Genomic DNA, 487587 nt, shown 5'->3' with positions numbered 1-487587 from the left:
AGCAATACAACCAGCAGGTGTGACCTTACTGTAATTTTTTCATATCAATGGTAAAGTTCCAAGATGAAAACTACCGCAGAGTAAAAATAACTTTAAGTCTTGTCTCAGTTTTTCCAGAACTCACCTTGATGATCCTCAAGACTTTTAGGAAAAACATTCTGTGGACTGACGAGACAAAAGCTGAACTCGTTTGGAAAGTGTGTGTGCTGCTGGATCTGGCATAAAACTAACACCACGCTTCAGAAAAACATCACGTCATCAGCAAAACGTGGTGGTAGTGTGATGGTCTGGGCTGCTCTGCTGACTCAGGGCCTGGAAGATTTGCTATGATAGTAGAACCGTGAATTCTGCTGTCGACCAAAACATCCTGAAGAAGAACATCTGTTCACCTTAGGCTGAAGACAACTCTACTCCTGTAGAAGCCTCAAGTTACAATTTTAGGGAAAGACAGTTTAGGTAAAACTGACTCTTATTTTAATATTCTGAACTAAGCTCTACGGACTGTCACTCAGGGACAGGTAAACCCTCTTGCAGACAGAGTGTGGAAAAACCTTTGTTTTCATCACATAGTAAAAAAAAAAAAAAAAAGAACATAGGAACTTTTAGTTAATCAGATTTGTTTGATTATTTTATACTGGTTTATAATTAAGGTGCATCTTTTAGTTCAGCTAAAATCATGATATAAACTTTTACAGTTTGTAAAACAAAACCTGAAACACACACAGGACATGAATACTTTTAGGCCAATTGCTTTACGGTTCGACTCATTAGATGCAACATGCAGACTTTTGAAAGCCTCAAAGGTTTTGGATGAAAACGTTTGTCAAAAAACTTCACATTCAAAAACAAGACACCGAAATGAATAATAGCAATTAGTTTAATATAAACAAAAAGAATGAGTATACAGCAGGAACTGTAATGATTTATTCATTTAAGGCTAAAGCCAGTTCTGACAACCGAAGCGCTTCAAAAACATTTTGCGTTGGCCCACAACGTACTTGGCTTCATATGTTGAATCCACATCAACACTTCATCAACCCTAACTAACATTTAGTTCTTCACATCACATGTTTTGAAAACAAATGACATTTAAGTACGTCGGCGTGGGTCGAACAGCACCGTCGTGGTAGCGACAATCAGCGGACTCGCCTGAATGAAGGAATGAATGTGGTTTTAAGGCTACAGGTAAACTGCAACGCTAACAAAACATTCAGAGTACTCCATGGAGATGATGAGCCTCGATATTAAACACTAACTGTACCATAAGTGGTGTAAGACGGGGCCAGGTCGTCTTGGGAGGGAGATGAGGTTTAAGTACCGAAGCGCCCCTAGTCGCACCTTCAACTCTGAAACTCGTCAACTGACTGAATTAAAGTGCGAAATCTTCAGGGCTGCAGTCCAATGTTCAGACTCCATCAGTGGTTTTCATCCAGACTGGCTCACATGAGGATGAACACAAGTAGTCACATAATACAGAGCATTCGTGCTGTATGCTGTGCCGTTACCACACGGTAGATGGACGAGTGAGAACGCAAATGTTTAAAACAACAAAGTCGTGTGATACAAACTTGGATCAGGAAAACAAACAAACAAAAAAAACCAAAAGCGTAAATACAAGTTAGAAAAACCTTTCAGGAGTACATTGCAAATGTTCAAAACAAAGGCATCATCATGGATGTTCAGCTGCCCTGACTGTGTTCAGTAGCAGGTTAAGACTAAACGTTCTTCAGTGCCAACAGGCATGAAAAATAAACAAACACTAATTCTGCTTTCCGACTGTAGAAACGATTCTTACTGGAGTGGAGAAAAGTTAATCGTGCCAGAACCAAATGAGGAATCACTGGCCTGGGAGAATGCGCCGTTATTTTACTACATAACAAATATAAAGCAAAACACAGATGACTAAATAATTTTAACAGCTGAACATTATGGCTTTTAAAAAATATACCTTGAAGCCATTAAATGACTTTGCCATCAACAGCATATATTTTAAAAATCCAACAGAAGAAACAATTCTGGATTCTGAGTGACTAACATTTCTAAAACAAATACACACACAGGTCTCTATTAAAAATAATTTGAAGACCTTAACGACACATTGCATCGTTAAGACGGTGAAATCAATGTGTAGTTTGGCCAAACGTTGGTTAGCTGGGTCTAAAATTTGGACCAAGTCCACAAAAATAGGAAGGCTACTAAAGGAAAGTATTCAGAAACTAGACATTACTTGAAGCAATGTGCCTGGAAAACAGAAAATGAGCGAGAAAAGAAATTAGGGATGCACCAATTGCAGTTTTCTGGCCGATCATCAATATTTAAAAAGCCTGACCTTCCGATTCAGATTTTTATTTCACACTGATGGTGAAGCAGAGATGATGCAGGACAGTACGACAGGGAAGACAGAAGAGCAGAGAGCAGGGATCAACTCCTCAGGAAATGTATCGCTGGGTACATTTCTTGTAAAATCAATACATCATAGATTTAGCAATGACAAAGTCATTTTATCAGGATGACGATGATAACGCGTCTTGTTGCAGAGTAAAAATGCCTTCTCTAAAAAAAAAAAAAAGCTAAATTAACACGCTGGATCTCAAGCCAAAAGAAAACTTTGGGTAAAATAAAAAACGTTGTGCACAACAGGCCTTTCTCCTGTAACTTTGATCTGCCAGCTGCTCTTTGATGACCTTGAAACAAGACGGGAATCCCGTTTTCATACTAGTAAGGTTCAGAGGAGGTTCAAGGACTCCCCATGTTTTTGATTCGGGATTCCATGAGTTCCCTCTACTAGAACTGAAAAGACGATGTGCCGATAATTACAACAATTTCACTCAGACGTGTTTTCCAAAGCAAAAAAAAATGTTCAGCTTTTCTGTCATATGTGAATACATTTTCTGGCTACAGATTAAAACTGAATGATCCACCATGCAACAAAAGGGATTCCATATTGGCCTGCAGGAGTTTTAACTCAGTGGCATTAAGAAGGGTCGACATATTTAGTTTTTTTTAAACTAAAATTGTGTAAAACATCACACGTTATGCTTAATTCACAACCACTAAGTCGGGGTCATTTAACTAAAGGTTGCACTTTTAGTTAAGGTATTTTAAATACCATATACATAAGGTATTACTTAAGGTAATTATACCTTAAATATCATTTTATACACAGAAAAAGGGAAGCTGAACCCTCTAGAAGTTGATCAAAGTGATTCACAGCCAGGAATAGAGTTGGGTTTTCAGCTTTTACCTAAAAAGACTAAAACATGAAAAGAAACTCCGACAGTTCTTCTACAATGTAAAAACAGGAAGCTAATTCAGTCCAAACCCAGGATTTGAAAGGCTGATTGTTCCCAGCAGATTTGGTCGTCCTAAACGAATCAGAGGGGAGACGGGGCCTTCGTTGTGCTTCCTATTTAGAACAGCTCAGCAGTGTCTGACTTAATAAGCTTAAAATGACGAAAGTAAAACAGTAGTTGCTTGGTTCTTACAGTGTTTCTTTTGTTTTAGAAAAACAAATACAAAATAGAATCTGCAGATGTCACTAAAAGGAGGATTTCACAAACATTCACCATCCTTTAAAATGCCAGCAGGTTTTTCCAAGAGGAAGAAAAACTAAATACATGTGGTTGATATACTGTAACAGTCCGCTGATGCAGTGCAGTACGTCGTCTACTGCATGTAGTCCAGGAAATTCACCGGAGCTTTGTGACTCTGCTCGGAAATCCAAAAATCATGGCGAGACTCTGCAAACCTCTTCTTCACAGCATAAAGTTCAGTTTATCCCACTGCCGGTCTGGTCAGGGCTGCACCAAAATACTGCTCAGGCGCTCGCAGTCACAGGCGCGCTTGAATCGTTGCCTATCTCTTGTAATGGTTGGGGGCGTCTGCAAACATGTACTTGAGTCTGTAGGCTTCGGCCAGGAGGAGACCCACTTCCTCGTTTCCCCAGTGGATGGTTGGGAGGTTCTGCAGAAGCATCAGGAGGCTCTGAAGGAAAGACAAATGATGTGTTTACATCGACATCACTCTGGTCAAAAGACGCAGAGAGGAGGTAAACTAGGTCTGCCGGGTTAAGCTGAGGCGTAGCTGGAAAACGTATCGCACTCTCTTATCAACAGTTTGTGTGTTTTGGTCTTCGAAGAAGATTTTGACACAACAGTTGGCACGCTGGGTTCTAAATTAACAATATCACTAAAAACTCCAAAAATATGACGCTGATGCGGGGAATAGTTGAACAAGGTCACCAATGGAGGGAAATGCAGCGTGGAGAAGACGCCCCGTCGACCCAAGATGCGTCTTTGTGATAAAGATGGCAAGAAGCAGATTTATAAATCTTTAATTGGGCAAATTAAAGATTTATATGCAGACAGACGGGAAATAAAAAAACCCGTAATCTTCTTGTCAGGAAATATGAGGATGTGCAGCCGTACGTGGATGAGCCTCAACAACAAAATATTAAGTCGAATAAATGAAGTCATTGTAAACAATTTACTGGCGCTTAGAGCAGAGATGCAAACGTCTGTGCAGCATGAATTTGTGACGGGTCTTTGCCTTTCCATTACAAATGTGCGCAAAACTTTGATATGCCGCTAATGTTGGAAAAAAAGCAAAACAAACAAACAAAAAAGAGATGGGACTGACACTTGGACCTTGGTGGGGGATAAAATTATTTTTTTAACGCATTGAGATGGATGTTGGTTTCTTTTTTTAAAAATAGATGACCAAATATCAATACATAATTATTAAAATTAGAACCAAATTTTGAGGAATGTAATAGGCTAATAACTTCTAATAACTTAGAAGTGATTATGTGAGCTTATAGTGAACATCAGAGGGGGACTGCCACAGTCTAATAAAGCTTAAACATGTTTTTTAATGGACAAAAAAAGAAAGATTTATATTATAATTAATATGTGTATTTATTAACTAGATTATGAAGAAATGAACCTCTGTAAATGTTAGTGCTTCCAGTATTCCTTCAAAATAGCAACCTATCAGAATTCAGCTCTGTTGCTAGGTAAATAAAACACTGGTTATTGATATGTCTCCTGGAATTTTATAGCAGATCTTTGAGTAATCACTCTATGCTAGCAAGCTATTACCTAACTAGCATGTTCAGAGACGTTAGAGTAACGGGATGTTTTGCCATTCCTCGTTTTTTCAGAAATAAATATGAGGAAGGTTTCTTTAAATATTTTTTTTTAAATCTTTTTTTTTGCATCATCGTTGAATAAAATCAAAAACTCCTATCAATACCTGGAAGTCAGCCATGCAGAGGATTTCTTTGCGCCACTCGATGAGAAAGGCAGCACACACATACAGGTGGAAGTGGGAGAAACCTTCAGCTTCAGCCTGTGGAAAGTACAAACACAGCGGATTGTTACAACACACCTTTACCCAGAAGTCTTTGCTGCAACACTTAGAGATAAATCAGGAGGAATTACAGTCTTAAGGTTCTTTGGTGAACAAAGGACCTAAAAACCTTGTCTTTGAATAATCACTTTATGCAATGAGTGATTCCCATAGAATCTCTCCCATGGAAAAGTCAGTGAGCAGTACTGTATACTGAGTTCTGTCATACCATATCAAATATTAGCTTAGGAAAAAATTAACCCCATCTCTGAAATGCAGTGTTTGAGTTCACTCTCTCATTGGCTTTGGTTTAAACCAGGACAAAGTGAGCTGCAGGATGGACTGATATTCAACATCAGCATGGGTCACATAGTGGAGTAAAATGTCTACTAGGATACACATGATTTAAAACAACAAAGATCCAATTGATTTTATTCCTTACAGCTTATCAGCTGTAGTTCTAGAGCAAGGTTTTGTGAATTAGGCTAATAAGAGGAGCTCCTTTAGTTTCCCCACCGTGACTGTTAGTGTTTTTGCAACAGAAAACATTTGTAGACAGATCAATTGGTCTTTCCTGTGTAGAGATACACAGGATCTCTACAGTAGTGATACTGTTAGTATCACTTCTGATACTGACAAAATACCGACCGGATACAGAAACACAATGCTGAATGAACTTGAAACATTTCCTTTTTTTAAAAAAAACAACAAAAAAAAAGACACAGACGTAAATGTAGTGAATTACAAATGTATTTGATGACTCTGCCCCAGTACAGAACATTTAAATACACCAATAGCTTCACAAGCTTGGTTAAACTTGTAAAAACATCTTAACTTGAATTTGTTTTGTTCTTTGGTTTGAACAAATTAAAGTTGCACACTTGGGAGTATAACAGCCAATGTAAAATCAATAATCTGACAAGAACAATAGGTCGACGTCTTTGGTCAAACATGTAAAAGACAAAACAAAACAAAACAATCCTTCTTTCAAATAATTCAGAAAGTGAAAATAGGAATTCTAAAAATAATGTCAAATAAAGCATGATGACGCTCAGAGCACGAAGCATGGAGTTAGACTGAATAGTTCTGCCGTTATGGATTGGGCGCATTGTCACCGATACCTGATCTAGAAGGCTCATCTGATGCAGATCCCAGACGTCAGTGTGTCTACAAAGATAGCAACACTTCAATTCAAAGGCTGGTGCCAAACACACAGCAGCTACAGAGGACGAAAAACTTGATCATGAGTAGAAACAGAAGAACATTTACCTCTTAGGAACCATAACCACAAAAATTTATTTGGTATTTGGGTGAGAAATAATAGTATTTTTTTCGATATAGTTCTTTTCTTCTTTTTCCCTCTAAGCAGATCGTGTGTAAACCAGCGAATCATCACCCTCTTAAAGGCTGGAGTGAAAACTAGATCTCTGAACGGAAAGCTGAGGTTCAGCTCAGCTAAAAATAAAACTTAGGTGTGTTTGCTTATCTGTAAGCTCCAAGAAGTTCCATTCCCTGGGGCAGCGCTATGCCAAGGCTTTTAATTGGTTGTCCCAACACTTTATCAAGAAAAAAGAAAAAAATTAATATGACATCAAGAGCAAGAAGCTGATAGGAGTTGAGAAATGTACCAGATCATTTTCATCTGGATTTCATAATTTCCCCCCCAGTTTATTAATTTTCTACCAACACCAGATCAGTGACTATCCATGTGCATGTCTAAGGCTGGGGCACACATTTCATGTCTTAAGACAATTAGTGTGAAATCCTCAGTTGGTTAGAGCAGAGGAGGCAGTTCTACCACTTATTGGATCTCTGTATTATTCTAGGTCAGCCTTTTCCTGTCCTGCCTGTTACTGATGTGACCATGATCTAATCTAAAAATGTTCCTCATCATGTTAACAGGTTCTGTGATTGTTCCATAAATGAACTGCCCTGAAGCAGGAAGACGAGTAAAGCCCAAAGGACGGGGAGTATACGCCTCCATCACCACTAGAGATGCATCCGTCCGATATTAATATCTGCATCAGTCCTGATATTAAAAATAATTCCAGACAGGGTATCGCTGACGATGTGCCTGATCAATAAGGGCGAATCTATTCAGTTTAATTCTATACTTTGCGCTTTGAGTGACATCATGCTTTATTTATTTTACATCATATTCAGTAATGTAAACAATTGTACTTTCTGAACCATTTGAAAAAAGGTTTGTTGCAGTTTATTTTTTTACATGTTTGAACAAGGTAGTCAACCTGTTGTTTTTATCAGTTTCAGTTTCTTTATTATTTGTTTTACATCAGCTGTTATGTTATTAAATTAAAGTTGTGATGTTTCTACATCAAGCTTGTGAAGCTGTTGGTGTATGTAAGTGTGCTGCACTGGTACAGTTATCAAATACATCTGTAATTCAGTACATTTATGTCTGTGTTTTAAAAAAAAAAGGAAAAAAAAGAGAAAAGTTTTAAGTATATTCAGCTGTTTTCCAGCATTGGAATCGGCCAACACTAAAGCACAGGTATCGGTATCGGTAGTGAAAATGGTGGATCGCTGCTTCCCTAATCACTACTAGCACTGATTTCGTTTGGTGAAGAATACTGTGAGGAAGACCTGAACATCTAAATATCTGAAGGAGAGAACTCCACCTGGTAGGTGTCCCACAGACGAATGGTACAACGAAGTGGCAGCTCCCTCATCAGCAGGTTGTTCATCCATCGAAACGCAAACTGCAGGTACTCCACCTCGTATTTCTTGAAATGATTGTGAATATCCACTGAAGACAGACAAAAAAACCCCCAACAATTTTTAAAAACGATTTCTCATGATTTCTGTTGGCCTGAACAATTCGTTCATCTCCTCACCGTCTATCCGGCTGACCAGCTCCTCCAGCGCCTTCACCTTGTTCTGGATTCCAGGCTGGGCGAAGGTGTAGTTGTCCTGGAAGGCGGGCCATGTTATTTGTCAGGAACACAGACAGATGACCTGCAGCCTGAGAGCCAAGCGTACGTCCTCACCTGTATGCCATCCAGCAGCTTGCTCATGCACCAGAAACTGTCAGCCTCGATGTTTCTTTGGGTCTCCAGAGGCAGAGCCGCCACGTCAAAGTTCTCCACATCCTCCGCTAGGATGAGAACAGAAAAAAATTAAAGGTTCCTTGTATAGTCGCCATATTGTAAAGGAGCCAGCTAATTTTCAGCTTGACAATTTAACAGTGCTTATTTGGTCTCTCCAAAACCTGATGAAACGCCGGAAAATTCTACGTCATGCTGCTAGCACTTAGCGACAACTCGTAGGCGGAAGTGACCGCGCTGCCCACCGCAAACAACGACCCGGCCGGAACACGGCGAGCTTAATAATAGAACGTAATTAAGCGAAGCTTCGAGGCAGATCAATTTTCCTCGAGGAATTTTAATAATCGAGGTACTCGAATAATTTGAGGAATCGTTACAGCCCTAGTAGTTTATTTAAACTGGATCCTATGAAATCTATTTTATTCTTTTCAAAATTCCATTTCATGTTTTCATATTCCAATTTGATTTCAATTTTTTTTTGTTTTTCATTTTAACCGCATTTAAATCAACACAATTATTGTGTGAATAAAAACAATCCACAGTTTCACAAATATAACAGGCTGCTGTGGTCAACAGAACTTTTCTTTTACAAGGTGTTAAATAATTGTTTCCCCTCATTTCTTTGAAGAACTCAAACATTGAATGTTGTTTTTAGCATAAAAGAAAAATCTCCCTTTTCAAAATGCTTTGGAGTTGAACTGAATACCAAAAATACTTATCACATAAAAAAAAAAAACAACAACCTTGTGCTCACTTCCATAATGATCAGGGTGTTTGTTCATTTTTATTTTCTCCAACAACAGTGAAGTAATGACCGTCAGTGTTTTTGGCGTTCAGCATTCGTGTTCCTGTGACTGCATGGGTGCAGGTCATCCAGGCACAACACTTTTAGCTGATAACGTGAAGAGTCAGGAAAGTGCGCTTTCATCAGTTTGAGCTTTGGAAACGTTTAAGCATTTTGGATATCTCCGGGTTAAATCTCTCGAGAGCCAAAATGCAATTTGCCTTGAAAAAGAGATACATTTTATATAATCATGTACTACATGAAACATAATTTCAAAAGTACCGTAAGTAAGACACACATTAACTACAGAGAAGGCAGGAGACTGAAGGGGATTTTTATTTATATAAACGTACTAAATTAGACAGATTTTTGGAAAACTAAGTAAATAAACTCAAATCTATTTCTGTTTTCAGATTTCAGATCAATGTGGATTAAACTTTTACAAAAGAAAAAAAAAAGGCTTTTGCAGAATGAGGCCAGCAATGCACAAGGACAAACTTCAACATCCTAAATACAAGAGAAACTAGATTCACCTAAAGTCCACACAAGCAAATCAAAGTTTTGCACAGACAGAAAATCGGACATCAGGAATGAAATTCATCACTCAGATCAGTGCATCTCTGTACTGAAAAAAAAACGTATACTCAAGAGCATAAATGAACTTACTGACGAACTCGGACAAGAAGACGACAAAAAAAGGCGTGACGAGGTCGTTGATCCCTTGGACGTAACCGCTGGCTGGATGACGGATGGCCCAGATAAACAGAATCCGCTCAAACACCTGAAGACAAAATGGCAAAACTTTGTTTTAAAGGAACATCATGTTGTGCGGAACAGAACGCTCCGTTCTGTTTTCCCTTTGTTGCAATTTTGTAGCCGTTTCTCAGGGCCGAGTTTGTTGCTCCGTCCCAAACGTTCAACCTGTGTCCACCTGTTAGAACAGTCAAATTTAGACTCATTATCTACAAATTGTTTTTTACAAATCTTTAAAATTTTCAATTGTAGCATCATAAAATGAGATTTGAGGAACTCTGTCAAGCTTTGTCTCAAAGTGTACTTCCTCTTTTCGTCCTCAGTGACTCAGCAACACAATATTTCACCAACTTCCCCAAGTTGTAAATTTTTAAGTAGTATTAGGTCTAGTCATCCGGTAATTTGAAGTGTTGTTGATTTTTGATGTGTGAAGCTGATACTTCCAATCTGATGAGTGCAATTCTGAAATTGCTCTTTGCTTCAAACTGTTACAATTCCTAATGCTTTATTGATACGTTTTTTCCCCCACAAACCAATGAAGAAGAAAAATTGAGAAAATTAAGCTTTATGTGTGATCTAATTATTAATCTATAAACTCAAAATCTGAATTATAAACCAGCCACCTGCAGCAGAACAAAGAATTATCAGGAGAGCAGACTAAGAGGAGTTTTGAAAACAGCAGAATTCATTTTTATATTTACAATCAAGAAAACAAGATGACATCAAACAACACAAAAAGGACCAATGTTAAGTCTTTATCAAACATGTATTATGTGTTACACTCCTAAAAGAAGCAGAGGATTAGTTGCATCCTCAGTTTACACAGAAAGCTTTCAAGGCTCTAAAGTTATCCAGACTCTAATTTCATGAACATTTACTGTAAATCTGCAGTATAGATTCGATTGTTATTAAAGTTGGACCGAGTTTGAAATGAGTTAGAGTTTAAAATGTTCTACAATACAAAATAAAGGTATTTTGATTTTTATATACAGTATCTATAGATGTAAAAGCTGAATATATTCAGAATTTACATGCATTACATTTAAATTTTGTGCTTTAATTTTTTTTGGACAAAATGTCAAACACAACGTAGAATAAATAATGAAATCACCAACTTTTTATAGAACATCTAAGTCAATTGTGCAGATGTAATTTTGTGAAAGTGAAATTAAACTATTTTTAAGCCTTTATCTTTTTGAGGTAGCCGAGCCAGGAGAGTTTTCCTCCTCCAGAAAGGCCTGTAGTACCACTGATCTAGAGCTGGCCCTTAAACTCTCTGGCTGCTGGATTTCTACTGGACCTCACCTCTTGGACTGCAGGCTGCTGGAACAAAGGGATGAGCGGGTTGGTTCTTGGAATGTCAATGTGGATCTGCCAGGAACAAATAATGAAACTTAGGCGACGGTAGATAAGCGCAGCGTGTCTAATTCATTTAAAGTGATAACATAATGCTTCCACTCTATACAGATGGGATCTTTACCTGTCTGTATGTGTCTTTATAGTGCTCATCTGTTCTGGAGTGATAGTATTGCTCTATGAACCCAAAATACTCTTCTCTCTTTCTCTTCAGGACCAGCTCTCTGCGCTCCTTGTTGGCCGGCAGGTAACCCTGAGAGGAGCAAGAACAGAAAATAAACTTTTCTTTCTGGGGAACAGAACAAGCTGGCCGAGGGAGATAAGAGCAGAGGGGAGATAAGGCTGCCGCTGAAACGCACAACTGCTGACACCAAATAAACAGTACTGGATAAACAAACGAAAAAACAAATTAAGCTTTTAGTATTGAGTTGTGAGTTATGCGATGTTGCAAAACTGAAGGTTGCAAGCCTTACAGAGAGAAGCCTCCACGTGATTGGTCGGACTTCTCTTGGTATTCCCGACCAGCTGTGTTTCCGCAGTTCTTCTGTGATGGCAGAAAGCAAAACAGGCCAATCAGATCAACGGTCGGTTTCACATTAAGTCCAGAGAGCGGCTATCAGAGGAAGCTATACTCAATTCCTTTTCTTGAACAAGTTTCATTAAGGACTTATTAAAATTTTCCTCACAGACGCTGGATGACATGTGGAACTTTTATCTTCCCCTTTGACTCAACTTTAGGGTCTATCTGGAGGAGAGATTACAAAGTTTTGCAATAATTGTCAGAGATCAAGCTGTATTTTGTGCAAAGCTCCTGACCTGCAGTCACTAAAGGTTCCACTCAGACTGGGAACAGCAGGATTCTTGGAGCTTCTTAGAGGCCATTTAACAACAACAAACAAATAAATCCAATGACTGATCCACTGGATGGACGATATATTACAGAGTGCAAAGTTGTGGTAAACATAATTATATTTTAATTGAGTGTTTCCCTGTTTTAAAAAAGCTAAAACAATTTATAAACCACATTAAAAACAGTAGGAGTGCTGCACTGATTGCAGTTTTCCAGCCGATTGCCAATTACAGATCAAAAACACCATGTGTAATTTCTGGACAGGATTTACAGGACAGATGGGAGCATCGCTGAGCAAGTGGAGCTGAGTAAGGCAGCATGCAAATACCTTTCCCTCTTCAACAGTACCTAGGTCGGTGTTGGGACTGGCCAGCAGCTGCTTGAATTTATCCAGCCGGCTTTTCTCCCGCACCGTCATGGGTGGAGCCCCTGACGCATTCTGATCCGAGATACGAGCCACCAGAGGGATGATGGGACGCACTGGGAGAGACTGCTGCTTCTGCAGCAAGGAGCGGACTGAGGAAAAAACAACAAACAAACAAAAAAAGAAAATTGGTCAAATTCTCTTCAGATAAAAGAACACAGTAACTGAACAACCACTGAGTTTTGGTTTTGTGACTTAAATAAGATCAAAGGATTAATTCGCAACAGCCTGAATATTCTGCATCCAGGTGACGTCTGAGCAGAGGTCCAGGTGCTTGGTGAACAGCACATAACTATTCATGTGGCAGATGCTTCTCAATATGAAGCTGTATGCAGCCTGTGCATCATTCAAAATATTCACCCAGCAACCCACAATGTGCCTGCAGGTCACAACACTAATACAAAAAGTGCAAAAAGTTTCAATCCACATGTTCTATAGATGTAGATTCGAAAGCAGAGGGAATTGTTTTTTTTACATACCTTCAAAAAAACATTTACACAGTACGACTCTCTCACCTTTGCATTCGTACTCAAGAAAAACATAAACTTTACTTTATTTTAATGCAACGTCTGTGTTAAGATGTGCTCAGGATCAAATTTTGAAATGGCTCCATTGAGTTTGGTGACATTGTCATCTGTCATGTGTTAGAGTGGTTTCCTATCTACAATCACCAAACACTCAAGTACTGCAGTCGAAGCAGGTACTGTGTTTGTGGGAGATCCGTCAGTAATTCAGAGACTAAGATCAATTCTAAAACATCACAAATAATGTGATTACAGCGCTCTACAAGGTCATATGCAGCCATGTCTATCAGCAGGGGTTGGCACTACTACTTAAATTTGTTTTGCTAACATTAAGCGGCACACCAACATGCTATTTAGCAGAAGCAAATGCTAAATAATTAACGTTTGACATTATTTTGACATGACTTTATTTTATATTTATTTCTTGTTTGAAAAAAGTTATTAGCAGAGAAGAAGAGAGAGAACAAGAGGAAAGGAAACTGAACTGCTGCACCCACTTGAAAATAAGAGCATGAGTGTAAATGTCTAAGTCCTTGAAGAATTAACAGTCGACAGACAAAGCTTCAACAAAGATGTCGAACTTTATTCAACTGAAAGTTTATTTATTGGAATTAACTGATTGATTCCTTCGTGCTCTTTGAAAGACGCTTTAATAGATAGCTTTGTTATTTATTGTGATCCGTGTATCCATATTTGTCTTGGGTAAGCTTTTATATTTAGACTCCAAGTCACTAAAAATCAGATTTGCAACCCGGTTTTGTAAATCAATTTGGACTTTCTTTTTTTTTGTCAGAGAACATTTCCAATGATTAACAGAATACAAGCAGTAAAACAAAACTCCTCAAACGCCTCCAGTATTTAGTGGTTGTGTCTGCGGACTGGGACGTGTCCAGTCAGGCATATATTTAAATCCCGATAATCTCTACAGACCTACCTGCAGTGTTAAGTCCCTTCTAACAAAGTCCATAATTAGCTTCAGCGTGAATCACAAGAGGGGCATCTCAGAAACTCTTTAAGCAGAATGAATTGCTGCATGATATTTACAACACACCTGAGGTCGTGTTGAGATCTGCGTCACTGCTAGACTTCACAAATTTGCCGTTGACACGCTCGCACTCTGAGCCGTCATCCCTTAGGGAGTTGTGACCCTCGTCCCTGGGTGGAGTCAGTATGTGAGGCAACACATGCTCGGTTTCACCCGTCTGATGCCGGAGTTGCTAAGTGGACGCAGAAATAAGCAGAACACACCTGGATGAGAATCTGTCACTGTTCCAGACCAGCCTGTGGTTTTTCAGTGAGAAACAGGAGGTCTTGTGGATACCTGGTTGTGCACAGACGTGAAGTCCTGGCCTGAAGGCGTAAAGGAAGCCGAGAAGGGTGTCCCGCAGAAGTTTTCATCCTCCTCATCGTCAATGTCCCAAGCATCATTTGTGCTGCAAGCAAACTCGTGGAAGCTGCAAGCTTTTTTAGACTTAACGTTGTTGAATTTGGGCTTTGTGTCTTTTGGGTACCTGCAGGTTGGAATAAAGAACAAACAGGAAATTTAAAAAAAGATGCAAGACCTGGTAGATCCCATTGATGGATGAATTTTATCCATCCATCCATGTAATCAGCTGGTGAGGGGGAAATCAGACCATCTTTTCGGCTTACCAACCCTATTTAGTTATCAACTGACTGGAATCTAAACAATAAAAAAAAAACCAAACTCTCTGGGCAAAGACACAAATACAAATAGGGCCAGACTAAAAGATAACTTTTTTCTAAATTATGAAATTAAAGTGATCATATTTATGACACAAAAGTCCTATTATTAGAAGAAATAAAGGCACAACATTACCAGACGAAAGTCGTAAAAGTACAAGAAAAACTGTTTTAACAAGAGCAAAGCTTTTATAGTTTACAAGCTGTAATGTGACCAGATCGTCAAGTCTGTGGTTCATTCAGAATAGACTCAGTCATTGCTCAATCGTTTCAAACACCTGCTGATAATAATTTGATGCTGACGCGTTAAAAGATTAAGTATGTCCTATTTGTAAAACCGATACCAAAGTACTACTTCATAAGATGCTCTTCATTTTAGTCTTTTATCTTTCATAAAATTACTACTTCATTCTTCATTCATAATGACTTTCTGACCATATCAGAAAGTAATTATGACTTTCTGATAACATGAATTTATTCTCATTAATTCGACTTTATTGTTGTATGACTTCTCGTATTATTGTGACCTTATTCTGGTAATGTTATGACTTTATTCTCCTACTTTACGACTTTTTCATTTACTATTACGACCTATTCTCGTAAAATTATGACTTCATTCTGGTAATTCAGTCATTTTTTTTCTAGCCTGGCCATAACACTCCATTGTAGGGAAACACAATTGTTGCCAGGCCATATTCCCAATGCTCTTCTGTGGTAAGGTTGCTACTGAGGAAATCAAGACTGAAAGTTAGCTACTTTCAGCACAAGACAGGTGTTTAAAAATAAATTCATTGATTATTAAGAGTATAAATACACCTTCCTTATCACTTTACAAGAACACATAAGTAAAACTAATTACTGTCAAAGTTTACAATCCATTGAAACTCCCGTCACGTTATTGTTTTAAAGACGTCCGTCTCATATACCATCAGAAACAACTTTATGGTTGAATGAAAGTCATTTTTGATTCAAAATCCGGCCGGGGTATGAATAGTCCTGAGCTAAACTCTACAAAGTTGAACATTGGACACTTCAAATTTGAATAATTAGTTCAAATTTGCCATAACACTTCATGGCAGAAAGCCTAAAAAGAAATATTCTGCACCCAGCTTAATCATTGTCATTAAAGAGAAGTTGGAATTGGCTGTAGTCTTTATTTTTCTGTAGGAGTTTTAAAAAAACCCAACACAGATCTGAATTAAGAAAAAAAAAAAATCTAATTGTTGCATGTCAAAATAATGCAATAAAGTAAAAGAAACATAAAATACTGGATCCAAAAGCAGAACAAAAGCAAAATGCATGCAGTACACAAATGTACTGAAAACATGAACGACTGCAAAGACCGGTAAAAAGGACAAATTAAATGCGTCCACGTGGCATGCAGCAGCCCAGGCGTACACTGAGCACTTACGTGCGTCGCAAACGGGGATCGAGAGGTGGATGCTGTGCTCCATAAACTGGCTGCACGCTGTGGATGATAATGTAAAAATGCAGTCACCTCGACGTGGAAAAACACTTGTAGCTAACCTGAGGGTAAATGTTCACATCCATCGTTTAATGATTGCTGGCGATGGTACAAACTGTCCGTCGTGGTTTTTCTTCCCCCCAAAAGCTCATTTATTATCTCAATTGTTCCAAATATGACCGAGTACAGACGCAACATTACAGCATTAAATTTGCTTTTCCCACTCATATGTGAGAACTAAATCAGGAAGCGAACAAAGTTAGGAAGAAGAGGTTTCCACAGTTGGGTTTGGTGTAATATCTAAGTCGGGGGTCTTCTTCAGAAACCTTCTTCAATGACAAAAATGACAATTTGTTTTCTATAAATGTTGAAGAAGATAATATAGCACAACATAAATAAGGAATATTTTTTTCCTTCAGAGGGATATTCCTCTGAAGGTATTTTTTTATTTTGAGTGACAGGTTCAAAGTCAGAAAGTGTTTGTTTAGTTTCAGTATTTTGTTGACCACTCTTTCCTTTTAGTCAGACTGTAGTTCTGCAGTAAACAGAAGTAGCCAACAGCTTGCAGGGCGGCCATGTTGTTCCCCTCCCTGTGGTGGGCAGTATGTTCAGCAGACAGCACAAACTTAAAGCTCAGCTTTCTATTTCCCTTCCAACTCTCTGGCAACCGGGAGCAAACAAGGAAAAGTCACAATTCCCACTTCTTTCTTTGTTTCTTCAAAGAAATCCAAAGAAATGTCGCCCCCCTCGACAACCCCGTAGTGCCTTGTAAAATTCTCCACAACTCTTAAACCAAGGGTGTCCAAAGTCTGGCATGGGGGCTATTTGCCGCCTAGTGATTCTGGGCGACCCCCGATTGCAACACAAAACTGGCCCAAACTTGGTTTCCCAGCTCAAAGTTGGAAGTTTAAAAAAAAAAAAAAGAATTTTAATCAAGTTGCAAAAAAAAGATGCACACGTAGGAAAGTCTTCTAAAAAGGAAATGTACAATACAAAGTACTCATCCTTCAACAACCATGTTTTTTCACTTTTATGTCAAATTAATATGAAAATGGGTCTGATTCTGGATTAAATTTGACCAAATAAAATTATTAAATGAAAATCACAGGAAGTCTTGTTGCAGTTTGCCACAAGCCCTGTAGAGGAGATAGCAGGAGATGTAAAAACACAATTATCCCTTTTCTTGTAGAAAACAAGTCACACTATGACCATGAAAGACTGATATGACTGGCGGCGTTTTATTGGAATAGCTTACAGTAAGCCTTGTGGCTGGGAACTGGAGCTGCTGGTTATCTGGCAGTGCCAGAGTCTGTTGTTTACAATCGTCACGCTGGCTTTATCAGCAGCAGCAGCAAGGACAGGGAGCGAGCGCAAACCTCCAGTCTTCCTGTTCAAACATCTGTTGGTGTCCAACCTCCGCGGTTAGATCCGTCTGTGGGACAGAGAGAGAGAGAGAGACACGCCCTCTCCTTGGGAATCCTCTCCTCTCGGGTTTCCCAAACCGACTCGGCTCCTGTTTTCTTCCTACCCCGCCCTCTGACAGTTGAAACCAACACATCAGCCTGTCAGTCATTAAAAACATACAGCTCAACGTAGGTGAAACACACAGCTCAGCTCTTTTTTAACAAGGTCCAATAAGTTCTGATTGCTGCGTGTGCCAGACAAAAAAAAAGAATTGGTTTCAGCCAAAATTTGTAATTGGGAAGTCAGGCTTTCCAAAGATTGGTAATCGGCCAGAAAACTGCAATTGGTACACCCCTGGTTAAGATAGAAATGTATTCTATTCGTTTATACCGTCTTCTCCTTTTGTCACATAATTTAAGCACAATCTCCCTAGAGAATAGAAAAATTGGTTTTCAAATTAAAAATTGCTTCTGAGTTGAATCGCTAGACTGTGAAAGATTCGCATGTCGAATATTTGCTCAAATATCTATAACAGAAATCACACAATTATCTTTACTATTGTAAAATGCGGTCCCTCCAGTTGTTCTTGAGTTCTGCAATAGTGGAAATTCACGCAAAATCAGCAAATCCCCGCATATTTTCATGCCACTGCATCATTGTGAGTATTTGTGAGAATTCATTAGCAAAAATGGTCAAACCTGGAATTTAAGTGACCCTAACTCCCACCTGCAGGTGACAATATGTCTTACTTCTTACCACACTTCTGCCTCAACCTTACTTGTTAAGCCATAGTCTGTTATCTAACAAAAAAATCCCATTTACCATCATATGCAAGAGTGGGGAAAAATTATTTTGCATAACTCACGATAATATACTTTTGGAATAAGTGTATTGAGGAAAAACCTATGCAGAAATATTTCTTTTTGCCATATAGCTGGGGTCAAACTGGCTGGATTTAAATTCATTTTAATTTTTTTACTAACATGTTTCTTCTCACCAATAATGAACAGATTTTAGAGTCTGGCAAACAGTTTGTGGTGGGTGACAGCAGACCGTGTGGGAGCCTTCTTTCAGCTAGCTGACAAGCAGTGCATAGCAACATTTATGGAGGAACACAAAATCACAACAGCATAAACGAAATTTGTTGTAATTTCCAAACTGTGTCTTTTTAAAACTTGGTATTGATGGTGGCAACCAGCCTGTGACTAAATGTTTTAAACGTCCATCCAGCTGCTGTGTTTGTTTCTACAGTAGGTTGGGTGGAAAAGAAATCACTTATACACAAAGCTATAACTCATAATGATAATTGGGGTGAGGGGGGGAGAGCTTAAAGTGTTATTTCACTACATGACCCTAAATGGAGGCTCGCTGAACTCCAGTTTAAAGCGGTGTTAATAAATGAGGGTGAATGGAGTCCATTGTGTTGCAGCAGCTGTCAGCACAGACCCAGGAAGCATACGGCGGGCGGATGGTGACAGATGACACCCCCACTTTAACACAAACCGCAGAGAATAAAGTGATGGAGCTCAGTCATCTTTTAGCTGACAACACAATCAAATGAAACCTCTCTGGCGTGCTTCAGCAGATTGACTCAAAACGACAGTAATTTGCGCATTTTAACTATAATTACTTCAGGCAGTTACGTCAACCGTTTAATGTCAACCAAAGACTCTGTTTCTCTCATTGTGCGCCAAACAGGATTTCCTGGAGATTTTCCCTGACTACAATAGTCCGGCCGAAAAGTTAGCACTGGGAGGCAGCGATGTGTTTTGATAAGAATGAGATAACCAACCTTCCGGGAACCTTAGTGTTTCTCCTCCAGAAATTGATCCTGTTGTCGGTGGCCATACTCGGATAGCACAACCCCCTTCAGCCCAACGCCGAGCCCGGCTCCGCGTACCATGAAAGCGCAATAGGGTGAAGAGGAAGGGACGGCTTCCGTGTTTCGCAGCGCGGCCCCGCTCAGCTCTCTGCGGTCAGCCTCGGGGAGAGTTCAAACGATCCTGAGATAAGGCGATATCTGTCGTTCTGCTGCGAGGATGAGCAAAGCGGCTCAATGGAAGCCGCCATCTTGGGGAGCAACGGTCGAAGCGCGTGATTGGCTCGCGGGTCGAACAGGTGCGGTGAAGGTGGCCAATAGCGGCAGATGTTGTGCAGGGAAAAGGGGGAAAAAGATAGTTAAATGAATAAAAATGACCAACAGACAGAGCTGGGTAGAGTAGCAGTACTTCATCATATTTTTACTCAAGTAAAGGTAAAAAGTAGTCCCGTAATTACTCGAGTAAGAGTAAAAAAGTATCCGATTTAATATTTTTGAAATATAATGCAGACAGACAAATATATAAAGTTGTGATTATTCTGGTATTTTAAAACCAAAATTATGCCCCGACTTTACATAATGTAAAATGCAAATAAGTTTGTCAAGTTTTATGGACATTAATTTATTCAAGAGGGCCTCGCACCTGCAGAGAAGAATGTTGGTATCCTGAGTGGCAGGTGAGATCATGGATCATAGTGCACTAATTCCTGATGGCCTAACCTGGCTTTGTTGACATGGAATGTCTCACCTCTGTGGAATGCTGCTGGTTTCAAAGCCACCTCCTGGTTTCTGCCATCCAGTGCACTGTGCATACTTTGGAAAGTAAACATACAATGTGTCTATAGTTTCTTAATGTTTTAAATACCAAAACTCAGCTGATTTGATATTAGAGAACAGTTTCCATAAATTTCAAATATAGTGAATCTCCTAATATTTTGCCTAAGCATCCGATCCTACTATCATTTCAGGGACAAAATGTAAAATAGGAAAACAGAAAAGCAAATAATTGTTGGTCATCAAGACAGCTCAACTCCTCTAGACTCCCTGATTAGGCGGGTCTGGCACATATAGGGTGAATGTCCCCCCCCTGCCCATATCCCAGCCACCTGACTGTTTTTGGCTGTATTGCCCTTAGAAACATTAATGTCTTAATGAAGCAGCCAAACAAAGGATCAACAGTCATTTTTGATTGTTATTATTATTACAAGAGCCTTGTAATAGCAAAGTAGGTGCTTCACTGTAGAGATGTTTTTTGGCTTAACACCTACCTGATGAACTACCTATAGCAGTCTGTAGTGTGTTATGATAAAACATCTGACTGTTCATGTGGCTTTCAGCTGTGTTGATGCCTGTATGTTCATAGATTTGTTGAGATGAATAAGTATGTGACCCAGATCCACCCCTTTATTTATTATTTAACCAGCACCATCTGGCTGGTTTATTGAAGCCTATTTTACAGCACAGTCTTGAGGAATCCCTCTTTTCTTTGCATTTTGCTTCAAAGAAACCAGAGTTCAGTTTTTTAAACTGAAGAGTAGTTCTTGGTTTTCCAAAGATTGCTATAAGTTTGTTACAAAGGTATCAATACTATGTGGGACCTATCTACCAGGCATGGTCAAAATCATAAAAACATCTTCAAATGAATATGTATATATACGTATATATGGCCAATCACTTGAATGATGCAGAAGGTTGTGGCCCTGTACACATCTGATTCAACCTTAGAAACAATTTCCAGATGTTTGATCTGGAAATTGTGCTGCTTTCATCTGTCCAAACAATTATACGCAAGTATAGAAATGATGGGAATGTCCAACCATCATACCGGTCAGTAAGGAAATTGGTTCTGTGACTAAGAGATAAATATGTTTTGGTATGAAATGTGCAGATTGACCCCAGAAGAAAAGCCAAAGACCTCATGAATACACTGGCTGAAGCTGGTAAGACAGAGTCATTATCCACAGTGAAACATGTTCTGTACCAACATCGAACTTGACTCTGTTCCACAGTTCTGTCAGGAGGAATGGGCCAGAATTTTAGCAAAACTCTGAGAGAAGCTCATGGAAGGATGTCCATCATGCTTCACCCTGGCCCTACTGTTAAAAAGTAACGCTACCAAACACTGAGAAAAAGTAGGGAATCTTTTTGCTTCATTGTGACATTTAGCAAATAAAAATAATTTTAGTAATTCTAACTGACCTAAAACAAGAGAAGCTTGGTCAAACTTAACTTCAGACAGTGAGAAAAAAACATATGGATGTACAGTACAGACCAAAAGTTTGGACACACAGTTGTGTCCAAACTTTTGGTCTGTACTGTATGTTTTTATTCGGTGTGTGTAAACCTCGGGTTTTAACTGAGAATGAGTTTCCACAGACAATCAGCTGTACTTGAGTACCACATCACCAAGACAATGCAAAGAGTTAAGTCCAGTGCAGTAAAGCACCATTCTACCGGACGAGACGTGTTCTCTGGACTGATGAGCCATGCCTCTCTGTCTGCCAACCCAGTGGATGAGTCTGGATTTGGCTGTTGCCATTAGAACAGCACACACTGGAAACATTTTGTAAAGTTTCCCCCTCAGTACCAAAGAAAGAAACTTTTAATGCCTCAACATAATGCTCAAGTGTTCCTGTTCCTGCATCATAAGTGTTTCCTCACTTCCCACTAACTAGTAGCACACCTACACCTAAACTAAGGAGTACACCAATAAATTGGCCCCGATTTTCTTAATTTTGAGTGATCAAAATCAATACTTACAGGTTGAGCCTATTTATCTCCGCAAAGGTCTAAAAGTAAGCCACTGTCCCCTTTTGCCCACCAGGTCAGGTGTGAATGCGTGCAGTTAACAGTAGTCACCCTCTTGCCAACTTAGAAACTTTGACTTTTCAGACAAAAGTCTGAATTTTTGCTTTGTCCAAAATCAAAATTAGCAGGTCAGGCAAACCAGAAACCTGTAAATGGTGCAGCCTAATTTTTATTCAATAAAAAGGTGAACTTGTAGGCTTTAGAGCTTGAAAGAATTCTTGCACAGTAAGATTTTGTCTCTGATAAAATAAAACTAAGGTAAACAAACAAGCTGAGATTGTAGTCATAGATGTATGGTCAACACTGTATGATGCTGTATCAAGACATATGTCCCTAACCCGTCATCTGATTCTTCTCAACTCAAAACTCATCATCAAAGAACATACTGCTAGATAATCCTTCCACAGACTGAAAAAAGTGGGAATTTTCCATTTTAGGGCATTCAGTGAGAAGGAAAAAAAAAGATTGATAAGAATTGAACTTGCCTGTGATAATTCAGAGCTGATGCACCGTAAACGAGAACCTTTTCACACCACTATGAGTTTGCAAATCAAAATACTTCCCCTGCTTGGTGACCATTATGTCTTATCTGGCGCTGATACTTCTTTTTTCTAAGGTGCTGCATTCACAACTTGATGCCACAAGGGGGCACGGTTTCTCCGCTCTAAGAAAAAAAAACACAATTTCGCTCAGAATGAAACCAGTCCAGCTGCCTCCCTATTTACAGGAAATGCTTAACTTTTCGATTAACCACGGCCCGTGTCAGCATAGTAAGACACATATTTCTGCTATGAGTGTGTTGAACTGCTACACACTCATAGCAGTTCAACTCAAACTGCATTGAGTTGAACTGCTATGAGTGTGTAGTTCAGAGGAGCTCAGTGAATCCCAGTGTCCTCGAGTTACGTTGGTGTATTCAAACGTAGGCAAATGGAGGGCTTTGTAGACATGCTTTGGTTTAGTTGTGTATTTGAATGGCAGGTGCTGTTTCTCTGTCTGTTTAGGGAAATAACAGCAGGCTCCTCCCACGTGCCCTCACCTCCAACCTCCAACGGACATCAACTGACAAAAATCCAGGTGAGGTGCCTCCCCTGTCGCCCTGCTGTTTATAGGTTCTGAGCTTTAAACTTCAAAAGAAGTGACACTGTAATCCGATTATTAGCAGAAAAAAACACCCGGCCTCATACACACATTTTTTTTTTCTTTTTTGGCTGGACTAAAAAAAAAATTGACTTGAGCTGAATTTTTTCAGAAGTTTGCCTCTGTTGTGTTTGGAGTGGGAAGCCATGGGATAAAACGTGAAAGGGACGAGCTAAAGAGAAGATCCGCTCAGTCACAAGGCAGAACTATGAAGAACTGTGTGGGATGCCTGGAGTTGCCTGGGGGAACAACAGCTTGCTGAATGACTCTGCTTTCATGTTGTACTTTTACCCTCATACTTTAATTTAAGATTATCTGTCCTTACTTTAAATTGCTCTCTAAGTACACTGATGTTTAACTGTGAACTTTCCAAAGCATCCCTACAATCCTACCTTTGCTTCTGATGAGCACGCTACAGGCTGTATGCAATCAGAGTGAATGTAAATGTGCTTTTCCATGGAACATCCTCTGTGAGATTTTTGCCCCTCAGCCTCATTTTTGTGGATGTGACCTCCAGTGTTTTCGCGCTCCTTCTCCACAACCCATGCAAGGACAGCATCGTGACTCTCCTCCTCAGTACCACCAAAACCAATCAGTCTGCGTTCTTTAAGAAAAGAGGATCTTTTCTTTTGGTCTGTCTTATCCTGTAATTTTGGCGCAGAGTTTGTAGAGTTGCTTGAGAAGAAATTAGAAGGTTTTCAACGTTGAAGTCGGAGCATATTCTGAGTTTGTGTAAGCTGAGGTAAGCTAATGTTTTACTTTTTTTAAATCTTTATTTTCATGGCTCAGGATTTTTAAACTTTCTACATAAACAATATTTGTTCCTGAACTACCAACACAAGAGTCCTATCTGTATTATCTGATTATAGCAAATCCAATTCGGTCAGAATGAAACCAGGTTTCATTGGACTACTTTCAGTCCAGTGACTGATTTCCCACAACTTCTCCAAGTTGTGGAAAAGCACAACTTTTCCAACTTGTGCTTCCTCAACTTCAACCTTTTAGAACTTTGGATTTGGTGGCTTTCCTCCTGTAGGCACACGGTGATGTCCAGCCAAGTTATTCTGCAGGGTGACAGGTCATCACTTTCACTGCCCACTCACTCTGACTGGGGTCAGGCCATGAAGGATTGTGGATGCTCAGAGAAAGGTCAGTCCGACGCCTCAGAAAGAGGAAGTCTGTTTGTGTGTGTCTGTCGGACATCTCAGATTTGCATGTTACAAGTCTCTACTTCATCCAGCTGTTAATTTTCGGGCCTGTAAGTATAATGAACTGAGTAAATTATTCCTTCTTGCGTCATTAGAGGCTTATCCTGAAGGGAGCGATGAAATGTGTTTGGCCTTTTAGTGGCAAGAAGCCGGATGAAACAAAGGGGAGTATTCTGCTGCTTTCTGTGATTGAATAGAATAGAATAGAATAATTTATTGTCATTGCACTGTCACAAGTACAAGCAACGAGATGTAGTTTGCATCTATCCAGAAGTGCTCTACGAGATATAAATATTTATTGAAGAGATAATATTGCGAAGGACAGCTTTGCCTTGTGGGATACCACAGAGTTCAGTTCTTGTTCCCATTCTCCTTGTCCTTCCAGATTATTAGTTGGTATAAGCTCTATGCTGATGACACCAGCTGTACTGAGTTCTAAGACTGATCATATTCCATGATAACACGATTCCTGTAAATGCTGACATAATTTCTTCTTCAAGCCCCTCTGCTTTAGTGAGTCTCAGAAATGTGTTCATGAGCGTCATTTCAAATAGGTGGCTTCAGATTACTTTTATATTTAAAATAATATTTGGAAGCTCACATCAAACACAAAACTGGAGATGATAAGTCTCGCATGTGTTTGCTTTTGCTTGTCTCCAATGTTACCCATGCTGGATCAGCATCGGATTCTGCAGAACTCGGCTACGAGAATATTTGCTGCTACAAACAGAATAGCTTTTCTCACTCCAGTTTGGGCTTCTCTGTATTGATTCCTGTTCATGATGTTTATAACTTCTTTGTGATGTTTTCCTGCTTTTAGCACTCACTAGTCCACTCAATGTAGAGTGTCAGGGTTCAGGACTTTGGTTGAAACCCTCTGGGCATCGTGAAGAGATTCCTTGTCTTCATATCTGAGGTTTCTATCTCATTCTTCTGCCATGTTGCTGTTCCTGCAGTGTATTTGACAACTGCCAAGGCTTAGCCATTGATTGTTTGGATTTTTTTTTCTTTTACTGTGCGACTTGCTTCTCCAAACCTTCTACTTTGCATTCGTTTGGGGCTGGTTTCCTTTTGGTCTCACCAAGGTACCGATTGCCTGTGGAATCAAAAGGCATTCATAGCTATCTTTAAAGTCTGTAATGTTGCTTTCTGGTAGTGATCACCTTGCCCCTCTTGCGCACAGTTTGGTTACCCTTATCTAGTCTGAATGATACCCCAATGTCCTTGCTGCATATCCTGGTTTGGTGGATGCCTGTCTCTTTCTTAATATACAGCTTGATTTCATCCAGGTTGTGGAGGTGACTGATTGTGACTCCGTTTTAAAACTCATATCCATATCCACTTGTTCTTTGATGATCAGACGGAGGCAGTTCAGACTAGAGATGCATCGATCCGTTATTAATATCTGTATGGGTCCTGATATTGAAAACAATTCTAGTTTGGGTATCAGTAACAATGTGCCAGATCCATAAGGGCAGATCTATTCAGTCTAATTCTATGTTTTGTGCTCTGAGCGACGTCGTGCTTTATTATTTATTTTTATTGTACACGTTTGACCAAAATAGTCAACCTATGGCTTTTGTTAGTTCCAGTTTCTTTATTATTTATTTTACATTGGCTGTACTCCTAATTGCACTGACTGACCAAATTAAAGTTGTGCTGTTTTTAGATGTTTTACCGAGCTTGTGAAGCGATTGGTGTATTTACATGTACTGTACCTATGCAGAATCATCAAATCAATTTTAATTCAGTACTTTAATGTCTGTGTTTTGGTTTTTTTTGTTGTTTAAAAAACACTTTAAGTCAATTCAGCGCTCATTTTCTGTATCAACCGATAATAAACCTCCGACAGCCGTATTGGTCTTGGATGTGAAAAAAGTGGATCGGTGCATCCCTACTGCAGACCTTCAGACCCACTGAGCTTTCTCTATGACAGATCTCAAGCATTCATCTGCCCTGTCAACTAGTAGCTGTCAGCCAGAAGCTGATGTTGTATTTATATTCCTTTGGTAATCTCAAAGCACTTTGATATGATTCTTTTTTTTTAATCTGTGAAAACATCTGTATATATAACCTTTACTTTGCGGTGAAGCACGCATTTCGCAGTTCTCTCCAAACTGATCTGATTTAATGTGTCGGCTGAGGTATTGCTGTGACCTTCTGGGTGTCTAGCAGCTGACCCCGGATCAGATTGAGGTTGGTGACATTTTACACCTCAGTGCCTTTGTATGGCACATTAACCCTTGGATGGGACTTCATAATAGGGTGTATAAATCTGTGGAGTTGAAAGCAGCAGGTAGAAGTCAGCATCAGCAATGAAAAACAGTTCTTGATGCCCCGGTTTGCTCAGTTAGTCTTAAAGATTAATTAGACTGTGGAGCACTGCGGAAAGAGAGGACTTTACTGCCTATTTGCATAATGTTCATATAGTTTGTGCAATTTTGCTAAATCGAGAGAGGGAGAGGAGCGGAAAGGGAGGTTTGCACTTATCGTAAAACAAAGTGTGACACCGTTAACTGCTGCACTGCTTTTAGTAAAGATCCGTCTCTGTTTCAGGAGTCGTTATCACCCTCCTTATTATAGATTCAAAAACAACACACGCGCACAAAACGCCCCCCCAAACGCTCGCTTTGGTTGACACACTCAGTTTCGTCTTGTGGGATTGTGTGTTTGCATTTGCATGTGCGAGTGTGTGTGCAGCAGGCTGAGTTATGAGCGTGAATGGAGTGCACGGTGTTTGACCATGTGCATTGTGTTTTATGAGATGAGCAAGCTTTAATGACTCTGTCACCAGTAAATGGGTGCTGATTTGTGGCACAGCTGTCGCTCCACACTCTCCCATCACACATTTAGACACACAACCAATCTGCATCTGAACTGAGGCCACACCTAAATGTCCACATTTACCGTACATATATGGAAAATGTTATACTGAGATGTGACGGCTCACGCAGATTTTTGGCACAAGCTGTCTCATAAATGCATTTTGTGGCAACATAAAGTAATTGAAGTGTACAGTCTAATCAGGAAAACATTACATGTTCTCAGATCCAGGCAGCAGTTCTACATAAAATCTGATATTTAAAGGTATACAATATCAAATTTCATTTTTTGAGTTGTTATAATGTTATTCCCTCATCAAAAACGTACCAGCAGTGTTGCCTTGATTCTTTCATGCATGTTTGAGAAATCCTTTTCTCTCCACGGCAGCCATTCAGCTGTGCAAAGCAGCTGGGTGGTCTTAGCTCCACCTCCTCCTCAGAGTTTCCACCTCACGGAGCATCCCTCCCCTCGACTCCTCCAGTCAACTCCTCCAGACTAGCCGGCAGCAATTAGCAAACACCTGGTGGAACTGCCCATCTGCTGAGCTCTTCATAGGAGCTACTTCTCAGTGCAACACTGGCAAAAACATTGTTATAAGGTTGATACAGGAGCAATGGTGTGTTGACTTTCCGAAGACAGAGTTTCAGGAAGAAAACAAGAGTTTTTAAAGAGACAGAGGCCCAATTTCAAGGTGTTAAATTAGGAAGTAATTTTATTTATTTTAAGACATGTTTGATATAAGTAGCATTTTATTAACAACCTAAGTTAACATAGTTACTTGATTATGTTATAAATTGGCACAATGTGCTCGAAAAACACATAATACTGCCCCTTTAAGTAACTCATCTCTTCTACTGAGGAATTTATTGATCCATAAAACCAGCTGATGCACTTCCTATGGCATGTTTTGCGGCTCCATATAGCATATTCTTTATTTTATCCAGTAAAAAGCTGCATTTTCAACTGCTCGCTCCACATATAGATGTTTTCCAACTTGCTGTTTGCATTGAGGTAAAGTGTGGATATTCATTTATAATATGACTTGGGTAGATTAGCAATTTTGGAAGACTGATGCAATCTGGTTTCTTGGATACAAACATTTTAAGCTACTTTGAATAATAAGATGACCATACTGTTTGATAAATAGGATTTGTTGGAATGTAAGTGTGATTGAATTGAAATTATTTTTCGTCAAGCGGCTTGAGACAACATTTGTTGTGAACTGGAGCTGTAGAAATGGATTGTTTTGATGCGTTGTAGGTGCTTTTTAATGTGTGAAGTAATCTCAGAGGCAATGAACCAGTCCAAATAAAAATTACCCATTTCAATTTAAATAGAATAAAATTCAAATAAATTGTGTTTCTGTTTTATTCAGACTGTAGAACTTTCTTTAAACATATTTAATTGGTTTATTTGTGCTCTATGAGACATGCTTAGTGGCCGGCCTTAAAAAGCTGATTGGGCAGTTGCATTTGCTGTCTTAAAAATCCAAAAATTGCATTTATGTGAAATCAAATGTATTAGTGACAATATTCTCCATAACACATCTTTATTTCATCTTGTTTCACAGAGTTAAAGATGGTTTCCTTAGGTGGTTCTAACCAATATTGGTACAATTCAAAAAATTATGAAACAAAACTCATCAAGGAGTTTTTCTTTTTTTTTTTTTTTTTTTGCTTTAGAGTTTCACTCTTTGTGACTTTGGTGAACAATTGTGAACTGCAAAAGATTCAGAGCAGGGCTCAGTGTTGTTGAGAAAAAATAATTCTGTGTTTTCCTTCTATCTCTTTTAGCTAGTTGTAAAGCTAAAGAAAATTACATGTTTGGAAATGCAAATGAGCGTTAGGGTTAAAGAATATTACACACTAGGGAACGTCCTCTTTAGGGCGTAGCTTAGATAGAGGCTAACAAAAGGAATGGAAAACTTTTGTTAGACGCCATTTCGTCCTGCTAACTCCTACAGCTAGCAAGAGAAATGGACCGGCTGTATTTTTTAAATTAATAAATAGAATTCATGAATTCAACTCACTGACTCGTCTTCAACCTCATACATCAAGACCGCAGGATGGAGAACGGAGAACTTCTCCACAGTGTGAACAACTACCTGATACAACCAGTTGATAGAACAGGACAGACAGATATATGACATCCGACGAACACAAAGAGTTAGGGTCTCCAAAGCCTAAGCTGCAAGCTGCCGGAGGTCAGACCAACTTGTCCCAGAAAGTTCCTCTGAACCAGTTCTGGCTCCTTCCTGCCAGTGAGGTGTCCACTACATAAAATTATACTTCTGGGAAAGAGAGCCAAAAACTGGGTGGCAAGCAAAGACCTTTTGTAATTCCTCAAGTCATTGTAGTTTAATATTACAAATTGCTTAAGGACATTAAACGTTTAAAAATGAGGGGTGAAAAAACAGCAACAAAAAAAACAAAAAACAGAAGGCAAATACTTTTTCACATGACAATACATTATTTTATCTGAAAGTCATGTAGTGATTAAAAGGACTTCCAAAGTCAAGAGGTTAACCAAAGTTGTGTCAACACATAAGTTAACAAAACACCAGTTTTTAACTGGATATTCTTGTTGTCACTAGAAAGGTTTGGAGCAATTCTCTAATTGAATTTATAAGCTACCAAAAGAAACACAAGTTGACCAGACTGAGACACCAATGTTCTCATGGGGAATTGAGAACATTCTGAAACATTTCCTGTTGATCTCATCATGGAGGTTGTTTCTGGTGCAGCGGAGGCGACCGTATGCCGGTTTGATAAGTCTTCCTCAGTATTTTATTGCTTCAGTTATGTAGAGCTTCTTTTTTGTACTAAGATAAGTTTGGGATAGTCTGCTGTAATCCCAGCTCACCGCCAGCAGATGTCACTGTTGTAGAGTGTTTCAGGAGTTTTAAACTCCAGCGGTAGTTTTATTTTTAGTTTCGTCTGCCAGCACTTGCTCCTCTTCTTCATCGCTTTATTGCATCAACTTGCAGCTGTTCAGACAGTTGTGTTGATCTGTCCATCTGTCTTGTTTACAGACTCTGAGCTCGCTGACAGTGTAGCAGGTGTGCCCTTTTGATTTCACCGAAATGTCAGATGACGGCGTGTGTGAGGAGTGTTTGTCTTATCAAGTTTGGAATGATTTCCCATGTTCTGCTCGCCCTCTCTCCTACCGCCTGCTCCTCTGTGCCCCCTCCCCCCCCCCTCGCACCTCCTCCACCCCCTTCATTAAGCGGTGGGGCTGCAGCGGCGATTCCACTCATGTGTGCTGCACCTTGTTGACTTTAGGCTCATTAGGAGGCCAAATGAATATGACGAGTTTTGACATTAGGCTACAGCTGGAACAAATGTGCCAGCCGCTCGCTTTGCGGCCCAGCCAATTCCTGCCCCTCCAACCCCCGCACTCTCTCTCCAATTTCTTACCAAGCATATGCAAACATGCGCCTGCTTGTTTTCGGAGAATAGCTTGATGGGTTTTTCTGCAATATTGGGAGATGTAGATGCGAGGCCTGTGTTGTTGAATTGAATTGCACGCTTTGATGCAGAGACAGATTGTAAAACTGTGCTTTTATTAAATCCTTCATTAGGATTCATCAGTGAGATTGGATCAGAAAAAGGTCACCGTGCAGATGCAACCCCCCCTCTACTTCTTTCCCCTTTGTTACACCCCACCCACTCCTTTATATATGTACATCCACCCTCCTCCACCTTGTTTACCCCCATCTTCGCCTTTTTGACTCCACTCAGCAAAAGGCAGCACCTCATGCCTGCTTTCCTCCCTCGCTAGCTTTTACCCAAAACAAATTTGCAATGAAAATGGGTAAAAATGATCATCATGGGCCTGCTAGGGAAACACAAGGTGAAAGTGACATTATCCCGCCCCACCACCCTCACTCCTTCACCCCCCTCCAACCCAGTCGTCCTCGCAGCCTGGCGCCAGTGGGACGGCTGTGCCACAAATCATTTGTATACTCTCATTTCTGCAAGCGGCCCGTGATGTTGCTTACTGCTTAGCGAGCAGATGACTTTTAGAAAGAAGAGTGAATTTAGAGGAAGGGGATGACGAGATGGGGAGATGAGGAAAAAGGAGTAGCAGGAGGGAGGCGTGGGGGGTAATTTGCGGCGCGCGAGGAACGTCTGTGGGAGTTGAAATTGAGAGGGAAATTGTGTGCGCCATATGTCAAGTTCTGCAAAGGAGGTTTTCATGGCACACCTTGTGTGTGTGTGTGTGTGTGTTTTCTGTTGCAAAATGAACCATCTGGATTGTTTATTGAATCACCTTCACCATTGTCTGTGTTCCCTGCTATTATCAGTGAAAGAGCTACAGGAAATGTGCTGCACAGATTGTCTATAGCTTAGTGTTTGGTCATCTTTGTCTGTCTCACATGTTAGCTCTCTCACACACACACACGCACACACACACACCCTTCCCCCATCCAACGGCCGGTGCAAGACATGATTCTTCTGCTCTGATGAATATGTTCTCCACGCAAGTCTGAGCACTGAGGTTCCTAGGAGGCAAATGCGTGATGTTACCGGGGATTATTTCACCTGCAACACAAGCACAGATTTATTTATCTTCCGGCTTCATCAAGCAGCTATATTACATCTGAAAGTGCAAAAAATGTGTCGGCTATCATCGCTCCTTTTCTCACCCCCCACCCACACATCCTCCCACGTTCACACGCTTGCTCACACATCCCCTCGGTGTGGAGTAAATATAGAGCAGAGACAGTGTGGCACAGTGACCTGCAGAGGAACTCGTACACTTCGCCTGCTACTTCCACTGGGGCCTGTGCTTTCAGGAAAGCCATGAAGTATTCATGGCTTAGTCACGGGATCTGTGAGGCAGGGATGGTGGAAACGGCAGAGTCTCTGGAAGTGCACTGCGGGCGGCTCAGCAGAGCTCAGATGATGTTACACAATATGCAGGGTACGGGGAACCGCTGTCAGCTTCTGTTCAGGAGAGCTGCATCTCCTTGAAACATTTTCACCTTACAGGACTTAAGTTTCATTTGATCTTGTACGCGTCTGGTTTACATTCGTCTGATTGTGTTTCCGTGTCTCTTGTGTTTGCATGTTGTCTTTCCGCCCTACTACCCGCTTTGAGAGACCGTCCCGTTCTTCCTTTTCACCCCAAAGGCAGTCTGGGAGGTGGGCGTCCCGAGCGCGAGCGCATTGAGAAGGAGCTGTTTGTGACCCATATTCATATGATCCAACCCTGTGGGGCCTCAAGAGAGCTTCAGGGCGGCCGTGCCCTCTGTGTGGGGCGCTATGGTGAGGCAGAGACTCTGAATTTTGCAGCTCATGAACGTCGGACCTTCCTTTATGTCCAAAGAGACTACAGTTAGTGAAGACTGGTGTCTGCTTGCTGTTATCCGTCCGTCCGTCTATACCCACTTACCCTTGTGGGGTCATTATTCAGCAATATGGTGAATCTTTTGAACGCTCTAGCAGTGATTGTTTTGCAGGACTGTCCTGTATTTCACTCCATCCTTCATCTTTGAGCCACTTCTCTGTCCCTGAGATATCTTTTATTTGTTAATTGGCAATTCAATGAACTGAATTGAATGAAACTATTTGTTTAGTTGCGATAGAAAGTCAGATGTTTTTCACCGTGTTTTTAATAACTGACAAGCTTAAAGGGATCCACGTCTCGTTGGACATGTTGAGATGAATATCTTGTAATTTTCCTTTTAACGTAAAAGCTGTGGTTTGTGATGCTTAAAAACCCCACATAATTACTTCAAAATTGTTTATATATTTATTACATTTCTTTGCGATATTTTAACCTGCGGAATGCATACCGGACCGATGAAGCAAGTAGGTTATAGTAGATTTGAGCCTATAAACAAAACAGCCCACAAAACATCTGGATTGGGGCAAACTACCTCATAAACTTCCATCCATCCATCCATCCATTTTCTGTGCACCCTTGTCCCTAATGGGGTCGGGAGGGTTGCTGGTGCCTATCTCCAGCTACGTTCCAGGCGGGAGGCGGGGTACACCCTGGACAGGTCGCCAGTCTGTCGCAGGGCAACACAAAGACATACAGGACAAACAACCATTCACACACAAACACACACCTAGGGAGAATTTAGATAGACCAATTAACCTAACAGTCATGTTTTTGGACTGTGGGAGGAAGCCGGAGTACCCGGAGAGAACCCACGCATGCACAGGGAGAACATGCAAACTCCATGCAGAAAGACCCCGGCCGGGAATCGAACCCAGGACCTTCTTGCTGCAAGGCAACAGTGCTACCAACTGCGCCACTGTGCAGCCCAACCTCATAAACTTGTCATGTGGATTATACATAAGATATACGTTGAAACAAACAGAAAAAAAATTGGTTTTGATCCACTGTTTACTGTATTAGCTAGATCTAACACCATTAGAAAGAGCTAACGAAACATCAAGACAAGATTGTGAATGGATTTGTTAGTGAAGCATCTTTAAGTCTTTGTAACAAACCATTCTAGTATATATTCTAATATATTTGAGAAAATATTTTGATCCCGATGCTGACCGTACCCAGTCGAATCTCCCCTGTTCATCCACACGGTTCTTCTCATTTTAATTTCCGTTTCTCATTTCTGCACTCAATTCAGTTTCAACGCCCTCCGCTTCAAACTGACAGTTACTTATTGCGCAAAAATTACTGTTCTGCCTGGACAGAGCTATCAACGTAGAACCTAGCATACCTTATTTCCACAGGATGCAATTCAGCTTAACATAAAATGGCGACGTCTGTGTGACGATGTATTATTTCAATTTATAAAAACTAAACGGCCTACATGTTTTTACTTTATTGTTTTTAGAACTGAAATAAATGTTTCCCATATAAAGTATATTGTTGCCACTAATGGTGGATTTCTTTAAAATTGAACATGATTGGAGACAAATTTAAATTAATTTAGCTTGGTATTAATTTGACTCTTTACTATAATCGCTAGTATCCTTTTTATAAATTTTTTGCTGCACCAAAGGTAATGTTATGACTATCAGATGGGTTAGATCAGATATTTTTTATGTCATTGAAATTAAAATTGGGCTGCACAGTGAAGCTGCTGGTAGGACTGCTGCATGGTAGAAAGAGGTTCCTGGGTTCCAGTCCAAGCTTTGGGTCCGTATGCATTTGGTGTGCATGGTCTTCCTGTCAGAGCCCAAGGCTTCTGTTTGAAAGTCCGACCCAAGTCACACTTAAGAGGCAAAAATAAAAGACTTCAGGCTAGACTTCAGTCCTAAAGACTTGGAACTTGACTCCTGGTCTGAGACTTGAGTTTTGGTGCTAGTTTTTATCTTGTGTAATGTAGAGTGAAAAGTATGTGGCTCATGGGATGTTAATGGCTCATAGCAGTCTGTTCATTCTAGCTGTAGCTGCATAACAATGACCACATGAATGTCTCTCCAAATAAATGCTGTATTAAATGACGTTGGATCATTTAAGAAGCAAACTAACCTATCGCGGACATTTTCTTCCTGCTAAGCTAGCGGTAACTCTGCAAGGACACGGAGATGTTGCAACTCATCAATCATCATTTTCTCCTCCTAACTTGTCTCTGTCATGACACAGCAATGTTACATTTTGGTGTAACAAAACACCAACATGTTTACTGCAGCGGGAGAGGCTTCGCTGGAGCTCGACTTTAAGGTGTCTTGTAGACCTTGAAGGGTCTATGCGAAAACCAAGATCCTGAAAGGTCACTGTGCGTTGACAGTTCAACCTCTGTCTGACCATGCTGGCCCTTTTAGAGATGCAAAAGGTGAGAATAAAGGGATCTGATTTTGGGTGGAAGAATTCAGACTTGGCTTGCACTTTTCCCTCAAAGAGCCTGAGATTTGACTTGTTTCTGGAAAAATGACTTGTGAACATTTCTGCTCCCTGTGTATGTGTGGGTTCACTCCAGGTACTCTGGGCTTCCTCTCACAAGCTGCTTTTCCATAACAACAACTTTGTTGGTATTCTGTTAAGCACAAAAAATTCCCAATTTCGATGTTTCAATTAAATAAGAAGCACAATCAAAATCAAACGTCTAAAGGTTTGTTCACACGACAATTCATTAAAAGACATCATCCTCCTACCACTTCCTGTTGTCTCCTTTGTCTTTACCGCCATTAGTGACACCCGGCTGTTGATCACGTGACTCACGTGATGCGAAAAAACAGTTTCCGTTGCAGTTTTGCGGCTGAAAATCCACCGGATCCTAACAAAAAAAAAAAAAAAACCAAAAAACTACTTATTGACTAACATAAGTTGTTGTTTTTTAAATCGGCATGTTTCCATCAAGCAAATTTATTTTTGTAATTCCAATTTGTGCAATTATATGTCCAAAAACACAACTGTTGGGTTAATTGGTCTCTCTCTCAATTACCCTCAGTTGTGAAAGTGCATGTACATAATTGTTTGCCCTGTGTGTGTGTTTGTGTTGCCCTGGTGACCTGTTCCAGGGTAGCCTCTGCCTATTGCCCAATAACCACTGAAAACACACCACCCCCACTGCCACTCTGCAAGGATAATAGATAATGAATGGATGGAGATTAACATTAGAGACCTTTAAGTTTACATTTTCAGAACATTATTGGGCTGAAATAAAGAGAACTGAAACAATTTCCAACATTAGAGTTTGTCTCATTGACACCACAGATAGAGGTGTCCTTGTAAAGCCCAGCGAAACACATAATCGTTTCTTGCATAAAATAAACATTAAGCAGCAATAACAAGTCATTAAAATGTGGGATTCATAGCTCCTTTTAAAGATGAGAGACGATCGCTACTTTTTCTAGTAGAAACAGAGGTCTCCTTCTGTGGAAAAGTATTGATTTTGTGCTTCTCAAAGTCTCCCCAAGTCAAAAGTGCTTCCAGACAAAGTTTGTTTACGCCCTCATTACGGATGAGGAGCGTATCCTCCAGCAGCTTGGTGCCGTAACCGGTGCTTTGTACCATTTCAGGTGGCACACAAAGTTATCTTGTTCGGCAACAGAGCGCCGCTTGTGACAAACTGCAAACTTTTCAAACAAGTTGGAGAATAGGCTCTTTGATTCCCAAATCCTCAGCGTGGAAGCGCTCCTTCCTCAGACCAGGTGGGCGCCATTGAGAGGGAAATGTCTTCTCGCAGGGTGAAAGTTTCGGGCTGTAACTCATGAACGGGACGGCTTTGAAAGCGCTCAGCCGGCTGCTGAGTGAGTGAGTTTTTTTGGAGACACTGAGCTCCTTTGGTGTTGCTTTTGGGGCTCATGAATAATTCGCCTGTGCGGCTCGTCACTGTCCTTGTTGTTGTTGTTGTCGCTGCAGTGTCACTCCTGTCTGAGGGAGAGAGACGGAGGAGACAGAGGATTCTTTACACTTCAGTCTCCTCCGTACTTCCTCTTTCATTTACACAGAGAGGAAGTGTCGGGGTTGTGTATTGCGCGTTTGAGTCTGCAAGCGAGAGACGGAGGCAGATAGAGAGGAATCCGTGCCTGCCTGTCGAGCGTAATGGTCTGTTTGTGCTGCTGTAAGGGTTTGACGGAAGGACAGGAAAATGACGAGAAAAGAGCGACACAGTGAGGAAGACTCTGTTGCTTCATGGGCTCATTTTTTCTCTCTCTCTCTCTCTTTGAAAGAAAAATGTCACATATTGACTAAATGTATGTTGTGTATTTCTCAAAAGAAGTTTAAATGTAAAAAAAAAAAAAAAAGATGACTCTTCAAATGTCTCTAAAAAAGTTATGAAGCTCGGCAGACTTGCAAACAGAAAAATAACCAGCTTTTAGCAGACCAACTCCACTAAGGATAAAAATATGACACAGACTAAAGCAAAGTTCATGTTCTTGACATCTACTTAGCCAGCCTGTAAACCATTTTATGGATTTCTCATGTATAGATGGCAAGTAAAACGTTATTTTTAAAACACCTTTCAAGATAAAAATCACAAAGTGCTTCGACAAACAAAATAACAAATGCACAAAAGAAATTTAAGCAAAAGCAGATTTCAAAAGATACGTTTTGAACTGGCCTTTAAAGGAAGCTGCTTAGTCTGCTGATCTGAGAGTCAGAGAACGGGAGATCCAGGATCTTGGAGGAGGTTCATTTCCTTTACTGTTCAGGACAATCAGCAGGTGCAGGGATGTAAAAGTTCTGAGATGTAGGTTGGTGTCTGTCCATGCAGAGCTCACCAAGTCAAAACCAATATCTTCAAATCCACTCGATATTGAACCGGGTGGATTTACATTAGAAGTGGAGCTGCATGAGACAACTCTGAAGATCCAGTCAGGAGTCAAGCGGCAGCATTCTGCACAGACTGCAACTGCTCTATAGAGGTTTTGTTTAAACATATGTACAATCTTGTACAACATGAATTACAATTTCCTTTTCTGAACAAGAGACAACAGGGCTAGGTTTGGCTGTATTTCACTGATGGTAGGATCCGGAGCGAACCAGAGACTTGACTCGAGAGTCAGACATGAATCGGACGTCGTCCCAAGGTTTCTTACCGAGGATGAGATGAGCTGCAGCTCCAATAAACTGCACCATAGATGACAGCCACAGAGTAAGAAAAGGTCTTGTACCATGTTTGTCAAAAACCAAACACAGTATACAGTAAATGGCCAATGTCCTGTACTTTATCAACCCCACACACTACATTCAGTCATTCACACACTAGTGGGCAAGCTACTTGATTGTAGCCACGTCTGCCCTGGGGCAGACTGTCAGAAGTGAGGGTGCTATCATCGCTGCCTCCGGGAGCTCTGATCACTACCAGCAGGAAAGGAGTCTTGCCCAAGGACTCAGTGACAGATGGCAGGGATTGAACTGGCAAACCATTGATTGAATTACATACGCAACCATCTCCTCACAAACACCTGAGACCAGCTATCAGCAGCGTGGTGGCAGGGCTGTGTTTCCATTAACTCTAAACTTATGCAATATGACATTTTGAAAATAAATGTATTTAGTGGAAACATGCCAATTTTGAAAAAAGAAAAAAAACAAATGTTTTTGGATGTAAAATTTTGATGCTAGGACAAGAACAAGGTGCTTTTTATGTTGTTGTTCTTTGGTCATATCAGAATGAGTGTATTTTGAAAAAACTGCAGTGGAAACACTTCTTTAGCATCACACAAGTCACATGACCAACAACCGGATGTTAGTAATAACAGAAACAACAAAGAAGAAGACGACAGGAAGTGGTAGGAGGATGATGGCACTCCATGTTTGTTAATGATTTCTTTTTTAATAGAAAAACCACGATTGTGAAATTGTGTTTTTTTTTGTTTGTTTTCTTGACTAACGGCATACCATCTAAGCTTTTCGCACATTTGTAACGGAAACGCAGCTAGGCTCTGTGCATTCACTGAGTCCATCATTAAGTCCTCTTTATGCCAGTGCATTCTTCAGCTAAATGTGCGGTTATCCAAACTGAAACTTGACCTAAATCAAGTCATCAAAAGAATAACAACCCCAAACACAGAAACAAATATACAGCTGAATATCTGAAAAGGAAAGGAGTCAAGGTGGTCCAAGGTGCGGTGGTCTGCTCTACTGTCAGCCCACTTGACATCAGAACCCAAGCGATGTAAATTTCATCATTTGTATTTTAAAATGGCTTGTTTGTAAGAAGCACAGGTAGGGGACGTCGGCTCATTTCCCAGTGTGGACACTTTATCTCTTAGAGACATCAAAGATGCAAAAACAGGATTGATATTCTGGTTAGAAATCACTGTTTTTCCTTATCAGTTCTCGTCTTCTCCTCCTTTGAGTGGGACGTGTATAAACTGGTACATTATCACCCCCATATGCAGGTTAACACAAAGTCAACAATGCAGCGACATTGTTTGGATTAGAAGAACCGTTGGACCCTTTTCTACTAGAACCTAGTCAGGCATCGACTCTGCTCTACTTGACTTGAGCATTTTGGGTGGTTTTCCATTGGAATTGAGTAACGGCTCTAGTGGGTGGTTGAGTCTGGAAAATTAACATGGTGTGATCTGCATGTGACAAAAACACAACAATAGAAAACATGGAAGCAACGTTGAGTCTTCAGACTGTTATACCAGACGATTAACTGTGTTTTATAGAAATAACATTAGTCGGACAGTCTATTAAAGTCATATTTGCCAACAACTTCACATTGTCACTGCTGAAGGTGGTTGTACGAGCTGCTAAATCATAAGATTGGCTTAATTTTTTAAGCACATGGCTTTTGAAGTTTGGCTTAGTTGATGAATAAATGTTCTCTGTTTCATTTTTTTTGTCAGTCTGATGTTGAAGCATTTGTGTTTATCTAAAAAGTGAATTTCTGTCCCAACACTCCCTGAAGACACCTATATAATGAAGTAAAACAGTCCTGGACAGAATGAATGAGAGCTTAGATGGGACTGATGGAAGGTGGGGGTGGGGGGTAGTCGGGTGGATGGGGACCCCCATTTGCATGTAAATAGCCAAACGCAGCAGTTCTCTGCTACGCGGATGACAAAAAGCATTCTGGGATTGCCAGTCTGCTTGCCATCCATCACCAGAGAGAGCCGACGCAACATGAGAGAAGGGAAGACGAAAGACAGAAGGTGCAACACAGATCAAGGACGCAGGATAAACACCGTCACTTCATGGCGCCATCTTTCCTTCAAACTCCTAATTCAGAGTTTCCTTCTTTCCCTGATCTTTTGCTTTTCTTTACTCACTTCATCCACTTACACATGCCACTTCCCCTGCCAGCCTCTTCCCAACATCCCCATCACTATCTTCCCCATCTAAAGATGCACTTTCGCCCTGCGCTGTTTCCCATAACTCTGTTTTCCACCCCGCCCCCTCCCGCCCCACTTTCTCTATCTGTCTCTTCTTCGATTTCCCCGGTGGACTCTTACAGTAAGCTGCCAACGTAATTCAAATGCAGTGCTTTCCCTTTTTAAATGGATGGTGTGTAGGACATGGGGGAGGAAGAGGAGAATGAAGAGAACAGGGGAGAGGGGGGAAATGAATTTCATTATCACACATATCGAAAAAGGCTTATGACTCCGGCTCTGTCTGCAGAGGCCTCGACAAACAAAATAAGCTGACATGCATCATCTTGTTCGACCCTCTGATGCGTTTTCATTTTCATATTTGGTTGAAAAAAGCAAACTTTGTTTCCATTTCATTAAAGTGGGCATTTGTTTAAAAATTGGAGCCTGTGGAATGCTTGCAGGTTTTTGTGTTAAAATGGTAATGTGATGGTAATGCCTTACCTTGACCTTCTCTTATAACTGACCCCTCGTTCTTACTCACCTGCTTATAATAGAGGGGTCGTCGCAGATGACTGGATGAATATATCAGAAGCTTATTTGATGCTGAACAAAAGACACAAAAGCCAGAGAAAAAGTCACGACATTGTGATTTATGTTCCAAAATATTTGGCTTCAGAGCTTTAAACCTTTTTCAGCGTGGAATCCGTTCAGGAACGCGGACTCGTTTGTAATGAAGATTGTTGCAAAGGCCTTAATTAATTAGCAAAAAATTCTTTGAATGTTTTTGAAGGAAATTACTGGAGTTTTGAGAAGACGAAAATACTTCAAATTTGACTTTTCTTTGTATATGCAAAGCCCGCATTGTGTCTTCATGTGTTGAATGTCTTTCTATTAAGATTCATCGCTGTCTGGCAGCGCCTCTTTCACTGCACACATTCAGATTCTCAAAAGACAAATTGCGTTAAAGTTTTATCTTACCTATTAACAAATATTTTAGTAGACCAATAATACTGCGATGTTGCTATGCAGCCAGCAACAATTCCAACCACTGTGTCAGGTTTTAGCTTTTGTAAACGGCAACATTTAGTTTATTGTTGTCCTAGTAAATCACAATTTTTATCATAATCCTTTTTAACATAATACTATGATAGTGGATCCTTAAATGAGATTAAAAAACAGTACTTTTTTTTACTAAAACAGGAAATTAAGACAAGTCTCATATTTTAACATGTTCACATTTGTGTGACGTTGACCGATACCGACTCACCAATGGGGCTCAGATGGTTTCATATGACAGCGACTGTTATCGGCATATGGGAAGCAGACTGACAAAATAATATTTATGATCATCGTGTTTTGACAATTGCATTGTGTTGGTGATGTCTTCTAGCTCTTGTAGATCAGTATCAGACAAAGATAATCTCTAAGTACAAAATACAATTTTCAGTTCTGCCACAGCAGAGAATTTTTGAGCATGAAACACTGAATCTCAATCAGGTCTGAGGTAAAATTGTACCAAATGTTTATTTATTTATTTATTTTAACAATGTTAGTTCCCCATTTAACAAGAGAGGGATTATGTATTCATATAGACAGGTTGACTTGTGTGCCTTTATACTGTAAATGAAATCATTATTTGAAAACCTTTTGTTTTGACTCGTTATTTTTTTATTGGCTGTTAAAGTTTGTTTGATGCTCAGAAGCACCTTATTCATTGTTAAAATAATAATTTAAAAAGAAGCCAAAACAGAAGAAATTTGCAGGGAGCTAATTCTTTTCATGGCCTGTACTTTCCTCTGAGTGCTCCGAGGGTTACATCTTGTAACCTCCACACACTTCACAGGAGAGCGGCCTGTAAGTTGTGAAACATAAAGATGGCAGCAGACAACTTCCCTTCTACCGTTAAATTCCAACAGTTAAACTTCACAAAACATGCAAGTTCTGTGAATCACTTTTATCTTCCTAAGAGCATTTCCAGTCACCAATGTTGCTGTTATGGCTAGAGGTGCACCGATTTATCGGCCTACCCAATCATCAGTGCCAATTTTCTTAACTTTGGGAGATCGGTAATTGGTTGATTTTATCCCCCAACCTTATATACCTCTGCAAAGATCTAAAAATCAGCCAAAGTCCTCTATTGCTTTCCCATGAGAGAGGTTTGGCTGATATACAGGCCCACCAGGTCATGTCTGCCCATTTGCAGTTAACAATAGTCTCCCCACTGTTTCCAATTCAGCGACATTCTTGCCATATTTAGCCACATTTCCGATAAAAAAGATGGCATCAGCCAAAGTCGAAATTGGCAGGTCAGGCTTTTTAAGGATTGGTAATCGGGGATTGGCCTAAAAACTGCAATCGGCGCGGCCCTCATTTTGGCATCAGAGGAACATCAAAGAACAAAGAAGAAGCAAAATGAAGAGATAAGCCAAACTGTGTTCAGTTGAGAGCAAAAAAAATGAGCACATCTCATCTTCAAGCAAAAGTCTCTCATATTTGGGCTGGTGAAATGTTGAATTACAGCACAGTTAAATGTTTTTACCTTCCTGGTCTTAAAGTCCTTATCTATGCTTGTGTTTATGTGTGTAAATCAATCACTGCTCTCTCAGTATTGATCAGGATTCTGTTTCTAGCCTTCCTGCATCTGTTTCTCTCTGTGCCTGTTTCCTCTTTGACATAAATGCTGCCAATCAATAACACACCGATAGCAAATAAGGTTAAGTTTGTAGTTTTTTTTTTAAACCAGGCTTCTGCTTTCTTTTGTTTTCACTCTCTGTAGTGCATTAGAGACCTCCACAGTCATTTTCTCTTGTTTTGATTATTTTCCGCTACCTTCTTGTTATCACTGCATTGTATTAGTTCCGAATCATTCATTTTCTTCTCAAAATGTGTTTTTTCTCCCTTAAGGACTAATTAGCCTTGTTGCAACTGCAGGGCCAAACAGGCGCAGTTTTCGTTCGCTCATTATTTATGCCACTAACCTTTGCTGTGAAGCATTTTTTTTCTGCCTCGCTATATCTTTTCGCCAAAAGAGATGATTAACTCTTTGGAGTCTAGCTACATACACCTCAGTTCTAAAAGAAACGGATGTAAATTACATCAAAACGAGTTAAACCTGCAAGGAGAATAAGATCTACATCTCCTGAGTCACTTTCATTCTGGTCAAGATACGTATAGATCCATGCATTTATCTCATGTTGTACCGTTTAGAAAAGCCAGCTTTTGTTTTTCATACATTTATTCACTCGGGGGAGAAATCCCACATTGAGAAACATTAAGAACTATTATCTAATTTCAGTTGTCCAAAAACTGATTTCTTTAAAGGGGCAGTATTATGCGTTTTCCAGGCATATAGTGCTATTTTATAGTACCAAAAAAGTAACTGTGTTACCTTTGGATATTATGAAATGCTATTTATGTCAAATATGACCTAAAGGAAATTTGACTTTGTAATTTAACACTTTGAAATTGGGCTTCTGTCTCTTTAAAAACTTGTGCTCTTTTTGAATCTCCGCCTTCAGGAAGTCATCACAATATAGCTCCTCTGTTAACCCTTTAACAACGTTTTTACCAGCTTTGCACTGAGAAGTTGCTTGTATAATGAACTCAGCAGATGGACAGTTAAACCAGGTTTTTGCTAATTGCTGCTGACTAGTCTGAAGGAGCTGAGTGGGGGAGTCAGAGGGGAGGACTGCTCTTTGAGGCGAAAGCTTGGAAAATGCAGCTCGGAGGAGCTTCGTCCTCGAAGGTGGGGCTAGGTCCACCCTTGGAGATTAAAGGGTTTCCATGGAGATTAAAGGGTTTCTTAAACCTGCATGAAAGAATCAAAACAACACTCCAGGTATGTCTTTGATGAGAGAATAACATAATACTATCTAAATCTCAAAAAGTATATTTTACTTTATATTGCCCCTTTAAAAACATTTTTATAATTAAGCTTCGCTCTTTATAAACTTGGTAATCGATGACTTTTGGTTTACCTGACAGTATAAATATGACCCAGTTCTCTTATTGGAGCCAACAAATGGTTTGTTGGAACTTCCACAGTGGGTCTTATTAACTCTGGATAAACCCAAATACAGTGGACTGGTATTCATGGTGGTTAGAGACCACAGCCACCCGTGATTAGCTAAAATCCACAAATACTTGAAACCCGCTGTAAAAAAGCTTATAACTGCTAATTTTAATAGTTCAAACAAGAAATATAGCATAATACTCATTAATACACAGAATGGAAAACATTTGGCACTACTGCAAAGCTAACATCTCTGACTTTCCTTGTTAATGCTCTTAGGGGTACCACCAAAAAGTGCCCAGTAAAATGAGTGGTGCTCTTGGATTGACTGCTTTGCAATCACCGGTCAATTTCCAAAAATTTCCTTTGGATATTCAAAGGAATGTTTTGTGGCTTTAAATTGTTTTTTGTCTGTAAACTGAGGGCAAAAATGGCTCTTTACTTTGTTAAGGTTGAAGAGTCCTGCTCTGGATGTTGTCACCATGCCAACCAGCTGTTTGGGAGTCAAGCCCAGAAAAGCCCCCTATTGTCCTACCATCACAAATGTAGATATGTACTGTTTCCTGAACGATTCTGGGAAGTTTGTACTTTGGTCAGATGAGACAAAAAATTTGGGTTTTCAGCAACAAATCCTCCTGGTGGGTTTAGTTCAAAACAGAAGATTAATATCTGGAAGAAAAACACCTAATGTTTAATGCTAAATATGGAAGACGGTCTCTGATGCTGTGGAACCGTTTCTCTTCAAAAGGCCCTGGCAACCTCGTCAGAGTAAAAGGTAACACTTTGAAATATCTGGATAGTTTTAGTACAAATCCAAAAAAGATTGATTGTCATTGGGTCTCTCAGAAGTATATTGATTTATTGCCAAAGCATCACAGAAGTGGTTGATCAAACACAAAATCAAACGCCTTGGTTCTTATATATAAACTCTGTTGAAAACCGTTGGAGTAAGTTGGCAAGTGGAAAGTTTCAGGTTGTGGGCTTTTGATAATCTTGTATCACGTAGAATGTTTAAAGAGTCTTCTCTTCGTAGACTCCAACCTTGTGAAAATGTTACAGCAGACTAAATGCTGTCCTTTTTGACAAAATAGGGCTGTTCAAAGCATTGATCCCAGAGGGGCCACTACTGATTTAGATAAAACAATTATTTCATAACATTCAACTTTTGTACCCTCTGAATAAATTTACTGAAATTAAAAGGCTGTATTATTCAAAAAAATGTTCTGTATGAATTTTTACTTTTGCATTAAAAGCTTTTTTTTTTTTTTTTTTACATATTTTCCGTGGGGGGCTCAGCAAATGTTTTCATGTCTGTAAATCAATAATAAGAGGTAGATTCTCTGTCTTCTAATGAAGGCAAAATGCAACATTTGAGTCTTGAGAAGTTAATATACTGTTAATAATCAGGCTGTTCAGTGCGGCTCTGTTGATTCGTGGCATCTTAGCGACTTCATGGAAAAAGACATTTGCCACCTGGTGTGAAGAAAAGTATTGATGTGAATGAAAACGAATGTTTTCCCTCCTTTCAATGGACTGGCAGTGGTGGTTTTCAAATCTGATTTTGTGGCTGAAGCGTTAATTAATGACCTTCGTGAGCACAAGTAAATCTTGGCCTTGTCTTCAAAGTTAATCCACTTGTACACTTTCTCATTCATTTCATCATTTAGCAGAGTGAAAGCCCAGGATAACAAGATGTTAAAAGGTCTTCCTGGGAGTTGTTGCATGTGCGCCTCATTTGACAGCGTCCAAGGACACATTTCCAGTTTCCCTGCAGACTCTAAATGTCTAAATGCTGGACTGGTGACCAGATCACACCTAACACCTGGTAATCAACAAAGATATGCATCCTGAGGGTTTAAGAGACATATGACTTCATTCCATTTATCTGGGAATTTTTCTTGTGTTCTCAATTGAAGGTGCATTTCAATCAAAAAGTAGCTAGACAGCTTGGCTAAGAACAGAGGGCACTGCTTGTTTAGAGCCTTCTGGTGGTAAAGTATGACAATGAGGTCGGAACCCTTGATGTGTTTTGTGACCCCCTCAAACTACGTCAGCTCTTATCAGAAAGTTTAAAAAGCCCTAAAATGCGGAAGTAGACGTGGACTGTAGGTAGATCGCCCTGGATTTTATCAAAACCTTGCTTCTGCAACCATCTTCTGATGTCTAAGTTTATTTCTCATTTTGTACTATTCATTTCTTTATCTTTGTATATTATGTATTTACACATAACCTGCAAATTAACTAGAGTCGAGCAAATCTCAATCTCGTTAATCTGTTGATGACAATGACAAATAAATCTTATCTTATCTTATCTTAAAATGCAAAACATGAACATACTGTATGTGCAATAAATAAAACCAACTCTGTGAGGCTTATTAATGTGGGTTTGCAGAAATTCACCAGGAACGATCCCACATCAAGGCTATGATTCCTGGTGAGGTCTCCAGCAGGTAATCTGAGTCTAAAGTGTGGGCTGTAGCTTTAAACAATACTGGAAAAAGCCAGTGTACAATTTACATGTTTCAGATTCTATACAAATTTACTCAATTTCAGAAAATCCAATGGTTCTTCATACCTTAATGCAGTGTTTCTCAGTTCCGGTCCTCACGCCCACCTGCCCTGCATGTTTTAGGTGTTTCCCTTCTGCCACACACCTAGATTGAATATTTTGGTGATTAACAGGCTTCTGCAGCACGTGATGGTCATGCAATCATTTGAATCAGCTGCTCTAGAGTAGAGGCACATCTAACACATGCAGAGCAGGGGGGGGGCGGCGGCTGAGCACTGGATTTGAGAAGCACTGCCTTAATGGGACATATTTGGCCTTTTAAGAGGAGCACTCTGAGTAATAGCTAATATATTCATATTGTAATGCTGTGATCTTGAATGTGCTAGCAAACCACCCAGAAGGTTGCAGAGAAAATTTACTTGGATAGCTGACGCTTGTTTGCTCAGGAGATAATCATAAAATTACAAAATTTGCCATGTCATTCCAGGGCAAGTGAGGATTTTTATGGTGAACAACTGGCTAAAAAAGCCAGACAGGAGGATACAACTTAAATGACAAAGTTAGAAGAAGCATTAATCAGTCCATCCATTGGTTATGAAACAATGCACCTTTGACAACAAGAAAAATCCATCAAGACTGATTCTTGTCCTGACTGTCTTATGAATCTGCTTCTGTAGGTAGAAGTTTGTATGAAATCCAGCTTAAATGTCTCTTTTGTCAAATCATCAGAACAAGTCATCTCTGACCTCCTCATGTGAACATAAACTCAAATTTAAAAGTACGTTAGTTTAAAATGACTCCTGATGGTGAAGACATATTGGACTGACAGCATGGCTTAACTCACTTCTCCTTATGTGGTATGAGTAAGCCAAACTTCCTGTTCGTATATATGCATGTGTGTGCGTGTGTGTGTGTGCGCTTAACTTCACCCCACAGCCACAGTCGTCCCAACAAGCCATATGGTCGCATCCTAATCTGAGCCTTTTCCTGCTGACAGCACTGAGATTGACTTCTGTAATTAGATCTGATAATCTTCTCCTGGTTGCACTGAGAGAAAACAAACTGAGACGAAACTAAATTCAGGCTCAGGAGCATTTTTGAATCACCGATGGGGAAAAATAAAGACACATTTGAAATAAAGCAATTTTTTTTTTGTTATCAGGCCAGAGAAGTTCTTTGTTTCAGCATCATCTTTTAAGGCTTCACTCAAAAGAGAATATTGATGGATGAGGCTCTTTGTGGAGGCCTGAGAGCGCTCACTCTGATTTAATATTCTAATGCCTGACTGCTCTGAAGCCGTAAACCTTTCCTCTCACGTGCCATGACCGTGGTGTGATCTCTGTTTGCCCTCTGGCCATTTCTTCATTGTATCTCCACTTGGATTGTTCCTTGGTGGTTGCCGCCTCTGCAGTGGTTACAGGATTTTAGCTTGACTCTTGATGCCTCCTACGTCTAATCTGGTTTTCTTTCCCTCGTTCTATACTTCCTGATGTCTTAATCTGACCTGAATTCAGCCTTTTTGGTTAATCTTTTACCATGGTCTTGATTTTCTGATTAACAATCCAGCTTTTTTCCTTTATGTAACAGAATAAAACGTTATAGGAAATGTCCTCCTTTGGGACATTTCCTGACTGACGTCGTGCAGCAGCGGGCTACGAGAACGGAAGTGCTACTCAATGCTATGTAAGACAAAAGGAAACTGTATAAAAAGAGCTGAAACTTTAGGAATGGAATGACGAAGCATTCTAGTTTAAAATCTCTGGCACACCTTGAAGCATTTTGGTATTCAACCTTTATTGGACAACAAAATGGATTTGGACTGAGGAAATTAATGGTTTAAGACTCAATCTTTTAAATAAGAGACTCCTTGCTTATTAATTTGGAATATTGCATTACCTTTGCAAAACAGTGCTTATAAAAACTGAAGATGCTAGTTATATGCATATCGGTTGATGCTAAATCAAAATATTGTCATGCAGCTCAAAAATCAAACTGTTAATCACCGATTATTAAGGTCAGGGTCGGCAGCGGTCGGAATATCTTTGGTCCATCTGTAACTGGTGGGTTGCTGGTTCGAATCCCCATCCTCTGTGTCTCAGTCACTTTGCCGTTGTGTCCATAACTCACCTTGCCTGTTGGTGGCGCCGATTGAATGGCAGCTTCACTTCTATCCGTGTTCTGTCAGCTGTGGCTACAATGTAGCTTAAAGTATGTCACATTTGTGTTCACATGGTCTCCTGATTAAAGGATTCCTCAAACATGCATGAAAGGATCGAGGCAACACTCCAGGTGTGTGTTTGATGAGGATGTAACATGATGTAAAGATCAAAAAAGTCAATTTTGCATAATACCGACCCTTTAACTAACCATAATAGTAGCAAAGCATTCCCATGAATAAGATACGTTATGAGTATTAAATTGAAAATGAGTGCCAAAAGTACACAGAATCAGAAAAAACAAAACAAAACAAAACTTTAGACGTCTTAGAGAAAGTCCAAGGAATCAATGATCAAAAGTAGTTTACAAAACAAAAAATATCCGGCAGGATTTTCTGCACTGAGCCGTCCTTCCTGGATCCCCGTCCCATCCCCCTCTTCTCTCCTTCATTTCCTCCAGAAGGCGAGTGCCTCTCTAATTACTCTATTCTTGTAAAATCTTCACCCACAGCTTCTGTGAGGGAGGTCTGTTGTCCCTGGATGGAGTGGCTTCAGGGGCCTCTGTGTGTCCCCCGCCAAAGATTGATCAGATAGTCCCCCTCCCACACACATACACACACCGCTTGGCAGAGGATGTGTATTCAGGGCAGGTGTGCAAGGAAAAGAGGAAATGGAGGGGTGAATGGCTTTAGAAATGAGAGGAGAAAGGTGGTGGGGTAAAAGCAGAGCTTATCTCCCTCGCCGGCCTCCTTCTCTTTGCCCCTCGGGGGCGGATAAGGCCGCTGATTGTGATGTTCGATCCGTGTGTGAGTTCAGGGCCATGATATGTTGCCGTTCGTGTCAAAAGTCACTTCATTCCAGGAGGGCTTCCCCCCAGCCGTCCCCAGTGTCCTTCTAGGAGTTTTTTTTTTTTTTTTCCATGTGCGGTGATGCATGTGTATTTTCATTGTCGGGAGCTAGGTCTTTGCTTCTGTTCTGTGTTTGAGAGATAACAATTCATGAGCGATATAAACCCATAGCAAACACAATCCCAAACAACAAGCCGCCACAAAAGTGAGAAAAGAGAAACTTTCCTCCTCAGATTTCAGAGTCGGCTCTAGCAGGAGCCGGCCCTCGGAGGTCTGTGGGCTCTGGTGCTCCTCTTTATTGTGTTTTCGTGCTGTCTGAGCGTCCCTCTGCCAATCTCTGGGGTTTTGCCCAGAAAGACATCTCTGATTCACTAATACAATCAGCGGAACCACAGCTGCACCACCATGTTGGCTAATTACATCATGGAGTCAGTGATAAAGTCTGGAGTGGGCTGCTGCATCTTTCTGGGAAGACGGGGCTTTTTTTGTGGCCTTTTAGTTCCCCCCTTCTCCCCCCGTTAAAGTTTAGCGGAAAAGTCATTAATGAATTTCCAGTCAACAAAAGCCTGAATCAGCCTTGTAGAGAAGAGGGCCTGTTGTATGCAGATGTGAAAAAAAACTATATTAAAACGAATATGATCAATCCAAGTCGGTTTCTGTACAAAGATTAAATACATCAAATTCATATATTACATGCTGCAGCCTATAATCCTTTTAGTTTAAATTGGAGCTCTTGGAAGTAGAAGTGAAGCGTAAGTTATTTCTGAGAATAACCAGAAATTCATCTTTAATTTACCTGAAACGACTTTTCAGGTAAATTAGCTTAGCATAAAATAATGTCAGAGTCATACATTTTCGGTTAGCGCTACAAGTATTTTAAATTTGAAACGAGATTATCCTCTGATGAAAAAGCAGTGAAGTAGCCCCTTAGCTTAGCGCAGGAAACGTATAACATCCGCGTTGTCACTTTGGATATTCTTACAGTTTTCCAAACTGTTCACATTTGGTCTCACCTTGGCGAAGTTTCTTTTTTTCTACCGAGTATCTTAAATGAGGCACATGTAAGATTTGCAGTTTTTGGATTTAAGACCTTATCACAGCATATGTAACCGTTTGTTTGTTGTCAGGCAGCCCAACAAGCTCAATGGGAAATCCCAAAGCAGCTTTGTTTGTGGCTAATGGCTAGCTAGTCATTTGCTGTACTCTAACTTGGTTATTATCTATACAATTTCTGTCATTCAGTCACGATTTATTTCCCACTCAACGTCTGTACAGATAAATGACTGACCAACCTATTAAGAAGTCTTCAGTATTCACACCAGGGTAACTTTACATACGTGTGTATGCATGTTAGTTCACCGTAAGAACACGCTACAGTAACGCATCTTAGCTGCTTTTGCAGTCAGGAAGGATGAAAGGATTTCTTTTTTCAAGGGTGAACTGGAAATGAAAAAGTCAGTGCTGTGCTGCTTGCTAATACACTCATAAATGTTAATATAATCTCTGTTAACATATTTCACTGTACTGACTTTAACTCTGGTTTCAATTATTCATTCAAAGCAACACAATCATCTTGTCTCCAGAAATCTTTTCAAGCACTTTTGAAAAAGGTAAGCAACTTTTTTTTTTTTAAACAATGAAGCCTTTGCCCTGTACTTCATAAATATTGTAGTTGCACTTTCTAGTCACAGTTGTTATCATCCTTAGCATACATGTTTTGTATGCTTTCTTTCTGTAATATTCCTCTGTAAAACACTGTGAAGCATTACTGTTGAAAAGGTCCTAGAAAAAAAAAAGAACTAAACGAATAAGCCCCATGATACTTGATTCAAATTCTGGATCTTTATTGTAAAAGATGGCTGGAATCGATTTTGACAAACATTCATTCTATTTTCTTTTGCACGTTTTTCTTCTTTTACAAAGCGCCAGTTTTTATTTTCTTACCAACCAGATTATTCATTTTCTTTAACTATATCCAACCAGACATTCAGTCACTGCTTCCAAAATGTAAAACATGCTACAGTGCATGAAACACTACCCATATAATAATAATAATAAAAACCTCTCTCTGGCCCTAAATGTCCCTACTAGTTACTTTTGTTGAAGGTGATATCTGACACTGGCTGGTGTGATTTTTTTATATATATATTTTAAGAGCAGCTGGAGCCGAACATGAAGGATCAAATCAGCAGATGTATTGATTTGGTCAGTGGAGACAGAGATCTGCTTTCTCTCTAATCATTGAGAAACGAGAAGCTCTTTGGGCTGCGGCGTTCGTGCCGGTGAAAAAGGGGCAATCGAACGGGGCCTCGGCCTCATCTGAAATTCATCTTTAATCTTTATGAATTATGAATCGAATTCTGTGGTTGAAAAAGAAACTGCATTTACATAACCCCCCCCATGACCGGCGCTTCATGTTTTATCTGTGCTCTGGTTCTGCACTACTCTCCTTGTGCTCGACGAACCAGTGCAAAGTGTTGCCACCTGAGGTCCGCGTCGGCGCACGTCTTTGTGCGCAAGAAGAATAAACGTAGAACTACGGGATGATATGTGCGTTTAGAGATGCTGTGTGTGAGAGCATGTGTGATTTCCATTAGAATTGCTCATCCCTGTTGAATCATGCAAGTCAGCAGGAGGAAGTGAAGCCTTCTCCCTCTGGGCAGTATTATGGCAGCATGAGTAAAGGTATTTTCAGACACAAAAAGCAATGCTTTAAATTTCAAATGGGATTTTGGAGGAAGGTTGAAAAGAAGAGGCGAATCTGTGAAGGGATTCACGCCACTTTTTACCCCTCCTCGTCCTCCTCTTCTTCTTCATCCATTTTTTTTCTTTCTCTCTCTCTCTCTCTCTCTCTTGTCAACCTTTTCAAAAAGCATCTATATTCTCACACCAGGCTGTAGGGGCATCTTGTCATGTTGCTATGCTACCTGAATGTCAAGCAGAATGTCAGAGTGATGGCAGAGTGCGAATATACAAAAACAAAATGGAGTTTCCTCCTATTGGAAAGCAAGAAAAGGGGAACACACACGGGGAAATAAACGGCATGAAAGTGTTTTCACAATCAAATCAATGTAATTCGAGTGTATTCTCAGAAAAAGTCTTTAGCACACCCCAACGGAATATCTTTGATAAATATTTCTATTGACGTCACATCGAGCAGAAGCTTGGATTCCTCCACTTCGCATTCATTCTCCAGATACGCTACCTCTAACTGGCTTCGACTTCTGATATAATCATATAGATATGCGAACTAAATAAAAACATCTAGTCAAATGCAGGCTCTAAATTATTTAAGTCCAACCTTAAACACACAGAAACACACAACGGATTTTACCTTTGTCATTATTAATTAAACAGAGACGAAGCCCAAATGGAAAACTGAAAAAAATAAATAAAAATAAAAAATTCAGTTCCTTCCATGATCTGACAGTTCAGGTATCTAAACTGTTAGCAGTCGGTTGCTGCATGACTTCATCAGCCTTTGAGAACATCATTGAAGCTTGTATTTGCAAAGCTCACCCAAAGGCCCACCACAACCTTTACTTCAGAAGGAGATCTGGACTTTGACTGGGCCACTGCAGCTCCTCGATTCTTTTGCTGCAGCCATTCTGTTGAAGATTTGCTGCTGCCTTTAGAATCACAGGTCTTTCAATGGATAACATTGAGCCCCGTTGTAGCTGCTGTTCACACATTTGACTCTGGATTTTATTGGATGAATGAATGAGATCGGACAAAAATATTCAAAAATTAGATCCCCTCCCCCTACACACACACACACACACACACACACACCCCTTAATTACTGCAAAAATATTCTGCTGTGAAGTTGGTCATTTTATCTGTGCTCCGCAATAAAATTAGCTAAACATCCAGTATGTTAATAAATCAAACAATGTGGATGTATTTTTGTTCAAAAGCGAGCTTTAAATCATCACAGATCTTTTAAAAGACTGGGTTTTACCTAACATTTTACATTTGAAGCAGATTTAAACTTGTTAGAGAAAATTTAGCAGTAACATTTTTTTAAAAGATTTGAGATTTAGGGACAATGCACATTAATTAACATTTCTGTAAATGTACCAGAAGCTCAACTTATCCTGCTAAACACAAAGGCTATAGAAAACAAGGTTAAAATGACTTAACTTCACAAATTTTATCAACAAGTACAAAAAATACAGTCAGTGCAAACAATAAATGCAAACCAAGGAAACTACAAAACAGTTATAAAAAAAATATAAGAAGTAATTAAGACAAAAATAAAGTGTCCATCACCATTTTAAAATGTCTTTGTGGAGCGCGCAAAATCACTTTGAGGCCCGCAAACGGCCTTTGGGTCGCTCATTGATTTAAAGGTAAGAAAAGTTAGCTTATCACGTCGACATTTTCATAAAGATGGCTGATAGCGTCTTGGATTAAATGTTCCACCCTTTGTCCTACAAACCTGAGAGAGCTGAATTGGATCATCCTGATGTGCTACTCTGCAGGGGTGTGACAAAGTCCCCACGGTAAAGAGCACAAAACTGCAAAATGGATTGATGGCACCATTTTTCACACCACTTCTTCCTGGAGTTACATAAGCTCGCAGAGCGCTCCTCAGCGTGATCGGCTCCGGCAGCTGCGTTAAATTGGACAGAAAGAGGAATGGATTGAAAACTGATTCGGTCGTGTCTGGAACGTCTTCCTCTCATCCCAGACTAATTATCAACTCCTTTCTCACTTCATGGACAAAATTAGAAATTTGTTTTTCGATCTTGTCTCAGCCGTCGCAGGTTTCTTTTTTTGTTTTGTTTTGTTTCTAAGGGATTGGCATGCATTTCTCTGTAGCATCAAGGATCTCAATCTCATTTTCTGCTCTGAATTACTATCTAATGAATATAAGGTTTTGGATTTGGAGACAGGCAGACTAGCTAATGGGTTTGTTAGTTTGTCGAGTAGCATGCCACACTCATTATTGCTTTCAGTGCTGTGATTAACTTGATTTGCAGGGCGAATCCATCCGAGGGAAGATGATGCGCTCACGTATATAAATGCACGCATGTCTGTAATGCAATTATCTGATTTAATAAGTTATTAATACAGTTTGTGGCTCAGTTGGAAATAGAAAAGTGGACGGCTGAAAACACTAAGGCGGCTGATGATCATGTTGTGATTGATTTAATTTTATTTGGTTGGGGAACATGATGTTACAACAAAGGCTAACAAGATAGGAAAGTCACTCAGGGGTATCACTGATGGGGGAAAAAGGGCCATGAGATTGCCTCACTTCTATACAGTTTCTCATGATTTGTTTAAAGATTATCTTTACAGAATCTCTTTTGCCAGACTAATAAAAGAAGGGAGGAATCATCAGGGAGAAAAGATTTCAGTTTCACATGGTGTTATTGTAGCCCAGATAGTGATATTTTCCAAGGAAACTTTTCTTTAAGTCTTAATAGAGAGAATGTGTCATAACAGAAGCTCTTGAGAACTCAATGAAACACGCAGCTTTACAACTGAAACCTGATGTTTCCACTAAATTAAAAGACACAGACACGTTTTTTTCCCCCTCTGAAGTTAAATCAGTCCAAACTTTTCTTGTTTTTGTTTGTGTAGTAATTACCAAAATGATTTCTATTTGCTAAATGACAGAAAACTAAGTTAGAGTTTTGTTAACATACTGTACATGTGGTCAGAGTCAGGATAACTGTTTTTTAAGCCGTATGATTCGGGTCAAACCTTCTGGGTTTGATAGGTTAACTGACACTTGGATGTATTTTAAAGCCACACCTGGAACTCTCTGCTTTCTGATTTAGCAAGATGGGAAAGTCAAAAGAAATCCGCCAAGATATCAGGAAGAGAATTGTGCAGCTGCACCAGTCGGATTCATCTTTGAGAGCAATTTAATTTGCTGCGTTCATGTGTTCAAACAATTTCATCCAAGTATGGACATGACGGGAATGTCCAACCATCACATCGCTCAGGAAGGAGACGGGCTCTGGCAGAGATGAACAGGTTCAGGTCCAAAACATGCAGATTGACCCCAGAGGATGCTGGTGGAGTTGGTGAGACAGAGTCATCATCCACAACGAAATGTCCTGGGCTGAAAGGTCACTCTGTGAGGAAGAAGCCTTTACTTTAACAGAAACATAAAAAGCCAGACTGCAGTTTGCAAATCCACACAGGGACAAAGATCTTCATTTTTGGAGACATGTCCAGTGGTCTGATGGAAGTAAAATGGAACATATTGGACTTACTGACCATTGTTACATTTGGAGGAAAAAGGATAAAGAACATTACGTGGGAAAATATTGAAGCAACAACAGCTAAAGACCTCAGCCAGGAAGTAAAAGCAGATTGGTCTTCCAGATGGACAGAAACCCTCTGCACACAGCCAAAGTGGTTTTAAAGCGGCTTGAGGACAACAGAGTCAATGTTTTGTTGTGGCCATCACAAAGTCTTGATCTCAGTGCGATAGAGAAGAGGGAGCCTACAAACTGGACTCAGTTCCAGTAGCTATGTCAGGAGGAATGGCAAAGCTAGAATTCTAGCAAACTATTGTGAGAAGCTTCTGGAAGGAAACCCAAAAGATGAGACCAAGGTCATATGGTTCAAATGGAATGCTACAAAATACTGTTTACATACATTCACAGTATGTAAACATATAAATTAGAGGAAAATTACTAAATAATCTCTAAAAGATCTTCTTACCAAGTTTTGTGGCATCGAGCAAATGGAAATAATTTTGGTAGCTCTGACTGAGCTAAGACAAAGTTTGGTCTGATTTAACTTCAGACAGTAAGAAAAAAATGAGTATGTGACTATCTAGTTTCAACCGCATGTGTAAAGTCAGACACTCCAGTTCAGGAAAATGTGACCAAGGCAAAGGAAGAAGGCACAGAGAGGATAGATACAACTCTCAATAACAATCACAAGCACTGGCAGCCTCGGCGTGTCAGTCTTCTGCCGCGATGAAACCAGGATGTGAGGTTTAACTCGTTTGCTTTTTATCTTTTGATAAATGTCTGAGGGAGGTCCCTGAGCGTCATCCTAATGGTGTCACCGTGGTGATTATCAAGCGTTCAGGCTTCCTCGTCAAGCTCGAGGCTGTCACTAGAAATGTCAGATGCATCCCGAGTTACAAGTCATTCAGAGAGTTAACTGCAAAGAGGACAGCTGCGGAGAGCTGTGTTTAAGGTTAGCCATCTGGACGCAGAACGGGATGCTCGAGCATCAAGGGATAGCAGGATGAGAACAACCTGCAATCGCGACCAGAGGAGATCAGCCGACGTCATTGACAGACCTCAGTCAGATCTTAACCTCAGAACACGCTGTGAGTCTGAAAAGTCTGTTAGGAACTTCAGATCTGTCAAAAATTAGATCAAGATGTAAACTTTTTCTATATTTAATGTAATGTATGCTCTGCAAAACTCAAGCGAAAAACAATGAATTAGATTATCTTATAAGTGCAAAAGCTGCAAGCAATAGGTTGCCAAAATGTGTAACCTTAACCTTTAACCTCTACATCTGTCTGGATTCCTTCACATCCACTTCCCAGTCCGCTGTTCATCTTCCACTCCTCTTACTGTACCCTCTGCTACTTACTGTACCCTCCGTCCATCTCAACACCATGGAGAGGAGAGTTTTCAGTCGCCTTTGGATTTCTCTGTCTTGGGTATTCATTGACACTCTCCCCATTTCAAACCCTTCTGTTTAACATATACTGTATGTAAACACTGATAACTATATATATCAGCTCCCGGAGTTGGTGGTGAAACTTGCCAAACTCAGAATGCCTCTGAACTATCCGATGAACTCAGACGCCGGCGCAGAGGAGCCTGATGACAAGGTTCTCTTGCTCTCAGGAAATAAAACCAAGCCACTCTCTCAATATTTCATCTGCCATTGTGCAAAGAGACCGGCTCCTAAATGCCAAGGCTGCTCCTTGTCTTCTTACTAGATACATTAAATTGTCCACTATCCTAGAGTAATGCTAGGCTAAAGATAAAATCTAGATGCTAACTGTGACATCATTGCATTTTTTTTGTCCATTCCTATATGGATATTTTACTTAGGTGTTTTTCCTCTTTTACTTACGGTAGTTTACTAGTTTCATTACTCTTTCATTTTTTGCTTAATAGGTGAGAGTTACTGGCTTAGTGAGTCCATTGATACCAGAACCTTGCACAACTGCAACCACTTTTTTATCTGTACATCTCTATATACTTATATATATACATATACATTCTCAGTTGTAAAACTTTTTACGCTATATGTCTAGTTATTGTACATCTATTTATTAATTGTTTAGGATAATTTTAGTTAGACTGTGTCTTTTATTGTTACTCAATGTTAGTAACGCCCTGTCTTGTATCACTGTGGGATAGTGAGAAACGTCATTTCGATTCCCTTGTATGTCTGGACATGTAAGAGGAATTGACAATAAAGCTGATTGATTGATTGATTGATTGAAGTGTTTTAACTGGAAGGTTGAATTCTTCTTTTTTGTTAAAATCTTATACGTGGCAGAGATGTTGTTTCTTCATGTGTAGAAGAGCCGTGCTGTTTGAAAACGCCTGTGCTGGACTCGTTCCTTCATCTCTTATTTAATGCCTAACACAGCTATTTATGAGCAGTGACTGAGACTAAACTGTTTGGCTATTATTTTATTATTTTAATGATACTGCCAACTTGGCTCCCCGAATTGGCAATTTTGATCTACATGACAAGTTGTGTTGCAAGTTGTCCTCTGCAGTTATTCATAGCCAAAACAAACCTGTGGTTTCACAGCATTTACAAGACCTGGACATGTAGAGAGATAAAGCAGCACCACCTCCTGACGGCCCTTCGTTTCAGCCCCTACGGCCTTAACACCTGCCTCCCAGGAAGTACACAAAGGTCACCTGAAGGGCATCGTGTGGATATTTTAGCGCCCACACAGTTTCTTCCCCACAATTCACTGTCCATGAATTTGCTTGTGATTCAGAGAAACGTACTGGGACACAGGGGGAAACGCACAAACGCGCCCTAAAAATGTACGTTTAATGAGCAAAGTCTGGAGCCTCTCTTCTCACTTGTCACCTCTCATTAGACAGTCGCATGGCGACTGACCTTGGTCGTCTTTCCTCGGGCCACTCTGCTGAGTTGTGTGTGTATGTGCGCGCGTTAATTCGGGGGAAGGGGCTGCCTCACCCTAATGATGCGGCTGTGAAATCGGGCCTGAGCCCAGCGCCATCTCTCATTACGCCCCTCCAAATTCATTTGCTACGTCGGCTTGGCCTGCTCATGCATGCACAGCACGCCACTTTACCCATGCGGCTTTGCTTGTACCTGCTGTTTGTCTACATGTAGTTCAGAAGTCAAAACATGAGCACAGGCAGGCACTGGTTTCCATAAAGGAGAATATTTCTGAAGGAGAAGGAAGGTTACTGTCTTTAATTGTTTATTAAATGTTTTTTTTTTAATTATCTTTAGAATTTACAAGTATGTTTTAAAAAAATCCAATTTGTCTCTTTGACCTGTTTTTTGTGTTCCTTGATCTTCACAATATCTTCTACCAAACTTCTGAGGCTTGTACAGAAAACCAAATATTATATTACAATTGCACACTACTTTATTAGATAAAATCAGACCAAAGTATATAGAAGTTTCTGGTTGTAATATGGCAAAATGTGAGACAGTTCAAGGTGCATGAATACTTTTGCAATGCACTGCAAAAGTGTTCAAACCTCACACTTTACAAGCGGGCTGTGTCAAAAGTAAACAACGCATTTGTAAAACTTTGCACTTTGGCACAAAACAGTTTGTTTTCACTATATTCTCAGGAGTTATTTTTGTGTTGCTTTGCAAAGTAAGTGCACAAGGTTCCTAAAATATGAACAGATTCAAACATATACATTCTCTTGCCCTCAGTCATTGGTGCCACTTTCATAATTGCTAAGTTTTGATTAGAATAGTTGTGTGGCATCATTAGCAGTAAGAAAGATGCTAGGATGGAGAAACATTTCCTACAACCTCTAAAATCAGTGATACCAGTCACTCTAAGGATTTACGTGAGACACATTTATCAAATCAAACCTGTTTAATTTCTTTTCAATTCACAATCATGTGCTACTCTGTGACAAAAAGTCAAAATCAAAAATAGAAGTTTATGGGTGTAACTCGGGAGGCACCGATCCACTTTTTTCACTTCCAATACCAATACCGATATCTGAGGTCTGGCCTCGACCGATTCCGCTCCAATACAGGAAAACAGTGATGAATGGAACCCGCTTCCTCTCTTAAACACAGACATAAGTGTACTTAATTACAAATTTATTTGATAACGGCACCAGTACAGCACACTTAAATACACCAATAGCTTTAGAAACTTGGTCAAATGTGTGAAAACAACACAACTTTAATTTGTTCAGTCAGCGCAATTAGGAGTAGAACATCTAATGAAAAATAAATAATAAAGAAACTGAAACTGACAAAAACCATAGGTTGACTACCTTGGTCAAACATGTAAAAATAAACTGCAAGTAATTCTAAATATAATGTAAAATAAGTGATAAAGAATGATGTTGCTCAGAGCACAAAATGTAGAATTAGACTTAATGGATTTGCCCTTATGGATTGGGCACCTGCTCACTGATATCTGATCTGGAATTTATTTCAGTATTGTGACCAATACAGACATTAATAACAGATCAGTGCAGCTCTAGTTGCAACATGTCAAAGGTATAAAAGTTCAAGTCTCACAACATTGTAGTTTTGTAGGAATGTCACAATGACACATAACTACTCTACTCCACTAAAAACAACTGGCCACTCCACCGCTGCGGATAAGTTGATGTATAATTCATGTAGCGACTGTTCTGCATATTAATGTTTTGTACAAGACGTCGAGCTAATACATCTTCACACAGCAGAGCTGTGAGCAAACCTGTACTGTGATCTCAACAGAGCCGCTGTCAGCCAACGTCAGCTGACCTCTGCCGTGATTGGATCGCGCCCAACCGGCTCCGCCAGTAGACGGCAAAGGTGTAAACACTGTACGGGTTGGGGTGGGGGGTTGTGTCCATGCCTAAATGGGGGATGGGGTTGACTGGCATCCACATAAAGTATCTCCTCCTCTGACCTTGAGAGGCGAAGTGCTCCACCCTCCAGGACGAGCAGAAAGACGCCGCCCTGCCCTTTTAAAAGCAGCCACTAAGAATCCTGCTGTAGTTTCCTCTGTGTCAACAATCAGACTTCCTCTTTACAATAAACCCTGAAGAGTCCGACATGTGTAGCAGGATACAGAGCGCGCTAAGCAAATGTCAAAGGTTTTCCTTCCTCTGCGTGTTATTTGATCTGGTGCATGCGTGTGTGTGTGTTTTTTCCATCGCAACAAACAGATGGTATCATAATGACATCACTGCACTCTAGGGTTATGTTCTCTGAAACTCAGTGGTGGTGGGAGGGTGGGGGGGGAAGAAATGAGGAGTGTTTCATCTAAAAAGAGCAGCAAAAATGAACCATTTAACTGGAGTTTGCCCCGCTAAACAACGCCTACTTCCCCGCTCCTCTTGTCTGTTACAAATGTCAGCGCTGCCAGTTAACTGGACTTGAAATGATGTGCTTCGTCTTTCTCAGCCTCTTCTCTGCCATGTTCTCCTTCATTTGTTCAGGTTGCCCCGAGCACCTGAGTTTCTTTCTCTCTTTTTTTATGAGCATCTCTTCTTCCCTTCTTCTGTTTCCTTTTCTTTTCTTTTTTTTTATCTTCCCCCTCTGTTCCCAACCTCTCTCATCTCAACCAAGCAGGGAGAAACCTGTCACCACGCAGCATTAGTATGCTCTTTTCATATCCGTGCCTCTTTTTCTCCCTTTTCTCTCTCTCTCTCTCTCTCTCTCCTTCCCTCTCCTCTTCCCGCTTGTTCCGTGCAAACATAAAAATAGTTTATGCCTCTGACAAGAAAATGCCTCTAATCCCGAGGTTTGTTGGAGAGCAAACAGACGCAATTGGCCACTTATTATTCTGTGTAGAATTTTCTATGTGGGGTGTTTGTGGTATCTATGGCAACAAAGTAGGGTGCAGATCCCCCCCCACCCCACCCCTGAAGCCCCTCACTCTCCCTCCCGTGTCACCGAGCAGAATTGGAGAAGAGGGGATGAAAAGAGGCGATAAAATAACACACTTACTGAAACACATGGGGCAAGCTATAACCTGTTAGTTCAGTAACTGTGTGTGTTTCAGCATGTGGGTGCGTGCGTGTGTGTGTGTGTGTGTGTGTGTCACTCTTTGTCAAGTGTATAATAGTATCTGCACGCCTGCATATAGCCGTTGGCTTTCACACAATCAGATTTCTTTGATTGAATCCTCGTGCGTAATATAAGAGGAGATTGTGAGAGCTGGATCTATTACTGAAAAAGAAAGACACAGGTGTTCGCTTTTTGTCTTAATGCATGCGTCTTCACCTGCCGGTTCAGGTGCAGTGGGGCCCACATGGAGAAAACGTTTGTAATTATAAGCCTTCCACATGTGAGCCGTCGCCTCTCCGGGATGTGCAGACCTTCGCACTCCATCTAACGGCGTGGAAATCAATGAAAGCCAGTCAGAGAGGTGTGAAGATTGAGCTGCGGTCAAAATACTTTGCATGCCGACTACTGATGGGAATTCCTGCACTTTGCCAGGATCCACGTCGTTTGCCTCAACTCGAAATAAAGAAGGAGGAAGAAAAAACTTTGTAGCTACTGTTGTTTAAAAGATCGGTGAACTTTGTAAGGTGGGTTCTGTTGAAAGTTTCTCAGGAGTTAGTATCTTATAAGTCTGCTTAATTACTGAGTATAAGTCCAGATTAGTTGGTCTTGGAGGATGACTTTGTAGGCTGAAATGGGCCTAGACCAAAGTGGACTGCTACCTTCTTAAAGGAAATCTCAAAAATCTTAGAAAACCTTATCCAAATACTTTTATCGACCTCTAAACCATTATCACATGTGCATTTGGTGGGTATTTACACAAAAGAAGGTGGTCATTCATACAAGGATTGTAGCTAGAAGGCCACTAATGATCTTTAATTCTGAGTTTGGTTCATTCAAAATGTTTCTGGTCACAATACATGCCTGATGAGCGGATGTGTGAAACAATGTGAAAAATAAAAGCTCACTATTTCACACTGAATTAACGTATCAATCACTTCATCGGAACCTAATTTAGGATGTTTTCAGACCTGATAGTCCAGTAGGCTCGGTTGGATTGGGGATCGAGATTGCAACATTTGTTACATTTTCAGCTAATGAAGTTCGCTTTCACGTTACACCAGTGGTGCTCAAAGTGGGTCCTTGAGGGCCGGCATCCTGCATGTTTTAGTTCTCCCCCTGGTGGTAGTAACAACCTTTTCGGCACGTCAGTGTTCTTCTAATGAGCCGTCATTTGACGCAGATGTGTTAAACCAGGGAGAGAACTGAAACATGCAGGATGCCGGCCCTCGAGGACCAACGTTGGGTACCACTGCTTTACACTGAGTAAAACCGGCCAAACCCATTGAAAAACTTGTTCCCTGCCTCGCCTGTGGTGGCGCTGCACCAAGAAACACAGAAGGAAATAAAAGAAAAACCTCTGAAGAAGACACCGAGCACAACTTCCTTCTTCACGACATGTAAACAAAATGGAGTACTGTCAGATTTAAGTGATTGTAGGGTTTCTCCTGCTAGTGTTGGACTCACCCGTTGGTTTTGGTTTTATTTACCCAGAATGCCCTGCGGTATATAGTCCACTTTCTTCTTTTGGACCGGTCTCTTGTCCACTTGGTTCACGTATGCATTTGCACCTTAATTCACTTCCGCTATACCGAAAATGTGGGATTGGAGATGGACTAGTGATCACTTTTTGGGCCCTCAGCAGAGTTTGATTCCATTCACACCTCCCCAAATGAACCAGAGTTTCAAGACAACCTAACTGGAGTTCCACTGAATCGGACTTAACAAGACTGCTGCGAATGCAGACTTTTTCATCCAGAAACCAGAACAGAGGGTTTCTGGTTTCTGGTTTTTTGCGTACACTGTGCAGAGTGTACAAAAGTCATTAATATACTAAAATAGGATTCTCTGAATGGTTTTATACTTAACAAATGACACCATTTCCCTTTATTTTAGTCAGTTGCACTGAGATCCGTCATATATTTGGTCTCAGCTCCAGTATTCCACATTAAGATCATCAGAACTCCACGTTCTACCTTTCTTGGGTAAATAATCATTTACATTTCAATAGATAACGGCCCACTGTAAATGACAGATTAAAATGTGCGGAAAGCCTTCAGGTACTGTTATGCGATGATATCAAACATACAAAGTTCAGACACATATGTTTTAGACATATAAAAAATTGGATTCTACTCCCATCATTCACAGAAACGAGCCAGCGTTACAAAGGCCAAACACAAAAGCAAGCGGTAGGAATAACAGTTGTGTTGTCTGAGAAGGAATATTTTTGGGGATTTTATCTATTTGACTTTGCGAAGACACTTTTTCTTTCTGTTTCACAATTTGTTCTTATCGCATTTGCTTTCGGCCGTCTTCACCGAGCATCAAAACAAAATGCAGATTCAAACACATTATGTCAATTTCTTACACACTTACTCTTTTAGGAAACTTCAGTTTGTAATTTTTTTCTTTTTAATAATCTGGATCTAATTCTAAATTGAAATACATTTTATTCTTTCTCATTGTCTATTCTCGTTTCAGATGCGTTCGGACACATAATTTCCAAACAATTACACAAATGCCAGTATGTTTACTGCCTGCTGCTTTCAGTTGAATCCATCTTTTCAGCACGTGCTTGATCAATACGTTGACGGCTGTTGAACCCCTATGGAACTCAGAGGTGAAAGGTCAGAGAGGTCATAGGGCATTGAGTGCTGAGAGTCAGCATATTGTCCTGCTGATTACCTTTTATTAAAGCCGCCACACATCCATAAAGCTGGATGTGTGGATGTGATGCCGAACCAACGTTTAGCTTAAAATGAGAGGGACAGTAATCATTTTCAGGACAACAGAAGATCAACAGTATCTGAATGTCATACTTATAAGAAACACAATAAAAACCTCTAACAAATAGCTGACCAGGTTTTCATTAGAGCTCCTGATGGATCATGTTTATGTTCCTTAAATTTTATTTAGTATCAGTCAAAGTATCTTTCACTATAACTGCTATTCCACATAGTGGGCAGTTTGCAGTGCCATATTCTAGCATATGCTAACTATTCACTAGATTACAAAGCTGCTTTTCTTTTCTTCTTCTTTTTTTTGCAAAATGAAGCAAATGGTCGATAGCGGCTCCCTCTTTGTTAAAATCGTTTTGCAACTGATTAAGTGAAAGTCTAGACTTTGATTGGGTTGAGTATGTTTTGATCTAAACCTGTGGTGTCCAACCTTTTTGCCACAGGGTCTGCACAAATTCAGCTTTTAATAATAATAAAAAAATAAAATAAAATAACTTCTTTGTGTTTTCTTTCTTCTCATCTCAACAGTAACTAAATGTAATTTTTTTTGTGTGTGGATTATTAATGCCTGGTTTGATTTTGACTCCTTTCGGATCTGAAGGAGGGATTTGACCGAGAATAGAGCCTTCGGATGTGATGTGCGGCATCAGAACAAATCAAAAGGCGATGTTGTCTCAGAGTTCCCAGCTGTAGCTCTCATCCAGTAACTAAACAGCACATTCTTTTTTCTCCTCATCATCTCTGTGTTGTAATTTTAGATTAATAGAACCATAGGTCCTGCACAGAGAAAAAGCTAAAGAACCCCAGATCTTTCACGAATGTAATCTGTGATTAGTCTGAGGCCGGGGACTGGAACCTGACTCCTTGGTGGCTTTAGAAGAGATGCAGCTGATGATTTTTTATTTGGGATCTTATTATAGCAGATTTTCTGCTGTATTTTGTGAATGATTTAAACACACTGATGAGCACCTATTTTAGGACAAAAGTGGGGAAACATTTTTATTCATGCAAATGATTTGAATCAAAATTCTTTCCACATGCAGATCTGCAGGCTACAATTGACTGTTTAAATGAAATCATTTAAATCCAGAGCTTCCTCTGTATATTCCAAAATGCCACTTTGGAATAACAAAGTTCAAGCCAATTTAGTAACTTCTCCAAATTGTTTGATCTACAACACATCATTTAATTTGCTGGCCAAATCACAAGTTGATGAAAAAGATATGACTTTGAGTTGGTGAAACTTGGTTTGTAAACCGCAGTAGAGAGTCAGGGAACTTGCATAACTAACCTTGGACTTGACGTGAGACTTGGTTAGAAAAACTTGAGACTTACTTGTAAAGTCTCCAGCAAAAAAAAAAAAAAAAGACTGTTTTACATCTTAATATTCATATTCCAGTTCCCTGTTTCAGGATCACTCCAGGCATCCACTTTGGACTTCTTGGATTATTTTCCATCTGCCCTAACAATCCTTACTTCCCACAGACTGACACACTGTGGGGTCAAAGCATGAGACAAACTCCAGGAAATGCATACTCTCATGTTCTCACTAACACATCCTTCATCGGTTCCTCCGCACTTTCAGTGCAGCACAGAAAGATGTGTTCCAATTACAGCGAGAGAACTCAAAGGAAACGATGCAAATGCAATCCGACCCACCTCCAAACATGGCATCTGCAGGCACCACACCTGTAATTTCACCCCAGTTTAAACCACCCACTGATTAAAGCAATGAAGTATCCCACTACACAGGAGAGGAATCAATAAATGAAATAGACTCCACTTTAAGCTTTCTTTGTGACTGGCACCACAACCAGCTGCCCATGCTAATGGGCCCGGACATGTGATGTCTTGGGGACAAAGAGGCTTTAAAGGGGACTAAAATGTGTACTGCTGTGGCACATTATCTCCTCAGTCCAGTTCGAGTCCAACAGTACACGACACGAACAGGGAGGATTTTTTTTTTCTGAAGCTCTTTCTTGGTTCGTACCGTATTTCATTCAGAACCGTGCCTGCTATCAGGCTCCCAGTGGGGTGCTGCCAGCTCTCAACCAAGACTACCGCTTCTGTTGATGTGGCCATTACTTTTATTTGTTTTTCCTGGTTTTTACTGTTCTGTTATTCTTCGCACCACAATTCAGTGGTAAAGAGACTCTTTCCTGAAATCGGTTGCCAGCCAGCTGAGCGACTTTATGCCCTACTTATTCAGAGACGTAACTGATCATATTTTAGCCTTTTCTTTAATGCCCCAAACCTCAATACAAGCCAAAGTCCTGAATTGAGGGTTACCAGGTTGGGCTGATATTTTAACGTCACGTAGAGTTGGGTAGGAATACACTAATCCCTTTGACGAAGGGAATCCTAAAAACATTGCTTTACATACAGTCATTGAAATCTGCTACAAATTTGATGTCCGCCATGTAAAAACAAGGTAAGAATTGTTGTCCTTAGTTTAAGGCTTGCTGCTGTCACTCTTAGCTCTGAATGAGACCCATACATTTCCTCTAGGTATCGATGAAACAGTGATTCTGGGTCAAAAAGTGGTCCAGAATGACACATTTTAAGGTGCAATAAGCTTGTTTCTTTCTGAACCCAAACCAGGATGAAAATGATCATAATTTTCCAACAAATTGTATTGAATTTAGCATTATGTAAGCCCATTTGCTGAATGTTGTGCTGCTTCATCTTGAATCTAATCTCGCAATCTTCACCTGGTTTGTCCTGTGTTGTAATTTTCTGTTTTGTGGTTTCTTCACAACTCAGAAAATTAGAAATCAGAGAAGCATGATTCATTACTCCAGACAACACGCTTCCATCGCTCTCGAGTCGAGTGGTGGCATATTTGTTGTTTTGCACCTCACTACCTGGCGCTTTGTGTTGGACTTGATGTTTCAGGGCTTGGGTGTAACTGCATGGCTATTGAAACCCACTCTTTGAAGCTGTCCTCACACAGTAACATGGAGTCTAAGATTTTCATGGCCTTCCACAACATTTGCTGCGTTTCCATTGAGAGTATAAATGTGCAATTTGACATTTTGAGAATAAATTCGCTTCATGGAAACATTGCAATTTCAAAAAAATCTATCATTTTGTGATAAAATGTTTTTGCGCCAGGATGAGGTGGTTTTTATTTGTGACTGTAACAAAATTGGTTTATCTCATAAAACTGAGATGCACATGCTTATTTTGCATCATACGAGTCACACGATCAACAACCGGACGTTACCACTGGTACAAACAAGGCAGAAGACAATAGGGAATAGTTGGAGGATGATGCCACAGCATGTTTTTAATGACATACCACACGAACAAACCTATTCACGAGTGATTTGATTCTTATTAAATGGAAACACGACAACTGCAAGATTGTGTTTATTCAACTGGAATATTGCTATTTGTAATGGAAACACAACTATATGTAGAGCCCTGGAAATATGTTAAGAACGTGATAATGTTAAATAAATTGGTATAATTATCTTATTGGGCAAGCATTCATTTGATTTAGTATTTAGTTAGAACAATTCATTTGGTCTATGGCTAAATATGTGCTCAAACTACTTTATTTTGTTTTACTTCATAGATTTCTGTCATGATAATACACCTTTAAGAAGGACACAATGCATGATGGGAGTAAAAAGTTCATGACCTGTGTATGCTCGAACCGTGGATTTTGTTTAATGAAGTTGCACAAAAGCGAAGACCTTTGAGTTTTTTAGTTCTTTTTAAGGGTGCAACATATAGATGAGTTGCTGATAATCCCAATCACTTTCACTTTGTAATGATATTGGTAAAAGCTGATTGTGGAATATTTGGTAGCAAGAAAACTCCAGGACCGGACTAACAGCACAGGTGGCATCCAATCTTGGCACCACATTGGAATTCCCTGAGAATGACCCATCTTACCACAAATATGGCCATGGGAGTAATTGCAGCACTTTTGGGAATATGGTGGGTCTGGGAATATACTGTGGACGCAGTCCTGAACCGCATATAGGCGGGGGCTGATTGTTGATTGAATATTCTCAGGTTAGATTCACCTAAACATGGCTTTTTCTGTTGAACGTGACTCTAAATTATTTGTGGGAGTTTTTCCCGTAGAGCACATGTGAAATATTTGAAAGAAAATGCAGCTTTTGAACCTGAAAGACGTTGGTGCGATGCTGTTCAACACACTATTCACTGGCATTTGCAAAGCAGCCAATCCAGAAGCGCCGTTCAGTTTTCTTTGGTGCTGATTGGCTGATTGGATTCCCCTTGCCAAGAGCGGAAAGAAGGAAGAATGTCGATGCTTTCCTAACTTATTACATTCTCTGTTAATTTATGGATTTTAGCTGTAAAAGGATTTCTAAAATGCTAAAAAGGAATCTTCGCCGTAATAACATTGAATGTGCAATTGTTATTTTTGAATTTGTGGAAATGTTCATATTTGTGTGATGGCATGACAGTGCTTGTGAAAAACCAATCTGTCAACAATCAAATCTGTTGAGTTTCTTTACAATCAAGCTTTAAAAAGTCTGAATAAAACAGGTTGAGGGCCGTCACTGATTGGTGAACATCTTTGATTTTTTTTTTTTGTTCTTAAAGTTTGCCTTTAAATGTTTAAAGGATCTTATTTGATTCCGGTAGGAGGGAGACCGCTGTTGCTTTCTGTGGTAATGTTCAGGCATTCATTTTGTAAACTTTTTTTTTTTTTTTTGCTCAGTCAGCTTGGTGCTTTATTCACCTCTGGAGCGCACGACCTGCTCATGTGAAATCTGTTGCACATTTCCGTCTTTCAAAGAAATGTGTGGAGACCAGGTTGCTTAAGCAACGAATGCACATTTTGTTTGTTGTTTTCATATGATGTCCTTGAGCCAGTTGTGGCATCTGGTGAAAGTAATTGCTTTTTCTTCCATTACTAAACAGTTTAATAAATCATAATAGTAAATTTGACCCAATGCTTTGTCACTGTGATGCAACATTGCTAACAACCGAGCCTCCATGCAGCTCTTATTTATTTCTGATTGCTAATTTTTCCTGTTCATTTGGCATTTCAGCTCCCACAGTGGGCTCTCAGGTCCAACCACTTCGCCAGTAGCAGTGAGCATTTATCGCATCGTTTATCATTTATTGTGATTTACCATTTATTGTCATGATAAATCCCAAATAATGACGTTTAAAACCTCCAAAAACAATCTGTGATGTGGTTATTGTTAGTTTTACTATTTTCCCTAGAGTCCTTTCAATAAAAGTTAAATAAATGTGAAAATATCTGTGCAGCTTAGTGATAAACATCACACTTCTTTATGTGAATGGTGTCCTAAAGACGCATGTTATAAATGGGATTCTGAATAAGGAAAACATTTTTCTGCTTGTCATGCTACTTCTGTTGTCTCACCTCGCCATTCAGACCCTGAATCCCGCCTGATCTCACCGCCCTCTCTGATCTCCTGGAACATTTGTTACTCGTTGCGTCTGTGCCACCCCCCCCCCCCTTGGCAGCAGACTGCTTGTGTTTGTGCCACAGTCGTAGCGGGGGTGGCATGTCGTATCACGGCGCCACATTCTGCCGCCACAAACTGTACATCTGCTGTTGATCTCAGCTCCACTAAGAAACAGCAAGTCAGGACTGAATGAAGTGAATCGCTACAATCAGTACTCCTGAGAGTGGCACGTGTAAATACTTTGTACACACACTTTCTCCAGCCAATACTTTGAAGGAATAGCTGACATCATCTGTAGGTGTTTAAACTTTTTTTTTAAAGTTTCATTTGTGCTTCTGGTTTGTGATCATTTCTTTGTTATTCACCTCGATCTTCTATTGCAGTTTATATTCTCTTCATTAGTTATTTGTATTTGTTTAGATTAGTGTTTCTTTCTGTTTACTGTTTGACAGTTTTTTAAAAAAATGTTTTCCCCTGAGAGCTCCAGTATGCAACTTTAATAAAAAAATAAATAAATGTTTTTACACCTTTATTTAAACTGTGGAGCGAGAAAAATTAACAAAGTCCAAACCTTGTTAAAGAGAAAGAACAAAACACAGCTTTATTTCACATCTGCACAGATGGAGAACTCAGAAGAGATCTAACTAGACAAAGGAATCACCTCTCTACATATACTGTATACTGTCCTTCTCACATCTGCACAAAACTGTTACTGTTTTGTGATAGTATGAGACAGATGATATGTGATGAAATGAAGCTCCTCCCAGTGGTATTATTGCCGTCTAAAGAAATGCGCCGCTCCCGGTGAGAAACAACCAATCAGAGCCAGTGGAAGCGTCTTATAGCGCTGTCGATCATGCTTGTGTTCCAAGTGCTCAATGGCGTAGAAAGAACTTATCATCCTTTAAAAAACCCCATTAGTAGCCAATTAGCCAGATCATTGATGGCAGGTTATGTTGTGGTAAACCAGCAGTAGTGTAGCCGAGAGCAACTGGGAGAGTGCGAGCAGCGCATTCACACGAATGATTGACAGTGCTAAGACCCTCCTCCATGGTCTTATTGGTTGCTTTTCTGTAGATGGCAATAGGAGCAGAGGAAGAAAGCAGAGGAGCTAATTTTTTTCACAGATTATCATTACATACTCATACTGTATGTAATGGGTAAAAAATATATATACACATACATGTACTTTTCAATAAAAGTCACATACTGCAGTTACATGCTTACCTTTCACCTTTCCTCTAGTCAGCATCCTGATCCCCTTCCCAGCTGCATCTACTCACCAGTGATTAGCTCTTCTGGTTCTCATGTCGTTCTCCACTATAAAGCTTCCTTTCTGCATTGTTTTCCACTGGTTCCCCCATCTGTATCCCCGTTTCTCTGGCTGTTCCCTGATTCATCTCTTTGCCAGATGTACGTTATTTTTTATTTATTTATTTTTTTGTTTTTTCATTAAAGACTTTGCTTTCTGTTACTCTCTACATTTGGCTCCTCACCTTAAACCGAACATGACGACAGATGTGACAGAAACAAATCACAGAAGTTATTGCTTTCCACATTCTCAACTAATTGTAGATTAATTTTGATGGTTGTTTATCTTAGCGGAGAACATTAGCCTATTAAACGTTTTTTTTTCTGCAGCTCAGCACAGAAGAAAGCTTTCCTACTACGATCCTATGTTACGTCTCAGAGCGCGACTGACAAGGAAGAATGCACTTTTGTTGTCTTTCATCCTGTCAGTCACTTTGCTTACTTCTTTATTCTGTTCTGAATTCACAATAATGAAGTATAAAAGGCTGGCTGCCCTACATGCAAACTACTGAAGATTTTTTTTTTCTTTTAGAGTAACAACTAAACAAAACAGGGGAGGCTGTGAAAGGACGTCCATCAGCCTGCAGCAAGCAGGTTACAGTCTGGAGTTTCTTTGTTTCTTTGCTGCCTTTTTTCTCAGAAAGTATATATAAAAGGAGAATTTTTGTAAAGGTAAAACTCATGGAAACCATCCCATAACTTCTCTAGTCCAACTTGTCAGGCTTTATTTTGTGCCCACTTACAACAAATAAATATAAAAACTACAAAATGCAGTATCGTGACATAATATAGCACAAAATGGAATGCTTTCTAGGTATATATACTGTTTAGCTTCTCGCAACAGTAGTCAGATTCCAGTCGTCTCATCAACAGTGAAACAGATTCCATATTTCCAGGACGATTCATATTTCTGCTTTCCGAAATACTGATTCTGAATTTGACCGATAGCAAACTACAGAAGCATATTATTTTTTGAGTTCAAAGTTTCGTGCAATTTAATAAGCGTTTCTCAAAATGAAATTATGTACAAGACATTCGTAAAGTGAAGCGCTCAGAGTTGCTGCCAAAAACTAAATCTGGATGATCATCATTTTCAGTCCATCACCTTTATAAATGAAAACATAGCTCTTTCATCTTCATAAACACTTGTCAAAGCCTGTAAAGTAGTCTTCACTTTACTGTAGCAGTTAAAAAAATATTCCGATCCCACACCTTTAGTTTCATGAACCACAGATTTGATCACTGCTGCTATGTTTTGCCCCTTTTTACTATATTAACACAAAATAAAGGTTTGACTCTCATTCCTGACAGCCTGACTTTTTTTTTTTTTACATTTTCACATCAAACTAAGTTTTATATAAGACAAATATAATCTGAGCAATAATAAATACAACTTTCCTGACCTGTAAAAAATAAAACGTTTTGCTCCCCTCATCACTCACCCCACTTTGTTAAATTATGAATTAACTGTGATGAACCTTATTTTCAAACGACATTAAAGAACCTCGTCCGACAGCATAAAGTTCGCCAAAACATCTCATTAAACACATCATGCCCAGATTTAAATATTTAGATCGGATGAGAAAAGTCATTGAGGTTATTTAGTATAGAAATGGTTATTTGTAGCATATTTCAACAACAAGGCAGTTCATAGTGCTTTACGTCACAAAAAAAATATAAAAAACAAAACCTTCATACAGTCACCAATTGTGAAACGAGTAAACATATTTTGTCGAGTCCCATCGTCAAAATCATCAGGGGGCGTGCTGTGGTGGCGCAGGGGGTTAGCACGCCCCACGTTTGGAGGCCTTAGTCCTCGACGTGGACGTCGCGGGTTCGACTCCCGGTCCCGGCGACCTTTGCCGCATGTCTTCCCCCTCTCCTCACCCTCCTTCCTGCCTGCCTACTGTCGAAAAAATACGAGCCACTAGCGCCGCAAAAACTCTTCGGAGAAAAAAATAAATAAAAAAATCATCAGTACGAATCAAACATATTGGTCAATGTTCCAGTGATTATGTGTCAAAAGCAACTCTAAGCAAGTGAGGTTTTAGCCTTGATCAAAAGGAACTCAGTGTTTCTGAGGCTCTGGGACTCCAGTGAACCAGAAGACCAGCCAGTATCCACAAACTGAAACTGGAACAGTTGTGAACCGTCCCAGGAGTGGTCCGCCTTCCACAATTACTGCAAGACAGTTTCAACAACTCAGTGCAGGAGGTCACAAAGCGGCCAGGACAACATCAAGCCACTGCAGGCTTCACTTACCTCAGTTAAGTTCAGCATGATTCCACAATAAAAGACTGGGACAAAAATACATTTATCGGAGAGTTCCAAGACAGACTTTAAAATACTCTTGTTAGTTTATAAATCACTGAATGTCTTAGCACCACAATACATTAAAGTTCTGCTGTTGTTGTACCAACCTTCCAGATCACTCAGGTCTTCTGGTTCTGGTTCTGGTTCTGCTATGTATCCCTAGAACCAGAACCAAACGAGAAGCAGCTTTCAACTACTATTACTCCACAAATCTTCCAGAAAACTGCAAAACTGCTGAAACACTGAATGCCTATAAATCTAGACTAAAGCCCCGCCTGTTTAGAGTTGCGTTTGAAGCATAATCGATTAAGACTTCTATTGCTGATTCTATGTTCATCAATCAATCAATCAAATTTTATTTGTATAGCACATTTCAGCAGCAAAACATTTCAAAGTGCTTTACATCATATCAAACACAGAAACACAAAGCAACATAGAATCAATAATCAAAACACGACATTAAGTCAAGTTCCATCAATAAATTTGTAATTGATTACATTTCAATGTACATCAATGTACATTTCTATGTTGCATGACTTTGTGTTTTTACTATTTAAAGCAATTTGAAATGTGCTACACAAATAAAGTTTGATTTGAGTTTTGATTTGACCAGAACTTTTGCTGACCAAAAAAGGCCAAAAAATATATATATCTTGACCAACACCTTTGGGAAAACACACCACACAGAGGTGTGCTGTCTCATTACATCTGGTGTAAAATTGACTGTTAAAAAACAAAACAAAAAACAAACTTCAAAACTGACAGTCAAACACTAGTGAGAGTGTGGTAGCCTGAGGGCTGCCTTGTTGCTTTGGGACCTGGGCTGCTTGCCATAACTGATGGAACCATGGATTCTGCTCTCTAGCACAAAGTCCTGAAGGATAGTGTCCAAGTGGCCTATCCAAAGTTCTGATTTAAATCCAATTAAGTTGTTGTGACATGACCTTAAGTCGTTTGTACTGGCAAACCCCACAAATATGGCTAAATTAAAAACAATTCTGCACAGAAGAGTGGGTGAAATGCCTCTACAGCTACATTAAAGACTCCTGCTTGTTATTGCAAACACTTACTGTCAGGTGTTGCCAGCAAACGTGGCATAACTAGTAGGTTTAGTCACATTTTCACATAAGGACTACTTAGACAAGTTAGACTGGATCGGGTTTTTTGGGGGTTTTTTTGTCATGAGATTAAAAAGGCAAAACTGAAGAAACGTGAATCCATGGATACCTGAGAGTTTTCTGAGGGAATAAACACAAGTTGTTCTCTGGGAATATTTTAAAAACTGCTAAGGCCAACCGTTTTCACTAGTTATCAAACCGTTTCGGAGCTCTGTTAGATACAAGAAGGCAACAGAAATGATTGTTGATTCACGTTTAGGTATTTTTATGATAGTCAATATGTTTCAAGCTATGACAACAAGGATGCCATCTGCCAAAAAGAACTTAAATAGAACTGGACTGGAAATATTATTTCACTTGTGGTGCTGTTATCGTTCTTTTCGTCTCGTGCGTGGTTGAATAAATATTGGCTCACATCAAATATTTGCTGTTTACATGTTTGCTCCGGTGATTTAGAAGGCAGATCAGCTTTCTGTGCTCTTAGTTTTCAATTATCTAGCTGTCGCACGTTTCCCTCAAATCTCTCAATTTGTGCATGTGAGCGCTGCACATACATGTGTGAATGATTTAACAGGTGTCTGTGGTTCATTATGGTTATTTTGTTGCTTTTGAAGGGGGCTTACGTTTGCTTAGGTACACGTTGAAGCCTTTTGCGTACATATGTTTATGTTTGAATCTGCATTATGGAAGAGACATCTGTCTTTTTGTGTCTGTGAAAACATGAGTTCACTACATTTCTTATTTAATTTTTCATGTATATTTTTAACAGCAGTTGTGACATTCAGACTAGATGCACTGTGATAGATAAGCAAAACTTTAAATGCCTTTCAAAAGCATTCCTGGCATTTTAACTTTTTCGCATTTTATGACACTAAAGCCGCAGTATGTAACTTTTATACAAAAATATACTTTTTATCTATTTGTTGAAACTGTCACTATGTCATGGTGGTATGGTATGAAACAGATAATGTGTGGAAAAAAAATCGAGCTCCTCTGCCTTCTCCCAGTGCTAACTAGAATCAACCAATCAGAACCAGAAGACGAGTCTTAGCGCTGTCAATCAGCTTCTGTGTGATGCTGCTCTTCCCCCATCCCATGCCACATTTGCTTTCTGCTAAGCTGCAGCTACTTCCTGACAGCACAGCTTGTAGTGGATGCTAGGCCGAGTTAGCATGGCCACAAATGACAGTGGACAAACAGTTTTCCTGTAGCTGTTTCTCTGCCATTGACATGTTTAGCAGTGAGTTGATTGACAGCGCTAAGATCCTCCTCCAGGCTCTGATTGGTTGTTTTTGGTCGGGAGCTGTGCATTTCTTCAGACAGCAATAGAATCTCAGGAAGGAGGTGGAGGAGACTGATCTTTTCACAAATTATGTGTCTCATAACAAACTGTCAAAACAAGGTGACAGCTTTAACAAAAATGTTGAAAATATATATTTATTTTTTATGGAAGTTACATTCTGCAGCTTAAAGCCCACATGTCTTTTTTATGATGGACCAACAGAAGGAACAGCACATTTATCAAGTGAAAGGAGAATAATACATGGTTTTCAAAATGTTTCACCATTAAAATTCAGTCAGCATTTGTAAGCTCTTTTAGTAAGACGCCCCTAAATAAAGTCCAGTTCTACTAACTCTTTACAAAAGTCAACTAATTGGTGAATAGAGTCTACTTGTGCATATAAAGGAAGCTGTTCTTTGAAGAGAGACCATCAGTGCACAAACAGTATGAATACCACGGATATCTGCAGACTGGTCAGAGGGAAAGTTGTGAAGTTTTAAAAAGGCTCATGCAGGGGTCCACAACTGATGAAGGAGATCCTGCTGTTAGCTCAACCAGAGGTGCATCAGTTCGGGTTTGACCCCTGACCAGGTTCACAAAATGACAAAGAATTGAGTTGTCTTTAGCCCAGGAGTTTTACAGTGTCCCCTATTTTTTCCAGAGCCTGGAGTTTGATGTGTATGTTTTGGTATTTTTTTCCAGACATATGCAAAACTCATTTGTGGTTTTGTGTGTTATTCTAGTATGTTATCTGTCCCACTTGATGATTTTCAAGGAGGTTGCAGTGCTGCTGGCTGTTTCCCTGTCAGTCCCTCCATTCCCAGCTACAACCTCTATTAACACGTCCATTAATACCACTGCACAGATGGAAGTCATCATCTCGCACCCCCCAAGTCGTGTTCAGATTCCAATGATAATTCCTTATTCTACTCCCATGTCTCTTCCCAATAGAAGAATGGTAATAAACAATATGTTTTATTGATAGCAATGCTTTCTTGCTGCTGCTGTTGCTTTCTTTCAAGTATAATGCCTTTTTTTCCCCACACACCCAAATTCTAAGTGTAAATGTGATTATACACAAACAAAAAAAAAACAAAAACAACAACCCATCATGGCACTCTCAACAAAAGGAAATCAGTTTGGCTCTGGAATGAGAAAACAACTTGATTTGTGTTTCATTTGCATGCAGACATTTCTTCCTCTGAAACTTCCTACTTGACAGAAAGGAGAGAAGCTGCATTGAATGCCGAGTACTTCTGCGTGTTCACATTAGCAGGCAACATATAGCCGGATACAGTACAGGCACGCACGGTGATACGTGCCGACGGTGTTACCTCCTCCGCTTGTCGTTCACAAACACCGACGTTAACGTTCGTCTTCACACATGCCTCCCCTCTCAGATAATCACTTGAATTCACAAACATTCGCGAACTCACCCATAAACAGATGCAAATTCCCCGCAAAGCCTCAACAATATCACAAGCCATTCAGAGATGAGAGGAAAGCATTTTTCTTTAAATACATGAAGTGCATGTATTTAAATCCGCCATTGTTGCTGTGGTTAGATTACAAGATGTTCAAACACACTAAACACACACACACATTGTGTGATGATTTGTATCCTCCTCTCTGATGCTTATGAATAATGCAATAATCTCAGGGGAACTTTTTGCTTCACATAAATAAGAATTTAGATAGAAAATTGCATTATTAATATGTGGCTTCTGCCTGGCATGTTCTGTAAAGCATTCATACAGTGGTGTTTGTTTGGAGGAAAGAAGACCTTCAGGGCTCATAAGTTACATTCAGTGCTGGCTGACTGTCTTATGTTGGCTGGTGTGCTGGCAGACAGCAGTGGGCTCACTTGCACTAAAGAGCTAATAGCAGAGTTAGTTTTTCATTTAATGCGTTAACCCTGTTGGTAACTTTGAAAATGTTAGGCTCATATAGCTGCCCCTAAATTAATTGTTCACGATATATTCAAAACTGCTAACTTACTTGACTGTTTGTTAGATTTCAGTTGAATAAAGTTCAAGTTTTGATTACTGACTTAAGAATTCTTCTAGTAGCTACTTAGACATTTATATTCATGCTCTTATTTTGAAGGAGGTAACAACTCGATGTAGCAGTTCCTTGTCCTCTTCTGGCGTTTTTGTTCCTTTTGTTCTGCCAGCAACTTAATTTCAAACAAGAAACATACAGGAACAAAATAAAACACGGGGAGTAGCAAGAACGACGCAACCATAGATACAATACCATAGGGCAGTACACAGCAAGGGTATCAATGTGGTAGAATTTAGAGCTTTAGCATTAGCTTCTGCTAAATACTCTAACATACATGGTGTAGCACATTAGAAGAGCTAATGTTCATGATTAGTGCTTTAGGGATAGAGCAGCTAATTATTTAGTTAGCAGTGCCCACCATTGCTGGCAGATGTAAAATGGCATAATGTGTCACTGATGATAATTTATAAAATTCATTATGTTTTTCTAAGGTGAAAGGTGCAAAATATTCAGTCTGTTTTCCCATCAGGACCGAGTGAGTAACTTTTGCTGTGATGTCACAGTTTCATTCAAGTCAATCCAGATTGTCTTGTGTACAGTCTACGAGTGCCCGCAAGTTGTCAAATAATTACTTGCTGTAAAAAAAAAATCACACAATAGGTCGGCACTTTCTGCCGTTCGAGCCACTCAAGCATTCAGCATGATGAGGGTGGTGGATTAAAAATGAAAGCAGTAGCAGCCTGACTATATCCTGCTATAAAATGTATGTTTTTGGAATCTGTCACTGTAACTGTAAATTGCTTGTTGCCCAGAAATAGATTATGTTTTATTTTACTTTCTTTTCTCCTTTTAACATACGAGATGTGAAAATTGTATCTCCTGTGTTTTTACCTGACGAATTAACTTCCTCAAGATCTTTCCTGCCATCCTACGCTCAGCAACAGTGCTGTTCTAAAGCAGGAACATTTGTCTAAGAAATAGCAATTCACATAATGGAGACCAAAAATATTATTGCAAATATTTGCCCTCACACTCCTCTTGGTGCTTTTGTGTACAACTGAAAAGAAGTGAAGTTACTTTCCACTTAAGCACTTTGATTCTCTTTGTCATTGCAAAAAAAGGACTGTGACGTTCTGCTTTATGTACGATAAAGCATGCTGTGAGCTAAGCGTGAAGACAAAACAAGCTGCTTCATATTGGTGGGGATTTTTAGGAGAAATAATAAGTCACTTGACTGGATATCTTGTAATGCTCGTGTGCAAGAAAACATTACAGCTGATTCTTTGACAGGCACCAGACTTGTAGGATGTTTCTTTGGAGAAAGTGGAAGCTGCTCTTTGTTGAGAACTGTATTTTCTGTTCTATTGAAGCACAGCCTTTACGCCAGTTTGTGTTTGCAATAATAACAGATTAAAACTGATTAATTTCACTGTTTTACGAAAACCCCCCGAAAAAAATGGCCTTTTAAAATTTGAATGCAAATTCTAAACTGAGATTTAATAGTAAAAAGGAAGGAAATAAATGAACAACAACAACAAAAAAAAAAAACTCAGCGTAGGTGTAAGTGAAGTTTTATGTTTTACTCGTCGGCGTTCATTGAGATGAGGCCATTTTTTTCAGTTCGTAGGAAAATGTCTGCTGAATGTGACACAGCTGTTGACGAATAAAAAAGGAGGAAAACATGGGGGATGATTTTTCTTCTCTCCCTTTTTTAAAAAATCATAGAATAAGTTTGACATGTCGAGAAAAAAGTCCAAATTTTGTTTCATGACAGCCAAAATACCGTAAGTATTATTATGTTAAAGGAAGATGTGGAATGCTAAAATTGCCCTGATGTCTTTTTCTCTAAAATTCTAAATAAATCTAAAGTATTACTCTTTTTTGCTCATTACACAAGACATGTTAATCATAGGTCTTTGCGACAGTGTTGGGTTGGTTCAGTGGTGACGCTATGATATCGACATAACTTTATTCTTGTGATTTGAACTATTTTTCATCTTTTCGACTTTAAACTTACCATGGGTATCCAACGTTACTTTAATAGTGGCTTTAATGGATTTAAATCAGAAGAACGATCCCAAACACCTGACGTTACAGGCTGCTTGTGGCGCAAGCTGGAGCCCCTTTTAGAAAACATTCTTAAAGCTGCAGTATGTCACTTTTACAACAATGTGGTTTTCCTATATTTGATAAAACTGTCATCATGTTGTGTCAGCATAATGTTGCTATTATCTGCTATTATCTAACACTATAGAGCTGCAAAAATGCACCATTTCAGAAACAACCAATCAGAGCCAGGAGTGGCCTCATGTATGCGCTGCTAATTGTGGTAATGGAGGAGAAACAACTGTCCATCCGCTGTCATCGGTAGCCATGCCAACTATAGCCTTAGCATTCATGACAGGCTTAGCTGATGAAGAGAAGCTGTAGCGTAGCAGAGAATAAGGGGTAGGCTGTGAGCGGTGTGTACACACTGGTGATTGACAGCACAAAGCCCCACCTCCATGCTGTACTTTTTTCAACAAGACACCATAACTAGTACTCTTCAGAGGCCTTAAGAATGTTCATTTAAAATTTTACTATAAAATATTGGTAGGATGGGATTTTCACTGACTGGAAACAAAGTTTGCCGTATCCTAAAGCAAACAAAACATAAAATCACTTCTTACTGTCCAAAAGCAGTTTTTAACCTATTTCTAAAGACTTCGGACAGGTTTAGTCTGCTGACTTCACGAAGCCAGAGGACTGAGCGGTTAGTCCAGAAATGTCCCTCCAGTGGTTTTCCACATCCATTCATAACTAAGCACAATGCTTAGAACTGTGGACCTCTGTGTGACATTTTGAGTAGGTTTCTGTCAGGTTTGAATTTATTCAGCATCTCAGCTGGAGGTAAATCTGTAAACGCAGAAAAATCCTAAAGTGTATTTCTCTGCTTCCCTTTAATATGGAAATTTACCCCACAAACCGTCATTCTTCTGCCCATTTGGAGTCGCCTACTGTGAGACCAAAAATATTATTACATATCGGTCTGAAATGTTTGTAGCAGGCCTATATTCTAACCACTCCTTGCCAAGGACGGCTATCTTTGGCTTTGTGAATGCTTTGGCAGTCAAAGAAGTATCCTCTTTGGTCCTAAAGACCGCTTTAAAACCATAAATACCTGAAGAAGTCAATCTGAGGGAGACCCGACTGCTACTGGATTCGCTCTGTTTGTTTTTAACAACTTGAAAAGACGTTGTTGCCATTACATAATTACCAGTCACATCAGCACATCCAGATAATTGATAGCTGGAGAAGCAATCAATAGGTCTGCAGCTGCTTCTTTGTACTTTGCATTAACTCACTCAACTCCACTCCTGCCACGGAGGAGGCATGCGTGGGTCCTCCTGCTGTGTGATGGCTGCAGGGAGTTAATAATCTCTGAGACCCATCCCCACATACAAACAGCTGGGAGCAGCAAACACAACTTCAGTGGACAGGTTTGATGCTTCAGAAGAAGTCTGGATAAGAATCGGGGGTAGGAGCGGATGACTTCCTCAGAGATGGGAATCTGACTGATGGCGTGCCGCGCGTGGATAAGCTAGTAGACCGTCTGGCTGAGGAGAGAATGTGCCATGTATGCAGTAGAAACCAGGAGCTTACACACGTACAGCAAATAAACAGACACATTCATCTCTCTGTCTTGCTGTCTGAAGTTAAAGCAGACTTATTTTAGGTCGGTTAGAATTACCAAAATTATTTCTATTGGCTGAATGCCAAAAAACTTAATGAGAACACAGTCGGGTTTGCAGCCCGCCTCCCCGAATCTTTTCATATCTTATTCATATTTTTTATAATTCCAATTTGTGCAATTTTATGGTTATGGTAAACGCAGGTAGTGACAGGGGTCCACTTTGCTGACCTAATTTTCCACTACAAATCCTCAAACAAACTAAGTGAGCAACACATGAAGAAAAGTCCTTTTTTTAAAAAAATGTTGATCTTCTTAATATACAGCCATTTGTACGGCCTTGGCTGTTGGGGTGCTGGTGGAGGGGGGTCACTGTAAAGAACATGTTGGGGAAAAGAGACTATCTCCATTTATATGTTTCACATGAGCGCTGCTGCCTCACCTTCATGACTAACAGTTCCAATCAGCCGTAAAACTTTATCACCTTGCTATGTGTTAAAACTCACCTACAGTGAGATAAATGAAACCCTCTACAGAGACACGCATGAAGCATTAAACGATGACGGAGGGAAGAGGGGGAGAAGATCTCACTGATGTTTTCTTTTTTGCTTCTCTTTGCCATTTTTTATTTTTTCTTTTCTTACAGAGCGTACTCTGATTTTGAATGCGGATCAATAAAACCAGCGACTGGGCAAACGTCTGAGATGCAGGACAGTGTTTACAAAAAAGTGAAGCTTTATTAGTGATTTACATAAAAACTGTTTCGAAGAAAACAAAAGTCTGGTGACAAACACTGTGAATTAAATTAAATACATTTTCTCAAGTATAAAATATCAAACTGTGGTTTTGACCAGTGTTTTTGATCAGCTGTTAATTTTATATTGTGCTGTACCTTAGAAACCTGTCTGCTTAAAAAAAAATAATAATAAAAAAAACAACCTCTTGGCCTGAAATGTTGTGTTGGCTGAATGTACTGCTGAGCGTTCACTAAACGCAGCGAATGATTTAAAAAAGCCTAATCAGCAAATGAGGAGGCTTCCAAGTATTCGTTTATTAAAAGTTCCGTCTCTCCAGAGGTCCTTCGCTTTTTCAGTTCAGGAAAACCGCGGTGATGGAAATTCTGCATTGTAAATGAAAAAGAAGACTGGTTTTTTTAATCTGCAGTGTCTTTCTGTGGCATTTTTTTTAATACATTAGATTTTACTGGCAGTGGAATATTGCTTTGAGGACCAGTAACTGATAAAGTCTGATATGAATAATACAGACCAGTAACTCTGCTAGGATTTCACCATTACATTACAAGGCTGCAATGCAAATTCAATGCAATGCAAACCCAACTGAGCCTTCAATGGAAATTAGTTCTTCTCTCCCCATTTAAGACAATTGACATCCCTGCACACCCCACACATCCTGGACACAAACTGTTTAAACTGTTCGGTTTCTTTCCCTGGACCGTCTTCTTGATATACACAGTCTGAGTACTCTGCTGACCATCTCATTTCACATCAGTCAATCAGTTAGCAGGGGTATTTTTTTTTAATAAAAATATATATTTTTGTAATTTTAATATAAAACAGGCAGGCAGCAACAAAGAACAACCTAACAATGAAAACATTTACAGAAAAAAGGACACAAAATAAGGAAAGGAAATATTGTTCACAGTAGGGAACCTTGTTGATCGATGTTACAGTGGACCGCATATTTTTCCAAATTTGTGTTGAGAGCTAAGCTTATTCAATCAAGTCGGCAGGGGTATTTTCTTACTGAGGTGATCAGTTTATGTCTTTAGCTTCCAGCCTCTTAATTTTGCCTCCTTTGCTGGGTCATAAACTACTTGCTCACACTCTGTGACTTCATTAAATTTTTAGAGACTTGACAATCCAGGGCTTCTGGACCCACAAATGGCCGGTGTTAATAATGGCATCTGCTAAAGCTAATTTAGACCATTTGTGTTGATGCCACTTTGGGACAAACAAGCCACTTTAACATCACATATGTTGGGTTTCATTGGCTCATCTAGATCACCTTCACCTTACGCTGGTGGTGCTACACTAAACCAGTTTTCCGTTCCTGTAAAGTGTTTGGCTAGCTGTCCACAGATTCACCTGGTTACTGGACCAAATTATTCACACGAAAATTGACTTATTCAGGATTTTTTTCATAGATCACATCTAAAATAATTATATATATAGATATAGTGTGTGTGTGTGTGTGTGTGTGTCATTCTGCATATCTGCAGATCTGCTCAGTGTGTTTAGAGTGGGGGGTTGTGCACTCACTGTCAGTGGTGTCACATATTGAGGAACACAAAGGCCTCGGCAGGTGCTCCCTCCCTGGCTTTGTCTCTATTTAATTGTTCAACTCTTAAAGAAAACTCCCTGTATGTCAGCACTGGGGGAAAGCAAAGACAGGACACACACGAACACACAGACGAGCCCGTCCGTGCACACTGGCAACAACTGAGCAAAGATCCGCACGTCAGCGATGGCACGGTGTGAAGCGGCAGGTGTTCCATGGTTAGGAAAACAGGAAGCCAACTTTTCTTCTTCTCTTGTTTTCCTTTCCTCACTGGTGAAAGGTGGAGCCACTCAGCTCAGGGGTGTAGCCTTTATATTCTTTGATAGATCATCAAAAAAAAATCACACATAGACAGCTAAAGCCACGAAGCCATTTCCTGATTATATGTTGCAGACTTAAAAAATAAGGTCTTGGTGACATGCTGATGGTAAAAAGGTCAAAGATCAAATATGAAAATGGATCCCAGTTGCATGTAGACTCTACACTGCCTCATCCCCTTAGCCAAGGAGGAATTTACAGCCTGAGTGAGTGTCTGATGTTTTCTTAACTGGATAAGTAATTCAAATCAGAACCTTTCCAATTGTGAGGCGCTGAACTAAAAATGAGTGGAGTGCAAAGTCTAAAGAAAATCGTTGAAGGACCTTTTGAAAGTTTTGAGAACCACGAAAGTGATGATGATCACTGCTGCAAGGAACATAAAAAAGAAAGAGAGGGTGTTCACAAAAATTACAATATAATCGTGATGTCGGTTTATGCAGCTTTTGCTCCTTTTAACATCTAAAGTTCTTGTTCCCAAACCAGAAAACCTGACGGTAGCGAATTAGCGCGTGGAGCGGAATGAGATTCATGGCATTAGTGTCTTGTCAATAAGAGCCAAAACAGCCAAGATCAATACTTTGTCAATATTTGTTTTTCCCGTTCTGCATTAGTGTGTGTGTGTGTGTGTGTGTGTGTGGGTGTGTGTGTGTGTGTGTGTGGTGTTTGTGTGTGAAGAGAGGGCTGCGTGCCAGCTGTGCAATCTGTTCAGTAATCTCAGGTCTGGTCTGTGCACACACTGCACAATCTGCTCTGGTAAAACTGGTCTTTACACACACCCACACACGCACACACCCACACACACACACACACACACACACACCCACACACACACACACACACACACAGACTCCAGCTCCTGTCAGATGAGCCCATATGAAGACCAGCTATTGACTCCATTTCTTATTCAACCACTTTTAATCTTAAGTTTTCATGCAAATTTAACTTCACAGAGAGCAGACTCCCATTGGTGAATGTCAATTTAATGTTTTTTCTTTGGTTTGGTTTTGAGCATAAATGGCAGATAAACACACTCGCCTTTAGATTTACATTTTAAAGAGGCTGAACTGAACTGATGTTAATTCTTCAGACTCGTTCGTCGTGAGAATCCCTCAAAAATATTGAAATCACAAGTTTCGGCACACTGCTGCTTACTCGGTCTCCTCTGATTTACAATAACCCTTATCAGCCCAATTCCCTTCTCTCTTCCCTTTGCCCATTTTAACACACCGCCCTGTTTGTTGTTTAAATGGAAGGGAGAGAAAATTGGCCACTTTTGCTGCTCAGAAACTCCCGCAGCTGTCGGTAATCGCTGCGTGTGTCTGTTGGTGTGTGTGTGTGTGCCCGCGCCGGGGTAATGTGCAGTTACTGCGGTGGCGAAGGGGGTGTGTGGGGCTGGGGGTGGGGGGGGGGTGGAGAGAGGGGTCACGGCGTGCGGCGGAGAAAGCACTATTAGGAGAAAATGATAGGCCTGTCCCTGAAACTCCATTACACACCAAACACTTAAAAGACCGGCCCAGCTTCATTACAGGGCAGCATGAATCATGCAGCACTCACACAAGCAACTGGCCTCCCTCTCCTTCCCCATTCCCCCAATCTCTCCCCCAGCACAGCCTTCTGTTTAAACTGGAGGGCGGCCAGAAACGAGGGATGGAGAGGAAGCGAGCGTGGTGAAGAGGAGCATGCTGAGGGCCAAGCCGTGTTTGCCTCAGGTCTGACAAACAGGAAGAAAGAGAAGAGAAGAGGATGGCAGAGAGTGAGATCAGGAAGAAGGAGGAATATAAGGCTTGGAGGAGAGAAAGGTGAATATAGGGGATATTAGACAAAAGGAGGGACATATAGGCAAGAAAAGAAAGAAAGAGAAGGAGTTTAGAGTGGAGGGGTGTTGAACTGTTTATCATCTCTCTTAAAAAGTTGTTTCCAAGGATCCAGACTGCTGCATTTTTCGGTGGTCCTGATTAATATTTCTTTTCCATCAGACTTTGGCTGGTTTTTCAGCCAGTCTCAAGCCAGGCATCGTGTGCTTTCTGTTTGTCAAGTCGCTGATGTCTGATTTACGGACCCTTCAGAAAGGCTAGACTCAGTGGCTGGACCAGTGTCACGTCGACCCGGTCTGTCACAAACACACAATTTGTTCCCGTTTCTCTAGTTAACATTTTCAAACCTGACAGAGAGAAAGCAGGGTTTCATCAGGAAGACATGACCCAGGACCAGATACAGCACATCGTCTTCCTGCTGACAGAATCACTTTTTAAGTGATTGGATGCTCCACACACTTTCTCAGCGTTTTTTTACTAGTAAAAAAAACAACATAGTCCTACCAAGTTACTGGGGTTGACTAATTAAAATCCATGTCAGCAAGACCTGTGCAGGTGTTTGGGTGAATTCACATCGGCTCTGTTTGGTCCAAACTCTAGTTTGTTTGTAGGTCACCTGGAATGGACTGGGCCAGATGTTTCCTCACCATCTGATCGGTTTGGAGAACTTTTGGATGGCAGAGTAACCGAATATTACCGAGCTCGAAAGGTGCTCCAACAAAGCATTAGTACACTTATGCAACCAGGTTATTGAACCTTTTTTCCTACTGACTCAGTCGTTTGTGTTTCGGTTGAGTTGTACGGAATAAACGCCATACTAAAAGTGGGGAAAGTCCTAAAACCTCATTCTGTTCTTCTCTTCTCGTTTTAGCATGGCTGTGTGAACTTTTGAACATGAACGTATTTTTTCTCTCCTAAAAAAACAAACTCTGTTTTGCATGTTTGTAAAGGGTGTAAAACAACCCGGAGTCCTGACTGTATCAGAACTTTTTACAGAGACGCTTAGAACAAGTAGTTTGATGCCATCTGATTACTGCAGTGTTATGAAGTGTGACTCCTATTTTTGTCTGACTTTGTAACAAATTCACGTGGTGTCAGGGTATTTTTCTCCCTAAACACTGCTGTTTAGGGAGAAAATGAAAAGTTGGAGCAGCATCAGGTGAGCAGGCAGTAACACCGTCAATCAGCCTCTTATTAAATGAGACACTTTGGGTTTTTCTGTCTCTTCAGGACGTTTTTCAGCTTCATCAGGGTAAATGGATGATCTGCCCCAGGTGGTGCCTCCCAGCGCCCTTCGTCTCCGTCTCCATCAGTCTGGGCGACCGTGCACAATCACATAACGACAGCCTGTTAGCGTTTATATATGTTGGTAATGAGTGTGTGTGAGTGTGAATTCTTCACATGTCTCTGAGTGCACAGGCGCAGCGAGCAAGTGTTCTGTGTGGGGGCGTGTGTGTGGGTGTGTGTGTCGCAGCACGCTGCCAGAGGGCCGGGGCAGGAAGCCAGACCACGAACCCAGCATGACACCACATCCCGATCTGTGTTGTGACTACCTCAATTACCCATCAGCCTGACGGAGAGGCAGGATGTGTGTGAATGTAGATGGAGTCAAAACGTTCCTTATCTCTGCTGCTGGCCTGCGTTTCCCCAGATCTGGGATACTAGTTTTTATTTGGAGTTTCGCAAATGTTTGTGTGTTCACTCCCGACACATTTGGTCTGCTTCAAACGGACCGGTTCGGTTTCCCCCGTTGGGCCATCCCTTTTTGTGCAGGTGTGAAAACACTCAAGTGAATCCTGGTGTGGACCAAACAACCGGATCCAGACCCGCTTTCCGAGACGGTGTCTGCCCACTTCCGAGCAAAATCCGGTATGGTTTGCTTCTGGTGGCGTAAATACAGATCTCAATCTGAACCAACTTCAGGAAATGTACGTCTGATTGGACTTCATGAGCCACCATTGCTGGCCGTTGTTGCATACATGAGCCGTTCAGTGTTGCTAACACTGTATGTGTTGAAATTGTACCTAATGCACCGTTTTCTGCTTAGCCGTTTTGCCTCCACCGTGTTGTGGGTAGAGGCAGCAGAGCGAGGTTATCCAAAAGGAACAAAATGACAAAAATTGAAATGGAGAAGACATTTTTGTTATCTGAAATAAATATAAACACTAACTGGAACTACATGATGTGTTTGTAAAACTAACTAAACCATACTGAAATTATAGATATAATATCTTCCTTCCTGCCTTTCATATTTCCCTCTGTCCTCCTCTGCTTTCTTTTGTTCTGTCTAGGGATGTCCAAGCCCAATTCAGTTCTCACGCTTTTCACCGCAAATCAGAGTCGAGCTCTAATTACTCAACTAAGCATTTTCTCATCAAATCCGCATCATTTAGGTCAAACTCATTTTCATTTTGGGCCACTCCAAGATCACAACTATCCTCAAAGGACCGGTTGTGACAGAATGTTTTGACAAATCTTCCCATCAGCAAACTTTTTGTTTCTGCATTCGATGAGTACTTATTAAAATCAAATAATATTGCACCTCTTTGATGTCATTTGGCAGTATACAGAAAAAAAACCTGTTTTGATTTAATTGATAAAATATCTAAACATTGTATGTCTTTCCCTAGGGCCAGGAAGGCCACATAGAAACCTATAGAGGGTCAGATTTGGGTCACCTCTAACTAAACCTGTACGGTCGTAGTTTTGGAATCCAAACCTGTCCTGTTTGTCACGAAGCCCAAATTATTACAAGAACATTTAATAATTATCTTTCAGTCTTTGACTATTTCTCAGGAGTTACTTTTTAATCTTTTAATGTTTAGTTTACCATTCAAAAATCTTCTTGACCTTCTAAGATGCAGTGTTGTAATATTTCATCTAATATTAACACCTTGGATGGAGTAACTTCTCTTTTCTATTCTATTCTATTCTATTCTATTATTACATCTCAATTTCAAACAAAAAATGTTGACTTTTCTTCTGGTCTTTTCAGCCACACAGTTTTTTTTTTTTTGCTTTTCTGTGTCCTTCTTTCTTCCCTTTCTTCCTCTAGTTTGGATTTTTTTTCTTTCCTTTTAAAGTTATTCCTTCCCTTCTTTGTGGCCTTCCTTCCTTTCTCCCTTCCTCATGTTCTTCCATTCCAATATTATGTTTTCTTTTCTTTCTTTTTATTTTGATCCCTGTCCTTCAGTTTCCCCCTCTTTTTTTCCCAGGGTCCGTATTCTACCCGCTGTAAATCTGTATTGTGTGTTATGTTATGTTATGTTATGTTATGTTATGTTATGTTATGTTAATCTATGTTATGTATTGATCACACAGGTTAGTTTGGATATGTTTTCCCTTATGAAATGAAATCTTATGAAAACTGCTTATTGAAGTTATCTTTGACTAATGTGAGAGCTTGTTAGATGATCTGAAACATTTAAATGCGACAAAAAAAAGCAAACTGTAGTAAAGGCTATAAAATGACTTGTTTATACCACAGTCAAGAAAATGCATACAAATCTGGAAAATAACAACAAAAAAAGTAGCAAAAATGGAAATCCTCTTGGTGAGAACTGATAAAACGTTAATAATAATTTCAATTTTAAATTTCTATAAGCGCATTGTTGCTATAAAGTGCTGCCAAGCTATTCAAGGAGTCATCCAAATGAAAGTAAAGCAGACACCCACGGTTTGTATATTCAAAACAGTTTCTATGCATATGTCACACAGGGTCATAATGCACATTGTTTGAGCTAATACAGTTTTCTTTCTTAATCAAACAGTAAAACAAACCGATTAACTGAAAAATAAGGAAAACATAAAGAGAAGGTAAGTTTAATTAGCAGCTATACAACACCTTCCCCACACACTCCTTTCAAAGATTGCCTGCTCAGAGTGGGAAAAAAATACTAAAGATATGAAAAACAGTTTTCCTGTTCAACAAGTCATACAATTCTCATTTTAAAGATTTACTCTAAAGTCATTTTCACTTAGTTACCTCTGGTTGTTCTTTCCCCCATTGTTCAGCAGCTAATATTCAATCAAATATTAATAAATCAAACACTGCAAATTGTTGATGGAGTCTTTAAATCCTGTCAGTCATGTTCTTTACTCTCACCCTGGCAGGAAATTACTCCTGTAAGGAAGAGTTCAGTTAATCTCCTGGTCAGGAGGGGGAATTTATTTGTGACAAAGTGATTAAAGTAATCTCTGATCTGGGTCAACACAATCCCTTTATATTTAAAGGTTTGATTTTTTTAATTTTTATTTTTTGCCATATTATAGGAAAGCAGTAACATGACAGTTATTTACACATCACTCTGCCAACCACCTACCTCTGTTGCTCTGCCTGTCTTTGCTGTCACTGGGACGGAGTCAGGGCTGGATTACCAGGAAGACACAGAGTCCTGAGTTCAAACTAACACTCTATATACTTATTTTGGCGCCTTTGCTTTATTATTTTTTGGGGGTTTGTTTTGGGCCAGAACTAAATCTCTTATATAAATATATTATATTGCCTATATATAGTGTCAAAGTTCTGACCTTTAGGTGTTTTTGTAGTTTTTTCCTTTTTCATTATTTTGTCAACAGAATTAAGAAAACGTTTATAGGTGTCTACAAGAAAATACGTTAATAACATATTTGCATGATAAACAGGAACAATAGAGAAACAAAACAAATGTGTCTGTATTGTTTTCTGAATAATCAAAGTGCAAAGAATAATTATTTGAAAGCAAATGAAAACAAAATCTTTTTTTACAGTAGAGTTGAGAAACTACAGTACAAAAATAAAATAAAATTTCAAGAGGCAACCTGACACTAAAGTATCGATAGAAAATGTATCGGTATCGATCTGATACTGATACCGACTTGGTGTCAATATTATTGATATTTAGGATCAATCCCACCTCTAATGTAGAAGCATAAGAAGCTAAGCTGCAGCAGTTGTGTTGGGCTTGAAGCTTGTGACAGTTATATTCATTTCCATGTACGAAATTGAGAAATGTTAGAAAAAAACAAAGAGTGAGCTCACGTGTTGACACAATGTTCCCCCAAGATGGAGGCAGTGATAGCATAGAGCTACCACTAGCAGTGAGAATGAGAATGTCAGGAGAATGTTTTATAAGAGGAACAGGTCAGATACCTAAATTAATTTATCCTACCCAGAGACTCAAAACTACATTTCTGACAGAGTCCATGTTGACACAACTTCTGCTCCAGTTCTGACCAGCATTCTCTCTCTGTTCCAGATCTTTTATATCTGGAACAGATATAAAGGTCACTGTAGATTAATAAGTTCATTGACAGTGAGTTTTCTCACACCATCACATTATCTGGCCTTAAACAGTTACATCAAACCAATACTGTTCATACAATGGTTTGAATTTAAGCTAAACGTACACCTGCATATTCATTTTGTTCAGACGCTATGAAAACACGTTGCTGCTGCAGCTAATTATTTTTGGGTAAACATTCAGGAAGAGCCGTTATTAAAGTTTACTGATCCATGTTGCTCATGATCAACACTCTTCAATGGTCTGACTGCTCACTGCCCTATTAATGAAAGTAGCAGCCATGGCAGGAGCTGGGTTGTGTCCTCTTTTTTTTTAGCTTTAGTTTATTTTTCAATTCAATTCAAAAATACTCTTCTGATCCCATCTGTCAAGTAAACAGTCTCTTCTCCATCTGCAGTAGCAAGCGGTGTGCTACTGCTGGGAGTTACCATATGTATTCATACTCCATTTCCGAGAGGTTTTTCCGAAATGTTTATGTCTACAAAAAATATATACATTATCTTCTTTGAAGCCCAGTAAAAAGGCGACGTGGCATTTAGCTATGGTTCACGATTTGAGCTTCAAGTTACAACGCAATGAGAACAGAAGCCTGATATCCTACTTAAGTTGAGTTCAAATTAAGATCACAAGGATTTTTTTTCTCTCTGAATACTTGTTCTGTTTGGCTTTATTACTGTGTGCAGAGTAAACAGAAGAAGCTTAACGTCTAAGAAACTGTGTTAATATGGGATTTACTTTGTTTTGTTTTATGAACCACAGAGGATCACCACAAGACACTCACTACATGCCTTTTTTTCCCTTCTTTTCCACAAATAGTTTTCTGATAAATCATTATGCCTTCTAAAACAACACACACGCACACACACATATCATTAAGCTGATTTCCCTCTATAATCTGTTTCTTTATGTTTTCAGAAGCTATGGAGGTAGAAGCTCAATTTTCTACCTTTTCAGCTATGGAGGCGACATGGAAACTATTTTCCAGTTGCATGCCTGACTTCAGGTCTGTGTGTTTAAGGTGTCAGCGGGTCAAGAAACGTATCCTGTTGGAAGTGGAAGTGTCTGTAACATGCACTGCTTAAACAAACATCACCAAAATCAATAGAATAATTGGATTAAGACAGAGGAGCCTGATGAGGAAGCTGTTCTCCAAGAAAGCTCGGAGAACAGCTTTCTCCAAGCAGTCGGGGCTGTTGTACTAATGAGCCTTAGTGGTAACCGTGGAGTGGTGAAAGACTGAAAGTTGTATCAAAAGAAGTTTCATCCCCAATTAGGATGGATGGAATTTGTCCATCCATCCTATCGCTGTTTGGGCAGGTTTCCACCAGTTGGGGGTGCTTTTGAGTACAACAATTTTAGGCTGATTGTTGAAATTCAGACTACTTTCCACAACATGATAATCAGCCATGTTTAATTCCTGCGATAGCCTGGTAGAAACCTGCTCCTCGTTCTCAGCTTTGCTTCGTAGAGAGTGTCTCGACCCTCGGCTATTAAGAAATGTTTGCTTACTGGAGGCGTGGGCTCTGTTGAAGTTTTAAATGATTGGATCTGATTTTTGTCCAATTTGCTAACATTTGGCCATTGTGCAATGTGCCAGATCGATGAAGCTTACCAGATATTGTGTGCGATGTACACAATGGGGAGCGGGGCCATGACATCTTTGCCAAAAAATAAGATGCACGCAATGTTTGCCACCTGCTCTCTGTCCCACGTTTAGCACACCTGGATCCACTTTACTAACACCCCACAGCATTACCTTACACTGCCAGTCCCAGCTTTTCAGTCATTTTGCTTGTTCTTCTTCAGATCTAGAGGACATTTTTAACCTGTCATTGATCTTTGAAGCTCCAACTGCACTGTCTGGTTCCCTGACAAATTATTAGTGTTTAACTTTATTTCCCCACCACCTTGTGTCCTGGGTGTGTGGGGGGCGGTGCAGGCGTGTGCACACGCAAACCCATGCGTGTGTGTGTATTGAAAATAACCAGACATTAGATTTTGCGCCAAACATACAATTATTTTAGAAAGCTTCTAAATGAATTGAGTCTTTGGCGCTGCCTTTGTCTGTCCATAAATGAAATGTAGAAAAGAGCTTTTGGATTAAGGCAATGCGAGTAGTAAGAATGCTTTCAAAACTAATTTCATGAGCAGCTTTTATTTGTCACTTTACACAAAGCGCAGTAAACAGGAAAGCACTAATCAAATTCATTTGATGTGACCACCAATCAGACAACAGACTTGCTATTCCAATAGAGATTTTTTTTTAAAGGTAAAGTTGTTCAGAAATGTTTGCATTGGTTTGAATGTAGATACTTTAGTATCATCAAACATTTTTTAAGAAAAAAATTTTTATGAAATAGGATGGATTATTATGCTTCCCATCTTGACTAAATGGTTTTCTTTCTTGTTGATCCACATTGGACTGTGACTTATTTTGTTCAGATCAAAGTCTTCAAGAATATTCAATATGGAGAATATACTGGCAAAGAGCAGCTTTACACTTTACACACAGAAATAAAGCGGCGGGATATAAAGTGGTAGGAAGCGTGTTAGCTGTAGAGTTAGAAGAGAACAAACACCAGAGGAAATACATCTCCTCTTCCTGTTTGCATTACAGCCACCATTAGCAACGCAATGCTGAGACAGTGAAGTATTACCACCTTACAGGTTTTTTCTGTTTTTCCTTTTTTTTGACATGCTTAATGCTGACATCTGACAAAGATAACTTGAGTAAATTCAAAACACATTTTTCTAATAATAATAATTTCATATATTAAAGGAAAAAGGCTCAAAAGCTATCCAAATCATTACGAGCCTATGTGAACATGTGTATCCACAACTTATTAAATCTTAACTTTGATCAGCCATGTTTTTGGTTCACTTTCACTATCAAAACCTGATCACAGCCTGGGATGTTGAATCAGAAATGCAGTTAATAGGATTTAGTTTCTGAATTGCTCAAACAGCACAGGTTTTAGTGTGGCCTAGTCAAATTCTGGACACCAATTGAATTGAGGTGCTGTGGCTTCAATTGTTTTTTCATCCAATGAAGGATGTCTTTGTTTGAAAACTACATTTTGTATTTGCCCAGCTTAGTGTAGGCAAAAGCAGAAGGAAATGCTTTTCACAGCACAGCAGCTTCAGCAGGAAGTTAGAGAAGCATTTTAAAACTCTCCTGTGTCATTATTTTAAAGTAGTGTTTTTGCACACTAATTTTAAGAGTATTTCAACTAAAAAGGCAGTCCAGAGAGAGCAGGTCACCCGAAAGTCCCAGAGACAACCCAAGCATGCACCAGGAGGACATGCAAACTCCCAGCAGAAAGACCTCAGACCGGAATTTGAACCCAGAGCTTTTCTGTACCTTTTGTTGCATTCATAAAACATAGTAATCAGTGATGTTATGTCATCATAACAAAAGTTTCTTCACAATTGACTGAAATACTACAAAGGACGCTGAGATGCTAAGAAAAGGATGAAGTGGTAACAGTCTGTAAGAGTTTGTCGTAGAGTCTGCGCGCCCACAGCCCTCCTTGGAAACATCCTACGCACCTCCAGGGAAGTGGATCTAATGAGGATGTTTGCTAAGTTTCTTACAGAGACTAGAGTTTGAAGATTGTCTTAGTTTGGGCTGAGATGAAAGGAATTTGCTGAACATGGATCACAGATATGTCTCTAGGCCACAGCAGACACGGGGCCCTAGACGCCTTTAGAGTCCTGCAACTTTTAGATGCATCCCGTCACCAAAAACACCTGAATCAAATTAATGGCCTCTGCAGAGCTGGATGACTGCAGGCGAGAGAATTCAGTAATTTCATTCAGGTGTGCTGGATCAGGGATGCAGGCAAACGCTGCAGGATGGCATCTTCATAGGTCCCAGGCAAGGACACTCTTTTTTTTTGTCTGGACACTCTTGTAAAAGAGATGTTTGATCTCAATAAGTTTTATCCTGGTTGAATAAAGGTTGACTGGATGAAAGAGGACAGGACTTGGGACCACCTGTTCTGAGTTGCCCCAGCCTTTCACAAGGCAGCCACTGAAAGCAGACACATCCTGATGGTTCTATTATCGGTCCTGAGGTGAAATAATGATGGGGTACTTCATCCTGTAGTTCACACTAAGCACTTTGAATTGCCTTGTTGCTGAAAATGTACTATATAAATAAAATTACCTTATCTTATCTTATCTTATCTTACCTTTTGGGAGCAGCAATTAGAGCTCATGCCACAACATGTTAAAATGCTAGAGTATTTGTAGTCCTATAATCAAATTGGTCTCCTAAAGCTTCATCCAGTTGCTTTTAGATTGTGACTTGATCTGGTGAAGTAAACATAAACCACTGTAGTAAGTCCTGGGTGTGAAGGTTGGTGTTTTAATCTTGATGATTTTTTTTGTTTGAGACTCTTTTGAAGAAGGAGAGGAAAAAAGTAACTGAGTTGCCCTGATCGATTGATATACAGTCGCCTTTTACAGACTATTCATCACACTGGTTACCAACACTTAGTTACACACGTAGCAAATTATCCCTCCAACATTTTTCAGTTGTGCGTTTTGTGAGCTTTTTTGTTGTTGTTAAAAAGAAAACTGCAACAGACAAGGTCAGAATGCATTGTACCAGCCCACATATAAACATGTTGGGCTAGTCAAACCTGGACTGAATTATTCTGCACTGATCACTGATTCTTGAAAATATAATCTGTGATTAGCAAACCCTTCTTCTGTCCACCGAGACACAAAATCCAGATCCTTAGCTTTGAGAAATGTATACTTAGTGAAAAGTGTCGTGTATTGTGGGCATTTTTCTTGTTCACAATATATGCAAACAAAAACTGGAATGTATTTAATAGTCCTTCAACCCAGTGAAGCACCTAGAGACACTATAATTATCGAACAATGTAATGACGATATGCCTTCGCACTGAGGGGAAGAACTGAGCACATTGACTGAGGCAGAATAACAAGGTCATTGACCTTTTTATGTTAACATGGAAATATCTCAGAAGATTAAAGGTTTTGTTAATTGATCGGGCTGAAAAAAGAAAAAAAAAATGTCTGTATGTGATTCTGCTGGACTATCAACCAACATGGCAACAATCTCTGAAACCGGAGGAGGAATGAATGATTGAGGACGCCGTACTGTTGACATGCTTGCTCCTTCATAGGCCAGCCCTCTCCAGTCCCTCCTTCACTATCACAACATCACTCACCGCCGGCCCACGTCGAGCCCCCATCGCCGTCCACATAATGGCATTTGCATACAGATGTCTCACTTGTGCCGATAATGCATGCGGCTTACATGAGTGTGCGGGCGACAGCTTGTTTCGGTTGTGAATGTAATCAGCTGACATCTGAGGACAGGTTGGAGCTTGAAGTGAAAGTAGCATGTGCAAAAAAAAAAAAAAGGTCCTCATTACAGTCATTATCACCGTCATTATCAGAAATAAGACAACTTCACTGGCTGAATAAAGACAACACACACACACACACACACACACACACTGACATGCATATTTAGAGGGAGCGCTCTGAAGTGAGAGGCTGCAGGGGACGATCAAGATGGAGGAGGGCGGGGGGGGGAAGCATCTTTTGGTTCGCTTTAACAACTGTGCCTGGCAGACTGGAGTAAAAAGGGGATTGAGTTGAACTCAGGGAGCAGTTCCAAATCTTTTTGCCCTGCCCCCACGCTCCTTTCGTTCCCCTCGTCTCCGTGCATCTTCTCTTGCCTTATGAAACAAGCCACCTACACTTTAGGACATCTGCTAAGCTGATTTTCTGGAGCTTAGCAGCACCACAGTGGTATCAAAGAGATTAGGTGAAACAACACCCAACTCTGGCTTTGTGTGCTGGGTTTCAATAACGCAGCGTTGTGCGACCGTGCACGCATGTGTTTATGCATTCGCCCCCAGTGTGTGATTCTTCTTCTTCTTCTTCTCCGTGAGTGTGCGTGTGTGTGTGTATGTTATGCTCGGGGTTACAGTGCCATAAGTCACAGAGCTGGTGTAATACAGTCAGATCTGGAGTGTGAGCGCTTCCCTGCATACGAGGATTCTGAAAAGCGGAACCGAGAGAGAGAGAGAGCTGCTTGAGAGGATCTCTGAAAGTCTTTGTTTTTGCGCCAAGCCCATTATCACTGGAGCAAAAATCATTTCCACAAAATAAACTCTTGTTTGGCACTGCTGGAAATCCACTAAATGTTTCTTCTTTTTTCTTTTTTTTTTCCATTTCTTGCTTTGTGAGGATCTGCGATCATATATTTGCAACTTTTAAAAAAAAAACGTCTCATGCGCTAATTTGTTTTTACGCTGCCATATATTTGGTTATGAAAGGATGCTTTATGAAGCAAAACAAACTATATCTTACTGCATTATGCATGCATGATGGCTAACGCTTAGTAACTATCCACATACGTAATTAAGTAGTGAAATGTAATAATGTCATTTATCCCTCTGGGTTTAGGGTTTGAGTAATTGCTGCAGAGTCAGCCTACTGTGCATTTGATATTTGTGTGTGTGTGTGTGTGGGTGTGTGTGTGCGTGGGTGTGTGTGTGTGTGAGAGAGAGAGAGAGAGAGAGAGAGAACCGTGTTTACTTGCTCGCTTGTGTGCAAGATCAAGAGAGGGAGTTCTCATTTAGCTTTTTTTTTCTCTCCCTTCTCCAGCTTTCACTTTTTTGTGCGCACTAACTGGAGAAAAAAAGTGCAAAGAGAAGAGAAGAGGGAGAGAAAGAGGGAGAGGTGGGGTGATGGGGAGAAGAAGAAAAGAGAGCAAGCCAGAGAGCGTCGGGTGCTGTGTCAGTCTGATATTTTCTGCGGTGACAGCTGGGCCCAGAAGCTCAGACCCTTTTCTTCTGGCGCACAAAGCCCATTAAGTATGCCACTCGCTCAATGGCCCCCGCAGCCTCCAAATTGCTCCAAGCTCCTCCCTAAAGTGTGGCGGCCTTTGTCATTGTAATCAGGCCTTGTTTGTGAAGGGCTGCCTGTATTTACCGCTGCTCGGGGTGTATATTTGCCCGGCCTGCTGCTGTGGCGGAGAGGGTGAAGAGCTAAAAGATGGAGGCTGCTAAGAAAGGGGGTTAGGAGTGAGGCGGGGTTATTGGGTAAAAGGGGGGATGGAGCCCTGACAGGGGAGTGGAAGTGAGGGGTGGCCTTGAAGAATCTGAGTCAGTGACTTTGCAGGATGACACGGGGTCAGGCAGGGGACCTCTACAGGGAGGGGGGTAACTGCTGGGATGTTAGTCTGGACAAGATTGGAGGTTTGAGGGGGGCTGGGGTTTTTTATTTACATCCCCCTAGAAGCTGTCTCATGGCTGCAGGCTTTTCAGCTCTCATGAGAATCCCCACATTACGGTAAAAAAGGACAGAAAAAAAGCTCCAGAGTTGGTGTGGATCAGGGGAAGTGACAGGTCGAGTGACGGGGCAGAGGAACCAGGCCATGAGATGCCTTTTGGCAGGGATGACCTCGTTCCCCGCCTCAGCCCCTCCTCTGCACGGGAGAGGAGTGGGGGTGGGGGAAGGGGGCAAATAGGAGAGGGGCGTTTGGGTGAGTAGGGGGGAGGAGTCTCCAGAGGTGACAATCATCCAAACTGGCACCCAGACCAAACTTTCTCTGTCTTCTGGCCTTTTGCTTTCACTTTGACTCCTTTGATTGTAAAGAAAAACATCTGCAAATCCTGCAAAGAAGACAAATGGGATCCAGAAGTAAGTAAAGAGCCAGGGGAACATGGGTCAACTCCTGAAGGGGCTGACCTATGGAATTTTTAACAAGAGAACAATAAAATGAGCACAGATCTAAAATGAAAGCAGTGTTGACAAATTCAATGTTTCCAGATTACATTTTTTTAAAAATAATAATTTATGATGGACTGCACAGTTGATCAGCTGGTAGCATTGTTGCCTTGCAGCAAAAGGGTCCTGGGTTCAAATCCCAGCCCAGGCTCTCCATGGAGTTTGCATGTTCTCCCTGTGCATGGTGGGTTCTCTCTGGGTACTCCGGCTTCCTCCCACAGTCCAAAAACATGGCTGTCTGGTTGACTGGTCTCTCTAAATTCTCCTTGTCCCATTTGTCTCTTTGTTGCCCTGTGATGGACTGGCAACTTGCCCAGGGTGACCCCGTCTCTCATCGCCGTTGACCGCTGGAACCATCACTCACTGTATGATGATGGATGGACGGACATTTTTTCGATGTGGACAACACTTTTATAAATTGCTGGTGACATCATGGGGTGGACCATATGCCTTTTGCTTTTTATTTAGGCTGAAATATTGACTGAAAAATTGATGTGTTGCTGAGTTATGTGGAAACAAAGAGTTTTTCAAAAGACGCCATGCACATAGACATGATTCGTCCAAAAGAGACACAAGGATGTCCAACATTCTAATCAAGCGAATGAGTTGAACAAAAGTTGAGAAAATGAACTATGTCCCATCTTTGTGCACCGGTCTGGTAGTCAGATAGACTCGGGTTGATTGGGGATCAAGATTGTAACATTTTCAGCTGCTGCAGTTCTCTTTCTTTCACACTTGCACTGTATCAAACGAACCAAAACCTTTGAGCAACCGGTTCCCTCCTGGTCTGTGGGAACGCTAGACCAAGAACCACTGAAAGAAACAACAACATGAAAACCTCTGAAGAAGAAACTGAGCACAACTTCCTTCTTCACAAAATGTAAACGAAAATAGAGTGATGTCAGATTTGAGCAAATGTAGAATTCCGCTTTCGTCTTTGACCAAAAAAAAAAAAACAGGAGCCACTTCTCCAGCTGGCTCTAGACTGACACGTTTGTTTTGCAACTGTGTCACCCGAGAAACTAAGGATCCTGTTTTCATCCATCGAAGCGAAAATCAGATTATCCACTGCTGGTCAATTCAGTATGTCCAGCAAAACATTGCTTTCTGTGCCATGGAAACGCGGAGACAAGCACGACAACTCACACACACCTGGACATTTCTGTCACAGCTTTTGTGTTCACTTGTCTTGTGGTTTTGAAAAGTTTTTTGCTTCTGCGTCAGAGAAGTGATCTACAGCTGGAAGCAGAGGAGAGGGGCTGTCGTTGGAGAGGGTGTGGGGGGTCAGACATGGGTCAAAGCCAAGGGAGCAGACAGGACTGTCACTCCGGCAACAAACCGGGCGCGGACAGGGCCTGCTGATGGTTCCGTCACATCACACACATTCTGCTCATACCAGAGGATGGCACTTCCTGTTTGCATAGGGTCATGATGTCACTGATTGCATCACTAGGTGTAAAGAATTAAGGGTTTTCTTTTGTTTTATTGTACTATTGATCTCTTTAAAGAAACCTTTTCAGCTGTATTTTCCAAACCATCCAGTTGTGAAAATGAGTTTGTAAATTAGATTAATAAAATTAGGGGCTGCACAGTTAGCTCTGTTGTTGATACTAAAGCTCTGATATCTGTATCAATATTGGAATTGAAAAAAGTGGATCGGTGCATTCCTAGTTCCTGGTAGAAAACCCTTAGAACCTAATAGAGCCGCGCTGAGTCGGCAGTAGCAGAAAAAGGCAATTGTATGAACAGTCCCTGGAAACCTGTGCATCATTAAAACATTTTTTTGTTGTGTTTTGTTTTTTTTACAATAAAAGAAATGGAAAACTTTATTTAAAATGGGTTCTATGCAATTAGGTCTGTGTAAACCTGCAAAGACTTAATGCCTTTTTTGTACAGGCCGAATAAGTCGTATTTTAGCATTAAGTTGCTTCTTGAACACACATTTGAAATGCATTTCCTCTGAAAATGGTCAGGTAAACGGCGGTGAGCAGCCAATCACGCATTTGTTTTAACGTCGGCCTGGAGGGAAAGCGCGAAGAAACGAGGACTGGATCCAGAATTGTCGTGCGGTACTGTACATCGGACAGAAGTTTAAAGTGCTTTTCCACAAATCCCGTCTGTGTGTCGGCTCGTGGATGATGCACTTATCCGTGTCTAATGGGAGTTGACAGATATGGGTATGATCACGCCGCCATGGATGTTAGAGAGAAAGAGCGAGCGAGGTCGGGGGTGTGAAAGTGGACGAGATGGAGAGGGAGGGAGCGCGGAACAATAAAGTCGTCGCATTGTGATCCTGATTGTTATCATCAGGCCGGGAGCAGGACCCTGCTGCCAAACGTCGGCACGCGAATAAAGCCGCTGGCTTCCTGTCTGCGGCCCAAAGAAAAGCAGCTGACGGCGGAAGAGACGCGAGAAGCTTTATTCTCTTTGTCACTTCAAGCAGAAATAAAGCTCCAGATGTCGGATAACGACTCATACAGGAGGGAACCTTTGAATAAACATAACGAAGTTGAAGACTGATAATGTCACGTGGGACATGTTACCAACAAGGTCCCGCTTCCCTTTTTCCTGGCGTGTTTGAACCGGGTTTGTCCTCACTGTCTGCCGGACAGCTGGAGGCTCAGCTCAGCTGCTTGCTGCGCAGGAAAAAAAAGTTCCAGTGGGGGGAGAGAAGACAGAAAAAGAGGAGAATCTGTTTGTGCATTAATTTCTGTTCATTTGCCTCCAGTTCTTCTATATGTGTGTGTGCTCCTCAGCAGTGACACCTTCTTTATCCACAAACTCAGAAAGTGACTTTAATCAGCTGTGAATTCATTCCAGATTTGTGTCCCTCTGTCACTCTTTTCTTTGTACTGAGCTGAAGACGGGGAGTGGGCGTGTGTAAACCTGCCAGACCAAAATAACAGCATGTCAGTTAGATGGACCCATAATTAGGGAATTAGTTTTTGTATGTTTATATATATAAGTAAAGATCCACTAATGCAGCTGTATTTGTTACTGATTATGAGATTTAATGAGACTCTGATGTCTAAGTTCTTTCTGGGTACTCCTGCTTCCTCCCACAGCCTGAAAACATGGCTTCCCGCAGCCCTGTGACTGACAGGAAGATGTCTCTTATATGTTAAACACCGACAGTGCAGCCACTGAAACTGAGCTGCCTAAAGATATGCCTGCTTATTTATCACTGATGTATTTAAAATGTCTCCTTTTTATTTCATCATGTGACAACACCTAAAGTCACAATTTCTTTGCTTAATTAATTTTGAATCGTAACTTTTGGTATTTCTTTTTCTCTGTCGGCATTGTTATGCCCCATCACCAGTTGAATTTTTTTCCCTGGTAGTTCAGAAAACAGTAATGCAGCAACGACACAAGCACTTTGACTCTGACCGATCAGCATGACCCACCATTTCTCCGTTGGTTCTATTTTTGTAAGGTGCTCTGAACTCACCTTTTTGAATCAAATGTGTTATTATTACATATTAAGATGATTTATTATTCATTTATTATTTACGTGTATTTTAAACAACACACAATTATTCAGTTTGAGTAGAAACTTATTGGACTTCCTATGTAGTTTATTAACTTTATGTATCATATAATAGCATAAAGAAGACAGAAAGTTTAGGGTTTTTTAAAAAAAATTCTGGGTGTTTTATACTTTATAGCAAGTCATAATAATGGGGGGGGGGGAAACTTTCATTTTTAGAAAGTGATATTGGTTCCTTTCTTTTGTTCATATTTTGAAGCCGTCAGACAGACTACAGTCAGATGAGTTGTTCCCAAATCAAAACTGATTGTCTCAATGTGAGCCTGAAGGACTATTTGGGTTTTAGCAGAGTCTGTTGAGCGGTGAGAGTTCAGGCTTAAGTCCTGGGTTAAAGACGCCGTCCTTCATTAACATGACCATATGCTGTTTTCTCACCCCTGATGTGCCACACTGAGGCGCTTTGTTCAGGCCTCTTGGAGTCCACCGACTGAAGGCTTGTTGTTCCGTGAGTCTGAGGACGGCAGCGGCGGCGGTGGTCAGAGCCAAAATCTAATCTCGTTCTGTCTGTAAGTTTGCAGGTTTTTTTAAAAGTTGGCCAACCACAGACAGGGCGGGGGCGGACTCAGGGAGATGATGTGGTGTGGTGCTGAAACTGAGACGCTTTCTCAGGTTGGAACTTCTCTTCTCTGAAAGCGACTTTACTTTGTCACTGGTACAACCTGGCTGTAAGAGAAAAATAATTTGAAAGGTTTATTTATTTGCCAAAGTAATTTCACCCTCAGGGGTGAGGAGATACGCTCTGAGGTTCCCAGACGCTCCCAGCTTTGGGAAAATGGCAGCGAAAGAGCAAAGCTCATTCCAGGCCTTTGCAGAGGTTGTCTGTGATATTTAGGTCAGAGTTCTGCAAGCAGAAGGTCAGAACCTTTTATTTTCTTCTTCCTCGTGAACTTAACTCAACCTTTGTGACATCTGACCTTGTCCACCTGCAGACGCGTCTTCGTACGCTCGTCTGCTGCTTCGTAGGAAACATCTTCCTTATACCTCATAAAGCTTTGAAGAGATCAAGCTTCATTGAAGCTCATTCTGAATCTTTTAAACCGTGCTGCTTTCACTTTTTATACACAAAACCAATTGTTACTTAAAATGAAATGAATACAGCTGGCGTTTAGTAATATTTATATAGTAATATTTATGTATGTAAAACGTGTGTCAGTGAACACAAGTTTGGCGTAGTTTAAACTCTTCAAATATCGTAAGAATTCTTCTACTTTAAAAATTTCAGTCAACAACGAGATCTTTGGCTTTTTACTGACAGAAGGTTTGTAGAACGTTACGCACCGGGAAGTTTTGTTTTCTTAAAACACAGCAGAGAAGAAGGACAATGCAAAGACTTAATCCAAATGTACATTATATCAAGAAAATAATCTTAACAGCATAAACGGAAAAAGACTTTTGCATTTGACGTGGCCTTGTTTGGGTTTTATCTTCCTTCCTTCAGCTTTATGAAACAATCTGTCACGATAACGAGGATCTGACGACTTTAAGTTAGAAGAGCATAATATCTGGAAGGTTTTACACCATGCAGAGTCCCTCAGCAGTTTTTTTTTTTAAATCTGCTTATTTATTTTAGCTTTTTATGAATCTTGTATTTTTGTTGTTGTTTTTTCTTTTGTAATAGACTCAAGTCTTACCAATAAATCATTTATGATCATCAAAGGGCCGCAAAGTTTTGAGTCAGCTTGTATCAAAGATTCTGTTTTCGACAGGATCTTTAGGCTCCTGCCACTAAGACACATTTTGTTCCCGTTTCTTAAGTTGATTCTAAAAACCTTCCAGCCACATGTTGGAAAGAAGGAAAATGGGGATTTCAGGTAGAGATGGAGAGAGGTCGCTTTTAGCAGAGAGTCTGTCATGCCAACTTAAAAGATCAGACGAATCTCTGGCTGCTTGTGAGTCCAATATAAAGAAACAGATGGTTTCAAAAGTTTCGCGCGGCACTGGGTTGGAAAACACGAGTTTAGACTTTGAACTGATTTCACCTGAAGGGCGGCTGGTTTCTGTTGAGCTTTTGGGTTATTCTTTTTGAAGCGCAACATATTCAAAGGTGAATAGAAATCAGGTTAGTTTTGTTGTGTGAAACATCTACAGAGTAACTCACATTTTAGCTCCTTAAAAAGATCCTTCAGCTGGTAGTAGCTGAGCTGCTTGGTGACACAAAGCCAACCAGAACAAACAGCTACAAAGCAATAATTTCTCAGATAACACGAAACGGAGAGTGTGTTGTAGCTGCTTTAACCCCCTTTATGCCATCTTGGAAAAATGAGTATTGTGGGAGGGGGAGATATGAGGGGGATAATGGGAGCTAGCAATGGGAGAGCTCATTATCTGGCAGACCATCTGCTGTGGGGAGGGAGGACGTGTCTGTCCGTCCCAGACTCAGACACCGTCAATAGGCCTCCACTAGCGGGGGAAAACCTTCCTGGAAGTCGCCCTTTGTGTTCCCACAGCGACCTGCACACGTCCACCAGTGCTCCCAGTAAAAAAAAAAAACTCCACGCGCCATCAGGTGCATGTGTTCTAATGTTCAGGAAGTGTTCTTGGAGTTTGTTTGGTTGTTTTGGTCCAATCAGGTGTGGAGGATAAGGTGGTCAGACAGAGTTTTCAGGCTGCGGCTCGGACCGGGAGAAGTTCGGGTCGCAGCAGATGCTCTTTGTTGGAGAGCTCACCGTTATTGTTGTTGAAAGCTGACACTGGGAGCTCTGGATTGGCTCCAGCTCCTCTTCCAATTGGCTGTTTCCCTCAGCGTCAATCAGGCGCGTAGCCCCGCCCCCCGTGGACCGGCTGAACTTCGGGTTTTTTGTGGGGGGATGGGAGTGACGGGGGGTTTGGGGGGGTTCGGTAAAGTTCTTCAAACTTTGTCGCTCAGAAGTTAAACTTGCCTGCGGGACTCTGTGCGGTGGCTGCGGGACAGAAGAGACTCAGAGGAGGAGGAGGAAGAAGAAGAAGAGCGCAAACATGAAGCTGTGCCGCTCTTTTCTGGGTTCGTAACTCTTTTTTTTTTTTTTTCTGTCTCGTATTTCTGCGCAACGTTGTTTTTTTTTTTGTTTTTTTTTAAAGAGATGAATTTTGTGCTCCGGCATCTCGAGGGCGCCTAAAAAGAGCGAGTTTCTCTCCTTCGTCATCTTAGTACGTTTGACTTCAGTTCGTGATGAAAAGAAAAGAAAACTCCGCACAAGCATAGATTTTGTAAATGTATTTATATATAAATAAATAAATATTTATATTTATTTGCATGTCCGAATGGAATAAAATGACACGTTCCTGCGGGGATTAAACGAAGCGTACATCCGTCTAATCACTGTAAAACTTCTCTACATCCAGACCAAGAAACTTCAAGTTTGTGCTATTAAACCAAAGCTGAAAGTTTGAGTCGCTTTGTGAGGAGAAGCTAAAAAGAAAGAAAAAAGCAGTCCAGACAAAGGACAGTCGGTCCCCTTGGGGACCGTGTGGCCCTGGTACCGCAGGGACAATGCCAGGCTGCGGGCTTATTAAAAAACTTTTTTTGTTGTTGTTGTGTTAGTCTGTCGGCTTGTTCCATCTGTCGAGGGACTACAGGGGCCTCCCCCGGTCCCAGCCTCAGCGCCCAGTCAGCTGTAATATTTATACTGGCTGCTCAGCGCCGCACAATATATCCATAAGAGCTGCGAGGCCGCGGCGCCATCTGCATCCAGACATACTTGTGAACAACAAGAGGAAAAGTTTTCCCAGCTGATGGCGCGGCTGCTGCCTGATCCCCGCACAGAAAGCCGCCTTTAATTATTCAAGTTGGCCTCTGATTCCCTCCCGCTCGTCCTGGGAATACTCAGGTTGTTCTTGTGCTTCTCTGACCTCCATGGACAAGAGTTTCAGCTTGATAGGATGCAGTTTTAATGGGATTTATTTATTTTATTCTGGAAGAACAAGTGGAAAAAGTTTGTCAAAAGCAGATTGTTAAACAAATCAGTTTAAACTACGAACGGTCCATTTCATAAGTTCAGTTCCGGCTCCATAGCTCTTAATGGGTCTAATCTAGTCTTTATTTATAGTTGATTTAATAAGTATGTGAAATGAAGATGATTTCTCTGTTTTATTGTTTTTGGTACAAAATCAACATTGATTTTCATTGTCAAGTTATCGTATGAACTTGACATACTAGGAATTTAAGTTTTTAGCTTCACCAGAGGACAGCTGGAAACATCATTTGAAGACATCACATAACAATAAATAAGAACAAGCAGGAATTACAAAAAAGTTTTTCATAATGCATGAAAGAAAGCACAATAAAAGTATTATTAAAAGCCCATAAACCTTATACCATATATAATTGTAAAAACACAAACTCACAGTTAACAGCTACCTCGTTGCCTGATGGACGAAGTAGTTTGTGTGCAGAGAAATTGTTGAACATTTATCTAAAGCTGTTTTGATCATTAAAGTTCATTTCTATTATTTACTCTAGAGGGTCATAGCAAAACTAATCAACTACAAATAAAACACTTCATATGAGTTTTTGTTAGTTTTGCTTGTAACAAATCCTGCGTGGTGACAGAAGAACTTTCAAATTTTCATCCACTACAAAAGGAGAAAGCATAATTGCCACAAACGTTTTTGTACTTTAGTTGATAATGAACAAATAATTCCTCTAATTTAAAGTTCCTCGTCTTTTCACAGATGCTTTCAGGCTGATCAGAGGTAGGAAGTAGATCCGGGCGGTGAATTGAAGGCGAACTGAAATGACGTTCAGACTCTGGGTTCCCTCCTGGCTTTTTTTTTTTTTTTTTTTTGGAGAGGAAGCCATTAAACTTGAGTTTCCTCAGATCAGGTTGGAGGCTCTTTGTTTCTTCAACAATGACTTCCAGGAGTGACAGAGCGGCGCGGCGGAGCTCTCCGGGGTTCTGAGAGCAGAGCTCACCTCGGCCTGCCGGCGCTGTCCGCAGTGCTGAAGCCTCCCGACGCTGCAGCGGCTGCAGCAGCAGTTGGAGCTCATTTGTGGCCTATCTGTAGAAACTAACCTGCCTGGGATCAAACTTCCTGCTTCCTTTCCTCCCTCCACAGCCTCCCCTTTGTTTATTTGATTGTCGATGCTGTTGTTGCTGCAGTTGTGAATCCTTTCCTCCCTCTCTCTGCAGCCACAGTCTGAAATCATACTGATGGCGGCGTGCACGGCCCGGTGATTGATTTCAGCTCCAATGCATAACAATGGGATTGCACAAAAAGAGCCTGCTGCAAAGAGATAAGAATTTAATAGAATTTCAGAAAGCTGAAGGTTGGGCTTTTTGAATATTCCCTGCGTGCGTGGCGTGGAGACAGCAGATAAAGGATGGCATTTGTGGTGACTATTCTCAAATGGCTTGTAATGAATGGTTGTCATTTCCACTAATGGTCTCAAAAACCGCGGTGTGAGCAACATTTCGGGGCCGGGTCCAAGTTGCACCGTCAAGATTCGCTGTTTGTTGTTTACGAAAACGATCAAACAAAAAAATAAAAATCAGTTTCTCACTCTGATCGCTCTTTTAGCTGCTTTTCTACTCTGGTAATTCCACATTGATATGCTCTGCTTCCACGGCGCATAAATAATTTCCAGCAGAGTTCCTTTCAGAAGCGTTAAACCTTTCCATTCAGAGCAGTTATCAGATGCCGTCATATACAAACTATCAACACAACTACTATATTAATTTTTGAACCAAGTGGGTGGGGGAGGGGGGAGGAGTCATCTCTGAATGAATTACTGGGAAGGGCCACCGCAAAGAATGGGTAGGGGGAGAAAATGTTGGGTTCAAAAACATTGACTCAGAGCCGGTCCAAGAATGTTTGAGGCCCAAATCAGAATGGGCTCATCAGCCACCACAATGGCTTCTTTTTGCCCATGATAAATACAGAAAATTGCAGTTGGGATAATGTATTAGATATGGATTTCTGTTACCTTCGCTTTAAAACCATGAAAGTACTTTTGAAGTCTGCATAGAACTTGTCAACCTGTCAGGTTATTTGGTGAGCCCAAGCAGCTGCAAGGTTTGCACATACCTAAGGTTATAGGTATACATACCTATAAACTATACATACCTATAAACTATACATACCTATAAACTATTCATACCTATAAACTATACATACCTATAACCTTAGGTATATATACCTAAAATAAGGAGCGTTATTCATTCCTCAAATAACGCTCAGACGTTATTTGAGGAATGAATGTCTGAGCTCATGCTGGTGTGAACTGTGTTGACTCGAGTCTGACACGTTAAGCAGCGTCTGCGCTACAAACATACACTTAGGAAAGTATTTAACTTTATTACATCTCCAAAGATATTCTTCGTCATATTTCATCATAATATCACCAATGTAGCTACATTTCTAACGCTCAAGTCAAATATAGTCACAAGCTGCAGCTTCTACAGCAGTCAGTGTAGAAGCTGTCAGTAAAAAAAGAAAAATAGATATGCCACTTTATTATTTAAAATGTGTGTAACTTTTTAGTTCTGCTGTAGGTCTCAATGCCAAACTGATTCTTATGTTAGATCTCTGTTCGGCATAAAGGACAAAACAGATGTGAAAATATTTTTCTCAAAATAAAACTAAACAAGTTGAGAAATAGTTTTAGTTTTATTAGTTTCTTTAAGTGTTTTTTTTTTTTTTTTTGGTTTTCAAACTCACCTTATTGCTACTAATTTCTGATTTAAAACAAAGAGTTAAACATGTACAAGTTATTACAATGAATTAAATTCTCTTTTTTTTCTCTCAGCGTATCTTTTTACATGAAAAGAAAAGATATAGACAGATAGATAAAACAATAAGCGTTTTAATCCGAGCCTCACTTTAAAAAAAAAAAAAAAAATGTATAAGAATAATAATTTTTTTTTTCATTTAAATAACTTCCTCATCTATTAGCGACGCTGCAAAATTGGTTTATGGCTCAGTCTGGCCCTCCGTTTGTGGAACTTGAAATGTGTAAAATCTGAGCTCAGCGTGGTGTGAACTGTGTGATGGCAGGAAGCTGTTTGAAATGGTTGGAAGCAGGTGGGGGTGGGGGTGGGCTTCATATCTGGGAAATGATGTGGGGTGGAAATCTGGTTTGAAGTCAGAGAGGGAGAGAGAGAAAGTCTAAAAAGGGAGGAGAGGGAAAAGAGAGGGGGGGGGGGGAGTGTGTAGTAAAAGGGGAGGGGGTCCTAAGCCCTGCCCATGTGATGCTGGAGGTTTTACTACAGTTCCGTGATGTCATGGCAAAGGGCGGAGGGAGGAGTTGGAGTGGGGTGGGGTGGGGGGGTTCGGAGGGGCGGAGAGGGGCCGGGATGGAGGGAGGGAGGTGGGGGGTGGTACAATGGCTCATGAGGGAAAGGTAAGTCAATATTACGTTTTTTTCTCCCCTTCCTCCTCGCTGACAAAGGCAAATGAAGCCATGTTTTTGCTTACAAACATCTTAACGCGTGGATGCGGAGCCATGCGCCGATGCGCTGCGTAAGGAGAGGCCGCCGCGACCTTCCTCCCGCTCCCCCCCCTCTCATTCCTCGCATCTTTGGAAACGGGATAGCTGCTGTCTACAAATCTTTACTTGGGATATCTTTTAAAGCGAACAAATTGAGCAGCGGCGGAACTCTCAGAGCGCAGCGAGGACCTTAAACCAACACATCTAATTGGATGCAGGTAACTAGAAATAAGCGCGTGTGTGTGTGTGTGTGTGTTTGATGATCAGATGTGAGCGGGCTCTTTTTGCATAACTTTCATGTTTGTCCGCATCATTGTTTGGGGACGTGGATTTTTCTCCCGATTGATGTTGGATTCTGTTTGATTTATTTTTACATTTCTGGTGCAGAATTAAAACTTACAGCAAAACAAAGTTAATGTTTTCTTTTTTTCATTATTATTTTTTTTTGTGTGTGTGTGTGTGTGTTGGGCTCCGTCTTGTCGGGAATAGATTGAAGCTTTTAATGTTTAATAGTCAGAGGAAGCATGGCGCTGCTTCTCCAGATGCTCGGTGACGCTGCGTGTTTATTGCTCACAGTTTATCAGCTGAAACGTCCTCTGTGTGTAATAAAGAAATAATAATTAAAAAAAAAAAAAAAAACGCACCACATTTTTGTTCCAACTTATCGGACCGGGTCGCAGCTGAAGTGCGCCCCGTCCTCTAGTTTCACCTTCCGGATCTCCGGGAATAGATCTCCCCCCTTAATGTCTCCACCGACCGACTGACCTCCCCGCTGTTAGCCGTACGTCCGATTATAGGCGATGTTAGGATGCTGAGCGTAAAGATGCAGATAGATGGACGGATGGAAGGATGGATGGATGAATGGACGGAGGAAGAGAGGGAGGGGTTGGCCATTTGATCTTCTGCAGCGGAAAAAAACCCACAGAGAAGGTCCCTTCAAATGTCAGCCGCCTTTCATAGTTCGCAGATTCAAAGAGAAAAGGGGGGAAAAAAGTCCTCAGAAATAAGCGCAGCCTCATTTCAGCGCTTTTCCCGAAGCGATTCAGCGGCTCTGTGCAGATTGGGATCTTTTATTTTTAATTCCTATCTCCTCCTCCTCTTCCTCCTCCCCCTCCCCCTCCCACCTTCTTGCTTTGCTTACATGACCGCTTAATGTGCTCCGTGTGCGCCTCGTGGTTTGTCAGAGCACCTGCGTCCTAAGATGGAGGAAGGAGATGAAGGATGAGGATGCGCGGAGCGTCATGTCAGCGTGCTCTGTAACTTTGCCGTCCATCCATCCCAGCAGGAAAGAAAACAAAAAAAACAAAAACAAAAAAAAGAAAAACTTCAGCTGAGTGTTTTAGAGCACCAGGTAAATAAACAGAACCAGGTGTTTGCTATTTCTGAGGCTTTTGCTGTAATGTTTTTGTTGTTTCCGGTGAAATTTTAGGCCGATTTTCCCCTTTAACCAGTTTCTAAATGTTGTAATTCTACAAGAAATGTGTCGAGTTAGCACCTTAATTTAACTTTTTCTGTAATTCCACCCAGATAGAAAAATATATATATATATATATTTTAAAAAAATATTTTAATTGGGCAGAGTAGGTGAAAACAAAAAAAAAAGTTGTGGTTGGCCTAAAACACTTAAATACATAACTAAAAAGTTACTTATCTAAATTAAATAGGAACAAAATATTAAGACCATCTTCACCTGGCTTGTTTTCCCAAACTGAATAGAAAGAAACAATAATTTAAAAAAAAGGTCAGAGCAGGAGAGAATAGCCTGCACTTGCAACACTTTATCAAGTCTGAGGACTCCAAAGTGCCTCACACAACAATCAGACATTCATCTCTGTACACACACTGATGCTGTTAAGCTACGTTGCAGCCATTCAATCAGTGCCACTGGGCTCAATAACCACTAGCAGCAGGCAATGCGGGTGTAGTGCTAATCGCTAACATTTATAACAATTATCAGCTAAGTTTTTTCAAGTTTTAAAGAAGCATTTTCATAAATAGAAGTTGTACAGTACTGTGTGCAAAACAAGACACAAACTGTCCAATGTGCAAAAGCTGTTTGTAGCTGCAACTGCATTCTTTGTATGCAGCAGCCATATTGGCTAACCTAGCACTACTCAGCAACCTTCGACTTTCAAAAGGACATGTCTTGTCATGTCAGGACTTCCCTGTCAGGTTTTGACTGAACTTATTTCATTTAGTGTCTTAAACTTAAAGTTCTTAAAGCTGATTTTTTTTTCATCGATTGTCATTTTTAAAAAAAAAAAATAGAAGACGACAGAACGAGTTTTGAATCTTAGTGGGACTGTATCCTGGTAAAATAAAGATTTTAAAAAAGTCTAAAGAGAAGACACTGAAGCTAATCTTGCTGGCACGCTTGATTTTAGTGGCAGCACTTAAAAGCCATTTTTGTATTGTTTTTTTTTTTTTGCTGCCTCTTGACCAGAACTCCCTTGAAAGATAAGTTTTTAATCTTAATGAGATTTTATCCTGTTAAAATAACGGGTAAAAAAAGTCACGAGAAGTCACCCGAAGCTGATCGTGCTAGCATGCTTGACTTTAGCGTTAGCGCTCGGAAGCCATTTAAAGCTGTTTCAAACTCAAAAAAATGGCTCCAAGAGAGAATCTGTTTCACCTACAAATCTCATGGTGTTTGTTAACTTTGCATAATTTGCATATTAATTCATCTTATATAAACATATTAACCTGTTGTTATCTGTCGGACAACAAACGAGAATCATGACTGACTGAATCAACATCCTCCATGAAATTCTTTTAAAAATGTTTATGTAGAATTTTTTACTTTAAGACAGTTTTTTAAAGTTTTTTTTTAACAGACGAATTAATTTAGTGGTATCTGTCTGTATTTAATTCCTCGCAAAATTCCTTTTTATAGTGTAGCCTAGTTTGGGGAGGGGGATTACAGAATTAGGTTATCGGTGCCTTATGCTGCCAGAGGTGGCTGTAACAGTGAAGTATAGACTAGATGTTTCTCCTTTGCGTCCCTTTTTGTGTTTTGTTTTATTTTCCTGTGATAAGGGGAGACTTCTCGTATTTGTGAGGGCCTAAAAAGAATGCGGCAGTGAGGATAGCAGGTGCCGGAGGAGGGAGGGCCGTAAACACGGTGGAAGAGCAGCGGGGGGCCAAACTGCACCCTCCTCTTCCCGGAGCCTGTATCAAGAATCTAAGCAACACGGGCAGAGGTCAGGGTCGCCCCGCGCGTACGCTCTCAATGGAGAGAGGAGGCATCCGCAGTCTAAAGAACGGGAAGAATGAATTTCATGCCTCAGCTCTGAAAGAGGAATTGATTTAAATAAAAGAATGCTAATTAAAAAAGAAGTCCTACTAAATAGGCAGGACTAGTAAGGCAAGATCCATTTGAGACTTAAAGAAATGTTTGATGCATGAGTCGTGCTGCTCGTTCTTACAGTTTGTGTTCTGGTGACACATTTGATACCGAGGTCACGACAGCCCCGAAGGGGTTTCCTCTAAATCCGCCCCCAGGCCCCTCCATCGCCTCCCTCCAATCATCCTATAATTGAAAAAATCGGACATCTGCTGCTCTTTGTTTTAACTCACCTCCTGATGATGGTGTTTGAACTCCTTGACTCTGCATCATAAAGTCATTCCTGACCTCTTTCTCGGCGTTTCTTTCATGCTTTTTGACGAAGACAAAGCCCACCTTTGGCCCGTCCGTCTCTGCTGCGGGGATCGCTGTAATCACACAAAGTTGTCTGTAAATCCTGCTGAACAGGAGCAGGCCTGTATATCTGGGCCTGCGGTATTACTGTCACTGATTGAACACCCTGCTGTTTAATCTAACTCTGGATTTAGGCCTCTTTGCTCCATTGTCCCAGCAGAGTAAGCCCCATTCCTGTAATAGCATTACTTGATCCTAAAGTTTACGGGGGCGGGGGGGGTTTCTTTCGTTTGGATCGACAGTAAAGCCGAAGCATTTGTTTCACACATTTTGTCTTTTTATAAAATGGGATTTGATTTTAAAAACTCCCTCATTTTGTATTCGTCTCCCAATCGTTCCCACCTCCCGATCCGGGCCTCCCCCAGCGAACAGCTAATTGTCTCGCGCTCCTCCAATTTTCACCATAAAATAATGAGCTTTGCACGTTTTTAGGTGGGGATGAGCAGCGTGTGATCCAACAGGAAGCAGGAGCTCTGATTAGTCTCCCTGTCAGCACAGAGGCGGGATAAAACCAGAGATAAAAAAACAGAGGAGGGGTCACTTTGATCACTTTTCATCACCCTTTTCCTGTGATTTTAAGCGTTCTGAAATGTCCACATGCGTTTGCAACCTGAGAAGCGGTCACAGCCGGAGGCTACTTGTCCTGAAAAATCCTCTTTCACCTTCCCGGCATCCCAGCTGAACGTGGAGCGGCCGGATGGATGCTCCCCTTCCCTCTGTAATAAAGCGGTTTGTGTGTCTGCGGAGACACGGATAGCTGAGATAGAGATGCAGACCAACAGTACTGCTGCTGTAATCACTTTTTTTTTTTCTGCTGGCAGATGAAAGTTGATAAACAAGCGTTTTCTGAAGAGTGCTGAGGTGAGGCAGGGAGGAGAGAGCCCACAGAATCCCATCAGCCCACTTTTATCTTGCAGTTTAGGTTCAGCCACAGGACATTTGGGGAGGTGGGGGTGGGGGGGGTGGGGATAATGGAGACAGAGGACAGAGGGGGACAGGTTTGCGTCTACCCACTCATAACGCCAGAGTGCCTCAGAAAGCAACATCATGGCATTTAAAGTTGGAATCTGGAGGAATTTCTGTCAGAATAATTCACAAGGAGCTGCTTTAATGCTGCAATATGTAGCTTTTATAAACCACGTGATGCTTACAATTTTGTTGAAACTGTCAACAAAACAGTTATGTGAAAAAATTTCCCTGTGAAAAAATTAAGTTTCTCTGCCTTCTCCCAATGCTAACTGAAAACAACCAATCAGAGCCCGGAGGTGGATCTTAGTGCTGTCAATCATCCTGTGTGGCGCTGCTCCCTTGCTCTCCGCTATGCTGCAGCTAGCATAGCCTGCCAGGCTATGTCAGGCTAGTTAGCATGGCCAATGATGAAGGCAGATAAACGGTTTTCCTGTAACGGTAAGTTGTTTTTGCGCCATTAGCACGTTGAGCAGGGAGCATATGGGGTTGATTGACAGCGCTAGGCCCCTCCTTCTGGCTCTGATTGGTTGTTTTTGTTCAGGAGTGGTGCATTTCTTCAGAAGGCAACAGGAACTCAGGGAAGAGGTGGAGGCGATCGATCTTTTCCAAGACTGTCCATCTCATAGCAAACTGTCACAACATGGTGACACTTTTAACAAATATGGAAAAAATATATATATATTCTTTTACACACATTACATACGGCAGCTTTGATGAACTTCTGAGACAGAGTGACCCAGACTTTGCTCTGTTTGGGTTTCTGTTTGCTCAGAGTTGAATGTAAACTCAAGGACACTCCCTGTTTCACAACAGCCCCCACCTGCCTCCAGAGGGTGAAGCTAAAGGGTGGAGATGTATCCGAAAACGAGTCGGATTTCACAGCACCAGCTGGGCCTGAAAACGGCAATGACACACACACACACACACACACACACACACACGCCCGCGCACAGAGAGAGTGTGTGTGTTTGAGGTGTCGTAAAGCTGCATTAGTTGAAAAGTTCAGCCTTGGGCATTCGTAGTGTAATGCACTGCACTTTGGTTGAACTTAAAGCTGCAGCTCGGCTGTTAGATTCGTCACCTCCAGTCCGCCGTGTCTTTAGAACCAGAGAGTCTGCTTCTCCTGGGACGGCATCACAAAGATTGGATCCAATGCTTTTACCTTGATGGAGGAAAAAGAAACAAAACAACAACAGGGAGGCGGGGGGTGAGAGGGTGAAAGAAAAAGGTTTGATTTATATGTGATTTGCTCCCCCTCTTCTCACCCTCTCTCTAATCATACACGGGCCTCGGAAAGCTGGATCAAAATGTGCAGGTTTGATTGATTCTAATAGCGAAGTGACAGGGATCCCAGCTGTGGCTCTTAGGGGCGGCTTTGTGCTTCCTCCTCTTCCACTTAATAAAACCCCCTCCACTTTACTCTCCCTTCACCCAAACCCCATCCACTGGTACTGATGCTGATGATTTTACATATTTTTTCCCCTCTCTCTCACCCTCACCCCCCTGTATTCCCCTCCCTCCTCTCACTTTGTCCTGCCCCCTCCTTCGTTTCTCTCCTTCAGAAAATGAGTTTCGGGGTGAGCTGGTGAACCAGCGGTGGACTCGAGGCGAGAGGAATAGCAGCCGCTGTCAGGCCTCCCAGAGACTGCAGAGCCGTCGACCAATCATGGTGAGTGACACCCTCCCTACCCCTCCCCCGCCCTCCCCCTCCACCTTATTCTCCCCACTCACCACACCCATCAACGCCCTCTTTTCCAGAGCTGATTCTGCTTCCTGGGCATTTCCCTGATCCCTAACTCAGCGGGGAAAGTTGGCTCGGATGGAGGAAGGAGGGGTCGTGTGTGTTTGTGGGTGTTGTTATTTTGCAGTGTGGGGGTTGGGTTAGGATGTGGGGGTGGAGGGGTACATGAATCAAGCAGCACATCAAATCTCTGCTGGGCTCCCGGCCCCGCCCATCCCTCGCCTCGGCCTCGGCTCCGGCTCGGTTTAGTTAAGCTCAGCACAGCTCAGCTTTTTCCTGCTGCTGAGTTCACTTTACAGGACTCACAATAAGAAGAAGAAAAAAAAATCTCAAAAGGATGTCCTTGAGCGGCTCATACTTTTTATATTTTTATTTATTTATTTTTTTTAAGCAATGATATTCAGCGTTATCAGCAGAGCGGAGAAACGTCTGACCCCCGCTACCACCATTTCAAGGATTCTCTAAACACCTGATCCCTGTTTTTTTTTTTTTTTTTTTTTTTTTTTTCCAGAGCCGAGCAACTGAGAGGGGGCATCCAACAAAGAGATGGAGGGATTGAAGTGGGGGTGGAGGCGGGGATTGGAAGCAGGAGGAGTGGGGGTGTTGTTTTCCCCTGGGCTCTGTAAAAGTAGTTCTGCTTCCCCCTGATGGCTCGGGTTCATCTGAAGAGATGACTTTTATTGATTGGGTTTGATTTCTGCCACAACCGAGGAGTGAGAGGTGCTGCTTTTAAACGCCTCATCAGGGGTCACACATAAAAAATTAGCCCAGGAGTCAGAATGTGCAGGGGCTAACATTGGATTAGCTGGCCATTGTCTCAAAGTGTTTTTTTTTTTTTTGTTTACTTCTACTTCTAACATGAGCAGCATTTATGTATAAATACTACTTTGACTCCTATTAAAATGGTTAATCTCGTTAATTGCAGGTCTGCAATGAATTAATCGCAGTTAATTGAAAACTATATCTTGACAAAATAAGCAGCAGTTGCAATTAAAAAACTCATTTTGCTGCTAAATTATTGCATAAATAGACATATGAGCTTAACAGCAAAGATATTTATAGTTTTCAATCTCCTATTTAGGTTCCTCAACCATCAGATTGGTCCTAAATGTTCCTCTACCAATTCAGCTTTCCAGTGTTTCAAGAAGCCCTGATCATTCATGGAACTTCTTTAGGACTGTGGACGCTGACATTAGCGTCGGCGATGTCTGTGTTGTTGCACTATGCCTAGGCTTGAATAGCTTCCCTAATAGGCTAACTCATTTTAGCACAACTTGAACATAACTACAGTCTTTCCAAGCGTCCCATCAGGTCCGTTTTTGAAGCAGAAATTAACCCCCAGTGGGCAGAGAGAAGCGGCTCTGTCACTGTTGTCGCTTTTGCGTCAGATTTACTGGCCTACCAGCAACGTAAGAAGACAAAGGTTCTATAACTTTTGTATGTAAAACAAGAAAAAAAACAACTTTTTTTTCTCCAAAGGGTTTTTGCAGCTTGTATTTTTTGCGACGGTAGGCAGACAGGAAAGAGGGCGAGGAGAGGGGGGAAGACATGCAGCAAAGGTCGCCGGGACCAGGACTCGAACCCACGACATCCTCATCGAGGACTAAGGGCGCCAAACGTGGGGCGTGCTAACCCCCTGTGCCACCACAGCATGCCCCAAGAAAAAATTTTGATTAATTGTGCTAAAAACTTTTAACATGTTAAAATCTACATATTTAATTAATCAAATTTAACCCGTTAAAATCCGGACCCTAATAAATAAATCAAATGTTAACCTTAAGGAAGCAGAAATAGACATTTGTAATATTTCTTACAGGGAAATGTAGAAAATCACAAAATTACCTATGTAATTTTTTTTCTACCTTTGGTGAAGTACTTTATAACGTCGCTGTTGTGCAGTATTGAATTGTCCAGTCCAGGTTTAAGCAGTGAAACTGTTTCCATTTTTTAACTAAAGATGATCAAATGCAGTCCCGTTTGGCTCCCATGCGAAAAATAATTGCCCTCTAAACCTAATAGCTGGTTGTGTCACCCTTGAGCCATTGACTGTGTTCATGATAACTTTAATTTAGCCTCACCTAAATTACTATTTTTGTTTTTTGGGGAAAGGGATAATTTACTTGGCTGCTTTGTAAACTTTCAACTGAATGAAGTTCAACATCTGAGCTGACATTTTGGTTATCGACTACTACGAATTTTTCACGTAGTTAGATGTTGACATTCATGTTCTTATTTTGAAGTTTGAAGACTGTTTACGCAGCAGTTCCGTTTCCTCTCCTGACATTTATTTCAGACAAGAAACATGCAAGACCATAGAGAACAAAATATAAACAATACAATATCCAAGAGCATTACTTAACATGTAAATTGTAATGTAAAAATGAAATTGGTGCTTGTCTACACTCTTTCAAGTGTAGATATAATATTAATTGATGTTAGAGCTTCAGCAATAGCCTCCGCTAAATAGCATGATAGCCTTAGCTTACATGTGTATATACATAGTTTGAAGTTACTCAGAAATTTTATTCAGGAACAATGATACTTTGTGATGACATTAGTACGTTAAAGTAAAGAGTATGGTGTAGTAAAAATCCTCCACATTCTTGCAAAGTTAGTTAGGTAAATTTGACTAGTTCCTACCACTTCTGCATGTCTATCGTTGAATGACTTAAAACGAGCCAAACTTAAAATCCATTCGGATACCGTGGCATGACCTTCAGTGGGAAGCTCATCCTTGAAGACCATCCAGTGTGGCTGAATAAAAAGAGGAGGGCAGAATTCCCCCACAGTGATGTAATAGACTAACTGGCAGTTAGGAAATGCGTTAAAGCAGTAGATAAAACAAAAATCTCGCTATTAGCGCATTATCGGATTAGTAAAAGTGTGCCCACCACTGAATGTGGGAAGTGTAAATATTGAACGTCAGGGGGAAACCTCCAGCTAATAGTTCACCGTTTACTCTGCTGCTCTAATTAGCTAAAGTACTCCAGTTGGTTTCTTTTCCTGAACTGACTCTTGACTTTGCATCAGATCTGGTTTTAGCTCATAGAAAAATGTATGTTTTTAATCCTGAAGGAGACACGGTTAATAATCAATAAAGAACCTCCTCACCGCTGGGCCTTCCACCTCCTCTTATTGTTTCCCTTTACGACAACAGCATGAGCTGACCCCGGATCAGAGCGGGAAGAGGCTTAACTCTGAGCCCTGAGTCACATCAGGATGACTCAGCCTGTAAATGGCAAACCTCTGACAGCAGACACACATATGACCCACTGTGTGGTCACACTTGCTCCGTTCTTTTTCACATACAAGTTGGGTAACATGACATCTGCCCCCACCCCTCTCACACCCCTCCCCTCCTCCGCCCTATCTGCTCTGCCTCATGTGAACTGTCAGGTGAAAGTGCAGAGAGGTTCGCCGACATGGAGGCTCTGAAGCTCTGCTCTAATTGGCAGCTGCTGTCCGCAGGTCAGCCTCCTCTGCTTTCTCTCTCCACCTTAACCTGCCTCCTTCCCCTCATCAGTTGTTGTAAACCCAAAAATGGATAAAAGAGTCATTTACGTGCACCAGGGGATGGAGGGTGACCTTCTCTGTGAAGACGTTGCCCCCCCAGCCAGACATTTACATGGAGCTGTCAGAATCGGGAGCAGAGCTGAGGCCCTCCTGCTCCGGCCGCTGCACACAAAGAAGGACGTAATTGATAATGTACAACACAGCCTGAAGGGACGAGCGGCGTCTTCTTCCTCCTCCTCCTATTTCTTTTTCTTCTCAACCCCCTCACCCACCTCCCCTGGCAGCTGCTCTGCACATTTCACACTCGTTAAAGCACATGACATGCACAGACCTACAGCAGGTTCTGCACACAAACTCCTTTTTCTCCCGGTTTCCGTACTGACCGCGCCGTCTGTGCTCCCATATGCATTCATTGTCGGTGTGCTCTAATTAAACGACTGTAAAGGACAAGTTGTGAACACTCGGAGGCCTTTGAAAGAGATCCTGGTGAATGCCTACCTGTCTGCATTGGGATTTATTTGCTGTGAATTTGTGTTCATGCTAATCTAATGAGCTGGAACTGAGGGGGGGAAAAAAAGGGACAGGAAAGAGAAGAGAACTCTGATATGCTTACCTATTTGAATGTACGTAACTATGGTAACACAAACATGAAAGCAACAGGAGGCCTTTTCACTCCAGGTTTTGATTCACCCGGTGACTCTCGATGTAAGGAGGACGCAAAGGAAGGGAAAAAGAAGCACAACAGTGCAATATGTTTTATTATGTAGCTGGAATTTCTATCTATCATAAACATCCTCCTCTATGTTAGCCTGTGGTTACATTCAGCCAGTTAAAATGGTTCTGCAGCATATTTTGCCTTGTTTAACCTGTTAGACTTTATTTTTATGCCTTGCGGTGATGTATGCTGTGAACTGCCACTAAATAAATCAACTGAATCGAACCGAACGGCATCCTCCCTACTGGTTACGAAGTTTTCATATTCATCACAGAGGGTTTTTTAAATAGATGAAACGGCCAATTGTTATAACCAAAAAGCCTTTTTCTTGGTCATCTTCAAGCTTTTTAGAATGTATTTGTCCGTTTTAGGTTTTTGAGGTGGTAATGGCTAATGTACCTGGATAAACACATTTTCAATGTATTAGTACTGAAGATTTTAAAATTCAGGGGATGTTTATAAACGTCACCGAAATAGAAATTAGTGGATTCAGATGTTTCTTTAAGTACAGTGATTTAGGAAGATGCAGAGAGACCATTCAAAATATGTTTTTATAGCCCACTTGATAGGAACTGTACATTAGTTGGAAAAACAGCATCGTGTGTGTTTGAGACACATCAGTGTTATTTTAAAACATAAAAAAATGATTTTGTAGTTTTAGATTTAGCTTTTTTTTTACACCAGCAAGTAGCATAAGAAGCTCTGACTCTTGCCCTTAATCATTTACCACCATTTCTAGATCCTGTGTGTTCCTTGGCAGATCGAGGCCGAAAGGATACTCAGTTCAGCCGAACTGTTACCTGCAGAGGTCACACTACTAGCTATTTGAAGGTCGTCTGAACATGCAGCAAATTTACCCTTTAAATAACATCTTACACGTTTTTTATTCTTTTCTGATTTCATTTGTATGCACTTTGCTGAAATTAGACCGCTTTGAGTCTTCTACGCTCAGTAACAGCATCTGCTCTGAAGAGTGTTATTGTTGCCTGGTAGAGCTGAGGCATGATCCATTCACCAGTCAGAGAAAGCTCAAGGTTTTGAGTTTCAAACTGGCTGGTCACTGGTTAGAACTGACCAAGCTGTGAACTGGCCCTGGCTGGCTGAAGAGTGTTTATTGTCATTTTATCTATACATTGGTTATTCTTCTAGTAGTCTGCCAAAACTAAAATATGTCTTAGACTAAAATGTCAGCTCAAATATTTTTTCTTGCTTTACTTAAAAAAAAAACCCCAAAAACTAAATGGCAAGGTGACAATAGAATTCTCCACCATCCATATTGGAGCGATATCACTGTGTTCCCATTTTAACACTGAAAAACAGTATGGATAAACAATTTTAAGGAATTGTAGTGAACAACAACAACAACGCATTTCTCTACATTTCACACATTCAAACTCTGCAAAAACAGACACTGTGCACCGTCAGACGCTTCAAATGACATACAGACAGAAATCGGGACGATTTACCACAATTATCACTACTTTTTGGTGGCCATGTTGGTTAGGTTTAGTGTGGACCCCCAGCTTTCACATTATGAACTTGAATTAGCTTAGAGAGTTCATTTTAATCAATGTAGTTCAGTTCAGTTTATTTATATGGCAGCAATTCACAACACAACACGAAAAAAGTAGTCAGTTCAATCCAAGCCCAAAGAAAGATTCCAACTCAAGTATACATTCTGAATCGGGCCTGTTTATCACACAAGTTCACTTTGTTATTAAGTCTGCAGCAAAGTAGAAATAATGCAGCATGAAATTCAAGCTGCTGCCAAAAAAATCTCTGTTTACCTTTTCTAGTCTTTCCACAAATTTTCTGTCATACTGAGGCTTAATGACGTACGTAGGTTTGGTGGTGTGAAGTTGGGTCATTGTCTGTTTGGAAGACAATCCGTCCCCAAACCCTATCGTCCTCCGCTGTACCTTGAAATGCAATAGTTACACGTTTATTTTCACCTGAAGCCATTTTGTGAGATCATAATGGAGTCCTGTCAATTAGATTTTTGAAAATGATCTTAAATTTGGTCGCAGTGGCTGGCACACTTCCACTAATCCGCTAATGCTGTAGAAGAGGGGCTCATTTTTTATTTAGTGCTTTTTGCTAACTTTTAATCACTTTTTGCTAAGGGCAATTAGCTTCCCCAAATTAATTTCTATAGAAATTAAAGCACAAATTCACTTGGCTGTTTTGTAAACCTTCAGTTGAATAAACATTGCAATCTGTGCTAAAGTTTTGCTTATCGCCTGTTAAGAACTTTTCAGGTAATTAGTAGTTTACTTTGTTGCTCATATTTCAAAGCAGGTGAAGATTGTTGTGTTTTTCCTCCTCACGTTCTCTTTTAAAAAAAATAATCTTTATTGATCAATTGTTTACCTTATTCAAAGAAATGAGTAGGCTAAACAAAACTTACATGAAATACAAAAATGCAACACTTTGATGTTAATTAAACAAATACCTGCTAAACAGTTGAATTTAGCGCTTTTAGCATGAATTTAGCATGTTAGCTTTAATTTAAGCTAAGTACAGTGTTGGAATTGCGCTTTGGCTTTAGCTTTAGTGGAAGTAATGTTTACGGTTATTGCTTTAAGGTTAACGCTGGCGACTTTTCAGTTGGGCATGGTCACCACATCCTGTGGCAGACAGCTGCTCTTCATATGTAAAAAATATCTATGACTGTCAAAAATCTGTTAAAAACAGATGTAATTTTGTATGAGGAAAAAAATAATAATAATCCATTGTTATCCCTTTAAAGTTGGCAATCTTTCCACATTTAGACACTAAAGTGAATTCTGGGCTGAACGCAAGGACAAATATGACAAGCTCACAAATAACTATGATACACTTGTCTTCCCTCTCAGAAGGACTCAAGCGCTCAGTAGTGGCTGGACAGAAAGCAACGTAGCTTGATGGAAAACGTTGAGGCCTGAGAGGAGCGGGCTGAGGCGGGGAACAGGAAGGAGGGGCTTGGGGGCTGCACCTGTACCTTCAGCCAACTGCTAATGAATGTACCCTCGATGGGAGTCAGGGGCGAAGAAAAGCCTTTAACAAGAACAACAGCTTGTTTCATCCTCCTCGCATCCTTCGTCCACTCCTTCTTTTCATAAGTAGTCTATTAGCAGGAAAGGGGTTCTGCCAAATAGGGTGAAGACGAGAAAAAAAAACGACTCAGAGAAACCAAGACCCTATGTTTGAATCCCACTGTGACTGTGCCAACTTGACTAAAGAGGAGCTACAAAGCAGTTAAGTGGATGGGCAAGCCGGCATGTCTGTAGGGGGGATGAAAGGCTTGAAGACGGGTAGCGTGCAGAAGGAAGTGCGGGACAGAAAGAAGGGAGAGCAGAAATATATATATATATATATATATATATATATATATATATATATATATACAAAAACAGAGTCCAGTAATCAAAGCTAATGGCTCCATTGTGTCTGGAGAGCATCTGATAGCTTTATAGAGGAAACCTAAGCGTGGAGAGGTAGCAATGAGGAGGTGTGGTCCATAGTCGGCGTGTGCACGCGTGCGGCGTGTGTAAGTGTAGGGGTGTGTGCACGAGGGTTAACACCTGCTCCTTTGTGGCTTTAAAAGCCAAGGCACAAACACACACAGACACACACATCTCCTCTTCTTAAAAGGGTTATTACAGCGGCCCGTGTGTTTTCGCTTTATTATTATATTCAGCGTAGTTATGATTGTCGGCCCCCCTGCTTACAGGGGCCACGGCCCCCTGCGCCGGCGCCGCCTGTTGCCTCCGCGCAGACCACAATCATGAGTAGCACTCAGAAGCAGGAAATTACAGGGGGAGCGACGGGGGGTGGGTGGGTGCTCCTAGTTTGTTTTCCATGTAACCCTCATTTGTGATGAAGCGAACATGATGTTAGCATGTTTTAAGTGTGTTTTTGTTTTGAGGTTTTTTTTTTTCCATGGCGATGCAGCGGTGTGTGTGAACACAAGTGTCTAGATGCGACGGCCTCTTTTGCGTCAGCGCCACACTTCATCTGTGTTTGAACGGGAACATTTTGAACGGATCTTTTTATAGCAGCTGTTTTGAAGCACACAAAGACAATGAACTCTGGAGGCTTTTTTCGACAACTAACCACTGACTGTCTGTTTCTCTCTCTTTTTTCTGTTTCCTCCCGTTTCTTTCCTTGTGTGCTTTTCTCTTTCCACCCCTTCTTGCCTCTTCCTTTCATCCCAGATGAGTGTGGAGGGTGACGACAAGCGAACTCGCACTCGGTCAAAGGGAATCAGAGGTGAGCGTCGGGAGCGTCTCTCCACCTTGTCAAGCTTTTTTGCAGCTGTTAAATACACATTCAGTCACCCTGATTCACATCTTAACATCCTCCGCTCATCTACTGCAGCTGACTGATTACTTGGTTTTGTTTGCGTGCATTGCATATGTTCCATGTAGAAGAGTTTGTGCAAAATTTAGCTTAGGGAGTAACTATTTCTGCCCATGCGTATTTCTAGATTATTCTGACATGTTTGATGGATCATAATCCAGATGTTTGACATTCTGCTGCTGTCGAAGATTAGTTATTGTTTCTACTTGTCCAGTACGGAATCACTGGATAACTAATGAACAAGACAACATATTGGTATTTCCAGACTTCCACTGTCTAACTGTTCATTCCAGTCGACCAAGTTGAGTCTGGAAGAGTCTGGAATTTGAAGCAACATTTGTAGAAACCCGATTTCTTTCATTTCCCCCAATTTTTTACATCACTTTGTGTAGCACTAGCTAAACTTGGGCTCAAGCTGCAGTATCAAGCGTATGTAAGTATGTATACTACAACAGATGACCACAGTCATAACATGTTTTTGCTAACTAATGTTTTATATGAACTAATATAAAACAATATTGATGTGAAGGTGATATAATCCAAGTTTTTTTTGTTAGCCATCTCTGTCGCCTGATGCGTGTAAAGATTTTCTAAAAGAGTTGAGGCCTTGTATTTTGGATCTAAATCCTTTTTTACAAAAAAGACAATGCAAAACGTTAATGTGGGAAAACATCTGCCACAGAAACAGGAAGCTGTCTTCAAATCAGTTCAGCTGTGACTCTGACGTTTAGAAGGAATCCTGTGCACGTTTTCATGTTTTCCTAGGAATTTTCACAAGAGATTGGTAATTTATGTATGGTGTATCCTTGAATGAGTGTCTAATACGCACATATTTATAAAACTTTTGTGCATAACTGTGTGCGCTCGTGCGTGTGTGTTTGATGTTTTGAAGAGAGACAGCAGAGCGGCAGTTCACGTAGCATTCAGAGTGCAAGAAGGCGTCCAGTCATTCCAACCACATGATGAAAGACCGAGAAACTGAAATGTTACACACACACACACACGCACACACACACACACACACACACACACACACACACACACACACACACACACACATGCCCGCACTCACACAGACAAAAATAAGAAGCTTGTGTGTGTTAGTGTTTATTTTCTTTGCTTTTGGAGTAGCCAGCTACCCAGGCTGTTTCTGACATGTGATTAATGCATGTGATATCAGAGCCCAAACTGAATTCTCCAGGAAGCTATTGTTTTCTTATTTTGCTCCAAATGAAAATAGGATATTTCTCCCAACTCGTTCTATCGCTCAACTCGCCCAATCGATGCCCCACGGCCGGCCCGGAGCAGGGTGCTGCGCGCCAGCACAGCTTGATTTATGTTTTCGAGCCAATTACTATAAGTTGCCCCTGAAAGAAGTCCTGTTTTCTACTGATGAAGGCACTTTTTTTTTTTTTTTTTGCTTTTTAATTTCATTTTCTCAATTATGATAACTAAAGTGTAACAATTAATCTTGTTTTCTTGCTGAAGTCTGCACATAACCCGCCTCCTTTCTGAGCAGCAGTGGGCTGATTTAGGCTTTCCGCTCGTGTGTGTGCGTGGGCGTGTGTGTGTGTGTTTCCACCTGCCAGATTTTACACTGCATTGTTTGTTTCGTGCTCGATCTTGCACGTGTGCTGATGTGTGTATGTTTAGATATAAATATATATGTATGCGTGTAAGTAAACTCGGAAGGTGTGGTTTTCCCCCCCATCTGATCACACATTCAGCAGCGTGTAAGCCTCTGTGAGAAAATCCTCATGGGGTTCGTATGCATTTGTGATTTATTGATCTGGGTTTCTTTTAGCAGCGCTGCGTTCTGAGCAGTCATTCACCTTTGTTCTCCCCCTTCTCCTTTCTTTTTTTTTCTTCTTTCAGTTCCCATTGAGCTCGTAGGACAAGAGCTGAGGTAAGGAAACACCTTCATCTTTGTACAGAATCCTTTCATGAAGTTCTTTTATGTGCGCCGCCGTGCAGCAGCCCCCCTCAGCACTCGTACACCAGCAGTGCTCCTTCAGACATTGCTGTACAGTATTAGTTTTTATTCGTTATTATCAGCCCTTTTCAGCTCATGGTCAGTGCCTCCAACATGCTGCTATTGATTCCTGGCAGCTTTTTGCTGTTTCCTGCTACGAGCGCGTACAGTAGATGCGATGAAAGAGCCGTGTGATCTCTTTTGCTTTCCGATGGAAGCGTGAGCCGGGAGGACGGCGAGGCCTGATTATGTAGTTTCGTCGGTCGGCCTCAGCCTTCCTGTAGTTTCCCACACAGCCGACATCTTTGGGGACCAGGAAGCCGCTTCTCCTCCGCTTCGTCCTGCAGATTAATGGTCTGCGGGCCACATCCGGTCCGTTTGACGGCCTCATCCAGCCTGTGGAAAAATTGGAAATCAAACTCGAATGAAATCAAACTGTGCATGAATCTGAATATGTTGCTTTTATTTTGGAGGGGAAAAAAACAGCTTTCATTTTCCCATGTGGGATTCCTCTTCAAGTCCTCCACCAGTGAGCCGCCCGCTACCCAGTCCCTCCGGGAAGTTGCGATGTTGCAACTATTAATGCAAATACAGTCATCATTCGCAAATTTGGCACGTGTTTTTGATTTTCAACAGTCACAGCAAAATTTCACCTTTTCTGCATTTCATTCTTTTCTCACCAATCACTGCAACTCGGCTGAATTTTAACCAACTCCTTTTGTCCCTTCATAATTTAACTTACTGTTTCACAATGTCTCTTGAAAGCTGAGCTTATGAGATGACAGCATGAAAGCTAAAGAATAACATTTCCTGTTTTTTCACATTTCTTTTTTTTCCAAAAACCTTTTTGAGACGTTCTGTAGAATTTGCTTCTACTTTGTAATCAGTTCATGTTAACTTGAATGACCAATGTGGAATTCCTCTTTTGCACTTTGACATGATTTGATTTATATTGAGGATATTTCAAGAAGGTGCATGAAAATGTCACTTTCACTCCAAATCTTGAAATCATGCCTTTTTGGGACAAGTTATGTGCAGCACTTCCAAATATTTTTTTTGAAGTTCGTGTTATGGCATATATAAACTTTTTTAAAAAATGTGCAACTTTTGAAAAGGGTTGCTGCAAAACTAGTAATTTTAGGCCGCAACAATCCCATACAAAACATAGCAACATCCGGGAGGGACTGACTGAGGTAAGCAGGTTCTGTATTAACGGAGAAACTCCAATTCAATTATCGAGCCAAACATACAGTGGAATATGAAATCTTACTAATTTTTTTTTTTTACATTTATTTTTGGAAAGGTCATTTATAGGCATTTAAAACTAGCAATCTCTGTACCCCATTTCAGAACACAAAGCATTTGTAATTTCCCTTTTTTTTCATTCATTGGTTTAAAGTCCGTTTTGTCGTTACTGCGGTAGAAGATATTTGTTTTATTGGCTGCATGAGCACATTTCTGTGTGTGGGATGAAAAAGAATCAAGTTTAGGATGTTTTTTTAAGTACTGCTCACCAAAACAATACGAAAACTCATCAAGCGCAAAAACATCCAATTTGCGTAAATGGGATGAGGGGAACAAAAAGTCTTTGATTTTTTCATCCATCCATCCATCCATGTTCTGTTCACCCTTGTCCCTAATGGGGTCGGGAGGGTTGCTGGTGCCCATCTCCAGCTACGTTCCGGGCGAGAGGCGGGGTACACCCTGGACAGGTCGCCAGTCTGTCGCAGCTGATTTTTTTTTTTTTTTTTTTCAGAGAAAAAAAATAATTGAAAAATTGCTATCCATAATATTATTGTAATATGGTAAGGTGTCCACATAGAGCTAAAATTGAAGTTCAGGATTTTGTTACAAATGCAAAGTCTCAGCTGTTTCCAATTTCTAAGGTTTCTACATGAAGAAAAACTACATTTTTGCAGTTTATTATAAAACTGGGAAAGTTTTGATTGCCAGTGGTTTTTGCTCTCAACAACAGTCCTGGTTTGTCATGAGGCCCTTTGGGGAAAAATTATTTTCCCCCCCTGTTCTAAATGATTCTCCTCATCCCCGCCTTCATTTTGTCATACTTCACCTCGGAGCATCGATCTGCACTCAGCGCTTTGAAATAGAAAAAAGCTTCCCTTTTTTTAGGGATTAAGAGACGGGGAGAGAAAAAAGACAACAGTAGGGAAGGCCAGCGAGTGTCTCATTTAAAATGCTAATGCGGCAATTTTTAATAAGTAAAATTAATAATAGGGATAATTGGAGTAATAAAGGGCAATTGCTGGGGGAAGTTAATGAGAATTAAAATGAGCCATCCTGAGGGGTCATGGCAACCTGAATCAAAAAGCAGAGAGAAAAGAAGGGAGTGAGCACCGAAGATGATGGTAATGATGATGATGATGATGATGATGATGATGATGACTGGTGAAGAGAGGCGAACAGGGGAAATTACAGCAGGTCTCGGCTGATCTTTATCACTCGTAGTAACAGGATATAGGCCAGGGTTGATGTACGACACATAATATTCTGCTTCCCCCGGCTGGATGCCACCTGCATTCATGCATCATGTGTGTCGGCTGGACGGGCCGGGCTGCACATCTTCCTTTGTACATGTGCATTTGTGTGACACGTTTGCATCTCTTTGCTTTGTTTTCTTTATCTTAATTTTCTTTTTACTGCCTGTGTTTATCACTGCTGCTGCTGCTGCTGCTGCTGCTGCTACTGCACAAGGACTAAAATGCTCTTGTGTCTTAAACATATCTCTAACCTCCATCCATCCCATCCAGCTGCCCCACCCCCGGATGCAATGGCTCCGGCCATATCAGTGGGAGATACTCACGACACAGAAGGTAGGGCAGATTAAACCCACCCTCTGTCTGTCCCCCCTCCTCTGTCTGCCATCCTCCACCTGCTGTTTGCTTTTAGAGACAATCAGAGGAAACAGGTTTCTGGACAGATTTAACATACAAAAAGCACTTCCACAAATGTGAATTTGAACCCGGAAAGATTCAGGGATTCGACTTAGATTAGATATTGTAGCAACAGGGTTCAGTATGATAATAAAAAGAATTTTGTTAAAGTTTGGAAACTGCAGGAATTAAAAAAAAACAACCAAAACGTTCACTCGAGAAGTCATTTTCAAACCATCTAATCATCCACATCTAGCTGTAAAGCGAATCGTGTTGAGGAAGCCTGGCAGTCAACCTTTTTGCTAAGGCTACATTCAGACGAGACCAACAGGCTAAAAATTTTGATTCTTTTTTCTGTTTTAAATAAGGGCTGCAGCCTGGTGAAAACCAGTCCTGTGGTCTGGACCCTCAGCTGTTGCCCGTGACGTCTGTCATTACCAGTTTGACGCTAAGAAGCTTACCGGAAATTAAACATTCGTCCTCCACTGCGAGGCAGCTGCTAATGCTAATTCATTATTTGGAAGCGCAGCCAACAAGGACTGAATGCCTGTGCTCACTTCTTCCACTGCTAAAACTACAGACAGACAGCAATACTAAAACAGCGTGGAAAACCAATGTCATTGTTCACAATGTCTCCTGTTCATTAATTTGCCCGTTTCAAATTTTACCAGAGAAATCCACTTCAATGGGAGAAATCCCAGACAGAACACTGAAGGGAGATGATAAGTGAGCAGGAAGGCTGTCGCCAGGAATATTGTTAATCCAGATGTTTGTTGATGACCTGTGTTTAGGGGAAGCTATGACTTCAGTGCTTCCATCGCAAATTTCAAGGTTAAAAACTAACAACATCGCTGCCACTCCTAAAAGCAAACACATTTAAACTGGATTAATTTGTCAAAAACTGGCCATGAAAGCAGAAAATTAAAAATAAATGAAAAACAAGGAATGACTCACTTTCTGCTGATAATATAACACAGTAAAAGATTGCATGTTAGAATTAAAAGGTTTGATTTCATACAAGAAATTGAAATCGTCATCATGATTTATTTCCAAGACCAATATCATATTTCATATTTTAGGGGCCACAGATGCTGTGTCAAAGGGATTCCATTCTTTCCGAAAACCCCAAATCTAAGAAACTAGTCTTATTAGACTCTTTGATATTTTGGGTGGCTCTTTCTAAACTTAACTGTGAAAGCGAGGCATCAGCTTTTAATTCGACTGTCAGGCTTCTACCACCCCCTTCAACATCTCAATGTCCTGATTCTTTCTTTTCCTTCGGCTTTGAAACTATGTGTTGCCTTGGGAATTCATTATTAATTAATTAATCAATTTTTACTGTAGAAATACAATATTATTAACTTCATAAATAAAAAAAAATATGAATTATACAGCAGGCAGTCAAGAGCAGACCGAACACTGAGTTGCTGCTCACAGCCAAGAAACACTTGAGTCCCAACGTGGATTACAGATGAAAAACGAATGATCCATAACATTTTAATTAAACCTGATGGGCAGCTGGTGGGCTGTGCACTCAGGTCCCGCGTTTAGATGAACACACACACACACACACACACACACACACACACACACACACAACGTGTCAGTGAAAAGCTGGGACTCTTGCAGTTTGATCTGATGCGACAAACTTGACAATACAGTGATCACAGCAAGACTAGTAAATGCCAACATCAGGCAAAGAAGTAACTGACCTATGAATCTCTACATGTCAACATCATTCGGACACAAGATGGCCTCTTTCAATTAAATAAATACTAACAGCCTTACTGAAACCTTTTGGCTTCATCACGTCAAAATATCCAAACACGTTGGTGTTCCACGCTACGCCAAACATTTGGATATGTTCGGATTGTTTGTAGGCAGTACAAGAACTTTAAGATAAAACAACCTCCTTAGATTTTGATATTTGTACTGAAATTTCTCTGAAATTTTCTCTTGTCATATGAGCAAGCTAAGGCTAAGTTAAATATAGTGTAAGAACAATAATTAAATGAATGTAATGATCACAAATCAGTAGATTTCTCTCAAGTTCTTTGGCAGAACAATTTTTTATTTGTATTAAAGTAGAGGGAGCCCTCCATGTACTCCACTCTTCTTAGATTTTTATTTGTAACTACAACCATGTATCATTCTCCTCCTGCTCCACATGTAGGCACCACGTCATGGTGGTCTTTCACACGGAATCCCATTAAAGGATGCAGGTTTTTTTGGTAATATAATGATGTATTTCTAAAAATTCAACAAGTATAAATACATTTTTAAGGCCTTTATAAAAAATAATCGTTCACTTTAGAGACAATAAGCTTCAGATTTCAACTGATGAGACATTTGGCTGTAGTTTAATTGTGCTTGGGTAAAACTTGACAAACTAAAATGGAGGCAACATGGTGTCTGTTTTAAAAGAATCCAAAATGAAGCACTTATGGTTTAATACAACTCTGATTACTTGGATATGTAGAGTTGCATTTCCAGCTTTAATGCTGCAATATGAAAGTATTGTAAGGAATATGCTTTTTACATATTTGCTGAAACTGTCACCATGTCAGGACAGTATGCTATGAGACAGATAATCTGTGAAGAAAATTGATCTCCTCCATCTTCTCCTTGAGCTATTGCTGTAGAGAGCTAGAGCAATTGATCGTTTTGGTCTGGATGTACCGCTCCAGACCAAAAACAACCAATCAGAGCCAGGGGGAGGGTTTTAGTGCTGTCGGTAAACCTTGTATAGTTGCTGCTAAATGTGCTAATGCCAGAGAAACAACTTATCTTTACAGGGAAACTGTTTATCTGCTATCATCTGTGGTCATGCTATCTAGCCTGAGCATTCACAACAGGCTATGCTAGCTGCAACGCAAGGAGAGGGCTAGGGAGGGGAAGTGAGCAGCACCATACGGACGGTAATTGACAGCACTAAGACCCACCTACTGTTGTAGGTTGTTTCTAGTTAGCACTGGGAACACTGGGAGGAGCAGAGGAGCTCAAGGTTTTCACAGATTATCTGTCTCATAAATTGTCATGACATGGTGACAGTTTCAACAAATATGCAAAAAAATAAAATTATATAAATGACACACTGCAGCGTTAATATGAAAGCGTCACTTAAGATTAGAGGAATCTGAACTACATCATGAATAACAGCCAATCAAAAGATGCCATTTGCAGCTGTTTTCCTGCTCTGACTCTTGAAGCCAACAGCAGCTAGATGTGATTTTGTCCGGCTCCTTCGCTTCAGCCTCATTTCTCCTCCTTCCACTCCACACATGTGCTGTCGCCCACAGAGACCCTGTGATGCCTAAAGGGGGTGGGAGGGTGGAGGTTCACCGGATTGTGACTCCTCTTTATTGAAGGGAAGATATTAGCTATCTGTTTACATGTGTATTCGTTCAGCAGGCAATTTCAGATGCACTTTGTTTATAGATCGTCCCTCGGCAACTTCCAGGTGCGAATAAGAGGGAGTTTATTGGATTTCACCCTCTGCTGCCTCGCCCGCCAGCCCGCCTCTCCATACAAGTTGTTCATTAAACGTTCCACTCAATTGGCTGAGATTGGTTTTGATGTCTAGGGGAGCGAGCGGGGCGCCACCCGCAGGCCACATGTCATACTGCAAGATCAGCTCCATGCTTCTTCATCTCTAAACTTTTTCCTTTGTTTTTTCTTTTCTTCTGCTCCCTGATACTGCATGAGCTTTCACAAAGGTCAAAGGTGAACTTGATTCTGGTCCTAAAACGGTTCCCGATTGTGTCTCCTCCCCAAACAAGCCTTCTGGCTTGCCCCATCGCCAGGAAGCGCCGTCTGGAGGAAGCTGAGCAGGAGCAGGAACAGGAAGCGGAGAAGCCCGCCTCCAAGAGGAAGTCCCACCCCCTGAAGCTCGCCTTGGATGAGGGCTTCAGCGCCGAGAGCGACGGCAGCAGCGAGGCAGAGGAGGAAGCTGAGAAGGATGGAGGGAAGGTGGAAAAGGCGGTCACCGGGTCAGGAGAGGAGGAAGAGAAGGATGGAGGTGCGGAGGAAGAAGAGATAGAGGCTGAGCCCCTGGAGAAGGATGCTGATGGACTGATGAAGGGGAAGGAGGAAGAGGAAGAGGAGAAGGAGACGCAGCAGCAGGAGGAGAAAACATCAGCAGATGATGAAGGTAAGGCTTAAGAACCTGAAGGTTTTTCATCTTTTTTAATTTTAACTTTAGACAAAACTTCTGACTTCGTAAGTTTCCTCCATCAGCTTCCTCTCCTTAAATAATTAAGACATTATTCAGCCATTTTTGCTTTGAAACAGCATTTTCCACACAGACAGCATGGAGCTTGTGAATGAAGCATCCCGTAACCTCGCAGTAGTTTATGAGGAGGAGTTGGTTTCTCACACAGAGCTTAAGCTGAGGAATTTTTGGAAAGCAACAACCTGTGCAAAATTTTTCCATTTTACGAGGTTGCTATAACAATCCGGGTAAGCCATCAGGCTGTTTTCTATGGGTTTATATTTCACTTTGTTGACAATTTAAAAGAAGAAAACATTCCTATGGACGTTAAAGCTAAATATCATTCTTAGTTTAATACCGTTCAAACATTTACTCCTAATGATAATTACTTAAAAGAATTTATGGAAAAATAGAAAATATGAGCTATATTTATTACTTAACATAATTCCTCTGTCTCACATGGGAGAAATTTGTCTTAGACGAGGAGACAAGGCAACAAAGATAAACAATACTTCAAAGTCAATAACAATAAATGCATAAAACTTGCACAAATGAATAACAACAGGGTAATATTTACTAGTTGACACCCATCCATCCATTTTCTAACACCCTTGTCTCTAGTGGGGTCAGGAGGGGTGCTGGTGCCTCTCTCCAGCGAACGTTTCGGGCGAGAGGAGGGGTCAAACTGGACAGGTCGCCAGTCTGTCGCAGGGAAACACAGACACAGACAGGACAAACAACCATGCACACACACACTCACCTGACAGTCATGTTTTTGGATTGTGGGAGGAAGCCGGAGAACCCGGAGAGAACCCACGCATGAACAGAGAGAACATGCAAACGCCATGCAGAAAGACCCCGATCCGGGAATCAAACCCAGGACCTTCTTGCTGCAAGGCAACAGTGCTAAAAGATAACACAGTTTGGCAGAAAAAGTGTTCTGAAAATAAAACACTTGAATGCCTACTTATACTTCTAATGGAGTAAACGTCACATTCAATCAATTTTCATGCCCTTGACAGATTACAGAAATGCAGAGTTAGAGGTGATGTAGATTTTGTAGATTTGATTAAAAAATGTTTGTTTGCTTTTTTTTCCGAAACTTGACTCTGACTTTGTGGCTGATTAATGGTGCACCCAAAATTGCACTGTTCAAATGAGACCGAATTAAGTATTTTGACCCACATGCAAAATGCTATTCATGGTTGAAAAGTAGCACTTGCACATCATCCTAAAAACACCATGAAGCATGGTGGTGACGGCATTATTCTCCTGAAATGCCTTTGTTTGAGAGGATAAGTGAAGCTGAACTGAGTAGATGAGAAAATGGCTTAGGATAAGTGCAGGGCAAAATGTGAAAATATTCAAGGGTGTGAATACTTTTGCAGGAGACTGTAGGTCGATGCTTGGTGACTCAACAATCTGAACAGAAAAATATGTGAAAAAGAAACCAAGATCCCCATAAAAGCCCGCAGAAATCCCACCGTGTTGATCATTAAAACCACTTTAAAAAGTTAGTAAAAAGTTCAGAATGTTTTAAGCAACTATATGAAACTATGCAGGGTGAGTTAGTGCTGTGCTTCTTCATCTTCAAGAGAGTGAGGACACAAAGTAAAGACGAAATGTGCTGCAATACCTCTTGATTAGAACTGGATCAATTCTCCTTCTCTATCTACAAGCTGCAGATTTGTCGCAGCGGGTCGTTTTCACTGCACTGTCGCTTCGCAGGCAGCGAGGTGATGCAAGCGATGACAGAGATGTTGCTGACAAAAAGCTTGAGCTCACTGCATGACTCAGACTGCTGGAACCTCTTCTTCTCTGCCTTCCACAGAGCAAGAGTGTGTGATTGTGGAGCCGGAGCACCGAGGCACGTCGCCCGACGCCGAGGTGCGCCAGCCTCCCTCCCAGAGCCCCGAAGAGGTGGCCGACTCCCTGCTCCACCTGGGCCGGGTCTCCAACGGCCACGCTGTTGGCGTGGTTGTGCAGCAGATTGAAGATGTCAGAGCGGCAGCTGAACAGGGTGAAGAAGCAAAGCATCAGCAGGAGGGGGCACAAAGATCTCCGGAGGAGTCATCTGTTCTGCAGAATGAGGCGAGGAAGGTGGAGGAAGAACAAGGGGAGCGTGTTAACATGAGCAACCATGTGAGCCGTGGCAAACAGATCAAAGGCGAAAAGGAGGAGGAGATGGTGGTGTCGGTGCAGCAGACGCAGGAGACCCCGACAGACGATGAGGAGGATGACGAGAAAGATGAAGAGGAGCAAAGGAGGCCTTTCCTCTCCATATCTGATGTGCCAACCGCCGTCCGAACTATCACCAGCACAGCAGCAGCTCAGGGAACTCACATCAAGACAGAAAACCACATCGTTCAGGAGGACTACAGCAGCGACAGGTACGACTCGCTTCAAAACTTCAAAAGCAGCCCTCCTTTAAGCTTCAGCTCCCACAGGGCCAGCCCGCTCGACGACTACTACTCCATCCCAAGATTGGAGAACTACAAACTCCACAAGGCCTCTTCCTCGGCCTCCCCGGATGTCATCGAAGTGCGATCCGATAAGTCGGAGGACAAAGACTTTGATGACCTCGACGGAGACGATGAGCGAGATGATGAAGACAGCCTGTCTCAGCGTTCCACGGTGACCGATGAGTCGGAGATGTTCGACATGACCAGAGGGAACCTGGGTCTCCTGGAGCAGGCCATCGCTCTCAAGGCCGAGCAGGTGAAGCCCGCCGGGCCTAGGGAGCTGCTCCGAGCTCCAGACCTCCACCACCAGAGATACTTCACCATTGAGGACAGACCCAAGCACCTAGACATCATCCGGAAGACCTACTTCAGCAAAGGTTAGAAAGTCTCTAAAATATTTTACCTGCACAACAGAAATGTAGTTTTACCATGTTTTCCTTAGACATGTAGATAATCAGGATTCCAGTCAACTAGTGATGTATTGATATCAAACTCTCTGACAGCTCGGCTCTTGTGTCGCCTTTAGGAGAGTCATTGTTCTCATCTGAACATTGATAGAATTTTATTGAATATACAATCACACACCTTCATATGGACTGCACATGTCAGCGTTTGGGCCTCATTGAGGTGAGAGGTGAGAATTGGACTCCTCCAGGATTGTCCTTTGCCACTGATTCTGTTCATAACTTTTAGAGACAGAATTTCTAGGCCCAGCCACAGTGTTGAGGGGATAAAATTTGGAGTCCTCAGGATCACACCTGCTGCTGAGTGGCTGAGGAGAAGTGGCCGGAATGGCATTTACCATCTCCAAATTCAAGACTGCAATCTTGAACCAGACAAAGAGTAGAGCTTCTCTGGGTGGGGAAGAGGTCCTGCCCCAAGTGGAGGAGTTCCAGTATCTCAGGGTCTTGTTCAAAAATGAGAAAAAAAATTGCAAACAATAGGCAGATTGGTGCAGCATCTGCTATGACGGGAGCACTGCAGCAGTTTGCTGTGGTGAAGAGACAGCTCAGTTGGCTGATCTATGTTCCTTACCTTCATCTATGGTCACAAACTCTGGGTAGTGACCAAAAGACCACAAAGCAACTAAAAGTTCTTACTCCGTAAGGCGTCTGGGATATTTGTCGGAGATAGGGTGAGAAGCTTGTTCATCTGGGAGGGACTCAGAGTAGAGCCACTGCTTCTCCACAGCGAGAGGAGCCAGTTCAAATGGCTCCTCAACTCCTAATATTTTAGGATTCCCCCAGAGGAAGTGGCCCAAGTGAGTAAGAGGGAAGTCTGAGTCTTAGATTGCTGATCTGGTGACGCCCGATTAAAGCGGAAGATAGTCATATATACTATTCACATTGTAATATTTATGGCGAAAGCAAACAGTTGCATGAGAGTACGAGAAAACTCTGAAGTAAATCAGCGCGAATGTTCATGTCCAAACCCTAACCATGGAAGCAGTGCGTCCAGATAAACAGTTGTACCAAATAAACAGCGGAGAGTCACAGAGCTCTGTGCGGGTCCTCCCGTCTTCATTGTAACGTGGATGAAGAGGCTCCAGCTGAGCAGACGGCACCGAAGTGTGGAGAGGAAGTGCTCGAAGAAAGGCCGAGGAGACAGCATGTCAAGAGAGGAGAAGGAGGAGTGTGGGTTGCTCCGCTGCTAGCGTGCGTGGAGTGTTTGTTTACGTGTGCTTGGGCCTCGTATTTCACTGCTGGCACGCTGCCCACTTGTCATGCTCACGGTGAAGCAGCAGTGTGATTACATGCCTGGTAGTGCTGCCCTCTCCTTGGCCCCAGCTCCCTCCTGTGGTGGCGTTCATGTTCTCCTCGTCGCTAATTAGGAGATGCATGTCTCGTTAACATTCAATTTGAAGGCCAACAGAGCGTCGCACCGTCCTCTTGCTCCACTTTCCTCTCCAGTGGCACAGATATTTCCTGGCCTATCTCCAAAATCATTTGGGAGGACCACGCTTAGTTTTTATTGATTTTACTTAAGTATTTGTTAATTAAACAAACAATAGAAAACATGAAACAAGAAGTCAAACAGCCACAATTTCAATCAGACCATTACTGCTTTTTTTTGACCTGATTCTGACATAAATAAACATGTAAATAATAATGTAAAATTAATTGGCTACCTTTCAAAAAATACCACTTGAATACATTTTAAAATCTTTAAAAAAATATATTTGTGAAACACACAGTATTTCATAATACTTTAAAAGAAAAGGAAAAAGGGGAAACAGTTAAAGACAAATAAGATTCAAGTAAAAATATACATAAAACTAATTGTAATAATGCTTTAAAATAAAAATAAAAAATAGAACAAAACAATAAAAGTCCAATTTAGAACAGAAAAATAGTTAAGACTAGTGGAACTCGATTAAAATGCTTAATCGATTTAACTGCAAGGACTCTATTAATGAATCACAATTAATTTCAGTTTAATCAAAAACCATGTATCGACAAGATAAGCAACATTTTCAACTCAAAATCCCCTTTTTGCTGCTAAATTGTTCAATAAATAGACAGGTGAGGGACCTAATTCTTAGCTTAATTCAATCTAGTTCTTACTTTTGGGGCAAAGAAGAATGATGTATGTTTATTACGTATCAAACTCTCACTTAGTGATTGTAATTTAGATCTCATTCCTTCATTTTCATTTCCCATGTAAAGAAATGAAAAATTGGAAAAACATGAGCAAAATTGGTAAGTCGTTAAAAAAGAGAGAAAGCACAAACCAATCTTCATGTCTTTGAATTATTCATTTTGGACCTCTTTTTGTATTGAATATCATAGCTACAATGTCATGTACATCTTCCAAAAGCCCTTTTTTCAACTGAACGCTAAAATGAAGACATATTCACATATTTGTAAAAGATTTTAGGGAAAAAAGTTCAATGCAGGTTAATACGTTTGATCAAACCATGCAACAAGATAACACAGCAACGTCTGCAAAAACAGAAAAAGTTTAGCATGGATTATAATATTACTCCAAACTGTCTCACACACAACTGCTGATGCAAGAAGGACTTGTATGTAACTCAGTATCTAAGCTGACACACACAACTGGTCGTAGCTTTAAACACAAGTAGCTCAATGTGTAACTTCTGTGTAATGAACTCACTGAGATGAAATACTGGCTTCCTAAACCAAAGCTAGCACGTTCAGCCCCTCATCCTGTCAATATTTAATTACATGTGCCAGTTTCCGCATTTACCTTTCAAATGAACTTACCCCAATATTAACCTAGATACATGTGAACATTTTGTAAATGTAATTTTAACCAAATCATGCTCAGTGGGAAGTAGATGGTTGAAAAGCTAAATGGCATGGCATTTTAACTCTCCTGTTATGTTAGTTTTGGAGGTACAGCAAAAATGTTCGTGGGTCAATTTGACCCAGGGAACGTTTAATCATGCAGTAGTGTCAGAAATCAAAATATTCCTCCAATACATTTTTGTGTCTGATTATGAACTCCAATATTAGCCATTTCAATCAATATTTGTGCAATTATGTTTTATCATTTCTCAGAAATGAAGGATCAATGACGAATTTAAATTTTTTATGTCCACTGAAAAAAAACTAGACACAAAAGAACAATAATTTCCTTGAAACTGATCTTTGGTAAAAAAAAAAAAAATTATATTACACTTTCTTTTCTTTCAATGGGTGAGCTTTATAATTGAACTTGAGACACACATACTGTTCAGGGTCAAATTGACCCGCTGATTAAATCAAGATAAATGAGTCATGCAGAGAATATTTATGTTTTCCTCCACTTCTGCTGAGTGTCACTCAGAGTGGGTGGAGTTTGTCTACGGACACAGAACAGATTCTGTCAAAAGTTGTATGAACACCTGCTTTCTCGCAGTTTCCTACTGAAGTAAAGACAGTAGTGAGAAAGTGGGCTTGTGTATGTCGGGGTGTGCATGTATGTGTGTGTGGGGGGTGTTTGTGTGTGGGGGGTGAAATATGGTTCATAGCGGCAAGGAAACATATAGAATTGGACATTTTTTTACCTTTTTTTGCACTTTAACCTGACTGCTGGGTCAAATTGACCCGAACAGTATCTATGTAAAAAGTAGATGCAGGGGAGGTTGCAAATGTGTAAAATGAATACATTTTCAATTTATATGTAGAGTGCACCTATTAAGACAAATAGAAAAAGTTTCATGCAAAAAAATACTTCCAAGTATTTTTTTTTTAATTTTTAAACTTTAAAACAGGTCAATTTAACCTGCAACATAACAGGAGGGTTAAGTTTGTGGAGAGTAGATGTGACATTGATTTACAATAGGGCCAAAATGGATGTACCAGTGAAAACCTGAGTGGGATTTCAACTGGAAAGATGTTTATCTCTGTGGCCGTTTTTACAGGCTTATATTTAGGAAAGTCAAGGTTTTTGAAGGTACATTGGAACATTTTAAACTTAGTTAAACCTGCAGTATGTAACTTTCACAAAGAAATGTTTTTTACATATGTGTTAAAAATGTGACCAAGTTGTGACAGTTTGATATTAGACAGGTAATCTGTGGAAATATTGATCTCCTCCATCTACTCCCTGAGCTGCTATTGCTGTCAACCAATCAGAGCCGGGAGGAGGATTTTAGCGCCGTCATTTGTTCCTGTTCATACACTGCTACAAGTGCTAATGGCAGAGAAATAACTTACCATTCCAGGAAAACTGTTTTTCTTCCGTCATCAGTGGCCATGCTAACTAACCTTAGCACTCATGGCAGACTTTGCTGTGTGGTGAACGAGCTGCAGCGTAGCATAGACTGTACATGACGTTGATTGACAGCACTAATGCCCTCCTCCTGGCTCTGATTGGTTGCTTCTGATGGAGCAATGTCTTTGTTCAGACGACAGCAGGACTATCGGAAGAAGGGAGAGGAGCTCGGGTTTTCTTCACTAATTATTTATCTCATATTTTCACGATATTGTTTTAACAAATATTTAAATGATTTGTTTATATTTGTAAAAGTTACGTCCTGTGACTTTAAGAAAAACTTAAGTTTGAATGAATTTCGGTTCCAGCCACCTACTACCATTTGGATAATCTGAAAATACAGTATATATATATATATATATATATATATATATAACTTACAAATAATAAAAATACAAACAATACAAATAATAATTTTTAATGACTGTAGTTTACTAATGAAAAACATCATCATGAAAACCAGATTTGCTAGATATTCCAATTATCGCTTAATGTATTTCAGCATGTAAAAATGGTTTAATGTAAAGTCAAGACATTTTTTTTTCCAATTGTTATTGTTCCCATAAATTTGTTTCATAGCTTTTACAGATTTTATGCAATCTTATTAGAAATATTGGAAAGTTTGATAGAACTTCTGTACACCTAAAGAACACAAGTTCTTAAATAAGTCCTTACCTTTAAAATGTTTACAAATTCCTTTTTTTATAATTTCAGACACCAAACATAACTTAATATGCATTAATACACATAGTGGAAACCATCTTGGCGCTAACATAGAAGCTAACATCTACAGTCTTCCTTAAATCTGGACTAGGGGTGCAGCTAATAAGTGCCAAAGAAAATGAATGGCTCTACTGGATTGGCTGCTTCGCAAATGCCAGCTAATAGTATGTCAAGTAGCATCTGGAAGTGGGAATGTACGGGAGTCCTCTGCACCTCACTGCCTGCGACATGACACCATTTAAAGAAAAAGAAAGTAAAAGCCAACCATGGTTTTTATGCATCATGCCGGACAGGATGGTTCCACAAAGTGAAGCTAGAATTTTTGCATCCTACACCAGAACCAGATTTGAAGTGAAAGCACACCTCTTTAATTATGGATAGTTTATGAAGGATGCCTTGTTTTACCAAACAAGACTTCTGAAAATGTCACATCCTTATAGCAAGAGGGCATCTTTCAGAATGAGTCTTCAATAATCTATGCAGAATTGCATTCAGGTTAATCCAGAAAACACCTTGTGCGTTTACGCAGATGCTTAAGACGTGAAGGGATACAGATGGTGTTGCTTTGGTGCAGTTGTCTGAAATATGTCTAGATTTCACGCTCAGCCAAGCAGACGGTCTGATGGCATTAACCACTCGGTCCTGTCCTCCTTTCTCATCCCACTCTCCCACCTCATTCTTGCCCTTCTCATTTCTCTTTCTTTCTGTCTGTCTGTTTCCAGAGAGGCCGGAGAAGAGAGAGAACAAGTGTCCCACGCCGGGGTGTGACGGGACGGGCCATGTGACCGGCCTCTACCCCCACCACCGCAGCCTGTCAGGCTGTCCGCACAAGGACAGGATCCCCCCAGAGAGTGAGTTTGGGTTGGTCTTCTCTCTGAATACAAACACATTTCTGAGGAGAGGAAATTTCACAATGGCAGAATCATTATGGCAGCTTTTCTTGTGGTTCCAAAAGATTGTCTGGCTGCTACATTTTTTGATTTTGATTTCACTGTTTTATTATTATTATTATTATTTCTAGTTCACACTTGCAGCATTAGAAGTTCTTGGATAGTGTAAAATAGCAGATCTGTGGAAAGAACCAATCTGGTTTGAAAGACCTGTCTGATGATAGTTTGAGGGCATAAAGTTGTTTAGATTGTGTGGTGTTTTTTTTTCTGAATCTGTGATTCTTCTGCTCAGTTCTGGCCATGCATGAAAATGTGCTGAAGTGTCCGACTCCTGGCTGCACCGGTCAGGGCCACGTAAACAGCAACCGCAACACACACCGCAGGTATCCCGTCTGAGCCGTTGCTAATCTGTGTCGTTTATGAGCGTTTCTGCTGGACGGGCTCTTGCACAGCATACGCATTTCCCTTTGAGGATTTGCAAGCGCATGCATGCAGGACAGCAAATGTGTCAGCCCGCATCAGTGTGATGTCGATGTGCGTTGTCAGCGGCTCGGCGTTGTTTTTAAAATTCATCGGCTTTTCTGCTCCTCCGTCCTCCCAGCCTCTCCGGATGCCCGATCGCTGCTGCGGAGAAGCTTTCCAAGACCCACGATAAGCAACACCTCGCTCAGCCGGGCAGCGAGCTGCTCAAAGGAAGCCCCAACGACAGGGTGCTGAGGTGGGTGTAGACTGTAAGGTCCAAACTGACCGGTTAAGCATCGACAGTGCAATTTATGGATCTTGAAATATTCAATTTCTATTGGAAAAAGTGAGCTGTACCTTCCCGTACCAAGTATTCATACTGAAATGCAATGGTACAAATATCAGTCGTGTAATCACATGGAGAATGAAGGTGATCTTCTTTTACACAATAAGAGTGAGCACATTATGAGGGTTCAGTCATTTTACTTCACATCAGTTTTACATAACTATTTATATTTGCAATAAGATACAGCCAAATCAAAACAATTAAAACAAACACTACTTTTTTTTCTTCTTTTTTTTTTTACGTTTCATGCTATTTTGTAACACGATGCACCTCGATTTTGATATTCAAATATTTCTCCAGCAGATGGCTACAGACCTTTGCATCATCTCTCCATTTGGAGGGGTTGTTTTCTTTTGGCTGCCTGTGTTTTTGTCTGGGCTATTTTCTGCATTAATAATGGAAAAGTAACCTACATTTTGTCTTTTCCTTTCTCTTGTACTAAATACATACCAAACCACGAACCCAAAACTGAGCTACTTACTAAACTGTGATCTAGGTGTCTTGTTAAACTCCTATTAAAATGCAACCCCTCTTTTTTTTATTGCTTTATCAGTTTGCCACCCTGTATTCCTATTCCAATCAGATTTAGTTTCATATGAACAGATGCATTAACAGGTGTAGATTAAGTGCAAATCTATTTAAGTGAATTTTACTTGATGATGTTTCATCAAAAGACTGATACCCTTTAGGAAAGTGTTTTTGCATTTTTTTTTTTTAACGAGGCTATTGAGTCACGCTTGATTCTTTCACAGCTTCATAAAACATCAATGTCTTAAATTCAATTCATTTAAAAAATACTTAATTTACCCAAAAGCAAAATGTTATCTTTGTAACTCATATCATCTTAAAAGAGTCACTGTGGACGGTGATGCAGTGGGCAGGAAGGATCTCCAGTAGCAGTCAGTGTTGCAACAACTCTGAAGAGGCCTCTGACTGAAGACTGTTTCTGTAATGACATGCTAACAGCTAGCTTTTCAAGAGGCAGAGATAATATTCCACACAGTGACATGTCCTGTGTGACTCAGTCAGTCGCTGGCAAGCACCGCTAATCCATATCGTTTGCTTTTGCAGCTCCTCTTCAAATTTCTCTCCGGCTCTTTGGTTAGAAAGCCGTTACAGTATGCTATGTAACAAGGATATACATTTAAAGTTTTTTTTACATTTCCTTTGGCAAGTAGCTGTCAGTCTGAAGAGCTAACGGCAGACCGGTTGTGGCTTCTCTCATGAGTCGCTGCTCCTCTGACGACCTTAGTTACGACATGCAGAGATGACCTGTGTGTGAACTAATCTCTTCTCTCACTTTAAGATCTCTATATCTTCAGTCATCTCTCCAAGCCAGCTAGGCACCACGTTCACAGCAGAAAGAATGCTAATTAAAACCAACCAGACACCGGCATTATGCTAAGTCCATGCTCTCCCACATTGGTATTTTAATTAATAATGCAGCTGATATGCTAATTATGAAAGTTATAGGGGCATTGCAGGAGGATGGGAAAAGAATAATTGCTTTCCTAGAGGAAAACCTCACTAGATGGACAAAGCGTTGGATTAAAACATAATAAGGCTCCCTTTGTTTTCCTTCTGCAGATTGTTATGGAAATGAGCCCGCTTGTCTGTTTTGTGTACGCTGGATTCCTGGTGTAGTCCTCATTCTAATGACATTCATGTTGATTTGTTACAAAGACAAAAGGAAATCCTCTGTGATCGCTGGTAGAAAGTTTTTTTTCCCCCCTGTTATGAGGGTCCTCCTTCACACTGCAGGCCAGGTCATGGAGCTTATTAACAAGCATATGGTTGGAGACCAAAGATTGGGAATTCTGTGGCCATATCGCAGTTGCAGAGCAAAATAACAAGAGGAGAAGAAAAGAGGAGCGCTCTCTTTTTTTGTCTTTCTTTTTTTCCTTTCTCCCTCACTCCCTGGTCTATCAATGGATTTACGCCAACAGGTTTGACAAAAGCCCAGGCTCTCCAGGAAAACGAGAGGGCTTAAGGCTCATAAATTCCATGCTGTACAACATGCAAATGTGCCCTCTGCTGATAAGAGAGCTTTTAATCCTGCTGCACTCCTGCTAAGTACACCAGTGCTCCTATCTTTGCTCGTTCTGTTTCATTCTACTTTCATTCACCCATTCTTGTTTTCTTTTATACAATCACTTTGTTTTTCTGTCTCCTTTTCTCATCAATTCTGTTTTTTTTATTTTTTATGTTTTTTGTCTTCATTCCGGTGTAAATCATGTTTAATCTGTCTCTCTGATGTCCTGCTCCTTCCTCCCCTTCCCTCTGCAGGCCCATGTGCTTTGTGAAGCAGCTGGAGGTGCCCCAGTATGGCAACTACAGGCCCAACATGGCTCCCTCAACGCCGCGTGCCAACCTGGCGAAGGAGCTGGAGAAGTACTCCAAGGTCTCCTTCGATTATGCAAGCTTCGATGCCCAAGTGTTCGGAAAGCGCACGCTCGCTCCAAAGATGACCACCAGCGAAACTTCACCCAAAGCCTTCAAAAGTAAGACTGGATTCTTTTCTCGGGTTTGGATTCCTGCCTGAGGGGTTGCTTCAGTCTCCAACGGTCGTCTGGCACGAGCTATAAACTATAAAAGCTATAGCAGTTAATGATCATGGTCTGAAATTATTCTTAGAATCAATTATTTCACACAAATCCTTACACTGTTTTGTTTTTTTTGAAGCTTTATTCAGTCCCTCCAGGATGTTGCAGTGTTTTGGGGGGGATTATCGTGGCCTAAAATGGAAAGAAGAAAGAAAGAAAAAAGAAAGAAAAGGCAAATGCTATCATTAGTGTCACACATGATTTAATGTTAAAAGAGTTGTTGTGAAACAGGAAGCTAAACTAGAAGGGAGCTCAGAGGATTGGTCAGAATTCAGCTGAGTTGCAGTGATTGGTCAGGAAAGAAGTAAAAGCAGAGATAGGTGATTGGTCAGATTTGTGGAGAGGTTGCGATGACTGATGAGCTAAATGTGCAAATGATGAGTGAATTTGCATTATAGTTGTGATTGCAACATCACAACTTCCTGGAGGAAGTTACTGTTATTGTTATAACAGTAGACTTTGGAAAAGTTTATGAAACTATTTTATATGGAGGAATTTTTCTGCCATATTCCAAGACCACACATTTTCAGTCTGAAAGCAGGATTTCATGTCTTTTATTCTCAAAACTTTTAATTATTTTGCTTACATTTCCATTTGGAAAGCAGTACTTCATGTTTTTCTTCTCAAAACTTGTAATGCTTGTACGCAAAACCTCTCCTCGCACTGGGACTCTCTGCTCGCTTGTGAAACATGGTGCTGCCTTTTGACACCGTCGCCTGGCAACCTCTCGGCCAATAAAATGAGTACAATCATTACAAGTTTTGAGAAGATATGAAATCCTGCTTTCAAAATAAAAATGTAAGCAAAAGTTTTTAAGAACAAAAGACATGAAACAAAAATGTGTGCTCTTGGATTATGGCAGAAAAATTCCTCCATAATTGTCTTGTTCTGAAACTGTCCTCATGAGTAAAATGTCCACCACGGGATTTGTTTGGGATTCAGAATTTTCCTCTTGGTAAACATTCCCGTCTCTTCTCCTGCAGCCAAGCCCTCGTTCCCCAAGTCGTCCTCTCCCACCCTGAGCCTCCACGCTTACGGGAAGAGCGCCACCCTCCCCTACGACTACTCCCACGACGCCGAAGCTGCCCACATGGCCGCCACCGCCATCCTCAACCTGTCCACTCGCTGCTGGGAGAAACCCGAGAACCTCAGCATCAAACCGCAAACCAAGGTACGCTCTCTGCAACAATCCCAGATCCCTGTCACATTCATCATCTTGGAGAGTCATTAAGCAAAGCAGAAAATGAAAATGATAAAGTGATGAGTGATAAACATGTGCCCTCATCGGCACTCTAAGCTTATTTAAACATTTCAAGTGCTGTCCTGGTCCTCTTTCTAGTGCATTTGCAGAAGGATCATTAGCTGACTGCAGTTCAGATAAAACATTTCAGGCCACAGCTGGTGAGATTGGAAGGGATAACAGTGGGTGTGCCCTTCCCTCTCCATCATACGTTTTCTTTCCCCATCATCTCCACATGAATATATCATCAGGAGGCATTGGCTTACAGCAACAGGACGGTGTTGAGATTCAGTTGCATCACCTCTCTTATCCTCTTTCATCGTTTCATCCCTCCATCCCACACACTATTCATGTTGTTATTGAATTTGGCTGACTGCCAGTTCCCTGGATTACTTTTCCACCAGGTAGCCTTTTTTCATTATCTGCTGGACGGATCTCCCACTCTGCTTCTCCACCCCCGTCACTCTTTCTTTAATTTTCTCTTAGCATCCTTTTTTTTTTTGGTACTCCGCTTTATCTCCATCACTTTTCTCCCAAACCAAGGTGTACGTTTTTCTATGTGTGCCTGTGCGTCTTTATATATATTTTTTCTGTTACTCTTTTCCCTCTCTTTGCAACAGGAAACATTATTGTTACAATATCGCTTTCTCCCATATTGTGATTTTGGATGGCCTTTCTGTTTCGCTGAGGAGAGAAAGTGACTGCTTCATCATTTTTGTGGTTTCTTAGCGTGGTTTCAGGGTGATAAAAAAGAAAATCTGCGTTTCTGGCAGCAAAGCAAACCAAGGTGTTATTCAGTAAGGCTGTTTTCCAAGAGCAGGCTTGGCAAATCAGCTGGGAACTGATCTGAAATCAGAGTTGGAGTCAGTTGAAATCCAATACTAAAGCACCGGAACACTGTGCTCATCAACCCGGGACGTCTCTGGGAACTGCTCCAGCTAGCTTCCTTCCTCTCACAAGGCTTTGATATTTTTAGATTTTGACCAGGCTATATGAGCAGCATTTTACATGAAAACACAACCCGGTTCACCCCTGTGCTTCTGTTCACCTGCCAGCGCTAAAATGAAGTGTGGAGTTTTCAAGCACTATGTCAGCGCTCCTGGCACCGGAATACCTCGGATAGCCGAGTTGGCATTCTTAAGCTGTGGAATCGATACGACAAAGTGCATAACACTGCTTTAGGACTAAATAAGTGCTTCTTTAGTAGCAGGTTGGAAGACAACATTTAGAGAAGATGTACAGACACAAAAGCTAAGACTGATGAATATATCATTTTACTAACCATTTTTTATTTTATTTATTTAGCTGTATTTTAAAATGGTTAGCTGACACTAGTAGCATGTTTAGCTAATACGTCCCAAAAGGATAGGAAGAGGATTACGGCCACAAAAGCAAAAATTTGGATAAACTACTCATTAAGACTTCAAAAAACCACTTTTAGCCTGCGCTGGGGGCCAGCAGAAGCTCTGTTGGTGTAAATAAGTCCAACAAGTTTGTCTTTTGGCATATGGTGTTTAGCTATCCCAGCCAAAGTGTATCCTTATTTTAGGGTTGTATGGTGATGAGTTTACAAATGTGATGCTGAGGTTGTAAGATATCATGCTAAGATGTTTATTTTATGGAAAACTTCATATTGTCAACACTTGTGATATGTACCGCTGATGTATGGCTGTATAATTGCTCTGTAAAAATAATAAAAGTATAAGTTCTAAAAATAAAAAAGCAAACATTTAAGTATATATTTTTATTATTATTATTTTTCTCTGAATTGTGAAATTTAAAGTCAGAATTTTAATTTGTTTTCTCAGAATTCCAAGAAAAAAAGTTTGAATTCTGAGAAGTCGGAATTCTTTTTTTTTGAATGGCCCTAATGCTCCTCCGTACAAAAGGATTTCTTTTAGCTAGGCCATGTAAAATGTCTAAATAAGGCCTTTTGCTGAACAATGTAACTAATTTATGGATTTAAACAACCATAATACAACAATACATAAGCAATGTACAGTATTTGCTTGTGTATTCATAAGCAAATACCACCTCTGAGGCAACAGGAAATGTTTTTAGTTAGCTTCAGCTAATTAGCCACAGTGTTGAGTTAAGCTAAATATCACGCTGCTGATTATGCGTCCTAACATGCAGAGTTTTTTATTGTTTGTATTAATTAAATTATTCTGTAAAGCAATACTGAAGCAGTTTTTTATTACTATTCTTCAAATGTTTTTGAGCTAAAGACAGAGGACTCAAACAAAGACATTATTTGTCCTAAACAGCTAGTTAGTCGGGTGTTTAGCCTGATAAAAATACTTAAAAATACATCTTTTTCAGTAACCTGAGATGTGTAGAGCAACATTTTTTATACTTGAATAAACATAAAAGTCATTTTTAAGGTGGGTTATATTGAGATATTATATATAATATCAATCACACAATCATAGACCACAGATATTGTGAAGCATGCCTGGCATTACTGATTATCTGCTGATTCTTCCTAAAGAACTATAATGAACAACTTAAATATAGAATATTTTTTCATACTCTCTGGATAAATTTAAAATGGAACCATCTTAGCTGTGAAATGACTACAGTAACAGAGCTCAATGCTGCACAGATGTCTCCCTGCATCACTGAAAATCTACAAATGTAGTGAAATCCTCCAGGCTGTTGAACAGAAACGTGTGTAGATGAAGACCAGCTACAAGAGCTACAGCATGTTTCATCTAATATTTTATGACAGAGATAATAGCTGAATGACTTTTAAATTTTCCTTTTTACACACATAAAAATTTAGAAGTGCACCTCTACATCATAAAATATTTCTTTCTTTTTCACTGTTTTGATTGGAAAAAGCTCTGATTTTCAATTATGGGTTAGACATTTAAATCACTCATTAATGTGCCATGACTTAGGCTGTCTCTTTCTAGAATATTTTACTATGACAGGTCCATGCGATCTGGTCACCTGCCAGTTTTTGCTTGGCTTTCTAATAATAACCGGTAAATATCGCCCTACAGCACATAAGTAAAAAAAAAGAAAAAAGAAAGTCTGACTGTTTTGTATTTGGTTTGACTCGTTTGTTCATTCAGCTGTGCTTCTCTGCTTCCCACTCAGGAAATGGACATTGAGGTGGATGAGAACGGCACGTTGGACCTGAGCATGAAGAAGCCTATAAAACGGGAGGGCAGCGTGTCCGGCACCAGCCCCGGGGTCCGCTCCCCGGATCCGTCTTCGTCCTCCTCCTCTTCGTTCCATCACAGCGGAAACAGTGGAATGACGTCCCCGAACCTTCATACGTACAAGCAGGAAGACTGGGAGGGACCTCTGGATTTCACCAAACCCAATCGCCAGAGGGAGGAGGAAACAGACGAGGTCAGTCCAATTAAACGGCCGCTTTCAATTACACTGCGTTTCCTGCTGCATTAGTCACAGAGGAGCTATTGCGGCATAAACAACAATAGACGAAACAGAGCCTCAAGCCTTTGGAATGAAAACTTCTTGTTTACATCACTTTCTTTGTCTAATCGCCTTTTCTTATTTCCTGTCCCGGTTCTCCTCTTTCTATTATTCATTTATTTCAGTGAAATGCAAGAGTTACCACGAGGTTAAAACATTTCACTGCATAGCAGAGGTGGTGTGTCAGGTGCATTGCACCATCCAGGATTTGGCATATGCTAATTTTCACCGCTTTGAACTTTTTCAAAAGAAATATAAAGGGCCTTGGATGTTAATTTTTTATGAGGACACTTTGCATTTGGAAAATTGAGTCTACAAAAGAATAAAAGGGGGTCGTGTGTGTTTGGAGTTTTGCAAAGTTTCTCTTTTTCGTGTTTTCTTTTTTTTTGCTTGTTTACAGCCAAGCGAAGTGATTCATGGAGACAATCATCAGAGATTGAGTTAATATATCGTATCTGTTCCTGGTATGTCTTTTTTTAGATGGAACACACAGGTCAGTCGTACGTCTCATCTGACCCAGAGGACTGTGACATGATGCAGGACTGTGTGGAGGACAGGAAGTACCCTGGAGAGGTCACGACCCCCAGCTTCAAAGTCAAGTTTCAGCCCAAGGACAGCAAGAAAGAGCTGCTCTCGTGAGTAACCGTTACACTAACAGTTCGACAGGCTCGTTATTTTTATGACATCCTAACACTCCAAAGAGTGGTTCAACTCAAGCTCAGAGCTTTTGTGTTTGAGGAAACTTTCATTTTGAGTATGATTTGAGCATCTGTGCACTCAATTAAAATTCGCTTTCGGTGGCTTCATGCTGTTTCAACTTATAACATCTGCGCTTATGAAACTTTTTCCTTTAACATCACTTACGCAATTTAATCCCCAAAACTTCTACTCTACGTTTCTGAGTAGAAATAGTTGAAAATGAAGCCGCGCTCTCACAAAATTAGAGGCTCACGAGAAATAGGATAACAGCAAAAATGTATTATCTCTCAATCCATAATCGCATACATACATTTAGAACCTTCGAGCTCAGATCGATTGGCACTAAATTGCCACGACTGATTCACAGCTGCTGCCAGTAATAAGCACAAACCACTTTTATGGATGCAGAGGATCTCCTCTATCAAAGCAGACACCTCTGCTAAGTGCCGTACGGCAGTAGAATCATGCCAAACAAACACCTTCACTGTTTATTTCAGGAAGCCGTTAAGTTTTTTTCTCCCTGTTGAAAAGAGTCAGAAACTTTGTTTTACAAATAAGGAATAAAACTGAAATTGTAATAAGATGTCTAACCTGATAAGCAGCATGTGCCTTTCATTGGCCGCTCTAGAGGGAAAGGAGCTCAGCTTGCTAGCAAGTCTGACTAAAGCATTAGCACCGAGGCTATGCTAGTTATGACGACTCAAAGCAACAGCTGACAGAAACAAAATCCTCTATTAAAATATAAAGACAATTTTCACGAGTCGATAGAAATGCACATTATGTTTCAAACTAATATACATGATTACTGTTTTTATTATTTTAATCAGAGATGCACCAATTGAAGTTTTCTGGCAGATCAACGATCTTTAAAAAGCCTGATGTGTTGATTTTGATTTTGGCCGATTTTTTTGGTCTGAAAAGCAGAGCAACAAGGTTGGCAACAGCAGTGGGCCGACTTAGCTGTCGCTCAGTCCTCTCTCATGGCAGAGCAAACGGGGACAGTGGCTGATTTTCATAAGTTTGTGGATGTAGATCAGAGAGGCGGATAGGATTGGTGGGTCAGATCGATTTCGCATGGAATTATCAGCCGATTGCCAAGGAAATCGGGGCTGATTTATCGGCCGGCTAATGTATCGGTGCTCCACTAATTTTAATAGATAGTTTCACACAAACCACCACACACATTTATTTTTTCCTTTTTTTGTGCTAGATCCAATAATAGAAGTCATTTATCTACCTTATTTTGGTTATTACTTGATAAAAACTGTGAGTTTTACATGCATTAAGGGCAGCTTCTTCGTCTCCATCAGGAATCTGTGCTTTCTTCTTCTTCTTTCTTCTTGTGCTCGTCTGTTTTAACTCTTGGCCTCTGCCTCCCTTTTCTCCTCCTTGCACCTCTGTTCTTCTCTCTGTAGGTGCCCCACACCCGGCTGCGATGGCAGCGGCCACATCACAGGGAACTACGCATCCCACCGCAGGTACGTTCAGTCTGAAGCCCGTTAGCCCAACGTGTGCGGCTCCTGCTCTGTCAGCGCTAATGTGACACGTTTAGCTCTGCTGAGACTCTGAGTCCAACAAAAGACCAAAACAAACATTTGATCTGATCTGACCTGCTAGAGTGAGCCCTAAAGCAAAGACTGTCAATGACTTTAATACTTATCAGTGATTTACTTCTCTCTGTCTGCCCTCTTACTCCTAAATGACCTTGGTAAGCCTTTGCCTTCTGGATTTCCCTTCACTCACGTCTTTCTCCCCTCTTGCTTTCCTCGTCCTCTCCTTCACTCTTTCTCCTCTCTTCTCTCAGTCTGTCTGGGTGTCCTCTCGCTGATAAGAGCCTTCGGTCCCTCATGGCGGCCCACACTCCTGAACTCAAGTATGTCTGCTCTTCACCTTCGTTTTTCACTGTCGTTTCGGCGCACTGCTACTGACACCGTCCAGCGCTGCACTCTGCTGACGTTAGCTCAGCTGCTGTCTCTGCTGCTGCGTCTGTCATTTTGTTTCTTTCTGCAGATTGGTCTCTGCTCGCTTTAACATCACTCAGCTCATACGAACGAGTACAAAAAAAAAGTAGCGCTAAAAATGCCTTAATTAATTTTTTTAAAATTATTTAATTAATTCAATTTTTTATCTTTATTGAGCAAAGATGCACAAAACAAACAGGTTTTGCATTGAAGAACAACAGATATGATACAATGTGTAGAGAATCAGTTGTGAGACAATTGAAGGTTAAATTTAAGCAAGATGAAGAAAGACATATTTTAGGGATAGGAAATACAATAACACAATTCTTCCAAGATAAATAAATGTAGCAAGAAAAAAGAAAAACACAAACAAAAACACTAAATAATTGATTAAATAAAACATTAGTCAGAGGTTTTGGGAAAATATTTTATGTATTTAGAAAGAAACATGTTGCTTTTTTATCAAAATGAGGGATTCACACAGAAATTCCGACAGAAAATTAGTCATATTTGGTATCGAGTAGGGTTGTTTTGATAAATTGGCCCAGATTTTCTTAATTTTGGCAGATCAGTGAAGGGCTGACACTTACATATGAAGCAGATCTTATCCACCGACCCTATCTACCTTGGCAGGTCTAAAAGGTCTAAAAATCAACCACTCCGCTCTGCTGTGAGAGAGGTTTACTGCTGGCCCCGCCCACCGGGTCCTGTCTGCATGTTTGCAATTAACAGTATTCACCCCAGTGTGGCAAACTCGGTGACTTTCTTGCTATATTTAGAAACATTTCAGACAAAAAAAAAAATCAGCATTGGGCAAATACTGAATATCGATAATTGGCAATCAGCCAGAAAACTGCAATCGGTGCAGCACTAGTACAGAGTTTGCAGACGTTTTCTTTATACTGCATAATTACCATTGTCAGAGTTATTGTAATAGCAGATAATATCCTTGAGTCTCAATGAACGTGCAGTTTCAGTCGCAGTGGAGAAAGGGAAATTCAAGGTCACTCCAACACTTTGGGATATGTGATATGAGTAAAACACAAATGTTTTCACACTCTTTCACAGTTTCACATTATGACACCAACTTCAATGTGCTTTGTTGGGATTGTTATTTTACTGCATAATGGTGATGTTAAAATAACACCTTCCTCTCAGACAAACATAGTGATGGGAGTATTATGCTGTGGGGAGGCTTTTGCTTTGTCTACTATACTGGAGGATCTTCAAGATGAAAGTTGCTTGGATATTATTTTATCAACTAAATCAAATCAATTTGTATGTACATCAATGTGGAAAGCACTTCAGAGTGATTTAATTGAGAAGTGCTAATTGAATGCAGATATATTTAATTATTAATATTTTTTAACAGTTTGCTAACAGGTACTTTTATCATTACGTTCTGCCACCACCGGCCCTTTGAGGTCATTCACCATCTTGATATGGCCCGAGATGAACATGAGTTTACCCCATTTTAAGATGAAGCACTTTCGTGTGTTCTAACAGCCTAGTCAAAGTCTGCAACAAAACCCAATTGAGAATTGGTAGCAAGACTTGTTACTGCTTTGCTATCCACAAAGGCTTTCCATTCGATCTGACTGAATTTGAGTTATCTTCCAAAGAAAAGTGGAGAAAAAAATGTGAGTCTCTAGATGAGCCAATGTGGTAGAGACACAACCCAAAAGGTGGTTCTAGCCTTTTTCTCAACATATGGATTTTTTTACTTCCACTTCATGTTCGTCTATCACAAGATCTCAATAAATGACTTCAAAATTAGTGACTGCGAAGTGATAAAAATCCGAAACACGTTTGCAGGGTGCAGTAACGAGCCATCTTGTCTCGCTGTCTCGGCTGGGTTCTGTCACCTTTAGGGAAGGTTTGGCGTTCCTTTCTAAACGCTAAATATGAAACTCTTCCCGTCCCCAGATGCCCCACACCAGGATGCGACGGTTCGGGTCACATCACAGGAAACTACGCCTCTCACCGAAGGTAACCAACACACCGAGCAAAGAGCTCCTGCAACAAAACACACAACCAGTCAGTCAGTCAGTCAGTCAGTCAGAGAGGCCTAGTTACAGCTCATGGTAGAGTTAGACAGGAACCACATCCACATTTCCTCACCTTTCAGGCGTTTTTGATTTCTTTTTCGGTTGGTTGGACCTCTATTTTTTTTTTTTTTACAGAATATCCTTCCTTCTCATGTTCTGTCCCTTTATGCAACAGTCACCTTACCGTAACGTTTTCAACCCTCTGTTATCAACTCCATACTTTCTGTTTTCAGTCTCTCTGGGTGCCCGCGTGCCAAGAAAAGTGGAATTAAAACTCCTACCAAGGACAACCAGGAGGACTCGGAGCTTTTAAAGTTCGTACCGCTCAGAAAGCCATAACGTCTGCTTTTAGCATGACTGACGGTAAAGAGTAAAATGCAATAAAGGACAGAGAGACAGAGAAGCACAGAGAGGACAGTCACTGTGAGTCTTATGTGGAGGTGCTGACCTTGGCCTTTAGTTGAACCAAACAGTAATCGCCTTCACTGCTGAAGCACTCCAGCTGCAAACACTGACTCTTAGAGTGATGTAGAGCACAGTGCATGGAGGATACATGTTGCATTTCCACATAAAACATTAAACCTGATAACATGTACTAGTAATAATACTACAGCAAGAATACATTAAAAAAAATTACCTAAAAAATTGAAAGTGCATATCTGTTAAATAATCCCCAAAAATAACTTTTGTAGAGTATTTTTGAGTACTAATCTCCTAAACACTTCTTCTTCTTCTTCTCTCTCTCTGTCTCTCTCTGTCCGACGTCTTTCCGTCCCTCCCAGCAGATGCCCCGTGCCGGGCTGCGACAGCCTGGGCCACATCAGCGGCAAGTACGCCACGCACCGCAGCGCCTACGGCTGCCCGCTGGCCGCCCGCAGGCAGAAGGAGGGCCTGCTGAACGGGATGCCCTTCAACTGGAAGGCTTTCAAGACAGAGGGTCCCACCTGCCCCACCCCCGGCTGTGACGGCTCCGGACACGCCAACGGCAGCTTCCTCACACATCGCAGGTGAGGTGCACACAGACGAGCCGAGCTGTTTCATGGTACGACTTGAGCTTAGCTTTGTTTCTCTAGCTGGACTCTCTTAAAGGGGCAGTGTTGTGTAATATCAACTTTTTTTGAGCTTTACTTATAATCAAAAACATATTTGGAGTGTTGCTTTGATTCTTTCATGCATGCTTAAGAAATTTGTTAATCTCTATGGCAACCATTCAGCTGTGGGAAACGCCTGGGTGGACGTAGCACCGCCTTCGAGGCGCAGCTCCTCCTCGGCAAGCTTCTGCCTCACAGAGCAGCCCTCCTCCGTGACTCCCCCACTCAGCTCCTTCAGACTAGCCAGCAGCAATTAGCAAAGACCTGGTGAAACTGCTAATCTGCTGAGCTCCACTTCTCAGTGCAACGCTGGTAAAAACGTTGTTAAAGAGTTAATAGAGGAGCCATGTTGTGATGACTTCATGTAGGTGGAGTTTCAGAAAGAGCAGGAGTTTTTAAAGAGACAGAGACCCAATTTCCAGATGTTAAATTACAAAGTCAAATTTCTTTTAAGTCATATTTGATATGTATATAACACTTCTTTAACAGCTGAAATTAACATAGTTACTTGATTGTGCTATAAAATTGCACTATGTGCCTGGAAAATACATATTACTGCCCTTTTAAGCTGAAAAGGTAAAAAACCCAATTTGGATCATATTGCTAAAACATTTCTGGATCCAGTAGGGGTTGTTCCATGCCTGGGTTGATTTAACACAACAGGAATTGACTCACTGCACTGGGTTGGTCTTTAACACCAAAAGATTTCTAAAGTGACTAATATCTAATATATTAAAGCAATCAAGAAGTGGGTTGGAAAAAAAACAACCTGTATTATTAAACAAAGAATGTTAGGGTTAAAATAATAGATTTTTACATTTAGCATACCTTTAGTTTTGGTTCAAATTGTTTAATTGGTTAAATTAATAGAACAAAGCCTAAAATCTTCATATTAGCAAAAATACTGTTTTGAAAAAGAAGTGAACAAAATTCATACTGAATACAATTTGAAATTCAGTTCAAATTGTTTTATTTCCATAGTGTCAATTCACAGCAAATGTAACCTAAAAATTTATTTTCAATTCACTCATATATAAATTCCAACTGATCATAGTTATCAAACGTCAAGTTCAGTTTATTTTTCAAGTGAGTTTTAAAACGGTTTCAATCCAGCAGGCTGCATCTTTACAGCAATCCTTGATACCGAGCATGAGCGTGGCAACAGTGGAGAGGAAAACCTCCCTTTAACAGGAAGAAACCTCCAGCAGAACGTGGCTCAGTTCAACCAGCCATCTGCCACGACCCAACTGGAGGTTTGAAAAGACCGAGAGGACAGATACACACAAAGAAACAGAAGAACTGATGTAGTACTATTTTTTGATGTTCATGAAAGTAAAAAGTTAATGACAGAAGAGGGAGAACGATTAGTTCCTGGTCGACGTTCTCCTTCAGGAAGGAATCGCAGCCAAACGGAGTCCCAGACCAGGTGTAGCTTCCATGGAGGAAAAAAAATACCTGAAAGAAAACATAAAATTAACAGTTGAAATAACAGTAAATAATGCAAAGTGGAGACGAGTAGAAGAAGAAAGTGAGAAAAAGTGGTCAGTTGTCCTCCAGTAGCCCAAGCCTACATCAGCATAACTCTAGAGCTATCTCAGGATAACCTACGCAAGTCTAACTATAAGCTTTATGAAAAAGGAAAGTTTTAAGCCAAGTATAGAAAGTAGACAGGTGTCTTTATTACTTGATAGGTCAGCTAACGACCCTGTCTGTCTCTCTCCAGCCTCTCAGGATGTCCTAGAGCCTTGTACGCCAAGAAGAAGGCCAAGTTCCCCTCCGAGGAATATATGAGCACCAAGTTCAGAGCCACTGATGGTATGATGTTTGGACTTAACACCCTAATGCCTTTATGTTACAAAGGAGGGGTTACTGAGAAAACCACAGAACAAAACATTATATGTCAGTGGTCCCCAACCTTTTTATTACTGCGGACCGGTCAAGACTTGGCAATTTTGCTGCGGCCCAGAGGAGGAACCATCAGATAATGCTTCTGCATGTTGGTGTACCCGCTAAAGCCTTTTTTTGTTTGTTTGTTTGTTGTTTTTTGCCCCAATTTTCCCTTTATGACAATCATCCTACAACGTCCTGCAGGGTGCGGTCTGTTACTTGGTGGTGTGTTGAATATGCCCGATCTGAAATCAGGCATATTCAACATTGTCTTGGCCCGATTATCGCAGCCTGTGGGATTTTCCCTGACTGGGAGCGAGAGCGCAGCCTGTTGAATGTGACAGGTAGCCAATCAGAAAGCTCGGTGACGTAAGAACGGAGAGCAATCCCAAACAGTTGACATGGCATCTGAGAATCCGGTGGACATTGGAAGTCATATGTGGAAATGTTTATTACTATATGTAATTGGTCCACAATCCTTAAATCGTGCCGTGTGAACCAGACCTAAAACTCACAAACTCATCTCATCTCGTCTCCACCACTGCCCTAACGCTCTCTGACTCTGGTTGCTATGGTAACATTTACATATCCCTTCAAAATAAGATACAGATGTGCCACAAAAACGAACATTTTACTTTTGTGAAAATTTTAACTCATGATAACGACTAATGGGAGCCCTGAGCTTGTTTCTCTGCAACAAGACGGTTCCACCTGGGATTGATGAGAGACAATGACACCCGGAGTGTTGCTTATGCACAGGGAGTGAATCAGTTTGAAGCTTCATTGGCTCATTAACAATCGGGTCACCACATCATGCAGAGCTTGAAATGTGGGAATCACCTGACGGGATAAATCCATTCTCCTGTCTCTTCTCTGGACATTTTCCCCTTCACAAAGAAACTTTCCAAAGAATCTGATTTGTTTCTTACTCATTTTACTGCTTGTGGGCTCAATGTTGGGGCGCAAGACGTAACCGAGAGAATCCGGTTAAAGGATTTTCAAAATAAAAGATCATCCAGAGTCAAATAATACATAAAACGGAAATATTTAATTACTTCTTCCACGGCCCAGCACCAAATTGTCCATGGACCGGCGGTTGGGGACCACTGTTATATGGTGTACAATATCTACGTTTGTAGTTGAGTGAATTGATGGGAGAAGGCTACTCATATCCAGGTTTTCCTCTTTCACTGACATGTTTGCACTTCTGTTTTAGTTCTGGACAACGATGAGGAGATCAAGCAGCTCAACAGAGAGATAAACGACCTCAACGAGTCCAACAATGAAATGGAGGCCGACATGGTCAACCTGCAAACTCAGGTGGGTGTCACTGTACTGCAGGTGGGTTCTGCATATATAATGCATAACATCATTTGTAGGTAATCTTATATGCATGTTGAAATAGACCCATCAGTATATTTAAATTTAAAGAAAAGCAGCAAATATGAGCATTGAAACTCAAGGCACAGTAACAAGAGAATTCAAAATTGTTTCTGATTAAAAGCTATTATTTATTTCAGAGTAACTTTGGGTTAACAAAAACAATCAGACACTGCAACAACACAAAATATTACCAAGTATTTTTGGCTGAGTTTCTCATGCAAATATCTTAGTGCACTTGAAATAAGAAAACTAACTTACAAGTAAAATTTCTGCAAGATATAGGAACTTGTTTTAAGTCAACAATTCCTAAAAAGTGTATTTTATAAATGACTTGTTCCGTTGGTAGATTATTTCACTCATAACCAAACATTTTTGCGCCATGTTATAAATGAAATAATCTGCCAATAGAAGGTTAATATTAAGGAATTATTGACTCTAAACAAGCTCCTATATCTTGCTTAAAAGTTACATGTAAGTTACTTTTGTCTTGTTTCAAGTGTACTAAGATATTTGCAGTAGAAAATAGGCTAAAAAATACTTGGAGGAATTTGTGTTTTTGCAGTGTACATGTGCGTTCAAATATGGAACAATACTGTACATTATTCAGTTGTGGAGAAAGTACTCAAACAATGTACTTTAGTAAAAGTACAAATAAACAGACAAAAATGTACTGTAGTAAAAGGAAAAGTACCACTTTAACATTTTTACTTAAGTAACAGTAAGAAAGTACTGGCTTTTAAAAATACTAAAAGTATTAAAAGTAAAAGTACTTAGGTGTACTTGGGATGTATTACCTAATGGCTAATACAATATAATTAAGTGTACCTCTCATTTTTCATTTTAATACATCAGTAATGTGCCATTTTAATGAGCAATGCTGCAGATAAAGCGTGTTTTTATTGTGTTCACTCTCTGTTACACAGTTCAGATTTAGATTTGTGATTCTATGCATCATAATTTCAGGGATGACCTGCAGGGTTAAAGGTCGTTAGGAAAAATGAGAGGAATCTCATGAAAAATATGCTTAATACCTGCCTAAGCTGTTTTCAAAATCTGACAACCGAGCCTCATCGGAACCCATATTCTAATTTATTGGATATGACTGTAAATGTTAAGATGAGTGGGAGATTATTTACATGGCGCTAACATTAATTCAGTAACCAGAATGTGGAGCAGTTTAGCGTTACCTGGGACATTCGTGGCAGGAGACAATGATGTTTACAAACGCAAGAGAGGTGACAGTATTACTTGGATTGTTACTTTGGATGCTTGAACCATTTTTCCACTTGTTCTCACAAGTGGAGAATATATATCAATATATGTTTGAATGCTGATTTTGTGCTGCTTAGAGGTATTAGTGTTAATGTACCCAGTGTACTGAAGTCACTTATTTCATAATGGGTAGTTAGATTTTTTTTTGTGTGTGTGACATATTTGTTTTTCATGGCTCACTTTATCTTTTAAGACAATAATTACCAAAAAAATATAACTGATGATAGCTCAAATTTAAAGTAGTTGTCATCCATCTCTAATGTTCAGCACAAAAGTAGAAGTGTGTGTAACAGCCTCACCGTCCAACACATCCACAACTGACAACCGGAGTCTGTCCTTTCAAATTCCTTAAGTTTACAGACATTCACATTGTTTTGTGTTGCCACAATGAGCCAAACGCTGCAGATTTGTCAGGCCACGTTTTACCTTGATGCTGACATCCATTCCAGCTGATCCAGACAAAAACAAAACTCACAGAATCCAACCACTCACCCCTGGCACAATAAAACATGTCCTGAGTTACCCTCTTTACCGGCAAAAATACCCCAACATGCAGCCACATCACCGTTTGACCTTTGACCTGAGTAACAAACAATCATAGGCAGTTCTCTGTTAGACATTATCATGGCTAAACTGTATATGAGTGGCATTTTTGGTGGAGTTATTTGCTACAAAGGTTTTAAAGAGTGTAATGATGATGCTTAAGAGAAGTGCTGTGAATGAAGTGAAGAAGAACAAAACTTGTATTCATTCACATAGCTCAGTGTCAGTGCATAGACATAAATGATTTTAACCCAGCCACGTCTTATTCTTGATGTCATTGGCAAGTTATTAACAATACATCATGGCATTTAGAACCACGGTCCAAAAAATCTGAAAAAAAGAAAAGCTCCTCACCCATACTGCATTAGAATTGACTCAATTAGGCCAGAGTTGTGACAGCACATCTTTTTTGTTAGTTAGCTAACTAGCAAGAATGCTAACTATTTAACCCCTTTTAAAAAAAGGGATTAAATAATCCCTTTATTTAAATAAATAGGTATTCATTTTACATTAGCTGGCAGAAGATATAAAATATATCAAGGTGTTTGAATTTTTTTAGACATTCACATAATAACTGCAGTCTGGTGCGGTTTGAATGCATATGTGGAGGCCAAGTAGACCAGAGACCATTCCAAAAGCAGGTAGCAGCCTATAGAACAGGGCATTCGGGGTAAATACAACCAAACCAAACATGCAAGCAGTTCTAGGGGCAGAAAAGTCTCTTAGTCGTACACCAATGGAAAAAGAAAAATCCTACAACCGTTAAAATCTCATGCCTCTCCATTGTTTCATTAAGAAGGAAGTTGTGCTTATGTCTCCTTCTGAGGTTTTTGTCTTATTTCTTTTAGTGGTTCTTGGTGCAGGAGAGGGAGGGAGTACAGGTTTTTCAAAGGGTTTGGTTTGACATAGAGCTGTGTGAAAGTGAACCACAGCAGCTGAAAATGGAAATGTAATTTTGGTCTCCAATCAAACAGAGTCTACCAGACTGTCAGGTGTGAAAACTCCCTCAGTTTACAAATCAAGTATTTACGTGTGCACAAATATATACAACAATTTTCTCTCCATATATTTACGCTTGCCGCGGCCCAGGCTGGATCTGAACTGTGTGGACATTACTCCGGTGTGAACAGTCTCCGATAAAAACAACTTTCTTAAGTGAAAGGTTTTGTCATTTGAAAATGTCACTTTGTGTTGCAGATCTCTTCCATGGAAAAAAACCTAAAGAGCATTGAGCACGAGAACAAGATGATCGAAGAGCAGAACGAGGCCCTCTTCATGGAGCTGTCCGGTCTGAGCCGGGCCCTCATCCGCAGCCTGGCTAACATCCGCCTGCCGCACATGGTGAGGCTTCTCACGTCACAGGCTGTGTTTCCATTACAGATGTGCACAAATCTTTGTCTAGATTTTGCTAATGCCGAAGAAACACAACTTTTCAATTGCTGTGTTTACCATTAAGTAAGAAATTATATCAAAATCACAAGTAAATAAGCTTGTTCATGGATAAGTCATTAAAAATCATGAGTGTGAGCAGTTATATGAACAGCTGATAGATGATGGCCCCCATCGTCTATCAGCCGTCACCGTCTGATAGACAGTCTGCGTCTTATTCAGGCATTGGAACAAAAAGCCCCGCCTACTTGAAAATGCATGCGGCATTTTGGGGAAATCATAGTTGCCGATTATACAGAAGAGCTATGGATTCAGCGCGTTGGAATGACACACAACTTTTTATGAACTCTGTGATGCCACTAGAAATCTGGTGGAGCCAGCTGCACATGGTCTGAAAAAAACAAAAGTAAACCATCGCCCTCCTACTACTTCCTGTTGTCGTCTTCGGCGTTTTCACCAGTAGTAACATCCGGCTAGTGAACACATGACTCATGTGGTGTGAAAAAAAGTGTTTCCATTGCACACTATCGAAATATGCCTATTTTGATATGACTGAAAAACCACTTTATTGTAACTCAAAAACCTTTTATCGAAAAATATGAGGGTTTTCTTCAAAATTGGCTTGTTTCCATTAAGCTGAATTCTTTTCGTATTTTAAATTTGTGCAATTTTACGGTGAGTAGAAATGCACATACCGTTCCACTTATCTCACTTGCTGTTTATCTCACTTATCACAATCTATCTTGCATGGCAGCAGGAGCCAATCACCGAGCAGAACTTTGACAACTACATCAGCACCCTGACCGACATGTACACCAACAAGGAGTGCTTCCAGAGCCCGGAAAACAAGGCCTTACTGGAGAGTATCAACAAGGCTGTGAAGGGCATCAAAGTGTGAGGCTCGACGCGCGGCACAGGAGGGAGTCTGAAACGGCTGCTGAAGCTGGAGAGCTGGACGCAGCGGGGATGGGAGGGAGTTGAAGAGATGCTGAAATGCTCGACGATATATTTAAATATGATTCAAAAGCAAAAAGGGAATTCAGGTTACTTAAATAAATGGCAAATTTTCAAATAAAATCAACCCAGGGAGCACCTCTGTTGAAGAAAAAGCGACCAAAATCCACATCATGCTGCTTCTGAGATTCAGAGGAGGAAACCTTCAAGTCAGAGTGTTTGGAAAAGCAGGAATAATGTTTGTAGGAACTAGATCCGAGGGGCTTCGACGTGCCGTATGTTTACCTGCTGAGTCTGCTTCCAACGGGGCCGGAACGCCGGAACGAGGAGGCGGGATCTGCTTCTGGACGACGGGACTTTCGCCGCTGTCCTGTAGCATTGGCTGGGAGGAGAGGAAGGGGGGGGGGCGCTCACCAGCTGTGTGATCCACAACCACTCACGCCTACACGTGCACATACACACACTTCTCACACACATCCCAGCGAAATGAGAGACATGCTCACCTGAATGTGTGTGTCTGCAGCGGTGAGGCAGATCTCAGAGCAGCCTGGATACTCAGCAGACCAAACCCCCTCTGTTTTTTTTCTGGAATGATGATAGGAGTAGTGTGCACACATCTCAGCTTCGGTTAGTCATATCAATAGTATTTATCAACATAGGAATTGCACTTCATTTCAATGAATAGTTTTGTGGTACGATAATTATTGTTATATATGAATTATTTAAACTTGTGAACTTTTAAATTGTAACTTATTGCCCTTTATGTTATTGAGGTTTATTTATTTAAAGCAATCTATTTATTAATAACTTTGTTTTGTAAAACAAACCAACAAAAAAAAAAATGCAACTTTACTGATAACCGATCTGCAGATGTCTTAAGAATCTATAACGACAGACGAGGTGTATTTTTTATTTATTTATTTAATTTTTTTACTTTTTACGTGCAGATGTTTTATAAGGAATCAAAATTCTTTTGATAATTTTACAAGAAAATGATCTTTTTGGGTTTGTTTTTTTGTTTTTTTCTTTTCTTGTTTTCCTCCGTTTTGTTTGTGCTTTTTTTCTGTTGCTGCTACAAAACCCCCCACGGGCGAGAGGGAAAAAAGAAAACGCAAAATGATGTATTTATTATTTATTTAATGAGAAAGAAGTCGACTGATGTGTATTTATTTTGTTCCTTATTTATGTGCGTGTTGTGACGGTTGAGTCTGAGTAGTTAAGAAAAAAAAAAAAGATTTAAAAAAAAAATAATCCACTGCTAATACTTAAATAAAGAAACGACATCAATACCAGTACTGTTTGATTGCTTAGGCGTGTACTTAGACAAACCAGCAGCTGATTGTAAACCCAACAGAATCACTCACTTCTCTGTTACTGTCACATTTCTGTGTTTTAATTTGCTTTCTGTCAGGTGAAGAAAAGACAAAAAAAGCTTAAAAAGAAAAAAAAAAGTATTTTTTGTACCTCTCCCAAGCTCTTTGTAGCGGCCAGCACTGGCTCACCCAGAACCTCTACGATGCGCCGAGGCTGCTTGGCAAATTATTCTCTGATCGTCCGTAAAACTGTTCCACACAGAGCGCTTTTCCGGGCCGTGTTTCAGCCTGGATGCATGATGATTCCTAAAATACACTGCGACATATCCAAACCCTTGAGGATACGATAAGGTCCTTTCTATCTTTGACTAACTTCAAAACATACACACCCTTGTAGCCTTACTCTAGATTTTAATTTTTTTTTTCTCGATGCACAAAGTGCCACTGATTAAAAAGAAAAGAAAAAGAGCAAAAAAAAAAAGAAAAAGGAGAGCTTACTTTTTTCCTGATTCTCTGCATCTCTGCAATGTAAGAATGTCTGGTTGCCCGGGACGACCACGGCATCGAGAGAGAACGCGGATTGTTTCAAAATGCCTTTATTTCTCTGCCAAGATGGCCATAAGTACACTATATATACATTCTGTACAAATAGATTTTAAAGATGCTATATATATGAATATAAACATACATATATTTTTCCAGTGTAATTGTTGACTTCTTCTTCTTCTTCTCTTGTATTATCAGAAGCTGTTCAGGCGAGACGTTAAGGGTGCGTCATGGTGAGGAGGCGGTTGCTCCTTCTTTAATATCACTTAGACCTGCTCAACTGTGGCTTTAAACATTCAGTCAAGCTGAAGTCGTTGATGGTAGTGGAACAGTACTTTTGGATCCCGTCAGTTTCCTTCCCCCCCGTCTCGGTTTTTTTTTCTTCTTCTTCTTCTTCTTCTTTTCGTCCACCTGTCTTGTCTTTGGCCCGAAGGTGTGCTAAACATCAGCTGCATGTTTACGGCTGAACCGGAATCCTAAGTGTCAGTGTGAGTTCATGTATAGTGGAAAAAAAAAAAAAAAAAGACGATGCCTCTGAATAATGTTCTGCACATTGTGTTCAGCGACGTTGTGCAGTTTCTGAATATTCTTCTTCTTTGTGTGTTGTTCATGGTAAAGGCCTGCTCGCTCCGAGCTCTTTCGTGTTCAGACAAACCAGTAGGAGACGTTAGTGTGACCTGCCTTTGGGGTGAAACTATTCCCATGTGTAGCTCTGATGTCCAAGGCATGTTGTAAATGTGCTCTTAGCCAGCGTAGAATGTGCACTTTCTGAGTAACTCGTCGAAGATGCCAGCAGTTGAAGTCGGACAGATCTGAGATCAGGAAATTTCCTGTGTTTTCTCTGAAGAGTTTCATGAAATTATTATTATTACTTTTTATGTTCTGGAGGCCTTTATTTAACAGCGGTCAGACAGGAAAAGCGCGTTGTGAGAGAAGACATGCGGCAACAGGCCGAGACTCGAATCTGTAACGGCCGCGAGAGCTAAAGGTCTCCGTAAATGGGTCGCGCGCTCTACCCCCTGAGTTTCATGAAATTAAAGGATTTTCTTTTTTTCAAATTCTGGGAAACCAAAAAGAGAGAGTGACGGGAAAGGAGATGCTTGGTTCTCAGGTGACCAGGGGCAGAGCGGAGCATAGCCACAGGTCGAGCAGTCAGCTGAGGCCAGAGGCGATAGCAGCGGCTGGATCAAGGCCTCGTGTGAAATGAGACGAGCGCGTGGGAGTGGAAAATTGATTTGCCGGGCTGCACAGCCTCCCCTTTTGTTGTCGGAGGAGGCGTTTGTTGCATAAATATGTGGACGTCACTCAAGAGAATGTTAAAGCTTTTCCTGACTTTTTAGCCCTCCTCCCAACCCCCGCTCCCACCCCCCACCCGGTCGCTCCAGCCCCTCTTTACCCTCTCCCGGGTCTTCTTTGCGTCTTTCCTCAAGAAAGATTGCTTGGATGCATTTGGTTAACAAAGTAGTGTATTTTTTCCTCTTGAAATGCACAAGAATTCTACCCCGAGAGTGTTAAGACTGTGAATATTCTCCTAACCTATTTGATATGGCATGACCCCTTTTAAACTGCTTGATGAAATTGTCTACTGAGATATGTAAATGAAGAACACTGAGGCCATGAAAGCAGAGCGTTTTAAGAAGAAAATTTTTTTTTAAAAAGTCAGCTAAGAAAGCGAACTCAGCCCACGGTCGGTCCTGCACCCACGCACTGTATGTTTTCCTATTTACATAGAAGTACCGAGTGATGGAGTCAGTTTTATTGTTCTGATCGGAAAAAGAGCATTTAACAAGACGGGGCTCCGTTTTTTTTCCCCCACTTTTCCCCCTCTCTCAATTTTATTTGATGTGACGACACTTTTCAGGGAATTCAGTCAACACCAAAATCCAAATGTGAGTGTGAAGGGGAGATATATATAAGGAGAGACAGAGAGAGAGAGAAAAACTGAGTGGCACTTTTTCATCAGGCTGTCCAAAATATAACAAAACCAAAAGAAACCCCCATTTTTTCCCACCTCCCCAGCCGTAGTTCTCAGATATGTGTGGTCTTATCATGTGTGCCTTTCTCCCTCCACTCATGTCAACATATGGTATGTTTACACCCATTCAATTACTGCTGAAAATCCTCGGTCCTGATCCAGATGTCTGACTTTCAGGGGGAAACGGGTGGGGGTGGGTTAACGGTTTTACTCTGTGGAATAAAGCGTGTCGTCTTCTGTCCGCTGCAGACAGAGAGCACTCTGAGTAACAGGGGGAAACTCAAAGCTTTTGTCTCTCTGAAGAAACTGTGATCTCATTCTGTCGATTCAGGTACCACAAACTGCACGGACAGTTTCTGTGAAGGGATCTGAAGCTCGGCAGTCATCTCTAGATAATGCATCAGAGTGCAGGGCATTATTTTGACATAAGTGGAAAGAGTTTCTGTACATATTTGTATCCAGACAAAAAAAAAACAGTGTTATTTGTTGTTGTATCGAAGTTGAAAATGGTTTCGAAACTAATAACGATTCTAAAAATAAAGAATAGTCTGTGACAAAACAAAAAACAAACAACAAAAACTCCACAGCCAAGGGTTGTCCTGCTAGCACATTTTTACAGAGATGAGCTATTTTTACTGGTGATTTTCTAGACACTGACGTTGAAATCCTTTAAAAAAAAAAAAAAAAAAAATAGTATAAAACTTCCAGAAGTACAAGCACTTCCATTACTATAGAATGTGTGATCATTTTAGTTACTTTTGTAGATGTGGCTGTTCCTTTGCGACTGCACCGTTTTGTAAAGTGGGACAGGCCTTGGCTGTGTGTTCTTAGGGATTCATGCTTTTGTTTAACCTTTTTTTGGGGGTGGTGGGGTGGGAGGGTTATAACACTGTAGATTGGCCAAGTTTGTGGATGTGTGTTTGTGTACTTGTTAACATGTTCCCTGTTTCTGTGTCAGTGTTATAAAGCAGAGAATTGACGTCAGTTATTGTGAGGGTATGAACCATTTTAAATGTTCTCTATAAAAAAAACAACAACAAAAAAACAAATAAAGACTCATAGAACAGAGCATTTGTGTTTCCGACTGATTCATATATCTATGTATAAATGTATAGACTCTTCTGTACACACAAACGACCTTGAAGGACATTACAGTTTCAATACGAAGGATTTCATACGATGTTGACCTGCTGTTAAGCTGGTAAAGACACAGAGTGTGACAAAATCAAAATACTTCTGAACTGACAACATAATGCTTCAATAATGATCTAATTGGGAAAGGAACAGGTCATGTCATCATATGAACTAACTAGTCATTGTGATTTTGTTGACTGATCATTGTACTGTATAAAGCAGGTTCTTACTGTGAAATCTTTGCCTTTTCCCTGCTAAACTGAGCCTTTGAGTGAGCATTTATGACCAGTCCTCAATGCCTGAGTAAAACTGGCAACAGAGAAGAATCGGCTGTTTAGCACAAAGTTCAAGAAAACTTCAACTCTTTTGAACTAGACAGTGTTGAGCCTCCAGCCAGGAAGGAACTACAAGGCGCAAGGAGGCTGGTATGAGAACTATTAATCCCATAATGCATTGTGATAACCTCCTTTCAGTTTTAGCAGGAAATGGCAGAGTTTCGCTCTGGGAAATTGTGACATTATATTAAGAAAGAGGAGCCACTAATGGAAGTCAGTCTAATCTGCAGTTACTGACCCATGGGAGAGGATGTCTTCCTGAATCAGAAAGACCATCTCCCCTAAGGTGGACTGGTACTTTTACTACAGGTCCTGGACCTGAAATATATATGATATTGTTTGCATATCCAGTATTTCTATTCCTAAATCTATTGCTGTAGAAATAAGTCCTGACCCTGGCTTATTCATAAGTCTGCTGAAGGAATCTTGGAATTATAGATTTTCTGAAACGAGATAACTCCTATCGCCGCACCGCTGCTTGCTGCCATTGATCTGAGGAAAAAGAGCCTCAATCCCAATATTTGAAACATAATTTTGCATGGCTAGATGCTGGATTTTGTACACCTGTACCCGTATGGCTCAATCCCAAACCTATAGATGTCCTGTTTGCAACAAACCATTTGGTGGGGGAGACTTGTACCTGTATGAGTGTACCTCCCTCTTACCCCTTGACCACTGGAGATAGACACCGGCACCCCTGGTGACCCTACTAGGGAAAAGCATGTAAAATGATGGACGGATGGATTGATTGATTGATTCAAGGGAGACAGCAAACATGTGGAAGAAGTTGCTCTGGTCAGATGAGACCAAAATCAAACTTCTTGGAGTTCATGCAAAACTGTGATGTAAAACTATGTCTGCACATCACCCTGACCATCACTCAGTGGAAACATTTTCTTTAGAGCAGATATGGAAGTTGGTCAGATTGGTCTGGACATGGATGGAGCCCCTTGACTGTTTTTCTGTGGGCCCTTGACGTTCCAATGACTTTTTCCTAAAAGCAGGCGTTGGCGCATTTAAAAGATAAATGTCACTCCACAAACCTTTGGTCCTTATGATGTTCATCAGTTCTATTGTGCACATTCATTTCTTATTGAGAACAGGAAACATTTTTTACAACAAATTTTTAAAACAAACACCAGTACCCATCATATGCACTGCACATTATGCTGAGTAACATTAGTCTCTATTTAATAGTTTGTCATAAACTAATTTAACAGGTTCTTAACTAAACCCACCCTTCAGCTGTAAGAGTAGTGAACCTTCAGTTTACAGCTGAGGGGCCGGATTGGTTAAGAATTTGTTAAATTAGTTTATGACAAATTATAAAATGGAGACTAACTAACGTCATTTCACGTATTGACTAATGTTGCTCAGCATAATGTGCAGCCCATGGAATGGGTTCTGATGCTTGGTTTCAAAATTTGTAGGGAAAAAAAATGTTTGACAAACCTTAATTTACCCAACACAATATATGCCTGACTGTTTAAAAAATATAAACGTGGTAGTTTTGCCTCTATACTGATTCAAGACATACAATGACTTTCACAAATTGTTCGCTGACATCTGGTGGACGATTTGTGAATTTACATGCATTTGCCAAACACGGTTTTTTTCTATGTCTTTTAGCTCCTTTTGTTAAGAGAGTTTAAAACAATATCAAACCTTTAGTTGTGTGAGTTTCTGCACATCTGTAATTCAACACAAACACTGAACAGGAGGATATCATAAAATGCAGCACACTTTAATATCACTGAAAATAGATTTGCATATTAGGAAGGTTAGTTAAGCTATGAGGCATTTCATTTATTTATATTCAAGGCAAGATTATTTGCACAGCATATTTCAGCACCAAGGCAATTCAAAGTGATGTACATGATGCGATCATGACACAATAAATAAGCGAAACATCTCAAAACATGTTTGAGGCTGAAACTAAAAAGTTCTAATACATGTATCTTTCACTTTGCTTTATACGCGTGGCACCCATATTGTATTTTTTGCTAAAAGGCTTCCAGAAGAAAAAACAACAACAAAGAGCCTCACAAAGAGAAAACCATAGTCACAGTAAATCATGGTGGTGGCAGCATCATGCTGTGGGGTTACTTTTCTTCAGATGAACAATGTTCTCAATGTTTTTCAGTGAGAAACATCCAGGTATGCTGGATGTTCTTTGTTATATCTCATCAATATTTGTACAGAACAAACATGACAAGTCAAGATGAAATACGAGAACATTTTGCAGCAACTGGGAAGTATGTGGATAAAATGTTAACTACAAAGTACAAATAACTTATGCCTATCGTCCTGAATGAGTTTTTTAACCACGGTTAACTTCTTGTTTGAATGTTGATGCTTTTATTTAGAAGGGATAGCTTCCCGTTTAACTGTGAGTGTAAATGCTTAACGGCAATCAGAAATCATAGAGATTGATAGACACAAAAGGTATGTTTATGGTGTAAATAAATACTTATTTTATATATTGTGTGATTTAAACTGCGCATTTGTTTAATTATATATGCCCAAACTAAAATTAATTTGGGTTGTAAACGTCATTTTAGAGTTAAAATTCAGCAGTAAAGCGTCATCCTACAGGGGCCTGGGCGTGTCCTATTAGTCGTTTGTCTAATCCACTCAACACACGCAACAGTCTATTAAAGAGCTTTTTGTCAAACTTCAGAAACAGTCAAACAGCAACAATGCCTACATGGATCATTCTAAAGTTGATAATGGTATATTCTACCTTCATAGTGATAAAATAATTATAGTACTTGACTGAATAACAGTATTTGACTGCATTGAAATACCACAAAATTAATCATTTAATGCCAATGATTAAACGCCAATGATAAAAAAAAATGTATATATATATATATATATATATATATATATATATATATATATATATATATATATATACACATATATATATATATTAAATATATAATATTATATATAGCTAATGCAAAACACTAACATAAATATATTTCTTTATCTGAAAAATGAGAAGCTGAAGCCGTTCATGGGGAAAACGGGCCTTTCCCGACCTGATCTGAACCATTACATCTCCGCTTTGTGAAACTAGGCCATCTTTTTTACGTGCTCGGTGTGTGTGACGTCATCACGTCAGATGGCCGAATGTTTACATCCAGCAGTGGTGCGTTGACTGGATCCCCCACCACCACCGCCGTCAACAACAAGGAGAAGAACGGGCCGACGAGAAGGTAGGCAGCTGAGACAGAGAGCGTTTCCCCAGCCGGTACCCCGCTAACTGGGCCCGAACCGCGGCTGCTGGGAGCTCTTCTCCCCCGCTGCGGCCAGCTATGGTCCGCGCGTCGTCTCGGTGTTTTCCTCCTTTTCTCTGGAGGACATAATGCAGCTACATGAAGGTGTTACTGGCTGTTTTACTGGCTGTTGGGGTGACAATAACGCGAAAGCACTCTCTGGTACTGGTGTGGTGGTGTTTAAACCGGATGGTTAAGGGTGGCGCTAATGGCCGAAGCGCCAGCAGCAGCTTTGGTGAATTAAAACCTGCGGCGCCCCGTCACAGAAACTCTCCAGAAAAGAAAACAACAAAAACCCACATCTACAGAAGCGCCAGGGCATAACCGAGCTCTGATGATTGGCATTCATATAAAGGGTGCACTAAAACAACAAGCAATGATTTAGAGCGCCATCCTCTGGTCATTTTCCACTGGATCCACCTCCGTTTGATGGGGGATCCCTTGTTTGTTTCTCAGCATCCCTTTCAAGTCGACTCATCAAAGACCAGCAGCAGCAGCAACATGGAGCTAAGCAGCTGCTTCGTTCGTTTCCAGCCTCCTGATGGGGCCCTTCGTTTGGTCTGGACTGATCTGATCTCTGGAGCCCAGCCAGCCTCATGGTGGCGGTGCTGACCTGGTCAATCATTACTGTTCATGTGTCATCAAGTTAGACAGGAATACACCAATGTTAGATAAGGAATGTTTATTTCTTTATTCTTACCAAGAAATTGAATTTACTTGATTTTAGAATCATTTTACTGCTTGAAACCCAGAAGCACCTCTTTAACACATGGATCAGTTCGACAGCAGGCCTACCAGATAAACCACAGGACCCCCATGGCATACTGTGCATGAGTTGCTAGTCCTTGCAGCACAGACATAACACAACAACAACAAGTAGGAGTGCACCGATTGCAGTTTCCTGGCCGGTCATTCATCTTTAAAAAGCCAAACCTGCTGATTCCAACTTTGGCTGATGCTGATTTATTTATTTTTTTTGTCTGAAAACGGCACTAAATATTAAGACAAAGTTGGTAAGTTGGCAACAGTGGAGGATTGTTGTTAGCTGCACACATTCAGACATGACATGGTGGGCAGGTCTGTCCATCAGTTCTCTGTCACGGCAGAGCAAAAGGGGACAGAGTCTGATTTTAAGACCGTTGCAGTGGTAGATAAGATAGGTTACTAAAGTAAGTATCGACCAATCAATTTATTGGTGCAACCCCACTAATAACAACCGTGCACACACGCTTGGAGTAAGCAGCAAAGAAATGTGCAGCTGTGCAGCCGATGAACACACACACACACATTACTTCAAAGTAACATGAAACAGATGGAAGATTAAATTTGTCAATGTGGAATTACAAAACTGTCAAAGTGAGATTTAAATACCCAAATGAAAAAAAATGCAGGATTTCTGTTCTTTTTGCCTGTTTTAAATTGTCTCGTTGTGTTCTGCTTGACTAATTTTCACCTTATTTGTGGTGTTTTTCATGGGGACACAGATCTTCACAGCACAGTGTTATTGGCTCACTGCCTCTCCATGTATCCCCTGGTTTTTCTCCCCCTGGTGAAGCGCCGAAGAGACAAAACAGACAGTTTATTGTGTGGGTGGCAGAACTCAATAAAAATGCAGTATGAAGGCCATTGAAGTTTTCGCCCAGTCCCGTTCTCATGAACTCAACATTGTGTCTCGTCTGGTCTTGTGAATTTTAGTGCTGCACTCCGACCCCAATTCAGACAGAGAGAGGTTGCATTGAGTCTGGCCTGGGAACACCTTAAAACAACTGAACAAAACACAAAGCAAGAACTGAAACAATAGATTAGGACCATATATGACCTGAGAGAAACTCTGTCTCTGTCTGCTGTCTCAAAGCAAGTTCCAGCAGTCAGTGGTACCAGAATCCTCTTTTTTTTTGTTTTTCATTAAAGGCTATTCGTCTTGGAGAAACCCAGAGCTTGCTGAAGTCCCGTCGGGTTTGTTGTGGTGCTTGTCCTCCAGTCAGGATGGGAGGAGCTGTTAGTGCCGGCGAGGACAACGACGACCTGATCGACAACCTGAAGGAGGCTTACTACATCCGCACGGACCTGGTGGAGCGAGCTTTCAGAGCCATCGACCGGGCCGACTACTACTTGGATGAATACCGGGACAACGCCTACAAGGTGAGGAGCGACTCTGCAACCAGCCAGCGCCGCTCCGGAGAAATCCCCCTTCCTCAGCGTAGCTTTCTGTTCTGGACAGGACCTTGCCTGGCGCCATGGGAACATCCATCTGTCTGCGCCGTGCATCTACTCCGAGGTGATGGAGGCTTTGGAGCTGCATCCCGGCCTCTCCTTCCTCAACCTGGGCAGCGGGACCGGCTACCTCAGCACCATGGTCGGGCTCATTCTGGGTAGGCCAGTACAGATCCAAGTCCTGACTGCTTCTCACAGACGTCTTCAAACAACTCAGATCGTGCTGTTTGCTTTTCAGGACCGTTCGGGGTGAATCATGGAATAGAGCTGCATGCAGATGTGATCGAGTACGCCTACCAGAAGCTGGACTCCTTCATCAAAACCAGTGATAGTTTCGACAAGTAGGTCCAGGCGGATCTGTGACATTTACTTCTTTTTTAGTTAGAGTCAAATAAAAGAAAATAAAGATGCTTTATATAATTTTTTTTTGATATGTAACATGGAGGAATTTTGCCTCAGTAATCTTTATGTAAGCTCTCTTCCTAAAGCATTTCCTCTCAGTGAGGTTGAGGTCTGAGTCTTGATCAGGTCGTTGCAGCATTTTGATTCTTGCCCTTTCTCCGGTGTCTAGTTGTAGATGTGCTTGTTCCCTTGATTATCTGTTTTTTCGTTATTTTTTGGGGGGGGGGGGGTTCTACCAGAAATGAATGTACTTCTGCTTCTTTTTGTTCATTTTTTTTCTCAGGTTTGAGTTCTGTGAGCCGTCCTTTGTGGTGGGTAACTGCCTGGAGATCCCCCCCGAGAGCCGCCACTATGACAGGGTCTACTGTGGCGCCGGGGTGCAGAAGGAACACGAGGAGTACATGAAGAACCTGCTGAAGGTGGGGGGCATCCTGGTGATGCCTCTGGAGGAGAAGGTCAGCCCTCAGCATCATCGTCTCCATGACACTTTCTGTTTCTGTCGTCTTCTATGTTTTTTTTTTTTTTTTTATTATCTAGCAAGTTAAAGTTGCACCTTTTTTTTAAACTTGTGACTAGTGACTAACGTGTGACTTGGGGAGTCACATTTTAATTCTTAATCTGTAACATTACAACTCAAAATCATAAAATATTCTCATTTTGTCAATTTGCTGCCACTAATCTCAGTGTTTTTCATTAGGAGTTTGTGTAATAAACCAACATGCGGCATCACCGGTGAAGCGGAAAGTAAAAAGATTAATATTTTTCCTACTTTTTTTTAAACAAATAACCCAGTAAGTGAGGCACGCGTTGGTGCCACGTTGGTGTCCACCTGTTTGTAATTAAGTTATAACTCCAGCTGTTCTGCTTCTGGTCTCAGAGATTTTCATGTCAGAGAACATTAGAGTACTAGCAGCATTACACTGGAAGTCTTCCAGTCTTCCAAAAAAGCCTACAAGAACGTTTTGAAGAAGTTTTCCAGTTTATTTGGGGGGTTTTTTCAGAGAAGTTTAAAATAGGCTTAGGTTGTAACGCAACATCCCAGTGTTTGTTATTATTCCATAATTAAAACTGTTCATTCTTGTATTTCTCCCAAAAGAACAAAGACAAAATCTCCACAGCTTTAGTCAGGTACTGATGTTTAACAACGGAGTTTTGTCTTTTTAAGTCTTACCGGTAGATTTTAGGGATGTGCTGAGTTGTAACACGAAAACTTGAAAATGGCAAGTCCAAAACTATTGGCCCTTCTGACATTTAGTGGTGAGTAGTGAGGCCTGTCTGTCTTTCAGCTGACAGCGTCCGTCTGTAGTTCTCTTGAGGTAAACGAATCTAGGTTGCTTGGTATTTGAGCGTAGACACTGACCTTACGGGGCCCGCCACAGATTCTCAATGTGATTGAGATCTGGGCTCCTTGAGGACTCTGGGACCTGGATTTTTGTGTCCAATCAGGTCTTTTTACGTTGTTTTAAAGACCTGGGGGTGATTTAAAGCAAGACTTGTTGCGGATTTCTTTAGGTTATCATTCCAAATTCATTCTGCTCCTTGTTTCATGATCCCATGATTCCCAGTGCCTGAAGCAGCTGAATGGCCCCACATGACGTTCCCACCACCACGTTTAACAGTCCAAACTGTTTTGAAGGTCTCTCCCTTTCTTCTCCTCACCTAGCAACGTCTGATCAGACCAAAGATCAGACTTCCAAACCATCACCTTGTTCCAGATGTTTATGGACAAACTTTAGTCAGGTGTTTGTTGACCAGCAGATTCAGTTTTTTCTTGAAGTTGTCCATGATGAAGAGTTTTCGCAGTTGTCTTCCTCGGCACGCCAACTCCTCTGGAGGCCAGCTGAGCAACAATCACCTTGTTGACGTCTCTGATCATTTTCCTCTCCGAACGTTTTGAAATCTTGTGTTTGATTAGTTTGCTTCTTACCAAAAAGTGTCAGAGTAGTCCAACTGTCCAAGTGCCAGTTGCTCCGCTAACCAGAGTTCCTTATGTTAGGCTCAGTGCTGATTTATTACTCAGGATTGCTTTTACAACCTACGCTGTCATGAGGTCACCGGCGTCCTCATGGAACCCATTGGCTTACATTTTTCACATCTATAAAATCTACTGATCAAACTTTGCAGCGATTTTTGTCTTTGCTCTTGTGACAATAATACAAGTATGAATTGTTTTTATTCATATCCGTGGAAATATGAAGAGTTCTGTGTGATTTCGTCGGTCGGGCTAAAACTGCTGACCTTAACTGCAAGCATGAAGGCGAACATAAATCTGATGACGAAGAAAAGAGGACGAATGACTTCACTCTGTTGCATTTCTGCAGCTGACCAAGATCATCCGCACCGGACCGAGCAGCTGGGAGACGAAGAAAATCATCTCTGTGTCTTTTGCTCCCCTGGTTCTGCCTAAACACAGCCCCAAGAGCAAACCCAAGACGGCACCTTTGCGTAAGTCTCACTTCAGGTTTGCAGAGATTGTACTGCTGTTTGTTAACGTTCCCAGAATAATAACGCACACTAAGACGACGCAGCATCTCAGACTCATTAAATCCTCACACATTAAACTGGGAATCATTTTAGCCGCTAAAGGCTAAAAGTCAGCCTGGAGTACCTCCCACAGTGCATGCCTATCCATCGCATCGTTTCAAATGCAATAGGCACGGAGATGGAAAAGGAAGGGAGGAAGGGAAAGGAGATGAGAGTAGAGGAGAGAAAGGACGACAAGACCCTAGAAGTCTGCTTCTATACCTGCAGAAAGAGAGAAAAGGAAAAGAGGGACGGCCATTGATGCTTCGATCTTTAGAACCAGCAGAAAAAGAGTTCTGGACAGAACTTTTTACAGTTTATTGACTTGTCCACCGCTGTCTTTTTGTTTCCTAACCTTTCAGCCAAGTACGAGGTGCGGACGTTACAGGAACTGGCCCGCATCTGCATCCGCCACACCCTGCGGGTGACCACAGACAGAGGGGACGGTCAGGCGCGGGGCCGGGGCTCCTCCTTCAGCGTGGGCCGGGGCCTGGCGGCGGCCGGCCTCCACAAGTACGGCCCGCGCTTTAAGCGCCGCCGCGTCCACCGGCGCCACTGCAACACCCTCATGCTCGCCACCCGCCAGGTGGTGGCCGGTGGTGGGATGGCCCCCGCCTCCCTGGACAGCAACAACAACCAAGAGGGGCGAGTGGAGGACGAGGAGGCGGTCGTAGAGCGGCAGGCCAGGCGGCCGGCGAGGGGCAGCAGGAGAGCGGGTAGGGGGAGGCTGGTGGAGGAGGAGGAGACGGTGGAGGAGGAGGAGGAGGAGGCGGCAGAACGGGACGAAGAGGAGGAGGAGGAAGAGGAGGAGAAGGAAACGGGCGAACTGCTGCGACCCCAGCCGGCCGTCAACGTCCTGAGAGAGAGGATCCTGGGGCTGCCGCTGCCCGAGCCGCTCAAAATGTACCTGCTGTACTACCGGGAGAAATGAGCCGCAGCCGGCGCCGCTCCGCTCCGAACCGCAGCCTGGAGCTTCTCCAGCAGGCGCCCAGGCCTCCGTTCCAACCTAACAACCCCCTAACAAGACCGGCCGACGTCCGGCATCCTCTCCATCATCATCCTCGTTTCTCTCCGTTCTGTTCCCTGAGACTGGGAAGATTCCCCGTTTCCGTTTCCCGTGCGGCAGGACAGCGCCGCGAGCTTCAAGCGGACTCCCGCCGATGAAAGCAGTTTACAGATGAGCTCCCAGCAGTTTATTAACCAAGCAGAAGACTTTTCGGGGAGCAGGGACCAAAACAGTTCACCTTCGACCGGGAACAGAGCGGCCTTACGCTGCAGAGGAGAGGAGGCTCATGGTGAGGCGCCGCGTTTTGCTGACTGGGTCCACAAGTGTGAGAAGAAGAAGCAGAGCTGGTGTCAACATCCCTCCAGGTGCGGCTGGTGATGGCGGGTGGGGCTGTGTCCACTGATGCGTCTCAGTGTATTAGAAAACTCAGCCGGGACGATGGATCCAGTTTATTTCAACCCGGCAGATTTCCCGTAGAGTCAGCAGGGAATAATGTCAATGTTTTTCACAGTGAATATATTTTTAACAGTGTGAAATTTACAACCCAGGGAGCCCACATGCCCTCCCGCCAAAAGAAATAATTTACTCAACAAACAAACAAAAGCTTTGAGTTATAAAGTGGAATGAATTATTAGGCAAATATTCAGTCAAAAGTCTAAATGTTCTGCAGCGGACTGTAAGTGAGCTTCTGTCTGCTTTTTCTTCACCAGTGGAGTCTTGTGCAGTGAGTGTGTATGTATTTGCTGTTTTGTTTTTTCTTTATTTTTTTTTAATGGTTCAACATTTATTCTCTGCCATTTCACTTTTATTACACATATCTCAATTTGTGCTGATTACTGAACACGTGGGCACCGACATCTACGAGAAATGAATGTCAGTGGGGCCCATTAGAAATATATCTTCTGAGAAAAACATGAAACGTTGACATCTTTGGTTTCTCCCCGTCTGTCACGGAGATTCTCGGGATGAGCCCGGTTGAAATAAAACCCCAAAATGCCCTTTAAATTTTCTGCTTTCCGAGACCAACTGTTTGTTAGGATTTCCAAACCTTTCGTGGAGAGACGTAGACTTGATAGAAGCTTGAATTTTCCTCTTTTTTTTTTTTTTTTTCTATGCACATGTTTTATTCTTTGGGTCCAATCTGGAGCCAGAATCCTTACATTTGTATTCAAAGAGTAGTCGCAAGTCCGTCTGGATCCCTTTGAACTCTCTTAACCAAAATAGAAGGACCATAAAAATGCATACTAATATTCCTTTTTACATGAATGAACCAGCATGATAAAAAAAAACACAACACAAATAATCTTCAACATGCAAGTTTTCTCCCATTGTGTACTCATCATTTTTTACGCAATAAATAGATTTTTTCTTCTTCTTTGTTTTACAAGACTTGCAGTGGTGTGGATATTTTTAAAAGTGTCTTGTGTTGTTAATCCTACAAAGATACTTCAATAAAGTATCTCCTGTCACCTATTTGGACTCTAGATTCTAGTCTTATAGGCCATTACTCCTTTAGCCCCTTTTGTTTGTGTTTTTGTTGCTTTTTCCTCCGGTCCCTAACCTCTGCCCTGTGCCAAACGGACGCTGCACAGGCACATCTCCAGAAAAAACAGCAAACAAGGAACAAGTCGATCAGAACGAAGATGAAAATGGCAAAAAAGCCAAATTAAGAACTGCTCAGCAGCTCCGATTTTCTTCTGGTTTGTGAAAATGAAACTGTGACGTAAGCAGAAAATTGACTGTGTTTAATATAACAAAACTTTCAGTAAATAGGTAAATTATAGTTGCGATAATAAAAATCAGTTTGGATTTTAGACAACCCCCTCCGAAATGATTCCATCCTCTCTCCAGATTACTTCTCAACTTGCTGGATCTACCGTCGAGTACTGTATGTAGCTCATTTGTTTGTCATGCACTTTGGCTTTTGTACATTTGTGCTCCTCTGCTGAATGTATATGAATATTATGTTCCACTTTAAAAAAAGAAAATCAGATCAGAGTGACTTTAATTTGGAACTGTTGGTAATAAAGTGGATTCTAAAGATGTAATAACTTCTTATTTCAATGAATTAAATGTTATTAGACTGATGAACAGATTTTAAAGGGTTAAAAAAGGATATATATATATATATATATATATATATATATAATGTAAAGACTAAGGCTTTCTGGCATTATGTATAATCTTAACTAGAACCTCAAACTAATTTTTTTTGCAGGTAAATTGTGTAAATATGTTCTTTAGGGTTCTTTCTTTATGTCAAATGTGCAAATTGTGACAATTTAATGTAAATTTGTTTAATTCTGCAAAATCTTGCATAAAACTGTCTCAGTGCTGCCCTCCTTGGGTTGAACGGTGCTACTGCAGTCACCTAGCCTGGTAAAAACCAGTCCCTTGTTTTACACTTTGCTTCAACAAGAGGGTCTCTGGACCCTTGACTGCTGAGAAGTGATTGTTTCCCGGAGGCGTGGAAATGTCATCCAATCGCTAACGTGAACAGCCATCCTCCAGGTTACAGCAGAGTGATTGGTGCTTTCACACGTCATCTCCAATAACACAAAAATAGTTGCAAGACTTGTCGCTGGTTAATTTTTTTTTTTTGGAGAGAAAAAAGTTTCTAGGAGGGTCTGAAACGTCCCTTACAGCAAAAAGCCATTAAGTTTCTACGTGCGCGGAAAGCACGTGGCGCACGTAGCCACGCCCATCAGACTCTAGGCACCGCCTACTTCAGTGGAGTTTTTCACTAACTATTTGGGGGCGGGGTTATGCTTTCGCAAGGGGGTTTAGTTACACTTTAAGTGCAACATTATTCACTATGCTGTTCAGTGTTTACTACCTTTAAAACACATTTTCCTGATAATCTAGCGATCCTTAAGCTTATCAAAAACTTCTTAACATTCTGAACACCATTCTGTGAACCAGTCGACATTTCAAACAGCATCTGACAGCTTTTACAAGTAAAGTAGTGACTACTTATAGAAAGTAGGGGTGTGCCAATAAATGGGTTGGACAATAAATCTGCACGGATTTCTTTAATTTTGGGACCTTTGTCCGATACTCACAGATCCATTCAATAAATTACAATATTATTAAGAATGTCATTTACATTAGAAACTTTATCACTAAGTGGTAATTCTTTGAAAAACTTGAGTCAAGTTACAGTATGGCTTTCAGCATTTAATTTCCCTTTAGGATCAATAAAGTATTTTTGACTTTGAACACATTTTATAGGTTAAATACACACAGATAAATGTTTGAAAGCCTTTATTTCGGTTAATTAGGATTTTCCACTTACAGCTAATGAGAACGCACTTCAAATTAGATTCAGACCAACAAAAAAAAAAAAAAAAAAAAATGAAAAGCAGAAATGTGGGCCTAATGAAAAGTATGTTTAATACCCGCTGAAAGGTTATTTTCAAAAGTTACTGGACAAACGAGACTCATCAGAACATGCGCTCTAAATTCTTACGACTGTACATGAGAACCAATCTTATCCACTGATATTATCAATCCCCACAAATGTCTTAAATCAGTCACTGTCCCCTTTTGCTCTGCCATGAGGGAGGGCTGACAGACACACCCACACACCAGGTGAATAAATAAATAAATAAAGACCAATATTGGTCAAAATTTGAATTGGCAGGTCAGGCTTGTTAAAGATAGATGATTAGCCAGAATTGTTGCATCACTAACAGAAAAAGAGCAAAGTAGCATCTTCCTAGACAATACTTCTGTTGAAGAAGGACATAACAGGATGTTTTTCCACTAAATTTTCTTTAATAATGTAAAGATACTGAACAAGAAAAAAAAATACATTTGGCTTGAAAATAATAACAGCACATAAAAGTTGGTCACACACGTGTAAAGTTTCTGATCCAGTGCTGCGGCTTGTTCAGTTAAACAAATAACTGAACAATAAATAAAGACAACAACACTGGGCTTGCCAGGTTCCTGCGATTGATAAATAATAGCAAAGCCAAATGTGTTACTCAAGCATGCTAAGATCATGCAACACGTCTACGGAGCTGCAATGTTAGTTACATCGATCGGTTCCGATCCGAACAGGATATGCATTTGGTAAATCGACTCAACAGCTGTAAGCAGTAAATACTCGGCTGTGACATGAATCCAGCATTTTTCTGCACTTACACACTTTAATCTCAACCGTGTGGGAAAACGCTCCGATCAAGCACACACACACATACACACACACACACACACAAAAAGCCACGGTGAATAGAAAATACACATACTGCATGTAAGACGCTAAAAATAAATCTTTTAACCTTAAATTACAGAGCTCAAAAAAATAAAAGTATTTCACAGGGGAAAAAAAGCATATAAAAATTAAATCTACATCTGCATATAAAAAAAAGGAAAGATTTCAATAAGTTATAAGTACTTTTTCTTTTAATATGGTAACCTATATTTCTTTTCTCCTTTACATGTTCAAAAGTGACTAAAGAGATTGCCTAGCAACAAGTCTATAATGTTAAATATCTAAATGAATAGCAGGGATGGGTCAAACAGCAAGAAAGGTTCCAGCTACTGGGAGAAACCATCAGGAGGAAAACATCTATGTGAGGGGATGCAGTTTGCAAGTTGACCCAGGCTGGTTTAAATGTCACAGTGGGTTGGAGACCCCTCCACAGTAGCAGCAAGTAAACAGCGCACGCATCACAGTAACAAAGTAGCATAGAGGCAGAAAGATCGAGCATCCTGCAAGTTCAAGTGTTTCGACCGATTTTTGTGGCGTCTACATTAAGTCCAGCTGTGGTGGCAGGGGGAGTGAAGTTGCTGGGATCTCATTCAAGACAGATAGACCAGGTATAAAGAACTCACGGGGGGAATACATGGTCATGGAAAGGTTAAAGTTCACCCCCTTTCAAGCTGTTTATATACATGGAAGCTCTGAAAATGTGAACCTGTCTCTGTTAGATGAGAGGGGGTGAGAGTTGTAACAATCATCAAACATGGCAGGGGAGACTGATAAGAACACCATGAACTCCTCATTACACCAACCCCGACTCAAACAGGACAATGACCCCCAAAAACTACAGCAATAATGAAAAAAATAATAATAATTTTGCATTAGTTCAGACACAAACCCTTAGTTTACTTTGTTCCTTTCACTTCATACATGCCAGTCTACCTAGCAGTTAAACAAATAACTGAACAGGGTTGTAGCTATGGGGTTACAGGATTGTAGCTATGGGGGACAGGGTTGTAGCTATGGGGGACAGGGTTGTAGCTATGGGGTTACAGGATTGTAGCTAGGGATTACAGTGTCATGACCAGAGGTTACAGGGTTGTGACCAGGGGTTACAGGGTTGTAGCTAGGGTTACAGGGTTGTGACCAGGGGTTACAGGGTTGTAGCTAGAGGTTACAGGGTTGTGACCAGGGGTTACAGGGTTGTAGCTAGGATTACAGGGTTGTGACCAGGGGTTACAGGGTTGTAGCTAGGGATTACAGTGTCGTGACCAGAGGTTACAGGGTTGTAGCTAGGGGTTACAGGGTTGTAGCTATGGGGGTTACAGGGTTGTTGCTATGGGTTACAGGGTTGTAGCTATGGGTTACAGAGTTGTGACTAGCAACCAAAGTGGATCAGGAGAACACTTTTAGTGTGAAAGGCGTAAATAATGAGTGCAGATCCTGCAACAAAAGGGGTTCATGAGCATCACAGTCCAGACCTTAATGTGATTTACCTGAAGGTATAATCTTGAAAGACCTATTGGTCTATTTACTTCATTTTAAGAGCTTTTTGGAACTAATTTCCTAATCATGTTCTGTAACACGAGAACTTTCCATTTGAAAAAGGGTGAACTTTTATTAACCATGACCGTGTTGCTCTTCGTCTACCAAGCAACCCAAAGAAAAGGCTGGATTCTAAACACCTCCATCCAAACAGTGCATGATGTAGTAAATGAATGAATAAATGAAGGAGTCGACATGCCTGCAGGATTTAAATGAGGACGTTGAGGATTGCAGGTTTAAGGCACCTTGGAACCCTGATGTGTTTTTAGTGGTGGGTTACCCACCCGCTGGGATGCTTCTATCCTTTCCTGCCTCCTTCTGCCAGGCCCCAGGAAGAAAAACATTTATTGATTACAGCAACGGTCGTGTCTTCTACTCTCTGACCGTCAGATACAATCAAACAAATAAAAATCAAACGCATGAAATTTACCACGATGTGACAAATTAATGTAAAGACGTGGACTGGACCCTGCAGGCAATCTTCATATTAAGAACTTAGTGATGTTTAAGACAAAGAGTCAGGTGGCAGAGGCAGTCTCAGTGGAGTGTGATTTGGGGCTTCATGCATGGCAGCTGTTAGCAGTGATGTGGTGACAGCTGAAACTAGAGCAGCAGTAGTCTTAAAGGTTCCTTTGGCTCCTGACCAAACAAACACAATCCTCTAAGAGTCTTAAAGTGGGAAGGTGCACAAAGAGGTTGGTGACGGCAATGGAAGAAGGCGTCACTTGGGCACCAGGCCGCGGGACTGTGGGTAGAGAGGGGATGCTAGACTGCAAGGGCTGAATGGAGAGGTCGGCGTGCTCGACTTCTTGCTTGTTCTGGGTCGACTGAAAGACAGGAAGCAGTGGAAGAAGACTGCTGCACGACAGCTGAAAGTGGCAGAGGGCTTTCTTACCCAGACTTTGGTTTCTTAAGGCTGCTGCTGGCACTGGCAGGCGGGGTCGGTCCCGAGCTGCTGTGGAAGCCTGAAGCGTCTACTTGGATCTCATCCTCGTCTCTAAGAGCGTCCTCCAGGGCTGCTGCCACCTTTGGAGCGATGACTGGCTCTTGGTACTCCTTAGTGGTCCGAGAAGGCAGGTCCATGTCCAGCAGCAGGATGTTTTCAGCCTGACAGCACACACACACATGTCGTCCTATCTTCACAAAGAGATTACACCGACTTCCATTCGTTTCTATAGCCTAACCCTGAGCCCAAATCAAACCATTACTAGTCTGTTCCTAACCACAACCATACCTTTAACCCTAACTGGTAGAGTGCAGTATACCTGAACAAAGTGAGGACCTTGTTGGTGAAATAATAAAAGTGGTCCTCTATATGCAGCATATACAACTACACACACACACATTTGTATTTGTACTCATAAAAGGACTTTGTATCGACTTCCATTCATTTAGTAACTGCATTCATGTCTAACCCTGACATTTTTATGACATGTTGACCCCGGTTATCAAACTGGGATCAAGTTCAGTTTATCATTCAAATTGGATAAAAAAGTGTTTTTACTTAAGGAAACACAGAAGATTGAATCAAGTTACTGACTTAGCAGCAGTCTCCAATACTGAGCATGCATGTAGCAACAGTGGAGAGGAAAAACACCCCCTTTAACAGGAAGAAACCTCCGGCTGAATTTTATACTACTGTCAGGAGGGAGATGAGAGGCACCAGGTTCAACGATGCAGATCAGCTGAAGGCCTCTGTTAAAGCAACTTGGGCTTCAGCAGCGCCACAGACTGATCTCCTCCATGCTAACATGCACTGATGCAGTAGTTCATGGCAGAGATGTGGACTTGTGTCATCTGACTTAGAGTGGAGTCAGACTAGCATAGAAATGGAATAACTTTGGACTCGACGTGATGAAACCATAAAAGACCTGACCGGGGCTTTCACGCCAACGACTCCACTTCTGTTTGAAAAGACGATCATTATTGTCCTCCACTCTGATGTTTGTGCCGAAACAAAGAGAAAAGCAGCTCACTTTGTATCTCATGTCAGGCTTCGTCCTCATGGCGATGTGAGCGTGGTGACTGAGGGGCCTCCTGTAGCCCACGGCAGATGGGGGCCGGGACATCATCTGATGGTCGCTGGAGCGGGAGGATGGAGGACACAACAGGTCACACTGCAGCACTGCTCCACTTTTACATGGTCAGTTAAAACCAGATACAGATCGTGCATAACAGGGGATAAACTTTCTTTCTAAATGGACGCATTTTAAGGCAGCACATAAAATACATAACTTACTTGAGAGATCAGCTAAGATATCGAGATGAGAATTATGGAACTCTACAAGTCTGCTTCATCCTTGGGAACCATCCCCAGATACCTAAAGTTGCCACGGTCATCTGTTCAAACTAACTGAATTGCTCACATTTGCACCGGAAAAGCAGCTCATTGCTTTAGACGTGTAAATAAGAAATGTGTAAATTAAAGGTGTTTTTAGTCAAGTTGAGACTTCCCCTAAGTTTATGAAGGATTGAACCAAACTCCAGAGTATTTTTGAGCTTACTCCTCAATGCGAGTGATGGCCTTCATCTTCCAGCACTCTTCCTCATCGTCGAAGAAAGCCCTGTTGAGGATTTTGTTCTTGTCCTCCAGAGGAATGAAGTTTTCGATGATCAGATGTCTGAAAGATAAACATTCAGACTTCTTGTAGAAAAACAGAATGAGGTTGAACTATATATTAAAAGAAAAACAAACAAACAAACAAAAACATTTTTAACCACATTTTAATTTTTAGAAATAATTACAGTTGTGTCTTATGAAATCATTCACGGCAAAAAATAAAACTCCTTTATAGAACACCTTAAAAGCCTAAAGTTAAACTGTAGACGTGCACCGAGGGTGGAAATGTGTCCCATACTTGAGTTTGAGTTCTCTGGTGAGCTCGTTCTGGGTCTGTTCGTGTTCCTGCCGCTCCTTGATGTGCTCCTCCTGGATGTCCTGAATTTCTGCCTTCACCGCCTGCAGCTTGGAAAACAGCTGCAGGACACAAGATCGAGAAAAAAGGTAAGTTTGACCAAAAAGCACAAACAAATCTCAGTACTGGATTTAACAGCCAGGAGTGTATTCTGCACATGACTTCTGACTTCTTTCTTGGAAGAAAGAAAGAAGTCTTGCTGATTTATGTTATGCTGATTTGTTTTAACACTACATAGCAAGTTTGGTCTGTCCAAGAATAAAAAAAATAAAAAAAATCAGCCATCACCTTTTTCAGCTTCTTGGTCTTGATGTCGACCTCCTGCTGCAGAGAGCTGTAGGTCTCCTTCAGCTCCAGAGTCTCTTCATCACGACTCTCCATCTGCTGCTGCATCTCTCTCTCTCTCCGTTTCTGGAAGCAAAAAATTAAATCTACGGCTTCCTGAAATGGCTCTAACCAGGCCTCTGAAGACAATCAGGTCTGGTCAAGGCAGATCTACCAGAACATGCATCAAGTCCAGAGGACTCCAAAACACTTCACACTCTGTCTCCAAGTTGCTCTGCTTTAATCTTTATTTTCTTGTTTTTTTCCCCTTAGTGTTTTAGCATGAAGAACTTGGGTACTGTTCCTGAGACAGATGCTTCAATTTGAATTTTACTTACCAGCTCCTACAGATGAATAACAAACTGTGTGAGCACGTTTTTATTTTGTTTCTTTCTAATTCTTTCTCATTATGGCGACAAATTTCTTAGGACAGAAAAGCAGCCGCCATAAATCATGGAATAATTTAAAACATGTAGAAACACTGTTGGTTTGAAATGTGCCGGCGTGTTCCTCCGTCATTCCTGTAAAAACTCCCATTTAATCAGCAGACTTTGTTTGGACTCGGAGTTCACCTGTTCAGCAATCTCCTGCCTCCTCAGCTCCAGCATCCTCTGCTGCTCATTGGTGTGATCAACAATATTTTTCCCACCTACAAGAAGCTTGCTCTCCATCGCCTGAGTGATGCACAAAGTTTAAAAGAATCAAGTCAGACTAGAAAATACAAAGTGCCGATGAGAACAAAAACCTCTAGATAGAAGGTTTTTTTGTTTTTGCTTACCTTAACTTTAGCTGCAAGCATTTCACCGACTTCTCTTTCTTTCTTCAAGTCTTCCATTTTCCTCTCCTTTTCCCTAAGCAGCCGATCCTTCTCCTCGGCCACCAGACTGTGGTCCTCCAGGACGGCCTTCTTCTCCCGCTCCAGCTTCTCCTGCTGCTCCCTCCAGTAGTCGCCGCCTCCTTCTCCTTCGTCGTCGTCCTCTGTCTCTCCGTCCTCCAGGTCTTCTCCGTCGCTTCCTTCCCCTCCCCTCCTCCTCTGCCTCCTCTTTTTCTTCTTCCCCACGCGTTTCTCCAGCTGCTCCTTCAGCCGGGCGATCTCCTCCTGGAACTCCCTGAGCAGGGCGTCCTTGGGGTCCTCGTTGACGTGCGGCTTATTCTTGATGTTCTTGGCCCGGTTGGCGTAGCGCAGCGTGGTCAGGGTCTCTTCGACGTTGTAGGACGCCGGGCCGATGTTGGCGACCATCACAGTGCGGGCGTTTCCCCCCAGGGAGTCCTGCAGCAGGCGGGTGAGTTTGGAATCTCGGTAGGGGATGTGGCTGCTCCTGCCGTCCACCAGAGCCGATATGACGTTTCCCAGGGCGGAAAGCGAAAGGTTTATCTTAGTGGCTTCTTTCAGTCTCTCGCCTTGAGCGCCGGTCTTTGTCTGCCTTTCGCTTCCAGCCAAATCCACCAGGTTCAGCTTACCCACCCTGATGTGGTTCTCTCCATCCACGCCCAACTCGCTGCACTCCACCGTGATGACAAAGATCGCATGAGAGCGCGAGCTGTGCTCGTTCATGTTCGTGGAACCAACCGAACGGTTCTGGTTGCCCACGTTCATCACGTGTTCGATCTCCCGCGCGCTCTTGGTGACAAACGACGAAAGGTCCTTCACGTACACACCCGTGTCGGGCCGCTCCCGGAGCTCCAGGCGGTGGGATTGGTCTTTGGAGAGGAGGTCCCGGATCTCCTCTTGGTAAATTTCCAGATATGACGCTCTCACGAGGTACTGCTGGTTCTGGGAGCGTGAAATGTGCGTGAATATGTGCTCAAAGGAGTTGGGGATCACTCCTCTCCTCTCCGGATCATTTCTCACTCCCTCCATTGTGTACGTCTTTCCCGTCCCCGTTTGGCCGTAAGCAAAAATGGTCCCATTGAAGCCAAGGAGAACAGAATCGACCAGAGGCCGGAAGGTTTCGTCATACAGATCTATTTGTTTCGAGTTACAGTCGTAAACTGAATCAAAAGTAAAGACTTTGGGGAGTTCGCTGGCTTCACGCGGGTTCCTGACCATAATCTGACCCAGTTTGACATCAACGGAAACCATTTGTTCAAATTTAGAGGCCTTCTCTTTGTCATTCATGGGACGACAGCGGACCACCACCTTGACGGACTCGGAGCTCTTGATCTTGGACATGTTGGGAAGCTCTGCCCGTCCTCACCTCTTGGCACCTCGTGTCCTCTTCGCAGCTTCAGAAAGGCTTCACTGGCAAAGACGGCGGCATCTAAAGAAGCTGGGGCAGAAACAGGGAGTCACTCATCTCAGCAACATTCTCCGTTTTCGTAAGGATTTCTTAGAACTTTGGTTGTTTTCTCCTCATTTTCAGTATAGCACAGTGCCTGACCATTTTTAGAGGAAGCATGTGCTGTTTTTACTAATATTTAAGAAGTCAATGTGTGTAAGCCTCTTTCCTGGCCTTAAACAAAGGGCTACAAAAGTCATTTTGTAGGCTGCAGCTATCCTGAATTAGCCACACATAGAGAAGATATAGAACAGCATCATTTTAGAATTTGGTGCATGAATAAATGTCTGTGACACCCACAAAAAAGTTCCAAGCCCCTAAGCACCACAAAAATAACAAAGGTTGACCTCACTTTTGGCAAAAAAAAAAGTCCATCTTAACGATTCCCAAGATAAAATATTCTGACGACTAACGAGTCCCAGGTAGAACTTCTTTTAAAAGCCATAATATTTGGCGCACCAATAAATCGGCACAATTTCCTTCATTTTGTGAGATCGGTGATTGACTGATGGTTATATGTGAAGCCGATTTTTTCCACTGATCTTATCTGCCTCTGAAAAGATCTAAAACTAACAACTTTGACTGACAGACCCGACCACTGGGTCATGTCTGCACATTCGCAGTTAACAATAGTCACCCCACCGTTGCCAATTCACCAAGATCTCAGCCAAAATTGGAATCGGCAGGTCAGGTGTTTTAACGATTGGTGATCAATGACCCAATCGGTGCACCGCTACTTGGATTAAAACTAATTCAGCACGTCATAAGAGAAGATCATGCCTACAATTAAACATAGTGGTAGTAGTTGGAGAGCCTGGGGCTGCTTTGCTGGTTCAGGACTATAAATTATGGGACCAGAAATTCTGCTCTGTACCAGTAATAGCTGAAGCAGAATGTACATACCCAGTAAGATAAAGCACACTTGAGTTATGCATTAGGACATTGATGATCACAGATCAAGACATTGATCCATTTCCTGATCCATTGTCTTGATTCAACCATGTGGCTGAATCAAGGAAATTGTGCAAGAAAGAGAGGCCCAAACTTTACAGCGGTTAATTCCTTTGTATTCTGCTGGATTCCAAACTATTACCCATATCAAGGATCATGCTGCGTGTCACTCTGTTTTACATGTCACAGAACTTGAGGAAACAAAACGAAATGGAATCAAAGGTTTGGACCTGAATGAAAAAAGGAAATCAGTATCAGGAGAGGCCTGATCAGTGCATTTCTATGATCAATTGTCTGACAGGCTGCTTATAACAATGTAGATAAGCACATTGTATTGTATACAACTGTATTGTGTGGACTCGGTTCATCCCTCGAGTTTCACATCCTATGCATGCCTGAATGATTCATAGGGAAAAACTGAGTTACTTAACAACGAAAGAAACATTCCTCTGAAAATGTCAGCTACTGATGTCAGAGGCTGATATGAAAGAACCTTCAAAATGCCAGGGAATAAACCGATAAAGACAAACAAAAATATTTTAGCATTTTCCAATAAACATGTTAAGAATGGATAACAAGGCTACGTCTAAGAAGAGTTTTGCAAACTGATTAGTAAAACCACAGCATCCACTAGAATAACAGGGTTTGAACTAAGCTATTCATACATTTACTGCCTAGGCAGTAAGTAATACTAGCGGTTAATGCCGTCCGAAGCCACAACCCTAAATTAGCTAACTGAATTAAGTGAACTAACCGAAGCAGCGATGAATGACAGCCACTGAGATTAGTTTGTTAGTCAGCCTCTTCTCACAAAACAGTTATTACACGTAAAATTAACGTCAGAAACAAGCGGTCGGTGTAGCAGCTCAGCTAACGCTAGCTTAGGTGAGATACAACCCGGGGAGAGGGAGCGCAACACCGGCCTAGCAACGCCAAACACACCGAGAGTAACCCCGGCTACCAGGATGATAGCATTGCCCGGCTAACACTCTGAAAGACGGACAGCTGGGACCAAAAACGAACATGAAACCCACGGACTGTCGGGGTTTGGAACTTACCGGTGAGTAATGTTGTTCAGTCCAGAAGTTACATTGCAATCAAGTGAGACCTGCAAGAGAAAATTCCCTCTGAAGCCTGGATAAATCAACCGCAAACGGCTGCGCGTCTATTCGGGTGTTTACGGTAAATCGAACTACAAGCGTCTCCGCTACAAAAGGGGCGTCAACATCCGGTGCTTTTTTTTTTTTTTTTTTTTTTTGACACACACCTGGATCATCAGGTAAGGTCCAACAAACAGTTTGACCATTTCTATCGGAAGAAACTATGGCTCCCACAGCGGCAATTATGTAATATAATTGTCCAATATAAAAAGGAAATTCGCTTAGCATCTTGACTAACAGAAACCAACCTTTTTATAAATTTACATCCATGGAGAACATACTTTCATGTTTTAAAAACATCTGCAATTTTCACCTTTAATTTAATCCATATTTTACAGAAATCAAACAAGAAATTGTGGCGCATAACAATCTCTGATAGACTCCTTAACCTGCACCTAAATGGAGTATATCAGTGTTTGTCAACATGTTGGTGTGAACCCACATCCTGCTGGCAATGTCAACATGCTAGTCTTAACTACATGCTAGCTATAGCCCTCATGCTAACATTAGGCTTGTACTTAAAATAAGCCTTTTAGCTCATTTTTCATTTATTAGCTGTGTTTATCCTACTGAATGGAGAAAGTTAGTCAACATGCTCCTGACAGCATGATAGCTAACCATAGCATTTTGGCAAATTTTACCTTATACACTAATGTTTGCTTGCTGAATGGAGTTAGTCTACATTACTCAATATAGTAATTATACTCCACTTGCTCTTGACTACTTTTTATTTCACTTTAGCATTGCCGCTGATTTTCAGCACCAGAACAAAGCTGGGTTCCAACTGACAGGCTCGCTGTGGCAAGTTAATTGCTTCAGAAATGTTCTAATTTCCACTGCTACTGATTTTTAAAATGACATTTATGCAGTTGGCTTCATATAGTGAATAGACTTCACCTTGATGATGGTATATTTTTGATGTTCTATGCTTACCGTGGACAAAACGGATCTGTATTTATCAATAACTGGCATGGCTTAAATTTTGCATTTGTCTGGTCGTTTGTTGCTGGTTTTTAGAGGTCAGAAGATAATGGACCTCGTAGATGGCCTCTAAAACGAAGGCGTCGACCTCCAACAAGGCCGTGAGCGCTTGTCATCATGAGGCTACACTCAACCAGCTGTCTGGCCTAGTCAAAGCCATGGATAAGATGAGAAAATTGGTCAGGATTAACGCATGCATCTGGTGCCGGGATGAAATCAACTTTGTACATGGTTATTTGTCTTCTTCCTGCAGGGTGTGCTGTTACTCTGGTGGTTCAAGGGAGGCACTTTCCTGTCCACCGACTAGTTTTAGTGGCTGGTAGTGAATTCTTTCGCCTTATGTTCACGGGTAAGCGCTGGACATGCGGACTATAGGATGTTTGCAACCTTATGCTTCAAAAATACACAAGATTGCCCAAAGTTTTCACACATATGAACTTGACTAGCTTCCTGTCTAGAGCTGAACCTAACAATTTATTTTATTAGATTTTGTGTTTTCAGCTCTAGTGGCTTTTATTCGTAGAGATACATCTGTGAGAGGCGGAAGACATGAGGCAGAAATGAATGGGTTCGAACTGTAAGGACTGAAGCCGCCGTCCATCAGTCGCGCGTTTTACCCCTACATCACCGCCACGCTTGTCCTATTCTGATGAATCGAATCAAAAAGTGAAGCCAAAGTGAAACGAGAATCTAAAGGCGGCGCAGAAAAACATGTTAGCTGTGGATTAAACAGTTGTATAATGGCTGAAAAAAGGGCACAGATGTGGGATGTGTGGGAGTATCAAATCGAGAAGAATAATAGAAAGCTGGCCACTCTGAGGTGTTAAAAAGATTTTTTTTTTAAAAGAGCTTCCAGTCCAGGCAGGGGCACAGCTGACTCTTAGAATATCACTTACTGTATTCCTCAGTAATACTATAATACTATTGCTTACAGTATTCCTCATTACTGTAGAATACTCAGTACTGAGGAAGTTTCATGTTGTGCTTTTATGTTGTGCCATGCTGGAACTTACAGACTGGAAATGGTCGAAGTAATTGATTTGAGGAGTGACCCTAGGTTTCTGGCAACAGGGTGCACGTGTGTTTTTCTGTCGCGTTTACCTGTCTGCCATCGTTCCAGGGAACGGGATGGAGTCTGCGTCTCCTGCGGTGAATCGACAGGAAGTGGACCCTGAAATAGTCGAGCTGCTGATCAACTACATTTACACAGCAAAGTAAATACAAACCAGGCAGACGTATCATTGTGTCACATTTTACTTACTTACTTATACTTATCTACCAACCCTGAATAGGAGCATCTAGTTTATTTACTTTGGATCAACATTATTAGCTTTTTATTTTTTTGCTCTTTCCTTTGGTTTGTTATTTTGTTTGTATTTCCTTTTAATTCCTGTAAAGCACTCTGCATTGCCTTGTTGCTGAAAATGTGCAAAACAATAAAATGACCTTTTACCTTTAAATTCTATGAATGAGTTTTAAATTTCTCTCTCGATTTAGAATCGAGCTAAACAACAGAAACGTCCAGTCGGTACTGCACGCAGCCAGTCAGCATCTGATTGAGCCCGTGAAAGTGATGGGCGAGAAGTTTCTGCGAGAAAGGATTGGCATTGCAAACTGCTTCGGTAAGAACACGGCACGCGAATGCAGGCCTGCTGCTCTGAGAGGGGGTCAATTAGAGGTGTGTTCCTGCAGGCGCCTGGGCCTTTAGCACACTCTTTCAATTGCGAGGGACTGAAGGCGAAAGCTAAAGTGGTTCTCGTCAGGCAAAGTTGCATAATGAGGACTTATCTCTATGACATACCGTCCACATTCAAAGGTTCGTCAGCTTCCCCCATATTAAAGAGTGATAAGTGAGCTACAGTATATAATATTGGTAGAATTATTGTTCAAATTTCTAATTCTGAATGAGATTAACTACAGATAAGCTTCACCATTTAATTTTTATTTGTTTTAGCCTTTATTTCAAGAGGAAAAGTACACTGCAATGGATATTTGCTTTTAAAGTGATTAAGTCTTGATCACTGATTTGGTCAATGGCTGTAGCTTCAACATGCTGGTGATCAGCTAGTATGTTTTTGTTGGGACTGTGGGGTAATGCTGGGCAGTTTGACCTTTTTTTTTTTAAACCTTTAATATCTTAGCATGCACAAATATTTGACCTTTTTTGTTTTTGAAGAATACAGGAATGGGGCTTTCTTCATGCAGGTTTTAACTGTCGGCTTAGCTTTGGCTCGCTTCCATTATTTTAACACTGCCTATGTACAAATGGATGTAGAACAGATTTTCCTAGTGCTGACGCTACATAAGACATGATGGCCATTAACTTTCAGCAACTAAAACCTTATGTCAGCTGATGGAATCTACTTATTAAATCGAATATGGCGGTCTCTTTGAAAAACATGCGACTTGGAGAATGTTTTTTCTTTAGATAACCGAGTTGGGGGAAAATTGAGACACTTGTTTGAAACGTTGGCAAAATCTTCTTGCTTTCGTCTCAGGAAATCAGCTGATGAAACTGCACTTTGAGCTTTAAATGAATGTGAAAAACATTCTTCAAATACTGATTTATTGATTAAAAAAATGTTCATTACAAATCCTTTTCATAATGGTGTGAACTCAAAACTTAAATGAGTCTTGAAGGATGCTGTCCTCAGCTTTCCCAAGTAGTGCTTGGTCCTGGTTAATGCTGCTTTTCTCTGCATAAAAGGCAGACGATCATCACCGACAGAGGTTCACCAAGCCTCTGAGATGTGTTAAAAATAAATGAGCAGCAGCACATAGATGGTGAAAAAGTTCAGTGGGAGCTGGAAAACATGTCAAAACAGTTCCCATGGTAGCAGCTCTAATTCCCAGCCCTTCCTCCTCATTTCAGCTCAGAGTAAAACCGGACCTGCCTCTCTCTGAGACACTTCATATAAAATATCCTCCTGATCCGTTTTACTATTCCGTTGAACTTGTCCCCAGCTCAGAGTTCTTGTTTCGGTTCTTTCTTTGTGTTGGTCGGCGTCTCGATACCAAAGAAAGAGGAGGGCAGGCCGCTGACGTCTCTTTCTCTTTTCACGAATGCGGAGAAGGAGGAGACGCAGTTCCCGATGAAGTGGTCTGCCTGTCCCAAGATGTACAGGTCAGTTTGGGCCAAGTCTGGCTGCAGGCTCACCACCTTCACCTGCAGAGAACCCCAGGGAGAGCTGCTGTTAAAAGCAGGAGGGACCACAGCTGGGCTGGCGCTGAAAGACAAACGGACTACAGAAAGACTGAATCCTTCCAGGATTTAAGTATAATTTGAGTTTCACTGATTTTTGCGTTGCTACTTTAGAAATACTTGCAATATTTTTTCCTTATCAAATCCCTTCCAAAATCTACAAATAGAAGGAAAAAATAAGCAGATTGGACATTTTTATTCTTTAGAGTAATTAAAAAGCTCAATTTTTGCTTCTTGCCATACTGCTGAACATGATATGAAGTAAGCCTAAATTAGTAGTGTAGAAGTATGACTGCCACCTACTAGTGAGAGTTAGCATCACCCAATCCCAGTCTTTTGACAATTTTGTGGAATATTTACACAAGTATGGATAAATCTGGTTATTTTGCATGAAAAACAGGAGGGACTGGTTCAGCGTTACTGTAGAAGGAGCCATTTTTGCACTGCTTATTGTTATTAACTTTAGAATTAAGCTAATCATGGCAGCAGCAAGTTGCACTAGCTGTGTTAAGTCAGTTCTGATTTCTTCACTTCTTGTTTGAGGGGCTGCATGTCTGAATAAATATTCACTCTGGTTTTGGGTGAATATCCTCTGGATCAATAATCCTCTGGAAGGATTTTTTTCCCCTCTTATTCATTTTTGGCCAGTTTTGATGCAAAACCGTGGAAACGGGATTGCTTTTACAATCGAGAACAGCTTTAGCGCCTCAAAAGCTCAAGTAATTCCTGAACTACAACCCCAAATCAAAGAGGAGTGAGAGAGGAGGATCATGGATGCCCCACCAATCATATCCCGACTTCGTCTCTCTGCTTGGCTTCTGTACCAACAGACAGATATTTAAAGAGGAGCAGAGCTGCTTGACAACCCACCTTGCCCTTAAAGAGCTTCTCGATGTCTCTGCTGTGGGACTCGGAGTCGGTGGCGATGTAGACGGAGCGAGCAGCGGTCTTCCTCACCCAGCGCTGCACGGTCCGGCTGATCTCCTTCAGGTTGGGCAGGCAGGCGCTCATGGGAAGGGGCGGGGCCGTCTGGCGGTTGTAGCCGACGCACTGCGGTGACGCCATGAAGTGAGGCCCCGTGTCGCCGCTCTCCAGCAGCCGGCAGGCATTTTGCTGGAGGAGAAGCAGGAAGAGGCCGGGTTCAGAGCTGGACCTGCTGCGGGTCTGACAGATATTAGGCCTGTGACATATCAGGAAACCATGTGCATATATCTCTATTTTCCTTCATCACATTCTCTCCTCCACTGTTACCAATATGTATGAACTGTGAGCCTGATCTACAGAACCTGATCTACAGAACCTCTCCCATCATCTGACCCAGTCGATGCCGATCCTCAGGTGGATGCCCACATACGGTCTGACCAGCAGGGCGGCAATGTGCTCCTCTCCCTCCTTCACCATGTTTTCTGACCACACCACATAGCGCTGCAGACCCACATGCTCCTCCACCACTGGGAACTGGGCCGGAGCGCCGGGCAGCGCCAGGACCGGGTGCTCAGAGGCCGGGAACCTGTTCCAACACGAGGAAATCAAAATCCATGTAGCTAAAAATAACAATTAGATTGAACCGGAGCGGCTCTAATACACTATCAATGATTTTGTCCTTGTGTACAACAAAGCTCTTACTTCTTGATCCACTGAGGTTGGTGATAAGCGCTGAAGGAAATCCCTCCGAACAGGATGGACTGGTCAAACTCCACGCCCACGTAGTCCCAGAACGGCCCGAAAGGATTCCCGTCCTGGAAACGGAGCAGAAGCGAGAGTCCAGGCTTCACTAGGAAGGCACCCAAATGGACATTTGGGTCGATACCAGTAACCAGGGTTTCCCCTAATGTCATATAAGCCTGATGGGCCACCAGGCTTTACTTGCATTGTTTGTTTATTTGTTAGGGGTTTTTTTATACACTAATAACAATCATAGCAAAGACATGTTAAAGAGTCACTTTGGTGAAACGGTTATAAGCACAAAGGCAACAGAGTGTGTGAACACAGGGAGGCTGAAATCACGTGTATTTTTTATTCACAGGAACTCCGTTAGCACTTCCTCTCTCTACTGTTCTACATGCTAACAACTTCAGCGAATAAAGTGACACGTCATAGATAAAGGATAAAACATTTTTGGACGCTTTAATTAGGATGAAACAGCTGAAGCGGGGAAAAAAAAAGGACTGTATTTTTAGGTGTTTGCCTTTTTCAAGACTTTATAGTTGGTGTTTTAGAATTGCTGGTAATGTAACAAGGTGGAATTAAACACCGGTTGTTCGATATCGGCCCAATTTTATTTATCAGCCCAAGACTGATAGAAAATGACTAACATCGGTCGATGCTGATGCCGACGCAGCAGGAGGCAGAGCCTCGTCACTAGAGCCTTTTCAAACATTCCAGCGTTTTACTGGGACTTTTTGTGACGTACCAACACAAAGCATTGAATGTTGTGGGCTGAAAGGAAAATTATAGATGCTTTTATAAACGTATAATAAAAATGTGTGGTGTGCATATGTGCCCCAATTACTATGATACATCAAAAATAAATGCAGCTCAGCTATAGAAGTCACAAAAGTAGCAAACAGAGTCCTCCTGTTTTGAATTTAATCTCTGTATAAATGTAGCTGTTCTGTGATGGATTTACAGATCAATCTATTAGCTGGGATTCAGCATCCGTGACCTCTGACCTTCATAGGGCAGGTCTTCTTGTCTACGCTCCGCTGTGCTGCGGTCTCAAAGCAGTAGGCCTTCCTCTGGCCTGGGGGCCAGTGTCTGGGAGCGAGCACCTCCATGAAGTCCTCCAAGCTGACCACACGGTGGTAGGCAGACAGCGCCCCCAGCTGGAAGAACTCCTGGTACGGAACATGAACCTGAAGAAGAGGGAAAAGGAGCATTACGCCACTGTTAGTCTTTTAGTTTAGCTGCATGAGGCGGCACGATGGCATGACTTTGGTCCCATCAGAGATTTCAGAGAAATGAAGGCGCCGAGGCGCAAATTCAAACTGGAAGACTCTTCAGCCACGCCTGCATCGTCCAAACGTTCATCCGCCGCAGCCCATCAGCATCAGCCCATGCCCCATCACAGCCAATCGCCGACCAATCTTCCGTTTATAAAGATCTTCATCCATGACGCCATTTGTTTTCCAGCCGTGCTCTCTCAGCTCCTTCACCACCTCTATGCTTCGGGCTCCTTCAGGCTTCCACCCTTTCTCCGAACGCCACCACCAGTGTGGTGCCGGGGGGTTTGAGCGCCAAAGAACTTTAATTAATTTATGTCAGAAAAACCTTTTCAATCGCTTTTTTTTTCTCCATGTGTTTCTCTCCAGGTTGAAATTGGTTTTCATTTGATAACATAAAAATTTTTTTTTTTTTAAAGCATAAATCGACCGTATAAAAATGTTATCTTTGGGAAAACGTTAATGTTTCACCCCTGAGGCGTCACTCTGAACTGGGCTTCCGTGGTTCAGAGTGACGTCAGCCCACCCAGGGCCGACGATCTCGCTTCACAGCTGGGTTTTATTTGGACTTAGAATTCAGGTTGACTCCCAGAAGTGATGACTGAAACAAAAGAAACTTTTTCAAAACATTTTGTGTCATTTTTAAAAATTTTTTATAAAAGTGGAGAAAAACAGATTAAAATCGGATTTGGTATGAAAAGAAAAAAAATGCCGATTTTATTTTAGAGCCATATCGCCCAGACTTGCAAAAGGAATCGTAATTGAACCTAAAAATATATTTTTAAAAATAGTTGACTGGATTAGATTAAAGTTGGACTAAAGCTATTATCACTTGAGCTCACTGCTAAAGCTACGTGACCAGGACATGCGAGACTTTGCATAAACATGTAGCTCATGGATCGAAAGGGTTTTTGAGAATGAAATTAAAGGAGAAATGAAAACAAGTTGCATTTGCTGATAGCATGACTGAGGATTTCATTTGGTCTGTAGTTTAAGATGGCAAACGTATGACACTAGTTTAAGAGTTAAGAGTTGTCTCTTAAATTAGACCCCAAATGTTCTTTATTTTTGTGTGTAAGAACCATTTTATTAAGGCAGGTAGTCAAGCTGTAGAAATACAGTGACCTGGATGCAAAAGCTCAGAAGGGAGAAGACCTTTGACCCGCTCCAGAAGCCTTACATGACCTTTGAACAGGAAGTTTGTTCATCCCTAATCCGAGGCATAACCCTCCAGGAGTTCTAAGCTGTACTTACATTGGTGTAAGGCGGGGTGTGGTGGCGGTACACTATCCAGGGAGGGACCGCTAAGGTTCGGTTCAACATCTTAGCGAAGGCCAGAGATCCCAGGAAGTGGTCCGCCTGGTTCCCGAAGCGACCTGAAGGAGAAGAAAAGTAACCCGTCACTCCTCCATCAATGCGGAAAGCTTTTAGCCGAGTCCTGGAAACGCGTCCAGACCGGAGGCATTTAGAAACCATCTGATGAAAACACAACTTCTAGACTCATTAACCAAACTTTTAAATCCCTACGGTTCCATCTTCTGAACTTCTGAATATGAAAAGTTCCCATTTCAGCAGCAGAAAACACAGATATGAAGCTGTGAATAAAGAGTTACCCATGCAGGGACAGTAGAGGACGTAGCCATTTTCATCCCACTTAAGTTCTTCACTAGAACCCAGACAGGCATGGAGGAGAAGAAAAAGAAATCCAAGTTTTCCTCTGAAAACATCGCCTGCTTGGAATCTGACCGCCATTGCGGTTCATTCCGCTAACGCTTCTTCTTCTTCTTCTTTTCTATTATGGCGGATTGCAAGCAACTTTAAGGTGCATACCGCCACCTACTGAACACGAGTGTGTAGCAACATTACTTCACAACTATCAAATTCTATACCATTATGTTGTTTTGATATTTAGACAATCCAGTGTAGAAGATGTACTTGATTGCACCACAAAAGTGCAGCTGCTGGAAAATCCGCCCTGGTCAGAAGGACTTTGACAGAACCAGTGTTGTCATCTTTTATACTCTGTGATGTTTTGGACTAGTTGAATGCTGCAGGCAGCTGGATTTGACTTTTTCTACAGTATCAGTGATGTTTACGCTCAGCTTTATGATGATTTTCTGTTTACAGCTAATTAAAACATGACTTTTAAGATTAGAATGGACCAATTCACATACTACTGTATGTGTCACATTTAAATGAGCAATAAATATTTAATTTAGAAACATTTTACACTCCCTAATTTATGTAAGTAGTTATTTATATATATATATATATATATATATATATATATATATATATACAGAGAGAGAGAGAGAGAATTGCAGATACATTTGCAAAGTTAAGAGATAGAAATTATGAAGGATTACTATCTGAAGCACAGGTTTTCAAAGTGAGTACCACGGCACTAGAGGGCGCTAGGGGGGCTTCAGAAAACTAGCAAGGTGAGGGGAAGGGGGATAAAATACAGAAATTGAATCTAATACATTTTTTAAATCAGAATGTTTTAAGCAGTTTTTATTATCAAATCTATTTTTAATCATTGTGATAAAACACAACTTAAAATAATTTATTCAAACGTTCATTTGCATATTTTCATCCTCCTGACTGGCTGCTAGTCGAATTTATCTTCTCCTGAAGTTAGCGTAGAACGGTCTGCCCAAATTAAAAAGACATGAAACAGCATTTATTCTCACCAAATGTAATAATTATTTAATAGAGAATAAAAATGACAAAGAAAATCATTGATGTTTGTCAAATCAGGCATGCATGTAGATATTGAAGACAGAAAGCATTTTAAGTTATTTTCTCTTCCAAGTTGTCTTTGTAGTAGTGATCAATGACCTCGACTCCTTTAAACATGCAACACAAGCAGAAACCTAAAATATGAATGATTAAGACCACCAAGCCTATGTTGACAACTAAAGGTGCTAAAATCTATTCCGTATAAAAGGGCCTGAAAAGTATAAACTTTCTGTTGTTTTCTTTGGCGTCTTCACGTGATTGGTACGACGAGAAAAAAAAGTGCTGAAAAACCATCTCTTCCTACCACAAAGGCTTTTATTGAAAATAACGTCTTTACGAAATTGCAGTGCTTCCATCAAGCACGTTTATTTTCCTTTAATTTTATAGTTAATAGAAATGGAGATTGCGCTGCCTTGTATCCTGTGCATGGATCCTGCATGGTTTTTCATGTTCTCCCTGTGGAAACGTGGGTTCTCTCTGGGTACCTTCACTTCCCTCCACTGTCCAAAAACATGACTGTTGGGTAACTGGTCTCTCGAAATTGTCTTACGGTGTGAAAGTGTGTTGATGGACTGCCGACCTATCCAGCCCAATGACTGCTAGATGCCTGCAAGGATAAGTGGGTATAAGTGATGGATGTTTGAGACTGGATTATGTACGACGAAATGGGACACATAAATGCTACTCAATAAACCTCTGAAGTCTTCTACCCTCATCTTCTGATTTCAGCAAAAGGTTTAATAGTGAGAAAGAGAAGAAGGAAATGCATCTGATTTCGTCAAATCGGATTCCTCGCCAGAATCAGATGGAGTCGATCAGTTGAGCGACAAAGACTTGAGTGGAATGAAGGGCAGTGCTTCCAGAACGCTGTCATTATTTGGTCATCAATAGATCTTCACATGTGTGCTCAACATGGCCAGACTTATGGAGCGGGGTAGGCATGGCAACACATGGCCTTCAGGGGTGCGGCCGCGAAACTTTGATTTCAGACGTGTGGACTCTCTGCCAGCCTGCCGTGTTTGACTTGAACCAACTAATAATTGGTTAAATATGTCAATATCCACTGCTGGGAGGCTGGGCAACACATGCCCCGTGATCTGCATACAATTTGTTGGTTGTAATTTACTCCAAATCAGAGGGGAGAAGAGATTAATAAGATGTCACAAACTTAAAAACCAGGAGGTGAAACAAAGAAGAGTAGCATTTTCCTTTAGAGTCCTACAGACTTTTCCTAATCCCTCTACATCCTCCAGCTCAGCCAGTTCACTGCAACATACTCTCCTTTTGTACTCCATCACATCTTTTTTTTTTTCATTCTTTTTTTCTCTGAAGCCCGACAGCTGGCTGCTCTTTCCTTCTTTTCCTGTGTCGTTGTGTGTGTGTGTGTGTGTCTGCTCCTCCCCCATCGCCTGAACACACACTGTTTTTCATTGTTAGCGATGACAGCAATGATAACAATGCAGAGAACCACAACTCACAGCCCCAGTATGCAAAAGAGAGTCGGAACGAGAGATGCTTTCTTTCAGGCCGGCATGTTTCTTTGTTGTTGTTTTTTTGGATAGAAACAATTCAATTAAAGGCGGAAAATGTTATCCTATAGCCTCCGTTTCTGCTTCTCTTCACTCGCTGCTTGGCGTTCTGACAATTTCATTTCCCTTTTTGACGCTTTAAGTTCCTCATACGCAACACCTCACCTTGTGTGGCAGCAGAGGAAGACGTTTGCAGCTCATTAGGAAATGTGCGCACACACACACAAGTATGTCACTTCTGCTGCCCCTGGTTTTCCGCTGTGTGTGTTAACCTGGTTGCAGTTGGTGCAGGGTAACAGGCCCCTTACAGTGGCCTGTCCCAAGGCAGCCGAAACCTTTCTGTGTGGTGACTGACAAGCTGGCTTTCGGTTAAACTCAACACTGTCATTTCATACTTTCATCAGAAGAAAAAAACAACAACAAAAAAAAACATACTATGTCTGCATCTGACTTTTGGTACACACAGTTTGTTTCTGAAGCTTAAATGACAAGGCAAGAAGAGATGAATTTCTTGAAAATAATCGCAAAAATGCATCCAAACACCAAATTTTAAGGATTTGTTTAAAGATATTTTGCGGATTGAAGAGAAGACCAACTGAAGTGATTTTTACAAATCAAACCAGAGGGGTCCAAAGTGTGGCTCGGGGTCCACTTGTGGTTCTTGGATTGATTTTTGTGGCCTCCAACTGCAGTTCAAGATTGACACAAATTTGCAGCACAGGTGCAAATGAGCAAATTATTACTGGCTTTCTTAAAATGAAACCATAATGTACGACACCAGGTATTCCTATTTTTACAGTGAAACCTTTATAAGAAGTATAGCTCATCTATGCAGAGACTTAAACTAGAAAGCCGACTTTGCTACAGTCAAAGCAGTTTGTGTCTAATTTACTAAACTTGGCTAAATATAGCAAGCTTTTTTGAAAGAAAGTGACCCAAACACTATTCGTATAACTGAAAACAAATTTGCTCCATTGAGCCCATAAGAAATTGAAAACAAGATGCCTCACTTTTAAAACAACATGCAAAATAATTTTTAAGTTTTGACTCTACGATGAATAACGTCCCTTACCTACAAACAAACAAAAAACAGATTACTGCATTTGCTTGATTTTATATATACAGTACAGACCAAAAGTTTGGACACACTTTCGAAGGTGTGTCCAAACTTTTGGTCTGTACTGTATATATATAAAACCGATTACTGTATTTGCTTGATTTTATTTATATATTTATATTTTATTTATATATATATATATATATAATTATTTTTTTTATTTATTATTATTTTCTTTTTCTTTTGACAACAATTTTGGCACACGTCAAAAAGTTTGGACACCCATGGATTAAACCTTTTTTGTCATAAAAATTGTTCCACACCAAACTTGCACATAGTTAGCTTTGCAGCTAACTAACAATTTGCATGTATTTCAAATTGATAGATTTTGATCAGTGTTTTTAAGTATGTGTCAAATTACATAAAAAGCCACGCAGCTGTCAAAGCTTGGAAATAGATCCAGGAGCAGTAGCTCGTTTCACTGATAAAATTTCGTATTAAAATAAAATTCAAATCTTCCGAAAATGAAACGGCTGTTGTTGTAACAAGATGAATTTTCTATCTCATTAAAACAAGAAACTTTGTCTTTAAAGTGAGAAGTTTTCTTGTTCCAACAAGAAAGCTCTTTGCTGAAACGAGACATTTTCTTTTCTCGTCTCGTTATAAACAAGACACTTCTCGTCTCAGTGAGTTTCGAATTTAACAAGACGCTGTTATTAAAACGGGAAAACCTTGTAATAGCAAGATGCAAGCTTGTTAAAACAAGAAACTTTCTTGCTATAACACATTTTTAAAATCTCGTTTAAAGAACGTTTTCTCGTTCAAACAAGATAATGCTTCTAAATTAATTTATATAATTCAAACCCAAATTCAAATGTTGAAATTGTACCTTGTCGCCAATGTTGGCATTAAATTCAAGCTAATTGATATGATTACTCAATTAATAAGTTACTTTCACAACAAATAATATGTTCTAGCTCAAGTCAAAAACATATCTGTCAGATTCAACAGTTCATAACCTGCACGATATCAGCAAGTATGAAATACATGTAAACCTTCAATCGATCCGTGTTTTAATGGTCCATCAGAACAACAGATGAAGCAGAGAACAATCAAAGATAGACTTTATAGATTCATTGGAGCTAATTTAAATTCCTACCTAACTTTACAGTTTGTTGCTGTTTTCTGCCCTGAAATCTCACCTGATTTCTGCCTCTAACAACCACACCTGTTCAGTATTAAAGGGGCAGAATTATGTATTTTCCAGGCACATGACGCCATATTGTAACACAATCAAGTAATTATATAACCTTCTGTTGTTATAAAACAAAACTGCATCCGTATCAAATATGACATAAGAGAACTTTGACTTTGTAATTTCACAACTTGAAATCGTCTGTCTCTTTTAAAAACTCCTGCTCTTTCTGAAACTCCACGTTCAGGAAGTCATCACAACGCCACTCCTCTATCAACCCTTTGACAACGTTTTTACCATGAGCTCAGCGGATGCGCCGTTCCACTAGATGTTTACTAATTGCTGCTGGCTAGTCTGAAGGAGCTGGGTGGGGGAGTTGAGGAGGAGGGCTGCTCTGACACGTGGAAACTGCAGCTCTGAGGAGGAGCCTCATCCTGAAAGGCGGGGCTAGGACCAGCCAGGCGTTTTGCACAGCTGAATGGTTGCCATGGGAGATTCAAAAATTTCTCAAACATGCATGAAAGAATCGACGCAACAATGTAGATAAGTTTTTGATGAGGGGTAACATTGTAACATTACGCAAAGTAGGCTTAATACTGCTTAATACTGCCCCTTTAAGAAACATTTTTTAGGAGAACATGCTTGCAAAACATTTTGTTGTTTTTGTGAGATCTCCATGGACTGTTCCTAATGTCCTGCATTAAGAACAGACAGAAACGCGAAAACGTTTCTTCCATTTTTTGACACTTGTCTGAAATATTTAAATTTTAATGTATTTTTTGTAAATATAAACAGAATAACACTGTTATTTTTTAGTCAACTTGCCTTTCTTGGTGTATGTTGGGTTTTATTTCAACCACAGAACCACAAAGTAACAATTATACAAAGTTACCTGAACAAAAGCAGAACTAGTGAATCTAATCCAGGGTTTACAGTCTGTGGCTCTGAAGCTGTAAGTGGCTTTTTTGACCTACCACAATGGAAAAAGGAACCATTTAATATTTTTAAATCCAGATTATAACAAATGCAGATTTTTTAACCATTTTCAATTTTTTCTGCAATATTTGCACTGAATTTCCACAAAGGATGGCGTTACAAATACCAGTAAAATGTTTTAGATCTATTTTCGTTGTCTTTAGGTTGGTATCTGAGCTTAAAAACCCATCCTCTTTTATGTTTATCTTTATTTCGTAATAAAACACAGTGTTTTTTTTTTTTTTGTTTTTTTTTACAAGACCTTTGTTAAATAGCTGTTTGTTTAAAAAGTTGTCTTTTTCAAAAGGTCATGTGACATTTGTGGCTCTAAATGAGTTTTATTTGACCCTTCTGAGGGAACAGTGGCTTGCATACCTTTTGAACTTCTCCATATTTTGTCACATTACAACCACAATCATAAATGCATTTTATTGCAATTACATATGAAAAAGCCACTGTAAATCATCAACGCCATCATCCCAGAATCCTTAATTGTTCCAGTTTCAATCTGTTCAGAAAGAGACCACCAGAGGCTGTTATTTTTAGCCCCACCTCCCCTCATTCCCCCCCCCCAGTGGCGTTACTTCATGACTCTGCTGTTTCACCAGACCGGACTCGGCTCCACCCTTCACCTTATCAACCTGCTGCAGGCTGCTCACATCAGCTGTCTTTAGTGCGATACCCTCACCTCGTCACAGAAAACTCCAGAAAATTCAGCTCAGATAGATCCTCCCCCCCCCCCCCCCTGCATCTACACAGGGTTTATCACAGGCCAGCTGCCTGGTGGTTACATAATGGTCAGAGGAAAGGAGACTTTCAATTCAAGCGTCATCTGAGCAGCCGGTCACATGTCCTGAAACATTTCTGTCTGAGCCTCACTGACATGGTTGGGTGGGGGGTGGGGGGGGGTCTGATCAGTCAGTATCTTATCAACAGACAGTATAAAAACATATAACATAGGTTTTCCACACTAATATCAATCTAATCTACTCACATCAGAGAGGTTTTCCATCTGAAACATTAACTTAAACCTTTCCAAACTGTTTGATCAAATGTTGTAAAAAATCCATTTTATAACTGAATGTGTTCTAAACCATACAGTCATACCGCTGGTACATCCAAACGTCCCCACAGTGGGACAGTAAAGTATGTTTCTGTTCTATTCTCATATAAAGCCGGGTGGTTTAAAACATCCTGTGGCAAATCAGCCACAATTCACAGTTCCTTCTTCCTTATCCCCACCACATCCACAGGGTAAAATTATGTATTAATGCTATTTTATAGCACAATCAAGTAACTACGTTACCTCCAGTTGTTATAAAAATGCTGTATATATCAGACATGACTTAAAAGATATTTCACTTTGTAATTTAACACCTTGAAAATAGAGCTTTGGCTTTTTACAAACTCCTGCTCTTTCTGAAACTCTGCCTTCAGGAAGTCGCCACAACATGGCTCCTCTTTTAACCCTTTAACAACATTTTTACAAGCGTTGTATGAGAAGTAGCTCACACAACGAGCTCAGCAGAAGTGCAGTTCTTCCAGGTGTTTGCTAATTGCTCCTGGCTAGTTTGAAGGAGCTGAGTGGGGGGAGGCCTGCTCTGTGAGACGGAAGCTCACAAGCTTGGAAACTGTTCTAAGGAGCAGCAGCCTAAATCCCACCAGGCTTTTTTTTCCTTTTCTTTTTTTTTTTTTTTTTGCACAGCTGAGTGGTTGCCCATTGGAGATTAAGGGATTTCTCAAACATGATTCAAAGAATCAAGGCAACACTGCCGGTATGTTTTTGTTGAAGGAATAACATTATAAGACAATGTACAGCTCAGAAAGGTTGACATCATGCTGCCTCTTTAAATAAAAACAAAGACAACATTTTCTAGGAACTTTGTGTGAGCTGATTGGTGGACAATTTGCTGAGCGTTTCTGAGGATTACCAAAAAGTCACAATAACCGTGCATTACAACCACGTTATGTGGGACACCATCTCAGCTCACATAAAGGTCAAACCTTGAGACAGATTAGAAAAACGTTACCTCGCTTCGCCTGAAGGAGAAATCTCTGAGGAATGTCTCTGACACCTTGTTAAGTGTACCGCCTTGAAGAATGAAAGCTGTTCGGAACATAACAGAGAGTCCAACCACGTAATTAATGATGTAATGATGAAAATAAGAGTCAGTTTGTAACCTGTTTGGCTCCAGACAGGTCGTCGGTGCAGCAGGACAGAACGATGCTACATCCCTCTTTGTGTCCTGACAGTTTCTCTTCCAATCTGTTTATCACCCGCATCTCTGCTAATGTAAACCGCCCGTCTGCTTTAAACAGAGCCCATAAAAACACACACATGGTTACGTCCACCGCCACAGAAACAGAAAGACGGGACTGCTGAGCATTTTGGTGGCAAGGAAATGCACTCCAGATGTGAACAAACTGCTATTGCTATTGTGCTCTAGATGATTATGTTGTGTTTGAGAATCAGAGTGATGTTTGATGTTGCTGAACCTGAATTAGAGATGAACTGCTGGGACATGGTGGAGCTGCTCCACGCCTGATGCTTCGTTTAGTTTCATTTTGTCTCCTCATCAGAGCCTCTGAACAGAGTGGCTTCCCATTTGTCACAGTGGCTCCAATCAGGCCTGATGAGGCGTGTGGGAGATGAAATATGCAGAAACATGGCTGCCGCTCCTGCGTTTGGGCATCAGAGAACTTTTCCGGGAAGGTTTGGGGACACGAGAGAGATGAAGAACGGAAGTGGGGATGTGGCATTGGGCTATGTAGTTAAGAATCACTCAGACCACCGAGCTGCAACTGGAACACCAACCAGCCGCGCCGCCATCCACATAAACAACGGGCTCATGAAAGAGAGCCCCGTCTCAGTGCTGGGAAATGGTTTCATGTCATCCATCTTTAAGCCATCAGTTCCTCTCTTCTCCGTTTATGTTCACCTTCTGTTTAGGGCTGTGGCATCGCTAGAGCTGCAAGGAGAGCAAGACTAAAGACGGCTAGAGAGACTAGGGAGACGACTGGAGGTAAGGAAACACCAGTTGAACACACAACCCAACCTTATTTCTTACCTTCCTTCTGATTACCTCTCTCTCACACTTCCTTCTCTTTTTCTTTCCTTCCTTCCTTTTTTTCTTTTTCGACATTTCTTCTCACCTTCCTTCCTTTGTAGAAGCACCTTCGGATTCAGTTTCAGCGTTCATAGCGCCCTCTTCAGGTGAGCCCCCAGAGTTTGCTGCCAGATGATGTAGTTCTGGACTCTGGTGTGGCCATCATTACGTTTTCACCACTCTGTTCACTCAGAGTGTTTGACAACAACCAGTTAGGAGATGGCTGAACCCAGGGGAACTTCTGTCAGCAGGGTCGGGCACAGACAGACACTAGGTGGTGCTAGAGCACCTGCCCCCTTTTCCTCCAGACAAAAATGTGCCCTTCTGAAATTATTATTATTATTATTATTATTATTATTATTATTAATATATCTAACAAACATGAGCACCTGTTCCCCAAAATGTCTCACAGTCAGGAAAACACCAACGCTGCTCTCTGACATCAATCCAGTCCGATGTGTCCATGAAAAATGCCAAATTAGGATTCATTACAACAGACGAGGAAGACACATAAAAAAAAATCAATTAGTTATTACATTTTTTTTTTCCAATCAAACTGATCATTATTCTCATACAGGACCCATCAGGATTTACAACCAGTGTTCCAGATTTCTGCACTGGAAACAGCACAGACCTTCTGTTTAAACTACTTGATTTTAACCCTGTTAGCTAATTGAGATGGAAATGACACAACTGAAATATGACTAATAATAATAATAATAATAATAATAATAATAATAATAATAATAATAATAATCAACCAGCTTGAGAGTTTCTTTCAAGACAAAAATGGAACCTCAGTTGTTGAGGTTATAATAATAAAGGTTATTAAAATAGACGTGAAACATCAGAATCCTTCTGTCTGTTTTCTAGTACATCACTCAACTTTTTCTTTTTTAAATTAAATAATTCTGTCTAGACTAGAAGAGAATTTTGCTGTGATGCAGAAAATTTCTCTTCATAAGATGACAATTTGGCTGAACATTAAAAAAAAAAAGAATATTTTTAGGATACATGAAGACATAGTCATAACTTATTATGAGGACTGATCAAATTGAAGAAAAACTAACTTCATTTATTGATATCTAAATTATTGAGCAGACCTCAAATTAGATGTCTTCAAACATTTGATGACATCTTATTATCAATAGATTGTTTATTTTTTGATAATTGATCTTTAAAATACTACTGAACAAATGTTTATTCCCACTAGACCAAGATCTAAATTTTAACCGTTTTATTCTTCATTTGATTATGTGATTATCTGACGTACTACATGAACTATTCCTGCAGCCTATACTTTTCATATGCAGCAACGTGGAACAGACTAGAAAACAGAACAAAAGGTGAGTAAAATCAGCTTCAACCATTTTATCACATTTTGTTTATGCTTGATCACTGGTTGGTCATTTTCCTATTTTCTTCTGTCCAAATAACTGAAAGAAAATTAACAAATGAAAATAACATAAACAGAAAATGTGTTAAAGCGTAACAAATTAGGGGTCAAGTTAATTTATTTTCAAATGTGAAAAACTATTGCAATCAAGGAGAGATTTCTATCTCCTCTTGTTGCTTTCTTTCTTTCTCTCTTACTTCCTTTATTTTTTTTTCTATAGGGCGGATTTGTAATGAACAGTTTTCTAAAGGCAAACAAATAATGCTGAAATGTGCATGAAGCCTGAAATGAAAATAAAATACAATTCAATAAATGCAGAACATCTTTGTCTTGTTTCTAAAAAAAAAAGCCCAGCCTATAAGCTGTTAAAATGTTCTTATTTAGCTACATTACTGATTGAAATTTTTTGATGTTTCTAAATGTCTAAAACATTTCAGATTTTATGCAGCTTCTAAATGCATTTTTACTATTTGTTTAGATAATTCTAAAACAATCTATGCCCCGAAATTGTGTGTATTATTATTATTATTATTTGTATGTATTTTTCATCGTTTTAAGGACATTTTTCCCCCGGATGAAAACATCTTAAAACCAAACTTTTCCCCACTTACTTTTAACTGTTAATGATCATTTCTTGGCCTGCCGTGAAACAAAACCGTTGCCTGACATGTGACCATTTAAAAGTCAAAACAAATTGCCCCCACGTGGCGTCTCAAAGCGGGTTTTCTGCACGTCTGTGTCCACAAATAAGACAGCCGCTTCAGGTGGCTACAGAACAGCAGCCCGGCGACCTCAAGATTGACGACAAAACATAAAAATAACCTGGGAGTTTTTTTTTTGGTCTAGAAATGATGAATGTTTTCCCTCCATTTTCCCTCCGGTTTGGGAGTTACAAACATGTTCTCCCAGGTAAACCCGCTGGTCTCTCTACCGAACCACAGCCATACAACCCCCCCGCTCTGTTGCGTTCGTGTGCGGTCGGAAACCCGTGTGTTACGCTTGAGCGACGTTCAGGAAACGTGCTGCGAGTGAATGTTTGCGTCATTTTAAGGAGGACCACCTGAGAAATTGAATATTTAAAGTCAAGTTTATTTAAGGACAAAAGCAACATAAAAACCAGGATCCGTGAATATTCAAACCATTTTCTACTTAAGAATGCAAATAAATTTAAACCTGAGATTTTTCTCTTTTTTTTATTTCTAAACAATGCATTTATTTACAAAGACCATATATAATGATAAAAATAAAAATAACTCTGGATTTATTAGTATTATTATTATTAATATTATTTTTAATTTGAGCAGAACTTGAACGCAGCCTGACTGAAGGGTCCCGCTGTTCCCACCTTCCTGATCTGTAAACATATTCACCCTGCTGGCTCGGGGGGCGAGGAGGTGTGGGGGTCGCTGTCGGCGAGGAAACGAGCTGATGTGCCCTGGAAGTAATCCTTTCACCCCGCTCCTTCCCTCCGCTGACCGCCATCCCCCCCAGACCCGAAAATCATACAGCCCATAAATGAGGCGGGAGAGACCACCTCTGCTGGAACACAGGGGACGGAAGCACCATGTTGTTTTTAGTTAATAATAATATTAACAATATATTGTTGATATTATAATTCAATCTAATAAAAAGCAACATAACTAAGTCATAAATGATATAAAAGTGCATTAAAACCTCATATAACGCCTTTAAGATGATTTTTAAACAAAATTAAATTATAGAGTAAAATTGCTTGAATAAAATAATTAAATGACGCAAAATTAAACTTAGCTTCTTGTAAAATATACTGCTTGTATAATCTAGTAGCAGAGTGTCAGAAAAATAATAAAGAAAAGTAAAACTTTCAGTTGTATTTACTTCAATTTAACTATGGCTTGTGTGTATTCAACTAGTTATGGTTTAACACGTTTTAACAGATTTTTTAGAACAGTCTTTAAGAAGACATTAATTAGGTAATATATCTGAGAATAATAAATTATTAGAACCCCCTCCAAAACAAAACAAAACAAACAAACAAACAAACAAAAAACACCCACACACACATTCATCTTAAGGCCTCAAAGACCTAAATGCCTTTTTAAATATTTTGGAAGTTGCTTGCTTTTGGGTTTGAGTAATTAAAAAAAAAATTCTAATAAGAAATGAGCAATAATAATAATAAAACAAAAATATTTTTAAACATAAAATATGTATTGAAAACAAAAGCTGTTTTTTTTCTCTCTTTTTGTGGCCTTCTGTAACACCCCACATTTGTTTTCAGTGTTACATTTATTTTCATTTTCAAATGTTTTGCTAAGCGTCTCTTTATTGAACAAAAACGTATAAAACAAATGTTTTTTGTGTGAATGAAATGTTCAACTCTACCATGCAGGGGCAGTGAGGTCACAGGGCGAACCTGTACTTTGTTAACGCAAGTTAAATTATAGAAAGTGTCAAAAATATGGGCCAGCTTTTTGTTTGTCTTTGCCAATAGTTTTACATTATTTTTTTTAAATCTAAAAAGCAAATCAAACTTTTGAAAATACATGAATTTTAATTTATTATTTTGTGGATAAAATCTCGTGAATCTGCTGACCAGGGATTGGCTAAGTGACCAGGCTAAATGCTATTAGCAAAACTATCTAATAAGCACATATTTCTCTACATTTTATATGTCCAAGCTCCACAGGAATGTGCTCAATAACATATGTGGTGTATTGCTAAATTTGTGACCATTGAAATAATTGTTTCTCCGAACCGCATCGCAAATAAGCTATTTATTACTGCAGCAATAACTATGTGATAAATGAGCGGTGGCCATTTTGAATGTTTCGCGTTGGGATTGGCGACTTTACGGTTTCGATGTTTCAACATTAGGGCGTTATAGACATTTTATTCCAACTTAGACTTTGAAATATCTTCTCCTGAAAACAATTGAGACCAATCAATTATTAAAAAAATAATATCAATCACTTTCAATATTAGGAAAAAAAAAAAAAGAAACAAAAGTATTGTTGCTTAGGAGGAGAGAAGGTGCAAGGTTGTGGAAGAAGCTCAGCTGCAGGTGTTTAAACTGGGTCACAAATTGCAGCGGGGAGGACTGGCAGCTGAAAACACCAGTAAAAAACATGCTGCAGGGACTGGTTCCAAAAAAAAAAAAAAAAAAAAAAAAGTTTGTGAAAGTGGCCTGACGTCACACTCTCACAACGCTTACCGCCCCATAACTCCGCAGCAGCCTGCGAGGCAGAGCTAGGCATACTCCCGGGCCTCGGAGACAGAGCCGACCCAGTAGCGGATAATAAAAGTCTCCGACGCGCGGATCAAACGGGAGAAAACGGGAAGCGTGGGACGAAGGAACCGCTGCGGCTGGACTGTACTCCGGACCGGAGGTGGAGAGTGGGTGGGAGGGGGGGTCAGAAATGGAAGCTGAAGCTCACCGGGACTCCATGTGAATTTGACTAATGCGGTGCTGGAAGGTTTTCGGTGAGTAAACTTGCTCCTTTTCTCCCCTCCTCTCTCTCCTTCTTCTGTGAAGTAAGCTGTCCGTCCTCACGCGTGCACGTGCGGGCTTTGAGGCAACTTTCCGGGCTGTAGGTGAACTTGTGCTGACTGACGTGCAGGAGGACCCTCGCGATCCCGGCCCGCACGATCCGACTCCCTGAACACTCGTTTCGCAGTTTTTTTTATTTTTTTTTTATTTCCCCCCTTTGGCAGCCTAAAATCAGTCTGCTGAGTTTGATCAACTCTGACGCTGCTTGTGTTCTACGAAACTACGGTGCAAGTTGCACGTTTCGTTGAGAGTTTGTATTTTATTTTATTTTATTTTTTTATTATTTTTGGGGTGATTTCGGTGAGTCGGAACCAGTTTGGGAATAATTCTGAAGTGTGGCATGACTGGCGCTGCAGAGGACAGGAGGAGGAGGAGGAGGAGGAGGAGGGGGGACTGAACGTCCTGTTGTTTGTGTTGCTTTAGTCCAGAGGAGAAAACTTGGCCGAAAGTTGCTCTCTGACTGAAGCGGCCCCGCAACATGGATTCTTTGTTATTTCCAACATTTAATATTCATGTCATTGTCTCCAAAACGAACCGTTCGCTGCGGTTCGTGCCTCCCTGATCGGATGTTTCGAAGAGAATCTTTCGCCTTGCGAAGAGAGTAAACAACAAGCAGGAGCCTTCTAAAAAAAAAAAAAAAAAAAAAAAAAAGAGGGGGTGGGGGGGGAAGGGGTTGTTGGGTTCATAATGTGTGGACTCAGCTTGTGCACTTGTTACTGATAGCTGCTTTTGCCGCAGGGTTTGTTGCCACTTGAGTGTGAAAACGAGCAGAAAGAGTTGAAGTTTAAAGAAGCCGCTGTTCTGCGCTGCGCTGTTCCTCTCTGCGTGTCCCCCCCCCCTCCATCCTGATAGGATTTTTCTGCAGTTCATTAGAAGATTACTGATTGCTGTTTTCCTCATCGAGCGAGCAGCGTGAACTCGCTCTGAACTTTGGGTTATTTAAGGTGTTTTCATGACATCAGCTGCGTTCACACATCCTGGGATTGTACAGGAAAACAGGCCTGCCCCTCACACACCCAAACACGGATTGTTTTAACACTCTGTTGCTTTTTTAATTTCTCATTTGATTAGGGATAATAAAAAAAAATAAAAATAAAAAACAATCTACAAAAACTTTAGCTCAGCTTTTAAAGTGATGCTTGAACTCAACAGGAAAGGTCATACTTAATATTTGTGTTGCAAAACACAAACTGAATCTGTTAAATTGCTCGTGAATTAAGATTTGGATAGTTATTGCCTTGTTGGAAAGTATTTTCTTTTCTGAAGCACAATAGTTTAAAACAAATAGATAAAATGTGTACATAGTATATGCATTATTTTTAATGGGGAAAAATGCACAGATTCTTTTTTTAACCAAAAATATTCACTTAAAAGTTATTCACCTGATGGTGATTTATGTATTTATTCCATTAAAAAAATTAAAGAAAGAAATAAAGTGCAACAATGAACATATTATGGAAAGACACTTTAACTGTGTTAAAGTTTTTCACATTAGAGATTCTGCCATGGCTGGGCCAGAAATCAGAATCTCCATTTAGTGATAGTTCGGCGAGACACTAGTGATCAGACTTTTATTTTTTTTTATTTTCTCCAATTCATTAATTATATCAAAACAAAGAACTTCTACCGTCTTTAGCTATAAACTCATTAATCAACAGTGTTTACTTTGCTTTTCCTTTTTTGGAGTTGAATAAAACAGCAAAAAAACGTACAAATGTACAGGCCTGTCGCGACAAGCAATAAATAAATTAATCACATGATAAATGAAAAAGAGCTCAATCATTTCCATTTGCATGATTTATTCTTTTTCTCTTTCCTCTCTTTTTACCAAAAAGTCTTTTGACCTTTTTTTGAAGGAAGTTTACAGAAACTTCAGAGAATTCATTTTATTTCTTGTTTCTGTCATTTTGTTTATATATATATATATGTATATGTATATATATATATATATATATATATATATATATATATATATATATATATATATATATACTGTATATACACACACACATATGTATATATATATATATATATATATATATATATATATAAATATATATATATATATATATATATATATATTTTTTTTTTTTGCACTTTCTGAACCACTAGAAAGGTTTGTTGCAGTCTTATTTTTTTTTTTTTTTTACATGTTTGACCAAGATAGTCAACCTATGGTTTTTGTCAGTTTCAATTTCTTTGTTATTTATTTTACAGTGGCTGTTCTACTCCTAATTGCGCTGACTGAACATATTAAAGTTGTGTTGTTTTTACATGTTTGACCAAGTTTATCGTTCTATTGGTGTATGCAAGTGTGCTGCACTGGTGCAGCGTTATGAAATAAATTTGTAATTCAGTACATTTATGACTGTTTTAAAAAAAAACAACAAAAAGAAAACGTTTAAGGTCAATTCAGTGCTGATTTCTGTATTGGATCGGTATCGGCAGATACTAAACCTCTGATATTTATATCAGAAATGCATCCCTTGTAAAAACTGGAGCCAGCAGGTTGGGAACCCATCAACTGATGGTATCAAACTATATTGATTTACTTTGACAGATGATTGAGTAACAAGTTGCAAGGTGGATGCTGTGGTTTTTGCATTTTATTTTTTCCAAAATCAGCAGCATGATCCTTAAAGGAGTCTCTTATATGAGAAACATTTAGTGCCACCATTTAAGGTACATTTTCAGATAGGAATATAATTTTAAATCAAACTCGTCCTCTCTTCCCCCCTGCAGCTCCCAGCGTACCATCAAAGCCTCTGGCTACATAATAAGGAAATGGAATTGAGTTTGTCACGAGAGACAATGGCTTTCGGTGCAAGTTGAGACCCATGTGTTGACGTTTGCCCCTCTCTCACCACAACCACCCAACAGTTGGTGATGGATCTGCCCCACAGGGATTTTGGAGACTTCTATTCTTAGAGCATTTTGGAGCGTTGTGTGAGGTAGCACTTGTTGTTGTTGTGGTGGTTTCCGAGGCACCGACAGATGGATGTGGTTTTGTGTGTGTGTTTTAAAAGTTTAAGTGTGACTTTGTCAATTTAATAGGTGAAAACTATCTCGACCGTCCTCTTGGAAGTCCTAATCTCCAGACGTGTCTTGCGGATCGGTTTGCTCTGAGGATTAAAGGGACAAAGCGGGTCTTCATCTCCTTCGATGTTCTCCGTGTCGTCATAAAATGCCGGATGATATAAAGTTTTTTTCTGCTCTCCCAAATCTTGTACTCCTGCCTGTGTGGCGTCAGCTTCTTCTCGTTAACGTCTATGGCTTGTTATACATTACTTCCATGCCCCTGTGGTTGGGAGTCAGCATGTTTCACGTTTGCCTCTGTCTTAGTATGCTCACACACACCACGTAGTCCTGTTAGGAAGATATGTGCATTTTTCTTTTCCCAGTATGCCCAGTATGTATGTGTATGAGAGAGAGAGAGACTAAGAGAGCAGTTTCAGAGTCAGGGGGAGGTCTTCTCCTCGTCAAATCCCCCCTCAATTCCTTGCACCTCTGCAGGCTGCAGTGGCAGTGGCGGCAGCAGCAGCAGCAGCAACGGTGGCGGTGGCTGCAACAGCAGGCTGATTTCCATGAGAAAAGACCATCAGTTGGGTTAATGGGAGGGACTGCTCTTCCAGGGAGCAAATGGTGATTAATAACCAGGGAAGAATCGGAAAAGCTCTGATCCCTTTCTTTGTACTTCTTCACCTTATAGAGGGAATGGAAGGGATGGGGCTGGGGTGTTCAGGGGAAGGCAGGGTGAGGGAGCAAGGGACACTGGGTTCATGACAGAATGGATGTTGCTCACTGAAGAAGCTCGGACTATTTGTTATTTTCTCCAGACAGCGGCAAGCTGAGATAGAACTGCCATAGAATATGGCAGTTCTCCTGGAATGCACATGCGTAACTTGTGCATTCTTGCACAAGTTACGCATGCAGGGTTTTTGTGCTTTTTTTTTTTTTTTGCATACTCCTATACAGATGGGAGGGATTTGTGTATGAATGTTCAGTGCTGTTGGACAACGAGGCAACAAGATTTATGTGTTTGCAGTAGGTCTGTAACAAAGTCTCATCATACAGGATCTCACAATATTAAACCATCAGAATATTTCTCATTGAGATACAGGCTATCTCGTGAACACTTGCGGTCACAATGCCTTTGCCTGAAGAAGTTGCTAATAGAAGATGGCCCTACTACACTTAAATCAAATTTATTTGGCAGAAGTTTGAGTTCACAGTTGGAACTATCAATGTAACAGAGAGAAAAACAGGACACGAAAAATGTTTAAGTACTCCAAAAAGAGGCAGAAAGCATTCCCATAACAACCACTGGACGGATGTCTAAGGGTACGCTAAGCTACATAACCATCACAGCCCTCTATGTCACTATCAACTGGGAAATGCCGTACATCAGACCATGCATAGTGAGAGAACCGTTCCAAGGTCTGAAAAGATGAAAACAAGACAGAAAATGAAAGACCAGTTTGTTGAATTTGCGGCAAAGTCTGTAAAAAAAAAAAAGCAGAATAAAAGTGTTTTTGAAGCATGAATTTGATCTTTGAAGCGTTCTTGAACGTAATATTAAAATCTCATCCAGCCTCAACCACCTCAAGCGAGCGTGAAAAGTCTCTTGTAAAATTGAGGAAGTTATGTTGAATTTTTTCTATCAGCCTTTTCTAATGTGATACTACAAAATGCACATAAGAAACGCTGATGGAAACACAGTTAGCGACTGGTCTTTTCTCAAACCTTATGGTGCATAAGGTACTGCAGTTGCTGTGCACTGTTTGTCCGCTGGCTGAAGAAAGGTTTCTAAAATATCCCCTTTAGTTCCATGAAAGATAAATCAGCTGTTTGTAAATATTTCCAACTGCTAAACAGTCATGGTGTGGTAACTATTGATGCATTGCCCTTTGTTAAGTTTCATGATTTTAAACTTGTAGTTAGCAGAGCTATCAGCAGCTTGTCTGTCTATACCCAAACATGGGAACAACATATGTAACATTATTGTCACCGTGGGTACCATTAGTTGTTTTTTTTTTTTTCCTTTTAAGGTAAAGTTTCAATAATTGTTGTTTTTCAGTTTTGAAGTTACAGTTAGATCAATGGTTTTCAGTCCTGTACGACAGGACCACCTATCCTGTGTGTTTTATGTGTTTCTCTGCTTTACTGAACACACACCTAGCAACCGGTAGCATGCTGAGGAACCAATGCAATCATCTGAATCAGGCGTTCTGGAGAAGAGACACATGAAAAAAGAAAAAGGAGAGCAAGCACTGAGGACCAGAAATGAGAACCACTGACATTATTGCAATTATTTCTTTTATTCTTTTGTGCAAACATTGTAAAAGCAAAGTGATCTTACCCAAGATGATTGAGAATCTCGTATGAACAACATCTGAAGTCCTCATAATAATATCTGGAGATTATAATCATGTCATCCTGGATTCCACTCTGGCTGCTTTTCACCAGGTTGTCAATTGTCCCACCAGGAAAAACAAGATAATTGATTAACTGTACACCAATGTAAAACATGGATATAATGCTGTTGCCCTTCCCCCAATGGGTAAGTCAGACCACAACCTGGTGTACATACAACCCCAGTACACCCCCTGGTCCAAAGGTAGGGTGTCTCCACTCGCTCCATCAGAAGATGGACTCCTGAAGCAGAGAAGGCCCTGAGAGACTCTTTCAACATCACAAACTGGGATGCGCTGCTGGGAGCTCATAGTGAGGACCTAAAGGGGATGACTCTGTCTCACAGATTATCTTAATTTCTGTGTAGATGTGGTGGCCCCCCCAAGACTGTTCGATGTTACCGAAATAATAAACCATGGGTAACACAAGGAGTAAAGGCTGTCCTCAACCAGAAGAAGGCAGCTTTCAGGACTAAAGATAAGGAGAAGATAAAGGCAACACAGAGGGAGGTGAAACGTTGTCTGAGGAAGGCAAACGACTGCTACAGGAGGAAGGTGGAGCAGAAGCTGAGGGAAAACTGTTTAAGTGATGCCTGGGATGGTTTCAGAACCATTACAGGGCACAAAGCTCGGACTACCACAGAAAAGCAAGTAGAGAGAGAGCTAATGAACTGAATAACTTTTTCAATAGATTTAGGTATTATGCTTCCCACCCACCACCATTCCTACATTTACTCTGCCTCAGTGCATCCTCCTCCTTGCCAGCAGGTGCAGTCATTCCACCATCATGGCACCCTCGCCTCACCTCTATCCTATATCAGCCCTCTGACCCAACCTCCTTCTCCAAGGCAGCCTAGTAGCCCCTCTCCTTTCTTTCCCTTCACACAGCCTCCTCCACACTTTACGGCTGATCAGGTGAGGGCAGAAATGAGGAAGCTTCGACCCCGAAAATCTGCAGGACCCGACAGAATATCCCCTCGGATTCTCAAGATCTGTGCTACCGAGCTCAGGGAACCATTACAAAGAATCTTCAACCTTAGCTTGCAAATTGGGAGCATGCTCTCGCTCTGGAAGACATCCTGCATCATCCCTGTCCCTGAGAAGAGCAGGCCCAGTGAGCGGTGGCACTGACATTGCATCTGATGAAGACTCTGGAGAGGCTCTTCCTCAGAATGCAGGTCAAGGATGCTGAAGACCCTCACAGTTTGCCTAAAGGGCAGAGGTTGGAGTGGAGGATGCCATCATCCACCTCCTACATCGAGCCCACTCGCACTTGGACAAGGGAAGTGGCAAAGTCAGGATCCTCTTCCTGGATTTTTCAAGTGCATTTAAGACGATCCAGCCCCCTGCACTTCTGGAAAAACTTACTAGAATGAAAGTGGACTCCTGCCTGGTCACCTGGATTTGCAGCTAACTTTTACCAACAGACCACAGATCGTCAGGAAGAATAACATCACATCTGACACTGTGGTCAGCAACATTGGAGCCCCACAGGGGACGGTGCTGTCACCCAAAAGAAAATAAAAGATAAACTCTAAAATCAACTATCAAAGAGGTTTTGTTTTATATCTGCTTCCTTCATAACTCAATAAACCTTCAAACTAACCTCATTATTGGTTATATTTTGCTCTCCAAGACACAGAGGAGATGACCGGGGCACCATGATGAGTCCACAGTATGACCATCCATACTTTTCGCAACTGGAAGTGTTTCAAAACACCTGAATTTGTCTTTCCTGTAAGCAGGAGAATCAAGCTTTTTTTTTTTTTTCAACAATTTGCCGATGAAACTGCACAAAATATTGAAAGTATAATCACTATTAACTTATTATTACATTTTTACCCAAAGCAGAGAGCCAGAGAAACTGCCATCACTCAGGCGATTTCTCTAGCATCTGATTAAAAGGAATTGAAACCGTAGAAACTGTATGACAGGAAATTGTTTGTAGTTTTGAGAATATAACTTTTTTTTTTTAAACTCAGTTATAGTTTGATACCAGTAACTGGTCTACTCCTATCTTTTGTCGTCAAGCTGTACGATTTCAAAAATCATACAAGACTTGAATGTATCGGACTGTAAGCGCACAATATGACATTTACTTGACGCACACTGCATGATGGGAAATGCAAGATTGCACAAATTGTTTCTGTAGCGCAGACACAGCTGACAATTACTACATTTTAACACACAAGTTACGTGTGTTAAATTGCTTCCTAGTAGAGTTTAAATTCTGGACCGGAGATTTTCTTTCACAGCAAGTCAGATGGTAACATCGGACTCAGAGCCGCATTCTGCCAGCGCTGCCTTAGCTATGCCACATGCCAGAGCGGCAGTAGCATCAGGCCGGTCTATGGTGTTAATGCAAAGCATAGAGCTTAATGTTTAATATAGTGGATCTGTATGACATCTGTGTTACTTACGCCTGTCACAGTAAGCAATAACAAATTTTGCTGGACGATAGTTTGTCCCAGAAGTTATTGTGACACTCAATAATATTGTAGTGTTGAGACCACATTTTCAAAGACCAAAAAAACTTTAATTTTGAATGAACAATGGAAGACGTTTTAAATAAATTAACAAAACAACAGAAACAACAAATAAAACAAATTATGAACTATGTAAACAAAATTCTCCTTCAAAAAAGGGCTAGTTGACCCAAGAACCTGGGCAAGGCCGAAACCCAGTTTTGGTAGAAAGAGAGAAAAAAAGAAAAACAATAAATCATGGAAATGGAAATTATTGAGTTTGTTTTAACTTATCATGCGATTTGTAGATTTATTGCTTACTGTGACAGGCGTTAAGTAACACAGATGTCATACAGATCCACTATAATAAACATTAAGCTCTATGCTTTGCATTAACACCATAGACTGGTGCTTTTGAATGTTTACTTAGTTAGTTGCTGCAGCAGTAATTAAAATGTGATCCTTAGATCACACTTTAATTCATGTGCAGTCATGGTGGAGCTTACTGGTACCAGTCTGTCTTGTTTGCCCGTCATTCCTGCTAAGTTGTGGTGTACGATGCGCTGTGTGCAGGTTCCTGCAGAACATACAGTCAGTTGTTGAAAATTGTTCATACTTACTAGGGCTGAAACGATTAATCTGACTAATCGTTATTAATCCTTTATTACAACAAGTAATCGTTAACTGGAGTACTCAGTCTAGATAGGCTATTTACTGAGAAAAACAACACGTTCAGAGCCGGAATTAAGCCAAGAACTGTGTTGATATGCTTCTGCCAAAACTCTTAAAGTTGCATCGTTTTAGCTCCACAGGTTCAGGTTTACTAAAGGACTTCTGTTGTTGCATTTTAGACAATAAAGCATTTTATTTTCTTAATTAAAAAAATAAACTGAATTATTTGTTCCCTTGCATTGTTTATTATGCTTCTAATATTGCCTAAGAAAGGCTTGAGTGGTTAAATGATCTTTTTTTGAATGTGCCATATTTTTTTCAGATTAATCTTCAGAATAATCAATAAACTACTCAAATAATTGTTAGTCGCAGCTCAAATACTTGCATGTGAAACTGATCTATTCCACCTATCTTATCTTCCTCCACAGAGGTTTGACAATCCACCAGTTCACCTTTGCTCCATTGTGAGAGAGGGCTGACTGGCCCACCCACCAGGTCACAGCTGCACATGCACGGTTAACGATAGTCACCCCACTGTTGCCGGTTTAGCGACTTTTCAGACCAAACAAATCGGTATCAGTCAAAAATCGGAATTGTCAGCTCAGGCTTTCGAAAGGTCGGTGATCGGCCAGAAAACTGCAATTGGTGAACCCTTGTGTAGTTTATTTATTAAAATCATAATTTACAATGAAGCCTTTAACTCAGTCTAAAAAGCAAATCTTAAAAGCAAACTAGTATTTTATTTTTCTCCGGCCAACTTGTTTTTTTTACATATGGGATTAAACAGCTCCATATTATTTGTTTTGCACAAAATTGTTAATTTATAAGTTGGTAAAATGAAATAATCAGAAATCCCTCGACATACTTATTCAAGGTTCAGAATTCATGGATATTTTTGTGGAACGTAACTCTTAATTTTTTTTATGGGAAACCTTGCCTATTTGCATTTTTTTTTTTTTTTGCAGATCCAATCTAAAATATTCAAAAAGGAAGCATGGGAAGCTAAAATACCTCAGCGCTATGTTTCTTGACACACTGTCAGCTATATGTTTGCAAAGCAGCCAATCCAGCAGAGCCTTTTATGTACCATATATTTCAGCTTCTGCACTAATGCTAACATGGCTTCCATTGTGTGTGTTAATGCGTATTTAGGGTAAACTTAGTGTTTGAACTATTAAAACTGGCACTGTTTTAGATGGGGTCTCAAGTATTTACTGATTTTAGCTATTCATGATCCCTGTAATGGAGGGGCGGTTCATTGTACATGGGCTCCTTCTGTTATAAAATACTGTCAGTAAATTGCCTTTGCAAGTGTATTTTAGCTATTGGCGGATGGCTGTGTTTCCTAACCCCCATGAATAGTGGGGGTCCGTTGAACATCCGAGTAAATAGAGCAGTATGTATTTCCAGCATGAAGCTGTCAGCCGTGTCAGATCTAGGACTGATGCTGATTGAAAACAGACATCTGAATGTGTGTGTAGCATACTCTCACACCACTCCACACTGATATTTCCTGGGCTAATTAAACTATAAATAACTCCACAATTTGATAGTTATTATGCAGACATGTGCGGTTCTTTAGCGCAGGCACACATTTCCTGGGCTTGCTTCCTGATGGCTTACGCAGCGTGCCAGGCAGAAATAGTAAGGAGACGCTACAACGCTGGAACCACACACCGCCACTTTTCCCTGCGGATCGTTTTCTAGGAAGAACAGGGCAGCTGCGGCTCCGCAGAACCTCCATCCATCCATGCATTAACCGATACCCACGGTTCACACACGGGGAAACACACCCCCTTTTTTCCATGCTTGGTTTCCTGTCACTCCATCCTTCAATTTATTTACCACTTCATTTCTCTTTTTCTTTTGCACCCATGTTTTTTCTTTACTCTGTCCAACTGTCCCCCTCTGTTTAGGCTTTCATCCATCCCTCCGTTCCAGTTTACAGCCCCCAGGCCACTTCCGCCAGGCTGTCTGCAGCTGATTTATTAATAGGCTTTTCTCTGCGCGGTAAATATGGCATTGGTTTAACAGGCCGACTCTCGACACTGACGGACTGGTACCTGACCTCACACACTCACTGACCTCAGGATACAGGAAGGTCTGTTGGTATTAAAGCGGACTGGGAGAAGGCGCGGGGAAATAATCGGGAGCAGAAGTAATTTGCAGTAATTGGTCAAATCTTTGGCCGTGTATTTCACAACGGAGGCTAAGAAGCTGAGCATGCTTCCCCCAATTTTTATAAACTGAGCAACAGATATAAGTATTAATTTATTCCCAGACTGCTGTTAGTTTCATACAGTTGATGGAAATTGTGTGATGAGTTAAGTAGTGTGTTGTTCTCTCATATCAAGTAATTTGAATGTTTTTAAGTATTATACATTTACTGGTTTATTTATTGTTTGTGTTTTTAGTCATACCAGCATCAATATGTTTTTGATTGACAGGTTTAATGGTTTTGACCTCCATTGGTTGAAGGAGGGGAATTAAGTGCCATGCCCTCTAGCTAAATATTAATAGTTGTGTTTCTTGTATTTTGTTGTGACTTGCTGTGCAATCAGTTGCCTCTTGGGATATAAATAAAGATCTGCCTATCGATTCCCGTTTACGACCTGTAAGATATGCCAAACTACTTCAAATTTACTTTGACTTAGACGTTAAATATTCCTGGGTACGTCTGTTTACTAAGACCTGACTTCTTTTAGTCAAAAGTAGGACAGGTTTCCTCAATTTTTTCTTGACTTTAACTAAATACTAAATAAAAATGTGCATGTGTTCAAACAAAACCCTCCCAACATCTACTTTCAGGGAGCAAACACAGCCTGATTTTTAGTGTTTTGGTCTGAGTGATGCATCAAGAAGAAAACTGCTCAGACGGCGTCCAGTTTACAGCTTTAAGCCGATGCCTTTAAATAACTCGGGTTTGTGGCGAAATGTGTTCCATGTGTTCGTGTCCGACATTTCCCACGTTATTTGTGTGCACTCTTCAATTCAGGATGTAGTAATTGATGAAGTTTTTCCTTACCTCGATGATTTATTAGCAGTAATGCATCTCATTAACACTCATATTACCGGTTTAAGCAAACTAATTCTAAGTGGGTTAATTTTATATTTTGTGGCATTTAATATTCTCATCATATGAATTATTTTTGTGTATAAACCATGTCTTTTCAATGGTTTTAATATCCTGTGAAGCATGAATTAGACCTTTGTATTGATTCTTAAGCTACAATTAAAAATAAAAAAAAGAGCTTTTAGTTTTTAGGATGTATGTCAAAACAATAATAATAGAAGTGTCGGCTTGTCACATATAATATCTGACAAGCTATTGAGTAGTAAGATATTGTGTCTTATACTACTCAATATCAGCTCATTATTAATGCACTAATCCATGGTAAAACAAAGGAAGCCTAATTATCTGAGAAGCAAAACACTTAGGTGTTTGAATATGCTACTTGAATATTGGTGAGTAGCCAATCCAGAAACACCTTTTATTTTCCGTGGTGTTGATTGATTGTACCCTCAAGAGCATAGATAAGGAGGACCGCAGATGCTAGCTTCTGTGGTAGTGCTAAAATGATTTCCACTGCGCTTATTAATGCATATAAATGTATATTTTGTGTTTGAGCAATTACAATACAGAGTTGTAGGCAGCTTTCTGCCTTCAACTCTGTAGGCAGATCTCAAGTTTTTGGGGATTTTAGCTATTCACAGACGGCCTTGACTGCAGCAAATAGTGGCTCACCAATATAAAACGTCTTGTATTGATTGTACACTGATTTCAGGTTATTTCTAATGAGTCACTGAGAAAAAAAGAAGCCATACCTTCCTTTGTTTATGGATTCAGTTTAACTTTTGAGTTTCCTAAATATGAATTTGTTACCTCTGCAGTAAAGTGCAATAAATATTGTCCACATGAACACTGACCAGCAAACGTAATAAACCATTAAAGTAGTTTTAAATGGTTGCAGAGTTTTTATATTTATTTATGTGTTTATTTTTTTAGAAATGTGCAGATTAGCAAAAAGAAATGCTAATATGTATTTGTCCTGTAAATCTAACTAATAAAGAAAACACTTGAACAGCATAAACTAAGGTTGGCTTGGATTTTAAGAACTTGAACCATGTGCTTTTGGAGATATGAAATATTGAATTTAACCTTGTTATAGGCTGATACTCCATCTTGAATTACTTGGATCAGCATCAGGGTCAAACAAATCTGAATTGGGACATCCTGAAAGTGTAACACAGGATCAGATAATATGCTTAGCAGATGGTGTCAAAGCATTCTCAGATGTCTCATAGCAGAAAAGGGTAACATAATTTTTTTTTTTTTGAAACAGAAGCACCTTACAGCAGTAGTCGAATAACGTAACCTTGCAGGACAAACGTGGACGGTATTTCTGACAGTCAGCATCCTAACAGAGAGCTGGAACAAAAACAGAGGAGGAAGCCATAAAAGTTTAGTGCTTGTAAAATGGAGCATTGTCCTTGACTGAGGATGATCGCTCATCTTTCTTGTAGCTATGCATGAAATGCTCCTATTGCCACTGAGTTCTGTTAACATAAATTTGAGAAGGTGCAAAAATAATCCCCTTTCTTCTGGATCGTTTAACAAACCATATTCCATGACTGCAATTTTACGGGATCTTGTTAAATCCAATTAGAGATCATAAGATTCTTGTTCTTGCCAGTCTCCTAGTGGATTAAAATGCAGGTCACATTAAAATCTGTAGAGCTACTCCACTATTCGCATCAATTTATTTTGTTTCTAGAAATGCTAATAAAATGATCCACCAAATTATTGATAAGTATCTTGTATTTAAAACCAACAGGTAGGATGGGGTTGTAGGACAAGAGCAGATGATGTTCTCCTCAGAAATGTGACTAAGCTAATTATTTTCATACAACTTCTTCTGTTTGCTGTTGTAGTTTAACAGCTAACATTAGCGGTGGGCCCGCTTCGGCTAATTTGCTAATAACAGAGCTAACGTTTTGTCTTGCACTTTTGCTAGCTTGAAAGCCATCTAGCGCACTTAGCTTCCGCTAAATAATTTCTTCTGGTTAAATTCTGAAGTGCTACTTGACTGTTTTGTAAACGTTCAGTTGAAAAAAGTTAAACATATCTGTTGAAGTTTAGGTTGTCAGCTATTAAGAATTTGTAGATGCTTATATTCGTCTTATTAGTTTGATGGGGTGACAGCTGTTCACGCAGCAGTTCTGTTTCCTCTTCTCACATTCTCTTTCTTTTTTATTTCAAACAAGAAACGTCCATCAAAAAAACAGAAATAAAGCAGACCTAAACAGGATATCTAAAGGCATCATAGAGCATGTAAACTCTAACGTGAAAATTATTTCCCTTTTATTTATATTCTTTCAAGGGCAAATAAAATTTGAACTGAAATTAGTGAAGTTAGCATTAGCTTCTGCTTAACCCAGTATTTGCGCAGTGCTTTAGTGGAACTAATGTTTGCAGATTAGTGCCTTAGGGTTAGCACAACTAACTTATTTATTTTTTATCTTGATTACGCAGCATTATCTGTGATAGTAGTTGAATGCAGAAGTGATTTAAAGTTTGGCAGAGCCTCTTTTGAAGGTGTCAGACCAGCAGGGTTTGGATACTCTGTAAGGTTTCTTTGCAACTGCAGCAGCAGAAGCATCATGTCTGAGCAGCTGTAGAGACAAAACTAGATTCTGCTGATGAGCTGACAGTAAAGACTGACCTCTGAAAAGTTTTATTTGTTGTTTTCAAGCTGCTTGATCGTCTTTCTGAAGCTGTGTCGTGCGCTGGATAAAAACTTCGGGAAGCATTTAGATCCATGTTTCACTGATAAGCGCTGTGGCTGCATGTGTTCATCTTATTTGTAATTGTTTATTTGTGTTTAAATTAGACAAGTCCATACATAATAAATACAGGTAATATGCACATACCATTACATTTTTACAATTGAATAAGTTACATGGAGATTTTAACTGACAGGTTTGATTAAACTTATTATTTTTCCATTTAGTGTCATGACTGAACTGAGGCCTATTGTTTATTTCAAGGCCAATCTCATCATATTAGTCATTCTGAGTATTCAGGCTTTTATTCTGCACATACATAAATATTAAGGACTTTGTTTTATTTATTTTGGCCATGCTAGCGATGACACATTAAACATAAACTTCTTACAAGTCAAAATCTTTGTTTAAATTTTGAGTGGTACGCAACAAATGTGAAAGCTTCATGTAAAAATTAAAGCATAAAATAAATTAAATTGATTTTGGTTTTTTTTTTTTTGGTAAAATAATTTTCAGATAGCTTAACGGATTAATTAAAGAATGAGTTGCAACATGTCTCTTCCAGATTGGGCTCCGCTTGTCAATCACAGATAAATTCTGAAGTCTGAGTTACACCTTTCAATGTCACTATGTTTTTTTTAAACTTAATAATATGCATTTATTTTTTTATTTTACTTTTTACATGTTGGAAAGACAGAATTTTCTGGGCACTTTTAATTTAATTTACAGCGAGTGTTACAAGCAATGAAACCGGGCCCACAGTAGGCCACCTTACGGTTTTGGGCCTTTTTGTTCTGAAACGAATTCTCACGTCGCCTTAAGACGCTTGTCAGCAAAAAATTAACTGAAATAATTTTTTTTCCACTATTGTAAACAATAATTATTGTTGTATGCAATTGTGTGATTTTTTTCAGTTGATTCAACAATCTCCAAAAGTCTGTAATATTGTCGTATAAATAATGATTTTAAATGTAATATCAGCAAAACAACAGAATAAAATGACAAGGAATTTCTGCAAAAACAAATCTCTTATCAAATATAAAAAGTCTATCAAATATTTTTCAATTTTTAACTATATTTCTAATTGTTTTTTACATGTTCCATATGTTCGATATGTGTTTACTAGTGTATTTCTTATACACTAGTATAAGAAATACACTCACAAATACAAAATTACAAAATACACAAAATTAAATAGCATGGAAAGCTATTTAATTTTTTCTAACCCATTGAACTAATTTTACAATGTTTTGAATGTTAAGCATTATAGTCAGAAAATAAACAGCATAAACATACATTAAGAATAAATATTAATTATCAGTTTTTGGAGTAAACATTTTACTGAAATTTGAACTTTTGTTGTTCCCACGGAAAAGCCAATCATATTGCGTTCATTTGTTTTTGCAGAGATCTTCCTCTGAAGACATTGAATAACTAATATTACTAATATTATTTGTTCCTTAGTTTAGTCCGTTTTTCATGCTTCTTTTGCTTCCTGAATGATTTTATTTTTTTGTCTTTTCATTTTTAATATTTTTAAAAACAAATATTAGATGTTACAGAAAAGATCCCAAATGGAACCAGGTTGAAACCTTTCCCTTATGGCCCACTTTATAGAAACATTTTAATGTTGCTTTGAAATCGAAACATAAACCTACAGTATGATGGAAAATAATTAATTACTGTCAGGTAGACGTGTTTAAAGAATGAAAGTTTGCTTCCAGAAGATCTGCATGTTCCTCGCAACAAACGTCGACAGATCGAGTCTTTCCCCTTTCCTGAAGCCTCCATTTATTGTTAATTTTTTTGAGCATTTTGTTTTGTCTTTTTTTTTCTGTGGACAGTCAGAAATATGCAGCAGCAGGCCTGTGTTCATGATTATCAGCATTCCTGCTCACATGCGAAGCTTTTGACGGGAACCCCAGAGGAAGTGTTGCGGTGCGCCGGTATCGTGCGGAGGAATGCACCAGTGGCGGAAAGCTACGAATGCAGAAAGACAGAAAGCTGAATCACTGCCGTTACAGCACGTGACTCAACGCGGAGCTATGTGTGTTCTCCCAGGGCTGTGATATCTGGAACATGGACTCAGTATGTTCTGTGTGAGTCTGGAGTTATGATTCACCAGATGGGGTAAAACTCGATCTGTGCGGTTCGTAAGAAACTGACCCTGACTCACACACTTTCTCCTCTGTCTCTGTCTTCCTTCCTCTGTTTCACACACACCCCCACATACACATTTAGCTGGAGTTTTGACAAATCCCAAATGGGTAAAAAGGTGACCGGAGAGAAACCCCCACAGAATTCAGCGCCAGTCATGACACATCCGCTGGCTCTCAGAGATCTCTGCTCTCTAAATAAGACCGAAGTTGGAAAGGATGTTCTAAAGAAAACCATGAAGTGCACGGCTACATCCCAGCATGCTTCAGGATTACTAAATATTCCTGCATGAGTGGTTGCTTCATTGTTATGGTTACGCTTTAGTATCGCACCAACTGGTTACCATCAGCGGCTTAAGAAATAATGAAATGCTTAAACCACTACGACCACGGTAACTGTAAACCGCAACCATGGAGAGCTCAAAATAAGCACAAGTTGAATTGCAGGGAAATGAGAGGTTTTGGACATAAAACTGTTTCAGAGCTGAAGAAAAAAAATGGAAATACAGAAAGAACCAACATCTGGAAGGCAAACATAAGGGCTTTAATTGGGCAATAGACGGAAGAGAAATGTTTATTACATAATTTTGGCGTTTTACTGAGAGCTTGACGATGAAACTGTTGGGTTTGACGGGATTAATCACTGTTGTGTCTGATTTTATCAACATTTCAGATGGGATTATTATTAGGAGTTCGCTGATAATTTGGACAGATTTTCTTAAATTTGGGCGGTTGGCCGATACTTCTGCATGAAGCCAATCTTATCCACCAATCTCATCTTATTTAATTAACAAACAAAAGAAGTTCAACAACTTAGTGACATTGATGTTATATTTAGCGATTTTTAAGACAAAAAAGAAAAAAGGTGTCGTTTAAATCGGAATTGACGGGTCAGATGGTCAGATGATCGACTCATTATCTGCAGCTTTTGCATGTGCTTCTTCTGGCTGTCGAGCATCTAAATCTTTCTGCTGGCAAAATAAATGACATTTATTTTTCAATTACGTGAACGTAAGTATTAAATTTCTTTGACAAAATCAAATTGAAAAGCCTCATCAATCTCCAAGAACAACAACTCACAACTCAGTAATGTAACTGAACGATGACCCGTCTTTTTTTTTCTTTCTTGTTCTCTCTGTTCTTACAGAAATGTAAAATAACTTGAAAAATACTTTTCAGTCAGTTCAGCCATCTTTTATGAAGAAGGATAAACAAATGAACACGTTCGGTTTCTCACAATGTAAAGATATGAAATAATGCCTTCAAAACAATCCTTTCTGTTGTAGAAAGTCTGCATCAAAGCTTTCAGCACAGGGTTGTTTGCAATGTTCTGGAGTTCTGTGTTTTAAAAAGAAAAGATCCGGGCAAAATTCTCACATCCGAAGGAACCTGTTATATGGTCATGTATCTATACACTTACTGGCTCGGGGTTTTTTTGACGGACGCCTCAATCCACCAATTACCGTACAGTGAAAAAAATGGAAAGGCAGATTTACAGGCTTGTAAAATCGTCTGCCAAAGAGCTGGTGTAGAAAAACAAGACTGATGTGTAAGCAGCAAAAAACCCCCCCAAAAACGTTGCTTTTACACGTCGGATTCTGTGTCTAGCTATGATCACTATTGTTCTAACCACTAAGATAGAACAGAGAATGCTTGGAGAAGGATTTTTAAACATGGTCAAGTGATGCTTGGCAAACTGGGTTAAAAAGCTGTAGCTTAGTTTGTGAATCGTTTGACTTTATTTTTAAATACCTTGCTGATACTCAAAATACTCCACCTCTTCCCGCAGTCACGTCTTCCACACTGAAGATTATTGTGATCAGTTTGATCGGGTCGAAACACGATCATCGATTAACAAAAGATAACATTTGTTTAGTTTTAGATTTGCCGGTCCAAGCTGAATTTTCAGCAACCAGCCAATTTCGCTGTGTGTCTGTCGTAGAACGAAGTGGGCAGAAAAAAAGAGTCTTTGGTTTTCACCCACCTTCAAATTTATGAAGAAAATCCTAGTTTTCATTGATTTAGATTGCTTGGTTTAATCCGATGTTGAGACACAAACTGAACTACATCTAGCCCGGGCTGCTCTGTGTGATCTGAGCAGGGCCTGTCGCAATAACACATTTTTACTGGATGACAAATTGTCCTGAAAATTATTGCTATAGATGATTATGTTGTTTTTGAGACCATTTTCAAGTAACATATTGATAATGGAGCAATAATACAAGTTTGCCTTCTCCAAACCCAATAAACTTGTAACACTGGAACTGGACGATATTTGATATCCAAAATAACACAACAACCAAAAACAATAAATCAAACTGAAATAAAAAAAAACCACACACACGACGAAACCATAAAGAAAATTAGCTATGACGTCCCTGTAAACAAAATTGCCGTGCAAAAGTACGAATCATCAGAATCGAAATTCCTGAGCTCATTTAGCACATCATGCAATTAATAGATTAATTGTTTATTGTGACAGGCTTAATGTAAGCTAATAAAAGCGAACCATAAGACTGATTAAAGTTAACATGCAGAACGCTATTGTAACATCCTAGAACGAACTGTATTGTCAGACAAAAACTTTCTGTTTTTGCCTTCTAACCTATATCACCTATCGGGGAGCTGCTCCCTCTTTGCCTTTCATGTTTATCAACTAACTTCATCTATTTTTGGCCCCTCACGGCTCTCGCTCTTCATGCTGCTTTCATCTGCCATGAGCAGATGAAAGCAGCATCTCTTCTCTCCTGTTCATTTTTTTTTTAAAAGCATACTTCTCCTTCTCATTATTTTCTTCAGCTACACTCCTCTGTGTCATTCTCCTGTCTGAGCTTTGAAATTTCACCCCTCTCTTTCTCTCTCTTTTCCTTCCTCCCCCCCTCATCCATGACCACGTACCAAATTTAACCCCTCACCCACTCCGGTGCATTCCACCAGCTTCATAAACACACACGTGGTACCAAACATGAAACGACCCTTCCTCCGCTCTCCTCCTCTCTCCTCGCATATCTCCATCTACTCTCCACCCTTCTCCCTCGTCCCTCTCTCTCTCTCTGTGAACGGCAACAACAAGTTGGAAAAATGAAAGTGGGGTGACAACTGCGAGTCCCTTTCTCTGCATCCCCTCCAGGGCCAGTGTGAAGTTTTCAGTTTGATTGAAGGCCTCTTTTCTGTGGTGTGCGGTGTGAAAGCTGTCCTAATTGAATGATAAAGTGCCCCGAGATGGAGTCCAGTGAATAGCCAACAATGGCCAGCCTGTGTGTGGTAGAGGGATTTTGGTTCACATCCAGCCTCTGCCTCTCCGCTCCGAGAGGGGGCCTATTATAACGCTCTCTGCTGGACCCGATCACGTGACGCTGCCTTCCTTGCCCCCCCCTCCGCACTCCTGCCCCTCGCCCCCTCTCCTCCCTGTGCTGCGTCCCCCGCCCCAGTGTGGACTAGCCAATCCCTTCTTGTCGTCGCCTTCTCTTTATGTGCCAGTTTGGTTGGTTGGGCTCATTTGGCCAGTGAGTGATTCTCAGTAGTAGCGATCTCTGTTTGTGCCTGTGTTATACAACCGGTGGCAAAAAAAAAAAAAAAAAAAAAAAAAAGCCATCAAAAAAACCAAAACACAAAACGTGGAATTCCTAAGCTTGGAAACAGTTCAGTCAGCTGTTTTACTTTTCTCAAAGAAATGACACAAAACTCATTTGTTTAACAGCTGCGTATTCTGGCTTTGTAATTTCAAAACGGAAAATATATAAAATGTTTGTAGCACGTTTGTATTTACAGCCGCAGTATGTAACTGTTACAAAAATAAGTTTTTCCCACGATCTGTCATTGTGTCTAGACAACATGGTACCAGTGAGAGATAATTGGTGAAAAAAAAAATCAAGCACCTTCTTCCCTGTGCTACTGTTGTTGTTTGCAAAAAATGCACCGCTCCCGCTCCAAAACAACCAATCAGAGCCAGGAGGAGGGTTTTACTGCTGTCAACCAATCTCATGTATGCTGCTAAGTGTGCTAATGGCGGAGAAGCAACTTACTGTTACTGGAAACCCGTTTTATCCAGTGTCATCGGTGGCCATGCTAACTAGCCTTAGCATTCGTGGCAGGCTACGTTGTGGTGGGGTGGGTGTGACTGACCATGCTCAGACCCTCCTCCTGGTCTGATTGGTTGTTTTTGACTGAGTGGCGTATCTCTACACTTAGCACTGGGAGCACTGGGAGAAGGCAGAAGAAGTCGACTTTTTTCATAGATTATCTGTCTTACACTGCCACAACATATGATTTTAACATTTGTTAAAATGATCATTTTAACAAATATGTAAAAAACATTTTGTTTTGTAAACGTTACTTGCGCAGCTTTAATGGACATACCCTTTTTAATAGTACAGGAGGAAATTCTACCATTAGGCTGCAATTTGCATTTATAAAGCAAATATACACACAAGCCTAATTCTACAAATGAATCAAAAGAAACATGGGCAACATGTTTCTTCAAGGGAAAAGAGCTTCCCAATAAATATAACATGAAGCAGAGCCAAAGGAAAAACATGTTTCTGACTAAAAATGCGCTGATGAGAATTTGGGGAACAAATCTTATTTGACTTCATTGGTAAAATTTTAGCCCTTGAGCTTTTTTGCCGACTTGATGATATGAATTTGGATTTATTGCGACAAAAATTGATTTTCATCAGGGATGTTTGAATGTCTCAGAACGAGCTGTATTGTCAGAATTATTTTATTACTTTCTCCAGGGCTGGTCCCCTGAGTACATTAACTAATATCAATAAATTTGAAAAAAACAATTGAATGAAGTTACTGTGTGCAGTTTAGTGACGTGATTAACACTTCTGTATGGAAACCTTTGTTAAAAATGGCTGTCTTTCTAACAGCAGCATTTGTGTCTTGGGGGTTTTATTGCAGCGAGATGCAGTCACAGCCATGTAGTTGCCTAATACTACAATGCTGTAGTATTAGGCAATACTGCAAAGAAGTTTTACTTACTTTTATAGTCATTTTTGTTATAACAGTAAATATCACAAAATATCGGGTTAAATTTTTATGCCCATATCTTCCACCTGTAATGAGACATGTTGCGCAGAAGTTCACTGTACTTTGTAAAGGGGTCCACAGCAATATCGGGGGTCTTCTTTATATATTACTAATATCCGACTCTTATTTGCGTTTGCTGTGTCGGCTGCTTTAATTTAGCTGTTTGTTTTTTGTGGGTAGTTTTGTGGTCTGTATTGTCTGATTAGTGTCTGAGAGTTTGCATTTGTCTCATATGATGGTTTATATCTAGTTATTACAGATATATTTCCCAGTGTGCTTCCCCTTTGACCAGTCAACACACAGGTCAATCAACTTGTTTGAGCTGTACATCATGTTATTATGTTATTCCCTCATCAAAAAACAAACTCGGAGTATTGCTTTGATTCTTTCATGAATGTTTGAGAAATCTTTCATCTCCATGGCAACCACTCAGCTGTGCAAAACATCTGGGTGGACCTAGCTCCACCTTTGAGATACAGTTCCTCCTCAGAGCTGCAGTTTTTCAGGCTTCCGAACCTATGCCTCACAGAGCAGCTTCTCCCCAACGACTCCCCCATTCAGCTCCTACAGACTAGCCAGCAGCAATTAGCAAATACGTGGTGGAACTGTGCATCTCCTGAGCTCAATATATGAGCTACGTCTCAGTGCAATGCCTGTAAAACCGTTGTTAAAGGGTTAATAGTGGAGCCATGTTGTGGTGACTTCCTGAAGGTGGAGTGTCAGAAAGCGACAGAGGCGTTAGATTACAAAGTAAAATTTCTTTTAAGTCATATTCTATATACATTTCTTAGCACCTGAACTAAGCTTGCTGAACTGCTAAACTTTTTTTAGCACCTGAAATTAACATAGTTGCTTGATTGTGCTTAAAATGGCGTCATGTGCCTGAAACTCGTTTACTGCCTCTTCAAGTTTTGACCATATCACCTCTGTACTAATTAATACTTTTGGGTCTGATTCTGACATATTTGACCCAACACTGAGGGCTTGCTGTGCCGTTTCCCTGTGAAGACAAAGACCATGTTGACATCTGTTTCTGGGTTTTTATGTGAAAATGGCTGTTTTGACCCCTGGCAGCACTTCTTCTCTTTTTCAGGCCAAATCCAATTCAGTAACATTCTATATTAATAGTATTTTCCAAATTGCAAATTACTTTTTTTTTTTTCTGACTGCGTGTTCGACTGCAGTATGCAGCAGCAATACGCATGCAGGACAATCTGGTTACCATTTAACCCTCTGACTGAAACCTAAACCTTACGGAGAGAAGGACAGTGCGTCAAACAGAGACCCCCACCCTCTGCCCCCAAATACACTTCCCATACACACATACAGATTTTAAAGCAAGAGGTAGTGAGGTGGAAGACCCCCCTCTGGCACATCCCATTCATTCAGTTGAGTGTGTTTTTATCACTGGGGGCTGGAAGAAAGAAAATGGAAAGTGTAGTGTTAAAATGTGGAAATAAATAACTAGTCCAACTTATTTATGGAAGTCATTTAAAAGCCATGCTTAACCATACTACTGTGCAGTAGTAGTAAGATGAATATGAAACTAAAACAACCAGATAGTCAATGGACCTTACCAGAGAGGCCGCTTTTCATTGGCTGATGCCCATTCTACGTGGTCACGTGCGTGGCCGTCTCACAAACACACTTAGCTTCCCGTTAGCTAAGTACAGCATAATAGCAGAACTGATACAACTTCTACACCTTGAAGCCTGTCTGTGTACTGTATCTGACATACACTAAAGATTTTATTTGAGCAGGAAAGGCTTTGGACTAAACTGTTACTGGTGTTAGCCACTCTAGCACCAAGTACAGCTAGTCAATCAACCATCTCTGTGTTCAGGGAAGCGCTGATTAATAATCGAGAAATAAATATCAAGCCTGGAAACTTGATATCGTAACGGACTGAATGTTATGTTTTTAACGTAATCTTTGCTCGTCTTGCGGGGCGCAGGCGGTTGCCACGGTAACAGGTAACAGTAAAAAGGTAGGAGTGGTTTTGAGTTGATCACCTGTTCGGGTTATTTTACCTTTGTTTCCCTTTGCTGTGGCGCATTACAGCCGCTGTAGTTTCTAAACGTTGGACATTAACGTGCGTCATTCACAACAAACATCAAATAGAACAAATATATTTCACAAAATTTTAACAAACAAATGGCTTCTACCGTGGTAATTATGTGAAATTAAATTAATTTTATCCCAACTTCAGAAGATTTGCCTTTACCTTTACAGAGCTCTTTGGTTCCTCCTATCAGTCTGTAGCTTCTCATATTGACGTCATCAAACCAAATTTCAGATCTACCATAACTGACTGACACCTGCTGGCCTCAGGTTTGCAACCAGTTTGTGACTGAGAAACCAGTAACCTCCTCCCAGATGATGACATGAACTTGTTAGTTCCTCTGTCCATTGTAGTAGCTGATATATTGTGAAAATCCGGTAGAAATGATGCACTAATCGAGTCACGTTTACATAGAAACAACGCGCCGCGAGGCTTTGTTTGTGAGACTTGCGGTCACGTGGGTCGGTTGTGGGCGGAGCTTGGTAAGGTCCATTCAGTCTTGTTTAAATTTTTGTTTTACTATCTGTAAGTATTTTCAGATTTGTGTTGCTTTGCAGGCGAGAGCTGCTCTATTTCAAATGCTGCAACACCAGTGTCCCCGCTTTACTTTTCTCCACTGTTTAATCTGTGCATCGCTCATCTTATCGGAGGTCAGTGGTTCCCAAAGATTTTCTGGGCCCACCCCCCCTATAGATTACAATAAAATCCCCCCCAAGAAAGAAAAAAAAATCAACTGGGCACACACATTGTTCAACCAGACATAAACCTAAACACATATTTGGTTTTCAAATTCTACTGAAGTTTACTTCACACTTCAGATTGCAACAAAACTACAAACCTTCTTTACAGTGAAACACTTTAGTGTAACTGTTTATTTTTTCATTCACATACAAAGATTTTTAATGCATTACTTAATTTTGCAATGAGAAAAATGAGTAGAAAGTAAGCCTGATGAGGATTGGTGTGGCGGCTGTTCAATTATTTTTTCTGTTGGGTGCGAAGGATGCAGGTAGTTTTTCTCCTCTAAATGACTGGATTATGGATATTTCAAATGAAACTTTAAAATACAGGATCTTCCAACAACAAGTCCAACTCATACATTTCATATAAACGGCCCTCATAGTCGATGGGAGTATCCGTCTGTGTCTGGTTTTTCCCCACCTTTTTTGCTCCTTTATTTTTCATGTTTTATTTTTTTTTCTCTTCCCACTCGCTGTCATCTGCCTTAAAGTCTCTGCAGCCTCTAATTTACTGAACGTGATCAGGTTTCTAAAAAGAAATTCGAGGAATGCAAACCACCCTCTTCCCATTTTCAGGGTCCTGTTTATGGAAGAATATTATTTTTTACAAGTCTACATTTTAGCCACCAACACCCTCATACACTTCATACTTTCCCAACATCCTGATGAACTTTTGTCCTTTCACCAGATGCATTTTAGGAGATCAGTCACTTGTTTGAATTAGTTCAAACAACAAACAAATAGAGGAATATGAGCAGTACGGACGGGGTGGGAAAAAATAAAACAACTGAAAATGGCGACAGGTCCATTGAAACCTGTAGATTTTTGTGAGCAAAAGCCCAGGAAACAATGCCTGTTGTTTTAAGCTGAGCTGACGTTGCCAAACTTAGAGATTGTTTGTTGCTGACCCCATCTGAATCGGAGAGAGCCAGCGGCAGCGCGGGGAAACAAAAGTGAACACGTACTGGTGAGTGGATGCACCGGCTCAGACCGCCGGCTGCATGTGTTGGTGTGCAGTTTGGGCATCAGCGTTCCCATGCATACATTGCCTGCAGACTTATGTCCCTGTTTAATATGCAGTTCAACTGTAATTTTTCTTTCTTTTTTTTTTTTTATCATTCATTGCTTGGTGTTTCTGAACGCAGTGGAAACAGTGCGTGACGTTTCATACTCCTTGGAAAGCACCTTGTTTTAGTCAAAGGTCAAACATGTGCTTTTTGTGTTAAAACAGAGTCAGTACTTGCCTTACAAGTACTGACAGATGTTCATATCTACAACTTTGCCTCACCAGGTAGCGCGTCCTGGCCCGTCTTCAAAAGGCACGTCAGCCAGACGCAGCAAGAGCACATCACAAAGAATATACATCTGGTACACAATCATTCTCGTTGAGTTGTAGTCAGTTTTTCCAGTCAGAGACTTTCTGCGAGGTCTTCTGACTTCGGTGAGTAATCCGATATACGTTCCGCACTTGTTTCGGCACACGAGTGAGGAGGCCGGCGGCTTTTAAAGCGTGCATATTTGTTGTGTCTGTCGGAGCCGTGCTCTTTAAACGTGATGGAGCAAGAAAAGAGAAAGTTAGAGTGAGGTTGAGGGCGACTGGCGTCACGCCCGCTGGCACCGTGCCCACATCTCCAGCTGCTGCAGAGCTCCGTGTCACGGCCAGGACTCCCTGCCAGAAGGGCTTCCCCCAGACCCTCTCCTGCACACATCCATTCTTTCTCCATCCTAAAGACAAACGTGCTGTACAGGCATCTCCGACATGCACTTTGTCGCTCTGAAAAAGAAACCCTGTGAAGGCCCAACCAGTAGAAATCTTTTAATCTGCGCTTTAGATGATGTCAGAAGCATAATCTGTTCTTGGTCTTGGCACAAAACCTTTAAGGAAACGATAACATTCATTGGCATCTTATTATTGATTAAAAATTAATATGAATAGTTTTCCATACTATTAAATAGATTTTTTGAAATGCTCATAGCTTCAACCTGTTTAGCTGAAAATCTAAAACCAAAGCCTCAGATGAACTTTGAAGATTGTCACAAGTTTCATATGTGCAGTGCAAGATCTACAGGTCTGTGAATGTTTGAGTAAAAGGTGTCACGCTATTATTTCTACATATTTTAGTGGTTTATGGATTGATTTGTTTGAAAGTTAAATGACTGGGTAGGCGGAGCGAGTCGGGGCAGTTCCTATGATACAGGAGATGTAAAGTAATTAAATATATAGTTAGATATGAGTTGTCTGTGAATAAATGTTTTACTAGAGTTTAGGCTTGAGCAATATGACTGAGAAACGTACAACAATATAAGCATTACATATCAGTCGTTAACAATAATTATTGATTTTTTTTTTGCTTTCAATATCCAAAATACTGCCAAACTAGTGACATAATCTTTCTTCTTTTATCCAGAATTTCATCTTGTGCTGTTGTACTTAAACAAATTTTATCTTTAAAATAAAATCCCCCCAAAATTGTTGTCCCAACAACAAACTTTACTGGGAGATAAATTGTCCCAGAAATTACAGCGATAAACCATAGAATTGCTGGGGGGTTTTTCCAAGTAATATATTGAATAATTCAAGTTTGCCCTCTCAGAGATCAATAATCTATTATTTTGTAAAGAAGGAAGCTGGAAGATGTTTTAAACATACAAAATAAAACACAACAACCGGAAACAATGAACAAAATGAATTAAGTTTCAAACAAAACTGTGTCACCAACTAAGTGTCCGTGGTCATAAAAGCAGACGTGTCCAGTGCTCGTTGTCTTTGAGTCCAGATTGAGCCCGCCTCGACTACGCGTCTCTGACGAGTGGTGTCCGCCCGAATATGTTGGAGGCAACCTGAAACTGCTGCTGTGCATGTTGCTCAACAGATTGTTGCTAGCTCACCACAGAGTGAGTCAGTCACCTAATCCCAACACCATGATAGATTCGACCAATAACTCCTGAGGTGTAGCCGTGTTGAGGAGGACCACTCTGACGTATACGCATGACCTGGTCATCGTTTCTCAGGAAATGGCCAACCCAGACTGTTGCTGATTTGATTTTATTACAACCAAGCCCGATGTTTTCTTACTTAATTAGCTCCAAAGAGAGAGTGGAAATCTGTTCTTGTTTGTGGAGCCAGTTAGTTTTCTAATTGGTCTCTTCCAAGCTCAGTCATTGTTAAAATGTGTTATCCAGATGTGTGAAAGCAGAGGCTGAAGCAGATCATAGAGGATTCTGTCGCACTTGAGATTATGATGCTGTGGATCTTTGTCAACATGACACTTGTACTGTGATGTGGTTTTGTGTTGACGGGAGATGTGGCTCAATTTTGGCTTTTTTTTTTTTTTTTTCTTTTCCATCACACACACATGTGCAGCTTATTCTGGGTTGGTGCCTCCCAAACGTGTGTCTTCTGCAGTAACCGCTGCAGGAGGCAGAGAGAGAGAGAAATGAACGATTCAGGCTAGGAATTAACGATGGCGCTTTTAACAAGAACAGGCAGATTCCTCCGATGTGACATGGATATAAATAAAACTAAAGATTAAGTAAAGAGCGATAACATTTCTCCTGTCTTGATTAGGTATGCTTTTCAGATGAAAAGCCTGATTTTTATCTATCAACTAAATTGAAACAGGACACAGGAGATGATTTATATATATTTTTTAAAGTTCGTGACCAAATGAAAAAACAACATTTTTTTTGTCCTATTTGGTTTTACATTTTCGGAAAATGTATCGTAGCTACAATGCTAACAACCACATAAACAAAGGAGCAATAATTCTCAATTTTAAAAAGTTTTTCTCTGATAAAGTTAACTCCAAATTACACATATAATCATCTATTTGCTGATTTTCTCTATACACCTTTCATCACTGTCACTTTGGACCCTGTTATTAGGAAATGGGAAATGTAGTACTGCAGACCATGCGCAGTTGAATCACTGTCCTAATGTCTGAAGAAATAAAAAGATGACAGGTTGTCGGGCTTGTGGCAGCAAAGCCGTTCAATTCGCTTTTGTCTCGCTTCCAAATATTGAGTAATAAAAGTCAGAGAGCGATGGGAATGTTTAAGACGCTTTAGTGCTGGCAAAGATGTCGTGGCCCAACTTTTCATGGGGTTGTTTGCAGCGCAGGAAATTTCCGGCTTCATCGGGTAGACTCCTTCACAGTCAAACATTAGTGACTGGGTAAATTCAGATCCAATCTTTTAAAACCTCAACAGAGTCCAGGTGTCACTACATTCCTGCTTTTAGAATATGAACATGTATGCTACGGCATAGTTTATGTCAAACTACTTCTTTATTTTATAATTCAAATTGCACTTAGGGTTTGGTGCAAGGCTTGTTTATGTTCAGTTTAGCAGGAGTTGACCCTTTCTCACACTCCTTCCTCGGCTCATTGTACTCTGTGTATTTCATGTTAAAATGTAAGCCCCAGTCAAATGAGTGTTTAAATAATGGCCCGCAAATACTACGTTTGTCCACGTGTCAAAAGTTTGAACACTTGTGGTGTAGGTAAATAAGTTGGCTTATAGTCTCCAGCTCCTTATTATTTTGTGATAAAATAATATATCTTTAAATCAGGCAGCTATTCAAGAAACTGAAAAGATCAGCCAGAACCGCCTAAAATCTCTTTTCGATCAGACATGTCTTTGAGTCAGACGTAAACACCAAGATATGCTCTGATGTAGAGTTTTGCTTTAAGCCAGACATGGCTTCCTCTGTCTGTTTCAAGTTGGTAAAACTGAATGTGTGTGAAGTCTTCTTCCAGTGTGTGTGTAGGCGTGTGTGTGTGCGTATACATGTCTAAGTGTGTGATCTGTGGTCTCACTAACAGAAACATTACCAGTGTCAGATAAGCAGGGTGGGCTTGGTGTCGACTTAAACGACCCGGCTAACCCCAACCCAACACTAATAAAACACTGACTCTCACACACACACAAACACACAAATATGAGTTAAAATTTAATGAGAAATATCAGTGAGACGTGTGGTAGTGCAAACATTGTTGTGTCTGGAATGGTTTGCAAGATAACTGGTCACATCATAACTTTATGATCGGCCTTCACAGATGATTAAATATATCTCACTGTGTTAGCTAGTGTAGTGGTTTGATCTGATGTACCGTAAATAAAGTATATTTAAAAGTCTGTCTGATGCCTTGTAATCGGTCCATATTTGTGTATTTGTATGGTTTGAAAAAGTGGGGCAGAATTTCTCCACAGAAAGTGTTTTTTTATGATCCACTGGTTAGGCTGTTGGTCCAACTGGTACTTAAGCGGTTTCAGTGAAAACAAAGAAGTAATTAAACGGCAAACAACCAGTCAGGTTTTACACAATCAGAGTTATGCCAATATCTCCGTCAAACTGATTCATTCAGTGAACAAATTATCTTTGTTGCATTTTAGTGTCAGCGTTTTATAAGTGACTGAATTGTTTTTACCAATAATTTACTGGCAATGTTTTCATCTCGGCAAAAAAGGGTTTAAGCACGCAACATGGCCTTCACATTTTATTTGCAGCTTTAAATGGCAGCCATGGTAAGTCAATGACAAAGTTTGTAATATCAGCAGAAAAGAGCAAATACTGTCTCTGTGCTACTCTGACTCTATGTTTGTCTTCAAGCTTAGACTTTTTGTCCACTAAATTTTAAATTCGGCAACTGTTTTCATATTAATATTCAATTTTCTGTTTATAGGTGTAAACAGAACAGAAAATACCTTTTTTCCCCCCCAAAATATCCTTTTTGATAACTTATATACCTAAAATAACTTGATTCTAAGACAATGCTCCAATTAATTAATGCCTCCTCATTACTAACAGGAGTTGTTCTTTGATTTGTCCAAGATAACCTCGCTAGAGCTGGAGAGTTAGAAGGTCAAAGAAGAAAGTACTGGACCTGATCAGTTACGCTGAGTGTTGTTTAACTTCGGATGTGATCTGTATAAATATACAGCGGTTAAAAGACAAATTCATCAATTCAGCGAATGAGAAATGGTTATAGCAACCTAGAAATACAAAAAAAAAAAAATTGTAAGAATGAACTTGTTCATCTTCTGAAACAAGTTCTTCTGCAACATTTTAGAAAAATGCACCTTTATATCTACATTTTTTTTAACAAAAGAAACCTCTTAGCGATGGGCAGCAACTCAGGCGCATTTACACTCTGTATTTCCGGACATATGAAGCTTACAGTTACTGTCCAATTCAGAACGTCTACCGCCTGTAACAAATCTCTACCAAACGAAGACTACATTCCTAATCTTTTAAAGAATGATCAAGGTCCATCCCCTGAGAAAACGAAGTGACAGTTAAAGGAAAGTCAGCTTTTTTTTTCCCACCGCTGGTACTACAGTGAAGGTGTTTCTTGATGGCAGTTGAGCCCTGCACCTCCTCCATCCCAACCGCAGCTATTTTTAGCCAGGACACCGGGCCAGTGCTTCTGGGTTTATGGCCACATCCCGGCCCCGATGTGGCCCGTGGTTACTGTTGGGACGGGTGAGCGATTGGCATGGCAGAGACTCTTCCTCTTGCCGTACTTACAGCATCCGAAGCCACACCTCCCCCATACGTGTCCCTCGGTCAGGAGAGGAAATGAAACCGAGGAGAGGAAGGATGGAGAGTGAGAAAAAGGGGGTGACTTTGCTGAAACAGATGATGGGTTTGGGCAGCTCTGAGGCTGCGTTTATCTGCTGCATGGTTCCGCATGGTTTATGTTATTGGAGTTCATCATACACAGTATATTCACTCATCTACATAAAAGTCTGTATCCATTTTTACAAAGCTGTGAGCGGCGATATAGGAAACCCTTTCTGTAATTTCTCGCTGTTCATTGTATTTTCTTTGAGTGGTTTTTATAAGAGGGGTTTGTGGTGTTCTGCTGTTGATGTCATGAGTCTTATCATTGACCAATAACTTCAACATCTCGCTGAGTTTTTGGCCACAGCAATAGTGATTGACAGTTTGGGGAGACAGAAGCACAAGTGCAAACTTCAAATGTTAAAATCTGCGCTTGGAGCCAGGGAAGTAAACATCATCTCAGAAGGGATGAGGATACATTCAGAGGTCCACTGAGTGATTTATCATCCTCTCGCATTTAATCGCACCTCCCCTGAGTGGCTGAAAACACATTCAATCACTAGCTGTGTTTCTGTTACAAATTTGTGCAAATCTTTGTCAATCTTCTGCTGATGTTGAAAAAACACAATTTTACAACTGTGGTGTCTCCATTAAATAAGGCAATAAATTAAAACCACACATACACAAGCTTGTTCACGCCATAAGTCATTAGAAAACATGCCGCGCCATCGTCTTCCAACTACTTCCTGTCTTCTTCTTCTTTGTGTTTTGCACCAGTAGTAACATCCGGTTGTTGATCATGTGACTTGTGTGATGCGTCACAAGTGTTTCCATTGCAGTTTTGCAAACTATAAAAGCCACCTCATCATAGTGTGGAAACTTTTAATTACGAAATAGAAATTTTTGATATTGCAGTGTTCCCATTAAGAAAATTTTCTATTGAAATGTCAACTTGCAATTGCAATTATACAGTCAATGGAAATGCAGTTCTTGAGATTTGCAAAGGTAGCTCACAAAGAAATGCTTCATTTACACAATCATTTTGCCATTTTGTTTTGGATTACGTCAGATTATTGGTGTACCACACCTTTAAATAATAAGTCCTAGTTAATGGTTTTATTTTTAAAGCAATGTCTGGAATTGTAAGGCTGCAACTGAATGTAATTATAGATTTATATACATTTTGTGATTTTTTTTGTTTTTTGTTTTTGTTTTATTGTCATATAACAGAGACATTGGGAATATATTTTAGTCCCATTTTATCCATCCGAAATGTAGATCTCATCATGTTTACATGTTAAGAAATAATCATACTTTTTTGCGTGTTTAGTGTGATTTTTGGTTGACCCTGTTCTTTGTATGGAATTTGATGCACGTTCTGTGTTTTAAAGTCAACTGGCTAAATCTGTTCTCGAGTTTTCTCCTTCTTGCTCGTGTTATTTTCTCTGGTGTGAATACCTGTTAGTAGGAATGAATGGAAATGGTCTTTCACTCTACTTTGTGTGATGTTCAGAACATTTCAGTCCGAATGCGATCTTCCTGTTCATCTTCTTTGTTCTTTGAACAGCACTTCATACTGACAGGATTCAAAATACACAACCTTTTCTGCTAAAAAACAAAACCTTCTTGGAACGTGAATTGAAACTTTTTTTCCCCAAGTGAGCTGATGGTGGCCCCGCTGCCCTCACTAACCGTAAACTTCCTTGCTTCTCATCCAGGTCAATGTGGTCAGTAAAGCGTGACCTGCTGCCCCCACCCCCTGGCTGTCCTCATCGCTTTCTCTCTCTAGAGTCACTTGACTGGTGCTAACACCCTGACTCCACAACTGCAAATGACTCTGCTTTTCCCTCTCTTTTTTCCATCATTTCTTTATCCCTCTCTTGTTTACCGCTCTGTTCCACACCCTCCGTCTTACTCTGCTGCTTCCCGAGCCATCTCTTGAATTGCTTAAGTCAGTCCTTACCAGGGTGTGATTATCAACTCTTATTTCCTTCAGAAAACTCTGCCATGGTGGATTATTTTCCTCCATCTCTTTAAGCGTGTATGAACGTAAGATAAATAAGGACACGTGAAAAAAAGCTTTTCCTGTCGCCAATAATGAAAAAACATTGTTTCATACGTTTATTTCTTAAGGAGCTCAAGAAAAACAACAATTGTAGCCATAGTTGACATCTAAATTGAGCTAGCACAAAGTTAAAAGTCAGAAAAATATATCAAAAGTCAGCCCAAAAACCTTGGTACCTTTGCTAATAACTGCAGATGTAGGGTCAATGTGAAATAAATGTATAAAATAATGACATTTAATTGCTTGTTTTTATTTTTTGCTGTTTACAGCCAAGTACCATTTATGCTAACCTTAGCATTGTTGTTAATTTTTGCTTATATTCTATTACAGTATATGAAGTACATTATTGTTGATCAAACATGCTAGTGAAAGCCCTTATGCTAATTGCGTTTTAGCTAAAATTAGCATTCTAGCTCATTTTTATATAAAACTCAAACTTATCCTGAATCTGATAATTCAATGTTAGTTAGCTTCCCACTGAATGCTTCTGACATTTTTATAGCTAACCTTAACATTTCAGCCAGTTTTAGCAAATAAACTATTGTTTGGCATATTAAATGGACTAAGTTTCAGAATTAATCACTTTTAGTGGTCAGTATTTCCACTACTGAGTAACTAGCAGGAAACATGTATCCATGACATTTAGAAAATAGAAAACAGTGTTGATGATGCAGCCGATCCCCTAATCTGGATTTTAAATTCATCAAGTTTGAAATCTGTGCAACCTGGAGATTTTAGGAAGTAACTTAATTTAAAATTGCCAACCAGCTTGTTTTACAGCATAGGTAGCTAAAAACAAATGTCATTATGAGAAATCTTGGGTTTTTCTGACTTTTAAGACCCGCCTTGTAAAACTGGTGTTTTTCAAGCTCTGCAGAGCCTTTCCTTGTTCACCTCTAATCATTTTCTATATTTTCGCTGAAATGTTTGTGCAGCACAGCACTTCACCCACCCCCCACTCCTTCTCTCCTCACTAGTGCGCCTGTTGTCACCTAAGCTCCGGAGGCTGAAGTCACTTTCTATATTTAGCATGTTCATATAGTTCAGTTAGGGAGCTCATGCAGTGACTTTACCCTGATTTACAAAGCGCGGTTCTGCAGAGGCCATGCCGCCATTAACACAGAAAAGTCGAACCGTACCGTGCGGGAGCGAAGGGGTTAACAGCAGTCACTCAGCATGCGGGAGCCGTGGCAGGCGGGCAGGCAGGCAGCGCAGAGGCTGACCTCTGACCCTGCAGGAAAGGAATGTGGAAGCTCTTTCATCCAGGACAGAAACCAAAGACACCCAGGCGGTTGGAAAGTGGCGGTTCAATTCTGCTTTCAACATTTTTGATTAGGGAAAGTAAGCGGAGGCTCCTCCTTGTGAATGTGCTGTTCTGTGTTTGTTGTAGAGGCGTCTGCCATTTTGGTTTTCCATCCTGCAGCAATGTTTTTGTTACTATGTGACACTACGTTAACTCTTTTGCTGGTTTGTCGCTGGTGCTGTTCATGCTGCTGGAAGCTAAAAGGCCTGTGTGACCTGTAGGTGCATACATTTGTCACACAGTTCGTCCTTACAAACCAGACAAAATAACTTACTAACAGAAAAACTAAGTTATAAGGCATTACTAGTCGCTGAGTCCTTTTTTCTATTAAATATATGTGGCTGCTTTATCAAAGAGTCTGAATTGACAGTGAATCAAGTATTTCTTTTTACCTTGTATATGGGCAGTTAAGCTCCCTAAACAGTCACGAGAGTAACTATGATTGCTAAACTGATTTATTCCAAAATATATTTGAAAATAAATCAGATTTTTATTTTTATCAGCTGCTTGAAAATGATTGCAGCTGTATAGTTAACTTGAATGCTAAAAATTTTCTTTTTATAAATGCTTCTTTTTGACACATTTTTATCTCCGTATGTTTATTCTGATAATGTTGACTAAAGGAATAAGCTCTAAAGCAGCAGCCTGTCCTCCACAATGTGAACTTTGACTGCAGTAAATAAATTCAAAATTATTGCATCCAGTGCTTGCTATCACCTTGAACATCTGGGCCATTGTTACCTGTACCAGGTGCCTTCATATCGTATTTCATGCAGAGTGTGTATCCTTTGAGTGGAAATAAGCACATTTCAAACAGTTTTTTACACAAGTAATAAATTCACTCATTAATGTTGCAATGTTGATACATTATATGGCCCTTATTTAGAAGTCAAGTTCTAGACTAACAGACTAAACTCTATATTTCACATCAGTGTTTCTGTTTGTAGCCTGAGCCATGGTGTCGTTGGATAGCAAATTTGCACCCCCAGTTCGTACATTCATGTTGCCATGTTCTGCCCCTCTGCCTCGTTTCCATGTCGATGTATTTTAACGATTGCTTTCATAATGTTTTTCCTTGTACACAAATGTTTTTTTGAATTATTGGAATACTCTGTTATAGAAATGCTGAAATCTCGCACATAATTTCAGTGATTATCAGAAAAGCCTGAATTACACATTGCTTTCCATTTATTTGGGTTGATTTCCTCATTAAATTTGGAAAATTATTTCCCCAGATCAAACCAGAAAGAATGAATGATCTCAGACTGATAGATATTACTCTTCTGGAGTCATAACACCAGACTCTGGTGTTATAATTACAATATAGAAAATGACTTCTAAGCCATTGCTTGTCGAAGTGGGTAAACGTCCAAATTCATGTAAACTTGAAATTGTTGGGCACAAAATGACCAGAGCCGCAAAGGACAAAATGTTGCTGAGCGAAGTGACCTGCTTTAAGAAAAACAAATATTTTTTTTTTAAAGAATTATCTTTAGTGAGATCTAAAAATAGTTCACACTAAAGAGCATTGTAGTAAAAATACATGTCTATGCAAATGACAAAAGCCCAACAACACAATATATACAGTATATGTTTTTAAACTGTCTCTTGGGATAGGATGGGCTTCCCCGTCCTTCAAATGCGGGAAAAGGACGACACATTTGTGGATCGCATTTGGAGGAGCCTTTGAACTTCAACAGCCTTTGTTGCATCGCTGTGACGTAATCGGCGCTCAAATGCGACCCTGGAAAAATGCAGCCCCTGAATTTGAACATGCTCCCTTACTTTAATTTAAGACAGTATAAAATACATTTCTGAACAGAAAAAAAATTCATCTGAATTATTTACTAACTTTTTCATTATTAACAACGGCTTAGGTGTTTTGTTTTTTTTAGTCATGATCGGCTGTCATTCCTGGCTCAGGATTTGCTGTTGGCTAGCAAACTGAAATCTCACAAGTCACGGTGATCGTACTTATTTTTAATCTATAATTTTTCTGTTGATTTTAGCTGTTAAAGCTGCAGTATGTAACTTTTATAAAAAAAAATAGATATGTTTTTGAATATTTGTTAAAACATGTTGTGACGGTATAGCATGAGATAGATAATCTGAGAAAAGATCAGTTTCTCCACCTCGTCCCTGAGCTACTATTGCCTTCTGAAGGAAAGCCCCGCTCCTGACCAAAAACAACCAATCGGTCTTTTATGTCTACACAATGCAGCACTCCCTGTTGGCAGAATGCACTGTGTGTAATGTGTGAAGAGAGAGAGGGCGACACAACATGGTACAGGTCAGGAATGTGTGATGTGGGTAGCCCCCTCTACAAGAGAGCAGGGCTCCCTGAGAGCCTTCAATGGGACGTGTGTCATCCCTATGCAGCCTCCCTGCTGGGTGATGACCACCACTCCGCACTACTGCTGCCACGTCCTCTCAACCTATGTAAACATACATATACATACATACGTTACATGGACACATCGATGCACATGTGTAAGACATTCAGCACAGATGAAGGGAAACATAATTTGTAAAGGAAAGTGACACACACAGCGATCAAGCGTTTGCGTTTAGGCCATAAAGTGTGGTTGGACAACAGTAGAATATGTTCTGTCTTCCAGAACCCAATGACCTTTCACACAGAGGAGAAGATGGCACATTTTTAATTCTACATGTGAATGGTTGTGTTTTTGCAACTTGTTCGTCTTGCATGTACTGTCCGTGTTTACGTGACAGATGCTCAAAGAGCGGCTGACATTGGGGATCAGCGTTGTGTCCTCTCAGTTGTGGAACTTAGCTGCTACTTCACCTGGGAGAGCTCAAGCAGGTCACTGAAGGGGGGGAAAAAGGGACAGCAGAGAGGACACAAAGAAAGGGAGATCATTTGCTCCTTCAGCAACTAATGTGACTTATTCTGTCTTAAAAACTGTTCTTGTTGTTGTCAAGAATTTAGTGAGTTAAGAATGTTACACACGCCTAAACAGCTTGCCTTGGTCTTGTGTGTTTCTGTTTTCCCAAGAATTACAACAGCCTTATCCTGTTTAACAAGTACATACATGTAAACACACACACACACACACATCATGCTTTCTGCTCTGTTCTGTCATCTACAGACACACATGATGAGCGATGGGACTCAGTGTTTGCACTTTATCTTAACAAATGTTTCCTCTGAAGACCCAGAACTTTTTCTTTAACTTGCTTTCATGTTTGTCAGATTTGCAGTGCAGCTCCCTCTAGTGGCCATAAAGGCAACCTGTTGCAAAAATTGAACTTGCAGATGATCTTCTTTGGGCAGGCTGGGCCTTGGCTACGGGTCTCTGGTTGTATGGTGACTTTAAGCAAAGATGGTTTAATTTCACTACATTCCCACACCAACTGACCGGATTTCTGTGTGAAGGCCATGCATTAACCTCATTGAGACAAGATTAAATCTGTAGTGATTCTGATTTAGGCCTGTAGATTTTGTCTTTACTTTTATTTGAATTAAAAATCTGTAAGGCCCACAAAAAAGTCAGGAAATCATGCAAGCATTCCAGGAAGCATCAGCTTGTGAATCTTAAAGGCAACTTCATTTGTTTCAGCCTTTTTTCCAGTTATGATATTTCTGCAATAGTCTCAATGCGTGAGTTTTGTGTGTGTGGAGGGGGGAGTGTAGAACGTATAGAAAACATTTGTGCTGTATGGATTCTTGGAAACAACACACATTTTTATCTAAAGTGCTGTCAATCATTTGATCTGTGTAGCCTACTGGTTTTTCTGTATAACCAGAAACAGGTTGCAGCTTGTTTACATAAGAGAAAAATGTCAGTTGTCTAGTAAGATGATCCAGTACTGACACTACATGTCTGAGGCGGAGGAGAAACTGGGTTTTATCAGTATGTATTAAAAATGGTTTACACTCTATAACAGCAATTAAACTTTTCTGGTTCATTCATATGTGGGGTACCCCAAGGTTCCATCTTGGGTTTTCGCAAGCTCAAATTATGACAAATAACAAGATAAGTTAACATAACTATGCAAATGATACACAGATCTACATTGCAATGTCAGCAGGTGCTTAAGCATTGAGCACATGCATAGAACATATTCATCAGTGTGTGGAAACTTCCATAACTTTCCATAACATTGTCTTTGGACCTAAAAGGGAACCATCTAGAGCCAGCACTCAGTTATTACAGATAGAAACTAGTGATCAGGCCTGAAATCTGGATGTAGTGATGGACTCTGACCTGAACCTTCAGAACTACATAGAGACATTTACAAAGTTGGCCTTCTATCACCTGAAGAATATATCCAAGATTAGAGGACTAATGTCTCATAAAGCTCTAGAGAAATTCAACGACGCGTTTATCTTTAGTCACATTGATTACTGCATCTGTGTCTTCGCAAGTTTGCCTAAAAAAAATCAGACAGCTACAGCTGATCCAGACCGTTGCTGCTCACATCACCAAACCACATCACACCACTTCTAAAGGCCTTCCACTGGCGCCTTTATAGACTTTAAAATACTTTTGTTAGTTAAGAAACCACTGACTGGCTTAGCACCAAAATACATTAAGGATATGCTGTTGGTGTATCAACTTTCCAGACATCTCAGGTCTTCTGGTCCTAGTCTGCTTTTCATCCCTAGAATCAGAACCAAACATGCTCTACTAATCTGGAATAATCTTCCAGAAAACTGCAAAACTTCCTTTAGTTCAAGGCTTAACCCATTTGTTTAGAGTTGTTCATAACAACTGGTCCATCATAAAGAGGAGCCTTTCTTCCAACGTTTCATTACCTTCCTTTATTTAGCCACTGCAATGTAAGGTGCAATGTAAGGTTTTACGTTTTCATCATGTAAAGCACTGAGTCATCATGTCGCTGAATGTGCTATACGTACAAGTCCACTTGTCTTATTGACCATTTTAGACACTGTTCAAATGTGTTTGTGACGAGATGCGTTTTATTGCAGTTTGTGTTGCTGGGACAAATATTATTCAGTAATCTTTGCGTTGCTTGTGTTCTTTCTCTTCTGACAGGACAGTAAAGATGCAGAGCAGCATTTCCCACTCACCGCCAGCCATAGCTGTTGGCACTGGGTGAGGGGTAGAGAAGCCAAACGAGAGGAGGAGTAACCAAGGTGGAGATTTAAGGTGGGAAGTTCACAGACAGAAGAACTAACCAGCCGATACAGTTTGGTTTCATTTCAGAGATGGTAAATTTGACCTCAAATCATTTTGACTTTTAGATCATTTTTGTCTCACATCCGACTTTGTTTGACCGCAATATTCCAGCTACAAACCAGACGCAACCTTTGACCCGCCGATCACCTTTCGCTTCTCCCCAACACCTTCCAACGTTGAGCCTGCGAGGCAGGGGAACCGCACCTGACTTTCATGGCAGCGGCACTCTAGGGCTGCCATGGCAGCTGCTGCCGCCGATGCCTCACACTGTATTACCGCACTGACGCCGGAGGAAGAGGGACGACGCACTGCCGCCAAGCTGTTTGGGAGCGCCGCCCCGCTGCCACGGACGGAGAGAGAGCGAGATCGGGGGAAAGAGAGGGAAGAGGAAGGAGAGAAAGTGGGAAGGGCAAGTGGGAACGAGTGTCTGGTGTGCGGGGCCCTGTTTGTCACACAGGAGAAGCTCCGGCTCCACACTTCGAGTCACACCGGAGAGAAGCCGTTCCACTGCTCACAGCCACACTGTCCCAAGGCCTTCAGCTCCAAGTACAAACTCTTCAGGTATCAGTCACATTTCCTCCATCTGCAATTTGATATAATTTGATTACAGACCACATCGAGGCTTAGTGCAAACTTTTATGTTTATATGTAACTGTTTGAACTACTACATGGGAAATGTCTACCTTGCTACAAAGGAGTATTCAGGCCAATCAAACATTGTCACAATTTGTCCTGTTAGAGCCCCAAACGTCAATGTGTTTTATTGGGATTTTATGTGAAGGGCCAACAGCCGAATGAAATAGTTTTCAAAAATGTTTCAAATTAAAAATTGTTGCATGCCTTTTTACTCTGATAACCCTAAATAAAAGACAGTAAAAGTCACCTAATTCAGTGTGATCATATGATTTTGAGATGACATGGTGTCTAATGATAAAACACAGCTATTAAGCTAAATGTTTTCAAAGTTATCAGTGAAAATTTAAATCGAGATATAAATAAATCAACATTCTCGGCCATTTCTTGGTGAAACTCCCAAACTGTTCCAAAACAAGTTATTTTGACTTGAGTTTTTAAGTTCTGTAAGAAGCGATTTTCTTTATCTGCAGAATACACGATGGTGAGACATGAGATCTATGTTTTCTACACCACCTTTGCATTGTGTCATTATTTGCAGGCATATGGCCACACACTCTCCGCAGAAGACCCATCAGTGTTCGTTCTGTGAAAAAATGTTCCACCGCAAAGACCACCTGAAGAACCACCTGCAGACCCATGACCCCAACAAAGAGGCCTTCAAGTGTGAGGAGTGTGGGAAGCACTACAACACCAAGCTGGGATACAAGCGCCATGTGGCCATGCACTCGGCTACTGCGGGGGATTTAACCTGCAAAGTGTGCATGCAGAGTTACGAAAGCACACCTGTTCTCCTGGAGCACCTCAAGAGCCACTCGGGGAAGTCTTCCGGTGGTGCCAAGGAGAAAAAACACCCCTGCGACCACTGTGACCGACGTTTCTACACACGGAAAGATGTGAGACGGCATATGGTGGTCCACACAGGGCGAAAAGACTTTCTGTGCCAGTACTGTGCCCAGCGCTTTGGCAGGAAAGACCATCTGACACGGCATGTGAAGAAGAGCCACTCACAGGAGCTGCTGAAGATTAAGACAGAGCCTCCGGATATGCTAGGCCTGTTGACGACAGGATCTCCACCGTGCTCTGTAAAGGAAGAACTCAGCCCTATGATGTGCGGCATGGGGCCCAACAAAGACCCCATGATGGGAAAATCATTCCCCAGCGGGGCACCGTTTCCCATGAGCATGTATAACCCTCACCATCTCCAGGCCATGTCTAATTCTGGTGTGGGTCCCCCACATCCTTCCCTAATGCCCAATTCCTTGTCTGCAGCTATGGGCATGGGCTGTCATATGGAATCCACCGCATCTATTCATCCACACTCCCATCACCACCACCACCACCACCACCATCACCATCATCACCATTCCCCTCCAACGCCCCCGCACCACCAGCCTGCGGCTCCCCAGCAGCAGCACCAGCCCCAGCCAGCACCCAAATACCAGCTGGGATCTACCTCATACCTGCTGGACAAGCCCTTGAAAGTAGAGATGGAGAGTTTTCTCATGGATCTGCAGAGTGGTCTACCAGGCCCGGTTCCCTCTGCAGAGCCCCATGCTGCTGCCTCACCCCCCAAGGACGGATTGGAGCCCACTTCAGGCTTGGCCGATGACCTTTGCGGGGATCCCCTCCTGTCCAAGAGCCCTGCAGTGATCGCTGAGTCTCTGTGTGCTGCTAACATGGATTTTTCCCACCTGCTGGGTTTCCTGCCCCTAAACCTTCCTCCCTACAGTGCCCCCATGAGCACAGGAGGACTGGTTATGGGGTACACCTCATCTGTGACCTCCTCCACTTCTTCCTCTTCCTCTTCATCTCTGCACGCCGCCGAGCCCCATGCCGCCGCCGTCGCCGCGGCAGCAGCCGCCGTCGCCGCGGCACCTCTTACCTCTTTGCAACCACAACCTCAGGAGCAGCAGAGCTCCAGCGGGGGTCTAGGTCTTGGATCCCTGCACCCCCTTCCACCAGTGTTCAGCTCCAGCCTTAGTAACACCACTTTGCCTCGCTTTCACCAGGCCTTCCAGTGACAGAGGCAGCCTCTTCCCTGCCAAGGTGGCCTCCTCCACACCAGCACCAGCTCAGCTTGGATATTTCAGGTCACTATGAACAAGGCCTGATGGAAAAGTTGGAGAATTAAGTTTCAAAATAAATATGTAAATGAACACTTAGAAGCCTTAAATGAAAGTGCGCACAAAAACTTTTGATTGAGCCTTAAAAGGAAGTTGAAACCCCTTTGAGCAAAAAAGAAAACATAAGAAAAGAAGTTGAAGCAGCTTTTATTTGGGCTTTTCCCCCCCTTATCCTATAGATATAACAATGTATTAACCCATGTTTTTTTTGTTTTTCATTTACTTCCCCTTTTATCTTCCCCCTTTTTAGTAGAATAGAGGGCAGGATCAGTAGGCCTAAAGGCGTGGTACTGCATACTTAAAGTAATAATATAAAAAGAAAAAAAAAACAAAGATAATTTTTAGTGGAGATTATCTGTCTTGTTGTGACCCAGAAAAATATAGTTTGAAGTGGAAATTTTGTTTTTACTTTATTGTTCTCTCCCCCTTCCTCCCCCCAAATGTAAGAACATGGTAGGATGTTTCATATGTTGAGTTTTGAACCACCCGTGCTAAAACTCTGAATCATGGTGATTAATTCGGAGAGGAGAGAGCTCAGTGGGGGAAAGAGATGAACGGTAGTTTCTTCCATGAGGTGACTTAGCCAGACCCGCAAAACAACCCCAACCTCCAAAAACAAAAGTGCTCTTCAAGTAATACAAAAATGACACGAGAATTTGTCTGATTTAGGAGCAAAATATGAAAGAAATACGTTAGAAATGATGAACTTTTTTTGTTGTCGTTTCTCAAGAAAAGCACTTTTTTGTTTAACAGAAGGCACTTCGCTTCTCGTCTCCTCCCTCGTACTTTCGTACGAAAGCCTCTTTGTGTCGGCTAGAAAGAAATACGAAGAGCTCTGTGAAACTCCACTTATTCAGAAGTCGACATGTTCGGTTTACAAAACTGCGTAAACCTTAAGCCAGGAGAGCAAATTTTTCGCGCACTCTATTTCTAAGGTCTGCAAGAATCAAGAAACAGAACAATGTTAGTTCTTACCAAATCAGTTTTGTGGTTTGTGGAAAAACTCATTTGCATAATTTCCACGCTGGAACGACAGCTCTTCTGCATTAACGGCGCCATATTCATATCTCTGACGAATCACACAATGGGTGTGTCCAAATTCAGGGGCTGCATCCGTCTAAGGCCGCACTTAAAAGACTGATTACATCTGAAAGATGTGACGAAGAATTGTCTAAACTCATAGTCTCCAGATTTGAAGGACGGGCCCAGCGAATCCTTCGCAGACCACCCAATCCCAAGATTCATTGATGGTGGCCTTAGCAGGAAATGAGAGCGGGAGAGGAACACGGTTTTAAATATATTAATATCTGGCGATAGAAAAATTAAAAGCCTAAAGCTTTATAATACAAAAGTATTGTTAAAGCTTTTGTCATTTGCGTTGTTTTTAATATTATGGTAAAAAAACAAAACAAAAAAAACAAAAACAACTTAATTCAACAATTTAATTAATAAAAAAGATAAAGAGGTAATACAAACGCAAGATTCATTTTTACTAGTTTGTGTTTAGCCCTGTCCCTGTTCCTGTGTGACATGGCACACACAGAGGGACGGGCAGAGATGAACCTGAAGGCCCCACAGCCGCCATTTACTTTAAACGAAGGTAAACGGAGGAGCCAGCTCACGTCCACCGGTAGACTTTCAGAGTTACGCAGTCCCTGAATTTGGACACCACCATCAGAGGGCACACAGGTGGAAAACTTCTGCTCTGTGTTTGAGACGAACATGAACTGAGAGAATTCCAGAGACATAATCCATACAGGGAGGGAAAACTCTGGATGACGGTGCGTAGGACTCCCTTTCCTTCTTCCTCCTCAGAGTGACCTTTAAAAGTTTCCGTTATCGTTTTTTTTTTTTTTTCTTGACGCATTCTCTCGGCTGCCTTGCATATCTTTTCTTAAGAGACGCACGTCTATTTTTTAAAAAATAATTTTTTAAATACTCCAAACTCATCTTTTAGGCAGTCTTTTAAAAAGATGCATCATCAAGGTGAATGATGAACCCTGAGATATGTGAATGGATAAAAAGAACAAAGGAAATTAGTTGCCGATAAGTAAAAAATGTTTTTAAGAATGTTATTGCAGTGTACGAAATATCTCAAAAATAAATATCGAAATTGCTTTTAATGTGTATTTTAGGTAGATGTGTTAAAACTAAGTGACAATGTTTTTAATGTCTTGCAGGTTTACATTTGTTTGTATCTTGCTTTTTTTTTTTTCTCTCTTTGAGTAAGAAAAAGATGAAGTATTTTCTTTGTCCATCAAGCTTTCTCTGCCGTATCCGACCGCTTACTTGTTGTACTTGAGTCGGAGAAGAAGAATCCAAACTTTGGATGGGAATTATTTGTAGGAGGCTGCTAGCGGATTAGTTGTCAGCTAGTGTTTGAGCTAGCTGTAGATTGTGTTGCAAGGATGCTTACGTGGATGGCATTTAAGTATTTCAAACTGCAGGCCTTGGAGTTCTAACCTTAAACCAAGAGCTTATAAAAAAAAAAAAAAAAACCTTAGTCCAAAGTTAACCTAAAGCCTGAAAATCCAATTTTAAAAAAATCTTTTTCAGATTTAGTTCCGTCTGTTGTAAATCTCTTATAGTGTGGTCACTGTGGCTCCTTGGTTTGAGATGTTTCTGAAAAAAAAATAATCTCATACTAAGTTTAAATTCCTTCTAAATGTTCACTTAACTGTCTGTCTTATCTTTTGATTTCCAACATTATAGCATGCTATTGACATTTCTCTTGTAGCAGCTATTGCTTAGCATACAGACCTATTGCTACTTACTATATAAGCTTATTATGTCCAGTATTGATTTTAATTTTTTCTTATAGTCTCGGGCTACTCCATATACAATTTCTCCTTTACATAACCTTTTTTTAATAACTATACAGGTATTTTGTTTACCATATGAATCTTTTACAAACTATGCAGGGGTATTGCTGGTCGTATGGAGCTAAAGACCTTTTGATTTCTTACTTAATACCTCTTTAGTTTTTTCTTACCATTCAGTTTTTGTATTTATTTTGTTTTGCTTTCTAACCGTACAGATCTACTGCTTAGCATACAGAACTTTTATCTACCCTTTTGACATATTACAAAAACCCGTATAGATTTTTTATTTTCCTTCCATAGAAACTTTGTATGAGATTGCTTAACATGCAAAGTTTTTCATTTACTTTCTTATTATTTACATTTTTTTTTTGGGGTCTCTTTCACCAGTAGAAAACTTTTCCAAACTGGACTTTTTCTTAACGTATGAAACTACATTGGGGTAAAAATGATTTTTAAAAGAAAGACAGCGTGTTGTTCACAGTGACCACATTATAGAGAGCTGCATCACATTCATATAAACAAAACTTATCATTTTTTTTTGTTCTGTTCCTGAAACGACAAGGGACAAATCTGAAAGTTCATCTCACTCCTTCTTAACATCTTATTTCATCCATAAATATTGTTACAGTTTTACACCAACTCTCTTTATGTTTAGTAATGTCTGTGCATCAGGTGAACCCTATCTGGAAAAAAAGAGAAACATAATCCAAAACCATAGCACATAAGCATTGAAGCTAAATCTCATATTGCTGCTTTAGCCACAGTTGGTGATGTACGACAACTGTAGACCACTAGAGCATTTTGAAAGCAATTTTTTTTTTTTTCCTGCAACATAGACAGTGAGCCAAACCAACAAAGTGTTCATCAGCCCCACCACTTTGTTACTCCTCTTCTCCTCCTCTTTTTTTTTTTTTTTTAGCTGCTTTGTGGGTCTGAAAACACGGCGACTCCAGGAGAACGCAGTCATGGAACCGCCTGGGCTTTGACATTCAAAGCAACAGGAAGGTGCTAAGAGACTTGACTGTACAACTTGGGGGGGGGGGGGGACTTATAGTTATGTATTTGGTTTTTTTTTTTTTTTTTTGTTTCTTTCATGATATATTATTTTCTGTTTGTATAAAACAGGACCTCGAGAAAAAAAGAAAAACAACACAACACATCACCTCATTTTTATTTGTTTGTTTTCTTACCAAAACCTTGGGAGAAGAAACTACGTCTTTGCACAATAGCTTTTTAAGAAATCTTCACTTTTTTGTTTTTGTTTTCTTTGTTTGTTTATGCTGTAGGAAAAGGAACCCTGACAGTGGGCCGCTGACGGCCCGGTGCGTTGGAAAAGCACACTTGGTAGTATTGGATAATTCTGACTGTGCCTAAAGGTTTAAAACTACGCAGCTTCACGCTGTCGTCAAAGTTACACTTTTTTTTAAAATTCCAATATCAATGTAAAATTACACAAGTTATGAGATCAAATCATTATTTTTTTTTATGGTTGATCAAACTTCCTAATGATCCTATACGAGCAGCTGTCGGCACCTTCCGTAGAATTTCTATTGTAAACCGAAGATTAAAATTAGAAATTTTTTTTTTTTTGTAAGAGTTTTAAGACTTTTTAAAGAAAAACTCTTGTGGTTTAAGCCAAATTTGTAGCAGTCCCATTGAGCATTTATATTTTTGGAACAAATTTCTCATTTTGTCCCTAAATGAAAGGAAAGAAGAAGAAAAAAAAAGCTTTCAGTGTGCATTAAGTTTGTCCTCCCTGGGTTTCTGTGAGCTAATCTGAATTCTAGCACTTTCAACTTTAAAAAAAAAAGAGTTGTTTTTTTTTTCTTTTAAAGTTTCAGCTTATATGTTCATATGTTTCTAATTTTGTATTGATCCTGTATATGTATGTGCCATTAGTTTGATGTTTAAACTTTATCAGGATTTGTGTATTTTCTCCTCTCCAAAAGAATAACAGTATTTTTTGATATACTTTTCACTAATATCCTTCTACAGAAGAGCTCCCCGCTCCTTTCCTCCTCGTTCCCTTGTTGTTTTTGACTTAACCAGCTTCGCCTGTCCTTTTTCGAAAGTGTATCTAGTCAAACTGCAGCCAAGCGTTGGAAGAAAGCAGCAGCAGCAGCATGTCTATTTCTCAGAGGCGACGGTGAACAGAGCTGCTGTCAGCAGAGCGTCTGAATCCACAGCCAATCGCAGCGCTTGGATCCTGCTGCAGCAAAAACTCAGACGTCTTCGCTGCAGCAGGATCCGGGATGATAGGGCCGTCGTACGTGGAAAAGAAAAGTGGGGTAGATTTCTGCCAAAAAAAAAAAAAAAACTCAGATATTTTGAGATTAATCTCAAAGATTTTCTAGAAAAAAAAAATGTGGACATTTCTGAGCTTAAAGTCAGAAGTTTGCTAGAAGAAAAATCAGAAATTTCAATTAATCTCAGAAATGTTCCAGGGGGAAAAAGTAGGACATTTCTGAGTTTGACGCATCAAAAGTTTGCTAGAGAAAACTCCGAGGTATTGAGATTCGTCTCAGAATCGGTTTTTTTTTTTTAGACAAGACTTGGAAATTTCTGAGTTTTGAAAATTAAAACATTTTGACTTTTGGAACATTTTTGGGAAGTTTCTATCTCAAAATCTCTGAGTTTTTTCTTTAAAAAATTGGACTTTTCAGACTCAGAAATTTCCATGGTTTCTCCAAGAAGACTTCTGAGATTAATCTCATAATTTTAGTTTTTATTTTTGTGAGAATTTGCTCCCTTTTTTTCTGTCTACAAATGGCCTCAATCTAACTGGTATCTACTGGCTGTTTTCACAACACAGCTGGAAAAGTCAGTCTCCCCTGCTATGAGGCACTTATGGTCTTTTTCATAGAGCCACGAGTTTTATTATTATTATTTTTTTTTTTCAAATAGTACAACTTGTTAAAAAGTCACGTTGAAGAACAGCGTTCAGGTGAAGCAGCTGCAGCTTCCGTCACAAACTTGTAATTATCGGTGGGTTTGACTCTGATATGATGTTGATATTTGTTTATTGACAAGATTTTGAGAATTTTTCTAAATCTTGTATGGAAAAATAAAAAAATGTAGGAGTTGAAACTAAAACCGCTATGGGAATAAGAAAGAACGTTAAAAATCCAGGATGGGGGGGAAAAAAAGAGCTTCAGATGCAACAACAGAAAAAGTAATAATCTGATACATTGCACTTTTAATTCACTAAAATCACTGTAATCATTTTTATCATTATTGAAATTATGCCATACATAAATATGGGAAACATTATCCAGTAGGGCTGGGTATTTAGTGTATCATTTATCATGAAAATGTTCTTAGAAGAATTTTGGTTTGTCGTCATCATTAATTGATTTCAGTCGCCCCAGCTACCCAATAAATAGGTGAAGCAGTTTTTATATTGCTATTGTTATTATTGCCACATGATTTCGGGATGAATTTGTCGCTCATCCCTCAGTTTTTGTTGAGCATCTTGTCAACGCGACAGAACGGGAAATCGTTGGCATGAAGGCTTACAAATTTGCTTGAGGTCATAAAAAAGTTTTATGAATATGCAGATTGTCTAATCGGTTTATGGCTGATTAAACTGACGGTACAAATGGTAATCATTTGCAGGAGGCCACTGCCGTTCAATGTGATCACAACTACTTAACAGTTCAGGAAGTGGAAAAAAAAGAAACATATTCTTCGGGAAGTTGAAAGGAGTTTGATATGAGTCATTTTGGTAACGTTACAGAAACAATTATATAGAAATAATAATAATGAATGTAGAATTTTTACCTATCCAGTAGGTAAATATTGTGAGCATTAATGTTTCAGACCGGTGGGAGGGAAAATGATCATTTTGGACGGCTGTAGTGCCTTTTTCCTTTGTCTGTCTAAATTTTCCATACTTTTTCAGTGTGTGGCTTCCGTAGCTTGTGTTGAACAAAAAGCTGAGACACAGACACTTCTGAAGCGCCGCGCTCTGACAGAGATGTTGCGCTGGTCATCCGCTTGGCTGCAGCTCCAATACCTCAGCCTGCACCTGCTAGGGATGCACTTATCCTCCCTCTCTTTCCTTTTTGCTGGTAGGTGCAGTGCCGACATTTTAAGGGAATTATTTCCATCATTGTAAACCTGAGAAATTGCTGATTTGATTCGAACGACTCTGTTCCCCTCTCTCACCCTCTATTGTTTTTTGGCTTTAGTACGAACCTGGGTGACGTCTGGTGCAGACGGCGCCCACATGTAGATTTTTTAGCTAAAATGTAAGTCGTGCATTCCATCCTCTTTGTGTATCTTGTTAGGTGACATAGCCCGTTTTTATTTTTTTACAAGCAACTACAGCCACCTTTTGGAATAAACTAAAAAAGGTGAACAATAACAAGCTACTTGCGTTCTCTCACACTATGTTACATAGCATGGAGCTTATCGACTACAGGGAGAGTTCAAGGATCCACATCAGGAGTCTTCCTTTTTAACATATCTCATGTAATCAGTTGCTGCAATTTCTTAGCGACAGATGTATATTGGTTGATCCAAAGAGATGAACACAACAGCAGAAATATTGACTTATTGTACAGTACAGTGTATCTTTGACTTCTCATGTGTTATGTTGAAATAATTAAAAGACAAACCAGTGGTTTCATACCCTATGTGCAGTCCTGTGTTTATTGTGGAAACTAGGGGTGGTGCAGCTTGAGTCATGGGAGACAGAATAAGCCTCATTTATTTGTAGGAAGTCGGCAGAATAACGGTTTGGTATGTAGTCGGGTCCAACAGACGTGCCTGAATATTCAGAAACGTCATGATTCAATTCAGTTACCATTTAGTGGCCAATGATTTTAAAAAGGTTATTGGTAAAACTACATGGTTTTCCCCACACATAACTATATACCCCCCAACCTCTGTTCATTCACCGTAAATAGATCGAAAGATTGAATCTAAGCTCTTTCACTTCATCTGTGACTAAAACTAAATCCTTATCTCCCTGATGGTCTCCAGGTCTCACGTCATGGCTGTGCAGCAGTCAAATCTGCAGTTACTGCAGTTGGTGGGTCACAGGTTCAATCCCCGCTCTGCCTGCCTCTGTCATTGTGTCTAAAACACTTCACCCGTTTTGCCTGCTGGTTTTGGTCAGGTGGCCCGGTGGCACAATATGGCTGCTTTGCTTCTGTCAGGCTGCCCCAGGGCAGCTGTGGCTACAATCCAGTAGCTTGCCATCATGTGAGTGAATGGGATTGATTGTAAAGTGTCTTGAGTGTCCTGGAAAAATGCCATACAATTCAGGTAGTGCTGAAGGAGAAAAAGGGTCCAACTGGTTCTAGCAAGGTGTACCAGACAAAGTGGAAGAGGTGCACACATTCTTCAGTTATGACTAAATGTTCATCTATCTATTATCTTTTTAATCCAGAGTCAGGTTATGGGGGCAGCAGCCTAAGCAGGGCCTCTCAGACTTCACTCTCTCCAACCCCTTGTTCCAGCTGCTCTGGGAGAATCCCCAGGCGTTCCCAGGCCAACCAAGAATCAAGAGTCCCTCCAATGTGTCCTGTATCCCAGACGAACCCACCTGAATCCGGTGACGTGCCCGGAACACCTCTCCATTGAGACATCCAGAGGTCATCCTAACCAGACGTTTGAGTCCACCTCAACTGGTTCTTCTCGATGTGGAAGCAGCAGATCTACTGAGCCAGATCTCCAGGAGGATTGAGCTTCTAAGACTCCTCTAAGCCCACTGATGTGGCTTTGACCAGTTGTTCCCCAGTCCACCACAGCCAGATTCATTTCCATTTGCAGATCGTGGTCGGGTCCTCCCCGTTTTTAAAACCACCGCATGGGTGGTGCAAGCTGGGCTAAGCCAGATGTTGCATGCAAATGATTTGATTGGCAGTAGACTGACCGGACTGTGGATTTAAGTGGCTGGATGTCTCAAACTCCTCTGATAACATTTCAACCACCAATCTGAGAAGCGAGTGCTAACTGCAAATCAATTGTTCCATGTTCAAACCTTGAGATCCAATCAATTGTTTTTATCAATTGTGGCAGAAGAGTGCATACATCGTCCACTGGAAGGAGCAACCCGCAACAGACAAATATACTGAGAGATTTTGGAGAATCTGGCCGCCCAATGGCTCACAATCAAAATGACATAATCGGAGCATCGCCCACAACTCCTGCGTGCTCACAGCCGCCCGCCTACCCATGTTCCTGTCCAGAGTCCTACCTGCATAGTGAGGATCACTGCCAGCAGAGACACGGCCAACTTGGGAAGAACCGAAAGAGACATTAACCGCCTATAGAGAGAGACTTGACAATGGAGAAAGGACTTTAAAGGTCCTTCTCCAGTGTCCAGAACCTCGTTTTGGTCGCTTGCATCTACGTTGCCGTAAAAACGTCAACTGACCCGTAGCTTTTGATGTGACTAAATGTATGTCTTAGCCATGTCTTAACAATTGGAGGCATGTAAAAAATGTTTTTCAGTATGCCAGTATGTGGCCATACGTTTGAACTTTTAACCTCTTAAGTCGGGCTTCATTAAATAAATATAATCTAATTAATATTTATAATTTATATCGTTTATATTTTTCATGCACATTTAATTTTAAGTGAAAAATTAAATGTTTTAGTTTGAATTCATCAGGACGTGTTGTAGGTCTAAAATGCTGCCTGTTGGCTCAGGTTGTTACCGTTGCAGAACTGGAGGATGACGGGCCGGTTACGGACGGGAGCTCCTCTCCGGGCGTCCGTCGTATCGGTGAGATACGGTCAGCAGAAAGCGAAATGAAGACAAACAGCCTGTCGTTGAAGATCTGCATTTTTTGATTGTATTTCAAACGTCGAAGAGAAACATAACCTGGACTTTTTCCTGTGGCTGTTTGTGACAGGTCAGAATAAAACAGGGACAACGGCTCCACGCAAAGTAGCCAAAAATATGCCAGAAATGATGTGAAAATCGAACGAACGATAAAACCATCCATAGACTTTCCCGTCCCGGTCCAGAGTCTGGATTACGTCTCAAAAGAGCTGGACGAAAATGTCTGAGTGCCTGGCTTGAGTTGTCAAGACTGGCCTAATTACAGCAAACCTATACTTACATCAGCTGAGCAGACTCCCATACATACACTTACAGGACCTGTGCCATAACCCAGGAATAACAGCTGCTTCAGTTTTGTAGCATGTTCTTCAGCAGCATCTGAAGGGAAACGACACAAGAGAAGTTGGGCTGCTGGACACTGAACACACAAATGAACACTTTCACATGGAAAGGAGCAGTGTGGCGATTTATCACTGTAAACCAAGATGAATTGCTAGAGAACCACCCGATCCGGACGCACAGCCAGATTATGTTTTGCGACATTTAAATGAGGGGTTTTACAGTGTCAATAAAACCATTTCCACTCCTGAACTTGTCCACATTTTGGTGGATTCCAACCACAAATTGTAATGTTTTCAAGTGACAGGCCAATATAAAGTGTAGCATAATTGTGAAGGGGAAGAAAAAATTATATAATGGTTTTGTTAAAGAAAAATAAATAAATTCCTTCAAAAATATGGCGCACATTTCTATTCAGCCCCCTTTCTTCTGATAGCCCTTATTGAAATCCAGGGCAACATATCGCCAAAGATTAATTTAAAGGGGAACCCAGTAACTCCGAAGGCCTCAGAGGTTGGCTGGAGAACCTTAGTGAACAAACGGCAGCATGAACACCAACCAGCACAGCAGACACTCCAGGAAGAGTCTTTGAGAAGTCATTGCCCAACTATGAAAATCTCTTCACAAGATAACTTATTTCTAAATAAGACGCTCCTCCTCGGAGCCGCAGTTTCTAACTTTCAGAGCTCGCTGCCGACTCTGAACAAAGTATTATTTAGTGACTCGTATGGAGCTCCAGGGTTGTTGTTTTACTAATGGCATTTTAGAGAACTGTTCACAACATTCAATAAATGTATGATCTACCAAGTTACCACTACAGTAGAACTTAAGATTAGGGTGACTGAATTAACTGGAGGTCTGCATCTTTAATAAAATTTGATGCTTTTTAAATTAGTCATTCTTTGCATGTGTCAGTACAGCGTAACTACCGAGTTTGTTTGGAGCCTGGTGGGCCCCAGCAGCCATGACTGACCTACCAGGTGTGTGTTCGCTCCACTCTCCCAGTCAGGGCCCACTTCACCTCGCCGTCTTCCATTTACAGCGTTCCTACCAGGTAGAGAATGTCTATTAGAATCCGACCTGCAAAGTCAATAAAAAAATAAAAAATAAAAAAAAGAGCCGGCTTTCATATTCAACTTGTCATCACTTTATTGTCATTGTACATTTTGTATATAGACAATCTGTAAAAGAAACAAACAGAAAGTTAAAAAAAAAAAAAAACACATTGCTCTAAAAAGTCATCAAGAGCATCATGCTTTTGGCTAAAACAATGACAGGAATCATTACAGAGTGCCACAAACAGCCAAACGTAACAAATACAAAGCTCTTATTTACACTGGAAACCCGGATCTGTGCATATGTTCACACACACAGAACCCAGGCCTCTCGAGTCTGTTTTAAAACAAAATAAAAATAAAAATCTCTCCTGGCGTGTGCACCTCAGCAGCAGGAGAGGAGTGGCTCCACCTTAAAATCAGGCAGAAGTAAAGAGGATTCGGAAAGTTTAATAAGGTTCCATAAGCAAATGGACATAAATCTGTAAGAATCCACCAAGCCAGACTTCAACTGATCTCAGCTCGTCTCGCCTCTCCTCTGGAAACTCCTTTGTAGCAGTTAGGGATTATAATGAGGACCAGGAAATGACTCATTTCCACTTTCTTGGTTTAAATGAGTGAAGATTTAAGTACCAGTACGCTGTAAAGGGAGAGAAAGAAAAGAAAAGAAAAACCTCTCCCAGAAATATGTTATTTAATTCAAATCCCAAAATAAATGAAATAAATGTTACTTCTATTTTACTTGATTAGGGGCTTGGAAACAGTTTCCTCTTCTGCAACTTTCAGTCCGTTAGCTGGATTCTGTGCCGATAAGCCCAGAAAAAAAGGATTTTGTGGGATTTCAGGAAATCTGAAAACGTATCCAGTAATTCATAAAAGCTGCTGCAGCCGTTATGTGAGCGGCGATTCACCACAGGTGCCAAGAAATTCATAGCTTCAGTGCTAATTATAGATTCATCTGTATTATTCACACCAACAACATATCAGATGTGAAGGAAGGGAATAGATTTTCAACTCTAAAGGAATCACTCAACTTTCTCCTGTAGCCACTGAGCAAAACTGTACACATCTCAATGTTTTTGCTACAATGGATGATCTTTGGGGAGCCCTTAATGTCACCATTTTCTGAAATGTAACCTAAAGTTAGTTTTTAAGCTAAAGTATCAGGGGAGAAAGTAAATTGATGTGTAAGATGTGCAAACCTGTAACACCAGCTGACTGTGTGTGTGTTAAGAACACTGGACAGCTGAAACTCTGTTGAAAGCCATTTTCTTGCACTTCGCTGCAGCTTTATGGAGAAGTCGTGAACAAAAGTCAAACTTTAGATGTAAACTTTAGGGATTACTGTGATTTTCTTTTTTCCTTTGAAACAAATACGGTCCTTTGATATTAGCTTTAAACACTCTTTCCATTACTGCATAGTTCTGCAGGCTCTGGGACTGCTAAGGCTACACTGTTGAAGATACATCAGTACGTTCTGCTTTCGAACGCAAGCGGCCTCCTCCTTCGTGCCGTTCGTCCCGTGGCCGCTCCACCTGTGTCGCCGTAGACACCGCCGTTCGCTCCAAATATTTACGTCCAATCAGAAGCGGTTCTGAAACGTTTAGAATAAACGAGCCGGTACGCCGAGACGGATTGTGAGCAACTTTGTTCCAACGGGGACACGGCAAACCCATTTAAAAAAAAAAAAAGTCATGGAACATTTAATCCTTTTCTTGTATTACAATGTAAAAGAGCCCAGCATAATTCCCCATCAAGTCAAACACCAAAACCCTGATCCAAACAGTCTCTGAACCGAAACGCGATTAGTGTGAAGAAAACACAAGAAAATGGCGTCCAAGGAGACAATTAAAAGAGAAGAAAAGAAAAAAAAACCCAACAATAAAAAAATATGATGATGGCCAAATGAAATGAAAACTTCAAGTTGGAAACATTGGGGACAAAAATTTGCAGAAATTTATCTGACAAGCTTTGGCCCGCTGTGTGTGTGTGTGTGTGTGTGTGTGTGTGTGTGTGCAGGGTGAGGCGACAGGAGACACCAACATTCCCAGTAGAGGACGCTGCTGTCCGGGTCTCGCCTGTTATTCCACCATGTGGCCAGCAGATGGGGTTGTTGCATCATATCAAGAAACCCCTGTTACTTCTGCACACAAGTCAGTGCTTGTTGGACAAAAAGAATAATAATAATAATTAAAAAACAAACGTATTAAAAAAAATTCAGAAAAATAAACAAAGAACTAGGAGAACATCAGCGGCTCCGAGGAATCAGTCGATCTTGACCGCGGCGTATATTTTCCTGATGAACATGTAGGCTGCGTAGAAACCGATTGTGCCCGTTAGCAGCCAGAAGGACAGCACCATGAGGGTGGTGTAACCAAAGTACAACAGGGAGGGGATGAACTCCACAATGTCCAGCTAGAGACAAATCACACACACAGAAGGTGATTTAATTTTTAAATCAGAAACACTTGAAACAGACAAGAGGTCATGTTAGAATGACCGATTGGAGAACCACCTTTTTAGCTGCTAGCAACACATTACCGTTTCCCAACCAATTAGCAGCAGGGAAGGTGTTTTGGCTGAGAAAACAGCGACAGACTTACCAGTGGTCTGTATGTTATGAATATGAATATTTTCAGTTTGATTAAGTTGGACATTTCGAAAATGGAGGTCAGTTTGATAGCTTCCCAATTGCTTGCCTGACACAAACCCGCTGCCATTTAATGTCGTCCTGCAACAGGGTTCCTGCAGGTTTCACCAACTCAAACTTCAGACATTTTAAGACCATTATGATTGAAATTCAAGACTTTCATTATAGCAAAAATATACAAAAGAAAACTGCACATTTGACATGGTAGAGTGAGTTTTCTTTTTTTTTTAAGCCCAGGACACACAAAGCGTCGTATGGGTTGGCAACAAAAGTGAGCCGGTGGTGAACATGAATGTTGTCCTGTCAACTGGTGATTATTTACACTTACCAATGATGGACACAAAATGCTAGCTGCTACGGGTATATTAGCAGCTAGCTAGCGATAGCCTCAACCACCTTGACTGAAAGAATGTAATGAAGATGTCTTTATGCGACTAAAACTTTCGCCTGACAGAAAAGACTCACAAGAAAAATAAACCACAGAATAAATAAATAGTCCTGTCACCTGTGAGTAACATATTTAAGGCAGATTTCTTTATTTAACGGAATTTAAAACATTTTAAGGCCTCAATTTTAGATACATCAATTTAAGACTTAAAACTTTTCAAGGATGCGCAGAAAGAAAGAGTTTACTGGTAACTTCAAAAACTTTCTCTTTAAAGAAAAGATTAGTATTAATTCTAATAAGAGCTACACGGTAAATCAAGTCATTGTGACATCAGTTTGCACAATATTCTAGATGCAAAAAAATATTGTGTTGGATGTTATGCTTCAAGCATGAGGGACTAAAGCTCTGCATATCCAGTCAGACAGTCTGACTGCCCTTACAAATATTTTAGTTCCTGAAAAACTCACATTTTTTAATGGTACAGACAGAAAAGACTTATTTTTGCACTTTTCAGCAATAGCGTCAAATACTTCCCTAACCTCTAGTCAGAAAATTTATGTTGGTTGCATTCCCTACCATCAGTATCCAGTACAATTGTTTTGAACAAACTGGGATAATGTGAGCAACATTTCATTTCCCTCGGAATTCAGAAAAGTATTTTTGAATTGAATTAATTTTTATATCCATGTAAAGCTTTTTTAGAGACTTTTAATCAGACAGCAGTTTCTTGTGATGAAGAATGATTAAGTACAGCTCTGATCAGAGTTGAGTTCTCCTGGTTTTTACCTTATTGGCAAAGTAGAAGACGGCGTAAATCAGGACGTAGAAAGCAGAGCCTCCTGACACCAGGAACGTTCTCCACCACCACCGGTAGTCCTGATGGTGAGGAACACAGACACGGCACATCATCGTTCTCCGTGTGGCACGAAACGCCACGTAACCACAGCGACACTCCTGCATCTTGGCGGCCTTACCTCTGCACACAGCTGGAAATAGACCATCACAATGCTGATCTGAGAGCAGGACACCACCAGGATGATGAAAACCAGGAACAGAAAGCCAAAGAGGTAGTAAAACTGATTCTCCCAGATGGCCTGTAGGTGGCGACACAAACACATTGATGAGGATGTTACAGAGCCTGTGATGTAACCTTCATTTTCATTTCCTAATATAGGGAAGAATTTCCTTGGAACTGAAAAGATGAGCTTAGACTTACACTGAAGATGAAGAAGAGTTCTATGAACATGGCGCCAAACGGTAAGATCCCAGCCATGAGGATTCTGGGAGGCAGATAAAGAAAAGAAAACTTTTAGTTCATGCACTATAAATAAGTAGAACGGACGAGGTTCTGGAGCACACTCACCCCACAAACTTGTTCATGTACCAGCGCTGCTCCGGAACCTGGCGGGGAATCTGGTTGGTGCGCACCGGGTTATCATAAGGCTGCTTACGGAAGCCAAAGTAGTAACCCAGGTAGACCAAAGGCATGGAGATGCCAAACCACATGCACAGCAGGGCCAGCATGGTGGTGAAGGGAACCTGGAATCCAGAGCAGGACAGGAGACCAAGGCAAATGTCAAGAAACATCATATGAGAGAAATCGACCATGAAAAGCTAAGAAAAACTGTTTAGCCTTCATCCTGTCTTGTTTTGCCTTTGTTTTATAACACAATCAAGTAACGTTACCTTCAGTTGTTATAAAAATGCTTCATATGTTGAATATGACTTAAAGAAATTAGGCCTCTGTCTCTTTAAAAATCCCTGCTGTTTCTGAAACCCTGCCTTTAGGAAATCATCACAACATGGCTCCTCTCCATTAACCCTTTAACAATGTTTTTACCAGTGTTGCACCTAGAAATAGTTCATATAATGAGCTCAGCAGATGTGCAGTTCCACCAGTTGTTTACTAATTGCTGCTGGCTAGTCTGAAGGAGCTGAGTGAGAAAGTCATGGGAGATGGCTGCTCTGTGAGGTGGGAAGCTTAAAAACCGCAGTTCTGAGGAGGAACTACGTCCACGAAGGTGGTGCTCGGTTCAGGCGTTCAGCTGAATGGTTACCATGGAGATTAAAGGATTTCTCAAACATGCGTGAAAGAATCAAAGCAACACTCCAGGTATGTTTTTGATGAAGGAATAACATTATAATATGATGTGCAGCTCCTAAAAGTTGATTTTATATAACACTGCTCCTTTAATGGCAGACTGGCGGCTGACAACACTTGCTTACATAAACAATGAACACTGACAGGGACTGCTAACTATTAGCCACCAACAATGTGAAGTTGGCTTCTGCTACAGACCCTCCTACCTTCATTAAATTAAAAGGCTATTTTACTGATTCTAAAAAATAATCTTGAGTTGATTTTATCATCTCCAGATGATCTAAAACATTCAGACGGATCAATTTAAATCACAGTATTGGGTTGTGACATCACCAGAAAGTATTTTTTCTCCCTATGACCACCTTAGATAACAACAAGTATGAACTGAAATATTTTACACCGACTATAATGTTTGATCCAGAAAAGCTTCGGAGGTTTAGTAGCATTTACTCCCAATAGAAAACCTTTCTGGTTGGGTTTAAAAGGACTGAACTCACTGCTCCCGAGGAGTGCTCCCCCCAAATGAAACAGTTCAGAACGAAGCAGATTCCAAACACCGCTCCGGGATACAAAGTGGCCGTCTAGAAGAGAAACAGATGAAAAACAGACTTCAGCCCCAGTTGCTCCCCTAAACTCGGTCCAGCAAAACATAAAGTTGGTTTCATGCTTGGAGGTCACTGAACAATTTTAATGTTGCAGTCATATCTAAATACTAACAATACAAACGTTGCATTAAACACAGTCGAAACCTTACAAATTGCTTAGTAGTCAGACTCAACTTTGAAACAAAGCTCCAGAGTTGTGCTCTACATGTTGTTTTGAGACACGTTACAGTCAGTGAGTAGAGCATCACTGCTGTTCTCTGGATCTCTGTGTCAGAATGTTTTAGGCTGTAGACTGTGTTGCTCTGTGCCTGCCTTTGACCAGAGAAGAAAACTTGTTCTGCACATTTATTGTCCCATACGATCAGTTTCTAGTGAACTACGCTTCAACCAGAAAGATTGGATGAAATGAATACAATTCTGTCATAAGAATATATATATTTAAAAAAGAGAAACACTAAAGATTGACTTACACAAAATGCTCCTTTCCTCCACCGATGGCCCTTCAGTGTGCGGTACAGTCTGCCAGCAAAGTAACCCCCAAACACACTGAAGGAAAAACATCCACAGGTTAAAGGTATCCTCATTGAAATAGCATCACTTTATTCTGTTTCTGTGAGGATTTAAAGCAGCTATCGAGGCCGTTACCCCATAAACATGAAGAGGAAACATGAAGTAGTCATCAAGGCTCCTCTGCTCGATGGAGACAACATGCCCAGCATGGCAACAACTGTAACACAAAAACAGACGAGAGTTATTAGCTGAGGAAAGATTCAACTGTGGATCTGAGCTAAAACGGCACGATAAGCATAGTGAGAACAGGCTAAATGAAAACAAAGACCTGTAAAAAAGCTGCAGTAGTTTGTGTTTTATTATTTCTTTATTCATTCATACAAACATAATTTTTTATTAGACTTCATAAATGAGCATGTTGGTCACGTACAGATGTTTTAAAAATCATATAAGGAATAAGAATTTCGAAAACGGCAAAGTTTTGTAGAGCAAAGAGGACGGAAGCCAAACTCACAGATGACAATGAGGATCATGCAGAAAAGCTGGATCCCTGAGCCCAGCAGGGAGCTGAGGATCATGGGATACTGCGGCGGTCTGAAGACATCGCCATGGACGTTCTTCCATCCCGACTCCTCCATCGTGTCTTCCTGGTTAGCAATGAGAAACGCTGCTTAGAAAAAACCAGAACTGAACCTCTGAATAAAAACCAAGATTTTAACAGGCAAGAAAATCTCAAAGATGAAAACGATTTCTTGGAGCAAACAGGCAGATCAAACTCTTTGATCCGTTTTGTATTTTCTTACAATGTCGTCATCTCTGTTGTAATTGGCAATGTCCTTCCGCAAAGTTCTGATGATGATCATACTCAAAATCCCTGGAAGACAAAAGCAGAGAAGGAGAAAGGGTTCATGCAACGCCAGAAAGACAAACTCTTGCTGTGGCATTTAGAATGACATACCAGTAGCCTCGTTTCCATTAACCATATAACTGCGCAATTTGACATTCTGAAAATAAATTTGCTTAATCGAAACACACCAAGTTGAAAAAAAAAGAAAACTCTCATTTTCAACAAAAAAGTGCAGTGCTAGGATGATGTGGCTTTTCTTTTTCTTTTGAAACCTCATCCTGTGTCCTGTAGGGACACAGAGTCAAATCTGACAGTGTGAGATATGATGATATTACTCTCATCTTACGAAAGGGCAGTGAGCTGTTGTCTGTTTTCTTTGCTGTATGATGACAATAAAAGCTGATTCTGATTTGCGGCCATATCAAAACTGGTTTATTTCACAAAACTGTAATGGCAACATTTTTTTGCATCACCAACCAGATGTTACCACTGGTGCAAACCATGAAGATGATGACAGGAAGTAGTAGAAGGACGATGGTGTGGTGTGTTTTTAAATCAAAATCAAATCAAATTTGATTTGTATAGCACATTTTAGCAGCAAGGCATTTCAAAGTGTTTTACATAGTATCAAACACAGAAACACAAAGCAACATAGAATCAACAATCAAAACACGACATTAAGTCAAGTTCCATCAATACATTTGTAATTGATTACGTTTCAAATACAATTCTAAACAGGTGGGTTTTTAGTCGAGATTTAAAGGGAGACAGTGTTTAAGCTGTTTTACAGTTTTCTGGAAGTTTGTTCCAAATTTGTGGTGCATAGATGCTGAAAGCTGCTTCTCCTCATTTGGTTCTGGTTCTGGGGATGCAGAGCAGACCAGAACCGGGAGACCTGAGAGGTCTGGAAGGTTGATACAACAACAGCAGATCTTTAATGTATTGCGGTGCTGAGCCGTTCAGTGATTTGTAAACTAACAACAGTATTTTAAAGTCTATTCTTTGAGCTACAGGGAGCCAGTGGAGGGACTTTAAAACTGGTGTTATGTGATCTATCTTCCTGGTTTTAAAGAGAACGCGAGCATTACAGCCGTACCAGAGAGGAAGAAGACGACCACCACAGAGTTGACGATGGAGAACCAGTGAATCTGGACGTCACTCATGGTCAGGTATGTGTCCCAGCGAGAGGCCCACTTCACCTCACTCTCCTGTGCAAATGAGACAAGAAGGTCAGTGATTCAAACTGAGGAAAAAATTAGATTAAGTTTATCTAATTTTTTACATAAACCTAATCTATCTCAAAAAAAAAAAAAAAAAGATTTTTTTAGATATCTATCTAAAAAAATCTATGTATTTTTAGATTGATACCTGGTTGGATACCAGGTATCAAACATGCCAAACAGTGAACTCAAGCTTTGAAATCAGGAAAACACACTGAAATCTTATGGCACCAGGACGGTAAATACTCCTAAACGCATTTTAAAGAGTCACAATAAGGACCTAAGGATGGCCTAAGTGTCTGAGAAGAGATCTCCGATTACTGTTAATCTTTTAAGCGAGATGAACCTGTTTCATCACCACATCCATCAGAATCAGCAGGGGGAAAAAAACTATCTGTTGATTTAACAAAATACCGAATAGATTTAGGTGAGCTGAGTTTTGCCAATTGAAACAAGCATGGATGATCATTTTAATTTTACGCCAACTATAATATTTAAGTACAGCAGTTTTATCTTAAACGGATTAGTTAAATCCTTATGGTGACTGTTTTTTGACCAATATATTTTCTAAATTCAATTTAAAAACATCAGAAGTGTTGTTTTGTTTATTCTTTGCTTCAGCCCAGCTGATCTATTTATATTGAGGGTTTTAGATGGTTTACATCCAGGTCTGACTTTTGATTAAAAAGGGTTTCATTTCGCTGACCTTCCAGGTGACAGAATATGTGAAAAGAATCTCGTTGTCTTTGGTTGGGTCAATCTCTTGGGCGGCAGAACCACTGGCTTCAGGCAGCGTGCAGGTTTTATCTGTTTCAATGGCCTTCAGAGCTACATATTAAAAAGAGAAAAAGAAATTCAAAGCAACAGGTGACTTTCTAACCGACACATTCGCTTCATTTGACCAAAATGCAGTAGTTAGCGTTAACCTCAAGTTTGACACAATCACCAAAGCTTTTGGAAAACTCGTGTTGATACCAACCTTCCACTTTGACACTTTGAGGTACAACCTCAAAACGCACCACTCTGTAGTTGTGAGTCTCTCCCTCTTCTACTTTCTCCCTGTGGAAGTACAGGATGAAGGACAGGTGGTTGTGCAGATAAAACTGGAACAAGAAAAAAACAACAACAACACAGAATTTAATTAGTGTTTTCCCAAACTTCTGTTTCATATTGCTCAGAACTGGAAATCCAATTGATTGAACAGATGAAGGCTTGCTTGGAGTGATGGGAAAACTCTCCATTATTCTAAGATATGTGCTCCATGCTAGCTTACAACATCTACTTCCTGTTTGTTAGAGCCATGCTAGCAACATCTGCACAGCCTGGTTGATTAGCTCCAAACCAGTAGACGGAAACATGTTTAATTTGTGTTTTGTTGTCTGTTTTGAGACATTTTTAAATTTCACTCAAAATTTGCATTACATATTTACTAGGGGTGCACTGATTGCAGTTTTCTGGCCGATCACCACTTACCGAACTTTTAAAAAGCTTATCCTGCTGATTCCAATATTGGCCGATACCAATTTTTTTGTCTGAAATGTTGCTCAATATATCAAGAAAGTTGTTGAGTTGGCAACAGTGAGGTCACTATTGTTAATTATAAACATGCAGTGATAACTTGGTGGGCTTTATCAGCTCATCAAATCTATATAGAATCTTTAACTCACAGTTTTTAAACTATTTAAATTGTTTATATGACATTCAAAAAGTTCATGTAAAGTCTTTATCAGAAAACAGAAATAAAAAGATTTTTAACAATATTCTACTATATTCACATTCACTTGTATGGTTAATGATAAACATGCGCATTCCTCAGGTTGGGTCATTTAGTGAGTGATGAGGCAAAAGCTGATTCTGAAGAGGCAAGTGTGAAATCTACCTTGTTGTTGTCGACGAAGCCAAGTCTGTAGCCATGTTCAAACTGAACATCTTTATCTGCAACCTTCTTCTGCTCTTCATCCCCTCCCGTTTCTCTGTTGGGGTAAAACTCCAACCTGGTGGCAACTGGAAGGTTGTCTGCAATCCTGAAATAACACACATCAACATAGCTCTTCATTTGGTTTTCAATTCCCAAGCCTTTAATTCCCATGGTTAGATTATAAATGCAAGAAAGTAAAAACTAAAATAAACACAAGTTTAATGTGAGAAATTGAAAACTGGTTCCTGTTGGATTATATTAAGAGCAGTTATTTGGAACGAGCTTGTTGGTTTTCTGCTTGATAAATGGGCATTAGCGGGTAAATGGGATGAACTCACAGGTGAACGTAGTACTCCTCCTGGATTCGTTCAGCCACCAGTTTGCTCTCCTCCACGTTGAGCTTCTTCTTGACGCACATCAGCTCGCATTTCTTATCCTCGTTCATCTTCACATTGTAGAGCGTATTCACAATGCGATCTCCACGCAAAACCTCACCTGTGCAAATAACACCGGGATAAAAGACATTAGAAACAAAAACACAAGAATTACTAAAGTTAGATATTTAAATATCTGAAAATGTCAAAAAAATAAGTGAACAAAACATTAAAAAAATTTCATTTTACAAATACAATTTCTCCTTTAACTTGTTCTTAGCATGTTTAAAATTAGTTAATCTTAGTGAGTGTGAACTGTACAAAGATGAGCTAATCTGTTTACTGCCAAATGTTCTTTTTGCTGTATTCGCTGGCAGATTGCTGTTCTTAGTGGCGGACGCTATAGCTTATTGCAACAACGGGTTCAAAAGCACTGTCGTCCAATCAGCCATTTCTCAGGTCTCCCACTGGGACGTACCCTTTCCGTTTTGTTAATGTTGTTGTGTTTTTGAATTTGTTGAAGTGGTTTGCACCTCAGGGCCACCGTACATCAAAACAAAGACTGCAGCGTTTTCTGCAGCATTTAGGATACTGACAGGCTGCATCAAAACGGACAAAAATAAAACACAAATAGCACAATAACTTTTTGCTGTATTAAACATACTCAAATTAACACCAGTTTCTAATATAGTATCTGTTTTAACACAAATTAAAAGAAAAAAAAACTGTTAAAATGAGATTTAACACAAAATTTCCTTGAGCATTGTGAGACATTATGGAAAATAGGTAAATAAAACAAAATGACTGCTAGCATTTTGTACTGGTGTGCAAAACCCATTTTGAGAGAGTGTAAATATGTTTTGTAAATAATGTCAATCAAGTTTAAACTCTCTTCAGCACACGGGCCCCACATACTGTCTGACAAGCTATGCTTAACCATATACATAAATTCATCTAAGTCATAGAATTTTTTTTTTTTTAACATGAACATATTAGACTGAAAAACAAGCAAATTTATAAAAATCAATGCCACAATCTGCAGCCCACCTACCCAAGTTTTCCGCCTTATATAAGACAGAGCCGGGCTTACAGAAAGGCAGGGAATAGTATTCATATGGAAGCTGTGTACGAGAGCTGGTCAGCTTGACCGCCTGAAAAGACAATTGCATTCAGTCAACACTGGCTCATGCAAACACACACAGACACACACCGGCAACATGGTCTACAGCAAACAGGAAACATTTAAAAGCATCAAGTACCTCTACATCCTAAATAAAGATACCTGAAGTCATAAGTGATGAATTTATAAAAGAATGTTGCTGTTCTTAGTGCAGAAGTTTCTAATTTCTAACAACTTATGATGTATTGGGAGGAAAATCCTCCCAATACCAGCTATTTAAATACATTTAAATGTATTTAAATACATTTAAATAGCTGGCAGCTTGTTTCATCTGAACTTCTGATAGTCTTCAGCACTAAGATGTTATCGCATATCTTCTGACATTTCTGGTTTACAAGATATTTAAATATTTTCTGCTTTGAAATGGGCAAATTGAAAAAACCCACCCAATTACAATTTTTAATAAAAACAAAGAGAGACACAGAAGGTTCATAAAAACTGTTAACTGGAGAGTTTCATGTAAGGTGACAAATCTTTTCTAGGATTGGAACAAATTTTGCTGAATGATAAATATTATTGCAATTATGTTGTTTTAAGACCATTTTCAAATAATATAATGACATAATAGCGCAGAAATACATTCTGAAAAATCAATCAACTTTAAATGCTGATGAACATTTAACACTGGAACTGGAAGACATTTTAAATATCCAAAATAAATAAGCAAACCAAAAACGACAAGAAATAAAATGAATTATGAAGTCTCTCTAAACAGTATTGTCCTTCAAAAAAAGGAAAAAACACTGAAGACTTTTGTCATCCAGGTTTTGGTAGAAAGAGAGAAAAGAGGAAAAACGATATATGCAGTAATTGATTTATTCCTTATTGCCACAGGCCTAGTCTTTTCTAAGAATGTCAAAATAAAAAAGACAACAATGTTCAGGTGAAAAATTGGACAACCGGATCACTGTTGATTAATAAAATAATAAGATACTAATTATACAACCCTACAAAAATAAAGCAAGGGACAGAAGATCAATTTTAGTTTCTTGTGTAGCTTTCTAAAAGCTCAAAAATCAGATTAAAACCTGGAGAACATTACACAACTTCAAACCACATCCTTCTTGTGAAATGTCAAATGAAAATCACAAATAATTTACTAGAGTTTCAGCCTTACCTTAATTTCTACTTGAGCGCCCTCATGGAAGTCCTGAGGAGCGACCCCGGGGACATAGAAGGACCGGCACACAGGAAAGAGCGCCACAAGCAGCAGGGCGCACCACGTCTCCTGCAACACACAGCAGCAACAAGTCCTGCATAATGCTCACAGTTAACAGTCATGATGTTCATGAAGGGAACGTTTCTTCAGCATGGTACCGACCAGACCCTGGATAGACTGTATCTGTGAAAAGGAGTGCTGCATGCAGTTTCCCTTGTTGGCAGATTATTTTTCACACTTCATTTCGATTTTAAATTGAATGACATGATGCAGCAGAGATAGGAAACAATAGTTTAGAAGATTTCTACAGCGCAGGAGGTAAAAGTTTGAGCTGACTTGAGCATCACTTCTCAGCCTTTCCTGGTGACTCATGTTCACTCGCAGGTCACTGTTAATTAATACAAAGTAAATGTAACCCTGTCCGTGTGAGACGACACCTCGCTGTTCCTTAGACTCTGCGCTGTGTTTTCTTTAATGGTGGTTGTCGGAAGGAAACTTGAGGCAGGAATCGGACACACACGGTGGTTGAGATCGTGGTCCAGACCGTTTATTCGGACCACCCGACAGCGCAGCGGCTTCGCCTTCAGAATTCACAGCAAAACCTCTGTGTCAACACAAGTCTCATTAACGCAGCTATTCTTTTTGTGTACAGATACAGCACATATAAAAAAAAAAAGACAAAACAATACAAAACCAACTACCCGGACACTAAAAGCAACATTTGGCCACATTGAGGAGCTGGCGGTCAGTATTGCTTGCCTTCAGAATTCACAGCAAACACTGACCGTTGCACTGCCAGCACGGCGCCCTTCAACGGACACACCACACCAACCTCCACAACCCAAAGAACAAATCCAACGACCCGCCGACACACCCAAGCCACTGCCCTACATAAACAATGACTAAACAACATGGTTATTTCATTTGAAAGGTATCACACATGTTTACGAAATGGCTGTTTACTGGACAACCTCAAAATAAGCTGCTGCCCCGAATGGGGGGCGGGGGGGGATTCAGAGGGTACAATTTACAAAAGAATGAAAATACTGCAAGCAGCTTCGGAGTCTATTATCCATGAGAAGAAGGAAGAAGATCAAGTTACAAAAGGAAACTACAAACTGGAGAATCTGTTTGTTCAAATACTGTTTATTGAAGCCACCACTAACACCGACCCATTCCTTACAGGCACCGAGGCATGAAACAAATGCTCAGCTCAGGCTGCACTTCTCTTATTTCACAGTATGGGCTGGGGGTTAGAACATCGCTGCTTCTTTCCATCAGAAAGAGGAGAAGGACAGCACACAAGAACAAACAAGAAGACAAGAAGATGGCAAAACCAGGCAATTCTGATTGGCTTAAGGTTCTCGTGTTTCTTGTTTCCTTTACTGACTGGTTCAATAAAGATTTAAATAAAGGCCTTCTAAATGTGGCAATACAGCCATATTTTGTAATAAATGACTAAACAATTGAGTGGCTGGCAAGAATCAACTGTAACAGCCGCCTGATTTTTAACTTTACAAATGTAAATGGTGCTGAGTAGAAAGAAGTTAAAAGACCTGTCCTCTGCTTCAGACTGAATAAAAATGCTCATGTCACCTCGGGGATCCAGAACCAAGCAAAACAGGAAAAACATGTTCTCTCTGAGTTCCTCTCTACCTAAACGGTGTCAAAGCCAAAAATGCAGAGATTAAACTTTTACAGTAAAACTACCTTACTGACAGGGAATGATTTTCATTCATCTCCACATGTTGATGGACTACTCACTAGCTGCATTCCCATTAACCATGGAATTGCACAAATTCAAATTACGAAAATAAATTTTCTTAATGGAAACGGGCCAATTTGGAGAAATACTCATGTTTTTCAATAAAGTGTTTGCGCTGGGATGAGGTGATTTTTCAGCTGTATCAAAATGGATACAATTCACAACACTGCAATGGAAACACTTTTTTAACATCGTATGAGGCACAAGCACAACAGCTGGATGTTACAACTGGTGAAAACAACAAAAAAAGACAACAGGAAGTAGTAGGAGGGTGATGGATTGTTTTTGTTTTTTTCGGAGAATGTGCAGCTGGCTCCACCAGAGCTCTGTGAGCATCACCCAGTTCATAAAAAGCTGTGTGTCATTCCAAAGTGTTGAATCCATAGCTCTCCTGTAAAATCACAGACTACAATTTTCTTAAAGCACCGCAAACATAGCCGCCCCCCCAAGTAGGCGGAGCTTGTCACTCCAACCCCTGAATAAGACACTGACATCTCTTCTGATTGGCTGATAGATGACGAGCGCTAGCAGCAAGGCCGAAATATGAATATATCTTATGTAACTGTTTACATCTGTTGTCGCCATGATGTTTAATGACTTATCGTGTGAACAAGCTTGTTGGAAAGCACCATAGGGAAACACCACAATGACATATTTGTCAATAGCATAAAATAGACAAAAATTTATGCACGTTTGTACAAGAAACGCAGCTACTATCTGGGTTCTATGTTAGCAATAAACCCAAAGTATCCCAGCCACTAAAGAAAAACACCCTGTAATAAAAAAATTATAATTAGGATCAAAACTTTTTTACATTAATTTGGTTAATTAACTTCTTAGATTTTAACATCTTAGATATTAATCACAGTTTTTTTTTCAACATGTAAAGATTCCGGCTGTCAAGAAGTTTCGCTGCATATTTATGTTACAGGAAAAATCAGGAGAAGTGCACAGTTGGTGATCCAAAAAAATTCTGGGTACCCTAAGTGTCATTCAGTTGTGAATGCTCTTTGCAAATATGACATTAAAGCTCTTTTAGCCAACATCAAGAGTCACCATGAAGAGCATAACGGGCCACAAGTTAGTGACCCTCATCTTGAGCTTTGTAGTTGTACCAAAGGAGGAAACACTGAGGACATTTCCTCATTTTGTTTGGACATTATTTGCAATTATTGCTTTCACTGACATTGCATTCCCTTTTTATATTGCCTTCCATAAAACGTACACCTAGCCCAGGACTATCATCTTAGTCCATTTGATATTCTTTCAGCCACTGTCAGGTTGAGGCAGATGATCATTCATGCTGATCCTGGTTCTGCTGGAGATTTCCTCCTGTTATTATACAGTGGTTGTTCTGCGCTGACGCCCTGTGCTAGCTCAGAATGCAGGATTGCATCGAAGCAAAGATTAGATAGGACGCAATCTGCTGCATTCCCTGTGATTCCTACATTGTATTATAACTGGAGAAGACAAGATCCAATCTAACTGTGTAGGCTCTGTGTCTGAGTTGCCCTGTGACAGACTGGTAAGCAGGTCGAGATGGGTTCCAGTCAACAAACCCCAATGCAATCTGAAAACAGCGCGTATGGAAAACAGAGGAATGGACACATTGACAAACTGCATGGCTGAATTTGAATCAAACTTGAAGAGTAAATGACCAGCTATGAGTCTAATATGGTCTGGCCTGAAACTTTACTTAGTTGTGATATAGCTCTAAATAAAGATAATGGAAGGGGATATTATTGAACTACAATTTTCAGAGTTAATCTTAAACTATTTACCAGTATTGATCCAAAATACTGCAACCTAATGCAATTCAGACAAAAAAAAAAACATATGCTGGACTAAATGTTGGTTCAAGTAAATCTAATCAACATTTTCAGATAAGAAGAAAAAAACACATTGGTAGAAAAAGTCCGAATTCCACAACAAGGAATCCTTCAAAGTTGCTGATATCCAACACCCCAAAACCTGTATAATGACAAGTGTGATGTATTAAGGATTTGTTACCTAAACTTAAAGTCTACAACGTAATCATGATCATTCAACACAAACAGGATAAGAAGGGCAACACATTGCAATCCCGACACGCATTGTACTCACTATGCCAACATCTAGAATATAAATGTTGGTTTATTGCTTTCATCAGTTCTCATCATATTGCCTCATTTCCCTTTAGGGTGTGTGCTCCTTAGTCGTGAGTTTATATGTAGGTTGTGACGTTATAGTTTAACGTCACAAAGTTTAATTAACAACTGAATTGTCAATAACAGTGAATTATGACAGGGTGGGTAGCGGACCAGCACAATATGTTGGATAAGCTACATAGTGCCAACATGACAAAATGGTTAAATGGAAACAGTTTTATTCCAGTTTTTTCTGGGTATTTTGTTGAACTTCATTCCATTCTGCCATGCTAACACCTTCCAGTCATAATAGCTGACGCTTCCAGACGTACGTGCTGAAGCTAGCTGGAAAAGTTCTGCTTTATCTCCTATCTGCTGGGATGACAGTCCGATAACGGACGAGCCCAAGGTCTCTTGGACGTGTGTTCAAACAATTTCATAATTCAAGAGAATCACTGTAGCAGCCAGAGCTCTGTACAGCCAAGCTAGCTTTAGCTAACAGGCTAACTAAGTTAGCAACATTGCAAACATTCAAACAATAAACTCCTGTGAATAGTATCTTTACATTAAGATTCCTTATATCGCTTCAGTTAATTTCCTCTGCCGCAATTACATCGCAATGTCTCACTTATTTAAGGAGTAGAGAGCAGCAAATATATAGATAGAGGAAAGAGTTCATTTTACCACTTACCATAGCCTCGGCCGCCATTTTGAATACGTGTCATTAGTGACGTTCCGGAAGTTGACCACTGCTCATTCTTTCGCAAAGACTGAAAAACACCACAAATATATAGATAGATATGTTTTATTCAGATTTTTTAGGTACAAATGGAGCTGTGGGATCTCACAGCGTCCTGTGGGTCGAAATCAGTGTTTTGGGGTCATATGACAAATTGTCTGCAGCCCCTAAGACTCAAAAAGAACGTTCTTGCTTTCATCAGTTCTCATCATATTGCCTCATTTCCCTTTAGGGTGTGTGCTCCTTAGTCCATGTCACCTTTCTAAGCAATGTGACTTAGAAAGGTAAGTTTTTCTAGGTGTCTTGTGATCGCTCCATTGCTCAGGGGTCACATGTTTAACACCTGATTTCATTCAGAGTGAATAAGTTCACTGATTAAACTTTACTTTGCTGTTATTTTGAGCACATACCTTTCAATTATTGTTTCACTTACACTGAATCTGCTACATGAATGTCGTCATAGAAAACTGTTGGGGGTTTTTAATGACTCGACTCTACAGTCAAGCCCAAAATCATTCATACCACAAGCAGATTTAAGTTTAATTTGAGTTTAAATTGACTGGATGTAATAATAATGTGCAGCCATTAATAGGTTTAAATTCAAATGCATAATTTTTATCATTCAAAATTGTTATATATATATATATATGACAGGGTGGGTAGCGGACCAGCACAATATGTTGTATGAGCTACATAGTGCCAACATGACAAAATGGTTAAATGGAAACAGTTTTATTCCAGTTTATATATATATATATATATATATATATATATATATATATATAGTCTTTTGAAAGATCTGTATATCATTATCCATCAGAAACAAATAATCAGATTTTTCATTTTCTTTTTCAGCAGAGCGCAGGTAACCTCGTCTCCAAATACTCACCAGTAAGTAGTGAAAACTTGCTCTATTGTACATGCATACATGTAGTAGCAAACTTGTTCAGGGTATAACAAATATATAGATTGATATGTTTTATTTTCTAGTTCTTAAGCGCCTCCCATCTTTCCAATGCTGTTGAGAAATCTTGTGGTCCAACAGCCACTTTGTACAGGGCATTTAACCAAATATTAGAGTACGACTATATTTTATGTAGTTTTTACGCAGTGTGGATTACATTAAACAGTAAAAACATTAAATACATTGAAGTATAATACATAAGTTAAATAATAATTAATAAAAAGGTAGAAGAACATAAAAGTTATGTTGAAAAGATCTCTTTGCTGTTCCATGAAGACTCATTACTGCCATCTTTAAATCTTTTTATTTAACCGTTGTCATAACAGTTGCACTTAAGCATTCACAAACTGCCAAGAGATTCACATTGAAAAACAGAGGAAAAAAACCAGTCTTAACTAGATGATTATATACAGTTCTGAGCAATGCTGTGCTTCATTCTTAGATGGCTCTACACTTAAAAAAAAACGTTTTTGATACACTGTTAAGTAGATGTCTTTCAAAATAGATGCCATGTTTACCACAGCATGAAATATTAAAATCTTAAAAGCTCACTTGTTCAGGATTTTGGTCCTGAATGTTTATGTGCAATTTACATTCAACTCCCAGCACGGTAAAAATGCATTAGTAAGTATCAGTCATTGCTCTTTGCTAAAACAAGCATACAAGCTTATAAAAGATGTATTTTTAAAGAAAATATTACTGAGAAAAGTATGAACTGCTTTTTTTAAATAAGTTAAGTCATAAAGAACACATATGTAAGAATTAACAAGCAGAATAAATGTAAGACTGAGTGCTACCTTTTCTGTATATACAAATCATATGGAATATATTGCTGATTGAATGTGGATTAAAGAGCCACTGTCAAAGGCACTGTGAATGAGGAATGCTAAAATAAGCCACAAATAATGTAAAAACATGTGCAGAGAGAAAATTGCTACCATAATCAGGCCTATTTTTTTCACATTGTAAATTCCTTTTCTGTAATCCTGAGTTAGCACAGAAAATATCTGCTGATGAAGTTTGTCATGTTTTAAAAAGTTAGGGACTGTATAAAAATTACAGCAGGAATATAAAAACGTACCAATACAGAACAAGTTACCATTAGCGATAATTACATCAAAACAATGGCACGAATGAAACGCCTTTTGGTTTGAATTTTGGTCTGTATTTAATGTATCTACGTAAATAAATTAGATAAAAATGTTCGTTGAAGTGCTACTCTTCATGTCAGAGGCCAAAACTGATTCAGTTCAAGTAAGCTGATGCGGCTCTGGGAATATTAACATTTAATGTGCTACGCTCTTGTTTTTAAGACTGCTGCCTGTATGTGACAAACCTTTTAGGCTCTATCAAACTCCAGACCACAAGGTGGAGCTAACGCACTAATCTATCGACAAAGCTTTATGCAGTTTGAGCGGCCTTGAGTAATAAACTATTTATTCAATAAACAGCAGACGTAAGAAAAAAATAGATTATATTGTGAGAGAAAAACAACAAATGTCTGTTTCTGTCTCTGACATATAGGATGTACTTCCAATCTTTTTTTGTAACTTCTTTGACACCACCTTTTGAGTTGGAGTTTTAGTGCTGTGGAATTGTTGCGACTCTCAATTTACATAAAGCAAGTATAAAAAATAGCATCTAATTTTTTTTTAGGCAGCGAGTCTTTGTGGGCTCTCTGTAGTGGACACAAATGGAGATTCACTTTTAGAAACTCATGTGTTTGCTACATCTTTCCAATCCTGTAGCTCTTTCTCTTTTAAAACAGGGAGCTTTTTATTAAATAGCAAACGTGTAAAGACCTATCTTTCAAAAGGAAAAGTAATTGTCTGCTAATAATTTCTGTACAGTCCCTACTATTGCTGTGCCGTGTGTGTAAATAAGAGACAGAGAGCTAAACTAACAGGGTTTGTGGCCTGAACTGCACTACTGCAGACACAAACTGAGGATTCATATTAATGAATCATGTCTCATGGCTGCTGCTGGTACTGGCTCTCTGTGGCTGTGTAGAAATCTTCCAGGACACTCTGCAGGTAGTCGAAGGTGGGACGGTCCTCTGGCTTGTTCTTCCAGCACACCAGCATGATATCATAAAGTTCAGTGGGACAGCTGTCAAGGCGCTGCATTCGGTAACCTTTCTCCAGAGAACGGATTACCTCTGGATTAGTCATTCCTGGAAAATAAGAAATTGCTTACAACCTTTATCACACCAGCAATGTTCCAAAAGATTTTCCTAAATACCGTAACATGACTTGTTGCTCGTTTTGAAAGGATAATATGCGGTGTTGTCACCTGGATAAGGGGTGCGTCCGTAACTGATAATCTCAGTCAACAAAATTCCGAAGGACCAGACGTCGGATTTTATTGTGAAGGAACCATAGTTGATGGCTTCAGGGGCGGTCCATTTGATTGGGAACTTAGCTCCTGGTTAAGGAAGAACAATAAAACAGTAAGTCTGTAGAACTAGTTTGGTCAGTCAGACATTCTAAGTCCTAGAAAAAATGTTAAAAAATGTCCTTGTCAAAAATATTTCTGTTTAAGTAAGCCATTCAGCATACAGCAGCACTGCAAAAATATTAAATCTCACCAAGTATTTTTGGTCTAGTTTGTAGTGCAAATATCTTAATGCACTTGAAATAAGAGAAACTTTTAACTTCTAACAAGAAACGTTTCTGCAAGACATAGAAGCCTGTCTTAGATCAGGAATTCCTTAATATTAATTTTAAAAAAGTGCCAGTTTCACTGGCAGATTATTTCACTGGTAAAATAATCTGAGAGAGAAGCCGATGGGAAGAGTCTTATTACAAGTGAAAAACAATCTGCCAGTAGAACTGGTACTTTTTCATAGAAGTTAAGGAATTATTGACCTAAAACAAGCGTGTATATTTTTCAGTCTTATTTCAAGTTTACTAAAATATGTACACTAGACAATAAGCCAAAAGTACTTGCTAAGATTTTATGTTTTTGCAGTGATGTCATTAACATGACAAGGAGGCATGAGATGAATTCTTCTGTGGCATGTAAAGGGATGAGATTTACCTTCTCTGGCTGTGTATTCATTGTCCTCAATGATACGAGCAAGGCCAAAGTCAGCAATTTTGCACACTAAGGACTTATTGACCAGGATGTTGGCAGCTCTCAAGTCTCTGTGGATGTAGTTCTTCTGTTCAATGTATGCCATACCTTCTGCAATCTAGAAACAAGCAATGTAAAGTAACAGATTATTTAACAGAACTGACCTGTAAAAGCTTTTATTAGTACCTCCCCCCCAAGGTTACAGATGAAAGCATTATTGATTAACCTGGTAAAAAAGCAGCCTTTCTTCTAGACTATCATACAACGTATTAATGCACACTTTCTTTTGTTTTTTTGATCTGTATTTGTACATGTCTGTGTTTAATTGAATTCCAATAAAACAGTGTTTCCCCGTCTGATACGGTTTCTTTCTTACAATTTATTTAAAATATATTTAAAATATATATTTTAAAAAAAAGGTAGAATATTCTAATAAGAGGATCAGTGCATCTGCGATAGCTTTTAATTTTACACAGGTAGTATATTCTGATGAAGGAAGTGATATTTTTGTGGTTTCGTCGTGTATATAAATTGCTCCATTGCCAAACTAAGTATAACTCCTAAGCTTCCACGTCAGTCCAGTCACTCAAAGAATGTTGAACGACGATAATATTTAACATTAACACAACAAGCGATAGTTTTTGCTTTGTAAACATGACGGTAGTTTTAGACAGACATTGCTATCCATCTGTGCTACAGTAGGAAACTGACGAGGCAGCACTAACAGTCAAACACTGGACTAGTGAAAGATGGTTTTTTTTTTTTTTACACTTAATAACTTTCACTTTACTAGCATCCAACCTCTCACATACTATATAATCAGCATGTGTGCTACTAGTTAGTAATTGTGCTAATGAAAGATGGATTTATTTTAAGGCCTTTTACACATCTTTACCTCAAGTGTCAAATGTGATTAGCATTATACACACGGCACTTTGCAGCTGTTGTTTTAGTTAGAAACGTTTTTTTATTTTTGATGAATAACATCAAACAATTCAAACCTGGGCAGAAAAGTCAATAAGCTTGGGAAGCTGGACACGGTTGCCTTCGTCACTCTTTAAGAAGTCCAACAAACTGCCTGTAAGAAGACATAATCATACTTATTAAAATTAACATTAAATGCACATTGACTGAATATAAAAAAATATATATAATAACATTTATAAACACATGAATTTCAGACAGTATTTTAGATAAGCAATTTGTGTTTAAATCTTCTAGTTTAAGTGTAATAAACTCTTAAAGGAACAGAAAATAGATCCATTCCTATACGACAGTTTGGATTTTCTTTTTCTGCGTAAGAGCTTGGAACATTTTTTGTATGAATTTTAGCTGTTTCCTACTTTCATGCTGACACTGTTACTGAGAGAGGACGATTCAAAGCTAGTTGTTTTCTCTACCAGTCAGAGGAAGCACTGACAATATGTTTTCAACAAAGTGTCCAATTCAAACATGACAATGATTTGAAGATTCAATAAACAGCCTCCATGTAAACCGTTGTGACACTTTTGAAACTGCTGCCGTTTGAAAATTGTAGAAGTCCAATTGACTGACAACCAATTCGCTTTATCCTCTGGGACTAATTAATCTTGACTGAAGAAGAGTTCTGCAACAGTTTTTAGAGAAATAAGACATTATTGTGTAAAACGTTTGCAAGAATCAAGTGAACATGAAGTTGCACCTTTTTCCATATACTCAGTTATGATATAGATGGGCTCTTCTTTGGTGACCACAGCGTTGAGTCGAACCAGTTTGTCGTGCTGTAGACTCTTCATCAGGTTAGCTTCCATCAAGAAAGCCTCCACTGACATACTGCCTGGCTTCATGGTCTTCACAGCTACCTTGGTGTGCTTATTGTAGGTAGCTTCAATGAAGAAGAAAAAAAAATATATATATATACAACCATAACAATTAATTACAACTTTGGTAACAAAAAATATGTTACTGATTGTGTTTTACAGTGGTACAGATCTGTCTCACCCATCCAAACTTCTCCAAACTGTCCTGCACCAAGTCTCTTGTCTAACTTAAGTGAAGATCTTGGGATTTCCCAGGCGTCCTTTTCCCAAGGCTTTTCAGGTTTGGGGCTCAAACATGGGCTGGTCAGAGTTTGGCAGAGGCCATCTCCCTGTTCTGAAAACAACAAATATTATATTTAGCAGTTTCAGGTGTTATGCAGCTTTTTATGATTAGGAAAATTGTTGATGCTATAGGTAATTGGAACCTATCGAATTACTCCTTTAAAGCTGCAGTGTATAACTTTGATTTAAATATTTTTAAAAAACCGTAATGTTTTTTAATGTATTTGTTAAAACTATCACCATGTGGTCACAGTGATGTAAGACATAATATGTAAAAAGGGTGTGGAGGGTGATTTACAGCTCAAAGGCCCTCCTCTTGGCTGTGATTGGTTGTTTCCAGTTAGCACTGAGAGCTCTGGGAGAAAAAAGAGGTGCTACATTTTTTCACAGATTATTTGTCTCAAACAATACTGTCACAACATAGTGACAGTTTCAACAAATATGTAAATAAACATTCATGTATAAAAGGACCAGTTGATTGAGGACCAGTTATAAGATTTGGCCAGCAGAGGGAGCCACACATTACCACGATATTAATGGTTCCTGTTGGGGGCGGGGACAAAAGATTAAAAAAGGTTGCTCGCAACTAAATAAGCACAGGTTTGACTGTTTGACATCTAGCAACATACAATATGCTACATCAGAACTGTGGAGAAAATCTGCTCTGGCGGTCAGAACTCACTCTTATAATGGCTGACCAGCTCTTGCAGAGTGCCGAAGGTGATGCGTGGTGAGATGTAAAATCCTCCGTTGTCCAGAGTTCGAATTTTATAATGTTTAACTGTGTCAACAGCCTTGGGGTCTTGATCCCTGACGGACAGAGAGTAGCTACCTGTTGTAAAAACAAATAAAACAGCAGTTCACATCTGATCCAAAGCGGTGATTTTAAAAATGGCAAGTGGAATTCAAATATTTAAATTAAACCGTGGAATTGCTTAAACATACAGACCCCTTTTGATCAGTAAATCCATGTGAAATCTTTTACCAATCTTTTAAAGGGTGTCGGTGTGTACATCCTTTATGCATTTACTTTTGCAGTTCGTCTTACCCTTGGTAGTCTCACTGTCTCGGATCATGTAGGATCCGATTCGATTCCCTGGAGCCAGGAGCTGCCTCTCGGCGTCCTTTCTGCTAACACCCTTAAAGAACCAACTGAACAAGAGGGGAAAGGCTCAGTGATTAAATCTAAACAAAGGCCACACAATAATTAAAGCTCAAGAGTGTGCACTAACTCCTCTGTCTCCAGAGAATCTATGGCTACATAGTTGCTGGGAATGTAGCCTTCCTGGCCTGTGCTGATGGACATAGCTCTCCACCACTCGCCTGACCTAAAATGTGAAAGGGACAGCAAGAGAGGCACAACAAACAAAACTATTAATCAAAAAAATAAATTGCAAGTGAAACCATTTCTGACACCTAGTAGGGTAACTTTGCCTTGACACAGCACCAGGCTCTTTCAGATACTTCAAAGGTTGAAGTGTAGATGGTTGTCAACACCTGACACAGTACTGTTAAAAGGACAGGTTCTTGTGATGTAAAAAAAATGCACTTATTTAAAAAGGTACGATTAATCCTGCACAACTGAAAAACAAACAAATCTGTTATTGTAAACTTAAACAAAAAAGCTACTATACCCTGTGTTCATTAGGGTGGGCATTTATTGTATTGTTTATGATTTATTGTGAAAAATGTATTAAAAAAATGTAAGGAATGTTCTCCCAATAAATTTTAATTAATATAAAAAAATGGGCAGTATTTACAGATATGTTATTTTTTTTGCAGTGTTCTCCAATGTTTATTCAAAGACAAACATTGTCTATGTAAATTGGAAATTTTCATTAAATGCAGTTACTATGTGCAGTTTAATTCACATTAATAAATAGTGTTTTACTGTTATCACAATAGCACCACAACATATTGCAGTAATACTCTAAGTCCATATCGCCCACCCAGAGTACTTATCCTTAAACTAATGCCAAAAACTAAAGACATTTTTGGTCCACTTTCAGCATTCAGTCTTCTTTGGTACGAGTCCATCAGCATGTCCTGACTTGGTGATATCTATCCACTCTAAATTCCAAAAGCATTCCAGATCTAGTTATTTATTTCTGGATTCTGGTTACAAGTTTAGCTTTATTGGTCTTAGGATCATGACATTATGAGTAAGTCCCAAAGCTACTTACTCCTCCAAAATTCTGAGTTTATCTCCCTTCTTGAAGCCAAGGTCTCCTTCATGAATCGCCTCATAGTCGAACAGTGCAATGGCGACACTCTCACCTATGCCAATAAAACACAACAAGGATGTTATGTCCACTTTCCAGACATTTACATAGATATTTACTTTTGCTTGGAGAACTTGTAGCTCCAGCACATGTGAAAAGATCGCACTTTCAGGGCTTTCGGGGGTCATCCTAAGCTTAGATTCTTTAACCACATTCTTCTTGTTTCCCCAAATCCAATGATTTTTGTCTAAGGCCAAAGAAATCATGTCATCGAGCCTTCGATGAGATGATGCGGCGTGATCAGTGCAACAAGGAGTAGACATAGCAAAGCAAATCTAACAAATTAGTTGCAGCTGTCACTCTTTTGCCAGACGTTGCTAACATAATTAAACCCCCAGTTGCATTACCACGAATAAGATGGCATGTTGGTCAAATAAGAATGACGACTAATCATCAAAGAACATGTTAACCAGTAGCCCTTCTGTCAGAGACGGTCGGTGGAGGGAGTGCTGGGCATTAACCTGAGAAGATTAATTTCCTCAAAATTAATCTTCTGTGGCTAGCTTACGGTTAAGCTAGCCACAAGTTAGCAGCTAGCTTAACTTTCAATAATACGAAAATGACCTAAAATTAATTAACCATTTAATATGGCCTCAACTGCTCTGTACTAACTGTACATTTTTACGTAGAAAGATAAATAATTAAAAGATCACAAGGTGTCATGAGTTTATTTTTCTAAGCTATTTGCATTAAAATTAGCTTGAAGACATAAACGGGTTGGAAAAATGCAGGGAGAAGACAGGAGAAAATACACTAATAAATTAAATCATGAAATGACAAAACCATGTCAGTTGTGAGATTTCTTTTTTATATTTTTGTATTAATTTCTGCCTCTTCCACCATTATTCCAGAAACGAATCACTGACTGAACGTAACTGTTAGACAAAATTATCAGGTCTTCTATCCTAAATTTATGTATTACAATATTGGTTAGCACAGATTATAAAGACTATATATTTGTTCTATCTAAAAGCAATAGAATGGAGGAAGATGAGGGCTCAAATTATCTTCCACATATTACCGTAGTTAGACTAGGTAGTCTTTCAGGGAGGACTAAATCTACAGAAAACATGCATGCTAACAGCTAGCTCTGTTAGCACTGGCTTAGCTAATTTTCAGTAAGAGCAGCTGCAATAGAAATCAGTAAACCACAAAGCATGGTGTTGTGTTTTAGAAATAGACATTTCATTTTGACACGTTGAGTCCAGTATTGTTTTTCAGTTCAATAAGTTGGACCAAAATAAAAATGCTGTCAAGTACATTGCTGTTATATAATTATCAGTGCATAATAATTGCAGGCACACCTCAGCTTGATCTCTACAATAGACTTCCCCATATTTTCGCTCTATGACTAACTTCCTTGTACGCATGGTAATAATGGCAGCAGCAGGCTGATCTTTTTCTGTGTTTAGGTCTGCATGGTGAGACAGTGAGAGAGGTTATTGCTCAGCACCAACACACTGACTCTTCTTCCTCTTTCGAGCTCAGAGACAAGGTTTTACTGCTTTCAAAAACCACTCACCCATATCAGTCTAAAAAAAGGACTTTTGTTGACGGCCATTTTGAATCTAATATTACCGTAGTTCCTAACTCATCCTTTTCTCTACTTTGAGATTAAGCAGAGGCAGCTCAAGATACTCATGCAACGTCAACAATACCCAGTAAGTAAACTCACCATCTGAAGAGGTTGCATTAGTAGGCTGTTTGGCCTGTGGAGAGAGAGAGAGAGACACACAGTCACGCATGAATGCTGCACTCATTTTAATTTCCATGCATTCAAATGAAAGTAAAATACATAAAAAAAAAAAAAAAGCAAAATACGTTTTGATCATCAGAATTAGTGTGGTTACCAACAACAATGCATAATCAACAAGACTAATGTTAGGAGTCACATTTCTAGTAGATTATTTTCAAAAAGGTACAGGACAGGCGTAATAACTGGTCGTGCCACACTCAACAACACCAACTGCCTCTAAGTGTTTGTGATTAGTGGTAAAACTTTTGTGGTGGAATATGGACCACTCTTCTTTGGAGAAGCATTTTTAGATTAGTCAAAGCGGAGGACTGTTTTAGAATGAATGACATGTTTAAAAAGTCATGCCTCAGCATCTCATGCAGACATTAACTAGGCCAGTATGAAGCAGTTTTTTCTTTTCTTTTTTGCTATTCAGAGGTGAACTTTCTGACATGCTTTTTTTGGCTAAATTGAGGCAGGTCGTTGTGTTATTTTTGGTCAGCTAAGGCTTTTGACTTGTAAAATCCCTCATGGATGCTATTTTTGCCCAGACTCTTTCTAATTGTCATTAACACTGACCTTAACTGTGGCAGCTGAGGCCTGTGGTGCTGTATCTTCTGGGTAGTTTTGCGACCATGTGCCAAAATCTTTTCCACACTGATAGATGTCACTGCCTTTTTTCCTCATCCGTTCAAAATAACATTTGTAAGGTCAGCCTATCAACTAATTCTGCATCAATTGTAGCTATATTGTTGTTTTTCAGGTTAGATGTTGCTTTTTATGTCAGAGTTTGGTTTTCACATAGATTTTAAAGTAGAGCAAGGTCATCTGTTTAAAACCCATAGGGGCATTTTAGACCCAATCACCCAATGTGTTGACGAAGTTTAGTTTAGACGTTAAGAGTTATCACAGCATGAAAAAGTATGGCTTAACACTTGTCGCTACGCATGGCGTAGCTGAACGCTCTGGTTCTGCTTCTCTCACTTCCTCTTTCTTCGTTGAGGGCGAAAGAGATCTTACAGGCAACACACAGGAAGCAGTAGCCAGAGGAACCACACTCGCAGTAACGCTGCAACTTTAACCCTGCCACAGATCAAAGTCTAACCGGCATGCAAACTTACAGCAGGTCACGCGGACATGTTGAGTCTGCGTCCACACAGTGTCTTTTCTGCAAATGACAACAAAGGAAAGCTACTTCCCATCCATTCTTTGCTGAAAATTGTGGAACTGCATCCTTATCTTCTCTGAACCAAGTTTGCCTATTTCTGCCTTTTTATCATTACACTTCCTCATTTTTTTAGAAGCCCATTAAGCTTCTGTAGTTGTTTTTTTTTACTTCTAAAACATGGATGTGCACTTAAACTGTCCTTTAGAACAGAGTATTGTACAAAACGTTTGCAACTTACTCCAAAATTTCTCTATTTTCCTTCGAAGCACGGCAGATTTTCATTGTAATAGAAATCTGTCTGAATTTGTAACCCTAATGAAAACCATTATCATTTTTATCCTAATGGTCTTGGTAAATAGCTAATACTATTTCTCAGAACTTTGGTTGCTTGATTAAGATTTGTTCTGTTTGAGGGAGTCTGCTGACAGAATAGACTGCAAAGAAATCATTGCTTGGAATTAGTAGAATCATTAAAACAGTATACTGTACATGCTTAAGCTGAAATATTTATGTAATCACAATTTGTTCAGTTGTGCCTAATGTCACAAATTTACAACATACCTTTTACAGCTGTTGTACATGCTGCATTTAAGTGCACAATTTATACCGTATTTTGCATCTGCTCGAAAACAAAAACACAATGAATGTTTTTTTTTTTTATTTATTTAAAAACCCATCAACAAATCATTTTACAAAATGCTAAATATGTCCTATTCAAGAATAGGATTGCCATGTTTTGGGTGACTCGTAATATACACCGTACAATTAAAATGAGAAAATTTTATCACACTTCTGTAATTTCATGTGGCACTTTTAGTTTCGTGGGATACTTTTTGCTTGGCTTTACTAGTAAACCAGTAAATCCAAATCTAAAAAAAAAATAAAAATAAAAATCTACATTCTCCACAGTAAAAGACAGTTCCCTTACACTAGAGGTTAAAAAAGGATGCAAAGGGTGATTGATGTGGAGTTTTGGTTACCTACAATAAACTAAGCGTGCAATACTTTAATGAAAGGAGCAAAGTGGTCTGATTATTGAAGAAAAAGAATGTCTAAATCACATAATGCATAATTTTGCTCACATGTCTTGTTAAATAAAGGCCTATCGTTTCCTAATTTTGGGGGGTTTAATTATTTCCTAATTTGGTTCAGCAGTGAAATCATTTTGTTGAGCATCAGTAAATGGAATATGGCTCATTCTGTCTTCAAATGCTTGGAGTATTTAGGCAAGTTTAATGGATAGGTGGCGCCAGTCTTTGTTGGAGTAAAAAAGAAGCACAGTGCTTGTGTTCTATTTACTCTATGTTTAAATTAAAGTACAGCACAACACATGGGTTAATAAAAGAAGAAAAAAAACTGTACTGTATCTTCATTTTTAGGATTTCAATTTGTTGATAAAAACCTTCCCCTAAAAAATCTTTGAAACCGCTTCAACTAATTGCCCCCAGGCCACCCGATTCATATTTTTCCATAGAACGTTCATTTTACATTATGATGCGTTAGCTCAGCTGTGGGTTCAAAGTCTGACATATTTGTAAAAGTCGACACTCTCTAATGAGGATCAGAACCGCAGTGAATGGAAATCGTTCAGTGAGTTTGTAGCTGTTAAATGTCTAAATCAGTATGTTTTTTTTCAGGTCCAACTTACGGCAGATTTGCTTCCAGAGGTGGGGTCTCTGACATAGTGTACCTGAGCTCTGTTCTGCTGGTCGCTGTTATCCGAGTCTTTGCTGGGGAACTTCTGCTCCTTCTTTGAGCCCACACAGCCCATGATGCTGTCTGCAGGACGACAGAATGCGTTAGAGCTGAGTAGAAACTGTCAAAGCTTCGCTGCGGTTCAATGGGGCGTTCAAAAGAACAGGCAGGTCACAACTGAAATAACAAACGTTCAAGTATAAAAACAAAATATATATTTTTTTATCTTACTTTTATTGAAATGGCTAATGGGCCAGTTTGAACATTTTTGTGCATCAAGGAACACGATGAGATTCTCGCTAAGACCTTCGTTCCTGTTCCTAGTTCCTGTTCCTCTGACTCCAACATTTGCAGTTAATATGTCAACAATTATTTTAATCAATAACTTCAGAATCTCATAAATGAAAACTGCGGAGTTAATATGAATCTAGACTCTTCTAAATTGCATGTAAAATGCATTGATTTGACTGATGTTTGCAGTCAGTGAGGACATCGATTTTACATGAAAAGAATAGTAATAAAAAAAAAAAAATCGTCGGCCATGTTGAGGATACTGGACAAAGAAGGAAGTCACAAGATACGTTTATGGAGGCAATACGTTTTGCAGCTTCAGCAAAGCAGGCTGCTGACCTGACACTGCAGGTTAACAGTAGTTGAAAGTAAAAGTCCATAATGCCTCATTATAGTGATTTCAGTTTTTTTTTTTTAAAAATCAGAATTATAAAAGACAAAGTGTTTTTGTTTTTATTCCTGATGTCAGCAAAAGCACAAAATCAAGGGGCCTCTGATGAAAAGAGAAAAATGCTGAGGTACTGAAAGATACCATCAGTTCTTAGAAACTAATGGAAGTACGCCATACATGATGAGATACTGTATGTAAATAACTTGGTTTACATGTTAGTGAGAAAGAAAAAAGAATATTTTGAAACAACTTTATAAAAAAATAAAACTTCTAATATTTTATCAGTGCAACAATCTTTTTAATTTAAATTTTAAGTAGTTCATGGGGGGAGACCCACCTTGGCAAGTACATTAACAATACTTTATTTAAAGAAGATTTTTCTCTTCTTTAAATAGAAAAGAAAAAAAAATGTATATTTATTTAAGTCATGGTGTAGGCCATCCCAAAATCTGTATGGAGTTGGAATTGTTTGAGACTTTAAGTAGGAACTGGAGACATCTAGAGTTTCAGATTGCAAATAAAAACCTTCTCTGGAATTTTAAGATCATTGAAGCAAAGTGACACAGTAGAAAATGTCAGATTAATACATGATAAAAAGTTAAGAATCTAAATCTGTGGAGACTTTGTGTCCTCAGTGTGGATCCCGCAGATATAAAACTGAAGAACTTCAAGGAACTGTGAGTTTTCTGTTAAAGCTGCCATCTTCTGTTGACTGCCGATGGTTTAACTTTTGTAAAATGTAAAACCTAACGTGACTCTTAGCTCTTTTTGCTGACCACACTTTTTACCACGCTCTGTCACCAACCTGTTTTTTACGAAACAGGTTTCCATGATGCAAGATGAACACTCTTTAACTGATAGTTGGTGTTAAACCAACTCCAGCTATAAAATGGCTTTTGAATATTCTAATAATACTGAACAGAGAAGGGTGTCTGACAAGACAAGAGTGAGCTGGCGTGGTAAGAGTCATTATGACTTTTGAGATATTGTAGTTAAATCCATGTCTGCACCCCTACAGGTCTTGACAATAAGTTACTACGACGATAATTTACTGGAGAAAGATGACTCCATAAAACACTAAAAATCAGTTACACTGAAAAGAATGTATGTGCTTGGGTAAACTTTTAAGTCATTCTAAATATATACAAAACAAATCCAGTAAATGTAAAAAATAAAATGGAACTATGTACTTGGAATACACACAACATCCCATGTCATACTAAAGTAACACAAATCATTGCCTTTTTAGGACAACATAGAAAGTATGGATCTTTAAGGCAAATTCTACTCAAATGTCAACAACCTTAAGACATCCTTGAATCTCCTGTGGCAACCATGGGAGATTGTACGCCTGCTGGTATAAAGCGCTGTCCATTTACCCAAAGCTCCACCTCGTAGCTTCAGCCCCTAGCCTAGCTTCTGCCACAGAGCTCCCCTCAACCCACGCAGCTCCTCCAGACTAGCAGCAGCAGCAATTAGAAAACACCTGGTGGACGTGCACGTCTCTACTGAGCTTCTAAAAACTGTTGTAAGCGGCATCATGGAGAAGCATTGTGATGATGACTGAGTGTCAGAAAGGATAGGATAGGATAGAAGGGACAGAGGCCAATTTCAATGCGTCAGACAAGGTTATGATGTAAAGTCAAATTCCATCTATGTGGTTTTAGATACATGTAGCATTTTCATAACTGAAGCAGAGTTACTTAACTGTACTATAAAATGGAATTATGTGCTTGGAAAATACACAATATCCCACTTTAAGCCTGAATAATGACTTCAGTACAGAAAGCATAACACAGAACTAAAAAGATGTTTTAAAAACCACTCAAGTTAAATTGAGTCAATCTATGATTTATTTTCAACACTCCACATGATTTAAATTTTTTTTTAGCAAGGCAATATTCAATACTGCCGCGCTTGTTTCCGTGTGACCCCACTGACCTTTAGCATTCACGGAATCTGCTGCTTTGCATATGTATTTGTGTATTTATGTAAGCAAATGTGAATGCAGATCAATAAAACTAAGTTGAACAGGATATGCTGATGAACAAAACGAGGTTGAGCAGGAACCAGAACAAAGGAGGAGTCTGATGGGACCCAGATGCCAGGGCTGGACAGATGGAGAGGACACAAGCGAGTCATTCAGCGGGTTCAATCCCCCGTTCACTCGCTCACACACAGATTATTGCACCGTGTTAGAGAAGTCAGCTTTAATATGATTGCTTACAACAACACGACTACTGTCGTGCTGAGTTTAGTGCCACGCTGCAAAAAGATACAACTTTACCAAGTATTTTTTGTCTAGTTTCTAGTGCAAATATCTTAGCACACTTGAAATAAAACTAAACGAACTTATAAGCAACATTTTAGCAATTTATAGAGGCTTGTTTTAATTATTTTGGGATTGTTTTCACTTATTCACTTGTAAGTGCAAAAATTTGCTCCTACATCAGTAACAAACTCTTCTATGTTGCTGACAAGTAACTCGAAAGTCAGCCAAGTGTTATTTCAAGATATTTGACCTACAAACTAGACAAAAAAATACTTGGTACGTTTTTGTGTGTTTTGCAGTGCAGGGAATGTCAACAAGTAAAATAAAATTTCGAAATATCCGTGTTGTTATAATTATTCACCGCTATTAATAACTGCAAATAAGAAACTCACACGCTGCAGAGAGGAATGGAAAATGTTGCGTTTGAGCGTAAAAACCCAGGAAGTGCTACGGTCAGGTTTTCTTTGTGGTTTTAGCATAATAACGTTCCTTTTTCTGTATTCTCTGTGCCATGTTCCTCTTAAAGCGTCCAATAAGAGGATGTTCTGAGTCCCTGTGACAGTTGTAACCCTCATTTATGTCCACAAACGGCTCTCTGTTATACTGTTACTTTTGTAAAGATGGAGGTCAGCAGGAGTCTGCTGGTGAAACTTTGTGTCAGTGAAATCAGGGGTCGTTGACGTGTATGAGGACAGGCTGACACTTTTCATGCTGCCGCAGCCAAGACTCTAGTCTGTTTAAACCAAACGGACAAAAAAAGTTATCAACTTCATCTCTTAGTGGAACATAAACTCAGCAGGAGAAAACCTAACAAAGTTAGTCCTAGGTATTCCTCTGTTCCTCTTTGCATCGCAGCCTTATTTGACTATCACCCGGTCAAACGATAACATCCAAAAATATCTCAGCATGACAGCACATGATAAACCTTATAATATTATTCATTCTGGTTGTGTAGAGAACTGGAAGTTCTCTTTGTATATTCTTGTGCTGCAACAGGGTGGGTCGTGGCAGTTTCCATCACAGAAAACACAGATTTTAATCCCCCAAAAAATCCTCCAAAAGTTATACTCTGTGCTGAGCCTGGACTCCTGGAGACCAACAACCAAACAAAATGTAATAATCGCTTTAAATAGTTTGTTTCATTCTTGATCTTCCTGTTTTTAAAGAGGAAATAGCAAAAAAAAACAAAAAACAACCTCTTTAAGTAGTTCAATGTGGCGGATTGAACTGTGGCGACTGATCAGATTCAGTCCTTTAAAAGCATCTGACTTTGGACATAGATGCATGATTTATTGGCACTAACATCGGTATCGGCTGATATCAGTCATTTCTTTAATATATCAGCCCCATAGAAGAAACTGGGCTGATATTTGTCAGAGGTATGGTGGTTTATTTTGGGTAGTGGAACATATAAAATGTAATATATATAAAATACAGAAATGAATAGGATGATTCTGACTTTATAGAGTAAAACAGAGGATCAAACCAGTAATAAACTATATATTACTGGTATAAGGGTTACTATAAGTGGTTTCAGAGAGATGGTGATGCATCCAGCTTACTGGTTTTATAAAACAATTATTTTACATTCACAAAACCAGCTGTCCCAATAAACATCTTACATTTCACTTAATCAATCCCTGGAAAAATACATAACCATCCTAATTTATTAGTGATGCTTGGAAATATCCACAATCCCAAATGGCTGATCTCTCTGCTCAGTAACAGCTGAGCTACAAACAGAAATCCGACATGGTGTTTCATGCAGGTTTTAAATAGGCCACCTATACCTGGCAATATTAAAAACAGAGTCTGTCATGGTGTTTATAGATTCTGTGGCTGTACCTGCAACTCACTGACAAACTTAAACTAGATAGTGACCAATAATTTCTAAATAAACAGACAGTGACATCACGCTACTCCAGACGACTGTGTCTTTTCATTCATTTCGAATCCCTGTGTTTATACAGATTTTTGTCTAAAATAAAAAAGAATTTTAAAAAAGGTTATTCTGGAGATTTAAACGTAATGAATCATACATGAAACTATAAATATAACTCCTGATTCAGCACCATTTCTAAACACTGATTAAAGATTGTGAACAATATACGGAGCACTCACAAACGCCAGCTGTTGTTTCAGAGGTTACTGGCTTGAATGGAACAGAAACAACACAGATAATTTGATATTTTGATCATTTACAGAAAATCTGAATACAACAGATACAGTAAGGACGTCTGGAACACCAAACAAACTGTTTTATTCATTGTTTTTGAGGCATAAACACAACATTAACTTCAAAATGCTTATTTTCAGAAAATATGAACCTTTGAATTTAGATTTTGAATTTTAAATATTTCTGTGGCATAGCACAGCGATGTTGCTTTCCAACCAAATGTCAAGCCATTTTTATGTAAAATGAATGTTTCATCCTGAGTATGCTTTCTGAAAGTACATTTAGTTTTGACTTATCTGTAAGTCAAATATTTAATTATTACACATAGTTGGAGTTATTCTTCTTGTACTAAAATTATAATCTTGACCTTTAGCATAATGAGTCGGCTGCATTATTACAAGACTGTAAAAATTTATGCCGCTACAGTAAATACACTATTACTTATTTATGACTCTGTTACTAGCTAAGTAGTTTCACTTCCCACAATCACCTATTTTACTACTGTAAAGTACTAAAATATTTTCCCCGTCATGTTGAATATTCTTTTCAAATTTGCTCAAACTGAGATAGGTTTTGCCCCAGTGCGGTGCATTTAAAAGTTTCCCAGATACCAAGAATTTGACTAAACTTCATATTTTCTGCTCTCTATTTTGTCAGATATTTGATCTTCTCTTCCGTTTAAAGGTCTCAACGTTGGCATGACTGCACTACAGAAAGTTTCTTGCCTCTCCATGGCACTGACTTTCCCTTTTCTTGCAGTTACACATAACAACAGGCGTTAAAAAGTGCCAGAGGTAGCACAATCCAACTTGGCAATTATATATAAAAAAAATAGCTAGTTGACACTGCACAGCTATTCTAAGCTAATTACAGGTAAATAAAGAAATATGGAAAAATACAACATCTGTTGTCTTTTGAAGTTCTGAGTGAAAAGCCAGTAATGAACTTGGGAATAATTTACAAAAGAACTTACCAAGTATTCTTTTGTTTGCGTAAACTGTCAGCACAAAAACGGTCTGATTATAAAGAATCTGGATCAGAAACATACTAGAAAAAAAAAAAAGTTCTCTTCCTGTAACAAAAGTTAGTCATCATCTATGACACAGATGGTTTTTTGTTGTATGCACTCACAAAAACTGCTGGAGGCAATACTACCACTCCCACTTCAGTCTTCTTTCACTTTATTGTGGATGTGAAACATTAACCTATAAAAAATTCCTCATGATAATGCTTGCAGATTCACTTCTGCTTTTTTTTCTACTGAATTCCTCAGTCTGAAAATATTAAATGGATGAATCAGCAGGCTACATCATTCTCAAGAACAGATCTAATGGACCTAATGGGATAGGTGCAGTCAAATTCTGTACATTTTTGAAGTGTCAAAGATGGATTCTTAAATTATTCATCGACGTGTTTGGCTTGGCTTTACATACCGATCACAAGAAGGTTCAACTAGCACCGTACATCTCTATTTAAATCACATATGACATGTAACTAGAGATAACGGGGCTGGTGTTGCTTCATTGCCTAATTTGATAACTGTATGCCAATAAATGTAATAATCCCCAGTGAAATCATTGTCAACCATTAACAGAACGTAACAGTTTGTGTCACAGCAGAACTCCTATCATCCTCTGCTAAAGCTAACAGACCCACTAACATTAAACACAAATAACTTATCTTAATATTTGCTAAAAATAGGTTTCTACAAAAAATTCAATTGATAGTCGAGGAGAGGTAGGTGTTTGTAAAACATAACATGAGATGAATAAAGCAGATGAACATATTAGCATCGCAAAATGCTAACATCAGCTATAACAATGCTGGCATCGGCTTCAGCAATGCTAGCATCAATTTCTAATATGGCATCTCTTTATTTTCTGCCTCAGAAGTTGTAACCTAGAAGTGGGAATGACGCCACACTCAAGATCAGCATGGTGTTGTTGCACATCAGAAAACCAGTGGGATTGCTAATTCTTGTGCTCAGTGACCAGGAGCTGTAGCTCCAGGACTAAAATAGTCTTTCAATCGATAAGTTGCCCAGGGCAGTTGTGCATCTGTATGTAGTGTAAAGCGCTTTGAGGAGCCAACATGACTATAAACGTAAAGAATTAAGTAGGAGTTCTATTAGTTTTTTTTTTTTTCAGTTTTGGAAATTTTGATGTCTAAATGCAAGAACCACAAGCCTTTCATCAACTAAAATGCTGCAAAAACATGGTGTGTAGAATTATTTTGCTGCCAGATCGTTAACAAGTTATATTATATTTTCAGAACATATACAGTAACTGAAAGGGCATCTTTATACCTCAGTATAAAACAAAGTCTAGAGTGTTATGGTAAAGACTTCCTCATATGTTTGTAACTAGGCTATAAACATACACAAATATTAAAATAAGTGAAATTAGCAGACAATTTCCTTTTTAGGTTTTCGGAAAACAAATTTCTGTTGGAAACATTTCCTTGTCTTGCACTCTTCCAACACTGTTCTGTTTGTTCTGCAAAAACTACGACGACAGAAAAGTAGGTCCTTCCCAGCTTTAAGCATTAGTCACAGTGTAACATGCCCCTCCTCGAAGGATAATATTTCTATGAAGGTCTGCCTTAGAGCTCTTTCATTTAAATACCCGCACCACACAAATGATCTCCTGGTCTAACAACAGCTTTGGTTACTAATAAACCTGTCAAAACTGTAGAAAATGTAATGCATTTAGCACAAACATTTGTGGTTTAATTAATTTTGCAACATAGTTGCAAAATATATAGCACTATCATTGCAACATTCTTGTGTGCATCTTGTATATTGCAGTGGACTCTTGGATGCAATATTTGGAAAGCTTATACCTTTAAGCACCATGCAGTTGGTCGGTTGGATGCCCCCCACTTCCTACTAATTTAAAAAGGCAGTATTATGTATAAAAAATTTAGTTTTTTGAGCTTCACATCATGTTATAATTTTATTGCGTCATTAAAAACATACCTGGAGTGTTGCTTTGATTCTTTCATGCATGTTTGAGAAATCTTTTACTCTCCAGTGGAAACCATTCAGTTGCAGTTTCCAAGCTTCCTCCTCAACTCAGCCCCTTCAGACTAGCCAGCAGCAATTAGCAATCACCTGGTGGAACTGCACAGCTGCTGAGCTCATTATATGAGCTACTTTTCAGTGCAAACAATGTTGCTAAAAGGTTAAGAGAGGAGTGATGTGATGACTGCCTGAAGGTGGAGTTTAACAAAAAGCAGTTTTTTTTTAAAGAGTTACAGGCCCAAATTCAAGGTGTTAATTTATGAAGTAAAAGTTCTTTGATGTATACAGCATTTTTATAAGAATTGAAGTTAACATAGTTACTTGACTCTGTTACAAATGGCACTATGTGATTGAAAAATACATAATATTGGCCCTTTGAAGCTCCTGGATTGTGGTGGGGTAATCATGATAATGCAAAAGAAAGAAGTTAGTGAGAATAATGTTGTTAAATCCAAGGACAAATTGAAGCCCTTATGACAGGTTCAAGTTCGTCATAACAAGAAGGTCCTAGTATCTCCCGGACTGACCTTTGACATCCCACCTTCACACTGGTTGCCGCAGCATCAACCGGCGATGCTGCAGCAGGACATTGAAGCACAGACTCTCTCAGGAGACAGCTGATAGGAATAATTCATGCGTGCGTCCTGCTTTGAGAGGAGATGTTCAGCCCAGATGGACATGTTTTGGAGCTGTAATGAGGCGCCAGCTTGTACCTGCTCGGGACTGCCTAAGGCACCAACAACAACATCACCTGCCATCAGCTGAACGAGCCAGGAAGTCTTCTTTAGCTAGTCTCTTATCAACAGGAAGAGACTTTTTTTCCTTCTCAGATTCTGTATCTCATGGGGGTTTCTCACATTCTCACCTCCCCAGAGTGTCAACAGCTGGTACTGCCTCTATAACTTTATTCAGTCAGCAACTCGTGTCTCATGAAGCGATCAGGGAAAACAGGGCTGGAGTGGTTATCGGGCAAACTGAGCATTTTTCCTTGAGGTCTTTGTTTTTGATAATGACCTCACAACCATTTTATTGGATAATTTTTGGCACGTCCAATACCATCTCTTACAATTACCGTAGTTTAGGAAAAATGTACTTTCTAAGTTTGAGTTTGAAGAAGTTGCATTATTTTAATTTCATAAACGTTAAGCAACCTCTCCTAATCTTTATTTTATTTGTTTATATTGATGCCATTGCACATATTTATGAAGACTATTTGCAAAGACCATGTCTGACCAATCATAGTGGGCCACCTGGACCAAAAATGCCTGGAGCACATTTTTGTACAGCCCTGATGGTCAATATATCAATTATAATTATATATTATAGGGAAGGAGAGGGGGGAAGACATGCGGCAAATATCGTCGGGTCTGGGAGTCGAACCCGTGACGGCCGCGTCGAGGACTCAAGGCCTCCAAATATGGGTCGCGCTGACCACTACGTCACCACGGCACGCCCTATTTTTAAAACTTTTTATCTTCAACAGAAGTAGTTTTATATGATGATTCTCAAAAAAACCCAAAAAACATCTCATGTTGTGTCACAATATTGCCAGAAGAATATATAAATAATTAAAAGTATTTACAAGAACAATAATTTTATTTTTATTTTTACTGAATGTAATCAAGAAATTAAGTACTATCCATCCATCCATTGCCTGTACAAGCCTATTCTTCCAGGGTTGTGGGCTATCTCTCGCGGTGCCTATCTCTCTGGGCGAGAGACTGGCTACACCCTGGATAGGCTGGCAGCCCATCACAGGGCATATAAATAAGACAATTAGTTGAAATTAAAATCTTACATACACTATGATATAAAATAATCCTGTTTATAGAAATAGCTAAATAAATTTCTGACAGCACAGTAAAAAAGTGTAAATATGTATGAGAAAGAGTTCTCCCCAACCTCCTCCACAACGTTCTAATTTTATCAGAAAGATTAAAAAGTATATATAATGTATGACATAATCTATTTGAGTTTATCTTAAAAGTCACTGACCTGGAATGCTTCTTTTAGAACGCTAGCGTCAGAAGTTTTTTTTTGGAGGAAGTGAATGGAAAATGTCTCCTTGCCATTTGAGAATTTACAAAAGTAGGCTGGATGAATTTTTATGTCCCAAGACGTAAACTATGTAAACCATAAAATGCTTCTGTAAAGGTGGCATTTAGGTTATGATTTAGAAGAGGAATCCAACCCAATTTCCCAATCTGGTAACATTGGCTGCTATAAGATTCGTTAATATTATATACATATTGAGTATTACAGTTATTTATCATCTCCCATGTAGCCTCTGAAGAAGTACGTATTGACAATGGATGGCTGGATTATGACAGTTTCAATAATATTGCCTATATTGTATATTTACTATTATTTTCCTATGTTTTTTAAAAACAGACGTAACTGGAAATACAGAAAAATCTGCTGGTAAATTTAGTAGTTTGGTAGTTTTCAAATGTTTCTTTGCTCTTTATAGATAAGCATAACAAGCTACGTTAGCCGGTTAGCTAGTTAATTGGGCCCTCTGCTCAGATTCACTGAACCTATAGCTTGCTGAAAGTGTAGTTTCAAACATCAAGTAATGGTTGGCACAACTTCACATTCTATGCAATGCGAAGCTTTTGAAATATTTCCAAACATACAATATGACGTTTCTTGTAAGTGAGGTGAAAGTGAGGCAACTTTCTTTCAGTCAGCTGACCTGCAGTGCACAGCGAACCAGTGATGCTGCAGAACACCGACTCAAAAAACTTTGATCACCCTGGAGCTTTCTCTGGCAGCTCATTAAAAGAACCATGAAGCACAAAAGTTGTCAACCTCACAATGCCTTGGAAATGGAAAGTGACCCATGTCGAACTGAGACCAGGCTGCTTCGTTTCCCTTCATGATCACCCAAAACTAACTTTTCATACGTAAAAAGGTTTTAAAAAAGAGAGAAACTTGAATAATCGATATTGTACTAGAGTTTTAGGCTTGTTAATACCTTATGTTTTACTTCTCTCTTTGGTAGGAGAAAAGTCTACGCTCTACGGCATCTTATTAAAGTCACTTTAAACCTCAGGAAAATCGTAGGAGGAAATATTTGAGTACTTTATGGCCAATTTTAAAATCCTTGGTACACTTAGAAGAGCGAAACCAGCTCATGCCTCAAGACATCCAGTCCAGCTGACGCAGATGTTTTACTTTCTCCGGTTCTTCTTTTCAGATAGGAAGTATGTGGCGATGCAGAATATCTCAGGCTTTTCTTTTTAGGGCAGGGTCTGAATGCGGAGCTACCACTGAGAATTAAATAATAAATCTGGAAAGAAAATCACAAACTCTTCAACATATATTGGCTCATTAGCCCACATTGTGCCTAATCTGTTTTATATAATACTTGAAAATAGTGATTTCTGCACTATCCTACTGATCACACAAGGTTTTATAATATCTGGCTTAACATAAACCAGTTTAGGCTGCGTCATTTGCATCATTTGAACTTTTTATTTATTCATTTTTTGCTTTTCTGTTGAAGACATTGGGGGAAACACCCCGGCTTAAAGCCCCATCTGCATTACTGCAACACCTCAGACACAATCATGATGTAACTCCGGCACTTCTGCGGCTCTGTAACTTACGTAGACTTTGTAATTTACGTAGAAAGGCTTCCCATACAGTCGTGGCCTCTTCATCTGAACTGAATTGAAAATGTACAGAGGGCAAAGTGGATAAAGACTGCCGGTGAGAACACAGAACTGAAACTGGAGTGGTTTCTAGTTTAGTCTGTGTCTAAAAATAACCGACTCGTGCAGCTGAGCAGAAAGCCAGGGCTGTAAATTCACTGATACCCCTCACCTGTTCCCCCTTCCCCGTTATTGAGTTCATAATTGTAGGGAAGTCATCAGGAGTTGCTCGTATAGCTGTCACCTATCCTATCAGATCATAAAAGTTTACATCTCATTTGTGTGCAGCAACTTCTGGACCTTGGAGTTCCTCTTTTGGAGTCCAGCATCCTCTCAGCAAAAAAAAAAAAAAAAAAAAAAGAAGAAAAAAACTGTTCTTCAAATCAACAGCCCATTGTATTAAAATATAATAATAATATTTTCGCTTATTGTTTTATATCTTCCACTCAGCTGTCGTTCGCTTTAGCTTCCTCTTTTTTTACCCCCCCTTACACACACAAGCAAAACTTAGCAGAGCGCTCTTACCTCGTTTTAATCAGTCACTTGGAAACACGGGCTGTCTCTGCACTCGGACGGGATCTTCTGGGCTCAGACGGTGACGGGCGTCGAGAACATTCTTCATTCCTCGCGCGCAGCTTCCATTTCTCCCTGACCCGCTCGCGGGGTCGGAGCTGCAGATGTGAACGGGGCGGCGGAGCGGCGGCACACTGGACCTAAAGGAGGAAGTTTGAGCTGTGCTGCATCCGAGCTGGTGTAAAGAGGAACAAGCAACACGTCAGCCCCTGCTCTTGGTTTCACTGGCTGAACAGACCACGGCTGAGGCTTCCTTCTTCTTCTTTTTTTGTTTTTTGGCAGTGACTTCTTCTCGGTTACCCCGGTAGCCTACAGAAAAGAGGACAAATCCGTGAAAACCGAACGCAGTTTCCCCCCCCCCCCCGGCTCCCCGGTTCGGGATTTATTTCGGGATGCACTTTGAGCTTGGAGGTTCGGTGGAAGAATGCACACCTGAATGGCTTCACAGATGTGAGAGGCTCATTTGCATGGTGTGCAGGGAAGCTCTAACAGGTATTCAAATGATAGTTTGACAGCTATCATGCCGAGAGAGGGCAGGCAGAAACAAGGGTGGGAGGGGAGGTGAAGAGGGGAGGGCTCGGCATTAACAGACACGAGATGTAATCCTTAATCAAGAATCAGGATTAGAAACAAAGTTGTCTCCGAAAGCAGGGCGAGAATGGGACTGATAAGAATAAATAACCAGAGAACTAATGCTGGGTATTAAAACACATTTTGAGTTCATGCAGAGGCGTTCTGTTCACCCATTTCACATTCTAACCTCAGGCAGAAATGGCTTCCTCTTTTATCAGGCAAACAGAGCCAAGGTTATTTTAATAATTACACAAGAAACGACCCACAGCAGAGTACTGGACCTATTGGACAAGGAAACACAAGGAGTCTGCGTGCTCCGGATCTTATTCTTCCTCTGACAAAGAGTCGCAACGAGCCCCTGCTCCTGCATTCTGTTGATATTTTACATAATCCCAGCCCATTGCCTAATCCTTTGATCCTGTTGGATTTCCGTGTCATGTGGATTATTATTTCTACGTTAGAAGTGAGATTTTCCCATTGGCCCTTGAGGCTTAATTGACCTTAAACGTCTCACTTCCTTGTTCAAGAAACAGGTGGTCAAAGAGTGAGACTTCGGGGACAGGTTCAGGTTGATGTGAAAAAAAAACACATCTGTCTGGACTGAATTTGACTAATACTGACAATTAGCAAGAAACAGAACGAGTGTTTCTTGCTAAGGGTTGCCAAACACCTCTTCTCTCTAAAAGGGAAGGCGCTGCAGGGTGTAAGTTTGCAAAGTTATATTTAGTGGAATCACAAGACTTCTGGAACAGTGTCCTTTGACAAACAAGACAAACGTAGAGATGTTAAGCCATAATGCACAGCACTCTGTCTGGAGGAAAGACAAAACGTCACAGTGGCACAAACGCCTCAAAGCAACTGTCAAGCAGGGTGGTGGAGGAGTGATGATTTGTGTACGGACGTGGACACCTTGCAGGCATGAGGATGAAGAACTCCTGATTACCACGATGTTCTGGAGGCGAATGTGAGGCCATTTACAGATTTGTAAACTAATTAGCGACGGAATACCTTCAAAATGAGCGACCCAGTCAAAGTCTTGCTGTGATGCTGTTTTGGACTTTTAGAAAGAAGAGTGTAAATGAATGCCTGAAAACCTTGAAGAACTCAGTCAATGTTCCAGAGCAGAACAGGCCAAAATGAATTAAAAAACAGAGTGAATAGATCAACCTTAAATATTGGTAATATGGATACAAAGTCTTTATCGGTATCAGATTAATACTAGTGTGGTAAGATCGATACTTCGGTTTCAGATTCCCTCTTGAAGTTTTCTTTTGTTTTTGTATTGTAGTTTCTCAATGCTGACTCAAAAAAGATTTAGTTTTCATTTGCTCTCAAATCTGCTTTGTTTTTCTGTTGTTTCCATTGTGTCATTTTAACATGTTCTCAAAGTGTTTTGTAGACGCTTATGAACTTTGTTCAAAATCTGTACAGCAGAATGACCGTGATTTAACTGCAGCTCATTGCTTTGCAGAACAGACAGCAATGACGAAGAGAGACACGGTGAATCTGCGGTCAGCATTCTGATGGGGACGCCGACAAAACTGCAGCCCCGGAACTACAAAATATTAACTTGTGATGTGAAGATGAACTTTCCTTTGGATTTAAAAAAATAAATAAATAAAGTTCAGGCATGACTATTTCTTTGAATTTACTACCTGAATTTAGGTACTACTTTACCTCAATTCAGAAGGTTGCACATATAAGAAAAATAATGATATATATATATAGGGAAATAATCAGCTGATCAGAGTCTTTATAATTATGTTTGGGCCAGGAATGAATTTCTGTTAGACGAAGTTAAATATCTGGGTTTGAGTCCATCAGAACCAGAACTGTTAAGCCATTGGACTGTCAGCCTTGTTTAGAATAAGAACTGGAGATCTTGAAACCTTTTTCTAAATGCTTCACTTCTTCTTAATTTAGGACATTCTCTTTTCTTTGTACTAATTTGTGCATCCCTATATACAGTAGAAACATTGAATGCGGTACTGAAGGTGTTTGGACCTCTGTGTATTCTCTGATGAAGGCGTTACATGAATTAAAACTTGGCATTTATTCGTATCTTGCTCAGGCTTGGTGACAGGCAGAGTTTTTCTGTTGCTCATTTCCACAGATTAAATACTTTTAAGAAATGAAGAGTTTGTGTCAGAATACATTTTATTTCTAAAAACTTTTATATTTTTATCGCGTTTCACATTTTCTTTCTATTTCATAACTCCGAACCCACAACTCTGAGGATGTAGGTGACAAAATGAGAAAGGCTAAAGGGGTATGAATGCTTCAGTTTTTGTCTGAATCTTGTTGGAAAGCATATTAAGAAACATCCAAAAAAAATAAAGAGAAGACTATTAATCCACATTTAGATGGGGTTTTCTCAAGGGAAGCACAAATTTTTTTTCCACTTTGAAATAATTACAATTTCCCTCCATCACTTCCTGCTATGGAAATGTGGTGAAATTTCATCAGCGCAACCAGGAAACGTGTAGAGTCTCTTAATCAAAGTTGAAGGACTCAGCTCACTTACTAGCAATTGTTGCTGTTATTAACAGTACACAGAGTATTTGTAAGGATTTGGTTGTTTCTGTGTGTTTATTTAGGTTTCTGTGTTCTGTGGAGTCTCTGTCCCTTGTTTCTCCTGATTGTCTCCCTGTGGATTTAAACCCACCTGTGTTCCTTGTCGGGTCCTTGTCTAATCTGTCTAGTCGTCTCGTCTTGGCGTGTCTCCTGTCAAGGCTGCTGCCAGTAATTTATGTACCAGTTGCTACCAGAATTTGAGCTTTTAGCCTTCCGCTCAATCTGTGCTGCCTGGACCTTGGATTTGTATTTTTATCATTAAAACACCACTCTTTCATTCCAACCCGGGTCCTCAGCATCATCCTCACCACCTCTTCACCGCATTTCATGACATTATTGATCACATTGAGCACTGGTTTACAACCTGCTGACCATAGAGATAAACTTCTAAAGCACCACTCTGCTACCCGACAAGCTCTGTATGGTTAAAATGTTTCTATTTACCGTCTTGCTTGACCTTTTTAGCCATGATGTCTGTTGTACTTCATGGAATAAGATACTTTTTCCCCTAATACAGAGGGATTGTGTATTAGGGGTCTGTATATATATACTGTATACATACAGTATATATTTATATAGGAAAATAATCAGTTGATCAGAGTCTTTATCATTATTTTTGGGGCAGGAATGAATTTCTGTAAGACGAAGTTAAATATCTGGGTTTGAGTTCATCAGAACCAGAACCTCGAGGTTCTGCAGTCATGAGTGTTGCTGCAAACATCAGCAGAGTCAACTTTCAATAATAAAATTTTACGTAAATCCTCTACATTCAAACTTCACTTTTTGCGAATTTTTAAAGCAATTTTACAAAAACAAAAGTACAGTTTGACCAGGAGGTAAACTGCCAAAGTTTAAAAAAAAATAATTTATAAAAAAGAGAAAATGTATACCTTAGTGAAGTGATTAGATCACTCTGAACAACAATTAAACTTTTTTGTCCAATATACATATTTAAAAAGTAAGCAAAACAAAGCTGTGGACTGCTATAATATAATGATCTTTTGGGTTGTTGATTGGTTAGTCAAAGAGTATTTAGGCCACAGAACATTAAAATAATTACTGCACTAATGGATAGAAGCTCACTGAAAGCATCTTCGACTGTAAAAATAACTTTTGCACTGCATATTGTGTCTTTTTGTCTGTACTGACAAAATATGTTCTTTAAATTCGGAATGAAATCGACAAATTGGCATTCTTCTGCCACAGCAACGTTTTCGTCGCCTCTTCCACCCATATTAACACAAACCACCGAAGCTGTGGATGGAAACTTAATGCTTGCAAAATATGTGCATTCTGAAAATGAAAAAGAGGAAGAGGAACACGCCTTTCTCTTTTTTTACATGTTTTTTTTTCTAAAAAAAACAAAAAAAAAACACACATTAGGGAGGAGTTTTGTTGTAAAAATAACCAAGGGGCGATCAATGCCGGGAAAGCTACCCCGATGTTTTAGTTCCCAACAGGTAACGCCCGTCACTTTGCCTGTATGGCCTGCTTATTTTGGATTTAATACAAGATAATTCTGTCAGAGTCCAGCAGAAATGGAAAAGAAGAAGTGGGGAAGCTGAAATGCACTTTGATCCGCACATTTTTCAGGGTCTCAAAGTAGCGACAGAAGCTTTCAGCAGGCGGATGTTTGTGTTTTATGATCATGCCTGAACACTTGAGAAGCAGAAGAGACTGAGTTAGCACCATGGTTGAGATGGAATAACTCACTCATTAACTTGTGCAGTAAGGTTCGCCACTGGCCTGCCACACAGTGGTATTTTGTGAAAACAAGCTGCCATGTGTTGCAAAATGTGTGACTGTCGAAGCCGAACTGCGTCTCGTTTCTCCGCCCTGCAGCTCAGAGTTTCCTGATAGAACAGCAGACAGTTTCAGTCACAGAAGAGGGTCAAACGTAAAACAACCAGCCAGAAACGGCTCTTTATGGACGGAATATACTGGGAAAAACCAGCCACCACACACAGTTTCCTCCAGGTTGTCTCTCAGATTGATACATGTTTGCACTAATTAAACTATGTCTGGCTCTTCTGTAAAAACTTTTTTTTTTCTTTTTTTTTTTTTTTTTACATATTTATAAAAATAACCCTTACAATTGTCTGTGTATGAACACTTGGCAAATAAAGCTGATCCTGACAATACTAGACTAACATTGAAGGAAACGGATTTAATTACTACTCATTAAGAGCATGGCTATAATAGTTTTGGGTTTTTCCATTACAGTTTAGTTTTATTTTTCTGTGAATTTGTCTAATTGGGTGCAGAATTCAAAAAGGTCAAAGTGCTATTACTGAGATCTACCCAGATCAAGTTAATAAATAAATGAATACCAAAAGCTAGCTAACATACTTTTTGACTAATAAATTCATTGGTCCTTATTGGATATGTTATTATTTAAAATTGATACAATGTTTATGGGGTTCTAAGTTTTCATAAGTATTTACCGTCCAAAAGGGAAGAAATCTGGGTTTTTACTGCTCTCCAAGACAGCTGGAAGCCTCTTAGTCAGCAGCTCCTGCTTATTGGATTTTTTTGTCTTCTCATTTGGAAATTATTTGTTCCCATTTTTTAATTTTTCGCATTTTAGCAGTTGCATGTATTATAATGACATGCTATTTTTTGCTTTTAGTTACTGAAAACATAGGAGGGAAAAAACCCTCTTAATCCAAGTAGAATGTTTTTTTCTACTACAACTCATTATCTCAAACACAGTTTTAACTTTCCACTGTGAATGGGATTATTTTCGAATGGGTGCAAGTGATTGACGCCGCTACTCTGTAGCAAGTGAACATACAAGGCTATCATTTGCAGATGTGTCGGGAAATTTCTGACTCTACGACACTGCTCTCCAAGACAGCTGCTAGCCTGAACATTTAAATGTAAAAAACAAACAAGCCCCAAAACGTTTAAATCACTAAATATTGATGAAGGTTTGCAGGTAGAGTTTGCAGACGTTCAAAAATGCAGTGCCAGCCAGTTTCTGCGAGGGGCTTAACACAGTGTGTTCTGCTTTTCAAGGGGAAATTGACATGACAATCATCTGCAAAGTTGAAAAGAGACATTGTGTGTGAGATTTGTGCTCCTCCATGAATGACTGTAGCTGTGTAAAAACAAATGAAGCCTTCATGAAGCACTTATCTTCACCTGACCTGCCCAGCCAATCACCACATCATGCTCCTCCTTCACAGCGTATTAGTATCGGTCTTCTCCTCGTCTCCTCCAAACATCAGGCATCGCTTCGTTCACACAGTCCGGCATCCTCTCTACACCTGCTCCTTGTTGAGCTTCGACCCACTTGAAGCTCAACAAACGATTGTTGGGCTTCAACAACGATTTGGCACTTTGCCACGCAATGATTGTTGAGCGCCAAAGGGCACTCGCACCCCTTTGGCGCTCGGGGTACAAGTGCCGAAGATTATCATTATTATTTGTCAAATAAACTTTCTAATAGCTACTTTCTCTTTGAATGAGTTTTCCAGGTTGAACTTCTTCTCAGCACCTTAGAAATAAGAGGTAAAATAGACAATACCACTCAGTTTATGGCAGAATCTTCTAAGCGCAGGTTGCAGAGCAGCATGATTTTGAAGAGTTGTGGCAGAAGTTAAGGTGTTGATGAGAACCGAGGGACCCAGAGCAAAAAAAAAAAGCTTCTTTTTGCAATCATTCCTGTTTTCTCTGAAAGGGAGAGTAAAAAGCAGCTGAACAAGTGAACAAGGAGGTAAAACTGTTGTATAACTAGTTGGGAAGGAGCAGGGGATCTAGTGTGAATCAATTTCTTCCAAATCAAACCCCATATGATATTTATTACACTATTTAGATCTCAATCCTGGGGTGTTTGGGCTTTGGTTTGGTAAATGTGTTGTTTCATGCTTTTGTATGCTGGTTTTGTCCCTGATTTTAGTAACAGGAATAAATATGGCTTCTTCCCAAGCAGATGGTGGACTGCTCGCTCACTAGAAATGTTGTTTAAATAACTGAAATTCTTATGTAATTTAAGTATTAACATTTATAGTTCATTTTTGCCACTTTGTAGTTGTTTCCTCCTGTTTAAGGTTCAATGCATTGGATGGGGTAAAAAGTTGAGTGATCTCATCCGTCTCATTCATCAGGCCATTATTTTCATAGGCCTGCTGAAACCCCCCCGATTGATTCAGAGGTCAAAATAGTGACATTTTGAACCCAAACATGATTGATTTTAAGTTATTATTGTTTTTTTATTTAACTTAAAAGTTAGCAATTTTCACTGCTGTGTAATCTGTTTTATTTTGTTGTTTGCAATTTTTTCTTACTCTTTCTTTCTTCCCACTTCAGTTCAAAATTTGATATCCATCCCAAAGGCAAATTGAATGTTGACTCATTTCATCAGAGTGCCTTCAAAGACTCGTTGCGGATGGTGATGCTGTGATCCTGTAGCAGTCAGCCTTGCAATAAATCTGTAGAAGCTTCTGATTAAATACTGTTGCTGCAGGATACTAGTACATGATGTACATTTATTATCACAAAGCATAAAAAGGCAAAACAGTCATCGTCATAAAAGAAAACTGTTCCGTTTTTATTCCGACCACATATTTAACACGACACAACACGTGACACTAATTCATTTCTGTAGGTCTGGGCATGATGTGCTCGTTTTTCAGATCATGTGAGACCAGAGCTGTTTAAGTGATTTCTTAATGCTACAGTAAAACTGAAACAAAACAAAAAAAAAAACAAAAAAATAAACACCCTGATCAATCACAGGCTAGTCAAGACTTTAACAGCGGTAGAAATTATGTTTCACGGAAGGCCATGAATGATGTCATCATTTGAAAACTGCTTTGTAACTCAGTGTGTCGTTTTTTTGACATGTGACAAAACAGCAAAACCAGAAGAAATCTGCTTGGAACTAAGAACTTTTTTCTGGCTCCACATGCTGGTTGTGTGACGGAGTTTAAACAGGGCGGCTACTCTTGAAGCTGCTGGAGCCGAGGATTAGTTATCGTCCCAAAATCCGAGCCGCTCGGTTTTTGCGTCGACTACGATGCATTCACTACGACGCAACATGTTGCGAGGTGACACTACTGTTGGTTTAGCATGTTCAGAGGATAGAAGGAACACTCAGAAAGAGAGAGACAGGCACACACACAACATAAGAATAACTTGTTAAAATACCTAATCAGCAGACTAATGTCTGTCACTTCTGCCGACAAACCCACAGATTGCTGCTATTTTCTGTAGGTGACAAATATTAAGTCGTAACATATTGTTGCAACCTGCATTTGCAAAGTTACAACCTCTACATGTAAATGAAGGCGTATAATAGGTTGCACATGTGATATTTTGATCACGTTCTGCACACACACACACCCCCACACACAAAAACTGATCTAAAAGGGAGTGGAAGCTGGTTAGGCGTCATGCTGATGAAAGAAGAACAATATGCAAATAAGCCGTTCCTTTCCGCGGCAGAGCGTTGAGGATGTTTGATGAAGTCAGTGCTGGGTGTGCATCTCGCCACGCTGCCTCCGTGTGGGAGGAAATCGGTAACTACTTGTCAGTCTGAGCGTCCAGGCGTGATTTCCATCCTTCTGTCTAGCTGGGGCTCCTCTCCTCGGTTCTCACTGTGATCTTGAACCTTCTCTCCTGGTGCATCTCTGTGAACAACAGAAAGGGATTTTAAATTATTACAGATGGAAACAAACCTGAGAAAGATCCTTAAGATGGGTATAAGATTAGAAATAGTTAAAGGAAGAGAGAAACAACAGCTGTTCTTTCCAAGCTTACTAAACTTAAAAATATGGATTTCAGGACATCTGATTTAAATTTTAAAGGTTTAGCTTAAATTAAATATTCTTATTAGCTTCTGATTTTGTTATAAAGGCCAGCCTGGTTTTTATCTCGTTGCCACAAAACATTCAGGTACACCTTACTAGCAAAGATGGGACCTTCAGGACTTTTTTAAAGGGCACCTAATATTAAAAAATCTCCACTTTTTTTTCTTTTCTTTTTTTTAGCTTTATATCATATTATAATGTTATTCCCTCATCAAACACAAACACAAAAATGTTGTTTCAATTCATTCATTCATGTTTGAGAAATCCTTGAATCTCTCGTGGCAACCGTTCCGGCGTGTCTTCCACAAATCCGACCAACCACTGAAACTCAACCGAATTCTGACCAATCCGCTTAACCCCCTTAATAATCTAACTTCCTGCTTCACAATGCCACTTGACAACCGAACCTGTAAGGCGTAAGAATGTGTGAAGCTAAGTGATAACATTTAACTTTATTTCATTAAATACAGTTAAATGTTTTTTTTTTGCAAAAACCACTTTGAGATGTTGGATTTGTTTATATTACACTTCATGTAAACTTGAATGACCGACATGGAATTCTTCGTTTGCAGTTTGACAACGCCTCAGGACATAATTTGATTCGTTTCAAGAACAAAACAAATAAAGCTGCTGGGATGAGGAATTTTTGTTTTCCCCCTTTCAATATTAGTCATGTTAAGATCCTATCTTTTTAGGGAAAGTTCTGTGCAGGAATTTAAACGTTTTTGCAAGACGGGGTTATGGCAAAGATAAAGCTTAAAACCATTGCAACTTTGACCATAACTTTGTGAAAAAATATGCCACAAAATCAGTCATTTTAGGCTGCAACTATCTCAATCGCAATGTTGCGGAGGGGTTGACTAAACAAAACTAAACTAAACCATGAAGCGCAGAGCAGAGATCTGTCATTGTGAGAGTGTACAGTATAGACTTCTCTGCAGAACTGAACCACATTAAACCTCTGAAGCGCTGCAGATCTTATCTCCACATTTAAAGACAATGCTGCATGTGACGTGTTAATCAGGGCACACTCACATGCAGTTTACTTTTGTAGCATGGTACTAACTAACTTTGTTCTTCTTTATTTTTGCTACTAATGCACATTTGTGGTTTCACTTTTAAAATAAACTAACTGTCTGGTTATAGACATTTGTTGTAATAAGAGGAAACAGTAAATAAATGCTGCACGGTGATTTAAAAAAATATATCATAATGCGTATTTTCCCTCTGAGCAGTTCAGCTTTTTTTTGTTGTTGCAGTATCTCAAAATAGAATTCAACTTTCTGCAGGCTTCCTGAAGCTCCTTGGGTTCTCCTTTAACTTAGTTTTTGTCCGGTACCTATGACAAGCATGTTGAGCATGGTGCGCTTCAAAAGTGCTGAAAGTGGACAATTGGAGGGCAAAAGGAGAAGTGTCAGGCCTACAACAGTCTCCCCAGCAGATGAACAGGATCTGAGAGTTGTTTCTTTAAGAAAAAGGGGGAGAAAGGTAGCGCAAAGAACTGACAAAGGACAGACAGATGCCTAAACCGTACTGCTGAATGGCACGTTTTCAACCATCGATTCATCTCGATGGAGCTAAAATCTGATTTTCTGTAAATTACCCTGAGAATACAATGCTAAATTGTCTGTTATGTGTAGACACAACACTGGAGCTCAAGGGCTTTTTCCCCTGTAATATCTTAATGGTTAGAGTTCTATGGCTTAAAAGTGAAAAAAAATCATTTCCAACAATCTGTCAGACATGAGATTTGAAATGACTCCACTAGAGCTGAGGGAAAAACACACTTTCCAAGATCCTTAGAAGTCCTGGAGAACAATTGGTCAGCAGGACTTTAAAAATACAAGTAATAAGTACAATAGAGAACTTGAGTGAGCTAATAATGATGTTTTGTTGTAATAAATTTGACTTTTCTTTGTGTGTATTTTGTGTATTTTGCTGTATTTACCCTATTTTACTGATTTTGCTTTTTTGATACACTCAAACATTGAAATATCATACAACAATAACCTAAGTAACAAGAGAACCATGCAAAATAAAATGAAAATAAGTCTTTTGCTTCTAAACCTATAAATAATTGTCTGGCTGTCCTACTACAAACCTCACGTCTGTTTGAACTGGAGGTCACAAACTGGCAACCCTACATTCTCCTTCAGGTTTTTGTGCGAGAGAACAGAAGTTGCAGTTCCCTCACTTACATCAAATTGTCCAGATCCCAAAGAGTCAACGAAGCTCCACCCTGTCTCGCTTCCAACAGCATGTTTAACTGTAAGTATCCTGTTTCATTGCTGTGGTAATTTTATAACATGTATCGAGACACCTTCAGAAAGTTAACACGTCATCTCACCAGTCCACAAAAGTATTTTCTCACAAGTCTTAGGAATCACCAAGATGTCATTTTGTAAATGGGAAACTTGCTGTTGCGTTATTTTCGACCCGTCTGGTTTTGGCCACAGAACCCCTCCCACAGACACAGTCGTTTCCACGTCTCTCTCTTGTTGTTGAATCACGAACACTGGCTGTAACTGATACGGGAGAAGCCTGCAGTACTTTAGATGCTGTCCTGCAGTTGATTGCAAAGTTGGAATAACTTTGGTAGTCTGGCCTCTCTACCATTATTTGATGACTTCTTGCGTAGTTACACAAAGTTACTTTTTGTCTTATGCTAAGATCACCTGGATGATCCAAAACATTAGACATGATGAAAGACAAACAAACAAATAACCCCCCCCCCCAGTAAAGTTTATGATTTTATATTTTGCACCACTGTATCTGACTTTCAGTAGATAATGCTCAGGCATCATCTTCCTGCTGCTGTAGAACATACAGTTACAAGGATAGAACTTTTGAGATTAAATATAGACGGTACATTTGTACTGCTTCAACAAAAGCAAGCACAACATAGATAATAATAATAATAATAATAATAATAATAATAATAATAATAATAATGTTACTTTCACACAGTCAAAGAGCTTTCTATTAGCCATATGATTGCAGAATTTGACATTTAAATAAATTTGTTTAGTGGAAGCACATCAATTTTGAAAGAAACTCTTGTTTTTCAATAAAAGATTATGGCGCTAGGGCGAGGTGTTTTTTATGGAGCCCCCTAGGAGACATGGAGGATTTTTTTCCCCTTTTGTTTCACCTTGCAAAAGTATTGCATTCCCTCACAATACTTTTGCGTTGCCTCCCAATAGGTTTTGCGTTCTCTTGCAATAATGTACAGATCAGTTAATGAGGCATAATTGAATACTGAAAGTCTTTCTTCGACGGCCACCGTGCTTTCTGCTATTATACAAGGTTTTTCTTCTGAACCTATGATAGGTTTATAGGTTTATAGGTACATATAGTATTTTTACAACATTATATGTTCTCTGTGCACATAATGTCATTTTATAGCATAATCAAGTAATCAAGTAACTATGTTACTTTTTATTTTTTATTTTTTACAGTGGATAAAAAAAATTGTATGAACATCCAATATGCCTTAAAAGAAATTTGACTCAGTAGTTTAACACCTTAAAATTGGGCCTCTGTCTCTTTAAAAACTCAGGAAGTCATCACAACATCACTCCTCTGTTAACCCTTTAACAACGTTTTTACTAGTGCTGCACTGAGAAGTAGATCATGCAATGAGCTCAGCAGATGTTCCACCAGATATTTGCTAATTGCTGCTGGCTAGTCTGAAGGAACTGAGTGGGGCAGTTGCAGGGCAGGGCTGCTCTGTGAGGCAGAGGCTTGTAAACTGCAGCTCCGAGGAGGAGCTATGGCTGAAAGGTGGTACTAGGTCCAACCAAGCATTTTGCATGGCTGAATGGTTGCCATGGAGATTAGAGGATTTCTCAAACATGCATGAAAGAATCAAGGCAACACTCCTGGTATGTTTGTGATTATGATATGATGTAAAGCTTTGTATTGGAACTGCACTAAAACTGTGCCAGACTAATTGGTACCAAATCACTGAGCTTTTTTTTTATTCTGGTGCTTCATTCTTATCAGTTCTGTTAGTCACATTACCCTGAAATACCCACATTCAATGTGTCTAACATTCAGGGACTAAAAATAAACCCGCTACTCACTGTTTGTGTCTGAGTCTCTGTCAGTTTCGGTCTCTATGTGAAGTCTCTTTCTCCTGCGGCCTGCCTTGCTCTCCTGACCCGACCCACTCTTGTCTTCCTGCTCGTCCAGGCTGCTGTCGGCCTCATTTGCTGAAGACGAGGACTGTGGCGATGCTGAGGAAGCACAGGGGCTCGCAATAGAAGGACACTTTTGCTACAGACAGAAATAAAGACACAGCTTAAGGTTTAGACATTTGCCAACACAATCAGCTCTGTGTCTTGGTTTGGGTTACCTTGCCGTTTGACGATATCGACTCTTGCTTCTGTAGCGCAGATGTCAGGGTCTCTAGCCTTACCAGTGCTATGGAAAAATGAGCACAAGTGAACCACTTGGGCACAAAATATGTTTTTCCACTGCTAACTGTTTAGCTAAAGGAATGTGCAATACTTTTGTTCTGCTGTCCTTTGCTTCAGTGCGTAGAACATAAACACTGAACACCAGAAGAAGGCATTGCTTTACTCTTTTACAGTTCTTGCCTTGACAGGCATTTCTCCCAATCAAACTTACTTATCTACATCAGCATGGGACACATTTCCATAATATCCTGTTAATCCACTTGCTCAACACACCCTGAGGTAGAGCTGTCATGGTTTAGTGAGTGTTGGTGGAATGGTCATATGGAGAACAAAAAAGGGAATGAATACTAGATCTATTAACTATATGTCATACTGAACCTGTGCTGACGCTGGATGAGAAACAAACAGGAGCAACGTCACACTGATTTCTAATTTGGACAAAGAACACATACAGAAGCAATAATCTAGATTATTTCCTGTGAGGCTTAAAATAGGACAGCAGTCCTGTTCAACACTGAACTGCACATAGTTTATAGAAAGTTGTTGTCCTGAAAGACATAGAAGGCAAAAGACCAATATCTTCAAAAAAGAGAGTTCAGACGTTTCAACACTGTGAGGCTCTCTGGCTGGTCTACACGTTTGTACAGTTATTGGCTCTATAGCGACACTTAGAGGCTATGCTGGGAAAATGGTGTGAAAACAAAAACAATACAAGCTAAAGACACGCTGAACATTTAATACATAATGCAAAGCAAGCTTATTGAATGTGTTATGTGTGTCAATGATATTTATATTTCATTTTATTTAGTAGTGGTGGGACTTGATTGAAAAGTCTTAAGCGAGTTAATTGAAGGGTCTGTAATTAATTAATAACAATGAATCACATTTTAATTGCAAACCATATACTGAAACTATATGCTAAAGCTCTTTTTGCTGCTAAATTATTGCATAAATAGACGTACTAGCTCAACAATAAGGATATTTATTGTTTTTTATTAGGGGTGCACTGATTGCAGTTTTCTGGCCGATCACCGATTGCTGATCTATTAAAAAATCCTAACCTGCCAATTCCAATTTTGGCCTATACCAATTTTTTTTTCGTCTAAAATGTTGTCAAATATAGCAAGAAAGTTGCCAACAGTGAGATGACTATTGTTAACTGCAAACATATAGACATGATCTGGTGGGCGGGTCTGCTAGTCAAACCTCTCTAAGCACAGAGCAGAAGAAGATAGCAGTTGATTTAAATACCTTTGCAGAGGTAGATGAAATTGGTAGATGAGTTCGACTTTAGATGGAAAATCGGGCGTTCACTGATTTCCCAAAATTAGGGAAATGGGCACCAATAAATCGGCTGTCCGATAAATCGGTGCACCCTTAGTTTTTATCCTGTTATTTAGATTATTCAACCATCAGTTTGGTGAAAGGTTCTGTTATACCCATTCAGCTTTCAAGTGTTTCAGGAACCTGATCATTCATGGAACTTCAATAAAAAGTACTTCTTTAGAAATGCGGACAGTGGGCGATGACATAAGCATTAGGGATACTAATGGATGACCAACTCCTCGGTTTTGAACAAAAAATGAACCCCGAGTGGGCCAAGAGAAGCAGCTTTGTCACCCATTGCTGTGATTTGCGTATGTTGTTTGTACGCCAGATTTATGGGTGAATAACACAAATAAAAAGGTTCCCGCTCAGGACTTTTGTTTGAAAAAAATCAAAGAATTGCGTTAAAATTGTTAAAATGTATGTAATTAGACATTCAAAATGGACACATTAAAGTCTCAGCCCAAATTATTGGACTTTCTATTAATATTGGAAATGCTTCAATATAACATAATAACTTATCATTAGTATCAGCTACTGTAAGTTTTTACGGGCAATCCTGTTGAAACTCTGCGTTAAGCTTTAGGCTATCATACAGCAACATGTGTCCCTTTCTGTTTGTTAAATTTCCATTCGGTGCAGTACAACAGTTAAAAAGAGATTTAACGTGAAAGTCATTTTTCCTAATTTAAATGCCATTATCAATTTCACACCCTTTGCCTTATAAACTATGATGACATTTTCAGCCAATTTTCATGTCAGACAATGAGAAAAAATACATTTCAAAACTTTTTAGTGTTTGTAAATGTCTGGTTTCAGGTTTATGTTTTCTCATAACAGGTATTTTATGAGATATTGGCAACTTATAACGGAATACACTCAATGACTCAAGCATTTTTATGTTTAATGAACCAAGGCTGTATGGAGAACTGACGCATTCAGTAAATAGCTTTCTTTCCCAGAACTTGATTTTCAGGACAGAGTCTTCCGCTCTCATTTGTATAGGCTAAATTCAAAGCTAGTTTGTCAAGCTTAGCAGGAGGAGGAACTCAAAGTAAAAAAAAAACAAACAAAAAAAAACAACTCTGGCTTCTATATAGTGGGGTTGAGTTAAGTCAGTGGTTCCCAAAGATTTTCTGGGCCCTCCTATGGATTACAATAAAATCCCCCCAAAAGGAAAAAAAAAAATCAACTGGGCACACACATCGTTCAACCAGACATAAACCTATACGCATATTTTTTTTTCAAACTCCACTGAAGTTTATTTCACACTTCAGGTTGCAACAAAACACACTACAAACCATCTTTACAGTGAAACACTTTTGTGTAACTGTTTTTTTTTTTTTTTTTTACATCTATACCGCTTCCCGAGCCCCCCTGCAATGGCACTGCGCCCCACATAGGGGGTGCGCCCCACACTTTGGGAACCACTGAGTTAAGTCATTTAACACTCAGAGTGGTTTCGATTTAACAGATCAAAAAGAAACTCTTAGGGGGCTCAAGCTAACACGTAATCAGAGCAGTGCCAGTTCACAAAGACATTTTCTCTTTCTAAAACTCAAAACATCTCAAACAAAAAAAATATGTATTAGGGGTGTAATGGAAACTTTAGATGTTTTGGAAATACTGTATGTATCAAATATAACTTCTCATGACATAGCTGTATCTGATGCCTGGAAATTGGTCTCCGTCTCTTTAAGAAGCTTCCACCCTTTCCAACACCCCCCCTTCAGCATGACATAACAACTATACTTCTCCATAATGCCGTTTACAATCATCACTAGGAGCGTTGTCTTTTGTATGATGAGTTCAACTTTATTTTATTTCTTTATTATATATATATATATATATATATTTTTTTTTTGTTGCAAAAACCATTTTGAGATGTTCTGTCGGATTTGCTTACAGTACAGTTTATATTAACTTGAATGGCCAATATGAAATCCTTATTTTACACTTTGACAACTCCCCATAATGTTATTTGCTCTGTTTATGTGTTAACAAATCAAATAACATCCAGTCCAACCAGGTGTTGCTAATTGCTGCTTACGCTAGTCTGGTGGAGTTGTATGGGAGAAACCTTGGGGAAGGAGGCTCTCTGAGGCGGGCGCTCAGATGGGGACTGAAGCTCCAAAAAACGATTCTTAAAAGTGTCCCTTTTAAGAATCTGCACTTAGTATTACATTTCAACTTCCTTAGTAAACAAGTCCTTATTGGGCTGCCAGAAAATACTTTATGGCTTAAAGCTGAGCATTCTCAATGAGTTGGATGTATAAAAAATTAAGAAAAAACAAAACAAAACAGAAAGAAGGATTGTTTTGACCCTTTACATGTGATGTAACGCTCTTCAGAGCATGGATCATGGCAGCCCTTGACAGACGTCAAAATAACCTATGCACTCCTATGAAGCTTGTTAAAAAGCAGGAAGAGAACTGGTTAGCATCTAGTTCTTTTGAACACTTTTAAATCTGCTCTGGTGTAAGAGGAAACACTGTTTATGACATGGTGATATAAATCATGTGGTGAATTCAGTCAAAGTCAACATGCCAGAAGGTAAAGGGGCATGGGTTGATTTTTAAGCTAGCTATTTCCAGCTTCTGTAAATACCGCTGGTTATGAGCCCGAGCTAGGTGAGCTACTTCTGGCTACTTCTGGCAAAACAACTTGGGAAAGCAATTTCAGTCGATTTACTAAATACTGTCATCCCACATTTCCACCTCAACATGATTAAGGGACGTAGTTGAAAGGGTCAATAGCATCCTGCTATTTCTCTTTGCCTGATTTTGCATTGAAGATTTGTTAGTCAGTGAGCAGACAGAGTTGCAGACATTTTCGTAATCTTTACCTGGACGTAATGACAGAGTGAGGACAGGAACTTTCTTTCCGTTGCTTTGCTCCGTTTTATCATTTGCTTCCTCCTTTTTATCCTGATCTTTGACCTGCGGCAATAATACCATCATTACATCTTTTGTTCACCATGGTAAAAATTTTAAAGGTTTACTAGTAGTGTGAAAAAGTTTGAAAATACCTCATGGTTATGATCACTGATCAACTGTTGTTCTTGTTTGATGGGCGTAGAGGAGGAGGAAGAAGGGAGGGAATTGAGTGAAGGTGATGACACGGGTATCGCTGTATTCACATTTCTGTCAGGGCTCCTCTGTACGTCTCCCTCGCAGTGCAAGGCGATGGGACTATCATCATTTCCAGGTTGGTTAGATTTAGTCTTTGCTCGATCGGAAAGGTCCAGAGGCCCATCTGAGCTCTCTCTAAGTTCTTCTCCAGAGACTTTCTGAGTCTTGGAAGGTGGGCTTTCTGTTTTCTCTACGGGCTTAGTTTCATTCTCTATGTTCTCTGGCATCCTCCTGAATGTGAACACCACTGTTGGTTCTTTAGGGGGCTGAGGCGTGCTCTGCTTTTGGCTCTGCCATGAAGAATCAAAACCATGCCTTCTGGTGGTGGCTTGTGAGATTGGTGAGATCAAGCTGGAGAGGCGTGACAATTGAAGCCTGTTGGAAGGGTTCTGCAATGCCGGGTTGGCTCCCACAGCTGCCATGGGACCCCAGTTCGGGCCTTCAGATAGAGGCCAGGGCAGAGAGACGGGGCCACTCTTGACTGGTTTGGGATGGCAGGGGATTGGAGCGTGGATCACAGGTCTGCTTGGTCTCACCTCTCCACTTGGTGAGGAGGAGGACTTCTTCCGAAGATGTGGGGTATGGATGGAGGAATGCTGATCAAGAGCTTCAACGCTTTGAGGAAATGATTAACAGAAGTTAGTTATATATTAGGAAGGAATGTGATCTTATTTTTTCTTTTAACAAATTGGAAAAACAAGGACAAAAAACAAAAACAAAACTCAGGTGAAGTCTCAAAGGTCCCAGGTGTCACCTGTCATGTCCAGTGGATGTAGTCTTTGCTCTCTGTTGGATAATGACTCTCTCCATTGCTGCATATTTGAAGTCATTAAAATAATAATGTAATTTACCTTGACATAGGAAGGACTGTATTTTCTCTGTCTGAGAATATTAAATATTTTTTGTCCTTCATATTGTATAGCTACTTCATAATATACTATATCTCATTTTATGCAGATGACACCTGGTAATAAAATACAACTACTAATAAAAACATAGATGCCTCAAAATGTCCAGACAGTCAATGACTTAAAAGAGTTCATTATGTTTGGTCATCTAAATTCTTTCAGCCACTTTGAGTTCTATGATTATATTGATTAGTTCAAGTCAAAACCAGGATTTGGGAATGGTGGCACTCCTCCCCACAAATGTTACTATGTGTCTGTATGAGTTTATAAAAACTCATATGGCTTCCGGGGATCAAAGCATTTTGGCATTTTAAAAAAATCCTTCTTCTCTTTTGAAGACATTTATGTATAAACCCACTTATAAGGTTTTTACCTCTTCTCTACACCTCGATTTACTCTGTGTTCTGTCTTCCAGGATGATGATGCTAAAGTTGGCTGAGGCTTGTATACTTCCTGTGTGAGAAAAAGGAGTGGATTACAATACATTTCAAGGTTACTACCAGATTTCTTTGATCAAAAGAAATACAGTAAAATATCAAAGGAAATAGCTATACTTTTTTGAACCTGCGGGTGCATTCACATCAGCCCCGTTTAATCTGCTTTGATTTAACTCTAGTTGGTTCGTCTAAAATGGCTTGTTCGTATGGGGATGTGTGAATGCGTGATCGAATTCTGGGCCGCCTAAAAACTCAGGTCTCGAATGCATATGTGAATACCAAGCAGTCCAGAGACCGTTCCAAAAGCAGGAAGTGGACCAATGCGCAGGGCATTCTGGGTAAATACTACCAAAACAACGTGCGTGTCTGGCGCCTTCGGGAGAAACGGCTTGTGGTGTTTTGCTAAAGACAATATAAGGAATCCTACAACTGCTAAAATCTCTTTTCACATTTAGAGAAGAAGGAAGTTGCACAATGTCTTCTACAGAAGTTTTTGTGTCACTTCTTTCAGTGCTTCTTGGTGCAGTACCTCCACAGGTGAGGGGGGGAGAGGGACAGGTTGCTCAAAGTGTTTGGTTTATTTGACACACAGCCGTGTAAAAGTGAATTTCAGCAGCTGGAAATGGAACAAATGTTGCGATTCTGGTCCCCAATCAAACCGGGTCTGCCAGGCTATCAGGTTTGAAAACACATTAACACCTTTGCTCATGTGTGGAATAACTGTTAGCTTATTTGTCCAATGCAGTAATACACATGGAAGTTGTTATCATGCCAATTAGGTAACTGTAAAAATTGAATTTAGGTTTCAACAAAGGCAGAGTAGAAAGCTGTTTTAAAAAACTTACAAAACTACTTCGGTTTGTGCCTCTCAACAGCCTGCATACAGTTTCTGTAAAAAAAAAATAAATAAAAAAATGATAGAAGAGAACAAATTACAAAATCTGCTCTAAAAAAGGAAGCCCTTCTTCTCTGGTGAGCCTCACCTTCACCTCTGTGCTCTGCCTCAGTCTTCACCAGTACATCACCGTCTGCTGGTTGGTCTCTGGACCAACTGATGGTTGGGCTGACCAGGGCTACGGCTCCAGGGGACAGAAGGTCAGGAGACATCTTTGGCTTGACGTCGACAGAGTTGTTGTTGTTATTATTGTGCTCGCTGCAACTTCTGCTTTCACATACCGACAGGTGGTGTTGAAGAAACAAAGGACGAATTTAAGGGGGCGCAAAAAACAAAACTTAGTAGAATTTTTACTGAAATGACTTGAATTGGGAGGAATTTGATTAAAATGACATGAAATTATTTTCAATGCGTTTGAATTTAATCAAATGTGACCTGTAACTGGAATAAATTTGACTTTGATATATAAACCAAATCAAAATACATTGATTTCTGTTGGGATACAATTAATTTCAATGAGCTGATTTAATCGTTTTCATTGTATTTCTTTGGAGTTGGTTATGTGGCATTAAATTTTTACCTCATTTGTTTTTTGTTGGGGGTTTCTTTTAGCAGAAATGTGGGATCATTTGGATTTTGCATTTTGTTTTTTTTTCCATTTTTTTTCTCTGAAGAGTTTTTGCGGCGCTAGTGGCTCGTATTTTTTGTACAGTAGGCAGACAGGAAGGAGGGCGAGGAGAGGGGGGAAGACATGCGGTGAAGGTCGTCGGGACCGGGAGTTGAACCCGCGACGAGGACTAAGGCCTCCAAACGTGGGGCGTGCTAACCCCCTGCGCCACCACAGCACGCCCCGGATTTTGCATTTTTTAGTCGAACTGAAATTAGCCAGTGGAAGGTTTAGAATGACGATGCAATCAACGGAACTTTATCTTTTTACAACAGAGGTGATTTTCTTGTGTGATTATTAATTTGTAGAGGTTATTAAGCTTCTCAACTATAATTCGACCGAGGTCCAAATTACACGACAATGGCAGGACAATAAAACACAAAAGTTCTGTTGCATTTTAGCCTGTCGTTTACAAGGTAACAGCATTATGCAAAGAGTGAAACTTTTTGATAAAAGTCAGTTTAATGGACTTTATTAAACTGAATCCTCATTGGGCACATTTAGTTATAACACCCAGAGATGATTAAATTGAAATGCATTCCTGCTGTTGTTGCTTGTCAACTTCCTTAGGATTCAGTTTTAAATGTCACATTTATTTTTTTTAATTTGCACTTTTATCCAAAATCCTTGTTGGTGCAGCAATAACAGTTTTCCTAATGAGTGAAACTGTACAAAAAATAAAGGTTAAATAACCTAAACTGTCAAAATCAGTAAGGAGGATTTTAGGACTAGCTCTAAAATAAGCTAAACCTTATTGTAGTTTTAGCTTACATTAAGCTAAACTAAGTGGAAACCTCAACCTTTCCAGTCAAATATCACATACTCACTCAAGTGCTGCTCTTAAACTAGCAACGTCATCTTTAAGTTTAAGATTCTCTTTCCGAAGGTTGGTCATCTCTCCAGCTAGAACCCAAAGAACAAGTCGCAGTAAAAGATAGGTTTTTTTAGATAAAGGCAACAAGAAAAGATTGGAAAAACAAAGTGACTTTTAGAGGAAGCTAATGATACTTATAAAAGGAAAAAACATCTGGAATACCAAGGAGGGAGATGTGCTGGAGGCTCTGTATGCGTGAGGCTTCGTACTCCTGCTGTCTCCGCTTGGTGACCTCTTGGCTTACTGTACATCTGTCACACAGACCGGCTCTCAGTCTGAACACACAAAAGAAAAAAAAAAAAAAAGCAAATTCAAGTGTTAATTTTATGCTAATTATGCCCCTAATTCATATATTTGAGGAGACTCTTGTATACTGATCTCTCTGCGAAAGCTGGATTTGTTCCACACTTGAAAAACTAAACTGTGTGGCAATCAGCTGTTATTGCAAACAAGTTATTTTGTAAAACAAATAAGAAATGAAACTCTGTCAGGCCTCAGCAGCTGAAGCTGCAGTTCACTCACTTTTTAAATGATGGTTTTATTTAACAGCTCGTCCGAACCAACATCATCTCACGTGACAATATAATTCCAAGTCCCAGTAAAAACGATGGCTCAACTGTAGCAGAGTTTCCATTGACCGTATAACTGTGCAAATCGGAAATAGGAAAATTCATTCGCTTAATAGAATTTTGCTAATTTTGAGAAAACCCGATTTTCAAAAACACATTTTTGCGTTAGTATGAGGTATTGAAATAAACGTGTTTCGCAAAACTGCAATGGAAGCACTTTTTTTTATTTGCATCGCAGGTCACTTGATTAACAACCGAGTGTTACTACTGGCAGGAAAGATGAAGAAGACGACAGGTGGTACAAAGAAATCTCTTAAATGGAACCTGCCTGACAACATGAAGTAGGTTTTAACATCTCAAAAGTAACACGTTCTCCTATAGCCAGCAGAAGAGATACAAAGCCGATTTCATCTTTTTGTATCTTACTAATCTCAAAGAAAGTCTTCACACTGAAATCTTTACAGAAAACATTAGGTTTTAATTCAGTGTTACCTGTTTTCTAGAGTCTTGATGTTCTCTGTCAGTAATCTCTGCTGCTCCTTCATCTGCTGGTTTCTGGTGTAGAGTTCCTCCATTCGCTTTGTGTCGCTGTTGGCATCAAACAATTAGAGTCGGGTTTTAGTAATACAAACAAATTCCATAAACATTCAAATGAAATCAGATTTGTACACTCGCAGAATAAAAAGACACATATACCGTTATTTCTCACTGTCTCAAGTCAAAACAGACCAAACTTTTTCTTCTTTTTCAACAATTTCCTAAACTATTTCCATTTGCTAGTTGTCACAAGTCGGGATGCACCGATTCAGTTTTTTCACTTCTGATACCAATACAATATCTGAGGTTGAGACTCGACCCGATACCAAGCCGATACATAAAAACAGAGCTGAACTGACTTAAAACATTTCTCTTTTTAAACAGACATAAACAAATTGAATTTAGTTGATAACTATGGGCCTGTACAGCACACTTAAAAACAATGACATCTTAGCCAGCTTATAAAAACAACACAACTTTAATTTGTTCAATCAGCGCAATAAAAACAGCCAAATGTAAAATAAATAATAAAGAAACTGAAACAGATAAAACAAACAAACAAACCTTCTTTCTAATGATTCAGAAAGTGCAATTAGAAATTCTAAATATGATGTAAAATAATAAAGCATGATGTCGCTCAGAACACAAAGCATTGAATTACTGAACAGATCTACCCTCATGGATTGGACACAACAATTTGGTATTAATATCAAGTTGGTGCATCTCTAGTCACAATTCTGAGAGAAACAATTTGTCAGAGATTTATTTAGAAGCAAAAAGGTTTGATTGTCATTAATTTCTTAAGATTTGAGTGTACACGTTTGGCTTAAAGGACGTTACTTTGCTATAGGAACTTCAGGAAACTGAACCACCAAATCATCTAGATTTATCTGATTGTCAGCATGATCAGCCCTTACCTGCGACTGGTCAGACAAAAAAAAAAAAATAAAACGTTAGTTTTTTTCCTTTTTATTAAAATCAGCGAATGCTACCAGATCATGTTGAAAACTACACTCTTTGGTATAGATGCTGCTACTGAGTGAAGCACTATCACTGTCTCTGAGATGTTTAAAATGATGTAAGGAGTACAAAGGAAGCTGTTTGAAAAGGAAATGTTCCTCGATAGCATGCCAAGACATGTCCCTGGTTTATTCAGGCTGCGAGACAGTTCAAGACTTTTAGCAGAAAACAGGAATTTCCATATTCCCCTTTGAGGTCTCTACCCATCCCTGTCAGGGAACAAGCTGCATTTGGAAATGTTAGGAGCTTCCTGAAAAATATCAGATATACAAAACTTTGCCCAAAGACATGGTTCTAACTAAGCAAATAATGTCCAATTGGATAATTACTGTAGCGTGATTTTCTATTAGCTGGGAACAAGTTATTTAACTCAAACTGATTCAACGAGTAGTTTCTCATTTCTTAAACAACTATGCCCAAGCTAACAATCTGTGGCCGTGGGGGAGATGCTAGTCTGTTTAAGAAGGGTCAAATTATTGGCATCAAGCAGAGGAAACATCAAAGAAAATAAAATTGAATTAAAAACTTTCCAAAATCTTTTTTTTAACTGGAAGCAAAGATGGGGAACCATCGTCTTCCAGGACGAACTGTGGTCAGAAAACAAATTCTGAATGATAGCCACAGCCGAGAACTCAGCCGAGAGACAGATACTCCGGTGTCTCCAGGTCTGTCCCCTCGGTCTCCTAGCGGAGGGACATGTCTGAAAAAATCTCCTCAGAGGAGAGCTGACTCCTTTCAATGTGGAGGAGTAGCACAAATTGCATTTTCTCTATCTTAAAATCAGTTAATAGGACTGCACTGTGATAGAGAGATTGTGTTATTATTATTATTTTTTTAATCTAAGCATCTAATGAGGCCAAATGTTTTACATCCCCACTATGAATAGGTTTCCCATTTATTTTTTGTGTGCAAGCATGTGTAAGTATTTTTTTATTTCAAATGTACAATCACAAGTAAAAATATTTGATTCAGGGTGCCTTCACACCAGCTCTGTTTAGTCCACCTTCATCAAAAGACCAAACAGTTTGTTTTCCTAGTGAACCAGACTTTCCTAGAAACGTCTGGTTCGTTTGGGGAGCAATCGAACCGAAAAAAAAAGGAGCAAACTCTGGTCCACCTTCAAACCTAGGTCTTGGTTCTGCTGAAGTGAACTCTGATGCGGTTCTAATGTACATGTGAACGCCAAGTGGACCGGAAACCCCTCCAGAAACAGGAAGCAGACTATTGTGCAGGACATTCTGGGTGAATAAAACAAAAACAAAGAGAGTCTAATGGTAGCGGGAGAAATGGCTGGTCCTGAGCGTGGAAGAGCGAATGACACCACCACCAATTTTGTTTACAATTCGTGAAGAAAGAAGTTGCGTTCATGTCCTCTTCAGAGGTCATGAACCTTTCAGTGAGTCTTGGTGCAGCGCCCCTAGAGGCGAGGGGGTGAACGGGTTTATCAAAACGTTTGGTTCGTTTGACGCAGTGCGGCGTGAAAGCAGCTGAAAATGTGACAAATGTTCGAACCGAGTCTACCCACTATCAGATGAGAACTCTTTTCTGATTGTCCCAACTTTGTCCACATGGACTTCAACTAAGCAAGTTCATCACAAGTGAATTGTTTCTTTTAATTGGGACTGTAAAACTTCCAGCAAAAATGCACACTTCAATTTTTCCAAAAATAATAATAACTGTCTTCTCTGGAGCCACACAGAGCTGCTGGCTGTGATTTCCATCGGTTCTCAGACTTTTTAGCTGCTCTTTAATCTCATTTTAAGTAACAAAATTAAGGGTTAATTAGTTTTATCCTGCAGTATCCTCACCAAAGCTTCTATGTTCTGCAGCCTCATAAAACTGAGTTTTATTGACATGTGCCACCTGCTCCTATAGTAAATAAAGATCCACTGGGAAAATGTTTAGTATCTTCATTACACTTCTTGAATGATTTAAAAGGGCTAATTGTTTGTCAGGTTGCTATTAATACGATAGGTGTGCTTACATTGAACAATCTTCCCATCTCCTTTCCCCTTTCTCTCAGTTCTAAGAAGAATCAAATGTTCGGTGACTCAATAACAGACTTGTTGCAACATGAGCTTCCTTCCCTCCGTGCAGCAAATGACGTGAGTGAACCCGGAGCCAGGTGCAGGTCTGGCGGGCCCACCCGCCTCCCTGTCTGATCTGAAAACGCTTCACATCTGAACTGTCTTCAATTTAAACCACGAGTCTACTCACCAGCCCTTCTTGTTGGACAGCTCTTTGACTTTCACCTGCAACACTGATAAAAAATAATAAGGCATACTCATGACTATCAGAACTTATGGTGATTAAAAAAAGATAGAAAGAAAAACAGTCTTTGCTGTGCTCATAAATCTTTAGCCCCTCACCTTCCACTTCTCGTTCATGGGCTTCATGCAGCTTCTGCAGAAGGTCTTTGAAGCTCTCCATTATTTCCAACATTCACAGATGAACTTCGCTTAAACTGTGTGACAAAAAGGCAAGTGTTTATTATTATTTTTTATTTTTTCAATCATTGTCCATCAGAAGAATAGAATAAAACAGGATTTTCTTTTTTTTTTTTTTTTTTTGCGACAATAACATTGGCTCCAGCTTGCGCCACGCCCTTAATCCGATGTTATTACGAAATAATAAAACCTCACAAGAACAGTTAAACGCACGAACGTTATAGCCCGAGGACTGTTTGTGTGAATCTGAGAAGGAGTCCCTAAATTCTCATGAGGAAGCGATTTTTTTTTTCTTTTTTGTTTAGGAAAACTAGTTAGACTGGACCTGCCAGGTGTGTTACTTTGGCTCGCAGTTTGTGATTCAAATACATAAACAACACCATATAAATTTGTTCGCGTTTTCAAACGTGTGCCATCATTTGAAAATGCTGTTATAGGTTATAGCATACAGGAGCAAATAAGGTCAAGAAACTCTCCACTCCTTCAGTAAATTCAACGTACGACACAATGTAAGTTCAGTGAGTAAAACAGAAGAGCTTCTGCTCAGAAGTAAGGAGCTCAGAGTTACAATCTGTGTGGATTTATCTAGAGTTGGGTCGATCTGATCAGATTTTACGAGTAGCACCATGGGAAATCCTTCTCCACAGGTGCCATGGTGCAGCTCGCTTTACTGTAAGTGCTGTGAATTGATTGTTGCACCCAGTGTTTCTCTACAACACCTTGAATATAATCAATAACAGATTATATGGACTATATATGGACAGTGTTCTGGCTTGTCCCTAACCGCGTTCACATTACTAACGTGTGCAAATCTGCTATTGCCAATAAATAAATAAATAAATAAAAATTTTTTTTTAAAAAAAATCACAATTTCGCAATTGCAGTGAGAACTGAAATTTAAATCACAGGCGAATAAGCTCGTTCACACGGTAAGTCGTGGCGACGTCGGATGTAAAGAGTTGCATGAGATATATTCATAATTCAGCCATGTTGCCGGCGCTTGTAATCTATCAGCCAATCAGAGAGTGCGGAGTGATAAGCCCCGCCTACTTGGGAGCGGCTAAGTATGCAACTTTCTGGGGAAATTATAGTCTGGGATTTTACAGAAGCGCTATGGATTCAACACGTTGGAATGACCCACAACTTTTTATGAGCTGTGTGATGCTGTGAGAGCTCTGGTGGAGCCAGCTGCACACTGTCCAAGAATAAAACACAAACCATCCTCCTCCTACTACTTCTTGTCGTCTTATTTGATGTTTTCGCCAGTAGTAACATCCGGCTGTTGACCAAGTGACTCCCCTGACGTGAAAAAAGTGTTTCTTCAGTGTGTTTTAAAATACCACCGAAAAGCCACGTCGTCCTAGTGCAGCACCTTTCTATAAAAAAACAGGACCAATTTTCATTATACTAATTTATTTCCGGAATTTCAATTCATAAGATTCTATGGTTAATGGGAACACAGCTACTGACACCCTTCAAAACAAGACAATTACAAACTGTTGGGAAAAACTTGAACTGCAACACCAAAACACACCAAAACGTTATCGACAGACGATAAAGAAAATCAGATGTCTTCGTAACAAGAACATATGCCTGTTGTCGCGACAGAGCGTTGCCGTGCCATTGGCATCCTAATTACTAATTCCACTCGATACCCATCTCCGTCTGCAATTCGCAGATTTGACAAATTGTTCTCCATCTGTAATTTGTCCCGCTGGAGTCAATTTTTCAGATTGTCTTGAAAGATGAATGGGTCTTTTGTGCTTGGCCATAAAAACGGGCTGCTTATTAGTTTATTTACTGTTCTTCATCCCACATTTCATCACACGACCCTGGTTCACAGCAGCCACCTGGTAGCTGTGTGGAATCGTTCACACCGGACACAAACGGCTCTAGAGTTCGTTATGAAACCGTATCCAGACCACCTCCTCCAAACGCAAGGTTGGTTCTGAGCCCTGAGTGCAATTCCTGTGTTCACATCGACACGCAGTTTGTCTTGAAAGGGGTTAAACATCTCAGAAGTGTAAACACCCAGGAAGATGGGAACTGAGGTAAGCAGCAGTGACTTTCTGTCTGTTCATCGACTGTGTGGATATCTGACTGCAGTTGGGAGGATTTGGCTGTTTTCGGAGTGGCCAAAAGCAGCATGTAGAAAGTGAGAACATTGAATTTTTCTAAACGAGGCTGGAATAATCACAGTAGGAATGCGACTGGATTTGGTGGGGAAAAAAACCCTTTTTGACAAAGAGACGGTATCAGAATTTCTGATGGTTTGTTTCTAAAAGATGCTAATGTTTATTAGCTCTAGAGAACATTAAGATGTAACTATATGTATGGTAGATTCATTCTACTGCCTATTATTAAATTATCAGTGCTGGAAAATATAAATGCAACTGAATGAATAAAAAAACTTCAGAAGCAAAAAAGTTTTTGTGTGTTTTTTTTTTTTAAAGACTCGCTCTGTGCATTCTGGCTCTCTTGGTGCTGTGTTATGTATTGGAAAAAGTCTCTGGTCTGTACTGTGCTGAGTAAGAGCTTCGAAAATAAGTGTTATGGCAAATTCTTAGTAAAGGGTAACTATATCCTTAACTACTTATTTTGTCCTGCCTACATGTAAAGACTGGCTTAATTTTGCGTGGAGTGAAATTGCAATGAGCTCACCTTACCCTCGGTTCACATACTAGCGTGTTAAGACAACCTGTGTGTTCTGGAGTTCTTGCTACGGCTACGGCCTCCACCCTCGCTGAAGGGTCATAACTCAAAGAGCATTCTACTTTCTAGCACTGCTTCGGACCCAGTGGACAGCAACCTGTTCAATGTGTGAAACCTGGCATTCCGTGTTGAATAGCTTGGGACACAGAAAAGGGAAGAACATGACTTGTGCAGTGATCAGAGCCTCCCATTAGCCTTGCCACCAGGAAAGCAGCTTTTACCAGCTTTTTCAGCTCGCAAGATAAGTCGTGACTGGTCAAGCCGGTTTCAGCTCCCCACCAAAGGCCTCTCTAAACCTGAGATAAAGTACATGGGATGGGCGAGCTACTGCAGAGAATCTCTCTCTCTCTCTCCTTCTCTCTTTTTCTGACTGCCTCACCTCATGTGCGTACTGAAAATTGTACAACTATGCTGAACAGTCAGTCTGCATTGCAGGCCCAATGTTATAGCAAAGAAATAAAGGTGCGATCTCATTCTGATCTTTTCAGGAAGCGGTCGAAGCGCCAAGATGAAATCGTGAAAGTGGTCCTATCAGTGAGCTGAAACTCCGTTTGGTCCTAGAGATCAAGGAGACAAGCACCCGCATGAGGTTGCAGGCTCTAGAGACAGCCAGCCTGACAACATGTCTGACGACATAAACGTGTGAACCCAAGGCCATTCCTGCCTTCTCCTCGTTGTTTTCTGCCTTCTTCCTCTATGAGGAGAAGATGTTATAAAAAGGATGATCAAACTCTCTTGTTCAGATTTGAAGTGCTTGTTGGTGTTAAATTCACCATCACACACTTTTCGCACACTTTATCAGTGTCACCAGGAACTCACCTGTGCCCCATCACAACTCCCTTTGGAAATGGTGAAAAAAAAAAAAGAAGGAAGCAGCGAATATCTCCGAAGATATTCGCTGAACGCACTGGGACACCCATGATTATGGGTGCTGCTTTACTCCTGTCTGACTCAGGGACTGAAAGTAATTTTGGCAAGCAAATGGTGGCCATCATAGCACCTGGATGAATTCAGGGTTTACAAGGAGAAACGTGGCCTCATTAATTGCTGGGACTATATCAAAAAAATAAAGGGAACACTTAAACAGGTGTTTAACACTTAAAGTGTTCCCTTTATTTTTTTGAGCAGTATATTTGAAGCACAAGAAGAGATTTCTCATCCACACCTGGATCACTTGGCTCTGTTTGACTGCCTGGCCCTTGAAAGGTAACATTTGAATGCTGAAAGTCGCCCTCCAGAGGTAGTTGGAAGAATCCTGAATGCATGAACCTCTTTGACTACTTTTACATGAGCAATTGGGTATTAGTGTGAAGGAACAGACTGTCTCTTTTAGTATTCTGCTACCAAACCTGTTGGAAAAGGGCTTTTTCAGTTAAACTTCATCTAGCTGTGTAGCATCTTGACACTAGGGCTGTAACGATTAGATTGAATAATTCGACTACCTCAATTTGCAAAATTTCCTGTGGCAAATGATCTTCTTCAGAGCTTCATTAAATTATGTTTTAATATTTTGCACACTGTGTTCCTGCCAGATGATTATTTGTGTTGTGCGATGTGATGCTCTAACTTCCTCCAGTGAGTTGTTGACAAATGCTAAGTACTATTAGCAGCAATGGAGGAAGACGATGAGGCACCCCATCTCAAAAGTGTGCTGGAAGTAGGAATGTCAGGGCTGTTGCCATGTCCAGATTCGATGCTGGAAGTAGTTTTATCTCCCATAGTGAAACGCTAAACAAACTGAAAAAATTGAAAATGAGGTTATTTATCATATTGTTTGGTTCTATGACAGTAGAGTGGGCTGTTAGACCAACACTACTGCTCTTGCAAAGCCACAGAAACACAGGTGAAGAAGAGTGGAATGATCAGTTAGGCATTACGCTGCATGGTGGCGACTTGATGTCCGGGGCATGGATGGTAAATGGTAAAATGGGCTGCACTTGTATAGAACTTTTACCATCTCTGAGGACTCCAGACAGCTTTACACAACAATCAGTTATTGACCTTTTCATACACACTGATGGCGGTAAGCTACATTGTAGTCACAGCTGCCCTGGGACAGACTGAGAGAAGTCAGGCTGCCATTCAACAGGCAGCACCACGCCCTCTGATCACCACCAGTGGGCAAAGGGGGTGAAGCGTCCTGCCCAAAGAGGAAATGACCAAGTGAGTGCTCAGTAGTTTGATTGGGTACCAAGATTGGAACATTTGTAACATTTTCAACTGGTGCTGTTCACTTTCACACTCCACTGTGTCCGACCCCGTTTGTTCGGTTTGGTCGGTTGTCCCACCACGACCGTTTATATACTTGTGGTGGGACAACCGAAGAAACGGTTGTCCCACTAAATGTTGGCATGATAGCATGCCAATGTTTGAAATGTGTTTGTTTTTTTTATGTTGAGAGGCTTTCTATTACATCAGTGTCAATAATTAACCCGGCAACCACATCCTTTTGCCACACGTCTTCCTCTGATTGTAAAGCAGATGAACCAGTGAAGGGAGCAACACGAAAACCTCTGAAGAAGTCACTGAGCAAAACTTCCTTCTTCACAAAATGCAAGCAAAAATAAGGTGCAATGGAAAATGGAAACATTTTCAGTTCCCAATGGAAACTGAAAATGTTCAGTTCCCATTGCTGGGAGAAAAGCTGGTAAAGACGTAAGCTTTTGGGAATTTTCAAACTTCAAGTAACAGAGCTTTAATCTGGCAAGTTCATCAATATTTTGGTCCTCTGAAATCGCCTCGGGCAACATTGACCTACAAGTATGAAGTCCATACAATTTTAGAATAGTCTCATTGTGTGTAACAGACTCACAGTTTCCCATCAAACTTGTACCTGAATGTATTCCAAATTTAGTCAAGCGCTAATATTTAGCATTTTGATCAGTGGAGTTTCAGCTCTCTTGACATGTCAGGATATGTCAGGAAAGAGGCTGTTCAGATCACTTCAGCAGAGCAAGAAAAGACCTGCCTGCCTCAGTTAGCTGGCCCTGCTATCACAGATCCTTATTCACACCCCTTCCCCCTCTCTCTCTCTCTCGCTCTCTCTCTTTCTCTCATATAGACACACACATGTTTAAATTTATCACTGCTTACTCAGTATTTCAAGTTCACTAGGCTTCAGACTATCTCCAACTGGCATGAAATTTCCCAGTCAGTCAAAAGAGATGTTAGCATGTTTTTTTTTTTTTTTTGCAAACACATCGCCCGGGATGCTCCACACCTGTGAAGAAACCCATAACGCAATAAGAAACACGCCTCACTCCTGCTGCTTTCAGGCAGACAGTTGCTGCCAAACGGTTCGTATCAGAGCGGGAAAGTTTGGAGTTTGAGCAAAACCAAACCTGGGTTGTTTGGGAGAAAGTTCTGGTGTCCAAGTCAGCAACAGGTTACAACTACACAGCTGTGGAGAAGCGGAACAGAGCAGGAGTTTTAACTCAGTCCTCGTTTACAACCAGAGGAAGACGTGGCAAAAGGATGTGGTTGCTGGGTTAATTATTGGCAGTTTTTTATTTATTTTTTATTACAAAAAGAAAAGAAAAAATCTGATGTAATAGAAATCCTCTCAACATAAAATAACAAACACATTTCAAATGATGGCGTGCTATCATATCATATATAAACTGTCTGTATTACACAGAATATTAGTGAGCAGTTCTGATAACATCCATAAAACTCTCAAACTTCCAAATTAAATCCTCAGTCATATGCATGAGTTGAACCGACGGTTCTAAATAGTTCCCTGTATAGTTGTTTACTCCCAGCAGCTCCTCTGCCCATCTACAAGCTCGTCTTTCCTGGCCTTCAGGTCCGACCTTTGCCAATTCCAAACTCACCTCACTCACCCTGGGAACTCTCGCTGCGGCGCTCCTTCTGTCCCGACTTCTGCCTCTTCGTTCAGAACTCCTCAATGGGCTCGAAACAGAGAGAGGGAGTAGAACACGCAATGGAGAGAAGAGAAACAGAAGAGACTGAGGTGAAGGAGAACGCCCCATACACTCACCCCCCACCCCCACCCACGGTTCCTTTTTCTCTCTCTTTCTCTCCCTCTCTCATCTCTTTACCAAGAGAAAACCGGTTGGGCTGGTCCTCCCCTTGAGGAACACGAACACTGAGGCCCGGGCAAGTTCTCCCTTGATATTCCTGTTCTGCTGAAATCCCACGAAACTGGTTAAACCGGTTCCAGGAAGCCCGGTTACAGGAAACAGAAATATCCAATGTAGGACCCCATGACTGCATATCTAAACCAAGAGTTATTGTTTTCCTGCATGCCATACTGCAAAACAAACAAACAAACAAAAACAAAACTAGTGTGACAATGGAATTAACTAAATAATTGAACTTTAATGTAAATTTAGGAATAATAACATGGGCACTACCTGCTGAGACAATGGTCATTGTCCTGATATAAAATGAAGCAATCGCCTGTGAAGAAGCTTCAGACTGGAGTTTGAAAGGGTCAAAGACGGCTGTGGCACTGCTGGTATGTGGACGTGCGGGCGAGCAGCAGACAGCTGCGGCGGACGGTCTGTTGCTACAGAGACGAGACACGATTCATGTCTTGTGTGATGTTAAAAAAAACAACCAAACAAAAAAAAACAAAACAAACAAAAAGTCGTCTTCCTGATTCCGAAAACAGATTCCTCACGACCGGCTCAACTGGACTGAGCCGGGCATCTTTATCGTCACTGTATGACCTGCCACTCCCTTGTTGGCTACGGCGCTGCACACGCCTAAAACCATGGCAGGATCGGCGTGTTCCTGGCGTCTTTTGGTCGCTTGTTTTCATTCTGAAGCCTGAGAAGGCCTCAGGAAACATTCGAGAAGTCTCTCAAGAGGTCAGTGGATTTAAAATGAATTCCAAGTGCAGGATCAGCATTGGGTTTATTCAAGCCAACATTGAGAGCAGAGGCAATATGAGAAGAAAGACTTCATGACACGTACAGGCTGCTAATTTATCATGTGGCAGTGTAATACCAGTCATGGCGTCTAAGAAAGCAGGTGTTTTCACATTCATGTAGCTAATTTGTCTACAAAGAAAACTTTCAACTATTTGACCTGACCTACCAAACATTATGCGACCTGAATGTAGAGCTACAGGTGTGGAACATGGTTCCCGGAAGAGAACAAGCAGAAAGTACTTCTTGGAATATACCAGCTATCTCCACCATGACACGCGAAGTCGACTCAAAAAGTGGAACATGAAGGTGTGTGTGTGTGTGGGGGGGGAGGGGCGGGGGGGGCTAACAGATGAGACGAGTGTTTCAATCTATTCCTCTAGAAATCCAAGACCTCAGGTGAAGAAATCAAATGGTTGGGGAAGTCATCCAGGTTTCTAATTCTGAGGTATAGCTCTTCTTCTTCGTCACACTTAAATGCTTCGGATCATCAAACTCATTTTAATGCAAGGCACAGAAAACATTTACGGGCATGGAAGGCATTTTGTCAAATGATGATTTTATCTATTAAAGTCAAATAGCCATACAAACCAACCTGGCCCCTATGTGAGAGAGTCTTTTTGTTCAGTTGTGAGTTAATTGAGGTTAGTCAATTAACCTCAATTAACTGATTAATTGAGGTTAATTCTATCTTTTATTAAATTGAGTTTAATAATTTCCCCTCTGGCATGATTAGTGCCAGACCCGTAGAACGATAAAGTCGCCTCAGCATAACCTGTCGGACATCATGAAGATAAAAGGTGTCAGAAAAGAGTCTAAAATACTCCCAGTGACAACATACAAGGTTTTATTGGATGCTTGTTTAAGAATTATTTTCAAAAGATATTTTTAATCTGACTAAAGAGGCTCGTCAAAGCATATGTTCAAATTTACTGACATGTACCTGCATATTTATGTGTATTTAAACTTAATTTCACACAAAGTATGACCAATTAACAAGAACTCGCTCAAGTCGGAGCTGTGAACTTAGTTTCGAATGAATTCCTTTAAACTGCCCACTTTGACCCAGCAGACCTTCTCGAGATCTTTTACTGACATTGTTGCCGAGCCTCTTGTCTCGGCTTAAGCAGCTGTGGATTTTCAGGAACCTACTGAAGAAATCATTTGATCCATAATCATCCTCTTCAGGCGTCTCAGCACTGTTGTCAATGTCAGATTTCTTTGTGCTGCATTTTACAACAAGCAGATGGACACCAAAGGGTTGTACCACAAGAGTAATACAATTATTGATAGCGGTTAAAACAGGAACAAACAAGAAAACGTGCAAAAAAGACATCAATAAAATAGTTATTTAGTTTGAAAAAAAAAATACAAACAATGTGAAAAAAAAATATAGAAATAGTCGAAATATGTGCCCTGCGACAGACTGGCGACCTGTCCAGGGTGAACCCCGCCTCTCGCCCGGAACGTAGCTGGAGATAGACACCAGCAACCCTCCCGACCCCATTAGGGACCAGGGTGAACAGAAAATGGATGGATGGATGGATAGTCGAGATATGAAACCCTATTTAGCAGAAGCGTTAAAGAGAAGAGGTGGGTCTTTAAAAGAACCGTAAAAGTCTCAGAGCAGCTCATCTGGATCAGTAACCATCACCTCTAATTTTCTGCTTGAACCTCAGAACATATCAGATCAACTGGTTCTTTGACCTTCGTCGTCTTGTGGATGCTTGATATCGCAGAAGATCTTTTAAACGTGATGAGACGAGACCATTGACACCATTCAAAACCAGGTGCAAAAGGTTTTACATGAATCCTGTTACAAGCAGAAAGCCGCTGCAGTGAAACCAGAACTGAACTCAAATGTTCCGCTGTACTAGTTCCTGTTCACAGACGAGCAGGAGTGTTTGGTACGATCCGCAAGCTGGTGAGCAAAATGCAGAGATTTATGGTAGAAAAGCGACTTTATGAGAGCTGGACTTAGCAACTTCTTCTCTACCACCATCATCATCCATAGTTTCCTCATTCAGAGCATTCCTTGTCAAAGAGTTGCTCTCCTGTGCTGACAACCTCATCATACCCTCTTCATAGTTTACTCATAGTCGCTTCTCCAGTCTTTAGACCCTCAACTCTTACCTCGGCCACCACTCGTCCCACCTCTAGTCCAAAGAGTTCAAACTATTGCTTCCTGAAGCTTCTGTGTTCTCAGAGGGGGGTCAAGGACGACTGACTTCTCCAGTGATTGTTCCAAAGTTCTCTGAGGGGGTTGAAGACGACCCTCCTCTGTCTCTTGAATGGGTCAATATGCCACTTCAAGATGTTACAAGGATAGCCTCTCTGTCCTAGTGGCTGTAGCAGAGTTCTCCTGTCATGTTTCCTTTTCGAGTTTTGATCTGATGAATCGTTGTTGTGCACAGCCATGATCTGGTCAGTTGTTCACACGCTCTTCTCTTGGTGTTTATTAATCATCCCTTGCATATTTCCCCCTCCCCTCACCAACTCTTTGTTTGACAGCTGCAGCCTGTTTTTAATTCATTAGCCTTACCTGCATTCCAGTCATCACTGAGTTAAGTGTCTCAGTTCAGTCACCTTTAGGCAGATCCAGTTTTTATGTATTTCCTGTGTTTTTTTTTTGTTGGTTTCCTCCTCTGGACATGTGACACCGATCTTAAGACACAACTCGCTGTTGATGCGAGGAGCGACCGTATTGATTGCGATGCCGGTCTTGTGAGTCAGAATTTCCCAGTTCCAACTACAACTGGAAAGTTGTACAAGGCAGCAGCCTGAGCCTGGTGGATATGGGTCCCAGTTTGTGTGCTTTACAGCACCTGATGGTGTCTACAAAATAGCATTAAATAAGCTATCAGACCTGTTATAAGTCACAGCTGATGCTAAATAAATATCACGTGTTCAGTAGGTGTTTACGCCTCGCCATTGTTGCGTTTAAAGGGGCAGTATTATGTAAAATTTAGTTTTTTGAGTATTACATTATGCTATGTTATTTCCTATACCTGGAGTTTTTTTTCTCTATTCTTTCATTCATATTCAGGAAATCCTTTAATCTCCATGGCAGCCATTCAGCTATGCAAGACTCCTGGGTGGACCTAGCGCCGCCTTTGAGATGGAGCTCCTCCTTGGAACTTCTGCTTCACAGAACAGCCCTCCCCTCTCTGCTCCCACAGACTAGCCAGCAGCAAGTAGCAAACACCTGGTGAAACTGCACATCTGCTAAACTCATTATAGGAGGTACTTTTCCGGGCAATGCTGATAAAAATGTGGTTAAAGGACCAATAGAGGAGTGATCTTGTGATGATTTCCTGAGTTTCAGAAAGAGCAGAAGTTTTTTAGAAGAACAAATGATCAATTTCAAAGCGTTAAATTAGAAACACAATTTTTTTAAGTCATGTTTGACATATACAGTAATTTTATAACAACTGAAGGTAACTTAGTTACTTCATTGTGCTATGAAATGACACTCTGCCTCGAAAATACATAATACTGCCCCTTTAAACATTTAATTCATCTCATATTTTCAGATTCTAAAAAGTTATTTGCTCCTTATACTGTATGAGATTTTAAGGATTAAATTGAAGGAAGAAAAAAAATTGTCGGTTTTGATTTTGTGATTTTTATTCATAAAGAGAAAGAAATTTTTTGGTTGTAGGTAAAATCTATAAAGTCTGAAAGAAGGCCAAAGAGGCAGCAGGTAGGTGTAACTATCAACGTGTGAAGGTTTCCCTGCAAACAAACAAACAGGGAGAGTTGCCAACAAGAGAATCTGACGAATAAATTCAAAAGAAGTCCTTGAAATAATGTCACAGTTTCACACTTTTCATCTGCTTTCAGTGTTTTGAACTATTCCAGTGTAGCTTAAATGCAACCTGCAGTGGGGTAGCGTACACCCGAGCGCAGAATGAAACAAATTTAGAGGGTGTGTTTATTTTACGACTGTTCTTTGCTGCACTTGAACTTTTATGCTTGAAAAAGTCATATCCAGTGCCTCCTTACTGTTGCATTGATCATTGTAATCCACAAGAGGGCACAATGGGACCTGTGAGAACAGGAAAGCTTAACAAGTCTAATGAGATATTAAATGTTCTCGACATGTCAGCTCTGGGAAAAGACTTTCTCATTCTGTCCTGAATCAATAACGAGTGACTGAAAGTAGACTGAGAAGAGGAATGCTGTTGAACTGCTAAAGTGGAAAGACGAGGTTTTGTTGAGTGATCGACTGTAAAGTTCAAATCTGCAATTTATTGCTTTCAGGTTTCTTTCCACTGGGCGGCTTCATTTCTTCTCTAATTCCTCTCAGAAGTCTCAGCTCCCTGAAGATGAGTGTACTGGAGTTTAGAGCAAAGTAAACCCAAGAAACATGAAGAGCATGAGCAAACAACAACACAATCTTAATGGTATTAATGTGGGTTTTTCTTTCACACTTGTAGCCGTCACAAATGTCACCTGACACTTGCTTCCATTGTTTCTGCCCTGCCTGTCTGCTCTCTCTTCTTCATTTCCTTGTGTATCGACGGTCATTGTTTTTTTAGGGTGGGCCTCCAGTGCGGGCAACAATCACAAACATCAAGAAATAGCTTGGGAAGTTTGTCTGTAGTTGTGTGCAGTAAAACGATTCTTCCAGGTAAATGACGACGGTCCAGGTCAACATGGCGGAGGAAGAGGAAGTTGAGCTTGGCGTGGGATTGATCATTGGGTTTGTTGGAGGTGACCACACAGATTACCTGTTGAAATTAGAGTGAGTTCCTATACTCTCCTTTCACGAACTCGTTATTTAGTTCATTCGGGTGTGATGCTGAAAGACTGAGTTCCTCCTAATTGCAAGAATTTGAGCGAACAGCTACAGGCTTGAAGCCGAAGCTGTCTGGTATTTGAAAGTATTCTTCATACTACATTCAGCTGCACAAATCAGACGCTCCATTTGAAGAACCAAGCCTGTATGTTTGATGTCCCTACTCCTGTGACATGTAGAACTGAACCAGTTTTTGTTGGGAATCACTGCTGCGCTTGGCATTTTCCTGAACCGTCTCCTCCTGCAGTTTTGTTCCATATGTTCTCTAGTTCCTGGTGACTTTGTCATGCCATGCTGTTTTTATATTTACTGCAAATTTATTTATTTTTTATTCTTCACCTAACAAATTATGCCTTTGTACTACTGAATCTTGTTGATCCATTGTAACCTTTTTTTTCTTTTTTTTTTTTTGCCAGCTACGGCGTTAGCCAAAAATGAGGAAATATCATGAAAATCCAGCTGAGCTTAGTTTCCGGTTCCATGATTATTTAGAGTCACATCTGCAATTTCCTGGGCACTGACAACAAAAGCTCAATGTCAGAACGTTCACAAAACTTGTTCAGTTTGGACTCAGTCCACATAGAGTTCAGTCCAAAGCTTCCAGTTTATAACACAATTCAATGCGATGCAGTCACGATCACAGTCAGAAGATTCCTCATCTTCCCTCCTTCACGTCTTATTTGTGATCATTCTGTTGCCCTGAACCGAAGCTCTCACAGGTCTGCAAATCTGGACGTAACATAAACAGGATTTCACATACCTGCTGAGCAGGCAGCCGGCTTCAGTGTGCACCGGTCAGGATTACTTTCTCTATAGTATGAATCCTATTTTCCATCAAAACACTCTAAAAATTCATTCTGAAATACATGTGAATTTAAGAGTGATGCAGAATATTGTTAAAATTTCATTGGCTTCCACTAGTAAATGATTTATTCAGTAAGTGCCCAGTTGCCAGTATATGTCTTTACATCACTGATGCGATGATGTGTGTGGTTTAATAAGACCATCCAGCTTCATGAAGAAAATAATGCAGTCTAATTAACTCCACCCACTGCTGTTTAAAGAGGCAGCATTGTGTAAAATGGACTTTTTGAGCTTTGCATCATGCTACATCATGATGCAAGCGTTTCGGAAAGAAAAGGAGCTCAGAGGCCCAATTTCAAGGTGTTAAATTGTGAAGTCAAATTTGATATACGTAGCATTTTTATAACAACTGAAGGTAACGTAGCTACTTGATTACATTATAAAATGGTGTAAAACAACCATTTACCTGGAAGCTGGAAAATACATAATACTGCCCCTTTAACTGAACAATGACGCTAAATCCCAACGGAGGAGAAAAGGAGCTGGACCAGAGAGCAGAGAGAGATCGAGGTAGCGCAAACCATCTCTTCCATCGTTTCATCATATTGTGGAATGATCACGTCAAAGTTTTTTTTTTTGGTGTTTTTTTGGAATCCCCATTAGTCATTATTGTAAAATTACTTTTTCTCCAAAAACAGCTACACACACTTAAAATAACATTAGTAACATAGCATATTAATTCATAAATGTACAATTATAACATAGTATATAATGAAATAATTAAATAGGTGTCTTTTAAAAACTCTAGCTTTTGTTACATTTAAAGCAGATGAAGAAAGTGACGTCCATGTTTTCATTCTTCCAATAATAAATCTTTCATCCAGCATTCCTGTTGAGGAAAACAACCTCTGAAAGCATGCCTCGTGTTAAAATTGCGTAAAGTGTGGTTAAATAAAAGTTGATTTTAAGTCAAAGAGGCTTAAAACAAAGGCATGCCGCACTCTTTTAAAAGTTTGAAATCATTCCTTCAAAATCAGGTCAAAAGTATGCACCACTTAATGTAAGTCCGTCAGATTAAATTGCTCCAGAAGTTTGTGGTTGTAATTTGGAAAATGTGAAAAACAAGTCCAAAGGATATCAACACATTTGCAATGTATCGTCTGTTTTTTTGTTTGTTTTTTTTACTTCTAGGACACAAAGTTTGCTCAAAAAACAGCTTTTTACATATTTTAACAAACACTTTTTATAAGATACCTTATTGACTACATATTATCTATTTTGTATAAAAGTCTTAAGAGGCATTAGGCTACACTGAGAAAAGCTACAAATGCCTAAACGAGGGCTTGACACACACACACACACACACACACACACACACACCTCCACACACCCAAACGCGCGTGCATACACCCGCAGAGCTGATAAGACATCAAAGCTGGAGGCAGATTTATAAGACACCGCTGAGGGCCTTTAAAAAATACTGCTGCGTAAATGTTTGTGCAGCTCTACCGATGCCAGGCACTAGAGGGAGCAGCGCATGCGCAGCACAGAGACAGACGCTGGAAATGGATGGCTGCCTGTAAATCTGACAGACTGCCGGAGCGACTGAGGGAGGGAGGCTCAGCTACAGCTTTAAATGTTTGACAGCGTCAATATGCGCTGTTCAGTGAGGTCAGCCAGGTGGGATTCTTCAGCTTACTGAGGAGATAGTGCTGAAAAACATGATCTGCTCCATTTACAGTTTTTCACTATTAATAATCAGCATATCTGGCGTATCGCAGGAAGACAAAGAATGGCTTTTTGTTCAGTTCAAACATGCAGACTGTGAATATTCCTTTAACTTCCTTCCTGTTGGGATCCTTTGGTGTTTGGACTTTCAGTTTCAGTTACTTTCTCTGTTCATAATTTCTTTATTGTTTGTTTTCTTATATCTCGCCATTTTAGTTCATTGTGTTAGTACAGTTATTGTCATTGTATTTTTCTAGTTGTTTTGTTAAATCAATATTTGTTTTTATTCAAGTTCAAGTTTTCTTATGCCTTTTATTCTCTTTGTTTCTGTTGTTCCACCTCACCCTGTTCTAGCTGTTCATCATTTCCTCATTTGCTCCTACCTGCTCCCCCCCAGCTGCATCCACTCACCTGTAATTAGCTCTCCTGTTTCTTTCGTCGTTTCCACTCCCTCCTCATTATATACTATAAACTCTGGTTTCTTTGTTCTCCACTGGATTCTTCCCTTACTGCCCCTCATCTCTTTGGTCCTCTATTGAACTCTGCTGGTTGGTTCTCCTTTGTGTGTGTGCGCCCCCGCACGTTTTAAGTTTTAAGGAGCAACTGTCATTAAATATGAAATTAAATGTCACTGATTGAGTAGTGGTGAGATAATTCCCAGCAGAATAAATTGAACAGTAATCAAGACAGTTTCGAGCTTCCAGCACTCGGAGGTGGGTGTAAAACGTCCATATTAAACTATGCAAAGTTTGGTTATTATTGGGCCATTGCAGCAATGTTTTAGTTTCGGTTGTGTAAATTCTGTAGACGTGGATATTATGGAGTATTTTCAGAATGCCCAAAGAGTCAGTCTGCTGTCATCTGGTAATCAGATTGTGATGCTTCAGGGTCTTTTTTCTTTCAACCTACACCACTAAAACAGAAGGTAGAAAACTATTAATGTGACAAGGTATCACTATGAGAAATAATAAACAGGGGCTGCTCACCGGTTTTGCCATCCCTGCACCTTCATTTCTAAATTTTGATGCCTGCTTGTGCCCCTACCACCAGGCTTAGCAGGGCTTCTGGGGGAAAACCCGGACTGGTTCTCTGTTGGTGGTAGGGTTTGGCATTTACTCTGAGTGACACACAGAGACATGTGTAGTTTGTAGTGTCACAAGCACGACACACGCCAGCAAATCAACTCCTCCTTGGTTATATATGACTGAACATCCCAACATAACAGCCAGCTGCATCTCCGGTGGTGGTTGACCTCATCAGACGGCTGCTCTTCCGGTCCTCCTGCTGATCTCCAGATAAGAGTCTGTTATTTGCGTGCGTGTGTGTGTGTGTGTATCTATCAGCTGCTGTGTGCGTGAGCCTGTGTACTTAAATCCTGGCCGTTGGACTACAATGGGGCTTATAACAGTTTGATGAGCAGGTGGAACCTCCGGGCCCTGAAGTTGCTTCAGCCTGGCTGCTGGAAAGCATGGCCATGTTTAAACACACTCTGTGGGCTGGCCCAGGAGACCCTCTCCCACCCCCCACACACACACATATACAGAGAGTGCACTATATGAAGCAAAGGTGCAACATTTCACCTTTGAACAGTGATATAGGACTTGATTTGAAATATATTGATCAGGTGCAACAATAAAGAGACGCTAAATCTGATTTCCTTCCTACTGACCTCCTGACTCCTGTATCTAGCTTCCTTTTTTCTTCCTTTTTTAAAAATTTTTTTACGAACAGTGAATGATTTCCTAGGTCTGATCGAATCTGTAACAAATAAGCCACTTGGGGGCAGTGAAAACAAGCTGTTAATGTGACTGAAACAAAACCACAAAATAACTAGATATGTTTACTGTAAGTTCTTTGTCATAACAAGACTTAACAAAAGCTAAAGCATATTGTAAGCCTAGAATTGTTTCTGCAAACCAAATCCAATTTGCAGAGAAAATACAGAAACATTGAACATTTGCAAACGCATGCTGTGTTTGCTTCTGAGATGTACAATTTAATTTTAGAAATAGTGCTTAAGCCTTATTTCTAAAACTAAGTGACAGTTTTTCTCACTGTATTCAAGTTCAGGATCAATTAATTGCCGCCCACATAACAGGGAATATTAAAAATGTTTAAGATTTAATGTCACACACTTTCTACTTATTTCAAATAACAAATACATTTGTTTGATGGGGAAAACGCAGAAATAAAAATCTTCAGTAACTTCCCTTCATACTGTGAAATTAGGAGATTACTGAAGCTGTTTTGTATGTTGTTCTGTTAGTCTCCATGCTGTGATGATAGGCAGAAACACTGATGAACCAGCAAATGGACCACGGGATCCAAAACCTTGAGTTCTTTTAAAGAGAGCTGATGCTAAAAAGGGACCTGAACGCCACGCATCACAGCGAGTCCAACAGACAGCCACATCGACAACAACAGCTTGACCTGAAGTCAGCAGAGGACCAGAGATGTCCTCACAGGCAAACCGCACAATCTCTGGTTAGAGGACAACTCTGTGACATTTACAGGACGGGAGGAAACGGTGAGTAAAACGCTGCCTGACTGGTGGACCGTGTGTCTCTACGGTGCGTTTGCATGTAAATTAGTCTCCGGAGTTTTTTTTTACCACTGATCTTTGAATGTTATCTCATCTGTTCAGCATGTGTTTGTTTATGCTTGAGTTTGATTTTTGTTTTCAGTAGTTGGAGCTACCAAATTAACGTCTGTGTACAGCAGAAATACAGGACAGAACCGATGAGTTGGAGAATACCTCAAGGTCTCTTGGTGAGCACGTTTTCCCAGTTACTTCCTCACATTTGGACCTAAAGTTTTCTGATCAATCCCTTCGCTGTGACAATTCTAAAAAAAACCAAAAAAAACTCTGTTGATTCTCATTAGACGGGTTTTAAAATTATTATTATTTTTAAAACTTGCTAAATAAAAATGAGAAATTGTTTCATTTTAGTGCCTCCTTTCTTTTTATCTAAGTTGGCTCATCCTGTGATACAGTCTGATCTGTAAAAAGGCTTAATAAACTAGTTAGATTATCTTTAGGGAATATCGACATCCAACATTTTTTAACCTATCAGTATTGGTTAAAAAATCTGAATAATTGGTTTGATATTAAGAACAAATGGTTATTTCCATCTTGCTGTCTTTTTGTGTGTAGGTGTGGAGAGGGGAGAGAGAGGGTTGGTCATGTGATATTTGTTTGGTCATGTGACAGTAACCGTGTTGCTTTATGCACATTTAGAAGAATCGGATTAGAAAGGGTTGATGGAAACAACAAAAGTCAAATTAACTTCCTCAAGTTTGCACAAACTGTGTCACGCTCGCTCGAAGTGTTTATTTTATTTATTTTTTGGCTTTTCCGAAAAAAAAGTTAACGCCGTAATGGAGAGACAGAAATTTGCTGAAAAAGTTCTGAAGTAGCGATTGTATAACTAACATACACATAAATTTAACTCCTTAGACTATCTAGTAGCATGTGAATATTTTTACTGAGCTATAAATGTTTTTTAGCATTGCTGACTGTGGCAGGTTCAGTCCTCCTTGGTGTTCGCCGTAGCAGCGTATAATAATGTGCCGTTTCATTTAAACTTGTGCCGTGTTAGCGAGGCGGTTTTCAATGCAAATGTAAAATTTATTTAACATTTCAATTTACTTCCTAGAATTGTCAAAATGGCCAAAAGTGACTTCATATCAAATGCAGCATTAAGTGAATGAACATTGCAGCTAACTTGCTGCTAAACACCTGCGTGAATCTGACCGAACCAAACTGTACCTTAGCTGTTCATGCCCCATTAAGTTATAATTAAGCAGTCGTTTTTGTTAGTGTTTTTTTGCAGAGACTGTGTGAACATTGTTGTTGTGTTGCCAGTGACTTCCTGTCCTTACCAGTCTGTTTCCTGTATGCCTCCATGACAGGACGCCCACATGCTTCCTCTCCTGGATTAGTGTGCGACGCTGCTGATAAAAAAAGCCTTTTTTTTTTTTGTTTGTTCTCCTGATATAGTTCTGTTTAAGACTTTTCTCATTGCTTGAGTCCAATAGTTAGTCTTACACACAAGGAACAGAAAAAAAGGGTTTAAAGTGATGACTGTGGAAAACTATGCAGCCTCTGCATCAATCCTGGCCCCAGCAGGTAGGGACGGGCAGCGGACAGAGGGTCTGAGCGGCACAGAGAACATTCGTCACTCGGTTTAGTGTGAAGGGTTAGGGTTTGGGTTAGGGTCGCTGTGAAGTTGCTCTGAGAGGGAACGGGTGAAAAGTTTTGACACAGCGAACTTTAGGCACGCTGTTGTCAAATGTTTACTACTTGACAGAGCAAGGTCCTTTCTCACAGGGCCTTCGCTGTCCAAAAAAATGGATTGCTTAGCCTTGGATGGAGTGAGTGTGCTGGAGAGAGAGTTTACCCTGATTTATTTTCTGCTTGTAGGCCAAGGCCTTCATTTGACACCCTCCGACTTCCAATGTGAAGCTCGGGCGATTGTTCCCCCCCCAAACGTTTTCTGTCGCTCTAGTTTCTCAAGTTTTCCCGAGCTACATGCAAACAGCCTGAGCTTTTCTCGCTATCTGTGGTTACTGAGTTACAGTTATGGATGTGTATCGCTTTACCAGGAAGTCAATCTGGAGAGATTACTTGGAACTCAAAACTAAAACTCCCTCCACGTCCCTGACTTCAGAAAAATGCTGCTTCTCTTGCTAGCCCTTCTCACCTTGCTGTGGCCCCATTGGCTGTCAGCGGGGCCATTCATCCCAGCAGAGCCAATGAGCAATGGACCCTGGCTTTTGGAATTAAACCAATCAAGCTGCAAGAAAATGGTGACATTGAAGGGAAATTTGGGAATAGCTCGGCAGTGTTTATGGGCTTCTGTCTGGCTGACGGAAAGCAGAACCATCTGATGGAGGGAAAAAATAGCAATTAGGCAATTACACCATCTAGTTCTTTAAGGGTCTCACGTCGTACTGTTTTCTTAGCCTCTTTGCAGACTGATAAGAAATAACTGCTGCCAGGGAAGTGAGGATGGAAGGAAAGAAGAATGGGAGAGGAAGATGAGGTTGTAAAAGAAATGGGGAAAGGTGAAAGAGAAGAACCGCAATGACCAGAGTTGGGAAAGTGAATGATGGGTTTCTGAGGCAGTGAAAATACTACAAGGCAGAAGATGGGAAAATAAGGGATAGTGAGCCGACTTCCAGAGTTTCATTAGGTTAGCTGGACTGTCTTCCGGGAATTACTCAAAAATTCTTTAAAATATCAAACATGACTGGGGAAATTAGCTTTCAGAGGGGCAGTATTATTTGTTTCCTGGCACATCATACAATTATATAGCACAATCAATCATGTTTCCTTCAGTTATTATAAATATATATATCATATATGACAATAAAAAAATTGGACTTTGATATTTAATGGCTTGAAATCTTTGTCTCTTTAAGAAGCTCTTTTTCTTTCTGAATCTCTGCCTTCAAGACGTCATTGTGTTTTTGATGAGGGAGTAACATTAAAACATGATGTAGAGATTAAAAAAAAAAAGTCAATTTAACATAATACTGCCCCTTTAAAAGAGATGCACAGAGAAACCAGTTGCCCACCAGAACTGGACAGTTTTCAGTTTGACCAGCCCTGGATCAAACTGTGCAGAGCTGATCACTGTTCAGTAGGCTGAGGCGTGAACACATGATACCTCAGCCCACATCTGGTCTTGTTGCAACGAGACCTTTTAGTGTGGATGATGTTATTGAGGAAAGAAATCTCAGCTGCTGCCATTATCAATTGGGTGCAAATCAGAGGAAACACGGACATGTAGAATTTTATTTTTTTTTCTACAACAGGCTAAAGCTGCGGTTCATGACTTTTATGAATTTTTTTTAATACACGTTATAACTGTCACTGTTTCCTGACAGTAGACTATGAGACAGACAATCTGTTTCCTCCCTGCAGGACTACACTGTTTGATCAGAACAAACCAATCAGAGCCAGGAGGAGGGTCTTAGCGTTGTCTATCACCTCATGTACGTGTTGCTCACACCCTGCCACATGCTACAGGTCCCCCATGGCGGACGCTAGTTAGCGTGGCCACCGATGACGGCAGACAAACAGCTTTCCTGGTTGTTTCTCCACCGTAAATAATGAAGAAGACATGGTTTCTGTGTATGAAGCAGGTTGATGCTGCCGTGACGGAAAAGTCTTAGATCAACCCTGAAGGTGGCTATAAAGCAAGTAATCCTTCATGTAGTTGCAGCGGCACACCTGGGTGGTCTGCAGGCATGTCTCTCTCTCTCCCTCCACAGCTCCACGTATGTCTTTTCTTTCCTTTCCTTTCCGATCGCACCTTTTCTCTTTCACACTTGATTTCCCTTCCCTCACTTCCCAGCTCTTCCCGTCTTCACGCTGTTCATATTTCATTGATACTTTGGGGAACTTTCCGGTGAGAAGACTAAACCCGACTGCAGCAACCTAGGTAGAAGTCTCAAACCGCCTTCTTCATTTGTTGCCTCCCCACCTCTTCCTGCCATCAGGTTCTCTTTGTTTTGAAGCCAGCTGTCCCCTCTTAAGTACACCACTGAGAGACACATACGGTCCTCAAAGACTATTTCAAAACTAATAAATAATTGTCAGAAGAGAGGGAAAGCAGAGCGAGTCCTTTAAAAGCACATCAAAGGCCAGCGGACGGTGAGGCATGAGGATCGGGAAGACGGATGAACGAGGATGCACATGGACGCAGAAAAAAAAAAACTCTTTGGACTTAAAATTATATACAAGAACAAGTGAAAAACTCTCAAGGAAGAGCTTCTTTGGATGTGTATTATGCTGAGCACGAAAGAACACACTTTATGGTGAATAGTTTTTTTTGTAGCCTTGGTGATCCCATGTTTTACAGCAGCATGAAAATGGTTTAAAGAAGTCCGATGTTTAGAGTTTTTCTTTTCAAGCTGCCAGAATTTTTTTTTTAAGAAAGTGGCTTTGGCTGCTTGTTCAGTCCTGTCCTTGTAGTGCAGTGTGTGGTTTGTAAAAGAAAGGAAAATGGAAAGTGGCAGACAAAGAAGAAGCATCAGATTTAGTGGGGGAAAAAAAGACAATTTACAGTACGGTTTAGTGACGTCCTTAAAAAATTGTAAAAATCAATCAGAAAGACCCGACACAGGATCAGAGAAATGCATAATAGTACTGCTGATCATGTACAACAAATCCTATTTTCTGTCTGGGATTTTGATTTGATTTAATTTTTTATGTGATTTGACAGCAGGTCAGAGGTCAAACACCAAAGATGAAGTCAAAGGAATTGTCTGTAGACAGACCTCTTAGACAGGACAAAAGTCCAGAAACATTTCTGCTGTAAATCAAATCTTTTTTTTTTTTGGTTTTGCGTATTTTAACATTTGTGATTTTTCAAACTCAATGACAAAGGTGGGAATAAATTGTATTTGTGGGACAGGCTGCCTGTAAAAAAAATTTTTTTTTATAGCAATACACCAGTAATATGGAACTTTGAGTTTCCTTACTATCAGTCAGCAGACTGCATGGGCTCCGTAATTTACTGGACAGGTGGGACCTGAGAAAGAAATCTTTCTTTCACACCTTCACTGCCTCATACCTCCTCCCACCCAAGCCTCCCCTCCTCACTCCTAGCGGAGGAGCTGGAGGAGCCAGGCTGGCTGAGGCGCAGGGAGCCAAGCCTCCGTGGAGCTGCAGAGGGGGATGGAGAGGGAAAGAGAAACGCAGAGTGGAGTGGAGGAAGATAAGTCAACTTCACAGCCCGTGACATAAATCACATCGAGATCTGACAGCAAAACACTGCCCAGGACCGCTGATAAAGCCCAGCAGGGAGGGAGAGACGGAGCGAGTGATGCAAAAAGCAGAGGAGGAGAGGGAGGAGAAGCTCTTTCAGGTTATTATTACCCCTGCAAACTCCCCATCTCCAGCGATCAGCGGCCACTAATGACTGAGTCTGTTGGGCTCCCACAGTGAGTGGGTGGTACCGTTTCCGAAAACAGAGAAGGTTTCTTCTTCTGATGCACTCCTTTTTGCTGTTAGGACAAAGTGCCAAAACACCAAACTGTTCATATTCTGGTGATTAATGGATCTGCGATGTGACTTTCTTAGATCTGGTCTGGTGGGTGTCGACTGAAGGAACTGTGGCGAACTGACACGTCTTTAGTTTCAGCTCAATTTGTGGAACATTAATCAAACATGGACACTGCTAAGTTTTTACATAGATTAATGTCAGTTTTTGTTAAGACTGCTGGTAACTGAAAAAGCCTGCAGCATGGTTAACCTCTGGCAAAAACACTTAGCAAGGGCATTCAAAGGTTCATCAAAGGTCTGTGGATAGTTTACGATCAGCTTCTTGTTGACAGAAAAATAATCACAACTTTCATAAGTTTGCAGAGTTGCAACTATTAACACAGTCTTGTTGACTGTTAGCTCCAGTATAGCATTATGTATGCTATACTGGTTCTGTGGTTCTAGTTCTAGTTCTGTGAGCCATTCTTCTGAATCAATTCACATTTTTGCAAAATTTCCCAAAAGTGTAGATTTGGCCTCCAAAATACCGAAAGGAACTGAACTGCACTTCTGTTCAGTTGTCAGCAGCTACTGATATATACAAATCGATAGTGAGACGTTGAGATATTGTTTATCCTACTACGCACTGATGAAAAAGTATTTGTGCCACTTAAAGATTTCTTCTGTTTTTGCTGTTTTGTCACATTCACTGTAACGTTTCTGATCACCAAACTGATTTTTAAGATGATCAAAAGATGAACCGGGCAAACACGTGACGCAGTTTACAATAATGATTTCATCTTTTGATGGAAGACGTCGTTCCCACCAATCTGGCACCAGGTCAAGAAAATTTCACCTTTTTGTTCAGCAGGTCTTTTGGCCTTTGAACTCTCCCCTGGATGCCGTTTGTGTATAGTGTTTTTTTTACAGTTGTATTGTGAATTTTGAGATTAACTGAGGAAACTGAGGTCATCGTGCTTTAGATGTCGCTGTCGGTTCTTTTGAAACCTCTTGGAAGAGTTGTCCATGCAAGAAATTAAACGCGAAATCAAAGCAAAAGATTGGGTTGATCAGGGGAGTTCTAGGATTTCCGTCTTTCACCTCACGGATATTGTGATCAGTTGATCTATTTCTGTCCAAGAGTACTGAAAAACAAGTCCACGCATTTTATTACTTCAAGGCTTTCCTACTGTAATTCTTTACTATCAGGAAGTCCAGAAATGTAGTTAAAAGTGTTCTGCTGACCAAGAATGCTACATGCATGTTCATTATGAGGGATTGCTGATTTAAAAATCCCATAACACAACTAAGTCCTACTACTTAGGACACAGCATTCTTGTATAGCTTTTATTCTAACTGTGACGTGGGTCTAAACTCTCTCTGAGAACTTGGAGAGTTCTCAGTTCTCCTCACAGTGGGACATTGAAAGGAGACATTAAAGTGGGTTGGTTGGAAAGGACGCAGACTAACTGGTTTTTACCACCAAGCTAACACTTTCCCCATGTTCAAACCTGATGTTGACACCAGCTGACAGACCTTCAGAGGTTCACTGCTTGAAGAAAAACACACAAATGCAATGAGAGAGGAGGGAAAGATGATTTTAATAGAAAGTCATTGTGTGGAAGCGCATACAGTGAGTGTGTGTGTGTGTGGGGTTGTGTGTGTGTGTGATGTATTTGGGCTGGATCCCCCTGGGTAGTAGGGGCTGCTGCCTGTCAGAGTGAGTGGTCTTATCTTCCCCAAACATTTACTTAACCCTTTGTCTTACAGGGCCAGGACAATGAGCTAGCTGCCAGGAATCTCAGCATGTGCACACACACATTCATGCTCACACTCTAAGTAAGTCGGGGTGTAGGGGTGAGTGTATATAGTATGTACTACATCACACACCAACACTACCATTGGTAGAGGTTTTGAATGTTATGCAATCTAACAGCGATGGGACATGATCTTCTGCGTTGGCATTCGAGGTTCTTGAGGCGGTGTCTGACGATTGCTGTGTTCCTTTCTCAAAATACCACTACTGTCAAAAAAATAAATAAATAAAAAATAAAAAATTCTCAATTGCGGTGTCAAATCAAGTTCTGATAAGTTTGTTCATACAATATGCCATTGAAACCACCTTATCCTAGCACAAAAACGTTTACGAAAAGATGTGTTTTTTTTTAAATAGCCGTGTTTCCATCATGCAAATGTATTTTTGCAATTCCGATTTTTGCAATTTTATGATCAATGGCAACACATCTACAGTTGAACATGACATCTGAAGTCATGAATCGGTGGGATTGTGAGTAGTACCGGGATAAACTGGCTCAGACTTTATTTTGGAGTCTGGAATAACTTTGTGTCATTTGGATGACAAACAGAATCACTTGAGAGGTTCGTCAAGGACATTTTTTCGACCACTTTAGTTTACTATCTTTATAAGGCGAGCTCAGATTTTAGAACACTAAAATATCTCGCCATACGTATCGGGACGACAGATGATTTGTGTAAGTCTCTGACAGACAGGAGTCAGTGTGTCCAAGATGTCATTGAGTGCATGGGTCAGAGTGGATGGACTTTTCTAACCAGATATTAATCTGTGTTCTGCTGTCAGATCTCACTCTCATCAACGTCTTTGTCTAATTTGCTGTGATTTATTGTAAAATTGGTAAGAAGCTGTTTCACTGTGCAGCCCACAACATGGAACAATTTTGTAGTAATATATTTTACTTCAGATTTCTGTCAAGGTTTCAATATGATCTATGGATAGGCTCTATATTTTATTTTGGAAGGCTTTCAAATATTTCACTAAGTTAACATTAACAAGGAAAATGTATGTTAATGACACAGGAAATTAAGCCATCTTCTCTTAAAAAATGTTCCATTGTTTTTTTATTTATTTTATTTTTATTTTTAAAAGACTATGTTCAATTTCATTACGTAGTTTGTTCCAGATAAGTAAAGCTGAATACAGAAGTTGGTGATTCTAGGAAAGCTTAAAAAAATAAGATAAATTGCCAGGACCATGTTTCTTTATGCTTGCTCTTGTCTCACACTGCCATTACTGTGAGACGCAGTTTCATGTAATTGGACCGTTGGCTTCATTGTCTCTTGTTCTGGCTGGGCTGGCTGCAAGTATTTATTTGGTCTTTGCATTCAGGCCATTTCTCCAGACTGCTGTAAAGACAGCTATCTGAAGGCTGAGCTGATGTATGAGAAGAATGCAGTAATCAGTCTTTGTTTCTCTGCCGGCTGAGAGGAGGGGTGTGTGTGTGTGTGTGTGCCTAAAAGGACACAAAAGACTGTATAAGATTATTTTTTGTAAACACGAGGACGCAGCGTGCGGTTCCGTTTCGGTGTCAGCGTTTGTTCGGGTTCTGAAGAGTTCTTTAGCTGAAAGAAAAACGGAACTGACAGAACAGGTGAGGGTGACTTTTAAAACAAGGTGATATTTATGGGTTCCTTTGAGTTTGTTTTATGACCCTTGGCCCCAGCTACCATGTCGCTGAGTGGATCATTATCCACTGTGACAGTGTATGTGTGGGCTTGGTACCAAGGCACAGCTGAGTAAATCTGAATTCAGGCTTTATTCTGATAGCTGACAGATAATCTCTGAGAGGTTTTCTTTAAGAGGCTTCTACTTTGAACTCTTTTATTGTTTTTATTTTATTTTATTAGATTTGACAAAATAAAGAATGCAGAATGCTGGCCCTCGAGGGCCCAGTTTAGCACACTTGGATCAAATGACGGCTCAATAGAAGACCTAAACAGAACATCGGCATGCAGAGGAGGTTGTTACCACCGCCAGGGAGAGAACTGAAGCGTGCAGGATGCCGGCCCTCGAGGACCGACTTGGGACCCCACTACTCTAACCAGACAGGCTAGTTCTAGTTCAAAAAGTGCTACAGAGAAAAAAATGGGTGATGTTACGCCATATGATCTGCAGGCTGTGCGACAAACAAAAAATATAGTAAAATGGGAATGAGATAGTGTTGAACTGACTGTAAAAAACAGGAGCAGCAAAACATCTGTGCTTTTCTTCTTCCCACAAACGTCTACAAAGGAAAGGATGAAAAGAAATGTTTACAGTGAACAACTGCTATCCAGCTTGTTAAACACATGTGACCTGTGTTTAGTTAGTTTAGTTTTCCAAGGAGACGTCAGAGAGCTCAGAAGACTCAGGAACACTGGATCAAGGAGGCAACACGGGAACTGTCCAGGAGTCCATGTAGATAAGGCCGAGGAACCGGGATGCAATCAGGGCAAAGACAAGAGAGAGCAGGAGTAGTTACCACTTGGAGGTGCAACAACCATCTTGTCCCTGCCTCACGAAACCAGCTCCCCTACATACATCGCCCCCAGACGGCCATAGATGAGGAATAGCTCTTCAAGCCCTGCAGAAGTGAAAAGGTAGAGCACACACATGGAGCAGCACCACACAATCTACGGAGACAACAGCAGAAGATAGTAAATGGTTGGAAGGACACAAACTATATGAACAATCTATATAACCTCAGACGAGCCACTGGAACTTCTGTCCAGACTGTTCATTAGCAGTCTGGACAGTGACTGACTGCAGCTGGGAGGGACTGGGCTGCCAGTGAGTGTTTAGGATGGAACCCATGGCAGCACCTGCTGCTTGATAAGAATAAAAAGAAGGATTTTTAGCCTCCAGTTATACCAGACAGCAGTGATCATTCCGAATGGGCCGATCCAGCAGCGTAATACATCCCGAAGCATCACCCAGCATGACTTTAGAGAAGTTAGACAGAGGAGAAAACAGCAACAAATTTAATGGATGTTTGTAATAATCTAGATGTGAACCTGTCATCACTCTGAACATTTTTTCACTTTCCAACAAACTGAGCCATGAGACACCTTTCTGCCACCAGTAAGAAAACCATTACTTCTAATAACTGAGCAGATTGCATCTTAAAAAGCAAACTATACCTTTAAAATGAGAAGATGCTCTGGAAATAAAAGTGTTTCGTAAACCACAAAACCATGTTGAAAATGTTTGATGACTCTGACCAGGCTCCGAGTTTCTGGAGTGTGTTTCACTCCCTCTCGGAGTGACGCAGCGGCTCCACTTGGATAAATCCTCTGCAGACAGTCAGTCTTTGGTCTGCGCATTCTTTCGCAAATGAAAATCAACGAAATAAATAGGGTGCATCCCACCACAGGAAACGGAGGGGAGGCGTTTCGGTGGGTTATCCAGAGTGCACGTTTCACGAGCTCACGAAGAAACAGATGAAACAGAATGCAAAGATGGACAGCCCCCCGAATGAGGGAGACAGATGTACGGATCGAGGCAGCCGGCGAAAGGTGGGGAAAAGAGGAACAGATGAAGGTTAAAGTGATGGAGAAAACAGACTCCGGGGGATCATATTAGAATGACAAAAAGGGGGTTTATCCCTGAGAGTATGGTGGAGACAAATGAAGAGGAAGAAGTATGATCAGGTTGAGAAGCAGAGTAATCAAATGAGACCAATAAAATGACTAATGTCTGCCTTAAGGAGCGGCGTAAATAAAGCCGCCCTGACAGCAAACGGTACAAAGACAAAACTCGGCCAGAGATAATAGAGAAGGATGAGAGTGAGCTTTACGACGGCCCACGGTGATTGTTTTTTAGTGCAGCGCTTAAAGAGAAGGGGTGGTGGCAGAAGGGACGACTTCACTGACTGGAGTTTGGTCAGAAGATCAAACAGAGGGCCTGTCTGCGGTGCTGACTTGCAGAACAGCTTAACTCCACTGATGTATCTTCAAAGCTTCGAACGACCCAAGAAAATTCACTGTTAGATACCTGGCTTTTTAGCATTCTGGTCCCTAACAAGCACCATCCAGTGCATGAAATGCATGTTAATGCTTCTACAAAGCATCCTCTGCTAACCTTTACTCTCTGTTTTGGCTGAATGTGAACAAAACTGCTGCTAGTGATGACACATCGAGCCTTCTTTCTCTGTGTTAACTTCTTTTTACACCAAATCTACAATGGTTGCTGATAAGTATTTTTGGGTTTGCTGTAGCGCATACAAGCTATTCAAGATTTTGGAGCATAACAGTTTTGTTTTTTTGTGCCAATATTGCCATGTGTTAGCCTGGCTATTGCCTTCCTATTCTGCTCTATTCTCACCTCCCTTCAGTGCTCCGTCTGGGATTTTTCCCAATGAGCTGTTTTAGGATTGCAGTCTGCCTCTCTGTACAACAGTACAAAAAAATGTTAGTAATTTGTTCCTGTTTTTGTGTTCTGTGTCCTGCAGCTCCACAACTCACATCGCCTTCTGCACAGATTTGTGACACTTATCTTAATATTAATAATTATAATGCCGTTTAGTTGCACAACTTTACAGAAGGGAGATGTTTTCACGTTTATTGCGCTGTTCATATTAGTCTCGATGTTTGCAGTTTTCTGCAGCGCGACGCGAAGCTCCATCCATCCATCCATCCATCCACCCATCCATCCATCCATCCATCCATCCATTTATTTTCTAAAAAAAAAAAAAAAAGGAAGGGTGCTGCTGCCTATCTCCAGCTAACCTTCCAGGCGAGAGGCGGGGTACACCCTACATCAAGATTGCCAATCTGTTGCAGGGCAACACAGAATTTAGAGAATTTATAGAAACCCACCATGCACAAGGAGAACATGCAAACTCCGTGCAGAAAGACCCCGGGCCGGGAATCAAACCCAGGACCTTCTTGCTGCAAGGCAACAGTGCTACTAGCTGCGCAACCCACAAGCTTGTCGTCATACACAGCAAATATATTAACTTGACATTAACAAAGACACAGCGGGACGGATCATCCGAGAAATGATGGACAGTGAGAGCCTGATTAAAACTACCTTAATGACGGACAAATTCTGGGATTTATTATGAGTCTCTGCTTATTTCCAAGCTCAAATGAGTAACTTCATGTTCAAAAACGAGCCCAAAAAAGCGCAACCTGTGATTAATAAAATTTTCAAGCGACATTAGAAAAAAAAAAAAAAACAAGCCCAAAGCCGCTTATAATAAGCAGACTTGGCGACAGAAACTCAAAGTAGTTCCTGTTTTTCCTCCAACGCATCTCTCTCCTCCCTCCATTGTTTACGTTTCTGTCACTGCTGATACTGTCGCATAGAAACGGCGATCACTGGAGAAGACGTGTAGAGTAAATACATTTACATTCCAAACGAAAATAGTGACGCACATTTCGATAAGTAACTGTAATCTGACTACTGGATTTAAAATAGCAAAGCTTTACATTACTCGTTACTGAAAAAAGTGGTCCGACGTCAGTAACGCGTTACAAAGTTACAAAGTAACTCGTTACTGGCATCACTGGTAGTCTGGCAGTGGCAGCGGAGGAAGTGAAAGAAGCCATTCAGTCCACGTTGGCCATGCTTTCAAATATTGAGCAATTTGAAGTCAGAGCAAGAGGAATGTTGTGTCACAAGATGTTGTGGCTCTACTCTCCGTGGCGTTCGGCAGAAGATGGTTCGGATGGTTGTTTAGAGCGAACACAATTTCTGGTAAGCTTCATAGTGCAGCTTCCTTCACAGGTGAGCTAGCACATTATGTCTCGGCCAAACATTAGTGATCGGGGAAAAATCTGAACCAGTTGTTAAAAGTTTCAACACAGTCCACACCAATTGTTTCTCAATAGTCAATGGCCCTGGCCTTCTGTATGAAGCACAGTTTAGAACAATAGATTTGCTTTTTAACAGGCTAGCTATGCATTAATATGTGTATGTTCCGTTTTCTAATCCTGGATGGAAAAAAGCGTCTCTACATCATGATGCTACCATCCTCTAGTTTCTGTAGTCTCTACACAGTTTAAACATAAAATGTTGACGTTGTCATTTCCAGAAAGTTAAATTGAAAGTCACATTTGTTTTTGACAACTTTTACCTCAAACCTAAAATATACCAGCAGTCAGTGTCCTCATACAATCACACTCTGTTTACTTGAACGGAGCGAATATACACTAAAAATGAAAAATAAAATTCTTTTTAAGATCTGGAGTCATTTTTTACTTGAAGGTCCACTATAATGCAAAATTCATCTTTTGCATGCTTCTGTCCTTCTGTTTAGCGATCTCCTTCTTTGAGAAACAGTCCAAAAACAGTTTCCAAAAATCTCCAAATTTTTGCGCCACAAGTTTTGACCTAGCAACCCCAAGCCGTATACCCAGCTGGAAACCCAAGTGGAGCTCCTCCCACTTCATTACAGGAAGACATTGAGTTAGCGCTGGAAAAGGTTTTGTTATTGACTGCAATACAGAGCATGTATCCATGCATTTCCTCCCCATCGAAATGCTGATTTTGGGTCAGGGGTTAGATTTAGGACTAAGGTGTGAAGTGAGTTTTGGTTAGGGTTAGTTATGTAATGGGTAGGGTTAGGGTTAGGATAGGGGTAAGGTTTAGACTATAGAAACAAATGGAAGTCAATGGAAAGTCCCCACAAAGATTGCAACACAAACATGCGTGTGTGTTAAAAATACCAGCAGACCTCTGGAGTCTCCACCAGTCATCGCCGACGCCACCCTGACATGTACATTCTAGGTGGTGCGCTGAGAACAGCAGTAACGTTCGCTCTGGAGGACCGTACCTGGCACCCATCACTCTGCACCTCATGCTCTCTCACAGAGATGCAAGCTGTCACGGTTTTCCCCAGCTCATGTATCTTTTACGTACCCAGGAAAAACTGACAGAAGGCCACAACAAGTCCTCTGAATCAAACTACAGCAAAACTGAGAAGCAAACAGTTTGATCTTTGCACCACAAAGGATTCAGTTTGGTATTAGTTTTAATCTTTGCTTTTCTTTTCATGACATCCCCATCTAAACATACATTTATATAAAAAGTAAATGTAAAAACATGGAATAGATATAAATGTAAAAATCTAAGAGCACCACTCAAAGTAGGGAGTCTGAGCATTGAAAAGTGTGAAAATCACAAATGAATCAAATTTGAGGATGACTTTTGAACTTTTGCAGCTTCAAAAAAAAGCAAGGAGGCATCTTACTGACTGAGCTGAATGAGTGTGGACCCACAGAAATTAGTTTGAGGCTAAATAATTAGCATGCTAACTAAATATTTAGTTTAGATCTAATTTTTTAGTTTGAGGCTTCCTAACTAAGTATTTACTTCCGAGAAATATTAAATATCTAGCTAGCTTGCAAGCTAGATATTTAATTTGATAAAACACAATACATAAAAGATGAACAGCCAATAATAGTTAGAATTGGTTTGCGTTGGGCCAATCACATGGCTGGAATAAAACCGTGGAAATTTACATTGATGGAAGAGAGCGCAGTAGCAACTAGACATGCTAACGGCTAACGTTCCTGCAGACCCTGTTTATACTTCATATGACTGGTAGGACATAAGTGGAAAAAAAAGAGAAACAGTGCACTCACTGTTTGCAGAGGAAGAAAAAAGCGAAAGACATCGTTGACATAAAAGTCCTGAACTGTTCAGTCGTGTTGAGGCATCTTGGCTAGTTAAAGTTGGGCAAAGAACAAACATGTTTGTTTTGTCTTTGGAAGCTGCTGAAGCTTGCTCTGAGGATGTAAACATGTTTCTGTCTTTCTTTTCATTACTCATTCTAAATAAAAGTTATGTTTAAAAGGAGCTATAGAAAAGGAGATATTTAGAGAATGTATATTTCAAAGCCTGCTTGACAAAATAAAGAGAATGTTCCTAGGGTTATTGGGTTATTTAAATTTTTTAAATTTAAATTTAAAAATCTACCGTTTTTGTTTATCCAAAGCGGCTATATAATGCTGACATGTCCAACTTTAAAAAATAAATCTTTAAAACAAAAGAAATTTACCTTGTGATATTTTTAAATCTTACTTAATAGTTCCAAGGGAAAACTAAAGATTGACCAAAATAGTGACTTGTTCATAGCATGTCATATTGATTTTGATTGATATGAAAAATGTTATTATGATAGGATTTTTTCCCACATAATTAAATTCAATGTATTTATCAACAATTTACACCACATGTCATCTCAGGGCACTTTACAAAACAAAAGTTGATTCAGTCTGGTCATACAAACCGATTCAAAGTCAAATACATTCCGATCTGTTCCTAATCAAACGATGCAATCAAGTTCATTATTCAAATTGGTCAAATCTAAAAGAAGCCACTAGCTTGCACCTTTCGCACCTGAATGATTTGTTGAATTGGCTGTATTAAGCAACTATAAGAATATCCTAAATTATGTTGAAGTTTTTTCCTTCATCTGATTCTGACCATTTTTCCTCCTACTTTCTAATTCTCCATCGGCCTCTACATCTTTTCTCCATTTATCGGCTCCTTTCACCAGGAATTATCCTTTAACCTCTCGTTTCTCAATCCTCCACCAGCCCAGGTTTGTTCTGCCCTCTTTCAGTTCATATATCTCATCATCTGTCCCCTTCACCCATTTCATTCCATGCCTGCTCCTCACATCCCTCCCCAATACTCCTCCCCCCCACACACACCCCAACACGCCCGCACGCACACACACACACTTTCATCTGAAAGCTAATGGTGATAGGGGCCTGGGGGGCAGGGGAGGATCTGCGGGGGTTGAGTAAGCCCGGACTTGACCCCTGCTTTCTGGGCTCCGAGGAGTCTCCTCTCCACCCGGGGCCAGTGACGAATGGAGAAGCAACTCCACATACACACACACACACGCGCCCACTCGCATGGCTGCACACACACTCACCCTGCATTACTAGTTCACACATATGGAGTGAGAGTGATCTCTTTTTGCTGTACTCCCACGAGTAAAATACAGATAGCAGCAGCAGCGAAGCATTTGTTAGGCTCAAAACACACAAATCCACTCACACACAGAAATTCAGACTCAAACGTGGGAGATATGGAGACCAGTTGAGGCGCCGGCTTCGAAATCCGGCTTTGCATCACTTTTACATCTTTTTTCACATCTGTGAATGTAAGTCCATTGTGAACCACTGTAAACATGTACATAAAATGAGATTAGAAAATAGCTAAATTATCAGGACAATATCTTGCCCTGTGTAGGGGCGTGTCTAGATTTTTATTTCTTTTCTCAGGCGGGGGAAAGGCAGGGACACCAGCTGTAGAAGGGTGGCACATTTTTTTAGTCACACAATTAGCCTGTTTGGCTTAGCATAGCTGAACTGTATCATTAACTAAAAGGATTAAATAATTGCAAACAACTGCTTAACCCCCTTTTGTCCTTTATGAAGAGTTTTCTTTTTAGCAGCAGTCTGAGGCTGCTTTTTCTCATTACTAAACATCACGTAGTTCAATCTGCCAGTGGGACTGGATGGAAATTAGCCACTTGGCTATAATCTCTTGTTTTTGCATTTAAATGTTAATTCATGTAATGTCCCATTTTTAAGAAATAAACTTCAAACAATCAACAACAACAGTAGAACAACAAAAGGAGCATTTCTGTCCTCTACTGACATGGAATGTGGACGTAAAGCTTGTCTGTGTTTGGTGTGATACGGGCAAACTGACCGACAGCTCTGGTGGGTGTGGCCAATCAGATGTCAAGGGTATCCCTGTGGCCACGCCCACCATTGGCCATGCCCCTGTCCACAGGGGTGTTACATGTTTGTTTTATAATCAAACTCAACTCTTAGCTTCTTTCGACTTTCCAACTGATCCGTCTGCTGTTCCTTGGTCTTCGTGATGCTTATTGTCGTCTACTGTTTAACAAATCTCTGAGGCCAGAAACAGAACAACTGGATTGACACAGATTGAATTTCAAACTGGTTCTTCTGATTTTGATGTCCCCTAAAGACAGTTGGTTGGAGTGGATATTATTTAAGCGTATCAGAGTAAAAGGGGGTTATGTGCAAATGTATACCACACATTTCTGATTTTTTTTTTTAAAAGAAAGAAGAATTTGTCATTATCATATCATTTTCTTTCCCTGTTGGGCTGTTGCAAAACATCCTGATTAAAAAAAAAAATAATAATCCTGAAGTTTGTGGTTGCAAAGTGACAAAATGTCAGGAAGTTTAAGGGGGCTGAATACTTTGTAAGGTATAATACAGATAGTAAAACAACTGGTGAGCATGATGAGTGAATGGATTCTCTACGAATTCCCTTTCAGGGCTAAATTCTGTAACCCCTCCACCCTCCAGCTTCCTGTTACCTTTTTCTCCCTAGGAAACAATCAAACTCATGGTCGCGGAAGTCATCGTTCTTATTTGTCTCCCCACAATCCATCACTCGGTTGTTTTTCGTCTTATTTTAGGCCCGGCTCTGACTCTGTCCTGTTGTTGCGTTTTGTGTTCTTTCCACCTAAAAATGGAAGAATAATTCTGGGAATAGATTCCAGTCATGGCTAATAATATCAATAGATCGTGTGAATCAAACTCTTTGCTTGGAGAAAATAAATACTGCTGCGTGTCTTCCCGCTCAGAGACTCCACTATTTGCCGCTCTCCTCCGATACCCGAGGAACAGAAGTACAATAAAACATTTACCAGAGTGTAAGCCCTCTGCTGCTCGGTTTCTGCTGCATTGCTGCTGTGAAGGCTGAGTGTTGTTGACTCTAGATTAAAGCATGAATGAAGCCTGCAGGGTTGAAGTGGCTTGTCCCTCAAATAACCCGTCGCTCCAGCAGGGTTGCGCTATTTGGTTATTTTTAGGCTGGCCAAACTATCTGATTATTGTTTGCATTTGACTTCACTGTGTCACATCGGCCTTTGAGTATGCTGATGAAATTAAAGGAAGTGCTTTCCTACTCTGGTTCCAGCCTGCGTTTACCTGTTCTTTTGAGGAATTTGTTTTTATGTCCAGTTTAGATCTTGCCAGCAAGGCGGACTGCGAAACAGAAGGCTGAAATGGTGCGAGCGTCTGATATTTACATACAGGAATTTTATTTTTCTTATTTTTGTAAATCTCTCTTAGTCTTTGTGTTTTCTAGCTTTGCTGTTGTCACTAAATTTCCTAAACTTGTTTTATCCCTTATGGTTACTTTTTAGCTTCCCACCTATGTCATGTGCCTTCATAGTAATGGGTGTTCTAGTCACTGTTGTGATGTTGGGGGAGTGAAGCTGAGGACAGTTTGGTTCTACAATCAGAGTTTTCAGACACACGCTTAAGACAAATGGGTAAGACAAATATTCACGTAAATAAATGTATAAATGTAGGCAGGTCACAACAATCTTCCTACTTTTTTTATTTATAATACTTTTGTATTGTTTTGTAAAACAATACAAAACATTCAATTATTAGCAACATGACACATGAAGTAAATTGTTTTACCAGTGACACTGGAGAAAAGTCTGTCTGGCTCTGTGGCACTCAGGATTGTTGTCTGAGTGCCAAGGTGAATTCCATTAGATTTACTTTCACAAATGGAGGATTGTAGCTTTCGAATAGGTGGGGGTCCACTGTGATCAGGGTGCTACAACAAGAAGCTACTGAACATGTCGGCTGCTTCACTTATCTTTTTTTATTGGAATGAAGGGATTGGTTCCAATAAAGGACAAACAGCCATGCACACACACCTAGGGAGAATTTAGAGAGACCAATTAACCTGACAGTCATGTTTTTGGGCTGTGGGAGGAAGCCGGAGTACCCGGTAAGAACCCACGCATGCACAGGGAGAACATGCAAACTCCATGCAGAAAGACCCCGGCCGGGAATCGAACCCAGGACCTTCTTGCTGCAAGGCAACAGTGCAGCAAGAAGGTCCACACTGTTGCGCCACTGTGCAGCCCAAGTAGATATATCTCTGTGAGTTTTCCCTTACGTAAGGGAAAAGGTTTTCCTATAGATAACATGTTAGATAACATGTTCTGCAAAACTTGCAGAACATGTTAGTCGTTTCTAGCTAATGTTACTTCTTGATGGAAAAGTTACAGTAAATGGCACACCTTTAGATCTTATGTTTTGCATGTTTGTGATGAGACGTTTTCAGGGTTTCTATAAATTGTGGGTTACACTTGTGTTTTGAATCAGTTCTGTGTTGATATTGAAGATGAACACATGCTTGACTGGCAACTGGCAGCAAGTCCAATCGCTCTGTTAGCTTTTGCTTTATTTGTATTCTGGCAGATTGCGTGTTCCGTTTTCATAGTCACAAAATAAAAATAAACAGACAACTGGTGTTATCATCGTGCAAAACTCCTGCAACGGAGGAACTCCTTTAACCAGGAGGTGGAGGTGGGCTCATAAGCTGCATTTCCATTGACCATATAATTCCACAATTTGACATTTCAAAAATAAATTAGCTTCATGGAAACATGGCAATTTTGAAAAAACTCATTTTTCAATAAAAAGTCTTGGTGTTAGGACGAGGTGGTTTTGTTGGCCATATTGAAATTGATTTACTTTGCAAAACTGCAAAGGCAATGATTCTTTCACACAAGTCACATGATCAACAACCAGATGTTGCCACTGGCGCAAACCACATAGAAGAAAAGGACAGGAAGTGGCAGGGAGTCGATGGCCAACATGTCTTTTCAATGACTTATTGCCTGAACAAACTTATTCACATGTTAATTCAATTGTGTTTCTTATTTAACAGAAATTAAGAAATTGCTTTTTTTCAACATTAGCAGGAATACTGCTAATGTTTTACGCATATTTGTAATGAAAACGTAGCTGTAGTGACCAACAAGCAATAAAAGTGGCATGTCTGTTACTTCTGAGTATTTTTTTGCTTTTAATTTAGCAAGATTGAAGTTAGAAATACCATGTTTTTGTGTGTGTGTGTTTTTTTTTTTACCTCAATCAATAGTTAGTTGAGAACTTAAATAACATGAGCTCAATGAAACTAACTCTGATGTTAAGGATTGCATCTAAAAATGTCTGAATTTTGATCTTCTTGACCCCTGAGTTTAACATGGGGGGAGGAAGGTGTAGCATGCTGAGAAACAATACTCATGTTCCTTCAGAGCAGAGAACAATGGTGCTAAAACAGACACCTTCACCGCCACAAACCACTATTTAGACATCAGGTGAAACAGCTGGTAACAGTCACTAATTCCTAGTTGTGAGTACAAGTGCAGTGATATTTGTGCTTCAGGATGTCAGTTGATCAATTATTATTTTACGAGATGCTCATGAGTGAAACCTATAGTAGAATGATATCATGCCTATCCCTCATCATAGATAGGTTTACTCTTAGATTACAACGATAACTTTGATCACGGACAGCGGCTGTGTTTTCCACCTGTTCCCCCGGCTACAGTTGGATGTACTTTGGTTTTACGGAAGGGCTGCTGCACTCCAACCTTTGCCCTGCTTATTCTTTTTGACTTTCGAACTGCTGATGACTAGTGCCTGCACACTTTTGGTTTGATCTAGTTTGGTTTTCCTGGGTTATGTGCCGATATGACTCGGTACAGAGTTAAAGGTATCATGATGTTTAAAGTAATTGTTAAATAGTTGTCGATTACTAGATCCAGATGTGCCTCTGCAGCAGATCTCATCAGTGAGCGGCGCAGTAAATCACACGTGAATGGGGAGGTTCTAAGGTGAAACAAATCAAATCCCCCCCAAATGTCTGCCGCTATCCCTTCCTGACAACATGACATATGTGCTCATGGAGATTGAATAGTTCGACTCTGGGAGGGTTCATGGGTCAGTTTTAAAGATTTAGACTTTTAAGGTGATCTTTAAGGTGATCTAAAATTCCAGAATGATCCCAATAAAATTATGAATTTCATTATAGTCCCCGTAGTGTGGCAGCAACCAAAAAGTACTGCTCAAATTAATAACTTCATTTAAAAATACCAGATGCTGCCATTGTGGTGATGAAAAAAAGGCTAAAAGTGAATAACAGGCTGGACAGTTGTTGCTTTTTGCTTATTCAAAAAAAAAAAAAAGCTAGCTAGTATGTTCACCCCATCAGTTAGTTCTTACCAGGTCATTAATTTCAAGACGATTCAATTTCTGTATATATGGCTGACAAGTAAAATGCCGGGCAGATAAAATGCTTCCTTGTTTATTATATTTTATTTGCTGAAGGAAATCAAGACACAGAGTGAAGAGCCGCAATGCTAATCCCAGCAGCGTATTAATACCATAGTGGGGAAGATGATTACTCCACTCCCCTCTACAGAAACTTGAATGGTACTTGGAAACGCAAAGCTTCAGAGTCCTTTACAGATTATCTGTGAAACTGAGGTCCAAAGAGTTTGGCTAGGCCACATAATTGCATCAATAGTCCTCTTCTTTAGCTAGACAACTTTTACCTTGGCAGTGTGTTTGGGTCAGTGTCATCATGCAAGCACCATCCATGCTATGTTCTCATTAAATGAAGATGTTCCTTAAACAAATGTCCCTCAGTCATACTGTACACTCAAGACTTGCCTGACCATTCCCTTCCTACACAATTCCACTTGATTTACATCTCCCTTCAGTGTTCTGACTGGGATTCCTCCCTTTGAGCTGGATATCTGAGGATGCATCTGATCCTGTCCAATCAGCAAACATATGGAGGAATTGTGAACAATGACATCAGGTTTCTGTGCTATTTTAGAATTCTAGTCTTCCCATGGTTGTAGTTTTAGCAACGACAGCAGAGGAAGTGAACAGAGCCATTCAGTCTGTGTTGGTCACGCTTCCAAACTGAGCAATTAAAGTCAGAGCAAGAGGAATGTTTAAAACATTTTACTGCTGGCAAAGATTTTACTGCAATTTCCAGTAAGCGTCATTGCGTGGTTCACTTCACTATCCAGTCAACATTTCAGTTCTAAAGAAGTTCAAGCCAGAGTGCATGGTTTTGGGTAAACTTTTTTCTTACTGGTAAACCTAAGGCATCTCTGTATATCTAAATTCTGTGGCAGAGGTCTGTAAGATTTGAATCCATTGTGGCGTGTGTTTTGATGAAAACTAGCTTCTCGCTCTAGTCCTATTGGGGATGGTTTTGCATAGAGACCATGGAGAATAAGAGGGTTTGACGATCATCTCTTCCATTTCTGAATGATTGCATCAAGAGTGCACTTACCAAGTTCTCATGATCTTGTAGCTCAGTCCAGACTTCTGCGGATTGAGCTAGATCAATCCGACCAAACATGCCTTGTCAGATGTTTGGTCTTATGTATGTTGATGGAGAAGGTGACATGGAAGACATTGGAACTTCACAAAATGAGTTGATATCAGGGGTGTGCTGTTATTGGCTGACAGATTGTAATCTGTCTAAAATCAGAGAGAGGAGAGATCCAGCTCAGATACAGTGTATAAACTACTTATTTCACTCAGTTACAGTTGTTTGAAGTAGTTGCTTTTTCCTTGTCCTTTACATCGAAGCTACCATAAAAATGACATATTGTTCATTTCTTTCTTACAAAATCAACAGAAGCTCAGACTATCATTTCCCTCTTGTTATTTACAACAACATGCCACCCAAGGGAGGCATCAGTCTTTCCTTTTGAAAGATACAGGATACAAGAGTCCAGTTTTGTTCCTGTCACACTAAGGGAAAAAAAGAACCTCTGGGCCAATCACAGAGAAGACAGCAGGAGGAAGTTCTGATTTAAAGGCTGAAATTTTGTTGAATAATATGTCTGTGTGAGACCATGCACACTGTAACTTTAAATAACCACAGCCCATAAGGAAATGCCCTGTTTTTGGTAGAGCCTGTAATTGAAAGGAAAAGCCTGCAGCAGCAGCAGCGAACAAAGAATAAAAAGCCCATTTCTCAATACGGCTGGCTGATAATATCGCTGGACTGATGTGGCCTTTAGTCCCACGTCTGTCCAGGAACTGACTTGCAATGCTGCACAAGCTAACATTTCAATATCATTCACACAGCTGAAAGCATGAAGGAAAAGGGGGAACATTGAGTTATCAGAAACACAGAGAAGAGTGAAAGGGAAACCTGGCAATTGACAGATGAGTCAAGCTATTGGAGGGTCAAGGGGTGTTGACACAGCAACTTTAAAAATTGCTACAGAGACGAAGCCATCACAGCCTTGACATTGGTCTGACCTCAGCCTTGATGCCTCAGGTCTAAATCAAATCCAAGGCTTCTCTGTCAGCACTGACTGTCACTTCAAATGAATATATTAGCTTACTTAACCTAACAATAGTAAATTAAAGTACATGTGTGCGGCAGGAAAACCCCCTTCAGGGGTGACAAATGTATAGCTGCATTATGTGTGACTGAAAGAAATACTTGAATGGAAGGAAAAGTTCAATTAATCTTCCTATTAACACATTGCAAAAACAAACTTTCCTCATTAACATATAGTCACAAACGGAAAGGTATGCCTTTGGGGTTTTATGTGATAAACACAAAGGAGTGTGTAGCTCTATAAAAACGTAACACCTTTAGCATGTCGTCTTCTCTCAGGCCTACTTAGACTGTCACTTCCAACTCTAGCTTGCCTGCAGTGAATTGTATAGATAGGAAGTAAATACAGCAGGAGTATGTGCTTGTAACAATTTTCTCCGTTTCTCCATATAAAACTTGCTATAACCAGTCTAATAAGGAGAAAACAAGAAAATTCCTCATTATTATTATTATTATTATTATTCAGCACCTCTCCCATACTTCGTCTGAAGAGTTGGCGCACAATCATGTGGCTACAGGATGTTTGCGTGTGCACACATATTTCATACACGCGGCAGGCCACCTGTCCTGACCAGTGTATGTCTCGACCCCGTCGTTGGGATTCTCCCTACATCCCCGCTTCCTTCATTTTGCCTTGGTGAAACGCTCATGGAGAGAGCGCCATACCTTTCTGCAGACTGCCTTCCTCTGTGTACGTACAGTCACTTTCTGATTTTCATCTGGAAGTTTTCAGCCATTTGACAGTCTTTGCAGTGACTTTGTGAAGAATCGTACAAATGGACATAATTGCATCACTGTGACAAATAGTCATTCATCAAAAGTATCCATGTCACCGGTGGATGCAAAAACCGGACGGTGGGTGCGGACTAGCTGGAGTAAAATATCAATATTGCTGTCTAAGTGCATTTCTGCATGAAACACCGCAGTAATATTCTTACCAATCATACAACTCTTCGTACAGAGCTCTATTGAAATAATGTGACCTGGTGTCAAGAAGAGGAGGAGGATGTCTGCCTGTGAACAAAATGGTGCAATTTTCATCATGTGACAACATCAATGGAAGCTGATTTCAACTCTCCGGATGAAGTAGGTGAGAACCTTTATGCCTTTTAAAGAAATCTATCTTAAGAATTTGTAAGACTTGCCTCATTATAATGACAATTTTTCTCATTTTAACAATATACCACACGTGTGTTTATTTCCTACCTCTGGTAGTTAAACATATAGATAAAAATGCTGGTTCTTGGAATTTCTCTCTTATACACAGGACTGTGAAAAAGTAACAGCTTATTTTTTTCTCTCTCACTCTATAGCTGTCAGTAATTGTGTCATACCTTTAAATAAATATGTTGTTCTCAAATGACTACGATTTAAGTTCCTAGAAATATTTTGAATCTTGATGAACTATGCAACTTTCCCTTGATTCTATGTTGAAATTGCACAAAAATCCATGAGGGATGACGGAGTCCCAGAGCGAAATCCCGTGAAAGAGGTGTACGGAGCCCCGTGCCGGAAGAAAAACAGTGAGTGACTGAGGGTCACTGCGCGTAACGGAAACCCTGTAAATTCTAGACACTAACAGGTACCATAGAATTGCACAAAAATCCGTGAGGGACGGCGGAGTCCCTGCTCGAAATCCTGTGAAAGAGTTGTACGGAGCTTTGTACCAGAAGCCCATTAAAATGCTGTTTACATCGTTTTAAACTGTGATTGTGAGCGTGAGTGGGAATAAAAATAGCAACAAGTATTTTGTTCCATATAACACAGTAGGAGTGTAACAGGTAAACCTTAGGGTTTGCTATTCATATCAAAGCATCATTCTATTATCTCCTGGTGTATGTGACATCTAAGTGATGAGCTAGGATGTAGCAGGAAGATTTGCAGAGTCAGGAGGACTTAGTGCCTTAACAATGCCATGTAAGACGTGTAAGCTTCAAAAGATACAGGATGTCGTCCAATTTGGCAGTCTGACCTTATAGTTCAAGCAACCTGTTGGGTTTTTGGCAGCACAACTCAACTGTCCATTTATCTTTCCTGTGACGTTTTTCCTTGTACACTCTGGAGAAACATTTTTTTGTTTTGTCCAACAAGCGTTTCGGAGGAGAGGTTTTCATCATTTGTCAGAACAACCACACTAAGGATCAAGACTTCTTTGACTAAAAGGAAAAGAGTGTCGGGCTGTTACCATGCCTGCAGGCTATGGACCTCAGACCTGTAAGGTCAGAGCTGATGTTTCATGAACATCCATCATCCATCATCTGTACCCACTTTGTGCTCGGGATGGAGCTGATTCCTGTTTTTGTGGATTTTGTTGTTTGTTCCTGTATTTGTTTTAATTTTGTTTATTAATTATATTTTTAATAAATAAATGTGAGTTGAACCCATCCGTTGTCTAACATGCTTAATTTTGCAAGGGCTCGATGATGTTCTTAACTCTGGTTGAACAGATAATATCACCGTGGTGCTGTGTGAACTAATAAAAAGCCATTGTTTTTGAACACATGTTTCCAATACTGACAGTTTGCGTTAAAAAAAGTTTTGTAAAATTGTTTTTGTAAAATCATAACTTGTCTCTCATTCCTCTTCCTCTAAACGTGTACCTTCGGGGTGTTCACATCACAATACGGCGAGTCTAAGCTGGCAAGAGATAAGACTGCAACATCTTTCCCAACAGTCATAAACCTGGGCAGTGTTGTTGGTGCAGCGGTGCCTCGATGTCGCCATGGAGGCAGTAAAGTGGCGGCCGTATTGCTGACAGGCCCGTATTTCCCTCAGTTGTGTGGCCAGTTTGGACCCGGCCGCCATAAAGGAGAGTTGGAAGTCAACCTTTGGTCGGCACTGCTGGAGAACACGCCCTGCTTCTACACACAAACACGTGGGAGTTTTACAAATCTGTTCGCATGACAGCGAACGCCACAGCTTAAATCAGTACAGGCAAATATATGTGTGTACGCCAATGGTAATTAAAGATGCAAAACCTCCTCCGTAGCATCGATGATGCAACGCATGGATTTTATGTTAGATAGGTTGCAAACAACAAAAACTAAATTAAATAAACTGACGTGTTTTCCATCTTAAAGATTTTCTCTATTTTTTGATATTGTGTCACAATCAAATGTCTCAGATCATCCAATGATGACATCAGACAAAAATATGTAAGAGTATAAGTAAAAAATGCCGTCCACAGTGATTTCTCAGCTTGGAACTCGTCCTTGGATGCCATTTTTGCACTGTCTCTTATTAATTGTTGAACTATGAACTCTGACCTCAACAGACAAAGGTGAGACCTGCAGCACCTTATTTGTCCTCCGTTGTTTGGTGACATCTAGTAACTTTGATAGGCCGGTTGCTCTAGAAGATGTTCACAAATATTTCATCTTTTAACAGTGGATAGATTAACAGTGGATAGTGTGGCACTTTGATCCACTGAAGTCTCTAAGCCTCCGACTTTGTTTCTCATCAGTTCTTGAATTTCTGTACAGGAGGGCATGATGTTCTGCTTTTTGAGACTTACTTGTGTTTGCTTCATGTTGTCACACAGATTCTTATAGGAGCAATATTATGAATTTTCCAGGCATATAGTCCCATTTACACAGTCAACTCACTACGTTACATTCAGTGGCAGGGTGGTACATAAGCAAGGCTAATATATTTTTAGACAATAAATATAATGGGATCATATCAAAGCAGTTTTCATAGAGGAAGAGTGGTGATAGAGCTGATGTTTTGTTTAGAAGATAATATGTTTTGGGAAACCATATTTTTCTGAAAATGGGACATTATATCTATGAGGTAGAAATATTGATTATATTATGAAAGGGACTGTTATATGTGTTTTACAGGCGCATAGTGCCATTTCATAGCACAATCAAGTAATTATGTTAACATCAATTGTTTTAAAAATGCTACATATATCAAATATGACATAAAAGTTTATTTTACTTCCTAATTTATCGGCTTGAAATTGGGCCTCTGTCTCTTTAAAAGGTAGGATGAGGCTTTACATTTTCAGCTGAGAAAACAAAGACGATTTTATTTTTTTATCAAATAAAAATAGGGGAAAATGAAAGTGTCCAGATGATGAGCTCAGTGGCCTTCATTGAAAAGTGAAACAACATTGACATATAGACACCAACTGATATATAAATATAATTGAAAGGTTGCTGGGATTGATCAAATGGGCCAAATACCCTTAACTTTCATTGTCTAGGTTTAGGTTGCATTTGTCTAGAACATATTAGTTTATTATATATTCTTGGCTGTATATATATATATATATATATATATATATATATATATATATATATATATATATATATATATATATATATAAAGCAATGCCTGCATATGTGTCGACATAACAGACAATTGTTTGCATGGGAGGATTCTTTAAAATGGTTAGTTATGTAGAACGCCGCAGCCAGGCCTCCGACACAAAAACTTCGGGTTTCCACATAGAACTCCACTGTAGATGCAAATACACTGGATTTTTGTTTATGTCAGATGCTATTAAAATAATCATTTCACGAATGTCTCGGGGGTTTTTATGTACTATTTGCTGTTTGATTGTTGTATCATTTTATTGTGAATCGCTGTGATGTTTATATCTTGAAGGTGCCATAAAAATAGAGGTTTACTCATTTAAACCTGTGCATGTGTGGAATGAAAAAAAGCTATGTTCAGAATATTAATTCTATAAAATTATATCCTATGTTTATTAACCTGGACAGATTTCAAATGTCATCCACAAAATAAAATAGCAACGGAAACAGAAAGCTCTTCAGAAAATCCACACACAGTCTCTTATCAACCAAACACGAATAATTACATTGTGATTACAATCATTTCACACTGTTTCTTTTTTAGTTTTTATTTGCCTTAAAAAATAATTTTGAAAAGAAAAAATTGATTCATTGCACTTTCATCGCTGTTGAATCAATAAAATTGAAAACATTTGGTAGTTGGACGTTTTCATCTGACATTTACAAGACTTTTTCTCCCCCCCCGCTGTTCTGCTAAAGTAAGTCTAAGACGTAGCTCGTAGCTCGGGCGCAAACAGCCGTTCTGTGAGCGGAACGGTGAGCAGTGGTTTACAACCGGCTGGTTTTAGTGTCCACAATGACTTTTAACTGTCCTTATCTCAACATAAATAATGTGCCTGTAAACGTTAATCATCTACACGCTGGTAATGAGACATGTTCAACAGCCATAAAGAGTTATTTTCAGTCTGTTTTTTTTTTTTTTAAAGATTCCTCTGAAAAATAACCCGCTGGAATTGTTTTTGAAAGCAGAGAGGATGGACACAAAGCAACAACTAAGAGGAAAAAAAAATTACAATAAAATTATTTAATAGCTCTAAAATTAGGTTATTGCATCCTTATCTTTTAGCGTTCCACTTGAATGTCTTTGCATTGATGTCCTCTGTTTAGTGTAATGTTTCTCCAAAAACATTTCTCATTAGGAAATAGGTAGTTGATGTTGGATGTATTGAGGAGATAGAGCTTGCTGGATGGACATCAGTCCAAGTCCTTAGCTCTTCCTAAGTTGTTTATAAGTTTGCTGCAGATTGTGTTTTGAAAGTCCTACTACAATCCACTCCTGGTTCGTCATTTACAGCCAGTGTTTCCAATAAAAATCCAAGATTACTTGGTCGTAGGTAGTTGTTTCTTTTTTTTTTGTTTTGTTTTTTTGCATTCTGCCCGTTTTGATCCATATTAGAACGGTTTTCCCACAGCTTCGGAGTCAGTGGAAGTTGCTTCGGGATGAGGAGGATTGTCCTTTCAGTGACGTTCGAGTTAGCCGGTGAGCTAGTCCTGCTGTCTGGGGATGCTCATGCTTGAGACAGAGCACACCAGGAATTCTGCGGAGCCATCGACGTCGGGGTAAAAGGATAATCCTCGTATTTAATGTCCACGTGTCCGGATGCCGTACTGTCTAGCTGTGAGGCGGTCTGCAGAAAGGAAGGAGACAAAAGCTTCATTAGCTAACAAAGCTACTCTTACTAGATATTTAACAAAAAACATCTTAGGAGAGACAGATTACACTATAGCTTGCACGCAGCTAAAATACTCTATTTGTGTCCTTTTCTTTGTATCTGACTAAAACTTGTATGTTAACGTACAATATTTGAATTAAAAAGTGATTGTCCCCAGTTGTCCCTTGTGTTCCCTGATCAGTCCCTGTGTGTCTCTTGTTCCCTGCTGGATTCTTGTCGTGGTTATTTCATTTGTTCCTGTGTTGTGCTGTTCCAGTGCTACCAGTGTCTCAGTTCCTTGCCTCATTTTCTCACCTGTGCTGCCTGGACTCCTGCACACCTTTTTGGTCACCATTAAAAATATATTTTTTTCATCACAACCTGGGTCCAACCGCATCCATCCTCGCCACAAATCGACCCATATTCACGTCACCAATAGATAGTCAGCTGTATTTGTTTGGGTTTTTTTTTCTTTCTTTTTTATTATTAAAATAGAGGACCACCGCCTATTTAGGGTTTAGTATTTAAGAATATTCTTTTTGGAATGGAACTCTGGATTTATTGAATGTTGAAATTGTTACATTCATTGCTGTAGTGGTTTCCACTGTGTGCACTGATGCATAACAAGGTATATTTGGTGTGTAAACTATTAAGAGTTGCAGTTATAAGCATTTTTAAAAGCGGTAAAAGCAGTTGTGAATTTTAGTTATGGTCCCTAAGCCCAACAAATACTGGGGAGATCAGTGAATATTCCTCAGCCAAATTCTGTAAGGAGTGATAAGCGTCTCGTTGTTAAAAGTTATCAGGGGTTTTTTTCTCCATCATAAAAATTCTCTAAGTCAAATGATTTAGTATCGCTTGTATTCTCCATCCTGTATGGAGTGTCAGAAGAATGTGATGGGAGGAAGGGTTACCTGAGAGCCAGATGTGATGCTCTGCCCTGCGTAGGGCGACGGGGCCATGCTGGGTTCACTTTTAATGGTGGAGGCGTGTTCGGAGACCGACAGGGAGGATGGGGAGCTAGTGTCAGAGGTGATGGAGCCTAAAAACAAAACAGGAAAATCATTCACGCTCGTTATGTTGTGTCCATTTTTAATGCTCTTCTTTTTTCTGTCCTCAAGACTGCTTATGATTTGACCAATCCGATTCCTGTGCGTGGGGCCCGACCTGTGGACGCTTTAGTCTTCGGTATCTTGGGTTTACGCTTCCTTGTCTGAATGCTTTCTTTCTTCATGGCCAGAGGTCTGGGCACCTGGAGGGAGTACAGCAATGCATGAGCTGGGCTTCCCTCCCAAACCCCAGCACAACAGGAGCCACAGAGTGTGTTATGTCAACTCACAAAAGCCCTTCTCCCACACATCACAGCGACCTCCATGCCCCCTGTGAGACTCTATCTTCGCCGACGCAGCGAGTTCATTAAAGGCGTGTTGGTGTTGGTGTGACCTACCCCATGCAGCTTCATGTAGAGGCCGCAGGCGTTACAGACGGGCTCTCCCTCAGCGTTGCGTCGCCATAACGTGGTGGTGCTGGTGTGGCAGTTGGTGCAACACAGGCCGGCCCGGCGGGACGTGGTCTGCTGCAGCACACACACACACACACACACAAAAAAGGCTCAAACAGAGGACGGTATGCTTCACACTCTCCTCTCTAACAATAATTTGTCCCGAAAACATGAATAACTTCTTGTTTTTCTAGCACTGAGTTCAAAAAGCTGTGGGGCTGCAAAGAGCCTTGTCTAAAAACGACACACATCAAGGACAAGGTCAGCGTAGGACAAATAAAAACAGGGAGAGAGAGAAATGCCCACAGTGGAAGCTCACAACCACATCTGCTGTGAGAAGGAGGAAAGTTCCTGGGAAATAAAACAGAGCCGTGAAGATTTGGTTGGCACCCAAAAAAACACGCTGGACATCATTTACAAAACCATGAACATTCCAATTAGCATTTTATAACCGCTTCATCAACATTTAGCAATCGGCAAGTTCATATTAAAATGACATGAGGAGTAAATTATGGGAGGGTAAATGGCTGAAGCCTATACGGAAAATAATTAGGGGGAAAAGAAAGAATTTTGACTTAAAAAAAACAAAACAAAACAAAAAACAACAACTTCTGTGGACAAAAGAATAATCAATTTCTGAGATTAAAGTAAGGAATGTTTCGTTCCGGTGCCTGTAAATCATCTTTCATAGATTTCAGCTATTTCATCGTACACATTCTGAAAACAACTGGTCAGAAGATGCTTTTTGATTAAGATGTTCATAAATTATTTCTCATCGATTAGTTGATTCTTGTTCTTTTTCAGTTAGTTAACGCACAAATAGAAAACACATTTGGAAGATTAACTGCTAACAGGATAAATGACAATTTACGATTTATCCTGATTTGATCATTTTGATTGTGTCCTTAAATTGTATTTTGTTTTTCTCTTGAATTGTCCAAAAAAAGATATTCATAAAAGTTCACTTTCTGGCCCAAATATGTTATTTCCTAGCTTGATTGCTAGGAAATTACTGTAGCTATCTATCTTTCAATATAATATTATGGAAGATAGATGCAATATTATATTGCAAGCGCTCTCTCTCTCTATATATATATACAGTATACAGTATATATACAGTATATACCTCTTTATATATCCACCCCTTCTGTGGGGTTATTCATGCTCAGAAACAACAACAACAACAACAACAACAACAATAATAATAATAATAATAATAATAATAATAATAATAATAATAATAATAATAATAATAATAGTTTTATTCACTTCTTGATATTCTTCCCATTGTAACTTTTTTAATGACCTCTTTAGAACCGGTTCCTTCTGGCAGTCTTACCAGCCGTTTCTGGGGCTTGATGAGCGGCCTGTTGATGCCGTTCATCTTGTGGTAGAGGCCGCAGGCGTTGCACAGGTAGTGACCGGTGCCGTCCCTGCGCCACAGCGGCGTGGACACGGAGCCGCAGTTCACGCACTCTCTGCCCTCTGCGGGCATGTCGTCCATCAGCTCTGACGGAAGAAAGGAAGGAGACCTCCGTCAGATAACAAAGGTGCTCCCTGATGCTCAAAGGATCAGTTCTAAAATCACAATATTCCCATCTAAGTTCGACATTGAAAACAAATAAGAGCGTGGACGGCATATAGGGTCACCGGTTCCAGGCCAGTGCGTGACAAATAACCCGCAGAGGAATGTAACCCCACGCTCTTTCTCCTCCGCGCCGCGTGATGCGGAGATCAAACTGCTCTACCAGTGAGTCGGGAGAGACAGAAGAATGGGGGTGAAGGTGGGGGGAGCTATCGGGGGGAAGGTTATCAGGAGGATCCAGGATTCGCCCATCATCCATCACGGCTCTGACAGAGGACGGGCTCCGGCCTCTAGCCGGCCGAGTTCCTTCTTGGAGCCGCAGATAGAGCGGGCTTTAAGTCCGGGCTGGGCCGCTCTCTACTCCTCCCTTTAGCTGGTGGAGTTGGTTCATAGTTAAGTTGTTGAGAAAGAGGCATCATGCGCTGAGGATTGCGTAGCAATGCATACCAATTAGCATGGAAAATAATAAGGGCGACTGACTGTTTGGTAATATGTTGGGCCTTAAACAACAGGTCTGTGTGACTGTTGCTGCTCAATGCAGTGGACCCGGGTTCGATTCCCAGCCATGGATTGTCTCCTGGATGTCTGGCTGTTTCCTGTGAGAACACTGAGAACGGAGGCCGCAGAAACCGGGTTTTTTTTCTTAAAAAAAAAAAAGCTGGATTATAAGCATAAAAATATACTGCTCAAAAAAATAAAGGGAACACTTTAAGTGTTAAACACCTGTTTAAGTGTTCCCTTTATTTTTTTGAGCAGTGTATATTTAAACAGCTCTGGAAAAAAATAAGCGACCCCTTAAAATGATCAGTTTCTCTGATTTTACTTTTCATAGGCATACGTTTGAGTAAAATGAACATTGTTCATTTTATTCTATGACATGTCTAAGATATGCCAGGCAAAAATGTAGTATTTATTTCCAAAGAATGAGAAATGGTCAAAATAACAACAACAACAACAACAAAAAGACGCAGGGCTTTCAGACCTCAAATAATGCAAAGAAAACGAGTTCATACTCATTTAGAAAAAAACAATACTAATGTTTGAACTCAGGAAGAGTTCAGAAATCAACATTTGGTGGAAAAGCAGTGAGGTTTTGAGTGGGATTCAGTGCAGTAGTCTGTTAAATGTTTCCAGAGCTGTATATTTCTTATAACTTAAACAATTTTATGTACCAATTTATTATTTTTTTTTGTCAGTAATCTTTTCCTTAACGCCTATTTTGAGGGACTCCTTCTTGAAATTGTCTCTACAGATTGATTGTTTGATTTATTTAGCACATAATTATTTTGTGACTTTAAAACTGTGAGGAAACAAGCATTATGTTTTATTAACTAAAATATCTGCTTTTCTCAAAAATAAAAACAGTGTACATGTATTTTAAAGAGAGGAATAATTCCAATCTCCAATTTATTTTGGAAAGGAGGGAGAGTGTGAACTCTGAAGTTACATTCATTCCAAACAAACAAAGAAAAACACAGAACAGGGCCTTGCTGAAGGTAACTTCCATCTGCAGATTCAGCCAAAGCGACACATTTGAACTGCGAACACATTTAAAAATGACACCAGTTCAGTTTTGCTGCTTCGTCCCGACAGAAGCTGTTTTAGTTCCTGTTGTTTCTTTGTAACACAGAAGGACAAACCGCGTGAGCAGAGCGATCTCAACAATAAGTTAGACTCAAATTGCATCAAATAAATTCTGTCAAAAAAATAAAAATAGCTGCCAGCTGGGTTTTTTTTGTTTTGTTTTTTTTTGGATTGGAGAGATTTTAAGTTACCAGTGTGAAAACTGTAAGGAGTGTGTCAGGTTAAATCTTCCTTGAAAGTGAAACGTGTTTTAATTTTAAGTGGCCTGTGTTTGAGCTTCATGTAGTTACAGTGTTGAAATTACAAAGAAAAATGTAGAATCAACTCACAATATAAAAGAATCTCAGGTAGAGAAACTCAAACCGGTCCACTTTGCCCTAATTAAAGTTAAATCTATTTGAAATTTATAAATCAATCTGCAGCATCTCTGCCACTTTAATCTTTTGAGTTGCATCCATCTCGTTCTGAGAGATGATAATATTCCCAGAATAAACATGCCCGTATAGCTGCTCTTTAATTAACCAGAGAGGAAAATGAGATTGAGCTCAAGAGGATCCCCTCCCTCCTCCCCCACCCAAACCTCCACTCTTCACTCCCTGCAAGGTGGAGAGGCTGAGGCGGACCAAGGTGAGAAGAACTGCACCAAACTCTCAGCAGCTCAGCGTTCACTGGTGTGTATTGAACCTTCGCTCTGAGGTTCTGGGATTAAATTAACACGTTAATTGATCGCTTTGGGAGAGCCTCTGCTTCGGAGAATGTGGATTGTCTCGACCTGACGAGGCATTGTTCAGTGGAGGTGCTCTGATTGGGGCTGTTTCTGGGCCTCTGATCGAATCTCGGAGCGCGTTACACGAGCGTCATGCAGCCGCAGGGCTCTCCGTCACCTCCTGTAATAAATAACCCGGCGAGGCCCGATAAGAGCATTCTTAAAGAGACAGTCGCTCGTATAGTTAAGAGAAGCTTCTTAGAGAATTGAGATGGAGGAAAAAAAAAAACAAAGTTGGATTCAAGGTTCAAAGGTAAATTCGAACTAAAACAATACGAGAAGCTTTGATATGTCGAAATAATAATAATAAAAAAATTATATATACCCGGAAAATTAAAGTTAGTGTTTTTCCTCCCCGAATTAAATAGAATGAAATTAAAATCTTTACAAGCTAGACTTGATGTAACTCCTTTAAACTTCCGGAACATAACTCGACTCAGATTCGGTTCTACACTCACCCAGACTGGACCTCCGTCCGCCCAGAGCTCCCTGCCGGCCCTGCAGACTGATCACCCCGCTCTCGAAGGGCCCCGGCGTCCAGGAGGACGTGGCCATCTCCGGGCTCATGTAAGCGTACGGGCTGGAGTAGGACCCCCCCACGGAGCGCACCAGCGCCCCTCCGTACTGGCTCTGGTAGCCGCCGTCCCGCCCGGGGTTGGTGCTGACCGGCGGGCTGTGCGAGTAGGAGAAGCCGTGCGGAGGGTGAGGGCTGCTGGGGGCGAAGGAGGAGCCGTCAGCGGCGCACTGAGCCCAGCCGTGGTGCCCGGCCAGGCCGTGGGACTGGTGGGTCGACTCGCAGGTCTGCAGGTAGGGCAGGGTGGGCAGCATGGCCGGGACCCTGGTGGTGGGGACGTACACCGGGGAGCTGGCCGAGGGGTGGATGTAGTTCCCGGTGTCGTGGGGGTACGGGGACTGGTTGGAGGTCAGGGCCAGGCTTTGGTACATTCTGAGACTTTTAGCCTTAATACGAATCGAAGGAAGACAGATGGAGATCCGACTGTCCCCTAACCGGAGAACGTTCCTTTCCTTTTGAACCAGCGGCTCTTCAACAAACTTCTACAGATTCTCCCAACCCACTCTGGCAAAAGAAAGCAACCAGAAAAAAACAAGAACACATTTTTAATTCTTATCAAGCACCCAATACGGACCATATTCGTAGTGTTAACACAGGACTTCTTCCACTGAAACAGATCATCAGAGTGACAACAGCACAAGAAAGATTTTTTTGGATTCAATGCTTAAAAAACCTCCAACTGTTTCACTTTATCTCAAAACTAGACACCAGTACTTTAATTTGGGAAAAATTTAAGAAGGCTTTTAAGAGGCACCTAAATGAGTCGAATTACAATCGAATTGAAACTGCTCCACTTATTCAATTAAATTAATCAAATTCTACCGATTAAGATCGTGACATGGTTTTCCAACATGCTAAAAAGGAAACTGAAAATAACACATTGGTTTGTGATTAAGTCATAAAACCTTGAGGAAAGTGACATGAAAACGTTTCCCCTTCCAAGATGTGCTGCTTCTGCTGCCTCGGGTTCAGCTAAAGATATTCAACTTGAATAAAACTGCACAAAACAGAACAAAACTGTCTCTACCACAGGGCGAATGACAGAGTCCTGCTGAACGCTGCGCAAAAAATAAATGAGGGAGACCTGACCGAATCAACCTTTTCAGTTCAATTCTGACAAAAATGTTAAGGATTAAATATAATGACAGATGTTAAAGTTGTCTGAATATACGACACATTTTAATGTCTAACATTCACGGGTGTTCAGAATTCCTTTTTATAGTGCATGCCCTAGTTTTCTTAAAATTGGAAAATTGTCAATAAACGAGTATATATTTCTCTTGTTTTGTTTAAAAATTTCAATTATAGAGATATATTTTTTCTCTTTTTGTAATTTTACAACAACTGAAAATAGAATGTATTTATATGTAAATTTTTTATATTATTTCGCCTATAAATAACAGGCCAGATAGGCCGATATTACTTCTCACATGCATTCGATTTTTTTTTTGATTATTCGAAGCGCACAAAAGCAACAAAGACGCATTAGAATATTAATAATCAACAATCATCGATATGCATCAGTCATATTTTACTCTCATCGCCCTCGCTTGACGTGAAACGGATTAAAACGACATTAAGCGCCGCTGCTATCTGTCGAGGCGCAGATAGAGCGCAGGTCCTCCGGCCTCATTACATCCCGACCCGAGCGGAAACCGAATCGGTCCACATTTATCTCTTCCCCGATTGCAGATTATTTTTTTTCCTTCTAAGAATAGAAACTCAAATCGCATAAAAAAAAGGTTGATAATGGCTCCTGCTTCTCTCCGTTCCCAGGCCTCTCGGAGTAATTATCTCACCAGATAAGGACGGTCCGGTGATAAAGCGGTCCGGTTTCCCCCCTCAGCAGAGACCCGGCCTCAAGAGACGAGCTCAGCCGGGCAAACCTTGACCACCCCGCACAGACACGGAGCCTTCCCCCAGCTCTGTGTGTTTGTGCGTAAAAAAAAAAAAAAGAAAAAAGAAAGAAAAGTTGGAGATGATGGAACCGAGGTTGCAGCTGTTGGGTGATTCTCCCCCCCCCCCTCCCCTTCCGCCCCCCTTTTGTTTGGATCCGCTGATCGCTGCAGCGCGTCTCTTCCTCTCGGTGTATCTCCAGATAGCTGCTGCCGCTGATAAGTTTTGTTATGGGTGTGCGCCTCTGCGCTCTCCTACTGGAACATTTGTACTGGGGAGGAAAAAAAAAAAGAAAGAAAGAAACACGTGACGCAAGCCGCCGCTCCGAGGTAGGCCAAGGTGGGGAGGAGAGGAAAAGGTAAAGGGGAGGTTCATTCTGCAGCGGAGGGCCCAACGCTCCGCTGTATGGGGGTCGAATAAGGGGGCCCCGCTTTCACCAGCGTCCTGAGTTAGCTGTTCATTCTAAAAACATTCTAATGTTTTTTAATTATAGATTTTGTTAAAGGGATTTTCTTCAACCTCTACAAACCGACTCAGAACCTAGAACAGAGCCCGGTTCTAGGTTTGTGAAATTGAATTGGCTCTATCGCTGGAAAGTAAAAGTTCTACTTCCTGTTTTTTTTTTGTTGTTTTTTTTGTTTTTTTTTAAAAATATCTATATGTGGAGATAATTGTGAACTGGTTCTCTTTAAGGGCAAAACAGAGCGATAAGACGCCTGAACAATAACTAACCTCGTGCAGAACAATCCAGCACGAAACAGATATGAGCGGAGAACAGAAGAAGAAACATGACGTCACCGGATAAAACGGAATTTATGACGTTAAAAAATATGCATCTATGACCTGTTGTATATGTTGCTTTATAATAATATAATAATGATTAATCAATAATAATTATTATGATGATTATTATGATTATAATTATTATGATTTTTAGCTTATTATTATTTTTTATATTACTATTTATTTTTTTATTATTATTAGTTTTAGCTGCGTCTTGTCTACAATTTAGCATCTTCAGAACAAAACCCAACGGTGATTTAATCGGGAAAAACAAGTTAGGAATGTATAGTAATAATAATAATAGTAATAATAATAATAATAATAATAATAATAATAATAATAATAGAGACAGTTTCATTACAACAACATATTCCAGGTCTATCTCCAACAGGCCAGTGTATTTTCAAGGCCCTCTTCTCTTCTCTCTTTGATCGTCCTAATGCCATTAAGTCCCGACTCAGTAAACTCGTCCTGTCCGGAGAGCATTAATTAATTGACGCCTCCTGTCTGCCGCTTTATTACACCTGTTTGTTTCTTCTCCTCTTCTGACAGCCGGACGTCTGGCGGCGACGCCAGGAGTCTTTCACCGCGGAGACTGAGCGAATTCTATTGGTTGAAAATGAAGCGTTTTAATTATCGCACCGCGGCAAAAACACCGGAGCAGACGGGCCGGAACATTCATTCGTCTGTATATAGCCATATATATACAGGCATATGTAAAATTGTCCATTATTGATCAGCGGGAAAACTCATTTGTGAACATAAAATGTCCAAAAACTCTTTAAACATCAAACAGATTACCGGAAGGGAAGGTAAAATTAAATAAAATAGAAACCAGAAAATCTGGGAAATCTTTAAAGAATATGTTCTTTTGTACAAAGTTACATGTGAAAAAGTGTTTTTATAAATATTGCACCAAATGGTGATAGAATTTCAGTACAGACAGACAGACAGACAGATAGAGTCAACACTGATTTTCCCATCAATTAAAGCTTAGATATGTTGGTTCAACAGTTTATCATGCCTTCAATATTTTTAAAACACATTTGTTTTGTTCTCCATCTGGTCTCATACTTACTTCTCGTTGTGTGTAAAAGTCTCCTCCAGCTCTGGTTTCTGTAAAATATTTCACTTTCAGTTATTTCTTAGCAAAAACAATTGTTTCCAGTTGAACCTCTGCGCGTGAAGTGATGAGTCCCAGTGAAGCTGTTTCATCCCGGTGCTTCAGTGAACTATCTGAACATTTCCAAAGATCACAGTGTGACGTTCAGAAACTGATTTCATCCCGAAGAGCTCAGAACTGATAATGACATCTATATCATCCTACATCCTTGCTTTTCCCTGCGTTTTTATTTTTGTTGCTTTGTTTGCTCTCTTTCATTATTCATAAGAACACATTGCACAGCATGCAATTACACACAAGAAAAATCGGTGCAAAATGAGAGAAAAAAATCCAACGAAAAACGGAAAAACCTTCAGATCACTTTAAAAATGTCAGAAAGGACTGCTTAGTGTAAAGAAATAGTGGTGTTTTAAAAGTATGGACTATATTGTAAATTGTAAAAAGAAATAAAAAAAAGACTCTGGTAGCTAATAGTAGAAACAGAATCGTAGTTATCTTTATTGGTCTATAGGAAAACAATCCCATATTTTATTGTGAAAATGCTCCTCAAATGATACATTTTCTGCTTGGATTTAAATAACAGCGCCCTCCAGTGGTTGCTTTGAGAAAAACAATGTCCTTAGTATCACCGCTCTTGAAAGCACATTTTCTTCTTCTGTTTTCTTTGCAGTGCATTTCCTGGTTTATCAGAAATAAAACAAGAGGCGATTAATCTCACGTTAGATGTTTGATTCACAGCATTAATCGCTCTTCATGCTGGAAGAAGAAGCTTCTCCCAAGCACTGACTCAAAATGGCCTTCTAGCTGAAATTGTGATAAAAAAAAGGTGGCAAATACAGAGAGAAAGGCTCCTAAAACTCAAAACAAGGAAGGAGAAACACAGGATCCGATAGAAACAACTGATTAAAGTGGCTTCAGCTCATATTTGCATTTAAATATATACAATTATTTATCAAAAAGCCTTCTGCAGTACATCACACACCCCATTATTTGGTATAAAGCAATTATTAAATCCTGCTCTAAACTTTTGAAGCTTCTCCCAAACGGACAGTTCCTATCGCAAAAGGTAAAAGAGCATTTTCCTTAAAAAGCTAAGCAGCACAATATGTATAATAACTTGCAGATGTGCTGTTTAAAAGGCACAGTGTATTGCTGGTTGTAGTCTCCTTATGCTGCAACGTCCAAAGAAAAAGTTAAATTGCATTTAATTTAATTTATTTTACAGTCTACTTATATTCTAAGTATTTACATGTATTTTATTTATTTTATGTTCTTTTACAGCAAATTTACATATCATGGTAATACATTTTCAATTGAATTAGATTTTCTTTACCTTAAGTTACGTGATTTAGCGTTTTATTTATTAATAAAACTGTTATTGTGTAAAATGAAACATAGACATTAAGCTAATTCAGTTGTGTTTATATTTCAATTAGTTTTCACCCTGCAGTCTGATTTTACAGAACTTTGCAAAACAATACAACCAAATACAGAGAGAGCATAAACAATTGCAGGATCAGCCAAAGGCTTTCAAGATGAATCGGCTCCATCCCCCGAGAAAAAGATGTTAATAACAATAAAACGGCAAAGGAAAACGATGAAATAAAGGAACCGTAACAACTGGAATAAAGAGGACACTTTGTTGAGCAGGATATTTGCTAATATTTTTGCGCACATATCCTGTTCATTCTGTGGGTTAAAAATTAATTCCCAAGTTTAATTAAGTACATACATATACAAAAGAAAGAAAACCAGACAGAAAGAAAGAAAAGCAGACATTTAATTTGAAAATTGGTACAGAACAACCAAAGCTTTTAACTGTAGATTCTATTTTCCATATTCTACTTCTAAAAAGCTTTTACTCTGAATGCCATCTCAAAACATTTAGCTCCCTGAGAGAGAGAAGCTGTGAGGAAGGTTTAGCACAGGGAGTAATTGTGCTCTCTCCATGCCGGGAGCTTGATAGCTGCCTTATGGATGAGGTGATCGCTGAGGGCCTACTCCAGCGCCGCTTCGCTCTGCTCCCTCTCTGCCCTCCCCGGTCAGTCTGTGGTTATGTCAATAACAAACTGGGACTGAGCGATCCCTCTGCAGGCCTCGTATCTGCTGTTTATGTCAGTTTTTGCTCATGCTTCTGCTGTTTGGCTGATAGCTCCATCCACCCGGGGAGGCCTGGTGCGTGGAGAGAAGTGTCTTTTCACTTTGATCACCCTCGAATGCGACGCCACTGTCCTTTATGGCTGCATTCTTTTCGACAGGAATGGAATTTCAGCCTCTGTCTTCGTTTTACATACACAAGGCTGCAAGATAAGTGAGGAATTTCCCAAAGGTATTTATTGTCAATGAGGGAGCAGACAGAGTTTGTGCTGTCTGTCTGTCTGTCTGGTTTTAAAGCTTTTTCTCTAATTTCTTGCCAGCTGTGCAAATTGAAGCTGATCACTCCTGATAAGACCGCATCCACTCTTCATTCATCACATTATCAGCCCCAAAACCATAACAAGCAGTTGGAAGAGATGGGTTTTATCGTCGGTGTATGCGGAGGCTAACCGACAGGAGACAGGAGTGAAGCTCAGATAGCAGCCGATCCCAAGCAGCTGATCTGTGTCCCAGGTCTGCAGGACACAGATCCAAGCTGCTTTTCTGATCGTTTTCTATGAGCGGCTCAGACTGATGAGTGTAAAGATTTTGTAGGTCAGGTAAACGGGGCCAAAACTATATTTTCTGTTGGGTAAATGTTAATGCAACATGCATTTCAATGCCAGCCTGGCCATTTGCCTTTCTGTGCAGTTCCACTTGATTCTCATCTCCCTTCAGTGCTCTGTCTGGGATTACTCCAATGGAGCTGGATTTATCAGGATGCAAACGTTAGTGATTAGGTAAAATCAGATCCAATCATTTAAAACTGAAACAGAGGCCAAGTTATATGAAACCGTTTCTTAATAGTGACGGGTCCAGATTCACTGTTAATGTCTTATGCAAAAGTAAAACTGATTTCTCCTTGTGCACTGTTATCTTCAACATCATAGTATACCATGTGTCATTTGAGGTCATTTTTTATATCATAGAGTACTATGTGTACTTTGAGGTAATTTTCGATGTATTAGTATACTGTGGGTCGTTTGAGGTAATTTTCGACATCATACTGTACTATATTGCCTTTGAGGTCATTTTCGATGCAAGAGTATACTATACGTCCTTTGAGATCATATTCGATGTCATAGTAGGCTGTACTATGTGTCATTTAAGGTAATTTTCGACGTCATACTGTACTAGGCGTCATTTCAGGTCATTTTTGATGTCATTGTATACTATGTTTGAGGTTTGAGGTCATTTCCCAGTTAAATTTCCCCCACACTCAGTCCCTTTTTGTCCACAAATGGTCACATTGACCCCGTGTGCTCTTTTATGTGTTTCATTTTTCTTCTTTTTCAGACTGACGTTGAGTTAGGACTGGTTAAACATAAAATTCAACTTACCATTTAGTGTGCATCACCATGTGGCTCTTCACTCTGATAGGACAGCTCCTCTTCCAAAGGGTCATATGCACCTCAACCACTCTTGTTATTGGACAGACACAACATTAACAGATTGGAAAAAAACATTGTGTTGTTGAGTAAATCTGAGGGATCATATTCAGATGATAGACATCAAGAATGTAGGGATCCATTCCTCCTTGTTTCAAGTGATTAGAGTGATGGTGGAGGTTTAATGGTTGGGAGGAAGTTTTCGTAACACACTTAGCCCCATTGAGCATCTGTAAGCATGCATTCACACCCGGCCTGTTTAGTCCTTTTTATTCAAACTAATTTGTTTGCCTAGAAAGTCAGATTAGGTTGAGGAGGTGTGAACGCATAGTCAAACTCTGGTCCACCTACAATCCTACGTCTCCATTCGTTTGACGTGAACTTGGATGCAGTTCGAATGCAAGCGGACCAGATGCCATTCAAAGAGCAGGAAGTGGATTATAGTGCGGGACATTCTGGGTAAATACAACTAAAGCAAAAGAGTCCAGAAATGGCTTGAGGTCTTTTGTAAAAGACAAAATAAAAATCACACAACCGCTGGAATTTGATGCCAGGCCATTTTTTACATACATTTCATGAGGAAGGAAGTTGCTCTCTGTGTCTTCTTCAGAGGTTTTCATGTCAGTTCTGTCAGTGGTTGTTGGTGCAGCGCCACCACAGGTAGAAGGGCGTAAATCGTTGCTCAAATGTAACAAATGTTGGTCTCCAATCGAACAGAGTCTGTCGGACGACCAGGCGGGAAAACACCCATAAACACCACAGCCTTCATGAAGTTTGCATAGTAGGTTAAATACTTCTTTTTATTCTTTGGTAAGGTTTAATTTTTCAGAAGACATCAGATTAACACAACCGCATCATCATCATCATCATAATCATCATCATCATCATCATCATCAGTATGAACACTTAAAAAATGGACTCGTAAATTCCTGGACCGTGTTTTTAACCTTCAGCTTGCATCATCAGGATATGATGGGGAAGAACCATCATGTAATCTCACACTGCAGGCAAATCGTTCACTAATTCTTTTCTTACGCGACAGATGACTGTTTTCCCATTAATCACCATTTTCTGCCATTTTCCAGACCGCCAGCCCGACCGAGCTTCGGTGAGGCTCACTCCTTCTCGCTGATGTCATGTTTCCCGCTCCGCACAGGAGTCCAACAATGCGAACCCTCTCATGTGCTGTCCCAGCCGCAGACCTCCACCAGAAACAGTGTACACAAGCAGCAGATAGAGAGGGAGGAAGGAAGGATTTAAAGGCATACAAGGCCCAAGCCTGTGGCGCGCTGCTCAGTGGGGAATGTAAAGTAGGAGTCAGCCTAATCTCCAGCACCCATAAGAGACTGGCTCCTGTCTGCCTGACTGCCACTGCCATATCTTTGTTTCATTTCAGCCTGTCAGGTCCTATCTGGCTGCCCCGAAAAACTGCTTCTGCCGGCTTCAGGATTCCCTGGCAGTAGGCAGTAGATCTAGACTAATTATGTGTGGTTATTTGTGTTAATAAATTGCCTTATATACATGTGTTGTTGCACAGTAATTTTGATTGACTTTCCTTTTAGTAAACATAAAAAAAATAAATAAATCACCAGTGTTTAGGGATTACAATTTGCAAACATAACACAATACAATTAAATGTTAAAGACAAATTTGAACACACAAACAAGGTGGAAGCAAAAAAAAAAAAAAAATCAAAACAACGAAAAACAAAAGAGAACAAACATTTCATAACTTAATTTCACAACACTGAAAGCTTTTGGAAACAGTTTTAACATATTCAAAACCATTTCTAATTCAAGAGACAGAGAAGTTTAGCAAGAAAAATCAGGATTATTTTATGAATTTATTTATTTTTAAAGGAATTTCTTGGGGCTTGTGGCCTTTATTTGTCTGTGATTATATACAGTATATTGCGTTGTGAGAGAGGGGAAATCATTCGGCAAAGGTTAAGTTACCAAGTTACAACATGAGTTGCGCGCTTTACCCCTGCACAACCAGGGCCCAGATCAGGATTATCTTTAAACATCACATATCATTTTTATGTTTCCTTTTCAGTAGTGTTCAGGATGTGGAGCTCATTGTTGTGCTTTACATTTCCATGACCAAAGTTAAGAAATACAGTAAATTCTTACTTTAGCTGAAGTCATTAAAGCTGCTACTTTTATAAAAAAATTTTTTTTTTACACATTTATTAAAACTGCCACTATGTAGTGACAGCATGGTATAAAACCAATGATATGAAAAAAATTGAGCACCTCCACCTTCTCCCATTTTTCCCCGTGGTAACTAGAAACAACCAATCAGAGTCAGGAGGCGTGTCTTAGCGTTGTCAGTCACCCTCTGTGTAGAGCTGCTACTCAAATAAATTCAGTTTATTTAAGTCACAACAAATTCCTCGCCCTCCTTTCTTCCTCCACTTGCTTTCTGCTATGCTGCAGCTATGATTGCCTGTCATAAATGCAAAGGCTAGCAAGCCTTGGCGTAAATAAATAGTTTTCCTATAATGGTAAGATGTTTCTCTTCCATTAGCATATCTAGCAAAGAGTACATGAGATTGATTGACAGCGCTAAGACCCTCCTCCTGGCTCTGATTGGTTGTTTTTGATCGGGAGCGGTTCACTTATTCAGATGGCAGTAATAGATCAGGGAGGAAGTCGAGGAGATTTTCTGTCTCATAACAAACTGTCACAACATGGCGACAGTTTCAAAAAAATGTGTAAAAAACAAGTTTGTTTGTTTTAAACAAAAGTTATATACTGCAGCTTTAATTGCTCTTCCTTTTAACATTTTTCCCCATTTGTCATCTGACACTGCATCTGTGTCTCTCTATTCTCTTTTGATTCCATTCTCTACTCCATCTCCAGGTGAGATTTTAGGGAAAAACCTTGGAGAACACAAGTAGCCTCCAGTTAGCCACCAGGTGTGGAAAACACAAGGAGAAAAATCAAAAGCAATAGGAAAATTGATGGAGGGCTAGAAGTTACTATACAGGTTGACATTCAGATGTAGTATGACTGGCTGCATGAGCTCCATATCATGCAACTGTTGCCACCGCTCCCCTGTCCTCCATCCAGGAGTCCTGGTATCTTGCTGCCACAACAATAAATCAGTTTGACCTTTCTACAGAAATGTAGCATTTGCCGAAAGCTCTTCATAACCCCTCATGCTCTAGTAATATAAAACCTGCCGAGTTCTTAATACTCCCCAGAAGAGCTCACCAAGACCATGCAGACCATCACCTTTCAGGCTTATTTTCTACATTTACATCCAGCATTAAGAAGGTGTACTCAAAACAACTTTCAGAGTGTTAAATTAAGCTTTAATTAAACCCTGGGTCTGCACACCGGCCTGTCCTGCGCAGTGATCCTGTCCCACGAGTTCCATCGTATCTGATAACGCTGAATGCAATTACTTGTCATTACTCAATTTAATCCTCTGCAGATTGTGCCTTTTCTTTTGTCCAAACAATAATGAAGAGTTAAATTGGGTGTGAAACATCTTGCTTTCCCCAAAGTACCATAAAAGGCTCATTTACACAGATCATTTACCTACGGTTCAGCCACACAACACGGAGCCTCACGGCCAGCTGCCACTTCTGCTGCAAACAGAGACAAAACCAAAAGAGACACGTACAGGTACTTTCCGCACATTCATGTCTTTATTCCATAACCAATATGTTTTTTTTTCTGGCATCAGTGATAATTTTTTATGTATTTTGTTGCCTGCTGGTGTCCAGAACAACTGGACCATGGCGTTCTGATTTGGAGCTTGCTTCTTTGAGAAGACAAACACCGTTGTGGGTCACAGGAGACGAACCGAAGACGCACAGACGACTGATAATCCATGTTTGTGCATGTGTTAGAGTGCAGGACTATTGACTGATATCTGTGGACAATAGGATGCGAGCAGTCACCTGACAACGCCATCATAATGTTTGTTTACCCATAAATGATGGACAAAATATTCTGAAGACTATCGAAAACAGCACAAAAGTTAAAAACACTTTACATCAGGAGCATCACTGTGTTTCCAAAGGGCTGAGCTAATATAATGAAAACGAATATAAACCCACAAAATCAACCAATCCTTTTCAAGATCTTTTTGCTCTCCCTCTCTTACTATTAATATTACTATTAATATTACTATTAATATTACTATTAATATTACTACCCTGGTCAGTATGGTCAGTCGAAAAGCGCCTCTGTGCTCCTTAAACAGTTAAACTCTCTGGGCACATGAAAGGTAGCATCAGTGATGAAATATTTTACAGGTCACTTGTGTGTTTAGTAAGAGCAGATTTCGATGCTGGAGTAAATGAAAAGAGAGACGTACAAAGTAAATCATAGAACCATAGAGTTGATAGAAAATTGTAATGTGAAGGGATATTGTAAATAGATAGAAAATTAGTTTGGCTAAAATAAATGTCTAAACATAAATGAAATAATATTTAAAAACTTGACATGAGTACAACTTTGAACTACAATGTAACAGATTGCCTAATTTCAAATGAACAAGTTGTTGGTGAAAGTGTAAATCTAATTTTATAGATTGATGGGAAATATTTAGTCAGGTCTACTAGTTTTGGTGCTACCCCTAGTCCTACACCTACTAGGGTGTATGACTAGTAGGTGGACTAAAGATGTACTTAAGTAGGTGTACTTAATTCTATGTAAGTCCATGTTTATATATTTATCAAGCACATTATGCTACATTTAACCCCAACTTACTTTTTTTTTTACGTCTAAAATGTCTTCCTTCAGGTTTCACCCTTTCAACCTTTGCTCTATGCTGCAAAGGTTTGTTTTATACATCTTGAACTTTTTTCACATAAAAACAACCTTGACTGTTTGACTGTTATTTGTCATTGTCCAACAAAAAGGTAGTACAATAAGCATAAAATGGAGGGGAAATAAAAAAAAGAGAAAAAGCCAGACTTGTATTTTCTGTTTGTACAGAACCCACACACTGGTCCCAGTGCAGCAGATTGAAGGGACAGTTTAACTCTTTGTTTAGCGCCTGCTGCTGTTGTTACAGAGCAAAGTCAAAGTTCATTCACTTCTCAGCACATTCAAAGGGTTCACAGCTACAGAATGTCATGTCCTCTGCAAATTACTTCTTAAAATATCTTTTTGAATACATAAATTGGGTAGTACGGTTGCTTTGCAGCAAGAAGGTCCTGGGTTCGATTCCCGGCCCCGGGGTCTTTCTGCATGGAGTTTGCATGTTCTCCCTGTGCATGCGTGGGCCACCTGGGCACCAAAGCTGCTTGCAGCCAGGCACAGCCTCCACCCAGGCTGCAGGGATCTTATCTTGAGTAAACGTCACTCTACACTTTGGACCGTCTGCTGGAGAGCTGTTGGAATGTCCAGGTGAGCTCTTCACCTGATTCACCTGACTCCATGTGTCTTACATGAAAACAACACTTCCTGTCGGAATTTGATTAGTGCTGTTGATGGTAGCTGTAGTCATTTGCATCAGTTCAGTTCATTTACACCAGTTAGACATAAAAATTCAATCATAAAGCCAGAAAACAAAACAAATAAACAGTACAGATACAATAGGCCTTCGCAGCGCTTTGCTGCTCGGGCCTAATTACAAAATACGGTGCTGGGCACATTTATTGGGAGAACTGATAAAGGGTTTGCAGCAGAAGTTGTTTTTTTTATATTGTCACAGCCAATGAGGACAGAAAAAAATCATTCAAAGAAAAATTATCTTTGGAGTCTTAAGATTTTCAACAGTTCCCAGTAGAACCAGTTTGTTTTATGTTTATTCTTTGTTTAAATATGAAAAGATTTATTGGTTCTGAGTGTATTTCTACATTATTATAGATCTGGTATGGTTTATCAAATACTCAAAGAGATAACTCAATTTTCCAAAAGCTAAAAGAGCAATAATATTGCTGTACTGCCAGAGAATTTTACTTGTTTTTGGTCTATATCTTATTGAATCCAGTAATTTTTCCATATTCCCACACTTCACTTTTATGTATTGTTCTTTGTATGCATGTCTTTGCGTACCTTAGAAGCATTTTATATTATGTATGAATGTTGTGGTCGTCCCTATCTAAGTTCTTGCACCGTTTTTGATTTTGTTTCCCTTTTTCCTACTAAAAAAAAGTCGCCTTGAATTTGTTTTTGAGCGAAGCTTTTGGTGCTTTTTCACTGACCATCAGCAAAACCTGAGTGAATAACTCCGGCGTAGTTGAGTTATTCACAAAACGACATCTACGAGAGTCTGGACTATCAAAAATATTTTAATTAGTAAAATAACATCAGGAAAAGTAGAAAAAGCTTCAGTGTTTCAAACTTTTTAAAAAAAGAAATTGGGACATTTGTAAAGAAACCATTAGTTTGTCAAAGGATTTTTCAAAAATACATGTAAGAACTTAAACTTTGATCAAATATCTTTAAGTTCCTTTTTGGAAAAGATTTTCTTGATAACTGAATTTTTGTTTATTTCCTAACTATTTGACAAATCAATAATAACAAAAAGATGAATTTCACATAATATATTTTTTTCTTATATTGGATGGGAAATATCTTTATTTGCACTTCAGATTGTGCAATGAAGACGCAATGCTGAGAGTCACCAGAGGGGGGCAGTAAGAACATATTCATCAGTTTCTGTGACGGCTCCCTGCACTGCGTCTGCAGGCTAAGAGGCTGCAGTCAGAGAAGCTTCTCTGGACTCATTGTTCAGATTCAGCACCAATGTAAAATTCACTCCTGGAACTGTCTGTTTGAACGGGGTCAGCTGGAGAGTCGCCGAGGCCCAGTGATCCAGGAAAAACACTTTAGAAAGGAAGAACAACTTCTGGAAAACACGGACAGCATCTGCACATGAAGCGCTGGAGTACCACCAGGCTGAACGCTGAAACCTTAAAGAACTGAACACTCAAATCAGATGTGTAAAAGACTTAAAGACTAACTCTGTTTTTACAATAAAAATGATAGCATGACAAAAAGTTGACACCAAATAAAATCACATCCCTGGAAAGAAACTATGAAACTGTTCGTGTCTTGAAGAACAGCCACGCCACTGGTAGTAAAACAAATATCAATCTGTCTCATCCAAAAGTAGGAGAACGGAAGTTATAAATGTCTTTGGACCTGAACATGTCAAGCGAGTACGAAGCGCTTTAAAGGAGCAGCTGCACCGAACAGGAAGGGGCCGTCGCAGTGGCCACAGACTGACCAAAGCATCTGACCAGCAAAGACTGGAAGAACTCAGGCTGGACTGATAAATCTCCGCTTTTGCTGAAGCAGCAGATGGCGGCCTCCGAATTTTGTGTTAATAGCATGAATCTATAGACTCGACCTGATTTGTGTCAACAACACAAGCTGCTGCTGCTGCCGGTGTAATGGTGGGGTTGAATGTTCTTTGGCACACTTTCAGCCCTTTAATACCAATCAATCATTGTTGGAAAGCCACAGTATATCTTAGTGTTTGTTGTTGCTGACCATGTACATCGCTTTACTGCCACACTTTACCATCGTCTAATGGCTGCTTCCAATAGGATAATGCACCATCTCAGAAGGCAAAAGTTATCTCGGACTAATGTGAATGGCATGTCCTCAGTGGACCCCAGGGGGCTCCTGACTCATCACATCCAAATGTAGAGGAACAAAGCAGAGGATTGGGTAAAGTCAAAGTGAAAAAACAAAGTTAGAAGAGCTCTTTATTACTGCTTTGTTCAAAATGCTCCATCTTTTCACTCTTTGTCATATTTGCGTTTTACGCTGTGATTCACAGTGAAACTTGTACTTGTTTACTGCTTCGACTCAACAGAGAAAAATGTACAGAATGTAGGAAGTTCTTATTGCTAGATTCAGTCATCTTATTATAGTCATTAGCTTGATTCTCACCTGATTTTACTCTGATCCTCCGAAATAGAATTCATTCGACCGTCTGCCTGCTGTAGGTTCATTTCTGAACGGCCTTAACGTAAACCTCAAATTAATTTATGCCTCAGCAGATGTAAATGCTAAGCCATCTCTACATCCCGACATATTCCCTCTAATGGTAGCTTTTCCCAGTGTCCCATTCAGAGTCCTGACTCGAATCTGACAGAGTATATGAGGAGGGAGAGTAAGATTAGGGCGATGGAAACCAGGCTTCAGAGACCTGAAGCCCGTCACCAAGGATACATGATCAAAACACCAGCAGAATCTTGCCATTTTATTTTTATTTATTTATGTATTAAAGAAAAAAAACATTTGCTCTTTTACATTGTTGTATTTTCTTTGAAGAGAAACCATTGTTTGATTAAAAAAACAAAAAAAACCCATTTTGATTGAAAAACTTCAATCCAAGTCTATAAATCATTTTTAGCTCTATCCACTTCACATAGAGATGCTTCAGAAAAATTACTTGGTTCCATTTTCAGTAGGCTAATATATATATATATATAAATTAGGGAATAAAATGAAGGTAAAAGTCTTCTTTTAAGTCCCTCTACTGATAAACTTATTTTAAAAATCTAGAGCCTGCGCAGTGTCTCTGTTTGTTCAAATAGTATTTGGGTTTAAATGACGGTACAGAGTACGCTGAAGTCTGGTGGCACAAGTTTGAACCTTCTCGTCAAAAAAACGACAGAAAAAAGAGGAGATTCATAAGACCGCTATTCTCTTTATGAAAACAGAAAAAGGGAACTTGTCAAATTCTTTTCTGGCACTGGAACTGAAAAGAAATTAGCAAACACCATCTGGGAAAGAGCACCAGTTGAACTCTTTATATGAGCTACTTCTCAGTGCTTCGCTGGTACAAATGTTGTTGAAGGGTTAATAGAGGAGTGATGCGATGACTTCCTGAAGGTGGAGTTTCAGCAACAGCAGGAGTTTCTTAAAGAGACAGAGGCCCAACTTCAGAGCGCTAGATTACAAAGCCAAATTTCTTTAAGACATATTTAATGTAAGAATTAAATATGTCTTTTATAACAACTGAAGGTAACATACTTACTGTGCTATAAAAAATCCCTGTCCCTGGAAAATAAAACAAAAACCTGGGATTTTCTAGAGTTTTGCTTGTTAAAATAAATACTTAGGATATTGTTTCTGCCCAAAATGAGAAAAATCTTTTCTAGGCTCACTCTTGTCAATTCAGATCTTGATTTGCTTCTTAAGGTGGGTGTATCATCATACCGCTACTGTTCTGTATTTTCCTCTGAGTGAAAGTCCGCACAACCCAAGAAAATCCCAATGACCAGATATTTGTGATCCGTTACACCAGCGCTGAGAGTGATCGGGTAAGTCTCGCACTTGTAAAACACATCCTTCATGATTTGTCACTGCATCATGAGCTCCAGCATGCGCAGTGAAACGCCACACCTCCCAGCTCTGTAGTATTTTTATAATGCATAATGCTCCCTCCTCATTGGGCATGGACATCAAGGCTGCTGTCTGCCAATATCCCATTAACTGTGACCTCTGTGGGACAATGACAGATGATCAGTTATGCCTGAGCGGAGTCTTGTCTATTAGTTATGCCTGAAGAGGTCAAATGAATTGGCGTCGTCTTGAAGCCGTTCTGCAGAATGTCTGCAGATTTTTACACTGTGGTCATTTTTAAGTCACTGTGCATTTTTTTTCCCTTTTCCCACCAAGGTGTCTCTTGTATCTCACTCCAGGAAAGAGGTCGGTCATCAGGGACTTGGGTAATAGCTCCCAGTGTGTTCTCTAATGAGAGAGAGAACAGGAGGCATGCTGACCATAATCATATTAGGCAGCACTTGACTAAATAAAGCAAAAGGCCCTTCTCATCAAATCCACACAGCCACTAAATGGGCCTCTCAGGCTCTGTGGCATCATACTCCTTTTTGCGTGTGCGTGTGTGTGTGTTTGATAGATATGGATAATCAAAGAAAATGCATAGATGAAAATTTATTGTGCCGAGCAGAAGCATTATTTTGTGCAATCATTTCTTTACATTGGCCACCCAAGCCTTTTAGACAAGTCAGAATTGTATGCACAGGCATGTAATGTGGCGCACACACTGACAAACTCCCCGTCCATTAATAAATGCTTCATCAAGTTTGGAGCAGCATGTCCTTGCAGCCCTGGGCTGTTCAGGTTTGCTGTCCAAAGCTGTTTTGGACTACAGGGAGTTTGTGTATGAGGAAAGCGTGAGCTCGTTATAAAGAGAGACAGACAGGATGTTTGCATGTGCGCAGTCCTAAACATTCCCATGCTGTTTATTAGAATGTGGCTCTAGGGGTTCTGCTCTGCTCAAACTGACTATTCCTGGGCAGCAACTTGGTATCAGCAAGACCTTCACAGAGAAGGCAGCAGATTAAAGCAGAGGAAGATTTCCGTCAAGCTTATTTTGTAATTTGTAAAATTGTTGTAAATACAGCAAAGTTTCTAAAGTAATCTTATGGAAAACAAATACACTTGCTTTGTCAAGCAAAGAACAAAGGAATTTTAGAATAAAAGGATGAATAATGAACTTTAATATTATGGTGGATCTCAGAGAGCCAAACTGCAGATAACGACCGAAGTGTGGCATTAGATAGATTTATTTTCTTAAAAAAAACCAAACAGCCTTGACTTATGTAAAAACAGGTATGAACTGAGTTAATGAGAGCAGAGAACAATGAAGAGCCAGAAACCTAAATAGCCAGAATAACTTAGAAGACAGACCTACCAGAAAGAACTAATAATGTAATAACTATGAACCATAAATAAATAACCCGTAACAAACCACAAATCAAAGCGTCCAAGTATCATGACTTTTAACTTTTTGTCAAAATCCAGATGAGAGAAATTGATCTGACAGGGAAGAACTGAAGAATCACACATTATATTTATGTATATAAGCAGGCTTGACCAAACACTCAGTATGTGTGGTGATGAACTGCTGTTACCAGCGGGCCTGATGAAGCACTACAAGCACTGTGGTGGAAAAGTCCGATTGGAGGATCAGTGGATAATGGAGCTACTCACCGTTTCTCTAAAACCAGCTCTGAGCCGCCTGTGACTAAACCTTTCATAATGAAAAAACCACCAGAGAACTTTTGGCAGACGGTTTGAGTGCGCAGTGGTTTACCGCTGTAGTTATTCACGTGAAATTGTGTTTTTTCAACACTAGCAGAATATTGGGAAACGTTTTATGCAGATTTGTCATTTAAACGCAGTTATTGTGTGTAGGACTCTCCTCAATGGAGGTCCTGCTAATGTTTAACGCAGATGAATGTTGAAACCACACCCGTTTGGTTCCGCAGTCTCAGCTGCACGATTTGAAACCGCACAAGACCTGTACCGTCAGTGGATCATGCGTGATATGAAAAGGCACAGAGATTTGCTGGCCAGTTGGCTGGCCATGCAGTCAGCACACACAGGCACGCCGCTCGCAGTTTGCCAGCTGCTACCTCAGTAAGAGTGATGGGTTCTATTGCTTTAGCCTCCACATCGTAACCAGGTGTATTTTTTCCACTGGAAGAATTTCAAATCTGTTTCCAATCTGTCTTTGTTGTAAGCAAGGGAAAAAAAGTGGATTGGCCCTCTTTCAGTTTACTAACTCGCATCACAGTACACAACAGACAGGAGAAGCTGAAGTGCTGAATTTCTATATGCATCGCATGTCATGTTTTAAGTTAGAAAAAAAAAGACCCAAATGCAGAGCAGAACTGTGGTGAGACGGAATATTTTAGCAAAGTAAGATAACTTGCAAAACAAATGCAGAGAGCGGTTCTCGGAACATGGGAAGAAAACAGACTGGATGGCAAACTGAGCAACAGAGAAACAGTAGGAACAAGTAAACAATGAAAATCCTGGAGCTTTAGCTTAATTCATACAAGATAATCAGGCCAAATTCTGACCTAATTTCCCCCTTTTGACAACTTTAGGATGCTCTGATTGTTGTGATGTCTAAAGAAAAACCTCAGAGATATTCCTGCTGTGTGAGGTGTGCTAAGAGTGATCTGGTCTGCTCAAAAGTCCTGACATGGGGCCTGGTTGTGCCCTGGGCTGTTCAGACCTGTCTGAAGTTGGTGCCTTCTCCTCCCCTCCGAGTAGAAAATATCGAAGTTAATTTCATACGTCCCAGTAAGTCACAACCACTGCAGCAGTAAGAATATTTATATAAAAAATTTATAAAGTGTTTTATATGGAAAAAATACAGAGAACTAGAGAACAGTCACAAAAGAGGGAGAAAAAGACACCTAACAATAGAGAACTTAGATGTAAACACAGCAGATGCGAACGCAACTTGACTGCAGAAAGAGCTGGCTGGCCTTTAGGCTGTCACTGGTTACCGTGGCTACCTGCATTTATCTTGCTGTTTTAACATTAGTCAGCATGTTGTCAGCGTATTATTTTATCACAGGGTGATAACATAAGTCGACCCAAATGTATTACCTCAGTGGCCGGGCATTGCTTACTTGGAATATTAAAGCAGTTTTGTCCACAGTAAGATCAGCTGTCAATGAGATAAACAGAGTCCCTCTAAGTAAGATAAACATTGCCATGATGAGCAATGGTGCCAGAATGGAGTTTTTTCTGAAACTGTAAATGAAAAAAACAAAAAGAAGGAAAAAGGAACAGAATTCATATTTAGCATGCAAAGGACAAACGAAGTACAATTTTTTCTTCCTGTTTTGGACAGAATTAGCGGGAAAATGACCATGTAGCCGCAGCCGTCAAGGCAGGTGATAAGATAAGCCTTCTGAAATTAAAAGTGCAGCGCAGGTGGTGCAAGATACAGTTATGAAAATAAAACTTCTGACATTTGCAGACGCCTCAACGCTGCATGTGGGAGTAACGGGTGATTTCAGATTTCAAATGTATTCGTATTTATTCGTATCCCAAATTGGGCATACGAAGAGAGGTGATCTGCGCTGGCCAAGGGTTGTAAATAATTTTATTAGCCTAATTGCAAACAGTGTAAATAGTTTGAATAATATTTTCTTGCTTTCTGCAGGCGATATGCACAGTACAGTGTGTGCTATAACAACATGACACAGACTGATAATCCCTTTATAGTCCCTAGTAAGGTTCAGATCAGGTTGGTCGAAATGGCAAAGTGCATATCAACCAACATCTATTTATTCATCACAACAATTCTACAGCAACATACGATGTATGACAGTAGCTTAGCTAAACGTGCAGTCACAGAATGGAAAACTCACTTCGAGAAACACGCACAGATAGAATGTTAGTCACAAACAACTGTGTGTTCTCACTAAAAAGTCCTGAACACATTGATTTGTTCAGGTAGTCACACTGGCTTCTATCCTTTTAACAGATAATTATACTGCTTTGGAGCTGCAGCGGTTTAGGTTTAAAACAGAGTACATACATACAGTGGTTCAATGGAGCCCAGCAAGTTCAGTATAGCCTTTTATTTTTTAAGTTAAATGTTTGAAGTAGAAATGTTTGCTTAATTAATTGCGTTTCTTTTCTTTTTTTCTTTACTGTGAGTGGCTCATAAGACTGAAAAATTAAGTTGTTGTTGTTGAAGAATAGTTAAAGTCAAATAGGTTTTGTCTTTTAAAACTAGATGTCGGACTCTTTTAGCTATTTTCTGGTAAATTGTGATTCAGCTGGATGAAATTTACACTCACAACAAATTTGGTTCAACACAGAATCTAGACTAGTTGTCTTCATTATGGCTGCAGAAAAACTCCAGCTTTATATCTTAAGAACACTGCAAAAGGTTGCTAAATTGTTTGGGAAAAACACACAAAAGCGGCTGATGACGAGAACCAGGGTCAAATGGATCATTGCAATTAGCAGGATTAAAAAACAACAATATTGTCAATCACAACTGCCAAAAATATTGGAGTAGCAGTGTTAGAGAGCAACGGTGCACATTTTGAGATCGATTTTATACCTATTCTGATACCAATACTTTTTATCATTTAAGTTTGATATATCGCTAAACCACTGCCCTTCAGGTGTTTTTCTGCGTGTTTTTTATTATTATTATTTAGCTAAAACCTAACGTAGGTGGATTTGTGGCTTTTCTTCAAAAACATAAATCTATCAAATCGTGAATGTTTTAACTGTCTGTGTGTGAAGTTGTTATGTTCTGTTATTGCATGAAAAGGAAGCTGGACTCTCTGGTGACGGTGGCAGAGGCGAGGACACTGAACAAACTGCTGGACATCATGAACGATAGCAGCCACCCTCTACACGCCGTCATCAGCAGCCAGAGGAGCCTGTTCAGTGACAGACTGCTGCTTCCCAAGTGCCGGACCAATAGATTTAAGAACTCTTTTGTCCCCATGCCTTCAGACTGTACAATTCCTCATTGGGGGAGGTGACACAGGACAGAGGGTGGAAGGAGTAGTGACCCCTTGTATTTTTCTCCATACTTATCAGGTCAAACCACATAGTGCAATACGATATCACTGGTCAATCTATCCGCCAAATTCTTATATTTTTTTTGTGTTGTATTTATATTTATTTATATTCTTATATTCTTTATTCCTATTCCCTGTTTCTTGCATAATTGAAGGTTTTTCTTGCATAATTTAAGGTTTTGGTTACTCACATTTAGTGTGTACCTTAGTATTTAATTTGTATTTTTGTATTCTTTTGCACTTTTGCTTACTGTGTGTTATCTTTGTTTTTTGCCTGAGAGCTGCTGGTAACTTCAATTTCCTGAGGGAGTCTTCCCAAGGGATCAATAAAGTCTAAGTCTAAGTCTAAGTCTAGAAGGGGGAGCTCTGAATATGCATGTGACAAAATATGCTGTATGTGGAGAAGAAGAGGGGAACACAAGAGAGTAGAGTACTGAAGCTGAACTACATCTGATGCTGCTTATTTTCCACTATTTCAATATAGCAACACCACAACAGAAAGTAAAGAACAAACACCACGATCAGGATAAGAAGCTGTGTAAACGTGAGTAACTGCATGTGAATTAGAGGGCAACAACTGATTTCAGAACCAATTTGATCACAATGCACAGCAGGACAAAGTTTAATCGGAAAAAATCAGACACTTGGAGCCCATCACTAATACAAGATTTACATCACATGCTCCCTTTCACTCAAGAGGCTGCGTACAAGAACACCTTCCAGTACATCTTGATGGAAATGAGGGTTTTGGCAGCATCAGCAGCTTTCTGTTATGTCCCAGCAGGGCTGCAGTGTCTACACCAATTGTTCAGAGTAAAAGCTGCTGAGAATCTGGGGCTGAGGGCCTCAGATTTATGACAGCCTCAGTGATGATATGTGGAAAATATTATGTGTCCAGAACAATTTAATACAAAAGGTATTTAGAGTAAAGCCATACAACAACTTACAAAACAACTTTAAAATTACATGTAAGATGCATGTTTTTTTTTTTAGCCACAAATTAGCTAGTTTAGCACTCTCAGGTTAACAATTTACAAGCACTTTCTAAATGTCAAAGCCTTTTGTGGCATTTAAAGAATTACTTCTGGGATTTGTCAATGGTTGATTTGTGCATAGAGAGTTAACATTTTGCAGCAAAATGTGTAACGTATGCACATGAGAGAAACTCCTTCTTGGAATCATTTTAATATTCTAAAAACAGGGAAATAATTGCAGGAAAAGAATATTAAATTAGAATCCAAATCTGCCTCTTTTAATTTGTTTTTGATGTCTTGATAATGAGGGCTACTGGTGCAATATATAGCCGATGCCAAACATTTTGAACCATATAATGAAAATTCATTCCAAAAGATGCTTTCCGGCTTTATGCCTTTATGTTAACATAAAAACCTATCAATGCCCCACTGTTTCGATGAAAGGCCATCTTTTGTAAACCCGATCAATGAACGTTTGCTTGAGAGAACCTTTGACAGTTCTGCAATCAGCCGGCAAATGTTAAGTTCCATTACAGGAACCCTTCTCATCTGGAACACCGCTTGAAATGGCCATGTTCCATGACATTATCACTCCTTTTCTATTGATGGACGGCTCTACTCCGCTCATACTCACTCTACTCCTGTTGTGTTTCCAAAGACAAACTGACAGCTGAAGTTCTTCTTCTTCTTCTTTTTGTTTTATGGCAGTTGTAGGTGCATTACCGCCACATTCCAGACTGGAGTATGAACCAGATGCAAAGCCACTATAATCTTCCCATAATTCCTGTCCTCCTAAGAAAACTAAAAATGCAGCTGAACACTACATCCGCAGACGATTTTTTGCAGCACATTTCTAATATCCAATTTATTTTTGTTTCTATTTAACTCTCTGATTAACACCTCTCTTTCCTGATTATATTTATTACATTCTAGAAAAAATATGCTGTACTGTTTCTGGCTCTCCACATTATCTACACAAACCTGTACTATGTTTATTAATTATTTTAGAGTACTATTTAACCCCATATGCCCAAACCTTAATCTGGATATAACATCCTCTTCTTTTTTATTCCTATTACCTTTCCTACATTCCCCAACTTTTTTTTTGAATGCTATAAAAAACTCTTGCATTGTCTTCTCTATCCCATTGTTCCTGCCATTTCTTTTTAATATACGATTTACTTATACTTTTGACCTCATTTTTACTTATTTTAATATTAAGCTCTGGTGCTCTGCAACCCAGAGCTTGTCCTACTCCGAGACACCAGTCAACAAGGAAGACACAAGATTCAGGATCTGTGGCGCTCCAAGGTGTATAAGGTCCTAAAAGTACTGGGTGATACTGGAGCAGTTTACACTGTGGCTCCTGCAGATGAGTTGAACAAAACTAAAAGGGTTCACCGGTCTCTACTGAAGCCAGTTGTTTGCAGTGACATCCCAGCATCCCCTATTGGGGAACCACTGTTGACTGATTCATCCTCTGAGGATGAAACTGATCCTGATTTGTTTTTGAGGGTAAATGTCCACCAGTCACCGCCTTCTTTGCCAGCCAACCCACACCTGGTCAGAAACAACACGGTTCCTCTGTCTGCCGAGGTATATCCTCATGAAGCTCCTTCAACATCTGCATCTCAAGCTCCTAGTGTTGCCAGCTCAAGTAAAGATCAGGGCCTTCCAAGGGTAATGAGAAGAACTACACGCTCAACAGCAGGTCAGCACTCCAATGTCCACCATCTCCCAAGACCAATGGGATTAGTGCATGGGGCTGCACACTCTCCTGATCCACACTGTAATGCTGTTTCTGCACTGTTTAGACCTTGGTGCTAGTGTTTTTGGGGTCGTCGTCGGGGCGTCGACGCAAGTTGGGGGGGTAGATTGTAGCAGCATAAATGGTACGCTGCCACTTTAAGATCAATTTCAGCTGCTGCATATAAGCAGGTCTCTACCTGTCACAAGACTACTTGCGTCATGACGTCAACTCATTTTGCTTAGTTTGTTTGCTGAGCTGTGCTGGGTAAGCGTGGCTGTTTCTTTGTTTGTCAGCTTTTATCATAGCCATTAATGCAAGCTGGTTTGATTTGTTTAGCCTCCCTTGCTGTGCCTCCAACTCCTGGACCAATTTGTTCGGTTGTTTGTTTGCTGCCGGGAAGGTAAGCGCTAGCATGGCTAGGTAACATCCGTCTCATGTAAACGAAGCCTTTACGTAGTGTTCTGTTACAGCTGCGCTCCATAGGTGACCTTGTGGATCTGTTTGTCTGGCCGTGTAGTAATTTACAGGTAAGCAGCTACCGTAAGTTATAGTTTTTATCAGCAGTTGTATTAATAATCTACTCTATTTTTAGCCTCCTGCTGAATCCTTGACGACTATTCTATTTGGATGTACACTCGCTGCTGTTTTGCCTACGATGAATTGTTTTAAAAGATTTGTATGAACTTTCCCCCGCTGCCGGGAGTATCGATGGCACTACGAACGGGATAAAAAGCAATATTTTAGTGCTATTGTATCACTGTTTTACTCATATTGTTTCATTTTTTGTCTTTCTTTTAGGGACTGAGGCTTCTGTGGTGGCGGTGGTGACCCCTGGTGGCGGTGTCTTGTCTTGTGTGTTTTGTGGAACACCCCTTTTTTGTGTGTGTGTGTGTGTGTGTGTGTTTGCCGTGTCTTTGTAGTGTCCTGGGTGATCCCTTTTTCTTCACTGGATGTTGCCCCTTTCCTCACTACTCTCCCCCCACTGGTAAGCCTCAGTTTCCTTTGAAATGTAAACATTTTATAATCAACTTTATTAAAAATGCATTCACTGTTTTAACTATTCGATTTCAGGTTATTGTTAAATTAAACAACCTATTAAAGTTTAATAAATTTTTTGTAGAATTGTCTGAATCTTGTCTCATTTCCTGTAGAACGTACCTGTGTCATTATTATTATTATTCTATTTTCCTGGAGTTATTCCAGGTGGCGTTGTCGGTTTCATAATAAAGAAAATCCACCCCCAGGTTGCCACACAGACATGGTATTTAAACAGTCCTCCTCATCATGCTGTTCAAAACAAGAGAACGCCTAACAACTGATCAATATCAACCTTGTGAGCCTTTAAAGAGGTTGTTCTCAGAAAGAAGTGGCCGCTGAGCTTAGCGTGTCACAAAGTGTCATCAGCAGGTTGCAATGGAAATACAGATAGATTGTAAGTCACAGAAAGGCAAAGACATGGATGGAGTTTAGCCACATCCCATACTGATGAATCGTTCATTGTGAACATTGCCCTGCATATCTGGACAGCAAATGCCACTCAACTGGCACATTCAAGGGACGTTGGAGGCACCCAATAGTCATGTGAGATTATTCGAATCCATTTACATCAGTATGGTCTACAAGGCTAAATGACCTACAAGGGTACCTGACCACACCACCAGGCAAAGGGGCGATGGGTCATTTACCCTGGACAAGAGTCTAGTGGACCTCAGTGCTGTTCTGTGCTGAGCAGAAATGATGCAAGCCTATATTGTTGGGCAGGCATCTCTTTAATGAGGACGTTAAGGAGAGGGCCGGGCATCAGGGTTGTTATCACCAAATGAACCTTTGGTGACAACAAAAGGTTCATCAGATGTGGTCAGGTTAGTGGTTTTGTACATTTTGGACTTAGATATTACAATCCCTATTGCATACAGGTGCACCTTCTGTCTACATGTTGGTCCTTCATGACTGCTAACCTCGACAGTGTTGAACCTCTCTTCCTTTTCCCTAAATCGGTGACAATCATGGACAGAATGTAAAGGCATAGTCTTAAAGAGTATGATGTTTCATTTGACCTTCGGGATCTTTGCCTTTTGTAGGTACTGTGCAGTTAGGTTCTTCAATCCACTGACTTCTGTGTTCACCAAACCCCTTCACAGTTCCTCTAAGCCAAGGATCCTCAAGTCCAGGCCTTGAGGGCAGTCACATCCAGACCTTGGATGTGACTGCTTCACCACACAGACATTAGCAGCACTGAAATGAGGAGGTAATTCAGCTATGTGATTTAAGTGTGTTAAACCATGGACCTAAAAGTTGCACGACTCCTGCAGGTCCCTGAGGCCAGGATTTGAGGACCCCTGCTCTAAGCCTTCCCATCATTTTAGCAAGCTTGAAGTAGATCCGTTAGTAAATGTGCACCAAAAAGAGGCTTTTGTGGATGTTGAAAGGGTTGATCAGGAACCTCCTTTACAATTCTCTTTAGAAATTTTGTAGGCACCTCCAGGTGGGAGGAGACTCTGGGACAAACGTACAACTGAGCGGAGGGGCAATATGTCCATTGTGGCTTGAGAACCCAATGGGATAAACAACAGGGAGTGTTTAGTGTTATAATGTAAATGTTTGCGCCTCTGTATGTGAATGTAGTGGCACCATATGTTACAGTATACACACTGCCTGATTTGCTAATTTAACTATTAATTGAATAAATGGAGAGTGCTGTTTTGATTGCCATCTCAGTGGTCCATGAAATGACTCACTGTGTATGTGCACGTGCGTTTGTGTGAATCCTTGTAGATTCTGCCTGCTTGTGTGTGCCCCCCCCCACTCCACCTCTGTACGTGGGTGTGTGTGTGTGTGTGCCAGAGCTAAGGAATGTTTGCCACAGCAGAGTGACAGTGCGCCCTGTAAGCACATTTTGAACAGGCTAATTAAAGCTCCTCCGGAATAAGGCCAGACTTATTAACATCTCAACATGGCCACTAAAGCCTGCTCATAACCCAACAAGGATCAATGCTATTCATTAGGGCTGAACCCAATACTGCTGTCCTGCCAAGACATCACAGTCACTCAGATGAAGAGCATAAAGGAAATGCGGAGCTGGTAAAAAAGATATGCAGAAGGGGAGGCACGTCCGTCATAAAAAAGGAGAAAAGGGGAGAATGATAGGCAGTTTCACTGGTTTGCAACCTGTCATGACAGTATATGTGCTCGTGCCACATACGAGTTTATGACAGAAATGCTATGTTTCATTTAGTTAGTGGGTAGACTTAGGTAGATGTAGTTTTTTTCCTCTCTCTTCAGTTGTCCTCTAGCTCATCAGGGGTGTCCAAAGTGACACCCCTGATGTGTCACTTTGTAATATAACTAAGCTTAAACAAGAGACAGTTAGATCTCACATGAGAGGTTGGTGTAGTTGGAAAAGCATCACGTCAGCCTCATTAACGATAAATACATATATTAAAATCTGATTCCCAAATAACAAGACGAGCCGAACAATGGCCTCACTTTGGAGGCCATTGAGGACTCCAAAGTGAGTCCTTAATGGCCGGTATCCTGCATGTTTTAGTTCTCTTCCTGGTTCAACACAGCTGAGTCAAATGACGGCTCGTCAGCAGGCCTCTGCAGAACACTAACATACTGAGGAGATGGTAACTACCAGGGTGTTGAACCAGGGCGAGAACTAAAGCATGCAGGTCACCGGTCCTTTGGACACCACCGCTGTAGCTGGTGACTGGATCAGGTGATCGTCCTTACAGCTAATATTGTTCTGTACGTCTTAGTTTACTTAGCACAAGTTTTCCACAATCAAGACATTTATTCTTCTTATTCCATTTTTGTTCTTCTATTAAGAGTTGCCCTTGAGTGCATAACAAAAATGTTGAGAGAGCCCACGTACAAATGTTCCAAGATGCACTCCAATTTTGTATACTCAGTTGTGGGTTACCCAGTTTAGTGAGAAAAACAATCAAATATACAAGGATACAATGGCTTGCTTTTTAACTGAAGGATGTCTTCTTGCTCCTACTAATTGGCATTTTATCCCATCCTTTTTCCCATTTGCATGGTTTGCTTACCAATATTTGCACATCATTGTACTATTTTCTAAAAAAAAACAAAAAAATCCAAACATTTCAGTGCTGGCCCCCTTTGGTCAAACGGCACTTACACAGTTAAATTCTCCTACTGTTTAAAGCGGTACAACTTTACGTCACACCGCCCCGCATTCAGGCATAAAAGCATCTCACTTAGACAGTGTAGTAATCCCCACTGATGTATTCCCACCCTCTTAGGAGTGAGCTAAATAAAATGTTGCAAGTGTTTTGTATCTGAGTTGTCAGTACAGTTGACAACTCTCTTAAGTTTCTTTTTTTTCAGAACTGTCTTTTCTAGTACAGAGAGGTTATTTTAGGTCTGGGTGAAGCAGACCACAAAGCTCTTTGAAGATCTGCACATTGGAAAACATTTGAAAAGAAAGGTTGTCACCAACAACATATGGCCGAGAGACGCATATGTGGCAGAAATGTATAGTTTTGCAAACATCTGCATGACTGCGGACCGGCCTTAGAAACACACCACAGAACTGCTTTATGTGCCTTTGCATTGTGATGTGGTGATGCAGACAGCTGAACAGAAGATCGTGCCACATTCAAATCCCCTGTACATGGAGACAAAGGTTTGGATTGTCTACCATATTCTCATGTCAATATGTTTACATTTTCAGTTCTTGGATTCATCATCTCCCTGTCTTTGGCTGCATCCCATTCCTCTCCTCGCCCACTAGACATTTTATCCCAGCCTCCACTCTCACCGGACTTCCTTCCCTTCCATCCCGTCCTCCGTTTCCGGTCTTTCAGCCTTCTTAGGTCAGCCTTTGAGGCTGCTTCAAAGCATCAGTTGCTGCAGTGCTTTCCTTTGGCTCGCCGACCTGCTGACACTCCCAAAGATCAGAGGTAATACAGGGCCGCTCTTGCCTCCCCCCCCCCTCTCCCTCGGCAGAAAAGAAAGCTTCCTTTACTCTACCTCATCAATTAATAATGCTCTCCCATGGGAGCCATAGCTTGTGTACATAAGCAGCACACATAACACCATGAGCAGGGTCTCGTTTTTTTCTTTCCTCCTTTCCTCTCTCACTCCTAAACATAAAATTAGTAATTCATTTGTAGGGAGAGCAGATTTACTGATGTGCAGGCAGGAACATATTTCCTTGGCTTCCCAGAGGGCGTCGTTGCTGACTCGTGTCATATTTACTGTGTAATTGATTTTTAAACACACTCGTCTCTCCATTCCTGGACTAACATTTTTTTTTTTTATTCTTTCCTCCATTGCAAGCAGCAATTGATCCTCCCAGCATCTCTGTGTACGTCTCTCTTCACAGTCAGACACACGTTACGGCTTCTGCATTTCAGTCTCCTCTGTTACATATTGGCTTCTCCTGGCATTTGACAGGAACGCCTCAGTACAAATATGGGAAGCAGGAAAGAAATGAGACAGACACAGTGACACAGAGGTGTAGATTTTTTTTTTTTTGACGTAAAGTATGGTAAGAACATTTTCGTCAAGAGTAAGAGCCGATCCCAGTACTTCTCAAATTGTACAATATGTATGAATAATGGCAGGTCTTATGATCTTAGTTTTCCCTTTGATTTACCTGAATTCTCATCTAATTTTCACAAACCAGATATTGTGTGTCATCTCATGTCGTGAGCTTGATGTATCATTACGCTCCTAATGGAGAGAAAACCTGAACTAACAGAAGAGTCTAATATCAGGAAAAATGTCACATCTGACGCTGAAATCGGTAAGCGAATAGCTCTAAGAATGATTCCAGCGGCACCAGAATTAGTTTTACACAAACTTTGAGTTATTTATTTTCTGTCGACGACCACATGAGTCAGCTGAACACTGCCAGCGAACCTGGATGCGGTTAAATTGAGAGGGACAGAGAATGGATGAAGAGGACAACAGCAAGAAGAAGACCAGCGAGCAAAGCCTTCCTTCCTTAGGGAAGGTGCAGGGCTCTTCAAATCAATCCATGGATGCATTGTAAAATCAATGCCCTGTATAATTAGGGCAATCCAAGGGTAAAAAAAAGAGAGAAAAAAAAAAACAAAAAACGCCTGCTCTGCATTTAGCCTCCGTCTGCACTAAGTCTTGGCTTTCTCCTGTAACGACGCCTTCATTGCAAACAGCTGTAGGTCACAGTTACATTATTTCAAATTGGTTGGAATGATTGAAAAACCTCAAGGTCCGCCCTTTATGACTTGCCACAGAGTGCAATAGCCTTAAAGGTAACACTGTTCAATGATTAACTTTAGCCAAGCTCCTACTTTTAAACAGGCTGATGGTATTTTGTAATAGGTTTTAACTTCCACAGATGAGCCATAGTCAATACATATCAAAGCTGCTCATCTCAGCTGCACCACTAAGTGAGAACGACATCCACTAGATGTCCCACAGCTACAGTGGATCGTCTTACACACACACGCCCACCCGCACACAAAAACACACACACACACACGCCTACACACATCTATTTGGAATGCTTCTCTTTTGTGTGTGTATAAAGATATAAGAATCTTTTATTAAGTCTGACAAAACTGACTTCACGGAGTCTAGTCCTGAATATCTCCAAATAAAAGTCATCCACATGTCATTTGATGCCATGCATCTCAAAAATGCTTTATTTATCCCAAAAGGGAATAAAACATTATGGTAACTCAAAGAGTACCATGATGTGGACTGTGATGGTATAGATAGGAAAGATTTCTGATAGCAGTCACTCTTATGATGAATTAGATACTCTGGCTGAAGACCTGTTTACCTGTGGAAGCTGCTTTCACGCAATGGTAACAGCTTTAAAGCTGCCCTAGACAAGTACAGTTGATAAGCACTGCTAATCCACCTCATTTGGTTTTGCTGCTCCTCTTTAAATCTCTCTCCGGCGGTTTGGTAAGAGAGACGTTGGAGTTGGGGAAATGATCCTTGCTCTTTATGATCGATGGAGGAGATGGTTGCAACTTCCTCCTTTTCTCTTTGGTCCTGTTCTGCATCTATGAAGCGTCCTTTTCACAATCTCATCTTAGACCAAACAACAGGAGAGTGTAGGTGGAGCAGTTGAAAGAGCAGTTAGGGTTAAAGAAAGCTGAGGCAGAAGAGGAGGTAGCTGCTTTTCATTTGTAGCAGAACAGAAGACCCAATACCGTCAAGATGCTGCAGGGAAAGTCGTAGAACTGGAAATTTGTTCAGGTTGCTGAGAAGGCCAGAACAAATGAGGCTGAGATCTGCTTAGCTGATCCAGTTCAGTAGCCGTGCAAAATGAAGGCAGCTTTGATCAAAATGGAGCAAGACGTGGAGGACCAGAGATTGCTCTGAGCCCAGGACATAATCCAGTCTTCCGACAAACAGCAGAAAACTGTCAGAAATGCAGAAGCAGCTGTGAAGAACGATCTGGAAGTTCTGCATAAGGAAAGGCAGCAGTAGCAAACAGAGAGGTCCTGCCTTCTGGAGAGGATTGAAGCAACAAAAGAGGCTCTCAAAGAAATGAAAGATTAAATGGATAAATGATGAGAAGCCAAAAATGTACGATTTTGATGGTCTTTAAAAGACTTTAAAGAATCTCCTCTTAGGCTGAAAACTGACCTTTGCTAAATTTCGTGAAACTCTCCTCCAGAAAAACTGTTAAACTTGAAACTGCAGTATGTAACTTTTATAAAAGAACAGCTTTTTTCACATATTTGTTAAAAATGTCATGTCATGACAGTAGGAGTCAGATAATCTGTTAACAGATGGATCTCCTCCCCCACCTCCCTCGGCTACTATTGCTGTCTGAAGAAATGTACCGCTCCCGTCCAAAACCAACCAATCAGAGCCGGGAGGAGGGGTTTAGTGCTGTCAGTTAGCTAAAGCTAACTCGCTATAGCTAACTCACTATTTCAGAAAAACATTTATCCGCTGTCATCAGTGGCCATGTTCTAATTAGCCTTAGCATTCACAACAGGCTCTGCTGATGGGGATTGATTGACTGCACTAAGACCCGCCTCCTCGCTCTGATTGGTTGTTTCTAGTTAGCGCTGGGAGAAGGCAGAAGAGCTCGATTTGTTTCACAGATTATCAGTGTCATAGAATACTCTTACGACATAGTGGCAGTTTCAATAAATATGTACAGTAAAACAAACTTTTTTTTTTTTAAGTTACTACATCTTTAAGGCCTCCAACATCAAAGTGGACGTCCATCAGACACATGACAGTCACACTCAGTCACAGGCAGGCAGCAGGAGCCAGAACACAAATACTGGTTTCTAAAAAAGTTACTGTCATCCAGGCCTGATCTGATACTTGGGCTTAAACTGGAATGTGCTTATACACTACAGTCAAACTCTGTAAAGAGTATGAGGAAGAACTGTGGGTGGAAGAAAAGAAAAAAAATAGATCAACAATAAGTCATTGTACGCATCAGCAGATTTTTACTCAAACTTTTAGACACTGTTTAATATTTGTTGCAGGTCGTCTGTGATTGTGAGAGTCCTAAACTGGCTGTCAGTAAGCTTGTCACACCAAACAACTGCTGACTGCTGATTACAGCACACAACCAGAGATTTCCCTTCAAGCCTATCACAATACACAGTTTGGCAATATTTCCACAGCTTCAGTCTGACTCTGGGGATGAGGCGAGGAGTTCTGTCACACAGGCCAAGCTTACAGAGATAGTTCTGCTTTATATGTGTTCTGGTTTGGGTTTTAACGTTATGAAACATGGCTCCTTCTGCTACACAACAGGTTTCCATGTATATAGCTGTTGAATGTTATTTTGTTATATAAACCTGAGGAGATTAAATACAGTAAACACTGGTAGAATATAATAGCTTAGTTCCAATAACTGAATAAAATCTCTTTTGCCATTTCTCTCTTTATAAATAAAAAAGTCAAACAGCTGGTTAATAAGTTCGGTGGAAGTAAATCCGTATTCAGCAGCATAACAGGCATGATCATTTCTTCGCTGTAGTTTTAAAGCATCGGTATTGGTGAGGTCTCTTTAGTTCCCATAATGTGAATGTTTCTGGGTGTCTTCAACTGGAATTCTTCACGAAAAGCAGAATTTGTGTTTCTTGGAAGTGAGGGCAAAATGTGGCAACCTATTTCAGCCAGCTGACGAGCAATGTGTAGCCACAGGTGGCAGAGGGGCCAGGCCTGAGTATCTTGACACCAGTGACTGAGCCATGGTTGTCTGAGGCCTGGATTGTTTTTACAGTTTTCACCTGATAGCAACAGCATACTTTAAACATTCAGAGAGTTGGGTAACATGAAGAAATGGCCATTTTTATAAAAACAATTTAAGCATATTCTCAATACGTAATGGTATTATAATTAAAATGTTTTCTAACTTAATCTATAAAAACATACAGTAACATGCATACATAGTACATATAGTACTTTCTTTCCTATTTGTTTTTTCCTTCTCTATTTTTTCTGTTTTCTCTTTTCTTAAATCTTTCTTTTACTCTTTCCTCCTTTCTTTTCATGTCTCTTTCTGTATTTGTCTCTTTCCTTCTATTTCTTTTTCTCAATCTTTCTTTCCACTGTTTCCTTTCTTCTTCCTTTCTTTTTTGTCCGTCTCTCTAGAGACTTTTGCCAGTTTGACTTTGGCTCTACTTGAACAATTACATGTGATAAGGTTGTTGTCTTTTTTTTGCACTCCAAAAGTGTTAACCCTTTTTTTTTGTTTTGTTTATGTTTTATTGTCTTTTACACAGGACCAGATCCGAACACACTGCGTTCTTTAAGGCTGACGGCGTCTGTAAACACGACGAGGAACGGCCAAACTAACCTTTCCTTCTGGCTCGCTTGCTGACTGGAAGTCCACACAGACCTCTGCAAAATGAGAAAACACCTGTCATGGTTGTTAGCTTCGCCTAGCACACCCTCCCAGTGAGCTGTCAAACACAGACTCACTGTGTCAAATCATTTGTCACATGTGTATTTGCTATGCTCAGCATGAGTCTCGAGCTCATTACAATTCTCTGGGCATTAGTCTTTCACTGTCGGTGATTCGTTGAGGGTGGAAGTCAAAAAGGTTTTCCTGCTGTCACTGCTGTTTGGATGTTTTCTGTTTCACTTTGAAGCACAGACAGACAGTTTTTTTTTTTTTTAAATTTACGTTTGAAATCTTTCTCTAACTTTCTAACAACGTACTGCACGTAAATTGTAAGTTTAGCTAACTGATTAGCTGGTCTTCGCCACAAATGGCATTTATCATCAAAAAACATCAGATGTGAGGTCATATTTAATTGGTCTCGGTTAACGAGGCTACAGAGGCTGCTTCTTTAACCCCTGGTCATCAAAGAGTTTTGGAAAAGCTTTAAGCAAAGAGGGCTTTTTGGTTGCGGATGTTTGCATATTTTTTTCCTGTTTCAGTTGTTAGAAAGTGAAGTGAGTCCTAAACTGAGATGGAAAAGTGACTCAGTATATTGTTAATTGCAGACAGTTTTTAAAACTGAAGGGAGATTTGTGTGGGAAGGCCGAGGGCAGATACTTTTGGGGACTCTGACTGGGAGTCAACAAGCTCTCCATGTGGATGTAGAGTAACACATGTTAGGTACAGAGGAGAATGTGTACAAATATGAGCCTCTTCTTACAGTGCTCTGCATCATAAACTTTCCAAAGTACAAGGAAAATTTAAAAGAAAATGGAGTTCTGTATACCAGTATAGAGGTTGTCAGTGGATCTTTCAGCACACACACATGACTGAATATGCAGCTTCTCGTGTGTTTTTAATATAATATTTTATAAAAAATTTTAAAAAACACTGCAATTGCGAAATTGTGTGTTTGTTTTTTTTTACATCAGCAGAATATCAACAAAGATTATTTAAATGCAGCATTCCACTGGTAGGGTTAGTTTTCGTCTGTGGAAACCTAAGCTGGTAAATTAATGCTGGCAAATCAACACAGAAAGGCGTCATTTATATTTGATTTTCTACCGATGGTGCCGTGTGATGAATCGAGTGACCAAAGCCTCTCCTCATCCTCTGCCCCAATAACAGCAGTTTGAAACCGGTTTCCAGTTCCACCAGACTGGGCAGATAGCGCTGGTGCTGACAGTGGAGCGATGTCTTCCTCATTGAAAATAGCTCCTCCAGATTAATGTCAGATTCCATATATTTAAAAAAAAAAAAGGGCAGACTCACCGCTAATCTATAATGGATTGTTACTCAGGACCTGAAATGGATCCAGAATGTCTCCAACACACACCGGACACGCTTACACACACAGGGCAGCACGTTTGCCGACATATGCACATAAAAACAGAGTCTTCTCTCATCCCGCCGTGTTTAATCTCTCTAAGTGTTTTCCCTCTTTTCCTTATTTCCCTTCTCCCTCCGCAGCCGCCTCGCCCCTCTGAACGTTAGCGCTCGTACCGTCATCAGCTTCTCCCTCAGAGGGCGGCGCAGAAACGCACTTCTTCTGTCTTCTCTGTCATAAATCCCTGCGGTTAATGCTGATGCCGCGGCTTGAAAGAAATGGCTGTGAGAAGCCACTCAACACTTTACACTTGTGCTTTTCTTTTTGCAGCAAAATAGAGAAAACCTTCACACACACCACGGTTTTTATATGGATGATGTTTGATGAGAAAGATGAATCCAAAGTGTTCTCTTGTAATCAAAATATTTAATTCATCCGGACAGAACCAGTTAGAATGTGGTTTAGGTGACATTCGAGCAATTATTTGAAATGTTTCTTTTTTATATACAAACATATAAACCTGCTGTGCCACCAGAGTTAAATCCAGTCAGATGTATGTTCAAGATCATCATGCTTTACAGTTTAATCAAATTAACTTACCTTAGTTTATTTCTGTTCAGATCAGATCATCATCCTATTCCGATTTAGTACAACTCACAATCTGTGGTCTGTGTATTCTGAATAGGAATTTGTTCCTACTCCAGAAAGATGTTTATTCTCTCTTTGGTTTCTTTCTTCCCTTTCCTGTCATAGTAGTAACATAGTTATACCTGTATCTTCAGTTTGATTGCATTTTGTTGGACTCCTGCCTTTTTTTTGTTATAACAGTCTGTGAAGGTTTCCTTAAATCACCAAAAATCTACTTTATTGCTGACCCTGAATCAAATTCATCCCAATACAATCCACTGAAAAATCAAACTGTTGCTAAAAATCAAAACTAGTCCAGTCCAGTAAAAGCAGAAATCTGTCAGAATCAGTAACTTAAAATTTATCAACAGATAAAAAAATCGCTTAAGTGAATTAACATTTGAGCTGAGGTGAATCAAAGCTCCACCCCTGCTTCTTTCCACCCATTTCTACTTTACAGAATCACATAAGCCCTCTGACTCTGAGAGCAAAGTGTTTCTTTAATAAAACTTCTGAACGACAAGTTCTTTTGCGGCTTACGCAGAGCACGTAATAAAAAGAGTCAGTATGATTTAAGCAAATAATTTTCTTTAATGCTTGCTTTAATTTTTTTTTAGCTTTCCTGAGTATTGCCTTCAGCTTTGTGCCTTCAGGCAAAGTAGATATTTATTAATTGCCACAGCTGCCCTGAGTCAGAAACGATCCTTCAGTGTTTACATAATGCACAAAATTTGTCACCTGAGGAGGGAGTTGAGTTTAGGCACAGTTCGCACTCTACTTCAAGCAGAACATCTGAATTCCTCCTTCCAATGGGATTGTTTATTAGGCAAAGCAAGATACCCAAGTGGATATCCAAAAAAGTACTATCATTGTTGTCTGTTGTCAATTTCTCAAATGTAATGACAACAGAGAAAAATTTCCCACCCACTCCACTATGGAGTCACACATACCACCCGGAAGTACCGATCTACTCTTTTCACTTCCGATACCAATGCAGATATCTGAGGTTTAGTATCGGCCGATACCGATCTGATCCAAAGAGACAGCTCAAGAGTTTTTTTTTTTAAAAGCAAAGACATAAATGTACTGAATTACAAATTTGTTTGCGCCAGTACAGCACACTTAAACACACCATTAGCTTCACAAGGTTGGTCAAACATGGCCAAACGACGCGACTTTAACTTGCTCAGTCAGCACAATTAGGAGTAGAACGTCCAACGTAGAATACATAATAAAGAAACTGAAACTGACAAAAACAATACTTATATATATATAGACTGCAACAAACCTTCTTTCAAATGATTCAGAAAGTGCAGCTGGGAATTCTAAATATAATTTAAAAAATGCTTAATAAAGCCTGATGTCACTCGAAATAGAATATTTTTCAATATCAGGACCTATACAGATATTAATATCAGATGAGTGAATCTCTAATTGTGATGTCCCTATAATGTCTCTGGTTAATGTTGTACACCATCATGAGCTCCAACTCCATCCTCTGCCTTCCATAAAGACCAGAAAATATTCACGTTTTCACCAGAAAAAGTGTTTTCTTCATAAAAATAAATAAATAAACTTGATTTAAACATGTATATATTTCTTGCTCTTTATCATAGAAACATCTCTCCAGGATACCTAAGATCCCAGATTGAGTCTGGCACGCTTTCTTTCTTTTCACCTGCTCTCTACGGAGAGACACGTGTAGCTCCAGCTGCCATTTCAGGATGAATAGGGATGGATGGAACACTGCAGAGACCGGTGAAGAGGGAATGAGGGCTGGAGGAGGAAAAATTGATGTTGATGGCTTGTGAATAGTGGACGGTGCAATTCCACTGAGCTTTCACCATAGGCTGGGAGCCGCAGGGAGACGGGGCATCCGTCATGGATACAGAAACCTGCTATGACAGGATGCAACCAGCTTCACTGTAAACCACCTGAAGCCACCGCTTCGGTTTTCTGTTAGCAACACGCCACCGTCCTCACTTGACAACCATAAATCTGGTGTGTTTTGTACATTTTGTACAAATCCTTCTTTATGGCTTAAGTTTGAACATTTAAATATTTGCACAAAGTCCTTCAACTCTATTTTGGTGACTTTATAAAACACACTAAAGATGTACGGCATTCACATGGCTGAGTTTTTGATGCGTAAATTAAAAACACCATTTATTGTGAAGCTATAGTATATTTTGTTATGTTGTATTAGTTGCATATAATTTTCAAGAATGAGCTGATTGAATGAATGATGGTATTATTGCAGTGTTATCTGGTTAGCACCAGTGACGTTGGACCACTTTTTTCAGTAACGAGTAATCTTAACTCGTTTCTATTTCAAATCCAGTACTCAGACTACAGTTACTTATCGAAACCACTTTGCGTTACTGTGCATTACTATTTTCTTTTGTAATAGAATTTTATTTCCACTACGTGTCCTGGGGAGTGACCGCCATTTCTATGCAGCAGTATCAGCAGCGACAGAAATGTTAAAAAAATGGAGGGAGATGCGCATTTTGTTGATGAAAAAGAACTATTTTGAGTTTTGGTCACCAATTCCGTTTATTACAAGCAGCTTTGGGCTTGTTTTTTTCTTAAACATAACTTAAAATGTTAAAGCATTTAAATTGGCCTCTATTTTTTTAAGAAGCTCCTGTTCCTTCTGACACCCACCTTCACCTCATCATCACAACAGTGTTAATGCATGATGCCGTCTACATCCGTCCTTAGGAGCGCTGGACTGAGAATTAGTGCCACCAAGTGTTGCTAGTTGTTGCTGCTTGCTAGTCTGGGGGAGCCGCTGGTCCGGGACCCCCCCCCCCTGAATGGCTGCCACAAGTGATTCAAGGATTCTTCAAAGAAGCATAAAAGAATTAAAACAACACTCCAGGTTTATTTTTGATGAAGGAATAATATCACATGATGTAAAGCTCAAAAAGTCAATTTCTGACTGAAGATACTTCAAGAGTGTTTGACCAGGAGAAACAAAATTCTTCAGTACAACTGGAAATAGAACTTTCTGGCAAGGACACCAAGAATCCGGTCAGGAGAAAATTTTTCTCTGAGCTGTAACTTTTTCTCATCTGCTCATCACTATTCTCAATTTCAAGCATGGTGATGCAGCAGCACCATGCTGTGGAATGTGTTTTTGCCACATGAACCATTCAACTATTCTGCAGAAAGTATGACGACAGTCACCAAATGTAAAAAGGTTCTTCAAGAAAAGCTGCTCCAAAGTGTTCTGAGTCTCAGAGAAAGGCAACAACTCATCTTCCAACATGACCTGAGGCACACAGCCAAGAGAACAAAGTAGTGGCTTAAAGTTCAGTCTGTCTATGTCCTTGAGTGTTAAAGCCACAGCCTGGACTTAAATTCAAAGGAACATCCAATCGTTTCAAATGATTGGATGTTCAGGATCCAGACTTAAAATTAGCTGGATCCTGTTGAAGTCAGTCAGGTCACCTCAACTGACCCTTTTGCTTTTATTTTGTTAACATCGGTTATTTGTTAAATATATACTGTATATAAAAAAATTTTTAACTTTACTTTTGAGAATAAGTGGATCAAAACAAAATATTAAAAGTGAGGGAGTGTGGCTGGGGCCAATCACCAATCAGTGTTTGAAACAGCAGACAACCAAACACACACTGCACTGACCAGGTTGCAAACCAGGAGATACATCACTGAGTACAAGATTTTAATATTTACATGAGGGAACCCTGCCTCGATCTAATAAAAGTGTCATAATTCTGAAAAGAACAACAAATATAGTGAAGCAGAGAAAACATCACATCTGAAAGCCACTGAGTCTGGAGTATTTCACAAGACAAACAGATGCAATTCATATCCTGATATTTCATCAGTTCAATCCAATACAATATAATCTATTAATATAAACAGAAAAAATTCAATGACATATTCCCATATAATATAGTGCAGTCAATTTCCGTGTGTAACACCAACGGGCAAAAGTTATTATTTTACTAAATCAGATTAACAACACTCACTTTTATTGGTCAAGACTGTGTGCACAAACAACACAGCTTGTGTTTCTGCCTTTTTTTGTTTCGCAGTAGAGTAGCTGACTGCTCAGGTTGTAAGATGTTCATTGTGTTCATCAGAGATACAGCCTGGCAGTAGAAACTTGTCTCTGCGGTGGCTGGCTTTTACAGACAGCACTGTAATGCCGACCTGAAGGTAAAAGTTAAACACTTTGTGTCCAGGATGTGTGGGATCTCCAAATACGTCAGCTGCCCTTTTTCTGACCCTAGACCTGTGCACGTCCTGAGGAGGATTGTATGTGAAAATCTTATTGATTAAGGGATTTGGATTTGGCGGGCTCTATGAAAGACCTTCAGTTTTTAATAAAGTATAGCAGGCACAGTATGGGTTGAAATAGAAAGGTTTAAGACTTTCACCAAGATTTGAACGTTTGTAAAACTGGCTTTATATAGCTGTGAAATTTTATATATATATATATATATATATATATATATATATATATAAATAAGGGAGGTGGTTGTAAGGCCAAAAACCCAGGGTGGTTGTCAGGGAAACTTTAAACTGGAATTGCCTCTGCAGGTTTCTTTATACCTTGTTCAATATAATGCTGGGGAAATAGTTCTTTGTTTTATCTTGCATCATAGAACAATCCAACATCATCTATATACAGAGTACAGAAAAGGCTGCTAAACTGCCAGCAACAATGACTTCAGTTCAGCAGGTGTGGTTTTACACCTTCAAGTTCAGCAATCCAGCTAAAAGTAACATATTTTTTTCTCTCATTCTAAAGAGTAACAAAGTTAAAGCAGAAAGAAAGATGAAAAGAAAGCCAGAGGTTAAGTGTTCTGCAGGGAGGGAACGCTCAGGAAGGAGGATCTGCTTCCCAGCATTCACAGAAGGGAACTGGGATGACCAGGGGATCCACTGGTCCAAAGGAGACTGAAGAATATGAAATATGATTCAGGCTCGTGATGTAGGCAAGTTCAGTGGAGTAGGAAAAAAAAAATCAAAAAGTGTTTGGAAGGACAAGAGGCAACAGGATCAGAGAAAAGGAAGTGTTGGAATATGTCCACGGAAATAGATGGAACAGGATGATTTTTGGGAAAAGTATAGACAGAAAAAGGACAACAGAAAGATAGAAGAACATAGAAAAATAATATGGAAGACAGACTAAATGCCACAGACTCCACAAATATTAGAGGGAACTCAGATACAACATGTCATTCATCAGTGACAACTGAATTTGTGTTCATATCTGAAGTCCATGACACCCAAATTCTACTGGCATTTAAGTGTTTAGAACAATCAGCTTTTGTGAGATAAGAATAGCCATCATAATAAAGACACATTCACCTGTTTCCATGCAACTGTTATGTGAATTTTATGTAAACGCTTGAAATGTTGCAAAAAAGAAAAATTAAGAAAATGTGAACTGGGCATGTTTCCATCGACTGGTTTGGAGCGATTCAACCTCGCTTTGCAAAGTGTGATTTTGTCAGATCTTGACACTACAAATGGCTGTAATAAACAAGTTGTAAAGGCTGAAAACCAGCATGGACCAAACATCTCAGAAAAATGAAGAGAGTCCTCTCCTTTGAGCTAGATTTTTGGATTTTTTTCCTCTGAGTTTAGTGCCTCTGGGAAGGCACAGACCCACTAGTGAAAGGGAGCGATCCACGACTCCCATCCCAGCCCAGAGTGCCTCCCGCTGGGCACTATAGGCTGCAGCTCTCCCCTCCATGCTGGAATTTTGGACATAGTTGAAATTTTAGAAGTTTGTTGCCTCTAGTAAAGCACAGACCCATCAGTGGATGGGATAGTTTCCTATACCAGAACTTATTTGGCAAATGTGTTTTCATCTCCTTTTGCACATTAATCTTTTATTTTGAACATGGTAAAAAACAAAAAAATCCTTAAATGACCGTACAAACATTAAAAAATAAATTAATCTGTAGGGGCAAATTGTAAAAAGCATATACAGTATATACTGTATATATATATACTGTATATATATATACTGTATATATCTATATATATCTATATATATATATATATATATATATATTATTTTGCATAACTGTGCAAACGCTTAAACTAAGACTTTGTTGAAGTGGCCTTTAATTTTTAGTAATTGGTTTTCTTTTTGATCAGCAAGCTTTCTTTTCCTCCTCTACCTGTTAAAGCTCTCCTTCACGTTTCTCCAGTCAAGTTTATTGTTCAGCACATATCAGGATTAAAGCAGTTCAAAGTTCATAAGAACATAAAATCTATATAATCGCATCACAATTGTGATCAACAGCCTACAACAGGAAACCGCAAAGATTTTTTGATATAGAAATGACCTTACCATTCCAATACTTTCACTTTCATCATGAGAAATCATTTGTAGATTTGGAATCAGTTTGATGCTGGGAAAAATTAAGTCCATTTTCTGCTTTCTAACAGACAACCTCAAGGCTTTGTATCAAAACCTACAAGTTTTGACATTACTCCACTGTGACCTAAAGAGCCAATGTTCCTTCTTAACATGCCACTAAAGACCTTCAGCCACTTTGAAAGAGCTGTGTGTTATCTTTTTAACCCAATTTTACATTCAAACAGCTGTTTTCTAATATTCCAGAGACATTTTGAAAAGGTAAACATGCTCCAACCTGCACTAGATCTCTTACTGACACTTAACACAAAGCAGAATGTCAGGAAGATCAGCAGCTACAAATATTGGTGCCTTTACTAGGAGGGAAAGTGTGTGTACTGGTACACTGAGTTACTCTTTGTTCTGTTTTCTGCTGACCTGTTTATGTCTCTGATGACCTTTGGATTTTGCTCCTTGCTATTTTGAATGCACTCAGATAGATGTGCTATTAATATTAACACAGCAAGGAACCTCATCTGTTATTCTCACACTGTTGTACAGGAATCGGGGCCCACCGTTTAGCTTCTGTAGACACCCACTCCTCTGTGATCCCTGTCTGCTGTTGTGCGCTTTGAAAGCAGAGCGTCAGTGGATCTAGAAAACCTCCCGCTGTTGGTATACATGTGTAAACAGGAACAGTGACGACAGGAACAAAACGTCTTAAACGTCTCAGCCTTCTTAACACGGACAGAAAGATTTCTACTATTCAAATACTAGCCAGGTCCAAACTTATAATGTTTGCAAAGTATACTGTTTTCTGACAACAGCATTTTTTTAGTGTCTTTTAAAAGCTTTTATGTAGTGTGTCTTTGTGTCCCTTGATAAACTCACATTTTAGAGAAACAATGGCATCACAGCCTGCTTTGTGCATGACTGCAGATGCTTTGTATAGCCATAGCAACAACAGGGCAATATTATAACATACCGCAATACTAAAGCTATCAAACCCATGTTTATGAAGCTGTGGTAGAAGGGCTGGTTGCAGTTTATGCTGTGATTCATCCACCTCTGCAGACAGACCCTGGATCTGTGAATGAAATGAAACCCAACTTAGTTGTGTTCCAGTTCCAAATAGGCAATGGCAGTTGTTATGCTCACTAACTAGTCTAACTAATTTGAGCAAGTTAGCAAATAACAATGTATTTTTAATGTATTTGAATTTGAATGTAGATATGAGCAACATTGGACCAGATTGTTACCCTCGTACAATTGCTGAAGGGTTCAATTCTCCTAAGGTATTTTGTAGGGGACACCGTGGGAGTATGGGGCTTTTAGAGCTATCTGGTCTTGTATGTCCAAATACAGAGGCGTGTCTGCATTAATAGAAAAAGTCAAGTCTTTTCCCAGAACATGATGGATGTTTCCTGGGTTGCCATTTGTCACCAATCCTACTTGTGGGGTTTATGGACAGGATCTCAAGGCCTAGTGATGGAGAAGAACCTCAGCATCTCATCTTTGCTCTTCAAACATGATGCGGTTCTGTTGGCTTCTTTAGGCCATGACTTCCAACGTAAGCTGGAGCAGTTTACTGACTGTGAGGCTGTTGGGATGAGTCGGCTCCTCTAAGTCTGTAGCCACTGGTCTCAACCGGTAAAAGGTGGACAGATCCCTCTGTTTTGGGGAGGTCAGTCTCTTTCGAAAGTGGGGTTTAGTTGTCTTGTGCATGAATGTCGAGCCAAATGGTAAAGCTCTCAATTGACCGATCTGTTTTGCATCCTGTATATGTCAAAACAGGCATCTATAAAATAAGTTACTTATTTTTCATAATGTATAATAGTTTTTCTGTTCGGAGATGTTTCATGTTGTCCTTAAGTTCCTTGTACTGGTATCATATATTCTTGCAATTTTTTTTCTCATGTGACTTTTTAACCCCTTCAGTTAGAACATTGAATCAGAATCATGGATGAGTGAACCGACATACAGAGTTGGTGTTCACTACTGACTGATCTTCAAAACATTGGATTAGTAGGTCAAATCCAACCTGAAAGCCTCTCGGGTTTCAATGCACACACACATATGTACACGCCTACGACATACACACACAAGTGCAAGAGGCAAATGGTGGGTTGAATAAGTTGGGGATCTCCCTCTGCTCCACCTACTAGCCACCAGCGACTCCACTGGTTGAACAGAGGTCTATACAGCCTGGGAGTGTCTCACTAATTTCTATTTAGATGTCTGCCTCCCGCCCCCCTACCCAGGGGAACACTCTGATTGATCTTTATTTCATTGACTACAATTCAGGGAGGAACCACGTCTGCTGCAGTGAGCGTGTGTTTTTTCCTTTTAATGCTCCCTAATGCCCTCTATTTTCCCTACCATTCTGGTAAATTACTCGTAAAACAGACATCATCTCTAGGAAGAATTAGAAAAGTAACCGAATAGAGAGTTGTGCAAAACCCAGCAGAAAATGACACGGGTAAAGATGTTAGCTTTTTTTTTTTAAAGGTGCTGTGCTGATGTAACCTCTGACATTACTATTGATTAGCATCACCTGTCAGGCTGCTGGTGTACTTCATGCATCGTCGCTGGAAGGTGCAGGGGAGACCTGCAGTTTGGACTTTTTCTTTGGCACAAGGCGCTCTGGTGGCAGCTGCAGCGACGTTGGCATTTCCCTGGCAGGTACACTGAAAGACGACTCCCCTGGGTCCAGTTTGGACGGCTTTAGCGGCGACCTTGAAAGACAACAGGAGACAATAAACCATAAATCAAACCAGAATGAAAGTGCACAACGGTGGGGAGGGCACACGGTTGGTAGAGACACAGGCAGACAAAAAAAAAAAAAAGGAGAAAGTGGGCTCACGAGGGGAAATGGAGGGAACTAAGACACACCTGTCACTCCCAGGTTCACTCATGGTCCCAGTGAAGCAGCGCTCTGTTCCAATGTTTGGTGGACTCAGCAAAAATGGGAGCTTCCTCACCAGAACCTGATTCCACAGAAGAGGAGAGGATGGAGAGCGGAAGAAAGGGACGGCTCACAAAAATCGTACAAAAATAATACACCATCAACTGATCAAAGCCTGAGTATCATGTTCTTCGATCTCTCCAGTGAATTAAACACAATTCATTTTCCTTCATCTGAAACTCCAGAAGACACGGAGGCTTCAATAATTGCCTGGATCGATGACTATCTGACAAATGGCCACAGTTTGTAAGACTGAGTTGTGCGTGTTTGATCAGGTGGTCAGCAGGACATGAGCGCCACAGGGGACTGTTCTCTCACCGTTCCTGTTCAGTGTGTGTAACTCAGATTTCCGGTGCCAGACAGTTCTGGCAGAAACCTGAAGATGTTTGCAGACCCCAGAAACTGATGGCATGGCCGGGACTGTTGCTCTTCGAATCATTTCTACTGTTAGTTCCATTCAGCTCAAGTCAAAAATACTTTCTTCATTCCAAAGTATTGAACACGTTTTTTTCAAAGAGTTGTAGACGGTGAAGGCTCTGGGCAGGAAAGAGCTCCTGTAGCAGTCAGGCCTCTGACTGAACCCCCCCCCCCCAAAAAAACGTTGTTGTTGTAAGACAGTATCGAGAAGAGGAGGCTCATGTTGTCTAAGATGATCTTCATTTTTTGAAGAATCCTTCTTAGCACACTCCTAACGAGAGGTTACAGAGCAGTTAGTCTCCAGAACAGAGGCCACTGGCTCCGATGCGGGTACCACAGCAGATGATGGCAGAAGATACATAGTTTTTGACCTATTCCTGTTCCTATTGAATTCTAGAATCATCTTCTTTGTTTCAGAAGATTGTTTCTACACCTTGCCTAAAGCAGCTCACCAGCTGTCTGCACTCAGCTTCCTGACCATCTCTGACGACTGCAGTCATCTCAGTTTACTGCTACACAGTGAATCTTCTCATCACAATGAAAAATATTTTACTGATAACAATAAATGATGTAACAGCTGCCTATCCTTACTTGCTACATAAATTTTAATATATCAGACCAATCTTCGGATTTCCATTTTGAATTTTCTAAAAGTGATAGTTCGTTTGTCTTTCCAACCATGCAGTGGTTTGTTTTGTTTCTATTTTGCTAAATCCTACAAAATGACACCATTGTGTAACCAACTTGTGGCAACCAGGGCAAAATGTGAAAAAGTTCAAGTGGTGTGAATACTTTTACAAGGCAATCTATATATTAGTGCAGATTTTCCAGCCTGCCTTTGTAAGCCTAACACATCTGTAGCTTTTTTCTTTGCCATCAAATCTTTCCTTTCTCTTGTAAAAATGTTCTTTATAATGAATTGTTCCTGTTATTACAGCAAACATGCCTTAAAATACACTCACGTGAGCCAAGAGTTCGGCTATAGAACGTTATGGTTGCCTGTGATCCTACATCATCGTAGTGTCTGTGAGCTCAGCGTCTTACCGATCCTCTTAAATAGACTGAGGAATAAAATGTGTCGTCCCTGTGGCTGTGTTGAGTCATTTCTGCCCAAATGAAAATGTTCAAATGACAGTCCAATTTAATCTTAGATTAAACACATCTTAATTTAAAAAAAAGAAGAAGAAAAAAAAGCTATATTGTGGTATAGGAGCATGTTGAGCAGAGAATACATTGGAAAGAGGAAAAAGGGCAGGATGGAAGGAAACCACGGAGGATGATAAATTCACCCCCAAAATAAGTGTCTAAAAAGCTGCCATGTTTTATGAAAGGCACCCTTAAGCTACGCTAAGTGAAAAGCATTAAAGAGGTTGTGATTTGCCTCTGAGACCATTAATAAGGTAGAATACATGCAAAGCTAATTTATTAACACATGCCTCTTTACATTCATTACCACTGAGGCAGCAGCCCTTAGCTGTGCTGGTCCCAGCGTACACACACTGAGGTTCAGCACAGACCCGGTGTGAGCGATGCACCCCGGCTCTCCGCCGTTAAAAATGCCATCATAATCGATTGGTGGAGCCGAAAGACAAACTGGAACTTGTCCAAATTACAAATTGAGCAGAGAATCCTCTTAGCCAGAACTTTGAACATTTTACCAAACAATTAATTTTAATGACCATTGTACAGAAACCCCTCACCCCTTCTCTCCCCATTCTTTGGCTCTCTTAGTCCCTTGCTACCTAAAATTGGGCAAACTTGCTGATAGGGACAGAGCACTAAAGCAGATTGGAACATCTCTGTTCCCCCATAACTGTTTGGCTGACCAGAGGTTGACCTCGGTGTTATCCCTCAACATGCGACAAGGGAAACTGCCAGGCCAATTTAGAATGTCAAGATGCTCTCAGCTGTATCACTGGACCTTGAGTTTAAAGTCTTCCTTTGAGGGAAAAACACACATGTAGTCGCAAACACAAGGAAAGCACATTCAGATGGAAGTGTATGTAAATAGAGGTGGTTTCTGTCATCACATTTGTTAATATTTCTAAGCAGGTTGTATGTGCATATAAATTCAGACCTTGACTAGTCCAAATAGTCTTCTTTGAATCAATATTTTTTTCTTATGTATTTGGAAAGAATTGTCTAAATATGCATAAAGAAATACCTATGCCAGACCAGTAGGTGGCAATAATTTGTGGAAGCTTGCCATTGTGGTGCCGTTTCGGATTGAGTGTGTAGGCAGTTTGTGGTCAGACAGCAGAAGTTGCAGTAAAGTACTTTGTTTTAACTTTCCTTACCTTGACCTTGGGGGTTTCCAGTCTGCCCAGATGATGGGCCCGCAGCCATGAAGGACTGAACTACAGAGGACAAAGAGACGGGTAATTAGTCCAAGAAAGGACTGCTTAATCCACTTTTGGCTCCCAAGAAACAAGCAGGACAAATTAGAACATGGACATCAGAGAACAAGATGTAAACATAAAAACTATATCTAATTATAGAAGCTATAAGATAAAATGTCAAAATTAAATGGGTTTTCAAAGACTGTAGTTGTCCAAGGGCCGACATAATTCGAATTTAAGTTAGTGCTGTAGCATTAGCTTCTGCTAAATACAGTGTTGGTGTAGTGCTTTAGCTTTAGCAGAACTAATGTTGATGATTAGCGCATTGGGGTTAGCGCAACTAACTTTCTAGTTAGCGGTGCCCACCCCTGTAGAACACATATTACATTTCAGACACATTCTTTCTCTCATTATTGTTTCATTTGGCAAACATAAAATATTTTTGGCAGCTGATTTAGAAGTTTAGTATCATTTAACTTCAGACACAGAGAAGAATTGTGTTATTCGGGAGTATATTAACTTCTGGTTTCAACCGTGTGCTTTGTTAGGAATCCTGACACAAAGACCCCCACCTCACCTGTGCTAATGTTGACAACGACATCAGGTTCAGCTCTGGAATAAAAAAGAATTAAAAATTTAAACGAATCATGTAACTTCTGTATTTGGAAATGAAAAACGTCAAGAGTTAGTGAAACTAATCAAATGAAATCATGGGTCAACACTGAAGTGACTCATCATTGTGTGTGCTGTAGTGCTTCCTCTGGGGGCGGGAGGATTGTGAGCTTCACAGGCTGGGTCCAGCCCTGGTCAACGCTTGATGACCAGCTGTGCATTGATTTGGACCTCAGGGTCACATAGACAGGATGTAATCAATCAAGATGCTCACCTTCTTAACAGTCCTGTTTATGTTTGCATTTCTTATGAGTGTTTGGGTGTTGGTAATTTGGACCACAGGGGTGTTGCAGCAGCTCATTAGGGAATGTAAAGCAGCTCCCAATGTTTGATTCAGCAATATCAGCAATGTTATTAGGACACCAAAGGAAAACCAAGCGCAGCTGCAGTTTATTTAGGAAGTTGCGTGATGTACATAAAATACTGGATGGAAACATGAACTCTTCCCCTTCTGACAAAATTAAGAATTGTTTTAATATTTCACTACGGAATTGTGTGCCGCAAAAAAAAAGACAACAGAGCAAATTCATTTGAGGGAACCAGTTGAAGAGAAAAAGAAAATCCTTCCATTGAATATATAAACCTTTTTCAAACAACTTCACCTTAAAGGGGCAAAATTGAGTGTTTTCCAGAAACAACAATGCCGTTTAACAGCAAAATCAAACAACTGTGTTACCTTCAGTTGTTGAAAATCCTGTTTGTGTCAAAAACTTTAAAGAAGTTCGATTTCACAACAAAGCTGCATCTGATGCCTTGAAGCTAAAACCTGAAGTTCCACCAGCTGTTTGCTAATCGCAAACTTCCGGTGTCTCTCGTCAACGACATAAATGGCTTAATTGCAAAATCAACGCTCTGACTGTGGACGCTATGAAAGCTATGGCATACATATCCAATTGGGTTCCATATATGTCAGTGGCACAGATTGGAATTCTTTGGGGTGAAAAGGTTGTAACTATGCTAGTCAGACTGCAGTGAAAACGTTGAATATGGCTTCCATAGCTAAAAAATAAAAATAAAAAGTCAGATTTTGGTCTCTTTTGTCTGCTGTGTGAATCTAGACAAAGCAACACTTTTGTGATTTAAAAAAAAAAATGTTGGCAATCAAAAACACTGATTCTTTGGTGCTACTTTTGAAATATTTACAAAGAATTTTGCAATGTTTTCTTTCCTCATTAAACCTCTTTCAAAGTCTAAAAGTAGAAGAAAAAAGAAGAAAAAACAAGCAGACAGATTGCACACAAACATTGTTAAACTTTATAGAACATAGTTTTTGTTACTCTCAACAATCACGAGCCACCACATCAAATGAGCCTGAGGCAGTAATAGAACAAGTAAGAAATACCGCCACCTAGAGGTGGAAGATAACAGTATCTTAAATGTATTGTTTCTGACAATCTTTTTCAAATTAAAAAATTGCAATCGTTTCACAATTATGCTTGACCACAAAAAATAAAAATAAAAAAATGCCTCAATTTGTTGATTTTGCGCGAACTTTGTGTTTGCGGATTCACAAAAAAAATGGAGGGACGATTTTTATTCAGGTGTTTTGTAGACCAGAGGGTAGAAACCAGTGTTAAAGGCGCATGCTGACACCTAGTGTTTCGGGGTGGCATAACCGCATTCCTTTGGGTGCATAATGAAACTGTGAAGTTAAATGAAACTGCAGCGGTGGCTAATTAGATTCCAAAGGTTCCATATGTTTAAAAAGAATCGGAAAAAAAATCACCAGCTTCCTATCATTATTTGTAAAGAATTTATTAGAAATTATACATTTATATTTTTAGTCATTTTCCAAATGTTTCTTTCCTGACACTCTCATTCCATTTGTTTTATTTTCTAACTGCATATTGTCTTTTAATTCACATTTTTCTTTGTTGCAGAGCTGCTAAATGTATTTTCCTTTCTTTGTAGAATCAGAAGGTCAGAGTTTATCCATGCTGTTTCCATTAAAGTGACGCAAAAGCTTCCTCATCTGCAGAGATCAGACTTCACAGACCTCTGAGTCGACATGCCCGGCAGTAGGGAGCCGACGGCGCGCATCAGCATTCAGTCAGCCTGTCTGACTGAAGATGTTGATAAAATGACATTTTCATCGCTTTTTAGCAGGACGTCCCTCACACACGAGCACGCACTCAGACATTCTCACCGAAGCACACGCACACAAGTCTGTAGCATGCACAATCGCACACATGTGGACACGCACACATCCAGGCATTCCCATTTAATCTGATAAGTCAGCTATAGGAAAATGTGGCAGGGAAATAATTAAAAGGTGTTTGAAGGAGAAGAAAAGGACAGAAGAGAGGGATAGGAAAATAAGGACAAGGTGAATACTAACAGATACAAAAGCTGAGCTGTTCTCTCTTTTATTTGCAGGACAGTTTAAGGAAGTGAGCTTGAAGAAGGAAACCATCGCACACTGAACATGGGCTTGGGCAACACTTCCATTCATATGGAAAACACTGGGTAGTGTTCACAAATGTACACAGCAAATTCTGCAGAGTTAAACCAACAGTAGGCTGAGTCGATTTTGTCCTTAAAAGAATTTCTGTTAATTAAATTTGTTAAGAATTGTTTTAACAAAAAATTTAGTCATTTTAACACCTGAAATAGTTATAACTACTCAGACTGTTGTTGAAAAAACTCTGCAGAATTTGTTGTGTAGAAAAAGAAAATAGAGAAAAAGCAATCTTCAATCAACTTTGTCCAAGAGTGTAAATCAGACATTCCTTGAATCAGGCTTTTAATAATAATAATAATAATAATAATAATAATAATAATAATAATAATGATAATAATAATAATAGGTCAAACTTGGATAGTGTTTTTAGATTGCGCTTTCAGAAGACAATAAAATACTTTCTCCTTAAGCCAAGCTGCACTCTTTATTTTTCACATTACAGCCACAAATGTCTGTGTATTTCATGTGACGGACCAACACACAGTACTGCTTAACTGCAAAGAGTGCAACAATAAACGGTAAACGTGAGTAGAGTCAGAAGGAAACTTAGATTTCGTTCCTCAAAGCCGCCTTTTCAGCTGGATATTTGTTCACTTCTGTGAAACACACAGTTTCCAGTTTCCAATTTTACATACTGTGCTTATGTTTTTCTGTCTTTCGACTTATTTTCAAGGACAGCTTCAGAAAATGTACCACAAGCCGTGTGTTTTTATTGTCCCAATGAAAAACACAGAAAGAGATGGGATTGTCTGCATCAGCAATTTTGCGTTTAAAGTCACATTAGTATAAGTGTGAACAGACATTACAAAATGCTTGCACAAGGCTTATGGGCTTTATTAGTTTCTTATATAGACTTAAAAGCATCTGACAGTGAAGGTAGAAGCTAGTGGAGCTGAAAACTAGCCATGCTGAGCTCAGACTTTTCTTCTGCCCCTTTCAGCAGCATTCTCCAGGAGATAAAATGGGCTTTTTTCATAAAGCAAACGACAAAGGTTAGGCCTTCCTGATCATTTCCCTAAATTAGCCACATTAATTACGTTCATCGCAGTGCAGATGGTCTCAGAAACAACCTCTTGAGGATGTACTGTGGGTTTAATGGTGGGTCAGAAATTCCATAAATTCTGTAACAGCAAGAGATTAGAAAAATGTTTTTTTCATTGTTGTTTACACAACTAAAAAAAAGCTGACAAATATAATGCCATGTTTTAGCTGGAGATTTAGATCCTACCTCGAAAGGTATTTACTTTCTTACAGATTTCTGTTCAAAGTATAAGCTGATCAAATATTTTTGATGAAAAACGATAACCAAATATAGTTTTTGAAGGACTTCATTTGCTAAGGGACTGAACAAATTCAGTCAATCTGGCCTTATGTATGAATACAACTGCTGCCTTTTTTCTAATCATGTACTGTCATTTACTGTGATGTAACACATTATTTTGGTTTATTTCACCAGTCGGACCCAAACAGCAGAATTACTAAAAGAGCAACTTGACAATCAGCAACTTTGTCATAAATGTTTTTTATGCATATTTTGAAGTTATTGTGTTAGAAAAGGTTAAGGGAAACAGCTAAACTTTCTTGACTTTGCAAAAGAGCTACGGTTTACATCATAGAAACATCATACTGTCATCAATTATGAAACAAGCAACAAATGTCATCATTTTAATAAGGTTTGAAAAACAGATTAGCCTTCAAGATTCCATGTAAAAATGTATAATTAAACAATCTTGATTGATTTTTTTTATTAATTATTATTATTTTGCTTCTTTTTTTCTCATCTTCCCTCTGACTGTCTAAGGCCCCTCCAGCACCTGCATGGTGTTGGTCGCCCACTTTGAAAAGCTTAGGGTCTAGAAAGTCTAGAAATCGACCTCATTTTCTGTTTTGTACTTCTCCAGACCTGGAAAACGCTGAACTCAAATTGCAAACTTGTCCAGGCCGTGTTGGATCCCTGCACATCAGGCACAACCTTTCCAACAGTTTGTCGCCGCACAGACAGCGACATCCCTACGACAGCCTCGTTGTTCCGTAATGGAGCTGAAGAGTCATTTTTCTAGTGGAGGATATAACGTATGCTGTCACGGCTGAAAAAGCCCAGGTGTGATGAAGCGTAAAATATTGTAGTACAGTAAACCCGTTGAGGAAAAGACAGAGTGAGAGCGCGGTGAGTCATCAGGCGGACTGCCTACTGTCCTGCTGTTACCCAACGTTAAGGTGACTTTGTCCCTGGCAGGGCGTCCCAGAGGCCTCTGCCCAGCAGCATCCACCTCTTTAAAAGCCGACGCTGCCCCTGCATTGCTCTGCTGTGCGAGGCTTTCTTTAGACGTTATTGGCAGCCTGTCTTTAGCCCCGGTTATTCGAGGCTGCACTGGCAGGGAAAGAGTCTGTGTGAGCGTGGCGAAGGCCCTGCCAGCAGCCGAGTGGCCAGCTGTTGCCACCTCTCTGTATGTCACCTCTCCGCTTGGATTATATCATCCGTCTCTCCTCTCTCGCTCACAGCTTTCCTTATTTTTCTGTCATAAATTTGTCTCCTCTGTTGTCTTCTTTCCTCTCCACTTTGACCTTTGCTCTTTACTTCCTCTCCGACTCTAATTTCTGACTTTAATTGTTTTTTTTTTGTTGTTGTTTTTTTGCTCGCTTTCTTTTCTATAATATAATACAGTCGCCAATTATGAAACAAGCAATAAATATTACAATTTGTCAAATGCTATAATCAAAATCATCGAGCAAAAATACATCAAATTTGTCAATCTACAAACAGGTGGGTTTTAAACTTGATTTAAAAGAACTCGGTGTTTCAGCAGTTTTGCTGTTTTCTGAAGCTAGTGGAGCATAGAAGCTGAATACTGCGTCTCCCCCTCAGAGGTCTGGAAGGTTGACACAACATCAGCAGATCTATAATGTAGTTTGTTGCTCAGTTGTTCAATGATTTATAAACTAACAACAGTGTTTAAAAGTCTATTGTCTGAGCTACCGGGAGTCAGTATAGGGACTTTAAAACTGGCGTTATGTGCTCTAACTTCCTGGTTTTAGTGAGAAAGCCAGCAGCAGCATTCTGGATCAGCTGCAGCCGGAGGATTGATTTGTTAGGCAGACGTGTGAAGACTCTGTTGCAGTAATCGATTCGACTAAAGATAAACGCTTTAGTCGAACATGCGACCGACAAGGGAAACTTGTCGCATGTTCGACTAAAGTGTTTAAAACTAGAGTTTTGGTTCTAGACAAACTAAAGATCGAATTTGTCTAGATCTTTGAGACATAAGTCCTGTAATCCTGGAAATGTTCTTCAGGTGATAGAAGGCCGACTTTGTAACCGTCTTTTTGTGTCTCTGAAGGTTCAGGTCAGAATCCATCACCGCACCTATATTTCGGGCCTGATCACTAGTTTCCAGCTGTAACAGTCCAAATCAATAGGAGCTGCCTTGGACTTGCTGAACTATGGAAACACAAAGAGTACATTGGTTAAAGTACATTGTGATTTTCCAAAAACTAAATCTTCAAAAACCAAAAATTAGAATCACCTGTAAAAATCGATTTATCGCCCAGATCTCCTTTTACACCTCGGGTTAAAAACAGGAGTCAGGGAGGCAGGAGATGAATGTACATCACTTCAGATTAATGAAGTGATGTCCAGTTATATGGACTGTCTCAAGACAGTCCATATTACTGACGGAACACACACCCCCACACCCACGCGGACGCGCCTCCACACACAGAACACAGAAGCACATTGTGGCTTTGAGCTAGTTTAAACAGATTCATCCGATCACGTTCCTGCTGCCCGCTGGTGACGGATAGAGCTGCGTGTCAGAGCCGGTCTGGGAGTGGGAATAAAGCTACTGAGGAATATGACTGATAAGACATCCACCATAATCACTCTTTGCTATTCATTCAACCTCCCCTGCCACTCCCTCTCACCTCAGCAGCTCCCCATCAACTCACCTCCTGTCTTTTATTACATGGGGTGTGTGGAGGGGGTTCACTTTTTTTTTTTTCCTCTCTTGGGGATGATATTTCCTCTCCAAGTTTCCCCTTCACTGCTTTTGCTGACTGCGGTGCAGATTCTACATTATAAGCTAATATAACAAAATATCGCCCTGCTGCCCCAATCAGCAGGGCGATCTGCTTAACTGTATTTCTGTCCTTTTATATGTTAGAGATGAATTTGGCAGCATGACCGTGCTAACAGGTTTGGGTTATAACTCTGATAATTCGGATGGTTTTGAAGTCTGGACGTCGGCCCAGACTTTGAAAAGTCGCACTCTAATTTGCTCTGCCACAATGTTTAATTGGTCAGCTTCTGCCCCTCCCGCCAAACCGCTCCCCCCTCCCAGCCCAACGATCGACCTGCTGTAAGTCTGTGACGTTTGTGTATTGAATCTGCTTTTGCTGCCAAAAACGTGACAGATCTGATGAAATCTGGAAGCTCCGGTTAAATTATTTTCATGCCTCTTCTTCCAGTCATTAAAAAAAAAAAAAAAAACAAGTAAAAAAAAAACAAAAAAGAAGAAAGACCACACATCAGTGTGGGTGCGGGTATTTGCCCTTTGTTGATGTATTCGGGCCGTTCTCATGCGCGCGCTCCAAAGATTTTTCCAACACTTAGCAAGCAGCTTCTGGCTTCCATATTTCTTTACATTAAAGAAATCAATGACCTGACCCTATTACCCTTTTTTGAGTTGTTTTCCATTACACTGATACCCTGCATAAATTTTAATCAGTGCGTTATATTAATGTTCCACACCGCAGCAGTGTAAGCACAAATGTTAAAGTATGCAGTATGTTACCTCATAAAAATAATTCGAGGAAGCTGTAATGTAACACTATGTGCAGTTGCCATGTTGGCAGATCAATAACATGCAGCGCTGTGCAACAGTGTTCACCCCTTGAGGTTTTACGACTTCGAGTTGCAATGTTTGATAGATTTTCTTGAGATTTTATGTGATAGGCCAGTGGTTCTCAAACTTTTTTCAGTGATGTACCCCCTTAAAAATATATTTTTAGTCAAGTACCCCCTGGCACGGGCAAAACATTTTTGGAAAAAAAAAGAGGTACAGTGCTGTAAATACCCTGTAAATACTGACTATAAAATTCAGTGCATGAACACACATTTATATTTTATTGAACTTTTTACAAAATAATTTTTCCCAAGACTTATTATGAGGAGCCTACCGATTTTTTAAAGATATTTTGAAAAGCTTCACGTACCCCCTGCAGTACCTCCACGTACCCCCAGGGGTACGCGTACCCCCATTTGAGAACCACTGTGATAGACAAACAGAAAGCAGTACATGATGGTGCAGTGGGAGGGATTGGATTTTCCCCAAATCAAATCTGAAGAGTGTGGCGTGCAATTGATATGCAGACTGCCTCTAGGTTAGTGTTTTCCAAAACCACCTTTTGACGCAATTCCGTACAGGCTGCATGGCCGCAGAGCAGGACTGCGCCTGGCTAAGCAGAGCGCCCCGCAGCAATGTGCTGTTTTGTACCAAAGTTAAAAGTGTTTTTATCTCTGCAGAGATCCTAATGTCTGTGATCAGAGGGAATCACTAGCTGCGTCCAATGTGCTCAAATCTTTGACTATTTTCTGCTGATACGGAAAAAAACACAATTTCGCAATTGCCGTGTTTCTATTAAATAGGAAATGAAATTAAAATCACGCGTGAATAAGCTTGTACACGAGATGAGTCATTAAACATAATAGCTGTGACGAATGTAAAAAAATTACATAAGATATAATCACAGTCCAGTCATGGCGCTAGCGCCAGTGGCGCAAAAAGTGGGTATGCACTGTATGCAACGCATAGGGGCGCTGCACTAGAGAGGGCGCCAAAAAGGAACTTTTTTTTTCTAGTAGGCATATTCTGTATTTAACAGTTGTTTATGAATGTATGAAATGATCAATAACAGAAGAACGGCACTGATTAAGGGCCCTGCGCTCCGCTCCTTCGCCTCCCCTCCAACACAGGTCGATTGGGCATGTGCCCCTTCGAGAACGAACTCAGGCTCGTTTTTTTTCTTTGTTTTAAATTTTAATCGTCTTACATAATGCACTTGACAAGGTAAAGATGGAGCAGTAGGAAATAAAAGCTATCAGTGGTGCAATAAAACAGAAAATGGAGGAGGGAGGGGGATAAAGATGTTGGAGGGACGAAGAAAAGCTTTTCAAAATGACTGAAAGACACTGATATTACTTACCTATAGGTTATGTATATGTTTATACACACACACACACACACACATATATACATCCATCCATCCATCCATTTTCTGTTCACCCTTTGTCCCTAATGGGGTCGGGAGGGTCGCTGGTGCCTATCTCCAGCTACGTTCCAGGCGAGAGGCGGGGTCACCCTGGACAGGTCGCCAGTCTGTCGCAGGGCAACACAAAGACATACAGGACAAACAACCATTCACACACACACCTAGGGAGAATTTAGAGAGACCAATTAACCTGACAGTCATGTTTTTGGACTGCGGGAGGAAGCCGGACTACCCAGAGAGAACCCACGCTTCATTGTATAGCAGGCTGTCACACTGCTCTTCATTTGTCCCATCGATTGTTGCTGAGGTGCAGCAGCTCAATGACAAACTAACAATATCACTGCTCTCTTTTTCTCCTCCTCATCATCAGGGGCTATATGTGCTGGGGGTTTTCTTAAGCTAATCTGTGTTCAGACTGGAGTTTGTAAAACAGAAAATAAAAAAAAGCAACCAGACATGCTGAGCCTGGCTGCTGTTTTGAGTTGTGAGCACATCGCCTGCTGCTTTTATGTGTAAGCAGCCTGAGGCAATTCCAGGCCAGAGGGGATGTGTGTGGACTGACTCCTATTTCCTAGGGTGACCTGTGCCATTTGTGAGCACATTTCCAAGTCCAGCTAAGGCTACTTTTTTTTTGTTTCCAGGTGTGAAAAGTCTCTTTAGGCTGAAAGGCGGTCAATTTTAGCCTGATTTCTGAACAGAAGCAATTGGGAGACCCGGCTGATTAAAAACGTGGTAATAAGGGGAGCAGTTGAAGACAGCCACAGTCTTTCAGTCCTGTTCTGGGTCTCAGCTTCCTCCCACTGGTTAGAGCCTCATGTTTTAACTTGACTCCTTTTTACATCTTCCCTACCAGAGTCTCAACCCTAACCCACCTCTTCCCTGTAACCTTATAACGGCATTAAGATATTTGCCTTATTAAAGATTTTTTGGATCAATTCAAGTCAGAGCAAGAGACATGTTTAACACATTTTATTGGAATGGGTGCTTACAGCTCTTGCAATTTCCAGTAAACGTCACCAAGCTGACGCTGTTCAGCGATTGGGTAAAATCAGATCCGATCGTTTCTCAGTAGCCGAGGGTCCAAACCCTGACGGGCGTCAAGCTGCGTTTCATTTTGAGCCACATCAGCATCATGAATGTCTTCCAAGGGTTGGTTGCGCCAGAATGTGTTGCTAAAAGCCACTAACAAACTGTTAACATATAAACCAACAGCTGCGTCTGCATTCGATGAGTACTTCTTAAAATTAAATAAAATTAAACATCTGTTCACATTGATGTAATCTGACAGTGTATAGTCAAAAAGTGAAACGTAGAACAAGGCAGCTGCTTTTTACCTAAATGTCACAGCATTCACAGAGTGGTCATATTTTACAAAGATAACCTGAGTAAATAAAAAAGTTTTGTTTATTAAATGAAAAAAAGCTACCTTCACCGCTACAGCTTTTCCCTGTCATCAGATCCAGTTGTGAATGCTAGGCTAGTTAGCTTAGCCACCGGTGGTGGAAGATAAATGGTTTTTCTGTGAGGGTAAGTTGTTTTTCTGCCATTAGCACATTAGCACAGCGACAACATGACATTGACTGACCCTCCTCCTGGCTCTGATTGGTTGTTTTTGTTTGGGAGCGGTGCATTTCTTCACACACCGATACCGATCTCCTCCACCTCATTGATCTCTTACAGCTTCTGTGTCTCACAGCAAACTGTCCCGACATGGTAAAGGTTTTAACAAATATGCACCAAACGTATTACTTATAAAAGTTGCATACTGCAGCTTTAATGTCTGCTTTAATGTCTTGGCAAACTGGCAGAATTTAGGATGAATTTCACTGCTACAGTGTTTCCCCGCAGAATCAGAACCCACTTGTTGCCATTTGATTACAATAGAAGGGACATATTGGGCCTTCTGCTCACATTCATGCACCAGTGCTCCTTCTGTCTCTCTCTCTGTGGAGAACACAGCCGAGGCTGTCGCTGCACCTGCCTGCGAAAAAAACCCCCAAGCAGCTGAAGTAAGCAAACCGGCCTTCTCTTGTTGTCCATGTTAGTCAAACTGAAACACAATATAGGTGGCAGTGTTTATTTGAATGAACAAATACAAGGTTGGAAACTTACTGTGATTATAAAATCAAACATTGGCAACAGAAATTGCCAGAAAGTTTAAATGGTAAATTTAGGACAAATTCTCCAAAGTAGTGGGGAGGGCCACATACATACAGTAGGTCTTTAAGATTACAGTTGTGTACCTTAATATTATTTTACGAGTCAAATCAGCTTTGGTATGTGCAGAGCCAAATTACACCAATGTGACAAGATGCATAATATTTTTTAATTTTAATATGGATTTACTGAATGCAGAGAAAGCCATAATATTTTAATAGTTGGTTAATATAGTTTTATTGACATCATTTTGCCTCAACGTTAAGGATATTCACAATCTTAATGTAATCAAAAGTGAAAATTAGCGGCTTTACAATGTTATAGGCTTTAATATCATAAATGTTTGCTTTTATACATAGAAAATATTTTCTTTTCTTTTTGACATCAGATAATATTTTTAAAATTTCCTGTTAAAAATTTTAAAGCAAGAAAAATCAAAGTTTTTTTGGTAGAAGCTTACTTTTACATGGCTGCATTTATTTTCTCTTTCATCCACAATGACCCTAACACCTCATCATTCCTCTGAGTTCCAGCTGAGCATCTCCGATATTTTCCTTTACCTTCCCAACACAACATTTTAAATTTTACTGACCGTTTACACAATATTACTTATTTCACTTTGTCTAAAATAACCTTTCAAATCATGTGTCTAGTCTTCAAGTGTTTTACACAAGCGGGTAACAGTTGCTGCAAAACACTAACATCTGCACACTAGAAATGGTTTCATCTTTTCTTGTACTTGGAATGTTAGCGTGCTAATATACTTGACTGATGCTGATTTTTCAAAATAACAAGTAAACTACAGAGTAACACTGTGAATGAAATTCATTCATACTGAAGGAATCTCAACTAGGCCCTGCTCAGTGCTGATGTTGGACTCTCACTCCTTCACCGCTGTCTGTGTCAGTCTGTTTCTCTCTGCCTTCCTGTTCCTTTCTGCTCTCTTCCTGTCACCTGTCTCTCGCTCTCACATCTCACTTTCCTCATGTCTGTTTTCAGAGTCCTCTATTTCTCTGCCTAAATCTTCAAAGTCAATGCTTTTCGTTTTCTGTCAGGTTTAGCTCCCTTCACTTGAGTTTCATTGATGCTTTCCTGGACGCCCTCTGCTTCCCACCAAGGTCTTTCCTTTCCGTCCCTCTTTAATTCTCTCCCCCAAGACATTGCCAGTCATCTAGAATCTAAGCATAAACAAACAACTGGAAAGTGACGATTGGGAAATTGTGTTAAAATGTGTGGCAAAGCTATGGAGGTACTACGAGTGATACACTAAGAAGGGGTCAGATTAGGATTTGATGAAATTGAACAAGTGTCAAAAGCACATTTTTAATGAATGATTAAATTTTGGGGCACCTGACAGCACAGTGCCACAATCGGTAGCATTGCTGCCTTCCAGGTTACTGGTTTGAATCCCAGTCTGGGCTCTTTTTGCATTGTGCCTGCATGTTCTCCTTGTGCATGTGTGGGTTCATACCCCTTTTCAGACAAAGTTCCCAATAAGGATTGTATTTATGTGCAACTGTGCATGTGTCGTATGTATTTTTTACTTAGGAATGTCTGAAATAATGGGAGCTAGAAATAAAATGAAAATACAAATATTTATCTCTCCCAGGCATTCGTCTGAGTTGCAGCATGTGTACAACAAGCATCACCTGGAGACAAGGTTACATAGACGCCATTAAGCACGGCTTTGCTCTGTGCTGTGCCCTCCCAACCTTTCATCCTTCTTATTACATGCAGAACTGACCAAGCATTAAATGTTTGAAAAATTGCTTGTGTTGAGGTGCTTCCTGAAGCCCTGGTATCAGTCATGAGTGGACAGATCCTGCTGAGCCCTGAAGTGGAATAAGAGAAGCAGAGCGGGAAAGTGTGGAGGAGTAGGAGGATTACCATGTGAAGTTTGTTCAAAAAAACTGGAGGGGGGAAAAACAAAACGAAGCAGGAGAAGAGAGAAATAAATAATTAGACCTAAGGATGGACACAGACACTTTTTCTCACAACGGCCAGAAGGATATATGTTGGCTTATCAGCAATCACAAGGCAGAACAATTGTTGCCCTTTGACCTTTAACTATTTTTAAAGTTTGATTATGTATAATCAAATCTTTTTGAGCTTTACATCATACTATGTCATTCCCTCATCAAAAACATACCTGGAGTGTTGCTTTGATTCTTTAATGAATATTTGAGAAATCCTTTAATCTCCCATGACAACCATTCAGCTGTGTAAAACGCCTGTGTGGGCGTAGCTCCGCCTACAAGGCACAGCTCCTCCTCTGAGTTGCAGTGTCCAAGCTTCTGCTTCACTGAGCAGCCTTCCCCACAACTCCCCAACTCAGCTCCTTCAGACTAGCCAGAAGCAGTTAGCAAACACCTGGTGGAACTGTCTATCTGCTGAGCTCATTATATGAGCTACGTCTCAGTGCAACGCTGTTAAAAACGTTGCTAAAGGGTTAATAGCGAAGTGACGTTGTGATAACTTCCTGAAGGTGGAGCTCAGAAAGAGACACAGGTCCAATTTCAAGGTATTAAGTCCACACATCCCTCCATTTTCTTACACCCATGTCACTATTGGGGTCAGGAGGGGTGTTGGTGCGTATCTCCAGCGAGGCGGGGTACAGTCCATTGCAGGGCAACACAGAGACAGACAGGACAAACAACCATCCACACACACACTGACACCTAAGGAGAATTTAGAGAGACCAGTTAACCTGACAGTCATGTTTTTGGACTGTGGGAGGAAGCCGGAGTACCCAGGGGGAACCCACGCAGGGACAGGGAGAACATGCAAACTCCATGCAGGGAATCAAACAGTGCTACCAATTGCGCCACTGTGTAGCCCAGGCATTAAGTAAAAAATGCCAAATTTGTTTTAAGTCATATTTGATCTACATAGCATTTTTATAACAACTGAAGGGAACATAGTTACTTGATTGCACAATTAAATGATGGAGCTATTTGCTTTGAGAATATATAATACTGTCCCTTTAATACTTTCCATCTCCTGATTCTCTTTTGGGTCTTGAAGGTTGTGTTGGCAGTAAGTGCTATATATTTTTATATTTTTATATATTGCTTTATGCAGCTCCATTTTAATTTGTCTTATTTTTGAAGTTCATAAAAAAGTTTTACGCTCGCTTTAGATTGTTTTGGGCTTTTCCAAAAAAGGTTAAAAAAAAAACAATCAGATGTTTAATCTGTTTAAATTAGCATGTCAAGTAAATGGAAAAGTCAAAAGCAGCACTGAGATCAAACCGGACAGGAACAGGCAAAGGTCCATACTCCTAGGCCATAAGCAGGTGACGTACACCAGTGTCTTCCCAGTGCTGTGGTGAGCTCTTTTATTTAGATTATTTGACAGAAATAATAAAAGATAAAATACTCAATTATCTTGGTTACACAAACAAATGTGAAAAGTGTGTAGTTTCCATAAAATAACAGTCAAATGACAACAAACATGACAATCAAAAGGTTTATTTGCAAGGTCAATATAGGCCAAACATTTAGAAGCAGTTTCAGGTTTCTGTTCACAGTACCTTTAAAAAATTCTTTTGAATTTTGTTCATTTGATTTATTTATTTTACTGCACGGCTTTTGTAGACATGCAACATTTCCCTCAATTTACCTTCCGACAAACATTGATTTTACCAGGACATTGTTCACTAAATGTTAACAAAATTAAAAGAAGACTTAGTTTTACGCTTGAGAACATTTGGAAGAGTCACAACTTCAGGGCAAATAAAATAAACAGACCAAAAGTTTGCTTGTTCCCAAACCAGCCCAAAATCTTGAAATCCACAATGCTAAACCTCGTGATATTACTCAGACTAATATTCAGCTATTTAGTAATTATAGATGTGGTGTAATATCAACGTTTTTACCTAGCCTGCTTTGTGGGACGCCCAAACTGAATAAGTTAACACTAAATTCAGGGAACGTTAGCGTTTTTTATACAGTATGTTTATGATTTATATCACGTTAGATTACAGAAAATTCTGTCATAGAACATGTCAATGCACCTAGTTTATGTTGCTTACAGATATTGTTTTCTAAAGGTTTTCTTTAAAGAAGAAAAACATGAGTCATGGGTTACCAGCCATAGGCATGCTAATTGTTAGCCTTTCCAATGCTAAAGCTAGCCCATCTTTGCTAATGGAACCCACTGGGCGACCGGTGTCGTCGGTTTTTCACAAGCTTCCATTTTCCATTCCACCTTGTTTAATAATTATTGGTGTAGCATAATGTCAAAGTTTTCACATAGCCTGCTTTACAGAACGCCCGATCTGAGTAAGTTAAGCCTGAATTCAAAGAAACTCTGGGTATTCTGTTCCAGAACGAGACATCAGTTTTCCTCCAAGGATTTAACCTTTGAGTTCTCTGTATCCTCAGAGGAGGGGTTATCTGATGTTGGTGATATCAAAGCACAACTTTTTTTCGAAATGTTATACCTTGCCGCTGCATCCTAACATAAGGGTTAGTTACTTATTTCATACATTTTCAAATGCTCCGTGTGTGATTGGATGCATAAATGGGACTCTGAATTGCTTCTGAAAAATACAAAGGTGAACGTGTTGATTAAAATCTTTGCCCAGCATGCTTTTATTCAAGTGTTGACTAACTCATAAATTACAACACACATCGCACAATGCTTCAGTTCACATGGCGTCTCGGCTTGGTCAACATGCAGACCAAATAGCTGAGTACATGGTGAGAAACCAAAGTCTTTGCACACATATTCTTCCTTCCACTGTTTAACATACTGAAATGTTGTCTATGCATCATAATTAAATAAAAATCTCACAGTAACCTACTGAGGGACAAAAGATATCCCTCTCTGCCTGACCTTGAGCTGGGATCTAAGCAGCATTTTAATGTGGACCACTGTAGATCTGGTGCCCAGGTTCACATCATATGCAGGTTAATTGCTCTCTCTAAATTGTCCTTATGAGTCAATAAAAAACCCCCAAAAACATGTTTTGAGAACGTACTGCTCCTTATGACGCCCAGGCCCCATAAGAACAAGTTCTGGTTGTGGGTTAGGGGTTAGGTTTCGGACGAACTGAGTTTATGTTAGGTATAGGGTAAATGTCAGGGTTAGGCTATAGAAATGGAAGTCAATACAAAGTCCTGGTGACAATAGAATGGAGTTATATTTGCTTATATGTGTGTACGAGTGTAGTTATTATAATATACATAAAGAACCTCTTTCACAATTTTTACCAGCTGTGTAACATGTTTTTTTGTCTTTTTTTCAGTCTAAATAATTTATTTTGTACACATAAAGAACTCTGTTTACTGTTGCTTGTATTGGTCAGCAATAGACAAATCTACACAGAAGCCCTGAAGACGTGTTAAGCTCATTTTCTCACCTACGGAGGCTCTGAAAGTCAGTTTTTACTGTTCCAATAAAACACCCAAAACTTTCAAGCTTTTCTGAACCCCCACAGAGACAGAAAGCAATGTGACCTGTAGCTTCCAGACAGATTCCCATTTTCATTTTAATACTGTTTTGATGCGTACTTGACCTTTCCAAAACCAGCTGCATCTAATTATGAAAAATCACTTTGTCACCCTCCCAGATACCCCCTATGTTGGGGGCGGGGTGGGAGTAGGGTGCCAAACCATAATCTCGCCCAAGGCACCAAAATGAAGAGTAAGCTCTTGAACATTTTGTTTGGAACTTGGTTGAGTGACGCTTAGTTGTAGCCGCTCTGTCATGGAGTTCAATTCCATGAAGGTCTTAAGCAAATCTGAAAACCACATGAAAACCAACCTGAGTAGCGCTGTCAATCATCCTCTTGTACATGCTCCTAAATGTGTTAATGGCAGAGAACCAACTTACCGTTCCAGGAAAACTTTATCCAACAAGTTTGTTATTGTGCAAAACCTATATGTAAACTACAATAAAAAATACCTTAAGTCAATCAGTTATGCTTTGTTTAAATACCACTAGCAGTTAGTAGTGAAGAAATTTCACAACTACTTTGGCACCCAGTTACAGAACCAAACTGGACTTCACTTCACTTCACTGGACAAAGCGCTGATCATCTGAAGACGTGTACTGATGTAATTATCAGAGTCAGGTATGCAGAAGCAGGGATGCATCTAGAAATTAGAGGATATGTGATCTTGAGATCCTTGTTGTAAACTGGCCTATCTTTCCTTAAACACATTGAGCTCGACACATTTTCATTGATAGGCTTTCTTTATTCAATACATCTTGATTTTCTTCCACTCATAACATTCTAATGATTTGTTGCTGCTTTCTGGGGTTTCTGGTTCTGTTGCTAAAACATGCAGCAAACTGGAAGAGGAAGTTGATGCATCACATCTCTGACAGGAAACACTTATCAAACTCTATCAATTTAACTTTCATGCAATCATTGACTTTGATGCATGTTTTGAAAAATTATTTTACAGAAGGTAAGGCAAGAGAACTTTTGTTGTTATCTATTCTAATGAATAGATAAACCTTCCATTCTCTGGATGGTTTAAATTGACCAGGAACGGTCCAGCTAACAAACTGAAGCTAACATGGCACCTTAAGGCTTCTGAAAATAAGAATTCCAACAGAATATCATCTGGATATGAGACTCGCATGTTAAAGTAGCGCCATGAGAGAAAGGGCTGACAGGGTCATGGGGGTATGCGGCTGGCACGCTCACTTGCTCTGAAACGCTTCGGAATCCACCACCTCTATTTTAGTCTTCAGTGAAAGTTTTGTAAACTCTTGGGCCAAATCCCCCTTCGGTTTTATACGTGTGTGTGTGCGTGGGGGTGAGTAAATGTGTGTGTGCACGTGCCAAGTACATCATAGGCTGACAGAGCCCTTTCCATTTTTAGCTGCCCCCAGAGTAGCCACTCCAGAAAAGGGAAGAGGACTGGCAGACACCATGTCGCATTCTTTAGCTCTCACGCACACACACACACGCCCCCGCACGACCACGCGCACACACACACACCTGCTGGGTAGAATGCATGGCACGCACTCTGATCCGCAGTCTAACCTGCACTGGTACTATAGAGTTCTGCGTGAATTCAAAGATCCATGAAGAGTGTATTGCTTTGAACAGATAAAGGTGAGCTGTATTTGGAGGACACACACTCACACAGAGGCCAGACCGATTCATGTGCCCTGAGAAATAAAGGTGGTCTCTGCTCTGCCTTAAGCAGAGATATACAGTTCCCCTCCTCACTGCTGATCTACATGTTCCCCAATCAGTGAGCAATAATTCCTACCTCTCCTCTATTTACTGCTCTGGTAATTGGGGACATCATGACAAGTATTAACCCAATTATCATGAGAATTATAGGCCCCTTCATGCCTTAGCTTGTATTCAACAGTAAACAGTAACCATCACCATTCATTGTGCCTACATAACAAAACCCATTAGGGTCCTCGAAGCCACCTTAATGGCTCTGTAGCTGTTTGCGTGTGAGGAAATAAGGTTTATCTGAAGAGCTCATGGTGAGATTAGACACATCCAGCTCCCATACGGTTGTTTCCAGCTTTAATTATGTCTAAGGAAACCTGCAGAGAAGAGTTCAAGTCTTCATCTCCACTCTTGGACAGACTTACTACTGATGGGCCTCTGCGTTCTCACTGCTCTGTGTGCGACGTTTGCTCAGTCAGCTCCCTTCCCTAACTAAAGTAGAACTTTATTATTTCGCACTTTTTAAGATAAAAAAAAAATCACAAAGTGCTTCAACAAACAGAATAATTACACAAAAGAAATTTAAGAAAAAGCATATAAAAAGACATGCATTCAGATGGCCTTTAAAGGAAGCCAACTGAGTCCGCTGATCTGAGAGTCAGAGAAAGGGAGTTCCAAAGTGTTGGAAGCACAAAAGAAAAGACTCTGTCTCCTTTAGTTTTCAGTTTTGTATGGGGGACAATCAGCAGATCTTTGTCACTGGATCTCAAGTGTGAAGATACAAAGCTTAATTTGGAAGAACAGATATACAACTGGATCACATCAGCATAATAATTACAGGAAATATCCTGAATAGATTCCAGAATTGGACCAGTAGGGAGCTGATAGAGAAGAAATAAAAATGTTTCCAAAATAGACCCCTGTGGAACACCAACATGAACAGGACAGGAATGGGAACTGTACTTAGGTGTAGCCAAGAAAGTTGATGTATCAGGCCCGTAAGATGGCAGCCATTTTAAATCAGAACCTGAAATACCAGCCCAACTCCAGCAGGACTGGATGGTCACCAGCTGACGTCGGACTTGACAGAAGCAACAAACAACGTTTATCTGAGTCACGCTGCATCAAAATAACATTTGAGACTATAAGATGCTTCAGTTGAGTGGGATTTACAAAACCCTGAATGAAAGTGGGCCATATCCGGACCATAACCTTCTCTACAATCTTGGCCAGAAAATGAGGCATTGACCTGCAGTGAGAAGTGCAGAAACAATCCTAGCATGCAGAACATTGAATGAAATGGGCATAAGCAAAATAACCAGCCTCATTTAGAGTTCGATGAAGTTTCATCTGAGTTTACTTCAGTTTGATTTAGCTGAATTTGATGTTACTTGACTAAAACGTTCCTCATCCTGCTGCGGCCGCTGATTGAATTTCTGCCTGGTTGGATGTTAGAGGCGGGCCACCTTCTCAGTGGGTACAGCAACTCACTGGTCTAATAAATCTGGTAATTATTCAATCTAAATCATTTTGGGACTGATCATTTATGTGAGTTTTAATTCTTGGCTGCCTGATTTGATTTGATCAGGTTTTCTATGTGGTTCATCTCTGCAGTAAAGATGTTGGGACTTTTTTTTTTCTTTTCTTTTGCTGTAGCGAAGCTCCTTACAGGAGAACATCTGTAAGTTCAACTGATTAAAAATGTGTTATGGCTGTTACTTCTGAAAGCTTCACTTTGCACACATTTCAATACATTTACTCTGCAAGCGGAGAGACAAAGACAACTTGTAAAGGTGAAACCATATATTTACATACACTGGACAAATCTGAAATCAGACTACCAAAATCATTTCTATTTACTAAATTCCAGAATATCAAGAGATGATTATTTTAGATTATATTTTTTTTAATTCAGAAATGTTTCATAATTGCTTGTCACCAATTCTAAGGATTTATGATTTACAAATACATAATCTGATTTCTTTGTCTTCAATATTGTTTAAGATCTACAACTCATTGATTTTGTCCCCTGTGACAAGATGTAAACAAGCAAACAACAACAAAAAAAAACTGCATCAAAGACCAAATCCCAACAACTGTAATTTAATATGTAATTCAAGCAGCTTTTTTCCAGTTTTCAACCTCTACTTTCATCCATCCATCCATCCATTTTCTGTTCACCCTTGTCCCTAATGGGGTCGGGAGGGTTGCTGGTGCCCATCTCCAGCTACGTTCCGGGCGAGAGGCGGGGTACACCCTGGACAGGTCGCCAGTCTGTCGCAGGGCAACCTCTACTTTCAGAGAATCTCTAAACTGATCTCTTGAATTGGATTTTATTAAATTATCTCTTTATTCATGTCTCCCTAGTAATAAAAATATATAAGCTTGGAGCCTGTCAGTTCTTCCTTCAGCTCTCTGCTGGGTTTGATGCATGCTTCGTCCTGTAAAGTGCATGACAATATTAGTATGAAGAGCGTCATAAGTCTGGACACGTCACAATATGAGCAGCGATCCACTCTAACGTATGGCTGAAGGCTCACAGAGACAGAAGAGGCATGTGAAGGATCCAATTGTTAGCAGAGGATGGATTTTTAGAGGGGAAAGACAATTATGGCCCACAAAGCACTTGGTTAAAATATCAAGGTCGCCATACTGTGATAGGCTCTGTATCCGTGCTGTGTCAGTGTGCCATTTTTCATTGCTTTGTGTCTTTTCTGGAGGTCAAACCCATTTGAGTTTCATTTATTAACCCTAAAGTGCTGCTGCTGGCAAGGAGCAGGACTCACAGCTCCATGAGGCCGGGGTGAAAATCAGAGGTCGGCCGTTGGGAGACACAGAGCGGGCGGGACCGAGTGGAGTTCACCGAGTTGCGGGTATGTATGCGTGTGAATCCATCCACTTAATAAAGTAGCATCTGCAGATTGGGTGCGGCGGGCAGAGGGGACACAGCAATCCCCCCAAACCTAATCTAGGTTTATTGTCAATAAACATTAGAGATGATCAAGGAAGGGCGAGGTTTTCATCTTAATAATGACACATTGATTAAAAATCAATACATCCCTTTTCTCTGTGTGGTATGTTGACTCTTGTATTGTGGACAAACCATTTTTACATCCTCATCAAACAGGTCAAAGGTAAAGGTAATGCCAACAGTCTACAGAAATAGCATTAGGCTCGCTTTCTGCGAGAATGCTGATTCGCCAAAAGGAGTTCTACATTTGGGAACCCTACACTCACCACAAATAGTCAAACAAGTGACTCGAGATATTTTTCCAGAGCTGAGGGATGTGGATAGCTAATCTTAAACTTGCCTTTTTTGCTATACACCTGGATGAACAATGCAGCCATTCTTCAGCTGTAGCACTTTTAAGATCTTCAATGAAGCTCGAGCCAGTAACAAACTACCAATCAGGCAAGGTGACAGCTGCTGAACAGAGGAACCTGCCCTCCTCCTTAAAGGCAGGGAAGACACTATTAAAGGGCCAGAGCATTATCCTGAATTTCCATACCTGTCTCGTGCAGGAACACAGGGCCTTATGGGTCAGACAGTTTGTCAATACTAAACGATGTTAAGATGATGTGCAGTACATAGACGCATGGGCTTGAAATACATACAGGTGGAGGGATAGGCACAGCAAACTCTCTCAGTTTTAGTACGTCTCAAATCTGAATCATGAAAGGGTACATTGCTGCAAACAAGAGCCACAGAAAATCTTTCTTGTGATTGCATCAAGACTCAGCCTGCAATTTCAACCTTTCCTGTCAGGGTAAAGCAAAACTTCAACAACTAAATACTGTAGAATATATGAAATCAGGGAATAACTTTGGTCATTTTCAGCTTATTTGAGTGTTTCATGTTCATTGTTGATCTCAGTGTCTTTGATTCCAATGCTTCTGCTCCCTGTTGCATGAAAAATGTAAATATGTCCACTCTGAAGGGTCGGGATTGAGCCATATTCTGTGCTTTAGCAGAGTGGCACTTGTATACGTGAGTGTATATGTGATTAAGTGCATCTTTGTGTAAGTTGCGCTTGTTTCCCTGCACTTACGATTGTGGCTCATCTGTAGAAAGCGTTCTGAAATGAAATGGGCCCATTAACATCTTCCTTCCCAAAGGTGATCCAATGCTGACTCAGGTTTTGGAGGAAGGAAGTGATTCCTGAAGGGCGGTTGTTCCAATTCTCATGCTCCTGGAGGATGGCGTTGTGGGACTCGCACTTCAACCCCAACCCTGTCCCTCACAAGGAACAACTGAGCACAGAAGGGGATAAAATGCTGATCTAAGAAATAAGTAGATAACCGCTGTAAGGTCAAGGAGAAAGGAAGAAGACAAAAGTGTAACGATAGCGCATTTTATCCAGCAAAAAAAAATGCCATGAGAATAAGTGATTTTTAAAAAAAGACATAAAAGAGAAGAAAAAATTGTAAAGAGTAAAAAAAGAGAGAAAAATATCAAGAAAGACAGATGAGTGTGTGAACAAGATAACACAAATAGGAGAGGTGATGGAGAGTGATGTGTATGATCCAGAATAGCTTTGATATTATCCTGCACTCCCTTCATGGCAGGTCTTCTGTGATAAGGGGTGATAGCCGGGATGTTGAAGGTGTTGGCTTGGAGGAGAGTCAGAGAAGGAGTGAGAGATAGAGATAGTGAGAAAGACTCAGATTAAATGGAGAGAGGATAGTGACATCACTTAGCAGATGAAACCAGCCGAGGAATATTGTGTCCTTCAGAATAGGGGGGGATGTATCACAACGCCACACGAACAGAAACACCCAAAATGTTGTGCTATTTCGACTTCACAATACAGTACATTTGGACAGCTTTTTCTCATTTGCCAGAACTTCAAGTAGTAAAAGTGCAAATCTCAACACTGATCATTTCCTAACCTGGTACTCTTTTTGAAACAAAATATAAATATTCACATCAAGATTGGATCATTGTAGTCTGACTTTGAAGTTGACTAAAAAAAACAACAACAGAAAAAAAATCTAACTAATGTTGAAGTAGATGCATAACCATCTACTAAGTTATGCAAAGTGTATTTTCGTCAGATGTTGACCTGACACATGGCTGTAATAAACAAACTGCAGAGGTTGCAAACTAGCATGGACCACACATCTCAGAAAAATGGAGAGAGTACTTTCTCTGGAGAATTGGACAGTGGATAGGAAAATGTGTTTCTATCTCCCATTTTGCACATGAAGTCTTTTTTCAGAAAAGACAAAAAAACATTTCCGTCAACCTTTTCTAATTTGATTTTTCATAAATGTGCATAGAAAAACATTTGGTAGAAACATGGTTATTGCTACAGCAGATCTGAAAAAGCCTTTCACTGAAGTAACTGTTTTTGTATGACTGTTTCATAAAGAGGATGATTTTGGTTGCCCATATCTGTCTTTATTTTATGAAGAATCATTTTAAGCACAATCATCTCGAGTGGGTCCACACCTCAGTAGTCTCCAGTCCACAAGCAGCCTTCTGTATCAGCTGGTTGAGCATCTTTTAAAATCCTTGGCTCTGATGCTGTTACCCCTACAGATGGCAGAAGAGACTGCACTGTGCACAACAGACAACAGAAGACATGCAGACTGCAACATATTGGACTCAATGTCCCTCCAGATGTAAAGTGTGCTCTGTCCCTTCTTGTAGACAGCTTTACTGCGTCTCCAGTCCAGCCTGTTGTCCAGGTGAACATAGAGAAGTTTATAATCCTCCACTTCTTCTCTCATGAGAACATTGGTTTGACCTAATCCTCTTGAAATCTACAATCTTCTACTTTGCTTTGTTTGCATTCAAAACAAGATGACTCTTCCTCCAGAATGACACAAAAGCGTCCTACGGATTAATCTGTGATACACTCAGATTCTGTCTTGCACTGGAAATCTGAGCTACGAAGTGAAAAGGAGTGGTAAGAGTACGGTACCTTGCGCATAGGTTAGACACATGAACATTCATTGTCACAAACTGAATTGACTCAATCTGGGCACTTTAAAGGGATATTCTTGGACAAAAAAATTTATCGAATGTCCAGGTGTGAGTTGAAGTCAGAGTACTCATGTCTTCCTCAATGCTGTGATTCTGGTCAGCGGTAATTAGAACTAAAAAGCATTTCAGTCCAAGTGCTTAACAGAATTCCTGTGAGACTTCTGAAATTAATTGTGGGTGTCTGTCACGAGGAATCCTTGTGAGAGATGAAGTTTCAGCAGCTCAAAGCAATTCTTCAAGGGGACAAATATCAATCAGACTTTGGTGATGGTGAGGATGACAGTCTTTTTCTTAGAAGACCAGTGACAAAAGTCAAGAGCAATGTAAGACTATTGGAAATTTGAAATGGAGAAGGGCTTCTGTTTTTTGTTTGAATCTGGGCAGAAGATGATGAACTTAAATCTCAAGAAGAGCATAATTCATCTTGACTGTAAAGGAATAACTCTTTTAAGAGGCTGCAGGTAGAAACTATTTTTATGGTCAATCGAGACGATGATGGAATGTTGTGCTCCCTCCAAGCAATGCCACCATTTTGCCACAGTACCTTCTTTGTCACAATTTGACGTCAGGTATCAGCAGGATCAAATGCCGGCCTGATTACACAACAAATTCTGCAGAGCTAAATCAACACTATGCCAGGTCTATTTGGTCCCTTTCAGAATTGGCATTAATTTAACTCTTACAGAGTTTTTTCAACAATAGTTTGAGTAGTTATAACTTTTTCAAGTGTTAAAATTACTCAAACACATTATTTGCTGGTTTGCAGACATGTGACCTGGATCACACGTGAACTTCAGACTGGGGTCAGGAAGTGGATTTCTCCGGTTCAAAACAGAGTAAAACGGATTGCAGCGAGTATGCTAATACCCTAAATGGGGTGGCACACATGAGGTATCTCGAAAGCATATGCGTGTATTTAGCACGTGATCCACATTGTCTCAGTAAAAGGACTTGTCATACAATCTTGAGGATTTACCCGGCTTTGAGGCGCTTGACATCACGAACTATCTGGTGCTGCAGACCTCATACAATGAGCCAGATGAAAGCTTTCAAAAGCCTGGAAGCATACAATTATTTAGTTTCAGGTTGGGTCGACCATTTAGGATCAAAAGCAGCATTAAATGGCTGCCGACTTGTTTCTGCCTGAGTGAGTATTGAGTAGTGCTGTTTTAAGTAACTAGTTTATGATGACAATGCTATCGCTAACGCAAACAATCCATTTCTATGTGCTTGGATTTACTTGCAAATCTGTAAAATTCACTCTACAATGTAGGTCAACCTTTTGCAGCAATCTACAGAAACCCCAATAAAAAACATGGTATCTTAGATACATATATATATATATACAGTACATACAGTATATATACAATGCGATTCTCACCTTTAAGAAAGTGGTCGCTGCAAACTGTAGTCTTGTTGATCCACTTTTTTTGTCTTTTTTTGGTACATTTTTTAAAATTAACTCCCTTGTGACCAACTACCGTCGGAGCACAAAAATATTGATCTTTCTCTCTATTAGACCGGTTGGAACCACCGTACGCGACACAGACTTTAGACATTTTGAAGCTAGATCAATGGGCTGCATTTACTTCCTGACTCCCAATTGCATTGTGTGATGTCAATACGACACGTCATCTGAAACCCAGCAATGTGTTAGCAAATATTCTGCATGTCATATTCAAGTTTATTTTATATATTACCATTCAAGGTACTGATATAAATCTACGTGGCTTAATCTGATAGCAAAGCAGGAGAAAATTTGAAAAGAAACACACTTGGCCCAACCTTCATTACCAAATACCTGGATTTGCTTTTCCTTGAATGGAGAGAGAGCCAGATGATCTCGAGGCTGCTGTTAAATCTGATACAGTGAATCCTTCATTGGTAATGAAGTGGGAGATGACAGATGAGAGTGGATAGTGCTGGAGTCCTTCAGTGAGGAAAAGCTGAGGGAGATTCATGATGTTTTTGCCCAGTGGGAGCTACTTCATCACACAGCTTATGCTGGCTGAAGACCAGTGGCGGGAAAATGCTGGCGGCGTCCGAAAACTGTAAATGAGCCCAGCTTCAGACTCCATATTGCATTTTAATAGATACTGGAACATGCATTTAGCCCTACATAAACTGTGCCAAATGTCCTTGAGAAAGGCGGAAGATATTTGCATATCCACATGTGAACATATCTAAAACCAGGATCCAAGATCGGGGTTGGAAGGCCTTTATTATTATGACTGTCAAATAAAGTGTCATTTTAGTTGGAAAATAAAAAGACACATTATTGCGGCATTTTTGATTCAAACAAGCTTTGGACGTTGAGAGTTTGGTGCTCTTCCATTTTCAGAAAATTCAGACATAATTAAAATACAAAAGCGAGGCTAGATAAAGCAACACAGTCACAGACAGCAGCTAGATTTCCATTAACCACAGAATTGCACAAATTAAAATTACAAAAATAAATTTAGTTAATGGAAACATACTTTCTGCATCATACGAGGCAGTGATCAACAGCCTGATGTTACTATTGGTCAAAATAGCAAAGATAACAAGAAGTGGTAGGAGAATGATTATTTGACTCTTTGTGTGTGTGTGTGTTTTTTCAGACAATGTGCAGCTGGCTCCATCATAGGTCTCACATCATCATGAAAAGTTGTGTGTCATCCCAACATGTTGAATCCACAGCTCTTCTGTAAAATCGCTGACTACAACTTCCCCGAAACACCGCATACATAGCTGCTCCCATGTAGGTGGGGCTTGTCGCTAATGCTTTTATTTTATGCTTGTTTGACTTTGACAACTGTAACATGTAGATGTGATGCGGAATCCTGTGTTTTTCGGTTCCGTTACAAAATAAAACAAGGCGACCTGCACACCAATTCTGACAGATTATCAATAGAGCAGTTGTTTAAATTAGCAGACCAACCACCGCTGTGTCAGATTATAGCAGAAACAAACATAAAGCCAAAAAAACATAATAATGCAACAGACTGAATGTTCTATTTGAGTGGGAAATGTTCAAGTGTTTTTTGGTGTTGAATGCTGAAACATATAGTGCCGTTGTTGTCAGTTACTATGGCAACGAGTCAGCGTGTAGCGTAGTCGACAGAGAGCGAAGAACAGATGCTTTGAGTTGTTCTTTAACAGTTTTCTGCGTATTTCCCCCTTTGCTGTGGCACACTGCATTAATTAACAATACTTAAATCTCCAGGTTTTAATTAGTTAAGGCTTAGTGTTTCTCTTTGCCTCAGTCCAGCTGCCTTCACCTTTTCTCACCAGAACTTGAATACACTGCTGAGTCACTCGGGGAGAAAGATGTTTAGTCAGTGACTAATGATGTGACTTCTGGTGACTTTGTAAGATGACTTCCAGTGGCTGCAAGGGAGACAGTCTGGTTGGGGTACAGCAGGGAAAGAACTTTGGGCACTACTACTGAAATCTCACACATGGCTTGGATTTAAAAAAAATATATATAACCCTTTTACAGTGTATGTGACTAGAGAAGAACTGTGTTAAATGATAATTAGACACACATGTAAAGTGCTACTGTCAGACGCCTCACTGTGTTTTGAAGCCATGTGGAGGAAAATCCCTGCTTGCAGCCAGTTCCATGTCTGTCAGCTTCCGGCCAGGAACATCCAGTCGGCTTCTATAAACAAACTACATCCTCGCTGCTGCTCCGTGGAAGTTTTCAGAGCCTCGGCCAGGAAGGGAAGTCTGCTACAGGTCACAGCAAGTTCTCTAGATTTAAAAATCCCTTTTATGTCGGATCTGAAAAATCAGCTCCTGCAGAGTAGAACCTTGAACAGAACGTGCTTTAGTAATCGGGGGAAGACCCAGATCACGCTAGAGGAACTCTCGTTTCCTTTCTGGCCTGGAGAAATGTCTGGGTTTCCCTCTTTGGACCCGTTGGCCTCACAACTTGATCTTAGAGAAGCAGAAAACAATGGATGGATGGATACTATGCTTCTTGTCATCTGGTTCAACCAAGCAGAACCGTGTTTTCTCCTGTTTAGCTTGTTGATGATGGTTTATTTGGCTTTTCTGGTTAAAAAAACCCACTTCCTCGCAGCTCACTCAGAGGTATCAACTTCCATTTTTGACCGTTTGCTTTTCACTTCTTTTGTTATTTATGTCCTGTTTTCCAGGCCTCCAGCTTTGGAAGCCCTTCCATTGTTTCAGCAGCTAGCTTTCTCGTATGGGGCGATGTTTTCCTTTAGCAGGAACTGAGCCTGAACTAGCGGTGCACTGATTGCAGTTTTCTGGCCGATTACAGATCTTTAAAAAAGCCTGACTCTTTTTTTTTTGTTTTTTTTGTCTGAAATGTTGCAAAATCTAGCAGTAAGTCACTGAGTTGACAACAGTGGGGCGATTATTGTCAACTGCAAACCTGCAGCATTTTTTCCATCCATCTTACTAAGAAAAACGGGTGAAATGTTGTAATTTTCTCACACGTTTTCTAAAAAGTAGAACAGCACAGGATCGACATCCGTTACCCGTGTTTCCCGTTTTGACTCACAGAAGCTGAACAACTAGACCGCCTTTATTTCTTTTTGCTGAAGTTACGCTGCAAGAGGAATCTTTTTTTATATTGTTTTTAAAAACACGGATGAAAAAGTTCCTCTTACATGAGTAATTTCCTTATTATCTCACATTTCCATCTGCAGAGAGGGGGTGGGGGGAAAAAACTGTTGCTGAGGGACCACCTTTGTACATCTGAACGAAAGCAGAGATGTCAGCTACAGTCCCACGCTCTGCAGAGCAATCCACAAGAGTCTGTGTGCAAATCCACAACAACTCCAGCTAACAAGTTAGCTGCTTTTCTCCTGCAGAAAAATTCTCAGTGATCACTGCAGCTTTGGTTCCTCCAGTTCCTGCATTGATTACAACTAAACCACAACCAGACACACTCTTTGACTGTGAGTATTTGCTGTCCTGTCAAGCAACTTTTTTTTTTTTTTTTTTTTTGCAGTATGGCTTCATTCAGGCTGAATGTGGGAGTGGAAGGCCAAGCTCTTGGGACGGACTGACGTTTTTCTTAAAGATATAAGCTAAAACTTGTTCAGCCATGTCTTGGAGCAGGCCACCAGCACCACATAAGAGAAAGAGACAACTTATTTGCTTTTTTTTTTTGCAAAAATGTGAAAAAATATTTCTTGCACAACAGCTACAAGGCTCTGAGAGTCATTATTAGACTGAGGGCAGCCAGACTAGTTTATTTTTGCAAAATTATTATATTTAGCTAAATTTTATTGCTGAGGGGTACATGCAGGCCTTCTGACATACAGGTTAAAAAAAAATAAAAAATGTCATGTCGGCCATGACATCAATAATAATATCGGAATCGGTACCAATTTTTATATTGTTGCATCCCTAGTCCTAATCCATCTGGATGAGTGAAATGAGTAACAGAGACATTAGGAAAAAGCAGCGGAAATGATGACAAACACTGAAAAATGAGAGTAAACATCCAATATTCTGTTGTCGTTTAAACACTTTTAGTTTTGTTCAATTCAAAACCCGACAAAAGCATCTGCAACGAGGCGTTTTATAAACACTGTCGCATTGAGGCAGGTTAGCGCAGGTCAGTGATTTAAAGATGTTTTCTCTCATCTACTTTGTGTCCTACTTGGACGCGAAAGCGCTGATGAGACTTCAATAAACCATCAGGAGGTTCCTCAAAGATATTTTAATATTCTACTCTCCTATATGTCAGAGCCTTCAAGTAGCCATATCCTGGAAAGAGATTCTGAGGATAACCTTGAGTGAAAAACAACACAGCTTTGCTTTAAAAAGCTTTCAGTCTCAATCTGTCTCTTGTCTGAATGAGAGATGGGTGGGACTCCTTTAGCTTCCGACGCGTGAGTGGCAGAGCAGAGAAACAGGTGGGGGGAGCGGCAGCGCATTGTTATCCTACGCTCAGTGCAGCTGGAGAAAACTCTGGTCACTCCAGGACATTTTTTTTTTTTTCTTTCTTTCTGAAGTCTCACGCAGTGCTTGGATTAAACACGTCCTCGCAGATGCTTTGCAAAGCTTTAAAACCATGCAAAAGAAAGATCTCTGTTTTGTCAGGAACAGCCAGTTCCATGTCTGTCAGCTTCCGGCCAGGAACATCCAGTCCGCTTCTCTAAACAAGCTACATCCTCGCTGCAGCGCCGTGGAAGTTTTCAGAGTCTCAGCCAGGGAGGAAAGTCTGCCAAAGGTCACGGCAAAGTTTGCTGTAGATTAAAAATAAAATAAAATCCTCTTTACATGTCGATCACCCAATATTCGTGACCTTGAGAGCCGCCGCACTTCATTCACCTCTTGAGCTTCCCTACCTCCTCGCAAAGTCTGGAGAGGTACTGCGTGAGATTCACCATGACGACGATGAGGGCCCCCACCTGAGCGTGCAAGAGGGCCACAACAGGGTGTGGAAGACAGAGCTGTGATCATAGAGCCGAGTCAGCAGGACCGCGTCCTGCTATTCGCTGGGGTTGTAGTAGCAGGAGACGTGCTGGTTGGTCTTCAGGTGTTGGGAGATGTTGACGATGACGACGCGGTTGGCCGCGCTGTCCTTCTGGCACCAGGAGATGTAGACACACTGCAAGGCAAGCAAACGGCGGCAGGTTACACTGAGCGAAACGTTTATTTGGTTGGCCAGGTTTTTTTACGCAACAGTGAATGCTAACTCGTACAGCTGTGTTTTTCCATTCACCGTATAATTGCACAATTTGACATTTTAAGAATAGATTTGTTTAATTTATTTGCCAATTTTGAAAAACCAACTCGTTTTTCAATTTTAAAAAAAAGTTTGGCGCTAGGATGAGGTGTCTCTTTTTGGGTCACATTGAAATTGGTTTCTGGCAACTGCAATGGAAGCAATATTTTTCGCATATGGCGAGTCACACGATCAACAGTCCGACGTTGCCACTGGCAGAAACGAAGAAGACGACAGGAAGTAGTTGGAGGATGATGGCGTGGCATGTTTCTAATGAGTTATCGCTGAACTAACTGGTGGAATTAGCTGCTGTTGTACATTTTAAGAACATAAAATTGAGCAATTTAACATTTCGAGAATACAGTTGCCCAATGCAAACACGATAATTTAAAGTTTTGGCGATACAATGTAGTGATTTAGTGTAGTTCGCAAAACTGCAGTGGAAGCACTTCTTTCACATCACACAAGTCACATGATCAACAACCAGATGTTACTACCAGTGGAAAAGATGAAGAAGTCGACAGGAAGTGGTATGAGGAATATGGCCGCATATTTTTTAAAAGATTTTTGGAAAGACCACAATTGGAAATTTTTGCTTTTTCGACATTAGCGGAATATCGACACAGTTTCACGCACATTTGTAATGGAAATGCAGCTACTGGCGCAAACCACAAAGAAGAAGATAACAGGAAGTAGTCGGAGGATGATGGAGTTGCGTATTAATGACTTGTCACTTCACGTGTGATTTTATTGGCATTTCTTATTCAGCGGAAACACGGCAATTGCAAAGTTGCGATATTTCGATGTTAGCGGAATATAGCTAAAGTTTTCGTAGCGGCGCATAAAGTTGGTATTCACTATATAGGGGCACTGCTCTTGAAGTGGGACCAAAACAAAACAATGGCCTTACACGGTGTGCCTATGATGAGCCCACATTCACCTCAGAAAGTTACATAGTTGCGCCACCTGGAACCAACAGACCCTCTCTGCTCAGTGGTTGGAGTGAGTCTGTCACTGTGGCCAGCATGTCGACTCCTCCTGCCAACATTTGAAGCGACTCACAGCCAGTCGCGGTGTTTTCTCTGGCGCTGGACTTCCTTCAGAGCTGGCGTCCTGCATCTCTTCGTTGTGCGACAGACGGCCGATTCGACCCGTGTTGTTGACGCTCACATACACCTGCAGACAGGGGAACCTGGACACCCTCCCACAGTCTGACCCGTAACTGTATGAACAGGTCATGACCCCCGGTGACCGTGGCATTGATGACAGCACACGTCCCTTCCTCTGTCCACACACTGTATCAAGACAAAATAAAGGCGGTTATCTCAGGTTGTGTTACTTGTAAGTCTTTGCCTAAAGGGGCAAAGAAAAAAAACAACAAAAACTGATTTTCAAGTAAGGTTCTTTTAAAAAATTGAGAGTTGTTAGTATCTTGCCTACAGTAGAAAACAGTAACTGTTTTTAAAATGCGGAAAAGAAAAAAAACTGGAGGAAGGCAAGGTTAACTTTAGCCAGTGGTGATCGTCCTTCAAGGTAGGAATTTGTTTTTCTCCCATCTTCTTCTGGATGAAACAAATCCTTTACTAGATGTAAAATTGCGGTACGTAATTTTTATGAGAAAATAATATAAATGCATATATATGTTTTTGGTTGTTAAAATTATCGTTATTTCATGAGAGCATATAAAAGAGGTTATCTCTTCTGATTTATACCATCAGAAACGACCAGTCAGAGCCAGGAGGAGGGTCTTATCGCTGTCAATCACTCTCATGCTCAGCTACGCTACAGCTGGTTCACCACAACATAGCCTGCCACGAATGCTAAGGCCAGTTAGCAGAGCCACCAATGACAACGGATAAACGGGTTTTGTTTAACGGTAAGTTGTTTCTCTGTCATTAGCACATTGAGCAGCGAGTACAGGAGATTGATTGACAGCACTAAAACCTTCAACCTGGCTGGAGGACTGGTGCATTTTTGCAGGCCTCAGTTGTAGCACTGGGTGGTGCTGGAGGAGGTCAGCTCCCCTCCACCCCCCACAGATTATCTGTAAATGATACTTTCACAACATGGTGACAGTTTTAATAAATATGGTCCCCCCGCCCCCATATTTTTTTATGTTTTCCATAAGATCAAAATAAAATGCAAACTTAACGACAGAAGAAAAGAGCGGGAGCCCTGCCCCCTGGTGGTCATCTCCATGCCCATATGAGGAAGTAAAACCCAAATTTTGACAAGTGGGTGAAAAGTTGTTGACTTTAAAAAAAAAAAAAAAAAGCTGATCTGCAACAATAAGAGGCAGTAAATAGATCTGTCAATTATTCAACATAATTTTATTGCTAAGTTAATCAGGTAGCTTGTCTTATATTCAGTGTTGTCTTATGAAACGTGTTTCAATCTTAAAGAATAACTAAACCCCAAATCAACCTTTTTGCTAAGAAATTGCATACATTGGTTTCTTAAAGGTGCTTCTTTTTTGTTACAGTGAAAAAAATGCAACGTTTTCGGGTCAATTTATTTAATATTTGGCCCCAAACCATCTCAGTGCTGCCCTCTTTGGGTTAAACATTGAATACTGCAGTCAAATTCTCCTTATTAATGGTAGAGCTTGAAGTCAACGTTTACGTCACTTCAGGTTTAAAACTTTATCTAAACGTAAAGCAGGATAAGAGATTAAAATATTGTACTAGCTTGAGCTATTATTTATATTTTACTGGTCAATTTTGCTCTGCCTTTACCTTCTGGGCCCAGAGTACTTTCTCAATATACATTTCTCAGTACACCTACACATGCTGATTTCTATGAGCATGGGGACAGAGCATGGAGGTTGTTGTTTGTTTCAGCTGCTTGCTGAGATCTTTCGGCTTGCAGTCCTAGCAGTGGCAGGACAGGAAGCACGTAGCAGCAGCCCAAGAGTTTCACATTAATTTATTTTTCAGGCCGGTATATGCATGGTGAGGTTGCAGCCATCTTGAAGGGATCCTGGTTGCTACCAAACTCTCCGTTTGCTCCACCACAGCACTCAGCCACTGCTGCTTCGGCCTCAAAAGCTCGGTACATGCTCTGAACAGTCTAGAGCAGAGGTCCCCAATCTTTTTAGTAACGCGGCCCGGTCAAGACTTCGAAAATTCACTGCGGACTGGGGGAATGGGGGGTGGGTTGCGCGCCGAGACGGAAGTATTTAATTATTTCTTCAGCGGCCCGGTACCAATTGTGGCCCGGGGGTTGGGGACCACTGCATTATAGTATTGCTTCTTACAAAAGGTTTGAGAGTCACTCTCAGTCCTTGTAAAAGTTTATCTGAAAACTCTAAAGTTTTAGATAAACTTTAGAGTTTTGTATTTTTCTTGCAGGGAGCGACCATAAATCAACACAAGAAATAGGTAATACAGCAAATGAATTCACACACAGGACAGTTGCACATACACTCACCGGCCACTGGGAAGAAATCAATGGAAATCAAAAGGAAATCTTTTGAAAAATGTCAGAACTTTGAGCTTTCTGAAACTGTCAGAATTTGTTAAAGTACTGACACTACTATGTCACATATGCCACTTTATTAGGTGTTTAAGTGACTTTCAATGTGGTACGGTTGTTGGTGCCAGATGGGCTGGTCTGAGTATTTTAGAAACTGCTGATCTACTGGGATTTTTCACGCACATCCATCTCTAGGGTTTACAGAACATGGTCTGAAAAAGAGATAACATGCGGTGAGCAGCAGTTCTGTGGGTGCAAATGTCTTGTTGATGCCAGAGATCAGAGGAAAATGGCCAGACTGGTTCCAACTGATAGATCAGCAACAGTAACTCAAATAACCAGTCATTACAACCGAGGTATGCAGAAGAGCATCTCTGAACGCAAAACACGTCGAGGTAAAGTTACACGTACGTATGAGTTGAAAAACAGGACAAATACAAAACTTACATTTATGCACATTTACTGACTTAAATTCACAAATTTAGATGTCTACACATGTATTTTTAATTGACAGTAGTCTTATCTCATACATAACTCCTTGTGTTTCCATAGCAACTAAAACAAACAAGAACCTGACACAGGTCGTGTGACATCATCATGTCATCGGTGTTCTCATCGATGATGTCATAAAGGTTCAAGGATTATTATTATCATTTGGAATACAAGAATTCTCAGTTTGCTTTTCAACGCCGTTGGAGGTACAACACTTTGATAGAGAGACGATTTCGGACAGTGATTTTAAAAACCCTTTCAACTACAGTCAAGATGATTTTAACCATCGGTTGGGGCCTTGGGTATCTTGTTACGAAGGGAGTAGAAAAGTTGCTGGGATATCGCATTAACGATGAAGACCTTTCAGCAGAGAGATCAACTGACGAAAGTCCAGAACACTTTGATTTTGACGTCGTCGCCGAAGACGATGTAAAATACAAGGATGTCTCTGCAGAGAGCTCATCTGAAGATGGACGATACAAGAATTTTAAACTTGAAGATTTCTTTGAAGAATGTGTAAAATACAAGGATGTCTCTGCAGAGAGCTCATCTGAAGATAAACAACATAATTACTTTGGATTTGAAGATTTCGTTGAAGACGATGAAAAACACAGTGATGTTTCTTCAGAAAGCTCATCTGAAGATAAAAGATTTGAGTCCTCAGGTTCTGACATCGTCTCCGAAGACAATGAAAAACACACTGATGTTTCTGCAGAGAGCTCATCTGAAGATAAACAACATAATTACTTTGAATTTGAAGATTTCGTTGAAGACGATGAAAAACACAGTGATGTTTCTTCAGAAAGCTCATCTGAAGATGAAAGCTTTGAGTCCTCTGATTCTGACATCGTCTCTGAAGACGATGTAGAACACAGTGATGTTTCTTCAGAAAGCTCATCTGAAGATGAAAGCTTTGAGTCCTCTGATTCTGACATTCTCTCCGAAGACGATGTAGAACACAGTGATGTTTCTTCAGAAAGCTCATCTGAAGATGAAAGATTTGAGCAGCACCCAGCAGGGTGGGCGGAGACACAGGAAGGAGCCGAATGTGGGTCCGACGGGCAACGATGGTGCTGGGGCCGGGCCACTGGAGGCTGGTCCGGAGGTCGACGTCGGTACAGAGGCCAGGCTGCGGGAGGCGGGTCCGCCAGGCAACGTCGGCGCAGGGACCGGGCCACAGGAGGCGGCGACAAGGAGTCTCTGGGAGAATCTGGAAGAGCACTAGGAGGCTGGTTCTCGGGAGGAGGACCAGGGGGCGACGAGGAAACATTGGGAACACTAGGGAGCTCGGAGGAGACGCTAGGGAGCTTGGAGGGAACGCCAGGGAGCTTGGAGGGGACGCTAGGGAGCTTGGAGGGAAAGCCAGGGAGCTTGGAGGGGACGCTAGGGAGCTTGGAGGGAAAGCCAGGGAGCTTGGAGGGGACGCTAGGGAGCTTGGAGGGAAAGCCAGGGAGCATGGAGGGGACGCTAGGGAGCTTGGAGGGAAAGCCAGGGAGCTTGGAGGGGACGCTAGGGAGCTTGGAGGGAACACTAGGGAGCTCGGAGGAGACGCTAGGGAGCTCGGAGGGAAAGCTAGGGAGCTTGGAGGGAAAGCCAGGGAGCTTGGAGGGGACGCTAGTTAACTCGAAGGAACTAGGAAGCTCTTTAGGGGCCAAGAACCCACTAACAGGGCCCGAAGGCTCACTTACGGGGAACAGGCCACGCCATCAGCCGCGCCCCTTGGCTGGCGCCCCCTGGCTGGCGACCGCCTGGAAACCCATCATCATGGGGACCAGAGCGAAGGCGATAGTGAGCTCTCTTCGCCGAGGGGCTGGAGCAGGCTTAGGAGCGACGGCTGCTGGGGGCGTGGGAGCGGCAGCCACAGCGGTGACGACCGGAGGTGTGGAGGACGCAGGGGCTGGAGGTTCTATTTGCTGCACTATGATTTCTAGTTGAGTTATGTTTTTTCGTAGTTAAAGTTCGTAGTTCCGTCTTGTATCAAACGTCTTTTCTTTTTTTTATCGCTTAAAATGAGTCCACAAACTATCACGACTGCTTCTACATCATCATGTTCAGAAGGGGCTTCATTTACCTTTATCAAAAGGAAAGGAAGTAGGCAAAGACCGGGTAAAAAGATCTAATGCGACGGTTTCTCCAGCCCCTCCTCTCAAAAGCGATTAAGATGCTTTTGGAGAGGAGCTAGAAATTTCTAATTTGGTTGAAGAAAATATCCCTGATGAGATAATAACCGAGCATTTTGAAGCTGGAGACGTTTCAGTAACTGGGACAGAACATGTGTTGTTGAGTTCAGTTACTTAAACATTCATGACAAGAGACACAAAATTTTCTGGAATCAAAGGGTAAAAAGATTAGACAGGTTTCCTGTTTGCAGGTTTCTCTCCGGGCGCTCCGGCTTCCTGCCACAGTCTAACATCATGACTGTTTGGTTAATTGGCCTCTAAATTCTCCTTAGATGTTAATAAAACATTAATTTTGTGAATAAAACTGTTGAACAGTGGCTCAGTTGGGAGCACTGTTGCCTTGCAGCATCAAAGTCCTGGGTTTGAATCCCCTCTCTCATAACCCACTTTCCTGTCTACTTCTATTAAATAAAGGCCACTAGAGCCTTTATTTCCCAAAAAGGCTCTGAAATAATAAATGTATTTCTGACATTTAATTACAAAATGTCAGAAATAGATTTTGTAATTACATTTCATGAATAAAATATCAAAAAGAAATTTGCAGGTTTCTCTCCGGGTGCTCCGGCTTCCTGCTACACTTTAAATTCATGATTGTAAACACATTATTTCATCCATAACATTTCTATATTTTTGGAGATAAAATGTTTAAAAAAACCATTTGTACAACAGGACAGAGGAAATATATAAATGACACAGCTAAGCAGTGAAAACCAGAGAAGTCAGCCACCCAATGTTTTCCTTATGAACAGAGCAAGTAATTAAGGCAAGACATGATAAGTTGAAGAGGATCCTCCTCACTCCCAGTTCAAAATAGATCAAGCAGATGGTTTAGAGCCAGTTTCTAAATGTGACTGATGTGTGTCTAACTTCTGGAAAAATACTTACTCTCTATAAAACCTATCAAAAACACTTGTATTAATTTATTTGTTTACGAGTATTCTCATAGGTAAAGTTACACGTACGTATGAGTTGAAAAACAGGACAAATACAAAACTTACATTTATGCACATTTACTGACTTAAATTCACAAATTTAGATGTCTACACATGTATTTTTAAGTCTTATCTCATACATAACTCATTGTGTTTCCATAGCAACTAAAACAAACAAGAACCTGACACAGGTCGTGTGACATCATCATGTCATCGGTGTTCTCATCGATGATGTCATAAAGGTTCAAGGATTATTATTATCATTTGGAATACAAGAATTCTCAGTTTGCTTTTCAACGCCGTTGGAGGTACAACACTTTGATAGAGAGACGATTTCGGACAGTGATTTTAGAAACCATTTCAACTGCAGTCAAGATGATTTTAACTATCGGTTGGGGCCTTGGGTATCTTGTTACGAAGGGAGTAGAAAAGTTGCTGGGATATCGCATTAAAGATGAAGACCTTTCAGCAGAGAGATCAACTGATGAAAGTTCAAAACACTTTGATTTTGACATCGTCGCTGAAGACGATGTAAAACACAGTGATGTTTCAAAGGAGAGCTCATCTGAAGATGAACGATACAAGTACTTTGGATTTGAAGATTTCTTTGAAGAATGTGTAAAACACAAGGATGTTTCTGCAGAGAGTTCATCTTTAGATGGAAGATTTGAGTCCTCTGTTTTTGACATTGTCTCCGAAGACGATGAAAAACACAGTAATCTTTCTACAGAGAGCTCTTCTGAAGATGGAAGATTTGACTCCTCTGATTTTGACATTGTCTCTGAAGACGATGTAAAACACAGTGATCTTTCTTCAGAGAGCTCATCTGAAGATGGAAGATTTGACTCCTCTGGTTTTGACATTGTCGCCAAAGACGATGTAAAAGATGATGGAATTTCAGGAGAATTCGAAGAGGATAAGACAGGGAAGTACTTGAGTTTTGACATTTTTTCTGAAGATCAGATGGACATCGATGCTTGCTCTAAAGTTGAGGAAGTTACCATCAATACATGTTTGACAGTAAAGACATCTGGAGAAACTGCTGCTTTGGAAAGCATCTGTCTTCCTGATTACAAAATGGAGCTGGAATTTGAAACCTTCTCTGGAGACACAGAAATTAAAAATTATACAGACCATTGTGAGAACCTGGACACTAAAGATACGGATGATACACCAAAGGAAGTTGACTCTGGAAGCAGAAATGATGCTGATGATGTTGTGCCACATTTTGATGAAGTGTCTGAGCTTTCTTCATCAGAAGAATGGTCTTCAGATGAAGAAAGCTCTGAAGATGATACTGAATTTGACCCTGACCATAACGACAGCATTTATGCTAAGAGCATTGATGCTTCCTCCAAGGATGAGGAAGTTCCTTCTGGAAGCCCAAATGCTGAGGATATGTGGACAGATTTTGGAGAAGTATATAAGTTTTCTTCATCAGAGGAATCGTCTTCTGAAGAAGAAAACTCAGAAGACGGAAATCAGAATGACACCAATGATTTTGATGCCATGGATGTAAATATTTACCCAGCCATGTATTTTTGCAAATTCTCCAACTCCTTTTTTAACTGTTGGATGAATTCCACAACGCAAAGCATAATTAATTTGACTGTTGTCAGAAGGTTTGTGGCTCAGCATCCTGAGGAGATTTCTGAACTTTTTTCAGCGACACCATTGTTTGCAAGATGTTTCTTCACAGCAATGTGCCATCCAGGAAGAGACTTTCCTCCACATGAAGTCTTTGCTGTTCAGAACGAAATCATTGATATTCTGAAGGTTAAGGATGTGAAACATCAGGACAGGCCAGGAGTCCTGTTGTTTTACATGTTGCACTATCTGGCGGAGTGTGGCATCTACACAAACGCTAAATTATATACAACTGACTACTGTGAACAATGTCAGAAGTGTTCACGAATTATTCGTGACCTTGGTCCTGTCATTCCTCTGCCAAAGGAACAAGAAAATGACACCACATCAATTCTTCTGGAAAATTATTGGAGTGGAATTTCAGAAAGTTGCGACACCTGCAAGTTAAACAAAAAGAGGGATTGCTTTTTTAATGACACGGATGTGATGACCCTGATACTGCCATGGTCAGACAGTCCAGATGATAGACATCCTGTGATACCTGACCCAGCCCTGGAAGTTCCTGTAAAAAATGGAACTCAGTTATATCATCTGTCCTCCGTCATTTGCTGGAGACATTCAACTACTTCTGACACCAGCAGCTTTTACACATATCTGATGTGTGGAGAACTGGTGTTTAAGGCGGAGGATGAGCAGGTATCACTGGAAACGATCGACTGTGCAGCTGACGTTTGCAGCAATGGGTACATCTATATCTATGAAAAAGCCACAGAAGGACAGGACGAATACAGTGTAGGGCTCAAAGTCTGAAAAACAAAACACAACAAGGGTGGGTGGAGGGGCGCAGGACGGGGGGCCAGAGTCCAAATAACAACAAAAAACAACCCAACAGGGTGGGCAGAGGCACCGGAGATGGAATCCGCGGGGAAAGTCCGGCGGGCATCTACGGCGCCAGAGAAGGTCCAAAGGATGTCCGCGGCACTGGGGACGGGAACCAGGAGGTGCGGCGTAAAGACAGAGACAGCACGATGACACCAAATGAGACGAGGACCTGACAAGGGTGGGTGGAGGGGCGCAGGACGAGGGGCCAGAGTCCAAATAACAACAAAAACCAACCCAGCAGGGTGGGCGGAGACACAGGAAGGAGCCAAATGTGGGTCCGGCGGGCAACGTCGGTGCTGGGGCCGGGCCCCTAGAGGCTGGTCCGGAGGTCAACGTCGGCACAGAGGCCAGGCTGTGGGAGGCGGGTCTGCCAGGCGACGTCGGCGCAGGGACCGGGCCACAGGAGGCGGCAACAAGGAGTCTCTGGGAGAATCTGGAGCAGCACTAGGAGGCTGGTTCTCGGGAGGAGCACTAGGGGGCAACGAGGAAACATTGGGAACACTAGGGAGCTTGGAGGAGACGCTAGGGAGCTCGGAGGGAAAGCTAGGGAGCTCGGAGGGAAAGCTAGGGAGCTTGGAGGGGACGCTAGGAAACTCGGAGGAACTAGGAAGCTCTTTAGGGGCCAAGAACCCACTAACTGGGCCCGAAGGCTCACTTACGGGGAACAGGCCACGCCATCAGCCGCGCCCCCTGTCGGCCCGGTGTCAGGCGGCCGCCTGGAAACCCATCAGCATGGGGACCGGAGCGAAGGCGAGAGTGGGCTCTGTTCGCCGAGGGGCTGGGGCAGGCTTAGGAGCAACGGCTGCTGCGGGCGTGGGAGCGGCAGCCACAGCGGTGATGACCGGAGGTGTGGAGGATGCAGGGGCTGGAGGCACGGAGACAGCAACGGCTGAAGGTATGGTGGGGGCAGGAGAAACAGGAGAGGGGGCTTCTGCGGGCTCTGGAGGTGCTGGTTCTGGAGACGCTGGGTCTGGGCTGGCGGAGAGACTGTGCGGCTTGGGAGGCAGAGTGTTGCCTTTCAGAACGGCAACCGCCGTCAGGCGCTCCCACTCTGCCTCCTGCTGCAACTCTGCCAGCCCCAGGTGCAGAAGTCGCAGGATCCAGTAGTCCAGCATAAGGACCATGCATGTGGCAATGACCAGGCGCTGACGGGCGGAATAAGGCTGGTGGAGTTAAATACACAGAAGGTAATCAAGGAAACGAGACACACCAGGGAACAATCAAGGGGAGGACAGGACAGCACAGGGACTCAGAACACAGAGAACTCAAAATAAACACAAAAATCTCAAATCCCGACAGAAGGTAAGGTAAAGTTGAGAGAAAGCTGGCTACAATGGTGCACACGAGAAAGTTTTTTTTCTTCTATGTTCCTTTTTTTGGATTCATTATAGCAGTGGTCCCCAATCTTTAAAGTAAAAGTGGCCCGGTCAAGACTTCGAAAATTCGCTGCGGACCGGGGGCTGGGGGGTGGTTTGCGCACCGAGACAGAAGTATTTAATTATTTCTTCCGCGGCCCGGTACCAATTGGTCCACGGACCGGTATTGGTCCGCGGCCCGGGGGTTGGGGACCACTGCAATATAGTATTGCTTCTTACAAAAGGTTTGAGAGTCACTCTCAGTCCTTGTAAAAGTTTATCTGAAAACTCTAAAGTTTTAGTTAAACTTTAGAGTTTTGTATTTTTCTTGCAGGGAGCGACCATAAATCAACACAAGAAATAGGTAACATAGGTCTGCTACTTCCTCTACATCAATACAGGTGGTACATTTCAAGCAAGAACCTGATTAACCCAAAGTGAGGCTGGAATAAACTCACAGTGAAACTACAGATGCTGGTTTGTTTTACTGGAATAGTTAAATATTGTATATGAACAGTGCCAGCTTAGATGTGAATGATGTGAGCCGCTTACCGAATAAAAGACTTCACACTGTTTTCGGTTAGGAACGATTTTAAGGGTTAGAATATTTGCTCTTAACACGGGTGACTGTCGCTGGCAGATGCATCCTCCTTCATCAAAACAAAAAATAACTCAGTTTATGTAATAAACTCTAAACTCAGCAGACGGTCCTTGCTGCAAGCTGATGCTTATGATATATTCCCTGATAGAAATACCTTTAGATGCATCAGTCAAATACAAACTTTTGCATCTTATTTCCATCAGCTCCCAAAAAAGAATAAGACATGTGGCACTGTGTCTTATTCTTTTTGTTTTGTTATTGTGTCAAGAGATGCAAATACTGTGTGTTTTGCAGAAGGGGTTGCATGAATAAAGGCTGTCATTCACTCCTCTGTTCTTCCTGTTTCAGAGTTATTACTTTTTGCTCACATTTTAACATCCATCCTTCTTACATGTTTATTCCTGTTGGGGTCATGAGGGGTGCTGGTGCCTTTCTCCAGCAGTCAACGGGTGAGAGGTGGGGTTCACCCTGGACAGGTCGCCCGGTACCAATTGGTCCACGGACCGGTACCGGTCCGCGGCCCGGGGGTTGGGGACCACTGGTCTAGAGACTCTCATGCTTCATCACGCATATGGTGGAGGAGTCCAGTAAGTTGCCGACGCTCTCCGGAGAACTCTCCAAAAGTCTGCAGAAACCATTTGACGTTGGAATCCGATTAGATAGGTGACACAAGCCAAAACCGTTCCTCGCAATTTAGCTTTCCAGTAAGGTCACTGAGGAGGTGGGGGTAGGAAACAATGTGCAGGAGTCCAGAAACGCACAATTCATTGAACTCTCAAGAACTGAGGCTTTATTAAATCTGACTCATCAAAACCGTTTAGGTATAAGCTGTAATTCAGACACTCCATCTTGTTTCGACCCTTACAGGCTTAAGCTCCATATGAGCAAAGTTTCAGTTTCCCTGTGGGTTTGACATCACCGCCGGTCAAATAGTGCGTGACTCTTGACACTTATGGTAATAAACTCAGTCCTGTTGAAGAGAACCAGGTGATTTAAGATGGCGGCCAGGAAGTGATGGATGCCAGCACAAAACAATGAATTATTTAAAGCTGCAGTATGTAACTTTCATAAAAAACACGATTTGTTTTGTTCAAACTGTCTCTATGTAGGGACAGTTTGAATCTGAGACAGATAATCTGAAAAAATTGAGCTCCTCTGCCTTTACCTACTACTAACTAGAAACAACCAATCAGAGCCAGAGGGCAGATCTCAGCGCTGTCAATCACAATTTCATGTGGCGCAGCTCATCTCTCTCCGTTTTACCCCGTTGCTATCTGCTTTTTTTTGCTAAGTTTTTCTTTTATTTCCAGGTGCCTCTGTCCTACTAGATGCACCAGACCAGTACCTGTCTGCACATGAGCGTAAAACGGCGATGCCCAACACAAAATACATCATGACTGAACACAGGACCATCCCGAGTCCGAGGAGAATGGCTCGGTCTTCTCCGGGTTTGAGAGCCGTCACCGTTTTGCTGACAGAATCAATTGGACTTCTAAGAAACTTTCCCAAATACTTTGCAGCTGGAGGACTGACATTTTTCCCTTCCTGAGTGGGAGATAAAATTCTTATGATTGAAGAGGTTTTTTTCTTCCCTACTTTAAAAAAAAAAAAAAGACCAGACAGCACTTTGTGCAGAGCCTCAAGCAGGCCGGCGTCTGAGGAAGTGAACCAGTGCACAAGAGAAGGCTTTTTGTTTGACACATCTGAATGCATGGTTGTATTGTCGATTTATGAATATTAATTGAGATATGACACTGTTATTGCCTGCAATACATGCTGAAAGATGGCACCTTTCCCAAATCGTCTATAAGGCAATAAAAACTTAAATTGGAGTGCTGCACCATATCCTTTATCGATGATTAACGTGTTTTTCTGTGACTATAGGCAAAATCTAGGAATATGGGGATTAAAAAAAAAAACCTAAGTGATACATATGCAGCCTTCCAGCACCAACCACAACAAGGCTGGGTAATTGTTCTGAAAAACAAAATATTCCCTCTGCTATACCAAGTCAAATATTCCTGGGTATGATCTCATAACATGAAGAAGAGCAGTCACTTGTTTCCACATAAAAAATACTTTAAAAAAGAAACTCAAGCCTCAAAGCAAAGGTGCTACGTATTCATAATGAACAGTTACCAGCATATCTATCAGAACTTCTAACCGGACCTAATAAGGTAGGTTTGCTAATTGTTTCCTCCTCCATAGCAACACTAAGCCTGATGGTAGGCTGATAGAAACTATAAATTCAAGAGAAGCAAAATTATTTCCGCAGAAGCTTGACCTTTTTTTTTTTATTTGTTTATGATTTTCAAGAATAAACAGGTAAATTAGAGGACAAAACAACAAGGATATAATAAAAAAAAAATTAAAAAAAACTAACCAGAATCATCAAAACAAAAATCCACAGAACAGAACAATCAAAACACTGTCAGCTAACAAAGGGTCTGATAAGAGGATAAAATGCACATCAGATTGTAGAGTGTTATCGAGCATGAGACAGAGTCCAAGCGAGTAAGAGACATTTCTGAGGACATTGAAACAAACAGCCCACCATGGAATATGGAATAACAAGAAAAGATGAACACAAGTTATAATCACAATAAACATGACGAAATGGTAAATGAGTAAAATAAATTATTAGAAAATACAGGTTCAGATGTAAATGACAGTTATTTTAGCCTATTATTTTGTATGTATCTATTGAAAGGACCCCACACATCCAGGAACTTCTGATGATTGTCAGACAAAGAGTATCGAATCTCCTCAAGATAGATACAGGACACCATATCATTAAGCCATTTCTTAAAACAAGGCGGGGTAGAGGATTTCCATTCCTGTAGAATAACCCGCTTTGCTACCACTAAACCAAACATTAGAGACTGTTGTAGGGACATGGGAAGAGCGAGAGAGGATTTAGAGCAACCCAAAATGATCAAATGCCTATCCGGACATAGAGGCTTGCCATAAGCATTGCTATAAAATTCAAAAATCTTGCACCAGAAGTCCATTAGTTTAGGACAGGAGCAAAACATGTGACCCAGAGTCCCATCATCTAATTTACATTTGTCGCATTTTGGTGAGACGCAGGGGAATAGCCTATTGAGTTTAGTTTTAGAAAAGTGCAGCCGATGGATAACTTTGAATTGAATAAGTTGCAGTCTAGAGTTAATGGAGCATGTCTTGATTCTTGAAAGAGACAAATCCCATTGCTCATCCGAAATCTCACCAAGTAGATCAGAAGCCCAGGCGTCTTTTATATGCCTAGTAGATGGGGATGAACTGAAAAGATTAACAAACTGAGAAATTAGGTTTTTAGAGGTAGAGGGCTTTCTTATAAGCTCGTAGAAACTATGCTGTGCCGGTAAGGTTTCATAGTGGGGGAGGTGCTGTTTTACAAAGTTCCGAACTTGCAAGTACCTGAAAAAATGGCTAGAAGGAAGACCAAATTTTGATTGTAGTTGCGTGAAGGAAGCAAAGTGATTATTAATGTATAAATCCTTAACAGCAACTATCCCCTTATTTAACCAGTGCTTAAAAACTACATCCATATTACCTGGCTTAAATGCTGAATTCTGACAAATCGGGGCATAGATGGACAAGCCAGGGAGATTCAATACATTCTTTAACTGCTTCAGAATCCTGAGTGAATTTCTTAGTATAAAATTATCCTTCAGCAACTGAAAGGACAAAGAAGGATTGGAAAACAATACTGCAGCTGAGGAAGAAGAAGTAAGCTCTAATAATGCAAGGTTTTCGTTCAATGGCCATTTGGGTAGTAGCGAGTCAACCACCTCACCCCTCGAACAGAACTGAGTCCAGAAAACCCAGGATCTGGCATTACACGCCCAGTAATAGTATCGAAAAACAGGAAGACCTTGGCCCCCCTCCGCAGTATGTTTCTGTAGGTGAGACTTTGATATTCGAGGGTGCTTACCAGCCCAGACAAAAGGGATTATAATAGAGTCTATCATCTTAAAAAAGGAAGCAGTGAGATAAATGGGTATATTTTGAAAAAGATAGGTAAATTTCGGAAGGAGCACCATCTTGACAACATTGATGCCACCAATCAATGAAAGAGGAAGGTGCCTCCACATGTCAGCCATGGATTTAATTTTGTTGATTAAATCCAAAAAATTATATTTAAAAAGGAGTTTAGGGTCTCTTGTGATATTTATCCCCAGATACCCGAAATGACTAGTGGAAACTTTGAATGGCAGATTGCTAAGAAAAGCAGCGTTCAGACCATTTGAAAGAGGCATAAAAAGACTTTTATCCCAATTAATAGTAAAACCGGAAAGCTTGCCAAATTTATTTATAAGTGTAAGAAGTGGAGAAAGAGAGACTGTAACGTCTGAAAGGGTCAGGATAACATCGTCTGCATACAGGCCAATGGGACTATCTGTAGCATAGTCTGAAATGCCAGTGATCGATGGATGGTTCCTGATGGAAATAGCAAGGGGTTCCATGGCCAATGCAAATAGCAACGGAGAAAGACAACACCCCTGTCTGGTTCCGCGATGCAATAAAAAAGAAGCAGACCTGTCGTGATTAGTCAGAACTGAGGATCTTGGCTGAGCGTAAAGCATTTTTAGTAAAGTCATAAATTTATCGCCAAAGCCAAATTTTTGGAGAACCAAAAACAAATAGTCCCATTCAATTTGGTCGAATGCCTGTTGAGCATCTAATGAAATAACTGCGGAGGCAGGAAGGTTGGACTGGTACATAACACTTAAGAGTCGACGAGTGTTTGAAAAGGAATACCTGTTGGGGATAAAGCCAGTCTGGTTGGGATGGATCAGATGAGCTATGCATTTATTTAAACGAGTAGCTAGTACTTTGGCTACTATTTTTGGTCACCATTTAGTAAGCTTAAAGGACGGTATGAGGCAACATTAGAGCAATCCCTGCCCTTCTTCAGGAGAAGACAGATATGAGCATCATACAAACTCTGGGGAAACACTCCCTCCACCACAGAAGAGTTCACCATACGCAGAAGAAGAGGGGCAACCAGATCCAAATAACATTTATAGAAATCTATTCCAAACCCATCCGGACCACAAGCCTTACCAGGAGATAAAGAGTGTATCGCGGATTTAATTTCTTCAATAGTAAAACTAGAGTCCAGGTGTGCCCTGGCGGATTCATCCAGGACAGGTACATTTAAATTGTTTAGAAAGACTTTAATATCCGTGCTGGTAGCACTACTCTTGGAGGTGTATAAATCACTGTAATAATTGAAAAAGGCATCATTAATGAGTTTAGGATCAGTTAACAGTTGGCCAGAAGAAGTAACTTTATGAATAGCTCTATCTGCCAGTGTGCCTTTTATTTGTCTAGAAAGCAATCTATCAGGTTTGTCCGCCAGTTCAAAATGCTTTTGTTTAAGTTTGCGAATGCAATTACCAACTTGTTCCCCAAGCATGTGGTTATATTCAGATTTTATCTTCAGAATGGCATTAAGTATATTTTCATCATTTGAGTTCTGGTACCTGACCTCCAAAACAGCCAATTCAGCCTGAATATCTGCAAAACGCTGAGATCTGGCCCTTTTGACTGAAGACTGATAAGAAATAATGTTGCCCCTCAGAACCACCTTAAATGTCTCCCACAAGACTGAATCAGACACATCACCTTTGTCATTAAAAAGAAGGAAATCTGAGATTTTAGCTGAAATGAAGTCCTTAAGTGCTTGATCCGAATTGATGGGGGGGATAAACTTCCAGTTGAACGATGGAGCATGAAGATTAAAGTGGATCTGAAGTAAGAGAGGGGCGTGATCTGAAATTAAGATCCCGTGATAGAGAGAACTGACTGTACGTGAAATCAATTTAGAATCAATTAAAAAGTGGTCAATTCTGGTAAAACTACCATGGGAGGGGGAAAAAAATGAGTATTTGCGATCGGAAGGATGCTGAAGCCTCCAGATATCCACTAAGTTTAGTGACTTAATGAGGTTATTTAAAACAGACACTGATTTCAAAGAAGAGGCAACCTTATTGGAGGACCTATCCAACACTGGA

General features: G+C 40.3%; 11 protein-coding genes and 3 long non-coding RNA genes across 25 annotated transcripts; 6 read left to right on the top strand and 8 right to left on the bottom strand.

Moving 5' to 3' along the window:
• Positions 1–859: 859 nt before the first annotated feature.
• tbc1d22b (TBC1 domain family, member 22B) lies at positions 860–19776 on the bottom strand. 2 transcript variants are annotated; one of them, XM_028018706.1, is made up of 14 exons: positions 19468–19776; positions 16218–16274; positions 14427–14616; positions 14157–14322; positions 12506–12673; positions 11781–11851; positions 11432–11560; positions 11257–11322; positions 9865–9979; positions 8358–8464; positions 8205–8280; positions 7989–8116; positions 5254–5349; positions 860–3984 (listed from the first exon to the last, which is right to left on the bottom strand). In XM_028018706.1, the coding sequence occupies exons 1-14, from the start codon at positions 19521–19523 to the stop codon at positions 3856–3858; spliced, it is 1554 nt and encodes a 517-aa protein (XP_027874507.1). In that variant the 5' UTR covers positions 19524–19776; the 3' UTR covers positions 860–3855. The 2 variants fall into 2 exon arrangements, with proteins under 2 accessions (XP_027874507.1, XP_027874514.1); XM_028018713.1 differs by lacking the exon at positions 16218–16274 and having other exon boundaries at positions 19468–19775.
• A 3760-nt stretch (positions 19777–23536) lies between these two features.
• Positions 23537–169274, top strand: myt1b (myelin transcription factor 1b). Of its 3 annotated transcripts, XM_028017581.1 has the most exons (24): positions 23537–24184; positions 24479–24591; positions 116430–116536; positions 125033–125087; positions 127053–127083; positions 129918–129980; positions 133820–134190; positions 136082–137089; positions 142880–143008; positions 143340–143430; positions 143649–143765; positions 146142–146356; positions 147442–147629; positions 150804–151061; positions 151626–151780; positions 153260–153322; positions 153649–153717; positions 155732–155794; positions 156087–156167; positions 156639–156860; positions 158668–158759; positions 160048–160151; positions 163227–163370; positions 164173–169274. In XM_028017581.1, exons 2-24 carry the CDS (start codon positions 24489–24491, stop codon positions 164314–164316), a joined length of 3873 nt encoding a protein of 1290 aa, XP_027873382.1. In that variant the 5' UTR covers positions 23537–24184; positions 24479–24488; the 3' UTR covers positions 164317–169274. The 3 variants fall into 3 exon arrangements, with proteins under 3 accessions (XP_027873382.1, XP_027873391.1, XP_027873401.1); XM_028017590.1 differs by lacking the exons at positions 23537–24184; positions 24479–24591 and adding an exon at positions 105676–105776 and having other exon boundaries at positions 156636–156860; XM_028017600.1 differs by lacking the exons at positions 23537–24184; positions 24479–24591 and adding an exon at positions 110093–110419 and having other exon boundaries at positions 156636–156860.
• On the bottom strand, positions 53626–73986 carry LOC114144596 (uncharacterized). The gene is made up of 3 exons (XR_003595514.1): positions 73891–73986; positions 55463–55468; positions 53626–53635 (listed from the first exon to the last, which is right to left on the bottom strand). It is a non-coding gene; the product is annotated as an uncharacterized LOC114144596 (long non-coding RNA).
• A 3484-nt stretch (positions 169275–172758) lies between the features above and the next one.
• Positions 172759–181147, top strand: pcmtd2b (protein-L-isoaspartate (D-aspartate) O-methyltransferase domain containing 2b). The gene is made up of 7 exons (XM_028018830.1): positions 172759–172899; positions 174871–175101; positions 175181–175331; positions 175412–175514; positions 175859–176030; positions 177897–178020; positions 178461–181147. Exons 2-7 carry the CDS (start codon positions 174946–174948, stop codon positions 179027–179029), a joined length of 1275 nt encoding a protein of 424 aa, XP_027874631.1. The 5' UTR covers positions 172759–172899; positions 174871–174945; the 3' UTR covers positions 179030–181147.
• Positions 181148–182867: 1720 nt separating this feature from the next.
• Positions 182868–192529, bottom strand: kif3b (kinesin family member 3B). 3 transcript variants are annotated; one of them, XM_028016758.1, is made up of 9 exons: positions 192387–192529; positions 188877–190368; positions 188671–188772; positions 188063–188185; positions 187718–187836; positions 187364–187480; positions 186836–186941; positions 185755–185966; positions 182868–185686 (listed from the first exon to the last, which is right to left on the bottom strand). In XM_028016758.1, exons 2-9 carry the CDS (start codon positions 190269–190271, stop codon positions 185581–185583), a joined length of 2280 nt encoding a protein of 759 aa, XP_027872559.1. In that variant the 5' UTR covers positions 190272–190368; positions 192387–192529; the 3' UTR covers positions 182868–185580. The 3 variants fall into 3 exon arrangements, with proteins under 3 accessions (XP_027872559.1, XP_027872565.1, XP_027872572.1); XM_028016764.1 differs by lacking the exon at positions 192387–192529 and adding an exon at positions 192083–192199; XM_028016771.1 differs by lacking the exon at positions 192387–192529 and adding an exon at positions 191281–191600.
• Positions 192269–210913, top strand: LOC114144218 (kelch-like protein 7). Its single transcript, XM_028016801.1, has 4 exons — positions 192269–192388; positions 194590–194683; positions 194967–195091; positions 210062–210913. The coding sequence occupies exons 1-4, from the start codon at positions 192352–192354 to the stop codon at positions 210076–210078; spliced, it is 273 nt and encodes a 90-aa protein (XP_027872602.1). The 5' UTR covers positions 192269–192351; the 3' UTR covers positions 210079–210913.
• pofut1 (protein O-fucosyltransferase 1) lies at positions 196019–201406 on the bottom strand. The gene is made up of 7 exons (XM_028016786.1): positions 201227–201406; positions 200868–200989; positions 199344–199526; positions 198298–198410; positions 197989–198181; positions 197542–197784; positions 196019–196635 (listed from the first exon to the last, which is right to left on the bottom strand). Exons 1-7 carry the CDS (start codon positions 201363–201365, stop codon positions 196435–196437), a joined length of 1194 nt encoding a protein of 397 aa, XP_027872587.1. The 5' UTR covers positions 201366–201406; the 3' UTR covers positions 196019–196434.
• A 2916-nt stretch (positions 210914–213829) lies between the features above and the next one.
• On the top strand, positions 213830–264786 carry plagl2 (pleiomorphic adenoma gene-like 2). 2 transcript variants are annotated; one of them, XM_028021492.1, is made up of 4 exons: positions 213830–215076; positions 254425–254538; positions 254680–255129; positions 255743–264786. In XM_028021492.1, the coding sequence occupies exons 3-4, from the start codon at positions 254807–254809 to the stop codon at positions 257223–257225; spliced, it is 1806 nt and encodes a 601-aa protein (XP_027877293.1). In that variant the 5' UTR covers positions 213830–215076; positions 254425–254538; positions 254680–254806; the 3' UTR covers positions 257226–264786. The 2 variants fall into 2 exon arrangements, with proteins under 2 accessions (XP_027877293.1, XP_027877301.1); XM_028021500.1 differs by having other exon boundaries at positions 254634–255129.
• Positions 264787–268408: 3622 nt separating this feature from the next.
• Positions 268409–285937, bottom strand: tm9sf4 (transmembrane 9 superfamily protein member 4). The gene is made up of 18 exons (XM_028018312.1): positions 285874–285937; positions 281250–281360; positions 280004–280103; positions 278917–279073; positions 278540–278684; positions 277640–277763; positions 277367–277488; positions 276537–276648; positions 275397–275467; positions 275108–275240; positions 274729–274810; positions 274554–274629; positions 273976–274059; positions 272741–272916; positions 272594–272657; positions 272352–272471; positions 272164–272253; positions 268409–270754 (listed from the first exon to the last, which is right to left on the bottom strand). The coding sequence occupies exons 1-18, from the start codon at positions 285889–285891 to the stop codon at positions 270605–270607; spliced, it is 1935 nt and encodes a 644-aa protein (XP_027874113.1). The 5' UTR covers positions 285892–285937; the 3' UTR covers positions 268409–270604.
• Positions 285938–287170: 1233 nt separating this feature from the next.
• hck (HCK proto-oncogene, Src family tyrosine kinase) lies at positions 287171–311440 on the bottom strand. 2 transcript variants are annotated; one of them, XM_028019250.1, is made up of 13 exons: positions 311255–311440; positions 298917–299005; positions 295999–296032; positions 294225–294318; positions 293274–293369; positions 293090–293193; positions 292724–292873; positions 291941–292093; positions 291642–291824; positions 290962–291038; positions 289925–290078; positions 289178–289309; positions 287171–289058 (listed from the first exon to the last, which is right to left on the bottom strand). In XM_028019250.1, exons 2-13 carry the CDS (start codon positions 298995–298997, stop codon positions 288856–288858), a joined length of 1461 nt encoding a protein of 486 aa, XP_027875051.1. In that variant the 5' UTR covers positions 298998–299005; positions 311255–311440; the 3' UTR covers positions 287171–288855. The 2 variants fall into 2 exon arrangements, with proteins under 2 accessions (XP_027875051.1, XP_027875044.1); XM_028019243.1 differs by having other exon boundaries at positions 298875–299005; positions 311255–311439.
• A 110-nt stretch (positions 311441–311550) lies between these two features.
• LOC114145608 (uncharacterized) lies at positions 311551–313512 on the top strand. Its single transcript, XR_003595735.1, has 2 exons — positions 311551–311794; positions 313307–313512. It is a non-coding gene; the product is annotated as an uncharacterized LOC114145608 (long non-coding RNA).
• Positions 313513–318977: 5465 nt separating this feature from the next.
• Positions 318978–344211, bottom strand: rbbp8l (retinoblastoma binding protein 8-like). 3 transcript variants are annotated; one of them, XM_028020716.1, is made up of 14 exons: positions 344040–344211; positions 337417–337511; positions 337265–337307; positions 333983–334078; positions 333084–333196; positions 332875–332950; positions 331469–331647; positions 331331–331374; positions 330422–330501; positions 329038–329755; positions 328855–328948; positions 324620–324687; positions 324348–324540; positions 318978–320082 (listed from the first exon to the last, which is right to left on the bottom strand). In XM_028020716.1, the coding sequence occupies exons 2-14, from the start codon at positions 337487–337489 to the stop codon at positions 320021–320023; spliced, it is 1839 nt and encodes a 612-aa protein (XP_027876517.1). In that variant the 5' UTR covers positions 337490–337511; positions 344040–344211; the 3' UTR covers positions 318978–320020. The 3 variants fall into 3 exon arrangements, with proteins under 3 accessions (XP_027876517.1, XP_027876533.1, XP_027876525.1); XM_028020732.1 differs by having other exon boundaries at positions 331475–331647; XM_028020724.1 differs by having other exon boundaries at positions 344049–344211.
• A 38886-nt stretch (positions 344212–383097) lies between these two features.
• Positions 383098–392433, bottom strand: gata5 (GATA binding protein 5). 2 transcript variants are annotated; one of them, XM_028012898.1, is made up of 7 exons: positions 392203–392433; positions 390288–390907; positions 387234–387403; positions 385841–385966; positions 385561–385645; positions 385308–385435; positions 383098–384369 (listed from the first exon to the last, which is right to left on the bottom strand). In XM_028012898.1, exons 2-7 carry the CDS (start codon positions 390772–390774, stop codon positions 384250–384252), a joined length of 1116 nt encoding a protein of 371 aa, XP_027868699.1. In that variant the 5' UTR covers positions 390775–390907; positions 392203–392433; the 3' UTR covers positions 383098–384249. The 2 variants fall into 2 exon arrangements, with proteins under 2 accessions (XP_027868699.1, XP_027868614.1); XM_028012813.1 differs by having other exon boundaries at positions 385841–385969; positions 392203–392432.
• Positions 392434–414256: 21823 nt separating this feature from the next.
• On the top strand, positions 414257–415882 carry LOC114142252 (uncharacterized). Of its 2 annotated transcripts, XR_003594981.1 has the most exons (3): positions 414257–415155; positions 415226–415282; positions 415554–415882. It is a non-coding gene; the product is annotated as an uncharacterized LOC114142252 (long non-coding RNA). The 2 variants fall into 2 exon arrangements; XR_003594987.1 differs by lacking the exon at positions 415226–415282.
• The last annotated feature ends 71705 nt before the right edge of the window (positions 415883–487587 follow it).

This window comes from Xiphophorus couchianus, chromosome 1, assembly GCF_001444195.1.
Source record: "Xiphophorus couchianus chromosome 1, X_couchianus-1.0, whole genome shotgun sequence".
NCBI classification, from domain to species: domain Eukaryota; kingdom Metazoa; phylum Chordata; class Actinopteri; order Cyprinodontiformes; family Poeciliidae; genus Xiphophorus; species Xiphophorus couchianus.
The sequence above is the reverse complement of the archived record's forward strand: the minus strand, read 5'-3'. Positions and strand labels throughout refer to the sequence as shown.

Coding starts and splice junctions, on each gene's coding strand:
- tbc1d22b (XM_028018706.1), bottom strand. CDS start 19,523: ATGGCCACCGACAACAGGATCAATTTCTGGAGGAGAAACACTAAGGTT. Junction 14,617..16,217: donor GATCCCCGTTTGCGACGCAC/GTAAGTGCTCAG, acceptor TCCAACCTGCAG/GTACCCAAAAGACACAAAGC. Junction 3,985..5,253: donor TCTGCATGGCTGACTTCCAG/GTATTGATAGGA, acceptor TCTTTCCTTCAG/AGCCTCCTGATGCTTCTGCA.
- myt1b (XM_028017581.1), top strand. CDS start 24,489: ATGTCCAGCCAAGTTATTCTGCAGGGTGACAGGTCATCACTTTCACTG. Junction 143,766..146,141: donor CCCAACGACAGGGTGCTGAG/GTGGGTGTAGAC, acceptor TTCCCTCTGCAG/GCCCATGTGCTTTGTGAAGC. Junction 155,795..156,086: donor AACTACGCCTCTCACCGAAG/GTAACCAACACA, acceptor TTCTGTTTTCAG/TCTCTCTGGGTGCCCGCGTG.
- pcmtd2b (XM_028018830.1), top strand. CDS start 174,946: ATGGGAGGAGCTGTTAGTGCCGGCGAGGACAACGACGACCTGATCGAC. Junction 175,515..175,858: donor ACCAGTGATAGTTTCGACAA/GTAGGTCCAGGC, acceptor TTTTTTTCTCAG/GTTTGAGTTCTGTGAGCCGT. Junction 178,021..178,460: donor ACCCAAGACGGCACCTTTGC/GTAAGTCTCACT, acceptor CTAACCTTTCAG/CCAAGTACGAGGTGCGGACG.
- kif3b (XM_028016758.1), bottom strand. CDS start 190,271: ATGTCCAAGATCAAGAGCTCCGAGTCCGTCAAGGTGGTGGTCCGCTGT. Junction 188,186..188,670: donor GGCAGGAGATTGCTGAACAG/GTGAACTCCGAG, acceptor TTTTGCTTCCAG/AAACGGAGAGAGAGAGAGAT. Junction 185,687..185,754: donor CTTAAGAAACCAAAGTCTGG/GTAAGAAAGCCC, acceptor CCTGTCTTTCAG/TCGACCCAGAACAAGCAAGA.
- LOC114144218 (XM_028016801.1), top strand. CDS start 192,352: ATGAAACCCACGGACTGTCGGGGTTTGGAACTTACCG. Junction 192,389..194,589: donor TCGGGGTTTGGAACTTACCG/GTGAGTAATGTT, acceptor CCATCGTTCCAG/GGAACGGGATGGAGTCTGCG. Junction 194,684..194,966: donor AACTACATTTACACAGCAAA/GTAAATACAAAC, acceptor CTCTCGATTTAG/AATCGAGCTAAACAACAGAA.
- pofut1 (XM_028016786.1), bottom strand. CDS start 201,365: ATGGCGGTCAGATTCCAAGCAGGCGATGTTTTCAGAGGAAAACTTGGA. Junction 198,411..199,343: donor AGAAGACCTGCCCTATGAAG/GTCAGAGGTCAC, acceptor CTCCGTTTCCAG/GACGGGAATCCTTTCGGGCC. Junction 196,636..197,541: donor AGAAGCTCTTTAAGGGCAAG/GTGGGTTGTCAA, acceptor GGTTCTCTGCAG/GTGAAGGTGGTGAGCCTGCA.
- plagl2 (XM_028021492.1), top strand. CDS start 254,807: ATGGCAGCTGCTGCCGCCGATGCCTCACACTGTATTACCGCACTGACG. Junction 255,130..255,742: donor TCCAAGTACAAACTCTTCAG/GTATCAGTCACA, acceptor CATTATTTGCAG/GCATATGGCCACACACTCTC.
- tm9sf4 (XM_028018312.1), bottom strand. Junction 277,489..277,639: donor TCAAAGTGTCAAAGTGGAAG/GTTGGTATCAAC, acceptor TTTAATATGTAG/CTCTGAAGGCCATTGAAACA. Junction 274,060..274,553: donor GGAGGAAAGGAGCATTTTGT/GTAAGTCAATCT, acceptor TTTCTCTTCTAG/ACGGCCACTTTGTATCCCGG.
- hck (XM_028019243.1), bottom strand. CDS start 298,997: ATGGGCTGTGTGGGCTCAAAGAAGGAGCAGAAGTTCCCCAGCAAAGAC. Junction 291,039..291,641: donor AACTGAGTATATGGAAAAAG/GTGCAACTTCAT, acceptor GTCTTCTTACAG/GCAGTTTGTTGGACTTCTTA. Junction 290,079..290,961: donor TTATTGACTTTTCTGCCCAG/GTTTGAATTGTT, acceptor GCTTGTTTCTAG/ATTGCAGAAGGTATGGCATA.
- rbbp8l (XM_028020716.1), bottom strand. CDS start 337,489: ATGTTGGAAATAATGGAGAGCTTCAAAGACCTTCTGCAGAAGCTGCAT. Junction 332,951..333,083: donor CCAGCACATCTCCCTCCTTG/GTATTCCAGATG, acceptor TTTGGGTTCTAG/CTGGAGAGATGACCAACCTT. Junction 330,502..331,330: donor GCACAAACCGAAGTAGTTTT/GTAAGTTTTTTA, acceptor TTTCTCACACAG/GAAGTATACAAGCCTCAGCC.
- gata5 (XM_028012813.1), bottom strand. CDS start 390,774: ATGTACCAAAGCCTGGCCCTGACCTCCAACCAGTCCCCGTACCCCCAC. Junction 387,404..390,287: donor CGGACGGAGGTCCAGTCTGG/GTGAGTGTAGAA, acceptor TTCTTCCGTCAG/AGCTGATGGACGACATGCCC. Junction 384,370..385,307: donor GCATCACATCTGGCTCTCAG/GTAACCCTTCCT, acceptor TCCTTTCTGCAG/ACCGCCTCACAGCTAGACAG.